The 456,810-nt window shown below is 41.3% G+C and overlaps 39 protein-coding genes, 2 long non-coding RNA genes and 2 other non-coding genes across 71 annotated transcripts; 19 read left to right on the top strand and 24 right to left on the bottom strand.

The window, feature by feature from the left end:
- The first annotated feature begins 1,250 nt into the window (after positions 1-1,250).
- LOC135489737 (homeobox protein Nkx-3.2-like) lies at positions 1,251-22,534 on the top strand. Of its 2 annotated transcripts, XM_064775231.1 has the most exons (3): positions 1,251-2,350; positions 4,962-5,299; positions 22,379-22,534. In XM_064775231.1, exons 1-3 carry the CDS (start codon positions 2,011-2,013, stop codon positions 22,391-22,393), a joined length of 693 nt encoding a protein of 230 aa, XP_064631301.1. In that variant the 5' UTR covers positions 1,251-2,010; the 3' UTR covers positions 22,394-22,534. The 2 variants fall into 2 exon arrangements, with proteins under 2 accessions (XP_064631301.1, XP_064631300.1); XM_064775230.1 differs by lacking the exon at positions 22,379-22,534 and having other exon boundaries at positions 4,962-5,742.
- LOC135489736 (transcription factor LBX1-like) lies at positions 13,513-27,310 on the bottom strand. Its single transcript, XM_064775229.1, has 2 exons — positions 25,887-27,310; positions 13,513-14,327 (listed from the first exon to the last, which is right to left on the bottom strand). Exons 1-2 carry the CDS (start codon positions 26,272-26,274, stop codon positions 13,921-13,923), a joined length of 795 nt encoding a protein of 264 aa, XP_064631299.1. The 5' UTR covers positions 26,275-27,310; the 3' UTR covers positions 13,513-13,920.
- On the top strand, positions 19,085-21,043 carry LOC135489738 (uncharacterized). Its single transcript, XR_010447209.1, has 3 exons — positions 19,085-19,145; positions 19,580-19,655; positions 20,106-21,043. It is a non-coding gene; the product is annotated as an uncharacterized LOC135489738 (long non-coding RNA).
- Trnas-uga (transfer RNA serine (anticodon UGA)) lies at positions 23,507-23,588 on the bottom strand. The gene has a single exon. It is a non-coding gene; the product is annotated as a tRNA-Ser (tRNA).
- A 1,761-nt stretch (positions 27,311-29,071) lies between the features above and the next one.
- On the bottom strand, positions 29,072-37,153 carry LOC135489548 (lysyl oxidase homolog 2-like). Its single transcript, XM_064774946.1, has 9 exons — positions 35,952-37,153; positions 33,534-33,724; positions 33,054-33,230; positions 32,557-32,713; positions 32,224-32,364; positions 31,633-31,750; positions 30,968-31,128; positions 30,644-30,738; positions 29,072-30,312 (listed from the first exon to the last, which is right to left on the bottom strand). The coding sequence occupies exons 1-9, from the start codon at positions 36,244-36,246 to the stop codon at positions 30,184-30,186; spliced, it is 1,464 nt and encodes a 487-aa protein (XP_064631016.1). The 5' UTR covers positions 36,247-37,153; the 3' UTR covers positions 29,072-30,183.
- On the bottom strand, positions 32,886-32,957 carry Trnad-guc (transfer RNA aspartic acid (anticodon GUC)). Its single transcript has one exon. It is a non-coding gene; the product is annotated as a tRNA-Asp (tRNA).
- A 1,193-nt stretch (positions 37,154-38,346) lies between the features above and the next one.
- On the bottom strand, positions 38,347-53,375 carry LOC135488930 (repetitive organellar protein-like). The gene is made up of 19 exons (XM_064773892.1): positions 53,276-53,375; positions 50,580-50,807; positions 50,056-50,288; positions 49,580-49,777; positions 49,228-49,359; positions 48,516-48,824; positions 48,175-48,258; positions 47,721-47,882; positions 47,469-47,537; positions 46,064-46,088; positions 43,731-43,793; positions 43,313-43,458; positions 42,959-43,112; positions 42,087-42,617; positions 40,979-41,805; positions 40,743-40,850; positions 40,373-40,429; positions 39,726-40,052; positions 38,347-39,542 (listed from the first exon to the last, which is right to left on the bottom strand). Exons 1-19 carry the CDS (start codon positions 53,286-53,288, stop codon positions 38,970-38,972), a joined length of 4,239 nt encoding a protein of 1,412 aa, XP_064629962.1. The 5' UTR covers positions 53,289-53,375; the 3' UTR covers positions 38,347-38,969.
- Positions 53,376-54,867: 1,492 nt separating this feature from the next.
- On the bottom strand, positions 54,868-76,599 carry LOC135489206 (uncharacterized). Of its 3 annotated transcripts, none has more exons than XM_064774439.1 (23): positions 76,439-76,599; positions 75,819-75,874; positions 71,690-71,936; positions 69,249-70,738; positions 68,855-68,966; positions 68,452-68,744; positions 67,824-67,925; positions 66,666-66,776; positions 66,343-66,438; positions 62,166-64,881; positions 61,747-61,888; positions 60,622-61,537; positions 60,179-60,317; positions 59,929-60,026; positions 59,455-59,660; positions 58,728-58,838; positions 58,262-58,406; positions 57,813-57,974; positions 57,357-57,643; positions 57,009-57,156; positions 56,460-56,642; positions 56,108-56,265; positions 54,868-55,753 (listed from the first exon to the last, which is right to left on the bottom strand). In XM_064774439.1, the coding sequence occupies exons 3-23, from the start codon at positions 71,913-71,915 to the stop codon at positions 55,516-55,518; spliced, it is 8,079 nt and encodes a 2,692-aa protein (XP_064630509.1). In that variant the 5' UTR covers positions 71,916-71,936; positions 75,819-75,874; positions 76,439-76,599; the 3' UTR covers positions 54,868-55,515. The 3 variants fall into 3 exon arrangements, with proteins under 3 accessions (XP_064630509.1, XP_064630511.1, XP_064630510.1); XM_064774441.1 differs by having other exon boundaries at positions 60,179-60,314; XM_064774440.1 differs by lacking the exon at positions 76,439-76,599 and adding an exon at positions 76,019-76,072.
- A 4,450-nt stretch (positions 76,600-81,049) lies between these two features.
- On the bottom strand, positions 81,050-84,564 carry LOC135489106 (ras-related protein Rab-28-like). Its single transcript, XM_064774286.1, has 6 exons — positions 84,407-84,564; positions 83,679-83,775; positions 83,463-83,551; positions 83,112-83,241; positions 82,882-82,985; positions 81,050-82,587 (listed from the first exon to the last, which is right to left on the bottom strand). Exons 1-6 carry the CDS (start codon positions 84,479-84,481, stop codon positions 82,408-82,410), a joined length of 675 nt encoding a protein of 224 aa, XP_064630356.1. The 5' UTR covers positions 84,482-84,564; the 3' UTR covers positions 81,050-82,407.
- A 109-nt stretch (positions 84,565-84,673) lies between these two features.
- LOC135489096 (equilibrative nucleoside transporter 1-like) lies at positions 84,674-99,479 on the top strand. Of its 6 annotated transcripts, XM_064774263.1 has the most exons (15): positions 84,674-84,778; positions 85,462-85,571; positions 89,265-89,422; positions 92,365-92,567; positions 92,689-92,879; positions 93,159-93,253; positions 93,679-93,729; positions 93,928-94,013; positions 94,445-94,493; positions 94,579-94,676; positions 94,817-94,927; positions 95,285-95,393; positions 95,816-95,901; positions 96,064-96,260; positions 96,435-99,479. In XM_064774263.1, exons 3-15 carry the CDS (start codon positions 89,287-89,289, stop codon positions 96,631-96,633), a joined length of 1,611 nt encoding a protein of 536 aa, XP_064630333.1. In that variant the 5' UTR covers positions 84,674-84,778; positions 85,462-85,571; positions 89,265-89,286; the 3' UTR covers positions 96,634-99,479. The 6 variants fall into 6 exon arrangements, with proteins under 6 accessions (XP_064630333.1, XP_064630336.1, XP_064630337.1 ...); XM_064774266.1 differs by lacking the exons at positions 84,674-84,778; positions 85,462-85,571 and adding an exon at positions 85,957-86,094; XM_064774267.1 differs by lacking the exons at positions 84,674-84,778; positions 85,462-85,571 and adding an exon at positions 86,853-86,870.
- A 3,118-nt stretch (positions 99,480-102,597) lies between these two features.
- LOC135489022 (protein neuralized-like) lies at positions 102,598-107,940 on the bottom strand. Its single transcript, XM_064774084.1, has 5 exons — positions 107,717-107,940; positions 106,806-107,300; positions 106,075-106,590; positions 105,464-105,583; positions 102,598-105,296 (listed from the first exon to the last, which is right to left on the bottom strand). The coding sequence occupies exons 1-5, from the start codon at positions 107,739-107,741 to the stop codon at positions 104,848-104,850; spliced, it is 1,605 nt and encodes a 534-aa protein (XP_064630154.1). The 5' UTR covers positions 107,742-107,940; the 3' UTR covers positions 102,598-104,847.
- Positions 107,941-107,992: 52 nt separating this feature from the next.
- LOC135489023 (retinol dehydrogenase 11-like) lies at positions 107,993-110,577 on the top strand. Of its 2 annotated transcripts, XM_064774086.1 has the most exons (6): positions 107,993-108,031; positions 108,339-108,502; positions 108,758-109,081; positions 109,258-109,449; positions 109,586-109,701; positions 109,971-110,577. In XM_064774086.1, exons 2-6 carry the CDS (start codon positions 108,367-108,369, stop codon positions 110,142-110,144), a joined length of 942 nt encoding a protein of 313 aa, XP_064630156.1. In that variant the 5' UTR covers positions 107,993-108,031; positions 108,339-108,366; the 3' UTR covers positions 110,145-110,577. The 2 variants fall into 2 exon arrangements, with proteins under 2 accessions (XP_064630156.1, XP_064630155.1); XM_064774085.1 differs by lacking the exon at positions 107,993-108,031 and having other exon boundaries at positions 108,049-108,502.
- Positions 110,578-110,986: 409 nt separating this feature from the next.
- On the bottom strand, positions 110,987-113,245 carry LOC135490021 (post-GPI attachment to proteins factor 4-like). Its single transcript, XM_064775667.1, has 2 exons — positions 113,010-113,245; positions 110,987-112,317 (listed from the first exon to the last, which is right to left on the bottom strand). The coding sequence occupies exon 2, from the start codon at positions 112,280-112,282 to the stop codon at positions 110,987-110,989; it is 1,296 nt and encodes a 431-aa protein (XP_064631737.1). The 5' UTR covers positions 112,283-112,317; positions 113,010-113,245.
- A 3,766-nt stretch (positions 113,246-117,011) lies between these two features.
- LOC135489111 (uncharacterized) lies at positions 117,012-140,413 on the top strand. 2 transcript variants are annotated; one of them, XM_064774294.1, is made up of 4 exons: positions 117,012-117,150; positions 117,674-117,702; positions 126,583-127,151; positions 136,910-140,413. In XM_064774294.1, exons 3-4 carry the CDS (start codon positions 126,686-126,688, stop codon positions 139,117-139,119), a joined length of 2,676 nt encoding a protein of 891 aa, XP_064630364.1. In that variant the 5' UTR covers positions 117,012-117,150; positions 117,674-117,702; positions 126,583-126,685; the 3' UTR covers positions 139,120-140,413. The 2 variants fall into 2 exon arrangements, with proteins under 2 accessions (XP_064630364.1, XP_064630365.1); XM_064774295.1 differs by lacking the exon at positions 117,674-117,702.
- A 2,927-nt stretch (positions 140,414-143,340) lies between these two features.
- LOC135489188 (actin, cytoplasmic) lies at positions 143,341-146,286 on the bottom strand. The gene is made up of 2 exons (XM_064774415.1): positions 146,084-146,286; positions 143,341-144,692 (listed from the first exon to the last, which is right to left on the bottom strand). The coding sequence occupies exons 1-2, from the start codon at positions 146,207-146,209 to the stop codon at positions 143,688-143,690; spliced, it is 1,131 nt and encodes a 376-aa protein (XP_064630485.1). The 5' UTR covers positions 146,210-146,286; the 3' UTR covers positions 143,341-143,687.
- A 2,019-nt stretch (positions 146,287-148,305) lies between these two features.
- On the top strand, positions 148,306-155,339 carry LOC135489630 (post-GPI attachment to proteins factor 4-like). Of its 4 annotated transcripts, none has more exons than XM_064775061.1 (2): positions 148,306-148,382; positions 153,837-155,339. In XM_064775061.1, exon 2 carries the CDS (start codon positions 153,892-153,894, stop codon positions 155,173-155,175), a length of 1,284 nt encoding a protein of 427 aa, XP_064631131.1. In that variant the 5' UTR covers positions 148,306-148,382; positions 153,837-153,891; the 3' UTR covers positions 155,176-155,339. The 4 variants fall into 4 exon arrangements, with proteins under 4 accessions (XP_064631131.1, XP_064631135.1, XP_064631132.1 ...); XM_064775065.1 differs by having other exon boundaries at positions 148,335-148,382; positions 154,066-155,339; XM_064775062.1 differs by lacking the exon at positions 148,306-148,382 and adding an exon at positions 153,447-153,498.
- Positions 155,340-156,341: 1,002 nt separating this feature from the next.
- On the bottom strand, positions 156,342-164,002 carry LOC135489375 (trichohyalin-like). 3 transcript variants are annotated; one of them, XM_064774711.1, is made up of 14 exons: positions 163,890-164,002; positions 163,341-163,546; positions 162,835-163,054; positions 162,429-162,557; positions 162,223-162,329; positions 161,952-162,054; positions 161,376-161,477; positions 159,799-160,749; positions 159,408-159,536; positions 158,938-159,181; positions 158,433-158,594; positions 158,059-158,204; positions 157,586-157,751; positions 156,342-157,120 (listed from the first exon to the last, which is right to left on the bottom strand). In XM_064774711.1, the coding sequence occupies exons 2-14, from the start codon at positions 163,525-163,527 to the stop codon at positions 157,007-157,009; spliced, it is 2,760 nt and encodes a 919-aa protein (XP_064630781.1). In that variant the 5' UTR covers positions 163,528-163,546; positions 163,890-164,002; the 3' UTR covers positions 156,342-157,006. The 3 variants fall into 3 exon arrangements, with proteins under 3 accessions (XP_064630781.1, XP_064630782.1, XP_064630784.1); XM_064774712.1 differs by having other exon boundaries at positions 161,376-161,471; XM_064774714.1 differs by lacking the exon at positions 161,376-161,477.
- Positions 164,003-164,618: 616 nt separating this feature from the next.
- Positions 164,619-169,360, top strand: LOC135489299 (EP300-interacting inhibitor of differentiation 3-like). The gene is made up of 10 exons (XM_064774593.1): positions 164,619-165,065; positions 165,632-165,715; positions 165,883-166,013; positions 166,234-166,367; positions 166,638-166,737; positions 167,014-167,116; positions 167,478-167,569; positions 167,822-167,870; positions 168,203-168,291; positions 168,559-169,360. Exons 1-10 carry the CDS (start codon positions 164,804-164,806, stop codon positions 168,685-168,687), a joined length of 1,173 nt encoding a protein of 390 aa, XP_064630663.1. The 5' UTR covers positions 164,619-164,803; the 3' UTR covers positions 168,688-169,360.
- Positions 169,361-171,528: 2,168 nt separating this feature from the next.
- On the bottom strand, positions 171,529-179,591 carry LOC135489601 (drebrin-like protein B). Of its 2 annotated transcripts, XM_064775027.1 has the most exons (13): positions 179,479-179,591; positions 178,777-178,835; positions 178,458-178,567; positions 178,248-178,322; positions 177,859-177,999; positions 177,617-177,694; positions 177,397-177,483; positions 176,776-176,895; positions 174,767-174,847; positions 174,405-174,511; positions 173,717-174,108; positions 173,374-173,559; positions 171,529-172,896 (listed from the first exon to the last, which is right to left on the bottom strand). In XM_064775027.1, exons 1-13 carry the CDS (start codon positions 179,559-179,561, stop codon positions 172,757-172,759), a joined length of 1,659 nt encoding a protein of 552 aa, XP_064631097.1. In that variant the 5' UTR covers positions 179,562-179,591; the 3' UTR covers positions 171,529-172,756. The 2 variants fall into 2 exon arrangements, with proteins under 2 accessions (XP_064631097.1, XP_064631098.1); XM_064775028.1 differs by lacking the exon at positions 176,776-176,895.
- A 57-nt stretch (positions 179,592-179,648) lies between these two features.
- On the top strand, positions 179,649-189,082 carry LOC135489588 (condensin complex subunit 3-like). 2 transcript variants are annotated; one of them, XM_064774998.1, is made up of 22 exons: positions 179,649-179,683; positions 180,158-180,261; positions 180,395-180,607; positions 180,922-181,150; positions 181,324-181,554; positions 181,814-182,006; positions 182,344-182,493; positions 182,758-182,874; positions 182,977-183,190; positions 183,404-183,580; positions 183,779-183,886; positions 184,075-184,194; positions 184,420-184,662; positions 184,991-185,172; positions 185,469-185,652; positions 186,009-186,179; positions 186,424-186,702; positions 186,991-187,078; positions 187,214-187,307; positions 187,624-187,803; positions 188,067-188,094; positions 188,478-189,082. In XM_064774998.1, the coding sequence occupies exons 2-21, from the start codon at positions 180,163-180,165 to the stop codon at positions 188,089-188,091; spliced, it is 3,297 nt and encodes a 1,098-aa protein (XP_064631068.1). In that variant the 5' UTR covers positions 179,649-179,683; positions 180,158-180,162; the 3' UTR covers positions 188,092-188,094; positions 188,478-189,082. The 2 variants fall into 2 exon arrangements, with proteins under 2 accessions (XP_064631068.1, XP_064631067.1); XM_064774997.1 differs by lacking the exon at positions 188,067-188,094.
- Positions 189,083-200,695: 11,613 nt separating this feature from the next.
- Positions 200,696-224,866, bottom strand: LOC135489583 (uncharacterized). Of its 4 annotated transcripts, XM_064774989.1 has the most exons (5): positions 224,767-224,866; positions 218,255-218,327; positions 206,459-211,902; positions 202,454-204,779; positions 200,696-201,285 (listed from the first exon to the last, which is right to left on the bottom strand). In XM_064774989.1, the coding sequence occupies exons 3-4, from the start codon at positions 211,705-211,707 to the stop codon at positions 202,457-202,459; spliced, it is 7,572 nt and encodes a 2,523-aa protein (XP_064631059.1). In that variant the 5' UTR covers positions 211,708-211,902; positions 218,255-218,327; positions 224,767-224,866; the 3' UTR covers positions 200,696-201,285; positions 202,454-202,456. The 4 variants fall into 4 exon arrangements, with proteins under 4 accessions (XP_064631059.1, XP_064631056.1, XP_064631058.1 ...); XM_064774986.1 differs by having other exon boundaries at positions 200,696-204,779; XM_064774988.1 differs by lacking the exons at positions 218,255-218,327; positions 224,767-224,866 and adding an exon at positions 217,310-217,387 and having other exon boundaries at positions 200,696-204,779.
- Positions 224,867-225,248: 382 nt separating this feature from the next.
- LOC135489584 (uncharacterized) lies at positions 225,249-239,036 on the top strand. Of its 2 annotated transcripts, XM_064774990.1 has the most exons (25): positions 225,249-225,278; positions 225,771-226,081; positions 226,871-226,918; positions 227,079-227,241; positions 227,339-227,650; positions 227,914-227,994; positions 228,172-228,335; positions 228,568-228,676; positions 228,854-229,112; positions 229,393-229,493; positions 230,037-230,129; positions 230,316-230,483; positions 230,766-230,854; positions 231,111-231,216; positions 231,488-231,661; positions 231,882-233,558; positions 233,681-233,779; positions 233,955-234,098; positions 234,310-234,469; positions 234,737-234,927; positions 235,126-235,395; positions 235,595-235,741; positions 235,911-236,070; positions 236,307-236,435; positions 236,688-239,036. In XM_064774990.1, exons 2-25 carry the CDS (start codon positions 225,870-225,872, stop codon positions 238,193-238,195), a joined length of 6,564 nt encoding a protein of 2,187 aa, XP_064631060.1. In that variant the 5' UTR covers positions 225,249-225,278; positions 225,771-225,869; the 3' UTR covers positions 238,196-239,036. The 2 variants fall into 2 exon arrangements, with proteins under 2 accessions (XP_064631060.1, XP_064631062.1); XM_064774992.1 differs by lacking the exons at positions 225,249-225,278; positions 225,771-226,081 and adding an exon at positions 226,570-226,594.
- A 1,602-nt stretch (positions 239,037-240,638) lies between these two features.
- LOC135489607 (RNA/RNP complex-1-interacting phosphatase-like) lies at positions 240,639-244,872 on the bottom strand. The gene is made up of 9 exons (XM_064775035.1): positions 244,712-244,872; positions 244,169-244,244; positions 243,804-243,835; positions 243,325-243,504; positions 243,070-243,116; positions 242,807-242,867; positions 242,381-242,427; positions 242,027-242,090; positions 240,639-241,632 (listed from the first exon to the last, which is right to left on the bottom strand). The coding sequence occupies exons 1-9, from the start codon at positions 244,753-244,755 to the stop codon at positions 240,831-240,833; spliced, it is 1,353 nt and encodes a 450-aa protein (XP_064631105.1). The 5' UTR covers positions 244,756-244,872; the 3' UTR covers positions 240,639-240,830.
- Positions 244,873-245,690: 818 nt separating this feature from the next.
- On the bottom strand, positions 245,691-250,198 carry LOC135489610 (ornithine aminotransferase, mitochondrial-like). The gene is made up of 8 exons (XM_064775040.1): positions 250,098-250,198; positions 249,572-249,758; positions 249,033-249,257; positions 248,486-248,709; positions 247,723-247,974; positions 247,457-247,570; positions 247,097-247,235; positions 245,691-246,746 (listed from the first exon to the last, which is right to left on the bottom strand). Exons 2-8 carry the CDS (start codon positions 249,756-249,758, stop codon positions 246,583-246,585), a joined length of 1,305 nt encoding a protein of 434 aa, XP_064631110.1. The 5' UTR covers positions 250,098-250,198; the 3' UTR covers positions 245,691-246,582.
- Positions 250,199-250,404: 206 nt separating this feature from the next.
- On the top strand, positions 250,405-256,858 carry LOC135489594 (uncharacterized). Its single transcript, XM_064775013.1, has 8 exons — positions 250,405-250,508; positions 250,882-251,055; positions 251,380-251,600; positions 251,893-251,956; positions 252,297-253,948; positions 254,173-254,422; positions 254,575-254,718; positions 254,896-256,858. Exons 2-8 carry the CDS (start codon positions 250,957-250,959, stop codon positions 255,019-255,021), a joined length of 2,556 nt encoding a protein of 851 aa, XP_064631083.1. The 5' UTR covers positions 250,405-250,508; positions 250,882-250,956; the 3' UTR covers positions 255,022-256,858.
- Positions 256,859-257,907: 1,049 nt separating this feature from the next.
- On the bottom strand, positions 257,908-265,971 carry LOC135489589 (kinesin-like protein KIF11-A). Its single transcript, XM_064775000.1, has 18 exons — positions 265,830-265,971; positions 265,314-265,547; positions 265,027-265,165; positions 264,722-264,844; positions 264,342-264,466; positions 263,905-264,238; positions 263,515-263,699; positions 263,067-263,154; positions 262,432-262,849; positions 262,106-262,278; positions 261,765-261,893; positions 261,363-261,530; positions 260,983-261,137; positions 260,460-260,739; positions 259,999-260,221; positions 259,559-259,728; positions 259,327-259,440; positions 257,908-259,158 (listed from the first exon to the last, which is right to left on the bottom strand). Exons 1-18 carry the CDS (start codon positions 265,889-265,891, stop codon positions 259,000-259,002), a joined length of 3,279 nt encoding a protein of 1,092 aa, XP_064631070.1. The 5' UTR covers positions 265,892-265,971; the 3' UTR covers positions 257,908-258,999.
- Positions 265,972-266,119: 148 nt separating this feature from the next.
- On the top strand, positions 266,120-270,458 carry LOC135489612 (histone-lysine N-trimethyltransferase SMYD5-like). Its single transcript, XM_064775043.1, has 11 exons — positions 266,120-266,176; positions 266,477-266,731; positions 266,886-267,007; positions 267,290-267,359; positions 267,651-267,755; positions 267,923-267,985; positions 268,131-268,308; positions 268,437-268,493; positions 268,792-268,886; positions 269,036-269,106; positions 269,449-270,458. Exons 1-11 carry the CDS (start codon positions 266,120-266,122, stop codon positions 269,567-269,569), a joined length of 1,194 nt encoding a protein of 397 aa, XP_064631113.1. The 3' UTR covers positions 269,570-270,458.
- Positions 270,459-270,852: 394 nt separating this feature from the next.
- LOC135489614 (protein O-mannose kinase-like) lies at positions 270,853-273,046 on the bottom strand. Its single transcript, XM_064775046.1, has 3 exons — positions 272,896-273,046; positions 272,306-272,657; positions 270,853-271,989 (listed from the first exon to the last, which is right to left on the bottom strand). Exons 2-3 carry the CDS (start codon positions 272,636-272,638, stop codon positions 271,243-271,245), a joined length of 1,080 nt encoding a protein of 359 aa, XP_064631116.1. The 5' UTR covers positions 272,639-272,657; positions 272,896-273,046; the 3' UTR covers positions 270,853-271,242.
- Positions 273,047-273,115: 69 nt separating this feature from the next.
- Positions 273,116-280,524, top strand: LOC135489587 (transcription termination factor 2-like). The gene is made up of 17 exons (XM_064774996.1): positions 273,116-273,212; positions 273,661-273,772; positions 273,977-274,075; positions 274,278-274,341; positions 274,624-274,695; positions 274,981-275,532; positions 275,727-276,220; positions 276,510-276,772; positions 276,894-277,047; positions 277,282-277,387; positions 277,501-277,694; positions 278,020-278,265; positions 278,437-278,683; positions 278,812-279,020; positions 279,119-279,272; positions 279,401-279,642; positions 279,950-280,524. The coding sequence occupies exons 1-17, from the start codon at positions 273,167-273,169 to the stop codon at positions 280,065-280,067; spliced, it is 3,372 nt and encodes a 1,123-aa protein (XP_064631066.1). The 5' UTR covers positions 273,116-273,166; the 3' UTR covers positions 280,068-280,524.
- Positions 280,525-282,216: 1,692 nt separating this feature from the next.
- LOC135489591 (uncharacterized) lies at positions 282,217-291,722 on the bottom strand. 2 transcript variants are annotated; one of them, XM_064775002.1, is made up of 8 exons: positions 291,588-291,722; positions 288,997-291,003; positions 288,608-288,700; positions 284,972-285,049; positions 284,594-284,795; positions 284,078-284,285; positions 283,638-283,823; positions 282,217-283,366 (listed from the first exon to the last, which is right to left on the bottom strand). In XM_064775002.1, exons 2-8 carry the CDS (start codon positions 290,981-290,983, stop codon positions 283,082-283,084), a joined length of 3,039 nt encoding a protein of 1,012 aa, XP_064631072.1. In that variant the 5' UTR covers positions 290,984-291,003; positions 291,588-291,722; the 3' UTR covers positions 282,217-283,081. The 2 variants fall into 2 exon arrangements, with proteins under 2 accessions (XP_064631072.1, XP_064631073.1); XM_064775003.1 differs by lacking the exon at positions 288,608-288,700.
- A 2,771-nt stretch (positions 291,723-294,493) lies between these two features.
- Positions 294,494-315,944, bottom strand: LOC135489600 (5-hydroxytryptamine receptor 1A-like). The gene is made up of 2 exons (XM_064775025.1): positions 315,928-315,944; positions 294,494-298,357 (listed from the first exon to the last, which is right to left on the bottom strand). Exon 2 carries the CDS (start codon positions 297,504-297,506, stop codon positions 295,797-295,799), a length of 1,710 nt encoding a protein of 569 aa, XP_064631095.1. The 5' UTR covers positions 297,507-298,357; positions 315,928-315,944; the 3' UTR covers positions 294,494-295,796.
- Positions 315,945-321,844: 5,900 nt separating this feature from the next.
- On the bottom strand, positions 321,845-324,857 carry LOC135489623 (peptidoglycan-recognition protein LF-like). The gene is made up of 4 exons (XM_064775057.1): positions 324,727-324,857; positions 324,454-324,624; positions 323,743-323,887; positions 321,845-323,521 (listed from the first exon to the last, which is right to left on the bottom strand). The coding sequence occupies exons 1-4, from the start codon at positions 324,728-324,730 to the stop codon at positions 323,308-323,310; spliced, it is 534 nt and encodes a 177-aa protein (XP_064631127.1). The 5' UTR covers positions 324,731-324,857; the 3' UTR covers positions 321,845-323,307.
- A 147-nt stretch (positions 324,858-325,004) lies between these two features.
- LOC135489599 (cholinesterase 2-like) lies at positions 325,005-343,995 on the bottom strand. 4 transcript variants are annotated; one of them, XM_064775021.1, is made up of 10 exons: positions 338,538-338,673; positions 336,616-336,766; positions 335,858-335,917; positions 335,403-335,585; positions 334,904-335,076; positions 334,347-334,503; positions 327,458-327,761; positions 326,534-327,074; positions 326,068-326,201; positions 325,005-325,778 (listed from the first exon to the last, which is right to left on the bottom strand). In XM_064775021.1, exons 1-10 carry the CDS (start codon positions 338,562-338,564, stop codon positions 325,613-325,615), a joined length of 1,896 nt encoding a protein of 631 aa, XP_064631091.1. In that variant the 5' UTR covers positions 338,565-338,673; the 3' UTR covers positions 325,005-325,612. The 4 variants fall into 4 exon arrangements, with proteins under 4 accessions (XP_064631091.1, XP_064631092.1, XP_064631094.1 ...); XM_064775022.1 differs by lacking the exon at positions 338,538-338,673 and adding an exon at positions 343,864-343,995 and having other exon boundaries at positions 325,007-325,778; XM_064775024.1 differs by lacking the exon at positions 338,538-338,673 and adding an exon at positions 343,868-343,934 and having other exon boundaries at positions 325,007-325,778.
- Positions 328,069-333,034, top strand: LOC135489627 (uncharacterized). Its single transcript, XR_010447178.1, has 3 exons — positions 328,069-328,802; positions 331,012-331,207; positions 331,651-333,034. It is a non-coding gene; the product is annotated as an uncharacterized LOC135489627 (long non-coding RNA).
- Positions 336,676-342,739, top strand: LOC135489622 (uncharacterized). Of its 4 annotated transcripts, XM_064775052.1 has the most exons (6): positions 336,676-336,868; positions 337,137-337,284; positions 340,969-341,064; positions 341,265-341,443; positions 341,828-341,935; positions 342,181-342,739. In XM_064775052.1, exons 2-6 carry the CDS (start codon positions 337,197-337,199, stop codon positions 342,244-342,246), a joined length of 537 nt encoding a protein of 178 aa, XP_064631122.1. In that variant the 5' UTR covers positions 336,676-336,868; positions 337,137-337,196; the 3' UTR covers positions 342,247-342,739. The 4 variants fall into 4 exon arrangements, with proteins under 4 accessions (XP_064631122.1, XP_064631126.1, XP_064631125.1 ...); XM_064775056.1 differs by lacking the exons at positions 336,676-336,868; positions 337,137-337,284 and adding an exon at positions 340,295-340,553; XM_064775055.1 differs by lacking the exons at positions 336,676-336,868; positions 337,137-337,284 and adding an exon at positions 340,295-340,557.
- Position 343,996: 1 nt separating the features above from the next.
- LOC135489624 (uncharacterized) lies at positions 343,997-346,243 on the top strand. The gene is made up of 4 exons (XM_064775058.1): positions 343,997-344,417; positions 344,692-344,870; positions 345,400-345,507; positions 345,722-346,243. Exons 1-4 carry the CDS (start codon positions 344,282-344,284, stop codon positions 345,785-345,787), a joined length of 489 nt encoding a protein of 162 aa, XP_064631128.1. The 5' UTR covers positions 343,997-344,281; the 3' UTR covers positions 345,788-346,243.
- Positions 346,244-356,027: 9,784 nt separating this feature from the next.
- Positions 356,028-360,345, top strand: LOC135489606 (metabotropic glutamate receptor 5-like). The gene is made up of 2 exons (XM_064775033.1): positions 356,028-357,011; positions 359,062-360,345. Exons 1-2 carry the CDS (start codon positions 356,106-356,108, stop codon positions 359,527-359,529), a joined length of 1,374 nt encoding a protein of 457 aa, XP_064631103.1. The 5' UTR covers positions 356,028-356,105; the 3' UTR covers positions 359,530-360,345.
- Positions 360,346-364,279: 3,934 nt separating this feature from the next.
- On the bottom strand, positions 364,280-368,002 carry LOC135489626 (uncharacterized). Its single transcript, XM_064775060.1, has 4 exons — positions 367,707-368,002; positions 367,462-367,550; positions 366,904-367,079; positions 364,280-364,792 (listed from the first exon to the last, which is right to left on the bottom strand). The coding sequence occupies exons 1-4, from the start codon at positions 367,771-367,773 to the stop codon at positions 364,783-364,785; spliced, it is 342 nt and encodes a 113-aa protein (XP_064631130.1). The 5' UTR covers positions 367,774-368,002; the 3' UTR covers positions 364,280-364,782.
- A 1,520-nt stretch (positions 368,003-369,522) lies between these two features.
- On the top strand, positions 369,523-373,671 carry LOC135489618 (uncharacterized). The gene is made up of 4 exons (XM_064775049.1): positions 369,523-369,981; positions 370,577-370,839; positions 371,143-371,289; positions 371,642-373,671. Exons 1-4 carry the CDS (start codon positions 369,663-369,665, stop codon positions 371,801-371,803), a joined length of 891 nt encoding a protein of 296 aa, XP_064631119.1. The 5' UTR covers positions 369,523-369,662; the 3' UTR covers positions 371,804-373,671.
- A 6,781-nt stretch (positions 373,672-380,452) lies between these two features.
- LOC135489602 (5-hydroxytryptamine receptor 1B-like) lies at positions 380,453-384,906 on the bottom strand. The gene has a single exon (XM_064775029.1). It carries the CDS (start codon positions 383,610-383,612, stop codon positions 381,969-381,971), a length of 1,644 nt encoding a protein of 547 aa, XP_064631099.1. The 5' UTR covers positions 383,613-384,906; the 3' UTR covers positions 380,453-381,968.
- Positions 384,907-418,808: 33,902 nt separating this feature from the next.
- LOC135489598 (sodium/mannose cotransporter SLC5A10-like) lies at positions 418,809-424,764 on the top strand. The gene is made up of 13 exons (XM_064775020.1): positions 418,809-419,348; positions 419,533-419,604; positions 419,874-419,978; positions 420,129-420,188; positions 420,448-420,552; positions 420,840-421,026; positions 421,477-421,685; positions 421,990-422,125; positions 422,333-422,591; positions 422,845-423,013; positions 423,119-423,334; positions 423,565-423,769; positions 424,180-424,764. Exons 1-13 carry the CDS (start codon positions 419,268-419,270, stop codon positions 424,383-424,385), a joined length of 2,010 nt encoding a protein of 669 aa, XP_064631090.1. The 5' UTR covers positions 418,809-419,267; the 3' UTR covers positions 424,386-424,764.
- Positions 424,765-425,278: 514 nt separating this feature from the next.
- LOC135489625 (histone H3-like) lies at positions 425,279-427,847 on the top strand. Its single transcript, XM_064775059.1, has 3 exons — positions 425,279-425,568; positions 425,753-426,050; positions 426,381-427,847. Exons 1-2 carry the CDS (start codon positions 425,436-425,438, stop codon positions 426,028-426,030), a joined length of 411 nt encoding a protein of 136 aa, XP_064631129.1. The 5' UTR covers positions 425,279-425,435; the 3' UTR covers positions 426,031-426,050; positions 426,381-427,847.
- A 10,985-nt stretch (positions 427,848-438,832) lies between these two features.
- Positions 438,833-455,602, bottom strand: LOC135489617 (uncharacterized). The gene is made up of 5 exons (XM_064775048.1): positions 455,290-455,602; positions 442,566-442,714; positions 441,325-441,580; positions 440,747-440,944; positions 438,833-440,357 (listed from the first exon to the last, which is right to left on the bottom strand). Exons 1-5 carry the CDS (start codon positions 455,375-455,377, stop codon positions 440,155-440,157), a joined length of 894 nt encoding a protein of 297 aa, XP_064631118.1. The 5' UTR covers positions 455,378-455,602; the 3' UTR covers positions 438,833-440,154.
- Between the last annotated feature and the right edge of the window lie 1,208 nt (positions 455,603-456,810).

Here is a 456,810-nt window from a genome sequence, read left to right as displayed (position 1 = left end):
CTCACTTGCTTCATCCTCGTCATTGTTCTGTAGTCGGTACAATATGTCGCGTGTCTCGCAAGCTACGAGAGAGGTTCAGATTTTGATCCGAGAACGTCGAAAAATTCACACAAAATTAATATTGACAAAGTTCATTTTTGTAATCGCGAAAATTTCGGAAATAATTCAATTCAATTCATGAATTATCAAGATTTTTTATTTGGGCGGACTACGAAATTTGTCGATCTTCCAAACGACCTGTTCCATTTCGCGCCCCTTTTCAAAAAAAAGAAAAACGACGAAATAAGCTGACATAAAGTGCCTTTTTATATTTTTTTCATGAGGGTTGTTGGGTATCCACAATGAGGGGATATCTCCACTGCATGGTGAACCTATTCAATGATAAGTAATTCGTTCTTTCAATATATGAAAAGTTTGTACTGAGGAGAGATAAAAAGATGTCAAATGCATCTCCCACCGAGCTGCAGGTACTCACTTATTGTGATACCGTGCCTATACTTAATGCATTTGTTTCCCAGGACTGATTTTATCCTCTCTACAAGGAGCCTATACAGAGCAGTTATTGACAGAATGACTATAGAATACTGTTGGTGAACTCTTTTCAAAGAAGCTTTCACTTCGCTTACCCTTTTACAATGTGCAATCAACACTTACCCTGCATGTTACTTGCCCTTTACATCTATATCTTTTTTCAAATGAGTAGCTATGTGTCATGAAGAAAAAATCCGCCTAATGTCTCTAACAGGTATATTACATACAAGAGGAAACACCTGGTTTGTGAAGGAGCCTGGGAATCCATCCGTTATGTGTGATTGTGGACCCTCTGAGATAATTGTGATAATACATGTAGATATTTCAACTGAAAAATATCAGGTAATCTAAAAGATAATTCAGGAGTATACACGATGAACAAACTTTACGAAATTAACGCTTATGATGAACAGGTGTAACGTTTTTGAGTGTTTCCCCGTATTATTTGGAATGTCGCTTTCGATGTCTATTGTATGGAAACACTGAAATATGAGGAACAACAACAGATTTACACCAGCATTATATTCAATCATACAACGGCGCGTGCGCGTTCCCTCACCGCACCAATCGACATAATCCGGCGCATCACGAAGATTATTCCCATCATTGTCCAATGACGACCAAGAACTGAAAAGTTATATTCACCTTGCTGATCTGAAGCCACAACCTCAGGTGAGAGGCAACATGTGCTGGCTCTTTAGTCGTCATCAGACAGGCGAAGTGGCATGTCTTTTCCCGCACCGGCTCTGCTAGACCGTTTATCACCTCTCAAGTAGCAAGTTGTTCACCTGTGCGTGCAAACATTCGATACCTCATTCGAGAAGTTGTAAAGTATTTGGTGTACGGTAACGCGTCTTGTTTTCGTGCCGTTTCTCTTTGATGCACGGAATTTCAGTATGACGTTTCCCCATGTCTCAACAGTTTGAGGATGCATTTTGAACTGAAACTTTGAACTTGTGGCACCTTTAAAATTGTACGAACAATATTTTGCACCTCTACCAAAAAGTAGCAATAAAAACGTTCAGCAGGATACGAAATTATATTCTTTATACAGACGAATATTGCTTTATTTTCCATAAGAAGAAAGGAACAACCGTCCGACAATAAGAAGGATTACATCATTTCTAATGTCACAACAAGGTGAAATTGTGGACGGATTTGACTAACTTCGATTTTCCGTACCCTGACCGCTCAAGCAAATGGAATGTCTTTAGGTCTCATGGACTAACAGTTAAATTCTGAATCAAATGACAAAACATTTTCGATAGTGTTCCAATGACACGGTTTTCATAAAAGTCTGTATTTTCCGAAATATAAAAAGACGATTAAGTGATCCTTCACAAAGGACTACAACAGACTAAATCCATACGTTTGCAGAATTAGATAGAGAATTAAGCCTCTCAAAAAGTTTCAATTCAAAGGAAAGCGAATGTTGAAAAAACAAATAATTTCAAAGGTTTAGTTGAAACGAAATCAGAAATGGAATCTTCGCTGTCACAGTTCTCAATCAACAGTATCCTCGCGCGGAAGGAGCCCAAGGTACAGGACATTGGCTCTCGGACGTCCCCCAACTCACCTTGGGTCCCGGTCGGGCCGAAACCTCGCCTGAACGGGTTCAAAGCACTGAATGGAAGTCCCTTCGCGCAGTACAAAGTGGACCAGGACCAACAAGAGGAGTTGAGTGCACTGTCTGACGAAGAGGAATCCGATGAAGCACTGGAGGTGGAGGATGGAGGGGACAGGGGGTCGACGGAGGGCAGAAGGTCGGTCGACTTGAACGTGGAAACTGATGAGCCAAGCAGGGATATTCCCGGGACGTGTAAGTAGACTTGTTCGTAAATTCAACTACTTCGTAACTCCATTTCAAAAGATGATAGGAAACTTCACTCTTTTGCTCAGCCTCGACTAATAGTTTTCTGCTCCGTAAGATGACTAGTGTTTTCACTCTTTTAGATTGAGGTTTCATTACATATCTGGTGATTTTCCAAAAGAAGCTGTGAAAAAAATACAGTACGGTGTAATGGGAATCATTTTGAAATCAAGTGGAAAACTGAGAATAGGGTAAAATATATTTCAGACCGATGTGAGATAGTAAGAAAAGTACTGTATCATTTGGTAGGAAAAATCGTCTCAACAACTGAAGCTGGAAATTAGTACCAAACGAAAAAATTGTTGCTGATACACGTTTCGCTGAAAATCGAGGAATGAAACTTCTTTGTCAGATATTATGTAAAGCAGTAATTTTGTCATTCAGTGAGAAGCAGTGAGAAGTACTCCTATCATAAATCAGCCAACCAAAGAATACATGGTTAGATGTATCATCATAGATTTCTACTAATTATATAGTCCAAATTGAAACTATCCAAGATTAAACGAAGTCATTACTGATAACTAATTGAACTCCACTCCCGGCAAGCAACAGTTTCAAAGGCTTACCCTTCATACCTCATCAGGCAAAAAGACCGAACACAATTTCCTGGCAAACAGCCGTAAGTCACGTAAGCAGTTATCCCATTTTATGATTAAAATGCCACAATGGTAAGTTATAAAGGCGTTATCTGTCAAACCAGGTTGCTCGGCAACGCTTCTGTTGGCGTTGCGTGGCTTGGGGCTCAGTAAGAAGAGCAATGACAAGGGTGACTTACTCAGGTTAAGCTGTGACTCTGTCATCCCCATTAACAATTAAAATTGATAGAAAGAAGTTCCAACAACTTGTTCAGCTCACATCGAGTAGTAGTTTTTGAGATTCTGAAGAACTTTTAATGGTTCTTGGGCCAACACAAAAATGCTCCCCTTAGAAGTTTTTCAGCAAAATGAATAACACCATAAGGCGGGACGTTTTGAGTGTTTTAGTTCATGGGGTCGTCATCGTTGAATTTTTTATTCTTTTTTTCCATAATTGGAAATTTTCAAAATCAGTTTCAGATTTCGGGCCCTGGTCGGCATGTGTCGCAAATGATTCATAGTCGAGTAACGTTCGCGAAACACCATGATTCCGTTCATTCATATTTATCGAGAAATATATAAGGCGCCCGTATTTACATCAAGATGGACTGATGGCTACTTTATGAAAACACCCCGCGAGAAGGTTGTTACTACTTGGGCTCCTTCTAACCAAAACTACCATCCACTTAATCCACTTATTGGCCACTTCGTGTAATATCATAAGCACTTATATTTCGATTAGTATCCTTGATAAACATATTTTCAGCATTTTTAGTAAGAGTTACGAAGATGGGCTTGGCTATCCCAATAAATTGGGTGGTCTTGATGTTGCCTGACGTTCAGTCTCAGAGTCTTCGATAAGATGTTATACCAGGGGGTGTTTAATAGCACACCAACAACCGAAAGTGCTGAAACATGCAAGAGGAAGGATTGTATATAGATTCACATATGGCAAACACACATCTCGGAGTCTGCTCTGAAAACATTACATTTACACGTTGCCATATTCTGAGTACTTTTCCTAGCTATCCTCTTAACTTCGTGAGTTCCTGTTTAGATGTTTATAAGTTGCCCTAAGCGCTGGTAATACTAGACCTAATTATTGGGCGGAGGAGGAATGGTGGTAATCAGGTTCCACTCGATCTGAGTGCGAATTGACATCTTATTCCGGTAAATAGGAGTTTTAGACGAGTAGAAGGTAGACAAGGCATGATTCTTGTTAACAGAAAGATGAGAGTTTAAACAAGAAGGAGCCACGCCATGGTTATTTTTCGGGCCACCTGAAGATATTCGGTACGGGCTTCCCTCATCCTGAGGTTGCGGCATGTACCAATTTGCTCCAATCTTCCAATCAGAATGACTAAGATAAACTTACTAATTGTTCTAGCGAGCCGCAGAGGTGCAGGTTGGCAACGTAACGTACCTAAATAAACATCAAACAAGTCTTTGTTTCAATTTGGAAGTTGCTTTACCAAGTCCACCTGGACATGTTAACTGAGTTTTTAACAAATAAACAAAGGTCGCTGGAGGATCTAGTATTAATTTAGAATGTTTCTAAACTTCCAAGAACTATTTAGGTTTAGGTGTTGTAAATTATGTTTCAGGTGTAACTCTGCTTCGCGGCTCCGAAATTAATGTGCCCATTAGACCAGTAATTTTTATTATTAAGATGTTTTTGTTTGAGAAAACAAGTGATAGACGATCTTGTCGGATGTGGCTCATGTCTTTTCAAGATCACAGAACAACTCTTAGAGAAAGTATTACGTTGGATGTGATGTTCTGTGTGGACCTAGTGACATTTTCAATCTTCTTTATTTTTGAAGCTGACATGTACTTTCACTCTATACTTTTCAGAAAAGAGAATCTTTATGATTTCGTCACGGAGAGAACATCATCGCTTAACCACTTGCACTTGCGGATGTAAATTGGGGCGTGGTTGTCAGACACAACGTCTAATCCTTTCGAAATATTTACCTATTTTTCAGATCAAAGAGCCGAAACACCCTCCTACAGAAGGAGCGACCCCGGCACAGGACCACGGCCAAGGAAAAAACGGTCCCGGGCCGCGTTCTCCCACGCCCAAGTCTTCGAATTGGAGCGCCGTTTCAGCCACCAACGCTACCTCTCCGGGCCTGAACGAGCCGACTTGGCCGGGGCCCTTAAGCTCACCGAAACGCAAGTGAAAATCTGGTTCCAAAACCGCCGTTATAAAACAAAACGGAAGCAGCTACAACAGGAACAGTGCTTACCCTCAAACGGCCGAAAGGTGGCGGTAAAAGTGTTGGTAAAGGACAACCAGAGACTGTACACGCCCAATGACTTAGTAGGAAATGTTTTATACCCATCTATACCTCTTCCTGGCTACAATTATGTGTTCCCCCTTTACACGCCTCTGTTTAACCCCTTCACGAGCTGAGGGTGATATGGACTTCTCTGGCATTGATGACTGTTTCTCTGTTGTGTGTTTGTCTGGTGATTGAAGTTGCTGTCAGTAAGTGTAGAAATCACAACTGCGTTCATGATGAGGGGAGATTCACCACGGAGATGTTTAGGTGAAAAGTGGTGACCTATCTCACCACGGTTCGCTGACAAAGTATAGGTCCGGAATATTTTGAGTAAAACCTGGGTTACCTTATGTATCATGCATATGTCAAAGAATATATCGTGTCAGGTTATAATGTGGAGCTTGGAATATTATTTGTAGCCGCCATACTTGTATGCGTGAATGATGAATAGAGATAATCTAATGTAAGTATTGAATCGATATATTAAATTACTGAATGAAAAAGATTTGTTAGAATCATTTTTCCTTGCTGCTCTTTAAGCATGATTCGGAGAGGCTGTCTATGTATATACTCTGTTGTTTCATCGATAGTTACTCCAACATTACGCGCATCTGGGAGCAAATTTACCAAGGCAACCGGCTGCTCGCCATTCCCGCGGAAACTTACAATAAAAACCGTCAGCGAATGTCTATAGGAGTTTATGGTTAAGTGTGCCGTAGCAAGGGCTAATTCTTCAAGAGCACATGGTAACAGCGGGCAACATGGTCCGACTATTAAACCCCTATCAACGCAAGTATCATTCTTACACGTGGATATAAGGTATACCTAAACCTAACTTTCAGTGAACACTCAGAAATACTTCAACTTCTGTCTGTAAAACACATTTTCAGTAAACCTATCTGCCTTTTTATGCACTTGCGTCTGACTGTGGAGTTTTCATGTCTTCGTCTGAGATTCATCTCAATCTCGAGAACCTGCCTGCTAAACACATTATCGTGTTTATGTTTGTTGCCTCAGTCTTGTTAGAAACTTCGCGTATTGGCGCGGTAACTTAGCATATTGGCGCGGTTTCTACCTGCGGCCATTGCAGGTGGATTAGCGGTGCACGTGTCAGAGTCATATCGCACAATAGGGTGGTGATGTTCCCGTATCACGGGCCGCATCCTTATTAAGTTGGTCGCGTGTCGCTCCGCTTGGGCGGATTCCGACAGTGACTGAGAGGTCATGGCACCAGGTTTTTCTCTTCCGTTGCTATAAGGAGTTATGAAAGATTCACTCATCTTAAAGGAACTTTATTGACATCTCGAAAAGCACACCTGAATTTCGGCTGAAAAGTCTAATCCCTGTTTGCATGAAGCAGCATGTAGTGAGAGGGTGAAGAGAATCTTCGATCTTCAGTCACACAGTAACCATGCGTCGAAAGAAATCGAAGCGTTATGATAGTCTTTCTTGGAATGTAAACAATACGTTCTGGAACTCAATAAACACAATTTAAAAATCGTTCATTTTCGAATCATCTTACGCCGTAGTTTGCGAATGTGATATTTTGCGCGTTTGTCACTCTAATTAGAGTACTGTGCAAGGTTCAGAAAAGAAAGTTTGGCAAGTGCAAGTACCAATGAAGTGCTTCTCTAAGGAACTCTATGACCAGAAAGATTCTGTGCCCTCTCATTATGTCTTGCCATTGTCCTCAGCTTGGCCTACATTTTCTCAACCCACGAAAATGCACTTTCGTGGAATAATATTTGAACGGGGCAACTAAATACCCTTATTCTTGATGAGCATACGATTGCTGCATGTGTATGAGGTTGTTACTCGTAAAAGTTCAGTAACTTTTTACAAATGTTGCGTAGTTCCGAACACTAACAACAAACTTTTATATTTCACTCTTTCGAAACCACACAGCGTGTAAAATGATAATCTGACTAGGCACGAATGAAATCTTTGTGGCTGGTTGTTCCGCCTCCACTGATTTGTATCATTCAATTAATTAGTAGCCATTAGTGGAGTCATTTCTAGTACACTTCACAACGACTTATTGACAACAAAGTGACTACTTAGACGAATTGGACATCCAGGAGGATTACGTGGCTGCCGGCTTCCGGGCGTGCGTGGAAGGAGACAAAACTAGCGTTTGTTGCGACAAGAATGGGTGGTTACAACTCTGGGGAACCCTGCGAAAGTAAATGATGGGCCGTCTCATCAGTTTGTTTGACACCTATGGTCCAAGTTTTAGTATTTCCTTTGACGAAAGTACTGAGAGCATGCACGACACAAAAGTGCAGTGGCATGTTCTGGAGCAAATATACGTGTACATGTACCTGTATAGGCTTATGCATACAGTCATAAATGTCGCCCTGAAAAATTTTCCTTTCCTATTGTATGGGCGTGGTAACGAGACCAATGACCATCAATACCTTTGCGATTGATAGGATTATACAATCCTTTGTCCTCAGGAGACTCTATTCTCGGACATCTAGAATCGTTATACCGGAAGGACCAAAGGACTTCAGACAACGGACCACTTCTTTTTAGCACTGTCCAACATTCGAAATCTTGACACAAATATGGTTTTCAAAATATCTTAAACACTCGATTGAAATGGCCCCTCATAATGTAAATTGTTCGGAACAGAGCTTATGATTGACTTGAGATCGCATTTAGGATGATTAGATTGGTTCTCAAAAGGCTTCGCTGAACAAAATATCGGAAGCTTTGCGCTTAACACTGATTGTTTCTACTCAATTGTGTTGAATGGGACGTGTTATTATGTTAGATATTATCATCTCGTGTTTGTTGAGGATTTTCATGCCCGCTCATTGGTTCTTTTCATCTCAGGATCTCGCGTGATGCGCTCGGATGCTCGCACACGGAGCACATCGGATTATCTAATGTTTTCCCAAGGCAGCGCTCACTTACTGACTGTTAAAATATCAGAATGGCTTCGGTTCCCCCAAGAGATGAAGACAGTGAAATGATAAGAAACCTTTTAAAGGAACATTGGTCGAAATGTCACCCACTTCCATCCTTGGAATTATGAGGGAAATCAAAACACGTTCTTTTGATCATTTTTTTATCATTGTACATGAAGTATAGGTCCGTTAATGAATTTGTTTGTAAAGTGTTTATACAATTCAGTTTTCTAACATATAACAACTCTGTAAATGGTTGAAAGAAGGTTTATTCAAACTCCTCTAAGTAGTCGAACATCATTGAGCAATTGTGCCGCGTTAGCCGAGAGCATAGAGCGTCGGACTGGCATGCCCTATGAAGTGGGTTCGAATCCTGTCACCAGTCAATTTTATAATTCTTTTTTTCGGCATTTTTGGGCTCCGGTCAGTAGATTCACACCCTTACGCTCATGATGCTGTGCTGTGTTGCGAAAGCCATGGTGGCAAGATGATTAAATGATTCGATGTGAGGAATTCAATTCCCGTTCAACGGGAAAGAAATAGCGTTGAACGGGAATAGGTGATAACTTACACGCAGATTACAGGTGCAAGCTTGGCGACACTGGAACGCTTTTTCCCTCACCGGAAGCGAGTATCTTCGAACATGAGAGGGGACACTCCCGGGGACAGTGGGGCCATGTCAGCCGCTCGCCAGGCCATTTATCCACGAGCGGAGGCTAACGGCCCACGTCCGATACGGATGTCACTTTAAGATGGTTTACTTGTCGCTTTACCAATTGCCACTGAAGGCAATTGATAAGATTGATGTCGACATGGCGGTGATAGTGTAATAAGCACTGGTGTCGTGATGAAACAAGACATAATGGAATATTAAGTGATTTTACGAGTCATGGAGAATCGTCACTGGATAATTGATATCATGTCTAGTATTCTGAAGATAGGAATCATTAAATAAACCACAGCTGATCGGCTTTTTCCATCAATACTCACACCGGAAGTATCTACTGTACAAAGAAAAGAAAAGTTAACCCGGAGAGACTATCGATTGAGCAGTTTAAATGTAACTATAACTATATATAGTCGTCTCACAGTAGAAAAACCTTCTACAGGAACGAAAGATTATGAGGGAAACGTGAGAATGAGCAGGAGCCATTCCTGTCGATGGGCATTCAGGCATTACACATGACCTTTTAACTTAATGGATCATCTATAGAAATAAGTGTCAACGTCTTGAGGAAAGTTCTTCTTCGACAACAATCTGAGGAAAAGCTGCAACGAAACTTCGATGTCTTAATTGTAACCACTCTAACATTCCTCTATCCATGCCCCTCCAAGCTCTTGCATGCTATAATGGCCCTAAAGGCTGCGTAATGGGATCGTTAAATGCATGGTCTTATTGTACGCGAGAACAATTCGAATGAACTTTCCGCCTGTGTCTATGATGCCGCCAGGTACATTCTGAAATCGCATCTTAGAGAATGTCAATTTCAAAGTTTCTGGAGACAGTTCTTACGGTCTTCCATATACCACTACCGGCCTCGAATCTAGGTACATGTATACTTATTGTATCTTCAGGATTGACCTGAACTCGCCTCTTTTTGCAGCGGCGCCCCGCGTACAGCACTCGAAGGGAGGGGCCTCCTCTCTTAAATCCCTAACGAAAATGCATGTCTCTCAGCTGCACGCACGCAGAGTGCTGACTTACTCCTGGAACCGGGTGAGAGACTCGATACAAATTGCGTTTTGTTTACGTTTCTGATAAAGCACATAGCGATTCAAGACTTAGAAAGCGTTTACATTATCTCCGAAGACATCTTTGAGGTGAATCGCGGCAAATGAATTTCAGATGAAAAGGTATTGAGCTCTTTCTTCAATGATTATGAATACTGTACCTTAGTTGAACCCGATGGTCATTAACTACAAGATGATAGAAAATGAGTCAAAAACCAACAAAGCGTGGAAGGAAAGTGAGTGGTAGAAGTCAGAGCTAAGCGACTTGAACAATTAAAATGGTGTGCCGTTTTTGGAAAAATATGAAAAAATCCCATAAAACGGGTGGAATGATGTTCTCTATTTGACAATAGCAAAGTATTTAGCGATGAAAGGACAGGAGGTGATGGGAGGACGATTGAAACGTATTGTGCGTGTTGGTATTATTGTGACTTTTTCGCAGGTTTCGTTTGTTCGTGTTCTGTGAAACTGGAAGGATACTTTTCCGGAAAGGTTCCTAATGCTTCGGGAACAATAACGTCTTTAGTCGGCGAAAGCAAGCGGCAATCTAACTTTGGAGGTAAAAATGCATCAGCGAGTAGCTAATGGGTGTTTTCTATGGAGACAATGTATGTTAACTTGTCTTGAAAAGATATATTTGAAAGGCAGGTGGCCTGGAGTCAATTTTTGATATCACACCAAAAATAATTATCGCACCCAAAATCTCTTCTCTAATAGGTGTTTGCTATTTTCTTGGACAATAGAAATCACTTTGGGGCATCGCATCTGGTTTGTTACAAATGACGTTTCCATTCTTAACAGCGTTTTTTACTGAATGTTGCGTTTCTGCTTTGATACAGGAAACGATTCGCCAAAAAGAAGCATTATTTTCAATTAGTTAGACGAGGGATGTGTCTAAATGTAACTAAAAGGTCATTTCATATGTGTTTTAGCGGAATCGATGCGAGGGCCGGAACAGAAGCTGCGCAAAAAGTCACAGACAACAGAAGGCACCACTGCCGCATCTCTGGCGGCTGTATGTTCAGAGTCGTGGATTAATTGTTGAATGTAACTTCAGGCTAAATGCCCGCTTGCACCATGTTGAGAATGACTTATTACAATTACAGTAATTGTACCTCCATATTGTCATTATACAATATATTGAAAAGTTTTTCTGGAGGAAAACATTGCCTTGTCTCATTTTCTTTACCCAATTAATTAATTGTAATCGAAATACAAAGCGATCATATTAATAATGTAAAAACAACAGTATACGCGTCGTCGCAAAAGTTATCGTTCCCAATTCAAGCAATTGAAAATACACATGTAATTTCACAACTTGCAATCTAAGTCAATTTCAATGACTGCTTTGTATAATTGATAGAAAAGGTTAGACTATATATTGCTACCCATCAGTTATATTTTTGATGACGATTATGTTTTCGCTTTTTTGAAACTTAACAATGCATAGATCGGAGATATTGAAACGACGTATGAGGGAATAGTGTAGGTGAAATTTACTTTAAAAAAACCATTCGCAAAGACGAGAAGCGAAGTCCTGGAATTGCAATAATTTGATTTACCAAGATAGAAAAATACGTTCGATGTACAGGGTTATGGTTTGGTTACAAGAGCCGATGTAACGTTTTTCTTTGTTCCGCATATTTCAGTCTCTCCATACAATCACGGCCTTGTATCATACAGACTTATTGCATTATAGAAGTCCGTGATACAATTACATAGCTTTCTTGAGACTATGACCTTTCAATAGGGGAAACAGAGAAAAATGTGTCCATCCAATTTTCAGCGATACCGGACAATGATTGGACACACTCGCCGCCAACGCCAGCGCCGGTGTGCATTGGTGATGCGAATGTGCTGTGCAGGCGGTGAAAAAAATGTTTTTACCAAACGATAATGATATATGATATTTCTATGTACGATTGCTGAACGAGTGACCCGGAGAATAAATTCCCCCAGCTTGTCGAGAATCAAGCAGGCCTTCCATCTTGAATGTCTGGGCGAACTGTCATTCTACGTCTCACTGTAAGAAAGACTGTTGTCCGATCAGTCATACCACCACCATCTGACCATCCCGCCCCTTCACTGAAAGGGTGTGACTCTTCATGGTTCATTTCTTTCTGCTCCGCCTGCTCTCTGGTGAGATGGTGGATCAATACCTCTCTGATCTTCTCTCGCACTGAGGTCTCTCGTCTTGTTGCCAGGTGTGATGGGCGGTCCATTGGGCGTGGTCGACTGTACGTCGCTCAAAAATCATCGTATCAAGCGGTAATGTGATGGGGAAAGGCGATGTGATACGTTGTCGACAGATGGAGCAGCGGTGAACGAGCTTGGAAGATGGAGTTGTCGCTACTTCTAAAAATTCAAAGCCAGCTGGTCATACCAGTCTCCCGACAGTCGAAAGTAGCGACGAAAGCCAAATTTTCCGGCGTGTATATAGATAAACGGGTATACGAGATATCTAGACCTATAGCTCTGCCGCCAGCCACGTGGCCGAACATCCAATAGCGTTTCACACAGTCACATACTATGTTCGAGTGAAACTGACAGAGCGGTCAGGATCCAAGGCGGCAATGAGAGGTAAAGTCGAATCGGCGGGTCGAATAGCTCATTCAGGCGATAACTCGCCGTCCGGGGATGTTTACCTGGCTGGTTATGTTCCATAGCCAGGTGTCCATGCAGATGTGGGCGTTTCCGACTCTCTGATAGTAAATTATGCAACAAGATCCTTGAGCAACTTCGGGGAGAGGCTGGGCGCAGCTATGATTCTCTCTATTTTCATCCAGATGGCGCTACGTAAAGACCAAGTTGTGTTAAAGTCTAGACCTGTCCATTAAGATATGCAGTCTGTCCATCTCCGGTGGTATTAATAGTGTGAGCTAGTAATCAATGGCATATACTTTCATTTTACAACTTTATTTCTTTATCAACAGATCACGGTGATCAATCTCTCGGATACCTTACGGGGATGACACATCTTGACACACAAGGCTCCGAGATCGTCACGTCCTTTACATGTACTTTCTTTAGCGAGCTCAAATCAGGTTATAACCCGACATAAAGGGACTGGCTGGGGATTGGACTTCTTGGGGTAAAACGGTATTGCAGGCAACAGGATAAGTCTGCATGGTGCTATCAGAGTACGATATGCTGTCAAGTGGTCAGAAACATCTCAGTTTCCTAAATCAGTACATTGCTCCTTTTCGTCCTATCAGTAAGCTATAGCCCAGTATGCCAATGACGGACATGAGTTCCCACTGCACACGCTGGAATTTTCGCTGACCGCACGTCTATACCGGTGTGGCGGGGATATTATTCCTAGGGCTGATAGTCCGTGTAACAATAGCCCGCATTGCTAAATGTTTTGGTTAGGGTTAGCGGTACAATAGATCATGCTGCTTAATTGGTCAAATACAATGCTACCGGACTATGACTCCAGGGGGACTATATCCGCTGTCACACCGGCAGCGAAATCACACTGTTTTGCGGCAAAATTTGTAGCGTCGATGCTCCGCCAGGCGACTGCCAGGCTTTGACAATGCAAGCTTGGTAAAAAAATTTAAAAAACACTGGTAATTAATATCTATATATTTATAATTTATTCACAGTATACATGTACGGGTATTAAAACACGTTTCAAGGCATATACCTTTTCAACAATTCATGATGAAGAATAATGTACCTTTCATTGATGTCGATCTGCAGATGTCGTTAGTCCCGCTTTTGGAAACATTTTAAATGTTTTGAGGCGCTGTTCATGGGCGCTGAACATCGTGCATAATTGTATTCGCTGAAAAACCTTTAAAAGCTTTTCAAATGCTCAAAATATTTAAGACATCCTGATCTAAAATCGACTCATCATTACCCATTTTGCGGTAACATTGTATGTTCCAATAAATATTGTTTTATATTAAAGATACGCTTTCTGTTTAAATCTATGCAATTTGTGCACTGTCATGAAAGTCACGGTAAGTCGATTATCATATTATAGACCCGAATATGGTTTCTTTAAACCATTACGTTTCAGGAGATTCCGATGTTGATGAACTTAGTCCCTCCCTTTCAATAACATTGACAGAAATGTTTTTAGAAACTTGATCCGCTTTGGCTTTCTTTTTGCCATCAACAACATCCGGGCCACCATCCTTCACAACTGACGTATGAGTGACGTCAGCTTTCAATTCTTCCAAATCGCGCTTTAACTTTGCCCTCCTATTCTGAAACCACGTGATCACTTGTGCGTTGCTGAGTCCCAGACTCTGAGCTATTTCGTCCCTGTCCGCAGGCGTTAGATATTTTTGGTAAAGAAACCGTTTTTCTAGTTCATAAATCTGATGGTTAGTGAAGGCTGTCCGTGACTTTCGTCGCTTCTTTGGCGGCTGTGACTTGCCGAAAAGGTGCATTTGGTCTCGTTTGGAAAGATCTGAAAAGAGAAATTGTAGCGAATGGTAAGAGGAGCAATTGAACACAAACGAAGACAATCGAGATAACCGTGAATGGACTGGAATCAACACCAATTTCACAGCCGCATATTCCAAGTCCTAAATGAAAATCATAATCAATATCGCTCAGCGCTTGATCTAAGACAAGCAAGTTCCGTCGTTTGTCCATTAGCAGCGGCGATGAGACGCAGGCATCGGCGAAAATGTAATTGCTGAAGATACTAAAGGTTGTGGTCAGCCTCGGCATAAAATCAGCCATTGTCCGAGAGCAGATCCGGGAGGGCTGATGGCAAGACGATCGACCGCTTCTGCCGAGATCAGCGGTTTGAGGAGGCGCAGTGGCGCCTCTTGTGCCGAATTTTCCCAAGGCATAAAGATGTCTTGTATAGGACAATGTGTATCAATTAGAAATGTTCTCCATCTGGTTAATACGATCACTTCCCAGCACCCGGAAGATCAATCTTCTCCCGCTGATGAAGTCGAACAGCCTGTAAAGGTTATCATCCGCATCTCGGGGCATGAGACCCCATCAAGATGATCAGATGCGACGTGGAGATATCATCTCAGCTTCACGCCATATTGCTGGCACATAACACATCCATCATCATCAATTGAGACTAATTCCTCGCTTCGTAGATGACAATCGCCCACTTTACTCATCGCTTATTTGATTAGTTCTTTGAATGGGCGGATTGTTAGTGGGGTCATCTTTTTAATCGGCGATAATGATTTTAATGGTCCCTCCGGGGAAGTGGTTGTCGCTGCTCGACATGCCGGCAAGAGTCAATGACGGTTTAAGACTGCACAACGGACAATAAGCAGTAAAAGACGATAAACCGTCGCGTATTGGATGATACAAATGTACCTAGTTGTACCCTCCCCTTAGTCCTGGACCCGAGCCGCGCTAATCTGTTATTTGGATTCAGAATATACATTGCGTTGACGGTCAACAGTTCATGATTTTATGAAACATCCCAAACAAATCATTTGGCCGGACACGTACATGCACATGCACCATGAGTCACAAACGTCTCAAATTACTCCATATTTCCTCATAATAACATCAAAAATATGACAGCAGATCATCCGTAAATCCGGATTAGCAAGAATACGTTTTATTGGTCACACTTTTCACCAATTCCTCCATCCCCGGACGCCCCAGTGACAGGTAGCAATTAACCATCCCAGTCTGATAATTCAATCTACACCCTGATAAATTTCAAATGGGACGTCCTAAGCTAATCAAGTAAGCCAACTCCGGCGTTTACACCTCATTATTTAGTGAAGTGAATGTCGAGGAATAAACTGCCATTTATATTTGATGGAGGGCTGGGCGGTAATGGAGCCATGTGTACGACCCCGGGGATATGACAACAATTTATCTCCCCTGGTGCTGGCTGTAACATAATTGTCACCATGGACCCGAAGTGTAACTACATGTATCAGTATATTTTACTGTCTCCTGTATCTTCTTCGTTTGATGTTGTATTGGGCGCCTGATCATAGCGCGACTTGATCAGGCATTTTCTCTGACTAAATATGCCGTTGAACGGCAATAGTTCAGTAATCAGTTATTCAGTGCAATTGGCGTTAGAGACAACGCCAGAGTTAGCTCAACTAATCGTTACTTTCATTTACAAAAGAAGCGTTAGAACCTGACGCCAACGTTTCGGCTGACGCCCATTGAACAACCTGGCCTAGGTTTCATATCGAATGACCCCCCGAATTGTCTCCTTCGTTTGAAACGTCAAGAACCGGGGATCAGAAAATGAATATAGTAACTGTCTAATTGGTTATATCATAACATTGTCTGTGTCTGTGTCATATTTATCACTTCGAGTGTCGTGTTGGCCACAATCAAGTCCCACTCGGACAAAGTTTTTCTTGTTTCATGAAGCAGTCGACTGGAGGACAAGTTAGCCATTATCTGCGCCACTCATCCCAGTAATTGGCAGTATCCCTCATCCACTCGAGACCAGCTAATAAATGTTACACAAACTAATTGAGTGCAAAAAGATTTTATGGTTAAACTAATGGCAATAATTCAACGTTGATTGATGAGAAGGGCGCTGCTGTTCCGTCATTATCTGCCCGTCTCTCATAGATAAGATCCAGCCATCTTTTTACATCATAAAATTACAGTTCTCTAGAGTATCGCCGAAATTTGACGTTAATCTCTAGCCGCTTTCTCCCTTTCTCACTTGAGTATGCAGGGAACCAATTTCCAGCTAGCGTTCGCTTGTTAATTGGCGTTAATTGCGTCCATGATGGATGAGTGTTGTACAGTACGCTGATGGAGCGTTGGGTGATTGCTGGATTTAGTGGAAAATTGGCCCTGCCCTGTGGGGCTTAAATACGCGATAACCATCGCAAAGCACAGAGCTAATGTCAGCTTGTTGTAGAGATAATATCTTTCACTCTTTATTACTTAACTGGCTCGGTGACATCTCCATAAAGCGTCATCTATCATCGGCATTATAATCCCCGCTCATACATTATACAGGTCGTATCAAGATAGACAGTGGCAATCTTTCACAAATGTTCTTTTGAAAGAAGCTGAGAATCATCGTAAGCTTTGCCCACCGCCTGCAATTTCTCCATCTAAATTACCTAAAAGGTACATTAGGTAAAGGTCTCATACTTTGCGAACACCAACCTGGCAATTTCATCTTGACCCTCAACCTATTGACATTGCTCTGCTTCCAGACAACGCCCGTCAATAGTTTGGGTGAAGGCTACGGAGGCAATACCGCTGGAAGTCACTCAGATGACCGTAATGATAAAACGACAGACTTTCTACAGTCTGTGATAAAACATAGCGAGTGCGCGAAAACGTTGCTAAAAAATTCGAAATACGTTTTCTCACGGACATCTAAAGACTCCGTTGTTTTCTCAATCACTCAATGCCGAACTTAGCCTGTCTGAATTGGATATTTGCCTGCGATAGACAGCTTAATTAAAATGCTAGCACGAGAACTCGTGGTAAAAGGTAAGCGGGCGTATGATGTTCCCATCTTGTTATCATTCTGTTTGACACAACAACCCTGCCTAATAAACAACTCAACACTTTAAAGCTACAATATAATCAACTTGGAAAAAAGCATCTCTCTTCTTTGTCGGAAGGTGTAACTTTCTCCCCCAAGCGCGCTAACAACCGGTTATATCAATTTCATAGTTGATTCATCACATCGAGAAAGTGACAGAGAAAAACGAGTGTTTTTCTTAACTTCTATCCTTTATAGCATGAGCTATAGCCTAGCCTGGAGGCCTTGTTTCAATCCAACCTGAGTTTAAATCATTAAAGATTTTATCCAAAAGCTTAAGTCTCTGTAGAGAGAATTCCGGCATACACTGGATTGTGGATTTGGACGTTTCATCTCACCCAAAATGTTCAGAAATAGAATGTATGATGAATGAGTTACACATGAAACGTACTTGAGTTTTAGGCATTGTTTGCGTGCAACGACACCAATGTAGAAGGTAAATTAGTCTTTGATAACGAGGAGATGTTTAGGCTGAAGGATACAAGCTTTCATTACTAACCATCAACTAACAACCTCATTGACAGGAAACACTACTTCGGAGGTGTAAAAAACAAAGCACATTTGATACTGGGAAGAGAGTCTTGGCAATAAAGCCCGCTCGTTTGCTAATTGTTTGAAGAATTCACGATTAATGGATTCCCAACCAAAGAATCCTCATGATGACCGATCTCGTGTCACATCCCTACATGCATATATGAACTGATGGCCTAGTTACGAGCAGATAGAGCTTGGCCAAGTGTCACATCCCTGCATACATAATGAACTGATGACCTAGTTGCAAGCAGATCGAGTTCGGCCAAGCCGCCACACATCCCTACATGCATTAACTGATGGCCTAGTTTAAATACGAGCAGATCGAGTTTGGCCAAGTGTCACATCCCTACATGCATACTCAGTATATAAACTGATGGCCTAGTTCTTCTAGGTTGGGCGCCACGATTTGTTTCGAAGATGTTTCGCGTAAGCTTATTATGTTGCTGATTTTCGCATATCTTTGCTAATCGTTGCACACCCACCCGCTGGCTTTTGTAATAACTATTAGCCTAACATTTGCTCTGGCGAAAATATATCTACCCCATCCTGCAGAACCCGTCAAAAACGAGATGGCATCTAATTTCGCGTTGTTAGGAACATTTGACGAAGTAGGGATAGAGTTTCTTAGTTATTTCCTCAAGACAGAACTCATTATCTTAGTCATTAACGAGGATTTACGAGGCACAAGTGCTAACCATCTCAACAGTCCATCTCACTTCCGACCCGATGAACAAATTCCACATATACCGAAAATATTATGCACATCTGAGTACGGTGAGTTTAACAACGTAAGGGTGGACAGTTCCTCGGTCTATTCCACCGAATGGTTCCTCCTCATTACCCCTGTATCAATGTGTAGCTATCCTTGTTGGTACTTCCTCGTCCATCACGTCAATTGAGGGTCTTGTTACCCCTACAAAGGCAGACGTGATAGACAGGAGCCATTGGCAGTAAACCTAACAAGGACAACGAAATTTGGCTTCGAAATTTGTGAATGGGTGGTGAGACATGAAGCCTTTTCCCGTTTCACACCAAATCCAATTATTCTCACCAATTTCTTAGCAAGGTTGCTGGTCGAAAAATGAAGGAACTTCGATGAAAATTATTTTGAAGATTCCTCTCTGCACAAGGGATGACGTATCATTTTGTTTTCCACAGCAGTTGAAATACGGAGATCAACAGCTTGTAACACCGTGAACGAGGTTGATATATTGACACCAGGTATGTTGCACTTCTAAAGTACTAGTATAACATTAACGAGCTACCCTAAACCTGCACTATAATGATTGGAAGCTGAGTTAATTAGTTACACTAACAACTGCCGCCATAAGTAGCAAATGATCAGAGGAGAAATTCTCAATTAGCACCCTGGTTAGCCAGTTTTTAACCAGTTGGTGCAACTCTATCGCTTTTTCCATCACAGGATGAATGCTGCAGAAAGACGGAGAGAAAAGAGACAACTACTGACTTCGTGCAATTAAGCCAATGGCCCATTCGTGGCAAGGTGTGGGCCATATTCTGATACTTCACTCGGAGCCTTATTGAGTCCATTTTAGACCAGCGATCCTTGCTGTCCATATAGATGAGCCTGGTAACTCTTCTAGCTTTATACATGTAGGAAATGTGTTGTCATTGGCTTATTCTTTCACTTATAGGTCAGTGCCTCCCTAAAAACAATCGGGTACAGATTTAACGATGTTTGCTCATGAATATTCCTTTGAGGACCCTCAAGTGAGTATTAGATCAGAGTTCTCATTTACAAAGCAGTTTACACCTCATCCCTGTGAACATCCGATATGTGCAGGCCTACCAAATCTGTCACTTTCGTGATAATGACTTCTGACAGTTCCTAAATAGCTTTTCGCACATGCCCTGGTTTCTTTGGCCTCAGAACAACATGAACTTACTCAGACTCTATTACACTCGGTTTCAAACAACTAAGACAGTGGCTGATATTAACAAACACTAATGCTTTCGCTGAAACATTCTTGCAAATGTACATTTACCTTTGTCATCTCTGTACAAACCTAAAAGGAAAGCACTTACTAGTCTTTATCACCCGCAAGGAGCATGAAGTTAGAAACCTGGGACCTTTGAGGCTGAATTCAAACCTTCTGTACTTCGATCTGCTAAAGTTTGAGTGAATTCATATATGAGAAACAAAACGCTTATACATTTCAGACTGATGAATACGACAGCTTGAAGGAGAGAAACTATCAACTTTCACGGCCATGCACTCCGTCGGCGGTCGAACAGAAGGCGAATTGGGCTATGCCGAAATACGCCAAAACTTTGCATCTTCGTAAAAAAGATTCAATCCATGCATTTTGGAACAGTGTTTGAGTTGCTAAATGCCTCCATGTGTTTGTTTTTCTCTGTAAGACAAATGAGTGGCTGGCTGCAGCTGTGAGCGACTTACCAGTAATTACCGCTGGCAGTAAATGCTGCTTCATTATCAAGCGAGCAATTGCTACAGGAGAAGGTTACAAAACAATTTAGAAACTGAGGCACCGACAAGTTGATTTTCTTTGTTCGGACAGACTCCTCTCCAGTGCCGAGGTGGTTGACGAACTGAAACTTTTGAAAGGAGAATCAGAAGTTTCAGCCCGGATAAAAACATCTTACGCAGATTTTTTAGAATGAATTGTTCAAAATATGGTTTCTGAACATTCCCAATCTGTAAGAGTTCCTTAGCCGTGAGAGGGCTTCTTGCCAATTTCTAGCCTACTCCGGCCAAAATGAGGTCAATGGTGTAGACTGGTTCGCGGTAATCTGCGTTCGACTATGTACCATCGCAAGTTTTGCTGTCCTTGAGGAGCGTATACCCAAAATTAAAATAGGTTTGGCCTTGGAAACCATGAAACAAACTAACGACCCGGCGATGTTGGTTGAGACCAGCTGTCCCAATCAGTCCTAGACTTCCCCTCCAGTTATATTGACCAGTTATCTTTCTTGTAATTGCCTTCTATTTTGGTCCACTGACTCTAGGCCTAAACAATCACCTTGTTAATTGCACCAATATTGTACTCTGACGGCCAAAAAATGGTCGCCGGGGCCCGTTTCCGCACTTTGTTTTATGGTAATTGCAATTTCGTCAGCCAGAACCAAAACCTTCTGGATTTCAGTTTCAATCTGTTTCAGTGAGAAAATATCTGAAAGAACTTTATGAATCAGGATCTGGAAACTCTATTTAGGGAATATACATGTTAAGTGCATCAAAAATAAATATCAGCTTGAATACATTTCAATTTGGCATACGTGTAATGGGTAATCTTTGCACAATTTTTATCAATTTCACATCAAACCCTCATCTCAAGGAATTTTCCCAAGCACTGCGGATCAAATCAATCGCAAAATACGATTTGCTGGTTCATCTCCGAAGAGAAATGATATTCTTGACTTTCCCATGATATCTCACGAACTTGTAACGTTCTTATTTTCATTATTAACTCACCGTGGGTTATCAAAGCTAAACATGATAAGACGTTTATATTTTTACGGTCTATGACTATAGCACCCCCTCTTACCCGTCTTCAGCCAACCTTACGGCAAAAAGAGATACAACCCCGCCCGAGGGCCACACATGAGTACATTTGCACCTGAGCTTTACAGCTAATCATAATACCAGTTTGGGTAAGGTAGATCTGTTCATATTGCCCAAGAAAATCTGTACCAAGTGCCCTCTGATGAACCCTTGCCCGAATTCCTAAATATAATTTTCCCAGGAAAAGTAAGAAACCATGTTTTATTGTTTTATGATGTTAGTTATAATATTAGTCACGAAAACATATTCATGAATAATATTACATGATATATCCCAGGAAAAGCTCCAAAACTGTCGATAAAAAGCAATAATACAAAATCAGCAAAATAGAAGAGAAATTAGCTAAAGGCGTGGGGAGCTGCTTTCGATGACGCTAACATCAACTTTCATCTGAAACCATAAACTATCGTATACACTGCTACAACGTTTTCCTCTATGAACTTCTTTCCGTAACACTATATTTTCTGATGAGGCTTGTATCATGAGTAGGTATAAGCATTTTCTTCTGGTCATACTTAAGGAATGATTAATTAATCAGCAAGCAGGCAGGAATTCGTTAATGACGAGTTTGTGATTCACTGAGGACGATCAAAGTGCTGATTAACGCCAAAAAATATGCCAGCAATGAAAATGCCATCATATAGAAATAAACCCAGTCTGATTCATTCATAGTACATGTATTAGTTAGCTTTATTAATTAGCGTTGTAGAAGAATGCATATCTCCCTTTGATACGCTATGTTATATCATCACATTATGTGCATTACGTCACCAGAATTTGCTTAATTGCAATCCACCAGCGAGGTTCAGGGGAGTTGAATTTGTTCCCAGGGTATTTACCTGTCGTAATATCAACGCAATGTTAGATGTTTTTCAGTATAAGTACTATAAAAGCTGATTTTGTCTTTTAGGTCTCATACATCTGAAGAAAGGTTTGCGATTCGGAAAATGTCAAACGGAAAAAAGACAAAGGACGCAGAAAGTTGACAAGATGATGACTTAGTTGATTGTGACTACAGGTGGAGATCGTCTGGCGTGACGCTGCTCTCAAGTATCCCTCGGAGGTGTGTAAGCACGTGTCATTATTGACGCCTCACTTCGAGTGGGATGTTTACACATTGTCATGGAGATTGTGATCAGGGGTCAGGGAGTTCAACCCTTAAAATTCTCTCAGGGAGGTGATCTCTTAATTTGTTAAAATCCTCAGCATGCGCATTTTCCAATATGTTTTTCCCATAGAATAATGTTATATATTTCACACGCGATATTGGCCTACGGTCGTCATCATGTTCTGATGAGAAAGCAACTTATATGGTCCCCAATAACCAGAAGATAAACTTGGATGCGATGTAACTGGGCATGATTTATAAGAGTATACATCTCATCTCCAGGTTGGATGACTTTTAAGTTGTTTGTTTCTTGTCAGACTGCTTGTTTTGTTGACATGATGAGAGGTGGAGTGTTTCTCATCGTAAACTAACAATATTAAGTTCGCCGTTATCGGGCAGCCACCCTCGGTAGTATCATCACACCGGTAAACGTAGAATCCTCAAGCCCTCGGGACATTAGACAACCGACTCATTAAGGTGGCGTTCCCAAGTAATGATTTCAACACGCTTTCTCATAAAGATTGTATCCATCTTTTTATACGCCATTAGATGGGAAGCTATTTAACTTTTACGGTGCCTTTCAAAGATCACCATTGCAACTCAATGATTTGTAACCTGAAGACCTCAGACGTTAATCTCAGTTTTTAATTAATTTATTGGTAATGTTATGCTTGTATTTTATGCCCGAATTGATGAGAATCTTTAACACGATTGAGTGTTGTTTCGTTGTCCATCACCATTGGCCCAAAATACGTCGTCACTGCTTCAAAAAGGACACCAATCTGCCCTGAATCTGAACAAAGTAAAAAAGAGGCTGAATGAGTCTTCAATCATGAAAGGAAAATACAATGTTTGAGGAAAGTTTAATATTAAACCGAGTAAGAGGGGAGTTATGTTGTCACAGAGAATGTCTTTGTCGAAAAAAAGTCACGCTGCGAGCAGGGTTCGAACCTGCGCGGGGAGACCCCATTGGATTTCAAGTCCAACGCCTTAACCACTCGGCCATCGCAGCTACACATGCCAAATGTACATTTGTATTTTAATTGAAACCTGGGTATGCTACTTTCTGAGACATTCAAAGAATAAACCGTGGCTGATTTGATACTGATTTCGAAAACAGTGCTAATGATAGTCGATCACTATGGGGTACTCACTAATCGATCGTGCCTCCGGGTTTAAGGGTTGTTTAAGCGAGGATCTCATGAGAACCTCCCTTCTTTCTCACCTGAGGAAAGTTCCCTCCCAGGGGCCGACATCCACTTTATACCTTGGCTCGTGTGAAAGGAATAGACCACGGTTAATATTAGTTTAACTCCGGTAATGTGCTGTTATGGTACAAATATATTGATACTTTTAGCCAGGCAGAGTTGAATATTCTGTAACACCAGATCAATTCAATGTTTAACTGGGATTTCTCACGATCTTTGAAAAGTTAAAGATAGAAGTCATGGCCTGTCTTTATTGAGTCAAATTACTTTTGAAAGTTTTAAGAATTGTATATCAGCAGTAGTTTGGGTAAATCTCTAAGGATGAGTGAATGTTTTCGTGGGATGATTTGCACAGTGCTTAAGTTATGATGTATGTTGTTTGTCTTCAGAAGAGATCATATCTTACAATTAAAGAGCCATTTTTCATGATAATTATCCTGTAAATACTAGTTTTTTTTGTCCAGACGGCGCCAACTGGATCATGCTAACACGATCATTTATCACTCTTGCTCTTCTATGCATGATTATCCGCGCTTGTTCAAACTGATTGATACATAAACATCGATTTCTCCAATTCCTTTGACATTTGAATTTTAATTTCAGTCTATTTAGACCAACATGTATGTGTATATCATCTGTAAGATGAAAATTATTGCCAGTATATTTTGTTACTCAGTGAAAAATGATGAGGCCTAATTAGTCTCTCGAGAGCGATCATAGTCAAATACCACTATTCGGACTCCCAATATCCATAACTTTTTTTTGCAACGCCGAAAATGATGGTGATACGATCGTTAAAATATGGTTTAATGAATATTTTTGCATCATTTGAGCAAAATGCCAGTCGGATTTGGAGGTTAGATAACGGTGAACTTGTGAATCGGTGACGTAATATCATTAATTTTTCGTTTAGAGACTGTAATATTTGTGTATTTTTGAAAACGTATATACATGCACATGTATCATGGTCCTCATCTTTGTCCTTATGCTCTAAGACGAAATAGGTCCACAGCATCAAGCGATGTTTGTCAGTTAAGATTATTGAAATTGATCGTTGTTAGCAACCACCTAATCTCTTTCCTGATTCCCAATATAATCTTCTCTAAGATCAGGTGTAAGAGGCTGTAACAACTCTAATAACCCGCCACCAATCTTATTACCTCAACAATGGATAATCGAATTTTGCCATCATTACAATTATTCTTCTGAGCGCCTCCTTAGGCTGTCCAAAAGTAGCTTGTTTTTGTATCTGCACCTTTCCCTGTATCTTTATGTTACCATCTATAGCAAGAGAGATTTTAAGCATAAATCGGTGGCCGAAAAGCGAAAACATGCTGCTGAGATAGCCAGAAAAGCAACGGCCGGATTCGCATTCAATAGTACGAAATCAACGTTGAAAGAACCCATATACATGTACATGTCTTGTCCAAATTTCCTGCAAATGTAGTTGACGATTCGCTCATTTTTTAAATATGCCAACAGACAAACTAATATTAATTTTTGACTGCTGTACTTCATGTAGTATACAACAATATTAATCTGTTGAAAAGAAGAAGAGATTTTAAAAATTTAAAAAGATTAGTTTCAGCAGATCTCCTCACCTGCAATACGAAACAGCTTTCCTGGAAGAAAGACAATTAAATATCATTATGTGTCAGGAAGCAGCGTGTCCTCCAACACGGCAATTTTAAGATATGCTATATATAGAAGTATTTTTATCCGCTTTTGGTTCTTTCTGAAATGAACTGTCAACAGCAGTCGAATATGGTGTCAATATGATGTCCAACTTTGCATTGCGGCCCGAAGATGACGAGAAAAAGTGTTCTTACGCCTTTATAGACTACGGGTTGACATACTTCATAGAGAAGCCAGGGTTCTTATTCAGTAAAAAGACAAGGGATTTGCTCAATATACGTACGTATCTATAGAGAAACCTGTCCGATTCCTAATAGGTATTGCTAGTATTTGACCCTAAATGTTAATAACAATACAAGCGCATATCCATTATGGCATCCCCGTCAGATGACGGCAATGCTTTTTCGGTATTCTCTACTTCATCTCTGATAAAAATGATAAAATAAATGCAATTGTACTTTACTTACCATGTGCAATATCTCCCCCGTTGTTCAACCCCTCAAAAGTCTTATTTGCCATCCTTAGCAGTGCGTCCAACGGCGACATCAAGCCACCACCCCGGAGCTGAGGTTTAAACGGTTCGTCAACAACGTCTATTTCTTCGTCCGACTCCCAGTCTCTTTCGCGTTTTTGGTCCTTTAGACTGAGATTCCACGGCCGAACGATCCCCACTTGGAATTCTCGTGATCTTGTCCCACTTTTGTCCGATTTTCGGGAAGGAATATTTAAGATATCACGGATTGTAAAGCTAGTTAGTGGTTTCTCGGGATTCCTGGGCGGTTGAACCATGGCCAGTTTTCGAATTGGTCCGTAACCGTGCGGAGAGTCCTCGTGAATGTTTGTCAAACGTGGCATCTTGAATCAAAATTGTCACCGATGTTCAAGATGAGGTCGTGTATTGTTTTGAAGAAATTGCCTGTTCTTCCTTTTTAAGTATCAAACGCCTTCCTTGATTTACCCGCTTATACGCTCAAAATGCATTTCTCTGAAGAAGATCGAGTAAGGTCCTTTCCTTTAGTTCAGTGGTTGAATATGTCCTCTTCCTGTGTCGATCCTTTGAAATGATATGGAATGCGGTTCCCTTGACGATATTTTCCTTGAGGAAGAATGTTGCAACGGCCGAGATGACGTTCTTTCCCGTTTGCTTTCACTTTGAGATTTCCCGCGTCCACTGAAACCCTGCTTTAGTTTGACTAAAACTAACCATATAATACAAAGATGCTGCTCCGCCTTCGCCTATGTATGCAATGAAATGCTCTAACAGAAAAATTGATGAGAAATACGGCCTAGGGCAGGCCGGGGCACCGCATCAGACTTTTAGGATGTCAAGCGTGACACTGTCCTAGATTTCTCGCGCTTTTGACACGTTTTTCAGCTGTGAGATAGTCCACGGACAGATCCAGTGTCGCTACTGGCTCTAATGTGTCAAATCATTTACCGGGTAAACAGTGGTAATTAGAAGACGAGCCACACGTGGATGCTGGAGAAATGGTTACAACTGATATGATCTTGTCTTGATCAGATATGAATGAGTCCCAGCGCGTGAAATCAGATATAATCCTCCCTGACCAATCAGCGTCCAGACTTAAGGGGCTCTCTCATTCCCTCTGCTCTAGACCCCCTCCGAGGGATACTAAAATACATCATGTGTTTATACAACAACATTAAAAGACGAGAGCGAGGCCACACAACGATACTCTCTAACCTGCTCATCAAGCGTTGTTTAACGGCGGGTAGCTTACCCATTTACTGCGATGAGAGGTGAGACGGGCACTTTAGACACTTGAAGTGCATAATCAAGAGGAGAGTTGTTGTAGGTGTAATAACAATGTCACAGCTCCGGGCAGAATTAAGGTACACAGATGCGATCTGCGCAGATGATCCCAGTGGATCAGCGCGGCCCCCGGGGTTGCTCCATGCCCGTGTCTGCCCATGCGTGGTCCATCCCGCTAGCGTGCAGCATCATTTGCCTGCTCCTCATGTTGCGCGCACTTGCCAAAATCATCAACAACAACACCTACGGGGACGAACCAGATGATGCGCTTTCGGCTCCTGGTATGAGAGATGAGATTTATAATCGACAGAAACACTCTGCTCACTTGAAATAGTCAAATTTTGTTTAAAAATGATATTTTAAACATATTTTTATCATTTTGTTATCAAATAATCACGTCATTTTGTGTCTAGTTTCTGATTGGTTAACGTAACAGAATTATTATTTTTTGTTGCTTTTTTCATTTTTATTCCCACCCCTTGCGGCGAGGTTGAAATAGCTTGTAGCCGAGGTCGTATCCATGTGCATCTCATTTTGACAAGCTAATACATCATAAAGAAACGATGTTCTCCATTACGAACCCCATACAGACTTGTAACAACTTTGCCCCAGGTTATTTCTCAAAGCAATTGCATTCCTGGATCAACATGTCAGTTTACAAATAGAGCGAGCGTGGTGAGGGCAAACTCTCCACAACAAAGTCAAATCAACACTACTATTGAAACAAAAGATTCACACGCACGAATCGTAACTGTGCTACTGGAGAGTTTTGCTAAGCATTTCCACCAACTGTCAAGAAGTTAATAAAGCTACTAAATTTCACACTAAACATTTGTCGCCTCTTCCTCGGTTTAACATGTTTCTTTTTCGTTCATGCGTGATTCACGCGAGATTTATTGTAACAGCATATTCTGTTTTCGATGAGTGTTTACACATAAACCTTTGAAGCTTGTTTTAAAGGCCACAAAAAACAACGTGTCTTTTTGTTTTACTTCCAATTAACTTTTTGTTGCACATCTCATTTGATCGCGCTGTCACCAACAATTATATCGAGCAGGAAAGAAAACAAATCAGAGATGTTAATGTGATACTAAGAAGTGTCGGTATTTGTGACTAAACTTTGTTATCGGCATGTGATTGGCTCGAGTTCAAATGACGTCACCATTCCCATTCTCGTCGTATCAAAAGTTGCGGTTTCAAAGTTCTCAAACTGAGCGCTCGCTCTAGCCTGTAATCACGCTACAAAGTTTGTATAAACCGCACCGTCTTATAGCAGCTAAGACCTGAACAGCATCGATGTAGGACGTCATTTTCTTACAACCAATCAGATGTCAGTGTGCCTTCCTTACCCAAATCGCCCCAAATATACCCGAAAGGTGGCATATATCGTCAAAGGCATGGTGTCGCTGTGATGACCCCAATATGAAACCAATCTCTCCTTGCCTACCCGCACCTTGTATCAATTGTCATCGGTAAACGGTCTCTGTGACAATGTCATCAGATGGCGCCAGATGCTCATTGATAATGAACGACATGTCATCCCTCGCCAATGAGATTATCACCAATGTCATCTGTCCGACACAACGATCTCTTTCACGCATGACACGTGGAAACCATTTGTCCATAGCGGTAATTAGTGTTATCTTTTCATTTAGTTTTTACAGTGGTGTAAAATAATTTGTTAACCCATCTTGGGAAATATCAAATGACATTGCACCGGGACTAGGATAATTAGCATCAAGACTAGTAGCGACAACAATGCATTCCTTGTGCACTGTGTCAATTTATTTATATCAACTGTGGAAATTCTGATGCCGGGGTTGTGGCATGATGGCATATGACTGTACAAATGTAATGAAATAAAAGCAACTCCATGTATACGAATATGTATATAGTATATTAATTATTGCTTTTTACTTCTACAATTTACATATATAGAGTTTTACTTAAGAGTACATCATGTACTATTATCACGGATAAGCCTTCGTGTTATAACACTACAGCAGGCTCTTTCAATTATATTGTATACATGCATAAATGAAAAAGATCTAACCCTACATGTAATTGATGTTAATATATACGATTTACAGACAGTCTGGCTCTGCAAATACCAACCAAACTCCTAGACGCATCAGTCTGGCTCTGCAAATGCCAATTAAACTCCTAGAGACACCAGCCTGGCTCTGCAAATGCCAACCAAACTCCTAGAGACACCAGTCTGGCTCTGCAAATGCCAACCAAACTCCTAGAGGCATCAGTCTGGCTCTGCAAATGCCAACCAAACTCCTAGAGGCATCAGTCTGGCTCTGCAAATGCCAACCAAACTCCTAGAGGCATCAGTCTGGCTCTGCAAATGCCAACCAAACTCCTAGAGGCATCAGTCTGGCTCTGCAAATGCCAACCAAACTCCTAGAGACACCAGCCTGGCTCTGCAAATGCCAACCAACTCCTAGACGCCTCAGTCTGGCTCTGAAAATGCCAACCAAACTCCTAGACGCATCAGTCTGGCTCTGCAAATGCCAATTAAACTCCTGGAGACACCAGCCTGGCTCTGCAAATGCCAACCAAACTTATTTAGGCGTGTTGGGGTTGGCGGAAAAAGAATCTCTGGCTGAACTTCCGATGTTATAAACCTACCTTGACAATAGAAAGACCAGAGGGCGGGCGTTCACTCGCCGAATGTCGTTTGCATTCTAAAATGCAAGGTCTCACTTGTACACGGGAGATTTTAACTCCACTAATTGAACATCAAAAGATGCCACCTACAATCTGATGCTGTGTTGCTACTTTCTTACTGACATCGTGGTGAAACTACAACACGATTGCTACAATGTCACCGAAAAATGTTTTATCTTCACCACCATATCTAGAATTGTTCCTTTCTTTGCGTGCAAATGGTCTTATCCACCAAGCAGACACTCTGTACTTATCCAAATAGAAATGTAGTCTTTTTTCCTGGATTACCAGTGAAAATATCCCATCCCCTCGTCTTATGACTCCGGCTTAACATGCTTACAGTTAGTAGCCTTGGCATACGATCCTTGGTAGTACAAGTCACACGTTACCAAGTTGTTGTCATAACTCAACTCTGGAACCTTATTATCAGGATTGACTCTCACCTGCGGGGGAAAAAGGGAAAACATGGCGTGATCCATCGACAAGTTGTGTGCTGTACACAGCTGTAATTCCTCCATGGTCTTGGTGATCATCGTAGGAGCTCACCTCAGTACATAAATGCTAATTTAGACTTTGAGAAAGCCGCTGAGTGCTCCTGGATAACCACATTCCTTGGCGATTCCAGAAGTGGAAGCTCTCAATGAAAACAATCTAGTTCGGGGTAGACCAACAGAGTGAGGTCAGCGTGGACTGATCTGGGACAAGGCAAAGTGGTATCGAGACTTTACCAACTGGCTGGCATTTGCTGCAAATGTAGACAAACTGGTCACTCACCTTTAGAGTGTATCGCCCAGTGCTGACATCAGATACATCAATCCATTGACAATCAATGTTATGTTTATACAGATCACCGCATCCTACTGAGATCCCTGAAAAAACAGTTCAAACTACTGTTATCATTTACCATTTCCAAAGGACCTAAAAGTGCTAATTTCCCGTTGGTCAGTTCTTGTTGGCATACGCAAATCATACTCGTTTTTGCTGAGATAGAGTCTTGCTAACGTGGATTTCCCCAACAAAGATTAAACCGAGAATTGGCCTGAAATTCGACTTGGAATTAACGCCGATGGCATGGGACGAGTAATGTGAAAAACGAACCTTGGTCTCCATAATGCTGACAGGAGTATCTCCGTTTTTTACCGTTCTTGCAGCCACCAGAATCTTCTAAGCAAAACGAGGCTTTATGACCTTCAGCTACTCTGGTACCCATGTGATCTACAAGGTCATACGTTGCGAACACCTCCATACTATGGTAATGCCTATGAAGTAGAAAGCGAAGGCAATGTTTTAAGGGGGAAAGCAACAATAGGCCTACAACACTATATCTTCGGCCACGAATAACCACTGGTTTATCTTTCCAATAACTTATCCAGGTATATAAAAGTCTTATTGTACTGACAATACTATTAAACAGATTTAGATATGTATGGTAATTGTTGGGTCAGGTAAAAAATATTTGAATTCTACTTCTGTTCATTCAAATGTTGGTGAGGCTGCGAGATGACAGGAAAAAAGAAGTGATCAACTCTCACAGCCCTGGCTATACTGTCATGAGGTTGCGGTAGACTGTTCAGATAGACCAACTCAGTAGTGCTAAATAGGGTCTCGGAATCAAGGATATTGGCTCCATAAAGAGTGTTTTGGCGATAGCTTCTGGTGAGAGGAGGGCCAGAGCAATCAACCTGTGCTTCTTCCCTCTGGTGACATGTTAAAGGTGGAAATAAATATCCGTTGATAAACGATTTTGTAAATTGCGAACTTACATATGGCAGGAATGCCATTCCCATTGATGTTTTGGAATGGCTGGGCGGAAATCCGCGGTTCCATTGTTGAATACGTTGGCTGAGAATCGGAGCAACCGTCGGCGATGTAAATGCCAGTCTGGAATTGTAACGAGGGAGTAAAGGAAGGGAATATTTTGGAGTCGGAGCTGACGTATAAAAAGTGAAAATGCGGCGTCGAGAAGGAAGAGGCATGGTATGTGTGTCCGATGAGTAAGCAGAAGGGAACGTGTATGGAGAAGGCGTCGATGTTGTTCGTCAGATAGGTAGAAGTGGCCAATGTTTATGGCCGGGTGAACGAGTTTATACAGAAGAGTAGATAAAGATATTACTACGATATAATTGGTCTTAATGAATTTGGTCCCCTACATGGTATAGTTCCGCATAGTTATGGTCTGTGTTGCATACTATCAGGATCGGGAAGTGTATCTACGCCGGGCTTTCGCCATAGTTTGGAGACTGAGTCAACATATCTTTCGGGCAGATGTTTTCGATCTCCTGTCTGGCCCAACCAAAATTCAGCGAAAGCAAAGATTTCTTAGCAAACAACTGAAAACGGAATTACATGCTTACTTGGGGAGGTTTTCATGATCGTATACGCTGTCCTGGACGCACACCCCTCCTCCATAGCACACGCCATGTAGAATAAAGGTCGGTCTTGGATGTAAGTCGTCGTTTCTATTAATGCGGCGTCGGGAATGAGGTCGGGTAAAACTGAAAAGAATTGGAACAGTTCGTGAGAAGTTATTCGAGGAAGAACCATTCTGAAATTTCAGAGCGGCTATGCGTTTATTTTTATTTAACACTTTCCTGAAGTAGCGATGCGCTAGCAATTCGGCGGAGTCACAGAAACCCTGTCTGTCGAGCCCTTGAACAACTGTTGCATTACACTCATTTTCTACTTACCTTTTGTACAAGAGACTCCTGCTACGAGACGTTTTTTTGGACATTCCACTTCATCCAAAACTTGTTTATGAAAACATTCACTCAACTTGTTTTCGTGACCCTCGCACGTTATACCAGCTAAGACCTTCTCCTCGTCTCCTCCGCCGAATATATTACTCTGTAAACAAAAAATCACCAGGTTGGTCAAACTAGAAGGGCATTGTTTGTGAATCCACCATAAATCAAAACCAAAATGGCCGCCAAGATGTCTGCCAGATGGCTACCAAGTATCAGATCTCACTTGGCCTCCTTTCGCTTTCAAAACTAATCTATTGGAAGAAAAAAGATATCTCCCCGGCCGGGAATCGAACCCGGGTCTCCCGCGTGACAGGCGGGGATACTTACCACTATACTACCGAGGATTGCTGACGGGATGCGGTAATTGGGGACGAAACTTCACTCAGTATTTCCCCTCCAACCGAATCCAATCAGCAGAAAAAAGGAAATTGACTACTAACCTTATACGCCATAGAAGCATAATGCTTCCCTAGTTGCTGGCACGCAACCTGGGCTTCCTTCAGCGTCCAGTGGTCGGCACATATCGTCCCCTTTCGGCCATTCACGTCCACGAGTAGATACCCATCATCGGAATTCTCACTGCCACCGCCAAGACCAACGATCTTGTACTTCAAAGCCTGCAAAAATTATGTTGGGATCGAGAATTTTAGCGACCATCAGATCAGGTCAACAAATGTTCTTGTCACGCTTACAATTGGGCTCTTAAACTGCATCGAAGATTGTCACCCTTTACCTAATGCAACGTAGGCCTACCTGCAACGTACTCAAATCTTTTGAAGGGAGTCAATCCCTACAGCACGGAGCAGTTATCGAATTCTTCACATATAGATGTTTCGCACTACAATCTTCACTGCCTTGAAAGAATCTCATTACGTTTGACGTCATCGCATGGAGCTCCATGTTGAGCAAGGGTACCGTACCTTCCTCACAGGAGCATCGTTCTGTAGCGAGGTGTCGGTAGGAGCCGCCGTAGTCCCTGGCTTCTCCTTCTTGCACACCACCCCTGCAGCCTCGGTAGCATCACAGTTATGTTGGCCCCAGCCATTGAACCGACAGTCTTTGACATGCTCCTCGTCACCCTTGCATTCAACATTGTCCATCCAGATTTTCCCTGAAGAAGATAAATACATGTTTTTCCGTTTACAATACGAAAGATACGGTTTGCCTTCATACTTGTAACGAACTTTGACTTGACTACGATTGTATTGGTTAAAGATTGATAAAAATACAGCAAATGTTTAAATGCCCGCCAAGGTCTAATCAAATTTATAGCTATTTCAATTGTTTTTGTCCACGAAGTCTCAAGAAAAACTGCTAATCATTACATTACCAATGCATAAAACATGAATAATGGATAACTCTGGTGTTACCACGGGGTGCATCCTTGACATTTCATACCAGGTTGAGACGCGTAGGAGTGGTCCAGACAGCAGAGGAAACGATTCCTCTACCATGGCGATAAGGCCATTGTTTTGATGGCACCTAATTTCTGCCCCCATTTTTTACACGAACCATTCTGATGGAAGTCCTGCTATGGCAAGCTTGGCAAAATATGTATATTCTTTAACGCTGTTGTACAATATCATTAGGTCCACTCGACACCTTTTTCATGATAAACTGAGAATCGTGTCATTAGGGCGCATAATAGTGGGGGTATAAAAATGGGTTCAACTATGGAGTTAATGATATTTTTATATCCGACACACCCGCTGTTAGGTGGTATTCAAGTACGAAACAATTAAGGCTTTGCCCAGAAGCTTTTAGGCCAACCCCTTCTTGCATTCAAGTCCCATGTGCCTTTTTGGTCTTTGAGGACAAAGTCACAACCAGCAGAGTTTAGGAATAGGACCACTTAACTTTACATCGGCCTAGTTTTACAGTAGGCTATGTCTGTGAGAGTAGGACCTAGACATAGGCATACCATAAACTTTCATTTTAAAATCTTCAAAACATTAAGTTAAAAAATTAAGTGAGATAATTGAATGACGATAGTTCGCCGACTCTGGTGATATAGCCTACTAACACACTGTAGATGAATTAGGTAATGGGGATGTTGATACAATTGAACTAGGCTATGCTTTTCTTTCATACGTAAGTCTGCAGACCATGACCTTATCATTCGTGCTCTGCCAGTGTCCTCATCAGGTCGAGTAGCTTTTCCCAAAAAGATAATTGGGCCTTTTGACAATTTGACAAGCGTAAAAGGGTCAATTTTTGATGACCTAAACTCAGGATGGCCAATGGCCATGCTACAAGAATATCAAATTTGAGTTGAAATGTTACACCTTGATGCAGGGTGGTCCATTCCCGAACGCCTACGTGAAGCAATGACGGCCAATCGTTGTACTGGGTGTGTCAAAAGGCAATCGGTGGTCCTACTAACTGCTGTCGTCCGCAAAGGCTTCATTACTATCTATTATTACTCATGACCTGTTCACCCCTTGACATATTGACGTCCGGACGTCAACACGATAAGGGTATTGTAGCTTCAGCAAGCTAAAATGCCCAACTCTCCGGACACGTCAAGCGTCAAACCGGCTGTCAACCTGACTTAAGGACATTACTATCTAAGTGAAATGTTAACAGTGAGCATTTCCAAAGCTTTCAGAGTTATGGGTCAAATGGTCAACGAACTTGAATCCTCAAACAGACACACTATCCTCAGTTCACCGATTATCTGAAGAAATAAAGCCAGGATGGACTTTTCATTGCCCAAAAGGCTTCACAGGGGCTTGTGACCAAATTTAGGCCAAGCGCAAAATGACCATCGGTTGGCCTATTTCCTTGACAGCCCCTGATCTGTTAGTTGTATGCACATCAAATTGCACGCCATTGGCCGTTGACGTCTTCATTTAATTAATTGTTCATCGGCATGGATGTATGGAACCTCTGACCACATCCTTAGGAATCGCAGTTTTGTCAGAGAAATCGGACATCTGAGAAAGGAACAATCCCATCTAAAAAGCAAGGACATTCTAACTGACGCTGTCCTCGCATTCTGCAATCGACACCGATACTACAAGACAATGATTCAGTGACCTTATCGTAACACCAAGGTCACCTCTCAGGAAAACCTTAAATCTCTGAGCCATTGGAGGTCATGGGTCTCTAGACACACATCTTAATCCGAAGCCATACAAATGGGAAGGACACTTTTTTCCGACAGGGTGATAGTTAAGACTAAAGGGGCTGAAATGTGGCTTATGCCGGGTTTAGCAAAACCCTCCGCATCCGTCAGTGCTACTGGATTGCTGGGTGTGGCTCTGCTCAGCTGAGGCAGCCCATCTCAAATGTCAGGCTGAGCTAGAACCAGACGAAATTATACAAAATTCACTTACTCTCCATTATGGTCTTGAAATGTCCCCGCGTCGTCACATTCTTCGCACCTTGGAAACCGAGCTGTCGGCAGACAACAAGACCGGCCCAAATATTCCAATAGTCATCACAAATGTTTCCCCATTGAGACAAATGGTAGATGACGACGTTTCCCTCGCTGTCATCTTTCCCTCCGATCAGCATAACCTGACCCTCATAGTTCCCTTGGCCCAGCTCGATGATGCCATCTGCCACGAAGGCAGCGGCGAGGAGCACCAACACGCCATACGACATCGCAGTGTCCTTCCTTCCTTTCATTCTGTCTCTGACGAAGACGGCAAACCTCCCGGATTCGCAGCTCAAAAATACAAACCTCACCACCGGTTATCGCCCAAGCAGACACAATTAAAGACACAAAAAATTGTTGCATTAGAATTCTTCAGCAGCCCAGTTGCACTTTTAGGTTATTCGAGGACCCTGATATGTTCAACCCGTGTCGTCCTCAGTAGGACATCGAATAGGCCTTTCGAATCAGCGCCAGTCTTGTCCTAAAAGGTCAAGATTCTCCTGCAGATGAGATAGCAGTAAGTAAACAATTGCCCCAGGTCTTGATGAAATTAATGTGGGTGAGCAAGTAAGTCGAAACGAATAACGACAGTCGCCTGTTGAGAAATGTTGTTATGGTTGTGCCCACATCGACTCCTCGATTGTTGAAAGAGGAAATCCTCTATCGGAATGTTGGCGGGTGACAAGTGCCATGGAAGGCAACCTCCCATTGAGCAAATGCAGTGTTTCAGTGCCTGGTATCTTCTGTTGCACTGATCAATGTCACAACGTCATCAGTATGCTCTTTTTGCTCCAAGCTATGTTCTGCTGATCTAGAACTGTCAAAGAAAATTGACTTGCGGTGGTTCTCGTTGAAAAAAGATTCCGAAATGCCAGAGGCTGCTCTAAATTCCATACAGTTGATCAGTTGATCAGTTAACTCAAGGCAGAAATCTCCTACCTCCGCGAATCAGCTGTGCAAATGATGATAAGTATTCGTCTATGGTCCGCGAAATGTTTTTAAATCGATACCTCCACAAGCAACGAGAGATCAAGAAGTTAGTCCCTGAGATGTGCTAACCAGTCGCGCGCGTCTTGGCCGTGTCCTCGGTGTATCCTGACTGGCTGTCCGAAGGTGCAAGACCACGACCGAATCTAGAGTGGGACCAAAGCCTATTGTATCCTTACAGACGTCAGCAAGGAGGTCATCTAAGTCATCCAAATAGTCAAGATTTTCTTTTGAGGCAATTAAAAGGTGGTGCCCTAGATATTATGCCGGCATTGTGTATATATCATACCCTGGCAATTTCCATGACTTATAGATGTAGCTTTTTATGCGCATTCTTCAAGTCACTACAATGTGTACATTTACATCTAAGTGCCTTTTGGTTTATGTTAAAGAAAAAAATGAACCTGAATAGAGAGGCCTGGAACAAAGAGTCTGTGTAACCTCTGTCTGGCACGAATGAAAGGGACGTCCTTGGGATGTCCTCTGTTCGGGAGGTAACGTCATCATCCTCGTATAATGCTCTCCAATACATAGTCCAGTAAAGGCTTCTTCAATTACCTAGAGGAAGAGGCGATTCAGGGAAAAGGTGGTAGTCACTAAAAGTGTGACATGTTTTGATGTTGAAAACCAACCACCAACATCAGATTCCGCCTAGTATCATTCTGGTTGTGTGTATCATCGATAGTTGATGGTATGTACGGGAAGGCAGATGATATGAAACCTAATTGGATATCAAGGATAGATAAGCTTGAACCTGTCACAATGGAATCGTCTCAAGGACCTACTGAATAACTAATCAGGTATGCCCATGCCAATGGTGAGGTACGCGTGAAATAGGTATGAATCTCAGGATGGGGACGTATTGTCCTTTTGCCATTTCGTCCACGTGTGCGACAGTCACAATGTTGACGACAGGTTGTGCTCAAAGGGCCGAGAGCGTTGAAATCTTTCTTTATGTTGTGAGGCCATTTATACTGCACAGGGTCTGGACTGGTTTTTGAGTCTAGCCATTCCATCAAGGACAAGATCACAACCACACCTGGTACCTAGTCATTTAGGTTTGACATCCAGCATTAAAACGTCAGGTCCTAGGAGTGTCAGAGCAGGTGATATCCCTCGTTGCTGCACTGGGTCCACAGCAGTCAGGGTGCATGGTAATTCATTGGGACAACAATTCGATGGCATCTTCTGAGGTAGTTTTGAAGTATCGATGTTCCAGGGACAATGTCACAACCAGGCAATGACATTTCAAGAAACTTTTTTCCATGTCAAATACTGTTCATAGACCAAGGCACCTTAGAAGGTATGGACACACCCTCTAGCACAATTTCACCCTTTTCTCTCCAAAACAAAAAGGAACAACATTTTACAAATCACTGCGATACCTTTATTTGTACAAACATCATCTATACAGAAAAGAACTAATAAATGCAATATTTCGCCCATATAAAAGCGATAGAAGTCATACTTCCAAATATTTTGACATCAGTCATTGGAATTTAGTTTGGACATTTTTAGTCATTCACTGGCACAATTGCCCATCTATTCAGTTTACATTTAATATTACACCAAGCAGAGCAGTTGAATGATACATCTAAACACATCAAATACAAGTCTTAGCAACAATGGCGTCTCCTCTGCTTCTCAAATAAGCTAAGCACTAATTCTTACATATGGAATTTAAAATGTTTCACTTGATAATATTAGTTGATTTTGATTATAAAACCTGCATCAAAATAGCTCTCGAGAACGATGCGTTAGGATTTATTTCGTGTATCACTAAGCATGTGCAGGGACACGCACATGTGCATACAACATTAAAAAACAAAACCATCAGTGTGGTCAGCCTCAATTCTGACCTCTTTCATCCTTATGCCCAAGGCCATGTAGTTCATGTTCACAGTGGATACAAGAACAAGCCAACATCAAGGTGTCATCAACCTCATGATCTACGCCATCACAATACAAAGTGTTCAACATGATCATATTAAAACCTGTCCATATCTCGCTGCCAATCAGACACGTTGCCACCCATACTACTTTTGGCTCCCCCTCTCGGCTGACTTCCATAACTAGACACATTGTGATGAGGGTCAGAGAGATATGATGATTCGAGACCTCCCATGCCAGTCATCCCACTACCTCCACCGGTATACATGCCAGAGGAAGACATGTTGTAGTTCCTCGCCTCATGATCGCCTCCAGAAGATGTCATGCCATAGTTCCTGGCCCCACGATCATCTATGGAAGACGTCATGCCATAGTTCCTGGCCCCACGATCATCTATGGAAGACGTCATGCCGTAGTTCCTGGCCCCACGATCATCTATGGAAGATGACATGCCATAATTCCTGGCCCCACGATCATCCGCGGAAGATGACATGCCAAAGTTCCTGGCCCCATGATCATACGATTGTGAGGACTGGCCGAACGACTGTGATCCCATGCCAAGCGGCTGGCCAGATTGAAGACTTACGCCACCCAACAAGCTGAAGGATGCCTTTGGTTGGGCTTGCTGCATACCTGCTCCAGACAGCTGACTCGCTGCACGCATGGCACTCTGTGGAAAGGAAAATACGATATCATAGTAAGTATTAAGTGTGAGACATTGGTGCCACTTGACAAAGCACTGATATTCATCAAATGCAAGTGAGTCTAGAATCTCAAAAGGACAACTATCATCTCGTGATCCTGTTTGTAAGTTATCACCCTTAGATGTGCCAGTATATCTAAGTACACATACCTCATTGATTGAAGTAGAATAACTCTTGAAGCTTGGCTTTGCCGAAGCGACCTCTTTCAACCTTGGTGTGTACTCTTGCTTCCTTGGTTGTTGTTGTCTAGCCTGTAGCTGTTCTTGTTTAGACTGTATTTCTTTTCTTTTCAGATAATGATGTTCGTTCTTTTGTTGTCTGGTAAACGGTTGTTGTTGTTGTTGTTGTCTGCCTTGTTGTTGTTGTTGTTGTTGTTGCCTTCCCTGCGGTTGCTGCTGGTGCCGTGCCTGCTCTACCTTCTGCTTCTTAGCAACGGTCCCCGTAATCTCTAGGAGTAGCTTCGTATCTTTCTCGGACTAGAAAATTAAGGTGAAAACGGGTGATTAGTAGCTTTAGAAGGTTAAGGGGCAAATTTGCTTCAGAAGACCCACTCATTGATCACATACAGTCCAAGAGGCCTGGTTATGGGATCAAATTGCCATGAAGACACCAGGCACAAGGGACCTTGACTGAAAGTTTCACAGAAACCTTATTGATTTTTATCTTACAACGTTGAAGGATTTCACTCAGACCTCGGACGGAGCCAAGAAGTTATGTAACTCAGTTCATACACCAACACGCGAGTGCTCATTCTTGGGCTTCCTGGTAGACTCAAACCAACGACCTGAATACATACCAGTGATTCTATCATCCCGGCAAGCTGTTTCTTGAGATCAACCTCTTCTTCTGGTTTCTGCAAATGGAAAACAGGCATACTCGAGGCTAAACACTGGTAGTAAATGGTTCAGGCCAAGACGAATCCCAATCACTACCAAGTGGAGAACACAGGAGCCAATCCATCACATACATAACAACTCAACATTTGACCTAATATCTTCGAGGTGACCGATCATTCATGTATTGGAAGTGATCCCTCAGTCCGTCAATCAAATCAAAATAGACAAATTCACAAGAACTTCATCTTTTACATGTAAGTGAGTATACTTGGTGGCACTGATACGATGTAAGGGCCCCACTGGTTATGTAATCAAAGGATCCTTTCTCACCTCTTCTACCTTTTCTTGTCTCTGATCACAATCACGTGCCAGGTGCCCAAATCGTCCACACTCAAAACATGTTTTCTTCAGGTGATTGCGTGGTGGATTCAACTCAGGCTTAAAAAGAAAATAACCCAATAATAAAACATGACACCTACTACAAGGAAATTCCGTAGACGTGACGCCCTTATTTCCATTCCCCGAGTAAAGAGGTTTTCTCGTGACTTGGATACCACAACTCTTACCGTTTGTTTCACTTGGGCTGGTCTCTTCCCATACTGATTCGGTGTGTCATCACCACCATATGCTCGCTTTGTCCCACGGTGGTCCATTCCTCCCTGGTTCAAACCTTGGTCCTGGATACCAATCGCAGCTTGCCCAGGACTTGCACGACCCTGACCATATTGGTTCATACCAGATCTGTTGCCTGGACCAGTAGCTTGTTTCTGCTGATTCATGCCTTGGTTGCTGCCACCTTGATTTCGGTTGAAATTTGGGTTTTTCTTGTTCTGGCTTTGGTTCCTTCCTTGTTGATTACCAGGACCTCTGTTCTGGTAACCTTGATTGCCCCTGCCCTGGTTGGCCATACCTTGAGCCTGATTCCTGCCTGGGCTCAGATTCCTCCCACCAATTCCCTGGTTTGTTTGGCGCCCCATAACAACACCTCGCTCTATATCGGTTGTACTCGAGACTGTTGCATTGATGCCCATCATCCCCAGGTTACCAGGCATCATACCTTGGTTACCCATTGCCATTCCTCGATTACCCATTCCCATTGCCTGGTTACCCATTCCGACTCCTTGGTTATCCATTCCAACTCCTCGGTAACCCATTCCAACTCCTTGGTCACCAACCCCCAATGCGGACTTCCCACCAAGAGCCATGCCCATCTTCATGATCAAAGCTTGCTTCTTTACAATTTGCTCTCGCTCCCTTATCCAAGTGCGTTTGAACTCATCTCTAACCTCTGGATCAGTCCTTGGAACAACCAGCCGTCTGTCGACTCCTTGGTCCATCTCATCAACTTCTTCAGCGTACTCCATATCCATATCCTCGTCGTTGTAATTATCACCTATAAAATAATAACAAACACCAACATTTGAACAAAGCTGATCAAATGACCAGGGCAATGAAAACAATACCAGTTGTGAGACAGCTATTTCTATTCTAAAACTCCTTAAACTAAACACAGAAATAGGTTTTGACCACTGCCATATTTTGTACCAACCAACCGAAACAGCTGAAGCCAGAACAAGGTGAAATGTACATGTACGTCACACTGAAAACAATGCTACATTGCAACCGGAGTGTTTTAGAACACTGTCAAATAAGGAGTGTTGGAGAAAGACTTACGAAAGTCATCCCGCGGATGATCGCTCATTAGACTATGCATCATGCCTCTCTCCATCACTGCACTGTTTCGATTCCTACTTCGGTCTCGATTGACACCAAAATCATCCTGATACATCAAGGAGTCATCTTCATCCGGGAAGCGTCCACTGACTTGACGCTCCAGCTGATCAAATCCTGCGAGACGTTCCTCACGATATCCTCCCTGGGCCTGTCTCGGACTACCCCAGTAATCTGACCTCTCTGCTGTGTTACGTCGACCCCCCTGTCTTCCATCACCACCTTTGTTAACATCTTGCCCCTGTCTTCTCTTTGTGTTCTCATCATGATCACGCTCGCGCCGAGTACTAGATCGCCGATCCATGACAATCGGTCTTTCACCTCTTCCACGATCACCACTACGCTCTCGCCTGTCCCGATCACCAGATCTCCGGGTCGGCCCCTGGTTACTGGCCTCTCTGCTCTTAGTCTTACTCACATCGCTACTCTTACTCTTGCTGGCATGAGAACTCGAGACCTTCCCCGTGTTTTCTCCTAAAAAAACAGTAACAGGAGAATGAAGGTATGGCCATAGACGGTCTGTCTTGATGACTGAAAACAGCCTGAACAGAATCAGACTTTAGGTGTGTCACATCTGCTGTTCCAGACAAGTTTCATTTCATGTTATCATTTGCGGTTTCCCAGAAATACAAATATTCATGATTTTTCAGTAGATGTACTGAATAGTTCACTATGAAATCACTGCGCCAAAATTACAGTTTGGATTTTAATTTCAGCAACAGATGCATGTGCTCTCAAAATCTACTGTAAGCCTGATGATTATTGATATCACCTGCATTCTGAAGTAATCTGGTCAGACATGTTAAACTACCAACCTGCACTCTCCTTCACCAACTGTAAAGTGGTCACCTTCCCGCGACCTTTTGTTCTCTCGATTTCCAGTGCGCAGTCCTTCACGAATGCTCCCCTCAGCCCCTCAGTTTCAGGCTCCTGCATCGCCTTTGAGAAGTCACTCGGGTAATATTTCTCCTGCAAAAGTTTATATCCTGGATGAAGAAAAGCTGTTGGGCTGGAGAGTGAGAAGCCTGCAATGGACTCTCACTGAGCATTAGGCCGTACCAAACCGTAGCAGCATTCAAAAATGCTAATCTTGCCTCAAAGGAGAAACGCTCTCTTGAGAATATTAACTCATTCAGGTACAGAACTAACACTGCCAAAGAAGAACTCACCAAGTAGTTAAGTCGATGCCTCAGGCCCTTGGTGTGAGGGAAGATGTCTCGCTCACTAATCTTCTGGCTACCACACAGCTTGCAGGCATACACAATCGACAGGTTGTTTTGGAGGTCCATCACTCGCTCGACCAGATGGTCCAAACCTGAAGAAGATTTTAACAAAGGGCATAGTATGTTATTGTTAACTGCGGATGACAACAGGGCTTGACCAGGCTGGTTCACTGCGAATATCACTGCAAGCAGATCAGTCCGAAATGTGCAAGGGACCCAGCCATATGGTCCCCAAAGTTAAACACAGATGATATCCAATGCATCCCTCTGTGAGTGAGTGTGTGGAGCGACGTCCTTTGGCTACCTGGCTTTTAAACAGCAAACTACTGAATTCTAAGATGATAACAGTTTGAAGAAGACTTACCCAGGAGTGGTTCTGGATGGTTCCTCAAGTCCAAGTTGATCAAGATATCAGTGATCTTTTTACCTTTAAATGAAGATGAAGAGATTTGTAAATAATTGGCTCAAAACATAAAACATAGCAAGAATGATCAATCATGGGAAACCCACTTCTTAATTTTTGCTGGGTTGTCTCAATGTTAAATTCTTAGCAGCAGAAGAACTAACGAAGCAAGGATTGTGACTCTCATATTACAACATTATCTTAATCAATTAGTCTGGACAAACAACTGGAATCCAAGACTTGAATTGTACTTGTTTAATTCTTGACTCAAGAAGAACTTTCAACAGCTGCAGTGTCCAGCTTACCTATCCTGCAGACAAGTTTTCACCACATGAGAGAATTGGCATCTACTCAAAATATAACATAATTTTCAAAGCCTTTGTGGAAGAATAACAGCCCCTGTATTCACAGAGCCTAATTTTAGTTTACCTGAAGCTTCACACTTTTACCAACAGGAGAAAGTACATGTCTTGCTTTTCTTGAATCTGACAATACTGCAATTGTGTACAATGCAACTGATGAAACAGCAGCATGCCGTTGATACTGATCAATTTGACTTCGATTACTGTAAACATGTTTCCACTGAATGATTGACATCAAATTTCTGTCTTGCTTCTCACAATTCTTGAAGACGAGACCCAACCATGGTCTACAGTTCTGTTCATGTATAGGTGCACATCAGTTCTCGCCAGTGACTGAGCGGGGGCTCCAACAGGGTCTGGAGAAAACACATCTCGTATCGCCGACAGGAATGAATGGAAGCCGGGCCTCTTCTCAGATCAACATCCTCACACTCTTGCCACGTGGCCCTGGTACTGGGATCCCTGAAGTCTTGAACATCAGCAACTTTACACCACAGCAGGAATGATGACTTTGAGCAGGGACAATTCAAGGGTTCATCTTCCACAAGAGAAAGCCTTGGAATGGTTCACAGCTTATCACGACTGGACATTCATCAATCACAGAGTTCCTCTTTTTGGCAGTATGGTAGAAACCAGATTTGATTCGGAAAAATCTTAGGGCCATCAACATGGAATCTGTTGACCAGCTCCAAGTGTCCTTTGTCGAGTGTCTGAAGTCTACCTAAGGTAAAGCTCTGAACTGATAAACTGTGACAACACAGGTTGGAGCAAAGTTCAACTTCTCTTTCATCTGTGGCAACAAAACACACACCACGAAGATTATTGAATCCCGACTGTGCCTTCCTCTGGGAAGTTCGGACCAGGAATGTGCTATCACAAGGGGTAGACCCAAATGAATCAGCAGCGTTCCGTCAGTACATTCCAGACTTATTGAAGTATCGTCTTCCTGTGCCTTCTTCTTCTCGAGATGTCTGACACACTTCTGTCACCTTCAAAGGCAGCCCTCAGGAATTCTCTACCCATCTTTCAAAATGCAGGTGGAATCGTGACCTGAATTCTCGCATGCATCTGCCTGTGCTGTGACTAATTCTCTGCTCAACTATTGAGTATTTCTCTGCATTTGACAGTAGATGGGGCTTGCCCCGCAAGTCTTCTTAAAATGTTCAGGGCTTATCAGGAGTCATCTCCTGACACCATGATCTTCTTGATAACTTCATTTAACTCAACTTTATCAAAGGCTCTAGTTCCAACTAAATAACAACACAGCATTCATTTCACACCTATTGTATCAACAGGGAAAATCCACGTAATGCTGCCAAAGGCATATTTCAAAGATTTGATGTGAATACCAGAATGCAATGCCACGTGTAATGGACCGTAATATAACAGCACACACACCTCTCATACAGACTGCAACAGGACCTCTAGTACTTTGGCCAGGGTCGGTCAACATCTACTTGGTAACTGTACAATTTGACTGGTCTATTGTATGTGCAACAAACCTTTTCAGAACCCAGTCAATGGAGACTGTTAGTTTGCAACGCACTGAATCTGGGAGAAGAGTGTCGAATGTAGAATACTACCTTTTTCCATGGTTGACAATATGACAAGTTAAAACCATTCTGTGATACTGGTGTCGACAATATCCCTTGAAGGATATCTCCACAGCTTCAAACACACATGCAAGTTAAACCTGCAATGCAGTCACAGCATGATTGGCTCCGTGGTGGACGTAGACCATATGGACTTGAGTACGGCTGTGACATCTAGTTGTGGAACCAGCATATCAACGTCAGCGAGGGAACAATATCCGAAACATTTCAATCAAGTCTTCCCTCAACTGATCCTGACAACAGCATGCTGGAGTCTTGATCTCCAAAACCGTCCGCATACTCAGGATCTTCAGACTGCTACAACTCTTCAATAACTTACCTTTGCCACTTATGGCCCTTAAATTCTAGAAAAGAAGAAACAAAATAAGGGAATTTTTAAAGGCATTACCAGCATATTTCTGAATAGGGCAATAATGAGTGGGTAAGTGGTTATGGAACTGTCTGTCTGAACCCTTTCAAAAGTTAGTTGTGGTGGATTCAGAACAGCCTTTGGCAACACTATGAACCTGCCTCCAACATATCACTGCCAAATACCCTGAGATATGTTAAAGTGAGTGCAGTTCTCTTGAAACTAACAATTCAGATACATGTAGGTTAGCTCAGAAAAAAACAGATACTTCTGGAAACAAATTTCTGTGATGAGAGAGAACATTGAGTGTCCCAATCACACTGTAATTGGGGAGACAAGCAGTCAACCCCAAAGTAGAATGGTGACGGAATGAAATTTGTTATTCATTCTAAGCTGACAGCCCCTTCTCCAACCAGCCATCTTCTCATTGTGTTGTCTCGGCTACTCGGCTGAGCAATAAACGGTCCAGAGTTCGATCATTGGCAGATATGGACACATCAACACATCCACAAAGTATGTCCGCCAGCCTCCTATCATGTCTCAGGCCCAAGCCTCTGTGTGGACAGGAAACCTCCAAGAGTTTGTAGTCTAAGTCATGCCTTCTTCTCATCTCAATAGATGGTTGCTTCAGTAGTGCAGGACAATCATCAGTAAAGGTCTTGAGAACAACTCCCTCCCTCTCTCTAGTCTAAGGATTGGGCTCGAAATACACCAACATCATTGCCAATGTGCGATGTTGCAGTCGCAAGTCAAACTATCATCCAGTCGGTTCACAATCAGTCCAGGTTCTTGCAAGCTTGATTAGGTCATCTGTCTTGTACACTCCGGACGCAGTGGACTGTATTTCAGGATGACAATGGAACTGCCTCATCCGGAGTCATATCTTCATGTTCACAAGAGCAACCAGTCAATCAAGACGGATGTCCATCAACAGTAGGTGAATAGCTGCCGTCATGTAGATCAAATGTTGCCTGTTATAACCAGAGCTTTCGTTCGTTTGGAGTGATCGTGGATACCGCCCTCAAGTGCTGCATGGAAACATGCTATCACTCCGAGACTGCTCTCAAACATACATTCAAAAGTGGGTTAGCCAACCACCTTCCCAAGGTCTGGGACATGAACAAGATTTAACAACAATGGGTCAAATTATGCTGATATAGAGAATGTTTTAACTCCCTACAAACTATATCCAACCATGTCCATCACCAAATAAATCGCTCTTTGTTTCTGGTACGTCAAAAACATACTGCATCAAATAGGCTTTGGTTTCACCATAATCATTGCTTGCCTCAGTCTCAGTTATCTGACTTGGAATCTTGGCTTCCATGTGGCTAGAAAATGTCATCTTTAATCATGATCATACAATTTGTCCTACCTTGATGTGTTCTTCTCCAGTCAAGTGCTTCTTCAGTGATCCTGACCTCGGGAAGTGAAGGTTACACAGCTGTAGCGAAAAAAAATTTGGTGTCAAGAACTACTTCATTATGATGCACCAGTATTTCAGTCAAGTGCGTGATTATTCTATGATAAACAGAAATAACAGCCTTGTGACTCTGTGACACAATCCAAGTAAGTGGACACAGCAAAGCATGACATTACAAGTTCTTGCAATGATCAGAGTGCTCACCTCACATTTGATGATATTGGTCCTCGGCGATCCTTGATGACTTTTATCCTTACTCTCATTCTTGACACTCTTGCTCGAAAATTCAGAGGCTTTGGGGGCCGGGTGCTTCTTCTGTTCTAGCCTGTCTAGATGGATAGGACCCTTCACATGGTAATCATATGCCTGAAATATTAGAGCCACTGAAGATGAGGCTTTACATTTTGACAATATTTATAACCGATACATTGTCTGCTTAGAAAAATCAGAGCGTTTCGTTTTGTCGAGTCCCTTTGCTCTACCAGGAGCAAAAGGGTAAAGTTGGAAGTTACCACATATTAACAAGTCAATGACAAAATATTAGATCTTTAAAGATTAATAATTGGTGTCTCAATGATCAGAAGAAGACTGTGAATTGCCAATCACCACAGATACCAATAGTCTGCTCTATCAAGGCAAAAGGCAGTAAAAGACCTACCTCAGAACTTGTGCAGTACATATTACACACAGAACAGAAAGTCAGTTTCTTCCCTGATGTTTCTTTGCCTTTAGCACTCTCCTCCTAGAAAGATTTCAATCATTAGATTACCTCAATGTAGAAATATCACAATTTCCAAAAACCAACAAGTTGTTGGCCACTTTCAATTATCTGTTTGAGTCATTTCAACTCGTCCAATAAAGACGCTCATCCCATCTTGGAGGAGGAATACTCTCAGGAGATTAACACATCCAACTGTAGAGCAAACCTTGCAGAAGATGAAGGAGAGTTAGTACATTCACAATTCACAAAAAGTGGTGTAAACTTGACCTCCAACATACCTCCTTTTTCACTTTCTCCACTTTCATCTTCACATCTTTTTTCTTTGCCTCTTCCCTCTTCCTATCTTCTTCTTTCTTTCGTTCAGCCTCTTTCTTTCGTTCAGCCTCTTTGTTTCGTTCAGCCTCTTTCTTGCGTTCGGCCTCCTTTTTTCGTTCAGCCTCTTTCTTTCTCTCAGCTTCCTTTTTTTCTTCCTTCTTTTTCTCTTCCTCTCTCTTTTTCTCCTCTTCTTTCCTTTTTTGCTCCTCTTCACGTTTCTGTTCCTCCTTCTTTCGTTCCTCTTCTTTTTTCTTCTTTTCTTCTTCCCTTTTCTGAAGAAAATATAGAGGATTCATGAATAAAGCGCCATGACTGGCACGAACAAGCAAAATTAGCTTATTCAAGGATCACCAACTTTAATTTTGGAGAAGGATTATTCTGCAAATCTTTCTGCAGTTCTAAATGAAGTTCAGTGTAAAACCCATAATTTGAAGAAGTAGGAAAGCCCTCCATTCATTAGACCAGGATATCATTAACCTCCAATAGACCAGCCCTGCCCAGCGAGATTTCTACCTCTAATCCTGCGGCTGCCAAGGCCACAAAGACCAGCATCAGCATTTGGCAGCTCAGGCTATGGCCCACTTTTATCGCCTAAAATAAGAGCTCAAGATGAAGGGGTTGTCAAGTATCTACTTTCAGAACAAAAACAAAAGCTTCTTAAAATATTAGACCGACCTTCTCCTCTTTCTTGCGCTCTTCCTCCTTTTCCTTCTTCCTCCCCTCTTCTTTCTTTCTCTTTTCTTCCTCTCTCTTCTTTTCTTCCCTCTTTCGTTCCTCTTCACGTTTCCTCTTCTCCTCTTCTCTTTTCTTGAGAACGGAAGGAAAACAAAACCTTGTCTGAGTTATGCAGTCACGTTGCTCATTGAGGGTATACAAGCACATGTCTAATAACACCAGGCCTCAAGCGGAATCGTTGCAGAGAGGACAGCAAATTGCAACACAGCAGCTTGAATTTCCCTCTTTCGTTCCTCTTCTCAGAGGCCACTGTCGCCAAGAACCACAAAATGGCTGCCAAACTAAACCTTACCTTTTCCTTTTCTTCTTCTCTCCGCTTCCTCTCAGCCTCTTTCTTTAGTCTTTCAGCCTCTTCCTCTTTCCTTCGCTCGTCTTCCTTCCTCTTCCTCTCGGCCTCCTTGATCCTTTCTTCCTCTTCAGCTTTGCGCCTCTCTTCATTGGCCCAGATCTCAGCGATCTCATTCTCATCTGTGGCAATGCTCAAACCAACCTGATGAAATGAGGAAAAAAATACATGGTTTGTAAGTCAAGGGCAAGGGCAATAGCAAATTCCAAAGGACGGAATATTCCAGACTGAATGAGTGCACTTGCAAGATTCACCTGTGGGGTTCACCCTGTATATATGGATATCTGCCAACAGGATTCCACTCTGAAAGGAGTCACAAGTTGGAGTCAGTGCTTGAGTGCTTCACCATTGAGTGGGAAAGCGTGAAAATTGTCGAAAATCTTTTTTTTTCATGGAATATTTGCCAGTGACAGAGTGCTCACCTCTTCAGGTCCATCCTCGTCTTCATCTATCTCCAGATTCTCTCCAGAACCTTCATCCTGCTCGACATCATCTAACACCACAAACTGACCACCATCGAAGCTCGATCCCTCCTGCGCATCAGACCCGTGATCTGAACCACGGAACTCATCATCGCCCTCATTGATGATCGCTTCGTCCAGCAAGTCAAATTCTTCATCACCAACCATGATCGACTCTTTTGCACTGAGGGCTTCTAGACAGAAAAGAAAGCTTTTTTAACAACACACCACCAAACCACAACAAGAATTTCGGTCAATGGTTATGAGATACATAAATAAGGGCATTGGAAGTCAACAGTAACCACACGCATCCACAGGTTGAAGCAATGTTCAGTTAGAGAGTTTACATGATGTGCACAGCTATTTCACTATATTGGGCTCACCAGGCCAGAGCCAATACTGCTGTTCTGGAGAAGGCATCCACTATGATATTCAAGCAGACTTGCAGGTATACTTCATCTAATACATTTGGTAAGGAAACACACCTTCAATTCTATCCTCAAAATTGACTTTCTCTAATCCCTGGACAAGAGATTTGTCATCAGTTCCAGTTGTCCCACATAACTCAGAGAGTGACGTCAGCTGCTTTTTCGACAAGTTTGTCAAATAGAGACGCTTGATGAGCAGCGCCTTGTTGCCTGTTGGAGAACAGCCCAGCTTCTTTAAGCTCGTCTTCAAGTCATCGACTGAGCGCTTTGAAAGCGCAGCGAGCTCTGCAATGAAAATAGAAACTGATTATCAGAAAGTGCAACACAATCACCTTCTTGCTCTCCTGCACTGCGCACTCTCAGAACACATCAAAGGCAAAGATAAATTAACTTCGGACAAGTCAATACCATAGGCCTAAGTGTCACCCACTATCATGACTATGTCTGTGACCCCTGGCCTTACACATACGGGACCCTGGCCGAGGACCAATATCATCAAATGTGAGGTGCGCATTTGATTTGTTTTGGTGCTTATTCGTCTTCTTCGAAAAGGCCTTGAATGCAAAAGGAGCAGTCAAACGTACATCCACTACATGCATGCACGCCGGATGGTGTACATGAGACTAATTAATACATGTAATACAGTATACATGTGTTCCGCGCTAATTACCGATTAGCGCCATCTTAAGATTGCGCTGCGCATTCTTAGGATCGTTTAATTGCGCGGCAATCTCGAGATCGCGCAAGGGTGAGCGTGCGCTTTTTGCCGATTGCGCATTTTAGAGATGATGATACTTTTACATGTTCAGCTTTGCATTGCCATTGGTAGCTTTATTTTTCACCTAATTTTTTGCTACACCAACAGTCACATTACTGTCATGTGACTGTCTATGGGATGCTGAAAGTAAATTAATTTAATACCGGCCAAAGTTGACTGTAGAGTGGTTGATTTGTATTTTGTACCTCAGGCCATACCTCAGGCCATGGAGGTATTATTAAGATAACTGCAGGTAATGGAGGTATTATTAAGATACCTCCATGCTCAGGCATTCGTTAGAGAAGGGAGACACTTAGGCCTACATGTAAGGTTTTATGTTATCTTCTCATTATAAATACTGTTTTATATTTCAGGTTATCCCCTAACACAGCTTGCTGATGGACATCCAACCTGAGAGCAATGCTTTTGAAAATTAATGATTGATCAAGTACATTTGGTTGTAATCTTGCATCCGGATTTACTTAATGAATAAAGAGATACATCTAATAACTAAGATTTTATTATACGTTTTTAATTATTTTATTTATAATAACATCCCAATAGTATTTACATTTCCTTGATATATATGATTACACAATACAATGTTTATGATATTTACACTTACAGTCGCACAATATTGTCATGGAACTTAGTTTATTCACCAATTAATGATAATTGATAATTGGTAATTGGTAATTATATGTAAATTAGCGTTCTGTCATAGTGATCATTTCACCAAAAATTATCAATGAATATTAATCATGATAATTAGTAAGTGCTAAAATTGGCTTGTGTCAAGTCAAATATGAACATATCATCATCTCAGAAGCCTAATTAGCAGATCTCACTATGACACTTTGACCAATATTTTATACTGACCATCATCTCAGAAGCCGCTAAGGCGGCCATGCCTTTAATAATGTGAACAGATCTCACTATGACACTTTGACCAATATTTACTGACCATCATCTCAGAAGCCTAATTAGCAGTGGTAATTAATGCGGCCATGCCTTTGATAATGTGAACAGATCTCAGTATGACACTTTTTGACGAATATGATATGACTTACTCTCCACAAGGAACGACATTTTCTTTGTCACCAAAGGTGGGATTATAGTCTAATGAATAACGTAGGGGACAACATTTTCTTTCGCACAAAGTGTCCTTTATTCACATTGATGATTATGAACGGCCCCTTACCCCGGTGTAATGTTTTTGAGTGTTTCTGTTTTTGGGTGTTTCCCCTCATTGTTTGGGAACGCTCAAAAATAGATTGACGAGTTTTTCTGTGTATCCCTCCTATTGAACAGTCATGGTCTCTCTAGCTGCCTATTGTTTGGAAACACTGAAACATGGGGAACAACCACAGATGTTACACCGGCCCTTACCATAAATCTAACAATCCCTCAACAATCATTGAACAATAGAACGAATTCTACTACTATAGTTTTACCTGTTGTTGTGGGACAAGGGAGACTAGTGTCTCGTGATAGTAGTACGTAGGGGACACCATTTTCTTTCACACCAAGTTTCCCGTCCTCGTTTTCTTTTAACATTGCAGAAGTTGATGGGACTTTTCACAAAATTCAAGCCCATGAGCCGTGCGGAAGATTATTGTTGGAATGGCAACCCATAGTTCATATATTTCATCATAATTTATGCAGTCTGATGTTGCAAATTCTCGGAGAGAACATGATAAGTCAGTTATATTATTTGCAGGACAATCATTCATCATTCGTTCATTGGCTCGCAAGACCCCCCAACTCCCTTGCGCGATCTCGAGATTGCCGCGCAATTATAGGATCCTAAGAATGCGCAGCGCAATCTTAAGATAGCGCAGATCGGTAAAATGCGCGGAACACATGCACGATACACTAGTCTAGTCATGACACACTACATGTGAAAACTGGACAACATGTTCACCCTCTTTGCGAGCGACTCCTGGGCTAATAATTGGTTTCGTAGGTGGAGAAGGTTCGTGTTAAGATATCTTACCTGTCTTCGTCATTGAAAATCAACTTGATTTCTCCAGGACAGCGTGAAAGTATATAAAAAGTAGAGTTGTCAGTCGGTTTGAGGACGCAAGAACCTAGCGAGCAATTAGTACACTAAACTTTCTGTGTCATTTCATGTGATTGTGAATTTTGATTTGAATTTGTTATAATAAATTCGTTGTAAATATAATGCTCAAAATTAATTCATGAAAATTAAGAATACAGCAATATCAAGCAAACAATAATGAAAAAAAGTGTAATATCATTAACTGAATATTGTTTCTAGATACTATTACATGTATTAGCTAACTTTACGTACACCACGAGAACAATGTATGGGAAAAAGATAGCTCATATAAGGTCTCGTTAGGGAGTTTTTCCCAAATGTACGCGATGATGACGTGCCCCATTAACAGGACGTTACATCTATTTTAAAATGCGTTTCCAAAGTGAATACATGAGGACAACCCATTTGTGTCGTATATCACTGGAAACGCCCGATTCCCCTGATTCTGCAGGATGTTAAATCGGGCATTTTATATCTTTAAATAAATCATAAGCGTCGCATTTGCTCCTAGCTCTGTTCACCATCCCAAATGGCAATATTGCCAATTGGGCTTGACAATCACGAAAACCCCCAAATATTATACATTTCTTCCTGAATAATTCTTACAGTGACCATTCTCCCCTGAAAGACAGTTGCTTACGCTACACAAAAATCAAAAAAAAAATCGAGGGTCAACAATTGAACTTTTGAGATATGTTGAATTTTGCACAAATCAGCGAAAAACGCACCAACTGGCACTGGACGGCATTTCAACACGGGGCCGACGCACATTCCAAGTTCAGTGTACACATACGTCGGCAACAACAGTAAATGCGTAGTTTCTTGTTAGCCGCCTATTGAGTAGCGCTTTAGGTTTCAGAAACTCCAAAAGACATGCCTCTGCCAAAACAACTGCTAAATTAACACTGTGAGGATCGAGAAATCAATGATTTTAGGAACTACGGTTAGGCCGCGCATGAATACAAAAAAGTCCCTTATGAGACCTAAGGTTGCGTCAATGTCTTCCCAACCTGGCCAGATAACCAGCTTGAAGAGGTTCAGTCAGTTGGCCGCGCCCCTGTTCGCAGCGCCAAGGGTTGGTTGGTTGTTTCAGAGTTTTTCGGTTGTGTCAAGGCCTTCACAATCTGAATAGATAAGCAGCTGGCAGAGGTTGTTTCGTCATCCCACAGACAGAAAGATACTGGCCAATCATAATGCACTCAGTTATGGTCCACACATCATGATATACACAACCAAGACTGTTTCGACAGGAGATGGTCAGGACATAGTCACAACCAGTGAAAAGCTCATAACAGAGCAGACAAGAGAGTCCTGTTCCACCTTGCTTCATTAGATTATCAATGGACACCTTAGGGGAGAGGTGGTCTATCATGGAAGTGTTGTCCTTTGAGTGCCTCTTGCAGCAGTGTTTACCAAGGATCCAAGCCTCAGTCTTTGCATGCAGCACCTGATGAACATGCCCACATTCCCCATTCAACCATACCAAGAAAGAGCAAGAATGTCAATTTCCATTTTTTATTCTCATGAAAAACCATGGTGCTATAAATACATATTACAAAAAAATCAAAATAAATATTATTGATATAGCAAAGTTACTATGGACGGTGTTGAATGGACCATGCACAAATTCAACAGCAAAATTATATTCATAAAATGTACAAACATAAGTGCTTCAGTCACACTTGTCAATAAATGAGGACAGATGTTTGCATCTGCTCACTATTCCCACTTACTAACTCCAACACATGGAATATCAAATTCAATGGGTTACAAATATTGTCAGAGTCATTATTACTTAGGACATATCAAAAAAGAAAATCAACCCCTAACACCTGAGTACCATGCACCGATCCACAGCTCATGGTCTCAGCTTTTATAATTCCAACTCCTCATCACAATTGCACAGCTGGCAAAGTAATATTGTTCATGACCATTATCTATCATGCTCTGATGATCTTGGTAACATGTTGCTCCGTCTACCGCCAGAAAAGTATTGGATACTAACAGGCCTGCAGGACATTGCATGGTTGACTCACAATTGCACACAATCAGCAAAATTAGTTGAGCTTATGACACACTACAGGACTTATATACACCCTCACAACTTATATGTGAAGACTTATCTCACCGATCCAACAATCTACTCTCAGTCGGGAATCAAGCCACAAAATAATCTAAAAGTCACTCTTCCCCTGGAATTTTTTCTTCAAACTCCTAAATGCATCCGGCAACTTGCCACTCGATGGTAGTTTGGTCACATTAATTTCATGTTGTGAAGCCAACGTATGAAGGTCACATTCCCTGTAGTCTTGTATGCGCTGTTGGATGGTGTCCTCGAGGTCCGGTGATGATTCGAATTCGTAATAATAGTCCTTAAAGATCCGCAGCTGATCTATGACACGGGCAATGGACCTGAAGAGTTAAGACATGATAGTCAGTTGTTTGTAGACCAAAGTCTGTTGTGCAGTATTTATAGACCATGTGTGATGTAAGGCTCTAGGAAAATTCGTCCCCGGAAAATTTTCCTTGGGGACGAATTATCCGGGGACGAATTTGCGGGGACGAATTATCCGGGGACGAATTACCGGGGACGAATTTTCCTGTCACCGTGCTGTAACCATATTTCACTCAACCACACCAATTTTGGTTCCAAAATTACTCTATACAATCAATCCTCTGAAATAAGGACACCTCTCTACAAGGGTCAGCATGTGTCAGTTTGAAGGGTGTCCTATATAAAGGGGATCTACTGTCTTTTTGTCCTACCTCATTTTTGTCCACTTGAACATGCCATTAGCGAGAGTGAATCCACCAATCTCTAACTGCTGAACATGCAGCAGGAATAACAGGACAGATGGAATAGTTGGACCAAGTTTAGCCTCTGGACTTTGTACGAGACACATGTTGTCTTTCTTCAGATAAGCCTGCAAGAAACAAATAAATCATGGTCTTGAGTGGTCCCGAATGAGGGTTCCAGATGCCTTGAATTCCTCATTCTCAGTTTGGGTGCTTGTCTGGATATGGCTCTGTTTTCTCGAGGCTAGATCAACCTAGCCAATTCTAAAGCTTTGCAACCACACTGCCACTGAGTCATAAAAACAACACACAATGTATTTACCTTGACTTGGGTCAGGTCTTCCATGATACTGACAGACTTGGAAGGTAGCGTCTTCCAGACTGGTAGTTGTCTCACAATATAGTTCTCCAACGCATCGATGATCGATATCGCCGTCGCATAATTTCTCATATCCAGGCACATTTTGGCAGTGTAGATGAATTTGGTCAAGATATTTAGCTGAACCTGAAATGAATTCAGTGACAGCTTTACACAAATGATGTGGTCTTTCAACTCACATTTACACCATCGATTCCAACTTTGGGCAGGAGAACTTTAAGACCACATGGGTTTCATCCCTTTTCATGTCCACAGAAAAACTCCCATCTAGACACAGAACTTCTGCACTGAAAGTTGTCTGTTATCAAAGTTGAAACGACCACTTGTTTGGAAGCTGATGAGAAAGCACTTCTTGGTCATGCTGTGCATATCTTGATTGATTTCATTTTGGAGCAAATTATACATTTTCTAACATAGCTGCTCCAATCCTAAAAGGGTTAATCGATATCCAGTAGGCCAGACGTGTGCTTCAACAAAATGAAGGATGCTTACCTTGGCTGAGCTGCAGCAGAGGATCTCCGCAGCCACCCAGTGTGTCAATCGGTGACCGTGTTCAATCATCTTCTGAATGCAATTTCGTAGACTCTCGTTCCCAACAAACAGTGACTTCTCTATCGGACCGTCCCAAACCTTCACGCGTCTAAAAAAAGTTAGAATCACCTTGAGTAAACATTAACTAGTGAGGCTAAAATGTGGCCCCTTACATGAGATTTTTATAACTTATTATTGAAGACACAGTGTCGAAGACAAACTTCTTTTTTGAATCCATCACATGGGTGAAAGGCTATTAGAGGAGTTGAAGAAATAGCATTTTTTGTGCCGACAAATCCAAAGACTTACCCTGCTGAGGAGGACTTCCTCATGCCTGTACTGCTGAGTGACGCAACCCCAATTCCAACAGCCTTTGAGTTGAGGAACATTACCGGGTGTGTCTCCCTAAATAACGCCTGTTCAATCAGGGTCAACTGCTCTGCTAGCCTCTGTGAGGAGAAATCTGTCAGCGAGAAAGAGTCTCCTGGCCGCGAGAAGTTAGGCAGGTTTGCATCGCCATCCGGGACCTTCTGCTTGGAGGAGTACAGTATCACTTTGTTTTTCTGGTTCTTGCCTTTGCCAAATACTTGCTTCCACTAAAAGAGACAGGAATATAGTTAATAAAAGTCTGAGGAATCTGGGACAGTCAAGTATTTGTGTTATAACTTCTCATACTGAATGCTGAAGAAGACACTTCTGATAAATTTAAAGATCAAACAATTGTCAGCATCTCAGAATTCTAACTTTACATTACTTGACATTTACCTTTTTATTTGGCTGTGGTTCTGTAGAAGCCTGTTCAGCGTCATTATTCATACCATCTTGTACCCTCGAAGCGAATGCTTTGCTGAAATCTTCATGGCGATCATCACGACATTCCTCCAAAAGATGCAAGAAAGATTCTGTGCTCTTCTCGGTTTTGACCATCTGGAGTGAAACAGGAATACAAGCTTACAAGCATTCCATCAGAGAATACTGCAAACCATGTCAGGTTTACACACAATGTGGCAATGGGTGGCCAATTCAGAAATATGATGACATTTGCTGGCCCTGATTGAGCAAAACCTAGATGCACATACAGCACATACAGCCATGGAGTCCAATTACAGATCAGTCTAATATGATATAAAAGACTATGGTGTCCCAATCTTTTGCACTGCCTAAAAAAGGCATCTACAACCACAACACAGATGCTGACATTGCCTGAAACTCACCTTATCCTCCACAAAATCATCCAGGATTTTGATCAGATCCTGATTGGACTTGAAGTCAAGGCTGTAGAATCCCTCCACCCAGTACTGTAGGAGATCTAACCCACGGCGCTGGATTCGCTGATGGTTGTCTGTCTGTTGAGGGTCACTGTTTAGTAAAAACAAATGTGTTGTATTCAAGTTGTGGGCTTGGAAATCCAGAGGAAGACATGTTGATCAAATCCATTTGCTACAAAAAGTCTGCTTAGCAGCTGAGAGACATTGTTGATTATTCCAAAGTTTAAGGCATTTAAGACTTATAAATGGTTTGACAAATACACCTTAATGATGGACAGTCGGAGTAAGTGCCCAGAGCAGGTCACCTATTTCACCAGAAAGCCACTTAATTAATGACTGTCACTTTTGAGGATGTATTTCAGGTATCTTTGGGGGGTCATTTGTCAACCCGGGAAAGTATTTTAAATCTTACCTGACTGCTATCGTGTATCTGTCAATGATGAAGTTAAGCACTTCTCGAGCAGTAGTGAAGTATCGATAACAGTAGAAGAACTCGTGGATAAAACCTCCTGATAAACTCTCCCTTTAAAGAAGAATATAACAAGTCATTTACAAGTTTAAGAAGCTGGGGTTGAGAGGGAAGATTGCTTGTAATCTCAATCTGGCGTATTGAAATACATATCTGTAGGCAGATGGCAACATTTACTTTTTCGGCAGCATAATGGTGAATGTTCAACATCAGTGGCCATGTGCTGTTTCTATTCAATTTTCATGCAATATGTGCAGACACCTCAAATCAAATTACAAATATTTCATACGGGTAAACTAAATTCAGAAATGTAAATGTAAATGAATGCAAACCAATCACTTCACTCATATGTTACCTGTTTATTTCATCAGGGTAAAATACCCTTTTAAATTCGAAGTGAGCAGGGAAAGAAGAAGCACAGAGTAAGGCAAAGTTTGATGAAGAAATGAAGAACAACGTCAGGACTGCAAAACTTGCGAATGGAGAATACCTGTGAATCTGAAGGATGGGTTGTTCAAGGGGTCAGAATTTAAACTATTCTTGCTGAAAAACCCATAAAAATCAATGGCCAATGTCCTTGAAAAGTCACTTTCTAACCCAACGTGTATTGGTTTCATGAGGACCAGCAGTCAAGAACTACTATCAAAGTTAAGAAGCAACGTTGACTTACTTGGCAAACAAGTAGACTGTCAATCCTGTAGGTGTCCCCGCATGCAAAACCTGATGCTCTACATAACCGTCTTGACCTTTCTGACTCTGGTATTGAATTAAGTCAATCCAGGATTTTGGCATGAGGTCGAGGGATGTTCGAAGCGTGGCAGTGACAAGGGAAGACATGAGGCTGTAGTCGATACCCCATTGCTCAGCATACAGCATCTGAAAACAGTTAGGATAAAAGTTATCATGAAATCAATTAAGTAAGAGGGTACTTTTGAAGTCTGTTCATGCATGGAATCTCTCAAAAGAAAAGTAATGAAATTCCATTCAAGAGTGCAAGTATAAGCTATTGTCTGATGTTGACAGGCACCAACACGTTTTAGCTCAATCAAATAAGCTGTCCCCTCTCTTATTCTCCAACCCAGCTCCCAGAAAAGTGACATCCTGCGACAGAATCAACGTCCTTTCTAAAGATACCGGCACTTACCTCAAGATGGCGCCGAGCAAGTTCAAGGAAGACTAACTTGCTGGTCATCTCTGTGATTTCCTTTGACACCTTATTCAATATGTTTCTTTGATCCACACCTGCAATCAAAACATGCAATTTTTCAAATAAGGAATCGCAGCAAGTACAGACAAATGGGTAGGAACCTCAGGGCCTAAAAGGCATCTTATAACATTAGTTCACCTTTTTAAATCTGAACATGTTGGATCTCTAAGTAAGTATTCATTCTCACCTCCTTTTGATGATTTTCCACTCTCCATCATCTTCCGATGAAACTTCTGCGATTTCTGCCTCATTTTGTTCTCCAGCATCATCTGCTGGTCGATCTCCGCTATCTTGGCCTCGACAGCTCCTCGAGCACGGTGCAGCTGCTGAAAAGGAAAAATATATAAAGGTGGTATTTAAAGTTTGTATTATCCCAACCTGATAGTGGCCACCCATTCTAATGGGATGTATTGACACATACCTCTACACTCATGATTAGCAAGCCAGAAGAGAGAATATTCATTTTCTTCCATGTCTTTGTCATGGTTTCAGGGAAAGGTTCTCAGAGCCATGAACCTTTTTACCCATCATCCTTTAAGAATTTTCCCTTATAGAGGGGAATGGCCCTGCTATGGAGTACAAGAGGTATTGAGATGCAGTTGTTGATTCTGCTAGCAAACTTGGACTTACCAGTTGGTCTTCCATTGACTTGATGTCAGGATGGACCTGGCCCTGCATCTCAGTGGCATAACACATCAAGCTGGTCTTGTTAAGCCTGGGGACATCACTCCCTGGTATCGGGTTGGAGCCCTGACTAGATACAGTAAGAGCAGCAGAGGGCGGCCTCAGGGGAGCACCACCAGTACTACTTTGTGACGACATGCTATCATCCCGACTCGGTCTGTGTCGTCGCACCGGCTTCCTCCACTCGTGCGAGCTTTCACGGCGTAAAATTGGTGCCTGACCGATTGGACGTGGCACTTTGAAATTGCTTACTTCCTGACTAGTGGCTGTGCTATCAGTTTCACTTTCGGTCATTTTCATTCTAAAACGGGGCAGAGTTGGTGTAGGTTCTGTGCTATCGGAAACAGAATCTGGCATAATCACGTTCGTAGGCACAAAATAATCTGTTGAGTCCATCACGACATTTGACGGTTCTTTACGCCTAGGCATACTTAATTCGTCTTGACTTGTAGCCTTTTTTAACCGACTAGGAGTCAATTTACTTTTCCTTTTAGGGCCATGATCTAGTAAATCCTCTTGACTCATCGAACGTAAAGGTCTACTGCACACAGTATCCACACCAACATCTAACAGATTCCCTGCTGACAAACTCTTATTCTTATCCAAGTTGTTCTTTCTCCTCGCCCTCCGTTTTCGTGTACGCAAGATTTCCGTATCCGTAGAATCAGACGTATCCGATATGAATCGCCGATTTTTATTTTTTGTATAAACTGATTTCTGGCTTAGTGTGTTGGAAGGAATCGCTCTGCTCGCTGCATCATTTGAGGGCCCGGAGTCTTGTGATGAGTGTTGCTCTTCCATACGTTGCACCCTGTAATTTTGTCCAATATGCGACGGTGCGGCCGCATTGTTGGTATTTAGCCTGAAGACAAGAGGAGAATCAGTCAATGAAACACAGAAGGACAAAATTTATATTTATGCTTACGACTTCCTACCAAATAGGGTGCCAGCAAAACTGTGCCTGCTGCTATGTGGCACTGATGTTTTTCGATGCATGCGCAAGTGAAAAAGCTGGTACCAGCAAGTGAGAGTGTAAGTATGTTATTCTCAAGACAGATCACTTAAACCTACCTGGAAAAGGGAGATTTCCCATTGATACCATCATAGAGACTATACAGTAACTCCTCCGACCAGTAGAAATCACAATATTTCTCAGACACAGCACGGCAGAATGTCTCCCAGGATACGTTGGATAAACTCATCAACCACTCAGCTGAAAACGGAACATCTCTTGGTGAGAAAATCATAGTAAAGAACTGAACCAAGTCAGCTATCAAATGATGACCCAGAGGACAGATTGACAAATCAACATCTCATATGTCCAGTTATGTTCGAGATAGAAGTTTGCTATACATTGACTTCAGTGACTACATTCTTTCTCATATTGCATGATTCAGCCAACTGCAGTTTTCGTGCTTTGTGAACACAACAAGTCATACACTAACAAGTTATCATAAAAGCAGGGTGATCAACAACCGAGGTCTTCTTACCCATTGCCAAATCCTCCACGCCATTCTCCATGTAGCCGTCAAAGGCAAACTCCTCCCGGATGAGCAAGACGACTTTTCGGAGGACCTCGTGTCGTCGCATGGCATCGCTGTTCAATAGTCGATCCATCAGCGAAGGGTACGCAGCGCCTCCATTTGACTTCAGTATAAGCCCACTAACTCCGCTGTCTTTAGATAATGGTGGCGAGGGAGATGGAGGCATAATTGGCGATATAGCAGCCATAGCACCATGGACAATTTCTTCCTGCTGTGGCACAATCTCCACTTCCTCCAACTCAAACTGCGCCTCGTGATCTTCAAAACTTGAATTCAAAGCCGGAACTACCTGTTCCGGAGGATCTACCCCGTTTTTTGGCGGTTTTCCTTTTGGCGTATCAATGGCAGAAAACGTGATTTCAGTATTATCAAAGTCTGTGCTTGCACCAACAGGTGTACCGATATCAATGTCTCCATACACGCGCAAAGAATTCAAATCCTTTTCCGACACCGAACGTTTGAATTCTGGCCGCGTTTTCCCCGACACAGGCGGATACTGGGACCGTTCACCTCGTTGACGGCCAATGTCTGTCAGTCTTTCTTGACTCTTTGCACGTTCCCGTGGTAATGGAATCCTCGACCTGCTAGAGTCAGATTTGAATGAATGACGCCCCCTGGTGACGTGTCTGTTAGGTTCCTCTGAAGCAGCTAATGGTGCCGAATCCTTACAAGTGCTACGGCTTCGTCTCTTCACCTCAGGTTTTGTATCCATGGTCTTCTGTTGGTGTTTTTCTTTACTGTCAGTTTTTGCAACCCGTCTCCTCTCCGGCCGTCTTCGCCTTGGTTGGTGTCGTGGGCTCTCTTCCTCATCCGAACTGGTAGAGGTGTGGCGCTTGTGGTGATCTTTACTAGACTGAACCTCTCGGCCTGATTTCGTTCCTGAAGGCAGTTGTTTCTCCGGCTGTGGCGATACTGGTTTAGTGACCGGAATCATTGCATAAACGATGCCAGTTTTGGGATCCTGTAAGTGAGCCACTGTAGTAAAATCAATGTCCGATTGCCGTGGGAATGCAGTAGTTTCACCCGATGCATTCTGACAAGGTTTTTGTTTGTCCTCTGCTTTATCACAAGGGGAAATCACTTTTGGCTTGACAGTCTCTTTCTGTTGACTCTTTTCTTTAGGTGCACGCCTCACTGCTGGAACAGGCACTTCTCGGGTAGCTGCAGCACGCAACTCTGTCTCTGGAGGTGACAGACACTTTTTGACCTCCATTGGCGAAGTCACACGAGAATTTGGATGTGACCTTGACCCTGAAGGGCCAGTTTCAAACGACGACTCATTTTCAAGGTCATCCACCATGTGCGCCGGTGGTTGGTTCTTAGAGAGCTGCTTCTTCAGCTCTTTCAACTTTTCAGCGACAAGTTTATTCCTATCTTTTGTAGCATTGTCGTTCTTTTTATAATGTCCGGATAGTTTCTCTGGCTCCTTCTTTGTGGAGGAACTCTGCTTTGCTGCTTCCTTTTGTTTGAAAAAATCAGACTCTGCCGCAAGGACAATGGGAGTAAAGTGTGTTGCAGAAGATATAAAGGCTTTCGGAACCTTCCCCTTGCCTTTCGAATCATTATTCACCTGGGTTCCTATCGAACCAGCGGGCACAGAGCGTTTATTTGGCACAGGTGCATTCACGTTTCTGTTCTTTGATTTAGACACGGCAGAAAATCCTGAGTTTGAGTTTGCTGCAAGTCCACCTTGTGGAGACACAGTAACCCCTGAATTGGGATGTGCACCGGCCTGAGGGGAAACGATTGAAAATCCTGAATTAGAACTACTAACGAATCCACCCTGTGGCGACACAACAGAGAATCCTGAATTCGTATGGGCACCACTAGAGGGAGACACTACTGTGAAACCAGAGTTAGAACTCGCCGACAAATCTGATGCTTTCGGAAGGCTAGGTTCACTTTGAAAATCGATTGTTTCTCCAGAGAAGTTCATTATTTCATATGACATTTGACTCTTATCCTGTAAGTTTTCTTCAGATTTTTGCATTGGTTTTAAAGATACAACAGGTTTAGGCTTGACAATCGAAGGCCGCTGGCACTCTGATTTCTTTGTTTTATCACTAAAAAGCTCACAATTCACGTCACTGTCACTATTCCTGCGCGTGAATACTTTTGGCTTGGGAATTCTCGACTCCGGCGGAGAAGACGTAGGTTTCACATCAACTGATGACACTTTCAGTTGAACAGACGACTCTCTGTTTACATTTGGCAAAGTCGTCATGGTGTCAGACGGATTCACAACAAGTGAGTCTAAATCAGTTTCTGGCAGATCAGTCTCAAGAGAATCAATCACATTACTTATAGCACTAACATTGGCTGCGGAATTCCCTGAATGACACTCAGAAGCAGATGCACAAAGTTCTAATGGAGGCACCTCAACTTCAACAGTCTCTTCTCTGGACTGGGCAACAATCAATGCTTGTTTTTCTGTCAGTGATTTCTTATCAAGCAACTGTAATGCTGCACGTAAATCCGCTCGAATCTTGCTGGGCGATAGGAGACTATCCGAAGACGATTGGCCAGGAGACAAGAGCACGTCTGCTAACTGTTGTGGTTTGTTTGGATCATTTGCTTTGACAGTCACACGTTTCAGCCCACGCATCAGATTCGGGTTGCTCTTGTAGATTTCTCTCACGCTCATCTCCACCGGTTTGGTACGCTGTAATGACAAGTGAAAGCTTTCATTAGGAAACGTTGCATGAGGAGCAAAATCGTACCGTGATGAATGGATCCAGTGAGCACTATCAGGTCTATGGCCGACTTCTATCGACAATACTTTACCAGTCCAAAGACTTACAAACAATCTCACATTGATTCCTATTTCCTTGAGAATATCAATGACACATTAGCAACACTTTGCACGCAACTCTCCACTGGACTCTTGATATCAGAAGGATGAGGAACCAGGAACTAAAAGCAGAGGGATTTCATCTGGGTATGTGAGGAATGCAGGCTTTGGTCAACAGTGTGCAAAATGATTAGTAACAGTATAGACTGACAAGGAATTCGACGGTAGGCCGGGTAGTTTTACATACGTGGACATGATCAGCAACTTCACGTTAAGCATACCAATTGCAGCTTTGTTGCCATATTTTTGCAAAAAGATTTTGTCTGCACAGGCACTAAAGCACACACTTATACATGCTTCCCGAAATTGGTGGCTTGCATTGGAACTAACTTTTTCCCCCTTGTCCGTCATTAAAGGCATTCAAGTGTGTTGGTCAACCATGACTATCTCCTTTGTGCCTCCACCATAAGGCCTAGTTTCCCCTTATGACATCACTATTTCGGACACTCAGCGCCCCATTTCTGGAAAGGTGTATATTTCCTACCCCATTCCCAATATAAATATTCTCATGATAACAGGTCAGGAATTCTAGCCTGGAGGCAGAGACCCGAGCAAATGTTTAGAGAGAGGATTTACCAGGATTTACCAAATGCCTGGCGGTAACCAACCAGAAACATAAACAAACATGATATATGATGAGAACAGAGCAAACATCACCACATTTTTTAGTGGATTTATTTTTTCTTTTGATAAATATTTGATTCAATAGACTATACAGGTGTGATAGATTTTCAAAGCAAGGAGGTTTTTTAAAAACTGTTATCACTGAAACTCAAAAGTTTGAGATCAAGCCATGCATGGACAGGGACAAGCATCAAGTTTCTGTTTGTTGAGGCCAAGCCATACACGGACAAGGACAAGAACCAAGTTTGAGTTTGTTGATTTCAAGCCATGCAGGGATAGGGCCAAGCACCACACATCATTGAGATAAACCAGACAAAAGTTCAACCAAAATAACTTACGTTTGTCTAAAGATGAAAGAAACAAAAGAAATGCATGAATAAATAAAATTAGAATACAACATTCAGGTTAAACTAGGATTTGAGTAAGTGTAAAACACCAGCCAAGACATCTTCTCCAAATTGAACCTGACAAGAATAGATGGCTGCACCCAATGCATGAGCAGGATTGGTATAATTTTCACCAGGATTGTGCCCTGCCCTGGTACTGGCGGACAATGTGCTCTTCTTCATCACATTTACCATCTAAGAGGTTCAGGTCCTAGAAGTATCAATCCGATTGACCCAGAATGCCTAAGTAACCCCAACTCACCGGTTTAAGCCTTGAATATTCATTCTTGATGCCTGACATCAACTGATCGTGAAGATTTTCAACTTTTGGCTTCTCAGCAAGCTTCCTTTCCCCGACCTAAAAACAATTTCAAAACATGAAACAAGGATGTGACAGAATAATAAGATTCTCAACATAAGCTTAGGTATGGAGCATAAAATCCATCCGCCAAATTGCTCTGGCGTGCATAGACAGCCTGCCGTCATAACTGTCCTAAGTGAGGAAGATATATTTTCCAGCCTTCTCCACAAATCCAGGCTGCAACACAAGACTAATGTCATATTCACCCCTCCTAATTTACTCACCGGTTTCAAAGTTTTGTTAGTGGCTACAAGTTTGATGTCCTCCAACAGTTCAGCACGAGATATTTCCTTCTTCTGCTCAACTTCCTCATGCATGAACTCCTGCACCAACGACTGAAAACATACAACAAAAGTGATTCTTTAGACAGACAATGACAAAAGCCAACGTTTCAGAGGAGGTTGGAAGAAGCCAAAAACAGCTTCCAGCAATTATATTTACTTGGCCGGACACCTTGAGACTGGCAACTGGTAAACCAATTCACTGACCCACCAAACAATTTAAAAGCTATGAGTATTAAAACAAGTAAAAGTGCTGGGGGTGTGTGGACCCAATACACTCTGTACTGACAGTTAGCATGGATAGGCCTTTGTAAAGCTGACCAATGTTATCATGACATGACCATGTTGGTCCTACGATATGTCGGAATGAAATCCTGCCTGGACATCTGCCAAAACAAGACTATCTCAATGATCTCAATAGGAAGGATTATCAGATTATTAAACTACTGTGAAGTTAATATCGACAAATTACGAATAAAACAGACATCTTTGACCCTACCTGAACCTAATATATCACTCAACAGGAACTGTACAGAATGATGATCAGCCGTCATGGATAAATGGTATATTGTGATCAGTGCCAGTTATGCACCGGTATAAAACGTTATTCATTTCTTAAGTATTTCAACCATGGTTCAGATATGTGCCGGACAATGGGAGTATTAGATCTCTGAATGCCCATAGAGTGGGGTTTAACAATGAAAACATACCTACACGCTACAGGGGTTTTTTCTTTTCTTTGAACTCATTCAACTTGTCAAAAGGGTCAATATTTATAGGTGTATTCAGAAAGAAGGAAACATACATAAGGCTGGATTAAAGATCAATTTATAGCCTAAAGGAAAGATGATCACAACTCAAGAAAGAAAACATAGTTCTAAGCTTTCTTAATGGGTCACCACAATGGTGAATATATGAACACTTGTCACTGAACACAATACACCTAGAAAAACCAACCAATTGAAAGTTTTAAGAGCTTAAAGATGCGTTATATTCAACCTATTCTAAATGTCATTAAAAATATGGGCCATCATTAGAATCTGACGTGATATTTTATGAGGAAGGATAATGAAAAATATGATCAGGCATAAAACAACTCACATTACTTCTCCCATAGTTTTTGGCATTGTGAGCATCCCGGAGGAGAATCCTGCAGAGTTGATGGGACGGCTCACGACGTTCATTCTCAGCCGCATCACATTTCTGAAGCAGAAAAAATTTGGTCACGAGGTTTTGCTTTGACGCAATTCACCTTGATCATACCAAGGCCTTAAGGTTATAGCACATCCTCCAATTAAACTACAACTCTTGTTTTTTTCTGTGACACCCCACAGACTTGAACCATTCCACAATACAGGTCACAGTTCAACATCAAATGGGGCCCAGGATATTACAGGATAGCTTTTACTCCCCAGGGAGTCACTGGGTAAATTAGCATGGATAAATGAGCAAAGCTTTCTATCCTCTAGCTAATCGCTCAAGTCAATGCAGAAAAAAATTGGATTAGGCTGATAAGAAGAAAGACTAAAGCCTAATCCACCTCAAGCCTTCCTCTTCATGATCGGAACTTAAAACCCTATGTTATACCTTCAATGTTATGAAACTATGAGGTAGGAAAGTGCCAAGGATCCGATCATTTTGAGGAAAATGTTATTCTGACATACAGATGCTTGATATATCTGATATCACTTTGAATGAAAGACTTTTGAGTGAAAACTATTTCCCTCACCTCCAGAACTTCTATCAGTGTTGGCCGTATCTCTGGCTCGTCGTGTGTCATGGACATCATCAGGTCATCAAATGTATCCGTGAAATCAGGCTCCTGGTTCTCACTCAGGTTATAATCAGCCGCTAACCATAACAACGCCGCTATGCTAAATACGATAGTCTTCTCATTGAGCCCACCGCCCAATATGGCTTCCGGTGCCAAAAACATTGGGTCAAGGTCGCAGTTATCAGGGAGCGCTATGAAGGAAATGTGGCCGCTGTCTTGGATTATCACCGTATCCATGGAGATGCATGCTGAAAAAGATAGAGAACACCATCAAATAGAAGTAACATTACGCCTAACGGGTACCACTTATCCAGCTGTCATCTTTTTCTCTGAAATTGACAAAACAAGCTCAACTTACGTGCAGCCTGAATATCTAGGACTGTCAGGACACATTCTCGACACACAGCCCACAGTTCTCTCTCAGGAAGACCGCAGCCAATACGACGTAAGACCACTCCTATGCTAAGACCCTGAAATACGGAAGGGTAGAAAACTCAAATATTGCCCCAGCAAAGACACTGCACTAAACCACAGATTCATCAGCAAATGTCAAGCACATGGTTTTGAGGTCTTTCTCATTGACAAACTGGCAAGGAGAACTGAAAACAATGCACTTGTAAGTGTTTTACCAATTCCATGCAACTCCTATTAACAACATCATGACTAGCCCACTGGCTTGCGCTGTGGGATGGGATGGAAATATTCTGCTTTTGGCAACCAAATGACAAGGAGTACCAGAGAAATCAACTTACCTCAAAACTCGATTGCCTTGAATGAGAAACATTACTAGCTGTCTTTGCTTTACTTTTAATGGAGCTGTCACTAGCAGACCTGTGAAATGGTCGCTCCCTACTCCCACTGCTTGAGCTGCGTATCCTCGGCCTTGTCGATCCTTCCTCCACAAGCACTGCGGTCTGTTTCTGTCGGCGGTGAGCCGCCATCCTCTCTTTCAAAGCAAGACTAGTTTTGGCGATATTTGGTCGATTCTTTCCTGTGAACGAATACTTCCTCAGCAAATGATTCACAGTGTCTTTCATAGAATTCGTTCTTTGTAAAGATGATCTGTCTCTTAATTTTGACACTTGTTTTGGCATGACTTCCATTAACTTTCCCCGAGTTGGTGACCCCATTCTTGGGGGAGAGGTGATATCACCGTTCAAACTTGGGCTTCTGACTAACCGAGGTTCAGTCCGCCGTACGGGTCTAGATGCACGCCCTACCCCAACTGCCTCATAGCTAGACTCACTCCCAGAACTTCGCACCCCAGGGGAAAGAGAATTAGTCGGCGAGAAAGGTGAAGTGACTGATCCTGCACTTAGCGGCAAGTTTCCAATCTCCATACGAGCAGTTCTTTCCATTCGTACTGGCCCTGGAACGCGCAACTTCGCCATCACAGGCATTTTAGCCGATGAGGCTCTTGAAACTTTACGATTCGGTGATGCCATTTTAGAATCTGATTCTTCACTCACTAAATCGTCATAAACTAAAGATGCTTCTAGTAACAACAATTCCTCTTCATCACAAGATGAAAACTCGCTTCCATCAAACGCGCTAAGTCTGTCCTCTTCTTCATGGTCAAGGTCACCAACATATTTCTGCGCAGAGCGACTTACGCTTGATGAGTCTACGTCTTCTTTACTCAAATCATCATCGCTGTCACATATATCTTTAATCTCACTATGATCATGGTCCCTAAGTTCTGAATTAACGTTTCCTGGTCTCTTCAACCAATCACAATTCACAACTTGGTCATTTTTCTTGACGGCACTAAGATTTGATACCTGATCACGTTTACTCAGCTCAACAATGCCGCTTATATCAGAACAAACACCGTTACGATAAAGGGAATACGTGGAATCCCGAAGTGGTTGTGGCGATTCTTGAAGGTCACTTTCACAGACCTCATCGACTAGAGAATCACTAAAGCTTGGCAAAGGACTGCAGACGTTGACTGGACGCTTCCAAACCTCTTTATGGCTCTCCCCTTCTTGGACATGAGGACTATCCTTCCGCGACTTGTGTGAGAATTCGACTGCATAACAAGTGTCGGCATCATTGACTTCAATGTCCGTCGACGATCCAACTGAACTTAACGACTGGATGTGAGTGCGTAAACGCTGCTTGAAGACGTTGTTAAAGTCGGTTTTGGAATATTTATCGTATTTGTTTGGCTTGGTATCTCGTACAGACGTTTTCTTCTCTCTTGTTGTCAACTGCTTCTTGTCCAGAGGTACTTCAGCCTCTGAAATTAGCAGAACCACCGGAAACTAAACTCACAAATACAATTTTTGTTAAAACTGACATAGAAGACATCTGTGTGAATAACATCCAACCTTGAAGACCAATTCTCAATTCCATACTTGCTAAACAATCAAGCCGATTAGAACTAGGTTGTAACAAATCCATGAACGCACAAAAAATGCACATAAAAATCATAAATCTACTGATGTCCAACCCCAGTCCGGCTGATCGTATTTAATACACTTTAGCATTCGCACTATAATCTACATTATTGCCTACTTGATACACAATCCATTGATTGTTTTTGAAAGATTTATGATTTATGAAAGGTATTTCTTAATGAATTATTAAGCCCCTTGAAGATTGTTTTATCCTAAGTTGGCCAGGATTTAGAATGTATTGATGTGGATTTTCCTGTACGAATGGATGGCTATGTCTGTCAAACTTTATATATGTTCATTCCACGCTTAGTTTGCCAGAAAATGTGTAGTACTGAAGGACGTCATATTATTTGAAATGTATGGTAAGTGCAACCCAAAACAATCAACTCTGGGTTCTGCTTAATAGTTATCAGAGTGGTGTAAATGACTGTTATAAGAGAGTATCAATGTTTGGTTCGATCAATCGGAAGAACTCAACACTTTATAGGACTTCAAGCATTTCGTACATTCTAATCGGCGCCACACGGCGAGGTTTATGGGTGGAAAACATCAAGTTTTTCCAAAAGAAATTTGCTCAAAATCATTTTAACTTTGGTTAAAGTGACATATGCAGTGAACCTAAATCAAAAAATTTTGCCGACATTTTTGCATGGGATAAAAGTTTCTTATAATGACAGTCCCATTGTTGGAAATTACAAATCAACAAGGTAGATTCTCGCTGGGAAAGTAATTTGAGTACTGTTCAAAGTTACCCCATGTGACGGTACCGGCCCCTCAAGCGTTTTACCCACCTTGGTCCGAATGAACTTCAACAGCAGATCGGGCTAAATCTCGACATATCTCCTGCGAGGACACCCGCTTTAGTGCTCGGTCACACTCTGCAATAATCGTGAGAACCCCTGGCCTTGCATCATGGTCATCCTCCGTCACTGCTCCAAGAACTCTCTTAAGGTGGCTGCTCAGCAGCTGGTCTCCGTACGTTGCTGTGTTGGAATAGGCCGCATCCAGTACGGTCATTCCAAGCGTAAACAGGTGGGACTGAAAAGAGATGGAAACAGAAAATGTAACTAGTTAGGCCATAAATTCCACCCCAAGCACTTGTGATATTTCGGGTTCCCTGGACTTGGCTATGAGAAAAGCAACACACCAGCTGAAAATCTAGAAATTCGACCTGTGATATTTAGGTTTAGTCGCAAAAATACCAGGCTAAAAGCTGAAACTCAGCGGTATAGTAAAAACCACCTTCTGCAATGACTGGCAATAAGTTTAGGATAAATGACAGAGAAGAAAACAAACAGACAAAAAATACATCAAATCTGAATGAAAACAACATTGTTTAGGTCCTAAGAACGACCTTAGGGCATACCCTAACCCTCAATATTACATTATGGACCTGTAGCCAATCTGAGCTATTTAACTTCAAGGTTTTCACTTAATTTACATGAATTTTACATTAAACCAGTCAAACTTCTTTTGTAGTGTTTTTTTCTCTCTGTCGAATTGATCCATCTCATCCCAAGGCTGACAAGGGATAATTCAATAGTCTATATAAACTGACATGAGGGCTATCAAGAAGACACACAAGGCTGTGTAGGCTCTTGTTTGAAGTCTATAACCGACCTGCAGGGGGTAGGGGACATGTCCAGAGTGAGGAGTCATTAGGAAGTCAAATGCAATATTTTGTCCTTGAAGGTTTCACTTGACTTGAGCTTGAACCCTGGCATTTAAGGGCTTTCCTGCATAGTTAATTTGAGAAATATTGTAAGTTGTGCAGACCTTGATAGTTGGGGCCACCCCTTCAATTGATTTTTGAACGAGCTTGAGACGGGCAATTTTAAGCAAGACATCGACCAAATTGCAACACCAGTTTTCTGAAGAGCCACATTCTATCCAAAGGAAATATCTCACAAATTTGCTGGGTGTCCTAGTAATACTGCTGCCAAGCTATAAACCACCAGTGAGACGTTTTATTGGGGCACCCTTAGACCTATGCGACCTACATGAATAAACAGTTATAGGCCAACTCTACCAAGTCTTCGTAACTCCTGGATATTTTCCATGAGAGTAGATTATCAACTCTGACAATCCCTAATCAAGGATTATAAAATGTTTGTAGACTCTTGGTTTTAAAATGTGCGAAAAATGCCTCAGTATAAACCTTTAGTCTTTGACTTTGAATTCTGGTACAACACCTTGTCTTCACAATCACAACTTGGATTTCTGACTAAAGATTTTAAGTCAATTTTCCCTTTGCATTATTTTGTTTTCAACGCCCATAATTCTCTTAACTTCCAAATGAGAAAAATAAATATACTAAATACCGCCAAAAGAGACAATAAACTGATCTGGATTTGATTCAGGGCATTTTAAGTTTGATCCATCAAGACACATACACCAGACTGATCTCTCAGTAGGACTGCCAGTAAGTTTTTTTACTCGGTTGTTGGTGATCAGCACATCTGTTGTCTCCATAAAGAAGCAGCCTAGTCCTACTGGTTGGTTCGCTGACACCACATGAGTAATGGCACTGACTGATGCATTGGCCCTCCTCCCTCCCATTTTCATCTTGCCATTGCCACCGTGCGGCAAAAGTGGTGCTGCTGGCCAAGGGCATACCAGACTTCTGAGACTGCATGAGGAGATTCCCATCCTCTTTGAAAATGACCCCAAGGGCTCTTCTGTGTGCATTCAAGGTGCCGCATATTACAAGAACCACTCTGCCACCAAATTGACCCATTTGTGTCAACCAGGAGGTGGCATCATTGCACCTCCTCCCCACATGCCATACCCACTGATGCAAGGACACTGATCTCTTGAGTTTAAAACAAAATTCTCACTTAAAAACAAAACCCAACCCAAAACCCATTGCAGTAGAAATGTTGACAGTTAGGGTATTTTGACAATCATTTGAGCTAGCACCCATTATTTTCCAAGATCAACAAGCGCTCAGCTGCATTGGGACATGAAATATAAAACAAAGACAAATTAAGAAGTTAGATCATGAATGTGTCCATACCTGATCGTCTTCTTCCACCTCCAATATGTCCTCCATACTTGTTCAGCATTGAAACATATTTGAAGAATTTACCACCCAAAGTTTAAAACCCTGATTTTATGCCAGAAATACCCCTCGGCAGAAAATCGGCATAGTTTTGACAATACAGATCAAAACTTTCATGTAATTGTGAATACATAAAGGATTTACATTGCAAGTCTGTGTGAAGCATAAAGGCCTCATAAGTAGTGTCAATGTCTCTGTTGTGAAGAGCTGATCAACCTTTCTCTCCTTGCATGAATGAAGCCTAAGATTGTAGGCGACAATAACAATTTGTCACAAATATTCAATCTTATGTCCTTTGTTTTGTTATGCACAGACGATGATTATATATCGTCTGGGCTCAAGAAAATCTGACAGGGATTTCTGGTAAACACACTTCTATCTAGACAACACCAATATTTTAGAAGAGCAGTCGGCCTGGCATGATTTCTGATTCTTAGAACAAACCACATTGAGCATCCATATTTCATCCTGATATTAACTAAAGACTAATAATGGGCAAACTGCTGTTTTCTCAAGCCAATCATAACAGCGTTGGAACAAAATTTATCCTGTTTATAAATATACCGATTATTTTGGCTGTATTATTTTTGACCATTCAAATAGGAATAAAAGATTTACAAACAAGGGAGCCAGGCTTAAGTTATTTCCCACATTGTCAATGAAATGGCCAGGGCCATTGTGCTCACCTCATGTGGAGGAAAGATGGATAAAGAGCATGGTATTGTGTCATGTAGTGTTAGGTTTGATGTGGGTCCAAGCAATTACAATTTCCCCAAAATGGCCAATTTACAGTACATTCGACCTCTGTGACCTTGAAAAGTAGGTCAAATCAAAGAAGACCCGGTTGACACATTGAATGGTTGTTAGAATTAGATATACCTATGATATAAAATTGGTGCCAATCGGGCAAGTCATTACTAGGAATAATGGCATTTTGAAGAATTTAGGATTTGGCCCCCTCCCTGGAGGCCAAACGGCAAATCAGATCGCACCAAACTTCAGTACCTGAGATCACCTGACCAAGGGGTACATGTGTACTTAATTTGTGATCAATAGTCATTGCAGTTAAGAAACGTGCCATAGTTATGGCCTGACGGCCAATTTACGCCATTTGACCTCTGTGACCTTGACAAGAAGGTCAAATTAAAAACCTGTGTGACATATACTGTATGGTGGTTAGATGTACCCATGATATCAAATTGGTGGCAATCTGGCAAGAAGTTAAGGAATAATCACATTTTTAAGGTTTTTGGATTTTGCCCCCTGGTGGTCAAGTGGTGAATCATATTGGACCAAACTTCGGTCCCTGAGATCACCTGACTAAGGGGTAAATGTGTACCAAATTTGGTATCAATAGTCATTGCAGTTTAGAAACGTGCCATCGTTTCATCCTAACGGCCAATTTACACCATTTGACCTCTGTGACCTTGAAAAGGAGGTCAAATCAAAAACCCGGAGGATATATGATGCACCTTTGCTAGAAGTACCTACCATATTTTTTTCAAAATTTCTCGACTACTATTAAGGGAGATATTGCATATTTTCACTTTTAACATTTGGCCCCCTGGTGGCCAAACCATGAAACGAATCGGACCAAAACTTGGTCTCCAAGGTGTCATTACATAAGGGTACATGTGTACCAAGTTTCAACTCAATAGCTCTAACAGTTACGAAACGTGCCCTGCTAACGGACGACGGACGACGACGACGACGACGACGACGACGACGACGACGACGACGACGACGACGACGACGACGACGACGACGACGACGACGACGACGACGGACGACGGACGCCACGGTATGGGATAAGCTCACCTCTGCTAAGAGGTGAGCTAAAAATGAGATGTCAGACTTACTTTGACTGAATTTCCGACGAGCTCATATTCCGGGGCTTTGTATGCTGCAGGAGGTTCTGAAAGGTGTAACAAATACAATGTTTTAGTAGCAGTTTCATGCAATTCAGTTCAGTTCAATGGAGCAATGATATGCAGGCCTTGTCTGCCAAAAGTGCCTATTTCATTCCACACAAAAACCAGAAAGTTGCATATTGACTTACCAGTGGTGAACGTCAATCCTAAAGTCGCCTCCTTTCAAGGATGGATAATACGTACAACCACAGTAGATCAGTATGCAAAGAACTAACAAAAAATTAAATCGATTTCTCGAGCCCATAATATGTTGATCCTGTAAATCGGACAACTTAGGCTGTCTTCTCAGTTGATTAGAGGCTCTCATGACAAGACATTACAATCTCCCTGAACAGGTGTAAACCCTTCAGCCCCTTCAAGCGATCCAAAATCGGTAAACTCCCTAACACCTGACCATCAAGAGAGGTCGCACCATGACCAAGTTGTCCTCTTCAACCAAACAAAACTTGTAAATGACCCATCGCTCATCAGTTTGATCAATCAACTTATCACTCACAGTGATTGTTATGTTCTTTAGTAAGAAAAAAGCCTTTGAGCTCAAGGCGCACCTGAACACTTTACTTGTTTATACTGCAAGTTTTCACTCAGCTTTCTATCCAAACTTCCAACCCATCATCGGCGGTGATCTCAAAGCGCACGTCAACTGACTGCCACCTTGTCCACTGAATATGGACACAATATCAAGGATGAAGGATGTGTCCTCGAATTTGACCTGACCTCACACTCCCACAGAAAAATTGGATTAAATATCCTAACGGTAGTATAAATGTGTCAATAATTATAAGAACGTCCAAAAGTATGGTACATGAATGTATTCCAATGTGTCAATGATATACTGACCTATACTCCCAAAGAAGAAACACAAATGAACAAAATATCAGCTATCCGAAGGCAAGAAATATGAAAGTCCACACAAAATACCAAACTCGTTCCGGCCATAATGCGTCCAATCATGCAAAGCAAAATTGAAATATGGACACTATCTATTGTCAATATCATTTGTATAAGATGGAAGAATAAAAATTCCTTGCTTTGTGACACTTTCATAGCCCAAGGCCTGTGAGAGCAAAGGGTGGGCCTGGGCCTATTCCATTTACAAAATATTATCATCAGTTTGTTCATGCTATGTTTGTTAGTGAGTGGAATGACTACATGCTCTTTTTGATATTGCTGGCATCAAGATATTTCTTGCTATTTAGATGAGAATGAACATTCTTTGCTTAGTGGCAGATGCAGAAGATGTAGGTCAATTGTGGGAGCCAATTAGCTATTAGCTATTCTATCAACTCGTTCACCTCCACTTCAGTAGGAAGTGACCTCTATATAGCAAGAAACACCACAACAGTTGTGAGTAGGCGGTATTTCATGAAATGAACAAGAACCTGAACCAAGACACCCCTACCATGATTGCAATCTGAATTCTAAAGGACTTACCCCAATGTCAGTCTCTCAACAAGACAACAGGATTAGTAATATATCCAGTGGTCGCAGCCACTTGAAATCACTCAAAATAGAGGACAAAGTTTCAAGAGAATTCAATGGGGTTTGATATCCAGATATTGTTATTAACAGAAATAAGTGTACTCAAACGTAGCAGTTCACAAATCGTAAAAATCTTGATCAGATTCAGAGACAAGGGTTTCTCACCGACAGGAAGCGATATAGCACTCTGTGACGCTCCTGAGCTCAGACAACAATAGTCGAGTAAGAAAACAACATGCTCACCGACATTTCATAAAACTTGCTATATCATTAGCCACAATGAATTCACCGGTAAGGGCAAACACAACCTAACGAAAAGTAAACGTGAAAATGTCCCAAAGGGCCTATGCAGTCCAGTCAATTGGTAAAGCACAAATATATTAGTTCTAGTTTTAAACCAATAAAGCGAAAGCCCCTAAAATAATCCCCCTGGAGTTATGTAAAAGTTTTTTTACAAAGGGCATGATTAGTTGTTTGTACTAATTATGTAACGAGTTAAGGCCTACTGCTGTCTCGATGCGTCAAGTTCAGCTCTGTGGTCTTAATTAGACATTGATGTCAGATAATAAGTCAACTTGGTCAATTTATTCTCTACTTATTGTCCTTTTATCTTAAGACTGTGATGTGTCATACGTCAAAACCACCAACACAAACTTTAGAATCGTGACGACAATACTGCACTAAATGTCCCTGAAAATCAAACTGTCCTTGGTCCTGTTGCTGCCAAGTGAGAATAAGACCAAGTAGAGATTTGAGGTGTGAGTTCACAGCAGGTTTTATACTGTCTGTGTCACAGATCTTTGGCTTCCCCAGGCAACTCACTGATTACGATTGTCTCACTATTATGCCACATGTGGATACTTGTCTTACTAGCAACAGTGCTGAATACTGAGGAATCACGATAGTCATGGTTGTGCCAATGAAACATGACCTCAAAGGTGACTTCTGAAATATTTGTACATGATAATCATGAAAGCATACAAAGAACCAACAGAGGCACCCAGTGAATAGATATTGAACTACAAGTGGCCTGTTACATTTAGGAGTGTTGGCTATTGGTTTTTAGCACAATCTTTGGCATAGGTTCAAAGGGTTACCTGCAATATCAGTGACTCAATATCAAGACCTGCCGAAAGCCTCAAGCACATGTAACACATACTCAAAATGTATCAAACTTGAGCAATCAATTTTTTATGGACATTAGCTCAACAATGCTATCAAAATATTGCTCTAGCCCCAAGTTTAACTAGCCAGTGGGTCATGTGGACAAGGTATGATATAAAGAAAACAATAAGTGGGGTCCTGTACAAAGAAAAGTTATGAAGAAATATAATTGGAAAGTGTTGGGAAGAATGCCATGTTAGACATTATGACAATGGAAAGTGCTACCGAAACAATCTCTGTAAAGAACAGTGGTAGCCAGAATTAATTTTCACCAATTCTCAAGGTATTTCAGCAAAACAATAGTAAAATGGGGCAAAAAGCAAGACATACATGTAAAAACCAAACATACAATCTTTCAAAGTATCAAAATCTCACCTAAATCTGATTTCAAGATGTACACACAGCCATCACTGTCCAACGCTATTGTTTCCAAGGAAATGAAGACTTGCTGACAAGCCTTTGACGTTTCGTCCATGGATCGAAGTACATCGCAGACTTCTCTTAATATCGCCCATAGTTCCTTCATTTCCAGGGGGCGCTCTATCACACTGAGAATCTCTTCCAGTTTCATCGCCTCGTCCATTTCCTGGAGACTTGGTAGGACTGGTAGGTCCATTTTTGTACATCTTCTGCCTGTTTCCTCAATTAAGAACCACGTCAAAGTCCACACCTTAGTTCATAAGATAAGTTTCCATCCTGAAAAATGAGAGAAAATTCCACTTTTTAGCCTGCTACTAGTTTTGAAGCACAAATTTTCACAATTACTTCATCACACTTTGGTGAGGTTTTATAATACTTGTACTGTGCTAGTGCGAAGTGCATCCGAAAGCAGGTTCTGTCCTAGGCTTCCTCCCGAGTACATTACGATTTACTACACCAAACTACTAATCATAGTTCAGAATGCTGTAGAAAGAACCATGTAATGTTTTCAGTCCGACTGAAGAAAGTTTTTTGCAGATCAATATCCACAAGTCTGTTTTGCTTTGATGTAACGAACCAACCAAATATGCCAGCTTCAAGTCCAAGAATTGTAGTAGAAACACTGACTAATAGTCTTTATTCAAGGCAAGTCATTATTCATGAACCCATTCAAATGAAATAAATAATGTAAAGAACCGTCTATGCACTCAGGTAAAAGAAATGTCAAATATTGACTACCTCAACACTTTGCATGACAGTCCATATTCTTCAATTGTTTTCTCCCATTGTGACGTTGTGTCATTTTCTTTGCTATATTTTTGCCACATTCGTTACAGAGATTAAAAGTTAAACATTGTGATACCATGGCCCTCACCAAATGTAAAAGCACATTCAAAACTACAGTGGAACCTCCCTTGGTGGACACCTCTCTATCAAGGACAACCTCTCTATTAAGGACACTAATTTCGGTCCCAAATTGGTTGTTTCCATTCAACTTGAACTCTCTAATCAGGACACCTCTCTATTAAGGACAGCACTTGTCTGTCCTGAGGGTGTCCTTAATAGAGCAGAACTTCTACTATACATGTATAGATTACCACTTTAATTCCATCAACTAACCTATAATTCATCCAGGACAGCAGCCAAATACAGATTTTGGAGGGGATATATGGGCCTGCTTTTGGCGTTAGTCAAAATCAGAAGGCTCAAATCTGACTGAACCGAAAATGTGTAATGCCTAATGGTGTCAAGTCAAGCTTGCCTCCAAAATATAATTAATTCAGAAAAAGAGTCAAGTCATGGGCTTGCTCCCTCATTTCAATTACCGGTAGTGAGAGTTGTATTTGTCACGGGCCTAATGGAGTTTCAAATTACGCACAACAACAATTCTCAAAGTGTCCCTTTAAATTCGAGGGCGACTTTCAAAGTGCGTCAGGGGGTCATTAGCGTACCTTTGGTTAATATGGGTGTAATATTTACTCGACCATATACTTGCTTTCATGAGTTTCCGATTCCCACTATTCGTCAGGAGCCTGACTGCGAAGAAAACGAGACTTTTGTCTCAAAAAATATTTAAAGTTCCCTCAATTGTTTTTTTGTTTTCTCAATATTCCTTAGTTCCATCACTTCCTAGTTGGCCGTGGCCGGGCCTCTAGTCTAAAGATGCACTTGTCCGAGGATGTGACCAGGTCTGGGGAGGACCAACCGCAATCAGGAAACCGAATCCAATTATGTGTGACAGCAACAAAACCTGGGAGGAGGGAGTATATTGATCCAGGGTCCCTTGCAGTTGGCAATGACATATTGGTGCAGTGGTGTCAACTATCCCCCTCTAAGGCAGGACTTGATACTTTTCATGAGCTGGCTTTATGTCTGTCAGTTGGTGGGGAGGAAAAGCTTGACTGTAGCTTCATGGACTGACAGACCTCAACTTTTTCAGGATCTGGACTTGGGAACCTAATCTGACAGCAGTGGATGTGACAATGTCCCTTGTTGATTGTCCAATTCACTGTGACATCCCATTCCTTCAAAACTAAAAACTGGTCCCCAGATGGAGCACTAAGCCTCGATTTTAAAAATATCAGTGAGAAAGATTTCTAAAACAGATACAAGAACTTTTATTATACATTTATACACCAAAGGAAACACAGAGAGTGTTTTACCTCTGCCGAGGAGCAACTATAACATGGTCGCAGGAAAGAGAGGTCCCCTCACCTCCATAAGAAGCCAAAAATAAGGCCCGACAACCAGCACGGTGGCATATCACAATGAAAACACTTGTTACGTGCCATGACAGACTCGCCTGAACCATCAATTTTTCTCAAAGTTTGAGAAGTACTGCTAAAATCTCTCAATTTCACCAGCAACAAAAGATGTCGGCAGGTCTTACTGTGGCCAGAAACCAGCATATTCATTGTGATCGGCCATCATAACCATTTGCAAATAGGTTTCATAACCTTGGATTTCTCAAACAGTTCAACAAAACAATATTAGAATTGCCATGGAGAGGGCTCAAAATTCTCTCCTCTGAAGATATAAAATGTACTCCCAACCCCTCAGCAGTTTTGTTCAGATCATGGACCCTGACAGAATAAATTAGATGATAAAAGAGGAGAAATGTGATGGTGAAAAGGATGATTTTCTGTATTATCTCCTACGAGACTGGAGGACTTTTTATGAAGACATCCACAGTATGGCTCGTCTTTCTTAAACTAGTACAAATCTCTAGACCACTGAACCTAGCACATACATGTAACAAGTCCTAATTTCTAACAGAGGACAAGGCTTATAAAACAAAAAAACTTCAAACCTGGTCACTTTATACAATACTATTTTTTCACCATTCAATGTTCTTGCCCCAAAAAGCCTAACATCTCTGTCCTTTGAAGAGTCCAAGTCCATATATGACAGGAGAGAGTGCAGCAAACAAATAGTGAAGATATGTAACACTCAACAACAACCACATCTCTAAAATCCCCACATTCAGAGCTCTTTCTTACAAACTTAGACCTATTTTCCAAAATCTTATCAAGTAAAAACTTGACAGAGCCATGAAAAAGCTACAAATACACTTTTTTCAACCATTATCCGAATTGTTTGCAAAAATATATCATTTCGTAATGAACGGACCTCACAATAAGTTATACTTTATTTATGTAAAACTACCCAGGTACACCCAGAGCCTCTAATATTTCTAACACTTGTATTACTCATATGAATCATCATCATGCGACATGAATGGTTTGTAAAGACTACACAAACTTTTAGTAGAATGCAATCTACAAGCCATTTGGTAGATATTTCAGTGGTCTCATAAGATGCACGCTTATTGACTTAAAACTTTTGTAAAACATGTGTCTGGTTGTCAAATCACACCTAAAAGATTTCATGATTGTAACCAAGAGCTAGAAATACAAGGCAATCCCTTGACTAGGAGACAGTGACGTTTGAGCTATTGCACCAAACAGAATGAACTTTTTGCCTGTTTTGGCGTTGACTTAGCAGCAGTCTCTGTGTTATTGCTGTACTGTACAATGTCTGCTTTCACCACCGATTGCTGTTGGTCAAGTTCTGGCTTCGATAGTTTGATCCCAAGGATTTCAGCAGCTACTTTTTGAAAACATATGTTCACCTGGAAAAAGATGGAGGAATTGGTTAAAATGTCTTCCTCAACAATAGGGCTCGCTGAGCACAATGACAACTGTTCCATGGTGTCGGGCAGTGGAGAACCCACCTCGAAATAAGCTGGCCAGGCCAAATCTACAGGGCGAAAAACATGACAGTCAGCCTGGATGACATGGCATGTGTGATAAGTGTTGATTGAAAGCATTTCATTCCTATATTTTGAATCTTACACTATTGAATGACTTATGTTATACCACAGTATCTTCCATTTCCAGGTTTACCTAAAAAAGTCTTCACTTACACTGTCTCCTGTTTTGGCGGACACAAAATGGCTGGACATGCTATGCTCATTAGCAAATTTATTGTGCTTTTCTACTTTTACCGTTCTCATGTGTTCCAAATCACCTGAAACAAAGAGAGCAATAATCAGAAAAGTAAAGAGCAAACATATAAAAACTGTGTCAAATCAAACTTCCCAAACCGAAAGACAAGTGCCTGTCTCTGTTTCTGCACAGAATGAGTTAAACTTACTTTTATTTCCCAGCAGAGCTATATGTGGCATTTTATTTTCTACTTGAAACACTTCTTTCACTCTCGTTAACCAATCCTCAATGTTCTCAAAACTGGCATAGTTGGTAATGTCGTAGACTAGTAACACACCCTGAAGACAATAGAAAATGTTACTTGCATACACAATACAGTACAATTAGTATAGTCCTTATAATTGATAATCAAAAACATTTGTTCTCCACATTTAAGAATGACAGAGCTGAAAATGAATCCAACCAGGCAATGACGGGATGGTTCCATTAATTTCTAGCTGAGTTTTGACACAGCTTTTACTCAGTAAGCTTTTACTCAGTAAGCGCAAACAGCACTTACATGTGACCCATAAATGTACTTGTCCAACATGGCACCACCCAAGGTCTGACCTCCAATGTCCCAAACTTGTAATGCCACATTTACTCCACCTGAAAGAAAAACGATAAAATAAGGATGCGTCACATCTAGTTTGAAGAAGTGATTGTCAACATTGGGAGTTAATCATGATTGGAAATGAATTCTACAAACTGTGATTATCAGTGTCAATAATCTTACCTGGCAACACTATTCTTTTCAGGAAGAAATCCAGGCCAATCGTCTGTTTATATTGCTTGCCAAATTGTTGTTGTGAATATCTTGTTGTGAGGGATGTCTGAAGGAAAAGACAATGGTCATTAATAAAACAACACCTAACAATGCATTGAACAAACTTCTTCAAAAATTTCAAATATTCTGTCAAGTCGGGAATGTTTGGGGGCACCGGCCAGCTGAGCGATGCATCACCAGCATGCCTAGTACTGATGGCGACATTGGTGTCACTGTCACTGACACTAGTCTAGTGTCACTCAGTGCGATAATGAATTATGATCAATCAGATCATACTCAAACGCTGTGTGTGCACTCCACTGCATGTAACTCATTAACTGAATGTTTTGGGTGATTTGGACTTTGAATATAACATTTTGCATGGGTGATGAAAAGTTGGGCTAAACTTTAGAATCCCCGATCGGAAATGACGTAGTTTGATCGCATTCAACTATAAATCCATTGAACAGTGGTGCTTGGTTAGTCAACCGATGACCTTTTTTTGGGGTGTGATCGGGGATTGTAAACTCGTTCCAAAAGTTGTGCTTGAACATCATGACTACATACATATGTCAATATGAGACCAAGAGTGAGAGCTCCTGCATATGCCAACCATGAGTCCATGCATCAATCATAAGCATTGATTGATTCCAGTCGAGGTTTGTTGCTTGTCAACCGTTTTCAGTGCAGATTCTTACTTTTCCTGAAGCTCCATCGCCTATAACAACGATCTTAAGTTGTTTATCTTTTGTTTCGTCTTCGGAATCTGACATTTTGATCACATTAAATGGTTTAATTGAGGATTAATCAAGGATATACATGATAGTCAAAAGTTTCTCAGTGGGAAACAAAATATTTACGTGCGTGCACAAGTGTACTACGTCACCACTTTTGCGCTTGGTATTCATTGTGTATTCAAGGTAACCCCCCGGAATTCCACGCCGTGACCTCATTGCACCGAAGAACGGCCATGTTTGATTTGCCCCACAAAATTGGTGACATCGGAACTTCAGGGAAATTGCCTCTTTTTTTCGATTTTTGTCCTGAAAATGATTGAATATCTCAAATTTGTGAGTATATTAGGTGAACAATGTGTGTTTCAGTGGCACGCTTATAATTGGCCCATGTGTAGTTTGTCTTTGCTGGTGATTACATATCGTAATAGTTGAGTTTTTTGGGTTTTTATCGAGGCATAGGATTGTGTAATTCAATCTGCCAAATCTGAAATCAAATGTATGGGAAGCCATTTGTGCAAGAATCATCTCTATCACACTCATATCATTCCCTTTGATCATAGTGTCAGCAGGTATAGTGGCGTTTCCTGTCTTCCTTAATACTGACCGTAGAGGCACTGCATTAATCTTCTTGGAAAAAAAACACAAATTCCCTCCTTCACCTAAGGCCTGCCAAGGTCAAAGACGACGACAAGGCTTGCTCGTCTTCTGATTGATCATTCATTGATTGATATTATCATCAATGATGGAGGAATTAAGTCAACGTCGTGGAATTGCCAAGTTTTGGCAAGATATAGCAGATATCCACAGGTTTTATCTAAACAATCCTTTTCCATTATTACTGGTACCCAAATTATGAATGTGTGGTATTTGCCTCATGGCAATTTATTCAAGAATTCTGATTCATTCTGTCTGGGTGGAGGAACATACATGTAACCCCATGCAAGCAGAGGTCTCTTCAATTTAGTCTAAAAACAAATGGCAGTTTTAAAATTCATTAGGTCTCTGTCTAATTTTAGATGCCACTGACACCAATAGGAATAAGGATGGTTTGATAATCGATAATCCAGTTCCAAAACAAATCTAGTCCCAGGATCTTTCTTCTGACAATCTCCAACTAAAGCCAAAGGTGAGTTTCGATATCATTCTTTTCAATCAGTCTAGTCTTCATTTTGAATCATTGTGACTTATTTGCCTCAGATTTGCACATCAACTCCCATCACCAAATTGCTTCTGTTTATGTGTCATCTCTTTTGAATAATGTTAGTCTAAAAATAGTCAAAAGGTGGTGACCTTTGAATCTTTCAGACAAAAAAGGTCACGGTTCTGCTTGAGTGGTAATTTTTTGTTGACCACAGTTTTGTTTGTACTGCAGTGTGCAAAGCACGGCTTAGTGATTTGAGTGGGTTGATTAGCAAAAAACAATGGTGAGTGAGATTGGAGGCCTTTGTTCTTACTAGTCTGGACACTTACATCATGTTGAGGGTCTGTCCGTCCTGTTTTGCAATGCATTGTGTGGTGTGGTGTTCGCATGTCTGTGCCTGCTAGGGGTGTGACTCTGTCCCTCTCGGAGTGTCTTGTTCTTAGTGGAAGTCATTGTGTGGAATACTATACTCCTGCATGGATTACAAAAACGAATTTGTGTTTTCTTGGTAAGTCAATTTCTTTGATGATTTTAAAAATGTATTTTGTGTCATTTTGTTTAGTACATGTAGTAAAGCAACACATTCCGCGAGTCTCCCTCAGTACTGCCAAACACTAGTGATTCTAGCGATTGCTGATGTGTACCCAGGTTATTTGCCACAACGTTGATAGAATAATCAACGTTCGCCTCTCATAGAGAACCAGCGATCGCCAGGGGAGGCTCGTGTTACATGCCGTCTATTCCTTCACATTACTAGTAGAGGTGATACTGACACAATGTTGAATTCTGCTGCCTGATCATTTGAAATTCGGATGGTTTTTCGCCACAAATTCTTCACTTGTAGAAAGAAGGTGTTGTGAGTATTATATGTCAGCATACATGATTAGTTGAGAAAAAAGGTAAGGGATACATTGGACCTCGGCTAAATCACTCAACGAGTTCCTTTTGTTTCTTAAAAGCATTCCTCCAGGATGACCTCTGTGGATAGAAACAATCAGGAAAGAATTGAAGAATAGATTGATTGATATGAGTCTGGCATCAAGTATTACATGTATTTCCACACACTTGCCAAACTCTGCTGAAAAGTGAAAGATAATCACAATAGAATTTGTAATTGTAGGTAATCTTAATTGTTTAAACTTTGGCCTACGCTGTCATATTCAGTTGACAATAAATGTATAGGTCAAGTATAGCATTGTCTATCATGGTCTATTGTCATATTGTGAGTGTGAACAATAAAATCGACAGGCTGATTAAAGTCTTTTTCATTGTTATGGTCTTGGGGTAAGTTATTAAGTTTCTTCTTAATTGGTACAGCTTGCTTTACCAAGTCTACATGTACATGTACCTTCAGAGGTTGTTTGGTGCATTGGAAATGTATCAACATTGGAAGGTCAGAATGATTTTTTGCAGTAATTTACAACATATTTTCTGATTTAGGTTCTGCTTTAAAAGAAAGTCAGCCTTCCACAAATTAGACTTCAAATTTCCATTGTTCTAAATGTGGTCCGATGTAGGTTAGAAAAGAGTTGTACAGATAATTTGAACCAGGCCGATTATATGTAGTTTTTAGGAGAAATTCATTGATAGTTTATGCTTGAACCAAGTCTCCTGCTCTGACCAGCTTCCGATCATAAGTCCTGTGTGTTGGTGGTTAGCCACCCTGGACCGGGTTACCCAGCAGCCAGTTGGTGTTTAGGTAAGCTCTTATCCAGTCTGAATTTGTGTCCCAACAAGTTTTGTTGACACTGGAGATTGCTATGGTTTGTCACAACCCCAGCCAAGAACCTTGAACTTCATTTACCAGTAAGTTGTCTTTAGAACCTCTGCCCCTTCCTCTCAAACAGAGTTTACTCACAGAGTAGTTTGTGTTGCATTTTGAAAAAGGCAGAGCCTGTCCAATGATGAAATGACGCATGTGGTGGCGAGGCCTTCTCCCCGCTTAAAGACTGTCATTGTGATTGCTGTTGGCTCCCCAGTCTTCTATCATCTCATTACATCAGCTTATATCAGTATCATTGCCGCCAAGTCTCTTCCTACCACGCTCCCCAACATCAAATGCTTGCATTGTTTGAGTCAACCTCAACCTACAAACATGTATCCAATTCCCGCCTTTATCATCATCACTTGATGTTCCAGTTTCTGCTTTATTGGACTGACACACAATGCCACTCATCTCATCCTGCAGTTTGACCCAAAAATGTAAACATAACATTGGAATTTGGCGCCAAATATCCACGCAAGTGGAAACTGTATGAATGAATGAGTGAAAGTTTCTTCAATTTAAGGTCAGTCTTTGGTCTGTGATTGAAATCTTAAAGGTGAGTTTGGGATTGACAAGATTATTGTGTGTTTCCTGAGAGAGACTGTGGTGGTGGTTTGGAAACTGTTATTTGGATTTAATAACTTTGTTTCTCCTTGTATTTTGGTTGTTTGTCAGGTCAGACATGTTCCCAGTAAAATGGCCTGTGAAGGAATCCTTCCTGCACCATCTGTCTGTGAGCTTCTGGCACTGCTAGGATAATTTCACAATCCTACATTAAGCCCAACTCAGCAATATAGAGTTATTCAGTCATCACAGCAGTGTAATGGATCATCAGAGGTAGATCTGCCCCTTCCTAATCCTGGTATAACTTCACCAGCACCCTCTCAATCAACATCTAAAGTGACAGTATCCCGACATTGGTGAATTAATTTATGATCTGCCGTATTGATCTCGCTGTATATAGCAGACAAATTCTCACCAAATACATTCATGTGAACATGGTTTCACCATTGTTTTTCACATGGTAGTTTTTCGTCGAAAATTGGATTTCCAAACAATTCATGCATCACATGTGTGGAACTGAAAGTGAATTGGATGGCATTTGTCAATTGAAATTGGTAAGTGGCATTGGTCACACTTCACAGCTAGCTGTCTTTCCCCTTGCGTTCAGATGTCTTTGTCTGATTGATGATCAGTGCCAACCTGCTTCAGCAGCATTTGATCTTGTTAGGGACCACGATAAGTCTATTTATTTATTTATTTATTAAACCTCCATATACATGAAGAACACATAGTACATAAAATTACGGTAATAAATAGGATGCCTGAACAGATACATAAAATCACAGTATCATATACACAGTTAATGCCTGAGCAATAAGGAAAGAAAGGATGAGAGCTGTCTAACTGGTGAGTTTGAACCGGACTGTTCTCCAGCTATTTCTGTATAAGCCAACATGCTTAGCAAATCATATTCAGACCAAAATGTCAGCTGTGCGACTTTGCAATATCGCATTTGATCACCAGGTGTTAAGCACATGGCTGCTCACTCACCCACTCGAGTGAGACACTACTTTCGGTTTTTTGGAATCATTGCCGTGGGATACGTCACTGTTAGGAGTATGCTCTCACCCACGAACCCCTATCCTACTGTATCAATACCGAATGGTTTTACCTGAGTGACTAATAAACCTTTTTGTTAAAGTGTAATGATATTCATATTCATAGGATGCGCAACTGTGTCCACTGTACTCGTGGTAAGTTTCCGTTTTTGATGCTGAAAATGACTGTGTTGAACATGGTATTATCGTAGCTAATTGGGGACTCATTACTGAGTGAAGTAGAAAAAAGCAGTTTATTTAGGGTTTGTCATTTTTCTGATTGTCAAATATGCCTTTCCTTTCTCTTTTCAGATAACATCAATCCAGAACCAACATGTCTGACCATTATAACAATCACAACCGCCATCCGGCGGACCAGTTCCCGATGATCCCCATGAATGATGACCGCTTCAGCCCAACTGCAAAACCTATGGTCGTGAAGACAGACAGTAAGGGATCAGCCAGGAATGGTGGGTATTCTGAATTCGGATTTGTTGGAGATCAGTTGTGGCTTACTTTCAGAATTGCCAGACCTCAGTAGCGACTAATACACAAGAGGAGAGGCATGTGAATGACTGTGTTTGCCAGGAGGTGGTTCCCCGACAGGGGATGTTGGGGATTTGGGAATGACTTGGATCAGACAAAATGTCACTATCACCATGAATATCGTCATATTCTCTATTCTCCCATATTTCTGAGGGTTATGTTTATCGTCACATTTGCGTCTTTTTCAAATCAGATTGACAGATAACCAGTTCCCGTCGTCTTTTCGTCGATACACATGATTGAATCGACAACGAGTTGCAAAACCGTCCGCAAACCATCAACGATATCTGCTTCCCGCCTCGGTGAAAAGACTAGCCGACATCAATGCATTTGATTGAAAGCCATTAGATTGTGATTAGAGGGCGTAAGATGATACGTTAATGAAGACGGAGTCTAAGCCATCTATTGACATGTAATAATCCATCCAGATCAATCTCCTGCATGGCGTGTAATCGTGTATTGGTTCGCCAAAGCTTGTGTAGATTATCAGATCTGGAGCTTCTCCCCATAAACCAAATTTTTTAGGAGAAGGTGTATTCTCAGTCTTTGAAATACTGGTGTGTTGAGTCCACATACTGCTGGTTGGAGTGGTACTATTGGTTAGAGTGGTACTTGTCCAGAATCGTCCTGTTGTTGAACCAAGCACTTTTCTCGTCGTCTTCTTGGGCCAGATTTAAACCGAGGTCGAATGCCCGGTGACCTCCTCAGTGGCCTTTTTGGTCTTCAAGATTCTTTTCGTCTTGTTGAATTTCTCAAGGCTATTGGTTTGTCCGCTTGGGATCATGTTTGCCCTTTTATAATCTGGTAGGGACACATCCAAACGACTTGGTCAGTGACAGTTTCTTGAAGTTTATGCACATCTATTACAAAGCCTTTGTTGCTAATGATCTTCACCACCAAGATCTTGGCATGCATCGTTTCCACTTTGCCAAATGATGATCGTGGTTATTGGCAGTCGCTAATTAGATGGTGGCTAAGTCATATTGACTGATATCAGGGATCAATGTTCTCTGAGCTCTCTCGTAGTGAGATATCAGCTGTGGGTTATTTTCTGATTTGTTGATGGCAAATACATGTATAGTGAAATATCTAGAGGGAATGATGACATGAAAGCGTCAGTGCTAGTGTTTGTATGACTATGAGGGTTTTCTGAGGTCCGGAATGCTGTTAGCTTCAGAGGTAATGGAATAAAGTCTTGCCTGACACCAGATGCTCAGATCACATCCAAGCCAAACACACCTTGATTGCAGTGTTGCCTGTATCAAATTGTTATCACTGTGCCAGAATAATAAGATACAATGCAGAGTTATTTCATGTATTTGTGTTGTTGCTTTCATGGAATTGTTATTGTGTATTCATGGATTTGTGACGTTACTCGTTTTTATGCAAGGGGTTAATGAACTTCACTTGAAAGCCGCCATTTAAAATGCGCATTTTTATCGTGACAGTGTTGAAAATTGATGGATAAGGATACATGCCATTGATCATTCAAATTGATGAGTAAAATATACAGATCCATGGCATATTCACTGCTTGGTTGCAAATGAAGGAAATTAAAATCCATGAGAATATGGATTGAAATTCATGCACCAAGTTGATGAAATATTGGAGATGTTGTGCGGTTGAACAGTCATAGATTTTTATGTTTTTGAAATATGATGCTTCTTTTTGCTGTAGAGACAGACGTTGAAATGTGTGAAGGTATCGATACGGGTAATATGAATCAGGATGCTGAAACTAAGGAAGCAACTGTTGCTATCAAGAGTGGCACCTCCGATGCTAAGGAAGGTAGCTCATCGGTTGCCAAGGAACCTAATGAAGGTATTCCATGTGCACCATGTATTCACCACTGTTGTGGGCGTTCTTTAGTGTAATTGTATCAAATCTGTGGATATTTGATGATTTCGCTCTGTTTCAGGCATATTTGGTGTCTCTATACATGTCATTTTCACAAGTTGTGTCTGCTGATAGTGATGTATTTGCACCAAGCTGTATTTCACAAAAGGATGCACAGCTAAACATATCACTCTGGCTGTGGAAGGTATTGTTGCTTAGATGCATGGAGTGGAAGCACAGAATGAGAGCAAAGGAATCACCATGATTTCAAAGCAGAGCCCCAGTATCAAAAATATGATGTAGGACCATAAGGAGTGTCCATGGCAACCAAATGTATAAAAAAAGCTCCAATGTCGCCTCCTCTGCTGTTCTGCCGCAGTAACAAGGAGAACCACCATAATACTGCTATGCGTCTTATCCTTTTATCGCCTGTGGCAATGTCATATTGCGTTTGTCACTTTCACCATACACGCCATAGCATCCTGTGTCGCGACAAATGAAAATGCTGTAACGCTACGAGGCTTGAAGACTAATCTCATCTATTCACCAATTGACGTGTTTATTTTAGGGGATATTGGATCAAATGTTGTAAGATGTATGCTCACAGGATGCAATAGTAAGGAATGGTCACCATCAGTCTATGCTGCAATCTGTTTTTCTGAAGACGCCAATTGTAAGATCTATGGAAGCTGAGCATAGGAAGCCACAATGATGCAATCTCATCCATGTATAGACTCCAGTAACCTCACGGTCATGTGGTGACATGTCACTCTAGGCAATCGTCTGCTTTCACTGTGAATGAATTGAAGGGGCTTGTAAGGAAGCCTGTCACACTATGTGCTTTGGTAATGAGGATCTTCGGGTATTGACCCTCTCATATTGAAGGCAACCAGGTTGTCTTTAGAACGAGACACCTTATACATGTATGCCTATGAATACTTCGATCCAAAACTGATGACTTCAAATTTTTAGCTCCATTAGGAAAATTTGTTTTCTGTCTCTTAACTTTTCCTGTCTTTTTCCGTTTCAGAAATCGCAGACAATGTGGAACGGGAGAATCTCTTAAACAACGAACCAGTTCATGTTGAGCCAAGCTGGGAGGCACATCATGTGGAGTACCAACCAAAAGCCCCGGAACCTCCCGCGGATCGCCTCTATCTCGTCTACTTTATCATGGTCTTGAACGGAATCGGAGTACTCATGCCATGGAATATGTTCATTACTGCAAACTCAGTAAGTTGTTGTCCGATTCTGTTGGTTAAAGGCCCTATATCCCTCGGCAAGATATGCCGATATGCCTCGGCAAGATGTGGTCAAATCAGCATTGTTATACAGACTGCTCTCTTCTTTTCAGTATTTTGTCGACTATAAACTGAGCCCAGCAGTCAACCCGAATGCCACATTCGTCAACGAGTCATGTCATGGTCCCCAGACTGAGACGGAGGCACATGAGTATCAGAAGAACTTCATCAGTTACCTGGGAATAGCCTCCCAACTGCCGAATGTGGCGCTCAATATGGTCAATATCTGTGCGCAGTGTGACTTGTAAGTACCAGGTGTTTGTTGAATATCTTGTTGCCAATACGTAAAGTACCACTGTGATCTTGCTGCAATGAGTCATATTGGGTTTGTTTTCTGTCTTGCAACTAGATGTGTTCTCTTCACAGTGGTTCAGGCCACTGCGGCCACCTAACGGTACATGTCCTCTAAAAGGTATCTCAGGGGACGCATAACGACTGTTTTGGAGACATACCTAATAATTTAAAAGTGAAAAAATCTTGGCCAGCATAAACTCTATAGACCAGTCTCTTCTATGATTTTCAGGGGTAACATATCACGTCGTATAATTGGTAGTATTTTGATTATGATAGCAGTGTTTGTAGTCACAGTGGTGCTGGCTATGGTTGATACAAGTGCATGTAAGTAAAAGTGAAGACATCATGTCATTACCATTCATTTATCAAATGAATCTTTAAAGAGAAGTCTTTGTTTCTGGCTTGGTTTGACAAGGGTCCGAGCAAGACAGCAATTCATTGCTGAGGAGTTTCTGCGCATGCTCACAGCCTGGTCGCATCCTCTCAAGGAAGAATAGTGGGAGGGAGATACCAGGAGGTAAACTGTAGGAAAATTGTCCCTCAGAGAACATCATTATCATTTAATGAAATAACGCAGTGTGTTACTCAGCACTTAGAGAATCGGGGACAATTCATGGAGGGAAAGTTGCTCCGAGTGGACCGTTCTCTAGCGAGTGACTGGAAGAACAAAAGGTCAATGTTGTGGTCGCCATGGACGCGTCCATCAGGGCGAGCGCAAATATATTCTGATGTGCTTTATTCTCTTGCAGGGCCATTCTATTTCTTCATAATCACCATGATATCTGTTGTCGTCATCAACAGTAAGTATTCGTTGTTTGAATCTTGGCATAATATTTGATTTTCAACTGAATAAACCTTGCTTTAAGTCTTCAACAAATTTCTATAAATGTAAGAAATACTTGAGTACCAAAGAGTATAATATCTGTCAGAACGAAAATTTGTCTCATGTCAACAAGTTATCATAAAGAATGTGACACTTTGTACATTCCTTATTTCAGTGGCGACTGGTGTGTACCAGAACAGCGTGTTTGGTCTAGCTGCCTCACTGCCAATGAAGTATACCAATGCTGTTGTTCTCGGCTCAGTGAGTACACGTATCCAGATTTAACCAACATGGCAATAAGATCAGGATTTTGCTTGAAAGAAATTGATATTTTTCATGCAGAAACCATAAAACATTGGATTTTGGGGGAAAACGAACTAAAACTGTTGTAATTCAGACTATCAGTCATTTTTGAAGTTTCAACTTTTTATGGGTCGCTATATCCTCTGTCAGGCTTTCCTAGCAAGTCTAGTTAAGGTGGCTTTTTTGTTGCACTTTCGTCGGTCTGTCTCAAAGTACGGTACAGTGACTGTCACAATTATAGGTCTCCACTGGGGTGCTCTGGGGTACCATGGAGCTGCTGATACAGTGCTCGCTTGAGTTCGATGTTCAGGCACAAACGCAACTATAAAATGCTATTACCTTATCAATGTTGAAGTTTCTTATTTCAAAGTGCATGTTTTCTATTGCAGAATATCAGCGGGACGTTGACATCAATAATTGCGATTGTCTCATTAGCCAGTAAGTAGTGTTAGCTCTTCATATCCGTGTAAGCTCTTTAGAGTGTGTGATATGTGACTGATAGATATCTGTTTCCCATTTGCAGGTTCGCCAAACCCTCGCACAGCTGCCATATACTACTTCCTGTCTGCCATATTGATTCTCTTGATCGACTTCGATACGTACTTTATGCTTCCCCTCCTGGTGAGTAATGATAATGAGAAGACAAAATGAATATGTGTAAGATGAATCTGTGGTGGCAGAGTTGACACAGAAATTTCAAGTTCCGGTACTGTTTAAAAGTGAGTGTCTCTTATAACTTGCCTAATCTTGTCTCATTGCAGAGATTTTACCGATTCTATCAGAAGCAGAGTCAAGAGGTTGCCAAGAAAAAGGCAGAAACGCAGTCTCCACAGTGCTGTCCAGCAGGGAAACTCCTCTCTGTTGTGAGACAGGTATGTTTACGGCCTCAGTTGATTAACAGTGTCCAAACCCTGTGTGTTCCCTTGTCAGAATAGACTTTTGCCTATAGCAAATAGAAATTGACTTGATCGTACTGGTCATGCATAATATTGACCTTGAATGTAACTGAAATTATCTGTACCGGTAGTTCTTGAAAGATAGGCCAAGTTGCTGGGATTTAATTATTTCCTTCTAGGTGGTGCACTGCATTTGAATCCCATCTCTTCTAAACGCTTCTCCGAAATCACCTTTATTGTGAAAAATGTCAAGTTTGCGACTCCAGGCATCACCAATAAAAGATATTTGCTTTTGAATATTTGTGTATCTGTCAGTTTTTTGCTCCTTTCCAGTGTGCCGTGCACTTCCTGAACGTGTGGCTGACCTTTTTCGTGACCTTGACCTGTTTCCCAGCTATTCAGGTCAACATCCCAAAAACAGACGGCTCATTCTTCACACCTGGTAAGTCAAAGTCTTGGGTCAAAAGTCTGATATCAACTGCGGTATAAGTTGTCATCCGACTTCACACTTTAACCAAAGTCTATCCTGAAATCTTTCAATAGACTTTGAATAAGCTGGTCAATCAGTGCAACAATCTGAAGACTTATGACCAATTCCCATTTATACACCTGTTTGGTGGAAGGCAGATAAAATGAAGAGTCTTGCGTGGAGTCTCACACCGACTGTGGGGTTCATAGCAGGGTACTCTTGACTGCTAGCTGAGGGCCCAGCCCCCTTCCTCCGGGCAGTGGTTCAAATGCAATGGTTGGTCTCACCTGAGGGATGGATTTGAACATACAGTACACATCTCAGTAATGCCCAATGCACCCCCAATGCACAATCGGCAGAAAAATTGACTAACATGTGATTGTCTTCATTTCCAGAGAAATACTTCATTCCAGTTGCCTGCTTCTTGATCTTCAATAGTTTTGCTGTCCTCGGCAACCTCCTCACCGAGGTCGTCAAAAAGGTAAGGGTCAGAAGAATATGCTGTCGTAATGGCCTGTGACTTTACTAGCGATGCTGATTTTTTGCGTTCAGTGTCCTAAGTTTGGTAAATGTCCCTTAGTACTTGATAAGGACAAATTTCAAATTTTTCATCTGTTTACCATAGCCTATCATCTGTTTTCAGCCGGGACCCAAGTACCTCTTCATCCCTGTTGTACTGCGAATCTTATTCATCCCCCTCTTCATGATCTGCAACTACAACCCCAAGTATCGCTCGTTTCCCGTCTTCATCTTCAATAACTACATCTACATGACAATCAGCATTCTCCACGCTCTCAGTCACGGCTATTGTAGTAGTCTCTCCATGATGTATGCTCCACGGTAAGGACGCCACATTCAAAACTTAAACTTGAATATTTCTGTTCCTGGTCGTGCCCTTGGAATGAGACCTGGAAGTGGTTCTTTGTACCTGGAGCTTGGTGCCTGCCCAGGGCAAACTTGGCAAGAGCAAACGTAACGATTTCCGATGATTAAACGGTTCTGTTTCTTTTCCAGTGAGGCCAAAGAGGGAGATGCCGGTACTGCTGCCATGGTCGCTGCTTTCTTCCTCGTCCTCGGAATCTTCTGCGGGGTCAACTTCTCATTATTCATCGCGTGGTTCACGGAGTCCATCGGACACTGGATCCAGTCGGACTACGCTATGAACTTGAATGTTACACTTATTGTCAATGAAACTCTAAGTGATTGTAATTAGATGATAGATGCGATGAAACAATTTGTAACGAAGCAAAACCATGTTGATCTGTATCCGCCGCCGTCGTATCAAAACCATTAATGGATTTGTGAAAGAACGTCAATGAATTGTGTGAGATGATTTGAGGTGTGAGGGTTGTGTCCAAGAAAATGATACCAGTTGCTGTTACTGCTTAAATAGCTGTAATAGCATTCCAATCAAAACCAGTTGGCCATATTAATGGTAAGGTTGAATCCTCGAGACATGGGGCGGTATGAAATGAGACTAATGTTAAGTGCAGGTGGGATATCTCATAAGAGTTGATTAACTATGGTTATCAAACAAAACCAAAGAAATAGCAGTCCAAACTGCTGTATGTGCACTGCCCATGCACAGGGTAAAGTAGGTGGGTAATTAAAAAAGAGTGATTGTCCCACCGATATGACTAGTCTATACCATAGCGCAGTGTCCGTCATCACTGTCATTCGGCAAGTTTATTTTACCGACAATAACAATGATTTGACTGTGGCACCTCTATCACCAAGTAAGGAGAGTAGATGTTCAAGGTTCATGACCCTATTAGTTGTTGTCACTTGTTGCATACTTGGTCCCAATTCACTCATTGGTAAGTGTGCCTACCGAATCTTTGATAATCAATTTTACTACAGCATATAGTGCCATTGAGTAGAAAAAACCATTGCCTCTCCATTGCAGCTCAACCAAAGAAGTTTCATTCCTCCTGTTTTTTCACTTGAGGATAGGTAGCTATTTCAATCGGTTCTTCAGTCTCGTATCACACAGACATGTGGATATTAATTTGAAAACACAGGCAACTTGATAGTTCTTCAAAGTGTTTGTCAATAGTCATGAAATCTGTTTAGATATTGTTATCATATATTCATGTTTCTGCCTGTATGTTTTTACAGATTTGTTCAGCTTAGAATTCAAGATTAGTGTCAGTAATTTGTTTGTAATTTGTATTTGAAAGTAAATGATTTCAGAAATCGGCATTTTTTGAATGTTGCAAGTAAATAAACATCATTCGTTTATGTTTAATTTGAATTTGATTTTTTCAAGAGAGTTGAATCAATTCTTGATTAGGATATGATCAGGAAAAAGCCATGTGTTGTTTAGTTTCAAAATCCTCTCCGAAGTTCACACACCTTGTGGCGGAACTACGTAAGACCGTTACAATGCAAGACTACATTTGACCATGTTCATTGCAAACATGCTGCTGAAAAAACAATCAGTCTTCTACAAAAAAATATAGAGATAACAATGTATTTTTCTAAATAAATGGACACGTTAGGTCAACCATTTATAGTGCAAGTACAATGTACATGGGTATGTTCTGAATTTAGTTCGATTTTTGCTCCACAGAGTGTGATGCATTTAAAGCTTTGTATGAAAATAAGGTGTTTTATTGTGGATCATTTTCAGAAAAGTGGCAGAGGCAGTGTCTTTATATAGTATCGCTTCTTTTTGAAAATATTAGGTTTGAGGCCTACTTCAAGGTGGATGGAAGGTTTTCTGGCTTTGTGGGTTTTTGGCTCGTATTATAAGGGCCTTATGTACATATACATGGTAGTGGTTAGTGTGGTGAACCCAGAATGGCTCATAGGTTACAATGTATGTATACACATGTAGCATCTTCCTTGTGGCGTATTTTCAAAACCAACCCCATTAAATGGTGATATATGGAAATTTCACTAGGACTTGACTACCGAGTAGATGTGTTTGTTTTATTTTGCAACTGTTTATTTAAAGCAATACTTGACTTGCCAAACTCAGCTCGACGCCGAACTGCAGCGCCACTCGCGGACAAAGATAGAACAACTCGACATTTTTTTCACCGGTTTTCTCGCTGCGCATGCGTACCAGCGGAAATCAACAAAAGATGACACTGGTACGCATGTGCAGCAAGAAAACCGGTGAAAAAAATGTCGAGTTGTTCTATCTTTGTCCGCGAGTGGCGCTGCAGTTCGGCGTCGAGCTGAGATTGGCAAGTCAAGTATTCTACATTTATTTAAAACCATTTGAAGCAATCCTGGCATAGAAATGTACAGTGTATCAAAAAATAAAACCTTTGAAATTGTATGAGTGGTTTATAGTGTGTGAGTAATGTAAAAATGTTCTGTTGTAAAATTTACTCGATTTAAAGACTCAAATTGTTTCATATTTTTATTTGCAATATTTTTGACCAAGTTTGTGATGTTTTGATAAGTTCTCTTTATAATTTCTATGTTGTAAAAATAACCTGAAGTCAAGATCATGATAGACAGACCTTGACCTGAGGTGCAGTTTCCATGGTAACTTGACTTCTGATTTCTTTTCAAGAATACCAGTTAGAGATATGTAGTTCAGCCTCGTCGCATATGAAAAATTAAGCCATAATGTTTGTACTGTCAGAATTGGATTCAATGTAAACCTACCCTTGTTATTTTTGCTGTAGAAATATGACAACCAGCCTGGGATCAGACTCAGAGCATGATCTTTGGCATCCACCTCTTCTATCATTTCCATGTTAAATACTGCATAAATGAGAGGTTTTTGGATTTAATCACACACTCAAGGAATGAATACCTTGTCTAATCAAGACTGCTGGTAAGAGCGAAAATGCAGACCCCAACCCCAGGTGCCAGTCAAGCATGGGTTTTCCTTCAAACCTTTTTTGATTCAGGATACTTCTTTCCCCTCTTAACACATCTCTCGTTTATGCAGTAGGTTCCAATGTTATTGTTCATAGTAGAAAGCTTCTGCAGCTTGGGAATAGGTTTATGTGCCATGCAACCCTGCCTCATCGAGTTCAGTTATTGATGGATATTTCTGGATATGATTGACAATATTAAACTATCTGTACAATCCAATCTGCTCTCTTTGTCATTTATGATATGTCAAGTGGAAAGTTCATCTCGGAAACTACAAACTCGACTTATACCAGACTGGCCCTACACACTCTTTAAGATGGAGCTAAAAGCCCTTTTAGGCTGTTAGGACCAGGGTGTACCAGCAACCAAAACAATAGGTACTGGACACTTCGAGACAAGGATGTACCAGCAACCTGAACAGTGGTTACTGGACACCTCGAGACAAGGATGTACCAACAACCTGAACAGTGGTTACTGGACACCTCGAGACAAGGATGTACCAGCAACCTGAACAGTGGTTACTGGACACTTCGAGACAAGGATGTACCAACAACCTGAACAGTGGTTACTGGACACCTCGAGACAAGGATGTACCAGCAACCTGAACAGTGGTTACTGGACACCTCGAGACAAGGATGTACCAGCAACCTGAACAGTGGTTACTGGACACCTCGAGACAAGGATGTACCAGCAACCTGAACAGTGGTTACTGGACACTTCGAGACAAGGATGTACCAACAACCTAAACAGTGGTTACTGGACACCTCGAGACAAGGATGTACCAGCAACCTGAACAGTGGTTACTGGACACCTCGAGACAAGGATGTACTAGCAACCTGAACAGTGGTTACTGGACACCTCGAGACAAGGATGTACCAACAACCTAAACAGTGGTTACTGGACACCTCGAGACAAGGATGTACTAGCAACCTGAACAGTGGTTACTGGACACCTCGAGACAAGGATGTACCAACAACCTGAACAGTGGTTACTGGACACCTCGAGACAAGGATGTACCAACAACCTGAACAGTGGTTACTGGACACCTCGAGACAAGGATGTACCAGCAACCTGAACAGTGGTTACTGGACACCTCGAGACAAGGATGTACCAGCAACCTGAACAGTGGTTACTGGACACCTCGAGACAAGGATGTACTAGCAACCTGAACAGTGGTTACTGGACACCTCGAGACAAGGATGTACCAACAACCTGAACAGTGGTTACTGGACACCTCGAGACAAGGATGTACCAACAACCTGAACAGTGGTTACTGGACACCTCGAGACAAGGATGTACCAGCAACCTGAACAGTGGTTACTGGACACCTCGAGACAAGGATGTACCAACAACCTGAACAGTGGTTACTTGACACCTCGAGACAAGGATGTACCAGCAACCTAAACAGTGTAAACTGAATAGGTGTTCCGAAAACTCTTCTACCACCCAGGGACAATAAAACATGTTACACCAGCAAGGTCGCCCGGCCACGCATTATAGCGAATTTGAAGACAGAAGACAGTTGTAGACGTGAATTGACATCCTGGTCCATGGTTGTCGCGGCTGAAGGACAGTAATGACGGGTATTTGGAAAGCTGCTCCTGATACCTTCCCACGCCCTTAAGCTGCAAACTGTCTTCAGGCACCAGGATGTACCTTCCCCACCCGTCTTCTAGTAGGTGGACATTCTGTCTTCGACATATGGTTGAACCTTCCCGTGTCATCCAGCAAGCTGGATATTCTTTCTTCAGGCACCAGGATGCATCTTCCCGTCCTCTGGTAATTGGACATTACGTCTGCGGGCATAGGAAGTACATTCTCGTATCCTCCAACACACTTGAGATTCTCACTTCTGGCATCAGGATGTATCTTCCCCGCCCTTTAGCAAACTAGAGTTTCTGTCTCCAGGGATCAGGATGTACCTTCCCATGTCCTTTAGCAAACTGGAGACTCTGTCTTTAGGCACATGGTTGTACATTCTCTGTCCTCCAGCAAACAGGATATTATGACTTCAAGAACCAGGTTGTAACTTCCCACACGTCCTTCAGTGACTGGTGATTCCGTCTTCAGTCACCAGGATGTACCTTTCCCATCCTTCAGTGACTGGTGATTCCGTCTTCAGTCACCAGGATGTACCTTTCCCATCCTTCAGTGACTGGTGATTCCGTCTTCAGTCACCAGGATGTACCTTTCCCATCCTTCAGTGACTGGTGATTCCGTCTTCAGTCACCAGGATGTACACCCTTGTCGGAAAGTTTATGGACACCAGTTTTTGCACATTTTCTCAAAAACGGCTAATCCTATTGAACCCAAATATTCACCAATGGTGGAGAATCTTCCTGGCTATCGAATGACGTGATAGTTGATATCAGGACCAATTGCATAACAAAGTTATTACATAATTTTGAGAGGCATCTATTTTTCACTTTTTGGTTGATTTTTTTTAAATCGAAGTATAAATCTTGCATCATACAGATAACAATGCTAAGACTTTCTGTGAAGAAAGTATTTGAAAATATCATTTACTTTTCATGATATATCAAAATATCAAAATTTTGAGATTCTGAAAATTTTGAGATTTTTCTGATTTTTCGATATATCCTAGTAGTACCCATGTCCCCTGAATGAATGGTGATTTTTTTCTGATTTTCAACTAAAGGAACATCTTGAAATTATAATATGAAAATTTTCATACTACCAAGTATCCACCTTTTCTCAGCAATATTAGTTGCTAGCTGTGCTAAATTGGTGCCAATCATTATTTGGGTATGACTTCTCAATGATACAGTTGCAAAAAACCCAAAAATATCAAATTATCAAAATATCAAAATTTTGATATTTCGATATATCTCAAAACCGAAATGAGATTTATCCAAATTTTTTTCACAGAAAGTCTTAGCTATGTGCAATATATACTGTAGGTTAATTTGGTTTTGAAAAATTGATTAACAAAAAAGTAAAAAAAAGATGCCTCTCAAAATTATGTAATAACTTTGTTATGCAATTGGTCCAGATATCAACTATCACGTCATTCGATAGCCAAGAAGATTCTCCACCATTGGTGAAAATTTGGGTTCAATAGGATTAGCCGTTTTTGAGAAAATGTGCAAAAACTGGTGTCCATAAACTTTCCGACAAGGGTGTACCTTTCCCATCCTTCAGTGACTGGTGATTCCGTCTTCAGACCCCAGAATGTACCTTGCTTGTCCTCAAGCAAACTGGAGATTCTGTCTTTAGGCATAAGGATGTACCTCCCAATCCCTCCAACACGCACACTGGAGATTCTGTCTTCCCCACCTTCCACATCTTTTAGTAACAAAGCAGAACAAGACACAGGTGTCTTTCATCAATTTTTATTGATAAGTATGAGTCATTATGAACAAGCATAATATACACTGTACACAGGCTTCGTGATAACTTGATTAGTGCATGTGACGTTATCTTACTCAAAAAGGTTCGTGACCAACCAGAAATAGCAATGGTATTAAATTGTCTTTTCCCCTCCCTGCCAAAGCACATTGAACAGTTGTTCAATTGTGCTTCCATGATTTTCAATACAACATTTTTCACATGATTGAGATACAATATAATGGACAAGGTAAGCTATATGTCTCATGATGCCCCGAGCGGAATAAGTTACAATGTTGGGACAATGATCACAACAGAAACATGCTGAATCCATGACGATCTCCACAATCCAAACTGTAACAATAGCAAGAGAAAGTCAACCGAAATAATGGTATGAAAATGTGCTCATAGGATCAGAAACCTCACAACAAGAACCATAACATAACTTGCCAGAACCTGCATTCTGTAGAGGTTTTCAATAAAGGGTAACAACAGTGTTTTTAGGGACCACCCATTCAGTACAGATGCATTCATTTGACTAAACCCATTTAGATTGGTCCTTTCAGCCATCTCTTGGCAATTACTTAGCCAAATCATGTATATGTACTGAAGGAAAGTCTCAAGTAACAAAATATTTAACCATAATCTTTGCATAGAATCACTTCACATGATTTCTCAAACAGGCAACAGAACGAGATTGATTGACAACGTCGCTTAACACATTAGTTTATGATTGGAACAAGATAACAGAAATGCTGTGTTTTCCCAAGCCGGCTTACCATTGGATTTATATCCACATGATAAAAAAGGTTTCAACCAAAACAAAAGCTCGTATTTGCTTCATCCCCAGCTGTTGTGGCGAAGCCTTGTGACGAGGGGAGGGGGGCAGAAAATGGCCTGACCATTTGGGTCAGTGTTGGCCAGCAGGTCAAGTCAGACTTGGGAGTATCGGAGCAATTAATCAACTTTTCTATGTCAGAGAAGTAATAACTATGGTCAATAAGTTATAACCAGCAAGGAAGGCATCTCAATTACCATGGGTACATTTACACATTGTCCACGGAATATAATACAATGTATCATGGTGAAATATATATGCAACTATGATACAGTAGAACCTCTCTATTAAAGACACCCTCAGGACTATACTGAAGAGAGAAGTGTCCTGATTAGAGAGGTCGAATTGAATGTTGATAATCAACTTAGGACCAAAACTAGTGTCCTTGATAGAGAGGTGTTCGCTATGGGATGTTCCACTGTACATGCATACATTGTGATCGTACTGTGGTCTTGTGCGCTGATATCGGGTGACAATGTTACACTACAGTTTGGTTATAACGGTATCATCACAATAATGTTTCTCAGAATAATTACACTTTGAAATGAAACTCTCAAACAAAGTTATAACCAACTCAACTACATCTATAATGTGATTATGTGCCCAAGTAGATGAATAAATGCTTGCCACTATTAATTTACCACTCAATATGATGTCAATTAGATTCAATTCACCCATATTTCATAATTTTTCTTGACCCCCTTATGCATGGACCAGTATGGTGAAATATCGACATGTCACTTGGTACACATGAAATTCAACACAACAGAAAAATATACCTGAGAGAAAAATTTGACAATTTTGACTCTTTTTCTTGGGAGGCAACAATTACTCGCACTGCTAATAGTTTTTCATCATTCTTTTTTCTTCTTTCCCCAGTTTTAAACAATAACCCTTCAATGAAACCATTATGAAACTACTTGAGCAAAATACCAGTCAGCTATTTCTTGCTACAAGAAATGCTGCCATGCGAACTCGAAGAAAAAAATACAACTGCGTAAAATAGGAAATTCAGCACACTTTGCTATAAATTAACATAAAATAATCATCTTTAAAAGACAGAAGTGAGAATTTAAATTACACAACAAAAAAGTTCAAGGCAAAAACAAGAACTGAAGGGTAATGTTCTTATGCCCTTTCATCCAAGAAATGATTCAGGGGAGCTTCAAGCACAACTAACTAGTGTAACCATGTATAAATGCTAGCCCACTAAATTCAACAGGTCAAAGCTGTTCAATTTTAAGTGCGAAGACACCCAACTTGTATTTCAATGCTTAAAGGTTTAACACAGGATGATATATGATAATATCCACCAATCTCACATTGTATTGTCCAGTATCCCTGTGCTCAATGAATTCAGAATGGAAACAAAATCTCTAATTTTGGCAGTTCATTACAAAATCAAGACCTATAAATCTTTATCACATCTTTGATTTCCTTGCGACATATCGGGCAGAGCTGTCCTTTCTCCTTGACGATGAGAGCACAGTCATAACATGTGCACATGTGCCCACACGTATACAAGACGGAATCAACAGGCTGTTCAAAACAGATTGAGCACTCGTTCATTTCATCGAGATCCTGGGGTCTCTTCATCCCGGGCATCGACATTGGTTGACGTGACATGTTACTGGTACCACTGGCTCCACCTTGGGCTTTCTCCAGAATTGGTTTCGCGACATTTTGCGGCAGGAGACTGGAGTGGCGTAGGTTTGGTCGGGGTGGCGGGTTGGGTGGGTTACCACCTCGATTTGACCCGGGGCTATTAGAATGCGGCAGAGCCACTGTGAGGCCATGCATGGCAGACGTCACATCATTCAAGGCGTTATTGTCTCTCTCTTCAAACACACCTACAATAAGGAAAATAGATAAGATTACAATTATTACAATGTAAACTGATCGCAAGCTGCATGCATGTAGCAGAAACTGGTCCACCAGAGTGACAGTGCCAAGTTTCATTGAGACCAGCATATCAGGACTAGTACAACTGTTGTCAGTCTGGGACTTTTGTACTTACCTAACATCTTGATTTTCTGTGTATTGCCATAAACGTCAAAGAAAGCCCACATCGGTATTGTCTTGTCGATGTGAAGTAAGACAGCTACATGGTTGCCATTACGTCCATAATGCACTTCACCTGAAGAAAGATACTAATATTTTACTTTGTGAAAAAAAACTCCATGAAAGGACACCTCTGCCAGACTGATAGTGATACACTGTACCTTTTTTTGATAATTTTGGTCCCAAATAAGGTTCTACTCTTGAAATAGATACCAGAGTAATGTTGCCATTAAGTGTTCATTGCTTATTATCCAAAATATGATAATGTCAGTAAATTATAGTTGCCCAGTGATAACACTTATCGACCAATTAGGCTGGGAAAGTAAACAATAATTCATTGTATTGGTAATGGCAAATTGACATGTTCTGCTGGAGACAATTTTAACCACAGACAATGTTTTACTCAGAATTTGGTATAGTGCCAGTGTTTTTGCTCCATGGTAAGTTCCGACTGAATTGAACAAGAGGCCCAAGTTGGGAACTCGCAATCAGGTTTGAATTGGAACAGTGCTACTTCTTTGGCACATCACGTAAGGCTTGTTGAAAGAAAGAAACACTTCTACCCACCTTCTTCACTTAAATAAATACTTATTTCATCTCCAAGTTCTGGTATATTACAAATGTCCTTGTTGACTACCCAATACTCTGGTCGATCAAGCAACAAGTCTGCATCATCGGGCAAATCTGTTTGATGAAGACCACTTGGGTCACTTGACGTCATACCAAAGGTCATCCCGCCGTAGAAGGAGCGATCGATCCCCAACACCTGTATCACAAGTTTCTCGCCGATTTTCATTGGTCGAGGCGTAAACACATACGCATTACAATATTCTTCCGTAGTCCGAGCGGCGATGGTTCCATCGCCTGTTAGAATAATATTTCGTCCATGCAAAACATGGAAAGGTAAAGGCGCAAACTGGCATGTCCTATGGTAGCGTATCGGGAGGTTTGTGTTTGCCGATTCGAATTGTTGTCCATTAAGAGATGCTCGATTAAGTTCTTCATTAGCGTTTGCTGGTGGAGAGACAGGTGGCGTTACTGAAGATGATAACGAGGCTGTGACGTTGTTGAACTGCCGACCATCTGTATAAAGGAAAAGAGCATTATAAAATCTGTTGACAATACTGTAAACCACAAAATGTTTACCACTCCTCAACTCTATCACGAGTTGAGGCCAACATTCAGGACCTCAGCATCAATTTTTAGTATGATATGAAAATGATTTTTAACCCACTCTTACTGAAGGAAAGGCGTGATCATGTGACATGACCGATTGTACAAGCAACCAATAAACTCACCAACAAATTCCATCGCGACAGTGTTTCCATAAACATCAACTAAAGGCCACAGAGGTAAATTGGGATTGACACAAGTCAAAAACAATCCCTTTTCTTCATCATTAACACCAAACATCACATCGCCATTCCTCAGCCGATAAAAGTACACTACATTTCCCACTTCAGCATATCGTTCTCCAAGCGCCTTTGCCCAATAACCAGGTTTATTTGTTAGGTCTGGACAAGCGTAGCGGGGCAAGGTGCTGCCATTTATCGTGGCAGGGTCGTGAGCTGAATACCCAAATCTCAAAACACCGCTCCAACTTGTGGACGTCTCTGCAAACTTGATGTAAACTTTCTCCATGAGACCGACTGGTCTACTCCCAAAACAGATTCCTTTACAGAAGCTTTCGATACGTCGAGCGCGCTTCTTGTCCACCGCGAGGCCGATGTTGTTGCTGTGGACATTGTGGAAACGCATCGGCCAGTTGGAAAAGGTATTCCCTCCCACCTCGCCTGAAAGAGAATTGAAGTAATATCAGCATCTTTCTAAAGTCTATTCATCATCACACAAAATGTTTAAATGTGCCTAAACAGAGGAAACATGGCAAGGTTCCTTTCAGTTTTCTAGACTAGAGAAGGAACTTCTCTTTTGACATTCATGAAATTATCATGAATGAAGAGATACACAGGCTAGTATAATGAATGTCATATCATATCAATATCAATCATGACATGAGCAGGCCAGTGGCAGTGCCATTGACTGTTGATGTTCTTTGTATTGTTGCCATGTTGCAAGACATACTCAATATCAGTCTTACATAGGTTCGCCTGTCAGTACATCTCCTACATCTAACTTCCCTCCTATCTCACACAGAAACTGTACAATGTACAGAACATACACTACTGCAATGTACACAAGAAATACACACCTCTGCCTGGTTGACTGTTCCCCATTTTCCTCTCGTTCGACCAGGACCAGGTTGATCATCACATACTCATTAATTAAACATCTATTGACTCCGAATGACCCAGGCCCAAAATGAAGAATCAATGGACTTTCATTTCTCAATTGTATACACAATGGTTAATGAAATTGGTCAATTGAGGTAGTTTTAAATCGACTTTTTCTAAATTTTGTTGTTTTGCTCCTGACCGGAAATACCTGATCCCAGAAGGAATTCTGGGAAATATATCGTGGATTCCCACAGAGGGCGACACTGTGCATACCACTAAACAGATACATTGTTGCGTACAAAATCACCGAATTTGTGACAAATATCGAATGACAAGCTTATGCCTATTGATATATTGAAAATACAATAAACTTTTAACTGAAAGAACCAAAGATCTTTTATTTTAACCTCTTTGATTTGCCATTTTAGTTCAGTATATTTCTACCACTGTTTAGCAGACTACACAGTCTGCAATGTATATGTGGGCTATGTGTACATACATTACAAGCATGTTCTTTTATAATAAGGGCGAGCCTGTCATCAGTAAATTCCGCTCGGCTTACCAGTAACATGAGGTCTGATATTTTCCTTCCACCAGCATCAACTCTAGATCATCACCTGATAACATGTTGCTGTACCTTGCTGTGGGCTTCCTGGCTGTCTGTCTCCTCATCAAGCTTTATATCCTCTTCACGACTGCTCCATGTATGTCTGACGCAGACCTGACGGGCAAGACAGTGGTCATCACTGGAGCTACTGCAGGTAGGAATCCCTAAGCTTATTCAGATGATGTCCAAGATTGTTCTTATATCTCAAATTTAGGACAAGATTGCCACTTGTGGCTAACTTTATTGAGGTAATATAATATCTACCATGTAATCCTCTACTTTCTGGGACATGATGCACTAAGCTTACTTCTCATTATCTAGCACATACCTTATGTAGGAATAACAGTTTGACAAAACGAATTTTTGTGCTTTACTCTGCGGCTACATTCACTGCCTTTTTGCTGTTTAGGTATTGGATATGAAACTGCCATGGACCTTGCCACAAGGAATGCAAATATCATTCTTACTGCACGGAATTTAGAGAAAGGCAACCTTGTCAAGGACAAAATAATCGAAGAGACTGGAAATAGAAAGATAACTGTTAAACAGCTAAATTTGGCATCTCTGAGGTCTGTGAGAAGGTTTGCAGATGAGATTAAGGCGGAGAGGATTGATATTCTGATCAACAATGCTGGCACACTTGAACATTACTGGCGGAAGACTGACGATGGTTTCGAGATGACGTGGGGTGTGAATTTCTTTGGACCATTCCTTCTTACCAACTTGCTTCTTGGTTAGTAGTTTAAGTAAGCTTTTTTTGTATAAAACTGATTTCTTTTGAGAGAACAACTGAATTTAGAGATTAGCTCGTAGTTGGCGCAATTCTCCCTCACTGTGTCGGTAATCACAGGCTTTCTTGGTTTAATCAGTGTATTTTGAATTTGCAAGTGCTTCTTCCTCCATTTGCAGACCAGCTCAAGAAGTCCTCTCCGAGTCGCATTGTAAACTTGACATCAATTGCTCACAAGTGGAGCGAGTTGAGGATAGAGGATATTAAGAGAGAGAGAAAAGTCGGCTCACAAGCTGACCTGGAGTATATGGCATCCAAACTTGCTATTGTCCTCTTTACTAAGGAACTAAATCGGAAACTCGAGGGCACTGGTAAGCCTGCTTTATTCTATGACACTTCCAGTGTGAGATAGAAGAGACCCCTATGGGTGACTTCGTACAACTTAAAATCTGACTTACATGGGCCCTGTTTTATATAGTCTCCCTTTAAATATCCATCTTGTTGCAGGTGTGAGTGTATTTGTGGTTCATCCTGGGACCGTCCAGTCAGAGTTATTCCGTAGCTACCCGGCCTGGCATCCTGTCTGCTGGATATTGAATGTCATCAGTTTCTGCTTCTTCAAGGTATGCATGTATTTCTTGTCAATCAATCTTTGCTCGGTCTTCCTCCTTGATTATGGCTCCAAGGAAAAATAATTTTTGTTAAGAACTAGTTATTTCTAATCATAGCAGAGAATGACCTTATCTTTACCTGCCAAAAATTTCAAGACATTTTAGCAGAGCGTTTTTGAGATGTACAATGATGAAGTTCAGGGTTTGTCTTTTCTGCCCACCCGATATATATTCTTACGTCCCTTCCTATTTTGATTACTTCTTTTGTTATTTTTCGCCAGTCTGCCAAGGATGGTGCCCAAACAACCCTTCACTGTGCTGTTGCTGAAAACTTAGAGAAACATTCCGGGGAGTACTTCGATCACTGTAAGCCGGCCATGCCAAACAAGATTGCGCTTGATGAGGGACTCGCGAAGAAGCTCTGGGAATTCACGGAGAAGGAAGTTGGACTGTAGACTTAAAGTGTTCTTGTCATTATAGCAGTCAATCAGAAAGACTAACAATAATCAGAAGAAAGTTAATTTATACAGATTGAGAGTTCTTACGTGTATCAGTTCTTATGCACCCTTTTTTGGGTCAGTGTGGACTAAATTATGAATGTAATCTTTAAGTGAATCACAGATGTCAAAATCATGGGATGGTACCTAGATTACTATAACTGGGTTTAATTCAGGGTAAGTGTGTAATTGTAAAGCATATTGAGTAGCATTATGGTTTGCCTCCAGGGTATAATATTGCTTTAAATGAAGGACAATATAACCATTCCTTTTGATTGAAACTGCTGAACCAATGAAGACATTGTCAATGATGTGTTCAAATCAATTATCTCAAAATCATATATTTTGTACTAAATTTTTGATTTATATCTAAATAAAGCGAGTCGCATTATATTTTGTTTTATAATGTCTATGCTGTCTTATCACAACCCGAGAAACAAGGAAAGGCCCCTCTTATTCATATGTTGCATTTGGCATGAACTTCAGCTGAGCACCAGGCCCTTGCACCTTTTGTTCCTAGGGTGCATCACATACCTCAAGCTGAGTACCATAGTCTTGTGGCATCTTGTTCACTGCCAGCATTTGTCACAGACTTCAGCTGAGCATGCCCTACCCCCTTCAGACTGTGGTTCCTTGACGGCCTTTGGTCAGGGACTTCAGCTGAGTGCCTGGTCCTTTGGCCTCTTGTCTACATTGAGGGTCAAGATGCCGCGTTCGGAGTGTACCCCTAACCAGAAATATCATCATTTCACTAAAATCACGCTCGATAAAAAAGGAAATACAATTCATTTGGAAAATTTTTAATCGACAAAGTTCGGGTGCTTTGTCATCCTATTCACAATAGAAATCAGACCTATATGATCAAAAATATTCGGTTGTACCATCAGGCCGCGTGTCCCCGTATCCTTCACGAATGGACCTAACACCAAGTCTTTCGGACAATGGTCATTGATGTGGCACTGGTGGTTATCATTATAATCAGCAAAAAGATAACCGCTTGAGTTTGAAAACAAAACGGCAGGCATACTAAAAAAATATGATGGAACGATTGTGTATAAATGAGCAGATAGGCGACGCATCTTTAAAATATTGCCTTGCCCAATTGCGAGGCATGCGAGTAAAACGAGTAAAGTGTAGAAGAACCAGTTAAAATGAAGGGCAGATTTACCCCTAGTGACGCAGTGATGAAATACTGTCAGAATTGTCCCAAGAAATGCGCTCAAACCGAGATGTTGCCAAAATATTGACCAAACGTGCCAAAGAGTCGGGTGGTAAAATTTCACGAAGCCGAGTTCTTCGGGTTTGTTTTCGTGGAAGCGTTCCAAAGAATTCTTTATCGTGTCATGAATAATCCAGAGCGCATCTTGAAGCGGCACTGCGTCATCTTCTAACATCAAAACATATCTTGGCATTGCCTCCAAAGATTTCCTGAGACAGTAACTATAATCATTCCTCTCCTTCAAATGCCTGTTAGTTTTTTCCGATTCGGACGGACGAGATTCAGAAAACCTTGTGAAAGTGTGAATTTTGTAAACTTCTGATAGTTCATTCAGTTCAGCGTAGTCGCGCGGGTGTGGGTCAATGTTGCATAAAGCCAAACCAAAAAACTTCGGATCACCAGAATCACGCTGGAAACGCCTCATAAGGTCAATTAGTTCTGTAATAGTTTGGCTCAAATACTTCGGATCGTACCCTTGGATTGTGTCCCGTTTCATTGATATCACAGTAATCAGAACACCTCGTTCCAGTCCGCGTGATTTCCACGAATCGCTTGAAAGTTTTGAGTTTTCTGAGGTCCTCTCCTTGTCAATCCGCAATCTCGCATTTGCCACCCTGGCGTTATTCAAATGGTTCAAGTGTATCACACTCTCTCCCCAATAATAGATGGAAAACTTTAACCGAAACGTAAAAATTGGTAAGATTACGCAGAATATCCAGAAATATAGTTTGATGAAGTACCACAATTGACCGAATGTCACTTTGGACATCACTCCCTGGAACGTCGTTCGACGGTAGTCGGAGACTTGGCTTGAATTTCTGGAAGGCATCGTTTGGCGGATGCGCGTTGTTCGTGTCCATGGTAAAGTAGATGACATTCTTCGTTTCAGAGTTGATTGCCTGGGCTGCAGACCTGCGGACGAGAGTACATAATTTTACATGATTGTGAAGACATCTCTGACCAGTTCATGATGGAAATCGGAAGTGACGGAATCTGGTTGTGACCAACGCGGAGGACCGATTTCTCTCAGTCAAGTCGCGCTCTAATGCAGATGTAATAATCTCACGAGTTATCTGCAGTCTCAACCAAGAGTCTGGCCGTCCCAACATCTTTTTAGCGAGGATGTCATTTCTTTACCAACCTATACAAATCCTTTCGCATAAAAGACTGAGTATACCTCAGTACCTCAGATACAGGTGGGTATGCCTGGATGTGACCAGCTCGGAGAGGACCGATTTCTATCTAATGTGGCTGTTCGATTGAGCGATTTTCACAGTTGTTCATGAACAACTAAATACGAAACTTCGACATGGACGTGTGCCTTGAACATGTGCCTATTGTTACGCGTAGGCAAACATGGAACAAAAGTGTCCCATGTGCATGGGATCGTTAGTTTGCTTCATGGCCTTATCTTCATGTACATACAGGACGAAGTAGGAACTTAGGCGTATCTACAATTGAGTGTGCACATGCACTCACATGCCCGAGTGCCAGACTTGAATGTATACGACCTATTTTATGGTGTGACATACATTCCTGGGGGACACGGATCATTGTTACACCGTCTTTGGCAAATGACCGCATTGGCGGTAAATTCTACTTACCATTGCTTAAATCCGATCCAATGTGGTCTCAGTAATGCTGATCAGGTCTGTTTGGCTAGTATAGCGATATCGGAATGTGGGACAGAATATTTAGCAGGATGAATTATGCGGCAGTATAATCATACAGTCCTCTTGGCGAATACATGTATATGGAAAATGAATGTCCCATATCGTATCGTACTAACCATGGCAAGTCCTCTGATAATGGCCATTATTGATTTTCTTTTGTATGGACGCCCGACACCTGGATTGGCGATGGACTGGCCGGGATGGACTGTTGCACATTCTGTCCACGAACAATGTTAATAGAACCATGGGACGCATGCCATGGAATGCAGCAATAAAATACTTTGTCCCCGGGACAATCTATAGGACATTAAAAGTGTTACACTGGCCTGCATGGCTGCCAGGAACCCTAACGGCCAATGGCAATGCGAAGGATAGAGGCCGAAGTCTGAGGAAATCCATGTTTTAATTACAGTGTGCCAGCTTTTATATAGGTGAGGAATCTGTAAGCACTTCTGCCAAGAAATTTTAAGGGAAAATCATCATTATAACATGGATTGATAGGGAGGACTGAGATTTAATTGTGTCCTGCGCCCGCTCCTGGCTCCCCTGCCGTCGTCCATTCATACTATATAGTACGCACATGAAACGTCTACAATGCCGCGAGAATTTGCACTGAATATAAGGGTCCTGTAAGGATAGAAAGTTGGAATGGTGATAAGCTGTGATCGGCAACGGTCGTCAGCACCATGTTTGGGGTTCATGGAATAACTCGTCCCACGTTTCCCCCCTAAAAAGGCGGGAAAATTTCCACCCCAAGACGGGGTAATTTTTAATTTTAAGTAATCGAGTAGTTCCACTTTTTGGCTCAGATGGCGACAGCGATGAAAGTTATCTTATGGCAACAATGAGAGACAAGTCTTTGTCACCTGTCAAAATACTAATTCATCGCAAAATCTTGGGAAAACGTTTTGTCAATTGTACTGTCTTTTAATACCCGAGACATATGTTTTTACAATCAAATAGACTTTACTTATCAATGCTATAGTGGTACTCTAAAGCCTTCTCTAAAATCAACACCAGAGGCCCTGGCACTGAGAAAATGAATATTGGATGAATATGGTAAACGTGGTTCAGACTTGGGGACAACAAAACTATACCAAAATATTATCTTAGACTTATAGAATCTAAACTCTACAACATGTATTATTATGAGTGAAAATATATGATTGTTAGTTTGGTGTTGCTCGTTTGGTTTGTGCGATTGTCTCTTTGCCCTCAGCAGTTTTAGTGAACCTAAATTTGAAATGACCTGGTCGATCTGGTCTTCGCTCTGAAGTCTTGCCTGTACTTCAGTTCTTATTGATACGCCCGCCTCAATGCGTTCATGACTGATATGACATATGTGGCACATCTTTGGGTTGTAAAACTGATCCAGTACCCCATAAGCTGCATTTGCTTTAAGCTTTCCAACAGGTTGTGACATTGTCTTTGGGGATAAATAATGTAACAACCTGTTGGAAAGTATCTCAACTTCGCTATCTTTTGTCCCAAAGTTGTGACGCTTGTGACGGAGGAAGGATCTAGTAAAACTAGTCCAGGTGAAGTGAAGACGGTTATATGTGTGAATGCATTGGTGTCAATGTCGCCCTTTCATATGAGGATCGATATTACCCGAGCTTACTCAACATCGATATTGCTCTACTGGAATCTGGAGCAAGGTCACACTGCTTACGAGAGAAAACCAATCAGAAACTTTCCTCATTGTTTGATTTCTTGAAAGCCTTACAACGAGCGTCTAATTGCTGCTTTTACTTCACACACATATCGGTCACTTCGAGTGTATCGAACGCCGGACGCGTATCGAACGTTGACTGGAAACAACGGTATCGGGCAAACAAGAAAAGTTACCGAACAATTGGAAAACACACACGATAATATTAACAACGTATCACATGCTTAATTATTAATCGTAAACGCTCGGTGGGTATAGAACCTGTTCATGGCTGGTCCGAGTGTGACAATGTCCACTTACGGTATCCCAGGCTGTAAATTTTTAATAGGCTTTGCAACTGTTCGTTCAACTACTGTGTTACAGTGGCAGAATGTGTTAATTGTGAGTGGGACCTAAACCTGTGTTCGACTACTTGTTTTGACAATCTTTTAGAAAGATTATGGCTGTGAGTTGGTGAAGACAGTCACAACCGAACATGAGGTGGGAGCTGCGAATACTCGGTTGTGACATGGTAAAATTTGAAAAAAAATGAATCGCAGAGCTAACGAACTGGTCTGATGTGACGTTGTTTAGACCATCTTCCTTCCACGATTCGTCCCGTTCGGTGCTGACCCTGACCATTTGACTCCTAAGTCATCGAGACCTCTAATCTGAAACATTCCCAGACTATTTTCATCAAATCCGCAAATCATTTCCAGGCATTGTCAAAATCATACCAATCATGTCCACAAATAGAAAAACGGGTTCCAGGGGATCAGCGTTCATCGTGACCTTTATGAGATTCTTAAAAGCGTTGTTTGCGTCAAATTAAAGCTTACATATTCAGGTATAGATGGCTTGTCGTGGATGGTTCTAAAGTCTTCTTGAAGACCCCTCTTCCAAGGGCAGAGGGTCTGAAAACGCACATCAATATGATGTCGTTCGCGTAAGTAATTGATATCAGCTTGATGTCATCATCATATTTCGACAGAACGATCGACGCGGCGGTAATCGTTCCTACTTCCCTTCACTCCTTTACAGTTTACCCTCAAACAGGGCGTGCAAAATCCATAGAACAAATGGCAAAGTTTGGTTGGTTCTGAAAGAATAAGACTAGATTGTGCCTTCACAATGATATGTTGGAAAAACGACACCGAGATTTCGCCTCAAGATTCTCATGTAAAGTGATGAAACGTCTCTAATGAGCTTCACCCCGTAACCCCGCCGCCCAAAGCATTGTCAGGCGCGTCCTTTCACCCAGGGGCGCACCCCTCTCGAACAGGCGCACACCCTTCTAACCATTGTTGATTTGTCACGAGGGCCCATTCAGACATCTTGAAGGTCACCAAGCTTTCACCTACAAATTGCAATGATCTGATTGTCATCTCAGCGATCCTCATCATTGACATTGCATCCTGGACACCTGCAAATTGCATCCGAAATCGAAATTTGGCCAAGTTTGTTTCGAGGATTCCAGATATGAAAATGGAGAGTGTGTTGAAGTTTGTCGCTCTTGTTGGGTGTGCAGTTAGTGGCCCCTTGAACAGATTGGGATGCTAATAATAAGCCGCCCAGTGTCATCATTGATCCTAAAGTGGGAACCTGATAATGAATTCCGCTCGAGTTGTTTGACTGAATCAGTGAGAACTGTTAGACTCCCACAATCTGGATGTAGCTCATGGGTCCTTCTCCCATCCAAGAGTGTCGTCTGCGTGTTATCTGGTCCGCGTCAGGCATTTCTCGCTACAGGACAGAATTAACACACGTATGAAGGACAAAATGTATATTGCGGAAGGTCTTTAGAATTAACATTAAAGTCTTGTCCTGTGTTCAACTTTATATAATAACAGGCGATTTCAACAACTAGACAATTACCCTCGGCGACTCGTTACAAGCATTCTGATTCTCATACCTTTGCGTCACCATTATAGAGAAAACATTGCAGATCAAGATGCATTAAAAGGTGTTCCACGTTGGTGTTACCACCAGAGGTATGCCCCCATTTGTTGTGATTTACCCGCACCCCTGCAAACAGATACCTCATTAACTACCCCCCTACCGTCAAACCCTCATTAAATAGTTGACACTGCTCATAAAGGGTTAGTACCACATGCCGCTGCCTACTCTCCACGCAGAACAATACAGTACATTTCCCCATACTAATATACGGCTTATATACCCCTGTTGGAGTGTGCCTACCCCAGGTGCTCTCTGATGCATTAGTTGTACCTGGTATAGAGAGGTCCATTGAATCGGTCCGCTGATTCATTGGGTAGCTGATAACTGGCCAGTAAAGAGGGTGTGTGTTTCGGAGAGTTATCTTGACGCAAGAACATTTTAAAGGATATATCGTTATATTTTCTTGACTGTCACCGCATGTGGATACTGAGAAGGATATTCAAACCGTGGACCTTAGTAACTGTAAGTTTTATACTGTCTTTCTCGACTTTTTCAGTGTTTGCGCTAGTTAATCAGGTATGACTAGCTGTCGCAGTTCGTGGGTTTCTGATGAACTATTATAACCATGTGTCGATTCCCACGAGTTTTTAAAGTGAGAGGCCCGAGTTAAATTCTAAATTCTCACTTTCTGACTAACTCGGGTAACACTTCTCGGTCAATCAGTCATCACACTTGTACCTGGTCACGGGTAACTTTATGGTCCATTGGGACACGACACCACTGGGTCACCATCCACTGGAACCTGATCCCGGCACTGGAACTTGACTGGTTTCACGATGTAGTCTGTATATGCGTATGACCTATCTTTGAATGCTGTTCCCACTTAATATTGGGTGGGGGTCGGTGATGTGGCCCGAGTCATGCAGAATGTTGTCTAAGGATTAAGGGGTGTATCCTTTTATTCCACCCAAGTCGCTAGAGCAACAGGGAGGTTTGGCATATACCGCGAGTCTAAATAAAGTTGGATGATATTTTTCATTTTCAGGGCCTTTTCATCTACCTTTGAAGAGCAAGGTATTTTAAAAGTGGTCTAATATTATTTCTTTCTGACTATAAGTTGGTTGTGGTAAATGACAGGTTTGACTTTGGTCGCAAATTTCACACATTCTTGTTTCCAAATTCATGTCTTTGATGGTTACTGCCTGGTTGTGGTATTTCTACTGGGAAAGTATTTACAGTGGAACCTCCCTTAGCGGACACCTCTCTATCACGGACACTAGTTTTGGTCCCAAATTGGTTGTTTCCATTCAACTTGACTTCTATAATCAGGACACCTCTCTATTAAGGACAGCCGAGGGTGTCCTTAATAGAGAGGTACTTGCAATTGTCATGATTCACATTCTCATGTTTCTAACTTCATGATCATTGTAATTGTATCCAGGTATTATTGTCAAATCATGATTTTCTACTCATTTTCACATTGTCTATCTCTTGTCATTCAAGAAGTAGTCTACTTTCTGGGAAAAGCACTGGAAAAATTAGCTATCCTGCGCTTAGTCAATAGAACAAAGTTGTTGCTATATAGCTGTATGCCACTGGAATTATCAGAATACCCAGAATTACCACTGGGAGCACTTTACCAAAATGAAAAGATGGGGGGGGGGGCAATTGGCCCAGTCCCGTGGAGTGCAGAATACACTACAGGAATACCACTGGGCCCCACTGGGCCCCACTGGAATCCATTGGTTTTCAATTGAATCAAAATCGAGGCTCCTTCCCAAAATACTCGGGTAAAACATGGCAACTATTAGTTGTGATGTAATTAAGTATGAAGTTCAACAACAAATCCTGTCTATCTGATTTGATATTTCTGTCATGGTATTATCTTGCACAGAGCCAGCTGTTGATGTCCCATTGTCACGTATGTATGTAGACTTCCTGCACATCATGTAGTAGTCGTCCATGTGATGAGTTAGACAGAACACACCCACCTGGAGTGACGACAGTGATGCACATTCATAACTGATTAGAATGAGAAAGCAATATGAGTCATTACAACTGATTTTTTTAAACATGTTTGAAAAGCAAAAGGACAGCGTAGAATATAAGAAATATTCTTTTATAACACATTCAGTTGCTTGTCTCGCACATTACTTGTAGGATTGCTGCCATTGGGATATATACCGGCTTCTTTGCGGTATCAGCTGCCCTCATGAATGATTGCTCATGGATTAGTCAATGAATTGTTCTCTCTGTGCAATAACACGTTTTATTGATGCTGAATTTGATTCGGGCTTCATGATGTAGTAATGTCATTTAAAGCAGACCCTCCCTTGGGTCTGTCCTCATTTGTCATTTCACACAGTTTGGGGTGGATGGTCATCAAGCTAAGAACATGAGCTAAGAAGTGTTTCTGATCTACTATTCCACTGTTGATGCTTCTTCTTTGTACAAGTTAAGTGTTGTGCCCAAGATTCGAGCCTTCTATCTAGCCACCACGGAAAATACCTAGCCGAGCTGTAGTTGAAGTCACGGACGACTAAATATGTTACGGACGTTTCTGTTAAAGCCAAGTTATTTGCAAAAACCTTGGTGGTCAAAGATGTTTTGCAAGGAATTGGAAAATGTCACTTCTGCCATCCACACCTATCTGCAGCTGTAACCGCTGTGAGAGGTTTGGCGATATTTTCTCCATTGTCGAAACAATCGACTCACTCTTCGCTGAATCTCACTTGGACGCCATCTTCCCCCAGTGATATTGTCGCCAAGTGTGGTCAGTATTATCAACTTCCATTATCAAGGCCTATGGGGCACTTTATTCCTATTGTCAGATAACTACATGTATTTTGTAGCTATTATCTCTGTCAGGTGGTGATATTCACGCCCTACTAATGCGTCATCCTTTTGACTCAGCCTTCTTGACCAACTTGAAAGAAAAATATTATGTCATCATAAGTGTTCAGGTGTTATCTGGGATGTTTGGTAAGTCATTTTCTCCTGTTTTTAGTGGTCTCCGATATTTGCACAGATCCTGTCTGTGTTTGCACATCTTGAACTTTGGAATAAAAGACGATGATATATCTTTCTATTATCTTGTTTAAAATCGTTACACAATTGTAAGTAGAGCTCCCACTCCCATGATGGAAATTTTACATTATGGTTGGTACCTCTGTTTCCAACACAACAGCATCAAGATGGCATCATTGAATATTTCATGCATCTGGTTTCTCTGTTGGTCCCCTCTGGGACACCAGAAACAGACATCTGGCTGCCCTGGGACGGAGCTTGGGGTCAATCTCAAGTGCATGACCTGTTGAAAACAAAAGGCGGAAGCCCGGATGAAGCCTCACAGACCATAAAAGATTTCCATGCAAACGTTTTGGTCCATGTGAAATATGTCAAAATTCTGCATCCAGGGACCTTTAATGGTACATCCAAAATATCAATGGGTCCGTGTTTTATCTGATATGATTGGCATCGGAGAGATTCGATTGTCCATGTATGACCTCGGGTTGGCAGATAATTTGAGTGCCCCATGCATGGTTGGTCTGGTGCTTTGCTTCGGTGATGACGGGTAAATAATTGATTAATTGTTAAACCTGCTAGCCTCTCCTTTTTAAGCCATTATTAATTAATGCATGTAATTAGCATAATTAGGTACTCTTTGTTGGTTAATGATGGATTAGTTATAAGATCAAAGAAGTTTGGGAAGCAGACCATGACTGCTTGGTTCTGTTGCTCCTTGAAGCTGAAGGATTTACAAACCACCACCTGAGCCTTTCCTACGAGGGTGTGAGTGGGTCATTTATTGTCTTGGTCAATGAAACAGTTTTATCACACTCCAAACACATTACTTATCAATGATTAATCAGTAAATATAGGGATATCTCTCAGCTGCCGTCGGTTTTACGTGCATCAAAAGACACCCATCCCAGTTGAGTCTGTTGGTTCTGTTGAATGTTTGAAAATATGGGAACAGGCGGCACTGTGTTCTGTTGAATGTTATCCTCTCAACCCAGCCAAAGACCATTCTGACATGTCTGATCATTGGCAAAGTTGAGAACACACTCAATGAAAAAGTATAGCTGATGGCTGATGGGGTTCAGACAAACTGTAGTTATAATGTTGCGGGACTCTTTCCTCTGAAACCTTCTGGTAAACACCTCTTTTACATTCTGTGGCATTGTGCAGAGCTAATATTTGATCCCAATCAACCCATTATGTGATACCAGTTAACACCCATTGTGGACTTCAGTTACCTATTTTGTCAAACAATCACTTTTATTTGATTGACTGTAACTATTCTTCAGAACTCTTTGTGAGGAGTTTTATTGGGATTTAGCTCTTACAACTCTGTCCACCTGGTGCATGTTTATATTACACTTTCCTGTTTGACCATTATGTCATGGTCTCGTGTCCATCCACTGAATCCTGTTGGTGTGTGCACATTGTTGGTGCAGAGAGGTTTTTAGAGATTGATAGTAAACCTCATTCGTAACCCGCTGCTGTTTGCAAGGATATCGCACACTTTATTCTTGAAGACCAATAGCATACCCTATTACATGATTATTTTGACCTTGGGATTGATTAACAATAGACAAACAACGGTAACAATCTATCCCAGAGGTTCCCAAATCTTATCAACATAAACCAAAAACTTGTTTGCTGTAAATCACCTATTTCAAACATGATAAACCCAGTTACAGCGGAAGCACATTTTAAAACAAACTCACTGCCCCTGAAATCTTTAATAAACTCTAAGTTAATCTCGCAACCACTTGAATATTGCAAATTTAATTTATCAAAATATCAGGGTTTTTATTATCTGTATGTATTCAATGGACTTGATCAAACTGGGAGGGGAAGATAAGATATGGTGACCATTGCCACTAGGTCATTTTACCATTGTCCGAGGCACCAGAGTGAAAGAATGCATTTTGCTGCTGCTAATGACTTCCCTGGAACTTCATAATTCATGTCAACTTATATATTGAACCCCTCCCTCTGCAAGTCCAGGGTTCTCTCCAGTTGAATCATCCAAAGTCATATTACACTCAGTTATTGTCACCACTGCACACACAACCTGGTGCTCTACCCCTGACAGAGCTAGAAACAGCTGTATGCCACCCTTGCTGAAATTGCCGCCAATTTCCAAAACTTGGTCCCAGTCCAAACACACATTGACAGAAATTAGACAAAACATATGTTCCATGCTCTCATAGTTCATTCTTCTTGATGGTTTCTGGGTCAATTTGAAAAGATATTTGTCTGCCTTCATATTCTGATATGGATGGTGCGTGATGTCTCTGTGTTTCGGTCCATTGATGCGCACTGATGCGACAAGGTGAACATGGTTGATATCTTTTATTTGTTCTTGACATCCCAAAGTCATATCATGGCTTGGTGAACTCTCTGGCACAAAGCAATATTCTGTTTTTGCAGACTGAATATATCTTGAAATGAGATGGTCTGTTGAACCTTAGGAGCAATAAGCTTTACCAGACCATGACCAGACATATATCATGTTCCTAATTCTTGCTTTTTTGTGGTTATGGCTGAGAAATTGATGGCAAAAAGACATTGTCTACTTAAAGCTTGAGCTGGTTGGAACTTACAAACAAAAATCAAGAATACATAGACTTTTCTCTAATGATGAAAACATGAAAATCTCTTGATTCAGAATCCAATCAAAATCCCAGCCCAGCTGACAATGGTCTTTGATGAGTGATCAATCTATGGATTGACCGATTCTGGATCTTTCATCTTTCTGCCTGTTATCCAACTTGACTACGAGCTTGTCTCTGATGTCAAAATACAGCAGCAGTTCAACCCTCTTCTCAAAAATGCATCCACGGGGACAAGCCGAAGTAAAGCGTGGGGATGTTTACTTTCTTTTGTTCATCAATAACGATGGCAGCTCTTAGGAACTCCTTTTTAAACAAGAGGTAACTGAAATACTGGCCCTTGGAGTTTCAAGGAGACAGGCAAGGGGCGTCTGCGGGTTTGCAAGTCGACCCAACTTTTAAAAACATATTAAAAGTGTGTACATATCCACTTCAGGTGCATTGGCCATGTGAAAATATTCAACGTAGATTTTGTCAAGAGGGCTTCCGTGGAATGGCGGTCGTTGGTTTTTGCCTGGGATATTTGAATTGTGCGATTTCCAGGTGGTTTATGTATCAAGAGAGTTTCCTGTGACACTGTTTGTTGGTTTTCTGTGACGTCACCAAGGATTTAAGAAGTGCCGTGCTATAGATACATATGGGAATAGTCTGGTCTTTATACTTGTTTTGGACTCAGGTACTCTTTTCTCCAAGTTTAGGAGCAGCTATTGATTTGGAACTATCAAAATCATGATTCATTAATGATTTGTGAGGGTTGATATCTGCCCGTACGTGTGATTCTTGGGGCTAAGAAGCTGTCCAGTGAGGAGTGACGATCTTCAATCTTCTTCTGGATTAACTCTCACTGAGGCAAAGGTTTGTGATGTATTCATCAAGATTGACACAATGATTGTATTTTGTTTGCAAAGTTTTAGGTGGGATGATTTATTCAAGATCAATACCAATGACTTTATAGTATATGAGATGAGATTGCCTACTGCAAGTCATTTCTGCCTATTGATTATCAATCTCACATCTCATACCTGTTGGTTTCATACACAGATATACCATTCTCTTTATCATATTCATATAGTGCCCACAACTGTTATTGCACATGTTCGGGTTCAGATAGAACCTCAACAGATCTCGAAACTCTATGGTAACTCCACTCAACAATATCAAGAGGAATGAAAAACTTGAGATAAAAAACATGTGAAAGTTTAAATGAAAAGCAAATGCTTGTAAACAGGGGGCGGCAGAAATATATCCGATAGCTGCGAGCCCTCTGAATCAACACTTGATCGCCACAATCTGCATATACAATTATTAGCAAGATTGGCATTTATAATGTTTCTGATATGCAGCATGATATGTTGAGTGCGATTACTTGTAACGTCAATTAGCTGTATAAATACTTGCTGAAAAAACCTGTCCCAGTTGGTGATGATAGAATAAAAGAAGTCTGAAGTTGCTTTGCTTGTCTCTGGTGCATTTCCTCTTCTAATACCAGTGGCGCCTTTCTGGTGGTTTGATAAATTTCATGTTTTTCTTTGTCCATTAGGCAAGTTTAAACCAACCTCATTTAAAGCTTTTAAAGCATTATAGTTGCTGCTATTCTTGTTTCCCAGCTGAGCTATGACTTATGGGATGTTAATGTCGCCATCTTATTCAAGATTTCATGAATTACATTGTAAGGCCCAGACCACTATGCCATGAATCAGTGGAATGATGCTGCGTGTTGGAATTGCCTGCCACAGTTGGCACCTACCATCGACCCACAAGCAATGCACAGAATCACCCCCAGCGAACAGCAAAACCTTTATGAAACCATTCGGTGTCCTACACTCCATTTGCATCAACTTCCTGGAACATGCCATGTACAATTAGTTGCAGCCATAAATGATTGATGTTCAGTTATGATCATATTTACTCAGGTTATCAGATAACAATCAAATGCACTTCTTCAACCTGGAGGGGAGTAGGTGATGGGTTTCTATAGCTTTCTCCAGTGTGGCTTGCACACTACGGGTCAATATGGAAATTGAGGCAGCCTTGAAGCCAGTGGCAGCATCATTACTGAAACCTGATGGCATCCCCTGCTCCCAAGTCTTGCTGACTAAAACTTCCTCGAGTGAAGGTTGGTCTTCATCATCCAGGCCTCATTACCAGCAGTATCAGTCCTTTACTTCGCCCATTGCTTAACAAATTGCACTGTCAGTAATGTGTTTTTGCTTTCCTCTGCTTTCTCCTCTCTTCATTTCCTGATTAGCAGCTATCTGGCTCTCAGATGTTTTTCAAGATAAAAAACCTCCATTTTTATCTTTTCCCTGCGGACCCATGTGTCCCAGACTTATTACCAATGACAGGATGCAGTTTTTCTGCAATTATTACGATGTCATATTCCTTTTTGCCCCATATCCTGTCATGGTTTTCTTCTTCAGCCATCTGAGAAAGAACCATCCTACCTGGGAAAGATCCTTGATTATAGTTTCTTTTTGCAGAACGTTATCTTCAGTTTTATCTGCTGCATGGTGCCACTTCTGGTGCTATCTTAGCAATAGTCTCAACATCCCAACTCCTTGCCCAGGGCTTAGAGTAACCAGCCCAGAGGTACTAAAACCAGTTCACCAATCCTCTTTATCCTTTTATCTTTCCACCAAGTCATTCTACATCACCTTTGGCTAGTTGGAAGTCATTCAGTCTCCATTTGAAATCTTACCATCTTACCATTGGTCTCAAACCTGACACTCGCTGTCGGAAGATATCATTTCTTTTACCAGTCTTTATCTGCTTCATGCAGGAGGTGGTCCTCTCTGACTCATTGCAGTCACCTCTGGTCAAATCTTAGCTCTGATTGATATTTGTTACTAGCTTTTAGCAATTTTTCCCTATATTCTTCTAAAGTTACATGCTTCAGGAGAGGTGGTCCTTCTTGAGTCATTTCTGTATTCTTTGGCACATTCTGTGTTCCTCCTCAGAAGCAAATCCTCTATGTATAGAGCTCAGTAAGTTAGTCTTGTTTATCACTTTGCTTGGACCAACAAGTCAGAATCAAACCCTGCTCATTGGAATGGATACTCTCCCTGCTTATTGGGTGTTGCTGTGGTCTCTCTCTGCCAGCCAGCCAGGGACCACACTTACCCAACCAGTCCACATGCAACACCTCATGTCACCATAATGCAGGATGTATCATTTCCCACTGTGACAATGATACTGTTTTCTTTAACCCATCGGACTACATTATTTTCTTATGCACAGCTATTTGTTTTGCGAATTAGACTTTCAAATTTTCAAAATTTTGCATTCCATTCTTTAGATTGGGAGTTAGAAAAATAACTTCGGGTCAGAATTTTTATGTTTGAGGTTTATCCACAAGGATATTCTGATCAATGAATTGGGGTGTTTCACCTCTGCATAATAGTAGTAGTTGGTATCTTGAAAAGCAAGGTCCTTTCATCAGCTATGGAAAAATGAATCAAATATGGGTCAGTTTGGATGGAAGTTTGCCAATCACCCCAGAGAGGTTGGAAATTGTTGCTGTACATGGTTCTTGTTGATTTTGTGTTTTCGGTTCTGAATTCCTTTGGGAGGCTAACTGTGGTAATGTCAATTTCACTCTCTAAAGGTTCTGTATTGTACTGGATTACAAAGTATTACTGCCACACCTTCTTGCCATAAAGTCCCGATCATTGATTACCATTCTCTGCTGAATTATGTGATTAGTTTGGGAAGGACTTGCTCTTAGTATGTGTAGTGAGAGCACAACCTTGCGCTCATATGATATTTAAACACAGTAATACTTGCTTGTTCTTACAACAAGTTCACTCTATTTTGGGTTTTTGTAGCGTGGGATGCCCTTTTTAACCTTTAAAACTTCAATTCACTATTCATTGAACATGAAGTATCGGTAGTTGATTTTGAGTTGGTTTTTTCTGGGTCAACAAGTCCAGGCCTATGGGATAGACTGAGTTCTCCTGATGTTTTGTGGGAAATTTGTTTCCTAAAAGAACTTTTTTAACATATTCGATCTTTTCATGAGTTCGAACCTTCTTGATATGATATAGATTTCGACCTGAAAATACACTTGATGTGGTGTTATGTACTTGGTTTCTGGTTATTGATAAGCCCAAATGAGCTTACGTTTTACTTTTATTTGTTGGGATAATAATTCAAGCAGACAAGGTGCTAGTTGATTGAGCAGTTTGTTGGATTTGTTTACTGTTACCTTTTAACATGTCTTAATATTTAAAGCATCTTTAGCAGTGATTTTTCTCACACTTAACACTCGAAGTCAGTTTAACAAAGTAGCCTGGCATTGGAATATAACCCTCTTTGTCTTCTCAACTTTCAGAAATGAGGATGGATAACCGCAACATACATGGGCAACGAGCAGCTTTGCAGAAGGATATTTGACAAACTTAGGATTATTCTCCCAGTTTGATCACATCATTAAGATGGCTCTACCAAGGCAGCCCCAGAAAATGCGCTTCTCATTCAAATTGAACTCGTTATGGACGATATGGTTCTGTGCGTTAATCGTCAGCATTGAAGTCTACCTTATCATTCAGACAATCAACAATTACTTGAAGTATAACAACATGATATGGCCGGAAGGAACAAAACCAGACTCTGAATTAAATGTGACAATCGTCTTCGCCGTTTTTTCTCTGCTGTGCCTCCCATTCTTCGTAATGGCGTGTGTGTTCAAAGTTGGTAACTTCGCCAACGATGGCGCTCTGTTGGGGAAGGATCCCATCAAGGAGATATTCAGGAAGAAGCAAGTTCGTGGTCGGGCTTGGAAAGTTTGGCGGAACTTTTGTCCGATTGCACAAACAGTGCATGTTGTCTCAGCATTCTTGCTCTTGCTGCCCAAGCCGCTGTTAGAGGGACGTATTATAAAGAGTGGAGTATTAACCAAAGGTATGTATCATTTTGAGGAAAATAGCCAAATCTGTCTTGAGTTCTTGTTAAGGGAAGCATGTTTTGGTGATTTCAACCATCTCCCTCCCATTCAGATAGTCTGATTTGGGCGTCATGCTGCCGCTGGTCAGTTGGAAGAGCTGTATCAATCTATTTGGACAGCTGCTTATTGAGCGCCTCCCTGACTTCTTCTCACAGAGAGATGGCTGCCATCGCTATCTAACAGAGACAGGTCTTGTCTAGGCGGTATAACTTGGCCGTCCTGGGCCTTATTGCCGCCACAGCTAAACCCTTCAAGTCGTGAAGCACTCTCTCATTTCAAGTATCATCCTCAAGTACCAGATGTTGATGTTTAATAATTTCGCCACCTGCCAGTCATTGTTGAATGTTAAAAGTACCAGTGTTCAGTTAAACGAGTTACAAATTATAATTAGGAAATGGCCACTTTTAAAATGTAAAATGTATCGGATTTTGAAGTGTTTTTTCTTCCTGGACATTATACATATGTATTGTCTGGAAAATCATTGAGCATATGGTGATTCTGATCGATGATCTGTCACCACCATTCTCTTGGTCAAACCACCTCATATTTGTATTTGTCTGAATGATGATGATGATGATGATGATGATGATGATGATGATGATGAAACAGCAAAATATTGATGTTTGATTTTTGAATTAGTTGACATCTGTCGTGTTTAAACTTTCTTGCGGCATGATCCAGGCCTTGCAAATATCAGGTGTCGCCAATTTCGAATGAACCCTGGAAAAATCCCATCATGTTACATGCATGTTACACACAATACATTATACAAAAGAAAGTCCTTGTCCACATCAAAATCCTGATAAATCGACCTTCATGATCTGGTGATGTTATTATTCAATTGCTGTCCATTTTGCAATCTGTTGCCAAGGTTCCATGCTCAGGCTGTTGTGGCCTGAATAGGGGACCTGGTGACATCTGGTCTTATCTTAACAATGGGTGATATGAATAAAGACTAGCAAATGCTTTTATCTAAATCTCCATGTACATTTACACTAGGCCTTTCTGTACAAAACTGAAGTAAAAGCATTTACTGGTCTTTATTCATATCACCCAATGTCCTGTATGTTACATAGATGCTCTATATATAATAGTTCATATATATATATAGTTTGTCCTTTGTCATAACACCAACTGATCCTAGATCTAAAATCTGCAAAACCAGATTGGTGTCTGCAAAGCTTTTCATCCTGATTGCTTCGCAAACATTGAAACTTAGCAAAGACTGCCTCTGGATCACCAGTCAAAAGTCAAGTTGGCTTCATGTTTTTAAACTAAATGGTCATGAATGCATGTGAATGTCGTTGTGACATACGCCCTCGCAACAAGAACATGACAATAAGGACACTTATTACAACACCAGAATATGGGATGTTGTAATGTTTGCCTTTGTCTTTTTCACAGGTAATCGTCGGATCATATCACGTTTTTGTGTTAATGTCAGGGGACACGTGTCATGTGTGGGTTGCTTTGACATTAGAGACATATTATTTCGTTCCTCTGTATCGATCTGCAAGAATTGTTGCATCATTCAGTCCTTTCTCATAGTCTTTATGAATTGTGTATAGTTGTCCATGTCTTAACCCTGGTTGGGACCTGCATCTTCAAAGGCACAAGCGTTGATAAAGGGACTCAAACTACAGGCACATGGAAATCTGGTCATGATAGTCAGTTGGGCTGATTGGGTGATCGGACTGTAAAGTGACTCACTGGATCTTCATAGTGCTCACCCCTCCTGTATTAGGACTTCAATAAACAATAAAAACATCAAAGAAACTCACATTAGTGCATTACAATTGTAAATTTTCAGAAAAACTTATGGTGGCAACTGTAAGAAGACCACCGCCTATATTTGCTCTCTGTCACTGATGTTGTTTAGAAGTAGTAGTAGTATGAACGATGGTATTTACACTAATGAGGTCTATTTGATTTACTTCTGAATCAATGAATTATGATGAATTTGCCTATCAGCTTCACCTGTCATGATCAATGAGTCACATATTTGCCTGACCTGATGAGGTCCTAAGCTGTGGGGTTGGGTCCCCAAGGTAGCATCTGTTGATTTTGGATGAAGTCCAAGACAAAACAGTTTTGGCCGATCTGCTTGTGATAGCTGAATCGAGCTATACATGTAGTTGGTCCACCATCTCACAATTCTTCAGCATTGAAGTTGAACAGGTGAAGACTACAGTTCATTTTGAGGGTACTTTTCATTAAAAATAGTAATTTAGAATACTACAATAGCACACAATGGCAATCTCATTAATTGTGTTCTGGCTCATGCCACATTTTTTAGTCCATTGTACGACAATTTATTACTTTGTGGGGTGCATGATGACAATAGACTTCTGGCAAGGGATCTATATGTATGTCTTGCTTACAACCACCCTGTAATACTATTTATATCCAATTTAACATTACATTGATAAAAAAGTTCTCTCAGAAACATTTCATTGTAATTTCTTTGTAAAGCATGTAAAGAGGAACATCTGGACCCTGACCCTTGATTAACAAAGCGTTAAACCTTACAACTTGATGGAGGACTTATCCCATAGTTTGTACATGGGATTTGTACCTCACAGGATGTTTGATGACAAAGTGTCAAGGGAAAGGTTAACATGTTTATGCCATCCTGACCAGGGGTAAAGATGGGGTGGTACAAGACATGCACCGTGGCAAATTTGATGCATATAAAACTCTGAAATTTGGATGATAGATAAGTCATTTTATGGGTAATACCATGGTGTGGTTAATTTTTAATGTTTTCACAGGAGGCTGAGAGTTCAGTTCGTGTGAAAATTGTCATCAGGAGACTTGACATTAGGTTCAAACAACTTATTTTCGAATTGTATGTGTGCCATTAAGCTGAAATCTAGACTTAATCCATCAAGGGTCCTGTGGATATGTCCAGGCCTATGGGTCCCTATCAAAACTTGTCCCTGGATACCATGCTGCTATATCCTCACCCCTGCTGCTCTTTCTTTTAGAAGCCCTTTTCCAACCTCAAGAGATTTTCACTGTTTACACGAAGGTTTACGACCCATTCACGCCATTGTATAAAAGCCAAAAATAAAAATACAGACTATTTTGCAATATCCCACCGAGTTAAAGTGCTCAGATCGGATAGTTATGCCTGGCCGGTGAATAGTGCTAGAATTAATACACCAAAGCATCAAAGGGTTGCCTAGAAACATGTAGTGTTTGAATGGCATCTCACCTGAAGTTGACAGTAATGGTCAATGTATTTTGACGCAACTGCACAATTGATGTAGGCAGTTTGTGAAAACCTCAAGATTATATCGAGCGGCAACTTTTAACTCGTGTCATTTCGATCTCAATATCCTAACGGGATGTTATTCACCCTAAAGGAAAGCTCTCAAAACCATTGTGGGAAAACTAATAACAGTTCATGAGGCAATTCTTTTGCATCGATTTAGCGGATTTTTCATTTGTCACAGTTTTAGCTTAGTTTATTGAGATTCTTGCCACAAGGATCAGGTCTTGTAATCTCATTTTCTTGTTAATTAAAAAGAGAAGCTTAGGAGTGGCCGATCATTGAAGCTGCATTGATTTTTAACCAATTGTTGAAATAAATTTTAATTAATGGCGGAATAAATGGATTTGTTAGAAGTGTATTAGCAGTAGTTAATTGACTGCCAATATCACCAAGAATGGACTTGGTCTTTTATTAACGACACCAACACATGCTGGTATACACAGATACACTTGGCCTTTATGTGCCTCTCTTTCAGAAAACACTTTACACCAGAATGAACCATGATAATATGTTAAGATACCATCTTCAGATTCAGGGAGAGATTGACTTTATGATTAACACCTGGAAAAGTAATACCATCATTGCCTGCATGGGCCTGTGCTCAGTAGCAGAAACAAATTATTGACCAAAAGCTATAGCCTCGGCCCATATTGAGTTGTCTTGAAGCAGAGCAGTGTAAATACTTTGAGGGTCAAGATGGCAAATGCCCGATGTATAATCCATCTGTAGATAATATGAACCTGCTCTTACTTGGAAGCTTATGTTCAGTTCAATACCACTCCAGAGTTGGTTCATGTTCTCTTGTTGTTCTCCACACCTCTTCACCATCTAATTAGTAGTTGTAACGAGCCTCCCTCTCAACTATACACCAAACAGAAGTCCACCATGTCGAGGATTTACGTAGGTTGATGATCATAAACAAGGCGGATATGAAAACATAACATGTTTATTAGTAGTCACTAAATTACAGCGCCCTCTGGGCATAGACTATTGAACTCGACTCATAATGTATGGTGTCTCATACTACATCCCCCTTTCTCAGCCTTTAAAGAGTCCTATAAAAGTCCAATGAACAACTGAACACTCAACTTAAATTTTAGCTATAGAGATGATTCCTCAAATGTCTCTGAACTAGATTATAACTATTATAACTATATTAACCCAATGTCTCTTATGGAAATACTATGAATTACAACATCCTGACTTCTTTTCATTACAAAGTCTACAGATCAAGTCTGACTGCTGGCTTTGAAATTCTACCAGATCTGGTTGTGACAACTGGTGGTCTCGGAGTGGATTGTCCTGCAGAATTACTAGTATCATTCTGTGATGTTTCTACTGCAACTGTTCCTGATTCACCATTGCTCACAGATGAATGATCTGAAATGTCTGGAGCAACCTGACTGTCCTGATCAGTATTCAAAGACGGTGCCAATTGGCATAAGCTCCGCCTATTTCTCCTAAATGTTCCCTTTGGTGTCGTCACCACATAAGAACGTGGAGTCTCAGCATGTCCTGAGATTGAACCAGTGACCTCCTTATCAGGAATCCACACAGTGTCTCCTATGCCTAGCTGTGGCAGTGATCTGGCTGCGTGATGTTTATCAGCATTCAAAGTCATTTTTCTCCTATACTCCTCCTCCTTTTTCCTCAAGTCACCATAAGACCACTTTGGCTCCAACTTCGAATGATGCTGAGGAAGTGTGTTCCGCAATCTCCTGCCCATTAACAGTTCACTCGGGCTGTACCCATTTTGCAATGGAGTTGAACGGTACGCTAGCAATGCTAATGTGAAGTCCTTTGACTTCTTGATCAAGTTTTTTACCGTTTGTACCGCTCTCTCAGCTTCTCCATTCCCTTGTGGGTATAAAGGGCTGCTCGTCACATGTTCGAATTCAAACTTATTGGCAAAACATCTGAAGTCCTGAGAGTCATACTGAGGTCCGTTATCACTCCTCAGTCTCTCCGGAATTCCATGCCTGGCAAACATGTTTTTCAAGTGTCCAATGACTGCCTGAGATGAGAGACTTGACAGTTTCTCAACCTCTATGTACCTAGAATAATAATCGACTACGATCAGATACTGTTGCTTTTTGTGTTCGGCAAGATCGGTCCCTATGACTTGCCAAGGTCTGCGAGGAAATTCACCCTGAAGGTTAGGCTCGTGCCTATAGCTCCTCACTTTCGCACAGACCGCACAGTTTTTAACAAGGTTCTCCAATTGGGTACTCAATCCCGGCCACCATACGCTATGTTTAGCTCTTTCCCTGCATTTAGTTGTTCCCTGATGGCCTTCATGGATCTTATCAAGTATCTCTAAACGCATACTCATCGGAATGACTATACGAGTCCCTCTCATTAGTAACCCATCTTGCACGGTAAGCTCGCCTGAGATTGGATAGAAGGGCTTTACAGCACCTCTAACGAATGGACGGTCTGGCCATCCATCTCTACAGTACTGCAACAGTTGACGGCAAACCTCGTCCTCTGATTGTTTCTCCTTAATCTGCTGCAGCCGTCTTTCACTGGCTGGCAGATTTTGTGTTATAGCCGAAACGTATGCAGTGACATCTGCATCAAATTTTATGTCTGCCTCAGATCGTTCCCTTTGAAGGGGTGCCCTCGAAAGAGCATCTGCTATGTAGAGTTCCTTTCCCGGCACATGTTTGATTTGGTACGAGTATTTCATAAGTCTCATTTTGAATCTCTGCACTCTGGCTGGCAGCATTTCGAGGCTCTTGCCTCCTCCTAGCAGTGGAACTAAAGGCTTATGATCTGTCTCCAATGAGAATGTTTTCCCTAGCACATAGTCCGAAAATCTCTCGCAAGCCCATGTGGCCGCTAACGCCTCTTTCTCGATTTGTGCATAACGCTTCTCAGTGTCATTTAAAGTCCTTGACGCATATGCTACAGGTCTTTTAACCCCTTTCTCATGAACCTGTAGAATAACTCCTCCTAATCCATAAGAGGAAGCATCCGCTGAGACTATGGTTTCCTTCTCCGGATCGTAATGCGCAAGTAACGGTGGAGATATTAGCTCTGCTTTCAAGCTTGCAAATGCTCCTTTCTGGGGACCTTCCCAGACCCAGCTGTTTTTCTTACTCATAAGACAACGTAAAGGTTCAGTCTTACTCGCTAAGTTCGGTATAAATCTCCCTAGATAGGTTATCATGCCAAGAAATCTCCTGAGTTCTGGCACATTGTTTGGCTCTGGAAAATCCTGTACTGCCTTGATTTTCCTTGGGTCAGGCCTAATGCCTTCACTATCAAGTATGTGTGCTAAATACAACAGTTTCTCCTTAGAGATCTCACACTTCGGTCCATTCAGAGTTACTCCCGATTCCATGAGTCTGTTTAACACTGCGTGTAACCTCCTATCGTGTTCCTGCTGATCCATACCATAGACAAGTATGTCGTCAATTTCAACTAGAACGCCGTCAAGTCCTTCAAGAATTTCCTGCATTCGCTTTTGAAAGAGTTCGGGTCCCGATGAGATTCCATAGGGGAGTCTATTGAAACAGTACCTGCCCCATGGGGTCATGAACGTTGTGAGCTTTCTACTCTCGGGATCCAATGGGATCTGCCAGAACCCAGAATTTGCATCTAGCTTACTAAAGACCTTTGCACCCTTTAACTGTGCCAAAGTATAATCAACAGATGGCATTTGATGCCTTTCACGACAGACACTTTCATTAAGTTTAGTCAGGTCCACACATATTCTTACAGAACCGTTCGATTTTGGTACTACAACCATGCCAGCACACCAATCCGTTGGCTCTCTCACCTCTGAGACAACCCCTATGTTTGCCATCCTTTCGAGTTCCGTCTTGGTCCTTGTTAAAAGTGGAATGGCAATTCGTCTAGCCGCAGAAATAGCATAGGGCTCAGCACCATCTTTTAGCTTTATGGTGTAGTCCCCTTTAAGTTTTCCCAGTCCTGAAAACAACTTTGGGTATTTGGCCTTAATGTTCTTGATATCAGCACACTCACTATCAACTGATTCTACAACAGACACAAGCTTCAATGCACGGATCGCTGGTTGTCCTAGTAATGGATTTTTAAGTCCATCAACGACATAGACTACAGAGTCAACCTTGACATCACGTTTTTGTAGCCTGGTTAGAATGACACCCTTCACCTGAAGTTCATTCCCTCCAGCACCGAATAGCTTCCGGTCTGGCTGGTGTAGCTTCCCTAGCGACACTTTATTCCTAGTGTAAATGCCATACGGGATACAAGAGACTTCCGCTCCAGTGTCTATTTTCCAATTAACCTTGGTGCTTCCAAGTTTAACGGCACTCACCCAGCCATTGTGTAACTTACTGTTAACTGCACCTAGAAATATACCTTCTTCTTGGATTTCACTGACAGTTTTAGAGTTTTTACACATTTTCTGATAATGACCAGTAAATTTGCATTTATGACACTCAGCGTCCTTCGCTGGGCAATTCTGTTTACTATGACTTGGAGTCTTGCCACACCTATGACACTTCCCGTCCTTGTTTTTCCATTGTGATTTAGTTCTCCCACCTGGGTTTCCCTTTCGCTGATGCTGTTTCACCCAACCTGGTTTCTTGTGTCCACCTTTACTACTTGTAGGTTTATCAGAACCACCTACTTTCGCGACTTCCGCGGTGCTGCCTAGCTCAGTGCCCCTTAACACAGTTTGTTGTGCTTTAACGCTTTCACATTGTCTGACCATTGTCATAGCTTTAGTCAATGTCAAGTTAGAGTTGAGCTGCATTTTCTCAGCTAGCTTAGTGTCCTTTATGCCAACAACGATTCTGTCCCGGATCAACTCATCCTTTAAGTTTCCGAATTGACAATGTTCTGCTAAGCTAAACAAATCAGTTATGAACTGATCCACCGACTCAGTCTCTGACTGTCGCCTTTGATTAAACTTAGCTCTCTCGAATATAACATTCCTTTTTGGCAAAAAGTAACTCTCAAGTTTTTCTACGATGACATCATATGACCGCCTATCGTCATCCGTTAATGTTATTGAGTTTAAAATGTCATCAGCTTCGTCGCCCATACAGTAAATCAACGTATTTACTTGGTTTTCCTGTGACTTAGTCGAAAGCCCAGATGCCTCCCTGAACCTATTAAAACGTCGTTTCCATTTCGGCCAGTCATCTGGTTTGAAGTTAAACTTCTCTGGTGGTTGCACCTGATATGGCATTGCAGTTGCCATGGTTATACTTTAGTTCTCGCCTAAGAAACTACTTCAAGTGTGCACGTTCACTAGATTCTCTACTAAGAATCTCCGAACTCCGCCTAGAATTTCGCATGAACCGTACCGGCCTCCGTAGATCTCCTAATCGTTGTGCGAGGTCAACGTCACTTGAAGCACGTGCGCGACGAACGTTCCGATTACGATTTTTTTCCGCCATGTGGCCCATGACCTACTTTCGGCCCGGACTTTTGTCAGCCGTTTACAATCGGAATAGAACCGATTTTGACATACTAATAAGTTCAACCTGTTCTATAAATGTTTTTCTTCATCTCATCCCACTTCTGACACCATGTCGAGGATTTACGTAGGTTGATGATCATAAACAAGGCGGATATGAAAACATAACATGTTTATTAGTAGTCACTAAATTACAGCGCCCTCTGGGCATAGACTATTGAACTCGACTCATAATGTATGGTGTCTCATACTACACGCCACTAATACAATATTCTATTATACCAATTCCAATTCATTTATTGATATTTCAACTAGTACTTCAGCTGGATGAAGAACTTGAGTTCACCAAATGGAAAAATGTTTCATAGCTTTAGTCTAATATGGCAGTTTTATTGATTTTGTGTCGGAATGTCAGGCTTTCCACAATTTGTGTTATTTTGTTTAAAAAAGCAGTAGTATGCAGCTGATACCATAGGTATCCAGGAGGTGCATTTATGTAGATGAAAGAGTACTTTTATGATCTGATTAAAATTTCCATTGGTAAACCCTTGGGTTTGATTACAAAGTTTGAATATAAAGGAAGTGGCCAAGAGTGGAGGCCCAATGCCCCAATACCACACTAGTAAAGCAACAGCAACTTCTTTCTGTGCTTACTACCAGGTATGAAACCTGTTTTGATAATCCTTTGTGGTTCCTGAGGCCCCCATTATGCATGAAATAAATAATTCACAATATTTGGGCAAATGTGGTGTAAGCGGTCACTGTAGCACCTCAGACTGTTCCTGGTGACTGGAGCTCTCATTGAATAATTAACAACTTGTTTCAACAAGGGTAAAGTTTGTAATTGTTGCAGATGTTTTGGACGGATTTGTTTCAAGGAGACCCAAGAGTGGATATTCGTATTGTATCTGGGTTTGATGACGCAGTTCTTTCCTGAACATAAGACCTTACATGTGATATTACGTAAGTAATACGTACGAATTATCAAACTTATGCTTATGTTGTATCTTCTTCATATCTTCCAGGCGCCATCTGGTGGACTGACCTAACTATGATGTTCCCGAATGATCGTATCATCCTAACAAACACCACAACCATCCATCCAGCTGGCACCGGCGCAAGCGAAGGATACGTCTCTCTCCAGTTCATCAATTACGCTACCGCATTATTTATGCTAATGATCCGCTACCCATCCGTCTACTGGTACACAAGCCGCCCGTTTAGCTGCATCTTTTCGTTTCAACTCTTCATGCTACTGTTGCAAAGCCTCATCGCATTCTGTGGATTCAGCGTAGTCTTCAAAGCCCAAGTGAATCGAGACTTGCTGCCAGAAGTTGTATTTACCCTAAACGAGGGTGGTACTGTTGTGTTATTCTTGATCGCCAGTCTTTTGACCTTCGTGCAGAACTTGGCCGTGTTTGAATACGGCTATCACCACTACGTCAAAAATCGGAAAGTATTTCGCCACAGGTTACACCCATCGTTTCAGAAACCTACCAAGAAGAGCCAAACCTGCCAAGGGTATATTCCACACATTTGCGCCATGGGTTTGATGCTTGGCTCGGTCATTTTCAAAGCGGCAATCGTCTATGATGGCGGCATGATCTACCGTTGGTACAACGACAGGCTACTACTGTGGTACATCATTCTAGAAGTATGTTATCTCTTCTTCTGGATCATATTGTGGTTTGCACTTACGGTCAAACAGGAATGGGACTTTAAGTTTAAGTTTCCGTATTGGCATGAAAAGACGAACGTTTTCACAATCCAAAATGGTGGGTTTCGAGATTCATCAAATTTAGATCTGACAGCAAATGAAGAAACTCAGCCACAGAGGTATGAGACTTTCGTTGATGGAAATGAGACTTCGAACCCAACCACATCCGTGACTACTGCTGACGTCATTGTACCTTCTGCTCCAGTCCTCGCACCTGACGTTTGTGCCATTAAAACTATTGACCAAAAAAACATGGTAAAGAGCAACTATGAGAGGGACTCGACAAAGACTGCTACTATTGGTAGTAACCATTTAAAAGGTCCTGCACCTGTAAAAATGCCTGAGATACCTCTCCGTTCCACCAGTCGGTCAACGACTCCAATTTTAAGGGATCATCCTGAGCTGAGCAAAATTTCAAAGAATCGCTCAGGTACACCAGTTAATAACTACCTGGGGCAACGTAGGGGTACACCTTATAATTCTCTTCCTGGAACACCCGCTAACTCTGTACCAACGACCCCAGTGAGTTCTCGTCCAACGACCCCAGTTAATTCCCGGCCAACGACTCCAAAACCAAAGTCCCGCGACCACCCGCTTAATCGCAGCGACCGTAAGAAGCGTAATCGTGTCACGTTTGAGGATTGTGTTCGGAATGGGAATTATTCCGACGACACTGATGAGGAGCCAGCATGCGATGAGGAAGACCTCGGACCAGATTCGTCAAACTGCTCAACGAGTAGCCAAGAAGGAAAACCAGATCCACAACCGGTCGGAATTCTGAAAAAGCCAAATAGGCCTCAATCTCCGAACCCCGCCGACATTGCCAGTGCCTTAGAAGGCATAAAAAACGCAGCAAAACAACTTAAACCTGGACATGGAGTGCCAGAGGGCGCTCTGCAGCCACAAATACGATCAAAATTAAATCGAAGTAACTCTCGTTCTTCAGATGTTTCACTTTGCTCAGATATTGCTTCTCAAAAACTGGGGTCACGAAACTCAGACAATTATGCTGATGGGTCGTTACCAAGGCATTTCCGTTCAGCAACAACCCCAGGAAGTGACTATGCAGATTATTATAGTTTGCAAGACTTTCCTATAGGCGGCATTGGTAGCAATAGTCGTGGTAATCCGAACTATTCTTCAAGCGGAAAGAATTATAATAGTAAATCTCGTGCTCCTGAAGTGGCTAGGCCGCGGACTCCTATAGAGGGTGTGAAACCCCGTGTTATTCTACCGAATCGCCCTCATAGCTCAATGGGGAATTATGACCCAAACCAACCCGACAGCGGGGTGGAATTATCAGACTCTAGCACAGTGACGACGCCATACGGCATAAATAGTCCAAGAGGAGGTCCTTTGGTATTCTTGAACAATACAGACTATTTCACCCCTGGTGGTCCAGGCAGCAATAAGCGAGACTCTGCAAACTATTCAATGACATCATCGTCATCACCGGAATCAACAGGAAGTGACGAAAAAAACAATCCAAATAATCCACGACTTTGTAGTCAGGTGTAGCAGAAATGTGATGTGTATATGCTGCTTAGTTTGTGCGTCAGATCTACTTAACTTAAAGGAGGAATATACTGGTACAAAATGTTTGATTGTGGCCATTGATTACAGACCATCAGTACTTCTCGGACTCCTCCTTTAAAGAATTTCTTAAAGGAAATGTTTGTTAACACTGCTGTTTTGTTTTGTCTCTTTCATGGTATCTCTTGGATGTCTCTTAGATACTTCATCAGATGGCAGTACCATTTCTGTTCTTATGTTTCCCTTGTAAGACGGCTCCTGCCATCTCGAAAGTCCCTGCGGCCCCTGGTCAAGTTTAAAGTATCCATAATGACTGCAGTTGTTGATCCTGCCTTCTTCAATAGGATGTTTCAGATTGAACTTTATTCTGTGTATTTTCACTGCCACTGAATTTCTTAATGCATTTAAATTCTTAACATGAAGATGTTGCAACTAGTTACAGCTATCTCTTGTGTACAGAGACTAGCACTATGTGCTCTTGTATATTTTTATAATAACATACATCTGTGATGCTAGTCTCATTATAACGATTTGGCTGATGGTTCTTTTTAATGGTTTGACATACACAAGTCTATCGAAGTATACTGTAAACTCAGCTGGGAGTTGTTCCAACTAGCTTGGTTACAGCATCAGAAGGCTGCGATTGCCCCTAACTGATTTTACAGTATGTTTTATGCAAGTTTTTTGTTTCTTTCACGTTTTCGTTTTGTTAATTCGGGTGTTTGAATATCCTATACAATGATATGTTGATTTAGTGTAAAAATGAGAGAAAAGATTAAAGCTAAAGGTGATGTTCAGCATCGCATTACTCCCTCCAACAGCATGCTGGATGTGCACAATAATGGGACGACTTTTTTTTCATAACGCCCAATCTCTGTTATCTCAGTGATTTAGCCTGCATGTGTAATTGTCCCTTTAAACATTTTGATATTTAGTGCTGACATCTGGTGTAAAAGGAATGCTCTACATATTGCGTCCTTGCACTGTGTTTGCCTTCGCAAGTGTTTGAAAAGAAAATAATGATGCAAAGCATGCTGTATAATAAAATGTGATTAATTTGATGTACTTAATGAAAGGTAAATAAGACTTTGTATATTTAGTATAAATTACTACCTTGTATAAAAAGTACAAGAATGTATCTTGTTTGGTCCTAAAGGCCTGCTCCTTTTGTTTAAAAACCTATGGGATCACACTCTGCTGTATTCAAATGTTGTTAATTATCGTCAGATGGGGTTAAAACTGGTTGGAGTTGATTGTGCATATAATTAGTCCTCATTAGCTCACCTCTTAGCAGAGGTGAGCTTATCCCATACCGTGGCGTCCGTCGTCCGTCGTCGTCGTCGTCGTCGTCGTCGTCGTCGTCGTCGTCGTCGTCGTCGTCGTCGTCGTCGTCGTCCGTCGTCCGTTAGCAGGGCACGTTTCGTAACTGTTAGAGCTATTGAGTTGAAACTTGGTACACATGTACCCTTATGTAATGACACCTGGGAGACCAAGTTTCGGTCCGATTCGTTTCATGGTTTGGCCACCAGGGGGCCAAACGTTAAAAGTGAAAATATGCAATATCTCCCTTAATAGTAGTCGGGAAATTTTGAAAAAAATATGGTAGGTACTTCTAGCAAAGGTGCATCATATATCCTCCGGGTTTTTGATTTGACCTCCTTTTCAAGGTCACAGAGGTCAAATGGTGTAAATTAGCCGTTAGGATGTAACGATGGCACGTTTCTAAACTGCAATGACTATTGATACCAAATTTGGTACACATTTACCCCTTAGTCAGGTGATCTCAGGGACCAAAGTTTGGTCCAATATGATTCACCACTTGACCACCAGGGGGCAAAATCCAAAAACCTTAAAAATGTGATTATTCCTTAACTTCTTGCCCGATTGCCACCAATTTGATATCATGGGTACATCTAACCACCATACAGTATATGTCACACAGGTTTTTAATTTGACCTTCTTGTCAAGGTCACAGAGGTCAAATGGCGTAAATTCGCCGTCAGGCCGTAACTATGGCATGTTTCTTAACTGCAATGACTATTGATCACAAATTAAGTACACATGTACCCCTTGGTCAGGTGATCTCAGGTACCGAAGTTTGGTGCGATCTGATTTGCCGTTTGGCCTCCAGGGAGGGGCCAAATCCTAAATTCTTCAAAATGCCATTATTCCTAGTAATGACTTGCCCGATTGGCACCAATTTTATATCATAGGTACATCTAATTCTAACATCCATTCAATGTGACACCCGGGTCTTCTTTGATTTGACCTACTTTTCAAGGTCACAGAGGTCGAATGTACTGTAAATTGACCATTTTGGGGAAATTGTAATTGCTTGGACCTACATCAAACCTAACACTACATGACACAAGACCATGCTCTTTATCCATCTTTCCTCCACATGAGGTGAGCACAATGGCCCTGGCCATTTCATTTTGTATATTATGTTATTTACTGTTTGTAAATAAAGAACATCATGTAAATATGTGAAAGGAACATTGGTCTTTATCTAGTTTCTTTATAAGACAACTTCTGAAATGGGACATACCTCAGATTATATGGAGCTTTCGGTGTAGATTACGTGATACATAAAAAGCAACTTAAATCTATTTGGTTTCAGATGGATCACATTATCCCCTTCTCTCCTGGAGCCTAGACTCCCGAGGCAGTCCAGTTGTCCTCCTTAACATAGTCTACCAATGGGGTGGGACGAGGCTGGTCCACTGCATCCAGAGTGTAGGGAAGCCTGCCACAGTGACAACCAGAGACAGTGCTTTCTCACTACCTTTTGGAGCCCTTATCTGCATTTGACCTTGGGTGGAGATTGCCAGGCTTTTATTGAGGATGGCCACGACACTCCATGAAGAGGCTATCGAGCAGAGGTCCTTCTCTGTGACTATAGACTTTTGGGGGCTTCAACTGTCTGATTGCACTTATTTTGAGGACAACTTGTCAGACGTTTAGTGTTACTTAGCTATACTGAATGGCACCACTGAATGGCATTGAACACTGAACAGTGTGACGACAGGCACTTCCTAGACCTCGCATCAACAGCTAATGCCATTCACAAAACAGAGCCCATCAAGGTACCAACATCCAACGTCCTTGCCACAACACCAGGGTGTTGCGACAAAGTAGTAGATTCGCAATCTGGAGATGTCACTTCAAGGGCTGGACCGTTGTCAACAAAATATGTAACGGACCGCAAGCAATGTCTTCTCCCTCTGCGTGTTCACCTCCCAAGGGTACGAACATCAACCATCCTTGTAGATACGTCCCAGACTGTTCTCTGTTGTGACCGGACCAGAGCTGGCACATACGACAAAGACTGTCTTCGGTTGCTACCGGACCAGAGCTGGCACGGACAACACGCCGGATTAAGTGGACCAGCCTCGTTCCGTACCCTTGGACGAACGGGATGACGAAATGGACTAGCATATATAGGAGTCCAGCACGGGCTGCTCCGAAAAAAAAAGAAATGTTGTCCACAAACGGGTTCGAACTCGCGACCTTTGGATCGAACATCGTATTCTGCCATTTCTGACGAGCGCTCTACCAACTGCTCTAAAGTTTCTAAGACTTCTGACGTCATGTATTTGTCGACATCTGATTGGCTAAAAATCCCTGTACAAATTTACACGATGGTGCCCCAAAGGTTCAGGAAAAGAAATTCGCCTCCGGTAGACTACCCGGGATCCGCGTTCGTTCGACTACGAAGACAGAACACCGTATCGGTGTCAAAGGTCGTTAGACTACGAAGACAGAACACCGTATCGGTGTCAAAGGTAATTCTGTGCGCTGAAAAATGTGTTTCACACTGTGGCCATGCACCTTTAAAATGAGAAGATGACACAAGGGTTGGACAAGGAAACTCGATCCCTACTACAATCCACCTTCATAGGTATACCCGCTTTTCCGTCAAACTATGGAAAACTTAAGATCAGTACAACCAGCTTGCAGTGGTACACTATCTGGGGGGGGGGGGGGGGGGGGGGGGGGGGTCTAGCACGTCAATGATGATGGGGAGGAGGGGGCGTCCTTCGTTGGCGACGACTTCTGGTTTGACGGTTTTCACAAAGTGGGCTTTACCATCGGTCACAACACCACAATCGGTGAGCAAAAAGGTCGAAAAACCACCTCCCCGCAATAGCAATATCATTCGCCCTTGAGTGGGGACTCGAGACAAAAACACAAGAAAACGATGTATAAAATATATAAACTTATTTAATTACATGTAAATTCCATGTATTACAGCACAAGGACGACATCACCACGGAGCAAGCACCGAAATTCACCGCGAACGTCTCCTGAACTAGTTTACAATATTGCACAGGCCGGAAACCTGGAAGTGCAATGTGTGCTGCGCCGGTATTAAACTTCAGTCTTAGTTCGTGAATGGGAGGTTAGAATTGTTCTTTGAGCAGCTTAGAAGTCAAGCCTTCTTATCAAATTTAGACCGCAGTTAAGCGGTTGGGCAACCATTTTGTTTGAATCTGAGATTATGTGACCAGAACTCAACAGTCCCAAGTCGTTTCAAGACTTTATTACAGAGTTTAGAAGCATTTCCTGTGAACGATGGAAGGGCCAGACTCGTCGTATTCCTGCTTACTGATCCACATCTGTTGGAAGGTGGAGAGAGAGGCAAGGATGGAGCCACCGATCCATACGGAGTATTTCCTCTCTGGTGGGGCAATGATCTTGATCTTCATCGTTGGTGGAGCAAGGGCAATGATCTCCTTCTGCATACGGTCGGCGATGCCTGGGTACATGGTGGAACCACCAGATAACACAGTGTTGGCGTACAGGTCTTTCCTGATATCGACATCACATTTCATGATGCTGTTGTATGTGGTCTCGTGGATACCAGCAGACTCCATACCCAGGAAGCTGGGCTGGAAGAGGGCTTCGGGACACCTAAATCGCTCGTTTCCGATGGTGATGACCTGTCCGTCGGGAAGTTCGTAGCTCTTCTCCAAGGAGCTTGATGAAGCAGCCGTCTGCATCTCCTGTTCGAAGTCAAGGGCGACGTAGCAGAGCTTCTCCTTGATGTCACGAACGATTTCTCTCTCAGCAGTGGTGGTGAAACTGTAGCCACGCTCGGTCAGGATCTTCATGAGGTAATCGGTAAGATCACGGCCAGCCAAGTCAAGGCGGAGGATGGCGTGGGGAAGGGCGTATCCCTCGTAGATTGGTACGGTGTGGCTGACGCCATCGCCGGAGTCGAAGACGATACCAGTGGTACGACCAGAGGCGTACAGGGACAAGACAGCCTGGATAGCGACATACATGGCGGGGCTGTTGAAGGTCTCGAACATGATCTGTGTCATCTTTTCCCTGTTGGCCTTGGGGTTGAGGGGAGCCTCGGTCAGCAGGACTGGGTGCTCCTCTGGGGCAACCCGAAGCTCGTTGTAGAAGGTGTGATGCCAGATCTTCTCCATATCGTCCCAGTTTGTGACGATACCGTGCTCGATGGGGTACTTCAGGGTAAGGATACCTCTCTTGCTCTGGGCCTCATCGCCGACGTAGCTGTCCTTCTGTCCCATGCCAACCATGACGCCCTGGAAAGACACGAATTGAGAACTTCATAAGTATATTATAACTATTGATGGTGTCAAGAGGAGTTGAAACCACGAGGAAGGAAATGGTCCTGTCGGCGAGGGGGTCGTGCGTCTTCGAGAGCGTTTGTATTGGTGCGTGTCCATAGGCCGAGGTCGACGCCGACTCTAACGGACAGGATAAGCTACGCTGCTCGTCTACTAAGTTTATATCGAGGTTGGTCACGTCTTATGATCCCATTAGGATCAAAGCTTTGTTTATTTTCCAACTAAACCGCGTTGGTTTGACCTCCGATCTATATTATGCATATCAAGGTTTGATTATCAAATTACAAGAATCAAGTTAAGGCTGGTCACTGTCGCTGAACTATTCGCTAACCAAGGTAGTAAAGAAACCGGTGACGCAAGATATTTCATTTCAACTTTTCAATAATAGCCGGGAAACAAAAGCTCTGGGCGTGGTCAGACCTACAGCAGGCACACCCTTGGAGTCTCTCGGTATTCAAACGTATCGAGTACTACTCCAAAGTAACATCCCTCTCTGCGTGCAGACTAACCAGGTGTGCGGAGTAAAGGTCGTTATTTTACACGGTGGGAGATGTTACTTCTGACACGAACTGTGCGCCTGTACAATGGTATTCACCAATAAAATGGCCAATTAGATATTTATATATACGGTTTACACTCCCCCAATTATAACGAGGGGATGTTTATCTTAATGAACACTTCCTGACAATCAATACGAAATAGGTCGAATCATGACGACAGTTACCATGATCAGGCCTATATACATGTATACATAAGCACAGGGCCTACTTGGAAGGGAAATATCAACATGCCAAGTTTAGAGTGACGGATTCTTGGAAGTATGGTGCACATCATGAAAATAAATGCAGAACATAGCCACAGTCGCAGAGAGTAAAACTTAAACGGAAAAAAGAAGACCGGTTTTGATTCTGCACAAAAAGAAATCGTCCTTCAAACACATGGCAAACCGTATATTCTGGTCACCGAGCGTTCACGTTGTGAACAGGATCGCTTTACGCTGGGGAATCGCCATTTTCGTTTTTTTGGGTGGGGCCATTTCACAATCCACTTAACCGCCACTGCAAATAATATATATGCCCGGTTTGCCACATCCAGAGATTCAGGTTTTTGATACTCCTACCTCCGACCCGGTCGGACAGCGCATCCGTATTCGGGCATCCGGAGATCAGGTTTTTGCTATACTCCTATACCTCGTGTACAAATTTGAAATATCGAGAGGCGGAATATATTTAAAACCACCGATTATGTCAGGACGGTATTCGGGATGGCAATGCACAGAGCCCCACCCACCACCTAGACATTTCCGGGTTTCATAAAACAGCTTGAAAAATAGCCTTTTTACTAACCTGATGTCTTGGGCGTCCGACGATGGATGGGAAGACGGCTCGTGGGGCATCATCGCCGGCAAAGCCAGCTTTCACCATTCCTGATCCATTGTCCACGACCAAAGCGGCAACATCCTCGTCACACATATTGAGAGGTTGAGTTCTAGGATTCGCGAGGCGACTTGCTCAAGTGCTGAAGTTAGAATGAGTATTGGGTGCGACTTGTCCAATATATTTAAACAGGCCCTTCCGCAATTAGAAAAGCCTCTAAAGCATTATGCACGTCCTTTGGTAGCGAGTCTATATTCCCTTATATGGAATTGTGTGACCATATATGGTGGTTGGTGATTTTCATGAGGCGATGTGATATAACCTCTTTCAATGAAGGTCCCGGGAAATTGTAATATGCGACAATAATGTTACGTAAGGTCTCGAGCTGTTTCGTCCAAACAAACAGGGAACACATGTTGACTGACAGACAACAGGCCTAGTTTGTAAATAACATCATCCCAAGGTTTTACTGATTCACTGAAGGAATCCCAGGACCAATTTTATAGGCCAATGACCGCGCGGCCTTGCCAAGCAATTCATATTCTGTCTGTCTGGGCCTGCTCCAAGGCCCATGTTTAGGCCGAGAAAAGCTGTGGATTAACCAATTATTCATTTGACCGAAATTATGTTATTATAAACGGGCGTATCGACATGCTGACCTAGATGATTCACTAATATACATGTATTTTAGCTCTGCCGAAACGAAAGCTTGTTTTACCTATCACATTTTGAAGATATACCTCCCGACCCCTACACTCCATCGCAGGAGTGTTTGAGCACCGACACCATCCTGACCCCTTTTGGTAACAAAGATGGGAATTTGATATAGCGCATCCTGAAAGTGTATTGTTGGAGACGTCGGTGGTGAGTCTCAGTATATGTTGTTTTTGTGTTTGCCTAAAATCAAAGGCTTACTGGACTTTGCGCAACGAAACGAAACGAGCGAAATGGGGGAGAGACCATTATGTTTTACCCCAGTACGTCAAGTTCGATACATGGTGTCAGTCACCAGTATGGATGAGTGATGACCCACACCCACCCAGGCAGCTGAGACACATGTCTTGTTGGACATGCCTAGCGATTTTTACTGAATAAAAGCATAACTTCACGTCACACTTTTCGGGGTTGAAAATGTACTCACGTAAATTACCAAAATTACATGCCAAATTCGCACATGACCTGTTATTTCTCAAAGCTTGGAAGCTCAAATGTCTGAATGCAATGTATGCGTGATACGAATCGTTTCCTGTATGGCCGTTACAAGCCGTTGTCTGAATATGATGTGAACCTGTTTACCGTTCAATGCTGCTCCCTGTGACGCTGTACCCGCAAATGTTCAATGAAAAAAATGCTGAAAATGACTTATATGGCTCGTTCGCATCGTAAACATAGTGGTACCCGGGTTAACTGTCTTTGCGTTTGTCCTAATTTTACAACGATTACTCCCCATGTAACCACGATCTAGGATGGACAGGCTGTGTATTATGAATAGGAAAAGTCACCTAGGGACCGTTGCGTAAAATACTTTTTTGGCGAAATATTGCGCAAAGTCCAGTAAGCCAAAATCAAAAGGTCCATCCTTGTTGTTCTCCACGTTGCATGAGGAACAGTGGCGAAATTAAGGGCCCATCCTTGTCGATACATGGAATTTATCATTAGGTATACAGGCTTTGGAGTCCCACTACACTCCGGCCACAATGAACCGCCCTCGTCATGTTGCCCGGGTGACGAAGGGACTGCATGGGAGTCTCCCGCAGGAAAAAAACGTGTTTCACAAAAAATATATTTCGACGAAACTCCAGGTATATCCTACACACGACTGGAGTCCACTCCGGACGCAGTGGACCGGCCTCGTCTTGTCGCCATAGAGGAAGGAAGATCTGGATGACGAAATGGACTGCGTAGGAGTCTAGACTGGAGGCGCTTTTGAAAGAGCACTTTTATTGGTTTCTTGTCTTGCCCTTTCATACACTTTCACAAAAGCATGCTTTGTCATAATTATCAATAATGACAATATCAATCCATCAATCCCGAATGACTTAATTATGTTGTAATTAATACGAGAGTCGGTGGTTAAAGGACCACCCGGCGATCACTATCAATGTTAAAGTCGACCACATCGTCGCCGCCATCGATACGTTACCATGGTAACGGGCGGAATCAGACGATAATGAGACACTGCTAGAGTACGGGGATGCATCTGTGGATAGAGAGCAGCGGAAGATGATCCTGGATGAAGGTCGTTTAGTCAAGGATTCCTTATATAATGGTAGGTGTCATGTCTATAGTTCCTTACGTAATGATAGGTTCCATATATATGTTGTTTCCTCGGGTCATACAAGGATATCTGTCTATGATTCCTTATAATGGTAGGTTCCATATCTATGTTGTTTCCTCGGGTCATACAAGGATATCTGTCTATGATTCCTTATAATGGTAGGTTCCATATCGATGTTGTTTCCTCGGGTCATACAAGGATATATGTCTATGAATCCTTATAATGGTAGGTTCCATATCTATGTTGTTTCCTCGGGTCATACAAGGATATCTGTCTATGATTCCTTATAATGGTAGGTTCCATATATATGTTGTTTCCTCGGGTCATACAAGGATATATGTCGATGATTCCTTATAATGGTAGGTTCCATATCTATGTTGTTTCCTCGGGTCATACAAGGATATCTGTCTATGATTCCTTATAATGGTAGGTTCCATATCTATGTTGTTTCCTCGGGTCATACAAGGATATATGTCTATGATTCCTTATAATGGTAGGTTCCATATCTATGTTGTTTCCTCGGGTCATACAAGGATATATGTCGATGATTCCTTATAATGGTAGGTTCCATATCTATGTTGTTTCCTCGGGTCTAACAAGGATATCTGTCTATGATTCCTTATAATGGTAGGTTCCATATCTATGTTGTTTCCTCGGGTCATACAAGGATATCTGTCGATGATTCCTTATAATGGTAGGTTCCATATCTATGTTGTTTCCTCGGGTCTAACAAGGATATCTGTCTATGATTCCTTATAATGGTAGGTTCCATATCAATGTTGTTTCCTCGGGTCTAACAAGGATATATGTCGATGATTCCTTATAATGGTAGGTTCCATATCTATGTTGTTTCCTCGGGTCTAACAAGGATATATGTCTATGATTCCTTATAATGGTAGGTTCCATATCTATGTTGTTTCCTCGGGTCTAACAAGGATATATGTCTATGAATCCTTATAATGGTAGGTTCCATATCTATGTTGCTTCCTCGGGTCATACAAGGATATCTGTCGATGATTCCTTATAATGGTAGGTTTCGTATCTATGTTATTTCCTCGGGTCATACAAGGATATCTGTCGATGATTCCTTATAATGGTAGGTTCCATAGCTATGTTATTTCCTCGGGTCATACAAGGATATCTGTCTATGATTACTTATAATGGTAGGTTCCATATCTATGTTGTTTCCTCGGGTCATACAAGGATATATGTCGATGATTCCTTATAATGGTAGGTTCCATATCTATGTTGTTTCCTCGGGTCATACAAGGATATCTGTCTATGATTCCTTATAATGGTAGGTTCCATATCTATGTTGTTTCCTCGGGTCATACAAGGACATCTGTCTATGATTCCTTATCATGGTAGGTTCCATATCTATGTTGTTTCCTCGGGTCATACAAGGACATCTGTTTATGATTCCTTATAATGGTAGGTTCCATATCTATGTTGTTTCCTCGGGTCATACAAGGATATCTGTCGATGATTCCTTATAATGGTAGGTTCCATATCTATGTTGTTTCCTCGGGTCATACAAGGATATATGTCGATGATTCCTTATAATGGTAGGTTCCATATCAATGTTGTTTCCTCGGGTCTAACAAGGATATATGTCGATGATTCCTTATAATGGTAGTTTCCATATCTATGTTGTTTCCTCGAGTCATACAAGGATATCTGTCTATGATTCCTTATAATGGTAGGTTCCATATCTATGTTGTTTCCTCGGGTCTAACAAGGATATATGTCTATGAATCCTTATAATGGTAGGTTCCATATCTATGTTGTTTCCTCGGGTCATACAAGGATATATGTCGATGATTCCTTATAATGGTAGGTTCCATATCAATGTTGTTTCCTCGGGTCTAACAAGGATATATGTCGATGATTCCTTATAATGGTAGTTTCCATATCTATGTTGTTTCCTCGGGTCATACAAGGATATATGTCTATGAATCCTTATAATGGTAGGTTCCATATCTATGTTGTTTCCTCGGGTCATACAAGGATATCTGTCTATGATTCCTTATAATGGTAGGTTCCATATATATGTTGTTTCCTCGGGTCATACAAGGATATATGTCGATGATTCCTTATAATGGTAGGTTCCATATCTATGTTGTTTCCTCGGGTCATACAAGGACATCTGTTTATGATTCCTTATAATGGTAGGTTCCATATCTATGTTGTTTCCTCGGGTCATACAAGGATATCTGTCGATGATTCCTTATAATGGTAGGTTCCATATCTATGTTGTTTCCTCGGGTCATACAAGGATATATGTCGATGATTCCTTATAATGGTAGGTTCCATATCAATGTTGTTTCCTCGGGTCTAACAAGGATATATGTCGATGATTCCTTATAATGGTAGTTTCCATATCTATGTTGTTTCCTCGGGTCATACAAGGATATATGTCTATGAATCCTTATAATGGTAGGTTCCATATCTATGTTGTTTCCTCGGGTCATACAAGGATATCTGTCTATGATTCCTTATAATGGTAGGTTCCATATATATGTTGTTTCCTCGGGTCATACAAGGATATATGTCGATGATTCCTTATAATGGTAGGTTCCATATCTATGTTGTTTCCTCGGGTCATACAAGGATATCTGTCTATGATTCCTTATAATGGTAGGTTCCATATCTATGTTGTTTCCTCGGGTCATACAAGGATATATGTCTATGATTCCTTATAATGGTAGGTTCCATATCTATGTTGTTTCCTCGGGTCATACAAGGATATATGTCGATGATTCCTTATAATGGTAGGTTCCATATCTATGTTGTTTCCTCGGGTCTAACAAGGATATCTGTCTATGATTCCTTATAATGGTAGGTTCCATATCTATGTTGTTTCCTCGGGTCATACAAGGATATCTGTCGATGATTCCTTATAATGGTAGGTTCCATATCTATGTTGTTTCCTCGGGTCTAACAAGGATATCTGTCTATGATTCCTTATAATGGTAGGTTCCATATCAATGTTGTTTCCTCGGGTCTAACAAGGATATATGTCGATGATTCCTTATAATGGTAGGTTCCATATCTATGTTGTTTCCTCGGGTCTAACAAGGATATATGTCTATGATTCCTTATAATGGTAGGTTCCATATCTATGTTGTTTCCTCGGGTCTAACAAGGATATATGTCTATGAATCCTTATAATGGTAGGTTCCATATCTATGTTGCTTCCTCGGGTCATACAAGGATATCTGTCGATGATTCCTTATAATGGTAGGTTTCGTATCTATGTTGTTTCCTCGGGTCATACAAGGATATCTGTCGATGATTCCTTATAATGGTAGGTTCCATAGCTATGTTATTTCCTCGGGTCATACAAGGATATCTGTCTATGATTACTTATAATGGTAGGTTCCATATCTATGTTGTTTCCTCGAGTCATACAAGGATATATGTCGATGATTCCTTATAATGGTAGGTTCCATATCTATGTTGTTTCCTCGGGTCATACAAGGATATCTGTCTATGATTCCTTATAATGGTAGGTTCCATATCTATGTTGTTTCCTCGGGTCATACAAGGACATCTGTCTATGATTCCTTATCATGGTAGGTTCCATATCTATGTTGTTTCCTCGGGTCATACAAGGACATCTGTTTATGATTCCTTATAATGGTAGGTTCCATATCTATGTTGTTTCCTCGGGTCATACAAGGATATCTGTCGATGATTCCTTATAATGGTAGGTTCCATATCTATGTTGTTTCCTCGGGTCATACAAGGATATATGTCGATGATTCCTTATAATGGTAGGTTCCATATCAATGTTGTTTCCTCGGGTCTAACAAGGATATATGTCGATGATTCCTTATAATGGTAGTTTCCATATCTATGTTGTTTCCTCGAGTCATACAAGGATATCTGTCTATGATTCCTTATAATGGTAGGTTCCATATCTATGTTGTTTCCTCGGGTCTAACAAGGATATATGTCTATGAATCCTTATAATGGTAGGTTCCATATCTATGTTGCTTCCTCGGGTCATACAAGGATATCTGTCGATGATTCCTTATAATGGTATGTTCCGTATCTATGTTGTTTCCTCGGGTCATACAAGGATATCTGTCGATGATTCCTTATAATGGTAGGTTCCATATCTATGTTGTTTCCTCGGGTCATACAAGGATATCTGTCTATGATTCCTTATAATGGTAGGTTCCATATCTATGTTGTTTCCTCGGGTCATTCAAGGATATCTGTCTATGATTCCTTATAATGGTAGGTTCCATATCTATGTTGTTTCCTCGGGTCATACAAGGATATATGTCGATGATTCCTTATAATGGTAGGTTCCATATCTATGTTGTTTCCTCGGGTCATACAAGGATATCTGTCGATGATTCCTTATAATGGTAGGTTCCATATCTATGTTGTTTCCTCGGGTCATACAAGGATATCTGTCAACGATTCCTAACATCATGGGCCAGATAAGGTCGTGTTCGCCCCCCCCCCCCCCCGACCAAAGATACAGATTCATTATGGTCAATGCGGTAACGTCGTCACGTAACACATGGGAGCCGCTGTGGTGTAGTGGCTTGGACTCTCGACCAGCGGTCATGAGGTCCCGGGTTCGATCCCCACTGTCGGCGTGAGACTGTAGGCAGGTCTCTTTGTCTTACTTGCCTCTCTGCACCCAGGTGTATAAATGGGTACCGGTCAGAAATGCATAGATTGTAGCGCTGGTTGAGCAGCTCATCTGTGGTCTACTGAAAGGTTTCAGGACAGACCGGGGTTAAAGTGCAGACTGTAAACTTTAACTTTATCTTTATGTAATGCCATTAAATATTTAGTGATTACATGATAAGACCACCCACCTGTATATATAATGTATGTAGATACACAGCACCTGCATGAATAAACACCGGCATAACCGAGCGATTACGTCTCGCCGCGGTTACGTCCATACATTGGGTCCGCATTGTATGCAGGTAAGGAAAATTCGTTAAAAACATTGCACTATAGGTAATGAAGTCAAGATAATAAAACAAGGGATATCGAATTTCGGCACAAAATGGATAGAAGCCGAGCGATTACGTCTCGCCGCGGTTACGTCCATACATTGGGTCCGCATTGTATGCAGGTAAGGAAAATTCGTTAAAAACATTGCACTATAGGTAATGAAGTCAAGATAATAAAACAAGGGATATCGAATTTCGGCACAAAATGGATAGAAGGTTTGTACGCGTACGCTTTTCCCAATGATTTGCGGCCGACTGCTTGACGCTACAGTCTCAACCCTATCATACCCTGGAAACCCGCAAAATACATTACATGGAAGACGATGGATCTGTCATCGCATCGGTTTTATTAAAGGGAATATGTCGGTGTTGGCCTTCTTCATTTTTCTAAAGCAGTTTAAACAGCTTCGAAATCGTGTATTCCTTGGTATAATTTCTCCCTTTATGTTATCTCTTTCAGATTTTGTCTCCCTCGCAAGAAATGTCTCCAGAACATCAAGAAGCCATGCCGTGTGATGAACTACCTGACATCACCGTTAAAACGAATGACGTCATCCTCGGTCAAATTTGGAAAGGATGTCTTGAATCACGAAACATACCGATGGCTGGCCATGGTATATTTTGTGACATTTTTTATCTTTCTGCCGTTACTGTGCCAAAAATTGCCAAATTCGTTGTTTTTTATTCAGCCACAGGATCTTGAATACGAAAGGAGTAAGGTATGGAAACAGAATGACATCAATGCCGAGGCGGCAACCGACTACGTCACTCGCGAAGGCAATGCGTTACGGCGTAACATAAATCTAACTGCCGCTGGACAAGCTAAACACTCTGTTCCGAACTCTGTTGTGCTTATTACTGTGATATCTGTCAGTCGGGCAAACTCACAGGGACATGGAACGAAATACCTGACGCAAGCTGTCGCCAAAACACACCGACTTCTGAAGGAGTTTCACGCGGCAAGTAATGATGATTTCTTCCAGATGGCGATATGTAATGTAGATTCTCAGCCAATGGACAACACAGAGGCAAAGTTCTTGTCAGAAGCCTTACATATCCCTCTTATGAATCGTTTTGCCAAGTACGGACTTGGGCAGCTAGAAAGTCGGAGTATTTTTGAAAAAGAGAAAAACGACTACGCGTACTGTCTCAACGAATCTTTAAAACATAGACCTGACTACGTTTTATTGTTGGAAGATGACGCAATTCTGGTTGATAATGCATTTCGGACAGTTCATCACATACTCACACATTCCTTTGAGTATTTTTTCACGAAGAAACAACGCCAAGAAACGGCTTACATTAAATTATATCACCCTATGAGACTCTTAAGTTTCTTCAGCTATCAGGTTGAAAGAATTCCAGAACTGCTCGCCCTTGGTGCTATATTTGGTTCAATTTCATTAGGGATACTATCCCGGTTGACAAAAGTCATCGATAAAATCGGCTTACACCGACTATGGCTGTTTACAATCATCTATTTCACATTGTTTTTCTTTTGTATAGGACGAAGCAATTTATTAAAAGTGCGCGAATTCTCAAACTACTTTTACCAGATTGTCCCGGCGCCATCTTGTTGCACGCCGGCCATGCTGTTTCCAAACTCCACCGCGCACACGCTTGTGAAATACTTCCATCAGACAACGTCCAGAAAAGGTTACGCGAAGGATTATATTTTGGAAACTTTCAAACAAGACACTCGTTTTGTAGGCAGAATGATTTCGCCGAACCTTGTGGAACATATCGGTATGTTCTCCGCTCTCAGAAGAAAAACTCTTAACCCGTTCATCGTCAATTAAAACGCGGGAAAACGATGCGTTAAGACGCACGGGAAGGCCCCGTTACGTCCAGTAGTTCAGAAATCTGAACAAATCTTTCGTGTCAAGTAAAAATATTTAAGGTAGAGGAGAACGAAATAGTGCTCAATTGCGTGTGTTGTTTTCAATAAAGTTTATAAGAATAATGTCCACATCATGAGTGTGTCCATTAATTTTATTGCACCCGTTATTCAGATTGACCACTTGCTTACCATCATGGAACGAGCGGGTATGAACGAATGACTATATTACTGGAGACACCTCATTGCGTTACACTTGCTAACCCGAGGCGACACCTTTTCGCAGAATGTTTAAACTAAACGTCTGAAGACATAATGATGTGATTGTCCAACGGAATAAACCGTGACATGATAGACAGTTCTCCCAGAAATGAGCACTTTGTCTTCTAGTGCTGGAAACAATGAAGGGAATCGGAGAGGGAGAAGACTCCTATGCAGCACATTTCATAATCCTGATCATCTTTCGGGCGACAGGATGAGGCTGGTCCACTGCGTCTGTATAGAAGATTCAGTAACACCAAGGAGATTTTGTTTCGGATAGAACCCCCTCGATCAAAGTCACATTATTGCGTTATTTAGAGCAACTCCACTATGTCACATTCTATTAAAATTGGTCTCTCAGAGTCAGAGTTAATCGACCCATGTCACAACCTATTGAAACGGCTGGTCAGAGCAACTCCACACGTTGCAACTCAATCAGCCTCTAAGCAACTACATCACGTTACAACCCACAGTATTGGCCTCTCAGAGCAACCCTACCATGTCTCAACCTATAGAACATGTAGAAATGGCCTCTCAAAGCCCCTGCTCCATGTCAAAACCTATAGAATTTGTCTCCCAGATCAACTCTCATGTCACAATCCATAGGATCTGTCTCCAGCATCATGCTCATGTCACAACCTACAGAATGAGCCTCTCCAAGAAACACCATTATGTCAAATTCTATACAATGCAGTTTTATAGTCCTTGCCCTTGGCACATAAATCCCACAACCACTGGAATCAGTCTTCATCATGATACACCAATAAAATCACCCTCCCAGACTCTATCATGTCACATCCGATAGAATCAGCCTCTCAATCCCAATTCATAGACACCCTAAAAACATGACAAACAAAAGCAACTCAATTGTTTTGGCCAGACTACTTTATTTATAAGTCATCTAGTTCAATGTTCATCATATCAAAAATTTGATCATATGCATCCAAATTATCAGGAGCAAGATAAGGTGGGAGATAACTACATTGAAAGAGAAGTTACCGTAAAAAATTTAAATTGGATGATGATGATGATGACAATGATGAAATTATTTCTCCGAATATAGATTATTTACTCCTACAGGACCACTCTCTCCCAGTACATATTTACAGAATTTGAAAGAAATTCACAATTACAATACAAATATCAATATTTGTCAGTGATACTTATAACTACCGATACATACGAGTATTCTACATTTACAAATCACAATAGATAAATACTATACATTGGATGGAATGACTGCCCACAAAAGATGAGCACAGTGCAAATTATTCTGTGTGCTAATCTCCCGATTCATCATTAAATGACGACAATACGTTAAAAAAATATTCCTTGTTGGCGGGTAAAATGTCATAAAAAGGACAGTAACTAGAGGCAGTCACAACAGCATCATGTGGCAGGATTTCCAGAATAATTTTAGGTTTGATTGCAGACCAATAGACAACCACCCACATCAGGATGGCATGCCAAGTCAGAGCAAAATCTCCTATATTGAAACCACCAGTCCAAATGAGGATTGCTCACAGAATGACCTACGCACGCCCGAATGGAATAGTTCTCCCTGCAGGACTCCACGGTGCCCGCTCGTCTAATGATTCTGTTGACATGTCATGGCGCCTGGTACCGCTTCGTCTACGCTCCTGCTCCTGAAACAGAGAGACATGTTCGTAAACAACAACTCACCTAGGTACTGGGAGGAAGGTAGAACAAAGTCAGCCAAGTATACACACTACGTCTGTGCATAAAGAAGATCTGAATAGGGACAACCAAGCACAGTAGCATGATTGAAATGATTTTACACACACAACCCCTCGAAGCACCTCTCCCCACCCTTGTTTGGGGCAGCTTTCCCTGCAACTATTACTGAAGCCTTCAGTCGCACCAAAAGTGGTCAGCTACTTCTACCAGCTTTAGTTCTACAAGATTCCCAACAATAACAAAGGTTTAAGAAACACTTTCGAATCATGTTCAGCCCTTGCATTTCAAGTGATCTGTGAAACTCCTACAGACTTCACAACATCTGCTTTTCAGCCATCATTGGTACCTACCGGATACCGTGACAATACATATTATCGCCTAGAGCGAGATAACAAGGATAATATAAATGTTACCTCTCTGTCTTGTTTCACTACCTTGTTCTCCATCCACTTCTCATAGCTTTCCATCGCTTCCTCCTCCTTCTGTCTCTTCTCTTCCGCCTCTCGTCGCTTCGACTCTCGTTTTGCTTCCCTCTCTTTTTTCTCCTTTGAAGTCAGCACATATTCTTTCTTCTCGTGCCTAAAATCACATTATCAACACCACCAGTTATAAATATCTTACAGACGAAATTCAAGTTGACAACAAGCAACGTACGTGTTTGACGCTCGACCTCTCTTTGGCATTGATGTCACATTACCATACAATGAACCAGGGGAAACTGACAAAACACCACAGTTAAAGCTACTGAAGGTGTCAATGGCGGCTCTGTGTGAGGAAGGTATTTAGGATGTGCACATTGTCATTACAATCACGCTCTAGATTTAAAAGAGTTTTAAGGGATCATAACATTCTGTTTTATCTTAGCTCGAATCGCAAATACACTCACCATTTTTCTTGCACCTTTTTACTCTCCCTGAGTTTTTCCTCCTTCTTCCTAGCTTCTTCGCGTTCTTTCTTCCTCTGCTCTTGCTTCTCTTTAGACAACTTTTCCTTGATCACTGCATCCTTGTTTTGTTTCCAAGATTTAAAAGCCTGTGAAAATATTGCGGTGACCTTGTTAAAGGGAGACTAGAGGCCAGATTAATGTTTGAAAATTATCCGGTAGGTCAATACTATCATAAAGTACATCACCAGTATTCGCACTTGTATGATGTCTATTTCTATCACCAAATTTCTCTAACTCTGTACCTAGTCACCAACTTGAAAAAATCAAATCGCACACAAAAAGCACAGACCCTAGGAATCTGAATGAAATCTTACCAAAACTGCTTCTGTCTTTTTCCCTTCCTCTTCTTGTTTCTTCTCTCTCTCCTCCTTTTCCTTCCGTTTCTTCTCTCTAAATTTCTTATCCAAATATTCCTTTTTCTGTTCTTCCCACGCTCGGAAAGCAAGCTTTGACTCGGTCACTTTTTCTTCTTTATCCTGGAATTTAAACATAATACATTGATGAGGTCAATCGTATCACAGTGGTACAAGTCAAATCCAGTGCACTTTATCTTTCCTCTGCTCATTTCTTTTTCCAATTTTTTCAGCATTGGTAAGGGGTCATATGTCATCTCTTGGGGGGGGGGGTCTATGCACTGAACTTATATCCAGCATGTTACACCGTATTCCCTGCTATGCAAGAGACCAATTTGCCTAGGGAGTGAATTGTACAGACCAGCTAAGCTCATCATGCCTCAGCAGCAGAAATGGCCTTATCAAATCAGTAGCAATTAACAAACCTAGACTATCCTATGCAGTACAGTTAGGGAAAGTAGGTTACCTTCTTCTTCTTTTCCTCTTCCTCCTTCTCTTTCTTTTTCTTCTCGATTAACTCCTGTTTTGATCTGTCCATTTTTTGGGAATACCAATCATTGAAGATCGACTGACGAATGGATGCGGTGCTATCATAAGATCGCTCAGATTTCTGTGTGTCGGGTTCTATTTGGGGCTTAGCATATCTGGCTTGTGGACGGACTTTCTTTGTCATAGTGGCAGATAATGGCTTTTGCGTTTCAGTGGATTTTCTGGAAAATCGTAAACATTGTCAGTGGGTGTCTTGGACAGCAGGGGTGTCACGTAAAAGTGAGTTTCTCAGAGTTGGATCCCAGACTACAGATTGTGTATAGATTGGCTTCTTCAATAAGATTTCAGAAGCATTTGATTCTCAGACAGAGTTACCCAGTAATCAATGACACTAACTAGGAACAGGAGCAACATGCACTAATCCTCAAACCAATGTAAGAGACTTACTTTTCTGCCGCTTCATCCTCTGGCTCGATGTATCTCATGGTACGACTAGTCTCTTCATTCAGATCAGCAACCTGCTCGATAGCATCACCTATTTTTTGATGTTCACGGCTCTGCGGAGCCTGAGTCTTCCTGGTAAAAGGCAAACATGATAAATGTAAAGAATAATGTGAGAGGAACTATTATCGCCATTTCATCGCAAAATCCTGTCAAATTATCGGAGAATTTTGATTTGAAATAACATCATGACATAAATGCTAATAATAAGACTCCTGTGGCAATAAAAAGACTTCCAAAAGACAGGTGAAGAGGTTTGACACCAGATGTCTACATGAAGACCAATTGTAATTGTTGTTGCATCTCTATCAACATTGGTGAAAACACAAAAACTCACTTTTTCTGTTGCCGTTCACCTTCCTTGTACTTCTCCTTATGTGCTTGGTATTCTGGATCATGGTCGATATCCCGGCACAATGAACTCTCCCTCTCCTCAGACTTGCCTCTGGCCATTGGTCGCCCCCGCGTCGCTGCATGCACCTCACGCTCTGGAGTCATTGGACGCGCAGAGAAAGTGGCATGTTGTTCTTGTGCTGTGATACGCTCTATTACCGGTGATTTTCGATCTTTTGAAAAACTTTGTCGCTCTTTCGGCGTGACTCTCTCTTTTGTGGGTGACATTCGACCCTTTGGCGATGGTGTCCGACGGTTGATGATATCTTTAAGAGGAGATTCCCGCCTGGCACGCATGAGTTCTGAGCTGATAGAATCTTTTGAGTCAGCCCTTCGATGGCCTGTACGTGTGTCCTTATCATCCTTAGGCTTGTCTTTTTCCATCAAGAAATCAAGCACACTCGACTGTCTCTTAGGTTCGTCCACTTCGTCATTGCGGCCCTTGGGCGATTGTGCCCGCCCCTTGGGCGACTGTGCCCTGCCCTTCACATCTTGATGTCCAACCCCCTTCCTTGCAGCGGCAGTGGGCACTGGTGACCCATGACGACCAGTTGGTGTCTTACGATCTGTGGGTGTCTGCCTGCCGGTCGGTGTCAGTCGTCCTGTTGGAGTTTTCTTACCGGTTGGCGTTTTGCGACCTTCGGATTCTTTAGTTGACGTCTTCGAGTACGATTTCTTTGACTTTGTCAGTTCTTCATCACTCTCATCAGAATCCAACAAATAATTTGGCGTTTTTCGTCCAGTGCCAAAAATATCAGGAGTACCCCTCTTCTGAGGTTTTGGAGTTGTGGTCTTCTCATGACCTTTTGGCTGACGTTCACTTGCCTTCTCCTCTTTTATTGTCCCTCGTGGTTTGGGCTGAGGTCTGCCAGATGAGAAGCTTACATCATCATCTCTGAAATGAAATGAAGAAGAGATATAAAGATCTCAGAAGGCTTAGTTTCCAAATGATAATGATTATATTTATGGTCCAACAGGATTTGTGAGCAAATAGTCTGTCATCAGACATCATATACTTGTACATGTAGAATGAATGTTTGGGAAAATCAGTACATGTACTTTCAGTTTCATTGACAGTAGGCAGAATAATCTGTGCTAGGTTTTATAACATACAAAACATGATTAGATATTTACATCATGCAACAAGAAACTTCTTTGACATACACATGATACAGAGTAGTAGCATAAAAACAGCAATGGATAATAACTGCTGTTCATGAACAAGGGTCTGCACTCAGAGATTCTACAACAGGACACTAAACAAGAAGCTATCATCGAGGACATCAAACTTGAATCATGAAGATGCACAAGACTTTACAAAGCTAGAACAGAGACCGAATGACACGGCTGATTGTACCAAATTGATTGAATCAATTGTTGAAATCGAACTCAAGTAGACTAAAAACTAACTTTGTTGCCAATTTACCTATTTTTTAACATAAAATCACAGGTGCAACCTATCAGCAGTGTCATTCTGTTCTCAACAAAGGACCTGATGCAAATATGTGATGTAAATCTCACACTTTTTTGTGCACACTCCGAGGCTGTGGTAAAGGGCGTGGGGCAGCCTGTGAGGTGGCCTGCGAGGTGGCAAGGGGTCGGAGGTGGTGCCGAGACCTGGAACTAAAGATAGTGAGTGCAAAGGAAAAGGAAATTAAGGTTTTAATGTAAAGAGAGGGAGAAAATCATCAGGCGTTACTGTTAGGAGTTTTATCAAGGTTAGACTACAAAGTGTTCAGATAAAACCAAAATGTGTTAAATGTGGGGATAGCAGTAAGTCTTTTGTGAGGGTTTTTATCAGGGTTTATGAGAACGTGTTCCAACTCTTGTCTGTTGGCAGTTACCCGCATGAAAGTTGGTCCAAATTAGCAAATAACACAACAACTATGTTCAGCACAAGGATCAATATCTATCTGTTTGTCAATCAACCTGGATGAAAAACATCTGAAATCAGTGAGCCCATAAAGGAAAAACAACTACAGAGGCAGAAAAAACAAGAGGATTGAAGCCCCTCCCAGTGACAATATTTTTTAGGCAAGGTTAAAAGTTAATTGAGTTTTTTTGTTTTTTATTAGTATTTCCTAGTATAATACTTACGAGTCATCCAGCTCACCATATTTTCCTCCCCGTTTCCGTGGCTGTGGTTTTGGCGATTCCGATATACTTTCTAAATGGTCAGGTGTTTTTCTACCAAAAGAAGCTGAAATCCAATGCCGGGGAAATTTGTTAAGATTGTAGAGACTCCGACAGTGCCAATGAACTGGGAGCATCAATTATCAAGTTGAGAAAAATTCTTTTCGAGACGACAATTAATAACTGGTACCATAATACGGAGTTATTTCAAAGGTGAATTGCCTGGCATGCTTACCTGGTGACCTCCTAGCATCTCTCTCCAAATCCTCGGGAGCAGCTTTGCGGAAACTGGGAGGTTGCCATTTTCCACTCTCATCAAAATTACCTCGTGGTTGTGGGCTCCTGAAAGGCAAAATCAAAATATGGCCATTAATGATACCAAGAATGAGCCATTTGAAGCGAAGAACTGACAACTTGTCAACTGCATTTTTAAAAACTAACCGTCTATCAGCTTCTCTGGGGGACTTCCTTCCAAATATGATCTCCTGTTTTGTCAAAGGCCTTTCTTCCTCCTCTTTAGGACCTTTTCCAGCTTGTGCTTTGGAACTCTTCATGTACGACTTCTTCTGACTAGAAAATTTGAGATGGACCATTTATGAGAAGATGTACAGCAACGTCTACTACCGATAAGGTAAAGTGGTACAATTATAGCAAATTTATGCCAACAGGGGCTATAATGCTACCAGGGCATCTCTGTAAGCAGCTGGCTCTTAAGGAGACTGATCTGGTCCGAAATTGGGCATTCTGAGAAATTTTTATGGACTGGCAATCAACATGCATCCCTTTGTAAATAAAGAACAGGATTTCCCTATCCTATTCCTAATGATGTACTTATTGATTGCATTACCTGCTCAGGATATCCTCAGCCAGGAGACCATCTGATGTGGGACTCTTCGGGTCAAATCTTGGTGAAGTCCTTGACTTTGCTCCGGGCGGTTCCCAACCACCGGTGGCACCACCACTAGCACCACCGTACGTCCTAGCCATTGGGTCTTCTCTTCTCTTAGCAGAGCCGGGACGATCCTGCCTTCGAGGCTTCGACGTCATGTTGAAGCCAGATAATAGTTCTAGATGAAATACATAAGGGACCACTAATCAATATGCTGTCTGACATCAAAGGATTCCAATGGGCAAATAATGATTAATGAATCAAAAAATGTAAATAGTAACATTATTTTCAATAAAATTAATTAAGGAACTGCCAGTGACAATGGGTTCATCTAATGTTTTGAATTGTTCATAAAACTGAGAAACTGATATTTTTATTCAAAACAATTCAGGCGTTTCTTGCTCATGATAAAAATAGAAGTGTCATTAGGTACAGCAACCGACCACATCATAATATCGTCTCACCATCATCGCTTCCAAGACCATCGTCATCAGACTCATCCTCAGTAGTGAGATCAGCAGTTAAACCCATTGAACGTCGGTGCCTCATCTTTGCATCAAGCTCCTGCTGAAATGTGTTCTTTGATCGCATTTGGCTTGGACTTTTGGTGGAGGCCAGACTTGTCCCATAGTTCGGCTCATAGTCCATCATCTTTACTTTTCATGGATAACTGAAGGCAAGACAAACAACATGATACTTTCAAAGATAAGTATAAGATAATTATAATTGTTTGAAGGCAAGTAGCAGTGTAATTACTAAATTAGCACAGTAGTCACTTGATCAGGTGTCTATTCTTTATTGATTCTTACACTGTTACACTGACACTCCACTCATACTCATACTGTAACTGGAAGGCCTATAGTCATAGTGTGACTGTCAGTGTCACTGTGTGGTGAGAGCTAGTATATAAAAGCAACAACAAAAAATAACGAATATGTTGACCTTTCACCACTATCACCACTATCACTACTTCAAAGTCAGTCCTAAAGAACCTATAGATTAAATATAGTCACCTGAGTTGACTCTAAATATATAAATATAATAAATTCTAGAATGATCAGGTAAAGTGGAGCAAAACGAGAGAAAATATTAGTAAACAGGAATGTCGGCCATATTGTTTACAGCAACCACGCAACCCAAAGACGATTTGTAACGCCATTTCCTATTGGTCCCCCATTTAGGAATTTAGTCAAGGAATTTAGCAATCTTGACACTAGAGGCGCTGATGTCGTTCCTAAACAACGGCTCTAGCACTGCCTAATTGCCACCATCTTGAAAAGCAGTACCGCGCATGTGGAAATGTAAAGAATCTTTACAATTGCAAAGAGGCTATCGCATCACCACTACGCCCGAGAACACGATGACTGCACTACGCTGCATTGATAGTTTGCAATAAATTCACGTAAAAACACACCAGAACATCTCGGGTTTTATTTACAAAGATCATATTTTGTTATTTATTTATAAAACAAGCCATTTTATGAAAGAAGGTGGCACTTACTAGGCCTGGATAAGACTTTGGACTTTGAAGTGGTGGTGACGCAGTGTTGAAAACACCTGAATCTCAGGATGCCGATATCCAAGATGGCGGAATTTTACCAATTCCAGTGTCTGAAATTGAATTTTAATTTCGGCACTGTGCGAGTTTGGGAATTTAGTTTTAAATACCTCTCTGCTACAAATAGCGGATGAATACAATTTAAACTAATTTTTCTTCTTAAAATCGTTTAAAAGGTACGGGCTTAAGTAATGAATAAAAAGCCGAGTTATTTCTAAATATTTGGATACGAAAAATAATTCTCATGAGAAGTTGCAGAGGTGTCAAAACAGGTGCCCGTCAACATGGATAGTCGACGGCGGATGACACCATGACCATCTCGTGCGCGCGAAAGACGGAAGTTTGGAAGTTTTACGTTTTTCAGCTACGATGCCCAAGGCAACATCAAAAAATTCTGTGTCTTTGGGGTCAAGATCGGTTAATGGACCCCGAATTCGAATGGAAGAGAACGCCAGACTGCAAGAAACGGATGAAGAAAACGATATAATAGACATGGAAGACAACGTTCAGGAGGACGAAATGTCGGGCGCGAGCGGTGGGCTTGCCCCTGGCCTGGCTGAAGCCGAACAGTCTCAGGCCGAGAGAAGAGAAATCAGGTCCCAATATCGAGATATAATGGATGATTTACAGAGTATGCTATCTTTCAAAGTGTTAGTTGATTTAGGTCCTCTGCAATGCTATAAAAAGACAGTAAATTGAAACAAATGTGGGCAATTTTCACTATTTCTTACTTCACTACCATGCCCCCTCGCGTCGATTTGATGAACTTTGTTTACAAACTTGGTCTCGTGTCAACAAGGGACCATGTGCCCCGCCCCCCGCCCATGTGCCAGCCCCCCGCCCATGTGCCAGCCCATGATGTGGCTATTTGGTTATGTAGCAAATGATAAGCCCTTGAAAACTTCTCGGTCTTGCCCAATGCAGCACTGAATATAATATGTATTTGAATGCCGGGTACTGTACTGTTAGGCGGTACTCTGGCTGTTGACTCCTGAACTCGCTCCGTCACACTGCACTGTTGTTGGTGTTGCTGCAGATTTCATTCGAGTCGCATCGGCTACCTGGTTTACTGGCATCCACTGTATATTACAATTTGTGAGGGCCATTCATTCAGAGCCCCTCTCCCCACTACATCCAACTCAAATCCTAGAGTAGAGGCGTTGATTGTTGAATAAATGTAGATTTTTTTCTTTTCAGAAAATAAACTGGACCTCATATGCCCTGAAAATGAGAAGCTGACACACAAATTAGAAGAGACACAAGTTCTCTTCAAAAATAAGGGTAAGTATGAATGTATGAAGGTAGCTATAAACCAGTGTCAGTCCAAAAAGTTATGATTTAGTCTTCTGAAGTGAGTTCTGTTCTTGTTACTTCCAACCTTTCAAGGAAAAGCTGTGATTAGATTAGATTAGATTAGTCTTTAGTGATCTCTCTTACTTCTCTTTTAGTCAAGATGACACGGGAGGCAGCGCTCGACTCCCAGGCAATGGTGATGATCGCTGCCCTTGGCAAACAGAAGGCTCAGGCCTTGCATACTGAGTTTGTAGTTTTTCAGCCAGCTGAATTCACACTGAAATTAGTAAGTTATGAGATCCTGACAATACTCATAGAGAAAGAGGCAAACATTTAGCAAATCCGTATTGCACTGTTTTGTGAACATTCATGAACCTTCTGACACACAGCTTTTTTTCTGTGCGGTAGTGTTCTTTTGGAGACCTGTGGTGGAGCGCTTTGGGAGAGCATAAAATTCTACAAAAACTGTTATGACAAAATTATTCACCTCACGGCTTGTGTTTCAGAGGAGATTTATATGTGGTGACATAATACAAAATGACTGTGATGCCGAGTTACCCAAGATAACACGTCTGCAGTGGGAAGACTTCGGAAAAGCTGTCCAGCCTTTTTTTAGGAGGTCACCTCCTTTGAAATTCTTGTGAGTAATTTGACCCATAAAGGTGTCTCTTTCATGCTACAAACATCTCTTTACCTCATATGGTCCCAATCCATCAGAGGTACTGTGATGCTGAATTATTCCAAGGGTGACTACTTCCATGGATTTGGCTCCCTTTTCATACACACATTCTTCCAGCTGTCTCCAGGCCAACTGCCATGTTAGGTCGTCACAGATATTTGATGTGGGCAGATCAGAAATGATAGAAATTTGCAAAATTCGCCCAAATTGTATGTTTTGATTAAATTCCAGATATGGTGCTATAGAGAGAACGCCTGTAGAAAGAGTGGCAAGAGTTAGGAATAAGATTGTAGATAAAGACAACGCAAAAGAAAAAACAGTGCCAAAACAGGTCTGTACAAACGGGTACTTCTGCTACCTGATATGTAATATCAGTTCTTTACTTGCTCATAAGTCATAGAGAAGCCATGGTATTGAACTGCTTTAGTTCTTCTAAGGTTAGGTATGACTGACCGCATAAAAACCACACATGACTGCTTTTACTTATAAGAAATGTTAATATCATGTGTGCCAGTGAAGTTCTTTTGCTAATGTTGGGACAAATCCAGTAACATAATGAAATGAAAGTGTATAAATTGTCATTTTTTTCTTTGACTAACTTCACTAGCTGAAGTCTGCAGACGATATCACATCACAAGAAGCCACCACTAGGGAAGTGGAGCGCATTTTAGCCATACTGCAAGACCATTACAATTCGGAGGAAAATGGTCGTAAGTATTCTTTTAGCTCAGTTCAGGATTATGCATGTTTGTTAAACAAGATTCAACCATTGATGTTGAAAAAGCTTTTTTAACTTGCCGACCAGTAAGCAAAACATAAGAGTGCAGGATGAAAAGTGCCAAGACTGATTAAATCATCAGGACCGGTCACCCCACCCCTGAGGGAGCCATTATCTTCGACTGGGGCATCCACAGGCCTTCTTTTTGGCACATTCCCGGAACTGAAGATTCACCTCAAAATGTATGACTGGGTTGTTAAAGAGGCTCAGAACTTCCTATTCCAGAGCAGCATTATCAGAGGAGTTCATTCACGTATTGTATTCACCTTCATTCCAATCATTGTTTTTTCCAGAACAAGCAATTTGTTTCTTCGAGTTTGTGACGAATCCCAAGTCCTATGGACAGACCGTTGAAAATCTCTTTTACACAGCATTTCTAGTCAAGGTATGTTCAAGACAAACTATCACTTTACGCTTTCAGCATTCATCACGTGACATCACCACTGATTAATCAAGGAAAATACCATGTCCACATAATGCTCTTTATAAAGTACCGGTATATATTCCTCTGAATAAGTGTAGCCATTTTATTAGTGTTTAAGACCATTCTAAATATATTGGTAATAATTTTCCAGGATGGACATGCATTTTATTAGTGTTTAAGACCATTCTAGTTATATTGGTAATAATTTTCCAGGATGGACATGCAGAGGTTTCCTTAGATGAAGATAAATTGCCTGTGATAAGTAAGTGTCCGAGTCAATTCAGTTTTACATGCTTCTCTGTTAGTGATTCCCTAGACTGTTAAGGTAATAGAAGTGTTGAAAAAAGTTTCCAATATTGTGGTACTGAACGATGTTTTGTCTAAACCATCTTGCCCAAAGCACAATTGAGTGGTGCTTGGGACCATGTTTGGTTATTAGTACTTCCTTGCAAACAGAAACCGAGCAAAATTTTAAGTATGTCGCGCACATTGTGAGGATTTTTTTGGCTAGCATGATCTTAAAGATAGCTTTGAAATCTTCTGTTAGGTCATCCATTATCATCATAATTTCCATCTGAACACATCTTCTTGCAGAACCGGTTGAAATGAGAATGAAGGAGAGTGATAGAAATTCCGTAAAGCGTCACCAGGTGGTGTTGACCATGACAAAATATGAGTGGAGGGTGAGTTACCATGATAGTTGCCACATTTTGCGACTTCAGCTCCAGTTTACAAGCGTGCAGGCGTCTTCAAAAATTGATGTCCTCATAAATTTTTGGTGTCTTCTTAGTGGCCATTGTTCTGAAAAAATTCCAGAAGAAAGGCACTCTCCTTGGTATGCTGTGTTCCATTGGAATTTGTTTTGGGGAAGGTTGGGAACAGACATGTAAAACATCGCCTTCGTCTTCATTTGCTTCAATCTTGTCTAATATTGTCACGTCTTTTTACAGGAGATCATTGAAACTTTCAACATTGAAGATTCGCTTATTCCTGACCGTCCCAGAACTGTGGATGAAAACCAGCGCCCTGAGGAGATGCAGCCAACCACGAGCAGGGGAAGAGGCATGCGGGAAAAGTAACTTTGGAACGAGACATTGTTTTTAACAATATTTTATCAGAATTATGTATGTTTTGAGGGGAATCACCCATGTTCGGGAGTTAATTTCTAAGAAGAAAAACTGGCACATCCGGTTTAGTTTGTACTGCGTGCAGGCATGCTACTGGTATATTTTCAGTTGTTCAGTTCTTCGGACATGCTTATCTGTCTACACCAGTCTACAAGTACATCTGTCTAGCACATTACTGGTTATTAGTAAATTTCATGAATAAAATGGCAATCCTTTTACTTGGAAGTGAACATAGTGTATTCATTTATGTGAAACTTCAAATTCTGCATTATCAAAAAATTACCAAAATCAGACAACGCTTGGTCAAGAATGAGCAATTTAAAGCCAAACACTGTTAAATTAGACTTGCATGCAGTGCCAATCACTCATGAAATAGTGATTACAAGTAATAATTTCAATGTGTCTTGTTTAAAGTAGGAAATTACTGTGAATAATCGCTGGCCATTTGGTATTTGATTCAAAATGAATTTCATGCAAAACATGTAGATCACATTACATTCATCTACTCATTCAATCTATCATCCTGTTCTTCTACATGTAATTCAAATTCTTTGCTCAAAAATGCTTATAACTTTGTATTTTTGTATTCGAAATGACAAACATTTTAAATAAAATGACTGTGTAAGTCTTTTATAAGATATTTCATTTCTCCCTTTCATGTTCCTTAGCATCTACATGTGATACTCCTCTCAGAAGACACATGTACATGTATTTCAACTCCATTGCCTACCACTCCCTCTAACAGGCGTTTTGGTTACCGTTGCTAGCAACAACCACATTCATTCCAATTGGTGGAGAGAAATGGGATGTAACAGGAGAAAACCAATGATTTCCTTCACCTGAAGTCAAATAGCTGGAAGGTTCAAAACCTACTTTGAAAGGATAGTTCATCTCTTGTCCTAGTTCAGTTATCCCATAGTCGCATCAAGGCAAAGAACTTGGATGAAGTCACAGCTAGTTCAGATGTCCTGAAGACAACTCTTGACCATGAAACTTTGTATTGCTTGAAAGGCACATCCACTGTTCGGATAACCCTAATAGCAATAACAGGAAGGTGCAATAGATAAGAAGTCACAACAGCTCAAAGGCAAAAGTGAAGGGGTCACAGCCACTCTTGACCACAATCCTCTGTATTTCTTGAAACCTCTCTTGTCGATTCATCCAAATACCCGTAGCAGGAAGGTGTAATAGATTAGGAATCATCGGACCCAAGCAGTCGCATCACGTCTTGACTATAGATTAGTAATCATAACCAGTTCCGATTCCAAAAAGGCAAAAGCGAAGGAGTCACAGCCAGTTCAGATATCCTGAAGACAACACTGTGATCAATGATGACACTGTTGGAAAGTGGGCACAGTCCACCCAGAGAGCACCAAATCTGTGACCTACATCAAAAGCAGACATCTGCAATCCTTGCCACCCTGTTGTCCCATATTCACATCCATACAGTTCAGTTTGCCTAAGACTATGTAACAGCCAGTCAGATGTCCTAGGCCCAGTTGTTTAATCGATGTTAGAGACAAATCCCATGTTTTTCTGAAAGATCACAACCTGCCTCATCAAATCACCCAACTCCCATAGTGGGAAGATGCAATAGATTTGTGGTAATATCCAGTTCAGTCTCCCCAAAGACAAAAGTGACTGATCCCTGTCACTGTCTTGTTCAATTGTCACATCCAGCTGTTTTCCCAAGACTGTCACTAAGTCACTGCCAGGTGGGATGCCCTAAAGACAACACTTGATTTGAGGACAATCTTCCTCAGTATTTCTTGAAAGGCACGACCAATCCATGATTCACCCAATGTCCCATAGCAGGAAGTTGCAAAAGGAACCGGTGCATGAAAAGCATGATAGTTCATCTGCATTCTTTCTTGGCGAATTGTCGTTTGAAGTCATATCCAGTTCAGTTTTCCCATAGGCAAAACTGGGACAAAGTCACAGCCTATTCAGATGTCTTGAAGATAGTGCAGCCTATCTGATAGTGGTATATGAAAAGGGCCTCTTGAGATGAAAGACAGCGTCTCATGCACACATGTGATTAAAATTATTCCTCGACATATGAACTACTCCCAGGAAAGATGAATCACCCCCCAAGGACCGAGGACCAAGGACTGTCAAAGTCACAGCCAGGTCAGATGTACAGAAGACATTGCTTGATCAATGAAAAATTTCCAATGGTGCAAGGGATACTGGTATGGAAAGCATTGTTTATTTGCAATCCGTCTTGCTCCGTTGTCATTTGTAGTCACATTCAGTTCAGTTTCCCCGAAGACAAAAATGATTATGATCCTTGTCACTCTGTTGTCCCATTTTCTCATTAAGTCTAGTTTTACCAAGACTGTTGAAGTCATTGCCAGTTCAGACATCCTGAAAACAACGCCTGATCAATGACCTTCCAGTGGACTTTCTGAAAGTCACAGCCAATCCATTGCTTCCTCAAAGTCCCCCAACAACAAGGTGCAAAGGGTACTGGTTTATAACAGCACAGTTCGTCCTCAATCATTCTTGCTCCGTCCTTGTTTCTAGTCAGATCCAGTTCAGTTTTCCTAACAAAACTGGGACAAAGTCACAGCCATTTCAGATGTCTTGAAGACAATGCGGTGTTTAATTTAAACTTGGTGCACAGAAGGGGAAATAACTCCAGCCAATGAAGACATTGCTGTGTTCATCTGCAGTTTTTGAAAGTCACATCCCGCCTCATACTTGTATGTGAAGATCAAGTGAAGAATGCTCATCAGCAAATTCGAGGTTGGGCGATCCAAAGACAGGTACACAACAGAGACAAAACAGCACTTCCTATGAATACGTCCCATTGTTATATTTTACAAAAACATTTACAAAAGCTCCTTGGCATATACAATCAGTACACTTTTACTGTGTAAATCAAAAAGGACAACACTAAAATGAAGACTCTACAGGATGGACCAAAAAAGCACAATCAAACAAGGATACTGCAATAAAATCCATGTTATTTCAAAGGAGACCAGTACTGATATGCACCATACCTCACTAAAGGCTCTCTCCCTTTTTCACAATGACTGTCATTGTTAAAATGGCATTTATTTGGTTGGAATTTGAAAATCCAAATGAGTGCACTGCAGGTATATTCACAAGAGCAATTTTAGGCAGATTACAACTCGAAACTTGGTTTTTGAAATTCAACAAAATGGAAAGGAACAAATGCCATTTTGGTTGTGGTAGTTGCTTGTGAATAGGCAGTAAGACGATCCTAGTTTGGCCCACCATGAAGAAGTCTTGAGCACCCTATGATGAAATAAAATGAAACCCTCAAGGCAGTAGAAGGGCTACTTGATCAAGACTAAATAATATCACAAGCACATTATTAAAGCCCAAGTCAACCTAGCCAGTTTGGAATATCTTCAGTCACTATCTTTACCAGGAGACTGGCAAACCATGTTGCCCAGGGCACAATTTCTCGCCCTGAATGCAAAGGTTTTATACCCAATCTTACTCCCTGCTCTACACCTAAATTCAATATACCGGTTTATACTGTCTCGAATACCAACAGGGACATTTACACGGACCAAAACATTATAACTGCTTTGATAACTACATCGTTATTATTCCCTCTTTGTATAAGTAGCACAATTTACTGCTAGCTTTATCCATGCAAAGTTAAGATACATGTATGTCATACTATTTTGTGAAGTAGTCAGACCACCTATAGATGTGGTACCAGGTAATAATGTCACAGAAGAAGACGTATCATGCAATTCCGCGACAGACGGAAACTTGGATTTTCACAGTGGCTGTTGACCAAATAGAGTGCATGACCCTGATGCCTAACTATTATACTGTTTTACAATGTACATGTCCCCAAAGAGGCAGAACATACAGGCATTTATCTAATTTCTAAGTGCATCCAGCACACTGATTTCAATCATGATTCGCTGTATATATTTGCACACATGAAGACATCCCATGCCTCCTAACAATCTAACAGGTCTCCTGTCCTCAGCGGTTAAAAACTCATGTCACTTGTTCTTATCACAGTTAATTACTAATTAATCACTTCCACATAATTAGCAGGGAACATCCCCCGCTGTCCATCTGGTCCGACGCCCATCCACCACCCAGCATCGATTTGTTCCACATTTGTAATAACGTCACCAGGATCAAAGGATATTTCTGTATCGTCCTCTGAAAGAACAAAACATGTACATGTACATTACTTAAAATGACTTCATGTTTGTGAACTTTTGGTCAGCTAAAACCAAAGTCACGGTGTGTATAAGTTTTCTCATCTGTGCATTTGCTACCTATTTGTAACTTTGTAACTAAGTCTTAGCACTGCGGTTGTGACAACTTGTACCAAATCCCAAAATCAGCCTCAGTCAACCACAGTCTATACCAGGGCCCATGTGTCAGAGAGCTTGTCAGCTCATAACAGGATGTTGACACATCGTTGTATATACATCAATGTATAAGAATGTTGTGAGTACACGTTTCTATTCTCCAGTCCAAACAGCCACTTGGTAGAGGCTTGGTAGGTGACTTCATCATCACTGATGTCCTGTGGTCAGATAACCGATGGTCTCGTTTGTACTCTGAATAGCATAGAACCGCAGCACCCATATTTATAATATAGGCTTATCAGAATCAGATAATCTACTCTACCTGCTTGGTAATCATAAAGGGCTGCACAACACAAGCCAGCCTCTGGTGGAATGATGATTTCTTTTGTCTCTTCGTTGGCATTTTCTTCCACCACATTGTTTTGGAAGGCATCGTTGTCCAAGGGCTGAGGTTCTGGTTCAGGCTCCACAACCGGTGCAGATACTGGTGCCGACACTGGTTCAGAATCTGAAATCAAATCATAGCGTTTACATAGATTGCTAAGGCATTTGATTTTCCTGTAGTGTACCGGTATTCTTATGTTTTGTACATTAAATGACTATTTAATGAAAGCATTCTGAAGATTTCACACAATAAATTTTCTAAAACAAAACAGAACACCTACCATTCCAGTCATCAGCCTCCTCCTCCTCCTCATCTGAGTCAGGTCGTTGGGGAAGACCTTGTTGGAATAAGTTTTTATTTACTGGCGCTGCTACTGGCACCGGCTCTGGCGAAGGCTCTCTGACCGGTTCAGGACTTGGTTCACGAACAGGCTCAGGACTTGGTTCACGAACGGGCTCAGGACTTGGTTCACGAACGGGCTCAGGACTTGGTTCACGAACGGGTTCTGGTTGACGTGCAGGTTCAGGTTGCCATTCTGGTTCCGGGTGCCCTAATGGTTCCGGGCGCGGAGGCATGTTTCCTTCATCTTCCGTTGGCAACCTGATTGGTCCTTTGCGTTCAACCAACTTTGACTGGTCACCACCAGATGGTTCAAATTCCCACTTCAACTTCCTGAGGATAAAGAAAATACAGCTTAACTTCATTGCCTCGTGCCAGATAGCCTGAAGTGCACGTGATGGTGCTGGAATCCAGTTACTGGAAATCTTCTGTAATAGATTCAGCATCTAATTTGCTATCAATGGCATATTCATGTCTTGAGCGGAAAACACAAAAAGATTTAATGACTCAACCACCAAAGGGTTATAACATTGCTACATATAATTGTTCTTGACGAAAAAGTTACATGTTCTTGTGTGAACAAATACGCTACTTCACACAGAAACAATATAAGTTAATTCTTAAACTACCTGGATGGTGCTGCCATCTTTTGTGGTGGGGCAGGCTTTGTTGACGCCATTTGTTGAAACATCGATCGGGGGTTAGCACCGCGTTGTTGGACAAGAGCAGCAGCTTCCTAAATAAAACGGTGAACTTTTATTACAATCAATCAGATATCAACATATTTTTGTTTTTTTCTGGATAGATGTTGCTCCTTTAGCTTTGGATGGCAAGACACCCGAGGAGACACTGAAATCGAATCCAGCCATCAAACTCGAAAAAGACAAGCCCATTTTGTGTTCTTTTATACATTAAGGGTTTTAAATTCAAAGATCATTGGCTTAATAAATTATAACTGATACGTTAGTAAGCTTGAAAACATGTAACTTACAGCAGCCCGTTGTTTCCTCAAAGCTTCACTTCGGTTCCGCCTTTCTTCGTCCTCCTTCATCGCATCAACCTGGTCTTTCTCCTGAAATATTCATTGCAAAGTGAATTTATAACCACATCAGCGATACAAGTAACTCTAGACAACAGATTATTGTCACATTATCGGGACATCCTGAATATTATCACTAAAGTGTTTTTGGACACGTGGTGTTTTTGGAAGTAAATAACAGCGCATGATTTGCTATTATGTCGGTCATGTTTTTGTGACACAGACCAATGTCAACATATTGCCTGAGAGTCAAATTGAAACCACTAGTTTGAATTTTAGGGCTCAGTAGCTGGGATCGATGGGTGAACCCAGAGAGTGCAGGCTTCATCTGGCATTATCGGTTCAGAGTCCAGCAGCTGCAAGCCTATCAGCCATCTTCATAGCTTACCAAAACCCCATAGCCTATGAAAAACCAAAGCTATCTTTGAAAACTATGTTGTGCACAATGAAAGACAAAATGAACATAAAATGCAAAACAACATACACTCAGATAAACACAGAAAGTAAACAAACAGAAAGTAAAAATTTAAGCATTAGTAGGTCACCTATTGATGTAAATGCAACCCAAATTGTCTGGAGCAGTACCCCCACACAAACCTACCTCAGGGTCATGGCCTGTTATGATCTCTTTCATTTTCTCCAACTTATATCATGAAGTAACATGCCAAAAGATGAACATGCTTGCCATACCAGTGATATCTCCCTGATGAAATATTAACATGCTTCAAAGCTTTTGGGGCTATGATTTTCTGAATCCTTGCTAAAAGCAATCGTAAGCTAGTGTCCACTGTAAGCAACTGTGTGTTTCACTTATACTTTCAAGTTTAAGCTAGTGATATTGAGACATAATTCAACTTTTGCAACACTGTTTTATTTCAGTGGGGTTGTTTTTGGGCTAATTTTATGCACCAAAAATTTGTAAGTTTTATTTCCTACCTTAAAACATATATCTGGTACAAAGTTAGCTTGTGATATCAGGACAGAGCAGGTAAGAGTACAGAGGAAGGACATAAATGATCCTCAAAGAACTGCACAATGATAAGGTTCTGGAGAATCATTTCTACCCTCAGTTTTGTTATCTACAGAGCAGACAGAAGTGTGAGAAAGTTAACTCAGGAAAACAGAACTTTTTTTCCATAGAACAATGAACATGATAGCATGAACAACTAAAAACAACTACATGTAGTCGACTATGACAAACTCAACCTGAAGGAGTGTTTTCCACGTGGCCCTATGACACCTCAGGAACTTTCCCTAAGCAAGACAAGCAACAGGTAGCTCACATAGCTCTACAGGGCTTGACTAGTTTCCTAACTGTAACACCACCAGCTCCCATAGTTGTAAGGGACGTGACCAATTTCCAAAATGTTCCTCGGCCAGATGTGGAAATCACTTCTTTATCAACAAGGAGACCAACTTAAACTGTACTGTATAGTAGTGAAATCAAGTTTGTACCATTCTGAGAATGAACTTGAAGACCTACCCACATGAGCTGGATCCACAAGGATTGGTGAAAAAGTACAATCATTTTTTAGTCACAAAAGCTATACAAAGTGGAAAAAACCCAAAAAGGCTTCCTAACCCACGAAGTAAAGCGACATAGTTTCGAATGCAACCAGCACCAAAGATGGAGACCAAATTTGAGTTGTACGACTTGTTGCCTAAACCCAAGCCAGTGTCACGTAATGTTAGGTAAAAAATGTAGAAAATAATACACAGAAGGATAGCAAAGCTGTGAACCAGAGACTGAGAAATGGCCATGAAACAAATTTTAATCTGTTTCCCATGCAGAGTAACATTTGTCATGAAGAAATCCAGTGATGAGCACTCTGCTTAGCATAATAGCAGGAGGCAATACTGCGTGGGATGGAAAGATTAAACTCTGTTGACATGGCCTCCCTCCGTCACGTAAAGCAAAAGCAGTGTGCGTAGGGAGTGCTTGAAGCGATCCATGCACTCACCCACTCCTCTTTGAGCGAAACTCTACGCTCACGTTCTTTCACTAGCTCCGTTGACCTCTGCCGCTGTATTTCTCTAGTCTTCTCCCTTAAATGTTTCTCACGTTCTGATGCCTCTTTGGCCTAGATAGTTTCACAAATGGACAGTTTAAAGGGAGACTATACAAGAGATTCATGATGCAATCTCCAATGACCACTGATAACAGCATAATTACCCAATTATGCAAACGCTTATTATGCCAGCATGACATAATCATTTCCTCAACAATATCGGTGATGAGCGACATGCTTTATTAGGAAACCAATTACAACACAGTATCCACTCATTTAGAGTTTCTGCTTCAATCTGAATATAGATGACCTGCACGATATAACGCCACACTGCGTCAGGAAGCGCAAGAAAACTAAGAGCATGTCGCTTGTCACAACAACATGGCTCCGTTTGTTTTCTGACGCTGTCCACCATTACGTCTTGCAAGTCAGCTACATGTATAAGAGGAAAGTGTCGTAACAAAAGGGTCTTTATAACTGCTCTTGGAAAGGGATCACGCAGGACACCCTGACTTCTGAGCAGATTTGACGCCAGTGTAAATAAGCCAGCAATGAATGACAACAAGGTTCTACCTCTCGTTCTTTCCTTTTCCTCTCCATCTCTTCCTTCTCCTGAACACTCTTCTTTCTCTCAACTTCGATGCGACGACTCTCATCTTTCTGAAAACATCAAGACAACCAATTTGATGTACATTATATAAAACTCGTCGGGTTCAAGACAGTCATGGTTTTACAATACTGTTACTTTCAAATGGTTTCCACATCAATTTTAAAGACAGAAAGCACAACTTACCTCTGTTTTCTCCCAGAATTCATCTCTCTGTTTGACGTTTATTTCCCGAGCAGCCATGGTTCTTTTGTAGACTGATCCCTATCAAAACAAAAATAGAAGAAATACTAAAACCTGATAAAGTATCATAACAATCAGGCTTTGTGGTCCTTGGTCTTTAACTGCCTCTTAATGACTTAAAAACTCGATCTTGTGCTTGTCAAAGGGACCACTGCAGAAAGCGAACCCTGCCAAAATGTGCTTACCACTGGTCCGGCTGCAGGCATAGGTTTCGCTTGCTCTTTATGAATTCCATACTGAGACCCAGAAGCTGCTGCAACTTTTTTCTGGACGAACTCAAAGTCGATGTCATCTTCGCATCTGGCATTTACAGACACGTGGGCACCCTAAAGTCAAGAATAAACAAATGTAATGTTTACATGTGTTCATATTGCATGAAGTGGAGTCTCAAGCACCAGTCAAAATCACTTTATTAAGGTGTTCTTAAAAACTGTCTGATTACCTGACCATCGAAAACACCATATTGTCATTGACCATATTTATGACTAAGCTTTGCATATCAGACAGCAAGACAAGGCTGATGGCAGCAACTATGTCACGTGTTTTTTTTACAAAACGCATATGATCTACCTACCCTAAAAAACCTTGCAACATCAACAGTGTGTCTCGCACAAATAGCTTTTCGCTGATCTGGAGCTCCATCTGGTTGCTGTAACAAGGAGAGGAAATTTCATGTCATGTTGACAGAAGACATTCAGAATAATACATGTGAGAAACTGGTCATTTGGTCTTCATGTGAAATATCACCATGAGTCTCTTCATGAAAGTGAATCAGATAGCTTACCCAGTTGATGAGCACAAACTTTGGCAAGTTGGTATTTGTATCAAGCACCTGGACAAATGCATACAAGCACTTTCCAGAGCTTAGTTCATCGGTCATCTCATCCCAGTCTCCTGAAAATTAAAGCAGCCGATAAGAAATGGGTATAATTGAAAGCTTTTGCTTTCAGCATGAATGCAGATGATATTGTGTACTGTTTCTAGTTGTTACCAGTAGACCAGTAGTTGTTGTGATTCAGTTAAAATGGAAATTTTCCACTCTAAATCGACAAAATAAAGAAGGAAAATCCTAAATCTTTAATTGGATGAGAAATGATATCTACCATCGCCTGTCTCAGCAACTTTCAGGACATTTGTATTGCCTTCATAACCAAATATAGCCCTGAAAAGGAGAAGATAATATTTCTACTTTCGTAATGATTCAAATGTTACACTCATCCTGGACAAAGTAGACCATACAAGTCATGAATTGATACTTTTATGCAAAAGACTCACACATCAGATGAAAATACATGAGCAATTTTGTAATACAACAATCTCTGGCTAAGAAATGGTTTACTTGGAATTGATTATTGATTTCTTTCCTCCTGAGTCTGAGAAGGTACCGGTAAGCACATAGTTACTCATCCTCCTGTGTTTCCAACACACCGGATGACTCACTCGTCTGACTGGGTAAAGTTCATTCTTATCCCAAGTGATAACTAGCCTAAATAAACAAGCATAGCCATAGGCCTACCAGGAGGTCAATCCGACAATCGTAATCCAGTCAACTTCTGGTCTATTGCAGTAAAATAATAAAGTGTTTCTGAGCTACAATGATATTTCCAAAATTGCACTATGACAGAATGTTTGTATACATAAAAATACAATGTCAAAAAGTATACGAAAATGTACATAGAAATGCACGTTGCATTGTTGGGAAGCGGAAGTCATAACTTTGAGCTGCTCTTCTGCCCACAAATCCCGTGCATCAGCAAGGAAACCTAATCATTTCGAAGGATAATTTGATAATGAACAATTCTCACCATTCTGTATTTGATTTGTTGTCTGTGACTTCTTTCCAGGCCGCTAAAAGCGACTCTTTATTTTTGTTCAAGTCCACCGACATTTCGCTTCCTGCTTGCTAATGGGTATCACGTCATCGTTTGCTGCGTAGGCTGGGCTCCTCAAACCAGTGACGTACTACGCAGTGCAGAAGGAAACGGCGGTCAATTTGATTCAAAAATTTCGGTAAAACATCGATTTTAGGACATAAATCTCCTGAATTATTGCTCAATCATGTGTCTTCAAGATTCCTCAATAACTACTGATGTTACAGCATCAAAACTGAATCAATAGCATTTAGTAAACTTGGTGATTTTACGTGTTTATGGTGGGCCTGTTGTTGGTGTGTGCATTCGTTAGACTAGAGTAGAGAGGTTCAGAAATCAAACGTAAACGTCACGTTTTCGCGTAGGTGTACGCGTAGCTCATGTCAAGATGAGTTTGCCATTTAACCCGTCATATTTTATGCAGCTGAATTCACATGTTCAGCAGGCAACTGGTACGGGATGGGGTTGGGGGTGGTTGCGTTCTTCTTCATTCTTGTCTCTAAATCTTGACTTGAGCCAGTTGAGGCTGATTGGTTGATGTTACGTTGGCGTTATTGATAGTTGATAGTAATAATGTTAGTAATGAATAAAGCCCTCTATCTTTCACTTTCAGCAACAATGCCACTCCCAAGTGTGCGTAATGTGTTTGAAGAATGCCAAAGGGCTGTCCATCTTCACAATGGACTGCTGAAGAAACTTAGGAAGATCTATGATGATGTAAGTATTAACAATTATTGATTGATTTGCCTGTTTGAATCTAGAGCTGGCCACACATTTGATAATGCTTGAACCAATCTAGTTCTTATCGTATTGTCAACTTACTTTGAACTACATATAAAAATCTTTTCAGATGATGTTGGAGGAATTTTGGGAACAATTTGAACATCATTTGAAGTTTTCCCTGATTGTATTTCAACGAGAGCCGACGGTTGAGAGGACCATCGAATTCATCGTCAAGTTTGCCACATCATTTTTGAGGCCAAAGAAGACTGAAGCAGAAGATTCAGATGAAGAAGAGGAAATTCATCCCTTTATTGCAAAGTTTTTCGACTTTCTGCTTGAGGTACAGTACATGTAATATCCAGATAATGTCCACACCACTTTTTCATCAATGATCAACTCTTGCTGACTGGGAGTTGGGAATGTTCATCCAAGGGCTGTTGTCTATCTAGATTTATGTTCACTCAACGTTTTGAGGTCATAGTACACAGCTGTTTAAGATAGGTGTTTGACTACAGCACTAGCCTGTAAGAAGGACCACCACTCTTGTCCTTGATGAAGACAGCAAGTGCATCTTCTTGATCAGACAAGTCAGGAAATTTACCTTGACAGTAATAACTTTTTCTCAAGTTAATCTTCATTACCTTTCTATTTCAGGTGCACAATGCGCGTGATCGAGCTGTCCGCTTTCGATGTTGTCAACTCATAAATAAACTGCTCCACTCGATGGGAGAGAATGCCCAAATTGATGATGACCTTTACGATCGTATCTTCCATGCCATGCTGTACAGACTCAAGGACAAGTTCCCGATTGTGCGCATTCAGGCTGTCTTGGCTCTGGCTAGGCTACAGGATCCAACAAATAAAGACTGTCCTGTTATCAATGGTAAGTATTTTCATGTCTACTTTGAAACGCATCGCTCTCCGACGTTTGCAAATAGTACGGTAAAGTGGTGCAATAATGACCTGTGGTACAGTTATAGCCTCTGTTCATTATTATGTATCAAAGTAAGGTGGCAATAACAACCTATTTAACCCTTGGCCCTCTGTCTGTTCCAGCCTACATCTTCCTCCTGGCATTTGATCCAAATGCTGATGTCCGCCGTGCGATCCTCTCCACTATAGCAGCATCAAAGAAGACGTTACCAGGTATCCTAGAAAGGGCACGGGACGTGAAAGATGTCATCCGTAAACAAGCTTATCAAGTCATTGCTGAGAATATCCACATGAAATCTTTGAGTATTGCGCAACGTGTCAAGCTTCTGAAAGATGGCCTGAACGACAGAGCAGGTAAAAGGTTTTGGGATCAACACAGCTTGTTCAGCTGCATCCTACATGTTTCTCTGTAAAAGTATGATTGTGGGGCATCAAACTTCTGAGGAAGCCACATAAATCAATGTCAGTGTATTGTACATGAAGTCAGAAGGGTGACTGCTCCACTCTGTGTACTAATTGATTCTTGAGATGTTGACAGTCCATGGCAAGCTTGATGAAGAGTGGAAACGTGTGTGTGGTCAAAGGATCAATTTATCTTTTCTTTTGTTGGTAGATGAGGTAAAGCAGGCCTGCACTGACAAACTTCTGCAAGCATGGCTAAGACAATACGGCGGGAACATCCTTGACGTGCTGCGGGGCCTCGATGTGGAAGAATCGGCCGAGGTGGCAGACCAGGCTCTCAAGGTCATGTTCTCTAAGTGTCAACAGAAACAACTTGTCGATGAGTTAGATTTGTTGAATGAGAAGTAAGTTCAGCATTGTGACTACATTCTTTTATCCCTCACTTGGTTTCAATAGGTCTTTAAATTTCAAATGCCTTGGTTTGCATGTTCATGAAGTCATCTGATGGGTTACTGAAATAGGAATAATCACAGCATTTAGTCTTCACATGAACAAATCTAGTCAGACTAATAAAAGATCAAATTGCATTTTGCAACTTTAGATAGATCAACTACACGTAATACATTTGAACCCGCAACTTACAGCGTGTAACTTTGGCATTTGGGACGATATTTGGAGTGAGGCAACCTCATCTTGGCCTAAAGATTCTTTTGATATGCAATGATTGAACTCTATTTGCAGACTGGTGATCCCGGCTGAGAAGTTAACGTGTGAGAATGTGTTCTACTGGAGGTGTCTGTGCGATTACTTCAAAGCACTTGGTGACAACGCTGAGGAATATCTGGAGAGAATCCTGCCAACTGGATTCGAATACTGTGAATACATCAAGAGGTGAGCTCAGGTCATATTCGTTGGCGCAATGTTACTGGGCAGCTTCTTCTGACTGCAGTGTGTACACAGGTCTACTATGATACAATAGTAATGTGCTTTGAATTCAAGCAGAACCCTGGTCTGTATCTCGGGTTGCGCTGATGTTCAGGCAAATCGATTGCATTGCTAGAAACCACGGTGTCAGTGTTTGCTCCATGAACATTACCAGCCTGTGAATATGCAGGCATGCAGTACTCCATTTATATCAGATTGTTTCCCTTTCAGTATCGTTGACAGCATGAAAAATGAAGAGGATTTGGAAAAGAAGCTTGAAAATGAGTTCATTCTGCAACATCTGATCGACTTGGCCTGCAATCTTGACCTCGCTGATGAGGTTGGAAGGTAAAGTAGCCTTAACCATAAGCTCGACACCCCAAATTTGCAATCCTATCCCTATGTTGTGTGAAGCCTCTTTTAAAAATTCTAATGTTCTCTTCATTTTAGGAAAAGCCTTGACAAGCTTATCCACGATTTGCTATTCTCGGAGAATGTCAGTCACACCATGGTTGCATCCCTCCTGAAACAGCTGGATCGCATCCAGAAAGACGATGGTGCTCGCATTCTGAATCTTGCTGAAGTGATTGCAGACATCAGAGAACCCATCTCTACCATTGAGACAAGCTTGAGTCATGACAAGAAACGTCTTGTTGAGGTCAAGGTGAGACTTTACTGCTTCTTATCGTGTTTTGACCACTGCATACCAATCCCAAAGTCCCCTTGTTTGGCCCCAAATCCAAGCTGAAGCGTGCAATGTGAAAAAGCTCATCTTTTGGAGAAATGAGGTCAACCATTCACTGGGCAACACACAAAATTTTTAAGGTAAAATACTTTTGCTCACAACCATTCTTAGTTAACTCCACTTGTTCTGCAGGCTGCCAGTATCCGAGTAAAGATCCTTGAACTGAGGGAAGAGTTGGATGATGCGGTGCAGAAACAAGATTTTATTCAAGCGGGTGAACTGAAGAGACAGCTCGCTGAACTGGAGGCAGAGAAGGAGCAGGTTCTTGAGGAGCTGCAGCCAGTTGTAGAAGAAGTCAGAAAAGAGAAGGTTAGTAGTGGATTTAGACTCCAAGATAAAAGATCTATTGTGAAAACCGATATGTTTAGGCTGGCAGCGATTTTTCAGTCATTGGTCAATCCTGAGCTCAAATCTGTTTTTGTTTTGTAAACAAGTTTCAGAGAGCAGGAGCCCGAGACAAACTTCTGTCAGAATGTTGAGTTTATGATGGCATTTTCAATATTTCAGAATGACCCCCAGACGCTGCTGAAGTGTATGACGATAGCGTGTGTGATGCTAGAAGGTGTGACACTGAATGGTCTCATTCCTACACTGCAGACTCTCATTGAGACACTGGTGAGTAGAGCCTCCCCCCCTTGATTAAGGGGGCTGTGACTGAGTGGTTCAATCTATTGGTTCCAGTACTACCTTGCGCTTTTTTCTTCTGGACTGCATGATGTAACATCATGTCAGTCAAAGTTCCCTATTTCTGAGGTCTTACTCAAAGCAAAATACCACTTTAAACTCTTCAAATTCTATTTTAGATTTTGCCAGGTATCCAGAACCAAGATCCAGCTGTACGTCGCCTTGCCGTGAAAAGTCTTGGTCTCTGTTGTCAGATGAGTAAACCAGCTGCCAGGGCACATCTGCTTCTCTTCATACAGGTAAATCATTGTTGTCAACAATGAAGAAAACTTCGTGTTAGCTTTGCCACATGTTTATCTCCTGTTCAGAATTTTTGAAATGTTCAGCAATCTCTTCACCTTTGACTCATTGTGAACAGTGTCTTGTTTCAGCCAAGGCCCACCATTAATTTGGTGCATAAAATGTACATATTCATTTGAATGATGGAATCAGCCATAACTTTAATGTTTCATTCTTTTGTGTAGGTGTCCCAAGTTGACCACATGGCTGTCCAAGTCACAGCACTTGAGGCGTTGTTTGATATTCTCCTGACGTTCGGCCTGGAAGCATTCACGGATGAAAGCAACAAGATGGATGCCACCGAGGATGATGATGCGGAGTCGGTCATTTCTAGCGCTCCTACAGACGATGAGATTGAGGAAGAGAAGAAAGGACTTGAGACGATCAAAAGTTTGATTACCATTCTGACATCTCTTATCGACAGTGAGGTATGGTTTGACCAGCAAGTTTATGCACGTGAACTCCCTTACCCAGAATTTGCCATGTTCTATCAAAATAACAATGTTGGCCCCAGATCCAGAGAAGGTTTGGTTTTCAATAGCCACAATACAGTATTTCCTTACATGAATCACCTAAAAATCCCAGCTCTGACCTGTTGACTTTGTCGTGATCTCTTGCCTAAAAATGTGGAGTAAGTTCTGAGTCATTTCAATTCCTGCTTTGCCTGATAATCTGACTCAGTATGTTAGATATCAATATATTGTTAGTACATATCTATCAAATATTGAAAACTTAATTATATAAATTCTTTGACAGATGCCTGAGATTCGTACAGTGGCAGCAGAAGGACTTGCTAAGTTGATGCTATCCGGCCGGGTGATGTCAGGAAAACTACTCTCCCGCCTTCTCCTCCTCTGGTATAATCCGCTGACGGAGGACGACATCCATCTCAGACACTGCCTCGGGACATTCTTTCCTGTCTTTGCATTCAGTAGTCAGTAAGTATGGTTGGAACATTTCGGTATGAAGTGATCTGATTGCTCATCAATGTTTGTCAATAAAACAAAGATTGACCTTCATCAAGGATATTGACAGACAACGCAGCACAGACAGAATAAAAGCCTTGGCTTGTGGATAAAAGATTCAAAATCAACGACTCCTTGACCAGACCATGTTAAACATTATTTTCACTTTGCTTAAAATTCTGGTCAAAGAGAGGTGGGGTAAAGATAACAATGATATTATGTCTTATGTGTATTGTGCTCCAAATGTTTGAATATTACTCATCTTCCAGGACAAATCAAGAAGTTATGAGTGAAGCCTTCCTGCCAACCTTGAAGACCATCTTCAATGCACCAATGTCAAGTCCTTTGGTGGAAGTGAATGCTGCCAATGTCGCTAAACTCCTCCTCACATTGACGTCTGCCAGGAGTCTCGAGCAGAACAGACAGCCAACAGCTGTAAAGCTTGATCTTCAGGTGAGACTACTTTGTACCTTTTAGAACTTATAGCTGCAAATATTACATGGGCTGCTTGGTCTTGAAGACCTGTTGAAGCAAGTCATGTTCTGCCCCCTTGCACTACCCCTTTGATCTATGGTTATGGTGTAAGACTCCTAATCCGAATGTCAATGGTTCAATTCCAAAAGACACATTGTCTTTGGCCTCAGGCAAGTCACTTAACATTGATTGTCATGTTCTTTACATGTAAACTGATATTCCTTGAACATTGAAGCCTGGTGCCGAACTGATAGGTTGAAAGGACCAAGGAATTGTTTCTTCACTTCCAAAATAGTTCAGAATTCAAAACTTTAGTGAATTTCTCTTGAATTCAGGATCATGCGATTCACAACAACCTGGCCGTGAAGGCATGCAATGAGATCCTGAGTGAACCCAACTCATTCAACACCCGCGTTCTCACCAAAACGCTCAACATGTTGGAGCTGAACGGCAGGCGAGAAACAGACATCCTGGATCTGAAGGTTCTTGTCGAGCAGATGACAGAGGTAGGATAACAATGTTTTGTTTCTCTGTCAGATTGTCCGATCATCCTTGATTTCTCCTGGGGAAATTGTAAACTATCATCCCTCCCCCACTATGTCAAGACATTTCCCATGCATGTCTGCAGAGAAGAGTTAGCATTTCCAGCTAACGAGTTGGGTGGGCTAAGTTTCTTTAAAATGTTTGTACCGGTAGATATTCTAATTATGATAACTTCAATGTGAAAGTATTACTATGTTTATGTTTCAGGAAGTAAAAGATAAAACGGCTGCCAAAACTCTTGAACGGTTTGATAAAACTGTGAAAGACTTTGCGAGGAAGTTTCACCGCCAAGACCCTGGTAGTCAACAAGATCCAGATGCAGTGGCTGATGAGCTGTCACAGGCAACAGAGTCGTTGTCATTGGTTGATATCGTGGAAGATAAGTCTGGGTCCTCACAGGTGTCAGTTGTGCCAGAGTCGAGTCTTGAAAGCCAGGATGTGACGATTGTTACTGATCAGGCTCTTGATGTCGATTCACAGGAAGATGTGAGTTGAAATTGAATCCTGTATATCAGTTCTAGTTTTTACACTTGTCGCATCTTATCCTGCTGGACACGTTCGTGTCTATTTTGTGCAGTTGGCAAGCTGATTTTGTCATATGTCATCTTGGCCCATTACTGCCTCTGGTGATGTGAATGATTTATTGGCCTCCGGATGTGATCGTAGTTTGAAAACAATCACTGAATCAGTGCCAAATCGTAAACAATGAGCAACTTATCAAAATTCTTTTGCCTTGGACTGTTCCAATTGTTCACAAGCTACACCTTCTTCCAGGCTTCATTCCACACGGCAGAGGAAGACGAGAAGATGGAAACCACCAAAGAACACGAAAAAGAAAATAAAACAGCTGGAAGAGGCAATGGTAGGTCTTAATCTTGTCCGTCATTGTGTTCTTTATTTTGCTACTTTTGTATTCTTTACAGCTGGGACATTTTTGTGATGCCAATGAATACCTGATTTTAACAACAAAAAGCCACTAATGTTTTTCTACTTGCAGGGAGATCTACCACTAAAGTACAAACTGGAAAGAAGCTGAAAAAGAAACTTCTGCCCAAGAATTCTCCTCCTGTGGATGATGACAGCTCTGAAAGGTGAGATTCATTGACATGATAGAAGTTTTTTAATGATTTTCTTTTTTTGAAAGCAAGGGTTTAAATTTACCTCAATATATTTCGACCGACATGAAACTCGCTGGCCTTTAATTCTAACCTACATGTATGAGCTGTTAACATCATAGGACCTTTGCCGGGTGCTAAATTTCTGTCTTCAGTAGTTAAGTACTTGGTATATGCACATCCATGTGTTGAAATCAATACCGGTGTCATTGACAAGTTTAAGAAGACTGTGTCTGCTTTTTAACAATTAGAATTACAGCTTGAATTCATATTGTCCTCGTCCTTTCAACAGTGATCTAGAGAACACTGTCTTCGCCTCACCCACCCCAGTGCGGAGGTCTGCCCGTATGAGCCGGACACAGAAATCACGTAACACTGCGTCGAGATTAGAAGACACGAAGGTCAACTTGGAGGATATGTTGTCAGATGAGAGTGAAGAAGAATCGACAAGTAAAACTCCCAAATCAAAAAGGTGAGGGCTGTGATAGATGTGTGTCTGCTGTCTGTTGTAAACTCAGTCTATGTATTTTCCTCTTTTTTACCATGCACATACATGTATAGTGTCTTCAAATAAACTTCTTGTAAACATCTTTGGTGGACTTTTCTCATTGCTTACCATAACTGTTCAGTCTAAGTTGGACGGTGGTGGAGTTTTCATCAAATTGTCAGAATGTCTTGAAGTGGATTAATATGGAAACAAATAGAATATCTCAAAAATCTGTTTTATATTTCCAGATATTTCAGTGCTCAGACACACTAGATTGTAAGCGAATTTATGAAATCTAAATCTAATCTTTACAACTTTAATTATCTAGTATTGTAGTAGAGCATGGCTTTTGCGTTTACTCCCAGTAAGCTTCAAATAACCAACACGTATCTTCAGAATGACCTAATGTCACCTGGGTGATGGTTTGCCTCTTCACTTTTCTCATCTTGTAGAGAGAAAAAACACATATTATGTTCGGCCTTGCACGATCTTAACCACTTTTAAACCTTGCTTGTTTTGGGTGTGAGTTTTGAAATATTTAAAAGCAGGACCAACAGCATCTTGAACTAAGACTGCCTGCTTCACCATGAAATTTGTCTGTCTGGAGTTGAGAATCCTCCATCACGCTGTTCACCTTTTCTTCTTCTTTCCATTTTCAGAACACGTCGCGAGCGGGAGAAAGTGCTGACAGATATTCTGATGGATATGGATCAAGGTCTCATGTAGGATCTGCTTACGAATGCTTTGATTATTACGGACTGTTGCAATCATGATTACATGTGTTTTTTTGTGATCATCCATTGACGTTTCTTCAGAATTAAACTCTTCAAGTTGACTGTTCGTGTTTAATGATCCGTTTAGAACAAGGAACATATAGTTTTTTACTGTTGACATTCGGCATTCAGTGATGGCATGTAACCAAATATTATCTGCAGGGAGGACAGTGCAAGACGAAGGGCCTGAAGAGTTATGGCTTTCCAAAAGGCTCCATCGTTCATTGGCAGTGCCCTCCCAAGCAGATTGATAGTAACTCTCTAGTGTCAGTTGTGACTTTACTTACAACTAGTTGTGACTTTGTCTACAGCTGGTCGACTGTCTTGGGGATGGCTAATACATGAAATGTTCATTAGCAGTACCAGTACAGGCTAAACAGTGACAATATTAGTTCATTGTTGGCTGTGACACGGTGTGTAAATGTATTGATTTACCAAAAGTGATGTAATTAAGTAGAAAGTACCTTTTAATGTCATGCCTGTAACCTATTTATGTCAAGATAATAAATCAATGCTTATCTTTGAACAAACTTGTAAAGTTTTTTGTCTGGCAAGATAATGGCTGCAATGATACCTGTAGCTCCCTTGTTCTGACCATACCATAATCTGTCGGCAACATACTGCACGCTATTCTGCAGATGGCTGTCCCATTGAATGTGGTCATGACAATGCCAAAAGGCGTCTTTGGTTGTGACATGCAGACTTTGGCTGGCGAGGACAATCTGGTGTCTCTACAGCTTTGGTTGGGACAAGAAAAGTTGTCCTGGATCCAAACATTGTTCTTGAATGTTCAATAACAGAGAAGAGGGGCCCTTAGAAGCAGCACCATCCGAGACATGGACAGAAGAGAGCTGACCACCTTCTTTCGTATCAGGAAGGCCACTGCAGACTGTTAGCCCACCTCAAGATGATGGACATGGCTGAGTTCAGAAGGTGCAGGTGCAAGGCACCAGATCAGACACCAGAGCATGGAGAGACTGGCCGCATGGCCGATTGGTGCCCCAATGGAGGCAAAGCCCTGGGGATCAAGGGAGAAATAAAAGACGACAGCCAGCTTTATTTGAGGAGATAGCACAGCCACCACATCATGTTGCGACAACATCAAGGATAATTTTGACTGTTCTTCATGGATGTTCAATTACAGAGAAGAGAGGGCCTAGAAGCAAGATTCTGGGGATCAAGGGAGGGACAAGAGATGACAGCCAGGTTTTTTTGAGGAGATAGCACAGCCACTACGTCAGGTTGCGACAACATCAAGGATAATTTTGACTGTTGTTCATGCATGTTCAATTACAGAGAAGAGAGGGCCTAGAAGACACACCCAGAGGAAAGGCAACCAACACTTTGTCGTATTAGAACGGGCGACTGTATACTGCAAGCGCACCTCAAGAGGATGGCCATGGCCGAGTCTCTAAGTTGCTAGTAAGGCTGCAGATCAGACACCTGAGCGTGTGCTCCAGAACTGCTTTCTCTGGGTCACGGAGGGACTGGCCACATGGCCGCGCGGTGCATCAATGGAGACAACTCTGGGTATCAAGGGAGAAACAAGAGACGTATCTAGAAAAAATTATCATGATACATGGACCATTCCCAAACTCAAATGTCGTTCGGATTCATATACCATGGTCCTATGCTGTATATCTGCTGGGGATAACTGTGTGTTCTTCAGAAATGACGTTTGCCAAAGTCCCTGACCCTTTTCCTTGGATTGAGCTAACTTCTCTCTAACATGCATCAGCTGGACGTTATTCCAGTACATGCATTATAATCTGACTTGGTCTAAGCTAGCGTTGGCATCTCACAATTTTCTGGAAGGCTGCCTTGTCTCTCACACAGCAGTCATCTGGGCCTGCTGTCTTGGACTGACTTGACATCTCACTGTGCTCTAGATGACATCATTGATCTGAGTCTGCCGGAGTCACAGCCCGTCCTCCCATGCATCAAGAAGGAATCTTGGTATCTCAGTCTGCACGAGACACAGCCCGTCCTCCCATGCATCAAGAAGGAATCTTGGTATCTCAGTCTGCACGAGACACAGCCCGTCCTCCCATGCATCAAGAAGGAATCTTGGTATCTCAGACTGCACGAGTCACAACCCGTCCTCCCAGGCATCAAGAAGGAATCTTGGGATCTCAGTCTGCACGAGTCACAACCCGTCCTCCCATGCATCAAGAAGGAATCTTGGGATCTCAGTCTGCACGAGTCACAACCCGTCCACTCCTTTGGAAACAAACCAGTACATTTGGGAAAGAAAAACTTTTCCCCAAACCTTCCAAACGGCTTGCCAAAGTCAGGAATTTACACTGGCTTTTATAATTTGATAGTTCTGTGGCGTTGCCAGTTTTTTCACTTTTCTCATTGGATCGCAGAAACATCGTTTCCAGCAGACAAAGACAAAGGCACAACCTGACAAAGGTCACTAAGTGATGACGTCATCACACGACCGATTTTCATTCCATGGGGTCATCAAGGGGGTTATCACGGGGTTCCAAGTTGTCACAGGCGCCTGACGGTATTAGAATCGCCAAATCAATCTTAGCGCTCGATCAGTCTTCACATAAGAAACTACAGAATATGTAATACTTGAACATAAAATATGGGATTTTAGGTTCTGTGTATTAGGCTGATCTATTGCCCCGGGTCGATCTCCATGAACCTGTTTTCTTCATGCACCTGTGTCTACTTCAAAAATCCTGCGCAGGAGTCGTGCAATCGTCTGTCGCGTGGAAGATACACTGCGCGGGAGCATCAAAACTTCTCCGCTAAAACCCTCGATTTTACGTTTCTTTTCGCGAGTAAAGTCATCTTATGGCGGTAAGTTGATAGCTGAGATGCCATAGCTTATCCATATATTGGTTTCTATTCGTTTCTTTCACCATTGATGCAATATTCCGTGTTTTTTTTGTGGAGGTGCGCAAAAAGTGTCCATCATGGCGCCGACATTTTTGGCAAGTCAGAACTCCTAAAAAAAGTTTAATTGGAACATGGAGGTATACCTCCATGATTGGAAGTCCTAGCAACCGGTCCATGTCATTTAAACCAAATATTTGTGTTCTATGTGTATTTTTACTTCTGACAAACTAGAATTTATCAGTTCCTTGAGCGTTTTTTCTCAAGAAAAACGTGTATCAAAAAATCATTGGTGTCGATTGAGGTAGTAACAGAATACACTGTTGCATGCATTGCGCATCATTACGCATGCATTGTGCATCATTGCGCATGCCTGTAGACCATGTGCTTTGGCCCTGTGCATCTCCCCCCCTACTTTTCAAGGCTACTTGGCCTAGTCTTAGTCTTATATTGTAATTGTAAATGCAGCAATGGACGAAATGTACCTGTTCATTGCTTAATTGGTCATTGTAAATGATTTTATGCCAGGTTCTTCATAGCCCTTGCTATTGAAGTTAGAAATCATGATTATGATGATATTTATCATTATTTTCTTGAATCACTTATTTCCAATTTTTATCACCCCTCCTTTGTTCAATGCCCCAAACCACTAAGATAGCTGAGGTAGACCCACCTAGTTATGGGGTAGGCTAGGAGTGCATCTAAATGTGCCTCACACATGTTATCAGCTTGTTGTTGACTTGTTTTTCATGTCACTGAATCTGTGTTTTTGTCAAGAGTTTGCAATTGCATTCTCAAAATTAGATCAATTCTGGTGAGATTGAGCACAAAATTAGGGAAATGTTCTCTGCATGGCTTATTATGAAAATTAGACTGGACAAAAGAAAAAATTTCACATTTCTTACACATTCCGAGTTACTGTCTCTGTGACTGATCTAAGTTCTGATCCAAACCAACCCCTTCCACGCCCCCTATTTGCCTTTGAATGGCCATGCACCAAGAAGTGGGAGAATTCCACCTACATCTATATATGATGCCACTGCTCCTTGGATGGGATTTATTGTCAAATTGATCACTGCCAAGTGCGCAGGGCTGCAGGTGTGACACTTCTCAGACTTACCATTTCTTTGGGCAAAAAGTCTAGTGAAATTGAGAACTATGGTGTTGCCTAAAACTGATAGAGAGCAGGCATTGGACTTGTTTTCCCATAGAGGTGAAATTTCAAGTTCTAGAACCTTTATATGTGACCACTGCTTATTAAAAACATCTCAATATTCTTCATGAAAAAATTGAACTTGTTTTATTGCAGACAGTCTGGCCAGAGATGTTTCTCCTTGGATAAGTACAAGTGCTGAGTTGTGGATTCAGTTCATCTCACCACCACATTCACTTCCAAGCAAGAACCACTTCAGTCCTCGAGCAAGGTGAAACTTTTAACTTTTTGAAGCTGAACTGTTGTCTCCTTCTCAGGGATGGACTGTCAAAAACAAACTTAGTTTGTACAGGGTCATGACACTTTCAGAGTTGTGCTCGGTAGGAAAACCACACCTGTGTTCAAAGCCTACTAATTAATATATCGTGAAAAAAAACACACCCAAAGAGTTTAGGGCTTGGCATGGAGGATCTACTAGATTTTTTTCTGTGCCTTCAGCATGATCAAAGATATTATTCTCCAGGGAGTATTCCTCCTCAATGTGTAATGAGACTCCGTCTTTGGCTTTTTTGGATGTGACCCCGTGACTGGTCAGATACCTTTCAATATTCAGTATAAAGATTTTGATTTGTTTTATTGCCGACAGCCTTGCCAGAGATGTTACTTCTTGCATAATGACGATTGCTTACCTATGGATTCACTTCACCTCACGGCCACACCCACTTCCAAGCTAGAACTACTTCAGTTGAGAGCATTTTGAGGTAAAAATTTTTAACGATTTAAACCTGAATCATTTTGTTGCTTCCTTCCTAGAGGGTGGGCTTTCAATGATGGACACATAGCCACAACCAGGATGTCAATAGATAATTTTTGCAATTCAAAATATTATGTTCTTTGTGGGCCATCCTTGAAAAGTCAAGTGTCGGGAGTTTCTCAGTCGGCTCTTTTTCCAGTATGTGAGACTAAGATGGACAGCTGGTATGCAGGATTGTTTTGGATATTATGAGAACAGTTTACCCAGCCAGGGTAATGACCCATTGCAGGCTGTTTACCTTGTGGGAACCAGCACTGTAGATGGAAATTTTATTGTCGAATTCTTTGTATTCAACAAGATGGTCTACTTTTGCAGGATCAGCATTGAAGACACAGACTTCAAAGGCAGGCCAGAAGACAACAGGCCAGGATGGTGGCGTCAGACTGCAACGTTAACAACTGTTCGGGGGGGGGGGGGGACTGGAGCCAGACCTCTGGTATGGTAATTATTATTGAATAGGCTCTTAATCTTATTGACAACACGGTGAACTTCATGAGCAATACATGAATGACTTCACCCAAGTTTATAGACAACCTTTCTCCATCCTTTGTGGGACTTAAAAGGCCTCAGTCCATCTCTACACATTTTGTCTTAAAATTGTCAATTGAAATAGAGGACAATTTTCTCAATTTGGCACTGGAGTTGTTGAACATCGCTCTTACTGTGCCAGTCTGACAGCTTTGTCCTGTTACTCGGAACTGTTAGCACATTCAAATATTTTCATTTTCATGCTGGATTTAGAAATCCGTATTAATTTCAAATGACGCAGCACCCTAGGTAGTCCTGAATGGCCAGAAAGTCTTGGAAAGCCGAGAATGTCACAAAGTTCAGCAGGGCTTTTATCATGAGATTTGTACTCCCTTTCCAGCCCTTCTGCAAACCAAAAGCCATGTGTAGATTACAAGAGAGGCAAGTAATGACATTACAGAGCTAGATCAGCAAGTCATGATGTTCACACCATTGACACCACCAGAAGGGAACATAGGAATGACAGAGCAAGGACAGTAGATATATCTACAACCATTCTGATATCGGACTTCCACAAGGGCGTGGTCGTCTTTGGAGCACCATTTGCAGATTTGTGGCGAAAAACCTGAGGGCGAGAACAAAGCAGGCAATGCTGGTTTGAAAGGTGAGCATAAGGGTCCATGTCACTGTCTTGAAAAATTCCCAGTCCAACCATGTATTTGAAAGTGGTCAAGTTAAACTTTACCACAATATTTGAAGAGGCCAGTGAATGACAACAAGGACAATACTCGTATGATCATCTTGAAGCAGAAGTGAATATGCCTGGTTACATTGCCCTTGTTATGATTAGATGTTGAGAATTGGCCAGTGAAAGGATGTGAACTCAGCATGAAATCAAAGAAGTGTATAGCCTACAAATTACATGTATTGCAATTCTAATGGTCTCTGAAAATTTTTCGGCCTGTTTCAAGATCAGAGGGCATGGATGTCCTGACGCTATCTAAGAGAGACCCGTCGCCATACTACATCAGAAAGACAAAGCAGTTTGGTTTGGCAAGGCTAAGTATCAACTGACAAACTGTCAAAAAGAGGGGAACCTATCTGCCTCCTGGACATGGAGTTATATGCATGTTTGTTTAATGACAAATTCACTCCACTGTAGATATACAGTTAAGAATGATGCCTTACCTGTGATCGGGCCAGAATCTGTGTCTAATCAGAGTGCCCTCTACCAAAAAGGCAGAAAATATGGTGGAATACCTGATCCAGCAGAATTAGGAAGCGAGCCCTGCCTGATCTGCCAAAAGAACTTCTTGGTGCTGTTTCTAAAACCACCCCTGCGAAATGAATTTTACCTTAGGTGGATTTTGTTGGAAATAGCTGGAATTTCCAGCTCTTGGCTGGAATAAGCTGACACTTTGAATTTAGAGAGTTTCATCGAAAAGTTATAGCTGGCAAAAGCTGACAAAAACTGGAACTTTATCCATGGGGTGGAAATTCTTGGCATTTTCTGGAACTTTACTTTTCGTAAAAGTTCCAGCGCTGGAAATCTCTGTCACTTTACTATGAGATTGTCAGAGCTGGAATTAGCTGGAAATTTCAAATTCGATGTTTCTGACAATTGTTGGAAAAAGCTGGCATTTGCTGGCATTATGCAAATTGCTATTATGTTATGCAATTCTATCATGTGGTCTTATCACCTGACCTATCCCATGATGCATTACACCTCAGACAGGAACTGGTAGGTTTGAATTTTCAAGTCAAACAAAGAAATCATGTGGGAGCTCTTCTTATTTCTTGATTTTTACCCCGAATTCGATATCAAGATATCCAAAGTTTACACAAATTGAATTGGAACACATAAGGATTCAAATGAATGCAAAAAGGGTAATCTGGACAGGCCTTGAGGTTGTTTTTTTAGCATATGATGAAGCCTGAATCAGTGTATGTGCTGTAAGCCTGTATTATTGTATGCATGATCGTAGACCCGGAGGGTATCATAACTGTAAGATTTTGCATGGGAGATGTCCACAGCTCATGACTCATGTAAGTGATGGAGTCAATCAACAGTCGGCTTGCTCCATCATTCTTTTCAAGGTCGTGCAGTGATGTTATTTGGACATCCATTTTGGACGTCAGTCCCCGTCTGTAACCCTGCCCTCCAGACATCAAAGTGACAGAGTGTGCTATGTGTGGTTAACATCATGTTGATGTCACGGTATCCAGTTAAAACGGCACCTCTTTTTTTTTTTGGCTCACCTTGTGAGCCTATGCGATGATGTGGCGTCCATCGTCGGTGGCGGCCGTATTGTTAGCGCGGCACGTTTCGTAAAGTCTGGACTTAAAATTGGTATAGGCCTACATATGTTCCATGGGCCCTGGGGCAATTCACACCAATCTGGTCAATCCATGATCCTCAAACTTACGAGCCTAATATTACAATGTGAATACTTTGCACTATCTATATTATTAAACGAGAGGCAAAATTTTCCTGTCAGTGATTGTCAATGACGTCATCGTATCAACTGATCACAATTAGCTATGATGTAAATGACGTGCTGTCTCCAGGATGGGCATTGAGCCCTGACGACGCCAGTCGGCATTGACGAGCACTCCAACCCAGGTCATGTGGCAACTTAAACCATCTGCAATGGGGAAGTGTCCGCCTGGCAGAGGTGTCTGCAAGGAGCCTCAGTGAAGCAATAATCTTACGTTTTATATGATAGGGCCTCTTATGCTCGTGTAAGTCCATGGTCAACACACACCAAGAATGATATTTACATTATAACAGTGTGACAAGATTGTGTCAGAAAACTAAGGGATTAGGTCAGTGGCATATGCTCAAAACTTGATAATGCCACAGCAATCATGTTTGCAAGTGACATAAATCACTTGTTTGCATAGATAATTTCAGGTGCCCGCAACAAGAACTGGTCATCCTAGCAACCTCTGTTGGAAGCAAAATCAACCTGCAACCTTTAATCATATTTCTGTGTGACAGAAATTGCTTGTTTGCAGTTATAATTGCAGATGCCATCAAAATTGAATTAGAATTGGAAATCGCACGGCCTAGGATCAAGCAAAATCAACATGCAATCATGTTTGCATGTGAAAAATTGCCTGTCTGTGGTGATAATCGCAGGTGCGTGTGACAAGATTGCAATCAGCAAAGTCAAAACTAAGCGATTATTGGTTTTACTCCACGACAAGAGATCTTCTTGTTGCATATCACAACGATTCTCATCATAGTCACTGTTGAGTGACAAAAAACGCCTGTTTATTAGTGTGCAGTGCTCTGATCGATTCAAGCGTAGAGCAGGTCACATACTCAATATTAAATTTCCAGCTAATGTCAACTAATGCCAGCTATTTCCAATAAATGACAGCCCTGACATTCCTCGTTGCATGCTGAATTTGTAATTTCCAGCTAATGTCAACTAATGCCAGCTATTTCCAATAAATGACAGCCCTGACATTGGTAATCAGCTGGAAGGCCTGGGTCAAGATTTTTCCACCTAATTCCAGCTCTGGAAATTTAAAGGTTCCAGCTAATGCCAGGTTATGCCAGCTTTTTCCAGAGCTGGCATTTTCTGGCACTGCCATTTACCAAAATACCGCCAAACTCCAGCCCTGACATTTTCTGGAATTTCCAGCTAATTCCAGCCTCCTGGCAAGGAAAAATAGTTTGGAATTAGGTGGAAATTGCCGGCTTTTGCCGACAATTTCCAGTCGAATTTCGCAGGGGCACCTGTCTGTTTTGGCAGAAGAAGACATCAAAATCAAAAAAATGTGCAAGATGATTTCATTGAAAGACATTTCACAGTATTACAAAGTTAATGTATTTTTCTTTTACTCACAATCAGTCCTTGTCATTATTTCAGCTATGGTCCACCAGTTAAGTCCTCTGAGATGGTACACTACTACATGTGGAGAACATTGTGAGCATGAAGATTATCGTGAAGGACTGTGAGGCACAAAAAATACATAGTGGACCTTTACTTTTTCAGCAGATGGGGACTTGTTTTCTATGTAGGCCTAAAAGTTGATAAGTAATATCTCCAGATTCTGCATGATGGTGCTTTTACTTCTCAGTGAACCTGGACACCATTATTTCTCCACTGTAGCTTAGGTAGCGTTAGTGACCCATTTGTTTTCAGTTTAAAAAAGCCATCATGATCAACTGCATTGATCCCTCAAAAGATTGTTGGACTGTCTGAATTAAATGTAAAAAAGATATCCAACACCTGGTATTCTAGTTACTGTAGCTGAGCTAGTGGAGTGACCTTTTTGTCTTCACTTTTAAAAACCTATGCGATTTGCCGCACTGAAGGTCCCTCCAGAGATTGTTGGACTGGGTCCATTGAATGTGACAAAAATATCCAACACCTATTTACAAATGAAGTGAGGGGTCAGCCTTTTGGTGTAACTCCATATAACTGTCTGGTGATTTCGCTCTGGGCTTGTGACATTCTGATCGGTCTGAAATAATCATTATCGCCCATCCCTCAATTTGAGGCCTGTGTCCCGATGGTGGAGTTGAATGGCGAAATCAAAGGGGCATGACGGCGGTTAAACCTATTGCGAATGGGCAGCATCACAACCAGTTCTGAGATCTGGGTGTGGTGTAGGATATTCAGTAACCACGCACACATCTCCTGAATTTGCGGTGGGTTGGTACCCCACGCTACGTAAGGGGAGGTTCTGGGTAAGACTTGGTCCACGTGAATAGGTTGTACCTGAAAGATGAGAAGTTGCGAATGGACGCCCTGTGAATATGTCCTTCGACCAGCTAGTGCTAACCCGGTCACTGTCTCCAGGTCACCATGCCTCGGTCAATGAGCGGGCGAAGAACCCAATAGCTCCGTCAGGAGTACATCGTCAACTTCAGCCCGTAGTCAAACCGGCACGCACAAATATCTTAGTTGAGAGTGGGGGACATACTTGAAAATGCTTCTCATCGGGGTAATACAGTACAACTGTATACAATGACCCCATTTTAGTTGGATTTCTTTTTACTGAGGAGTGGACGATAATGAGAATTTCAGGCCAGTCCGATTGTCACCAGTTCAGAGGGCGATTACTTGATAGTTATGTGGCATTTCGTCAAACGGTCAACTCTTTCACATCCTTTGTAAATTAGTGTTGCTTGTTACATGTCGCATTCAATGGCTCATTTGATAGTTTCTTACCATGAGCAGGCCTATTTTGGCATATAACTGTGTAGTTTGTGCTCTGTAGTATGTGATTTGAAAAGTTGTAAATCTGGTTATTAGAGTAAAGATTGTACCATGGAATATCCACGGGATACACTAATCTGAGAGCCAAGACTAATTATTGGAGCTGATATTGTACAATGGAACAAGTGTCATTTTGTTTGCTTTACTCTTTTACATAACATTTTAGGATTGAAGCTGCAGAAGAGAAAAAAAATGCTAAGACTGTCTGTGCTGTGGAAAAACTAAACAGCATTTCAAGAATCTCTGTCGAGAGCACTTCTGAGTTGTGCCTTGCATTAGGGGAAAATGTGCTCCATTGTTTATGCAAATCTTAATATTATCAAACTACATGTACATGTACTTCAGAGTTTGGCCTTGTATCTTGCATTGAGACTCTTCAATATGGTGGTCTGTACAGCAGTCCAGAGTTGACCTGATTCTGGTGGCTTGTTAGGGACAATGTCACAACCTGTGATTGTACCCATCAATCTGATGCAGGTTGGTTGGTTGGTGACATTGTACCAGTCCTGAGTGTCCTCCTTGAGACCCCCACTACTATGATGGTCTATACTCTTGCCCAGAATTGACCTTGCTCTGATGGTTTTTGTCTGTGTCGGAGTCACAACCTATGATTGCGCCCATCCTGATTCAGATGCCTTGTATCAGTTGTGAGGGTCCGCAAAAAGACATGTAGATTAAAGCCCCCAGTCCCTGCTCCTAGAGCAGATCAAAACTTCAACAAGCAACCATACAAGATGATGCTGTAAAATCGGCCAGGAACCATTGCACAGTAAATTCACTCGCTCGACCCACTGATCACAACCTCCAAGGACAAGAATACTCCTTGCCAACCAGAAGCTGCTGTGGCCCGCAACCATATAGATTTACACTAGTGGAAATATACAATGCCATAGGTTTGGCAGTGGTGTTGGGGGGGGGGTTGTTTCTCCAACAGTAGTCATCTGGGCCTGCTGTCTTTGCCTGACCTAACATCTCACGCTGCTCTAGATGACACGCACACCAGGGCCTTAGGCTGAGCTATCATGTCGCCATGCTTGTGAAGACAGGTACAACATACTTGGCCGTCTCTTCTATAACGAATAATGAAAAAGATCTTGGATTCACCGTCGTAAAGTCAGAATTGTAACAGCTACTGTCATCAGCTTGGTTGTGACAGTGTCTAGGACAAACCGGCCGAAGAAATGATGTCTCATCTCAAGACCAGTTTAGGATGGCCGAGGACCCTTGGATGTGACAAGGTTTGTTACCCAGCAGATGCCATACCCTCCGTGACAGGCAGTGGTTCTCAAAGAAACAGACATTTACATTTCTCCTGATCTCTTTACAAGGGAATTGTCACTATCCCAATCTCCCTCAGAGGTCACAACCAACTTGGGATATTGGTCATCCTGGACTCTAATTCGTGGTTCAAATGGCTTGGAGATTCCCACTCATTGGTCTGCCTCGACTGTCACAACCACTAGACTATTAAAGATGGAAGAGTGTCCAGTTTAGGATTTTGTCACTCTAGGCTCTGATGTAATACCTCACAAATCCAAGACATGGATGGTCAAAAAACAAAATTCAACAATATACTTGCTAGTAATTTTTTTTTTTGTAAAAAGAAGGCTTGTATTTATACATTTGTACATTTTTACAGCAATTTCTAAGATAATCGTAATGTTTCTACCAGAACAAGGTAACTTGTCAAACAACAGTGACCCCACCCCACCAAAACCAGAACTTAATTTGTACATAAAACTGCAGATTGAATACAGCCCTTTTGTTACCAATGAAAAGGTCAACATCACAACTAATAAAACCAACTCAGGAATAGAATACACATCGTGTCCCAGTTCCTCAGGAACGACTGCTAGACTAACATGTATGCCATGTTTTCAGTCCTATTCAGTTTACTTTCACAGGAACAGAAAAGTATCATCCACCGTATGAAGGACAATATTTCTACAGAGCAAGACTGTTCCTTTTCTTTAAGAACACCAACAGCCATCTTGATTTTGGTTGTACATACATTGTGCATCACACTGACGAGTTATTACATTGAATATCACGTTCAGCGCCACACCACGTAGATCTACGTGGTCCAAATCCCCCCTCTTTGAGCTGGTTATCGGAGTCTCACGGACTTCATGAAAGAACTACGCCATCGCCATCTTCAGGGCAAGGTAGGAACTGAAAAGACCCAACCACTGAATAACAAAATAAAGCTGTTCCGACACCGACACCGACACCGACACCGACACCGGGAATTTTTAGGGGGTGGGTGTTAGAAAAGGGGGTCATTTTTCAACAAAAAAATAAAATATAGTAAAGGAGTGTAGCTAACATAACTCTATAGATTCAAGAAGACCTTGTCTTGGAGGAGTCACTGCAAAAGACCTTATGCAGCCATCTCTTATCCTTTTTTTTCTGGGAGTCTGAAAAGGGGGTGAAACACTGGCGCTGAAGGTGTCATTCAAACAATACATGGCCCTGTAATAAGTACTGGAGTTTTTCCTATCAACCAGGTCACAGACATCAACCTAATCTTATCATTTACCAACTAATGCAATTAAAATCACACAATATTGTGAAAAATTAACGTTAGTTTGATGGATTGCTTTATACTGTACGACAGTCCCAAAGCACTTACTTAACATCTATTCCCCCCCCCCCCCAAGGGAAACCCAAACACCTGAATAACATGGCTGTAAAAGATCAATGACAGACACAGGGCCAGGGCCACAACTCACTACTTTTGCCATTTTTTAAACTTCCGGTATACATCGCACATTATACATGAGGGAGGGGTTACAATAGGAGACATAATTTCACACAAAAACATGTTTTCAACAATTTTGTATCCTCTGCACTACGATGCATCGCACACCAAACTAACACCATTTTTAGGAAGTGTAAATGATATACAGTGCTCCTGAACAGTTTCTGCAACAGACCTCTTTGTGTTGCAATATATCTAGGAAGTTTCTTTAATCGTCACCTGGGTATTCCCAAGCCAAGTGTCTCACAAAGACACATTCACCAAATCATCTGGGACCTTTCTTTTCCTGCCCAATCTCACGAAAAGACTTTCTCAATAACATGATTCATCATAGGATAACAACTATTTGAAACAGTGACTAAAGCAACATCGAATACTTCGGGATTATTTTCAAAGAACGATTGAACAAATTCCTGTCAAATGTTATGAAATGATTTCAGGTACTCATCAAACACAAAAGCCAAACTATTTTTTGCCGTGATTCAAATAATTCTCTTAAACTGAATGATCTTGAAAATGCAGAATTAATTAATCTTGAACAAACAAGCTGATTAGGTTAGTTGAACTTGAATCACCCACACATCATGGTTTATCCCCAAGGTGTCTTTGTGTTGATGCGGCAGGGCTGGTTGATGATCTGGAACGACTTCGATGCCTCGTCTCTGTATCTAGACGCGGCTTTTTGTTGCCAGTTGGCGGCGATATCGATGACGTGGCCAGACGTTTAAATCTGGAAGTTGATTCCCGAGAGGAAACACGCAGCCCAGAAGTGGGTGTCTCCTTTACAGAAGGTGGTGTCACCTTAGTAAGTGAATTGTTTGTATTTTCTTTCTTGGACTGAACAGTTTTGGCGACATGGTTTCTGCTGAGACGCATGTCACTGTTATTCCCATTCTCAAGACCTCGATTCCTTCTTTTTATTTTACATGTTGGTTCAATATTCCTGACCTCATGAACCTGATTTTTGTTGTTGTCGGTGCAGCTTTTCCTGCCATTATCAACAAGGTTCTTGTTGTTGCTACTGTCCGAAGAAACTTTTCGAATCTCACGATTAATTTTCTTTGGTTCAATTTCGACTACAGTTTTTGCTTCACTTTCCCCCTCTGGAGGGTTACCTGAAGAGAACATGTACTCCTCAATCGAGAAACGTTGTTTAGGTTTGCGCACACGCCCACTGTGCCTGACGTTTGGATCAGAAACAACCTTGTCACCTTGTGCTTGATTGATTATCTCAAACTGCAAGGCTTTGACGATTTTATTTCCATTTTTCCCATTCTTCTCCACATCACTGGGAGTCTCTGCTTCAAATTTACAACATTTTGCTTTGAATTCCTGCCATTGTGTCTGCTCCCATTCTGAAGGCTCAGAACTCTGAATGTCTAAGGTCTGCTTGGCTCTCACATCAAGCAGACTGACTGTATCCGCACCATGAAGATGACACAAGAAGTTCTCAATTGTGAACAAGTTGCCACAGTTCGTACACATGATGCATTTTGAAGATTTGTCATTGAACATATTCACATATAATCCACCTGACTGGGACAGGCGCTTCCCATTACTGTTCGCAGAATCTCGATGCAGAACACGAAGTGGTCCAAGATGATCTGAGGACTTAGATGGCGAGTCAAGCTCATTTTGCACATTTGTTGTGAGATCCCTGCCATTCAATGCCAGAGACAAAATGTTGTCTTGGGGGTGCAAATGTTCAACAACAACTTTTGGACTTTCAGTTGTTTTATCGTTTCTAACATCAACGTTTTCCTCAGGCTTTTTGTTATCATGATCATTAGGAGCTGGTGTTGTGGGCATATCAATGGACACCACTCCATCATTAGACTCCGAGATCTCAATCAAGATGGGCTGGATGAACTTAGACCTGCCTGAAGTTGGCGAAAAGTTTTCAATCGTCACTACATGTTTTTCTGATGGCTGTTCGACCAAATCACTGTCGCGTTTCATTACCAGCGCTTCCCGAGGTTCACTTTCATTCACTGAGATGTTTTCTATGACCTCTGGTGGAATTTCTATCAAGACTGGCTTCACTTTACTATTAGAAACCAAAGTCTCATTACTTGGTGCCACAGTCTCTTTTCTAGGCACATCAGACGTTTCATTACTTTGTGGGTTGGTCACACTACTTGGCCTCACAAGGATCACACTTCTTGGCCCAGTGTTCTTAATAGGTTGTAGACTCACTTTATTTGATAATGTTATAGGTATTTCCACACCATCGTCACCTGTAGTTCCCATTTTAACCGGAGCAATGTCCTTTTCACATGAGGTAATTGCACTCCCAAGCACAGGTGTCACAAGGCTCGGTGCACTGATAGACTTTTTGATCTGTGCTGCAGGAGCCTCTTTTGATAATAGATGTTGGTATAATGCGGGCAGTGCCCTACGTTGCACTACGTTAGAAGGTCGGGTAACATTTCGAACAACTTTCCCCCTGCGCTCTTCAGCTTCACACTGGCGCCGCACATTTCCCAGGACCTCGTCAATCGTCGAATCGATATCGAATATTGCCTGTTTGGTCCGTTCCTCTGCCTCCTCTGGGTTAAGCAGCAACTTCTGCATCTTAGCACTCATCTTGCGCCGACTGTAATCTACACTACTCCTGCGACTACTGCTGGCGCTAGAATGACCAGAACGTATTCCAGACATATTACGATCTGCCCGTTTTGTTAACTTGATTGGAAGACGTTTCCTGTAGATCCGTTTGCGACTTGGTAACTCCTCATCGTCGATCACTTGGCCAGTTAGAAGCAATATATCATTCCTGAGGCTCTTTGCTTTCCGTCTCAGCGAGACAATCTTACGTACTCGTTTTTTCCGCACGTCTTCTGGCTCACTTTCAGTTGACTCATCATCGGTGCTAGAGTCATCCGACGTGGAATAGCTGACCAGTCTGAAATGATATATGGGAAGAATGAATACTCATAACTTCTTCTTCTGACATCAATATTTTAACTTTTCACATTGTGTGTACTACAGTCACTTTACTTCTTTACATGTTTACCATTCCACATAGATTACACCATGATCTCAGATCTGATGACCGAACGAATTCCCCATCCCTCAGTCATAATATACCAGCACATCCTGTTATTGTATTATTATCATTGGTGATAATGATCACAAAGGATGAACTGAGTTGACGGCATATCATTATCCTGGGTGAAGAAATGGGTCTTAACGTGTCCTTTGAATCTGATTAGGCCAGGCAAACCTATTTTGCGCTTCCCGCCGGCTGAAGTTTTGATTTTAGCGCTATGTGAAAGGAAACATCCGTCCTTGGAGTACATTAAGTTAATTGGCCTGTGTGTACATTTACAAATCTTAAAAAATCTCCCATTTTCAAAACCTCTTTCTAAAGCAGCAATCTCTGTATCTCAATGAATCAATGTCAGATTTTAATTGTGGTGGGACAGAATGCTATCATTACAAATGACTGGTGACAGGACATGACCTGTGAACTTATGGAACACAACATGATTTTTAAGTAATAGTGATGTGAGTGTTATGTACATTACCCCCACTCAGACCAGAGATAGAGATGTTGAACTATCAACTAGACGATCATGAGTCATCATCGTGTCAAATGTCACTCATAAGCTCATAGCTTATTACATTAGCTTAACCCTTTTTCTTAACGCTACAGTTCAGATCTTTAATCCAGCTTGTATTTCAGCTTATTACAGCAACAAAAGAATAAGCTCAGGCTGTATCACCTGGAAACTACGCGTATTGATATTCTAAAATGTCTAGATATTCAAGGTATTTTCAAATACATGTATAGTTGATAGATGAAGTATGGAAAACTCAGTTAATACCACCCCCATCAATATCATTTGAACCTTGTAAAATATGTTTATAAATTTTTTTAAAATTTAGTGTTTTTAGAAAAGTTTGGTGTTGGCCAAACCCTTTATACCAGCTTGAATCACACCACCAGTATTCCATTTGTATGCCAAAAGCATTCCAAACCTAATGGTCTGTTCAGGAATAACTAAGATCCTTATATCTAATCAGTAAACATGGTCTGTATTTGAAGTGGTGAATATGTGTGATGTGTAATCTGTTGGTTTTACGTGTGTGTAGAGTAAGTTCACCCATGTTGGCAGAAATCCATACAAAGTGGTGTATTGTTGGTCGTTGGTTCAGACCCTGTGAACATGGTCAACTGGACAAAATCTGTAGTATAATTTAATCATCCCAGGAGGCAGCACTAGTGAATTTGCTGGCTGTCGATATGTACCGCCAAGTATTGCTATGCATAACACAGATGCACATTATACGATTGTACATGGTTGACCCTTCCAGTCTGTGAGACGTCTAAGGCCTTCTCAGTGAGAGGCAGAACTTTTAGTTTTTCTCCCAGATTTTGAATAGAAGTGACATGCGGATGTCATGACTTAACGACAAGAATAAATTGTCCCCAATCTTACGTCCCTCCCAGTTTTAACCTTCCCACCATACACCAGATAGGAAAAAAAGTGAGAATCATGAGTAACCAATCCTCAAGTTTGCAGAGTGACCATTTTGGGAACAACTTAGAGTCTTATTGATATAATAAATTGCTCTCACCTATCCTTGGGCATAAGAAGCCTCGAATAATTGGGACAATCCTTCAACTTCAGAGTCAACTTCAGGGGGACATCATCATTCGCCACAGCAGAATCCTCGTCGACATTTACTGACTTGGCAAGTCGTGACGACGCTTTGTCACCATTCAATCGACTACGCTTTCCTTTTCCTTTCCCTTTACCACCCGTAAACTTGGGCTGTTCGATCTCGACATCCTCGGTTTCATTTTCCTCATGAAGATCTGCTCTTGTCGATCTCGGTGGAGGGTTGACATAGTACCCTATCAAAGTTTCTGCAACTGCTTTAGTGACAATCAATGTACTCCTTGAAGCTGCGGCGTGGGCATACCGTATGAGAAAATCCCGCTGTAGTTCAGAACAGTTCGTGAACTCCAATTTGAGAGCTCTGCAGCGGTTTTTTAAGAGTCCTGTTGGTTTTGCTGGTAAGACCTGTTTATGTATATCAACCAATCGAACATATTCTTTCTCATTGATAAGTAATCCTGGGAGATCGTTCCAGAACATGTTGACAAAGATCAGCTCAGGTACACCAGAATCTGTGGGATCAGGAATGTTATGGAGGCGATTCAACATGCCCGATTTGAACATATCTGGCTTGCCGATGCTGAATGGGTTGTTTCGACCAGGTCGTGTACTCTCAATGGGGTGACTAGACTGAGTTATTGAATCGATGGAGATATCGCTATCGATAGAGGCAGTGTCAATTGGTTTTGGAATTAACGGTGAACTAAGGAGCTGAGAGCTGGATGGCACATTAGAATTATCCTCGAAGTTGATTTTCCTCATTTTTGTCAAGTTTCGATTGTTATCATTTGCCCGCTGATTCATACTCATTTTTTCCGGCGATTGGAAATTCAAGATCATGTTCATGTTGACAAAGTTTAGATTTGCGTTCAGCAGATCATCATCATCCAAGTCAAATAGATCATGCGGAGTGGAATCTGTTGCAATATTTGTGAAACCAAGATCATGCGTATTCAAAACTTCCTTTTGGTCAAGTTTGGTGACATCCTGCACCTCATCGTTTCTATCCTGAAGACTTGTACCAACGTCGAGTTCAGGCGGCTCACTCGCAACGCTCTCAGTATGCGTGGTGGAATCCTGAGACACACTCACAGGTACCAAGTGCGTCTCTGACGTACCACTTTTGATAGATTCTGTCTCCATTTCCAACGATTCACGGATACTCGCTATCGTTTCTTGTGTTGTATTCAAAGCTTGTTCCGCAGCAGTAGAATCCGTCTCCATCTCCAACGATTCATGGATACTGGCTATCGTATTCTGCGTCGTATTCAAAGCTTGTTCTGCAGCAGAGGTGACAGAAGACATTGAAGAGACTGCGATGTCCGTATTCATACCCACTGGTTCGGTCACAACCACAGGTAACATGTGTGGATCTTTATCACTGATCATGTGTTCACAAGTATCATCACCACCAAGGGGCACTGGCGACGCCGTCTCTACAGTCTCTTCTACCACATTCTCCCCGGTCAAAAATTTCATTGCCTTTTCTACGCCAAAATGGTTCAAGAACTCGCGGACCTGCTCATTGGTGAGATCGCAAGCCATGGAATCAATTTCCTGTGGGTATTCCTCATGGCCAGCTTGCGCGTGGTCCTCATTATACAGAGATTGAATGAACTGACTCTCCTCTTCAGATATACCAACGGCCAGTTTGCCATGCGGGATATCATTCATCATCATGAAATCTGATGGCAAATCTAAGTGCTCTTGTGGCAGATCCATTGATGGGAAGGGTTCTGACTTTGAAGACACTGTCTCGGATTCACTAACAGTTTTTTCCGGAACTAGTTTTCCCAAGTATTTTGACCTGGCTTCAATATAACTTGAATCAAGTCCAGGAAGAAATTCAGATTGGCTTGTGAACATTTTCTGGGGAAGTTTGGAAATATCGCCTATTACTGGTCGCGCTCTCCGTCTTGGCTTTTTTGTGGCAAAATAGATGAACTGATCCTGGAACCGAGCAGTCCCAGGGACTTTGACGCGGTCCTCGTCTTTCTGCCGCGTGCTGAATGGCACAACTTTTTTATCTTTCGATCGTAAAACCTTGTCTGCCAGTTTTCCTACAGGTGGCACATATAACGGGTCATCTTTCTCCAACACTGGTTCTTTTTCACCCTCATCAGAGAAATCAAGCGGTTCTTTCTTAATGTTCACTGGTTTCTCCAGCTCCAGCTCGACCTCTTCCCCATCACTTGTTTCTGCCGAAGTCGGACTATCAACTATTACTTTCTTTTTCTTCTTCTTAACTTCCGTTTTCAACTTTTTGTATTTCTTCTTATTCTTGCGTTTTTCTGGCGATTCAGCATCATTAGAATCAGACACGGATATCTCCACTTTTGGCTTCTTTTTCTCCTTCTTGACCTTCACCTTGGGCACGGGTCCAGGGCGCCGTGGTCCCTCATCTACTGTGTTAAATGTCATGGCCTGATAGAACGCATGAAGGCAGTAGTCATGATCTTTCAAAGGATGTTCGCCCCGTTTGTCAGCGTCACTCACTAACGGCCCAGTTGGAATATACAGTCCCCGTTTCATTAACATTCCCAACTTTGGGGTCTTTGGGTGCTGTGCTTTAGGACGCCCCACTGGATTTTTACTGGAGGGTCGACTGGGCTTAAGCTTCAGTAACTGGTTAGCGAGTTCACTATTTAGAGGTAGAGTATGTGGTTGGCAGTTATTTCTGTCTGGTGGCACGTTTATGGGTTTGCCTGATCCATCTGGAGGTCTGGGCTTGCCAAAGATGCTCAGGTAGTCATGTTCGGCACTGATACGTTGACGATGCACCCCATGCCCCTTCTTAGAATCTGGACTCTGGTTTCGACTTGAATTGCCAGACGGACAGTCACATTCAGAGTTTGATTCCGAGTCTATGAGCTGAGTTCGATTTCTCCGCATATCACCGCGTGGCACAATGCTGTGCTTTATTTGATAACCAATGCTACCGATAGGTGCTGGGCTACCACAGTCTGTTAAGCCATCGATACTGTTATCCTGAGAACTTACGCTACTTGGCCGATCAATACATAATCCATGGTGCATGAGGCAACTCTCCGATGGACTGCTACAGTGGAGTCCAATACAAATATCTTTATTTGTCATAAATGCATTTCGTTTCCCTCCAAAGCTCGGGTCTCGAGGTGATGTTAACGGGCTGGCCATATTCGGTGAATTCAAATTTGATCGTGATTTTTCTGAGCCGATTGGTGAAACCTGACCAATGTCAATATTCTGTTTTGAAAAGCCAATATTTAAACTTGGGAGAGGGGACGTTTGTGATGGGGAGGTCAACGGTACAAATGATGGGAGGAGTCCAGAGGACGGGGATGTCGTTGTAAGCCCTGGAGTCATAGCATTCTGACTGTCGGTATTTGAAGGGTCCATAGAACTGTCCGCATCTGATGAATTATCCCAAAAGTTAGGGCTGCAGGGTACAACCATTCCACCTGCTATTCGTAGATGTTTCATGGTGGAATCTGATGGTAAAGTTAGTTTGTCCTTGGATGGCGATGGGACAAGGGAACTACATAACTGCCTGCCCATTGGAACAGAACGACTTGAACCTTTTTGCAGCAAAGTCTGAACAGGCTGCTGCTTTTGAGGTGCTAATGATGACCCAGATATTGTCAGATGCAGTACACCGTCACCCTCTCCCTGATCGGAGCCTCTAACAATTCCGTTGATAGTATCCGTTACACTGACAAATTTTTCTTGCCCTTTCAGTGGACTGTTGATGAGACCATCACTGTGGGACACCTCCAGTTTGGACCAACTATTATTTTTATCACAGACTGATTTCAACGAGGATGTATTTAGTTTTTGAGATGCGTCCCCTGCGCCCGAAGTAGGATGTGTTTCAAAAAGTAGCTTAGTCACGTCTGGTACTTTTGGGGCCAAACTCGCCATCTGACCTAAGGTTTTCGATTCAGAGTTACTAGTGTTTTCTTGGAGCACATTAATACCAGAAGTGTCACTTTGCGAGTTTTCCATGAGAACGCTATTATATATTCCATCGGGTCCCACAAGGAGTAATGTTTGTTGCACGGAATTGCTTTGCGATGTAGGTATGAATGTGGTAGGTTCGATCAAGTGAATGTATCCATTCTGTAACACAGTTCCGGCAGTGGTCGGCTCTGGAAGCTGAGAGTCATCAAGCACGGGATCAGCTTCACAAGATTCATTCTGTGATTCAACCCCATGTTCTGCAGAAGCCTCACTACAATCATTATCAACCGAATCAGCGATTGAAACCAGCATGACTCCTGCATCATCAGTCTCCTTGACAACAGGTTCGTCAAGGTGAACAGGTTCAGAAGAAGATTCATTCAGTGCAGTTTCCTTAGAATCGGGCAAACCTTGTGAATCGCCTGGTGTCAAATCTGCTACTTCAGTTTGTAAGCCTGCAGCATCTTGCACAGCTGGTGCACAGATCTCTGTGGGGCACTCTGCACCTGTGCCATTGTCAATGCAGTCTATTTCTTCATTCTTTTTATCACTGTTGTCATGTTCATTTACATCAATATCTAACAGCATGACAGGTTCATCCGTGATCACTGCTGGACCAACAGAGTCTGGTGGATTGACATCAAGGTCAACAATAGATTGCTCTACAGTAGCATCGCCTCGCACAACCTCCGACAAATCAGCTGGCTTCTCCGACGTCAATAGCATCCTCAAGCAATTATCATTCGGCAGACAAACAGGGACTTGATCAGGGCTGGCATCAGTTTTATCATTATCCTCACTATCTGATCCTCGCTCCTCAGACTTGGTTAAATCCTTGATTTTCTGAATCAAATCATGATGCGGTGTACATGAAGCGTAAGGATGATCTAAGTAGTGACTGATATTTGCTAGATGATTTTTCTCCTTCAGAATACGCAACACGTCCTTCCCGTGCATGTTATTCCAGTGATAGATATCTGAATACAACTTCTTACTGCCTCGTTTCTTAACAGATACATCCTCTGCTGTGCCACTATTACTTTCACTCGTGCCAGCAATATTTACACCGGATTCCGAGTTCTGAAAATCCTCACAGACTTTTTTCACAACGCTAGGACTGCCCGGGTCTTCGTCAGGTTCTTCTACGCTTTCATCATTCTCACCATCATAAACAAGTTCTCTCGGCGGAACATTCTCATTTGCACTCTGCAGAGCCGCAGCAGCTGCTAAAACATCTAACGGATTAAAGTCAAACGCACCTTGCATCGTTTCATAGATTTGCTAAGTTATACGTAATAATGCCATTGTTTGTACGAAAGACTGCTAACTATTATCATAACCGTCCATGTAATACACAACACGTAATTGTCAGTTCCGTTGTTGTCAATGATAGCACACGATTACAGCTTCCCACATCATGTCTCACTCGTTATCGCTGGCTTTTTGTCGTCATTATGAAATCTGTAAATAGAGAATGGATAGAGAAGATTACTATTGAGATACATTGTATACCAGTGGAACGGTTAAGTGTTGACAAGATTCACCACAGCTGAGTTGGGCAAAAACTGATTAACACTTTCAGACGAGAGTGTTAACACAACATGTTCAATAAACCCAATTATCTGCAAGGAAAACTACACACCATAGATTAGTCATGTTTCTGAATCTGAAAATAGAACAAGAGCAGTCTTTCTAAAAATTAGTCTCAAGCTATAAACAACATCAACCTACTTTGATTGTACATCCACATGTACACCCATTCTGCCACTGGAAATGCTTCAACTTTCTTAGGATGTTCATGGTCTCGAGTGATAAACGTATAGGTTATACATATATGTTACATACATCATTATAGAAAGGAAACTTCATAACACTCTGACACTGGCGTTACAGATAATTCCCGATCAAGCTGTCCTTGTTTTCCTCTCTGAAGCACAAAAATCTAATTCAATCTGGTCGATAGCTTGTGTTGCCAGCGGTGTCGATACAATGATACTCCATCCCACATGTGCTGAGATCTGGTGAAGGTTGCACCTGCATGAAAGCCACGCTCTTTCAATGTCCCTCATGGCGGGGTATGGGGAGTGAACATTTCATATGCACAAATTGCATCAGCTGTCATGAGCAGAAATAGCGTTGACATAATCCACACAACACAATCATATCTATGATATTCTCACTCTCAGCATTTTTAGAGTGTTTCTTCATTGAGCTGCCCAGGTGATTTGAAGTGGAGCTTACAGGGTACCCAGATGCATGGGTAGGGTGCAGCACCTCATAATTAGGGTTTGTCTGGTCTGGCTTTACAGTTATTGCTTGACTAGAACTGGATTAGTCAATTAAGACTACTGTGATAGTCTCATTAACGGGAGGTGGTCTTGTTACCAAGGTTGCCAAGTTACCAGAACAGTCGCTAGGTTTAGTGCATAGCATAACATGTACATGTATTATGCACACTGTATCGCAGAGTATAGCCATGTGCTTGTTGATTACGCTCTGAGATCAAACAGAATGGAGTAACTTGGGTCAATAGGAATTATGGAATAGTGATTTCCAATACCGGGGTAGTGATTATTACAATCACACGATAAACTCAATCACATCTGGGACACAAGTCACGTGGGGCTCTTATTGTCAGAATTAGAAGGTTAATTAGATGTGGTCTTGGGCAAACTATGAACTAAAGTGATAAATAGGTTTCTCCCATTACAAAGCATGCGGTTCACTAACATACTGTAAATGCATATATGAACAGTTCTCCAACAACTTCTCCAGCACTATTCTGCAGTACATGCACAGCACAGTACAGTATAGAATCTGCCATTAAAAGTATATTCATCCTGATTTACATCGAGTGTGACTGTCAGCTGTTCAATTCCTTTATGATATCAACAATGATCTGCATGAACTGAATGCCAAAGGGGACCAACTCATGATATATGCAGGTATCAAAGTGGATGTGAAACAAACAATGACATTTATGCATTTGAAATTTCACAAGATACTGTCCAACTCTAATAGTACCAGAGAATTTGGAATTCAGAACCAGGTGGTCCTTCCATACATCAGCAATACCTAGAAATAATGGCCTACGTTCACATCACAACAAACCATTGGTCTGCTGTCACTGAGTCAGATGAAAACAATTTCTCCCTCAAAGTGCTAGGTTTCCAGGTTATCTCGACAAATAGAACTTGTCACAATGAATGAGGACTTGTTTGAAAAGCCTTTGACACAGACAGCCACTCCCAGTAATAGGGGAAGTTCAATGTACTGAATAGTACCTGTACTAAAGCTGAAATAAGAATAGATAGCAAGGGTCACCTGAAAGATCAGCCCCCCTTACAAATAAAATCTTATCGCATATTGCACTCTACCTGAAATGAACAATCTAAAACGCTATCAACTTATCTCTCTTTCTCCATCAACCACTACACAAGACGCTCATAAATAGTCCTGGGTCTCAATCATTATTCAGGGCAGAAACGATGCCTTGACTAAATCACATGTCAATTTTGTATTAGCCTAGAGCTTGTAGTTGTATCAGCCTAATTTATCATATTGCGTATCAAACTCATACTTAAATAATGTAGACCCACCTACAAATGGAAAGATAAGATATCTTTGAATGAATAATGAAAGATATGAAGTTACATAAGAACACACCAATTCAATTCCTTTGGGGTCATAGTTTTAAGGGCGACCCATTTATCTTCAAATAATATTCCCTCGAGCCTCTTTCTGAAAATGACCAAGGACACTATCTGGTCCCTGCCAAATGTCACACAGGTCCCTGGCAAAATGTCACACATGCAAGTGATGCCGATGATGCCCACTAAACAGTTGGACCCCTGCAGCTGCTACAACTAGCTTCAACAACTCCCCCCCTACCCCCAAATACTACCTGATGACCTCAATGGCCTTGAGCTGGGTGAGAGGTCAGATAACGTCATCATGAACAAAGGCAAAAATCGGTAAGAGGTCCAGGTACCCTGACCTAAAGCCAGGTCAATAGGGCCAAGGCCTAATTACATCAGCTGAATCATGAATATACAGAATCGGAGGGTTAATGATTTGATATGTTTCAATGAACAATACTTGATGGTTTATGGATTATATGACTCAACTTCAAACCAGCCAGCAGACTGTTGGGTAAAACCCGACATGTGGCATTTCTCAGAATGTGCACAGCATCAGCCATTGTGATAGGCCTATTTGATCTAAAACATGGTTTGTTTTTATAAAGCCAATGAAATTTGAAACAACATCCCAAGGTCATGTAGTCTTACAACACAGCACAGCACAGGACATTTTAGCAAGATACCCCAATACTATAGGCCTACTAGTAAACCAAGTTTAATCATGAGTCATGAAATGACGATAGACCTGCATACTGATTATCAAGACACTAAATTTCATCAGCAATCATGGACAACCATAAGGACTCTACCCCACTAAACCTCCACATTTTTAAAAAGGGACTGTCAGCTCTGTCAATAGCAGTAGTCAATAACAGTGAATATCACGAATCATACTATACAAATATGTACCACAGAACATGTGTAAGGAAACATTATCACTGGACTGTGATCATATGGCTAAGTGATATCAGACCCCCAAAGAATAAATCTGTCCACACACATTTATAAAACGTATAAAAGGTGTGAAGGTGTTAACAATGAGCATGTGACTGTGAGGGGGCATCTCAATAATCATAACCGGTATCATCATGTACGAGGACTAAAATAATACACAAACACAGAGTTCACTTGTGCTACTAATTAACTAAGTATTAAAGTAGGCCTATATGAACATGGACCAAATGACAACATTTGGAATATCCTTGGCACAAAATCCACTCTGAAATCCACTTGAAAATTATGTAAACAATCTGGAAAGGGTTAACTCTCAATATCTTGAGACGACTCATACCACTAGATTGATATCCAACTCCAACATATTCCTCTATCCCCACCAATGAAGCACAAAGGGTTAACAAAGAACTACTCCACGCTCTTGAATACCCCAGCGAACAAAAGACATCTCCAGCCAGAGTGGGTTAACCCCCCAAAACTCATGGAAACAAAGAGAGATTTTCTCACCTGAATGCCTAACCAGCCAGAGTTGTGAACATGCTGGCTGTGTGTTTATAGCTGAAATAGGCCAAATCGCCATTAAATCCATGTGCTGTAGGCTTCAATGTGTTATGAATGGTGTGTGCACAGCACAAAAATATACTCTGTTCCAGAACTATCGATCAAGCACTACAAATGAATGCTATCATAGTGGAACCTCCCTAAGTGGCAAACTCACACAGACAACTACTCTCTATTCAGGGCACTGATGATGACAAGTTTATCATCTCTACTCTATCCAATCAATGAACCTCTGTAATTAGGACTACCTCTCTATCAAGCAGTCACAAGAGTGTCCTTGGTTTTAGTATGGAGGTTTAATGGTACAACTAGTTCAATGACCGAAACCTTTATCAGTCAATAACATGGGCACATTTTGTAAGTATTCTATACAATTTACAAACCAACAATGTGAAAAACCCAACTCTCTGAAAAAAATTAGGCCCAGACAAAGAACATACGGTTTTGGCTGACTGGTAATGGTTGGACCAGTTAATGTATTTGGCTGATTCCTTACAGCTGAGGCAAATATCAAAGATACAAAGATACTTCCGAAAATGGGTAAATTTTAGACCAGGCACAACAAAATATGATTGCCCCTTCTACCAGTCACATGCACATGTACCTGGCTCATTTTGTGACACCCTGTAGTTTGTTTTAAAATGGAACATGACGCAGTTTATTCTTTTGACCAGAATAGAAAAGAACAGCTGGAATATTCCTGAATCAGCAGATGATCACAATAACTGGTAAAGTACATGTAATCAATTTAAACGCTTTTCAATCAGGTTGTGATGGTTGCAATGCAATCTGTATGTATTGCCAAGAAAAAACCTCCATCCAGATAAAAGAAGACCCGAAGACTTCTATGCTTTTTGGTATTATTGCCTCAAGTATAATGACGAGAAATTGGTCACATGTGTCAAAACCACATTGTCTGTGATGCTGGGGTGGGCGCCTTTTGGGGATTTGCCCCCTCTTGCCATACTAGCTATTGCCCTGCTCTGAAGGAATAGGACAAGAGGAAGACTTTTGAACACCCTGTTCAAAGAAGGGCCTACAGTGTTTTAAAATGTTCATTTTTCTTTTCAATCCACAACATGCACAGTGAGTGTATTTTAAATTCCTTAACATTCTACACTCAATTTTAAAAGGATGACCATGACAAAGATTATTTTCACAATTCGATGACAACTAAGCATGCACAATGACTCCCTGCATGGTCACCCAACCAAATATGAAAATAGGCCATGTGTTGTCTTTGCAAACTGTAAAGCATATGAACTTCACTGCCACATGACTTATATTCCTATTTTCAAAACACAACAGACATTGACAGATTAACATGAATCAGTCCACAAACATAACTCACTCAGGGTGACCTCTCCCACTGCCTTCATTCTTTCTGATAACACCAACCATCATATTTAAAAATAAAATATAACTGTGAAAAATATTCCATAGTGCAAACCATCAGTAGAAACCTCTCTATAGGGACACCACTTTTAACACAAGTTTCAAATACAGTGGCTAATTCTGGTTTTAGAGTTGGCTCTCACCCCACCCCCACCAAGGGTTAACTCAGCATGTGCAATCGAGAATTGCCCCAGGCGAACATATTTATCATTCAACAAAAGCCTGCTGTAATAACTCAAAACCATGAAAACGCAGTTCTAACAGCAATGAGAAAGTTTTTAAAACAAGAATCAGAAAGAAAAATATGCACAACTTACTGTGGAACTCTGCATCCCACTGAAGAAATATGAAAAAAAACCTAAAATTGAGCTCCACATGAAAAGGTGACCAAAAACCATAAGCCCACTCGAAAAATACGCGGCTGAATCAACTGCATGGTGTTAACCCAAGGTACAAAGGCTTGAATAAAATATGCCAACTTTAGAATAGCACATGGTTCAGTAGGTTACGAATACTCTCCATGTAGGACAAATGGGCCACCGCCATTTATTCTAACCCTCTGGTTACCAGTAACAAACAGAACAGTTAAAGCGGTACAATAGGCTTTCAGAATGTTCCAACAGTGGCACCTTGCACCCAGACCAAAGCGTCATGTGACTCATTCTTGCAAAGAACACGACAAGCTTCCATCAACCATTACATGTCGGGGGACGGAGTCATGATACGGAGTTCCACCATTCGGTTTATCATGGTCTTCATGATATGATAATGAAGCTTGCATGCTTACTTGCCCTCCAGCTCTGCAGTCGTTTTGAAAAAAACAGCTTTTAACTTCCTCAAAACACTTTAAACTCTGCACCAATCAAGACTGGTTAGAAGCAGTGCAACATACATGTACATACAGTTGTCATTAAGAAGTTCAAGATCATGAAAACCTCTCAATTACAACCGTTTGCATGCCAAAAGTCAAAGGGCATGACCATTGACATTTAATTCATGATTATTTATTATCTATTTCTATCTTAAACTTATAAGGATATAAACTTTCTGAAAAGTAAATGTAGTTGCTTTCTCACAAGCTTGGGTTCTTGATAGAGAGGTCTGCAAGATCATACAATAATCCCATTGTATTATATCAAGATAGATGGCCACTTCATATACAAGTACAACAAAGAACACATCTCCGTTGTTCCAAGGACATGAAGGACATACCAACAGAGAAGTTGCAGGAATATCCATGCATAAATATCATGAATACAAACCTTTGAAGGTACATGTATAGCCATCATGTTATTTTCCATCCAATGGCAGTTCAGAATGCTACAGCAGGCATGCCTGAAACATAGCAAGCGAGAAGCTGCTTTAGAATGCAGTATGAAGTGGTAGTACAACAATACAATACAGCATGGCAGCACTGTACCAATCTATTATCTGAAAGTGGCAGATGTTGACAACAATGTGAATTCATGTAACATTTTGCAGAACCTCTCTATAAAGATCCTACAATGAATGGCTTTTGTGTTAATAAGGCAAATGGTCAAATATACAAATGATGTTGGTAGATCACTGCATGTCATTTCAACATCGAGATTCGAATATAGTTCATGGTTATGGTATGCCCATACTCTGTGAAACAGATTTTAATAGGGCAGCATCAAATCAATTGACAAGTTCTCAAAACAGAGTATAAAAGGTTGCGCAGATGTAAATATTCCATTTTTCTCTCTCAATAAGTCTATGTATCAATCAGGCATGTCAGGTGACAGCAGTTGTTGGTTTTATCTGGCAAGCCCGCAGGCATTGTATACGCATTTCTACTTGTCAACAGGGCAACAAATTGACCGAAGTTACTTGTCCATCTGATAATCTGGTGGTCCACACCAGGGCAAGCAGACAAATAGGAAAATCAAAACCTAGATTATGCAACGGGGGTATTTTACAACAAGGAATTTTTCAGACAATAGAAATGGAAACATATCAGTTATAACATCCTGACCTTCTGATTTGAAGATAAAAATAAACATCTTTTAAAAATACACATCAATGCTGTCAGTGTCATAATGAACAATTCGTGAATTTTTTTGCGACACCCAGTATGGTACACATGTAGACACCGACCAAATGAGTAGTGTCTGATAAGAGAGGTTTAGGCTAATTTATTGCACAGCCATGGAGGGCCTACAACATTTTTATACAATAGAAATAAGAACATTCATGATTTATAGTGTGTTCTGTTGATATTCAAGTTCAAGCTCATATTCATACAGTGTGCAAACATCAATACCATCGTTGATAATAATACACTATTTTTGGGCCACACTAGAGTTCGTTCCACCGCTGGCATATTGTATGTAAAGGTCGGGAAACATGTGCAGACTGTTTGGTGTTGCAATCAATGGGAATGGAAAAGAGATGAATTGAACTTGAAAGGCGATGGTCATGGTGTATGTGCAAAGGAAAAAAGATTCTATACTCGAAATATGTTCATGTATCAACAAGTCAAGGTGATTGACAAAATGGACCTGAAAACAGCAATGTGTTTTTTGAAAGTTTTTTTCAGCGTGGTCTATCAATCATAACTATGGATCACTTGGCTTTCGGTACGGATGCAATTGCAATCCCATCTCCCACAAACTCAGTAAACCCAGGCTGCTGCTCCTCGTCCTAGCCTGTTTATGATGTGATGTTACAGGTGATTTCACATAAACCTTTGCACTTTTTAATTTTATTGGGTTTTTTACACAACAGGTTCTAGAGTAGTAGACAAGCTCCGCCATGCTTGGAAATGGGAATGCCACCAATTCAGCATGGTTGTGGTCTATGAATCACATTCAGTTTCAGTAAAGTGACTTTGCCCAATATCACGTTGGGAAATTAGAGGGCAGCTGTGTCAAGTGTAAGATGTAATCCATCAGGGTTCCACATTCATGAGACATCAGTGACATGTTGGATTTCATGTTGGATACACAAGTAGTGTGAGATGGTTTTCATATATAGGTCATAGGAACTTTTATTGCATCAGTTCCCAGCAGACAACCTGAGTGAGCCAAGCAGCAACTCGATAAAATAAAGCAACACTGCGCAGTGTAGGAATACAAAATGAGTTATTTAGCATAGAGTAGAGTAATGCTCACTGAGCAGGAAGGGAAGGTTGAACCACACCCAGCGTTGACGCCATGCATTGAGGTCTTTTGCATTCATTTTGCAATTCCAATTCCTAGACAGATGTCCATGTGTCACGGGGTACTGGGATTCCCCCAAATTGAAAGCGGTAAAAAAAATTCTCACGAACCTGATTGGTGTTTAAGGATGTGTTTACAAATCACAGAGCATGCAGTAGTGTTTGAGATCTGATCTGCAGATCAGCGTATTTGACCTGTTAAGTGTTAGTGATGACTCATCTAGATCAATGCAAAGAGAATTTGCATCACCTAAGAAAATCAGTGAATTCCTTGGGGTACCAATGATGACAAAAGAAGCATGGTCGCTTACAGGATAAAAGTGCCTGCAAACAAGTGACCGATCTGCAATCATGATTGCATAATGAAAGCGATAAAAATCCCTCATTTGACACCCAAGAGTATCACTGTGGAGTGTAGTGAAATTGTTTAGCCTCAGCGACACGCTAATAACAGGTAGTATGGCTTTCCCAAGAGGGAGATGCCCCCTACACTTGATCTGTTCAGCCTTGCACTACTGAGACACCCCCCTACCAGATCTGTAAAAGCCTTGCCACATGCAGCACGCTAGTTTTTCGATACAATTCAGCTGCAATGGTTTGGTAGATGCTTGCTTATCAGCTAAGTGCTCCACACAGAAATAATATCCCACCGAATATATTCAGCAATTCTTCGAACCACAATGCAGTCTCGGTGGTACTGTATGCTAACATCACGTTACCAGCTAGGAGTACTAGTCCTGAGATGTCCCCTCCACTTGATCTGTTTAGCGTTTCTAGTAATATTGGTTCTTGGAAATCCAATTCTCTTGTTTTCTTTCTGGTGTATTAGGTATTGCTGACAATGGAGTTATCCATGACATCAGACGACAATTGTGATTCAGGATTCACTTTAGATTTTATTTTATTGAGGCCCAGAGAGTATTTCTCTTAAGGAATCTTGGCAAGCGACTTTGGTTGTCAACAGGCAAACCTCTCAACAATCCTGGTTAGCCTAATTACAGTCAGGGACTGGCTGACCAGACCTGACATTCACCTGACAAGAGACATTTACCTAGTATCTCACTACATCATCAACAAGAATGTCTGACCTTTTAGGTAACATCATCTTATGTGAAACCATTGTGCATACATGCCAACTCGACAGAGAAATGGAAACTGAAATTGTCTGAAAGCCATCACATCATTTGGATTCAGCTTGAATGAAAGGATGAGCTACTGCATAATATCAATTATTGACAGCTTCAGATGGCTAAAACAAGTTCAGTCAGTAAGCTTGATCATTTTGCTTAGGTGCAGTAAAAGCTTGGTATTTAAAACTACGAAAAAGACATGACATGACATGTTTTCAAAATCATATTTGGCATGTTTGGAAGAATTTTTTGAAGTGTCAGTTTGAATAGATCTGTTTTTAGGTCAACCATTCAAATTCAAGCATAAAAGTTCCCATGATGACATCCCAAAGGGGGTATATGAATGATCTCGGCTCAGACCCCACAGGGACCTTCTTTCACAATCGTTCTCCTGTGTCTGAAAATCTATGTTTAGGAGCTGGAATACCAGAGCTGAATGTGAATTATGCGCCACATAAATGTTGCACTTCAGCACTAGATGAGCGAAAGCTGTACATGCTCGTGTGTGATCAATACCATAGTGGGGCTACTGAAGGGATCCCTGGTGTGATTACATGTACTGTGATGTTGGCGGCATAGTGTTTACTATTTGATAAGGAGCCTCAATGCAATAATGAACAAATCATTCAGGTTTAGACCATATCCTATTCCCAATGCTGAATTGAAATGAACATACACCAAGCTCATGTGGGGATATTTCAGATTTTTCAGCATAAAGATTTTTAAAAAGCATCAATACAGTAGTGTCAATACAGTATTCACACAATCAATGAAGATCCAAAATGCTGCTTTCCACACGACTTCCAACTTCCACATTCAAGTACATGAACCAATTGAACATTATCATCTGCCCTTGGATACAGAGAACATGATCTACCGATCAAGTTGTGTTTTACCGCTCAATGCCACTGCCAACGCTGACTGTTATTTGCCGATGGCCAATATCAATATAGTACTTGTGATAGGGTGGAGCTGGATATCCCCCTCAAACAGTCAAATTCGAAGGGGGTTCAGAACAGATGAAGCGATTTTCCTGGACTGCTTTTTTTAGGTTGATCAGTATGCTTAGTTTCAGAAATCTGCAACTTGAAATTGACATCGACAAATCCCTCAAAAGCTGGATAGTTGTCAGTCCAGTGTCAGAAGAAAGAAGTACATTATTTGCACATTTTGCAGCCATAATAGTTTGGCACTTTCCTCGACTCTGATACTAAACTGTAGCCAGGCTTTGATGGTAATATTTGAGCCCTGGGACATGAATTGAATAGCCTTCATCAGATTATTCCAGGGAGAAACCACATGCTGAACAGGAATGTCCATAATGACTCACTGAAAAGAGTGGAAAACTGTGAATCATGATTCTCCTAGACATCGAGACATTGATAGACCCACAACTTTTTTTGTTGCAAGCATGGATGCCATCACTGAATAATTTCTTCTCTGTAATGTGTGGTGACATGTGGGAAAAGGGCGAGTGACTGTCAGAACTCAGATGCTGAATTTTTTTAGAAAAACCAAGACAAAATTTTTGTCTGAGCAGTGAGTGGCATGTTTTTTTGTATGGTGACTGGTATTTGTTTAGGTCTCCTCTGTCACAACTGTAGTGTTAGACCAGCTATCTAGAGTTGCGGCCTTGCCGAGAAGCCTACCCAACAACCTCATGATTCAGGACTGATGATCCATTGGCACTACCAGCATTAGACTGCTGTGATTGGCAGGGGAAGGGAAACTGCTAGGGTATCCTCCATCAATTATTCAGTCTTGCTTCCACTCGCTCAGGAAAATAACAGGAACACTTTTTAACCAAATTTCTGTCATCTAATTACGAAGAATTATTGTGGACATCAACATGATTCTCCAGTTTCCTGGCAACTAGATGAATGCTTTGGTATCCAGGTACACAAGGCTGATGAACGCATATTGTTGTTGCTAGACAATTCCTAGGGCTTGTATTTCAGTAATCCTCATTACTGGAACTTAGTGGATTATGATCAACTAGGACCCTAAATTAAAATTTCATTGAGGATCAGAGCCAAACAAGTACCTGTTGATATTGCTATTAAAGGAAACCATAATTGTGCCACAGCAGAGAATTTTTTCAATATGAAATAATCACACTCTTTGCAAACTGGTAGCCTATGCCTATGGACAGTGGAAAGATTAGACCTAGACAAGAGAAGGTAAGGCATTTCTGGGGTTCAAACCAGTTGAGCGCGAAAGCGATAGTGATTACATCATACATTACACATAAGATCTATCATCCAGGCACAAGTCAAATGGGTAAATCAATATGCAATCTACCGTTCTCCTTATAGCTTATCACATCAATGTCTGATCTTGGAATTATAATCTCGCCATGCCTTGCTAATGCTAAGTTTCAATTGTTTATTTTTTATTACAATCTACATATACATTCAGCGGATTAAAAAAGAAGAGTCATTGGACCAAAGATAAGCCCATGCGCATGAAATTTTGGCACATGATATTATAAAATGCAGCACATCTAAATCTAAATCTACGTGAACCGCATCAGTGCCCACAACGTTATTTTATTGAAAGCGTGGATGCCATATGATCATCACTGCATAAATTCTTCTCTGTAATGTACTATGTGCCGTAGTATAGTATGCAACTGTCTTAAGACTTAGCCAGTGCCGACCAAGTAAATAGCTTTGTTCAGTTGGAAAAGCTTATCTCAATGCATTTTGGGTTTTTAATAAAAAGTCACACCAGGCATGCCAGGTAGGTTGGTCTGTCTAACATAATCATGAATCTGATTCTGAAGAAAAAAGGACAGTGTATTTCATACAACCTACAAGTCAACTTGGATGAGGTATGATATTTTTAGTAGGAGTTTTGTTATCACTTCTGACTGTTCTATTTCGTATCAAATCCATCATTCATTCAGCAGCTACACTACACTTGCACTGTAGCAGTATTGAATAGCTTTAGGAAGAAATGGAAACTATAATAAGAATCCAAGATCTACTAGTACAGAAACTGCCACAAATAAGAACTAAATCCAGGCAGGGGCAAAAATTTAAGGCCGAAAATATAATTTTTTAACTGTGCTGGGGTCGGGAGGGTTAACCATACAAACAAAGCCACGTGCTCGCTACGTCACTACTGATTCTAAAATTTCGCTTTCGCCGCTAGGCCGCTTCTGCTTGTTTTTTGACAACAAAGGTCACAAAATACATTTAAAAAATCGCTACACGACCACAAACTTACAGAATATAGAAACGCCAAAACTGAAATTGCATGAAACAGTACATGGACATGCTGGAGTGATTTTAAAAGGATAAGATTTCGTACCATGCCTACCGGTACGAAATGCACGGCTCAGTTATTATCGAGCAGACGGTCCAGCTCGCGCCATAATGAGCTCAGTTATTTTCGGTGTTATAGCCAATATCAACCACTATGCGAACAACAAATCAATTATTTTCATCAATATATGTACCTTATCTATGCAATTTATCCATAAAATCCACAATAAGCATTGTATCCTTGCAGAAATCGATGTAGTATTGGGAATGTTTTCAAACCCAGCTCTGACCTTCCGCCAGCAATTTCCCTGAAGTTGCGGTGTCCACCAATTTTGTGGGTGAAAACAAACATGGCCGTTCGTCGCTGCAAATGACGTCACAGCATGGAATTCCGTTCCTTATCGCGTCAGTATCTATTTTAAGATCATATCCACGTGTTGCCGTTTACGTTTTGGACTAGTTCAGAAGGCTTGGGCTTGTGAATTTTGAAATTTGTATCAATTTTTCCGTTTCTTTTACAGATGCTCATGTTTAAGCATATTGACTTAATCTTTGCTTATTATTATTATCATTATTATCTATACGATTTTTATCTTATTTGGTGTATGATATTTGAATTATCTTGGAAAAACTTTTGGATGGTTTCAAAAGTTGTTAAGTGGTCATGTGACACTGACTTTGTTCAAAATGGCGGCAGCGTTTTTCTGTATGTGGCCTTTCTGAGCCCTGTTTTTCTCCTTTTATTCTCTTCTTTCCAAGAATTCTCGCAATTTGGACCGGTAGTTTACTCTTACATTGAACGTTAGATCATAAATGATTACTGTCGTTTAAAAAAGTATAAAACAGAGTTGATAACTAATGATTTCTCTTTCAGTCAGTTTTTCACTTTTCAATTTCATCAATCCATCAGATGCTCAGCAACTTCAGGTCTAGTGAAAGAGGTTGGACATCATGATCATCATATTACATGTAACTTGTCTAATGATCATGTATTGTAGGACAATAAAAAAGGTGACACTTTGCAGTAGGCCTATAGGACATGTAGGAAATCTCTACTGACTACTCGAGCAAGGCAACATTGAACATGATGACATCACATAGGGCATGATAGGCGTAGTCCAAATTGCGATCCAGTGCGGACTAGACATTTGTGTTTGTTGTCTCTCTCTTAGATTGCCTACTTATTCTATTCTTTCAGGCTCAACCCATTGATATCTTAGAAAAAAACAAATTACGACTCGACTATCTTTGTATGATGTCTAAGTTGATGATGCCTACCAGCAGCTAAGAGCCAGTCATGCCAGGGAGAACTCGCAGTCGAACTGTCTTAGGCCAACCACAAGAAAAGGATGCAGATCAGAGGACAGTCTCTCTGGTCTCTTTTGAGCATTGTCTCTATGTGTTGCTTAAGGCAGAAGAAATTCGTTGGAATCACGTACTGACATCTTATAAGGAGGATGATAATCTAACAAATGTTTTGCAATCTGACCCTGGTAATATTATTCTAAGGTAAGTTTATGTTTTTGTTAGTAGTTTAATGAAATGAATGAGAGGACTAATACTATTACATGTATTAGATATAAAGTGAGGAGCCATGCATGTCTTGAGACAGTAGTGAATGTAAGGATAACATGGTACTAGGAATGACAATGTGTCACTTGGAAATCTGAGGAAAACTGGTTGTCAATGCCATAAAACTAAAGTTCTGCCAAATGAAAGTAGCTGTGTCATGACATTCCCCTTTAAAAAACAAGGAACTGACCCATTTTATTTCAAGCAAATGTAATAATTTTATCATTGTGTATAAGTAATCATTTAGGCCCAGCATGTGTGTCATCATGTGACAGTCTGCCGATAAAGTGTACATAGGCCTTTAGACAATGTCAAAATGGAAAACCGTTTCATATTCCACACTGTCCTATCAATTGGTGGGACTTTGAACTTCTTTGTTCCTCGTGATCAGGCTACTTATCTTACAATGTCGAACAACTAATTCAGGAAGTACATGCACATTGTCTTGCAGTAATTGTGCGATATTTGATGAATTTGATAATTTTGTGCCATTCAACATTTCATCAGGAAAATTTTTAGTGTAATCTTTCCTCATCAAATGCAATAAATTTGCTTGCTGTAACTTGTAAGTTGTTGAAATTTCATTGATTTACCTGATGGTGTCAGATTGTTTATGGCTGTTGACAGTCTTGTCAATTGGCAGCAATTTATGAAACCCAAAAGGATGAGGGAAAAAATGAAGATGAAAAAATTCTGAGAAAAATAGTTTTATTCTTTCCTCTTCAGCCATGCAGCAACCTTAGAAAATATCCACAACTTCTTCTGCCAACTTGAGTAAGTATAACAGCTGAACTCCTAAACTAGTGCTATATTCAATTGTAAAAAACCCTGTAAAAATTGCCTTGTCTGCATAACTCAGGCTAATTTAGCTGTAATGTGTCAAGCCCAAAGTGACCAGTCTTACGATTTTAACATGTTCGAATTTCACTTTCAGTGCGAGAATCTGCCGTGCCAAACTAACCAGGTCGGGATGTCGGACCACGTTCAGCAATGTCAGACTGGTGCAGGGCCAGTGCAATAAGGATCGCTCTGTAGAAGAAGGTGCCATGATGCAACAGGTACAGGAGAGGGCCAATTTGGATAAACTGGAAGATGAGGTATGTTGTTGACGCATATTAATGCCGTTTGGAGTAAGAGCCAATTACATCAGAATGTTACCATGCAACAATAATCACATACTTGAATTGTCTTCAGGACTTCCAGCTGTATCGAGATGCCATCCTGTGCGCCTACTTCCCAAAACTATGTGCGCCAGACCCACCTCCAACGCCCCACACGCCTTCGCCAGGACCCCGCCATCTTTTCACATTCACCATCAGTGAGGAGACCCCTAATCTTCATGAGGAGTTGCCGTTGGCTACTAATGATGATGAGGACACATCGACCCTGATTCAGGCTGAGACGTTGTGTGATATTCTACGGAAGGCATTCAGGTTGAGTGAGGAGAGAGCCAGGCAGTATGATCGGGTTGCCTTTAGTCGGTATGCAAAGAAAGGACAACCAAAGGTGAGGCAATAACCTAATCTGGTTCAAGACATTCCAATCTGCATATCTAGTTCTTATTGTAATCAAGATTCGATCCATGCTGAAAATGGCATTTTGCAACAGTTTAAATCCTTTCATAAAGTTTCAGACTGACGTGCAATGCCGTCTTATCAGCATGAATAGGACCAGACCAGTAATCCTTAACAGTGTTATTCACAAATCGCAACAATACAGAAGTGCACACATTTAGCGGTTTACAGTACTGTAGTATTGTTTCTTTTCAGATTTTGGCTGAGGAGTTAGTGAGTCAGTTGTCTGTGCTGGAAACAAACAAACATCCTTACTACAACCCAAAGGCATTTGTGGTGAGTTGTGTGTTCGCATCAGAAAGTCCAAGCCAACTCCATCATTTCAACAGCATCAGAGTATAATCCAGAAATTCCCACATATGACCTTGGCAGGGTTACGTTAACAATACACAGAGTTCGCAGATAAAGACAAAGAAATCATTGATACATTGGACACTTTTTGTTTTCTTTCAGAGTCGATATGCCTATGACCAATGGCAACAGTGGGAACGTCAACACATTACACAACTCCTGGCAAAATTCTGGCACTATTCTCTCCCTCCTCCAGTAACGCTGCATACAGAGTCACTCAAAGGAAAGCATGAGCAGTATAAACTCCTGATGAAAAAACTGCTTGGGTAAGGCAAACAATATGTGACCCATCACACCAAAATGGGTAGTAAGCTGCATTTGTGGCATAAGAAGCTATCAATATGTTCATGTAGCTAAGGGTGTAAGCTACATTTTGGGACACTGCCGCGGTTTGCTATTGTGGTGAAATTCTAAATGCTGAAATTGCCAACTTGGGAGGCAAATCGTTCTTGTGGAATAAAATCAGTCTTTGATAGAACAGTTTGATTGTATTTCCAGTTATGAGCGTATTTACCAGACTGCCCGAAACAATTTGAGTGGCCCAAGGACTCCCCTCTCGTCTGCTTCAAGGCGTCTGCTCAAGGAATTTGGCCTCAGATATGGCGTGGTGAGCATATACATTGAACTGTAAACCAGTTAATGTTAGCAAATTTTCTCATTTAGCAAGCGTAATAATCAATAAAGGTCACATGATAACATGTGACCATCAATATGCTTATACTTTTGTGACATAGATGGGCACAGCCTACAGCGGAGTTAAGTTTGTATCTATTTTTCTTCCAAGGGGGAAATGTACCGGAAGTTGGTCTACCTCGAATATCTAACAGAGAACTTCATGAATGAACCCTGGTTCACACAGCATATAATTTCACACATGATGGCCATTAGCGACATGTTGCCATCCTGTCGTGGTCGCATCATCATGACGGAGGATGAACTGCAACTTCTCAGCACGTGTAGTGGTTGGCTCCACGGACAATGTGAGAATTCATTAACACGGGTCAAGCGGCTCTTCCCTGGAAACAGACCCCCAGAAGGCGTGGGTGAGTTACTGATCAAGCGTTTCAATTCAGTTTTGACAACAGGTTTCAGGATCCTCTTGGTTGTTAGCGTGCAATAGCCCAAATATTCTCCATTGAATTGGTTTTAATCAGAAAATAAGGCCACAACCTTATTTCAGCATAAATCGTTGGCTGTGGAATCCTGGCTATAATTCATAATAGTGAAGTAAAACTCATCTTCAGCATTTACTTTTCCTGCTGCCTGGGTTTTCATGTTTTAATGCAGATCTTCTATCTTTCTTATTCCTCTGTTCTGTTCCAGCCTCCCTGATTCAGTTGCTGCATAAAGTTCTGGAGCTAAAGGCCTACTTGTCTGGTGAGGACCAGAAGCCGATCAAGGATTACCTAATGCAGTTTTCATTCGTAAGTTTTGGAATTGCATTGCAGGGACTTATTTCAAACCAGGCAATGCCTGAACAAAGTACAGGGCCCGGTTGTTCAAAAGAAGAAATACATTTTTAAAGATAACTTAACGTTAAAATTCCTGACTTGGCGTTAAGATAACGTCAAGTTTTATTTTGAGTTGTTCAAACAATATTAGCCTAACATTGGCGTTATCTTTAACGTTAGATTTAACTTACCTAAAACCCTAAGTTAAATCTAACGTTATCTTTAACTTGATTACCTATACCTACCATGGCAACTAACATCAGTGAACCAAGATGCAATATTTACTAACATTAGCGTTAGTTTACCCCAACGTTGTTTTGAACAACCCAAATTTAACGCCAAGTTAGCTAACGCCAAGTTAAGGAATTTAACGTTGATATTTAACTTAACATCAATGAAATTTAACTTCTTTTGAACAACCGGGCCCAGGACTAAGCAACCAACATACAGCCTTTGGCTGCTGTTGTAGTATACTGCGACTTTACTAAAATCTGGATGCATTTTCTTTCATTTTAGCAAGGATTCAGGACCGCCTATGAAAGACATAAGATGCTTGCCAGTCATGAACTCATGATCAATGCCTTTGATAACTCACTCTGTCCAGAATTGGTAAGTATTATGTTTCAAGTTTAGACTTGTGATTTGCTTAGTATTCCAAGGTTACCACACAATATTAGTGATGGCGGCAGAAGCTCATTGATCTCTACCTATAAAGAGGCCGAAATGAGATGCTTGTGAAACACTAGACGATAATGATATTGTTGAGATTTGCCAAATGAATTCTGGTCATTCCAGCTGAATATGGTGCTGGCTCGTATCATGGATGAGGTGACAGATTACAAAAACAACTACGGACCGTCGTTTGAGAGATATTTTGACATCGCCCAGGAAGCTGCCGTGGAGTTCTATAAACTACTGATGGGCGACGTGGAGATACTGTGCGAAGATGTTCTCAAGAATGTGGTAAGTCCTTTGAAGTCTTTCATAGATCAGAAGACAGTTTGGGCATCCATATTCACCAAATTTGACAAGAACTATTTGTTAGAAATGAACTGAAACCGATTGTATTTGCATGATTCATACCATATTCTTCCGTGGGCCAGTATCCAGCTTCTTCAACATGGGCAACCTTCAGCTTCTTCTGTATGGGCACCCTTGGGCTACTCCACTGTGGGCAATCTCAATATTTCAGTTTTCTCCTCCATTTGAATTGTTGTTAATGATTTCTCTGACTGTGTTTTTCAGGACCCTAACTGTATCAACCACCTGCTGCTGAGTTTAGCATACAACCTCCACCAGTTAGACAAAGACTGGGCTGAATACATTCCACTAGAGTAAGTTGTACCAAGGTTCCATTGGCATTCTTCATATCCGTTCAATTTGCGACTACTATAAAGCAGACACCTAGCAGAGGAGGATGTTACTAATGGAACCTACTGTCAGATTATACTTTCTGTGTACAAGTCCCCTGATAAAATATGGTGCATAATACAAAAAAGCAAGATTTGAACCCCATCATGATTGCTACAATACATACCTGCTTGCTGTTAATACATCAAAAGAAACTTTACATGGCCAATGATTTTCCAGATCGCAAACATGGCACCTGACCTTCTTGCCCCAGAGTCTGTTGTGGTTGAGAGCACTTAAAGGACATATGCAAAGCTTAGTCATAGAGGCTGTCTCAAAAGACAAGGTACTGTTTTAAACTTACTTCATTTCGTCAGTAATGTATCAGCAGCAGAAATCAGCCTCCATACCTCCATGGCTTGCATTGGCACTTTAAAACAAAAATTACTGGATTTTCTTAACATTTAGTCTTGAGAGTACTGCTGACCATTTATCCTGAAGATCTATGCTAGTGATGACAGGGCTCTTGATTGACACAACACACCCAAAAGATGCTGGTACCTAATGTGTCTGTTGCTTGTAGATTTCACCACTGAATTGTTATATCTCGTTTTCAGTTTACTATAGTCATCCTTCCGCCCGATGCTGATCTCAGCCCTAAGCCATCTGTGATGACCCCTCAACCTCGTCAGCGGTCGTCTTCCCAGCATTCCCTGTCACACTCTGCTAACTCGGCATTCAGTTCGCCATCTACTCGCATGCCCTCTTCTGTGTCTAGTCTGGCAAGGGAGGTTTGTACATTTCTCAAATTTTGAAAAAGACTTTTCAAAACTATATTGCAAGTATAACGAATTTCGTATGACATCCATTAGACATCCAGGATCTATGCATTGACAGCCGCTCTTGATAACTGAAATAGTGACTGGTGCTGTAAAGTGCTATCAGTCACACCCAATCTAAAGGTGCTAAAGTTGGTTGTGCACTAATGGTCTTTGACTATCATCATTTCAGAGTGAGACAGCTGTGATACAGGAGTCAAGAGAAAGCCACGTGTCTAGTCCAGATCCTGACAGTTCTCATCAGAGTCAACATGGTGTTTCTAATGCCCAAAAACGAGAAAGTCCAATCATGAGAATGACCAATAAACTTATCAGTGGTTTCAAATTCAGCCAGAATCGACCAGAAAATCAAGTTATCGAAGACAGTACCCATTCAAGCAATGATTCAGTTAAATCACAGGATATTGTCGATGGGAGCCGTGCTGGAAACTTCCTCCAGTTCTCCAGAGGTCACACTCTTACACACAGCGTCTCAACTCCTGATCTCCAGAAACAGGGTTGTATGAGTGATAGAAGGGGCAGTGCGATTCTCCACATTCATTCGGAGCAAGACCTTTACCGTCGCTCATCAACTGCACGTGATAAAACTGACCAGGAAGGTGGCCGTGATAACTTTCTGTCCACTTCATGTCCGCTCAATGCATTTTCTGAACATGGATCGAACAGCACCATCAGTTACAATGAGGAGGAAGAGGAATTGTTACGACAACATCGGCAGTTCTGGCTGCACTACAAAGACATGAAGTCACCAAGGAAATTTTTAGATGAAGCAGAGGGCCAGAAGTTGAGCCACCAGTTGGTTGCACTGTTAGGCAAGCGAACAGAGTCGTCAGACTTTGAAGCATTTGGTGAATTAGCAAGCCAGAAGCTGTTGAAAGATAGTGCAATGGGACTTGATCAGCAAGAGAAGGTCTCAAATGCTAACGGAGTGTCCGAGGGTGGTCTTGACACACAGCAGGGTGGTGCCCATGCTCAGTTGTTGAATCATGGACATAGTTGGTCCAGTGAGCAAAGCCTTCCTGTACAAACAGGCGATGCATCTCAAGTTGTGGAGGGGATCCGAGGGGCGCCAAGAAGGATCAGGATGAATCATTTTGAGGATGCTTTGAGTTCAAGTGATGAAGAAGATGCTGATGAAATTGACCCTGATCGGGATTTTCAGTTCTTCGAGGATGTGTTCAAAGTCAGCAAAATGTCGTCCTTGCATAAGAGTGTTCCGAACGTCAGTGGCAATATTGTATATCCTGCAGATGTCCCTGGGATTGGGGTGCAGAAAAAAGCTGCCAGCACTTCAGCTGTTGGGTTTAAGATTCACACCCCCAAGGCAGACCGCAATGGAAATGTAGGTCAAGGTCACCATGGGTCAGGTATTGCTCACATCAATGACAACATAGACTATTCAAATACAGCCAACATAAGCCAGGTGACGTCAATAGATGCAAGTGTTGGACATTTGAAACCAAACTCTAAGATTCACCCCGCAGTTTCTGGCCTTACACCAAATGGCAACCAATCAAACAGAAATCGTTCAAACACGGCAGAAAGACAAGACAGTGTTCACAGACTTAACATGACACAGCTAACTCCACAAAATGGCGTGCAGGGCTTCTTGGAATTGTTCAACGAAAATGGCCTGAGCTCTGTCCTGACCTCTGACCTATTACTACCCATATCCAGCTCCTTTCTCGATACGTTCATCGCCATCCATCGCTACATCCGGTTTGGGAGGTCCCTGTTCGAAGTCCTGCTGCCATTGCCCAAAAGCTTGTCTCTGAAGAGGGATCAGCTGGGACCATTCTTCTCTGAGATTATGGCTGGGAGGGAGAAGATTTATGAGAAATTTGTGAAGGTAAGATTGTACCCTTCTTTGCAACTAACACTAATAGTGTAATTCAAAGTTGATAAGACCTGGCCACCTGAGTCTGATTTGCATTTCTTATTGTTTTGCTTCAAGTCTTTGTGTTTTTTCAGGGCCTTTGCAATGCGCTGTCAGTTTACGCTGACAATATAATGTGCCTGGACCTCTGTGCCGTCCCCGTGGAAATGTCTAATTGCATCCTTGGGAAAGAGGTGAGTAATATTGTTTCGTGATCTGTGTCAAAAGTTCAGTAATTTATTTTCCATTAGTTTGTTTTGTAAACATTTCACTCATGTAATGAAGAATTTGAACAAAAATGAACAATACTGAGTAATAAAATAATGGAAAATCTTTGCCATACTAGTTGTACATTAATCTCTTTTCTAGATGACGGGTCATCTGTGTAGCCAGCAGGACAGTGGCTTGATCTGGGGCTGTCGTCATATCATCGAAAACGTAACCAATTGTTTCATGTATATCGACTGCAAGGCCAAGTATCTGGCTGACAGGTTTGAGCCAGTCACACAGGAGGTAAATGTTTTGTGTTTTCCAGTAACAATGCTGTTTGATACCACTGCCTGGTTGAATGCTGCCTCTAGCCCTGTGCCTCCAGTTGGTATCAATTATAATATTCTGTTGTTCCAAGTCGCTTGAAGGCTGTAAGTTGTTGTTTCCTGGATTTGATGCATGGAACTTTGAGGTAGTGTATTCTATTGTAAACAACCCTTGTTTTAAACGTCAGATGTGCTGCAGAGTCAATATCCTCTCCACCATTTTGAAACTTCTGCCAAAGTTCAAGAGTCAGATGACCGAGATCGCCAGCTTGGAGACGATGAAGAAACTAGTTGCCACGACAACGCGATGTGTCAGTAGTACGTCCCAGTTGACGGAGTCCATGCGAGGTAAGGTTTTGCATTGACGTAAAGCCGTAGTCTGTCAGCAATTGTCTGGTTGAGGCCCAATACTTGCTTTCAATGACTTTATAATTTTGATGGAGTAGTTGCCCCTAAGGACCAGACCAGAATGTTGAGAAGTTACTGACATCAAACTCAAAAAATAAATGTTCGTCCGAAGTGAACTTGCACTTGCCAGGAAGTCTATTGTTTACTGTGTAATGTCTTTATGAAAGACGTTTAATGAAACGCATTGGCGCTGGCTTTGTTTTTCAGATTACGAATACATCTCCTCCTACTCGACCCCGGTGTCCCATGCCTCCCGGAGTAACCTCACTGCCACGCCAAGTGAACATGGTCTAGCTGAGACCTCAAGTTCCATCCTTGAAGGAGAAGAGACAATCAAGTGTTGTCACGAACATGTGCAGATCCTGATGAAGGGCCAGCTCAAGCTGTTGGCTTTTAGGGTAGGTTTTTCAGGCTGTATTGGGGAGAGGCCCTACTTGAAGATACATTGACAAGTGCAATCATCTACTAACACTAGCTGTATTTGTGCAAGGACGAATAGAAAAGGGCTTCTCCCTCATTTATTTGGCAGGCATAATAGTGTAAGTTGATTGTAAAGAAGGAAGATCTTCTTATGCTCGATTTTTGATTCCTTTTAGATCAACCTCTTCCTGAAGGAAGCTCTTTCCCTCCTCCTCTCCCTGAACATGGGCAACAAGCGTGTCGCCGAGCGCCTCCAACCAGTCTCGGACTTCCTCGGCAACTACATCAAGCAGTTGAAGCGCTGGCTGTATTCTGACCTCTACAAACTCATGGTGGAGGACATGTGGGTCTACATTGTTGAGGATTTCAATGATGAAGTGAAGAAGTTGATCCACTGGAAGGATAACACCAAAACCAAGGCTGAACTCCTCCTCCAAGCAGTGTCAGTAAGTACTCGGTCACTAAGACACTTCAACATATCAATCAGTGTCCAATCAGATAAAGCACCTGATTTCTCGCCATAGTCCTTTTGAATGAATACTGTGTGTTGCCCTCTTATTTCCATATCACATCAAGTATTTCGCTGTTTTGTGTGTACACTATCTCATCGTTCCATTAACGAAATGCTTTCTGGTCATATTTCAGTTCTTCATGAAGTTCCTGAGCACAAGGTGTCAGAATCTGAGCTTGGACATGATGATGGAAAAGATGGACCGTGTGGTGTTCCTCTTGCAGCTGTACACCCAGCCCAGTGAGAGGTTGATAGCACTCTATTATCAACTCTATGAAGCAGTGAGTACATAACAGATTATGACCATCTGCTGAGCAATTATTTTTGCCTTAGAACTCTTGTCCTATAGGTTTTGTTGACTAACTTGTTAATGTGTATGAGATATTCTAACATCACATTCAAAATGCTAATGCAGTGACTTTTCAGTGATATATTTATCTGTTGTTCTAGTGTAACCAATCAGAGTCTTCGAGTGAAGATGACGATCACCTCCCGTCCAGATACCTGCAGCAGATGAAACACGATCTTCACCTTCTGAGGAAGTGCTTTTCGGGTGAAGACATCATCAACTGGATTATGAAGCATCCACACTCTCCTGCCACAGCTTCGGGTAAGAAGATGCAAAGTAATGTGGTCAAATAGAACTTTTCTGTTTAAGGGAAGCCCTTTAGAAGGAATTCCGTATTATAGGGAGACTCTCCCAGCTGACAGAAATGTTAACAGTTGTAGGACTAAACAGTCCTCAGTGAGATAGCCTTTATGGTTGGAATACCCTGATTGGTAAGAAGTACATGACATTGCCATTGGGTTTGTTTTCTGAAATCATATATCACGTTGTCTTTTCAGACCCGCTATCTGGATGTGAATCTGAAGGCTCCAGTGAGATGTTTGCCAGAGAGACGGCAGAGAACGTCTGCCAGAAACTGCTTGACGATCAAATCATTGTGGGGGTGGATGGTGACCATCATGCTTTAGGTATGTCCACATGAATTGATATGGCTTCTGTTTGAAACTGGCATTCTTGGAATTTCCAGCATCCTACTTTCATGGTGATTACACCATGTGCATGCCTATTCTAGTCAGTATACCTTTCCCATAGCTCTACACTTGGCAATGTGTGACAAATTCCACACTACCCTTGTAGGCTTGAGAAAGGTGACTATGATAAATCTCACCCTGAGTGTTACCTTCTCTGCTTCCTCATGCCCTCATCATTGTCCATTCCAGGTTTCTTTCACTCAACTGGTGCTGCATCTGACATTGATGTCAGCTACCCGAGAATGACACGGGTCCCGGCGAATGAAGGGATGGGGCCAACGCCAGGCTCACATGACTTTGAAGATCCTGATCACACCATTGACCAGCCATGGAATGACGGACACGAGCGGCATGGGGTGTGGACACCATTTTTTTACGGTCAGGGGTTAAATCGACCGCAAGCTGAGCAGCCCATTATGGAGGATGTGGAAGAGAAAGCCAGCAATGATGGGACTTTGCATACAGACTCAACAAGGTCTGGTTCGGACAGTTTGCAGGTGCTGTGTGGCTCGTTAATCCTTGACCAACCAGCACATGACACCAATGCTGTTAGGCATTCTAACAATCCTGCAAAGCAAAATAGGGACAGAAATCATAAAATGAGGGTGGAGCACAATGAGCCAGCTATGCAGGCAAACCTATCAGAAAATAAATTGTCTCCTAATATTGTTGAGACTGGGGTAAATGAAAGTCACTCTGGTCTGTCAGAGGTCTCTGTGTCAAATGATCATGTCGAAGAGTCATCCCCAGCACTTATAGCTGGGGAAGTTGAAGGTGAGGCAACTGATTCAAATGAAAGTCCATTGAGTGGGCTGGCAGGAAGTGAAAGTGTAGATGTTGGTGCCAGGATTGAACAAGCTTCAGAACAGACTCTGAAGAATGGTGCCATGCCAGATGGCGAAGCAAATAAAGATTGCACTGAAGCTACTGCAGTTGAAAACTTGTCAGAAAAGAAGCCAGATAGCCAAACAAGTGAAAACGATGATTCAGTGATTCAGGAGAGCAGACAGATAGCAGAAGATCAAAACCGGCAGATGCCAGATGACACTGTTTCTTGCAGTGAAGAACTGGAAGGAATTTGGCAAAATAGCAGACAAGACTCGCCGCCAACTTGGGTGGATGAAAAAATCTATTACCAAAAGGGTGACTGTTTAAATGCAACGGACAAACCTCCAAAGGGCAGTGGTGATATGTTGAGTGACAGTGAGTCCTCCACTCCTAAAAACTCATCTCGAGGATCAAGTGACTTGGACAGATGGCCTGAGAGCCAGAATAATGACTGTGGCAACTTGGCTGGGAGTTACCGCTCCGCGAGTGCCTTTGGTCCGTTTGCCCCACGATATCTTGATTCCTCAACTGTCGTGTCTTCGTCCATTTTCCAGTCGTGCCGCAACAATTTGTATCGCTTCAAGAGCATCCAGGATATTGGTTCATCGACTCACAATCTGACGGAGAGCGTCCTCCAGGATTTGACTGATCACAACCACAGCCATAACAACATGTCCAAGCTGACGGGAACATTACTCCAGTCCGCAATTGATAAGGAGGTCACCACAAACTTCTTGTTGACAATACTGTACACGAGAAGGAAGTATGATAAAACGACGAAGAAATTCTTTAGTCGGGTGCCAGTTGAAATGATCACGGACATCAAAACACTTGAAGAAAGTGATGTGAATGGAGGCTGCTTTGGTTGATGCAGGGGAAGGGCAGCGAATATAAGTGTATTTCAAATAGATTTTTTTTCAAAATTAGGAAGCAGTGAGGGTCTGGAGTGAGTGTCGCTTCCTTGTATTGAACTGCATTCTTCCTTATAATTTGTTGGTATTTATCCCTGAACAATGTATAATTTCACCAGCACTCTTCACTAGATCCTTTGATGAGAGGTTTGGTGCTATATTAGTATTACCACAATCATGGTGTCTTGGTATTGTTTACTCGTCTAAAACACCTTGGTTGTAATGTCATATCATTTTCCATGTTTTTTACACTGCACCTCGTTTTTGCTGCAGCGGTTTGAAAAAACAGTTCAAGTCACATTTCACTGTTCAGTTTGAAGGCTTTACGAATAGAAATTGTTACCTCAAATTGGCCAAACACTGCTCAAGCATAGCTGCCAATTTGCCCAAAACCTTGGGAGACAGCTTGGTCCTGGCCTATAGTTCAGCTCCATGCTCGACATCATCAATTTTTAACTCGGTGTTCTAGTTCAGAATGTGGATATTTTTTATGACAGATGTAATCTTTTACAGTTGTTCTTCCTCTCATAATGAAAATATTTTACTATGGAGTGTGCAGGATACTGTTGTGAACTCCCTTATAAACATGATTTAAGGGACAAATGGCGACTGCAAAAAAATTGTTCAATGTCGGTTAAGCCACTGACATGTTATAAAATGCATGCGTGATGGTTTATGGAAACAGTCTTTCATCTGGTGATATTCAGAAATGTTCAAATACTTTTTAAGGTGTGTAATTTTAAACATGGTGCTACAAATTTTATGAAAATGAACAAAGAGGAATGTTATATGAATATTTGAGGAAAATAAAACTATATTGCATTTATAAAACCTTTTTCATCCCTTTTATATTTGGCAACCGATTGGTGTCTGCAGTACACAATCTTCCTATCTTGTTTATTGTCAGTCACAAATATTGTGTCCTGGGACTATTCACCCTCAAACAGGAATCCTATTGTTTTGTTCATGCATCAAGACAAACAATTCGATTCCTCCCCCAATGGACAATACCTCCCAAAGGACCTTCAGCCCCCACTAAATTTTGGGCATCCAGTGTGTATGGAGCTGGTTATCAGAATCTAGATGTATGACAGACCCTAAAATCCGAAGGTCATGGACAGTACTGATTGACTCCTGCTGAACATAGCCTTCACATGGGACAGTGCACTGCACTTTATTTCACTGAAAACCGATCTGAAGAGTGTCTCTTGGTTCAAAACTAGAATAGGATAATTCTCAGCTAAAGAAAGATGAGGAGAGATAGGCACAGGCACACTATCGAGTCAAACCTTTGCCCTTGCTCAATGTCTCTGGAAGCTATAGTCACATCCAGGCATTATGAAGACAAACCTTGACACAGTGTTATCAGTGCAGATATAAGTTTTAAAATAAAGGATCCGGAAGGCAAAAGGCAAATTCAGGACTTCTTAGGCTGTCCTGTCGTCTCGAAAGTTGATTTGTGGTAACCTTGGTGTAATTTCTAGGTTGTGACCTGACCAGATTCGCCATCTTCAGGGCAATTTAGAAACTGAAAATACCCAACCACCCAACCACAGTCATTTTTGGTCATTTTTCAACCAAAAAATAAAATATAGTTAAGGAGTGTAGCTAACATAACTCTATTGATTCAAGAAGACCTTGTCTTGGAGAAGTCACTGCAAAAGACCTTATGCAGCCATCTCTTATACTTTTTTTCCCTGGGGGTCTGAAAAGGGGGTGAAACACTGGCGCTGAAGGTGTTAATTGTTGAGGCGAAAATACCTTGACTGGTTGCCGAGGGCTGTCCCATTCCGGTATTGATTCACTCGTTACCAGAAGGAAGTTTGGTACATACGCAACTGTTTCATGTTACATCTACAATAGGCTTAGCTCAGCTCAATGGTCACTGCTGTAATGGAAAGACATAACAAATCATCCCTATGATTCCTATCGAGGGCAAAGTCACAACCAAAATGCTTGGACAAGTTCACTTTAAAGATGCTGTAAGCTAATCCCGCTTACATGGACATGTATCTGTTATAATCTCAGCAGAAATCATGTCAGCAAGGATTAGAAGATGGCAAAATTCTACTTTTGAGATGCAAGTGTGATTCTGTGCGGGATTAGATCGTTGTCTTTATCAGTCTTCATTTTTGGTTGTGACATTGTCCTATTGTCCCGGACTTGGTTGCCGAATGGGCTCTTTTGCATTCACTCTTGCCTTAGAGGAATCGTTCTTCAAAGTGAATTCAACTGTCATGACTTGTGTTTTGATGTGCCACTATGGTTTGGCACTAATTTATGGGTAGGTCTTTTGCTTTCCAAAAGACTTTACCTCATCAGAGGTCATACATTCAGAGCTTTACAAAGAATATGAATCAGGCTGAACAAATTGACAAAAGAATTTATTTAAAAATGACATTTATTAATTCCCCATTGTATATTCTTGCGCACAGATTACACATGACTGTACCATCCCATGTGACACCAACATAAATGTGATAAAATCATACTAAAACCTCCATGAACCATGAAACAATACCACTTCACAGTTAACAGCAAGCATAAACTTGATAGCAAGGAGTCAATTGACAGTTCTTGGATTCACTTTCTATCACCATCGCTCCTCACCACTCCTCCGCCTTCCAATCTCAACATTTCTGTCACGACTTCTTGGTAAACCTTCCGTACTACGACTCAATCCTCTATTCAATGCACTTTTTACTCCCATTTGAAAACCTTCTTTCATTGCTTCTTTTATCCTTTCCTGATCAGAGTCTACAAATCCAATGTCCTTACCCCAATCGTGATATGCATTACCATACCCAGGCACTTGGTGACCCAAACCAGGAACTTGGTTACCTAAACCAGGACCTTGCTTACCAAAACGAGAACCTTGGTTACCCCAACCAAAACCCGATTCACCAAAACCACATCCTTGGTTATCCCAAGCAGGCGCTTCCTCACCCAAACTATGACTAGTGGGATGGAAACCAGATCTCTGGCCACCCCAACCACGTTGTGGGTTACGGTACATTGGTCCTGGTCTACCAAAACCTGATCCACTATCACCCAAACCTGGTCCATTGTCACCCCAACCTCCTCTCTGGTGACTGTATGCCCCATGCCTGTCATACGCATCATGACCCCAAGGTTGCCTATGGTTGCCAAAGCCTCGACCCTGGTTACCCCTATCTCGTCCACGCATTCCCAAACCCTGTGTGCGGTCACTGCCACCTTCAGACCAGCCTTCGTTTGAGCTTTGCAATCGAACATGACGAGGGGGACGCTTTTTTTTATCAGTTCTAGGAGGCGGAGGAGTTTTTCGTATTCTCTTTGGCGTACGATTTGGCTTCATTTCCTTAAGATGCTTTTCTTCCATCATCCTCTCAACTTCCTCGATTTCAACTGCAGTCCTTCAAAATAAAATGATCTCATTACTGCATCATTGAGACATTTGAACACATACAGCTCGGAGCATATTGCACTTTTACGGCAAGCCATTTGTTTATTTATTAAAACAAACCCAGTTTATGTGAAAGAAACCAGGTTTTTTTCCTTCATCATTTGAAAGAAAAAAGCAGTAAGCTACCATGCACTGCACCTCGCATAACAAAAACAACAATACTGATGTGACCAAGTTGATGACATGGCCCACACAAGGAGGGTGAGGGTGTTGCAAACGTTGAGAGATGCCTCTTTCTCCAAGGATGATAAAAGATATTCCTCCGACCAAATGTTGACCACATAATTTCGGGAGAGGAGTTAAAATGTCTTCATTCAGTTCTGCAACAAAAAGTAAGTGCTTACCCCCCTCTCAGCTCACACAGGTAATTCTCCCTTTCCAAATCGTGACCCCTTGCTTTGTTGAAAGCTGAAAACAAGTTGTAAGGGCAAAATAAGTAACAGTTCTCTCAGGAGAAAAGTATTGCTGCTATCATATCAAGTTGATGCTCAGCTCACAGGACACTGCATACCGCACCAGGAGATCGTATAAAGGTATGACTGAGATAACGGCCGAACTATAGAATAGGCCTAGACAGTAGTTTTCAGAGTTTTCTCTCTTAGACTGGTTGCCTACCATAGCAAGGGAGACCAGTCTGACCCATGATGATAACTTTTTGAAGGTCAAAATATCAAAAATATCTGACAGAGCCAACCTACCCTCTATGGCTGCGTCTGGCTCTAACCCAAGATGATCTATCATGTACCTGCAGAGGGAAAAAAGAATCAGCTCAAGGACAGAGTCAATGAACTGAAAAAACAAAGGGAAATGCATTGGCACAGTGGACGAGCATCCAAGTTGTGATTGAAAGGTTGTGGGTTTCGAGGCTCAGCCAGTACTACTCTGTACTTTCAACTGGTCTGAAATGGCCAAGTTTGTGTAGAGCATTATGTGAATTTTTTTTTTCCTACAGGTTTCAGGATTAGGTTGAGATTGAATGTAAAGTACTTTGAGACAGTGAGTACAGCTGTACAGTACAATGAGCACTATATATCATAAGCACTTACAAATGCTGTTCCTTGTGTAATGTAAGGCAAGATGGTAGAACCTCATGATAATCAGAAATGAAGCTAATATTAACTCACCTGCATAAAATATAGCCCGATCTATTAACACCATGTGTACAGTGAACACCAATTAATTTTTCTGCAATAAGAAAAACCACATGTTAATGTATGATTATTTCTTAAATGGATCATTATACATCAACCAATTTTTGTGCCTTTTAATTTTTGTGATTCGTGAAGATTTCTGAAAAAACCATTTTCATGATTTTTAATGTTGAGGATTAATACAAAACTTCCTATGGTTTTTACTCTCACCCCCTCTTTTTTTACAGTATTCTTACCATTATCTGCATTATCTTCTAAGAACTTTTGCACAACAGAAGTGAATCTGAAACGAAACAAATCAAAATTACGTCACCTGCCAAAATAAAAATGCAAACATTTATCCTTTTTCTGAAAGGTACGAAGATTTGGCAGTTTAAAGTACCATTATCCGATCCAGTATAGACTCAATTACACTTTAAAAGTTTACAAAGCACTTTTGAACAACTGAGGATCTCTTGGATTTTGCCAAAATGCAGGGATATTCCACTCACCTCTCTACTATCTCCCTGTCAGGAATATTATGCCCGACAGTCTTGATCTTTTCATACTCCACGCCGGCATCCATTATTTCTTTGCTGTCATAATATCGGTCAGTGTAGGTGAAGTCGATGACAAGGCCAAGCTGAAGACTTTTCTCCGACACTTTGGCAATTAGGTCTTTCGGGGTGAATCTAGGGAGGAAACCATGGTAACATAGTGAGAACAATCCATTTGGAAATGAACGATATAACCCCATTTCACAAGAATCCCCAAACAATGTTACCTATTTTCCAGACCATATATTGAGATGCAGCCAATGACGTCTGGTTAACAATAGGGGAGCAGGTTGAAGTGCAGAAGCATTTCTCCACCTTAAGTTAACTGATCAGTCATGTTAGTCCAAAATCAACTATTTCAAGGCTTACAGTTCTATTTCTTAGACAGAGGGTAAAACAAAGGCAAGTAATTAGTTCTATAATTCAAGGCTCACCTTTCTACTTCTGAGAGATTGATGTTGAACTCCTGCAAAACAAGGGACCCATTGGCGAGTTAAATATTCAAGGAGATTATACTTTAAAATCTAACTTCATTTAATGGGTTTCTCAAACAAGGAAAGCTTTTTGTGTGTATGGAAGAAGTTGGTTTGAATGACACCTAAAGCCAGCAGGTCAAGATCAAGTAAGAGGCCCATGATGATAAATAGAAATAAAGTTATGCTTTCTTAGAACCTGATCATAGAAAATGACAGGCAAACAGCTTTAGGTGTAAGACCTCCCTCAAATACTCGAGGGAGGAAAGGAAAACCAGAGAAGTAGCCAAGGTCACTACACCTCTGATAAAAGATGAATGTCTTACCTCCTTCAGTGGAACTTTAAAACTGATAAAGCGCGTGCCAGCAATTTGATCTCCCACTGGTGTGTAGGGTTGCCATCTGGAAGAAAAAAACCCACTCTTAAGTCTAGATGTATTGTAACGTAAATAGATTGGAACAAAATTACTGTCCAATGGTAAAGAGACACATAATTTATTTGACCTTAATTGACCCTGGATTCCCTTGCACCTACATGTAGCCCAGTAGGCCTTACTACTTAGGTGAGTGCTAAAAGACCAAGATACCCCCAAAAAGGTAGTGCGCGTGCCGGTACTTTTCTGTTATTGTTTTTTTTCCACTTTCGGATTCCGAACTAATCCAATAAACAAACTAAATAACCGCCGTATCCTGCTTATGTAGAATAATCGATGAACAATTCTCAGAAAATAAGAGATGGTCTGAACGTCTTCCATACACTTTCATTCGCATGTACTGCACATGCAATCAAGCAGTGCACAGCCAGCCAGCCAGGCATGTGGATGATGTTGGTTGGCAGTTTTCACACTAAATCACAGTTGTTAATTCACCTTCCAGGAATCTTAAAGATCCTTTTTGCTGAGTTCCTTCCCATCTCTAACAAACAACAATCGTTTTCTTCACAGAAAAAAGGAAGTGGAAATCCTAATGTTCGTGAAATAAGAAAATAACGAAGTAAAAATTTCAGAAAATGAATGATATTTGGGGAAACCCTTCGAGCTGCTAAAGTGCGGAATCGACGGCGAAACGAAAAAGGGGAATCCCCAAAAATCGCCAACCCATTCTCCAAGCAGCGCCAATAGAAATCATTATTGTTTAGCCTCATTCGACCTACTGACTCTGCGAGAAATTCAACGGGTGTTTGTAAAATTCGACATTACGGACCGAAGACCGGGAGATTGTCCCAAGGTCATGTTAAAGGGACAATATACACCTTTCCAGAAATGGGGCGCTGAGTGTCCGAAATAGTGATGTCATAAGGGGAAACTAGGCCTTGTGGTGGAGGGACAAAGGAGTTAGTCATGGTTGACACACTTGAATGCCTTTAATGACGGACAAGGAGGAAAAAGTTAGTTCCAATGCAAGCCACCAATTTCGGGAAGCATGTATATAGGCAGTAGCTAGGCAGGCAAGATAAAGTTACGCCAAGGTTACCACCAATGAACTTTGCAGACGACATGACAGCCTACGTAACAACTAACCTCTTCCAGCTGGTTATCTGGTCAGGTTAGGAAGACATTGACACAACCTTCAAAGGGTCCTTTAGCTGTACACGACAAAATTACACTTGGGTTCTACATGTTTGATACAAGACAACTAATTCGTTGTCAAAAGTTCAACAGAAGTACATCCAGTCTCCAGGGTTAGGGGCCTCTGTCTTGTCAATATCATTCCATTGACCACTTTCATGGTGTTGTTTACAAAATAGGTCTCGTTCAGTGTCATCGCTGGTAACACTGTGCTTGATCGTTGCAGGCAACGGAAGATGAGAATCATACATGTAGATGCAATGAAGAACAAGAGACTCGATTAAATGGAGCACACTCTATATTTGCCAACAAAAATACGTCATTCCAAACATGATTAAGAGTCCGGCATTATTAAATAAGTACGCTGAAAATTCTCTGATATTGAGATAATAACATAAGTATTTATACTTAGCAACTCCACCAAAACGATCATAAATGAATACCGGGTAGTATCAATAAGCTGCACAGGAAGACAATATTGTGAGATTCCAAGATTTCGGAACATACAGTATGCAAGTCTGAACTAAATAAATCTAAAAGCATATATTACAGACAAAGTCTAACTCATTTCGTCTTCAGGTGATTTTGTGACCAGCCAGTTTTAAATGTCTAAAAACTTGTTATAGGATATTCGTTTATTTTTTTGCAGTGGTTAAAAAAATCTTGTTTGGTCGCTAAGCACACATCAATAAAAACAAACTTGAAAGAAATGTGACAACCAATTTGGCTTCCACAGCCACAAATGATGCAGACAAAACATTTACCAATGGACATTACTGGATACAAAGAACCAATAAAACAAGTTTTGTTGTGCATTGCACTGGTATGCAACATAGAAGGAGAAAGACATTCGAAAATATACTTTATTTAGAATAATGTAACTGATTACATTAATTGAGCAGTTTTGACAACATGAGAATTCTCTGAAGAGAAACAATTTGCATTATATGTTGCGGGTAAAAATAACTGGTATCAATACAGAAACGAAAAATTAAAATTCTAATCATTCCTAAGAATTCACCCAGCTTGTTTGTTTATATAACAGAATTCACAATTCACAGTCCCAAAAGGTATACAAGCAGAAGGATTCAATGACCTTGAATAACTTAGAGGAGGCAAAGGTGAAAGTCTGTCTTAGAGGAGAAAGCTCTCCATTTATCTTGTATGAAGTTTTACTGGAATGACACAATGGTCTTCTCAATGATCTCGAGGCATTCATCAATCTCTCCAGCTTTCATGATGCATGGTGGCGTGAATCGAATGATTGTCCCGTGTGTTGGTTTGGCAATCAGGCCATTGTCTCGTAATCTTAAACACACATCCCACGCATTCAACCCTGCAAAATAAGATCAACTGCTTTGAAGTAGATAAATGGGCAATCATTAAGTAACGCAGTAATAATAATCATAAGCACACCAGATGTTGCCTTCCACATGCTTTTGTGGTCTTTGCAGCCAGTCTTCTGCTGACCCAGCAAAGAGGTTGGGTACAAGGCGGATCGATGTTCGTCTAAATTTATTGTTGTTGATAATACGTACACTACACGAGTCTGATGAGAGCCGAAACAGACTGAAAATATTGATTCTGATTTCAGCTGTTGTCAACAGGGTATCATCCATGACTTTATCACTAAAATCGCCCGTCTTGATTTAATGGCTTGGTGGCATCATGATTTTATTTACTTACGCTCTGGGATGACGATAGCAGACATCAGTCCTTTCCCCCGTGTGAGTTCCACAACACTAGAGGGCAATTTCCTTAAACCAGCCATCAACCTTTCACCCATAATTGCTGAGTTTTCAGCCATCCCTTCTTCTTCAATTGCCTTCAAAACAAAATTTATCATCTTCTAAAAAGAGGTTTGTTTTCATGAATTAAGCATAGGGACTACAGCAAAACTATGCAGGGCCAACTAAAACGAAAAAGTTCATTTTTCCTGTTTGCAATTCTCTTTGAACATATTTCAACATTACTTGACTCTCATGGAAAAACTGTGCTGTATCAGAAAAGTGACATGCATCAATACGAGGGTGGGACAATACTTACCCTCAAGGCTGCAATTGCCACTTTACATCCAAGTGGGTTGCCACCATAAGTTGAACCATGCTCTCCTGGTTTGATCTGTAGCATCACCTCATCATCAGCCATCACAGCAGACACCTGAAAACATTGAGAGAACATTAACTTTTAAAATCACATCAGCTGATATATGATAACATTGGCAGAAGTTAAGCTGAATTGTCTAACACTGTATGTACACTGAACTAAGTGACCTAGGACGACCCCTGGTGACGTAAAAAGATCCTACTTACTGGGTAGAGACCTCCTGACAAAGCTTTTCCTAAGATAAGGATATCTGGCTTCACACCATCATGATCAACACACAGCCGCTTGCCTGTGCGAGCCAATCCAGTCTGCACCTCATCACAAATCAACAACACATTATGTTTGGCACAGATTTCTTTCGCAGACTTGATATAGCCAGGGTTAGGAACGACGACGCCAGCCTCACCTTGGATCGGCTCAACCATGTAGGCACACACATTGGGGTCCTGCACAGCTTCCTGAAGATAAACCAACAACCGACTTGAGTCTATGGTGTGTGATAATATATTGAGGACAACCTGGACTAAACAAGACATTAAAATTATTATAAAAACAAACTTCATTCAAAAAGAATTATAAACATACTACATTGATTATCATTATGATATAATTCTGCCGAACTCAACCGTTACAAAACAATTGAAGCAATGAAAGCCAATTTTCATATCAGCTTTCTTTCTGAGCTAATGGTGAAAATGTGTAGCATAGATTCAGGTCATGGAAACAATGCACAATCTTTCATTATTTATGACATTCTGCAGCACAAAGTCGATGTCAATGACATTCTCATAAATCAAATCAAAAATGTTCTTTTTGAAAAATTCTTGACAACAAATCTGCACTCAAAAGACTGATCTGACATGATCTTTCATGCTAAGTTGCACATGTTTTATACATCATGCAGGCATTAAGTGACTGAATTAATCGGGGCCTATTCAAAGCTGAATAAATGAATTGCAATACACTCACTTCTAATGCTTTCAGGTCATTATAAGGAATGAGACCAAATCCAGGCATGAAAGGTCCAAATCCCTCATAACTCGATGGATCAGTTGAACTGGAAATAGCTGCCAATGTCCGGCCCCAGAAGTTACCGTCAGCAAAGAGGACCTTGGCTTGATTCTTTGGCACTTTCTTGACATTGTATGCCCATTTTCTTGCCAGTTTACAAGCTGTTTCACCACCTTCCACACCTGTTATGAAAACCATTTCATAAAAGCATGAAATCAGATGACTGCACACCAGTAATTAGAACACAACTGGGCAAACAACAAAAAAGACTGCAATTTTAAATGTTAATAAGATAGCCTGGTGTTATATACTGATGCGCAGAGAAGCTCAATTAACAAAACCCGCAGCTTTAATTCAGAGATGAATGCCCATATATTTACTCAGCCCAATAATTCAAAAATTAACACAGTATCGCATTACACATATGGTCAAGGATCCCATAGATGAATCGATCGGGGCTTTTAACTTTATTAACTGAACATTTTGCAGAAAATTGGGCTCTTACCAGTATTCATAGGAAGAACTTTGTCATAACCAAGAAGTGAAGTAATAAACTCCTCAAATTCTCCCAAAACATTGTTGTAGAACGCCCTTGAGCTGAGAGTGAGGACTTCACTTTGGTCCTTTAGAGCCTGGATGATCTTTGGATGACAATGGCCTTGGTTGACTGCGCCGTATGCACTCAGAAAGTCGTAGTAGTGGTTTCCCTCAACATCCCACACATGGCAGCCTGGGAAAAGAGAGAAGCTGGCTAAAACTTAATCAAGAGAAATAAATGACAGTGACCGGGATTTTCAATCTTGAACTTTTGGTGGTTGGTACATTTTTAATCACTGTTAATAACTATTTGTGATCCGATTTGGAGTAAAATGGATACATGAGGAGTAACTGGAGAGTAAGTAGCTCGGTATAGTTTTGGAATTTTGCATGTAATGTGAAGTCGCTCAAATTTCACGATTCGGATGTCAAGGCGACAAACCTTCCCCACTTTATTATAGGAACTCTGAATATAGGTAGATAAGATATCAATTCACTGCGTTTTACCTTCTCCTTTGGCCAGAGCCACAGGAATTGGGGAGTAATTGTGGGCTCCATATTTATTCTCACGATCAAAAACGTCTTGGGATGCTGATGATAGTTGGATGGGCAACTCCTTAGCTTTGGTATGCTGGAGGCGACCAAGTACACCTCTTGTACAAGGAACAATATTGCGTGCAACACGTGACAGCATCTGCAACAATTTACAATGCAATATATAAAACTCTAATGGACATTTAACGTTAACTAACGTCACGTGTTGATAAAAAACACATGACGGCATGGCGATAAGAATAATATAATGTCTTGTTTTTAAGCGTAATTATGCGTCAAAAGACAAAACTCAAAGTGAAAGTGACAGCACCAAAAATTTACAATATTGTAGCCCTACACTGTCTGTACACGTCATGTGAATAACCCCGAGCAGTGCATCGCCATATCTCCACATGACAAGGGTACGATCTGACAGTTAGTTACTGTAGTAATCATGACATCCGTTGATATCAAGTCTTCATCTATTGTTCAGGCCTACCTTGACTCTCTCAAGTTGATTAACCTCTTTGAAAATCCGAAATATCGGAAATAATGTGGAGATTTTCAGATCGTGGCGCAGCCACGTTTTAACAATTTTTGAGTGAGTTTATCTAAAATGCGGATCGCTATTGTTAATTGATTAACCCGGTCTGTCGTACAATTAAACTCTACTGCATTTGCTACTTATACAGAAGGACATAAAAGAACACATCTTTGAAAGCCACTATTGCTTTGTTAATTGTAACCTTCGATGAATGAAATCGAGTTTTATGTTCTTCGTTCCGGTTTGAGACAAAAATATATGCCGTATTTTCACTTCCTGGTTTTGACACAATCAAGAAATTGGTTGTCAAAAATTAACAAAATGCAAGCTCAATGGAAAAGTTTCATGTTTATAAGTATTAAATAAGTATGCATCGGATCTGCTCCAACTTGACCTTTGTATTGAAGTACCCTATATATTGTCAGATAATTGATATTGTAACTTAAACAGTGTTTTTGTGGCACAAGAATATTTTTGACAGACAGGGTGTCCCAGAAAAAATGGAGTAACTTGAGAGGGTTTGTTGCAGCATTGTGTGGTATGCTGTAAAGTTGCGCGATATTGTATCGCCACGTCATGAGAAGATTGTGCATAATATTGCCACCTTTTGAAGGGAATTAACGTCATGACGTATGCGGGAGTGGCGATGCGTAACGTTAGAAGTTTTTCTCTTCGACTTTTAGTAATCTCTTATTCTTTGAGACAGGTTGTACAGCCGAAAATTTCTTTACACTTCCAGGCGCTTCTACCTTCAAATGAAATGATAACCTCATAATTACTTTAAATACTATACAAGTACAAGTTCTGCTACAAGATGGATTTCTCCAGTATTGACTGTGCTGAGAAAGTTGTCCTTCAGCAAGGATATCTCAAAAAGGTGCCCAACAAAAACAAGTTTGGTGTGTCATTCAAGGTAAGGAGTCCAGTATTGTTTCCAATACTCCTTTATTATTATCTTAGTCACCTTATTATCACCTTATTACGTACAGTACTTCATACAGTTTGATCATCTTGTACTGTATGAAGTGCCTTATCAAATGCTTTGAATTGAAAATCAGGTAAGTTGCTCAATAGCATGAGCAAAAAGAACTTGCACTTTCAGAAAGAGTTTTTGAAAGAACAAGGAATCTGTTATTCTCTCACTTACCAGAATGTAGTAGGGAGAACTGATAGTGCCTCAACCTCGGGATTGTAAAGAAATATCTACTCCCAACTAATGTGTGTTTTGTTTTTTCAGAAGTGGGAGAGGAGATGGTTTGTTTTCTGTTCAGTGAATGGCTCACCATGTCTTGAGTATCATGAAAGTGAAGACTCCTACTTAAAGAGGGAGCCACCTATCAATATCATCTGGTTAGCAACCACCCAGTATGTGATCCAGGCAATGGCAGATGAGAAACATGAGAACATGTTTACTATCGGGATGACTGATCGTCTCCTGAATCTCATTGCCCCAACAAGGCATGTACACTTCGTCGTTTGAGTTTAGAGTTAAGACTAATGCTGAATTCTACTACTGGAAAATCCAGCACAATCTGAATGTGTTCTGTGTGATGGTTAAATTACTAGATCAGCTAAAAGCAACCTATGTCAATAGTTATTCCTTTAATTTATTTGCCTTAAATGGAAGTTTTTAAAGAACGGTACTAATGATTTGGATCTACCTCTAAATTACTGTTGACTTATCTTGTCGACTGGATTGGAGTTGTTTGTGGAAAATGAATGAGAAATTTATGTTTTTGTCTTTCTGCAGAGACGTAATGGAATCATGGCTCAGTACATTGGAAATACATTTAGAAAGACTTGGTATAATTGAAGTAAGTTAAAACTTTCTTAGATGAATCAGATTTGTTTGTATGTTGGTTAAAAATGTACCAAAATGTCCCCCTTTCCATACAGCATCCCCTGACCCATTCAAATATTCCTGCAATCAAAACAGATTATCTAAATGCTGTCGGAGAGAATCGCTAATCTCTTTCACATGCGCATACTAGGGCTGACCAGGAATTGATCGTGAGACCTCAGAGGTGACGGGCACTGATGTTTCCACTGTAACTTTCCAGCAGCCCATGTATCCACTGTTTAGTTGGGTCAAAAATGGCAGAAATTCACAAGACAGGTGTTGTGTTCTAGTCATTATCTTTTCTTTATTTCCAGACTGCTGAAGATCGGTATTCTGCCTTTCCTGGGGCGCCAGCTCGAGCAACTGTAGATGACACTCCTGCTGATTTTCGGAAAGCATCTGACTCGCAGAAACTTACATCCTTCCATAAACCCACAGAAGACGTGATTGATCTAAAAAAGACATCAGTCAATCAGCCTACGCATGTTGCTTTACCAGACGAGACTGGAAGTTCAGGTGATGGAGCATCTGGGGGAGAGATTAGACAAGAATTTGAAGACCTTGTTGAGGCTAAGGCCAAAGCCAAAAGAGATTTTGAAGTCATTGAGTCTCAGAGGAGAGCTTTGGAAGGAGGATTTGGTGACACTGCTGAAGCTAAAGCCAAAGCTAAACAGGAATTTGAAGCTGAAGAAAAAAGGACCTTGGATGAATTTGCCGACATTGCTGAAGCCAGAGCTGCTGAGGCAAAGAGGGGATTGTCGGATGGATTTGAGGATGTGACTGCTGTCAAGGCTGTAGCACAAGCAAGGACTGTCTCTGAATGTAGCTCAGGAAGTGATCAAGTGTTTGAAGATATTGATGCTGCGAAAAGACAAGCACAGGCTCGAATGGCTTCTCTAGGGTCAGATCAAAGTGATAGTTTTCCGCCTCTGCCACCACCCAGAACATTATCTGTACCCATTCCTGCCCCAAGATCATCACTTCAGAACTCCACAGTTGCACGTCCGCTGGGATCCAGAAAGGAATCCATTGATGAAATTGATCTGATCAAAGCTCAGAACAAGAGGAACGAGGCCCAGCAGCATGTGCAGATGGGTGGCTCTCCCATGCGAGATCCACGATCCCCACTTCCACCACTCCCACCACTCCCACCACTTCCTGATGAGGATTTAAAAAAGACAAAATCTGCTTTAGAGCCACCAGAGAAACCTGGTGCGGCGAACTGTGAGAAGTCACCAAGGAGCAGACGGCACTTGGAACAACAATTGGCTGGTACTTATGGTCGAGCTGAGGAGAATTTGTACGAGCCTCCAAGGCCTGGAGGATTACCGCCCGACTTCCCCAGCAAACCTCCTCCACCCCCACCTACTCATCCTGGTATGCGACGCCATTCGTCAGGGCAAGGTCCTAGAGACATGTATGGTGCTCTATGGAATGATGATTTACCACTTATGCTGCCAGATAAGAAACGATCAACGCCATTGAAGAGGCAGGATTCTCGTGGTCTGAGGATTACAAGTGATGAAGAAACGGCCTTGATTCGTCGAGGTGCAAGCAGTACATCAGAACCACCGCCTTTACCCAAGGGTCGACCCAGTGGTCCACCACCTTTGAGGTCCAATTCCCTTACTATTTCCCCGCTTCAAGCTGCTGGTACTTTTGATCCAGATGCTATTAAAAATCTAATGGAGTCAACCAGCGAGTACAATAGGTCCCTCATGGAGCAAGCACGTGAGAAGGGTTTAAACCCTGCACAGCCTCAGTCAAATCCTGCATCGGGTAGTATGCTGCGACAGCATTCAGTGAAGGGGATTATGATGTCACCAGCCACAGCAATCGGTCTGAAGGAACGTGAAGTTGATCAACTCCGTCAGGAGATTAATCATCCAGGGGGCGTAAAAACGCACTTACGCAGGAAAGATTGTTATCAGACCTTGGCTCTCATAGATTTCTTGGATGCCGTTTGGTGAGTAAAAAATAGATCAGGCTGAATTACTTGACAGTTAGAGTCCTTGGGTTACCTCTGCTTCTTTTGCTCAGAACAGCAATGTGGCAGTGTTGGGTATCGGGTAGAATTCAGTTAGATTTGGCTTCCTCCTTTCTAGTTTATCTGGCTTTTCCTTCTCAGACCAGATTAAAAGGAGAAGTACTTGATGCGCCTTGATTGATTTTCTTTCCTTCTCTTTTCAGGGTTGTAGGCTGGAACCAAAAAGCCAGTCCATTCCTTCACAATGCATTCCACATCGGAGATCGTATTGTTTCAATCAATGGGTTCGACGTGGTTGATGCTGAATATGCCCAGAGACTAATACGACACAGTTCGGATGATGAACGGGTGGAATTCGTTGTGCGTAGGACGCCATATGCCAGTGTTTATGCCATAAAGAGGTCAGCTGAGGGTGAGAGCCTGGGGTTCAAACGGGAAGGTGGAACTGCTGTGGTAGGTAGTATTACTGTGGGCTATTTTGGGGGGGTTGCAGGGTGGCGGTCGGAACGATATGATGTTGTACCTCGGAGTACTACCAGGAAAATAGACGGGTTGCTTTGGCATTACTTCTGTTGAAATCCACTGTGATTTTGATTCCATTCCAGATTTATCAAGTGAACAACGATGGTCTTGCAGCACGTCATGGTCTTCCGATGCAGGCATGTAGTTTGGATGGCAGATCACCATGTCATTGGGTGCTAACAGAGGTCAACAATCGACCTCTCAACTTATTCTTCAAGGATAAGGAGGTGAGGAAAACTTTTCATAAAACATTTCTTTGATATCATATGGCGACAAAGTAGTTTGGTACCTTTTTAGGTTTATCTGTTACGTTCTCTTCCTTTGGTCCAACTATAAAGTTTACAATACAACTAGGATACTCTACCCATAATCATCTTTTAACCTAACGATAATGTGTTTTACAGATTGAGCACCGCCTGAATGCAGTTGGTAAGGATATCTCAATCATGGTGCAGCCCTATGACTTCATACACACTATCAAGAAGCTCCTGAAGAAAGTGAAAGGATACAAGGACTTCATTGTGCAATAGGAAAAGGAGATTATTGATTTGTATTGTGGAACAACATTAAACCTTGAACAAGGCCTTGTGTCACCTGCGACTCAGGTTGTTTGGACAAATGATTATGTGGCAACATGTATTTAATTGTCATAGGAGAATCTCTGGATGCAGCTCTGGACAGAAAGATTGAAAATGCCTCGCAAATCCTGCAGTCATTATCTCATGCAGCAAAAATGACTTGTTTACTATGGTTATCGCAACAAGAATTAGTGATCCCTGCCAACTGTGATAAATATGAAACACAGTGATTACCGGTTTTCTCTGCAGGCAAGAGATGTTTTTGTTTCACGTATCGTCGATTATAATTGCAGGCAGCAGCGTATATTGAGGACTGCCAATCTCCTTAGGTTACTTTTCTAGCATTATAATGGGTTTATATCCGTTTATTTCATCCATTTATTGCTTTGTTTCAGAAAAGATTTGGAAATAGGTCTGGAGAGAAAATCAATGCCATATTTGATATGTATTTATTGTCAAAATTATGAATGACTGAAAGGGGAATGAAGTAATAGGGTGATATGGGTGGTATTCAGGCCAGCAAAGTTAAAACTTGGTGCAGAAAATTGGTGCTTGTTTTAGGATATTATTTTCCTCTGTTAAGAGATTTTTAAAGCTTTTCTCTTGCCGTGGGCGGTATCTCATAATCAAAGCCACAACCTTGAGAAGAGGGAGGGTTTTATGATCAAGTTTGTTAAAGTTTTTTGAAAGTGTAATATTTTGTTGCCCGTTACTGTTGTATTATAATGTATATTTTAACAACAACAAGTGTTGAATAGTGTGAATTGAATATGAAACACAAAAGTAACATATGTAAGCGTGTCTCTGGCGGCCAGTTCAGGAGACAAGGCTCTTGTAACTAACACATGTCATCGGAAGAAATTATCATCTATTTCTCCTCTTAATACATTGTACACGTATTTAAATTACTACTTGTTAATAATCCAGAAATGTAATTAAAACTGTGTGTTTGATGTTTGGGACCTTTCATATTTTCTGATTCAAAAGAAAATTGCTCAATTAGATTTGGTTGTCGGACCACAAATCTTTGAATATTGATTTGACAAGTGTTTCTTTGCGAGTCTGTTGATTCTATGTAAAGTCATTCCTGAAATCTGAACCTCCCCCCCCCACGTTCGCACACTCGTGTGTTTTACACTTTCAGGCACTTGTCTCAAAAAACCGTTGTGAAGTATTTGAGATGTTTTGTAACTGCTGTGGCCAGTAAATAATTTGTTATCTCAAATATCACTGCTGTTTTACTGCCACTGTTCCTCAGATACACCACAATGACAATCAATACTTTAATTGTGACATTTATATACACAGGTTGCCTTCAAGTTTTGCTATATGTTTAATACAATCATTGTGAACTACATGTTGATTAGATGTTTTAAACATTCTTAGCTGGCTCACATTTACTTCTTGATGTGATGTAGATATGGAAGTGTGATAATTGTCATTGCATGGAGGAAGAATTTCATCTCTGTTATACATGTATCCAAGTGATCAACTACTTCATTACTGTTCCATCTCGGTTGACACTCACTCTACACTAACTTGTACCTTCACTAGTGAAATAGTAGTAGAAGAGAATATGAGGTTGAATGCTATAGGCTGTCCTGGCCTTGAAGAGTATTCATAACAAACATTATAAAGGCCTCATTCCATCCTCATCAGTCCTACATGTGTCTCTCCCACTAGGACTTGTGGTTGTATGTACTTTATACTTTAACTTGATAAACTTGATGCGATTCCCTTTGCTTCCAACATTCTTAGGCTGAATTTACATAAAATTTGTACCTCATAAATAAAAGTATTATTAGTATAATATATTTTAGAGTTAGTTTTTCATTGTACAAGTTCTACATGTACAAGTTGGCATTGATTAATCAAAACTTGTCTATAAGCCTCCTAACCTTGTGCATCGTCAGCCTGCCTCTTTTGTCATCTACCAAACTACACGGGAAATCCATTGTCAGGTCGGTTTTCAGGGCACCTCAAGGTGCCTTAAGAACATAGGCTCCATGTCCTTGTGAACTTCTGTTTGGCCTATTGGACGTTCCATGGCTTGTACCAAGAATTCATGAGGGACCAGGGAACCTAAAATGGAGACCATGGAAAAAAATTTACTTGGAAACAGTCTATGTTATACATGTACGCTGCCTTGGGCTGTATCCATGAGTTCATGTAGACTGTTTTACTTGTGACATGCACACAGGCAGTGAACCATTGTACATTCTAATAGGCTGTGACTTGTGATCATTTCCTCTTGTGCATGGCACATGTGCCCTATTGACTGGGGCAAGGTAACATGGTCATGACGCCTCAAGTCGACAAAAGAACAGTCAATGGATACCAAGCCTATGCATGGATCCAGTAGAATTTCAACTTGGCTGTTGCCTATCCATCAGAGGTCGAAAAGCCAGAACATGCATCTGGGTAATCATCTCCCGTCAAAGTTATTAGTTTACATGGAAAAGTGACATTGCCATCGTCTTTAATCATGTGGGTAATTGGCCTTCGTTCATGGACAACTAGCTGTCTTCGTCTGATATGAGACAATCATCCTTGCCCAACTAGACATCTCAGTCTGAAATGAGACAATCGTATTTGGACCACGACGCGAGGCCAACCAACATGAGACGATTGTCCTTGGACAAGTAGCCATCTCAGACTGATAAGAGACAACCATCACAGCACAACTAGTGTTTCAGTTCTTTACGAGATGATTGTCCTTGCACAACTGTCTCAGTTTGATAGGAAACGTGGCTCCTCCTCTTCTGTAGCAAACAAACACAGCCAAACAACTACTTTTACATACAAGAACCAGTTTATATTTTTCGTTATTGTCTCCATGATAAAAATTATCTCGCTAATAAATACATGACATGACCATCTTACACAGAAAACCAATTTCCGAATTATTGCATACACTTGTCTCATGCTTGGTGGTTATTTATACATGGATTTGAAAATGCATATTGTTTTAGCAAGCTAGGGATATGAAAATCGACACTGTATTAAAGAACTGACAAGAAGCAGTTTTAACCAATAAGTGAATATACCTCAAAGCAAAACTACAAGGCAAGAACAGTGGAACATTCCTCACAGAGACTTACATAGTTTTGCTCAACGGGATAAGAGACAATTTGAACACCCCGAGGACAGCAATAAATGTATGAAATATGATTATAACCTTCCAGACCAAATTTCTAAGAACGATGATATTGCACACAATAGTACAGTAGAACCTTCCTTGCTAACGCCTCAGCCAGTGGAACACCTCTGTATCAAGGTACCGAGCTTCAGTCCAAAACACCAGTGTTCATTCCCAAGTGTGTCTGTGATAGAGGGCATGTTTTCACTCGCATCACCACTGACAGAATACTTTACTCAACAATTACAACTCACCACTAATTATACAAAGCCAGATCTTCTAGCGGTCAAAACATACAAGACAGTAAACCATATTATGACTTGTCAGATACCATGATCACTCCAAAATCATTATTGCATACACTACTGGCGATTAATATCAGCCAGCCAGCTTCTCATTTCCATTCATCCCGGTATTTTCAAATACTTTGTCTGAAGCCTAGATTATAAAATCTCGCTCATAATTATTTACAAGAATAAAAAACAGAATATACATTACACATCAATTCACTAAAATCAAGGTCAGTTACCAAGCAACCTACGATATATTTTCAGTCTTACATTGAAAAGCAAGAACAATAGGCCTACACTTGGGAAAAGATCATGGAACTTTCAACTGTAGACAAGCATCTAAAGTAACAAAGGCTTTCCAACAAAGCCATCGATATTGACCATTCATAAAATCTATACAGTGACAGTCTTCTGGCAGGTATAGCATTGTATGTTTGTACACGGTGATAAACACAGATTTAAAACCGAAACCAGTCAAGGGGTCCTTCGAAAATCGTATCATCAGTTACTGTTATTGCTGTTTCGTAATGGTAGACGTGACCGAACCTTTGGTGTCAGTTTTTCGTGTGTTTTGGGTGTGCGCGTCCGACTCGGGTGCGGACATCTGGGTTTTTTCTTTGTCGCCGCTGGTGTACAGTTTTCTTTGAAGACCTCTTCACACTGTAAAAAGGAATCACACTGTAAATTACACATGATAATGAGAGATGGCAGCATTTTGATGTTTTTAAATTACCTTCACCTAACCTCAATTTCATAGAAAGTTAAGAGGAGACAAATTCAAAATTGACAGATGAAACGTCATAGATCCCTAGCGTCCACTGTACTTACTTTAATACTTTCTTCTTCCTGTGAAAGATCTGATTTTGAAGAAGTAGAAGACTCGTCATCACTCACACTTGCAGCATCCGCGCTGATATCAGTTGTTCCACTCTGCATGGACTCCTTAAAAGAGACAACGGTAAATGCAGAACAAGTCCTTTGGCAAACAGTCCTAGTGAATGCCGAAACATAGTGGTAGAGTGAATACAATAACATGTTTCACAGATCAGGTTATGCTTACCAGTCCTTCATCTTCCTCCTCAGTTGTCTCATCTGGGAGCGGCATGGCCTGTAACTTGGTCAGCACCTCATGATCCATGTTCACTGTGAACTGCTTCAGTAGAGTATCATGGGGCTGTGTCTTCATCAGGCGCCTTGGGTAGCTGAAGTCACGTCGCTGGGGAGTGGTGCCTGAAAATATAATCAATGCTCTCTAAATGATATGAAATCCCATGCAGACTGTCTAACTTCTCCATATCTCCTTAGTCATAATATCCTACCCGAACATAGCATGCAGCTGCGTGATTGAGAGAAGTATCCTGGCTACTTGGAACCTGCATCAAGGACAAGCTCTTCTTAGGACATGAGAAACAACAAATTCGATAACTACACCTAAAACACGACTGTCTATCAGAGGTATCAAATAAAGAAAAAGCTGAAAGAATGCTGCTCTTCTCTTACCTGTGGGCACATCCTTGACTAGTTCCTCAGACACAAGGCCCTCGACATCTCGGAGACGCTTCTGCAGTTCCTGGCTTTCTTCGCTGGAGAAACTGTTTTGTTTGTTCCTCATGGTCTCGAGGTATTGCTTGTGGCTTTCCATGTCAGCCTGGTGCAACTCGTGCTGTACGCCGGCTGTTGTCTGTTCTGCTTCTAAAGAAGCTGCACACTTGTGGACGAATTCCTGAAAAAACAACCAAAGTTGTACAATAAATAACTGTAAGAGATAGGTTACATTTGTTGTTCAAACATGCCAGAATGTAGAAGGAGGTAAGATACTTTGCCATGTGTTCATTGTGTGAAATGAAAAAATAGGGAACAAGATAGAGCATGCGCCTGTGTGGAGGAAAGGAGGTGTTTTTCGTGGGCAGATATCACTGTTCAAGCCCTTGGTGACTTTTTTTCCAAAATCAATATATTACCTGTACACTTTCGGTAATCTGTCCAACATCTGTTTGAAGGCCTTGCTTATGATCCCCAGTTGCCTCTACCATAGTTTTATGATGCTGAGTCCATGCATCTTGCTGACCCTGGAAGAAGGTATCAACGTCTCGATGCAACGTTGTCCTGATTTCTTGACTATCCTGGTTCAGCCTCGCCACCTCTCCGATACCCCTCTGTGCTGCAGCCGTATCATCCGTTGTCTGCTGTGTGAAGATTGTGCGATGGATTTCAGTGTCGGCGAAGAGTTTCTGCGTTGAACTGAAATTAAAAAAGGTCCTTGAATTCCTGCATCAAACGAAATTCAACATATCAAAAAGTTCTTTCTCTCCTTTTACTTCATAGAAGATTCACCCGATTGCAGTATGAAACAACATCCAGTTGATTCTGCTATATTGATGATCCCGAGCCGTATCAAAATCACCCTATGTACCTTTCCGTTCGCCTGAATTACTGCCAGGGACCAAATCTACAACACCCTTTCAAAGAATCTTGAATACTCACCATTGTATTTGTTTGTTCATCTCAACAACCATGGCATCATTTTGGACGAAATTGTCCATCACGCGTTGTGTGGCCTCTGACCGATGTTTACTCTGCTCTTCTACAACGTTCTGTATTGCATTTGTCACATCCTCAATCAGTTTATGCTTCAGGTTCTGGAGAAACAATGAAATGAGACTGTTTAAAGAACGCAAAGCAAGAGGTACTGGCGCACCGAGAGAAAGCACCATGATCAAAGAAAGTAGTTTGACAATGATGGTGGATCATTCACTTTGTGTCAATCACAGCCTTGTTGAACAGATAAACTCATGATTCGACAAGACGTAAACAAGAAGTCCCAACTGAATATCACTTGAAATAGAAGCAATCAAGTCTCTCACCTCTGCCAACTCGTTCTGTGATTCCAGCATGCCAGACGTCAGATTCTTATGGTGGTCGAGATAGCTGCTTTGCTGCTTGGTGAATGCTCCAACTTGTTCCTCAGCTTGTCGTAGACCACACTGTTGTTCTGCCACAAACTGATTCACAATGCCTTGATGGTGGCACATCTGGAAAGTACATAAAGACACATCTTTATCCAGACAAACAAAACCCTATATCTTGCAGGAGTGTATATATTTTAGGCTGAGCAAGGCACTACTTGACCAGAGGAATTGGCTGAACCCAATCTGCAAACTTAAGGGTGGCAAAGAAAAATGAATGAAGACCATTACAGAGCTGAAGACTTGGAATCCCATCAACCAAAAATCGACGCTTAAGAAGCCAGTTCAATGAAAAGTTACCTGGTTATTCAAAGTCTGACTCAACTCTGCCAGGGCCTCACTCTGCTGTGTAAATTGGTTCAACAGGCTGTCCATCAACGGTTGAAACATGTGTTCTTGGAAGGAGACGAAATTTGTTATCGCTGTATCCTGCAAGGAGACATTATGTTATTTTTAGTTACCATCTGTCACTTGAAAGAATATCACACCGGTAAACGGAAAAAAATCATCCTGAGCAGAACAATATCAGTGACATTCACTGGTTGTGAATGGTACAAAAGTTAACATAATCTGCCTCGGACGGCATCCAAGACTGTAACAACATATTGCAGTTTTAAGAGAAATAAGGCAATGACACGAACCTTGGCGGTGTTTGCTTGGTTTGCCAAGGAACTCAGACAAGTTTCCTCCTTGTCCTTTAGCTGAACATGCTGTAATTGTAATGAGTTTGTCTGCTCTTTCAGCTTGCCCATGACACTGGTGAGTGCACTACACAGACCCTGAACCTCAGCCGCACGTCTGCTTAAGCCTGCATCTGAAGAGGGAAGATATGACATTTTTAGATGATCCGGAGTCTGCAGGAATGATCTGATTTTGTGTAGCCCCATGACCAAAATCATACACATTGTCCTGCATTTTAAACTCATACCACGATCACGGGCAACTAAAGAAATCAAAATATACTTACTGATGTTAGCGGAGAGATTATTACCAAGTTCAATCTGGGAGACTGAGTACTGCTGAAGGTTGTTATCCATGTTGCGAACGTTGTCCGTAAACCGAGAAAGGAAAGTCTCTTTTGTGGTCTCATTTACCGCCTCCACGCTTTTCAATCTGTCAACCTTGGCGTGCAGGCCATGGACATCCGACGTACTGGAGTCTGCCGTTTTCACAAGCTGAGATGCCTGGCTGAACAAGCCCTTCTCTGTTTTGACATGCTCATTCACCAAGAATCGCTGTTCCTCTCTTTCTACCTCAGTCTCCTTCAAGGCCACTTTGGTTTGTCTCAGGACCACCTTCGTGTGGTCGAGCTGTTGTGTAGTGTCGTCTAGCTGTTCTTCTACCATCATCAACTCTTGTTTAGTGATGCTGAACATCTCAGAAATCTGAAGGAAAAGAACAAGGAATATACAGGATTTACTGGATGCTGATCCAACCACTTCATCACAGTGACATAAATTGGTTGTAGTTTCATCATCATTCAACATCTTTTTTCACTTCCTGTTTATTTCTCACTTGATACACTTGGTTTGTTCGATTGCAAGCAAGAGAGAAGAGAGGTTGGAGGTCGACTTCATTGTCTCTGCAGTCAAGCAATCTCACCTTTATGAATTCATCTTTGGTCAACTTCAGATGTTCATCCAGCTCCTTGATCTGGTCGCGCTGTTGCATAAGATCAGTCTGCATTTGACTGCAATGGAAAACAGGTAAGGTCTGACAAGAAATCAATTCAGAAACATCTAACAAGGCAACAGACAAGGCTGACGATTTGTGATGCGAAGCCAGTGGAAGAGGTGTAGCTGCTCCTGTCTCTGACTAGCGATCATGAGGTCCCTGCTGTGATCCAGGTTGCTGGTCAGGTTGTAGCACTGATTAAGCAGCTCATCTGAGGTCTGCTGAAAGGTTTTAGGATAGAACGGGGTTACTGTGTTCTGAGATACTTCAAGTCACGATATAGCAGACATATGATATATCGAGAAGATATATCGAGAGAACAGATGCTTGAAGTCAGGATCAACTGAATTCAGAACAAGACCATAGCTCCATGTACCTGTAGTTCTCATTGTCTAAGTATATTCCATTCTTCTCCCTACAGGCCTGCAGATCGCGTCTCAACCTCTCCAATTCTTCTGTGTATTCCCTCAGCAGATGCTTCTTGGTGAGTTTCTGGTTTACCTCTGGTCGATTGGTGATGTTTTTAGCACGGTGAGCATAGTCCAATGTACTCAGAGTTTCCTACAATAAATTCAATTGTGTAAGAATTTCCTTTCAAGGAAATTGTAGACTTGTTGCAAAGTGATGACCATACAGGTTCACCCTCACATACCATGTTTACAAAACTTAAAAGTTCAAACATTTGGACCATATAGAACTGCATACAGTGTTAAACAGAACAAGGATAGAACTACATGAGGTGAACTAGGGGCAAATTTCTACATACCTCAAGGTTGCAAGAAGCTGGTGAGATGGTAGCAATAATGGAAGTCTTTGTTCTCCCTCCGAGTGAGTCTTGAAGCAACCTGGTCAGTTTGCTTTCTCTGTAGGGAACATGGGGGGCGTGTTCCACAAGTGCTGTGATCACACGGCCAAGGGTCAACAAACTCTGGTTGATATTGCCAGCTTCGCGTGCCCTCTTATCTACCGCACCAGACCGGCCAATATTCTCGCTGCCAGCAAGATCGACCAGATTCAACTTCCCTGTCTTTAGGAGTTCTTCGCCATCAATGGAGTTTTCCTTTGTGTGAATGGTCACTGAGAAAACGGAATGCGAACGACTGAAATGAAACAAGACTAGAATATACGAAATTCTTGCACAGATACAACATCAAGGTTGATTTGCTTTATGCTGCAAGATGAGTAATTCTAACAAGTACTGACCTTGATTGTGCATTCATGAGGGTTGAAGCAGTCTGTCTTTTGGCAGCACCCTTCTCCAAGATGTTATACACCTCATTTTTGTTGTGGACAACCACTTCTTCAAGACCCTGGATGACTACGGAACCCTGAAAGAGTGTTGGAAGAAATGACACTTCGGAGTAAAAGGCTTCTTCTTCTTACAAGCCTGCCTGTGCTATATCATCGGTTCAGTACTGTTGGGATATGAAGTGGTTTGTGCTTTCAAGGTCTTGTTGTGTTCCCCCAGTTTTTTCTCGACATTGCTGTCTGTGGACCAGAATTGACGTTCTCCCGCTGGTGTAAGATGTGAGGCACAAAGAGACTCCTTCACCTATATCACTTATCTGGTTCTTGTTTCTCACCTTTCGATTGGCATCATCAAAGATACGCATTCGACAGTTATCGCCTTCATTGGAGCTCAAAAGATCAAATAGCTCCTCATTGTAGAGCTCCAGGAATGACACACGGACAGAATGTTCAACCTCCTGAAATAGACAGAGAAATGTGACTTTCGTCTTCATTCACAAAACAACAACTTCAAACTGCCGACATCATTATGATCTTATATATTCAAGATTGCTGATAATTCAGCTTAGTGGAGGCCTTTCAAATCATTACTCGACCTTCATTGGAACAAATTGTTATCTTTCTGCAGCAATATATATACCTGTTTCTGCAGCCTCTCAAACAACTGATGAAGTGTTCTTGGAATGATACCAGCCAGAGGATCTTCTTCCCAGGACATCTCTTCTTCAGATCTCTCACCAACCATTGTAAAGGTCTTCCCTGTACCGGTCTGCCCATATCTAAAACAACAACATCAAATTACAAAGAAAACTACTTGAGGAGTTGGTTTCAGTCGACATCCTGTATAATTCTTTTCATTTTCAAATATCAGATGGACCAGATATTCCTTCATGTGACACTTGGAATGCATTCATCATGGCCACTTACGCAAACACGGTACAATTGTAGCCCAGGAGGACTTCATCGAGGATGGGGAGTACCACTTCCTTGTAGACTTCAAGCTGTTTAGAATGGGGTCCAAACACCCGATCAAAGGCAAAAGTCTTGGTATTTGCCACCCCGGTTGAATGTTGCTTCTCCTTCACTGAGATCTCTTTCTTTTCTGTGTTGCATTCTAAGACGCTGAAGCTTCCAGATTTCTTCTCTTTGTAGTTTTGAGGTCTGAAATTAGATAACATGTGGTATAAGTTACTATAAGACTAGTCTAAGGGAGGGAAGTAAGAAGATTTTACTGTTTATGATTATGACTATGTGACTGATTGTTCATATGCCTAGGCTCCCCTGCGCACAGTTTGATGATTTGCGCTGAATTCCTGTACTAGTTCCCAGTAATCCCATGGTTATTTTGACATTAGCATAGGCACAGTGTGGTAATAGTGTATATCACTGAATGTATACATGTATATAATGTATTCATGCATGTTGGCACAATGCATTCCTCACCTGCACCGAACAACAACTTGAATGTGTTGATTTTTGTCTTTTTCACCCTTTTTGGGGGCCATTTTCTTGATAGGGCGGTACTTTGAACTACGTGTTACACAATGAAAAGAATATCAGATAGCACAGTGTAACTCGTTTGTCATAAAAGGGTATTTAAAACGACACGATGAACGAGCAATAGATAGTGTTTTGAAATTGGTAGCAAATGGTAATAACCAATCAGAGCACTTGTTACAAAAAACTTGCAACTAGCTCGATTTTTATTGGAGGAAAGTTTTCCACCGACCAAGATGGCTGCCTCCATAAGGGAAGCTCCCGGTGTAAAAATCTTACAAATCCCGAAAAAGGTGGGTTAAGTTCTGATTTTTCTTTGATAATTTTTCATCGTATTTGAAGTTGAATGTCAACTTGTGCGTTCACTGGAAACTTCTTCAAGTTTGTATATCGCAGTTGCGATTTATTGGACTTCCTTTTTCGTCCCCTATGCTCCATGTACATGGCATGTATATAAATGTACAGTGTACATTAATGTACAAGTCAATGCAATGTGCTTATGTGTGGGTGATTGTGAGTCTTTTGTATGAAAATTGAAATGCTGCTGCATAAAAACATAGTGACCTATGTGCACCAAAAATTATTTTTTTCAGGGGAAAGGCCTTTTTGCTGATAAAGACTTCAAGGAAGGAGATACCCTTTTCAGTGAAGAGCCACTTGTTTGCACTCAGTTCCTTTGGAATGCATATTACAAGTACACCGCTTGTGATTACTGTATGAAGTCATTGGAGACTGCAGAGGAGATGTACCGGCGCTTGGCCAGCCTTCCATCAGCTTCTCTTCCTCATTACGAGTGCTGTGACCGAAAGTGTCATGAAGGCGAACATGTAACTTGCCCACATTGCCAGGTTGGTATTGCCCTACATGTACGTAATTGCTGCACGTTATCTGTATCCGAGGTCTTTAAAATGATATATCCCGAAAAAGCCCCAGGTGATAATTCATCAGTATGATGGACATTCACACTCAGGAGGAGCCTGTAAGTTCATTGTTTTGTTGCAGATACTCTATTGTAGTGCTCGTTGTCGGGATCAGGCCTGGAGTCAACACCACCAAACACTGTGTCTGGGAGCCTCAAGAGATGATCCCGACCATCCATTGAATAAGCTACAGGAGACATGGAGGTGAGTTCTTACAGCTCAATCAGGTCTCCCTGGTTCATGGAGACAATTTTTGGTTGACATCACTGTCAGTTTCATAATCACACTGTTCAGGACAAGTCAAAAGTGTAAGGGACCTTCGCCAAGGTTGTCTTAAATGTTATTGGCAGCTTCAACAAGTCTTCACCAGGACCAGCGGCTTCACCATCTCACTTCACGGTATCAAGTAATCGTTCACATGTCCTGCCTCTTGCCCTCTTGTCGCCCTCATTACAGGTAAATGACTTATACATGTTTGTTATTCAGGAACATGCATTTCCCCCCGGAGACTGCCAGTATCATGATATTGGTGAGGATGATAGCCATGGTCAAACAGGTAGGTGGGTAACCATATCATCGGATTACAAAACAGTCAACTCTCAATGAAGCTACTGATATTCATTCATGCCTCTGGCTTAGATTTTTTTGGTTTCTGCTATTTATATTTACCAGATTAGTATAAGTAACTGAAATGATTAGCAATGCAAGTTTCAAGAAATTAGCCTCGATAGTTTTTGATAGCATCGCAATCCAAAAGGCATTGTCCCTTTAGCATCCTTTCGTGCTGCAAATAGTGTTGCATATTCATGTAATTTTGACAAGTTTTAAAATTCTTTTTTTCTACAAGACCAGCAATAAAGAAGCCATACTCTCAGCATTCTCTGAGTTTTGCCATAGAACAGTCAATGAGGAAGAAGCAATTGCTCACAAGTTATTAGGTACAGAATTCCAGGTACGGTACATTTCTATCATTCCTACCCTGAAGGGTTTAGTATCTCAACAGAGACCCTCTGCTTTGAGGTCAATTCCTTAAGCGTCCAGGCCAAGTCACCTCTGAGATTGTAGGTACATTCCCTGGACTGGGTTTTCTTTTTTACCTCAAATATTTCTTTTTTTCAGGAGCAAGTAGAAATCTTACGGAATCTGTTCACTGAATCTCTGTATGATGAAGAGTTGAGTCAGGTTAGAATTTTGCTACATCCAATGATTCATGTGGTCTGTTCATTTTTACCACCCTTTCTTTTGAATTTCACCTTGAAAATGGATATCATCAACACCAAAAATGTACCTTGGTCAAGTTTTATTTCGATTCTTACATGTATTTCAGTGGTTCACTCCAACTGGCTTTCGGTCGTTATTTGCCCTACTTGGAACCAATGGCCAAGGCATAGGAACCAGTGCTCTTAGTGTGTGGGTGAAGAACTGTGACCAGCTAAATCTTCCCGAGTCGGAGAGGGCTGAACTTGACAAGTTTATTGACAAAGTGTATGAAGATATGGACAAGGGTGAGTGTGGTTTGATTCACATGCTGCCTTCGATTTGAGATGAAATCAATTTCAAAAAGATTCCTCCACTACACTGTCTTTTGGTTCATTTGACAATTTGATTATCAATTTCATGATTCCATTTTCAGAGTCTGGCATGTTTCTCAACTGTGAAGGATCTGGTTTATATGCTCTACAAAGTACCTGTAAGTTTTACTTTTCCCTCACTCTCGGTGCTTCCACCAATTGTTACACAAAGTATTTCCTAGATGCTGCATAGAAGTAAACTAGTAACTGCGAATTGCTATGAATGACAGTCAGTGTATATATTACATTCTTTGTCTTACTTGGATGAGAATGAGAGGGGGTGAGAATTAGACCTCAAGAACATTTTGGCAGTCACTCCAGAGCTAGTTTGCGCCAATGTAGTTGAAACCTTCCAGAGCAATACACAGAGCAAAGTGTTCCTGTAAGGGGAAAATGAACATGATATTTACCTTTAAGGCAACCACAGCTGTGTGCCCAATGCAGAGGTCACCTTCCCCCACAACAACCACGTACTGGAGATGATTGCAACTCAAGATATCAAGGCTGGACAGGTGAGGGAAATCAATGACAGTTTTGCTTCTCCTCCTTTGTGTAAAGTCGTGATCCCAGTATGTCCCATTCAAGTTATGTTTCTTAATCTTGATTTCGGTATCTGTGGTATGTTGTATTTGTAATTGATTACCTCAATGTTCATTTTCAGGAGATCTGTATTTGTTACCTGGATGAGTGCCAACGTGACCGAAGTCGCCATTCTCGGCAGAAGGTACTGAGGTAAGGTTGCTTTCGAAATGTCACATAACTGTCTTCAGTCTGACCATGTCTGGGAACATTCGGCCAATGAAAAGTCATTTCAGGATGGCAAATCTAGTAACCTTATTTGAAAATTTTACAGCATACGGTGTATCATGAGTCGGTTGCATCCTGGTTAATTTGATCTGCTGACGGAACTGTCTGAAAGATTACACTCTGTGATGCTCTTTAGCACAAGTGACTACACAATAGCATTTCCCACAGTAGTGTTGTGCAGTGATCCTGGTTGTTTGGCTTCTCATTACATCATTGTGACAAAGATGTCGCTATTTCTTACCCTCTGCTCTTTCCTATTCTCTTCAGGGATAACTACCTGTTTACGTGTTCATGCGTGAAGTGTGAGGAACAAGTAAATGATCCTGACGTGTCGTCTGCCGAGGATGATTCAGATGAAGAAGGCTCCGACATGGAAATGGATTCTTGAGGGCATTCATCTGTTGACTGCATTGGGTTGCATGCTTAAGAGATCTGGAATACCGCCGTTGTTGGAACTGGGACCGAGACATTTTGACTGCCTGAGACCAGAACCCTCAATGTAGTGACTAGCTTTTGGCCCCAACCGTCAGGGTGTCCATTGTCCTAAGAGGAAACCATTCTATTATCATGATGTGCACAGTCTTGTTGGTCTCTGTTGTTTGATGCAAGTGTATTTGCTCAAAGATTAGAATTCTAGTACATGGTGGTTAACCTTGAGTCAACAGTGGTAGCCTTAATGTGTTATCTGTCTGATTCTTTATGCTTGTTATCAGTTAATTTTAAAATTTCTTTGGTTTTAGTTTACTTCCAGGAATGTGCCCTGTTAGTGATGTTTGCAGTCATTCTGCATTGAAAATTGTCTTGGGGAAATCAAGTTGATTGTTGGTGACCACTTTCGCTTTGTGGAAGTAGGCTAGGCATGTTTTAAGAGTAGCTTGTGCAATTCAAATGGGTTTTTGAAGTCTACTGTGGTAAAAATTCATGGTAATGGTGCTTATCAGGTGTTCGTTCAATCATGCAACATACATTTGTAATGTCATTGGAAGTTTTCTTCAATTGGCTCTTGTTGAATGCGACTGAATGGTTTTGTTTGTACTGTAGGTTTGCGTTTGACAATGCATTTGCGAAATCATAAAAATTAAACACAAAAATTTCCTGTTTTACACAATGAGCAACTTTATGTTGAAATATCTATGTCACTTCTCATATCCTTGTGTTGCTACCATCTCAAGTCTGAGCTCTGAATTCAAAAGGCATCTGCATTTCATTGTTTCCAATATTCATAGTATATTTTGGTCATGTTTAACTTGTAAACGTAAGAAGTGTATCATACTTTATCCTCCTAATAAAATTCTTCAGAAAATATCCATTTTTTGTAGCGATTCCTTGTGTTAAAATGAAACTGAAGTTACAAAACTTCATCAAATTCTGAGAATGTAGTTCTTAACCACTCTCCTTTGACTTTATCTGTACACACTAAGTGTTGAGCCCTTCAGGTTGAAGTCCTTGTCGATAGGTTGTGACACTAGTGGCAGGAGTCCTTTCAATCACTACGGCTGCAACATGTGAAAACATGAAAAGCAGAAAGGCCTCACACACAGTTCTGAAAGTCTCAGGAACAGAAATCTCTCCAGATGTACATATGTAATTGAGGATCATCTCGGGACCAGTCCTTAGGTTTACCTTGTCTTCGTGTTGACCCCTGAACGAAATAAGATCACATATCACAACTTCAGTGCACTTTCAGCTTTATTTGAAAATATGTATTATAAAAGATAACAGAATTTCATGCGGTAAATGCCGACTTAGGCAATAGCACAGAAGTCAAAACCGATACAGAACACTTAGAACATGCAGTGAGGATGCTGATATGCAAGCCACATGTGACACTCAGAACACAAATCTGGGTCGGATAACATTTACTGTGGGAAGAACACAGTGCCAGATTCTAATTCAGCATAGACATGTATTGCATGTATTTTGTTAGGTTATGGCTCTAAAACAAATAAGGGTGCTGACACTCATGAGACTAAGTGCAATAAAATACCCAACAAGCTACAGAGAAGTTCTCACAATAATGGACAAGCCGAAACACACAATGAACACAATGAAATACTTTGACTACAACTCCTTGTAGCTGTGTAAGCCTATGTATTTCCTCACTCGCATGTACTCTTCTAATAAATCATCTGCACTGGGGCGCAGTTTTGGATTAGAATTTTTACATTTTGTATGTATTTTATGGAGGTGAAATTTCAACACATCAGTCCCACGTTTATCACCAATAAAAAACAGACAAATATCTGGCACTTTCCAGATGTCAATTTTCTCATCATAACCAGACATATCCTTGTCACTGAACTCCACATCTGGGTAAGGCCAGAGTTGTTCAGGAGCAACGAAATCACCCGTTAATTGTCGATGGCCACATTTAATTCCTTGTCCATCCTTGACCTCAGGCAAGGCATCTAAATCATTAACTATCAACCGGATATCATAAGTCACTAAGTACTGCTCAAGAGTTTTTTGCAAGTCATTTGAATCACACATTACTCTCTTTCCAATCGAACTGTTGTGGAGGGACGCTAGAATCTCTGCATAATCCAAGCATAACTGAAATCTTGTCGTGAGATTATTGATTTGCAGGTGCTGTGGGATTTGCAGCGTCTGCTCAAGTTGTACTGCAGATTTGAAGTGGTGGTACTCAGTGATAAATGTATCATCACAGGAACCGATAAACTGTGTGACTCTGGCGTGAGGCTGGAATGCCTTCAACATCTCCAGACCATGATGGAAGTCAGCCTTGTATTCATCCTGTGTAAGACTGTTCACTGCTACTTTGTGACCCTTCCAATCAGCTAGTTGTACCTGAAGTAAAAGAATAGCACAAGTCAAAAGTACCATCTGGGAGCATATACTTGTAAGAAGGAGCTGTTGGAGGCACAAAAAACTGAAAAGTCTGCTGTAAAAAGCTTCGAATAACAGCCATTTTCTTAGTCTGATAGCGATACATTCTAATTCTAATTTGGAAAATTAGGACACAAAAAAAGCAGAGATGAAATTGGAATAAAATGTTAATCCAGTCTAATCCAGTTAATCCTTGCCAGTCATCAACCTGCAGTCATGCTGGTGTCATTTTGTTAAGACTAGACAATTATATCAAGCTCCAGACTTTACAACCTACCAATTTCACAACTCCACGATCAACTGTGCTTCCAATGTGGACATCCTTCTCCAAATCTTGACATGTCAGCCAAGAACGACATTCTTTCATCCCTGGCAGGAAAAATGAGCCATGTTCGCATGGCTGGTAGCAGACATGTTCATCTTTGACATAGTCATGACGGCATTCTAATTCTTCTTCTGCCCCTAGTGGAGGATAGAAGCCATAAAGGGTCACAGCTCCAGCGAATAGAACAGGGAGTATCACATGGAGAGAATCAGTGATGTAAACTCTCCAGAAGTAGCCTCTGCTGGGTTCATCTTCCTCTTCATCTAAGTTGCACCATTTAGCCATGCTTCAACAGCCTTCAAGCCTAAAATTAGACAAGGAACATTGTTATATCCTGAATGATCCTTCATAAGAAAAGACAATTGAAGCCAACTAATTTAAGTAGTCTTTTGCCTATGTGTGGTACAACCATGGAGCTATTATTAATGATACCTCCATGGTCTGACCGAGTGTCTAACTGAACAACTTTAACAACATAACTGCCACAGCAGTAAACTGAACACTTACACTACAGTCAAAACCTTTCCAGAAAAAATATTTACCAGCTCAGTTTCCTTGTGTGGTTGTAACAAATAAAGTGTCAAAAGATTTACTTTCTGCAACAGAATTTAGAGAAATCGATACTCCTCGTTAGCTGGAAATAAGAGTTAAGTGTCCTTTTTTGATAACTTTCGTTTTGTAGGGTCATCCACCATTTATAGATCACATGACTGAAAAGTTGTCTTATCAGCCAATCAAAACCATCGTTACAAAATGTTGAAAGTGGGAAATTTGTAATCGAATTTTGGATATTTTCTCTGAAATAACTTCAAAATGTCTGATCAGATCAAAGTTTATCCAGAAATTCTTTGTCTACATGGTAAATACATTCTCCTGCATCTATTGACTCCTGCAATTTGACTAGGTCGTTAAAATAGCCCCAATATTTTGTTTTGAAACCTGTCCGGAACCCATTTGTCTGAGGCTGTAGGGCCTAGTATTTACACTTCATTGAGTTCATGCCTATCATGGGTTGTTGCTGACCAGCTTGCACTATCCTTGCTTGATGATTGATTGGCAGATCGTGCTAGTAAAGTAGTAGATTGCTGCTCCTTTTGGACGGACTTGGTGGCACCTCTACCGGAGCAGGCCATCCCCTAGTGACACAGGTTGTCAGTTGTGATCAACTGGTTGTGTTTGAGATTGCATGACTGTTTATTTCATGTATTCCCAGCGTACTTGTAGATGGACCTAAAGTTGCCTGACCAGGTAGTACATGTAGAACCATCATTGATTTGATGTTGTCAGTCTTTTTACTTCTTTTGCAGGAAAGCCATGTTACCTGAAGACATCCACAAAAGAAGGACCAAGAAAAGGGACAAGCTATTATATGTGTGGACAGCCCAAAGACCGGTGTAACTTCAATAAAGTTGCCCATGGGTAGGTTCTCAGTTGACACTTTCTCTGAATTTTATCACTGTATACTTGCTCATGTGGCCAAGCGTATCTTCTATTGCTAAAAGAAGGGATGTGGTATTGACGTGGCAAGTACATTTTGTGGTAATGCTTGACTGATGGTGGCTGTATTTTCTACGGCATTGACATTGTGTTCAACATGTTTTCATCAATCTCTTGTTGTTCCAGTGTCTCCAAGACCTATTGTGATGTCCACCCAGGATCGATGCTTGAGCTTCAGTCCATTGGCAAAATACAAGTAACAACATCTAAAGATCCAGAATATAGGTAATGATATAATTCATATATCATTAAATACAGCCACAGTGAACTATCATTACTTTAGTGAGTTTAAAATCCCTAAATGTTCAATGAATTCCCTTTTTCAAAGATATGCCTATGAGAATGTTAAGTAACAGAGTAGACTGTAGCATTGTATAGATCAGCTGTCCCTAGCTACAGTGATGTTAATCATTTTTGTCTCTTCCAGGCATTATTATCGTTGTATTGGACACCATTCCTGGTGTGGACACAAAAATGTTGGAAACTTATTGGTAAGTAGATACAGTGGAACCCCGGTAACACGACCACTCATGGGACCGAGGTTGAATGGTTGCGTTACCAGGGTAGTTGCATTAGTGAAGTTGAAAATGCGGGGACTCAGAAATTTTGAAGACTGATGGCATTTTGAGAAAAAAGAAATCCTATTTGAACCAATTTTTAGTCCTTTGATGACTTGGCAACTGTTTAAAAAGGTGGATGTTTCTAGTAGCTTCTTTCCTAAATGCAAATGCTCCTGATTCATTTTAATCTGCATATCAAATCTCACTTTTAAGGTAAAGGAGAATGCCAATGTGATTCCACCTCTGAAGAAGATGACAGAGACTTCAGATGTTGTTAAGAAAAAGGTACATGTTTGAGTAACATACATAGGCCTAAATGAAATCAGCTTCGCTGTCATGGACTCCTTTCATTTCATTATCATCATCATCAACATAAAACAGCTTCATGATCCTTTTGGATCTTTGTCTCTAGAAATTGAATAGCTTGTGCGCATATGTACAAATGTGTGCAGAACCCAAATATTATCATTGTATCTCAAAAACAGTTTTAATCTGAAGATGACAAAAAATCAAATGAAAACACCTGTGTAACAGTACTAAGTCCTTAAAAATCTTCTTCTCTGTTTTCAGCCCTTCATGGACAGTAATCGCATTCAGAAAAAGGATGTTACAAGAGTTGAAGGCAGTTGGCGTGCACCGGCACGAAAACCACAGGATTCAGACAGTGATGACGACTGTGTTATTGTGGAGACAACAAAACCAACAAAGGAACGGTTTCCCAGTCAGTCTTCTCAGTCTAGGCAAGATGGGGTAAAACTAGCAGATAGTATACACAAAGAAATCTTGGATCTGGCGAAGGATGCTGATTTCGAACAACTTGCAAAGCCTGGGTCTGGAAAAGCGAATGCACTGAATCCAAATGCCAAGCCCTTTGAACCAAGGAAGGTGGTTGTCCAGCAGGCAAGTTCAGCAGACGAAAGTAGACTCTGCCCCCTGACTGGAGTGTTTATCAGGTCAGATGGAAGTAAAGTGGCACCGGCAGCTGAGATGGAAAAAGATAGCACTGCCAGTGCTAAACTGTCTTCCATGATGGCTAAAAGTGCAATATCTGACTCTGGTCAGACGCTGGCTTCAAAGGAGTCTAATAGAGATGCAATTGTTAGGCAACTCAGAGAAAAAAAGGTAAGGCTAAGAGTGATGCATTTGCAGTAGAGTTTGTGTGGGCCTTTAAAACTGGGCGTTACCATTTGCAGTAGATTCGGGGAGGGTCTTGGAATATACATGTTACCAGCCAAGAAGCAGCTTTTGAAGGACCCATCTGTAACTGGCGTCAACTCAGTGATATAAAATGCATTCATTCACTCTTATGCTTTCAGACTTTGATATCTCACATCAACATAAACAGCCTCCCAGACAAAGGAGAGAAACTGAAGTCTCAGATAAATGATTTACAGCGAGCAATGACAGCCCTGGAGCTCGACATAAAAATGTCAAAACCACATTCGGGTCAAACTGTGCAGTCGTATGAGAGACCGAAATACAACCAGCCATACAAGCCACCTCAGCAGATCAACATGTCTCAGTTATCCGGGAGCGCAATTCCCCCCAACTCACAGAAACAGCTGACACAGTCTGTACTTGCACCAGCCCAGTTGCCTGGTCAGCCGAACATCAAGATCATGACTGTAGACAAATTCGGCAATCGTCAGACGAAGATGTTGGATCACACTGTCCCGCTGCCAGCGCATGTTTTGAATCAGATGTACGCGGCCAATCCGCAAGCTATGACGTTGTATGGTGGTAGGATGAATGCTGCAAGACTGAAACAAGTTGGCAGTATCACTGAGGAGGCTATTATAAGGCTGCACAAGTAGGTTTTCGTCAGTTTTCTACCTTGCTGTGTTCAAAAATATGTGGATCATCCCAGTTTGGTGAGCATCTTTACCCATCAAAGGTTATCATTCACAAATAATGTGAATTTTAACCCTAGAACTTTAAGATGGTAGTCGAATGGAACTACTGATTTGCGCAGGCATGAACTAGTGTGAAATTAGAAGAAGAAGCCATCACCACCTTGTGCATGCATCTCTAAAACATGTTAGGTTGGTAACCTCAGCAAAATTCAGGGCTTACTCTGTAATGGTTGTTTTGTCTTCCAGGCAACTTGAAACATGTCCACCTGAGGCAACAGAATTGGATGATCCTGATGACCTGACTGTCACCCTGATGGCTCATCAACGTCAGGCGCTGGCTTGGCTCACATGGCGAGAGAAGCAGGAGCCTCCAGGAGGTATACTAGCTGACGACATGGGTCTGGGCAAGACCCTCACCATGATCTCGTTGATTCTTAAGCAGAAGGAGGCAAGGGAAGAAGCAAAGGATGAGGAGGGTTGGCTCAGTAAGCAAGATCAGATTAAAAAAGGTAGGTGTTTGGATGCAGGATATGCAAATTTTGTATTGGACTTTAGAATTGAATATCAATGCACAGACATACTGAGCCGATTCGGACTGTGTACAATTCAAATCTATCCTTTTCTTTGCAGTGAATAAGGATATCATCCCATCAACTGCCTCCCTGGTGATCTGCCCAGCCAGTTTAGTGCACCAGTGGCAGCGAGAGATAGAATCCAAGTGCGCCAAAGACTTACTGAAAGTTTGTCTTTATCATGGTCAAAACAGGGAGAAAGATGTCATGAAGTGAGTACACATGGTCCTCTCTCAATAATTCAGTCATAATCTTCGTACAGAACGTTTTCAGCTAGTCTACCTTACATGTATAACACGTTTAGAGTAGTATTACCTCATGGCTTTAGCTTCATTATCATTTCCGCACATTACTGACTGTTTGATTAATTGATCAATGGGAAGCACCTTTCCTTTTGACCAGACCTGCCCTGCCCAGTTATGTAACCATACGATTTCTCGTTTCAGACTAGCCAAGTGTGACGTTGTGCTGACGACCTACAGTCTTGTTGGCAGGGAGGTGGGGGCTCTGAAGGATAAGGCTGCAACAGAAGAAGCGGTCAAAGAAGAACAGGTACACTCATAAGCTTTCTCTTTACCAATCTGCTGGTCTACTGGTCTAACCCTAATGAGTTCAGTGATTAAACTATGTATTAATTGGTGAACACCTAATCGTTTTAACTTTAGGTTGATGATATGACCAACATGCCGAATCTACTACGCATCGGCTGGGAGAGAATCATCTTGGATGAGGCCCACAACATCAAGAACAATAAGAGTTTGAGTGCCCAGGCCGCATGCCGCCTCAGAGCCTCATATCGGTGGACATTGACTGGTACACCTATTCAAAACAACTTGCAAGATATGTATTCATTGCTTAGGTGAGTGTGAGGATGAAAGTTGCTGAAAATACTTATATCGCTCAGGTTGGATCGAACTTGATATCAGCTTGCATTTTGGCGGAGTTGGCAATATAAAAATGTATTCTAGCTACCTTGAGAATTTCAACAAAAGATGTCTATCTTGCTGATGTAATGGTTATGCATAGCGAAAAAAGTTTCCTTCCAAATGACTCGGCACAAGTGCAACACTGACGTCACAAGTGCTACAACAGTGCATCAGATTGTGTTGTGATCTGACATCTCGTATGACATATGCCATGAGTGTTGAAATGAGATTCAATGTGACCTTGTGTGTTTTCTACAGATTTCTGCGATGTTCTCCGTTCGATGAATACAAAGTATGGAAGCGACAGGTTGACAACAAGTCGTCCCAGGGCACCAAACGTCTCAACTCCCTCATCAAGAGTCTCCTGCTCAGGAGGACGAAGGCTCAGACCAATGCAGCAGGGAAACCACTGATAGCCTTACCCGATAGGAGCAGTACAACACATGAGTTAGAACTCACCAAAGGGGAGAAGGCCGTCTATGATAAGATATTTGCCAAGTCCAGGTGAGTTGTGTGATGAAATACAGTATTTGAAAGAAGACAGGTATGTTTGTTACATCTACCATGCTGCTAATGCCCTATTCGTATGTCAATACGGTTCCTTTCGATTGTATGACCGGTATCTGATCAAGTAAAAGTGCATTGGCTTACCTAGTCATTCTTGCTTTGTTTTAGGTCCACACTCCAGAACTACATCCAGAACAGGGAAGACAAAGAGCTGTTGAAGGAACAGGGTGCTATGGCATCTGCAGCACCTAATACATTTGAGAAGAGCGTCTCCCAATCAGGTGAACACTATGCTACTTGTGGTAGTGGTGGGGCACTTGGTGCTGAGAAGAAGAAGCCTACTGGTGCTGGGGAGATCCTGCTGATGTTATTGCGACTGAGGCAGTGTTGTAGTCACATTGGACTTATGAAAGATGTAAGTTAACATGTCCATGTTTATATTTCTGACCATCTACTCAACATTCGCTAAGGCTTGAGCTTGTATTCAGTCTCGTTGAACTGTCTTTACATGCATGAAACTTATAGGTATCCCTTTTATTCCAGAGTGTTGATGCTGAAGAACTCCAGAGTGAAGGCATCGAGCTCCCCTTGGAGGATCAACTTGATCTTATGAGTTTAAATGAGGCCAAAGATCCCGCTGCTGCCACCAAGGATGTTTTCGACCCGTTGGTAGCCAGTACAAAAGTAAAGAACTTAATGGAGACTTTATTGACCATCAGAAAGGAATCACCTCCAGGAAAACCTCAGAAAAGGTTGGTGCCACATGAAGCTCTACCCTCATTATGAGCAAAGAATGTTACAAAGCTATGGATGTATTTGACATGTCACTTTTTACTCTTTGCATTTACAGCGTGATAGTGTCTCAATGGACCAAGATGCTAGAGATCATCTCTTCCCACCTGAAGCTGCAAGGGTTCAAATACCACCTCATCCAGGGTAACATCCCCCCCAAGAAGAGGATGGAGGCCATTGAAGACTTCAACACTGATCCGAAAGGACCTGAGGTAAGTCAGTCATTGGAGTCAGGCATAAAAGAGTAGAAGAAATGAGACATGAAGAAAGGACCCAAGTCTTCTATTCAGTTCTATGTATGCCCTTGCTTGCACTTGCTGAATTATAAATTGTTTTCCAGGTTATGTTACTCTCCTTGCGAGCTGGTGGTGTTGGTCTCAACCTTGTTGGTGGCAATAACCTCTTCATGATGGACCTCCATTGGAACCCGGCACTTGAGTTACAGGCTTGTGACAGAATCTACAGGGTAGGCCAGAAAAAGGATGTCTTCATCCACCGGTTTATCTGCAAGGACACGGTTGAGGAGAAGATTGTACTGCTGCAGAAGAAGAAGATGGATCTGGCCAAGGATGTCCTTTCAGGGTATGTGTGCTGTTTTTCTTGTTAGTCTGACATTGGTGTGCTAGAACATCCTATGGTTGTGGTGAGGTTACTTACTCAGCAATGAAGTCTAGTTGGCTCTTGAGCTGGAACAGCAGGAACCATGTTCCTGTTGGGAAAACTAATAGCGAGGAAAAGATCAAACATTTAATTAACTTTACCAATATTGAAATCAAATTAACTAACATACTATGTCAGTTAAATATGAAATCTGGTAAACACATCATCAAAAGACTTGGGAATTGGACTTCCATTCAAATGATTCAAAAACTTTGCAATTTTTTTTCAGAACTGTATCCAAGCAGAACCACAAACTGTCACTGTCCGACTTGAAGTTATTGTTTGGGCTGGAGAAACCAATGCCACAGGCTGTGCCTTACCCTGGCCAGCATGGTCGTCCATACTGAGAACCTTGAGGACTGAATATCTCTTGCTGCCCTGTAAATATCAGGTCTGTGAATGTCTTCTCATCTATCTGGGCGATTTTGTGATGAAGGAGGCAGTTTATTTGTGTGAGAAACTCATTGAGCATTGTGCCCGACTGGCAAAGATTGTATGAATGTAGCACTGATGTAAATTATTTTCTTGTAGATTTGTGCAATAGAAGATTGGAGTCCTTCGGTTCTCATAACATGTGCCAGTGACGTGAAAGTTTCAATTTTTACTTTGGTCTTGTTGACTGAAGTAAGCCTCTTTCCTTCTCAACAGAGGCTGGCTTAATCATTTTATGGGCTGTCAATATTGTAGTAGTTTAAATTTAATGAAATCATAGCTCAACAATGTACGATTTATGAATTTGTATTTTTATATCCTTGTGTGATTGTATGCAATATTTGAATAAACTGTCCATTGTCACATACAGTACATGATGTCTTTGTCTTCGTCCATTCAAGCTCTTGTCCTGGTTAGAACTGGGAGCTCCATCTGTTCAGATTGGTTTAAAACCAACGTGTACAAGCAGACCAGGCTATACACCCAAAGAGGAGTCCACTGATCATATTCTTTGTTATGCAGGGTACTTCAATCCCACTCGGCATGCTTTTTATCGACTGAACACCTGGAGTTCTTGTGCTCCCTTGTGGACAGCCATTTTGAATGGCCATTTCAAGAACTTGCCCTTGGGGGGAATTCTCGTTTCCTAAGAGATGAACTGTGCTCTGACTATACCACTTGCTCTCATGAAACTTGACATTTTTATGTCAACTGTGCCACCACGTCCCTGCAGGCATTAAGGTGTGCTGTCTGTCTCAATACCTCTTTTCTAACTCGAGCATCCAACGTCTTCATGTGTTACAATATCTGCATCCCGGGCTACCATACTCGACCATACCATGGCATGAATAATGTAGAGCATTTTACTTCTGAACAAACGTCTTTGAGACCTAACAGGTCAAAGGTACAGTGTATGTACATGTAGAGACAAGATGACATGGTCATAGGCACAGTGTATGTACATGTAGATGCATGGACATTATTATGCTTTGGGATAAAATTACCGCGCACATGGATTGTTCCTTTTGTGACTCTGTCTCTTGACATGAAGTGTCCTTGGGACAGTTTGTCCTCTGGATAGATTGATCTTTCAGACAACAATCTGTGTGTCAACGTCTTCAGGTGTTAAAATGTACTTGGGACTTTTGTCCTCTTGGATTAATTGTCCTCTCTGACATTGTCATGTCATCTTGTCTCGTACGCCAAGCTATCCTTGGTATGGTTGGTCCTCTTGATTGAATATTCTCTTTGCCTAATGAAACAAGTGCAGGATGAGCACCAGGGATATGATTCAAACACCAGCTACAACAAACTGACAAGAAGGGAGCAGGTGACCATATTCAGACTACGTACCGGCCACAACAGCTTATGACATCACCTGTTTAACAGGTTCAGAATAGAGAGCAACATGGAGCCAATGGCCGTGGAGCACATCCTGGGGAGATGTACCAGGTTGGCAACCCTTAGGAACAACATCTGCCCATGGACATGGAGTCCATGACCGTGGAGCACATCATGGGGAGATGTACCAGATTGGCAACCCTTAGGAATGACATCTGGTCTGAAGGAACTTGCCTACAAAATCAGCTTTAGGGAGACAAAGAACAGCATCAGAGAACCGCCGAGTTTATCATCAGATCGAAGTTGACTGTCTAGCAAACAAGAAGAAGATTGTTCTCTTGGACAAGCCGACACGCTTCTGCTTTGGTATCAACTGTCCTCTGGGATGAATACTGTTTGGGTAAGAATATTTCGAATGGTTTGCAATTATCTGGCCGATTGGATTATCTTCATGGACAAATCAACAACTTGTGCTCATGGATGGATTATCTCTTGGGGCTGCTTGTACACTTCACATATAGTTGTACCTGTCCAGTAAAGAATAGCACGAAGACAGCTTGCCGATGTACATACACGGCTACAAGCAGCCAAGGAGATGTTGGGAGATAATATCTGGGACGAATTTCTCTGGAGAACTTCAGCTGTTCACACCAAACACTGCTCCATCGACCATCTCGTCTAGGAATGAACAACAAAAACTACAGTCTTCATATTGATATTGCTTATAATTGCAGGACTGAGATAATTTTGCTTATTTTACACGGTGTATACAAGGTGTAGGAAAATAGAATGCACATAAAAGAACTACAAAAACTTTGATTCAGTGGACCACCCATGACAAGTGTAGAAAGCACAGCAGTGATGAGCAATACATGATTACGCATGTAATTATGATATGATTGTTTATAATGTAGCTACCGACTCCGACAGAGTTGCGTATAATTAGGGTCACCTCTATAACGCAAGGTTTACAAAGAGGGCACACTGTCACATGTTATGTGTCATGTACCAGAAAAACAGAAAGCGCACTGATCAACTGATATGTAAGCAGTATATGCCATTTTAAATGCCTGAATTCACTTTATACAGATTATGCAGTGATATGGCACTCACATAAATAATCATAAATATACAGAGGTCACAGTTGTCCATACTCTTGTTCACAACCCAATGAAATACAGAGCAGAATTGGCTGCTTTCATCTATTGTTCCAGTGTTTGTTTTACAAGGTGCAGCTATTGAGCCAATTTGAAGAGGGCCTCGAAATCTTGTTATTTGATCTAAAGAGCCCAAGAAGAGAGTTATACTAGGTAAATTCCTAATAAAAACAATGCCAAGATTCAACATGACCAGCACCAGAAAATGCAACCTATCTTAATGAAAAAAGACTACTTTTCATGATTATAATCTCAACCTTTTATCTCATCAATGTCTCACTTAAGGCTTTTTTAGACAGAAGTCCCGATCACCTTGAAGACCCTTAAACATATTTTGATTCCTCTCCACTACATAATATCCAACAGAATCCTCAATTCATGAAGACGTTACTGCACTCTCTCAATGGTGTTGTAGCTGTCTTGCATAATCATCACGTGAGAACGATTCCCTTTGAGACACATGGGCCATTCTCCCCCTCCAAAAGTGCCGGCCAAATCATTGACTTGATCTCAGTGGAGTCCGGTTCCGAGAGATAGAAACGTGAATGTGACTCTGGCTTATACAATGCAGCATCATAGTCTATCACCAGCGGGGGATTCTGTACGCTCAATGCCCAAGCGAGCCGAACACTCTCGTCGATATATTGGTGTAATTGTTGACAGGATTTCAAGGATGGGTAGTCATATAACGTCTGCCAGAGTTGACCGCTCACCTCCTGGAAGGGTTAAACAGTAAATGTAAACAAGAAAGCTGTTAAGGAAGCTTAGAGGGACAGAAAGACAATGACAGTATTCATAGACGATTTAAGGAATAAGTTCTGATGACTGTATTGATGACGACATTGTCACCACTTGGCAAACAGACAAATTTGTTTTAGATTTATGTCAACCTTGTATTCCCACCACAACCCAAGCTATATCATTCTATACACCAAAGGCCAAAGAATAATCAAGATCACCTTCACCCACACACCCTGCAACACTTACCGATATATTTTTGGTCAGGTCAAACCGATCCGCAGTCTTCTTCAGGTAGATGATGATGCTTCTCTCCATATCAGCACACGAAGTATCGTCCGGGCCACTAGCACCACCTGGCTCTGGCAACTGAAGTAACGAATGTAACTTGGTCTTCAACTCACTGAATGTCTCTTGGACGGATCGGAATGCAAGCTGCAAGAAAAAGTTCATATCACATCAATCTTGGACTTCCTGCACCAGCTAAAGCACTTTAGAAGCAAAGGCTTTACCTTGCAGGGAATATGTACCATGTGGGCAACTGAACACCAACTGCTCAAAAATCGCAACAGAAGATATGTTTTCGCTATTCCACCAATGAAGCTGGAAGGTTCATCACTAACAAGGCACCAGTCTTACAAAATGTTGGGAACTTGATCCTCTTTTATCATTCAGCAGCCTTCACTTACCACCACCACCGAGAAGAGCAGCTTCCCCTTCAGATCATCAAACCCTGCTACTTCATCCAATGAGTCCAGTGCATCAAGGGTATCAACGCGGACCTGTGAATACAGGTTACCATAGCGGCGCACAAGTTGTGTGGGACGGTTTTCCCCAAGATTCAAATCCTCGAAGCGCGTGCCACTTTGGATGCCTTTCTGCGCCTCGGCAGTCATTCTGGAAGTGAAAGAAATTTCAATCAAAGAATACCCCCCTCAATATCTCAACAGATATAATAGGAATCCATTTGATGTTAAATCAGCAAGAAAATGCCAATCCTATCCTGGAAGTATGTCCCGTGATGACACGACAAGAGAATCTCAGCCTGGAATCACCGTCCTGACCAAGCTGAGCAGATGAATGGTCAATTTTGAGACATTTAGGCTGTTTCTTTCAACCCATTTCCTGTGAAATGGAATACCTCAACAGTATCCCTGAAAACTTTGGTCAAGAAGTGCGAGGAGACAATCGAATAGGCTTAATACCTTTCTTTCAGCATCTTCTCACGTTCCTCCAGCTTTGCAATTGTCTCCTTTGCCTTGTTCAATTCCTTCGTCAACCCTTCGACCTCCTCCGCCAGACCTTTGACCTTGCTGGCTTCCTCCTCGAGCACAGGGAATCCAGGGAAGTGGTCCGTGCAGTAGGTCATGTCCCGCACATTGCTGTCACTCCCACCAAACGTTGCAGCTGGAAAGGGAAGGTAAACCATTGATTTCATCAACCTTGAAACAATTCCCATTTCATTACAATTCATACAACATCTGGAATTCTTTCGGTGTAGCATTCTCGTGACCAATCAGCGATCTCAGCCTTCACCTTAACCATGAAAGAAAAGGACTATTCCAAGAAACAAGAAAACTAACCTCCATTGACACTGCTTCGACCCCTCCCCTCTAATGGCTCTAGCTGCATGTAGCCTTTAGAATTACCAAAACTACCCGCTGAAAGAGTAGAAAAGAACACACATCATAACATATGTCATTTTGAGAGAAAAAGAACTAACGTCCAGAGGGTTCCTTTCATGCTTGAGACCTGCAATTCATGAGATAATTTCAATTGACAATTAAGAGTGAGTGAGTGACTTTTCAGCCCCAAAACTATAGATTCTCATTTCACTGAAACACGCAACACTTAGTCACTCACAATCATGGCAGAAGGCGTCCGCATTTTAGTTTAATATGTTCTGCATTTCTCCTACACTATGCACCTAATTAACTATTACTGTTCATAGATATATGCATGACCCACAAGGAAGTTCAAATTTGTCGTACATATGATGCTAATTTCAGAAAGAAATTTCTTAAACAAACAGTTGGAGTTCCATATCAACTAGGACAGACACTTCAAATGTAGCTCTTGAAATGTGAGAAGTTGATTTGTTTGATATCGATAGATATCCAAGAATAAACAAATACGCAACCTGACAAACGAAACTGTTCAATGGTTAGGGGCAAAATGAGAAATGACCAAACTGTAAGGCTGAGGTCTCTCAAAACTCAGCCAAAGGCTGCCACAGCAAAACTCACTGTCTAGCTCCACATTAAGCTGACATTGTCAAAACTCGAAAATCGACCAATTCTCCACCTATGAACTGACATTGAAACTAGTGCCAGGGTTAAAAAGACGAACTTTGAGACACTCACATGAAGCACAACTACAGAAGATACTTATTCGGAATCTTCGCTGACTTCCTCCGTACTTTTTCCTCCTATTGAAGTTACTCCCACGAATTGAAGCGGGCCATCGTGTAAATCGTTTCTTGGATAGTTTCACCCCCATATCAGGCAAAGATCTCAAGGGAAACAATCAATCACCGAGATTCGTAATGCTCCACATTATGCAATGTACTTTCCAATTTGGGAACCGAACGATTTAAGCGATAAAGGGCTATCCTGTTGAACTTTTAGACCCTTAGACTCTCGTTTTGTAAGGTCATTATATCCTGAAAAACAGACTGCGATTGCCCTTAACACTATTGTTCAAAAACCGGACAAAGGTTTGAAAGAATAATGGAATGGAAAGCAGACCCTTTTTATGAAGATTTTATCAGAAATCCATCAGTCTCTCCAAATCACGAAAAATGTTGCGTGATGAAATCAGCATATAATTGGCACCACTACATTAAAGATTTCAAATCAACTCAAATGGTAATATAAGATTTGGACCTAGAAAGAATTGCCAACAGACCCAAGTATCCACTCCTCCCTCCATCGCCTTTGATCAAACACAAACCTCTCACCACGCAGACAATGATATGTAACCAATTGGAATGTTCTTCTTAATTAGCTAATAGGATATAACGGCCAACATTACCAGAAAAACAAGTAGATTAGGTCATGTGACTGACATGGTGATGTCAATCAAAATACCATTCTCTCAGATGTTTTCCACTCTGAGTTGATCAAACCAAAAATGAAATAATGTATTACTTTCTTCTAAAAATCACACAACATTCTGACGAGGTAAAGGTGAAACAAACCCCTGCCTTGAGCATAAGGTACTCTTTTCTAATGCAACTTTATTGTTTCTGTTGAGGAGATAGTGATAAACTTTATATAATAACCTCTGCTTCCCTATCAGGCATGTCATGAGGGCAGCACATTTTGTACATTGAGTATACCCAAAAAATTCAAGTGAATTTTGCTGTGACAAGTGCAAGTACTTGAAAATTCAATGATATTGAGCAGCGACAGGCCATCTGTACTGTACATAATGTACTGGCGATTACACTATAATTCATTACATACACTCATTTAACAGCTCACATGAGGTCGTTGATATGACTTTTTCTTGAATTGAAGTATGAGGATCATGTACTTTCGTATTTTGAAAATAATACCTGATTATCAATTGGGCTTGGATTTTCTGCATCAGGTTTCACCGAATCTCAGCAGAATGACAATAGCAATGTTTTAAACTCAACACTGAGGTCAAAGTCTCAACAAATCTGCAAACCCTTAGGGTCTCAAGTAATCAGCAGGTGAAAGAGAAGATACTGCAAATAAGATTAAAATAGCACACGGCTTTAAGAGAAGTACACATAGGCCTAAAGAGCAAAAGGAGATTATTCTACCAGTGGAAAATATCTGTTGTTTACTCGTGCATGTTTTTTCTTTAATGTGAAAGACAAACAGTGCATAGAGTACCAGAGCCTAGCCCCTTAAGGCTTATTCCCATGATATAAATAATAAATTCAGAATATTTGGTCTATACACCAACAACCAAGATCAGCGATTCTTTCATGAAACAAGTCAACCAACAACAATTAAAATAAATTGACACAAAGATACTTTCCTATTTGTCTGCAAAACTTGAAGGAGTTAAGGTACTGAGATCAGTTACCTTATTAGCTAAGGGATGTGAAGGTACTACAAAGACAGATTCCAAGGAGAGCACGGTACTTCACCGGAAGGTGCCCATATCCTACTCTATTTCTACCATGCCAAGACAAACACACAATACCTACACATTCATCGAATTCATCAACTCTTGTGCATTCTGTGATTCATGATGCCAATGATCTAGTTATCTTAGGCAAGGTCTGCATCCTGCCGACTTTGACGACCAATCTCTTGCAGATCAGATTGGTTTACAAAACAGCTCGTAAACTCCATTTAAAGGTTAACCGCACTAATATATTCTACCACACTCTACTCCCAAAGTCTCAAGCAAAGATCTTATACTATTTTTTGTGATCATAAACCTCGAGTACAAAATAAGACTCGCCAAAAATGTGAATTAAATTGGTAAAAGTGAGTCGTTTAAAAATGTGATTCCTAAAACAGCTACAAAACAAATGAAAGATTAAATCTTTTCACACTGATGTTGCAACTAGATATAAATCTTTGGTTATTTACAGCATGATCTACAGGGTCATGTTAGGCTGCAGTGAGAGAGAAGGAACTAATGATGCATTGTTAGAAAGTTGATTTGTCTGTTCAAGGATCATAATAACTTGATGTAATGTTGTATGAAGAAGATACTTTCCACTGTATAGAAGCAATTGTCTACAATACAAGTCAGACAGTCTACAAATTTATTTTGAAGACTATGAAATAACCCACAAGCAGACTACTAGAAAGGCTGTACTTCAGGTATTAAGGCAAACACATGAGCTCGCTTGCTTGATCTATTAATTGCTAAGCTATCTATAAGCATGATGCATATTCAAACTAGGCTACAAAATAAAAGTCAGCTGTGTGAGCGATTCCAGGCAAGAATACTCAAAGCAAGAATCGACAGCAAAAAAAGCAAACTTTTAAAATTCTCAGGACTTGATAGCTCAGAGGTTGGACAGGTCGTTGATAAGAGGCCGCAAGCTGGAATAGTCAGCTCAGAGCTCCCTCCGCCTGGTTCTCCACTGAAAATGAAAACTGAATTGTATGTTAGCTGCGGGTTAATGTCTTGATGGAGGGGCAGCGAACTGCAAGTCAGTTAAGGTTAACTCTATAGCCATGAGGATAGCCTTGGTTAAAAGCCCACATCCTAGGCATTCTAACCTTTAGACTGGTAGTCTGGAGTAAGGAGTCCATTCGGCATCTTGGAGATGGAACGATGCTGACTGGATGGACTGGACGTTGCAATTGTTAAGGCTGGAAAAGATGCAATTCAACATGCAGCAGAATAAATGGAAACATTAGGCAGAGTCGTCTGGCTCCATTAGGAACACTCCAAGGGCAGGCCAACAAAAATGATTACTGAAACATCACCTTTTCGAGCAAGTTTCAAGATGCACATGTGTCAAGATTTGGCTTTCCTTTTGCCACCAGAATAGCATTGTTTTGTGAGACTAAGAATCTAGATCATAAGTCAAGAGAAGATCGAATTTGAGAGGTTCTTCAAAGTGAGCTATAAACAGAAACGTCAGATTCATAGAAAACACGCTTACCTGAAGGGTTTCTTTCCCTTAAGCTTCGGATGCTTGATCCACTCCACGTTTCCAGCATCTCCAAGTCGCTGTCGCTGACCTCATCAAAATTGGTCTCATCATGTGTGACATCCTGAATGATCTCCAAAACACGGGAATACGCCGTTGAATAGCGGTGAAAGAACGGAGCAACTTGCGCAGAGTGCGGCGCGTCTTTGCTTTGTTTTCTCAGCTCCGTGAAATGGAACAGGATTGCTTTGTCGCATGTGATTCTTTCTTCCAAAAGCTGAATAAGTCTGCAGAGGAATTGGTTGGTGATGACTGGTTCAACAGCGTTGAAAAGTGTCTTGTTTTTGATCAATCTGTTTTCTACTTCTAATTGATTGCACTGTAGCATACGTTGATGACTGTTTTGTTCCGACAGTGAGCTCATGCTCGTACGACTTGTCGCTTTCTGTATCACTGGACTCTCTTCCAACTTCAGCATGGCATTTTTATACTGATGAACTGTCCTTGTGAACTCTTGTTTCAATGCATCATGAAGGCTGGCAAGTTTGCCATCTTGCATTGGAATAGGGCCATGCTGACCTAGACCAGATAAACAACGCTCCAATGCCTTCTTTTTCTTGTACAATTTCTGTTTGATCTGCTGTTTATTTTGTGCGATGATTTTCAAGACACCTTTACAATGGAATGTCACACTTTCTGATCTTTCCACTTGCGCTAACGGATCTTCTTGACAAGCAAAGAATTTGACAATCAGACGCAATGTTTCATCAAGTCGCAGTGCCTTCTTAATAATGTCAACCTCTTTTGGGTTTGACTTCTCTGCACATGCTGCGCCACCATCCAGGGGCAATATTTTGGAATAAATCGTATGTAATGTCCCAAGACTTTTTGGAATTGCATCAAGCAGTGTCTGTATTGGTAGCTCAGGTAGCATACTAGTCAAAGTGTCTTGAGAAAGTCTGTTGATGAAAACGGAGCATTCACCAAACTTTAGTCCATCACATAAGATCATAATCTTCTGCATAAGTGGTCCATGACCAACGTCCAATGTCACTTTTGGAATGACAGGGGGCTTACTGCGTACTTTACCACTATCCACGACATCTGTTCCACTTTCAATCCTAGCACTAGCATGGCTTTTTCGGACATTCTGGTACTTTGGGTCTTCAACCAAGCTAGGCATACTGTTGTACATGTTTGAGCGTGCAAGTTTAGAATTAGAGGAACTAGTACTTTTACTGCAGTCAACAGATTTCACAGCATCAGTAAACGATTTATTCAAATCATGGGAATAACTTGAAGTTTTACTGTTTGCATAAGCTTTCTCCCTCAGCGTATTATCATCGGAGAAGCTTCTAGGTATTTTCTCTAGTGCAGTTGGTTTGGAAAAGTGTTTCTCATTTACCGATGGATGTGATAGGGGATTTGAACCTAAGTTTTTAGAATGAGTAGGTTTGGACGACACACTGACACAACTTGAATCTGGATGGTTATCAGCAATCTCCCTGTTGTACGGCACACTCACGGACTTATAGGGTGCATGGCTCATGTTATCACTCCGGTTATTTCTGCTGTGCGGTGTGCTCTCATTGATCGAATGTGGACGCCTCTCATCATCTGCACTGTACGGTGCACTTCCAGAGCTTGTCACACTGTTTGTGGAATGCGGGCGATTGTTATGACTATCATTGTACCAACCGGAATAATCTTCCTGAACCTGCCTCCTACGAAGGGTATGTTCTCCCGGTGCGACTGCCTCCTTGAAAGAACGATTCCCAACACTTGGTGACCTTGGACCGACTCTTATGTAATCTTGTGGTGTCACAGCTTCCGTGAATGAGCGATTAGCACCAGATGGTGGCGGCATATGCATCGAGTGAGGAACTATTGGTTGGGGATATCCAATTGTTGGAGGAGGCTGTCCAGCTGGTCTGACATTCTGGTTGGGGTCAGGGCGCTGACCTCTGTCAACCTTTCGCACAACATAGAACTTCTCCATGATGCTGGGTTTTTTTCTTCCTGAAACAAGATGCACGGAGATGGAAACATTTTCCTAATTTAATGAACTCTTATCATTATCAACAATTCATGCCAAATACCATTGTCTGAAGTTGCGATGATGACATCTTTAAGTCCAGTATCATAAGTCATTGTACATGCTGCAAGAGTATATATGTAGACAATGATTTCTATTGTTAATCCAGGACTGAGGTAGCCAGGCCCTGTGATGTAGGGCCTATCGGTACGATACCAAACTTACCATTTTTTTCTAAATATGTGTATCCGATGTCTGAATTTGATGCCATTTTTACTCAAACAGTTGGTTCTGGAACTGTTAAAAAGTGAGCGGAGCGGGGAGGTGACCAAGGCTGAGCATGGGTGTCAGGTGCGTAAATAGACTCTGTATGTAGATGTCAGGGTCAGTGCTACCTTATCACTGCACTATCACAGACACTCACACCGACAGATAGTCTCTATATAGTGTACAATCAATGCAAGCAGCAGTCATCCAGCACAGAAGTGGCAGTCGGCAGTGCACCTGTAGGTGACTGTGTGTCATCACCTGTAACATCACCGCACAATTCATAACAAATCATAATTACCTTTAGGAGGATACCTAACAATGAGTCATCATCACAACAATGGAGCGGAAAACCATTGTCCGCCGGGAATAATGGCCCTAAATGGGTTCAATCAGCAACGAAAACAAAATAAATCACTTCCTCTTCGAAATTTCGTGCTTTTGTGTAACCGACGTACCAAATACTTCGGTTCATGATCTTTTCGCCCCCAGTCGTTTCACTCCACATCGTAGTCGTTTCGCTCCTTGAGAACACCATTATGACGTTATGACATCATCAATGGAATTCCAAGTGGTAAATTTAGATAAAAACACGTGTATTTGTTGACATTGACACATGTATTTGTTGACATTTGCTTACGGTGAAATATTTTACCACGGTGATGGTAAAGTCGACAATGGTCGACAACAAACAGACAACAGAAATGTGCCCTCCCCTTCATATCTCGCAATCTTGCCAGAGAGTGTACTAAGTCTTTGATGGATGTGCCATGCCCTTCAATATATATACATATACTAGCATTGTACCCGTGGCGCAGGCAGGTTCAAATGGGCTATATCTTGAATAGATTGAATTGCAATGAAAATCTAATGCAATATCAAAGGAGCCATATCAAAGAGACAAATTAAACCAACCATTTGTCCAAAGACTCGGACCTAGCTGTGGCGTGCTGTATGAATATCAGTTGGTTTGATAAGAGATGATGAGGCACTGAATGCCTCGTTCCTTAATCAGCAATATACGCCTTTTTATACGGAGAAGAAGGAGTACCCAAATAGGCCTTCACATGTCGGCCTCCAAAAGTACCAAAAATACATTTTTGTTTACATTTGAACTGCACACATACGTTTGTTTACATTTTCTTTCCCCGCGAAATCTCGAAGGTCAGGTGACCTGCAATCGTGGATTGAAAATAACATTAACCTTAGTTGAGCAGGTCAACAGGTACAGGCTGTTCCAATCATCCCCCTACAGCCAGCTGTTCAACAGGTAATGTTACCCACCCCACAGGGAGTGCAGGTCATTGATTAAGCCCCTGCATAACTAAACAGCAATGACTTTGCTTCTGTGAGTGGTAAGGAGAATTGACAGTGTCCGATTAAAAATCCTTCATTACTTCTCCGCTGAAGTAAATTTCCGAAAATAAACATAACGTTGCATCAGGATAAAATATCACCTGCAAACGTGCAAAACTTCGAGACGAAACACTACCCCCAAATGGCACTTTATCGAGCCGCCTTATTTATTTTAGTTTTATACTACATATTATTATGTAAGTGCAAGCTCTAGTGGGCTAACACAACTGTTTGGCAGTCCTCAGTGGCTGCTCCACTGTGCTGATAACATGATGAGAGAGATTAGACAGTCACAGCCAGTCCAAATCAGTCTTTGCTGCTCCACCGTGAGAGAGATGAGACAGTCACAGCCAGGCCACATCAGTCTTGTTGACCAGGCCGAATCAGTCCTGGCTGCTCCACCGTGTTGACAACATGATGAGAGTGATGAGACAGTCACAGCCAGGCCGCATCAATAATCTTCGCCGCACTGCCTAGTTGTTAATATGGCGAGAGAGATGAGACAATCACAGCCAGGCCAAATCAGTCTCGGCTGCTCTGCCAAGTTGTCTACATGGTGAAAGAGATGAGAGACAGTCACAGCCAGGCCAAATCAGTCTTGGCTGCTCTGCCAAGTTGTCAACATGGTGAAAGAGATGAGACAGTCACAGCCAGGCCAAATCAATCTTCGCCGCACTGTCTAGTTGTTAATATGGCGAGAGAGATGAGACGGTCACAGCCAGGCCGAATCAGTTCTGGCTGCTCCACCGTGTTGACAATATTTATTTATATGGTGAGAGAGATGAGACAGTCACAGCCAGGCCAAATCAGTCTTGGCTGCTCTGCCAAGTTGTCAACATGGTGAGAGAGATGAGGAAGTCACAGCCAGGCCGAATCAGTCCTGGCTGCTCCACCGTGTTGACAACATGATGAGAGAGATGAGGAAGTCACAAGTGATTGCTCTGCCAATTTGTCAACATGGTGAGAGAGATGAGACAGTCACAGCCAGGCCACATCAGTCTTGTTGATTGCTCTGCCAATTTGTCAACATGGTAAGAGAGATGAGACAGTCACAGCCAGGCCACATCAGTCCTGGCTGCTCCACCGTGTTGACAACATGATGAGAGAGATGAGACAGTCACAGCCAGGCCACACCAGTCTTGGCTGCTCTCCCAAGTTGTCAACATGGTGGGAGCGATGAGACGGTCACAGCCAGGCCGAATCAGTCATGGCTGCTCCACCGTGTTGACAGCATGATGAGAGAGATGGGACGGTCACAGCCAGGCCGAATCAGTCCTGGCTGCTCCACCGTGTTGACAACATGATGAGAGAGATGAGACAGTCACAGCCAGGCCACATCAGTCTTGGCTGCTCCGCCAAGTTGTCAACATGGTAGGAGAGATGAGACGGTCACAGCCAGGCCGAATCAGTCCTTGCTGCTCCACTGTGTTGACAGCATGGCGAGAGAGATGAGACGGTCACAACCAGGCCAGGTTTAAAGCACAAATATCAGGAATATCACATCAAAAGAATCATTTAATCTATCAAGACAATGTAACTTTTCAAATCTATAGATACATGAGAAATTTCTTTGATATATCTGCAATGACAGTGCATTGGGGGAAGGCTCAAAGGCTGGATTTCATCTGTCCTCTCCCAGCAAGTTAACGAAGAGAATGCCATTTTCCATGCTCTCGCTCAAGTATAAGGTTAATATCCCACCGTATCCTTACTTTGTCAGTTATATCGCATTCCTCATAATGTCGTCTCCAAGTCTCTAGAAAAGACTGTTTTAGTGCAAAATGTGATTTCGGCCATTTCCGGTGATAGCTAGTATTTGGTGTCACTAATGAAAGAAACAAAGGAAACTAGTACAACCTATGGATATTCTATTCATTTCATATCGTACATAAAAAGTCACTTCTGTGATACAACTGCCTTTGGGCACGCGTTTTATTATTTTGATACAATGGTACAATATATACATTTAAAACATTTGACAGTGATTGTTCGTTTGAGCAGTACAAGTGGATTTCACGCCTTTGCTCTTCACGTTGTTCCGCAATACAGAAATACAATCTACGATACGCGAGTTGAAATAAGGAACCTGCCGAGATGCGGCGTCTGTGTCACTACCAGCTGAACTGAGTGATTATGGTGTTTTCCGTTCTAGGTCGGAGTAATACATTTTAGTGTCCGTTTCTGATTGTTTTTCCTTCATTGTCACCAGGAAATCTGAAAGACAAGTTGACACGTTTTTCTGCGTTTCCCCAGAAAAGTCATGCTCTGTCCAGCTGTCTATTGTTATCGAAACACTGAAATGTATGTGGAGCAACCAAAAACGTTACACATGATCGTATAGTGTATTGCTCTAATGTTTCCAAAAAGTCTTTGATACCATTATGTCATCATGGTAAAACACCCTCACTCACAGATCAAGCAAAGGTTAGCCATGACAACAACCTATACTTGCCGATTTATACAAAAATAAATGTGTCTTGTGAGCAAGAAATAGCGCCGATATCTTTCCCTGACACCCAACTCACACAGGAGATCATATTATTTGGAGCGAGTTTTCCACTGGAACAATTCAATCGCTCACGATTTAATCGCCCGGCTGAGTGCAGTAGAGCGCCCCGCAAACGAGCGATTTCTGTCGCTGCGATCGGGATCATGATCACATGCTACAAAAAACGTTCGCGGTGGTCATCGCAAGTGCCTGCGACATGAATTGGTAATCGCTGCGACTGCAATCAGTATCAAACCCATCAAATACTTTGTAGATAAAATAAATTATCAATAATTAGTTAAAAGTTGCAAAATAATAGAACATTCTAAGCACTGTACAATAGTTTCATACAATACGTAAGATTTTTACATTACAACACTACAGGGAACACAATAATAGGCCTAAATAAAACAATCCATTGGATAGCGGCGGACAGGATAGAATTAACCGAAGAGTCTGTAAAAAAGTTGGTTTTGAGGCGCATTTTATAGTTGGAGACACCGACGGGCTTCTGCAACCAAACTCTCCGCCAATGGGTAGGTTTCTGACCTGAATGCGATTATGCTTGAATCGTGGAGACAGCCGCGCCTGCGGACGATTTGAGTTACAATGTCGATGATAGAAAATGGTGTCCTGGCTCTCAAAGGGTTAGCTGTTGATTACAGACTATAAAGACCTTACTGTTGTGCAGCTAGGGTAACTATAACAGTTTCGGCAACAGCCAATCTTCGGACAGTCTTCCCAGCATGCACAGCGACGCCAGAATATTAATTTCCGGAATGCATTGCGGAAGTCCTGATTAAAAAATGTGTATATGATCGGATTGAGGGCAGAGTTACAATATCCTAACCAGGTGAAGGAGTTATGAAGTGGCTGCGGCACGTTACAAGAGGGACAAAATGGAAGTAGTACAGCTATCACAAAGAAGGGCAACCAACACACAATGAAACACCCCATTATGATCCCTAATGTCTTCGCGGCGCGTTTCTCCTGAGGCACCGATATCCGTTTCTTTCGCTTTGGAACCAAGCGTCTGACTTTAAGTTTAAGGAATGTTGGCTCGTTATCACAAGATTCGTTACTCAAACTCCCATCGCCATCATCGTCCTTATTACGCCGCCATCGGAATGAGCCGAGCAACGATGACTGTCTCCGAGGAAAACTATTAGAATATGAGCGAATGGCGATGGCTGCCTTGCGCAGCTTCACAACTTCAGGCGAATCTTCATTTAAATCAGTCAAGTTATTGTTTTTGTTTGCTTCACCGTTTATAATGATGCGAGGTTGCTCGGGACATTTTGCATCCTCATCAGAACTCGTATTGCCAACTTTAAATGTATGAAGTGGAATGTCTGCTTCTTTTGAATCGTCACTACCATGATTACCATCATCAATTGGCGCCGAATACGCAATCGCTGTCCGTGGTTCTTCTGCTGTTTCCGGCGCCTCACGTACAGTGTCGCCATTTTGCATCAAACGGTACCCCAGATGCGTACAGTTGCTGTATTTACGAAGCTGCCGTTCCACTGATTTGTCCTTGGGAGACTGACTTAACGTTCTACTTAACGACAGACTCGAGCGGTGGCTATGGCGCCTCCGGGGCTCATGCAACGTGTCGGCGTTAGACAGCATAACCGAAGTCTCTTCTACTTTGACTTTGTGTATCCTGACGCTAACCTGACTCGAGCCCGGCCCCGGGACCCATTCGCGCTTCCGCTTCAGAGTCGCTCTGAACACCCTCCCGTACAAATAGATCATAACGAAAAGTGGGAGGTAGAAAGCACCCACAGTCGAATATATGGTATACCCTTTGTCCTGACTTATCATGCATTCGTAGTAATCAGGATTGCGTTGCTCTCGCCAACCTAACAACGGAGGTAGAGCAATGATCACTGAGTACAACCAGGCTACCAGGATCATAATGGCGGCACGGCGCGCTGTCCTCTTCCTGGCGTATTGCAATGGCTGCGTAATGGCGTTATATCGGTCGAAACTGATCACACACAAGTTCATAATACTCGCAGTACAAGATATCACATCTAAAGACACCCACATGTCGCAGAGGGACGAACCGAGCTGCCACGTCCCCATCAGCTGGTAGGCAATCGCGAATGGCGTCACAACCAAACCTACCAACAGATCACTCACAGCCAAACTGACAATAAACGAGTTGCCAACCTTCCTGAGCCTTCGCTCTGTCAGGACAGCTATCACAACCATAATATTCCCTGAAACAGTCCCAATGATTATCACAAGCGCCAAACACGTGATGACTACATTTTCTGCAGTAGCTATCACGTGATCTGTGACGTCGTTTCCGCTAGCATTGCTTTCTGTGTTGTTGCTGAAGTTTTCACGATTAGTCATGCACGCCATCACTTTAGTTAAATATCCTGCGTTATTAGCTCTTACTGAACTGGTGATCAACTGCTTCAATCACATCAATCTTGCATGAATCAAACTTATTCCACTGGAAGTTCAGAACCGGAAGCTGTGGGTTCATATGGTTTGGGCTTACTTTGTATTGTCTTCAGAACGAGAATGTCAACGTATTCACATCCATCATATCTTTCCATATTCGCTAGTGCTGGTCATCTATGGAATGGAAGAAAACATGACTTTGGCACTCCGGTATTTTGACCTACACCACCCGTATTCCTTTTAAATTAAGTCGAGAATCTTAATCCAACGACAGCAGACGTTAAACCCTATTCCGGTCAAAAGGGCGTCACCGTGCGATACGCGGGTCGAAAGGAACGATGCCAGCATATGCGTCTGTGTAATATTTCATCAGCACAAACCCATTATATCGAGTTTGATTTTAAAGCATGAGACAATATCCTTTTAGTTCGTTACTCCTGATATTGGTATTTTTATCAATTTATCGTTTGACTACATCAGGAATAACAGGATAGCCATTCTCACAAAAACAGTTCGTCGTAGAAAATGTTCCGTTATCCCTCCGTGCCTGCGCCATCGTTTGCATCAGTTGCCCACAGCAGTCACCGCCTCATTTCTGCATAAGCTGCATCAGATCAGATTCAAACAATAGCCACTAATGCGTTTTGATATAATCCAAGAATGTCAACCAAGCGCCATGGGATTAGAAGCATTTACCATAGTATTGACGTACAAAGTTCCCCCGGCGCATTCTGCTTGAGCAGAATTACTAACTCTGTATGTGTCGTCTTCTGCTGGACCAAGTTTGACCCGGCTGATTCTTGCACCTGAAAAAGATGGCATCATATTAGATATATATTCCAAAAGGCAAGGAAACATGAATTATTCCTTCTCAAGGCCAATTTTTTGACCAATTTTAAGAAAACAATAAAAACCGTGAAATGAATCATCGGGAACACACAAGAACAATGATGGACAATGAATTGCGGGAGGCTAGCGATTCCTTTCAGACATCTGCCTGGTCAAACCCACGTCCGTTCTCTAGCCCAGCAATAAAAAGTTACCTCTAGTTTTCCTGAGGATTAAAGATTAAAGATTCACACAGTACGACAATGAACATACGCCCACTGGTCTCTGAAAACTACATTTCAATATCAGTGTCTTTTTCAATGAAATATCATATCGCGGCTGTGGTTCAATGGTTAGTTTGAATAACATCACGATCTTCACTCCGAGCCATTCTGATACAAAACGGAAGTCTTCATGTGTTTACGAAGCAATGGAGGGAAACACTTGGATATGGAAACACTGGAAGGAACATTACATCTTCTTATGAATATACCCGGACTCATACCAACGAAAGCGAACAACTTGGGTGTGGGAGTTAGGTGGCCGAGGGGATAACGCCTTTGCTCCACCACATGCAGCATCATCAAGCTAAGGGGATCTTTTATTATGATTTTCGCTAGTGTTGCAAAGCGGATTTCGACTGGGCTTGGAAATTTCAGGTTAGCCTGCAGTACATTCCGTTCTTGTGCATGGCATTTTTTTCGACTGCCCATGAATCCACCAAATTTTTCTCTTCATTTTCTTGTTCCTTCCTTTTTCCCAGAGGCCTGATTCATATGTACTGGCACGTTGTTATTTCTGTCTGTCAACACAGGCTGCAGTAAACACGTCTGACCCGATCTGGGTCCTAGTATCACCATTACTCAGGCTCAGGGGACCATGACCCACAATATCTCGACACATATAATAATATCTAGTTACTACGAACTTTTGAGATAATATCAGTTACCCTTTGCTCATGTGAGAGAGTTCGAGGTCTCTCATGTCTCTCGGGATATATGCCCCATGACCACAAACGAAGCCAATTCTAGAATCCCTCAGCGGATAAAACACATGGGTCTGCTAGCTTTATGTCCGCATCTCAGTGTCGCGGATTGATATGATTTGACGTGAGGGGGGAGAGGGGAGAGTAGACCATGGTAATTGGGAAAGCACTGACGCGTCTCCTCCATTCGTTCTGGCATGCTGTTATGGGTTTACATGTACACAATTCTATTTATGTACATTATAGAGCTCCATACATCTATAAAAGTCCATACATGTAAAGAAGTCCGTGGTATCAGTGACTTATACTGCCACTAGTTTATGACGTTGTCCAGCGGGATTCGGTTCATGGTCCGCCATCAAGTACAGCCATGAAACTAAGCAGCTTTTACAACACAGCCGAAATCACGAAATAGTTGTTTTATCAAACTACAAACTCGCCCTGCAACGATAAAACTGTTCGAATGACAATTCTGCAATCAACAACAATCTATCAGCTAAAATATTCTAGACAGCGCACTGCTCAGCTGTTTGCCGCCTATCTGATGGTGACACTCTTGCCTCTGTACCGTATCTGCCAAAACCACCAGATAAAGTTTGGCACATAAATCAAACGTTTAAAAAAAAAGGAATTCACTCAGTAAATTGAGATTTTCTGAAACAAGTAGAATCCGCTGCTTAATCCACTAAACGGGTTTTAACCTAGGTACGATTTAGTCTCAATCCGCTCCGTGGATACGAAGACTGGATGTACTGAATGCAAGGAGTCGAAAAAACTTGTAATTAGACTAAGAAGTCATAAGATACCGAGGCTTCGGTATCGCAGGATAGATAGAATGATATGAACGTGACTCTTGTTAGATCATCGGAGATGCGTTCCAAGCATTGATGCTTATCATGTGTAGGTTTTTTACAACACATGATTACAAACGCTGCGTTTTGATGAGATATAGTCAGAGTTACACGTAGTGCATAAAAGGCTTTTGAAAAAACCTATTAGGGTTTTTCAGCCAACCCAAGTGTTCATCCCCTATGCTATGTGTGGGCCGGGAAAAGTTAGCGAGAATCAATAGAATGGCTCATGTGTCATTGGTTTCATGCCGATTATAAGGGCAAATGCCTAGCGGACATGCCGCTGGGCGTTTTGGCTGATTTCAACGGTATCTCCCCCCGGACCTCCCCCTCCAATGTCTGGCATTCTCGGAGAACTCAGCAATCATCCCTCGCGGTTGATCAATGTTTTTATTACCCACCAGCGCATTACAGCCCGCACAAAACCTTCATCCATTCTTGCTTTTTCACAGTTTCCCTTGAATCAAATGACACATGACCCGGTACTGACCAGTCAAACATCTTTCCTACACAGTGTTGATTTCCATGAACCCTGCAGTTGAATGGGGTTTAGCGCTCAGCCTCGCATTGTTGGCGTGTTTATGTCGTGACTCCCTTGAGCTAAATGTCACAGGATCAGGGTTTCAACGCGGTTACATTGACCGCGCTATGTGGGCGACATCGAGGAAATATGTTAAAAATCAAAGTAAACAGAAGAAGAACGGAAGAAGGAAAAGCTTTCACTCAAAAGGTTACAGCACCAGGCACGCTTTATTGACTTCAGGTCCAAGGCAAGATGTTGTCCTATCCAAAAACGCTTGTATGTTGTCAAACCGGGGGCATTTTACTCCATGAAAAGTCATTGTGAAAGACGATCTTAATGCATTAGAGAATGATGCACTTGCACTCAGTACATATCTTTAGAATATTGCGTTGATGCGCTGGGCTACAGTGAGCCACATTGTGGACGGTGTAGACAGGTGTGATATCTTGGTGAGTGTGTTTCTGCATGGGAGCAATTGTATATGACGGGTGTCCCAAGAGAATCGAGAATCATAACAGTCTTGTCACTTATCAACCACGCGCTTACATGTATGTAGACACGTTTTCTGCATCATTTTAGTTAAGGCATAATACATTCAAATTGGACACAAAAGACCTCGTACCATAAACCACAACCAGACTCTGCATTACGTAAATTGATCATTAGTTATTCGATCCTGGTTTCCCGTTTATGCATTCATCAGAAACACGAGGTTTCCACCTGAAACGGCGAGGAAAGGATTAATCACCTTACCATGCGACAGCATCTCACATTCGCCTAAAGCACGTGGTTTACAAATTACTAAATATACTTATTACGTGTTCGAGATTACCCCCTCTTATCCAAATGGTCGCTGCATGACCTACGAAGATGTAGACAAACCAAAAGCGCACGATGTGAATCCCGATTCCGAATACGATTGGCGACGACGTGAAGTAAGACATTCAACGGTAATGTCACCCACACAAATGCAAAGTAAACACGCGGCATCCATTCCCCATAGCACACCGAACTTCTTTCTCTCCTATTCTACGCTAAGGCACAAATGACATTTTGCCAATTTTTTCTGGTGATGAAATCACGACAAACAACTGTGTTATTGAAACCTGGCAAACCGTCAGGCAAAGCCAGGAGGCAAAAGGCACTGCCTTTGTGTTCATGCTTTGTATGTGTTTGGTGCTGGGCTTACTGATGGAGGAATCTCAAATGATGACAGTATTAACCTATCGCTCGGTTTTGCTCATCCGGGCTCACTGTGACTTGTATGGCTATGCTGTCTAAGAGTCTTGCGATGTCAAAGACTTGGTGGGTAAAGATGAGTTTTCCCGTATTGTTACCATAGACAAGTCCCCGCTTGAATTAATTACCATTGGGAAATATTTCTTGTTGATGTGAAAGCCGCTGTTTCGTCTTCAACTATCTACAGCAAGATCTGAAACAAAATTGGAAAATAGCTCATATACTTATATTATTGAAACGAAAGGGGAAACAGATATCGCGAAGTTAAAAGCCGCACACTCCTTTAAGGAATCGACAAGTAGCAAAAGAGGGGTTTTCGAGGTATGGTGTCACGTCGTGCAATCGTTTCCTGTTTACTCTCAAGAATGAATACGAGATTAGTCTTACTTGCGAGGATCACATCAGTGCTCCAGGCTTCATTTTACGAGTACAACATCTTATGACACCGCGGTAGAAATCCAGCAAAAATATCAGGTTGCCGGTGCAGTGGATAAAAAGTGAAAGGATCATGTTGCGACAATGAATAGTGCCCGTTGTGTGGTATAAAGGCCCGGGGTGATATGACAGTCATTTCATAACACAACTGCTGATCGCCAAGTTTTGAAACTAACTTTGAGTTGTGTAAAATTTTACTATTATAGTTAAAAGAGAAGATAACGGAAAGCAAGACAACGCACAAATCTACAAATGTTTCGTTGTCGTCGCTTTTGCCAAGAGGTCACAACTTCGCGCATTTAAAATTTAGATGGCATGTATAGTCTACCACGAAGCCATCCCCAATCTACGAGCCTTCAGTCAAGCAAAGGCCATCAAAGTGATGCCCTTACACGCCTAGTTAAACTCAAGTTATCGGAGGAAATTGATTGTCGAAAACGAGGTGTGCATGATTTCGACTACGTGATCGACTTAATCTTGTGAAGTCGATGTTGCCACTGATAACATACAAATTTGGTTCATGTATCATTTGCATGTGGCTAGGTATACGTGAGGACATGTCCATAAGCCAGAAATAATGAAGTCCTATTCCAAGTCGTGGTGATGGCCTATACGACTACTGACTTGGATGACGAAATCTTAATTTCCGTCTTCGCACAGTCCAATTTTGAATTTGAAATATGATCAAAGATGCAGGTGGAATATGAATATGAAAACGTTCGTCAATAAAATTTAATCGAATATAGTATCACCCTCATAAAATAATTGCCCACGTCATATTTTCAGCTTTTGAGAAAAATAGAAAATACTTATTCATTTCCTAACTATTTCAAATTTATTTTGCAGCTAACTAAGAATAACATGTAAACATGACAATGACTAGACAAATGTAATTCAACCTCGGAGAAGGTTTCGGAGTGGGAGTCGCACGGGTGCGCAATCTCTTTGTACTCCTTTGCTCGACGGGCTTTCCATTCTTCACTCTCACCGCAGCAAACGACACAGAGTTGTTCCCTCATCGTGATCAAAGGAACTCTATCGGCTGAGACACATGTCGAACTAATAGCTATTGTAACGGTAGAAGATAATTTGGTTTGTCACTCAGTGTCACATTACTGTCATAGGGCAGATCAGGTGAAGGGGAAGTGGGGATGAAGGACATGGCGATGCTGGTGGAGTAGGAATGGACAACGGGCCAGTTTGCTCAGTGCTGCGAAAACGTTTAGGCCGTGGGATTTACCTGGCCAGGGGATACTGCTGCCCGCCACCTAGCTCCAACACAGCGAATGCCATGTTGAATATGGTAATTGTTTATGATCTATTCTATGCGTCCTTCCTGACTTCGTTCTCAACGTGTCTTACCTGGCCTGTATCCCTGAGGCGGATGCTTAATGGACGACGTGACTGTTCTTAAGATAGTTAACCATCATGAGAAGATAATGGAAAGTAGAGACTTTCAACATCTCAGCTATATGTTGTATCTTATTCGAACTTACCCTCAAGCTAGAGAGAGACTAAAAAGCAGGCTTTTGTATCGTTCCTGAAATACATACAATCGTTTGTGTAAGAATATAAACGTTGCAGTGGCCTACTATGGGAGGATGGAGCCGGGGGATTGAGAGACATCATTAGAACAACTCTAACGTGGGCTCTTCCAAGTGCGATTCAGAAGGAGAACGCTGGTAGTGTATTGGACAGTAGGAGCGATCCAAATGAATACATTTCTTTGCGGTAAACTCATTTACAAAGTTTATTTGGTTTCGGGTTCCGTTCCCAGTCTCGTGGATAAGCTTTTTTGTAGCGGTGTAGGATCCTCTCAAAATGACATGCTATGGAGTTGTCGTACATGTACCCATGGGGGAAATACGTGATGTAGTCTCAGAAATTAATTTATAAATCTGACATGTATCCCGATACTTCACATGGTTGAGAAAAATTCCAGACGAAATAAATTAATGACAACAAGTTTTGACCATGTTATACTGACCAGACAGCCAATGACGTCAAACAAGGGCCACCTTACTGCAAGGAAGAAACAGCCATGCTTATGGCAGTCGACGTCGTCTTTCCCGGAACCTTTTTACACGATGTGATAAATTACAGGATACATTAACGGTGGGCGTATTTTTGGGCTGCTAGCACATCAACAAACCAACAATTGCTATGGCTAAGTGATGTTGGGTTCTTGGAAGGAGCATGAGTAGTACGCCTTTTGGGAATTCAAATGACGATAGTCAGATGTACTATGTGGAGTGTTAGTTAATCGATATAATGTACATATCTGTAAGTATGCATGTAACACCAGGGATTTGCCGGCTAAATCCACTTGGGTAATCTGATTGATTTATCAAAAACGTGGGATACAGAATAGCCCGCGATACATCGAAAGCTTAGTTTGTACTCCGATGTATCTCTTCTTCAACTGTTTGAAAGGGAGAACGTCAATTTAATGCTTTGCTACCCTACTGCCATCCTGGCACAAGTTGTTTTCAATACACTCCGCCTCTCGATATTTTATATACGAAATAGGAGTAAAGACAGCCTGATCTCAGGATGCCCCACTGCCAGTACATGGATGTCCCACCGCAGCCTGATCTCAGGATGCCTTACTGCAAGTACATGGATGTCTCACCGCAGCCTGATCTCAGGATGCCTTACTGCCAGTACATGGATATCTCAGCCTGATCTCACCTGATCTCAGGATGCCTTACTGCCAGTACATGGATGTCTCACCGCAGCCTGATCTCAGGATGCCTTACTGCAAGTACATGGATGTCTCACCGCAGCCTGATCTCAGGATGCCTTACTGCCAGTACATGGATGTCTCACCGCAGCCTGATCTCAGGATGCCTCACTGCCAGTACATGGATGTCTCACCGCACACCGAGGGGCTGCATGGGTTTGATATTCCCAGTTCGCTGCGATCATTGATTCTTGTCACAGGCACCTGCGATGATCATCGCAAACGAGAAATTATCGTCGCATGCGCTGAGCAGCTAATTGAATGGCTCGTTTGTTGGGCGCTCTAACATATATACGGAATGTCGTAAGTTAGCTAGCTGGTAGTAGAGTACATCCCACTCCGGCAACAACAAGGGGAAGTTTAATTTCCTAATGCGTTGTTCATATTTTTATGTCAGTGATGAAAGATGTCTGTTTAACGTGCAAACCGCATGCAAGATGTGCCGTTTTAATGTCTCATGATTACATGTGGGAGCACTGGGAAATCAAGAAAACTAGAGCAAAAGATGCAGTGTAGAAGACGGATTAACAAGGTGTAGGCCACCAGCACGATTTGGAACACAACCTCAGTATTCTCGGCCTTTTGGATCCGCTATTCCACGATTCGTGGTGTAGTCACAGGCGTGTGAAGATACCAGAATCACTGATCAGCGGAAAAGGGCGAATGACAAAGTGGGTTGCCTCAATGTATAGGGCGACAGTGACTATAGACATCTGTTGATATTTTGTTGTTGCATAACTCAATTGTGAAGTCAGTAGTTCATTTTACCTAGGAGTATAAGATTATTAGATTGCAAATAGTATTTGAAGAGGCAAGATTTTGTAACTAGGTGTGAAAGATGATTAAAGATCAAAGAGCGATAGTATCATGCAATATTTCACGGATATTAAGACATGTAATGTCATTTCGGAGAAATGGGTAAGTTTGGATCTACTTGGGGGGTCGTGGATCAAAAAATATTGTACAATTTCAGAAAATTTCTGAACTAACGGTGGGAGGCGAAGCAACAATCCAACCTTGTGTCATGAATTGGCGATATCTGCAATCGCTGGTTACGAGGCTGCCTCAGAGCTTCTTCTTGGACAAAAAGCCCAGAAGTCAACCCAAAGTCTGCTCGAATATTCAAAGAACGTCGATCATTCTCCATTCTGATTTTATCGGATTTGTTTACTATCAATTGTAACCATTTTCGGCGCTTTTCCTGTGTTGATGCACACACTTTACAATGTAATGATAAAGGAACCACGGAAATGATGAAGACAAATGGAAACATAACAAAACGAGAGCACACAAAAGAGCCGCACAATAACAAAAGCATCATACCTGTTTGAGCACAGCCGTATCACTCCAACCCCTTTAATCCTAGATAACCTACTACATGTATAACCCCTGAAGTCGCCCACAACATAAGCATAAACAACGAAGGCACTTAGTCCACGATCATACTGAAATGCCTGGAGCCGGTTCACTTTGATCCTGTCTTATATACAACAAAGAAAGCACTGGTTCCCCTCATATCGCTTACTCATCACACCATAAGTCCCTCTTCCAATAACGCACCTCTTCAAATGTCCGGTTTTGGTTGATGCTCTCACTTAACCATCTTCGCTTCGTCGTAAGTTCTTTTAGAATGAAGGCAGTATAGCCATTGATATGATGGCAACATGATGCATAAATGTTGCCCTTTCTAATATGTTGAGCATTATCCTTTGAGACCTTAATTTCCTCCTTCTTACAAGGATCGTCTCCCAAGGGCGTGAGAATTACGATATCTCAGGATTTGTTTTAATGGTTTGGTAAGCAATAGTAGAATATTTTTGCACGAAACGTATTTCACATCTAATTTTTATTCTTCTCTTTATGTATAATTTAATAGCCCTGAACCCCAATTGAAGCAATTGGTTCTTTGTATTGGTAAGGGATTTTGTACATAGCCCATTAGATCACTTTGTACATATCCTATCACCACGGACATCCTAATCTACAGGTTGAGAAGTCCGTTCATTACTCTCCAGAAATAAGTGACCTCTTGCCTCCCCTTCTAAGTACATGTAATATCTGATTCACGGCACATCCTAGTCTCCTTTCAGTAGCCCTCACTGATAAGGGAAACTACTGATACTGGCAGATGCAATTTTTCCTCAGTCAACACGTGAAGACTTCAAGTGACATGCCCCCAATCGACCTCCCCTTGTTATCTGTTATCTCCGATCCACAGAACCATACCGGCATGACAGTGAAATTCACCTGAATCAAATTCTCATTTGGACTTCGATTTTTTATAGAGTTTCATGATTCAGTCAAGATGTCTTAATACTCTCTTTTGAAGTTTGTGGTTTTCAAGACCAGTGCATGTCAAATCGATTCCAATCCCCTTTTAGTATTTTCTAAATGAAATGGTCCAGGGACCATGTGCTCACCTCGGGTAATGTTAATGCATGTCATTTGCAGTGGATATGGGGAGAACAGTTTTGGTCATTGATGTCAATTTTGCGATCTTAGAATGGTCATTGCAAACTCCATTTTCTTACTGGTTTGAGCAGAAAAAGACAAGTGAAAAAAATATTTGGACTTAGAAATTTTTTCATCCTTCTTGAAATCGCTCGTTTGTGAGGCGCTTAAGCCCCCTTTAAGGACAGCAGTGCTGAGGATCTCGTAAACACAGAAAATAATTGATTCTGCGATTCGTTTTCACAGTACTCCACTTGCACCGCGGTCTCAATAGATAAGATCCGTAAAAGGTTTATTCGTGCAGGCTGAGGAACTTTTGAACTTGACTAACCTGAGATTATCGGGTTGAATTGAGCGTTGCAGCAGATAGTGAGATTAGAATGAACGAAGTGGAGTGGTTCTTTCTTGGGAATGCAACAATAGAGGGATTCGTACCAGCTTTTGTTGTGGTTCAATCCACAGATTTTGCAATCTTTACGAACGACTAAGTACCAAGTACGAAAATCTGTAGTGTCATCTAGTCCTGCGCTTGCCTAATTCATTTACGTGGCACTAAACTTATAAATCATCTATATGTATATACTTAGTTTTGGGAGGAATCTGGGAAGAATTAAAAAAATTGTCGGCAAAATGCTGCTCATTGTGCTCCGAACCTGGTAATCGTCAGTGCACTGACTTGTCGTTGCGTGGCTAAGCTATCCGCATTTAGCTTTTTCCCAGTGTAATGGAAGAGATATCAAAGGCTGGAATGTTGGATTAACGAAATGTTTATCAAACCACGACATCCACAAAAAGAAATGAACACAATCAGACAAATATTAACTTTGAAGTTCAAATTACCTGGTAACAATGTTGATATCAAAATTCCCTTTAAAGGTTTAGTTGTGCACTGCAGAAAGTGATCGTCGAGACATCATGCTGATGTTGCGAACGTCTACACGCCTACACCGTGGCTGCCTCCTTCTTGCTCCATTGATAAACATAATGCTGACATTGATGGCATAACGTCAATGCCATCATCTTAAAGTAATGGCTAGTCATTTTTATATTTCCATTCTTCAGTGATCTAAATGTCACCTAGATACATGTTGCTATGCTTCGGGAGGCCATTATCTCTTCGCTGGTGACTGGTATGAGCCATACTGCGAGATGTAATTGATGTTCACGTTCGGATGTTACTTGCCTGGTATGTTAGGGCAGGATGCTTTTATCAAACGAAACCTGTCACGAAACGCTAATGAAAATGGGAAATTATAAACTGCCCCGCAAAAATCTAAGATAATTCTATGGTCCGAATTCAAAATGAACGAAAATGGCCACATTTCCTCCATATTTCATCTTTATTCAACATGACGACTTCCTGAGCATTATTTTTCCATTGGTGAGGGAAACAGGTGCAAAATATAACATGCAGAAAGGATAGCGTCGGCCACGAAACCTGGAGAAGGATGACACTCATTCGTCTGATGGCCGCATCTTTAACCGGCCAAGTTGGTAAGAAATATGAGCCATCACTCACAAATGTTACATGGCATGCTCTGCTTGTTCTGAACGTACATGTACGGCGTTCTCCATGTTAAATGTATAAAAAGACAAGATATCAGCGACTAACAGTCGAATTTGAGTCTAAACTTCTGATATTTTCTTGCCCCCGCAACAGAAGATCATGGAAATACATGATCGACATTGGCAGTTATATTGAAATATCCCCGTGGATATGTAAACTACGGGACAAATTTACATATTTCTTCCACAGCTGTCCTCCAAAATGGTGAAATGTGTTGAAGCTGATGTGACACGCTATACAATTTGGGAGTAGCAATTAAGTTTCGGTAGGAGTTCAAGTATCGAATACCAATCATCAGTGAATCTGCAGAGTCATCCGCGTTCAATAGCCTTGAGAAGTTAAAAACTAAGTGACTATAGGACCATCTATCACATACTATCACTGAACTGACAAGATGTTCACAAAACCACTTGCTCAAATGAGCTCCCTCACAAGGTGATTAAAGCCGTGTCCGCCAACAAAAATTATATTCGCACACTACAATATTTTCGAGTCACTTCCGCACTTCAGTAATGTAAACCGCCCTATTTTCGCGGGCATTTTCGCGATTTCGCGAATGATATTAATCTTTTGTGGTGAACAGAGAATCCGAATCCTGTTTTCTAGTTTCCCCTAAGCAATGAGGGGAAAGAACAAGTCAGAATGGAAACACTCACTGACATTTGCGCTATATCAAAGCACGTATACTCAGTAAATCTTTCTTGATGGATCAACCTGACGCAAACTGACCACATAAGATATGAAGCCTGTCTTGACGGGTTAACGCAAATTACGGAGTAGCCATATATAAGGTTGAGACATAAAATCCGAAGCCGACGATTATTCAGACTTATTGGCTGATCTCGAGACGAGTGTCGGCTTAGCTCGTGGGCTGGGAGGCCAAAGGGGAGTTGACTCCAGAAGGTCGAGGACGAACGCTTGCAAGTGATCAAAACCGAGGCCGATATATACTGATCTGGCATCTTATTTGGGCGGTAATAAGCGCTGCTTTTAATGATTACCAAAAGAATCTTGATACTGACACAAGGCTCTGATATCGCAAAGTTCCTTTAACTTGGTTCAAAGAACTTACATCATAGCTTTGATAGCTTGCGAGAAACCCCTGGGGGGAGAAAATGCCATCATGGTCTCACAATTTTCTTGTTTGAAATCTTGAAGATTCGATCCTTGATGAGCTTCTGAATCGAGACAAGTGCATATATTTCACATTTCGTGAATGTCCGCCGAATTCATCCGTCTGATTCAATCAATCAGGTCATTGGAGCAATTACAGTAATCTATGAGCCGTCCAATGTTTTCAAATAGCATTAGAGGCAAATGAGCTGAATGCATGGGGGGGGGGGGGGGGGGGGGGTATTCAAGGCATAATCAATTGATGAGGATGCATGAGACGTTAGAAATTGATCACTATCATTAGGCCACGTATTTCATATTAGTTGTTGAGGACATTAACTGCTGATGAAGTTACTCAAAGGCTGCGATCGAACAATCTTTTGTCTGTGATACGTTCATGTCGACCCGCGAATTGGCGTATGTGGTTGTTCCCCATACTTCTGTATTTCCATACAATAGACTGCTAGGGAGACCATGACTTTTCACTGGGAGGAAACACAGAAAACGTGTCAATCTATCTTTCAGCGTCCCAAACAACGAGGGGAAACACTCGGAAACGAAAACACTCTAAAACGTTACTGGTTACACCAGTTCTGGACGATGCTGATTGTAGTGCTACTGTAAGCTAGACGCTAATTTACTATTGGGTTCTTAAAATGGAAATAGCGTCTCGGCGCTATACTGAACGACTCTCGGTTCTCCACCTACCATTACTGGCTTCAAGCCCTAAAGAGACCTATGATGTGGGCAATTCATACATTGTGCGATCTGCTCGTCATGTTGTTTATACATGGGCAACATTCCGGAAAGATCAAACATATCGAAAAATATATGATATCTAGCCTTACGGTACTGCTGAATCAATACTCAGGGATCATGGCATAATGCTTGACTGTGTAATTCATCGATAAAAAAACCCCTAATTAGTTCTGGCTAATTAAGCTCCTTGTGATTTGATTGGCAATGATGGATGGTAGAACCCTCCCTGGGGAACCGGCCTGTACGCAAGTATCTCTTGGTCTTAACCTATTTTCCCATGATCCTTTAAAATGTTGGTCAATATCGACGGACCGTGCTATGGGATACAACACGACTACATGTAATGTGTATGTATGCATAGAGAATATCATTGGCGTGTGATGTGGCAAACGCACAAGAAAGAAATATCAAATGAAGAATAGATTCATCAAGTACATTTAGGATGAATAAGAAAATTTACACCAACATGAATTTAGTAAAAAAATGAAAAATAGTTATTGGGAAATACGGTGAATGTATCTTGTGTAGTTGAACTCCATGATAAAATTATCAGAAAAATCTGCTTCAAATTCCAATATCCTTTTGAAATATTGGATTATCTGTAAAAACACATCTTTTTCCCCTCCTTATAAACATCAAACTATGTAATTTCGTATTCAATTAACCTCAAGCCTCCGGGAGCACCTAGAATAGCAACTTAATTGAAATACCGTGCATCGCCGACGGGTTTCTTCTCGCCTAACCGAAGCTCTGATTAGCAGCACAGGAATCACCCCAGATGGGTGACTTTTTCTGCAGAAATCAGTCATGACATTTCCGTCTCCTAAACGACGGGTAGACGAGCAATATTTGAAATATAGCCGCGGGATCGAGGAAAAGCGTTCTGGCTGAACAGATACATGTATAAGGGGTTGATAGGGAACGAGAGATGATATGTCTGCGTCTTGCCGGGGGTCTAATCCGGAGACTGGTGACACGAGTGACGAGTCAAAGGCCTTCTTGCCTTCCGCTCAGAAACCGGAGAACTTTGGTTCATCAGAAGGGCTTGTCAATTAACCTAAGATTGCCTTTTCACAAGAATCAGAGTCAAAACGTTTTAGTCAAACAGCCCTGAGTCGTACAGCATGAATAACTTAGTTTCAAGACATGAAGTTCCATTATCAGTGTACAAGGGCTCTGATTTTTCTGACTGGGAGGAAAAGGGTCAGAATGACGTATTATGGAGAAAATTGCCAGTGCACATCCCTTTTTTACGGTACGTTTCTATCTATGCTAGGACTTCCAGCAGAATTCGGGGTTAGGTTCCGTTGTGGGGCTGATTGCTTCCCTTTCTCATCTACCAAAATAATGGCGAATAAACTCAGCCCCCAGCTTCTTCAGAGGTCACCAGGATATCGCCCAGTCTCAGAACATCCAAGGCAGTACATCTATCTGTTTGGTCAAGTGGGTCAAGAATCACCTCGTTCATAGGATGAACGAAGTACATGCACATAAGTTTTAGAGGGTCTATTTGGGGACGAGGCACACACAGACTTCATGCGTATGATGCACTGGGACGTGGGCGTCGAGGCTACTCTGTTGTTTCCCTCCAAATTCATGGTCACCTGAACTCAGCTCAGCAGTACGGGCCGCACAGTGATATTAACATTCTTGGAAATTTTCTAAGTTTAGAGTTGGATAATCCAGATCAGTTTCATTTTGGGCGTTGGACATTTCGATTCTGTCTGCTACTTGGCCCCGTGCTTCTTGAGGCACTGCTTGATATGTGTACTATGAGATCTGAAACGATATGTGTTACGATATTGGACTGCCAGGGAACAAACGTTATGAAGAAAATCGTGTACTTCAAATTCAGTTGTAGAAATATTTGGATTCTTTCTTACAGTAAGGTAGGTTATTCAGGAAACAGTAAGGTAAGGTCATTCAGATCGGTCTTACTGGAATTATTTCGGGAGTTGATAGCAGAAATATGTAAGTAACTTAATTAGCTTTTTACTTCCTACACCAACTCGGATTTTACTATGTGAAATGTTTTCAATGTGGATTTTAACATTGAAGAAAATACGATTAGAAATGGGCGAAGATTGCTCATGAAATTCTATTTCATATATGTATGGTATCAAAGGGCTTTTCTGCGGCCTCCATTACTTTCCGCAAATATATAATATGCGGCTATATGATGTTTCAGCATCATCCGATGAAAGCTTTTGGGATAGTGGTGCTCAGATACCTTGAATTGACTGGACTGGAATGGGCTGGGAATTCATACTTTCGGGGCGGTTGCCGTACGATTTCTCAAACGACCCAGGAATATCCTCACTCGGTTGACATGACCTGGTGTTGACACTTCTCTTGGGGTTTCATGACGTAGTTAACCCCTAATAGGTCAATTAGTTTTCAAAATAAGCTCGCTGATACTCTCATTCACATTGCTCGTCACAAAAGCTTGATGTCATCAAGCTGGGATAAATTTGCAATATGATTATTCACCGTCAATTTCCCTTTTGCAGCCATGAAAATCAATTGAAGTTGACTCTATGGCCAGAGTTCAACCACCCAAGAGATGATATCTATCACTTAGCATGGACGCTCATTACTGTGCAATAATTACTATGGTTATCGGGAGTATTCAGCAATTGCGTCACATATTACTTGATAATAAGGAAGCGAGATCGAATGTTTTTTGTAAATGACTAAATTATCTACTGTCATCAGTTTCTGACCGCAATGCCAAAGTTGGTGACCAATATTGTTTTTCATTTTTAGCTCACTCGGCTGTGCTTTATGTTTTCACGGTCCGTCGTTCGTCGTCTGCCGTATGTCGAGTGTCGTCGTGCGTCCGTCAAATATTATGTCATGTTTGCTCACCGTTGTGTCTTGAATGTTGAATCTTGGTGTGTTAGCTTATATTGTAACGTCTTGTCCGTCGTCCGTCGTATGTTGTGCGTCGTCGTCCGTCTGTCAAAGATTTTGTCACGATTAATTGCTCCGTTGTGTCCGGAAAGATGAGACTTGGTATGTTAATTTATATTACCACGTATTGTTCGTCGTCCGTCGTATTTTGTGCGTCGTCGTGCGTCCGTCAAATACGGTATCACGTTTTGCTCAACGTCTTAAGTTGAAACTTAGTGTGAAAGCTTATATGATCACGTCATCTATCGTCCGTCACATCGTCCGTCAAGCATGGTGGCACGTTTGCTCACCGTTGCTCACCGTCTAGAAAGTTGAAACTTATGTGGATGTAGATGACCTCACATACCAAAAATTACTATGAACCAAATGAGTAGTCTAAAATCACATGCAAACAGTATTTTTTCCAATTAAAGAAAAAACTCAAACAAATTGCAGCTTCCATCAGCGTCGAAAATACTAGGGCTGCCCAAAGTAAGGTGTCAAAAGTCTAGTATTGAACGACTCTCTGACGTTAACCACGGTCTCCAACCAAAGACAATACCTTGTATGATTCGTACGCGATTTCGCTCATGCATAACTAATAGTCCTCTAATTCAAATTCATGATGGTCGGCGGCTTGGCTGGTGGAAGCTTGTACATACATTTTAAGCAACAGTTCACAATGTCCTCATACATTGTTAATAGAGCGAAGTTAACGCTGAGCTCTGAACTTAATTTCGCACTTTTTTTTCCACACATACAAAACCAGGTATTAGAGACCAATTTTAAAGATCCTATTTGACCATGCCAAACACGCTCAAAAGAGTAACAAATGCATTTAAAACACTGCAAATACAAAAACTCAATTATCAAACTGCTTCTGAGCATACCCTTCAGTAGATGTTCCATAAGACCCAATCACTTAAATACTGGTAAAAGTGACTGTTCTCCTGAGTTGAGTGACGGCGGACAACATTAAACCACTTATTCCTGACATCTGATTCTGATTTACCGCCATGTGAATGATGAAGATTCCTCTGTATATTTCATGTTATCCTTGTTCGTTTAGCTGATAAGAGAGTTGAGTGAGGTGAAATTCTCCTAGAGATAGCTGTATGTTTGCTACGTACAGTAATAGCCTCGATAATGTTAGCCAAGATAAAACAATAAAAAAATAACCCCATAAAAACAGCTACAGTCAATGTTTGTTTACAAATTTTGGCTTTATGATTTTTTGGTACTTTCTCCAAAACACGCACACATTTACCTCATCTACCAATATTGCCCGAAACAACTGATTTTAATGCCAACACATAAAACAATTGAAGATATACAGTAATAACCACTATAATGTTAGTCAACATAAAAAATCCACAATATTATTATTGGTACTTTTCATACCTTTGATCCAAAACACACACAAAGTTACCTAATCGCCCAATGTGGCTAGCTTTTCCCAAAACAACTGCTTTTCATGCCAATTAAACCAAGAAATACAGATATACAGTAACAACCCCGATGATGTTAGCCAACATAAAAAAATCCAATAATCAACCCAAAAAAACAACCGCAGGGTCAATGTTGGTTTACTACCTTTTTTTCTTTACTTTTCACATGTTTAATCCAAAAACACACACCTAATCTACCAATGCTGCCGGCTTTTCCCGAAACAACTGCTTCGATGCTAAAAACCTCCCGATATAAAAAAATCCATCCCAACCCAACTGCGACAATGTCCCTTCTAGTAACTGACCACACAATGGAAATTGAAAAAGAAACGAAACAACTACATGTACAAATAATACGAAAACAAGTAAATGAGAGAAGATTACAAAATACACAATCATTCAGTTGCTTTCATTGAAAATTACGGCTGACAAATGTTATGCCTTACCCAAAAGCCACGAAGCCCCTTAACAACAAATCATACAAGTTAACCTACTGAAACTCTTTCTTTGATACAAATCCTTTTCCAAATTGTTTCACCTACCTTTTTTTTCAAATGAGACACCGCATTATATATCCGCCAGAATTTGATAATCCAAACTATCGCGTTTGATTTGTACGCACATCCGATATGAAGTTGATGACGATGCTACAGATAACTCGGAAGTCCAACACAGTCTACAAATGAGCAGCAAACGCGCGCCTAACGATATCCGCGCGGCACAGGCTCGGCTTCAGTTGGTGACCAGCAAAGCCGTCTGGTGGTAAGGCTTCGGGAAAGATTTCGATATATCCAGATGAAGCTGTCGAAGTAGCAATTAACACTGATACTCAGCTTTGGGTTTGATCCATTTGCTGGTAAAAGCATGATCATAGATCGATACCTGTTTATGATTCATATTTAGTAGGTTAGAACTAGTATTATTCCATTTGTCGCACAGTGAAATCAAGAAATCATTCCTGTTTTAGTTAAGCTGCTGCGGACTGGAACAGTTCATAAGTAGTAGGCCTAGGCCTAGTTTTAGAGTAGTAGGCTTAGGCCTAGTTCAGTAGTAGTAGGCCAAGAACAGTTCATGAGTAGTAGGCCTATAACGGCAAACGCGTGGACTTACTATCGCGCTGCTCAGTATCTAGTGCGTCTCAAGGACATCAATTTCTCAATTTCTCAATTTCTCAATTTCTTAATTTCTCGATTTCTCAATTTCTCAATTTCTCAATTTCTCAATTTCTCAATTTCTCAATTTCTCAATTTCTCAATTTCTCATTTCTCATTTCTCAATTTCTCAATTTCTCTATTTATTTCGTGTTGTTGATACAGATAATGGTCTGATTTTTTTCCGTAAATAACAATGGTGAATCACAATGTCGCATCTAAGTAAGTGGCTTTGTTGACGAGAAGCCCCTGAACAAGATATTGACAAAAATAGAACCGAACGATGCATGTTATTGTCTGCTTCTCAACGGAAGACTTCACTGCTAATGGGAGTAATTTGTCCCCCAAAGATAGGCCTGCACAAAATGTAGTCATCAGAGGCAATGCTAATCCGATTTTTTTTTGGGGGGGGAGGGAGGGGCTTCTTGTAGTTTTACTGACGTACGGCCGGGGTACTTTTCCTTAACACACTATCTATTTTCTTTAAGCTTTTGGTACCTTTCCTAAACATTCTTGTTGGATGAAATAAGCATGTTGTGAAATATCTTATACAGTGGAACCCCGGTAACACGACAGGGATATATCTAAAACGATTTGGAACGGCGGCCCGCCGTGCCCCTAAAGCGATGCGCCGTTCGGCCCTTATCTGTTCCAAAGGCCGCCTGTCTGCCCTTTAAACCCACAAAGATGCGCCGCTCATGCCCCTTGCGTCCGCCTTGCCCTCAATCCCCCTATCAGATGAAACTATCCCGATTTTACCTCCAAATCACTTCCATATCTTGTGCCGATGTCGGAATAACTTGCTCAAAGCCACGTGGTCGTTTGGCGCCAAGATAGTCATTCTCGCTCCAAGGACCAATATACTATGACAACGGTACACAAATAACAGTCACACAAATCGGGGGACGAGGTCGCCGTACCGTCTGCTCAGTGTCACCTCGTCGAGGCAATCGTATTGTATGAAGCGGGCGATCAGTGCGCTCCGCGGCCATTTATATAACTAAAGAAGCTCCACGTGCTTACTGCTTGGCGCGCTGATGCAGAGATGCGGCCTGTCGTCAATAATAAATTATGAGGTTATCTCATGTTTGTATTTAGTATGAAATCTTCTTTACAATGATGTAATGACTGTATTTGGAGGGGAGAATATGATATACTGCTGGTATTTGAATTTGTTGACTGAATGAAAGCTCGGCCGTGTTTCCCGCCAAAATGATACGCAGCATTGACGATCTTCTGCGTCTCTTATTTATTGGTAGGCCTATGTCATTCCGTTGATGCACGCATGTTATGTATATCCAAGGTGATTTCCGACTTTCTGATGCAACCTTGTCAGGCCCGTGGGCAGGGTTTTTCTTTTGGCGAAGTCTCTTCCAGACACATCACTCTCCGACGCAAATGCCGACTCTGTTGCATCCGGATACGCATGCTTATGCCCGCCATACAGCCATGCGACCCATATCACATTACTTAATAACATTTGCCGGTAGAACCTGCTCAGTGATATTCATCCACTAACAACCCATCGAGCCAGATAATGTTATATGTATATGTTTGTTTTGAAAGCCGGATGGATTCCTCCACCTACTTATCGATTACCAAACCCCTGAATAATTGATGTTGACTATGCAAATAGCTTCAATCAATTATGTTATTGGTAAATGGTTCTTCTTAAAACTTATGAAATTTGGTGAGAATTGATTGGGGTACATTTTTACAGGTACAGGTAATGTACACAGTGTCTAATACAGGGCTCTGGCCTATTCAGGGAGATCGACGATAAGTTCATGATTTATTGGTGAGCCTTTTTACTGTTCCCCGGATATCTTGAATCCCTGCAGGATAGACCAAATCAATTAAGGCGTCGGCCTTTGAGATCATGCGCTCTCGCCAATCTGGTCCCGATTTTTACGCTTTATTTCTTACACCAACCTGCGTCATTTCAATGGTCCCGATTTCCCCCTTTTTTTTCTAAAGAAGCTGCCTCTACATTGCGATATTGATTCAGGTATAGCCAATATTCAATAAAGTATCAATCTTATCATCCAATACAATTAGCATGAGAACGCACCAAACCATCGACCAGTCAAAAGGGTTTTTATCGTGCCAGAGTTAGATTTCGTATGGCAATATTCTTTCTAGCCATGCACACAATAAATCAGAATCTGGTACTGTGTGTTACATAAGAAAAGAAGAGATTTCAGGATTTATGGTGAAGATTACTATCCAGGATGAGCAAAACACACCTGTGCCCCATGATCAACCGCATCGCACCTCCGGCCAGCCATCCAGAGCCCGAAACGATGCGGACACATCATTTACGAATGGACTATAGTCTGGTTGATATACTGCTAGCCTAATGCGCCTAATATTGCAGCTTGCGGAAAAACGATGTGGGAGCGAAGGCATGATTGCTTAAAAGGTCTTTGCTGACAGTCACTAACATGGCTGATATCTCTAATACAATTAGTATCATCATTTTAAAGTATTCACTATTTACCAGTGGTAAGTATAAAAACCATGACAACCAAGGTTGGCTTTGCTTGCTAATGCAAGTTGTCTTAATCAGAAAGAAACCCACTAAAAACCATATTATCTATGTCTAGCATTGTTGTAGATTGACCTACATCTTGGATAAAGCGAAACATGGGGAGAGTATAAAAGGAAAACAGAGAGTGGGCCCTCAGGACGCAAAACATCTATCTCCGACGTTTATATTACTGGAGAATGAAGTCGGGGTTATCTAGTGTTACCGGTGGCGTGAGGCTGAAAGATGTCTTTGAATAAGAAGACATACATTCGCCTTTCGTTCAACGAAAAATGTATGGTAATTTGGTCTTGGTTATTTCACAAGTGATTGCATTAAGTCTTTGTTTTAAGTGATCCTCTGATAACAATTCACATCTATCTGCAATGCTTTTGCACAGAGGAAGTCTGTAAATATCATAAGTGCCGACTGGAATTGGAGACTTTCAGCAAGTTCAAAACACATGCCCGTATTCCGTATCCGTATCGTTGTTGTCACTTTGCACATTCCCGATGCGTGATGTCATACGTAAAATCGATGGAGATACATGTACGTTACACGGGCGTGAATTTTGAAAGTCCCTATTATCTCTTGACACTCATCCTTCATGTGCCCTCCGTCACCTTCTATTCTATTACCACCCTGCCGCGCCCTGATGTTGACAGTCGCGCAGGAAACCGATTTCATCCCTCAGCATGGGCTAATAGTTTTCATTCTTACGTTCCGAGTTCAAATAGCAGTCACAGTGAGCAATCTGTTTCACCGCCCCCTTGCCATGCTTAAATATGTGTAGGTTTTGCCGTTATGGCTGGTTTTAGTAAAATTGTGCACTTGTGTTGAGAATAGGGAAGTTGGACTTAATAATTGTGAACTTGTCTTCAGACGTATATCACTAGAAAATGAGTTTGAAATTTCTTACGGTAACCGGCCAAGTCTTTGTACAGAAATGCATGTTACTTTGTGTCATGGTGGCGTCTGTCCTGAAATCGCATGTTTGCACTCCTTTATGCATGAATCAGAATACATGTATTCACTTGTTTATCTGAAACCGAAAACGAGGAGTAATTTGTTTAACCTTGCTTCAGGGGCGAACACTAACACAAAGGCTGCATCTCGCAACTGATGCAGCTTAGCAAACATACAAAAGTGCGTTGATCTTCGCTTCCCCATATTTCCTGCTTTCGCACTTCTTCTGGTTTTCAATTTCTATAAAACACAAGGCAAGAAGTGCCTAATGCCAACCATTTAGTATACCGCCGTGTCAGAACGAGGGAAAAAATCTTTCAGTTGTTTAAAAAAATATAATCCTTTGGTAAGCCGCACCCGTGGTAAGACATCTAAGGTCTTATTTCTCCTATGTTTATTAAGAAGAGTGGACGCCCACGGGCAGATTCGCCAGGCGCGGCGTTACATATGACGCCTCTATGTAAGTCACCAACGTGGCAACTTATCACTTATATAAAATGTGTATTTAATATACCGGCAAAAGCATTTGTTTTTATTGGCGGAGACGATTACGGCTGTTGAGTCTCTCAGTTGAAAATCCACCTATTTTGAATGACTTTCCTCATAATCAACCGCCACATTCTGGAAAAAGTTGAATTTCGGTCCGGTCTGATTCTTGTTCAGGCCACCAGGGGGCCAAATGTGAAAACACAATAATGCTCTATCACATCAGATTCACGTTTAATTAGGAAGAGCGTGAAGGACTTGGCATCAAAGGTAAGAAATGAAAGTCCGAGTAGCAATCTCAAGGGGTAAGAGAAATTCAGAACGAGCAGATATATGAACGATTTTTGCCTCGCCAGCATCTTTCCCCTCTTTCTGTACAGAAAGGGCTGTGAGATCCAGTAGCCTTTGATGTCAGCCGTGGCTATTATGGTCCGCACATCTTACTTTGGTATCCTTGATCTTCAAGAGCAATTACCATCAGCGTTACCCGGATAACCTCCGGAGAAAGGAAACAGTTTTTTTAAATGGTGGCAGAGAAAAGGCAGACTGCAGACCATAGCGAAAAGGCTGGTGGTAAACAGGCCAATTACGCAGTTGCTATTGGTGCGTTCGAGCCATTGCTAAAAATGCACCCTGAGAAACACGAATACCCAAAATAGGGCTACCTCAATAGAGTATGATGAGCCGACGATAGAAAAAATATCTTAAGGATACACTGAGAATTCGTGAGAGCACCAAGTGCATGGCGGCCGTCTCTTTAACATTATTGCCGGTAACCCCTTCACATACCCTCCATCCTCTGCCTGTCATGGTCAGAAAGGTGGCTGCCCAGGAAACCTGGCGAGGTTTCTTCAGGTTTTGTTGACTAAAGTTTGAAAGAGCGAAGGTTGGACATATCTGTCTGTATCAAATTTGGTTACTGTAATTATATCTTTCTGCGAAAATTGGGATTGTTAAAAGCTTTTTTAAACGACCTTTATATCAGCGAACTTTCAAATAAATGAAACGAGGCATAATACAGCACCAGAAGAATCACCAGCGCGTCATCTCATACCGCTCATGTTGCTTTAAAAACGCCCTCTTAGCAAACTTCACGGGCTTTTGTACATTGTAACATCAGATGTTTGGGAGTGTTATATTCAAACCTTTTTTCCCATCCAGCAAGAAAATGAGTCTGGGAACAAGTGTTAATTTTGAGATGGATGTATCTTCTGACAGTTTGTTTGGTTCTCCGTCATATTGGTTTTTGGCCAGGGTCTTTAGAGAAGAGACTGATGAAAACTCTAGGAATAATTAAATCCTTATTTGATACATTCGTGGTAAAGCCTCCAGGCGACCATTTTGGAAGTAGACTTACAAAGAAACTACTCTGCTCGATACGAACAAATGCATCCGGGGGGCTGTATTTATCTTGGACCCGATGTAAGCCCAAGTAAAAATATTCTCTGATAGAAGTGTAGCCAATTCACACACAGGGGTAAAAAAGTAACAAATGGAGACATCTTGCAAGTAACGGCTTTCTACACTCGGGCACTAATGAGTCTCTTTCCGAATTATCTGCAAGGATTCTTCGTCGCTATGTATTAGTGTGTCTATGCCTCCTATTAATAAGTGTAACATGATTAATAGCCTTGTTATTAGTCTGCTTCAAGCCATACTGCTAACAGAGATAACCTAGGAACTGCGAACAAAAAAGGTTTTTCAACCGTTCTTGTTCTTTTTTCATACAAGGTACCCGCCAGTCTTTTGAGTCTGGCAAGTTTGCGACGAAAAAAGTATCCACCTGTGGGTAGCTTATTTAGTACCTGTCAAAGAGTGGTGTCTCTGTCCGTTAAGCATTCATCTCTAGTCTCCGCCAAGCATCGATGTCTGTCTTGTATAGTGTGGTTTCACTGTGTTGCAGGATCCAGAAACGATTGGAAGGGACAAACCAAATATTTCCCAAGATGTATGCCCGAGGAAAAATGATAACCATGTTGCAATTAGTTGCTCGAGTAGTATCATCATTCTGACACGCAGGTGGTGACCCCCAGGCATTCTCAACCTACTGCAGGAATTGGTCCAATGGCAGCATAATACCACAGACTTGCATACTAGTAGATACCACGGACTTACTTATATACACGTTTTTATACTAGTAAGTCCGTGGTAATGCGGACACTAACGTGTTTCGTCGAAAAAAACGACCTAACTTAGCTTATTTGACTTGAAAGGAAACCTAGCCAGGTTCTATTTGCGCGGTATATCATATCAAAGAAGAACTTGACCAAGTTGTGTTATCTACACATTACATCAAAGACAAACATAACCTAGTTGAGTATTTATGCACATGTATGACAGCTACTGTGCTGCCATGACGTGATGTGTGTGTACTGTTCCACTGGAACGCTATCCACTTGGGGAGTACGACGGCGCCTCTGGAACGCCTTCTATGATCTTTGAAAAAAGAACGCTCTGTAACCAAGCTTCACTGTCACATTAGCACGGCGTTCTCCTGTCGTGAGATGTCACTGTTAAACGTTGGCGTTTTATAGTATATATATTAATGGACCATATCAAACAGTCTGAAGATCTGTTCCTCTAAGGGGGGGGGGGGGGGGGGGGGGGCTGCTGGTTTGAAGTTTCGAAAATATTGATGGCAAAGCATGGAATCCCATTTGGTATGTCTAATTGCCTCCGCATGTCCGTTGTGGCGTTCGTTTCGTATTTGGATGTCTGATGTCCGATTCATTGACAGCTGTTGGTTCTGGGTGATTTTCCTCGAACACCACTGGGGGAGTACGACGGCGCCTCTAGACGCTTTCTATGCTCTCTCTCATCGGTTTCTTATCATCATATTTGTCCCAGGTCCTGATGTGTCTGATGAGAGCCTCCCCAGGGCATTCGGAGCCTGACGACATGGTGTCCTTGTGAGCGTACAGCCGGTAGTCGGGGTCGATCTTTCCAGCTCCAACCCCATGGTCAATTAAGAATTTTACAGCGTCTAGGGCTTTCTGCTTTGGTAGTCTGAAATCAAAAAAGGTTGAAGTGCAGTTGTGGCCTAGTGCCAATTGATTTGTGGTAACGCTGGACCTGTGACCAGGTGTCGCTTTATTGGTTGCACAGTCTCGGTTATTTTGGTTTCGCATGCTTAATTCAAAATCCCAATACTAACGGTTAAAGACGTGTACCCGAACCCATCAGATAACTGAAACTTACTTTTTGTGAACCTCTATCGTTACACCTACCTACACATAAAGCTGTTCCCCATAATAGCGATACCGACAGATACGTCGTCGAATCCCGCAGTATGGGCGCCGATTCTCCAACCACACCCTTCATATATGATCCCATCCTCAGCAATCACGAAGTTGAATCGTATGTCTTTCATCGCTGCAGAAGAATTATGATGCGTGAAAGGTCCGTACTTGTCCATATACCGTCTCACGCATTGACAGTTATCTATTAACTGAACCATGTCCATTTGAACTCTGAGGGTGTTTCACTCAACTGAAACTTCCATGTGGAATACATATATGTGTTGGCCGAAGAACCATAACGTTTTTCAAAAGCTCAGAAACCTTTATTTCTAAGGGTGCGAATGAGAATTTCACTGTGTAACGATCTTTAAAACGAAGAACATCCTTCAAATGTGGATATCAATCTATGATACTTTCTTAGTAATAAAGGTTTCCTAAGCTTTTAAAAAACCTTTAAGATATTTCGGCCAACACAACTATGCACCCCTTTGAAATTTTTCAGCTAAATTAATTAAAAAGCCTTAAAGCTTTTTCAGAATATCAAAAACCTTGAGGGGTTTTATTATTTGCCGAGAAACTTCTATGTGGTGCATATTTGTGTCAGCCGGAAAACCAGTTAAGGTGTTCAGAGCTCAAACCCTTTATTTCTAAGGGTGCAGGAGTTTGATGAGAGGTCTCTTCATTGAACGAATGACTTACATTCATTATCCATGTGTTGGTTCTGTATCCTCTTCATGGAGAGTAGACCATTTGTTAAGTTAAAGCACGGTTCCGTGTCCGTCCTGTGGAGGAACACATTCTTGACGGGTAACTTCAAGTACCTTGTCTGATCTGGTGGGCGGGCACACCAGTCATGACGCTTCACCACAGCTGGAGAATTAAAAGAGGGATACGACCATTATTTTCGTGGGAAAAATCGGGTCGAACCTCCAAGCTTAACAGTGAACAGAAGCAGAACCTTAGCCTACTCACCCATGTTTTCTTGGCTGACCGATAAAATCCAACGACTGGCCGCAAAATATCTTAGAAATCGGACTCAAATTAGATATTCCTGCTACCAGTCAATATAGAGTTCATATTCTAAAGGAGCCTCATTTCTTATCTATTTTATATATCATGTGACAAGAATTGGTTCCACAATGGTATCACTAAGTTGGTGTCATTGATATATGGTGACCCTTCTTGCGGTCATATGAGGTTTTTTGGTGATAAAGCTTTTAATTGTGACAACGACCGCGCTTGACTTAACGTATGTATAGAAGAGAATATGAATATTTGACAGCTTACGCGTCCATCATACTAGCCATGAATACCGGTAAATCATTCAATAACCAGGCACGAACATGGGTAATTCCTTGTCTTGCTGTAGAGTACAGCCTGTCCGATTCGTCTCAAACTCGACCGTTATTTCACATCGTCACGGCGAAGTGGAGTACCTTTAGTCAAGCCGCATTGGTCTCCCGTGGGATGCAGGCAAAACATTTCCGACCATTTGATATAAAAAACTAACAAGAATCGTACTATTTGATCATGCGTAGATGGGTATTACGTTATGCAGTTAGATGTGTCTAGAAAAATAGAGTTTTGGTTGAAATATAACCAAAACGCTTCTTTCAATAAAATCTAAATAACGATAACTAGAAACTAGGAAGACATGACTTGGTGGGAACCTTCTTTGGGACATTTAGCACATTGACACTCCTTGGCATTTGGCAGACCACTCCGAATAAGGATAACACTAGAAACTAGGAAGGCATGACATGGTGTGAACCTTCCTGGTTCATGTAGCACTTTGACACTCCTGGCATTTGGAAGACCTTTAATAAGGATAACACTAGATGCGATAGCTTGATGGCATTCAAGCTAAATCGCAACAAGTTGACTGCTGTTCATATTGTGCCCATCTGTGGCATCGGTCGACCATCTGCTGCCTGACTGTCCGAATGGAAAATGTTCTATTTGGTCCAATGTACATGCATTCACGCGTATCCGATGTGTATTCTGGCCAAGAAGAATCCATTTGTCTGAAAAAGAAATTGCAGGCAATGAAACCTGGCGCTCAACAGTACGAAGTTTTGTAAAGAAGCACCTCAACTTCCTTTGCAAGGCAACTTCCTTGGCGTTAAATCAAACAGCCTTAACTGAAAAAGATAATTACCCCATATTGGCATTAACACAAAAATCTAGCTTTCGTCATCTATTACAAATTTTATTGTTACTTTTTCATCGTGCGTCCCACCAAAACACTCCTCGAACTAACTGAATGATCAAATATTGGCGGAGAACCTTTACATGAAGTAAAATCTCACTTACCCAGTCTTGGCGAATTCGGACAGCTTCTTCATGACTTGTATGGAGAATATCTTCTCCTCTTCAGAATAATTTTGTATACCATATGAAAGAAGTTTTTGACTGTATTCTTCACTGAGTGGTAAACCGAATATCCACTGCAAATAAATCAAGAGTTGTGTAAAACATGACAAGGGATTCATTTAGGATGAGAAGGGATGAGTCTCAACATATATTTCTTCTGTATGTCCAGCCAGTTACAGCTACAGTGTAGTCGTGGACAAAGCAGTTTGATCGGTCACGTTGCAGTATATTCTGAGTTCTTAAACGATCTTGTCAGAAGAAGCATGGACAGAAAGCCGTAAATGTTATCGATAAGGTTGCGATGAATGTGTGGTTGAGCACTCGGATGTACCTCAAATATACCCAAATTTTCAAATTTGGTAAGCCTATTGGAAGTACATGAAAAGTAAAATCTCAATTAACAAACCTGAATTTCTGCCCCATGGTAGACGCCTATCCACTGAGGCCAAACTTCGTTGGAAGCCCGGTATTGAAAGTCATAAAGATATACATTAGTTCCACCCGTATTTGATAAAGAATCAGAAAAGTCTAGCACTGAACACTTAAATGCTCGATCACCTTCCAGTGTATCTAGATCCTCTAAAAGTAAATTGCCATTATTTTCACTTCCGTTTGAGTAATCCTCAATAAGACTAGTTTGTATGGAACTAGGTAAATCTTTGGTTATACTCCGCACATCACTTTCAAACTGAGACAAAGTGATTGGATTAGAATCTCTAGTTTCCTTAAGTTGTCCGTAAAATGAATAAAGCTGCCAATAGGAGGCTTCGTTTTTATTGTAGCCGATCATAATGTCGGCCATTGTGTTATATCGTCCCGCGCGAATCAATGAGATAGGAGAATCCTCGAGAAATGACCCGTCGACCGTTGGTACCCATGGGAACCGAATTGTGTTAGTTACTATGTAATCTCTAAATCCACCCAGTAGATCGTTAACTGAGAGAGTCCTGAAAGTATGATTTGTATGATTTAATTGAAGATAGTGACGGAGCCGAATGGCATTTTACGGATCTGTAATGGCAGTGTAAAGACAGTATAGTACCATAACGTATGCTTTCACTTTGACAATTGTATTTTTGTCTTGTAGCGTCGAATTTGATAGTTTCCATACGTACTGTATATAAATTTCATCAATTCCATTGTGTGGACTGATATTGCAAATACTATACAATGTACATATCACTTTCTGCTAATTTGCGTGCATTACAGATATGAGTTTTGAAGAAATAAAGTGCCTAATGAGTCAAATGAGGCTGGCCGTTTCATTTGGGGTGACGCTATCATAAACTAAATCCACTTTGATTTTATTCAGAATTCGGAACCAACCTACCGCAAACACCTGAGAATCCGAGCACCATCACTATAAGAACAATTCACTCGCTTCAGATAGAAGTTCGCCCGTTTCTTCGCCTGTTTCTGACTCATGAAGGCCCAGGGAGCGAGTGGTGTAGCACTCTCCAATATCGCCCGGCTAAAGAGGCCCTTGCTTTTGCTTGATAGCATGTGATAGCCAACACTGGCAGCCCCAGCGCTTTCACCGAATAGAGTAATGCTCTCAGGGTCTCCACCGAACTTGTGAATGTTCTTCTTGATCCATTTTAGGCCGAGTAATTGATCTTCGAGGCCAAAGTTGCCTGAAAAATAATGTCACTAAAATATTTTTTCACTTGTTTTTTTTCTGCTCAAAATGAAGAAACATCATCAGTCCCAAAAAAGTGTTGGCTTTGAAAATTTTGAAGTTAAGAGTGCGTCGTATTCAAAATCGGAAATCTGACTTTGATTTTGTCACACGTCATAATACGAATATGAACCAAGATAAGCAAGCATGCAGGTAGTCTTCAAATCAGTACAGTTCATTTTTAGCTCAGCTGACGAAAGTCAGCAGAGCTAGTCAAATAGCTATTCGAGTGGCGTCTGTCCTTCCTGCCATACATCCATCCATCCATCTGTGGACATTTTGGGCATTTTGTAACCGTAAGGCCTAGGCACTTCAAATTTAACAAGTGGGAAGAATAGCCTTTGAAATGCTGCTGACAGAAAAATTTAGCCCGGTTTGACTCTAATTCAGCCCACCAGGGGGCAAAAAGCGTAAATTACAAAAATATTTTTTGTCGCTTTATGCCAGGAGTTCGAAGCTTGAAAAAAAGTTGAAGAGGTCTGCATAACAATCAGGTTTTGATATAAAATAGATTAATTTTGATTTATGTGACCAGTTGGCAGTAATTGGGCAAAAGTGTAAGTTGGCACATTGCCAGCTGTTTTGAATTTCGCGGTTCGAGGCATTCCCTCAGAAATTCCAGTGACGTAAACGTCGGGAAATGTCAGAAATTGGACACGTTCGGAAATGCGATGTAGTTTCTATAATTTAACGTTGAACTGTTCGAATTTGGAAACCTGTCTAAATTCTGAACTTTTCCCGGATTGTGCAGAGGAAGCGGATTGATATGTGGTAGGTGAGCCCAGGTAGAAGATATAGGTCTTTCAGTACGTTCGAGTAAGATGCGTGTTATTGTGTTAGTAATAAACGATAAATGATCTAAAGCTATTTGGTGTGTTTCTATTGTCATTTTCTGCACGAAATAACAGCTTGGGAGCGCACATTGAAGGAAAGTAGTGCCGCATTGGCACGACGCCAGCTCACGCCGTTATCTGGCAGCATGGTCAGCTGTGTGAAGGTAAGAGGGTTTTATATCGCTATATTTCCCTTGATGTTCTTACTGTCATTGGCCATGAGAACTGTTATTTGAAATGTAATATTGTAGTATGAATCTCATAGATTCGTTACGTAGCAATATGCTGTAATTTTTGGCTTGCGATCCCGTAAGATTTTCTCGGCTAAAGTGGAAATTTCATCGTTAGAATGAGGTCGTTGCAATCCGAGAAGATGGCGGGCCGGGTGCACTTCGGCCAAAACGACATTATGCTTTCAATCATGGTTAGGGACACAGTGTAAACAAAGATTTCTCGAAATTGTTGCACTGATTGTAACTGTAGTGTACATGACTAAGTGGCAGTGTTATTGTCATTGCAATGTACTCCTGTTTTTGAGAATTTTGACAGAGAAGTGGTCGTGAAATAACGCATCGGATGGCCAATGCATGAATGATTTCTCAGTGTGGCTGGCTGCTGGCGGTGTGCATGCCGTGTATGTAGCTATACGTACATACGGTTCTGATGTGGTAGTAGCTGTGTAATGGGTGACTAGTGGCGTAGTATTGGTGGAATTCATTGTGAATAGGCCTAGGCCTACACCTGGATATTGAGGACACCCTGCTGCTGAAGGTGCATATTATCGCCATTTACGTTGTAACGTTATTTTGCATCTCCTGTCCATTAAAATATTTGGCGATAATTGCACGAACTCTCTGTCATCATTGTCAAGTCCATTAAGATAACCTGCTCCATGGTACCTTATAATCAAGTACACCTGCATATCTAGGACATCCTGCTTTATGGTAGGCTACCTCATTGTCATTTAGTATTGTGTGAAGTCCACCTACCTATGTTTAGACGACATACAAGAACACGCTGATGTCTGTGTCATCATTGTGAAGTCTATAGATATAAAGTGCTATATGGTACCTTGTTACCAAGTACACCTGCATATTTAAGGGTTGGCTATAGGCACTAGCATTTTGGCTAGAACTTGAAATCTTAGAGCAATTAAAACTCCTTCAAAATGAAGTGAATGCTAATTTAAAAAATGGGATGCAGTTCTTTGTTTTCCAGGGAACTGCATCCCACCCCTAAAGTGGTATTCACTTCATTTTGAAGGAGTTCTAATTGCTCTAAGATTTCGCGCTCTAGCCAAAATGGTGGTGCCTATGGTCAACCCTTAAGACATCCAACTTTATAGACTTGTAACCAAGTACACCAGCATATTTCGGCCACTCTGTTGTATGGTACCTTGTGATCAAGTGTTGTTGCGTATTAGGTCACCCTCTTTTGTAACCTTGTGGTCAAGTACCCTTGTGTATTTAGGGCACGTATTACACCTGGGTATTGAGGTCGCACTGCTTTATGTTACTTTGTGATCAAGTACACCTGCCAAATTAGGATACCTCATTGTAAAGTCCACGTAATTGTTTAGATTAGTACAGGCTGCTTTCTCTGTCATTGATGTCAAATCCATTGAGATAACCTGCTTAGGTACCTTGTGATCATGTACACCTACTTACTCAGGACACCCAGCGATAGTATGGTACCTTCTTTAATGGTACATGTACCTCATTGTAAAGTCCACCTTAAATTTAGAACACGCTCTCTGTCATTATTGTCAAGTGCTCTGAAATAACCTGATAGGCTAGGTACCTTCTGATCAAGCACACCTGCATATTTAGGACATCTTGCTTTATGTTACCTTTTAGTCAAGTACACATGCATAATTTAGGACACCCTGGCTTATGGTACTGTGTAATCAAGTACACATTCATATTTAGGAATAGGATACCCTGCTGAAAATGTTTTTTTTTGTGATCAAGTAGACCAGCATATTTAAGGTGCCCTGCTATATGGTACCTTGTAATCAAGTACACCTGTGTCCATGGTACCTCATTATTAAAGCCGCCTACATATTTAGGACAGTGGTGCTTTGTCACACCTCATTCAAAACCACCTAAATTAAGGACACCATTTGCCAGTCCCAAGGGTGTCCTTAATATATAGACATGGAACAATTTGATTATTCACCATGTTATCTCCACTGTTTTAGATTTGCAACCTGACTATGGACATTTCTCCAGGCAAACTCCAAAAATTATTCTCCATTGCTTACCTCCCAAATACTTGGAAGTTAGCAAGTATTCAATAGCTTTAACTTGTGCTTACAAATCTCATTCTAATGTCAATAACATAAAGTCTACATCATTTTCCTTTCATTTGCAGAAGCCCAGTCAAACTGAGGGATGCTGCCCTTACAAAAGGTTTTAAAGACGATTCAGTAAATGACTTAAAAGTGACCTACCAAACAAGAATGTCTATTGAAACGCAACCTCTAAACTTTAAACCAAAAGCCCCGAAAGTTAAAGTCACACCCACTATCAAGCTCAACTCCCTGAACAACCAAAGGATTTCTCAAAGGGTAGGTGCTGAGTTAATGTATTACCCAATCAATATATGAATTAATAACTTCTCAATACCACATGTAGGCTAGTACTACTTATAGTGAAGTACTTGATCAAGATGAAGAGCACCTCCTGCATAATCTACGTACTGGAAAACTAGAAGTGCTAAACATGACAAGAACCATTTCCCACTTAGAGCAACAGTTTCAACATGAAACACCAACCTTTCAGACTCCTAATTCCCACTATAGAATACATTGCACAATGTTCAGTGTATGTGTATTCTTGAAATAAATTCAGATGCCATCATGCATCACACATACATGTACTATAATCAGATAGGCAATAAAGCATTCCACTCACAACAACTATAAAGAACAACATTTCTCTTACCAACAAAATGACCCTGTGACACTTTGGCATCATTCATGTCTAACAACTAATTGTCATTATATTTCAGCTCAACATCACAGCGAAGGTGGTGAAAGTACTTGAAGACACCTGCCTCAAAGATGTTCGAGGACAAAGCCTAAATGCAAAAGTCATACTTGTTGCAGATGACACCGGATGTGCCAAGTTAACATTATGGGAAAAGTTGATACCTATGGTTGAAAATGAAAAAACCTACCAGTTCAGTGAATTGTCCGTATACTATTTCGACCAAAACTCATTAACAACCACCCCGGAAACTGCTATCAAAGTTCATACTGACATAACGGTGATTGATATATCACAAGATATAATTGAGGAACAACATCTCGATGACACCAACACAACAGTGAAGAATGCCACAGTTCAGCAAGTTTCTGTAACAATGAGAAAGGCATGCTTGTCTTGTAAACATGTTGTGCCAACAACCGACCACCACACCACAAAGTGTGGAAATTGTGACATGCGCCAGTTAACCAAAATGTTAACACAAAACATTCGGGTAAAATTGCTCTTAATGGCAGAGGACAAGGAAAGAATCGCTGTCACAGGTCTAGACCAGATCATGATTGACTTTCTGCTGAAAGAGGGACTAGTCATAACTAATGATGTCACGACTGACGACATTGAGGAATTCATTTTGAATTTAGAAACTATCCCATCAGTAACATACAATGTGGACAGACTTGTTCTAAAATTTTGAACCCAATTCGTCAAACTGCATAATTCATTTTCAAATGCACATGATCCAGGCCTATGGTAAAGCCTCCCAGAAAATGGTGCACCACAGTTTGACATGATATGTAAACCAGCACTAAAAGCGCCCTTCGGGTTGTGCAGTAATTTCATTCAGTTTTGGAAACGAAAAGCATTTATTTAGTTATAATTTGAATACAAGCAGAATGTTCCTAATTGAAAGTCTATTGTGTTTAGCCTTTTATTATCATGAAACATTGTAATTTCTTACAAATCTTATACTGATTTGATTGCATACTAAGTTACATAAATGTTCATTTTCAGTACCCTTCTAACATTGTCTAAAGACCGTGCCGCAAAAACATCCACATTATGTATACTCTTACAAATGCAAATAAATAAGACAAATACATGTATGATTATGAATGCATTAATACTCATGCATATTAACCAGATACAAAATGTAGACATTTGTAATTGTTTGTTTATACTTCTTAAGAAGGTATTATTTTCTATGTTCTAAGTTTATTTTATGCATCCTTTATGTTCATAGATATAGGGATCATTTCAGAAGTTTTATCCCAGGAGAGATAACATGATCTTGCATATAAACATTGTAATTTCTGTTAATTCTTGTACTAATTTCATCACATACAAAGTTATGTTAATGTTTTCCTAAGGACTGTGACGCAAATACGTCCTTATGATCCATTAAGTTACACATGCGTATGAACACATACATGTACATGATTATGAATTCATACGCATGCATAACCAGATGCAAAATCTAGATATTTGTAATTGTTTGTAATTTTGGTCATAATGTACCTACATATGTATATTGTTTCATTATGTTCTAAGTTTATTTTACGTATCCTATATTGTGTTCATGTATAAATAGATCATCTCAAAATTTAAGCAACCACAGTTTTAACAAAATTTTCTGCTACATGTAATTACTGTAACCCTGGAAATTTTCGCGAGCTGTTTAATTTTGCTGATTTTGCGCATGGTAGTAATCTGCAAAAATAACCAGCGCGAAATATAATCTTTCTTTCTTGTTAACTGAAGAGCAATCTCGTGTTCGCAAAATTTATCAGCGCAAAATATAAGTTTTTCATTGATTTTTTACAAATCCGCGAAAATAACCAGCCGCAAATATTTTCCGGGTTACAGTATGCAAATTCAACAATTTCTAGTCCAACTCACATGCCAAGAGCCCTGTGTTCTTAAATCCGTTTATTTTTCTTTTGACTGCAATCATTTATGTACATACTGTAATTGCCTGCTGGCCAGGATATCACCATTTTTAACTTTTTCACAATATTGAATAAAACTAGTTCTTTTATAAAATCTTGTCTCAATGACTGACTTCCCACTCATTCAAACCTCTTAACAGCGCTTAAGAACCTATCAACAGTTTCAATATTGTAACAAAAACCAAAACAAGCCCTCTCTGCAACCCCCAATCAGTTCACATTACTAGTACGTAGTAATGTTAGTCACATTACTAGTACATGGTAATGTTAGAACCCCAAACAATGTATTTGCTGGATATGATGGTGTTTGCAAAGGTGTCTATAAAGGAAAGTGTCTGGCGAGTGTGGCTTGTGACAGTGAAATCAGTCTGGAGCCATTTATGACACATTGCGTGACTTCAAAGTTGGTCTTGGTGTTAATTTTGTAAAAATTTTGGGGCTTATATGTAGCAACAAGACAATATTTCAGAATGACGCTATGATCAACACGAACATTAGGCGTAATCTTAGGGTAGACAGCCTTGTTTGTGGAAATGATGCATTCTCAGGGCTGCTCAAGAACTACAACACTTTCCCAAAATTAACACTAACACCAACTTTGCCAATTGCCATTTTAAGCCATTGGCTGTAGACCTCAAGAGGCCGCATTCTCATGGTTGAATGAAATATCAATAAACATGTACCCCTGCATTAACCCATGTATTTCAGCTGAGCGCCAGGCCCTTGGGCCTCTTGTTCAGAGAAGCAAACAACCTGTCGTCTTGGACAATACCTTTAACTTGACCGTCGCCTGTTGACAAAAATCCAAGAACCGCCGTCCTGTAACTTATGGAAACAACCACGACATCGTTTGCGGCTGCCAACATGGATCCGTTATAAACATCCAAAGTAGTGGCGCCATTGTAGAAACCACCACCAAATATCCAAACCTGAATTATGACATTATGATATAGCATAATAAAGGTTCCAAAAACGGCCTGTGAACTACTTAGGCTATGACATGATTGTGTCCAAGTGTTCGATATGATCCAATTTGATGCCAAAAAGCTTCAAGGCCGAAAGTCAGCGTCTTTTTAAGCATAGGCCTGATCATTACTAATAGTACTAAATCGGAGTCATTTTCTGAAACGATACAATCAGATTGCTGCACAGTACATACATGTACAAGATGTAGAGTATTAAGTGTCACTACGTACTCATGTTACTTGTAATGTTGGCTTACGATAGTAGGTTGCGTTTTGGCTATTTGTGAGTGTAGTAAGTTGTCATCTTTCCCCCTGTTATATGGCCGCCCTTTACACGAGAAAAAAATGAAATGGCTGCCCTTACCATAACTGTGAGATTGTTCTTGTTGCCCGGAGTCCAGATATTAAGTTGTAAGCAATCCTCACTCTGTCTACCTGGGGGATTCCACATCTCTGCCGGCCAATATGATGCGGGGAAATATGTGTCTTTGGTGAACATACAGCTTGGCCTGAATTGAGTCGCATTCAGGAGGTTGGCTATGAATTAAAAAAAAACCCAGACACTAAATCTCATGGCCAAAAAGAATCTTCATTGTTTTGGCCCTAGAGAAGAGATTAATTTCGCCTCAGGTTAAAATCAATCTCATTCATAACAAGTATGTTGTTCTCTCAAGAGGCAAGAACTTGTCAAATGCAGTATTTAGTTCATATTCGCTGTTTCGTTTTGCCATGGTTATGCTACATTTTGCTCAGCATCCTCTCTGTTGTGAACGGGTTCTGGACTTGTATTGGAAAACAGAGAACGTTGAGTCAGAAGTAAACTATAAAGGTGTACATAAGGACAGTTAGCAACTCTCACTTACTCCACGATGCGACCTCCATAGGGTCTGCTAATCGTAGGTCGCCGACTGGAGGTGCAGCAAATGGTATACCAGCGTATTCATTGACTTCTGTGTCCTTCCATCCTCGTAGATGGTTTCCTCTGACACATCCTGAGAGAGTGCGCACACAGGGGCTGGTCCGGCAGATTTCATAGCTGAGACAATCTGAAATTGGGTATGCACACTCTACTGAAAACGCGTTCGGATGAATGACTAAGTAATGAAGTCGTGTATGAGTCTAGATCGTATCACAAGTCGTCCCGGGCTATATCTAACTGTAGTGATTTAAAAACAGATCTCAAAAATTGACAACTGTCGCTGTTGAGGTGACTGACAATGATTACCTTATTGAAGTGATACTAGATATTTGTACCCCTTTCATTGCCTCAGAATAGAGCGGTGGATCAAGATAGAAAAGTAAAGAGACTGATACATACCTGATTGTGATATGGAACTGGCATTTGTCGCATAGTACCACTTGCCCATGTCGTGAAATCCTGCAAGTAACGTAAGTGATTTACAACGTACACCGAAAGCGAAAACCTTTAAATGAGATATCCTTCAGTTAAAAGAAACTGCCACCATCACGATCTGTCAATGGCTATAAGACTACGCTCATAAAACACATCCGAAACAAAAAGTCATGTAAACCCTTGATCAAATGGAGTAGAAGAAGCGACCCGTCTACTTATCTGCTAGACGTAGACAGTTGATTGATATATGCGGTGTACATGAGCAACAGCACAATATGGTTTTATTATGATGGCAAACAATATACAATAGCAGAATCAACCCTCACCATATTTTCCGAGATCAGGGATGCCGTGTCTTGGGTGGTACCGGAGGTATCTTTGTATTGAACTTCGTGTTTGCGCACACGAAGTTCAGGTGAACTTTATGGCCTGTTTTATGGTTACCTTTTCCAAGCCGGAGCCTCGTCAATCAGAAAATGAATCACTGAACGCATCATCTCGTTCATTGGGAATAGGAATTCTAGGAAAGTTCAAAGCTAGCTATCAGAAGCACCAGGATTTACCTTCAAGTGCTCTTTAAACTAACTAAACAGCAGAAGCAGGGAAGTGTCTGTACACTGCTGTAGTAGATACCTTAATATTTCCAGTTTAGTAAAGGTGACGTTTCTCGAACATGATTCCCTGATTTACTAATTTTTCATAGATACATGAAAAAGTCTTACCTGCCAAGTAGACCGCCATACCGATGGCAAGACCTACGAAAGCTAACTTCATGATAATGACCACTGTCAGGATGCTCAATCGTGGCTTTACTTTGGTTGGGCTGGGGGTTATTCGTGGCTGAAGTGAATCTGTATCAGCAGGGGGTTCACCCTGGAACGATAGGAAGGAACATTTCCGAGGATTTTTATCGTTAAGGAAAACTGGACTGGACTTTTTCGTACTATTTTGGAAGGCAGGGGCGAGTGCTAAATGGTAAGTGGTATGATATTTAGTGCATCACACTCATGTATCAGGCATTGGGGATAGTTTCAGCTGCATCAAATCCAGCAGTGTACCAACTGTTGTTCTTGCATATTGTGTTATTTAGATCGATGTCATCCATTAAATGGACCATGTGGTTTAAGTACCCGAGCTTGGATATTTGTTGCCTGTATCCTGATGGTCTTCTGGAGTACTAGGGCATACTGAATGCTCGAATCGCTTTTGAACAAACACTATACTTTATTTTCCTTCTGGACAGTTGTTAGCTGGTTCAATCAAACGAACGACACAGTAATCAAAAGCCGCCACGAACCGAGGAATGAAAGGAAGACTCAAAGGATTGTATCGACTGTATGAGACTGGTGACAGAACAAGCTTTATTTCTCAGGAAAGGCCAGAATTAAAAGGTAAATATGCTCAAATACAGCGACGATGAATGTCTAAATGCCGATGAAGATACTATAAAGCTAGAAGAGATACCATGGACATAGGTAAAAGGAATGTACTTGGAACAACCACCAAACAATGGCGACATGCTTGGTTCACAGGAGAACGATTATTTCCGCCTAATCATTAGCGCAAGCCATGCAAGTAACAGCATTCTAACAATTACCAAAATTTATCTAAGTAAGCAATTTTAAACCAATCACTGCCTACTGTCAGGTTGATGTCATTCATCATTAGTTCTCCGAAATCCTTCTCTTAGGATTGGTGTTCGAGGTACATCAGTTAACCGATGGCCGGCCAGCTAAAATCACGATTTAAAGGCTATGACGTTGGGATAAGCAGAGTACCACGACCAATTTCACGGGTTAATAGGGCATTATCGTCAAATGGCGAAGTGTTGCACAGGCCTATTCAAGAATAGTCTACGCATTGCTAATGTTTATGTTGTAGATTGGTTACTAAAGTGAAAAGCAAAAACAAAAATTAAATTGAATATCTCTTGTAAAGCTTTGAATTTTAGCAAAGAAAACTCGACTGGCTTGACAGCTGTTAATGTTCAAGGCATTTGCTTTGTAATTGGAAAGTGTTGTCGTTTGCCATCACCGACTAACTTCTCTTATATTGAGCGGAAAATTGGAATTTGTTATCACCAACTTAAAAACATTGCATGCACTCAGAACCACCTGGCCCATCGATATGACGACCTTGATTATTGCCTCAAAACAACAACTTGGACCAAAGGGCACAACATGTTGGAAAGTATCGACTCGCACCTTAAAAAACACCGTTGGTCAGTTCACAATTAGGTAGCCGTGTAGAAGAATATAACTGAATTGTTGTCAGCCCACATTGTCCAGTATCATGAATCATTTTTTACCGACGATATATTGCTAACTCTCCGGTGGCATGTTATAATTATAATGGAGAGGCAAAAGGTGCCATTTCTATTTAAACATTGATAATTGAGCTACCTTTTTTAGCACCGGATACAATACCGGTTGATGGTCTATGAGCAAGCGTGTTAAACATTGAACTCGGGTTGTTTTCCTTTTGCGTCATTGCGCTTACCCACTTTCAACTTAACCATAATTTTTTACTATATTGACCCGTTCCATGCACTAACATGTCACACCGGCCCGATGAAAAAAGACTTCCTAACAGATATTTGAAATTTATGACCCAACAATTAAACATAGAAATTAAACAACCCTACCTCCTCCTCCCCGACCTCCATGTCCATTGTCCGCAACCTCCGATCAGAAAATATCACAGGAAGTGGGTAAGAGGCCTATAATGGCCGAATCATGCATCCAATAGGCCCGAGCCAGCCAATACATAGGCCTTCACGCTTTTCATTTTCTCATGCAAACCACAATAGTAAACATCTACCAACATGCTACTTAAATATGAATAACATTAACTAACCGATTTACCTTCGACTAAAGCATTTCCCATGTAACCTCATTGAGTCAACGAAGCAATTATGGGCAGCCATATTATGCAAAAATCTTCATTAGGTGCACCGAATTTATCAAGGTCGTCCAATTATCGTAAAAACTGCAGATTTGTGCGCCACTTACATATTCTTCGGCAATCCAAAATGGCAGTATCATGCTAGGCTACGGCCTTGCTGGCCTTCTAAAAATAAAATTGACAGGTGTGCGGAGTTCTTGCTTTATCTTTGCGAACGCACCATCAGCCTCTCTGGTTCATTCAGCGAAATCAATAAATCAGGAACTAGGATATCGTGGCAATTAAGTGAAGTTAATGGACGAAATGACCCTAATTTATCTGTGGGTTTTCCTTTTGATTATAATGTGTTAGTGCATTTATTACAATGCGTTTGGTATCAAATATGTTTTAATGATCATAAATGATGCATTCGACATGTGAACTAATGAACTTGGCGTACTTGTCCGCCATGCCTCTGGCGCTGTGGTTTGTTGAGAGCAAATGTCGTTCGTAAACTTTGATCGAGACTAAAGTGGCAATTGAAAGTTCAAATGTTTTAAAGTAAAACAGACCAATGTTCCTCACCACAGGTAGCTTGTAAGTTTTAGAGAATTACAACTTCAAAAGGGAGCATTAACTGATCACCGGGGAATAGCCTTTACAAGTCTGTATGAGGAACTTAGCAATGGAGTTAAGTAGGCCTACTTTAAAGCAGTTACGGTTACATTGCTGGGTCACATAGTATAGTAGACTCGGGACCCCAAGAGATCGGTGACAATGACAACCCGCCATGCTTCGATGGATGCAAAGTGTGATGGTCCTTTTAGACTAGCGAGTTTGTCCTGGGTCGCATCATCCCATGCTCGCATACGATAATGCAGAAATGGCGCGAAGAATAGGTCATGAAACGTCACGGACGACGCGCCGAGCAACAATCGCGCCAGTCGCCAACGTGTGTCCCGGCATCATCGCGTGTGGTCCAAGGCCTATTCATTTTGTTAAAAGCACAGTCGCGCAGTCAGAACTGGCGTGAAGACGACTTGGCTAATCTCAAGAGGACAACTTCCGGATGAATAAGTGAGGTATATAACGAAATATGTAGAGTTTCAGTTTTGTAAAATGATCAAATATGCCTGCCATCTTATAAACCGACTGATCCTAGAAAATACCCGCGGCGCATCTGGCCGTCGGATGCTCCATTGGAAGGCCGTCCTTGATTGGTTCTCGAAAACTATGACGACGGGATGTGCCTTCTCTGTGGTTCTACTGCATGCTGAGATTCTGTCACTAAACGGAGGGTACCTTACTCGTTATGTGTTACGTTAAGGATCCAGTTTTACCGCAGCTGACGGTGGTAGTTGAGCTATCCTCTTGAGGCTTTAAGTGGCGCCATCTGTCTGTCAAGTTGCGAACACTTCGATATTAGCATTCGAACGGTATCGATCGATCCGGCGTGGCTATCTAAACTTAAAGTGCTTCACTCGGTAATAACAAGTCACGCGTATGTTCATATCGCCGTAATCGATATATCATGTTATGCGACCAGTCAATTCACTGTATCCATACGTGGTATTGACGCACTGACTGTCCCCTCTTAACATGTTTTCTAATTCTAGGTCGGAGTTGTACCGGGTCGTATTCGACAGAGCAATTTACACTATGTATTAGTCGTTTGAGCCAACTCTAGCATGTCTTGTTGCCATTCACATTTTACTGTATAGCCTACTTGGTGCATTCAAGGACATTAGGTCCTATATGGATATATGACATTTCGCTAGTAGGTACATGTCTAAGTACTCCTGACTTTGCTGATTTGTGACTACGTGGGCTAGACCAGAAGGCACGATATCAAACTTCTTCTCGTCCATCAACAGTTCAGGGAGACATCTGGCATTTTCGTGATGGCATTAGCATGATAGGAATATTTGTGAATTAATACTGGGATTACTGTGGATTTGACAACCTGCGGAAGGTGGGAATATAGGCTAAACATTTATGCCCTTATAAAATGTTCTCAGTGGCTTGGTTTATGAATATCATAAAACTTATGATAAGTGTAATTCGGCAATGCGCTGCTTTGACCATTGAAACATTTTCCTGACCAAGTCAAAATGCTCACCATACCGCTCCATCTCATTCTAGAGGGCTTTTCTCTCAGGTTTGTGTTTAATTTGTCCAGCTTTGCCTTTCAGCTCAGAAGATAAAGCATTTGAAAATGGTGGCTGACCTCACGGGAACGTGGCATCCAGTGGTTGTCGAAGGATATGAGGAAATGCTGAAAACTATAGGTATGTCTGTTTCCCTTCGTCGCCTAAGGTATCTTGTAGGCGCGTTGTCTGTGCAACATCAAAGATGAAGAACTATTCTCAAATCGTACGAGGGCAATCTGGGATTTTAGCCTCATTCGTTCTAGCAGAGTAATGTATTTGGCGTGTTAATGATGCTTGTGATACCTTTTCTTCAAAACCATGTAATATTTTTATTCTAGGGTTCGGTGGCCTGAAGTTAAAGGGAGGTTTGATAGCTGATGAGGTGATCAAACAGACGGAGGCAGAGATACAAATAGCCACCGGGGTCACTATCATGTTTATATTCCTTTCTAAGACTCAAACCATTAAAATAAATGGAACGGTGGACGAAACGGACCCGTTAGGAAATACTTGGAAGGTATGTACATGTCGTTGATCTTGGGTTCATAACTACTTGAAGTGAAGTATCGGAGGTTGTGAATAGATATCCTAAACCAGATGTGCTTTGACGTATTGGAAAGCTACAAAAGACAGGATCCTTTGTCGTAAGAATTTCCATTAGCTCAAATAGCTGTGGAATGGAAATACATGTAGTTAATGGTGTTCGCTTTAACCAGTATCACCAATAGAACTAATTGGTATATCCTGACTGACTGATCAGGCTTAATACACCCAAAATCTCACCTGAAATGGATGCACAATGTATCCAACATCTAGATGTACATTTGAAAAGGGTTTGGGATTATCGTTATGCCTTTTCTGGTGTTGTCATTGCCACCAATATCTCTCATGCAATCTTTAGGTGACTGCTAAATGGGATGGTGATGAGCTCGACATTATAGCCGAATGTGCAGACAAGGGCTTCCGAAATGCTGGTCGGAGAAGTATAGAAGACGGAGACATGGTAGTTGTAAGTATCTTAGTGGTCTGAAACAAGTTAAGTGGGAAATCTGGCATCCTTTTTGAAGAATCGAACATATGAAACATCATATCTGAATGTGTGCATCAACTACGAGAGAAATGGATTAAGTTGGACATTCTCTCTGTGAAGGTATTTCTCCGTCGTTATTCGGATGGACCGTAGCAACTTCCTATAACATGCTGTGGTTTAGTTTATGTACATTTTTTCTGATATGTCGTATTTCTGTCTTCCAGAAATATGTTTTTACTCACCCTAATGGAACAATCAATGCAATCAGACGGCTTAAGAAGAAAGCATAGCACCAGGATGTGTGGACAAAAAGTGCTGAATAGCCAACTCAAGAACAACGACCAGATAAAAGTGTGGATCTGGTGGCCAAACGATAGAAAGGGCTGGAGGCAATCTAGAAAGGAACTAATGGCCATGAATAAAACAGTATGGGATGTTTTGGGCTTAGTGTAGGGTCTGAGCGAAAATTGCATACCCAGTGTTCTATCTTGCCATAGAGGAGCGAACTAGAATCATGTAGCAAACGATCATATCGGTCGCAGGAGTCTACTCTACTCTAAAGATACTGTCGTGGATACTTTGGTATCTAGAAGAACGGTATTGCTGCCCAATGTGGCCGAATAGTTATGTTATTGCGTCAACCTACTTACAGGTATGGACAACTGGTTGCTGTACATTGTTATATCTTGATTTTGAGACGCGAGGACGAGCAAATTATTTCACATTGAATGACTCAATAACAAAGACAACCTTTTAGTCATGAAATAAATTACTTTGAAAGGATTATTTTGTAGTCTTTTCTTTTGAAAGTTCGCATACAGATATCCTCGGACAATTGATATAGTCTGTACTTGCATAGTCCTCGTTGATATAGCATCTGTTTCTGATAGATTTGGTATTATACATGTAAATGACATATCATTGCATGGCATTAGACATGTACTTAACATATCATTGTATAGGATTGCCCCTCTGCTAATTGGTCTTGGTTAAGTGCATGTACATGTACTTCAAGTTATATCCCACATAATGTCTGACTCGAGAGATGCACACTACTCTGATATACTGATACATGTACGCAAAACTGTCTTACTTCAAAGTAATGACGAAGTTTTTGATGAAGTGTATATCTGCCAGCTGTGCGTGAAACAGCGTTCCTGCAGTTAGTATGATTATTATTTGCGATAGTGCATACTGTTATTTTGATTAAATATGATTTTAATCTAAGGACATGCAATTGCATTGCAAGAGTCCAACGCAATCCGCACTGACCTAAAAGCTGACGTGATATGTAGGCTTCGACAGGACATGTAAACCAAGCAGTAACGACGAGATAACAATGTGGACATATGAATGCATTCATATAATTCATATTAGATTCATGATAGTGAAGACATCTGCTTTGCACGCCCTGAAGTATTATATGACAGTAATATGAATAGCGTGATAAAAGTGTGTTTTAGTATATTTGATGAGGTATTAAATAGAGTGATCTGGCAAGTGCTGTTCATATGCTATGAATGATATACATGTACAATAATGTGACCCACGCACACTCACATTCCGAAGAGCTACGAACGGCGGAGTACAAAGAATATATGCATTTCATCAACGATATTCAGAGATACATCTCCCCGATTTCTCCAACAGCTAAGTGTGAAAGATGGTTTACGAGTGTTGCGTAAATGTATCGGCACATGTTTGATGACAACATAATACCGCCCTGCTTCGTATTTCGTCGTTCGTACGGAGTGCAAAACCTGCCGCTTATTGAAGCTGTCATAGCCATTACTTGGGATATCGAGCAAGATCACGCAGGCATGACATGACTCACCTAGCCCGAGGATATCGAACGTGTGACAAACATTCCAAGACGGATCAACCCGGAAAAATATGATAAGACCTACCTACTCATATCGCCGGCAGACCGTGTCGTCTTTGAATGATATTCAGTGGGGTATCACATACGAGACGTGAGGGCAATTGATCACCTGTGAGTGGTGGATATTGTCATCAGATCATCAGATGGCCTGACTTGCATGGTGATCGAGATCGACGATGGGACAAGTCCAGCAATACTAAGAAGTGTGATCACCCCGATTTAGAACAGAAGCCTGCGATCAAAGTACAAATTTGATATTGATTTGGGTAATTATCTCCTTCGACCAGGAAAAATAAGACGATTTTTATTTGACGGATTTCAAAATTTCTTCCGATTTTCGTGATTCGTCGATCGCACCGGCGACAGTACCAGGGAAGGAGTAAGGACAAACATCAATGGAATCGTGATCGTTTTCTCTCGTCAACTGTTCTTACACGATCGAAATGAGTGTATCAGAGAAATACGATGAATGCGACTTGACTGGTTCACGTCCAAGCCCAAGTGTCACCACAGTCGATCTCAATGGGACCTGGCATCCCCAGTCAGCGGAGGGATATGATGACATGCTGAAAACTATAGGTACGTAGCAGTATACTGGAATAGCAGTAGTCCATGGCATATATCTGCAGTACCCTTTGAGTGAGGTCTCTTGACTAAAATTGCGTTGGATTTCGATTACCGGTTACAATTTATTATCATTATCAATTGTATTGCCCTGTGTAAAAAAAAGGTTTGTCAGTAAAAGCATTTAACAATCTTGACCACTTTAGCACCATCTTAATCAATGGTTCCGTTGTTGCCATCGAACTGTTCCTGGTGTAGGTCCATACAGCTTCAAATTTGTTACCTTCAGGTTATGGTGCTATTCAAATAAAAGGTGCTTTATTATGCAAGGAAACCATCACCCAAACGAATTCAAGCCTTGAGATAGTCACATCCGTCAAGGTAATCTTCATCACAATCGCCAGTACATCCACGTACAGGTTTGGTGTAAGCGCAGAAGAGAAGGATCCGAAAGGGAATGTCTGGCAGGTGGGTGGGCAACCTTTTCTCATGGCGAGTCTACACGTTTATATAACTGAATTCATGTTCATTTATTGGTTGAAAGATAGCAGCACCGTCATTCCCAGAGAGATCAGTGCATTTTAGTGAGAATGTTTAGGCCGAAGACGACACCTCAGCAGGAGCACCTGGTCTTCAGTTGCATCTTGTGTAGCTAGGATGGCTATATGATTTCGGAGTTCTCGCAAGAAGTCCGTCAGCGTTCTCCATCTGTTGTAGTTCAATAAATATCGACCATGTAGTATTTCTAAGTCTGATCAGCAAGAACTTCTGGCCATTACTGTGTGATTTATTTCAATATCTTTGATGCCATTTGATCACTGATGTCAGATCATAATCCAAGGCACGATTGGGGTGAACTGCAGTTCAAACCGGTAACTATAGTATGGGTGCGTGGTGTCTTAATGGGGCCAAGGAAGCCTGAAGAATTAGCAACTGTAATACATTTACGAGTACCACATACTGATAGCCATGTACATTCTATTTTATATATTTTCAGTCGGATATGTATTATAGCGGCGACTGCCTTGTAATCAGTGGGATCTGCGAGAAGAAAGGATACAAAAATGTACAAAGACGGCAAATTATAGGCGATGAAATGATAGTTGTAAGTGTCTTTGGTTTTGCGCTCCTTTGAGAAACATGAAAATTATTCATCAGACTGCATGGGTCTACAGACCGGTCGATATCTTGATTCTCCTCATTTCTATAGGATCGATCTGAAAAAAATGACTACCTGCGATATAGAAAAACCATTGAGCAACATGTGAGGTCGACTGTTATTGTAATCAACATGTACTAGTCCTTGTCTCACCTTTCAGACATACGAGTTTACCCATCCTGGTGGTACAATCACAGCCTTGCGACGTCTAAAGAAACATCACTGAACGTCAAGAAAAACAGGATGTCAACGTCCTTGTAATCAAGCTCCAGTAGAAAATGAGACCAACGATCGAGGACCCGAGCAATGTCTGTCAAACGTGTTCCCATAGCATCTAAGCACTGTTTCCAAACCTCTTGTGCTAAAAACTGGACTGATAAGTGTTAGCTGGGGCCTTGATGAACTGAGCTTAAAGAACCGAGTTCAACGATATCATAATTTCAGTGTGAGGTTCGACGCACAGTTTGGTAGTTAGTGGGGGAGTGTGTGTACCCGTAGTCTTTCAAGATGCTGTGTCTTCTTCATCAGGGTTTCCCTGCCATTAGACAGCCTCGTTACTTGTAAGCAGTGTCGTGTGTGTGCGTGTTTGTTTCTGGTAGACAGTATGTGCAAGATAAACAAAGTATCTGCAATGTTATTGTACTCTACGGTGTAGTCAAATAAAATGCTAGTGATATCATGCATCGACCATCTATGTGTTTTTCCCTTATTCATTGTAGTGACTAAATACATGTTCAGCTGAGAAAAGCTATTTACTGTTATTTATCGTCTCATATTTTGTTTTATCGGGTAGCTGATAGTATTTTCGGAAAAAACGATTTATCCTTCTTCATCCCAGATTCGTGCTTGTCAACGGACTTCCTTTTGATGACAAATCTCATTCACTTCCTGGGCAGAGAACACTATTTTGTGATTTACAACCTTCAAATGGTCGATGTAAGTCACACGTACGGATGACGATTATGATTAGATTGTTACAAATATTAATAATTAGCAAACAAATAACCACTTATCTTTCCTATTATGCTATTAGTGTAAGTAAGACAAAATTGACGTGACATAGTTTTGATTGATACAAATGTATAGGAGTTTTTCCAATGGGACACACTTGAGGTGTTCATTTTTTAACCCCTTTTCTTTTAAATGATCAAAAGCCATTCTTTTAAGAGTTGATACTAAGTTTGTTTACCTGTACACTATTGATGGCGACCAAAAAATTGTCAAAGATGTTCTGATGAAATGCTTGCCAAAAATGTACGTCTATATTTATTTTATGTCTATTCATTGTACTGAGCCGTCCAATGTTCATCATGTTCGAAGGTTATTAAATCAATGCTGATAATGGCAAAAAACATCAGCCAGGCGTATTAGTCTGCGAAAAAGCTGGCAGCGTTTACGATATTGTCAAATTAGATTCCTAGTTTTCTGTCGATAGATGATAAGTAATTTTGGATAATTCATCTAGCCATTTGAACCTTGTATCGTAGTGGGTTGATCCAGAAGTATTTGTGGGCGTTGCTAGTTTGCTACAGAAAATGATTTTCGTATGTATATATACTTGTTCTTGGGCAGGTTATCGTACTTAATAGATACCTGGAAACTGAGCTATATCGCATGAAAACTGCCGCAGCGGGAGAGAATTTGAACAGACTTTGTTGGCCTCGTCAGTGCAAACGGAAACCTGCCAAATTCTCAAGGAAACTAATTAGGATAGAGGTCAAGGAAAGAGACCAACATTGTAGGTGGAAATAAACATTGTATTTACTTGTGGGTTATGCCCCAACGCAGTATATTAGTAACTCGGAACTGATGATGGAGGTCAATTATCGAAATTGGTTGTACCATTATTTGTCGATCCGTTTGTGGAGGCACGACCAATGAAGTTTGAACGCTGACTATAAACATTTCATACTACACTGTAGCGACTGTAACCATGATGATTATGATTAAGGGAGTTTGTCGCAGTTAGAGAGTCTGTGGGAACGAAGCAACGGCAACATTCGGATCATCGGAACTGTGAACATTTATCGATATTGAGGTAAGTTTGCCATTGGCACATTTTCATCTTCTCATCTTTGTCTTTCAATACCTAACGCCTTCACCTGCATTTATTACCACAATCATTAGGCCTATATACGATACCTGAACCATTCGTCGGCTGAAGTTTAGATTTTGGAATATGGGCGTGTGTTCTCAAACATTAGGTTAGGAAAAATATGGCTTGCCTGAATTAAGAATCAAAAGGTACAGGACTGTCCATGTTCCATTTGCGCTAATGTCAGAGCAATTAGGTTTTTTTCTGGTCAGTCGGGCGCTCGTTCTTATTAAAATGCAAATGATCGATCATTATCCATTTGGTCCACCAGCTGGCCTACGTGCTGACCATACGCTGTTGTCAATTCCGGTTAGAACACATTCACAATATTTACATCCTCATGTGATGTTATCAAACTTTGGTGGTTTACTCAACGACTTGCAATTTGTGGCGAACAGGCTTTGGACGGTACACCGCAATCGGTGCGAACAGGAGGCAATAGTTGCCTTTTATTACCCCCTGGTGTGATGATCTGATTCATTGCCTGTGAAAGTCGCCGCCATGTCACAAATTGTGGCGTAAAAGGTCAAGTGTTCCGCTTCCTTCCACAACAGCTGATTTAAAAACAACAACAAACAAACAAAACCAAAGGGTTAACCTAAAGTTCCGTATTGAACTCGCTATCCGTTTTCCTAGTAAGGGATTGTCATATCTTGCATCAGTTATAACTGATTGTGCTATTTTCAAATTATTTAATGAAATTATCAGCAATTTTAGGCGCCACTCGCATTCCTAGTAATCGCAGCTGAGACTGAGGTACCTTAATTGATGCCCAATGCAAATGTGACTCAACGTACCCGTTAACAGGTCAACGGAACCAAATAATATTTTAGAAAATCCAGTGCAGCGTTGTGCTAGCTAAAGAAGCGGATGCAACGATTAAAGTTAAGAAAATACCGAAGATACCTCATCATATCACTATTGTATATACATACGCATATATCCTTAGCATCTCGGAGACAAGCGTCTGTTCTTATTCTGTATCATTTTGTATTGTCTAAACGTGATAACTGCTGAGAACTCTGGCACATTGGATCGTCTGTTCCTATATATCAAAACCTGGGTAGTTCTAGGAACCCTTCATCCCGACATAGAACAGGTACAGTCTGGGGATCAAGATTGCTAACAACTTTCCCTATCAAAGCCAGTATTTTGCTCCAAGCACGAGATGCACCTTCGCGCTGCAATGTGGTATGTTGAAGTAGACCTCCACCAGACTATGATGACACTTAAGCGTAAATATTATAAGTTGTATCTGAAGAAGGTGGTATTCTAAGTAGATACTTGTGATCAGATGCATGATCAAGGCCCCAGCATAACATTGCCGAGTCATATCTCTTCAAACGAAGAAGAAAAGTGATACTAAATGTACAGAAAGTTGCGGGTGTTTGTGACCTATTCTGTACCCTCATCATGTGAGATTATACCTCAACAACTAAACCCTTCCTCGTAACTCTCCATAATTCTCCAGTACCTGAAAGACGAAATGGAGTTAGTTTTGAATGTAACCTTTCTCCTTTTTAGGAATTACCTGCCATAACAATGCAGCCTACCGCTTCCACCCTCCTGATATTCTGCGTGTGGTGGTTAAACGTCATGTTAGTGATAAAACCCGTGAGGGGATACTGCCCACAGCCTTGTCAGTGCAGAGACTCCGAGGGGGCCATCGAGATGAACTGCGAATCCAAGAACCTAAAGCACGTCCCGACCCTCAGGCGTCAAAGCGAGCTACCAATGGCTGGAATTCTCTTAGGACACAACAAAATCAGTTACATTTATTCCAGCACTTTTGGCGGAGTACAAGCTAAGTACATTATTCTCTCCGGAAACCCACTCTCCATCATTGCGCACGACGCCTTCAGTCACATCAGGCAACTCCATTTACTAAGTTTAGAAAACTGCGGTCTAGACGAGGTGAACTTCTTTCCAAAGTTCAGTGCGACGACCAAGAAGTACTACCTAAATATGAACAGGAATAACATCTCGAAAATCGCGAAAGATTTCATCGGGGAAGTCGTTCGAAGGAGTGTTGCACATGGGAAAAGATTTTACATTGAACTCGAAAGAAACAAACTGAAATCATTGGACTTTATGGGCGATGTGTGTATGGTTAGACGGGCTCATCTTGTCAATGTGAACGTCAAGGAAAATCCGTTTACCTGCGATTGCAATCTTCATGCAGTATTATTCAAAGCTGGTGATAGAGTCAAAATAAACGGCAGGTGCTCGAACCCGCAACAGTATAGAAATGACCCTATAAATGTGTTCATGGAAAAGGGACGAATTCAGTGTAACCGTACGTGCTTCACCGAAGATGTTCTGTTTGACTGTGAGATTCAAGCCTGGACTTACGGAGTCAACAAAACTTGTAGGTCTCTACCGGTTTGTAAGAACGGTGCCATCCGGTGTTATGAACCGATAGCTGGCAGTGTACGCACGGCATCTCAGTCAGGGACGAAGCTGGAAGTGACAAAAACACCAATTATTGTCGTAGTTGTGCTCACTGTCATGCTTTTGGCAAACAATCGCTGAAACAATTCTGCAGACTGGATGCGAATGATGCAGAATAATGGGCTTATGAATTTTGTTACTTTTGGGTACAGGCAAAACTGACTTGCACGTTTCTAACTGGGATGGGTTGCGAAAACATAAAGATAATGGTAAGGATATTTCTCCGCTTAAAAGAAACAAAAGCACCCTTCTTTAAAAATTTATGCGTGGCTGTTCTGATATCTTAACGTGATTAAGATTAACGGCACAGGTTAGATTTTGTTGTCAGACAGAATTGGGTAGAAAATTGTTGATGCCTCATATCTATCTGAGCATTTTACTTCTGCGAATGATGTGGGGTAACTGTGCCATGATAAGACCATAACTCAAAGTATACAGGCAGCAACTATAGGAACTCGGGTTGTGTCGTAATATGGGCGAGGACTCCTAAAATCATGAACTGGTTGTGAGATAGAGGGATTGGTTAGTTCGACAACAGATATTGTACTTGTACTGCAATTGCTCTGCCAACCAGGATGCCTGTAACATGTTTAAGTTACATTGACCAATCATGCGACGTGTGGTGTTTTAATCTCAGGACATATTTCCTTCCGACTTTTGACTACCGTCTTATATTGTTATTACAAGTAAGCATAGGCCTATAGTAATATAGAGTTGGATTTTGCTCGCGGCCTATTAGCTGAATAGATGATACGATATGGGTATGACTATCTTGCTCTTGATAGCCATGAAGCTTCATGATGTAGCTATGTTTTACCATGTATAGCTTTCAAACGGTTTTAATTATTGCACAATATAGCAATTTATTCGTGTACAATTAGACGTTAGAAAACGGCGAGGATCTGCATCGACCTGAAGTGACTCATAATTAGCTTGGTTTTTAAGACTGATATAGGTTGTTTTGTCACAAGCAGAAAGATACAAGTTAGAAACTTTCTGCTTTTGGTAAAATAACTTCTCTCTTAAAAGTCTGCAGAAAGTTCCTCGCTTGTTACATGCATTGTTAATGAAGTGAGAGCGTGGGAATATTGTGTGTAGGTCACCACGTTTTATTATATTTTGTAAATACGACAATTCATAAGTTTGTTTTTGTATCTATCTGTAATAATGTATTAAATATTTATTCGTGCATTGAGTACAGGTCAGGTTGATTTGTATCATAATGTTAGTAGTTATTACGACTTTATTCTTCTTCAGAGGTATGTAATGAGCAAAGCGCGTGGCAAAGGAGATGAACTCGCGAGTCAATTTGACAAAAATGTGATTTGTTGGCATAGTGACCTAATTGGTGCCTTCCCTTGGCTTTTGGCAACAAAATCAGTATTAGCAGATGACTTTTGATTATTTTTTTGTCTGCGTGTTTGTAACGTTGCATGAAAAAAAGGCAACTTGTACTGGTGGTACACGTACTTGCCCTGTGGACTCTGTGTCCATGTTAGCAGCATCTTGAAGTAATGCCCAATGCGTCATTGGTACGATACGTGTCGTTATCCTATGTCCCAAATCGTATTTACCTGAGACGGAATGTATGCCTACTTACAGGAGAATCTGTCGCACGTTTTTGAAGGGGCCATCAGCGCATCTTATCAACCAGCCAGCAACAATGTTGCCCAAATAAAAATATCCTTAATACGTACTCTGATCAAAGGTGTTCACTGAACTTACAAGTTTCTGTCCTTTTTTAGCGTTCAATGACAGCATCAAATTAGTTATGATCGTGTAATACCCTCAAATATGTTTCAATGCTCATACGAATGATACTCGGGGCATGGTGATGGTAAACGCAAGTTTGTATGAAATAACATTGAACCTGTAGTCGCTGTTATCAGGCCAAAGCTTTTGAAAAAATAAAGGTCGCTTTAAGGATTGATCGTATGCACAGAAGGTTGATACCATGGCTGGCATGGTGATAAAGTGAGCGTTTATAACCTCATAATTGGAGTTACGCCAAATCAAATTGCTTGGTAATTCGGACAAATTGAGGCAAATGGACACAGAGTAGTGAGATTGTCGTCATTTAGACTTTTTGTTGGTCAAAGGAGAATGTTTCCTGCAATTTCCGGAAAGATAATTTACAGTATTGTCATTAGGATAAACCAAGCTGAATTCTCGTGAAAGTTTTCTGCTTCAGGAGAAGAAATGAACCGAACCTGTATTATCACTCGGGTGGCTGGTTTGGTTCACAGTCCTACTGCTTCCTTATGTGACCGAAAGAGGGACGCCTTCCGACTCCGGTTTCCTTCTTAATGACGTTAACTTTATCCAAAATCAATGTTTTCAGAGCTGGTAGAAGGCAGGGAGTCACTCATGGGAAATTAACAATCTGGACACGGTCATCAGTTTGACATATATTCACAAGCTGGAGACACACATTGTTTTTACTTTTCCTGACCTTATGGCACGATTAGTGATATCACAGTCGTGGTGATATAAAATGCCTATTATTACTTAAAATACGATCTCGTTTATTGAACTCGGACACAGTCGAGAATCATGATCTCTATTCAATGTGTATAGTCATCCGAGGTGGTCACTTGAGTACCTGATCCTTGTAAGAGTAGCTTTCCAATAGATGAGAGACAGTGAAGTGCTAGTTCTCGCATGACTAATGAAATGCATATCGATTATGTCACGTAGCTTTTGATCCATAATTATCAATATGGCTAGAACATGAGAAGAAGGCAAGGTGTTTCTAGTCAACCAGCAAATTCACGCTAATCTTATGACGATTTACTTGTATCACAAGAAAGGTTTTTGAGTTTTTGAAAAACCTATAATTGTTCGGCAAACACAAAGTTGCATCCCTTAATGTTTTTCCGTGACCTGAAAACCTCAAATCTCAAAAACCCATCAGCAGTTTTTCACAAAGTACACAACTTATGAGACGATGCGGACGGACAGGATGTTGCAAAGACTTGCAAAAGTAAGCTCATGATTAATTTCCGCGTCATAAGTATCCTTGTTTTATGCCAAAGAACCCAATTTCTTTTCCAAAGCTCAAAAACCATCCTTTTGTAAGAGTTTTCAAAAGTACATACATCTAGATGTTTATTTATTCCCATTAGGTTATTTCCGTAAAAAGAGTTCCACCAATGAGTAGCCTCGAGCCAGACTACATTTACTTCGCATGAAATCAAAGAATATAGTATCCACCATCTCCGTTCTCCCGATTGATCGTGGCCTTTAATCTCCCGGTCCCGCTTTCAGTAAAGGAGGTCGTGTTACTTTTGATCGCTTGTTTATTCTGGACACTTCTGCGTCATTATTAACCCAACAAACGAATTGGCGCAACACGCCGTCCAGTGCGTCTTTCGTCTCTGTGATAAGGGGAAAAAATCCAGTAATAATAAGTGTTCTTCAATCGATAATGACTCTCTAGTATCTCAGGTAATTGGCAACAGCATGCACCTAGCTAAACATTTATTGTACATGTATATAGGTTCGTGGCCAAATTCGGTCTGATGTGCTTCTGGATAACGACCAAGAGAAAATTACATTGACATCTATGGACCGTGAGCCGGGCTACGTAATCAGCTCATCAGTCGACACTGTCAGCATCGTCACTCTGATTGCTGTACGATATTGGATGAGGAGATGCAATTAGTACGGCACTGCCTCAGCTGTCGCAAAGGAGCACTGTAGAGTCATTCTGCAACAATGGCGCAATGAGATGGTAGGGAGGATTTGATTGGTTGTGTTGATCGAGCGCAATGGATTGAAAAGGCACTGTTCCGTGAAACATTGCCCGGCCACAGTCGACTGCATCGTGTTTCGTATAAGATGGAGATGAGTATAACCTACTTTCGATAGTTTCAGGCAAATAACTGCGAAAGACGAGACAAAGGCACAACTGTTTATCGGATGATATCAGGTGATAACGACAATAAGAAAGGACTCTTCCACTCACTGCATTTGTAATTGGAAGGGACTGTTCTGCTGCTCTGTGAATTGCCGCGGTATGATGCGGTTTACGGGGAGTCTGCGGGGTTTGTATATTGCGATGAAATATTCCGCAGAAGAGCGCTTCTTTGATGACAGTGATACCATCAAGGATATCATACGATAAAGTATTGGAAGCAAATGTCATTTCCATGGATTAAACAAGTACAGCGTATCTTTAGTGGGCTCGCGTGGATTTATTTTTCTTGAAAAAAAACTTTCACTGAGGTATTACGTCGGAAATGAAAGTGACGAATTATCCAGGCAGAGCAGTTGAAACAGCGATTGATTATGGGCGTGTCGGCAGCAAATTGACTATCTCGGCTATGAAGTCCAAACCAACGATAATGGAATTCATTGAGGATCAGAATTTCAAAGCAGCTCTCGTCATTCTATTGTTATTTGAATTCGTCGCCTGACATTTAAACGACAGCAATACCTTGGAATTTTCTAACTTTTTTTGATAGGAAATGGATTTTGTGCATTAACACAACAGTTCCAACGTTGTAGCAGCACTTTCCTTGAAATATGCATGATACGCATAAGAAAACTTCTTCTAAAACGGGAAATTATTCTCGGATCTATTTCTTTGATTTCTCCAGCTTACTCGCATTTAATCATGGATCTATCAAAAGAACCACACGCTCTGGGCGTACCTCTGTTTGTGTATCATCTCGTATCATCTCGTAACATCTGCCTTACTAGCAACAAAATTATGACAATACAGTCCTCGGACATTTCATAATTCTTTCGTGTAGCGTTGTTTTCGGTGTACTGCCTGGCATTAAGGATTTCGTGTTAGGTTTTATCCATCCTGCATGATATGATGCATTCCTCTCACGGTGTGTTCACGTTTGTCACTTTCACTGGCCTTCTCACCATGTCAGTGGTCAAAGGGAGCATGTTTGGCAGCGTCTTACCTCCTTCCTACACCTACAGCAGTCCTGGCGACCTAAACCTCATTCTCTTAGCATCCATACGGGACAGCAGCAATGGCGTCTTCTGTAACGGGAACTTAAAATCGTGGCAGTTTCCGGTCATCCATGCTTTGTATTACGGGACAGAACACTTACGTAGTGAAGGAATACTTTCAAATGTTTCTATTGGGATCACAGCTGCAGATCTATGTGGCGATAGCGGGATAGCCGACATGAGAATCATTGAACTCTTGGATGTCTTCAAAAGGGCAGACAGGCCTGTTATTGGTTTGATCATTGGTACGGGTAGCCGACATGCAACAACCATCGCACAGGTTGCACGGCACTACCACATACCTCAGTCAGGACCATGGGCTACAAGTGATGAACTAAGCGACAAGGCGGCGTACCCGTACTACTTTAGGCTCATCCCCTCTGATGCCTTCCAGTCGGTCGCAGTAATGGACATTGTCTCCGAATTTGGCTGGAATTACATATCTGTAATCTACCAACAAGACAGTTATGGTCTGCATGCATATGAAAACATACAGAACTTGGCAAAGGAGAGGAATATTTGTATTGCTTTCAGCTTGGCAATTTCGCATGGCACCGAGAAAGATAATCGTGAAACTATAGCGGAATTGAGCCGTGGCCTGCTTGAAAATCTCCGGGCAAGGGTTGTTGTGAGTTTTGTTTTGTCTGACGATATCATAGACGGGGCTCTCGGCTTGCTCAACCAAACAGTGGGAGCTGGACATTTCCTGTTCATATTCAGTGATTCCTACAGTGGAAATGACCCAGACTTTCATGAGATGCGGGTCGGATCATTCTTTTTCAAGTTACACTACGGCGTACCCAAGGATTACTTTAATTATTTGAAAAGCTGTTCTGCGAATAATATTACAGGTTTCTCCCAAAATGACACTCTGTTGAGAGCATACGTTGCTGATACATTCCAATGCGACTGGGTAGTCAAAGGTGCAAACAACACACAGGCGAAAAATTGCTATGATCATCTGAACGAATCTTTGGTTCAATCGAATGGACCGACATATCTTGGTGGCTTTATTGATATCGTTCGCATGTTCGGTTACTCCATCCGAAATCTAATCAATGAAAATTGTCCTAATGCTCTTACGGACAAATCGCTCCTAAAAGACTGCGTGAACGGATCGCTAGTGAATGAATACGTTTACAAAACAACTTTCAATGGATATTTGGAGAATATGAAAATAAACAAAGATGGCGACGGAATGGGCCAGTATGAAGTGCTGCAGCAAATTCGCAAAGGAACGGGATTTGAAAAGGTCAAAGTTGGAGTTTGGGTTGCGTTGACCTCATCTCTCAGCTTCACTACAAATGTGACGTGGACAACGAGATACATGTTGGATAATCATGGGATACCTGAGTCAGTCTGTAGCAAGCCATGCGACCCGGGATACTTTCGCTTGCTTTCAGATTCGCCGTGTTGCTGGGTTTGTAAAAAATGCAGATCCAACGAGTTCGTCACGATAAACGGGTCGGCGTGTGACGTGTGTAATGAAACAACATGGCCGAATAGCATAAACAACACGTGCGATGAAATCCAGCCAATGGTCCCAGGCTGGGCAGCGATCACAACAATTGTGTTCATGTGTTTTGCTACCATAGGTTTACTCCTGGTCATTGTGATCGGGACCTTGTATATAGTGCACCGAAACGACCGCATCATCAAGGCATCAAGTTTGTCCCTTAGTTGTGTCATCCTCTCTGGTGTCGTATTATCCTACATAACCGTATACCTAGTCCTGTCCAACCCATGTTCAGTTGTATGTAGCATCCAGAGACAGACATTTAGCTGGAGCTTTATTCTCATCTACGCACCCATTTTGGTTAAAAGCAACCGGATCTACCGCATTTTCACGGCAGGGAAACAAGGCAACAAGAGGCCCAACCTTATCGGAGGCAAGGCACAACTTGTCTTCTCCTTCATCATTATCAGCATCCAGGTAAGATTCGTAGGTTCGTTACAACTGATATAGGACATTATGTTAATTGCTCCTTTCTGATTTAGGCCCATCGACCCCCACGACAGTTGTTCGTGAGGGTCGATGTTTTCAAGATTTGCCCTAATAACCCTTTGATAAGACAGTAGAACAATGAGAATTTAGGCACATAACGGGCTTTGTTTACCGTGAGTGAGGCTAGGTCTAACTTATTTTAATCAAAACTGGACCTAGAGGTTTTATCTACTGGTATATTCATTTTAGTATATTTATTTTTAACACATTTCGAATGTTCGGTTTGAAACCTGATGCTGTTACATAATTGCTTGAAAAAGGAACACAAAAGTGTTTTCCTGTTCTTCTGGAAAAAAATACTTTGAGTGCGGGCATGATTGCGTCTCATCTTTTCACATGCAACCAAAACATCCCGTGGCTGTGTTGCCATTTGGAATAATCGCTTTATTCGTCTAAACTATTAACGCCATCTCAAATACAAAGTTCTCGATTTCCTCTTTCCAGTCCATCAAATCAATAGTTAGACATCAGCGGAGTTTGAGTGATATTGAGATGATAATCACTAGATATAACCCTAACAGGAAAACATGTTCTATTTTGTCGATCTTTGTTATTTGATGATTCACTTTGTTATTTATCATGAATTCTCGGTTTGTAATAACCTTATGGTACACGCTAACACATGCAATTAGTGATAGGTTATTGCATAATTACAGAAAAATAAATCGACATGGTAAGATAGCAACTTATAATTAAGGTTATCGCAAAAATTGAAGAACCTCGATATGTGTGATTAAGGGTTGAAGTTATCGTTTTGTGGATAAACATATTAGGTTACACACTATTCAAAAGAATGAATTGAACTGAGATGTTACAGACCATCGGGGTAATTGCAAGTTCATATTAGGTGTCAGCAATTAACTTATTATTTATTTGTCTCCCACCAAAAGCAGTATGCATACAATTGCTTATATTTTTTGTTGGAAATATAAAACATGTGAATCATTTTCAATCAATACCTCTAACCTCTGCCATTATGCTGATATCAACACACACATAATCTGGGTTTGATACCATTACACCTTGTATAATTCACAAAAAATCGTTTTGGGTTGCAAGTAGACATATTGAACAATTTGCAGAGTCAGCATATTCTATTTTCATCGGTCCATATCAACATGCAATTATCCTACATCAGAATCTGATGACAGTCTCGATGATATCATGTAATTTGACATGGGCTAAAATCTTTAGTTTTCCTAATCGCTCATGTTTTACCTGTGTTGTAGTGTATGCTTATCGATTTGATCTGTAAACTGACACCAACAGATAAATAAATGCTGCGCAATGAAGGGAAAAAACATAAAAGTTGATTGATCTATTCCTTTCATCGACCAAGTTGAAAAGAATTGGCATCAATTTGGGTGTGGTCGTATCCTCACCCCAAATATTATGTTTTTGCTTCAAAATCACAGGTGAAATACAGAAATCCCGCTTGCTTTTTGAAACCTTCTTTTCATGAAACATGGTAATTGTAGTTTGAAACCGAAAATTACCAACAGCTAAAAGATATAATCAGTCTGTTATCGGGATTATTTGCAAAAGAGGAAAAAATTATGTGGCTTCAGGTTGACGTCAATAGTTTCTCTGTTTTTTGTAATCAGAGGCTCATGCGAGTTGTTTTACGATGATGAATTACCCTCCGATGATTTTATATCTGGCAGATTTACACCGGAATCGTGACAAAAAGTCATATCTGGAGAAGCAATTGATTTTTCTAATGATACTTAGTAACCTTCTTTTCATCTAAGCCTCAGATGACACTGTCTGTGCAATGCAGTTTGTGATGGAAGGGGGCGTTGCAAGAGAATTCAGACAAAGCCGGTAATTCACTAATGTTGAACTGCTAGAACAATATATATAAAACATATCAAGCATTAATAAAATCGAGTAAGATGAATTCTTGCGAATATCGTATTTCATCATATTTCATCACATTCACTCTTATCACATTCACTCTAATTTACTCTGTTTTCAGGTAACCATTTCAATTGTTACAGCGGCTGTCTTACCTCCCACCCCTACGTTGCGTCAGCCAATCATGATAGAGAAGAGAGTGGAACTGACATGTGACCTGCCATTCTACGCATTGATCATCCCCCTCTGTTACAACCTGTTGGTCGTTTTGGTGGCTGCTTTCTTCGGCTATAAGACGAGGAAACTACCAGAAAACTTCAACGAGTCCAAGTGTATATTTCTCTCCGTCTGTTCGACTGTTTTCATTTGGATTGCATTCATGCCAACATATTTTGCCGCCATGACAGCCCAGCACAAGATCCTTTTGTTAGCCTCGTCACTTGTGTTAAATGCGACGGTCATAATATTGTGCTTGTTCGTCACACGCGTGTATGCGTTATTCTATATGGACGAGGATGATATGTTGTTCATGACGATGACAAGAACACGCGTGGCTCCCATGTCTCAGATCTCGGCTATAGCTTCTTAGACTCCTTACCGTTGGTATACGATTAACGGGGAACCCTCATGCAATGTTCAAGGGGGGAATGGGTTGCAATAGTGTTCTTATATGTAAGTCAAACAGCACACAGTTAGCAAACCGGAGCCCAAATAAAAGGACGTTACCACCGGGGAACCTTCTTCCATTACTATAAGTACGTAGTACTTTATGACATATCAACATTATTGCTGGTAGGTCTGATATAAACTCAACCAAATCAACATCCAAGAGGCCAACGGCTAAGATAGGAAGTGACAGGAAGTGTCCTTGCCGTTGGCCCCAGATCAAATAATATTCAATGCCAAAATCTTTCCATCTGACATCATCCACAGACAGTCATGTGCAGCTGTGATTCGTCGCTAGGTTACGAGATGGCGACTTCCATCATTTTCATATTCGAGGATCGATCAGAGATTACGAGCTCATGATCGCACAAGTGAGACGGAGTCTCTTATATTTATAGAATGAATAGTTTCGAATATGGTGTCTCCTATAAAGGCTTGGTTCTTCTTCAAAACCACGTCACGTCCATCACTTGACCTGCCCTAAACATTCACTCTTCCAGACATGATGCTGGTGAACTATGCAGATACAATAATTTCGGCGAAAGACTCTCCCAAAGTTGTCCCAATTCCGTCGTCCTGTTAACCAGTACTAGGGGGAGGAGAACGAGGGTGGGACCACAACATCCGGAGTAAGGACACTGGTTCTTTTTCTTTCCAACTCATTCCCGTGGCTAGCCGATCTATCGGCATTGTTTCACGGCCAATAAATCGCATGTCTTGTAAATTCTGACTCGGTACCATTGCATGACCTTCTTGGCCTGGTTTATTCTGTTTTGTAAGCTATCATAAAAGACTTCAAAAATGAATCCTACGGTCACACGCACTTCCTTGCTATTTTTTTTTCTAAGCCACCAGGAAACCATCTACGCTAGATAATAACCACATATTACGGTATGTAATATTCATATTCAAGTAACAAGTCACGATAAAATTTAGAAAACCTTTACAACTTATGATTTGGTCACGCAAATATCATTTTACACCAGACCGAGTCTGAAGGTTGATAGATAGAAAGATTACTATCAATAATAATATTTACAGTATTTTCTTTAAATTCGTCGCACGAACGTTCTTGAAAATTGAATTGTGGGCTTAGTGTCAACTAAGATCAACATCATATCTACTCCTAGATAATATCAGGTGCTTTACAAAGAACTTTTAAGGACACTCGATCAAGCGCTGTTGATTTGAGTGAGAGTCGCGTTGTGTCGGTGCTCTGTCTGGCCTTGAGGGCGGATGAGCATTAAGAGGTGAATGATGGGAGCTGCGCCTGTCTGGGATTCACGTCTCGCCAGTCATCCATCATGTGGGGACCTTGTCAGTGACGATATGTGTCTCTGTACAGCGCCAATCAAAGATTACATCAACCATTAAGTGATATGTGATGAGAATGTAAAATAGGGAAGTAATGCCAAGTTTCACTTTTAACTAGAAGGTTGAATGGCGCTATCGCTTTCGAGATGTGACTGACACTATCGGCAAACTATTTGAATATTCTTCATACACCTCTGCGTGTATCGATGTACACATTTTTTGTTCGGTCTGTACGCCTACCTTAAGGACACAGGGTGTCGTGATATCCGCATCTGACCAACTGTCTGTCGATTTGCTGACGGCGGTGAGGCATTTTGGGTGACTAGATCTGGCCATTCGTGTTCAGTCTCACTTCCAACCATAATACTTCTGGCCTGTCTTGATGTATGTGACATGGGATAAGTGACATTCGTTCCGATTACCCTGGTGATAGTGGGAAGGAGAAAGCAATTTGGACCCAATGATACTCTTAGGACATTCTGTTCCAGGTCAATAATGACCAATACTGACAAATATTCCTGGTATTTTCTATTCAAGTGACCTCTGTTGCAACGTTAACAGAAGTCTATTCGACACATTCGATACATTAAAGAGTTAAGAGAAAATAAATGGTTCGAAAATGGAATACAAATAGCCATCAATTTGAGTTATGCGTATCTAAAGAACATCAAGAGACGATTCACTTGCTTGCATTGGAGACAGACTCCAATGACTAATGGCTCGTCAAACTAATGAATGGTAAACTTCGTCGCAGATTCGTTCATGAGATTTTCTCGTCAGGTGGTGCGATGTATTTCCCTTCCTGATCTCCTCTGCTTGACAGAAGCGGTGAAATCGATGTGGTGCCAGTGTCGCATTGATCACTGGGGTAATGAGGCCGGGGTTCAAATATTTAAAGGCTAGTCTTGAAAGTTTTTTCCATGCATATGATTGACCCCCATAATTTGGAGTCGTCTACAAAACTAATACATACATGGTGCTACTGCTGTTGTAGTAAATTATGGATCCATTCCATCGGCTCCTAGGGGTGTCTGTTGACGGACGTAAAGTAACATTGTTCTTCGTCTCGTTCTTCTTGTTCTTCTTCGGTATGAACACTGCTGCTGCAGTCACCAGTGTGACGATTGAAATACATTTGGGCAGCTGCTTCTGCTGCTACCAGTAAAAATATCTGCTGCGGGCAACGACCATCAGCGGCGTTGACCATTCGGTGTTTGTGTTGCAAATACCATAAAAATGCTCGAAACTTTTATTTTTTAAAATTTTTGCTCGAAGCATGTGAACACACTCGAGCGGATCTCGCGGAATTCTCGCTTTGATGCTGAGGTAATCCACGTGCACAACCTTGGCCGTGACTGGTAGACGAGTGCACCGCTGGCATTCACCGCGTTGAGTTTTTCATTCTGCTTCTGCAACAAAAATATAGCGATGATCGGTAATTGCTTTGGTGAAAACTCGTTTCGGAAGCCTCAAGATGGCAGCGTTTTATTACTTGATTTTTATACAGGGAACTAGCGTGATTAGTAAGAAATAGGAAAATATCACATCATGGAGTGAGAAATCAGGTTAGAAACAAATTTGCAAAATAAACTTAGGAAATATTTCATGATGTCTGTTTTTGAAAAAATGGTGATTTTAATCCTTTCCGAATGATAGCGGTAAATATCTCGATATAGTGTAACCTCTGCGATATGGGGCTATGAATAATAATATCCCCTGACCTGATATGCTCTGTTGGTTGCACACTTCTCATTGCCCGGTCTTCATTTGGATTGTAAAGGCAGCCTGGTCACAATAACGATAAACTAGGTCACTCTTTACGAAGATTTCCAAACCATTACAAATCTATTACCGATACTTTGCTAAACAAACTCAAGTACACAGTCACGTTTCTGCAATGCCGAATTCTCGCAGTACATGTACCGGATTGTCAACCATCTAAATAGATACAGCTAAAGCGGCTGAAAACAGGTAGGGCTACGGAAGCTACTGCATTTTTCTAGGTGTCTTGACGTGCTTAACTTAAGATTGGTGGAGATTGAATCCTTGATCGTCAATTTTTGCTCTCAGGAATCTTTGAAATCTACCGGTATCAGCGAAGATAGAATCATATAGTATGTGTTACTAACCAGTCCATGGTGATCTTGATCTGCCCTTTACGTGTTGAAGTTTCAGGCACATCTCTATTACTTGCAGGATTGGTGAACCATTCTAACTATGCCAAAGGCAGATCCCCATATTTAGGTACGGGTGACAGGCAAGGAGGAAGCTGACGAGCATAAGTTAGGCCCGCGGACGTGACAGAGTTCCGGTATCCTCTCTGAGTGACAAATAAGACGCCAATTGTCGAGCAAGTGTTTGGAAAGATGGATATTGGACAATACTCTCTACGAAGAAAAAAGTTGCGTCTCTTGGTGATTCCAGCGACAATGTTTATCGTGCTCTTGATATGGTACCTTGCTGTCAAGTCCATTCCTAAAGTAGAAATAGACAATGAAGACATGTGGATGTAAAAACTTGACTGTTTATCCAAACAATCCCATTTGAAAAGACACCTACTACAATACCATATCCCTCTGATTAATTTGTATGCGCCTGACAAAATTAGAAAATATATGTGTTTTCCGGGCATCTGATGGCTGTTTGCAATGTATTGCTTAGGAAAAAAAAGTATAATTCAAGCCAATGGGCATGCCTCTTCATATCCTTGTACCTCCTTAATGTCCTCAACTTTGTACCCCTCCTCTTCGGGGGATTATAGAAACAGCCTCTTTACAGACATTCTTTGTGTTCCCTTTCCCAGTCTTGTTTCAGTCGATACTGGCGTTAGAAAGAAGATCCTTGCTTGTCATTTCAACAATGGCTGGTGAAAGGATTTGGGTGAACTGCCAAAGGATGAAATAGTTAATCGGTTTTTTGTTATCATATCAAAGGATACGCGTAGATGTAAGTGTATATCCCCTTGGCAAATTGTCATTGGACGTGAAGACGAGCCAGACTGTTGAATGAAACATGTTTTATCAATGGAAAAAGCCAGTACTTGCAGTGTTTTGTGTGAAATTCACACAGCTGAGTATCATTGGATGACTCGCTGTGATGTACCAACGATGCATATAAAAGGATACCAAGATCGAGTGCATAAAAGGTAACAACTCAGTTCTTCATGTTCGTAGAGTCGCTGACCTCTCGACTGTTGGCGGCCAACAGGAGTTTGCGTTTCTAACTCATTGTTGTGTGGACTCTTGATTTTTCTGTTTCCTCGGGTGATTTTGAGTGCCTGATCTCAAAATACATTCCGGAACTCCAGGGTGAACAGAATAACGCTCTTTCTACTTGTCTCACAAATGATTAATCAGGATCTCCAAGAAGCGGTGACAAATTTACCTCGCCTGTCAATATGCTAATTGAATTATGCAAAAGATAACGATTCCACGGTTTGGCGTCCGACTAAAGACGGAATTTGGTTTCCACCTCGTTAATTCAGATTAACGTCTGTTGTGGTTGAAGTGTAATTCATCTTCTATTTGGATGTCCATAGACGTAGTGCTAGTCTTATTATCTATCGTTGGTGCATTTCATTTATGAACATGCAAAGTTACAGCATTTTTTAGACTACAACTTTTAAACCGCCGTTTAGAAGACGGCAAACCGGCTTCATTTTATAAGTTAAACATTCGGCTTGTTCAATTATTTGACATAGGCTTACAAGCTGCTGAGAACATGCTCACATGCTCACATGCTGTTAGTTACATTCAATACACGAACCGGGGACCGGTGATTCTTGGTCGTCATAGCGGGGTGGTCGCGTTACCGGGATGGTCGCCGTCACCGGGGTTCCACTGTAAACCTCACTGGATTCGATTCATGTGATACTGAAAGAAAAAAAATCAATGTGATTTTCATCGGGCTTGATTCTCAGGTCGTACAGCTGAAAGGACGAAGGGTGGTTTAAAGTGGCAATTGTAACACTCCAGATGCTCCTGTTAAGTTACTCCATCTATGGTCTTTAAGTAGGGACTTTATTGATCTCGGGGTCTTAAGTACGTCTATGAATTTAGCACCAAACTCTGATCGAATTTGCGACTATACTCTCAGGAAAACAGATGAGAACTTGTAAGACTGTAGGACATATCCACCACAATTGAATTCGCGTCTCGGCGGACATGTTAGTGAAACTCGGAAACATCTAGTGACTGGCTGGGTATAATGTTACTCGAGCAATGGATATTGATAGAAAGATTAATAATCCATGTTTATCAACCCGAGTTGATCTAAGTGTGGGATTAATAAGTAATGTAAGATGATGATATACTAAGATGTAACGATACTACGCTTCAACTGAACACTTATGACGATCGCAGACAATTCACTGAGCGAACCACATCTGACAAAACATGGCAAAATATTTAACAAAATAAAACAAAATCAGAAAAAATAGTTTTAGCACCAGCAGAAAAGCCAGCGCGGCCAACGAGTCAACAGAACGTTCAGGTGATAAGGGGAATGTTCAATCAGGAAATTGGAGATAATCCGACTTCGAGACGACAGTTAGTGATCCAATATCAGTCTGTACTGCCCTATAGTATGGCGGATCAATCAGTGTGCATGTGTCCAGGTTTTATTCTACAATTCTAGATGAGTGTCAGTCAACTCCTGGTGACATTGTTTCCAGTCTGGACTAGAAAATGAGAATTGTGCATTGATAAATTATGGTTGTTGGACTGTGAGAGTTATTGAGCTGCGGGGTACCACCACCTGGTCTCTGAAGGTACCATAATAAATAGGTATAAGGGGCTTCAGAACTTGCAATGGTCATTAGGGGAACCGATCAGCGGTCGTATGAGTTGTCCAATTATTTACACGTAATGATAAATTGGAGATCGACGATTAGAAGCAAGCTCCAGTATTAAGCTGTGATGGAATCCTCATTGGTGATAGGCCGATCTAGGGTGTTGTCGATCATGGGGTCTGCGGTACAGCCTGATCTCTGTCGAAGAAAACGTCAGTAGCACGTCATGATCCAAATAATATAAACTAAGATTGGTGTCGTATTATACTTTTATTACTATCTTTGATTATAACGAGATAGCATGCCTAACCACCATTAAGGAGAAAGCTGAGATGAACCCCTTGACCCATTTTTTTTTCAATCAGATTTTTATCTATCATCCTGCATGTTCAAATTCAAAGAATCTCATATATCTAAAATACGCTAAACAATGAAAAGCTTTTAAGGCTGCCGCAATGAACTGATGATTGGGGACTGCCATACCTTTGGTAAACCTAATCTACATAATTTTCTTTTGATTGATTGAGTATGAGGCGATATCACCAATCGCTTTTTAATGCGTTTTCTATTAGACCCAAATCTTCTGCCAGAGGTCAGGTTCGTAGAAGTAAGGTTCTTATGCTGTGTCACAACGATGTCCTTGAAACAGGCTGTTTGATCACGACCACACTATGGAAAATATTTCTATAGTCGCTCTCTGACCATCACAGGAATCACTATCTTTAATATCTTGTCTTAAATTTATTCATTGTCATTACCTTCCGTAATCAGAGGTTTGCTGTCATGTCACATACAATGAGCCGCGCTAATTGAAACATTGCTCCGAGAACATGTGAAGTGCTATTAGTGACATCAGGCATTTTCGTCATACATTGTACTGTACCTGAGGAAATTCGAAATTAGAACCCTTGCACATGAAAATGAAATTATTGGTATCTCTATACCGTAAGGTATTCGTTATACGCTAGGTCGACAGGCATGCAGCAAGCTAGTTAACTTATTGTTTCTCTAAAAAGAGAGTCGCTATAGCATTTCTTGCAAATGACGTAGTAAAAACCACATCTGGCCCCGAAGGTAGGTCAGAAATATCTTAAAACTGAAAGATTTGCGATATACCTAAATACGTCATTAACATTAAACCCAGTTAGGTTAAGTAGGGCCGTATGCATACAGTTTTTATCATAGACATCTTACTGGTATTTAAGAATGTGAACTATGGTGACACCTGATGTTACAATCCAAACAGCCAGCCTTCCCGCGGCGTGTGCCCCATTGCAGCCCGTGTTCCTACACTCCCAACAGTTACTTTGATTATAACAGTAACCGACCGCCTTGCAAAACTTTACCACCTTCCCGTCTTCGAGCTTTTTCTGAAACCAAAAAAATTAGGTCAAAATTCACGTTATCCCAGTTAGGTTAAGTATCCTTAAAGACAATCTCTTTCAGTTAATCCAATTTGGATTTTTCACGTCAAGACTCAACGACACCGTTAAGGTAACATGGCATTGAACGACCCAGCACAGGTCCGTCAACTGGACACTGGAATTTATCGATGTATAATCATGTTTTGGGATACAGTGGTTTTGGCTGTTGTAGAGTGGTGGTCCTTGGATGTGTAGGATACACACGACGAACCCTGTCATTGCCGGTCCGTTACGCTTTTGTCGGCAGACACCTAGTACAGGTGGCTGTACTTACAATCGTAGTACTTGTGGCTGTACTCACAATCGTAGTACCTGGGGCTGTACTTACAATGCAGACGGGATATCGGATGGCTGCCTCACATTTGGTAGCTGACTGTGATCCAGTGGTAAAACACGCTAGTTCATCAGACTTTACATCTGCAACAGCAAAAAAATCATTCAGTACTTATCGTTAACGTCTCCTCCGTGACGGGTAGCGGGTACACCATTAGATAGAGGGTTGAGGTAGACACAGCTTCCATTCTAAACGAGAGACTCGCACATGGGACTGAGGTAGTTACACCAATATCTTACCTTTGACTGAGAAGGAAAGGATGAAAATGCCTAACAAAAGTTTGTTAAACATTGTAGAGAGGAACATGTGGGGCCGCGCCTTCAGAACATTCCTTGCTGGAGGTATTTAATTATTCTTTCGTGTATTTTACGACTATCAAATGTTTAATGTGGAAAACTTAATGCCATGATTACTTATTGAAAATTGTACTGATATTCATGATAATGGAGGATTTAGGATTTTTGCGTTTAAATAATTTTGGTTGTTGAGAGTGAAACAAATTTACTGCAGATTACCATAAGCCCCTGACATGCTACTTTAGAGGGGCAGTATGTAAATTAGGACAGAGTGTCTCATGTCACCTATCTACTTTTCATTAAACAGGAATAGAATATCAACCTGGGAATGGCATTAATAAAACCTATCGACACATGGAAACAAAGTCCGTTGTGTTGTCTGTTGGTTCTGTCTATTTCAATCATTTCCATAGAGCCCAAAGCGAGCGCAAGTCAATAAAGAGAACAATAGACGGCAAAGAACCAAGGACATCGAACAATGGCGGCACTTCATGATTTTAAACAATAGCGGAGCGAACAATCGAGTAATGCACCATCGGGGAAGTTGCAATCAGCTCTGATGCTGCGCTTTTCGTCAAGTGGTTCGACGTGTTCACGTACTTTATAAAAGTGAGCGTAGACAACGAAAAATATTGATATCTGATTTGCAGGTGTTTGTTAAACACTGCGTTAACGAGTGATTTCTATCGCTGCAACGCAAGATCCCTCGTCTTCAAATGAGTCTGCCAACCGACGGATGTTGATTGGGACTAAAGGGATATGGGTTGATCATTTCGTCAGAGGTCGTGGGTTCGATGCCCAGTCCGCAGAATGCTTTAGTGGTCGGGAATGTCTCAAGTTTGGTTTATGCCTAAATGCTGGCGATATCCAACGTATCTTAATAGATAACGCCAGTATTAGAGTGCACCGAAGTTGGGTAGGCCTTGACCCCAACATTCCGAAGATGAAGTCACGTGAAATATTTTGATAAACGTGTGTCCAACTGAAAAATAGGATGGTCAATTTTGAACTTTTGTGAGTATTCATTCTCCGCCTTCAGTATAGACAGATATGACGAGGAAGTCAACACGACAGAAATGAAACCCAAAACCTTTTCTCTCTCTGGAAATCTGGAAATGACATCATTAGAGTGAAATTTGGGATGCTTTTCATCAAAAATACATCAGGTTCAATGGAGAGACCAGCTGAATGGTGTATGTTGAGTATAGTGTGTATTATTGTTGTTCGATTCGGGTCTACTTCTGCACAACACTTTGCTCTTGTCGTCATCCGTCGGTGGGAGTATGTGGACACTTTTACTGAACCGTTTGTTCATTTCAATTATTAACCTGGAATTGGAAGGAAAGGTGTTGAATGTTTATATTGTGGTTTCACGCATGTTTTAAAGAGACTAGGTTGTGTGATTGGTGTAAGGTAATATAATGGTGTAAATCTGCCATATATCTACAGTGTGCATCATTATATGTGCACGATAGGTAAGATTCCGGCACCCTAGTGGTTGCGAGGCGAACTACTTTGTGCCACTTTTTTGAAGACGGGTTCTTTAAGTCAGTTATGATACCTACCTCTGCAACTTGTCATTGTCTACGAACGAATACTTCCCGTCCGCTTGTTATTTTGTTGAGCTTGGCACCTGGCTGAAGCAAGAACCAGCTGGTTGTGCACCCCTGGCGAAGTAAGAGTCAGCACTATCAAAGCAGGATTGTAGTCGCTTGCAGCCGTCCTATATCTCGTGATCAACATTTGATTTAGGCGAGTACGGACAGCAGCGAACCATTGCATCCTTACGTCCTTTACACCATTCCATGAGATGTCAAGAGACAAACAGAAATGCAATGGGAAGGAAGTGGTGATATATACAATCTTAAGGAAACCTAGTTATTAATATAGATCACAGCGATGAAATTATTTTATCTTTCGATAATTGTGACAACGTCAGAATTAGTGGCATGTTACAGATATGACTTCACAGCAATATTTTATCCAATGGCGATGAAGGATTACGCAATATCTGGTCCTGTCCTAGAACATTACGCAGTCTCTGTGATATGTTGTGGTGCATTATCACTGATCGAAGGTGGCTTCAAATCGTTTGATTATCGGCGACATAGAGGGAACTGTTTGTTGTCCAAAAGTGAGGTGGACCTATGTGAAAATAAAGGAAGTTATAAAAGGGCCGAAGGCGTGAGACATTACTCAAGGAAAAAGTCGCGTAAAGGTATGGAAGACTGACGCATTCAGAAAATGACGAGCTTGCATAAAAAATCAGTATCTCATGCCTTGAGACCGCGATTTCCGCTTGAGACTGGCTCGAAATTGCTTTTGCAACAGCTGTGAAGCATCACAGGCAAGGGCTGTGGGCGATGTTGGTTTTGGGGTATAGACAGTGAGTCATTTTTCTTTGTCTTCTTCATCTTCTGCCTTTGGAATCATTCTGTGTTTGTGCTTATATAGGGAAAAGATGTTTATTCCACGCTAAATTGACTGAGCACTTCCGACTTCGGTGGCTAGTTATGATTTTGGAGTCTCTTTCTCCGAGATGGCTAGCCATCCAAGGCTGACGAGGGACACTCGCATCTACCCGTGTTCGTTCTCTTAGACTTGTTACCGAAGAAGGCTAAGGATGACGGAACAGTCGTGAGTTCTATTTGGGAGGTAGCGCTGGGCTTCCTGCCATATTGTCATTGTTCATTGCATGATTCGAAGTGAAGACGGCCAATAAGAATATGACCTAAGCAGCATAAAAGTTAATACGAACAATCTGAAGTCGCAGTTGGCTCTTTCTGTTTAAAAATATTTTTGTCATTTTTTAGATAAACCTCACTGCTGTGCCGAATACAAGCTCTTTCATAATTTAGACAAACTTAGTAATGGAGAGTATCCTATCTATATATATCCCCCTGTTGCAAGAGTCCTATATTGTATGAATACCAATAGTTCTGGTCTAAAGGAATATATCACCTTTAAATATCCAAATACAAACGAAGTGGTCTATAAGAACGGCAACCCGAATAAGTATCCGACTTGGAACAAGGAGGGGGTGGCCATCTATAGGAAGATAAGAATTGATATAAATGTAAGTGAACAAAGAAGTCGATTGAGCTTAGATCAAGCTTGTCCTCTTTTACTTTTAAGAGTTACAGGGACCATAACCTTTCAATTGGGCCGGAAAACAGAAAAACTAACGTGGCAATATGTCTTTCAGCGTTCCTAAACATTGAGGAAAAACGCTCAAAATGCATATCACCGGCTACGCAAACGCAACCTGTATTGAGTCTGCGTTCATTTTTATACGGATGCATGTTGTCTTTACGTATATGTGGCGAATCTTAAACGCAATATTTTTCAAGGTTCGTAGCAATGACCACTCCCATTTCAGCAAATGACAGTAAACGTGTCGGATACAACATTCGCTACTCTGCTGAGCGGCAAATCTTTGCAACCGTATGCAACCGTGGGTGGATGTGACGAAATGGCTATAAGCCATTACGATTTTAGAGGAACAGGGTTTGCCTTCCATTATTCGGTAGGTGCCATCCGATGTGTTCATTTTTGTACAAGTTTGAAATGGTAGGACAGTGGTCCAGTTACAGTTTATTTATATAGGCCATGCATGGACTGTCAAACGAACTATAGTCACATGTGTCTTAGCAATTATCGAATTATTCATTTCTCTCAGCTGTAAATTTTCACTGGGAGAGAATTCATTTTAGGACATGCAGGTTTTAGATTCAGGTCTGACCAATAAAATAGCTGATCGTGATGTTCTTGGCCCACTTAACAACGACTGTTGAGGCTGACTAAGTTAGCCTATGTATGTTTCCCTGTCACTCCTCTTTAAAGTTGCCAAAAAAACTTTCACTTATCATTAATTTCAGATCAAGATGATACGAACATCCAAGACCATCGGCACCGTAGTTAGAGGATTACCGTTTAGGTATTTGAAAGCTGGAATAATAGGCTGCCAGGAGCGTCCACCAGATTTTGGTTGTTGCTTTACTGGTGTTAAGGAGCCAATGAAACTTGGGATTGTGAAATAAAATCACAAGCTCATTACAAAGGATTTCGTTTGCAGAGAGAAATGAGTTAATAGAAAAAATCATCAAAAGCAGCAGGTTGTAATAACCCTATATTACGTCTTTGCACAAGTGTTTTCTTATCAGACTAATATGTCGCTTGATGACGCCAGAGTTCCTCCACGATATGGACGAAGTACATCGGAGAACATACAAGTCGTGGACAGATGTACTGATCCTCCATGAATACCCTTCGACTCTTCATCTATCATCGCTTCCCGTGTTTTTTGTCAGCTCTTTTGTGACCTTGACAAACAACAATACATCATTTTACCAAGTTCTTTTCGATACAGTGGAAGGGCAAACCCATAAACGACGAAGTTAAGACAATAATTTAGGTAACTTATTTGCACAAGCAATTTACTTATTGTATGTAGATACTCATGCTGGCCGGTGAGGTCGGGGTGATTGAAAATGTAAACGATCATGATGGGCTGTGGCGTCATGAAAATGACAAACATGACGGAGACGAGAAATAAGTTGACTAATGTTCTCTTATCTTTCACCTCTTTTGACTGAGATGAGCCTTTTCTGAATTGGTTTGAGTTTGTGATTCCGATTATAATGAGTACATTCGCTAGTATGACCGTGAAGCAGGGTAAAAAGTAGTAGATGAGGTTGTCAAATAGTACCAATACTGTGGCTTGAATACCTGTCTTTGGGTAGTAACATAGCGAACTTTCACCAAATGCAACAAAGCCACTCATAACACCGCTATAGATACTAGCAATGCCACACCCAAACATCGCAAACACGATTACCTTATTTCTTGTATTCTGAGTAATGTCCGATCGCTTAAGAGGGAACCAAACCACAACTGCTCTCTCGATGGAGAATACTGCCACAATCCAGGCAGAAGTTGTTTGAAAAACCACATAAAAATACATAGACAGCTTGCAACTTGTGAGAGACATGGTGTAGAAGTTGACAGATATCGCGCCATTGGTGATGCCCGGAAGACCGTACGCAAGCCAAGATACGACTCCAACGAATAATATACAACATATGTCCGATACAGCCAAGCTGGAGAGGTATGCACTCATAGCCACCCCCATCCTCAACCTTCTGAAGACCGCGATCGACGTGACATTTCCAAATAATCCTGCCGTAAAAATTACAATCATGACATATCTTTCCACGAAGTCTACAAACGTCTTCAGGCTCGAGGTTTCGCTTTTTTCGACCCCTGGGGAAAGAGAGCTGTTATTGCTTATTTGATGATACATTGACATGGCTTTAAATGGTGGCTCGTAAATGTCTCTGAATGTCTCAAAAACTACGTATGTGTAAAGAGTGGTCTTTGTTTTGATATAACGATTGCGTAGACACCGATATCCTTCGGTCGTCCTTACTCAAATTGATCATCGGAATAGAGCCCATTGGAGATGTCTCAATCATGCCAATGGTCGACTTGAGTTGAATTCTTCGACTACAAACATGACATCGCCTACTCTTTGCTTAAAGAAACTGTGTGAGATAGGCAAATTCGCATCACGACTGAAATAGATGTCGGTGAAAACGACACCAAAAATAGAACAATGGCCAAACTATAATTAGTCTACCAAGGCCAGGCTTGTAAATTTAGAAAACTGTGTAAACATTCAAAACTTGCATGCCTGCACATGTTTATCATCGTAAAAGAGCAAATATCGCCAATTGAAGTGTATATAGTATATCAAAATGTACTGATTAGCAAGATAAACCGTGTGTTATTTCTTAATCACGGGATGTGTTTTTGGACCGAGAATTTAGTCTGTAATGATTTAAAGAAATGCATACACTACTATCGACTGGCGATCTTTTTGCGTACGTTAACAGGTGGGATAACGTGATCGAGCCTACGCGTGCGTGCTATTTTGAAAAATCGGAATACTATGCGTACGCACTACAAAATAAACGGCCCCTTAGCAGATCGACATGATTCCCTTCTCTATTATTGTAATAGAAATATACTTGATAAAATGAGAAGCCTTTGCCTGACACTACAGCTGGCTCAAACATCTCAGACATCAAATTCTAGTGACTTCTCTTAAAGTTCATAGAACTAATCATTGCGCGGATGATACCGTGTCACGACCTCATCGCCGACTTCAGTAAGTCTCTTGATATCAATACACTCGTGTGTTTTATCTTTCGTTTTCGATTACATGGTTCTGTTATTTCTAGGCCGACATCAGAAAGCTGAAATAACCACATCATGCTTCATTGCGAGTCGAGAGACTGCGTGGTTATTAGGGGTTTTGCTTCAAAGAGGAGATATTCGAGTTACTAAAGCCAACCTCACCGGCTCTGTTGCAAAGTTGCATTAATTCCCTCGTAGTCTAGTCATATTTAATTTTGGAAAGTGAACATAAAGTAAAAGTTCAAATAGTTCGGCTGACTTGTCGAAAGTCGACTGTCAATTGATAGTATGACAAAGGTTACGTCTTTAACCTTGGGGCCCGAATGAATTATTCTAATATACCACAAGTATCAATAATCCTTTTTGACAGTGATGAATGTTGTTACCAAGTTCACCCAGACAATAGGAGTGAACAATTTGATATAGAAAATAAATAATCTGTTTTTGGCGTGCGCGATAAGTGCTCGAATGACAATCTCATAGCAATCGAGTTGGCACAGGATATATTTCGCGTTGGGTTATTATATATTCGTTGCGGAGGATGGAAATAACACTCGATTTGGTTGTCAACAGCTTCAGTTCAATTCAGGAACTAACTTGAAAAACAAAACTTTTCATTGTTCTCTGCACTATAAGCATAAAGCAAGAAACGAATCATGGTGATGATCATCAGAATGCATTCGCAAACACCGCATTTTAGAAGGTTGGTCTACTAGTTTCAAATGATAGCTACCCCTTGTCTGGCAGCTGACTTGTCCTTGAGCGTTGCTTACTATCCTGGGGGACGTAATCGCATTAGAAGCCTCTTGTGACTTGCCATCAACGCCATAAGCTAAACCGACATGTAGGATTCCGCAAATGTGATTTGAATTTTAAAGTTTCTTTAATATTTTCACTTCTAAAAAGAAAACGACGCGACCTGATCGCAGGGACTATAAGTGGGGGATATCGTGTTTATAAAATTCTGTGTAATTCAAACCGAAGTCGAACAAGCGGCCAATCAAGTGATGGAATGAATTGGTGGATTGTATTTCCTCGATCAAACCCGTAATTCGCATTTACTCCGTATCGAAATACTCTGCTACCAAATGAGCTTGATGGAGATTGAGGTTTGCTTGATAATCTTCAAATATTGCTTGTAAATAAATCGAAAATACCACACAGACGTAGCTTACAAGATAATCCCCTAAACAGTCCAAGCAAAGTGCTGACTTTTGTCAATTCCAAGAAATATAAGATCAGCCTCCTAACACCACTCTCAAGATTAAATAAAGCGAGTAGTGAATATTGGTTTGGAAATTACAGTTGCTTTTGGGCGATAGGTAGTTATTGCTTATTCAAATGCGGACTACGGCAATGGGCAAGCGACCTTGCTCTATTCCCGGTCGACATTTTCTTTGATTGGGATTTTTCCTCATTGTTCCTGTGGACATCATAGCGGTTCCTTTGGACCAGACAGATTAAAAGGTCAAATGTCGAACGCTTAGAAATGCATAACTCTAATAACAATGGTTATCCGAAAAGGAACAAGAATCAGTTGGACGCGGCCAGTCTTTGAGGCGCCTTAGCGAATATGGAACTCAATCAGACAAGTGCTGTGTGGGTGCCCCAAGTGTCTTCAGGGTCCATTAGGAAATTACTGACATCCTCGCCTATGTCTGTAAAACTTGAACATGTTGCCAAGCCAAATGAGAGATCGGGTCGACTTTTGATCCCAGTAAGATTGCCACGAAGGTAACAGCATGGTAGCCAGTGGTTGTTCTTAAATAAGGATTCACTTTGTGTGATAGCATTATCTGTAAACTTATTGTGGGCCTGGTGGGCCCAATGTGAGCCCAGATTGCACATTCATTTGGCAGCTCGAACTGTTGGAGCATACGAACACCTTTGGGACTTTAGCCCTAATGGTAGACCATTTTGTGTGTTCTGGGCCCGTATAACTGTGTACGCCCTGATTGTAAACACCTATGTTGATCCTGATGGTGGACAATTTTGGGAGCCCTGACTGTGTTGCATGGATTTTGTTTCGGGGCTGCTTTCAATGTGGTTTGAACGAGAAATTGAATCGATCAATGTGCAGACAATCAATCTCCCCCACTCTACAAGCGATGCTAATGACATTCTCATTAGTACTAATTGATCCAGTCTCTAAACGACATTTAAATGTATCCCACTTAGACAGAAACCTCTTCTTAAATCAAAAGAAACCATTACAACTTTGTTGGTGTCCTGTAGCGCAAAAGAAGTGAACGCAACAAAACACTCCATCAGAGAAATGCTCTCGTTTGTCAGCTAATGACAATTTTGAGGCTGTATTCCTAGGGCAACTTTATTAATTCTGCTTAATGACACAAGAATATTGAGCACATGTTGAGCGATAATGTAATATAATTTTTACAGGGTTTGAGTGTTCCCCGAGGTGATGAGCTAACGATGAATCAATAATGACTAGGATATACCAGGGGAAAGTCAATGTGGGTTACAGTCTTAATTTCGAGTAATTTGAGTGTAGTGGTGGTGTGGGGGAGGGGGGGGGGGGGGTTGTCCTAGGAACGTCAAGGTAAGCTGGTACTTAATACAGAATATACATCGGGAATGGATAGTCATGGAAAGAAGTGATAATAAACATTGAAATTTTAAAGTTGGCCTAATGTACTGGAAACAGTCAAGGGTACCATGGCTTAGGATAGTCGTCAATTTCAACTTTACACACTTAAAAGATGAAGTATAAGGGAATCGTATCCAACATGGCTCAATCAATTTAGTTGGTTGCTTGAAAAAAAACCTGGATGACGAAATGATCAATGGTTTCTTTAGCCCCCGATGGGTGTCTTTTAAATTGGCAGTATTGTGAAAGCACGTTCACGGTTGAAAACACGAGAAAAAGTAAAAGGACATGTTGCTTCCAGTGAAATTGACGAAATGAATTGAACTGTTACAGTGCATGGGGTGTCTGGCCAAATAATGAACTCTATAACGAGGTACTTTCCATATGTATTTTTCAGTGAGCGAGCGATTCGACGGCTGGATATCTTGTTACTGCCATAAAATGCACATGTAAATGAGAATAAGACTGTTGCGACAAGAACTCGATAACACCAATCGAGTGCACTATCCAAGTGGTAATTTGGTGATGGCGATCTTGTTGGCCATTACCTTCATTGTATGCTAAGCTCGAGATGCATCATTTCCCTTAATTGAGGAAATGTTGACGACAAGTAAGTCAACTTACCTAACTAATACTTACACTAACAACTTCAGTTATTGATTCCTGTTATTAGCTGAAAGTGACAATCGTATCCTCAATCAAGGTGCGTTATAAACGGCCTGATTGGCTCTGACTTATCACGTGATGATCAGGATGACCTTAGGTTAATGGCGTCGTATTGAGATCTTGTCCTGTGCTGAACTGATTGTGATTGGGACGTCAACGTAGTGTTGACATTCATTTCATATCGGTGGTTTGAACACTGGCTTCATTAACTGATTCGCGTAGCATTCTGTCTAATAGGAATATTTCATGATCGCAATGCATCATGTAGGTTCCTGTGGTATCAGCTATTATCTGAATGGACTCATTTTGTTCTATTTCACGCTTTAACCGCTTAACGTGGCCGACTCGAAATGCCTGCATTGGAGTATCTTGGCTTATTGGCCCGCTTGCTCTCATTACGTTCTCACAAGACATGACTACTCCAACATTCTAGGAGTATAGAACCTAAATTCGGTCGATTCCCCGGACCCTGGCTGACCTCTCCACATAGGCCCATTGCAAGACACCTCCTTGCGGGTTGTATATCCATCAAGGTCATGCCACACATTCGTCAATCGACCTTGAGTGACCCCCGGGGTTCAAAGCCTCCGAAATTGCCTCTCGGGGGACACCATGGCCGGTCTACATAGAAAGACAGTAGCCTCATCAAGGAGCCTACTGTCGTTTGTCAGGGTTGTCGGTTCATCCCATGGGAAGAATTCTATCCATGGATGTTAGGCCAAAAGAACGTCTCCTCAATCGCTGGGAAGCATTTCGGGTTTCTCATGTCGAAGAAATTGGTTGTCAATTTCTAAAACCAACTAAGAGCAGAATTTCGAAGTTATACGAATTCGACGAGTTCGTTGAGTTGAAATCTGGTTTGTCCAACATACAGAGTGATTGATATGAGATACCGGTACTATGATAGACCACCACTTATCGGTTAATGTTTTTAAGCAATCTCACACAGACCATGAATCTGTACGGCAATAAAAACAAATTTACGTGCCCACTTTACAGCATAAAGATTTTCTAAAGCCGGATAATACGCATGATGGGTCAGCATGATGGGTCAACTGAATAATTCAATCCGTTAAGACGGGGAAGAGAGAATTTGTGATAGGGGGTCCACGCCAGTAATAGGCTATAGCCTCTTTCCGTTAGCCCAGATGATAAATAATGTGTTCACATTGCCTTAGAAGTAACCACACGGGAGACACTGAGATGGACACTCGCCTGAACACTAACTGCCACCATCGTTTGAAATATAACACTAGATGCAGATGGGACAAATATGTCTTTCTTCTGGTAGCCAGAGAAGCCTACTGATTGAACTGCTGCAATCCTTTCTAAATTCCCTACACCTTTTTTCTCTTCGTAGTATTGAAGGAAGGTACGTTCAGGAAAGGGCGATGTGCAACCTACAGCCATCAATTTTCAGGAACTAGAGGCCACTTGCACGATAAGTGGTATTCCATCTAATCAGCACAAGTGCATTGTTAGTAGCCTTTCCCAGCCCAGCACAAAAACATACATGAAAAGCTCAAACCCCAAAAGACCTAGTCCGAGGAGCGTGATTTGCGTCCAATAGAAAACGCATTAAAAAGCGAATCCTCTGTCTGATTGCAACAGGTGATGAATCTTTAAGTGTCTTATCTCCTGGCTCTCGCGGTCCCAAATGCCAGCCGAATGCCGTAGAAAGAAAAATATCTTTGTCCGGCAGGATGCCGCAAGCCAAGTGTATTTCTCTTATCATTCCGAACTGGCAACAATCGCTGGCTTGGACAAGCGCAGTCACACTTATCATTGTCAGAAGAATAATTTGATGCTTCGGGAAAAGGACAAGAGCGGATGCAGTAACAATGACCGTTCGTCCGTTTTCAGTGGTTATCTGGCTATTACATTGTCGATCATCGTACTTCTGTATGTTGATGTATAATAGTGAAACAGAAATAACCTCTCAAACCACCCTCATCGTAACGAGATATCATCCTACATGTCAAACCCAAGCTACAAACCAGCGGAGTGAAGTTTAGTCCCCTAATTGTCCCCCTCATGCTATCAGACCCGGAGTCTTCATATCAGAATGATACCGGTTTGAGAGGAACTTTCGCTTGAAGCTCCCAGTCCAATAAAGTCATAGCAGATCTATCCACCCGACTAATAAAGTAACACAAGGTGTGTCATTTGCCACCTTTGCTTGATATCCAATCGCCCCCAATCATGAAATTGTTCAGCTGACAAACAGCTAGAAACGCTTTGATGAAGTATGTCCACCTAATTTCCTCCTTGGCTGACCACTGTATTCTATCTTAGGAGACCAAGTCGAATAATTATTTCTCTCGCGATTTGCCGCCGGTTATTACATTCTTTCAACCATGGTAATCCGTCTACAAGACAATACAAAGACTATGATCAAACGAAGAACACATTTGCAAATTGCTTTCTTCTTTGACTGCTGGTGTTTTGGTTGTCTCCGTGTGAGGGAGGTGGCCGAACTGCTTTAGGTCATGTGGTGGCGTTGTTGTCACTAAGGTGATCTACACGTATCGTGATATAATCCATGGAACCATATTTTGATGCAAATCATTTCCAATGACGCTCACGAATGTTTAGTGTCGGGTTACTGGTTCAAATATCTTTCCGTGCTGTCAGTTGCGATCGAGTAAGGTGAATTGCAGATTTTTTACGTGACTCTTCGTGCCCATTAGTATTATCGCCAATACTCTGCTCAATTTACTCGTCAGGGAACGAAGCCTAATTCAACAAGGGATAACGTGTTCAACTGCACCGAGGCCAGTGGTATCAATTTATCTAGTTCCTGTCGACTAAACAATTCATATTTGATTATAAATCTCTGTCATTCCTTCTCGATTTCAAATACCTTGGGATGAGATGCACGCAATCTAGGCAATTAGAACAATTGGCCAAAACGCCTATTAACAATTTCCACGTTTCTTCGTTTGATAGATTCATTACAACTAATTACACACAGCGGGCAGATAACAAACGATCAGTCACAATAATAACGTCATGCTATCAGTTTGAGCATGGTGTTTTTGCAGCTTTTTGGCTCACCGTAGAGGAGTTTATACAATACTTAGTCGTCTCTCTGTCTGTTCGATGGAAACACTGAGATATGGAGAACAAAGAAAACGTTCCACCGGTACAACACCAGACAAAGAATAAAAAAGAAGTCCGTTTTTTACTTACTGTTAAGACAGGTGGTATACGTCGGTTACGTCATGCAACCTTATTTTTTCACATCGCCAGGTACGTTACCAGACAATACAGTGCTCCATGTACGCAATGTATTACAAAACCACTCAGTTGAGGAGATAGTCTCTGATGGAATGGTATTGTGTTTTAACTTATCATTTATTCATCTGTAAAATCGTCATCTATGACTTTCCAGCGAGAAGGAAATTCAGAAGGTAAATATTTTTTCAAAGATACCGGCATGACGAAACCGATGTACTCCACCTTGTATTTATTGTATGAATATAGGGACGCGCTTCTAGCGCGCAGTCTTGAGAATGTACAGCCTCATCGTAACAATATTCCAAGAATCACAAACATTCAAGGTCTGGACCAGATAGTCTATATATTGCGTCCAAACATTTAAAATTACATTGTAACTACACCACTAGCGTTCAATAGCAGTCAGAGCGTATCAGCAAATTATCCTTCAAAATCAGTTATAGTTTTACCAAATCTATCTTTTATAAGCAACGTGAAACATTCCACAAAATCTGTCCTGAAGCCAACAGCTTCTGCTCAATTCTCATCACGTTGATCATTAACCTTATCCGTGTGAGTAAATTTCAAATCTATTCTTAACGCTCCACCATCCATTTCTTAGATTCACCGTGTTGGTCTAGGACGCTTCTGCACAAGAAAACGGTCAAAACACGCACCATCTAAACTTACTATAAAAAAGAATGCCGGTGTAGAAGTAGAAATTTGCCCTGGAAAAGTGTCCTGCAATATTGCATTTTAACAGATTATGGTATTTGTTCTATTGAGTGTAAAGATTAGACCTTGTTCCTCGGACGTTCTATCCAAGGATATTCTAAACGTCTATGTCTACCCCGGCCAATGTTGGACTGTACACACATTACACATAACGCCTATTTTGCAAACCTGATAATAGCAAGAGGTTGACACGAAAAGAAATAGCTACTTCAAAGGGGCACTACGTTATGAGTGTCTGACTGAAATCCCCACTGGGGTTCTAATTGATGCCTTTTTCCCAACTCCCAACGATATCAGGTGCATATGACAGGAACATAGTGGCCTCCGTCTGCTGGTTCATTGATCCACTGACCAGCAGAGATTGGCCATCGTAATATTGTATCGTATTTTGTCCGTGATTCAGGCAACTTTTTTAGCTATACAGTCAGTCTGATACCACACAGGATTCTAAAACGTACCATGTTGCCCTTCGTTTGCCACGTACGTTGCCAGCTGTTCATGGATCTCCATTAAGATTATAAATTAGCTGGTCCTTTACTGTAGAATAAGTCGTTGAAGATCTCAACCGAAAGGTAGACCTTAAACTGTTTGCGCCTATTAGTTGTTGTGATTTGTCTTTAAAAAAAATACAATTAACGGTACTGAGAACATGCGAAATCTCGAATGCAACTAAATCGATGAGCACAGCTGGTCTGGCAAGCCCAGTCTTTAGCGTACTATACTGCATGCAGCTATTAGACAAGATATACCCAAATGAGGACAGACTGGGGTTGGCTGCATCATCTTCTGATATTAAAGTCTCTGTTTTTGGATTTATTCCGCCATTTTTGTATTTTCCCGCAAGTCAATTTCCAATATGCCCGCCGGAAGTCGCGATTGCCAAAGGCGTAAATGAATGGGTTGACAGTTGAATTCAAATAACCTAACCACGTGACACCGGTGAGTACAAGAACGGGGAAGTAGCATGTTTGGCAGAAAGGTTCGATGACGTAAACCATAAAAAATGGCAACCAACAGAAAATAAAAGCACCAACCACAATCGCGAGAGTTTTTGCAGCCTTTCTCTCCTTGGCGATCACAGCGCGAAGTTTTTTCGAGTCCATTTTAGACTTGTCAGTTTTGTTTGCAGTATTTCCATAATTGATGCGGAGCGAACCTTGCTGCCGCGCTTTTAAGCAACTTTGATAATTGTTTCGACTGGGAAATGTTAAGCTACTCTGTGATTTGCTTGTAGTGTGGTTGCTGTTCAAGGTGAACTCCACCGTGTAGCCTTGGTGTCTTCTCATCGGGGGTGAATGTACACTGACATGGACATTATTACTCCCTGGAAGATTGGCAGTGGCAGGCGCTTTTGAATAAAGGCAAGATTTGAGGCTGGTATCTCGACTCGAACTTAGGCATGACTTGAGACTACTCTGCTGGTTTAGATTGCCCGGTTGGCTTAGACTGAGATTGGAGTCGATGCTTCTCTGTTGGTTCAAAGCAGCATGTTCTGGGAGCTCTAAACCAGTTTCTTCAATTTCGTTTAACCCACCTTGTTCACTTGAACTTAGATTAGACTTAAGACTAGCTTGTTGGACTACCGTTGGATGACTGTCCTCTTTTTCACTGGATGAATTTCCCGACACCTCATTATCTCCGGAACTACACTTTGTCTCGCTTAGGCTCATATCCTCCATGTTAGTGTCATACGCACGGGACGCCATCAGAACGCTGCGTCTGTACGGTTTGAGTCTGATCTCGCGCTCTCGCGTGACTTGGAATATCTTAGCATAGACAAAGAGCATGATAATCATTGGAACATAAAATGAGCCTAATGATGAGTATATGATATATCCGGGGTCTTTTGTGAGTGCACAGGCAGATTCGTCGTCCCACCTGCCCTCTTCCTGCCAACCAAATATCGGAGGACACGTTACGGCGATCGAAACTATCCAGACGACAGTAATCATTATGAGTGCCAACTTTTTACTCCGTCTAGTCGCGTAAATCAGTGGTCTTGTTATTGCAAAATATCTATCCACGCTGATACAGCACAGATTCAAAATGGACGCCGTACAAAACATCACATCTAAAGAAATCCAGATATCGCAGATGACGAAACCAAACCACCAACGCTGAGTCAACTCGACAACAATATGGAAGGGCATGACGAGAACTGACACGAGAAGATCCGCCATTGCCAGCGAGATGACGAAGTAATTAGTCACAGTCCGCAGCCGTCGATTCGAACATATCGCACAGACAACAAGAAGATTTCCAAAGAACGACGCGATTGCGATACAGATAAGGAGAAATCCCACTATGATATTCCTAATGAGAGTATGAGACGTAAAGTCGTCTGCGCCCCCTAGCGACTGGTTTAGAAACACTTCGATCGATTCGTTATAAGAACCGTTCCAAATTGCATACCCATCCGACATGGTTGACCATCCTCTCTTGATGACGTCACAGCTGCTTTAGAACGAGCGCACTTAACACCAACGATATGACAATCGACAGCCTTTCAAGATAATTCCTCTTTCTTTTTCTTAAATGTTTTACGCGCAAACTGTAAAAAAAAGGACTTCTCGTTTGTTAAATCCACAGACGATGATATCGGCAAGTTAAACAGTGTGAAACTCCTGGTTTCACATCCAAATAATTCACCACATGCTTTTAGTTAGATAGGCCAACGACAATTCAAATTCCAAATTCAAATTCAATCCCTATTCTAAATTTGTTTTCCACCAGTTGACGGACTGATCACGATCGGGCATTGTCTGGCATTAATTAACTGAGATGTGAAACAGCTGAATGTATTATCCGCACATTCATATAAAATCCACAGTAATTCCTGAAAATGTCACATCAGTCAATACATTTATCAATTTATCCCATATCTCTCTGATATTCTCTCCACACGTTGGAAATGACACAATGCAATTTCAACCCTTCGGTATATTTCGACTAAGATGACGTATCAAAACACATATGAGAAAATATACACCTCCTTTTAAAGGTTATTCCGTCGCCCCGTTTTCTTTCCGAATTACTTCAGTTTGTTATGCCATCCCTTTCTCCAGAAAGTTCAAAGAATTTACTATGACATCTAATGTATTTTGACCCTTTTGTTGGGACCCTGGCATGCAGGATCAAATAGAGCAGTTGCTTTCATTACATTGCAGTCAAGAGAACGCATGTTTTCAAGACACCAGTGATGAGCATCTGAAAGTCGTTTGTTAGATACTAGGGCTCGGTTTTACCGAGCCTTCAGGCTAGTAGAGTGAGTGATGCTGCTTAACAATCGGTACACCTCCTTACTTGTACCGTTTTGCGAGGTTCAACATTATACTAGTCAGTTCTTTCATGTAAGTATGTGGTCTGAGACAAAGACGTATAGCCTCAGGAGAGGTTTGTGTCTTCACCAACAAGTACTGTTCTAAACAAAAGTGCACACTTGATTACTTTTTCCAGAATGAAGGAAATCCAACCAATCTTGTGTAAATCCGCTATTCCTGTGTTTTTAACGAACGGAAATTTACGAAGAGCTTATCAGTACGTCTCCTCATCCGGCGATCGGATTGGGTTCGTTAGCGAATGCTTCAGCATTGCGATTGCCTTTTCCTTACTAGACGGACGGTTGTCTTCACATAACGAAAGTCGTGATGCATTTGGCAGATGGTGTGTTCTAATTGGCACGTATTCATAATAAGCGCGGGAGTTGATTGTCTTCTGCTTGGCAACCTGAAAGAGGAAAATAATGCATATATTCATTGACTCATATCAATTAAAGTGAGCTTGTGTGAAAATAATATAGCTTTGATTAGAAACCACAAGGGGGACATTAGCAATATCTTTATGAAAAGCTAGTTCAGACCCCGGCTGGACTTGCAAATTCTAGTCATTCTTATACTACATGTACGTGATGAATTTTTATTGGCCTTGTTAATCCTTGCGGAAACCGTATTGAATTGACAGACAATATCATGGAGAGAGAGATATTTGGGGGCGAATCAGTGATATTGAGCATGCAGAATACCCTACCAAGTCAGCAATACTTTGAACATTTGTAACCTGCCAACAGCATTGATATAGACGTGGTATAGCTCGTCATGAATCACACCATTTGTCGTCAAATGGTCTGTGACGATCTCCTGGGACGGGGTCAATGTGAATGATGAGGCTGAGACCTGACTCTTTTGGCTAAGAGAATTGTAACACTATGTTACCTTTCATGGTAACTTGCGTGTAATTTTGAGTACGTATAACGATGAAATGAAATAAAAATGAATGCCTGTTTACGTGGCTTGTTACATGAGTTTCAACAGGCTCGTAGTTGGAGTTGTTATACATCATCCACACTAAGAGTCTTCATGAAGAACAAACAGACCCCATCTCGACCACCAAGATTTTAACAGCTTCGCGAAACCTCGCCCAGAAACTAAAGATCCTTTATAATCGAATGATGTCAATGTCCTTCAGCTAACTGTCACTGTCATAAATACTTCCGTCACCATTTTGACTTATTTCCGTTGCTTGTCATAGTTCCAGCAAATAACGAGGAAATTGAAAACGAAAAAAATCGCTGACCAGACGTCGGTAATTGATCCAGTGATGGAAGGCAATATTGTCGGCCGTCAGTTCTGCGTTGAGACGCCTAGAATTAACTAGTCGGGAAGCAAACACTGATGGTTGAAGAGCTAATAGCTTGTAACAAAGTTGTAAAAGGGATGCAACAGTGTCGTCTTCCAACTCAAAGTGTCTGAAGTCTGTCTGTTTTTCACACATTCTCGATATTAAGAAGCATGGAAAGAGAGGTGAATAGTACCTTCTGCACCTGGTTCCCAATGAAGCGTTTCACCTGCCACTCCAGCCAAGAGGGAATTTGTGAGGCATATTTTCAGAAGGAAGTTGTTTGTCACTCGAAGTTGCTTGGAGTGATCTGAAATTACCGAACCTGTTGTCTCACATGTTCTCCCATGCAGGCACTTCCTGTTAAGTCATTCAATACCCAATACCCAATTTTCACAAACTCTCCTTCGATAGTCGTTAGAATATCATTTTGAGATGCAGTTCTACGTCAAATACATTTACTAGTCTTTATTCTTATCACCCACTATCTTTTACCTTTTACACCACCGAAACCTCACAGCCACTTAGTGATGAAAGCTGGCTAACCTTGTTATAGCTCTGTTAATATTGGTATCAATACTAATGACACACCCATAGTTGCGTGCGATTACGTACAGTCTGCCTTTCTGAAAAGAACATGGAAACAGAGCATGGCCTGCGGGGATTGTATTGACGTTCATCTTGTGAGATTAATTGCTAAGCTATTAATAGGGTACGCCCATATTTTATGTGATTTAGCCAAACCCTTGGGGTTGTGGGTTAGAGAGGTTCAGAGAACTAGATATCATTAAATACCTCTCACCAAACCGGGATTCATAATGCTACAAAAACTTCGGTCTAATAGCCAGGCTATGGTGATATGAACATTGTGTGAAATGGAGCGACGTTTTTATTTCACACAAGCTTCAGGTCGCCATGATGTTGAATTCGTTGAGAATTGTTTGTGTGGTTCCCACTTTGATAAAGGACCTGCCTGCAATAAATCATACAAGTACTTATATTCCATAATGAAATGATATGGCAATCCTTGTTAAAGACTGATATTGCAAACTACATTTGACATATTATATCAATATCAAGCAAACTGAGGTTTTGGGTACTGGTAAAACATATGTTGCATCAGAAGTTTCTTTTTTTACAAATAGCACAATATCATCACAGCTTGAATTACTGCAATGGCAGCAGGACATTTCACGAGATTCAATTAGATCATATGCCGCAGCTCTATTTCCCATTTTGCCGTCAGGACGAGAAAGGTGTTCAACAAGACATAAAACATATTGTAAGAATCAAAGAGCCATTTTTAGAATATCTGATAGAACATGTGTTTGTGACATGAAGATCACATCGGCATTAGTAACGGTGGCTGTCATCCAAGACCGCTCATATTTGTTTGCCTGCATATTACCTCTTGGTTCTTTATCAAGGCAACCGATACTGATCATGCTGGATAAGCCGGTGACATTCTGTGTTTTGTTTGGATCAGTTGCGGCGTGGATAATTATGATGAAAGTTATTGAATGACTGGCTACAATGTAGGAACATAAGTATAAGCCTTACTGACGGGGATTTCTCGGATAATGATGTTCCAACTCAAGAAATATCGCAAATGATTTTCCTGTGTGGTAAAAAGAATGTGGCAAAGATACTGAAAAACGATACTGTCCAAGGTCTTTTTGCAGGTGTTCCTTAAAAAATCATCTTTTAGACCGGTCAGAAGCTCTTTCGTTCATTTTTTGCTCCTTCGACAACATTTGGGTGATTTGTATTATAGAAGGAAACTTGGCACCTGGAAGAAACCAGAACTGTAGTAGAGCGCTGCTCTGTCTCCATACGCATACTTGATCAGACCAGGAATCGAACCTGGGACATCGGTGGTGACAGGCGGTAATGTGTCCACTGCACCACTATACACGATTGATAGAGGTCGCTCTGTGGTTGATCAAGATGAAAACTCCAAGTAGAATTTTTCATCTCAAAACTTATTGTTATAACTTATTACTGAGTTTATTGGTTTTCCGATCACGGTTTCTGCTGTCGAAAAGATCAACAAGACAAAATGGTATTGCGAGGGATGAGACGTTCTCTATGATCATATCAATTAATTAAATTCCCGAAACAACTGATCGATGAGATGACTGGTTAATCACGCTGATTGGAATATAAATCAATTCAAATCAATGATTATGATCTGCGTGGTCCAAACTGTTACGACAATTCTGGGGTCCCATCTGGCCATTTTAAAAGTAATCCCTTGCATACGGATTCGAAGTAATGGTGAGAAAGGATACAGGAACTATTTTTTGTCATGTTTGTTAAGCGAATAATGCACACTGTTGATTTTGTGCTATCTTACTCAAAAACAGCTCATATCCTCAATAGCAAAATTGTTTTAAAAACCCGCATAATTGAAGCTTTGGAGAAATTCATTAAAACATTTAACGATATCCACTGAAATTGAATTATAAGTTGAGTTGCGATGTTCAATATCAGTTAATGATAAGATTCCGTCTGCTGAACAAATAATACAAAAAATCAGACAGACGCAAGTCGATAGAAAGTTGTAGACAACATGCCTGTTCTGTGTAAGGTAATCATATGGTAGTCGAGTAAGTGCTACTTAATTCATTGCCACGTTAGGAACATCCATCAATCCAAGATCAATTGAAATATCCGGAGCATACATCTAGTGCAGTGTTCACAGATAAGAGTTTATCTGAAGAAGATTCGAGACGCATATTTCAAACAGCACAGGTCAATAGAAAGCTGAAAAAGTCCTTGACAAATATTCAATTGTCTCTTCGCAGAATCAAACCATACCAGACCAATTAGACTAACATCTATGTCTACAGCGTTATTCTAGAAGTGCCGCTTCTTGAGTAATCAATTTATTTTCCAGACTCTGCGACAATGGGATGTTCCGGTCCAGGCTTTGCCTAACTGGATTCCGCTCGTCAATTTATCATGTGTCTTCAAATTCAGTGCTCTTGATCCGCCTTGTCTATAGACTGAGTGGATCTGTCAGTGTTGATGATCAATATAGTGCCAATGTTATGTCAGTAATTAAAATGCTGGGCCGCTTGTTCAAAACTGCAACATTACGTAATATCTCTAACGACTACGTACGACCCTAAAAAAGGTGTGTCATTAGGGTAATTCCAATAACAGGGTACCACGAGTTCGGCCAGTGTCATTCTGAGAAAAATCAGAGCCGGGGTTAATGCTCGCATCTCCGGTGCTTGTTTGTGTGAAGGCCAAAGTTTACGCATTATTTCCTTTGGATGGAGTTTGGTTATGGTTACCGAAACTTTACCTCTACCTAACTTAAATTGCCCCTCAAACTACCAATCATCAGTGACCTTCATTAACAAGATCATAGACAAGTGCCAGTGTGTTCTAGAGCTCAAAGAACATCTCCTATAGGCAAATCAGCTAAATAGCCAGATATTGCGGCAATTTGTCTCGAGATATATGAAATAATGCCACTTTCATCTGATATATTGTTAGGCTACGTAGATTTCTTGTCATTGTGTGCAGCTAATTATTAATATACGGTTCTGTGGTCCGTAATGTCGAAGATGTCTTACGCTCTTGCTTCAATCATTTATAACATGTCTGACTATATTAGCAGATGACGAGAATATTTTCAATCTATATTTCCAAGCTGTCTGACCTAGGTCTGTTAAAAGTGTTAATATATCAACAGGGACACTTGAAAACGTGGCCCGCAAACGAGTTATTGTTTGTTGCTGCCGCTTGCGATTATGATATTAGATATTGACGGTAAATGTATTGCTAAACTCACTTCTGGAAGACAATCCGTAGATACAGGGTCAAAACCAGCTGTCCTAAAATGATGGGTGGGTCGCCAGTATTTCGCAGGCTCCGCATGCACACCCATCATGTGGCTCTATTAAGACAATATTGTTTTTGGATGAGGTATAAACTCAATTATTATTCTGAATACAATTGAAAACTTTCTTCGTCTTTATGTAATCATACCTCTTATGAATCGAAATTTCTTAGAAGTATAGATCAAAGACCTGCTGTGATCTTAGCCAGACAGACCATTACTTATGCGCATTTAAATCGTTGTTTGATAAAAACGTTCCTGGAAATATTTATTGCAATAAGTAGGATACACAGTGGAGACGATTAGTCCTCTCTTTATAACTTGGTTCAAGCAAGGACTCACCTCCTTTGCTGGCCGTCCACTCTTTAATGAAAGGGCGGCAATTACTCCACCAGACTGGGATAGAAGAGGGAGGGTGAGAGATTAAAGGAGAGTGGGTGGGGTAATATTTCATTTCCTCCAATATCCTGCTTACCATTTCTCATTTCGAAACTTTATATTTATCTACTCAAGCATGAAGTTGTTACTGAACCCGTAAAAAGGGGGATTACACGTCGTCAAAGAGGCGATCATGAAGAATGTTCTTGTATCACCTTTGTATCAATTTCTCCATTGTCTGTTGTCGTTTGGAGCATGTTAGAAAATGTATCCAATCTCTATTAAAGACGATCACATTGGATTTAAACTTCTGCGAAATCTTCCTTCACTTTGATATCACAGAATATATTTTCTCTCCAATCATGACAGCTCTCTTGTGACAGCACGTATCAGTCTCGAGGGTTTCCTTACACAGAGAGGTTCTTCTCTATACCAAATGGAGTGTTGACACCTGTTTTCCATATTACCTGTTTCTTCGAACAGAAGTGCTGAGCCCAAAGGGAGTGGATAAAAAAGACAATCTAGTACATGGAAATACATTCTGCACCTGTCTTAAGGAGAAAAGCAATAATGAAAACTAAATACCGTTTTAGGCGCCTTTTAATTCTCTACGGGGATATTGTAGTGTTTCGGGTTGTGTTCAGTGCTACATGTGTATACGGGGATATCGGTTATCCATTTAAATGTCCGTCCACAGATAGACCATGCAAAAAATGATAAGGTGGAGATCAGCGGATTTGACTGAAACTTTCATCAAATAACTTTTCTGCTATAAAAAAAATACAGGTTTTAGACAATATTACTTGAAAGGGAGAAAAAGATTATTATTTTTTTATTAAAGGTACCAGGGCTTTTAAAGATAGCTTACCTAAACTCCACGCAAAATATGTCTTACGCTATTGCTTGTAACTAAATTGCCACTGGGACCTGGGTGTTTACACTTCAGATGTAGAATTAAGAGGACCCTAGGATTTGGAAGCAAAAATAAAATCCTTGGGCGGTCTGATCAGAATTCTGTATTGACACGTGGAAGTTGCTCAATTTCTGCTATGAAAACGAATATAGAAATAAATTTCACTGAGTAACTGCCTTTTGCACAAGATGTGAGGAATCCACAGAATCTTTTCTTTCCCGTGCACCCAACTGCTCCTCGACCTATGAATGAAAAGTGGGTTAACGACGACGAAGTCCTTCTAATTTGACATTGTCTCATTATACCAGTTTTATCATCCGGTTGCAGGCTCACCTGCTGTCCACGGACAAATGAGAAATTTACGACTTCCTTCGTCTAGTCAGAGTACTAGCTGGCCTATTAACTCTGAGGAGCAGATATTCGATATGAAAATGTCTGATTCCATATTCCCACGTCACGCCAGTTTTGACGTACGGAGACTCCGTAACGCGGCAAAATCATTCTGTTTACATTTTTACGTACATGATATCTTTCTCGGTTGATTTCAACTCTTTCGCTCTGGAGACGTATAAGTGCAATTTACACAGATGCATAGATAGTACAAAAATTGTATCAATGATTTGCGTAAAAAATCGCTATGTCTTCATAAATGAGAGGTCTAGTAAGACAATGCGTACATTGTACATTGCTGTTACCTGGTAGCGTACCTGGGGAGAAAAAAGGATCGTGTTTCTTTGGGCTTATTTTTTCCATTTTAGAACGGCCTTGGCGGAAAGAGAGGAGAGGGCCAATGGTTGTTTATGAGAATTCTCCTGCAAGGAATGACATCTTATAGTAATACCAACAGAATAAAGTCAAGCATTATTTCCACTGCCGCGGAGACTGGCGGGGAACCGGAGCAGAAGGAATTGTGGTATTGCGTATGCATGAGAATTGTGCTCACTGGCCTTTCAGTCGATCGAAGAAGTTTCAGAACCGAGTTGCGAATACCATTCTTGTGTTCATGCTCGTGTATATCTGGTATCACTTTATCATTCCTCACTCGTATCAAGTATTTGAGTGGTCTCATTAATTTATACTTGTAGTATGTAGGTCAATCACGTCACAAAATGATTTTCAGTATCATATGGCATTATTTGATGGCAAGGGTTTTTTTTCAATGTTATTTCATAAAATGGTCTGATATCGATAAATTATTTTGTTGAAATATTTTTTGAGAAGAATTTTTGAAAATGTTATGTCTAATTTTTAAATTTTTGACAAAAGATCTTTTCGAAAAAAAAATCAAAATTATCAAAGTCTTCTCAGAATTAGAAATAAAGCATTAAATGATCTTGTTTTCTTACGGATTTTTTTCCCTTTTGCTTGACATCCATAAAATGAACTTCTAAAGGAAAGTACCCTGTGATAAAATGAATATTTCACTTCAAACCATAAATGACTATTCGTAAAACCATTTCCTACGCATAATAATAATTAATAATAAATAAAAAATAAAAAATAAAAATAATACATCCAGTATGTCGGATACGGACGAGAAATTATATTTATTTGTGAACAATGACCATTTTTTCTACCGCCCTCTTCTCAAGCCAGACAGGTCTAGGAATTGCAAAGACGGGATGCGTTCAATAGGTGTGGCGTGTGAAGTTAGAATATGGTAATTACCTTTTATGATAAAGATGGTAAAGTAGACAGGTCTTCTTCTTGCTGTGGCAATGTACAATGTGTGCATTGTGCCAGCAGAAATGTCATACGATAAGGACAGACATATCATATGAAAAGAGTAGAAACTGGCACTATGTCAAATATTTAAAAAAAAAGAGAAATTCTTCAGTATCATCTTTCATGCAAACAGCCAGCCCACATGTACACCAACTCAAAAATTATTTTTTCGGGTCTGCAAGTAGTGTCAAAGATTTATGTTCCATCCAATACCTCTTTATAAAGCCAAGCTCAAATACCATGGTGTCAAAGATTCAGGTTCCATTAAATACCTCTTTATAAAGCCAAGCTCAAATACCATAGTGGTTAGAAACTGGTAGCATTGTTGATTACCGAATAAATAACAAAGAATATTCGTCTTAGTACATGTAATACCCTGTAACCTGAACCAAATTTTCAGACCACACTCTTAGAAATAAAAGTTTATGAGCTGTTGAGAACCCGTTCAGGTCCTTTTATCTCAGCCAACACATCACATGCACTCTTAGAGGTTTCCAAGCGAAATAAAATAACGTTTTTCACAATCTCAAAAACCTGTAGTGGTTGTTCAGTTTACCGAGAAGCCTTAAAGGATGTGCACATTCATGTTGGCCGAAAGAAAACTTCTAAAGATTTTTCAAAATCTCGTCGTCTTCTTCTTCTTCTGAGTTCTTAATCTTAGATGTACAGTCCTGTATCCTGGGTTCCAAATGGTGTCGTCTGTTCTCTCCAAAGCCAAAAAAATAAATAATCTCTGTGCACTGTGCTAGCATCGCTTCGTGAACAGATGATCTTCCTGTGAATCGTAATATGTAATTCAAATCTATCACTGTCTGTAAAAAAGCATCGATATATATTTTTAAGAAGTTGTCATTTTATTGTATCTGTTCAGCGGATTGTTATCACGAATGACGAATCGGTTGACTCCAGATTAATATGGCAATGTAGCATCCACTGTTAGTCGTACCCAGGGGTAAAAATAAAGTGCTATCTTACTTCACCGTGTGATCCACGTATATAGCGTTCAAACTCCCTAAAGAGAATTACATAACATTCTATCAGTTGATTCCGTTGATTTGCAAATGTGTTAGTTGTCTGCTCTGGATAATAACGCACTCCCCCGCATGAATATCACACTCTTTGTCATCATACGATTATTCTCATAAAAAGTTCGATTTTTCATTTTCATATTTTTCTTTTTCACGCCTCACATCACTTGAATTCGCACTCCATCAGCAAGCCATTCACCGTATCCCCTTTCCTGGTATGTTACACACATTTTGCTGAATAAATCTTGTAAGCTTACATTAAGTTAAACTTTCATAACTACATGAACATGTTAACTTACTTAGTCAATTGTATAGACGTGATTGTGTGATGAAATCGTGTTCTGATGTCCTTTTCAACTGCTAATGCTAAAAGAGTTATTTTTTTCAATATTAGCTTGTTGTTTTGCAGTCTGACAGAATGAACATCATATTCTATCGACGGTAAGCTTACCAACCTCAGAAACCGATAAATGATGCGGTTGTTCCGTAGCTCACGCAGAACAAGAACAATTACTACAGTTTTAAAATAAATGTCGTGGGTCATTCAAGCCAGTAAAAACTCCCTAGGAAGGAATCGACACCCATCTTCAAGTTGTGGGTTTCGTTTCCCTCTAACACGCGGCACGAGGTTTCTGAGTAGTGGTTGGGTGGTTACGGTCATTGGCCGTGCACGTCTTTCCTGCCTCTCCCTGTAGCAGAGTTGAGCAGGGTCACCTAAGCGTTGGGGTGCGGGTAAAGGAGTTCTTTCTTCAGATATTTAGATTTTTTTTTTTTTTTTAAATGTAGAGATAGTTTAAACGAATGGAAGGCAGGCGGAATCTGGCGCGGGCCTATATAATTGGTTTGTGGGAAGTTTTCGGAGCAAGCCACTCTATCACTTCAGCATTTAACCATGCACGAAACAACTGTATGAAATGTAGATGTTTTTTTTTAAAAGCACCATCAGCTTACAATAGCGACCCTAGGCAAAAAGAAGTAATTATCCGGTCAAAAAAAGTACCAAAACGTAAGTACATGTATACAAAAAGCGTGCGCCTACTGATTGTTGTATCGTAAAATGGCAAGAAAGTCTGCACTCGGGGGCACAAAGCTAACAGGCACAACTTGGCTGATATAAAATAAACAAACAGACATACCAAATACATTGTACGGTTAAAGCACGAAACAACCCTTTTGTGTAGGAGATGTAAACTACGAAAGAACTCAAGGAAATATCGGCACGCCTGTATGTCAAGCATGATCCCGAATAGTCCTTTCTATCCGACACGAAGTTCTCGGAAATTGGAGCACGTGGGCGCTGCATTAACTCCAGAGGTAATAAGCTCAGCGATGAAAAGAAGAAAAATGAGACCAGTGTGTAAGAAAGAAAAATAAAAGCTATATGCACTCTCAGAAATAAAAGTTTTGACTCTAAAAAGAAGAAAGCCATCGGTCTTTGCTTGGGAAGATGTAATCAGACGTGATGGTCAGATAGGGCTGTGAAAAGTGTCTCGTTACGCTGGGGCTGTAGACAAAGAAAAGTCATAGACGCATTCACTCTTTGTTTCTCTGAATTCATTGTTCTTCCTTCTTTGACCTATCCTGGGAATCGCAATAGATATGGCTTGGCGTCTGTAACTGTGAGCGTATGTCTGGATCGATTTGGTGTGAAGGAAAACTGGTACCATGAATAAGGTAGTGTCAATGCCAACAACCAGCAGGTCCTCTCAAACCAGTCTGAGAGGAATTGATTAAGAATCGGTAACCAGCACTCCGAGTCAAGTAACACTCGCAATCGATTATCATGTGTGTTCTGTCCAGGACGTAGAGCGCGTCAATAAGTCGATCGATAAGTGACCATGTAAACAGTAATTGGTTGATCAATTGCAGCAATCGACCAAACACTCCCCTCATATCATTTAACCGTTCTGTGACTAGAATGTTACTTGTGAATGCACGAGTCGACAATTATCGTTACCTTTTGCCCACTATTACCTCAACTGCCTGCAACCTTCTCAAGAGTGGTCATCCCACATTTGCTTTGCACTTCTTCGCCATGCCCCTCAAATCAACCGTCAGTCATGACAACTAAATAGCATCCGTCCATGGGGGAAACCACCCACAACCAGCGCTTCACAAAATGAGAGTTATTTCCCACTTTTATATTGGCGACAGTTCCAAGCATCAGGTATGTATACGTGTGGCTGGGGTGGTTAAAGTTGGCGCTGAAATGAGTATTTGCTTCTCCCCAACCTTTCACTAAGTCATTGACATCGTGTTGGTTCCGTCACGGTCGCCTGCAAGGAGTCTGCAGACCCTTTGTACCGTCGTGTCCATCATATGTCCGTGGGTTCCTTGTCGTGCTGGTTTTAAATTGATCCCATGTTGAAATGACATACTCCAACATTTTCAGTTAGGAAAAATGCAGCAATCAGGACTTGCCGTACGGCGTTCCTCCTGGAGGTGTTGACACAGACGGCTCAGGACCCTGATGCCTGGAGGGATGTAGTGGCACAGTTGACGTAGAATGTGTAGGTGCAGGAGTGAGTGCGTGAGTGAGTGAGTGCTCCTTCTGGCCACGACCCACCGCCCAACTACGCCATGATTAATCACAATTATCGTCATCGGGCACTGTTGATGCGCAGACGATACGGCCGGGTGTAAACAGCCGTGATTGACACAAAGTCACACGAACGATCCTGCAATGGTTATCAATAAACGAGTTGATGAGTTGATCTTAAACACGAAGGATGCGATAATGTGCTCCGTCCACACAGAAGTGTCGTTGTTAGTTGCTTGCAGAGTCCATTCCAGATAAATCGTGCCACCGTGATAAAATAGTTTGGTTTTAGTATCATGGCCGTAATGGAGCAAGCCTGTGGCCACGTCACGTGATTTTAAGATAAGATTGGTTACTCAATCCTCATTCGAACGACAAATGCGGCTAGGGAGATGAGCAATTCTATATAACATGTTTAATGGTCTTTGTAAACTAAAAGCAGTCTCTGCCAGTCGCGGCCGGTATCATTTAGGTTATGCTTCATTTAATAAAAGAAGCATGTCTGCTTGCCAAAACTCAACCAAGCACCAATCGTGGTCACAAAGGGAGCTATCATCAACGTCTACCGCTGCAGCTTAAAGAGACATCTGATCGTATTAACCAGTAACAGTCTTGCTTGATAGATTCTGTCCGGCATCGGGAATTTGTAACGGAGATCCTCATAACATGACAATAGCCATTTGAATATAGATACGATTGAAATCAATAGTATTTTAATATGGCTTCTGTAATATGATTTATCTCGGTATATATCCGAGTTATTAAATCTTCGGCGTCGTATTACTTTCTCGATTCATTGCTTGGCAGCTAAGGCAGCCTCGCTCGATCACTTATTCATTGCAATCTTCATATCATTGCGGCTCAATTCTTGCAACTGTTACATTCGTTACTGCAAGCAAGCGTAGAAGACTCGGCTCAATGCCATTCCTTTTTTAACTATTAGAGTACCATTGAGAAACATACCTCTTTTGATAGGGTGTGGTAGTTTAGCGGAAGTTATGGAAGTAACATTGTGACAGACACAGTGTTTTGATCAAAACAGAGTGCACGTAACCATAAAGTGCAAGTCACTACAAAGTGCAAGCCACCTCGTCTGTCTGAGTTTACAATAATAACTGCCTATTTTTTTCTACATCACGCGATTTTGTGGTTCCGTCGTTGAAAGCTATTGGAGGGAATACTTCATGCAACATTTGCAATTTGAAGAGCTACCGAGCGAAGAAAGCACTTTTGATTATATCTTTATCATAGATCGATATCAGATGTTGTCCATGGCCTATGTCGGAAATTCGCCGGTCCCCTTGAAATAGTTGTGTGATTTGCTAGGTAACGACATTGTTTGTGAGGCCCCGACCAATTTGGTCCGAGCTTTGTAAGGCCGAGTTGATTTCGTCTATGCTCCTCCGGGGCATTTACCACTTTGCGTTGAACGGGAACTTATTTCTCTTAGTTCTTCCTTTTAGTTATGTTATATACTCATGGAGCACAATCCATGAAAGTTTTATATCCCTAAGGCTCCTTAAGTCTCTGGCTAACTTCCTTCCTTCAATGTCCTAGCGAGACTTACTGGTGAAAATATCATAGAATTGCAAATATCAACAACGACCAAGCGTGTTAATGTGCATAAGCATCGCTGTTCAAATCTTTAGAGCTAACAACACCGTTGACCTGTGGATGAAACATTGGCCTCACGGGATTATTAATAAACGACTGTATTTTTCTGATAAATAATATGTGTCCTGGGGGCAATAGGTTAAATCTAGCGACCATGTTTGTTGTCTTCTGTTTTGTAAGCCAACAACTGATGCATATTTTTCATTCAGAAAAGTCCAAATATTTTTTTCTGACTTTTTTCTGCTCAAAATGAAGCAACATCATCACTCCCAAAACTTTGTTGGCTTTGATAAGGCATAGCAGGGCGGAACTCTTGGCTGGAAATCCTGCTAGGCGGATGAATCTCCACCGCTTGTGATATTGAGAGTCAGTTTACGTTTATTGGTAACTCACGGCAAGCGTTACCGATGTCGGAGAGGTTCCAAAAGCCTGGTCATCTCTGTGACTCTGGTAGCCTCTTAGAGATGAGCGCTCTTCCGAGACATCACCAAGACGATGCCTTAATTGATTTGCTTGAGGGGTGTCTGCGGCCTGGTCACCGGAAATTATGTAGTTGATATAGACGAGGTTAATTTCCATGCTGTATTGGTACATGTAACCATGCGTCAAGTAGTGTCTTGAGAATTCCTATGAACCAATACAAAGTACATGTGACTTTTTTCCCGTGATTGCATCAATAACGATGGCTTCATATACATCATTTGGTACTCCCGTGGTTTGGTATCTGTCCCCGCTCAATCGGGTCGCACGAGTGGACAAGCTGCAAACGTTCACTGATTCCTATATATCATAAAGAGAGCCGGCAATGAGAGCGCTGCAGTGTTAACAGGCTGACCCAGCAACCTTGCCATTGCTTCATCCAAACTGACAACGATTCTGCATCTTGTTACCTTTTAACAGTTTGTCATGCACGTGATACTTCATCTCCTTTTTACTGGTTGTTTTTTTGGTTTATACCATGTAATAGACTGCTGTTCATCGGAAACATAATTTCCTTTGGTAACTACAGCACAGCGGTTAGCATTTTTGTACCCAGTAACTGAGAGTACAATGGGACGTGCATAAGCCTCTCGTATATTTACCAGTCATAATACGCACTATGAAAACATGTACATTCGAACCTGTATTGCTGCCTTTGCAATACATGTATATCCAAACTTTTCTATGTAATCATTCCACCGTGACATTTCTCGAGTCGAAATTTAAAAAAATGAAAAAGTGAGAGCTAATGGATGGCCTAAGGTGGCGGTGGCACATCAATGGAATGGATCTGAAGCATCATACGTATGGACATGCAGATACCGTAATGTTCTCAAAAGCTTGAATATCAACTTGTTGATCATTCGTGAGACATTCAATAACACCTTCCCATTTGCGGCCATCTTAAAAAATAGTTAGTCAACAATTAATAGCAAGTCAAGCTATATGTCATCCTGAAAAATTACAGAAGAAAATCCTCACATACATGTATTAGATTTCATTTGGTCATCGATAATTTGGGTCCCTTTTGGTATTGTCACATTTCATCTAATCATGCATACGAAACTCATGTTGCTTTTGAAAACACGCCGCAGGTTGCCAACAAAAACTCTGATAAAATCACAGCAGTGAGACGCTGCAGATGGGAAGTTGCGCTTTCAATAGCCAATATTCATTATTTTATCGCTTCGTTTGTGGCAGTATTATCACATTTTTGTGCTTTGCTGAGCTTTATCCGTTCTCCGATATATGAAGCGTCATCCTGCGGTGAAACTATGAGGCAAAACTTAGAGATGATTGATGCCAAAGCAATAAATGTGGGTGTGGAGATATGCTGGGTATTACCTTTCATGTTACACATGTATGCGTCTTCGTTAGGCGTCACTATTCAAGAATTCTGAGTGATAGACTTTACTTTCACATCTAGTTCCACTACCCCGACCCTCATGGTATTTTGAGTCCACAAAAAATATTGGCGTCAAGTGAAACCATTTGAAGGAAATCCTCAGCGTGCAGTGTAGTAAGCTCATGGTGATTGTCGGAGTAGAATTAAAATCTTCTCAACGATGTGAAATTTCAGTAAAACCCACACTGTTCACGATTCAAAGTTTTTCAACGTTGTTTTTGCAATTCATTGCATTTCACATCGAATGATGCAAAGATTATAATGACTAAGCAGATTATTACGAATTCATCTTTTTAATCTGATGCTTGACAGACTCTCGGGCATGGCGACAGAAAGAGAAGGATTTCTTGATGAAGAATGACAACATCATGGGTGCTTTAGGCGGGTATCCATGACAGCAATTTTGTTTTAGTGGCAAATTAAGATTCAATGGCACCACGGAATTTTATACACGATGTATTATGTTATATACTATTGTGTATAGAAATCCGTGCTGGCACCGACGATGGACCACGATACAAAGATCGTGATGACGTTCTTGCATACTTGCTTAAAGATATACTGTCCCCATCCTTATCTGGCGTCTTTAAAAAAACGTGATAGACGGCCAATACTGTTTAATGATGTGCAATACCACAAACAATGTACAATTTAGTAGGGACATATGTAAGTCAAGAACAATGTTTTATTTGTTACTTACACAGTACTGTTTTGGCACATTTTACCTGTGCTCTAGTTTTCTATCAAATCTGTACAGAAGTCGAATAGAAGATGACTCGATTGTCCCTGACGATTTAGAACAGAAGTGCTGTCAGTGATGGACAGCCCAGACTGACTCGAGCAATTGAAAAAGGATTATTGAGTGTACATAAAAATACTCTCGCCCACACGATATCATGTGAACAGCTAAAAAATCAAATGTGACCTAGTAATAAAGAGCAATGAATTGTTCCCAAATGCGTAATGCCGGAGACTTATCACTTGGAAACAGTACTGACCACAAAAGGTGATTTGTTGTTCGTGTGGCGACCTTTTTTGCTCACCGTAGGGGATCCCGGAGTCTATACAATAGTGCAGTGTCCGTCGTCCGTCGTCGTCGTCTGTGTCCAGTTTCAAAAACAGTGGCATGTTTCTTAACCGCTAAAGCTAAAAATTTCTAAAAATTTTGATATTTTGAGAATATGTCCAAGTGAATACTAGAAGTAACATGAAGCTATTTTAAAAGATTAATGTTAAATTAAGCTTTAAACCACTGCAATAATCCAGCTCCGGCCCGACCACCTAGGATGAAATTGCTGAGGGGTTCCTGGTCACTGACGTAGCGATCATAGATTATGATTGACTGAAGTCACAGCGATATCCTGTACTGATCGTTATGGTAGGAAGCTGGGCAGAGCCCACATCCAGACAATCTAATATGATTTATAGAGAGTTATTTGTGGTACGTTTCTGACAGCATTGTTGGGGACCAACCAACTGTTAATGAAAACGCTTTGACATTAAGTATCTTATTGACAAATCTGATCAATCAGGACTTCCTTAATACTCATGGTTTGCTCGGTTGGCTTCCTTTAAGAATTTTGACCAAAACCTATTGAAAATCAAATAGAATTTTTCGAAGATGCAATTTCGATTGAAGTCCACCATGATGTGTTATGTATATTCATAAAGTGCATGTCTACTGATAGTTCTGAAGCCTTGCCTTGGACACGGCTCTCTTCATATTCAACGGCGGACCGATCAAGCGATACGTCTTCTTTTGTTCGCATGGTACATCACTAGATTGGCTGGCTGGGGCTATTGCTTCTAGCTCGGAGCACCGTGCCAAGAATATCAAATACAATTTGCTAGTATTAGAATCATGCTCGCCCCGTGTTTCATCATTATCAAGTTGGACATATCACACCGAGAAACAGGATATGGCCAACTCCCCCGTCTAGCAGGGAAATGCTTGTCAATACGAGAAAGAGATAAGTGAAAGCCTTTGGGATGATAGCAGCGCTACTAGTTAACATTAAAGAATTACGTGTAACAGTCAGTAGTTAGCGCAAGTACGTCGGGGACTTTGAAAGCAGCCAACCTGACACCACACTCTGCCGCCCTTGTCCGAGTTCAATACTCATCCGAATGTGCCCAATTATCAAGGGAAATGCTATTCCAGAATAGTATGCAAATGTATTGTTGGGGAGATAATCTACATTGACCATTACACTAAGCTACAATTGCGTGAAATTAGAAAAAAACGGACATTATTCTCTGCAGCTCCTGTGGAGGTTCACGTCATTTTGATATCCTCAGTCAAAAGCATGAAGAACGATCGCCCACCCGGAGAAGAGATATTTGATAAAGCCAGGATCAAGATAGATGCTTTATTTGTATCAAAACCCGTTTGGAGAGAACGGAATTGATGACCATGATACGATTACACCAGTGCAAGGAGTAAGTAGGTGGGGATTTCAAAAGCGGATATCGAAACCTCCAACATCTTTCTCGGCCATCCGCACTTTCTGTCCTTTGATGAAAGACCGTGGCAAGATAATACTTTAAGTGAAAGTATTGTTATCACAGCGCCATGGAAGAGACTCATGTTTTCCTGCTGGATGTTCCTACCACTAAAACACTATCCCTTAAGGCAAAGGGGATGTTTATGAGTTCGAATGGGAGAAAGGTTATTGATACGGTGTATAATACTAGACCGACCTCCGCCTGAGGGCAGTTCCGGTTTTCGTAACGCTGTCAGTAAGGAGCTCTCATCTCACTTACCATGTAATATAGCAACCATGAACCGCGCCTCCATGCAGAGATAAACTCGGCCCTCACTCTCGGCAGCAGCACGGGTTACTTGTTGTATCAACAGAAAAGGTGCTGCTGTCATTACCTTATATAAATTCAACTATTTGAATAGGATACAGCCATTAGTTCTAATTCATATCAGCGTCTGAGGTATTTTCCAAACATGTTTTCTTGACATTGCAAGCAATATCCGAGATAGCCACACATCGTGATATCAACAATCACGAGTCGTATATAATTGCATGATATAATTTGTGTCCATTTTGCCTGAGCTGAAAGGTCGGCGAGGATTTGTGAGCTATTCGACAGGTTTAATAAACCTTCGACATAACGATAACAAACATGGTGGCTGTCCCATCAAGTCTTGACATGTGGGTGATTTCTTGCGTCAAGTTCGAATCAGATTGAAATTATTCATGTCACATTGTCGGTCATATCGGTCGTGTCCTGTCGTCGTGGTGAAAGGGTAGGAACTACCAGCTGTGCTCGGGCACTGTCATGTTAACTACAGGTCCGCTCTGTGATGATCCTAAAATGATTGATTGATAGTAGGAATAAGGAAAGACATAGGACACACGAGCACGATTGGGAAGGATGAATTGCGTGGGCGTAGTCACAGACAATTGGTGATGAGTAATAGGCATTGGCAATGTGTTCTCTAAACAATGGGTGAGGTAAATGGCATAGAATGGCAAACGATATTGCTTCATAGGCTGACATCTGGCGTATGCCTTATTAGCTTTTGGAACAAATTAGCATGTTGGTCACAATGTCGGTCATGTCATCTTGATAGACGACAAGGAACTATCAGCTGTGCATGAGAGACACCGTCAGGCCAGCTTAATCGACTCACTGATGGTTCTTTATGACTGATTGTTGCATTTGAACCAATGATCCGACCGTGACCATTACATGCAATGATATAAACTTGGAGCATTAGTAGTCAGACTATTATCAATTAAGAGTTGCACTGGGCATAGAAAGTAATGGGTTCGGTCTCCGCAGGCATGAGGGTGCAAGAGGTTGATGTCAATTTGCAACTGGGATATTCTTAAAAATTCAACATTTTCTGGCTGGACATTGAATGACTCTAATCACAAGTGAGAGTAGTTTATCGAAACACCTCTTCCCTTTCAATCTCTGGTAATGCCGAAATGCTCATTTGTTATATCGTAAGCGACCTGATCACAAATCCAATTGAATACTGGTCATGTTTAAACTGTTAGGACTATATTCCTACATGTACAACGACTCACATCATATCACTGTGTGATCTCCTCATTAATTGCAACCTGTAAACTAATGGTCGGTAGAAATTATCTGATACATGTCCACTACAGATATTCTGACCGTGTTCAAACTACGACCAGACATGTCATATCACTTGAAGATCTCTTCATCATTTCCCTTTGCCGACCTTATGACGGAATAGTCAGTGGTTGTCTATCAAAACCAAAAATAATAGCTCTGTCTGCGGTCAAAGCTCATTTGTCATTATCCTGGGTAAATGTATAGAACCAGATCATAGACGTGATGGAGGACATTGCCCTTTGACTGTTCCCAGTACTGATACCTTGATACCTAAAAAGTGACTTGTTGATCAGAGACCGGGGATCGGAGACTTCCTTTTGAATTCTCCTTCCAAGATCATAATCTGGGTCAAGTTTTCGAGGTCCTCTTTCTGGAAACCGTTATCGTCCATCACGTCACTGATACTAGAAGGAAATCGACCCGCCCACTGTGTTGGTCGTGCGACGTGCTCAAAGACCTGCATGACCACTTATAGGAGCCACAGTTATTATGGCAAGAGTTACTCTGAAGAGATAATGTTTTTGTGTTTGTCATTTTAACCAACAATGACTGTCATCACAACATGCATGATATCCTTAATAGTTTTAAAAAAACCAATATAATCTGGCCAATCCAATTTTCAAACAATATGGTAAAAAGGTTTCATCCTTGATATTCCTCTAAAATAAGCGCAATAAAGGTGTTTCAATACTGAATCTATAAACGATATTTAGCATACATTTGGTAGGATTTGATTCCCTGGACTCTAGCTGGATTGTCACGTGATTCAGAGAAAATTGATGGCGGCTTCCTCAGATGGCATGACCGGATACAAGAAGCCTTTCCATGGCCGTTCCATTGCCATCTACATGTATACTCCGCATGATGAGCAAAATTCCTGTTGTAATAAAATACTTGAAATGAGCCAATTTCCTACAGGTGTCAAATCAAAGTCTAGTGATATGGTGGTCATACAGTATGTCACGTCTTGGATGAAAAGGGTATTTTTGAGACTGATTATTGGTTAGGTTTGACAAAGCGAGAGTTCGGATGACATCCATGGCCGAGGGCATATGTCATTTTGACATTGATTCAAGAGGACTCCCGTATGAACTGCAGCATTTGCAGTTGTAGACGCGATTGGATTAGTATTGGTTCGTTAAGGCCACGGGCAATGAGACTCGAACAAATCGAATCTTAAAGAGCAGTAAAAGCTCTTTCTTGATTGATTAGAGGTTTTCGTCTTGTAGCAAGAGTCCGTTGGAAGTTGATTCCCAGGGAACGGACAGATGGTCCTGTGAACTCTCAGAGTTTGGCCTTGTCTTGTGAAAAATGGCTGCACTTGTCAAAAGAAGGAGATTATAATGTTTGGATATCGGAAGAATTGGGGAGATTAAAATTAAGGGAAATTTTCCTAGTTATCTCGCAACGTTTTCCAATATCGTAGCCGACCCTCTCGGGAAAGCGAGTTGTCCCCTGGAGAGAAGGAGCGGGAGATTTATCGGGGAAGATCGATTCCTCTGCAAGCGAGGGCATAAATCCATGTTCGAAATAATGACAAGGGACTGGCTGCTGAAAACCTCGTTTCTACAGAAGCAACCTCACTTAACAATGAAGGCTGCGTTCGTGTGTGTAAACTTGACCTCACTGTATTGACACAGTGGCCAGCCGAGTCTCTACTTGGATTTTGTGTAATGAGGGGAGGTTAACGAGTTACCACAAGTCATTACACCTGTCTTAAAGAGCCTTCTTATATTCTTCTGTCTCGTGAAAACACCAAACCGAGGGATGTCACACCCAGGTGTCCCCTGGGCGAGATTAATGGAGTGAGTAATATTACCAAGAAGCGCCATTGTTATTGGAAGTCGAAAGCGAGGAGGCGGAGATGATCGGATTGCGATAGCTGTTCAATGATAGAACGAAAGAAAACATGTATCTTTTCAACTTGGTTTATCCATTGACTAACTTTTAGCAGAGATTGAATATTGCTCTAAGATTGCTAACTCTATCACCACATCATGATATTCATCAGTAACTGCGATAGATTAGCATAATTACGTAGCAGTATCAAGCTGGCCATCATATCTCCTTAGCCTGATGCGCCAAGGTATTCGATAACCAGTTCAGAAATACCTGTGGACAAATCTTTGATGAAATAAGGGACTGATGACTACCCGCATTGCATTTCGATGATGAATTCAGTTACCTGTCACTAGGAGCTGTATGCTTCAGAACCCGATTGATTCGAATACAGATAAAGCCCGATATTCCTAAAAACAACAGCCTACACTTAAAAATTGTAATCAACCGTAATACAATATTTTAAAAGAATCGCAAAGTTTTAGAAAAAAGACATCACTATTTGTCCAAGATCGACTATAATAAAAGTCGTGACATTAAAATAGTATGATGATTGATTGAAACGACAGGGCTAAGGACTTAAAGTTAGCAACTGTTAGTGCATATCGGTTATTGAGATGAAGTGTTGTGAAAGTGGTGATCGGCTGGTCTGAATCTGACATCTCGTTAAACAAGCTGCCAGGGATTAAGAACGCTATATTTCATCTGTGTTCAGACATAGCGATTATTTGACTATCAAAACAAGACAAGGGAGAGAAAATCAGTTCGATCAGCGTTTAGTTTATTGGAACTGTAGCGTTCATTTACAATGCTACAATGCGATAGTATTGAGATTGAGGCAGAATTTTCAACATTAACACAACGCTATAGTTTAAGTACCAACAGTGTCCAAGGTTCTTTTCAGATTTCTCTTTCATTAAGAAATCCGGCGAACATCTTCCGATCCGACGATTTCGTCAGAATTGAAAGAACTACATCGACTCCTTCACTTTGACTAAATGCTTGTCACAACTTGTTTTACATCACGCCATCACGCAGCATTTTTCGCGTTTTACTGCATTAAGTTTCATTGCAAAGTGTCTTTCGATCCATAGTTCCTAAATCATGACATTTGGCTTTGGTGCTTGTCCTCATTGACGATGATGACCTCGGGCTCGTACAAGACAGCCGCAGCCTTTCTTCCCTCAAAACTTCACTCACCAATGTAATAACAACCCCATTACAAGGCATTAAAATATCATATCTCTTCTTATGTCCTTTATTCCTCCATGGGTGTAAGCTGTTTTCAGCCGCGCAAATCAAAGACTTGCAGCTGGTGGTATCGCAGAGAGCGATGCGCGAGGCAAGAATCTCGTGTGTCAGTCTTTAACGTTTCAATGATGTCAAGCCTCAGTATTGAAGTGGCCTACTTCCGCCATGCAAATATCCCTCAAAATATGCCTACAGTTTTGTGGACTGTGAAAATGTACCCCCTGCTTCCCTTTCATTCAATGATAGTCCTTGTGAACCTTATACATGACACATTGTGCCAAGGAAGTGCAGAAGGTCCATCCTTAATTGTAGTGAGCGTGTAGCACAGAGAGAGATTTGTGGTTTGTGTGGTAATTAGTGTATGCTTTCCATCATCAAAACCAGAAATTCGGTGTTAGCATTTTGTTTGTTCCCCATATTTCCACGTTTTCATACAACAGAGAGAACTGGAAAGGCTATGACTTTTCAATACGGGCAAACAAAAGTATCACTCTTTCAGCGTTTCAAAGCAATAAGGGGAAATCTCCAAAACTGGAACATTCTACACCGGGATAGGAAAGAACCCATTTCGACAATTGCCTCAATTTTGGCTTTGTTGAATTCGAAATTGACGAAAATGTATCATTCATTGTAGAAGAAGATTGAGCGAGACATTTTTTACGCCATCCGCGTCCAATTCATCATTTCGTTCCCCTCAATGATAATGGGTTTCGTTTTTATACCATCGCGTCTGACTTTCTTAACAATGGTGGACCTGATTGTACCGGATGTAAATTTTGTTGGTAGAGTTGCCATGGTTACCATTAAATTGATGTTGATCAAAGCAGAACTGCTGACAAAAAAGATCTTTCATTGTGTCATGTTTGAAAAAAGTACCCCTACTCCTTACTGAATACATGCTTTTTTCTACACTGCATTAATGACTGTAATTCACTCTAAAAAACCAATGTGCCGTATTGCCGTACGCATTTTTCTCCCAACATATTATTTGAGACTGTAGCAGCAAGTACATGGGGCTGAAATATACGACCCCACCCACCCCCGGTCACCCCTCGCTAGCTTCAGTTGCCAGTAACACTAAAGTAAGACATGTAATAGTAACACTACATGCAGGTCCCTAACCACTAGCCGCACTCATGATTGTCCATTAGAGCGATGCCGGTCCCGCCAGGCCAGGAGCATCCATCACCTTCTCCAAGCTCACCCCTGTCATTGTCCCTCCATTACGGACTTAGTGTAAGCCATCAGCCATCACAAAAAGAAGCAAGATTAAAGATGATTGACCAATGATTGTCAGTATTTACCACAGATAATTACCCGGGTACCACGCACGCAACTAGGGAATTAGTAACTACGCCAGCGCAGCTTCAATGGTGGTAAAAACAGCGGGAGCATAATTCGAGGTTGTGGGGTTTCATTCCAATCAGGTTGGAGAATGGTGTGTGCAGAGTCACTTGATGGTTATTTACTACTCTTGTTACGTGGAGAATGGTGCCAACCCATTCAAGAAATGACCGCTGTAAGGAGCATGACCAGAAATGATGGATTGTTTCACAATCATCTTAGTCGGGCAAGTTTTGAAAACTGCTGGTCAATGTATTTTTCGATATGACAGCGTTTGAATTTTTTCCTTCGAAGTCATCAACCAACGGCCATTCACCTTACTCTTAGTGATATTGATTGCGTGTCAGCCACTGCAGCTTCTGCTTTTTAAAACCCAAGTCTCAGCATTTTCCTCCTTTTTTCGTAGTGACTGACACCTGCAACAGCGGCATTTATAGTAATAGCACGCGGACGGAGACTTGTTGCGTATTCCAGATAGCAAAAATTTCCACACATGCGTTTGCGTTTGCACTGGATGCCGATATGGATTTGTCCAAACTGGGCTGTAACTGATCGACCTTAATCTGAGTGATGGAAATATTCCATCAGATTAACCAGTCGGCAATAAATCCAGCCCGGTGCATTTAGCAAGTATTAAGAATCCTTACCAAAAATCATGGCGTAGCTGTGCTTACTGAAATGGAAAAATCCTCTTGGGTCCCAAAAAGCAGATTTAAAAAAAATAACAACAGTGTATGAAAGCAAGAACTATTTTGAGACTCTATAGATAGGATTTCTTAATGTATTCCTCCAATATAGACTATTGTTGAAATAAAATGTTCTGACATCCAATTGTTCTAGATCATTGCAACACATCACCAGATCAGTCTGTAAAATTCTAAAGGACATTTGCTGCTGTCATGTTCAGCGAACACGCAGTTTGTCATCTCCAGGGAATCTATCTCAGTTGACGCGGAAACCTCACATAAAAACGTCCATTTCCAAAAGTGGTAAAATCTGAATTCAAAACTGAATTGAAATCGTTTTTGATAGTTCATATTGAAAGAAATCCGAGAGGAGTTTGCCTGCCGATTTGAAAATGAAATTTATGTTCCAGGCAAGTAAATTGTCTGATTGCACAAGGGAGTTGTGGAACAAACATTTTGGCACACTCGCCAAACATCTCCAAGTTGGAAAATATTTTTTGAAGCGTGATCTATTTTTTTCCAGTTCTTGAAGAAAGACTTCAGCTGTAGCTCACTCAAACAATATACCCTCCCACGCTGTTCTGATCTTGAGAATCCTCAACTTCGAACTTTCGATCGGCTTACTCATTTGAACTAAAAGCGGTGTGGTTTCCGGGGTAAGAAAACTAACGGTTTATAAGCAATGACTCAATTTCAAAATTTGTCTCTTGGTTTCTCACTGTAAACGTCTTCCGCCCTCTGAGGCTTATATTTCATTGTATATGGTGGTGTATGGTTTACTTTGTTCCCAAAGACAATATTTGAAATATTTAAAACGATATTTAGCCGAGGGACGATTTCATCTGATCTTCCCTATTGTGAGTAAGCAAATAGGGGCCTACCACCATGCAAGTGACATTCTTCGACCTCACGTGTTTGATAACATGACGGCTAAAGATTTCTTATATTTCTTCTGAGGTTGTTCCCCTCGGATCATTGGGGGAGACGGGCCCCCTTGGTATGTTGGTTGTTCTCGTGAATCTTAGCGATATTGAACATGTTGGATTGTTCTCGTGTAGCTTAGTGAAATTATTGAAGTAATGAAATAAGTGCGATAAAACTAACGTAGGGTATAGAGTAGGCTACCCTGCGAGACACAATCTCCAAAATGTATACAAGTCAGCAACTTCTTGATCAATACTTCCAAATAACCTTGATATCTGCCGTGACGTATCTGTATTTGCTATCGCATATCCTCCATTAGTAATATATCACTGTTATTAAAGTAATCACGACATTGTATACCCCCAATGAACCCTATATTATGGTTGAGTTTGTGTTTATGGTCCATGATAAGATATTTCAGTTCAGATATGGGTCTTATTGGATCCGCAGTTAATGACCATAGTCAATCCATTTGGTGCATGGCGACACGGATATTGCTTAATTGTCCAAATGCTGTTTCTATGTTACTTTTGATCAATAATCCATGAGTTGACATGGTCATGGTCTTCTCAGTGCTGACAATGTTATATGGCAATGTTGTTTTTCCTCGAAATTCCAGACAACTTTGAATTTGTATTGGTGTTCTCATGACATCTATCATGACGTCGATATTGCAGGCAGTATCGATTTCACATAAGTGCGCCACCAGTCACTGCAAAAGTTTGATTCACTCGATTCTTCGTGTCATTTAGGGTTTATTTAACCGAGTTGATATGACCGCAAGGCAAGCCTCCGCGACCCGATGGTGAGATAACCACTTTACCCTATCGTCTCATGTTATTGATGGAAAATGCGCGATGATTTCTTTCCTGCGGAAAGATTGCAATCTGGGCTTTTATGAAATCAACGTCCACGCTGTGAAGGAACATCTCGAGCCTTTCCAGGGAGGAATTCAAGATGGACGAAAACTTTACATAGTCAATGATTCTTTATTTCGAAACCACATGGCAGGATGTAATTAAAACTCTGCAAAAGCTTCATCTGCATTTTTTAATCGTATATCATATCGCAAACAGCTTACGCCCCAGGGTAAATAAATACGGCAGTCATTTTGATGCAAAGTTTACCACGATGAAAACGCGGGACTTGCATCACTTTTTTTCGAATCTCGTTCACCATCAAACGTTGGATAACGTTTATTAAAACTGGGCGATTCATTAGCCGTGAGCTGTTTTGGTTATGCGTTAGTTGAAACTAGTTGAAACTATCGGACTTTTGAAAAGTCTCTGCGGAGACGGTGGATGTGGTCTGTTGGGGATATTTGTATTCAACACATTAAATGTTGTATTTCATCCATAATATCTACTTGTCTCTAATCACAATCAATTACCCAGTGTGATCACTCTCGCGTTACTATATTTTATGAGAGATGACACTTGAAGGCAAACCTGACCCAATGGGATGAATGACAAGTAGAAGCTGCGTGTTCATGGCGAATCTATTTGCAACCCGTAATGGACACGAGCCTTCGTGTTTACATTCAGGAGCTGAGGCGTGTCAAGGATAAGGACATGTGGCCGCTGAGAACTTGGTAACCCTTCACATGTTCTCTATCATTATTACCAGCCTTGAATGTGTCGCCAAGGGAATATTAACTTAAAATCATGACAACTGCAAAAAAACACAAACGGGCAACTGCCCCGCCGTGGTGACGAAAGGTTTGTCGGTTCTGATAAAACATTGTACCTTAACGAAACCTTACAAACCATCCATCGAATGGATAACGCAATATCAGCTTATTAGTCTTATCAATTCACAAGTTAACCATTTTCAATATATGTAGTTAGATTGAAACACATTTATGGCCGATTTTGTCTATCATTCGGCCTCAAATCGAAGACCAGCACTTATTGTAATGGGCCTGATTCGAATCACAGACTTCCACTTTGCAAAATAACTTAGATTGCTTCAACAAAAGAAATCCATACCTCTTTGAAAATCTTGATAAGTTAAGGCCGCAGTGGGCTAGCAATCGAATACCTCATCAGAAGGTCTTGATCATTTTACTGACTTTGTGATGAGCACAGTTCATCCGATCTTCGAAGTCGATTAAAGAAAATTGGTGCTAGATAGTTCTTTAATTTGAAGAAAACTGCTGAAGATTTACCCCGTTTAAACCTTTATTACAGTAGTTTGAAGGCTGAATCGAGAAATCTTGTTTGTTTCCAATTGAGTTTTGGCAACATTCCGAATAGAAAATGTCTTTTGCCCTGCTAAACTAAACACTTTTGGAATTCGATAACGCCCTTCAGTCGCGTGGCTTTGGAAAACCTAATGATTTGATGGACTCCAAAGAAATATCTTAATCTTCTACACGATATTTTATCTTATTAGAGAGAAAGCCGATTTGTTCAGTACAAACCTTATAGACCGCCTGGTTTAACATTCGCGCTGCAGCAAACCGCATTAAGATATCAACCGACTGAAGGTATAACGTTTCGTTATGACAAGATGCTTTTTGTTGGTGAGAGGCTTTTCACGTTGGAAGAGCAAACTACAGAAAGGATTAAAGCATATCCACCGTATTTTGGATAGATTTTCATCTGCAAGAAGCATGCTATGAAAACAATCGATGCTTATTTGTAGAGGAAAAAACTTCACGTTCCAATGCCAAATCAAAGCTAATCTCGTTTAGAACCAACCTGATAAACCACCCAGTTTAACATTCGCGCTCCAATAAGCCGCCTTAAGATATCGACCAACTAAAGGCATCGCGTTTCTCTATTACAAGATGCCTTTTATCGGAGAGTGAGTTCTTTCAGATGGCTTTCCGACAGTAATCAGGCAATTCTTCCTTGTTTTCATGTGGCATCAATTCGATCATTACGGGTTCATTGACTCAGCTCATAACCTAATTGGCTCATCAGATCCCCGTAACTACGAATCGAATTTCCTCCTCATCGTCTAAATGTGGTTCATGTAAGTCCATTAAGGACTGGTTCCACTACAGCGCGAAACTATTTACTGATGCGGCCATTTTGTACTTTTGAACTTTGCGATATTTGGAATCGCGGTCTCTACTGTGAAACACGATAATCCGTCATCAAACAGTATATAGAAGAAAAAAAATCCAAGGGGACAATAAGTGTTTTCTGTTTTACTGTTCTGTCTCTGGCGTTGAAACCTAAGACGTGGGAAGATCGATCAAGCACGTGGTCTTACATGTCTTTTATATAATTTGGAGAATCCACCCAATAATGCATGCCACTCATCGGCAAGGATGACCATTCTATCCGCTGAGAAAAGGAATTGCTACGGGAAGGGGTTGCACTATAAACCCGAATTCGATCTCGGGCTTATGTTCAGCCGGAACTAATTCTCAAAACCTGCAATTTAAAGAAAATCAAAATGTGTAATGAATCATTGCCCGTATCGCTACGCAGTATACAACATGTACGTCGTTTGTTCGAAACTTGATAATTAATTAGCCTAATTTAGGTTTCCTTACCATTTTGATTTATACTCAGCTTAACAATCGTGTCTCTGTCAAATGACGTAGTAACTGACACCGGCAAGTCGTGCTATCAAAAACTAAAGTTGGTAGGGTCGATGCGCGTGATCCGACAGAACGAGCTTTAAATCGAGTGGGCGTTGCCGTTCAAGAACTATCATTTTCTCGATGAATACAATAAATATGGATTCAATGGCGCGCCACGAATCTTGCTTCCACCTGATTACTAATCACATGACCAATATCTTCCTGGTGAATTGATGTCAATTCTCTGCCTTATGTTTTATGGATTGTCATAGCGCACTTATTAATAGAGTCGAATTAATAATTACGCACAAATTAATCACCACACTAATCTTCGCCTTCCATTACATTCGATATCTATCTACACCGATGTCAAATGATAGTCATCATTCTTCACGGAGGGGCATCTTCTTACAGAGGTTACCGGTGTAAAATTGAAAGTGCCCCTGGAAAAGGTGTCCGGCGCTGTTGTATTCAGACGGATGTTAGTGTATGGTTCTTTATTGTGGCCTTGACTGTCTATAGCTCGAAGAAGACAATGGAAGAATCCTTTGCTGTCCTTTGCTCTCCATCCTTGAGACACTTGAAACTTCTACAACGGTGGTTAAATTGTGTCTCATATCTTAATCCATAGTTTTCAAAGCTTTCTGCCATAATTGGAATAATGTCGTAGTACGAAATATTAAGTGGTTTCAGATACTGTTTACTTGAGTGACTAATTGTGTGTAATACAGCTTGATGTATCGCGCCTGAACATCGCTCTGTGGCATCTATCATTCACAAAGCTTAATCTGGCTTTAAACGATCCTTTTACATTTCATCGCCTTTTGTTGAAAGATGCTTTGACAGAAACCCTGGAATTTTTCATTTCCTTTTCGGCAAAAGGTTGTGGCGTCATTACCAGATTACATCTCGACAGGGCTGGATTATCTTGCACACTATTGATTTTCGTAATAAGAAAGTAGCCCGGATCTACTGCAAGTAATTGTATAATATATTTGTAATTTAACTCAGTGGATGATGAGTGATAACTTGTATATTGACGATATACAACAAAATCTTACACATGAAGAGGAAATACAGAGCAATGTTTTGGTCTTTATGGCTATGGGCGTCTTGCGGAAGCGACAGGTATATCAGCGATCGATCATAGGCTTCCTCAGGCTGATACTACGTGACCAGCGGGCGGCAGTTGCCTATTTACCGTCAGTCATATATCAATGCTGCTTAACGTCATCACTGCTTAATGTCATCGCTGATTCAAGTCATAAGCACGGACGGCTGGAAGGACTTGAGGTACTGCGCTCTAGGGAGAAATGATAGTGCTCATTTTGGGAGGGCAACTTGGTCCCTGCGAACGTGGTCATTGGTGTCAGAACAATGATGGTTTATTGAATATATACCCATCCTAACAACATATCACTGTCGGGGTAAGCGTATGACTCGCGCCCAATATTCATTGTGAAAACTTGTCTACAGACGTAACAGTGATGTTGTTTTTGTTGCTGAAGCACATTTGAAAGGTTGGCCAACTGGATAAAACTTCCACACAGATATAAAACTACATAAAAAGGACCAATTAAACTCCTGTATGCCCTCAATTTTTTAAGTTTTTTGTTAGAAAGTATAAAATGATGAAAGCTAATGACATACCTTTTTATATCCCAAGTCCCAAGACGATTATTATTCCTCTTCCTCTATTCCGTGATTGTATTCCTTGCGTTTATAAAGCTTGCAACATATCTATCACAAGAGAAGCCGAACATAGTGAGCTATCGCTAATCCACCTCAGAAGAAAAACTTTTAATTATTCCCGAATATGGCGATGAATCAGCTATCATACGTTATTAGGATGTCACTTTGTATTTTCCTGCTTCAAAAGGTCCTCGAAGCTTGCTAAGTCAGACTCTGCTCTATCCCGCAGAGATTAATCAAAACGGGAGATCAGAGCACGATATCGAGTGCCACGATGCGGACGATATGGTCACCCAATGTAGCCCTTCACGCGATGTGGCACCGTAGGTTTTCTAATGACATAGATTATCCCGCCAGGCAACTGTGACTGCAATTTGTCTGCGTTTTCCTATAGGATGCGGGGGTACGTTAATACGCCTGGACGCGTTGTGTTATGACGTCGGACTCCTGCATAGCACTCACTGGAACTCGATTTATGTTAGCGTCTTCCTCCTCCATGAAAGTAAAGGTTTGACACCCCGAGAAGGTCCAGTGACAGAGCTAAAGCTTGCCGAGTCTCAAAAGGTTCTATAACGCCGAGGTTAGATATAAGAACACGTTATCGGAGCCACGATGCTGACTGCGGGCAACAAGCTGAGTAGTCCTGCATGCGAGATGACACCGTGGGCCCCGTTTTATTATTATCATTATCATTATCATTATTGTTGCTCTGGTTTTGGAAGTTGGTTCATTTGGAATCAAAACAATTCCTGTTCAACGCCAATTAACGGCTATCATTATAGCCTGGTTGCGCAGCAGTGGTCATGTCTACAACAACGGAGCAACGTTGTCAACTGAATTCGTCGGCTGGTAACAAGGTCACAAGGGCTCGGACAGTAAACGTTTGTCATCCGGAATTGTCCATCTTCTAACCAGGTCACATATGTCAATGGACACATAACCTTTCACCAATATCAGCTATTCTAGTCACAAACCCGAATCAAATCAATCCCTCCGATTCATCCGATATATAACCGCGCTACACTGTTTGCGGTAAACCATCAGATCAGGACACAACGCACGGTGTTTTCAACATGTCGTCATGCTGACATATCACATCCGGGTATTTTGACAAGTTGTCATATGTTGCCGTTAAAGGTTTGATGTATAATTAGAACGGAATGTAACCGATAGCGTACCTGAAATTCGCAAGCCATGTCCAGAATCGCATCGCAACACTAATCGCGGAGATCATCGTATTAGTTGTTAGCATTAGTGTGGTGCAATCTGTGGCGGTGCATGTCGACGAGTAGCCACATTATCCTCCTTGTTACCTAATTTCTATATACACGCCCAAGTTGTTTCCTTAATTAGTCGCCGAAGCTCACCCGAGTGGGTTATGTACCGAGTGGGGTTTTAATTACATTTATGGCTTTATCTTATTAGCAGAGTAATGGTGGTACATCACTTCGTAGTGGAATAGTAAAATATTAATCTTTGATGTGAAATTAGTAGATTTCTCCTCAGGGCGTAGCCCCTGGTGTATCTTTGAACTGTTATCAAGAAACTGCGCTCGAACGAGAGGCGCCGAAATCTCATGAAACCTTGTGTTGGATTATCTGAGAACTAACCAAAGTCCTTGTCATCAAGTGCGGTGATTCGGTGAAATATCATTTGTGCAACCATAGGTATGCAAAATGAAGATGTAATGCACCGATTGCAGCGTTCAAAACCACAGTGCACGAATGGAGGACGCCGAAGCTGGACAATCCAGTATTCCATTACAGATCGGGAACAGCCGGGGAAATGTTTTTTTTCAAATCATCTCCTCGTGGCTTGGTCTCAACGCCAACGGTATATGTACTGCTGCGCCGATCGAGCAACCGCCTCCAGACTGTTACTAATAATCAGTCTGCGTTTCTGTTTCAGTGCGGTGAATCAATACTGTTGTGATTGGCAATAGTAACAATGTGTACTTGGGAGGTTTTTTTCCAAATATACCATTGTCATTGTCACGATGTCAGCTGACTAAACTCAAGCTTGGTACTTATGAGTGCGACCAGCCATTGCTACTGACGACAACTCTGAACAGACGCTCATTTTAACATGCGAAATGAAATCCAACGCCACATGCTACGAAGCTGCATGATAAACCAGCAATTTAGCGAGAGAGTTGCTGCCTTACACTCCGGCGATTCATTTTATCAGAAGTTATTACCAAATAGCCTCCTTTGTACTCGATGCTTGTTGGTGAAAGGCGCCCGAGGATCTAATAGGCCGTAAAAGATTAAAAGTGGAGGTAGCGACGTTGCATGTTGAGAAGGTCAGCGGGGATGGAGAAAAGGTCAAAGATGGTTGCTTCCTGAAATGGGTAGCAAACATGAGAATGTCATGATCATGAAGAGATCATGATATTCTTATTGTTACCAGTTGATTCGTCCAGTCGCGGGTTAGTTCCATTTTTCATATGATAAAACACCTTCTTCCTTCTTACGGAATACTAACCTTTTGAATAGAATGCCGTGACATCCGTCCTGATAGCGCTGGCAATGTTTTCAGTTGGTTCTGAATAGACTGTCTAGCATCATAAATACCCCATTATGGTTTAGACGCTGCCTCTATTGTAAGCTGAAACTGAGTATCCGTTGCGATCGAAAGCACCATGATCCTATGCTCGAGCTTGTCCTTGAATATTCAAAGCCATCCATTTGTGTGTCGTACTACGCTTAGCCAATAGGCTTTCAAAACTAGATTGCTGAAACAAGTCCCAGATATCGAAATATTGAGAACTTAGATGAAATAAAACCCTAATTCCTGTTGAAGAAGGGAACTAGTGTCTGTGGCATCTTTGGCTATGCAGGGGTTTCCAATTTCTCACTAACTCGCTCTTAAAGGTCTCTGATGTAGCGTTAAAGTCGTGAAAAAATGCGCGCAATGACCTTAACTCACTATTTGGGATAGATTGTGTAACAAGTCGCATTTGTAGTCCCAGTCTCACCCGAAATCTATCCCAGTTTGCCCTATTTGTTCGTTTTAAAATGACAATGGCGAGGAAAAACGGGATCTACGGGGGTCGTGGTTGGTGTGAGGTGAGAGGAGGCATCCTGCACTTGCATGCCATTCCAGTCGCTCGGATACAGTTGCCTTGAAAAAAGTCAATGTCCCCTACAGAACTAGCCAAATTCCGAGCATATTGACATGATGAGTGGTAACCAGGGTAACCAATAATCGGTAACATGGTTACGGTTATCATCAAGTGCTGTACCAATCACCTCTAGGGTATTGTCTAATGGATCCAAGACTACTTCATCCCGCATGACCAGCAGCATTGTTTCTGATTATTTCCTACGCTTTTTCTACGCTTTTATAATAAATAGGAAGACATGAAGTATCTTTGTTCTTTGGTACTTTCCTTACATTCTTACATTCTTACTTTCTCACCTTCTCATTTTCCTTAATTTCCTTAAATACATACCTTACTTGAGTGTTTTGCTTTCCTTGCCCAACCTTTATGACTTTCTCTCTCATATCTTCCTTCCTTTCTTTACTTTCCTCACAAAACCTCACTTTTGCTTGACATTCAGCCATTGGTTAATGGGGTACCATAGACAGCATAATAATCAATCACACAACGACACTAATTAATCACCCTTGGACATGTCCACGGCTGTTATCGAACTATATCAGGCAAGACAATGGGTTAATTGGTCAATTGAAACTTGTCCCCAAAATTCTCTGATTTTGATAAAGATACATGTGAATTAAGATAACAATGAAAACCAAATCACGATTACGATAGTCAACACAGACCTGCACAGTGCAAGTGCAGTGCTTTTATATCTTTTGTTGTTACATGTCGGTATCCATTTGGATTGCAGGAGTGTCTGTTTTTGATTGCCTTTTCATCGTCACCTACTTCTTGTTTGATTGTTATAAACGATTTGAAACATTGCTGACAATCGAACTTTGTTACTGAGCAGTTTCCGAAAATATGAGCATCACGTCATGTTTAAATCACTTACTGAGTACTCTTTGCATGCAAGGGTATGAGCATGAGGATAAATCTGATATGCGATGATGGAAACCTAAAGCAGCGCTAACGACGACTGCTCTCTACAAACGTTTATTTGATATCAATATTTGAGACGGGCCGTTTTCGATACAAGACGATCATGGCGGTTGCCACTCTTCACTGGGGAGACATACTGACCATGGTGCTGTACTTTGTCCTCTGCATTGGCATAGGATTATGGGTAAGTACATGACCCTGCAGCATTTCAAGTTTTCCATAGAGAAAATGTTACGTTCGAGTAATCCTGAGAAAAAACTATCTGAGTACCAGTAGAGAATGCAACTTTAGGTAATGCCTCAATCACCGAATTTGTACATGATGTTTCTGTCAAAAGACGTACTATTTGTATGGCGTATATATTCCAGTCTGCCAGACGTACCAACCAAGGAAATGTGAAGGGCTACTTCCTTGCAGGAAAAGGGATGATGTGGCTTCCGGTGAGTAACAAATTGCTTCCTGTTTCCGCAGCCTTGTTTCAACCTAATGTATACGTCTCCGCCAATACCTCACGCAAGGTTGGATTGAGCTCATTGCACAATCTACTTCCCCGGCAAATATCTCGCAGCGAGGTGAATGGTAATGGAGTATTAGCTTAAACCCTAAAATTTACAAATAAATAGTCTAGTTATTTCCGTGAGTGTAAAGTGTAAAAGGGATACGGATTTCCTTAATGACAAACACGATTGATGCTGATTGATAATTTCAGGTTGGAGCGTCCATATTCTCTACGAATGTTGGCAGCCAGTTTTTCATAGGGATGGCAGGAACGGCAGCAGTGTCAGGGATAGCAGTTGTCATATTCGAATGGCATGTAAGTGAGTCTTCTGAACTAGACATCTCCTGTAGCAAGCAATATGTAGCTCTTCTACTTTCGACCCTCTTAAAAGAAACATACTCCAAAATCGCTTGACGCTTAGTTTCTGCTTTGAGCATATAAATAATTACTAACTTCTGATTTCAGGCCATATATGACTTGATGCTCCTAGGTTGGTTTTACTTACCTGTCTACATCAAGGCCAGGGTAAGTTGTCTCCGAACCACATTTGCTTTAAGAAAAGTTCTACTGTTAGATAGCAACAAGTCCTCTTCTGCTTCTGTCAATTATCATTTCTTTGGCTTCTGTGCTGTATTATTTTCAGCCTGTGTGAGGCATATATGTCCATACTTTCGGGGCAGTTTGACATATAATGATCACGACAACAAAAGTGCAACGGTATCAGTGGCAAAAGGTTGCTTAGCCTTCTTTTTGACGAATAACATTATTTCTTCTTATTCTGCAGATCTCGACCACACCAGAATATCTCAAGAAGCGTTTCGGAGGCCGACGGATGAGGGTGTACTTCTCTGTCCTTTCAATTGTCCTGTATATCATGCAAGGGGTCTCAGTAAGTTGACTACAACGATGCTATACAAATACATGTAATAAATTACAGGTTTGTGACATTTATTTAAACCTCATTTGCACAGCTACATTAGCAGAAGTTATGAACTTCTGAAAATTATGCCCATTACACAAATAGTGATACGCTGCGGTTTGTTGAAATAGCAACCGTCTGGTACTGGTTCCATCAAGTTCGTACCTAAAAATGTCTTAGCTGGCAAGATGACTGACTTTCTCAACTGCAACAGCAAATGTAGCTTCCTGAATCATGCTATTCTATCTCCACGACAGGTCACAATGTACTCCGGTGGCGTGTTCATCCAGCAATCGGTAGGATGGGATCTATATCTCTCTACGTTCCTTATCATCGCCATCACTGCCATCTATACCATCATAGGGGGACTTGCTGCCGTCATCTACGCCGACACGATGCAGACTGTAATCATGGTAGTGGGGTGTACGGTCCTAACAGTAAAAGGTTCGGGTATACCTCCCGAGAGATCTGCCTAATAATCGCCATTACCATCATCGTTACCACCATCGAGGGACTTGCTGCCGTCATATACGCCCACACCAAGAATATTGCCATCATGGTCGCAAGATGTACGGCCCTAACAGTTACGTTCTGTAACAATCGAATGAATGAGAAAACTGCTTGTTCTGAAGATTTTCAAAGGTACTGCTGAGACAATGAAGTACCATCTATGAGACGATGTCATCAGCAAACTTGGCCCGCTACGTCGTGAACATGCTATGGCTCACCCCCTGCTTGCCAATATTTGTGGGGCATCGTCCAAAATCGAGTTTGCTAATCTTGATTTCACTGCAACACGACCAGCGAAGTCGAATGCGTACATGCAGAGACTGGCCCATTGCCTCAAACCAACTTTATAGGATCAAAGCACTGACTTACTTCTTTCGTCTTTAGGTCTTATAGAAGTTGGTGGTTTTCCTGGTCTATACACCAAGTATAACGCTGCTGTGCCCAATGTTACAGTCGTGAACAACATGACGTGTGGCCTACCCCGTCATGACGCGTGGAACATAATGAGAGACCCCATCAATTCTGACTTCCCCTGGCCAGCTATCACTTTTGGATTAACGATCCCAGGAGTTTTTGTCTGGTGCAACGACCAGGTTAGTCAACAGTACTATAATGGTTTAAATGACTGGGAACCTCATGATAATGTGACATTTAGTCAAATGATGGAACGTGGTACATCATGTGCACGTACACTCTGCAGGAAGCTATGGGATACCTGAAGGCCACAAATATGACATCCAAGTTCTTGCGATAGTGTAGATAGTGTTTCTACAGATAAAAAACGTTGAACCTCTGAAACTCTTCAAAATGTCGGATGGCTGTGGGTCCCATTGGAAGTTAGACTAAAGTGTGTCTATGACAAACGAGAACATCATTTTCTTCTTGCTTGCTCCACAGGTAATGGTTCAAAGGGTCCTCGCCGCCAAAAATCTGGCCCACGCCAGAGGTGGTGCCATATTCGGGTCCTACCTCAAGCTGCTGCCTATCCTCATGATGGTCATTCCAGGCATGATCAGTAGGGCTCTGTTCCCTGGTAAGTAAGGAGACCATGACTTTTCAGTAGGGGGAAACACAGAAAACTGTGTCATTCTATCTTTTGGCGTTCCCAAGCAATAAGGGGAAGCTCACGAAAATGGTAACAGATTCAAAAAGTGTTACAGGAACATGTAATCTGTGTCATAGAACTTGCACTATTGTTACGGCTTGGGACACTTTACAGTGAGGTTAATTTATCTTTCAGACGAAGTTGCCTGCGTGGACCCAGACATCTGCATGCAGGTGTGCCAGAATCCTGTGGGCTGCTCTAACATCGCCTACCCAAAGTTAGTGGTGGAGCTGTTACCGGCTGGCCTTCGCGGACTGATGATAGCCAGTGTACTTGCTGCTCTTATGAGCTCCCTGACATCAGTCTTCAATAGCTCCAGCAGCATGTTCACTATGGACATTTGGAGGCAGTTCAGGAAACAGTCATCGGAGTTTGAACTTATGATTGTTGGGAGGTAAAGGAACGATGAACCTATGCTAGGGGTGTGGAGAAACGAGTGTATCCTCCCCTATTCTGGCTTCCGCAATGCTGGGGATAGTCGTTCGATTCGGATAATACTATGTTTGAATTGGATCTATTCGTCTTTTCTTTTATCACATAGAATTATGTCCATCATCAGTTTGTAAGATATCATATGAAGTTGGTCGTATTGATATAAATATGAGCTAGACTGTACATGATGTAGTTTTTTCGCCAATCTTTGTCAGGTTGTTCATCATCGTCCTGGTTGTCGTGAGCTACCTGTGGATCCCTATCCTCCAGAGCTCTAGCGGTGCACAGCTCTGGGTCTACCTTCAGGCCATCGGAGCCAACTTACTGCCACCATGGTTCGTCGTTTTCGGCTGTGGAATATTGTGGAAAAGGGCAAATGAAACGGTATTAGCTCTTTTCTCTTTCTCTTGTCTTCATGCTGAACTTCGGTACTCTCGATCAGTCATTCATCTTCAGACAGCCAGGTGACACTTATCATTTGAATTACAGGGTGCGTTTTGGTCCCTGATGGTCGGTCTCGCGGTGGGTGTGAGCCGAATGATCTTGGACTTCGTCTACCAAGCACCCGCGTGTGGAGAGATAGACCGTAGACCAGCCGTCTTGGCCCGGGTTCACTTTTTCTATTTTGCCCTTATCCTGGCTGGAGTCTGCCTTCTGGTCATCGTGGTTGTCAGCTTATTGACGCAAGAACCGGACGAAATACTGGTGGGTTAAAACAACCATATTCCTTTGTCCTTTTCTGAGTTGGTTTATGCAGATATGAATCTATAGCTTGTACTTGTTTCTGTAAATATGCATATGTGCTCATGATTTAATAAACCCATCATACTTTTAACGAGAAATGTTCTCTCTACATCTTATTTTCATCCAAATGGCGTTGCAACTAAATTATGACATATCATTGCAATTCGTAAATCTATTTTGCATACATGTAGCTCCGGCGAGTCACCTGGTGGACAAGAAATAGCACGCTACGTGATGATGATGATTACGATGATGTCAGAGATGTCAACAAAAGACCATCGATTGCAGTTTTTAGAAATAAGATATACAATAACCTTGCTGAGGAAGAAGACACGATATTTTCGAGAGATCCAAAGGAATCGGCGCTGATTTATGAGGAAAACAAACCAAAACCAGGTTGGGCCAAATTCATAAAGGGCGTTTAGCTTAAAACAGCGTTTAACTACTGAATAGACAGATTCAGGTCCTTCATGTAAATCTTCACCGAATATGAATAGGCCCTGAAACTGATCAGGGAGTAGTTACACACGTCTAACCCTTAAACGCCCTTTATGAATTTGGCCCAAGGAATTTACTCAGGATGAACTGGGGTAAACATCAGGAGTGTACCCTTGGTAAACCTAAGGAGTTTATCCTGGGTAAACATAAGTGTACCCTGGGAAGACATGAGGAGACATCGTCATTCTGTGGCCAATTTCTAATCACGACTTCATCTAATTGTGGCCCATGGCACAAGCACTTAAAGGTGATATTTCTTCGGGTCTTTCGATATATAACAGTAATAAATTTGTGTTCATTGGTTTCAGAAGAAGAAAACAAACGTCGGCGCTGCCTTAGAATCGTCTGCTGCTTACCTCCAAAAAACCCGGGTGACGAAGGTCGAAGTCAAAAAGCAACAGAAGAGGAACTGGAAGAATATATGCAAATGGACGGTGTGGTGAGATGGACGCTGAGGGTCAATGCTTTACTGGTTTTAGGAGTAACAACATTTTTGATAATATGGTTCAGATGATGCCAAAATTGTTTCAATCACTTAAGTGTTTTCCGAAGCAGGATGATGATTATATTGTTCGCTGCATGGCAATATGGTGACCCATGCTGTTGTTGAAGTTTGAATGTGCATGGCAAGAAAGGTATCTGGTAAATTTGCCACGTGTAAAACATGCAAAGTTAATGGGTCGTTGTGAATGTTGTGACAGTACGGCTTTATAGTCACAGTCACTGGGGCCCGGGTGACTTTTCTACTGTGATGATCGGTGTTCATGTTCACGTCAACTTTGTTTCGATGTGAATATGCTGTCGACCTTTGAAAGTGACAATTTTTGTGAGGGTTTATTCATGGTTTATCTATTTATTACATGTAGAAGATCGAAAAGATGTCGTATTTTATATCCCTGTCGTTTTTGGTTGTTATTGACAGCAGCGTTCATTCCCAGTTTATGTAAATAGTTACTATCTTCGGTTCACACTGTTGGCCGAAACCGCACGTTCATCTTGCATGAAATGGTATTTGGCATTGTCCAATGACGGTTTCTCAGAGTCCATAATCATTGCGTCATTCAACGTTGACAAAGCTTGTATAATTCCGGGAACCGTGAAGATTGAATACGTTTGATTTCAGGCTAATAAGAGAAACTAACAAAACAGCAGACACTGTATGATCCTCGGTCATGGTTTCAATAGAGTCCAGTGCAATTGACAAGTCTTTCCTTGAGGCCTGCACCAAATATCACCCGGGCGCGAAATTTTGTTTACCGTGTTGCTTGGGTGGTCTGGCCAATAGAATTGGATCTCGTGTCAACCTCGGCCAGGTTGTCGTACTCCGTGGGAGACAGCCAATACAACCATGCCAAAGCCTGAGAACTGGGGGAGCAACTGATCACACATTTTACGAGTTCCACCAATCACTTTCTGAGCTCTAAGAAATGTTGACCAATCGACTCCAAAGGTCACAAACGGGTCGATGATCTGATGTGTATAAAACCTGGCGCTGCGCACGACGTCTTCACCACCGCCTTGAAAGCCTCCAGGAGCGAACACCACTGCCATACCGTAGTTCACCATGGCTAGGACGAAACAAACTGCCCGCAAATCGACTGGCGGAAAGGCCCCGAGGAAGCAGCTTGCCACGAAAGCTGCCAGGAAGAGTGCACCCGCAACCGGTGGTGTCAAGAAACCGCACAGATACAGGCCAGGTTAGTTGAACTTGATAAAATGTTCTTTCCGATTTGAAAACCGTTCCATTCTCAAGCCGAAATTCATTTTAATTTCGTCGCAATGTTGAGTGTTTTCCTACCGAGTCCGCCAATTTTTTCGCTTCAAATTCCGTTCTCTTCCTTGGTATCTTCTTTTCTATACAAATTCCTCCTTGTCTTCCAGGTACAGTCGCCCTTCGCGAGATCCGTCGCTACCAGAAGAGTACGGAGATGTTGATCCGCAAGCTGCCCTTCCAGCGCCTTGTCAGAGAAATCGCCCAGGATTTCAAAACGGATCTCCGGTTCCAGAGCTCTGCCGTGATGGCCCTTCAGGAAGCCAGTGAAGCCTATCTTGTCGGCCTGTTCGAGGATACGAATCTCTGTGCTATCCATGCAAAGCGGGTGACAATCATGCCCAAGGACATCCAGCTTGCAAGGAGAATCCGCGGAGAGCGGGCGTAGAACAGAGTCTCTCTTGAAAGGTACGTAAATTTGTCTGTTGCGTGCCACTGTGACTCTTTCATGTATGGTCTGGTCAATGGGCATTGGATGGAACCTAAAGTCATCAAGTCTAATACGCAGTTTTCAACTCCTTAACTCGTATCGTACTCGTTGCTGTCTGTGTAGTATGATCTGCCGTATTTGCCTGTGCATGTCCGTAGCCCTACCGGTAATGTCCGGCTTTGTGCTTCGCCTCGCGTATACCTGTCCCGGTCTCATTATCTATAGAACATGTTCGAAACTTCGAAATACTACTGTGCAACTCCTTCTGTGTCTAATTCATATACTTATTCTGCGTTTTAATTTTTCAGCCCTGGAGTCACGAGATTGGAATGACCTTTGTCTGTCGTCGATACTGGGCTGTAATCAACACATGTGCATGAAACCTCAATTGTAAATAAAAACTGTATAGACATGCGTGTGTAATGGAATGTAGCCATGAAATATGAATGAACAATGCAAAAGCAATGCAAAATTCAATGCAAACCTAGCTTTATATAAAATATTCCGATTATAAGGAGAAGGTCCCATTTTTGTGGGCTATGGGATGTGGACCTTCTGTTGGGTTGGTCACGCGAAGAAAATAGACGGATTTTTCCTAGCTGAACTGAATATTTATACTTTCTTGGAGAGCTGTTTTGTGTTGGCAAGTTAGCCTTTTGACGCTATAATAGGACCCATGCGTCCTGTACTCGAAATGAAATCTTTATTCCTCCTCTATAGGAACAGCAATTGGATATCCATCGGTTAATCTACTTTTCGATGCCCAATGTGGAGACACGTGCCGGGTAGGCGCATTTTATCCAGTCTGCCACGCTGGTCTTGAAAGAGTACATTTTACATCTGATGGCAGCTATACCAGCACTCCGACCTTGTCAACATGTTATTATGCATTGAATATGTCCATCCCAATTATCTACTGAGAAGTTCCGGAGCTTAACCTGCCAGAGAAAATTAAAGTCGCCCTTCACGATTATTCAAAAAAAGATCTTCATTGCACAATTTGGCCGTATATTCTACAGAATTAGTGTTTATCGTAAAGACTTTCTGATTGGATTCAGCTTAGTTAATCTCATTTTCAAAGACCCACGTGGAGATCACTGCCAGGTTACTTGAACCAATTTCTCTGCCACGACGGTCTTGAAAGTAACATTGCCTAACCCCTTCCCATCATTTGAAAAACATGAATATGCATTAATCAACAATTTGATAACGTTTTATTGTGGATGGATTTTCATAAACTGCCGAACGCTTTTTGTGCCAAATTTAAACTTGTGATGTAAAAAGTAACAAAATGATGCAAACAAGTGACGAATCACGACAAGTACCTTGGTAATCTAAATGTGAGCTTTCAAATGGGCAGAAAGCAGCAAACCATGGTTAAACCTTATTCTGAACGACCCTCGTGGAAATCACTGGGGATTTTAAACCAAACCTTCCGCCACGTTTGTCTTGAGAATAATATTGCCATTCGGGAGTTAAACAATTTCTGCGCCTATGATGAGTTTATGCTCTGTAATAAAACCAATACAATGTCTTGACCAAGTTTTTAAGTAGTGTAAAAATAGATCGAGGCAAATACAAGAAACTCCAAAGATGATTCCCCATTGGGATATTTCTAATTTTTCTACGGCACTATTTTGTGGTCTCTCTTTAAACTAGCGCCATGGTAAAATGAGGACGATCTCAATTGTATGTTTCTTTTATCATGTTATATGTACGCAACTACACTCTATGATTATTTTGTTTGATTTAGTTCAATAAAACTTACAATTCCACTTGCCTGTTCATTGTAATGTCTGGTTCTCGGAAAGGAATGGAAAAAGGAATAGTTTCCAGTCGTCTGAACCCATGAGCATCGGCGATCAGTGGTCACAAAAATAGAGGAAACGCAAAACTTATTTGTGTAAAAAGAAATCTTATTCTAGTGAATTTGAACTAATTTACCAGTATAAACGCACTACTGATTGAAAGTTACAATACTGATTGAAAGTATCTGCGAAGTCTCTCGCACCCACTCTGGAGTCGCGAAAGCCAGAAATGAACATCCCCCCTCCTCAAAGGATGAGGCGACGACTTAACTGCCAAAAATCGGAATCGTCGTTTCTAGTCCTATTACAACGAGGAGTAATTCACCAGTGAGTGTAATGTCCCAGAATCGATACTGCATCATGCCCCACCTCCGAGTGATTGATCTAAGACTAGACTCTCACTGATGTCTGACTGATGTTATCCAACCCGTATCGTAGTTTTGCTCTTTCAAATGCGTCGTCGTCCGTATCCAGGTCCAGCGAGTCCAAGCTTACCCTTGACTCGCGGAGAGAGGCACCAAGAAACTGGGAGGCGTCCAGGTCCAAGTCTGAAAAGTAAAATACTAGCGGGTTATTCCATAAGAACACTGCCAGCCACCCGAACGATTTCCGAAGACTATCTGCGACGGGAGAACGCCGCGGTGCAGTTTTCATGGGCGTCAGTTTGCTAGAAGAATTTAAAAGCAATTTATTTGCTCGGCAAATGAAACTGACCACAGGGCCGCTGTAGTACTGGAAACCAGTGGAATCGGACCCTTCGAAGTCCGAAACCTGTTCTATCTGTCGATCATCCTTACCTCGGTTGGATGCATGGAGCAGATTTTTGGCGTCCGCTATGTAGTCTTTTACATCCACACGAGTATCAACCTTGTCACCTGAAAACATAGAATGCATCATTTATTTAGACAGTAGTTGTTGATTCATCCTTATTAGTGGAGAAGGTATTCTATTTAACCCTATACCCTGTGACTCCGGTTCTCCGATGCATTTTCTTTTAACCTCACCTTTCTCATCTGTCTCTACAATCTGCACAAAGTCTATTCCATCCATGAGAGGTGTCTTGACTCGTGGCGGCTCTGGTCCCATCTTGATATTGAACATCTTAGCATATTTCGCCATGTTCTTGACGCGGGTGACCACCTGGGAGAATTTGGCTTTGGGCTTCAAACGTTTACGCTTGATTTTGACTTGGTGCTCAGGCTCTTCGTTCAAGTTCTCCGGTAACCCGTAAATGAACCGGTCCTTCGTCTCATGTTCTAAGATTTTCCCGGTGACATACTGCGTCGACCATCGTTTCAGCTGGTCCTCGGTGAACCTTCTCCGTATACGATACAGTTGTAATTGCTGTCTCTGTTTCTGCTCCATTTTCTCGATTTGTTTTTCCACAATACTCTGGTTATTCCGTCGCGTGGTTTCTAACTGGAATTTTTCTAACTTTTCATAAAATTGTTTCTCACGTTGTTTGATAGTTTTCCCAGTGTCAGCGTATATCTTTCGTACCGAAACATACTTTTTGGCTGTTTGCTCAGATAACACCACTGGCTCTTTGGCGGATATTTTCATGGGTTTAAGCTTTGACTTTTTAGCAGTTCTATTTTTTTTCATTCTTCTAAATGGCGCAATAGGATTATTATAGATACTGTTTATCACCCTTGGTGTGTTCACTTCAGGTTTACCTAATGGTTCAATCCGTTTCAAAATTTTCCTCCTCACTCCCGGCCTCGGTGGCACTACCGGAGGCCAAGACGGTTTCATGTCCAATGCACTAGACGGCCGTGGCCCATCTTCTCTCTGAATGGGAGATAGCCTTGACACCACAGCCCTAGCACCTGACCGTTGCCGGAGTTTCTTATCGGACGTAGCCATTTCCCTATTCGTCGCCCGAACCTTAGGTTTAGTCTTATAAGTTATCCTGACCACTGGTTTCTTAAGAGTTGTTTCTTTACTCTTTTCCTTTATTCTTTCCAGTTTATCAACATTCCCTAATTTTGACCTGACTTTCATTGGTTTCTCGCGCCTGACCTCTGCTCCATCTATCGTTTTCCACTTCTTAGCTGCCTCAACCTCTGCCTGTCGTTGCTTCAATCCTCGTGGAGTCTTGGTGACATTCTGACTGTCGGTCACGCTAGGAACAATCTCACGTGATTGGCACTTGCTGATCATGTCAATTGCGTACATCGTATTCTCGCGAGATTTCATATGATCAGGCAGTTTGGTGAGATTCGTACTTTTCTGTATATATTGTTGCCTGGAATGATAAGTTCAAAACGGTAATGCTTTCTTGAAAAACAAAACGCCGTTGTTGTTGTTAAAATAAGATCAAGCAAAAAAGATTTTCTCCACCACTGACCCGAATAAAAGAATGGCCCTTTGGTCGGGTTAAAGGGGTGAATATGGTCATTGAAACCGTCCAATCCAGTGGTGGTGGTCTGGGTACCAGGGTGGTCGTGTTACCGGGGGCCTTGTGGTGGTAATTAGAGAGGAAACCATTCGGGACCGGCGATTCTTGGTACTGGTACTGTTATAATAAAGAATGTCTCAACTTACCCGCTAGGCTGACGGCCACTATAATCAGCCCTCGCATTAGCCCACTTCGTTGCGAAGTTTGGAGGTAAACGTCCCTTCATTCTTTCGGTAGTAATTGGACCTGAAGAGAAATCATTAAATTTCATTTCTTCATTTAAAAATCATTTCTTTCGATGATCTGCATTTTATCCCAATAAGTCCAATCTCCATAATAATATTTGGCAGTTCCTGTATATCTCGTTGAAGACTTTGCGATTTCGAAGTCTAGTGTATGATCTATGATCTGATGAGCCTTTTGTTACATACCTAACATTTTATTTGAATCTGTTGTTCCTTCACTCCGTCTTTGCCTTTGTTGCGGCGGTGGTATCGAGTGGTGTGAATGGCTACTCCCATTCAACTTCAAATGGGGTACATGACCATTCATATGAGATGTATCCTTATCTAGAGGCCCCTTCACTAAGTTATTAATCTTTGGGAGGGGGGCTCTCGTCCTCTTCTCAGACTTCTCTAACCTATTAGGGGCGGTCGAGACACCTCTCTTGTCACTTGATGCAACTGCAAGAAGACAAAATGAAACATCATTACTCTTGTGGGAAATCTTATAGTGACTGTTTTCACTGATCAGAAGGAGCAACTGTTGAACCAAAAGAACGTTTTTTCACAACGTCTCGAACCAGCTTTCCTAGCCTCAGCTGGAGACAAATAGAGATTTATATCGAAACATCCTGCAACAATTGTCTTGAGAAGGAGCTAAAAAAGATACCTTGACACCACAAGTTCTTACCCAAAGCAGTCTTTTTCGTATCTGGTAGCGAACTGCTGTAGTACTGATCCCTTGGCGCTCCAGGGGCAGCGGAGTTGACTTTGGAGTTGACCCTTGTACTGAGGTGACTGTTGTTAACCCGGGAGACGGTGGTAGAAGGCAGGATTCCATTTGCTTTGTCGTAGCTCCGGATGTGGCGGCTGAAAGTGAGAAAACGGACGCGTTGTTAAACTCTGATTGGCTTAACATCTAATGTAACTTTCGGATGACACGACTTTGACAAAAGGGTAAGCATAGAGTGTCTTCGTTCTAATCTCTGGAATGTATGTATTTGGCCCACAAAAACAACTTCAAAGCTTTCATACGTGATAGAAGACAAAGTAAGTCGTTTATTACAAATAAAATCGTTAATACACTATGAGATTGTCTTGCAAAGAAAAATATATACAAAACAGCTTGATTTATTTTTAAGATAATCCTTATTAAACCCGAAAGGAATCGAGAAAAATGTATAACGGGTTTTAGCTAAGACATGTTCTCTAAGTACAATAAAATAATATTATAATTGCCGAGTACATTATACAATTCATTTTAGTGTGAAATAGGCGCTCCACTTTTCCTTTCTGATACTGTATGCTGTGACCGGTGACCATACACGCAGTATGTGGTGGTCTGATATCATTACGATAAGCACCCGTGCGAGCAAAACAACCTAATTTATAACCCTTGTCGTCAAAAGTCTGCTTTTTCACAACGATATCACTATTTTGAATGAGGTACCAGAACCTACATTGAACAATTTCGTTTAAATTCTACCAAAGTGTTTGTTAAAAAAAGCTTTATGATCTTAAACCCTTTACCGTTTTTATCCCCCTCTCCACCCCCCCCCCCCCCAAAAAAACAAATGAAAATAGTTTCGTTTCATATAATTTTTATTAGCAGCATCGTCATCATCATCTTTGTGATACACCTTAGAAATTTGTGTTGTTTTCTTTGTCCTCTTAACGGGCTATCCCATTGAAAAACGTGTCACATACATGTACTTGTCACGAATATCATTAGTTTTTCTGAATGTTGACCAGGAAAAAATCCCTTGGGGTAGATTTCATGGTAATGCTAACAAAATAGTGAAAATGTTGGGTTCTTCAAAAATATTTGTTGTACCAATAGACCTTCCATCAAATTTATGTCCCGGGATAAATGTACTCTATTGCTTAGAACATACTAACATTTAGATTTCGAATATCATACTGACAGACCAAAGGCGCTAATTCAGTTTGTGGTTAGTTCATCAGGGTTTTTGAAGACTCAGGTAAAGAGGCAATGAAACAAGACATAACGTTCCTTCTTGAGAAAGTTTGGGAATAAATTTGGCTCGAGATTCTATATAATATCATTCTGTTCTTACCTTTTGTATCTATTCTTTATACCAACATTATATGCCTGGCTGATCAAGTAACCTGACCGGCCTACAGCTGGAAGTTTGAACTTTTTCTGTTCTGGCATACTGGCTTGCACTGTTACACACACAAGATAAATCCTCCAATTGATATTAGAGGACCAACGACATTATAAAGATATTTAAATTTGGATATCGTTTTAGCTTCTTTAGAATATACACTGCTGGCGATGCTCTCCCAAAGGTCAACTGCCCAATGTCTAAAAACACATCAATTTAAATTCGAATATCCTTAAACGAACTTGTTAAAGTTGAGTTAGTAGTAATCTCGCAAATGGAAACTTGCAGTTGCCAGATCAAAAGACGATATTCCGCGTAATGATGTGAATGATTTTGTTGGTTTATGATGGTGTGTTGTAACGGCCGGTATTCCTATTTCTGATCCCAATAATCCTGTTTGTATATCAAAGAAAGCATTCTATCCAGAGCGTAGGCCCTTTGTTTAACGTACAAGACAGGTCTGACCGCGTCCGTTGGCTTTATCCTCGAAACATAGGCCTTCTAGTCCGATTAGACCCTAATTTAGAACATAATTGCTGGTAATTTAAGAAACCGATTTGTTTCCATAGAACCGTGTAAACAGGTCACTGAATTTAACATTAATCCTCATAAACTTTAAAAACATGTCATTATTTTTTAACCTCAGCCGTTAAAATTTAAATAGAGCGTAGACTTTTTATTTTGTCTCTGTTGACCGCACATCCGGATCGAATGAAAGCATCCAAAGAAATAAACGCGACCAAAGTTTCTAATCATGATTGAAATTCAGAGTAAATGGTAGTGGTAAAGGTGAACCAGAAGTCATGATTAATGATGACTCTGGTCTACAGTCTAGCCTGCTGTGACACGTCGTGTCAGCAGAGAAGGACCACATTTCCTAACCGTATAACTTCCTTGGTTACACAGTGGCGTGATCACCATACAGCGTCTCACTTGACAGTTTTCCCTAATATCGTATATGAAAATGTATCTGATCGACAGAAGCATGTCAAAAATGGCCGACAGCGCGAAGGAACACGAAATAATGTCAGGCCTGTCACCTTCAACAACACATAGGAACCTGGCCTGTTTATCTCAATGTACATCAGATGTACATCATCTTCCATACAATACATATGTCCAGTATTTCATCACCAGTACTAGTAGGCGTTTTAAATACTTTCACTGCCCCCAATCCGAAAATGAACAGAAGTCTGTTCAAGAAAAGAACAGGCTTCAGGGAGGGATAAATATATAAAAGCGATTACTAACTGAACACTATTCAATGGCATTCTCAAGTGCTATTCCCATCGTACTTTCGCTACTTTATTTCGATAATGGAATTAACAGTAACATGGAGACGAGTTTATTACAATTGAAATTCGGCTTTTATTAGCGCTTTTCGAAGGATCCTCGCTCGAATTACCTAATTGGCATCCGTGTTTCAGCGGACGCCGCGGCAAGCAGCAAAGAGAATCGATCACTTCCAAAATTTGCTCGTAGGAAAAACAAAGTGGGTGACGGGCGATATCAAGATATCACACATTCCACGAACCGAAAAGACTAAATTTCTTAACATTGTGCTCTATTAGAGCATTTAAGCGCCCCCCCCCCCCCCCAGCATTTTCTTTGTTACAGCGATAGTGATTAAATTGTCTCATGAGAAAAACAAAGAATCGGTCATCGCTGCTACCTGCCCTAAAGAAATCTTTGTCTTGACAACGAAAATATCTCGTTAAAAATTGTGAAAATCATAAAATGCAAGTGCTTTAATGAATGTACTCTTACCATTTTAATTCCAGAAAAGCATCACTCGATGACCTCCTATAATCTTGCCTGAACTGGAGGTTGTGCACGGTGTGGGCGCGCCTGACCGGGATCAGAGGAGCCTTCACCGCTGCAGAGAAATCATCCATCTTGTTGTTGTATATAATCACCAGTTTAGGTTGCCTAATGCTACTCAGCCTCTGAATTCCTATAAACAGAAATTTTACACTATACCATTATTACCACTGTCACAGGAATACTAGAGTCTTTTTATCAAAAATAATGCAGTTCGACACTTTTCGGTAACATGAACAATCTGAGAACGTTCTGTTCCTCCCTTGTAAGTTTTTTTTATAAGTTATCCGTTTCTAATAAAACTGCCGCTTGTATTAATAGCGTATATGTACGTCATCGTTCTCTGTGCTCCTTATGATGTAGGACCGTTTTCTGTTACTCATTTCTCGCATTCCGTTGCGTGTTCCTTCCTCACCGTCATTACTGACAAGTGAGGTAGCTTCCGAGTGAAAGGCCCTTAAGTTCAGGATGTATCAAAATATATGACAAAGCTATCATAGTACAGTTAGTATGTATCATATCCATTCGCCATCGTTTCTTCACTTTACTAACAGTGTCCACTGAAAATGACAAGTGACGTTCTTATAGACTAACTAACACGACAATTGTACAGTGGCTAACTCCGAAAATTCAACCTCATGGTACATCCTTAATCCTTAGCAACGATTGACGATCGTTAAAGGTTGTTGGAAGCCAAAGTCTGACACCGGCCGTAATTCACTCACGAATAATTGCTATGCCTGCTTAATAGACGATTGTTTCCTTTTGTATCGCTGCTGTATCCCGCTGATATTCACAATCAAATTAAAAATCAGGGAAAGTATCACAGGTAGGCCCTGGAATATTTCAGGTTGTAATGCTTATTAAGTTTTTGTCATGTATAGTCGTCTGTTTCTGGAGTTTATCTGCTTTGATAACTCGAGCCAAGGGAATAATGAATTATTTGTGGTTGTTTTCTTTACTCTCAAGGAATAAAGGAATGTCATAGACCAACGATCAGGCTGTATTCGAGATTTAGTATTTAACAATGATATTAAAATTGCTAAAGCTATTACCAAGTTGTCAAAATATTCCTGTGGGATTTGGAGAATGACTTGACCTGCTTAAGTTTGTAGAAACAATCTTCAGATAAAAACACACCACACAGATAACATTCCCATGTAACCACGGACATGTTAAACCAATGACTGAATATGGTTCTCGAAGATTATCTTTTGCTCAAACATACTTTGTCATGTGATTCGATGTAGACCTAGTGTATCAACTTTGACAAAGATTATTGCATTGTATGCTCTTAAACCAGTCTTTTGAGGCAACCTGCCTCATTTGCTTGTTGTTTGTAGCGAAATCCAATAGATGGAGGGTAGGTTGAGGGTGAATCTTCAGTTTTCTCATTGAAAATAAATGAACGACAGCAACTGCTGAATCGGAGAAATCAGTTCTGCACCTGAGCCAATTTCACGTACGCCGCAGATTTCCTCTCTAATCCCGGTCACACATTGACAATTCATCATTCGGTTACCCAGCCAAGGGGAAACCACCCCCGCCTCCATCACCCTCGGGAAATCTTCAAGTCACCCGTAATGGGATTACTTATTTGGCAACAGTCGGCTAACGATATCAATCCTCTTTGAAGCAGCGCATTGGCTTCACAATTACAACTCGTAGCGGCTAAGAAGTGCGACTTTAAGGACTGACATGTACCCGCCGCCGGCCCATTCAGGACCTGCCATGATCGCATGTTTTTGGGAAGGGTGGAGGACTACGATATTACCAATATCCGTAGGCTTTGGGACGAGATATTCTGCGGCATGAAAGACTCTGTCTGAGATGAGTTTTGTGAGGAGGAGGAATTTGCAAGATTGCTGCTAATATCATCATTATGATGATGATTAGTGTTGGATACAGTTGCTTTTGCCAATGGCCCCTAGATGTTCCGGCAGGTGCAGGTTCTCGTAGATAGGTCGAGATGTATCCGAACCCAACATATCATAAGTGGTCTACAGTGTTAGATGTAGGTCTGCAAAAAACTTCACAAGACGTACAGGAACTCATTTGTTTTTATGCTGCATGGAATAACAAGAGAAGATGTATTTTGAATTGTTTGCTATTGTGAAAATGCAATTCGAAAGCCTCAAGTACAACAATGCACCCATGCAGTTTAACACCGATTTTAAAAGAAAAGCTACTTCACTTTTTTTAACTGGTGATCGTACAATTTTCAATGGTAAGTAGCGAGAGATCAGAATTCTAATGTGCCATTGTCCTGTGACAGTACATTGTGTTTGTATCCGTTACAAAGTCGTTGAAGTCAAGTTCGCGGTCTCCTTTTTGGCTCACCGTTAGGGGAGTCTATACGATAGCCCTGTGTCCGTCGTCGTCGTCGTCGTCGTCCGTCGTCGTCCGTATCCTGTGTGGCACGTTTCTTAACCGCTTGTGCTATGAACTTGAAACTTTGTACACATGACCCCCTAGGTCAGAGGTACTCTGACACTGAATTTCGGTCCGGTCTGGTTCATGACTTGGCCACTAGGGGGCTAAAACTTAAAACATAAAAAGTGTGATATGTCTCTTATTAATGATCCGTTTTCAATAAAAAATTTATGGTAGGTACTCCTAGCAAGGACACATCACATATCATACGGGTTTTTGATTTGACCTACTTTTCAAGGTCACAGAGGTCAAATGGTGTGAATTGGCCGTTAGGATGTAACGATGGCACGTTTCTAAACTGCAATGACTATTGATCCCAAATTTGGTACACATTTACCCCTTAGTCAGGTGATCTCAGGGACCGAAGTTTGGTCCAATATGATTCACCACTTTCTTAACTGCAATGACTATTGATCACAAATTAAGTACACATGTGCCCATTGGTCAGGTGATCTCAGGTACCGAAGTTTGGTGCGATCTGATTTGCCGTTTGACCTCCAGGGAGGGGGCCAAATCCTAAATTCTTCAAAATGCCATTATTCCTAGTAATTACTTGCCCGATTGGCACCAATTTTATATCATAGGTACATCTAATTCTAACAACCATTCAATGTGTCACCCGGGTCTTCTTTGATTTTACCTACTTTTCAAGGTCACAGAGGTCGAATGTACTGTAAATTGGCCATTTTGGGGAAATTGTAATTGCTTGGACCTACATCAAACCTAACACTACATGACACAATACCATGCTCTTTATCCATCTTTCCTCCACATGAGGTGAGCACAATGGCCCTGGCCATTTCATTAATAAATTAATAGTTTTTATTTATGGTTACAGTACTGAATGACCACATACGTGTGTATTGGCCATAACCATGAAAAAAAGAAGATATTTTTCGAATGTTTATTGCATGAAAAGTGTTATTTGCTTCCTTCACCATCCATCTCGCAAGATTCACTGCACTTGCGGAACCAACCTTCTTTTCCCGGTGTTGCAGGTTTCAGCTAATTTGTTTGCATGATAACTACGAGCGGCGAACTCCTTTAATTTAAAGGTTTCGAAAGTCAATAAACCGTTATTTCCTAGAGTATTTCCCTCGCCTTAGGTCATGAGGTGGATTGTCTAAGCAGCTCTAGCAGCGATCTGCCTCCTGCTATCTTCCACTGATCTTTTAGATAGTTGACTGGACCATGTAACCTGTTTCCTGAACAGTATCAGAAGCAATCGACTGATTAGTAAACATTTCCATCCTAGTTAGTATCAATTCATCATCATTAGGTAAATGGCTGCTTCTCTGGCTTCTCATCATTGGAGTATCTCACTGGCTACCTAAGTGGAGTAACAGTTACCACGTCTTATTCCCGAGCAACGGACCTAACACATTTTGTACGGTTGAGGTTTGATAGAAACTGAGCAAGCATTGTGAAATTCGGTCTCTGCTCCTTTGATATTGGCAAAGGAACTACAACAGAAACATGAGGAAAGATTCAAGAACTAGTGTGCAGGTCATCACATGATGATTGTCGCCATTTTTACCCGTATCATCAGACAAGTCTATCGTGAAACTCCGTTTTTTTATTGATTCTCATGTCAAATGACAATCAATATTCGAAAAAAAGGTGATAGCCAGCCTAGCAACAGGATTACGTGAAGTTTCCGAGAAGTGGTATGGCCACCCGCGAATCAACATGGACAGAGACGCTCATGGCGTGACTTAGATCGATGATGGTCACAAGAAGGAAGATAAGTGTCTCATGGGTGTGGGACAGATGGTGGCGATACAGTTGCTGTTGATATAGCCAGACCATATCGGGCAAGGAGGAGGGTGACCGGGTAACCATTGAACATAATGAAGCTGGTTTCGCAATTACCCTTACAAAGAACTACGAAGAACGCAGTTCGATGGAAAGGTCAGTTTCAGCCAAATCAAAAGAAACGAAACAAAATTTAAAGAAAATAACTTATTCTTATTTTCATTGATTCGACAGTATCGTATATACAGAATAGGAGATCAGAACGTCCTTAAAAATGAAGAAAAAAAATTTACCGTCCGATTCGAATAAGTTACTTGAAGATATTGTCGTAGACCATTGTGTTCTTCTATGTACAACATATTCACCTAAAGAGCATTGTTGCTGTACATTTGCTATACATGTACACGTAGAACTACTCAGTATTATTACTGTCCTATCCGATGATAGTCCAACAGAATTTCCTTGGAAATTACTAGTTTCTTTAGTGATTTTACCAAGTATGGATTACTCTATACTTGATTTTACCTATATATCCATTCATCCGAAAGAGAACACAATACCACAATAAGTTGTACTTGCCTATACATAAGATGACATTTTACTTCGCTAGATACGTGCACATGTCATCACTGCACAGTGAGTAAACAGATTTTACATTCTATTGACGAACGGGTAACCCACCAACTTCCCGATGCTTTCCCGCCCGTACCGCCTTTCGACATGATATCTTCCCGTCCTCTGTTTATGGACCCAACGTTGATAACGTGTATCTATATACACGTATACAGCATGTACGCAATACACCCAACATCATTAATCACAGTTGTGGCACCGTAACATAATATGATGCATAATATATCAGGGCTAGCCCATACTGTCCAGAGACAGTCACCAAAGGGGCATTCTGGCCCAAAAGCGTCAATGACAACAGCTATGTCCCAAAGTGACGATAGATCGAAGTGAGAACTTAAACCATTCTCCCGAGTCCACCAAGACCATTCTCGTTCAGCCTACTAGGTCAACACTCCTGGCTAACAAACCGAGACCACCAAACCCAGCATCCAACTAACGTGGTCCATCGATCTACTCGCTCTTAGATCAGCCCGATAACCACTTCGCTCCGTTTTTTACTCTGTGACTGAATCGGGGTGTCTCACCCAACCTTTGACAAATTCGCCGCATCACATTCAGCCGTAAGTCTGTTTCACTTCATCACCATACATGCGATGCCAGCGAAGCCACTGTCACTCTGATATGGCCATTGCATGAAGTAGAACAACAATATTATCATTATGCTGGGGAGTGCCGGATATATACAGAAGTGGAGCTGAATTGGCACATGCCCCCATCGTGAGCTCTTACTCCGTCCATTCCGCCAAGATTTTGCGTCTGATTTCGTTTACGAAGTTCATGTTTAACCCGTCGACTAACAACCATCCCGTCATACTCAAAATTCCTCCAAAAGAACTATCACGGTCACATTCCTCGCAAATAATTACAATCTCAAAACCGGCTCAGTTCAGTAACCCATGAAACATGGAGAGTTTATTCATTTTACATTCACAACCATCTCTTATAGGGAACGTATCCAGCGTCCAGTCCTCTACCTGAACCGGCTGTACCTTTCCTCGCCGCCGGACTCGAATCCGGCACCCATCAGGCCTATTGCGTTTCAACACATTGTGGTATATCGTTCGCTGTGAACACTTTCCGTGCCCTGTAACGAGAACAGATTGTCTTAAAGCATACAGTTTACTTGTTTTCTAGCCAAGCAATCATGCGGATTTCCTCATTCAGATGCTTGGTTGATGTCAATTGTCATACTGGAAGCGGTTGTTACGGCTATTAACATCATAAATGAGCCAACAGCATGGGGGTTTTTGGGACCTGCTTCTTCTACTTTTGGAACGAACTATGAAGATGACCTGCTGACACTGATGGACTTCAGACATGGCACAGTGCTGTCTGCAGGACACCATAAATGATAATCTGCACTTCTCGCATCTGCCCTCAGAGATAGGTTTTATATGTTCGTAGTGTTGGTCTGCAGGCTTGTTCTGAAATGCCCGTCTAAGGGAGAGTTGTTCGAAGCTGTTATCTACTTACACACATCGGAATGATGAAGACATCCTTCGTTATCGGGCGTATTGGCTATTGCTCCCAGGCACAAGTGTTCATGCACCTGCCTGGGGTAGAAGTCACTTGGAAGGGTGGTCGTCGCGATACACGTCGCACAAAGCTGAAGGTAGCCCTTGCTATCTTCATGGCCCCGTGGGTAACAGCATTCTATTTTTGTTTCTGATCCTGAAAAAGAACCAGTTGTTTATCATGGTCAGGAAAGGGAGCAGACTGGTGGATAAAATCTACGGGGCTCATCGGCACCTTAGAAAGTCATCAGTGCCAGACCTCATATACCTACCGTAAAACAAAACGTTTTAGAATTACGTCTTTCGACTTCAATCACTAGTTTCATGTCATATTCAAACTTAACTGAAATGAAGTTGCCTTTTAAAGGTTAAACCGCTAAAGCTAATTTTAAACAGTGACCCCTCGCCCCGGCGAATAAAGACACGGGAAGTGTGACACTTCCGACGAGGAGGCGTGACGTCTGGAATCGTCTGCGCACAACCGGAAGTCAAACTAATTACTACCAGAGTCTTCTGAAAGACTCTGTTACTGCTTACCATCTTTATTTGCTATGACGTCCATTGCTCCGAAATGGCTTGGAGGTAAACAATGGTTACTTGGCGCCTCTACAGCGTCCGTATCTGTTGATCGACGGCTCTTTCGAGCTTTTCGAGTTTTTCTCTGTCGTCTGCGGGAATTTTCTGAAGGCACGTTCCGTCGGTTTGAATTTTTCCTATTCGTCCGCCGTCGGTTTTTCTTTTGATTTGATATCGAGGAATATGAATATCTGTTGATTATTGGATCTAAAACACCCTGAAATGACGCAATAAGATGGTCATTATTGACTTGAAGACTCATAACATCGGTCTATTAAGGACTGAAGGGAAGGACGGCTCCTCAAAACAACAAAGGAAGATTAAAACATTTACCGGTCAAACTAATGCACAAGTATGTGTGGAGCTTTATGAATACATTATATATTTATAAAGGCATTTTCTGAAAAATTCTCGGCATAATATAATGCATATCACATATAACCTACTTTTGTTCACTGAAAAGAAAAATAACTGAAAAATAACTTTTCTGTACCGTGTCTCAACAAGTGTACAGTTTTTCAAGAGGTTTGCATATCTTTATCGTACCAAGATAAACCCTAAATAATGGACTGCTGATAAAGCTGGGCATATGCTTGAAAAGCAATTGAACTTCGTGACACAATCCACCAACAAGAAAAACGATCGCGCTGCGCGTGGAATTATTCATCGTGGAAGGTGCGGGTCAAAAATTGCTACCTGTGTCGGCGAGGATGGATCCGACATCGTCAATATATGTAAATCTAGTTTCCGGGCAGAGCAGGAGTCTAAAGATTCGTTCAGCCAAATTGAAATTTTGTGAACATCGCAGTTTACTTTTCCTTGGAGAATAAATCAACTTGGGGGATAAGTAAGGTAAAGTAGGGAAAAGCTGCTATGGGTATTTAACCAAATAAACGCCCTCACTCAGAGTGGTGTTAGCAATATGCCCCTACGAAAGGAAACCCTTCTGCACTTAACTTGCAGTGACGCGCTAACGTAAGAAATCTGAAAGGTTAGGCCTCTGGCATATGAGGATGATATTCAGCCAGAACGGATCTTAAATGGATTCAAATCTATTGTTCACAGATAGTAATTACTGCCAGTGGTGTTTGTCTTAGATTAGCAGCTCTAAAATGCCACGTCGGCGCAAACACCATTGTTAATTGGCGGTATGTTAATATAAGATGTGGATGCTGATGTAATAAAAATATGAAAATTCTTGCCTGGGTGGCGGTTTCTGAATCCTGTTTTGACCGACCAGGTCGCTGTGATGGATTATCTGATACCTTTCTTGGTCGATCACGTGATCTTCTACTACATACGTCAGTTCTGTTGACTATCACTTGGAAGGAATGTCCCGGTTTAAATGTTTCTGAAACGAGTAAAAGGACAGTTCGTGAAATAAGGGGTCAAAGTGTCCTGCGCTATGGGTGTTAGTGTGATGGCGTTCATGGTTAGTTCTTGTCACATTGATTTATTGACTTGATTCGTTGCGGCAGCGTAGCAGTACGCCATTGGTCATGTTACCATGTCATAGAGCAAAAAAGATCAAAAACCTTAGTTTTTAAGATGGTGTACGTGACCGCGGCAATGCTCAATGTTTACAACACGAAGTATGTCTGCAGGTTGAAAGAGCATGTATAAATGAGTAAGAGGCAGCAGGTGAGCTCAGATAGCGTTCTCTACCTTTCCCTTTCAGTTATGACACCACAAGTTCCACGGGGATTTTTAAAAGTTTATTCCATCAGTCGGCAGTGAAAGAAATACTTTGGCAATTGAACAAAACAAGTAATTTTCAATGCGTACCATCGTGGAACATTCCTTTGCTAAATGTAAGGTAAATGCAAATGGCATGACTCTTTGCATTAAGTTTCCTACGATTAATCGGCTAACACGCATCAGTTTTGTAAGTCTGAGTTTAGTTGTAACTTCGGACAATTTTTGTCTGCGTAGTTCTTTCTGTGGTAGCTTTATGTTGTGAACCTCCGCCAGGAATTCCAATTGAACCCATAGTAGCATTGGCCGGGTATCCTCTTCTCTTTTCTCATGAAAGAAATACCTGCGCTAACTATTCTGTTTGCGGAAGAAATGGTTTCTGTGGCTAGTTTACAACGAAACTAATGTCGTGTTCTCCCTTTACAGCGGTCAGTTTTTTCGCTCATTAACTTCAAAACAGACAACATTGGTTGGTGCGTAGAAGCTAGACTTTACGTACACATATTCGACGAGAAAACATATACATGTATACATACAAGGCCCCCACCACGCGCCAGCCTAGCGAAGGACATGTTGATAGCAACCGATTGCACCAGAAATTCCAACCTACTGTTCTTGACCTCGCTGCTGGAGTTTGGTCTGAATCATAAAAGGTCATTCAAGCACGTCCCACTGTTACCTCTCGACCAGAGTTCCGTTGCAAACGTACTCTATCCAGAGTAGAACCAACGACATCCCACCCTCGCAATTTGTCCAATTCTGAAACATATGTAAGGCGGCTCACCTTTCTGACTTTACAATCGAAGACAAGGTCAACAGAAAAACTTCGGCAAGTTGATATAAGGTCAGAAGGCCAATTTAAACTACATGTACTGTCGACCCAGGTGTTTGTGAATGTCGATGGTCACCCTCCCGCAATGAAATGTGAGAGAGCAAAAAAGATGACTAAATGTTATGGGAAAGTGTTATAAGTGTTATAAGAGCATAAAAACAAAAATGAAATATGAAATATAATCACGAAATATATAATATATCATTCAAGTACTGTCTGGGTACGGTCTCGAGTCAGTCTTACGGCATCTATATCGACATTCACCAGATTACATATACAGGTCGTCTGGACTGGGGTACGTTTGAGTAATGCAATAATAGGGAGTTTCAGCAGGGGTGAATTTCACGCTCGTATGACGTATCCGTATCGGTTTTACGTATGACCGCTCCACAAATTACGTTACATCATACGTAAAATCGATAGGGATAAGTCATACCGGAGATATTTTGTTCTTTGCTGAAACTCGCTATAGACATAACTGTAACAATCGAACCTGACAAAATCGTGACCACTGCTATGAAGAGTGACCATACATGTAGACATCTGAAGAACATTGCTTTGTTTTACGAGTGATAACAAATAGATTTCGTCAAGAAATATATTTCACCTCAGACATATACTTCTAGGGTTCTTTTAGTTAGCTGAAATTCAGTAATGAGCCATCAGGTGCAGAAGGAATAAAGAAACCTCTTTCAAACCTGAAGTGCAGCGGTAACTATACTACCCTTACTTTTCTTTGGCCAAGAGAACGAAGGTGTGAGATGAAATAGGTTAAGAGGGTATCGCCCAGCCACGAGACGGAAGGTTTTTTAGTTTTCTCACAGATGATACTTTGAAATGTGTGAAAGTCTTTCACCTCAATAACCTTGGTACCTTTCCAAAAGCATCTCCAACACACATTCTATTGAAATTTGAAGTATTTGCCAAGGCAAATGATACTTAAGAAATATTCATATGGTATGCAAGTATCACTTATTCGTTGATCCTCGACAGCCACTGTTGGCCTTTTTTTACAAATTTTGCTGATTCTCCATGGTTCGTTATTGTTCATAAAATAAGCACTTGTATGTCACAGCTACAATACATTGTATTTGGTTTTTCATGCTTGTGTACAACATCGCTTTGTACAACATAGTAGATTTCGAAATCTGCAAAAGTGATAATCTAGCCTACCACATGTTTCAAAAGCAACATTCTCCCCAATGTGCGTATTCTGTACACAGGTTTGAATAAACCAATGCAGAACTACGAGATATGGGCCCTTTTCCTAACGTTTCAGTGAAAACACGATTTCATTTTAATGCATCTTGTGATCGTTCTTATCATGACTGAGGGGAATCAATTATCTTACTGTCGTTGACATACTAGTATCTTCCTGATTCAACGCATTCGATACCAAAGGCTAACTAAAGAACAATGGTTCGTTCAGCAGTACACACATGCCTTCCGAGAACTATTGGAAGAGGTGCCCTCATCGCCCCGTACTATCCCAAGTCATCAATCTGTGTTTAGACGTATCGTTGACCAACGATACAACAACATACTACATTGCTCAGCAATATCAGGGAAATGCTTCAATGTCTTACACTAAAACGTGATTGGAAAATGAAGTAGGGGAAACAAAGGCACCGGCTCCATCGACTGCAGTAGGCTGACAGGGGCTCTGCGTGCCAGGAATATCTGCTCCCATCAGGAACAATCCAGCCTACTTCCCCGTCTCGGACTGTTGGCCAGTAATGGTGATGGTGATTAGTTAAACGCCAGGGATGAGCTAGTGTATGGTGAGACACATTGGGCTTTGTGTACTAACAACTCAACTCAAGAAAGCAAGTTCGCCCTAGGAATGCTTTAGGCAGGAGCCAGGTTGGGCAGATTAGGTTACAGAAAGTCGGCGGTAGATGTCTCCGTCTCACAATATAACAGGTGGGCCACCAATGTAAAACAGGCATACGATTAAAAACAAATGGTGTAAAAAGTAAGGGCACTGCACTTCTCAGCCATGATTATACTGATATTTGCCACATTGGCTACAGAGATCAATACGTCAAATAGTCTTGATCTGGCGAGACTTTCAAAAAAGAAAGTAGAATTATGCGCGCACAAAACAAAATGAAATTTGTGTTGCCCAAAAAAATGGGGACTGCATGTTTTATATTTTACGTCCACCACGCTTGTACGAGGATCGTGTATCACTATGTATGGACCTATACATATTAATTACTTAGTGGAGATGACTAATTGGACCCCCAACTCCCGCCTATTGCTCCGTTTAAGGAAATTTACTAGTATTATAGGAAAGTGTTGCTGAGAATAATTTATCTTTGCAAGAAACCTGCGGTCAAATGGCGCCAACTTATGCCAAAGTTTAAAAACTCTTATTTTCGTCGTTGCATGGCGCATTCCATTGCAACGAGTCCTTGGGTCATGATCATGATCTTCGGACGACAAATCCCAATAAGTTAATCCGAATCATGACACAGAGGTCCAATTATTTTCCCTATTACCCGTTATCAATGTTATCAATCTTTGAGACCAGTTAATCCTCGTTCTGAATTCGAATAATACCCTCGATCACTGGCTAATACTCTCGAATCCGTATATGTTCTAATATTGATCCGTATAAATACACGTCTACACGTCACAAAAATCTGGTTAGCAGCCCTACTAGACACTGAGACCACGCATTGCGGAGCCTCCTCACATTTTTTATTGGGGAACGCTGAAAGACGGCTACATACTTTTTTCTCGGTTTCCCCCATTTGAAAAGCCATGGTCTCTCTAGCTGGGATATTTTCACTAAGTAGAATTCTCCCATTATTGTATCGACCAGTCTGTGGTGTTCAATCGAATGACAATCGGAGAATGATATCGAAAAACTAATTACTCTACGCGATCAGACGATAGGTCACATGACTCATAGCTGAACAGTCTAGTTGGCTGTTGCTTTAGTCGGTTATCTAGTGACTTGTCATGGCTTTCCATCTAATTGGAGATGAATGTCACTACCCTGAAGTTCAAGTCTCTGCCATTTCTATTTATTTAAAACTCTTGCCCTTTGTTGAACTGTGTCTCGAGTAGCCGCCTCCACACAGGAATGTCATAGTGTGTTAAACCAAGACCATTGGCATTTGTTTAGACTGCTAGATAATAATTTTATAAAATAGCCATACAAACAATTTTACTCAATAATGACAACCGGTGAAAACAGACACAACTGTAAATGTTATACTCAAAAGTACGGAAAAGTTACCAGCGTGAAGAAAAGTGAAATAGTATGCTGTGCCTACAGAATGATCGTCAGAAAATCTTTCCATGAAAAAGAACAATATATATTCAGCTTCTTTTTGCCCCCGGCCGTCCTGTTGCTTTTAAGTTTCGGTTACCAAATGCCAGTAACTGTGTTTAAATAAAGTACAGTGGAACCCCGGTAACACGACCATTCATGGACGAGGTTGAATGGTCGCTGACCGGGGTTCCACTGTAACTTGTTTCTGTACCTTTTCAGGGAATGATGAGAGCCTCACGCGGAAACAGATGCCCGATCCTCCAACGTATACGTGCGCCAAATATTCGAAATGGGGACCAATAACGAGGCAAGCTTTGCCTATACTGGAAACTGTGTAATACGACATTGGTATCTTTTGGTGGCTGGTTCATCAAACTTCCTCCAACAACCGAAGCCATGAAAAGCATTAGTTCTCTGAGGTTATCTTCAGGAAGCCATGGCAAATGAAAGCAAAAGTTCTCAAATATTATTTTTAGGAACTAAACCGTAGGCTCTGTATCCCTCACTCTCTTTAATTGCGGAATGGACGCCTTCCAGCGCACAATTATGGAGCAAATGTCAATTGACAATGAAGAAAAAAAGTGGTATATCAAATATACAACCGTGGGCGTTCCTTCCCCGCAAAAATTTAAACAATACTTTTCATCTTCGATGATGTCCTGGTGGTGGCTGTGAGTTCTTTTTCCTCACTATAACTGCAACAATGACACAAGTGAGCAAGAGCATTGACGTCATCCTGAGATTCGGGCCTTTGTCACTTTTCATTATCTTGAATGTTTGACCATAACGATAAGTGTTCGATACCAGGGTAAAATCATCTTGGGTTCAAAAAATTTGATTTAAGAAAAGCCAAAATTTCAAGAAATCGTCGGGTAGTTTTCGCACATTGACCTTAAAGGACGTGGACATTGACTTCCGGAAAGGCCAATAGAGGCCAACAGTGAATACAGTATGACAAGGAAACGCCAGACTCCGAATAGTTTTTTATAACTATATACGGCTATACTTATGCAACACTTCAAATGCCAATATGGGGCACTGAATGGGGGAATGTCCTACTTGGGAGCTGAACTCAATGACATGAATTACACCTATATACCACTAAAAAGTGTAAGTCGCGACAGGTTGATGATGCTTAACTCTATTTGAAATAGAAAAAACAACGGTACACATTATTTATGAGTGAATGTCATTGTGGAAGTTGTAAATCCATCATTAAACCCCACTCTTGCAAATTGTGAAGAATACACAAATTTGGTATTCGCATATACCAGTCCCCTTCAAACGTATGGCTTGTTTCGTTCATTGGAGTGACTGCTGGATGATATAACGAACGTCATGTATGACTACTTCTTATGGTGACCCATCTTTTTATCTAACATTTTACACCATTTTCCAATCGTAGTCTTCAGTTCTTCTGGACCTATTTCTTCTTCGACAGAACGCCCAGTTTGATTTAGTATCACGCATCTTCAATATTTAATGTATTAAGAATGGCATGAGATCCGAAACTTATACGATTGTCTTTTATAAGATACAAATATAAATATTATAGTATTAATAATTTAAATGTAAATGTATATAATATTAGTATTTGCTTAACACTACTTAACACTACTAAGGCCAAATCGTCGACCTTGCTAATCTTACTATCCACTTTCACGATTCACGACTTTCACGATTCCCAAGCATGAAGGCACATGCAGAATCAATGCCACACAGGAGGCAAATCTCATACAAACCGCCTGTTCGATATATACTATACATGTAAGTCGCCGCGCCAGGCTCCGGAAGCCAGACCGCTCCATGGAGTAGAGAGTTGCACCGGGTAGTGAGGCGAGCAGCTGAAAGCGACAAAAGTACTTCCGGGAGCTGATCTATGGTGACTAGTTAAATTAATGGTAGCGTCCTGAAATTACGGACGGGACATGGCTGATGGAACATAGGAGGCAGGGGGCTCATTAGAGACGCACGGAGTATCAGAGAGTAAAGAGCAGCTGTAGACGCCCGCAGTAGCACCAGGTCATTACAGGGAATGACTGAATGTATTCACGCTACACCTTCGGTAACATTGCGGAAAGAAATTCTTGAGAACGGATAGGTTCATAGATTCCAGCAAGAGTTGGCTTCTTCTTAAAGGATCAATGACATTTCGGAACTCACGACGTTTGTTACGTGGACGCCAGAGAGTTATAACCCCAAGCTATTATGCCATTGGTTATTTAAATTAATAACACTAAATAAATATGACAATCAGCGCGAACGGAAAACCAACAACAAAAAAAATGGACTGAATAAGCTAGCGAAACCATCCTTTAACGGTAATCGAAGCCCTCAGGAGGAATTAGTTTGACTGCTGTACAGATAGGTTCTCTCCAGTGGCATAGTATGTAAGGTATTGTCCATTCCCGCTATATAAAGACTCGCATTGAATAGCTTTCGTATACCTATACAATGTACAGTCGTCTATATTTACAAAATTGGAAATCAGCTTTAAGGAACTACGTCAAACTTTAATTAAAAGTAATTGTAATGAGCTGTTATTGTTCTGTTCCTCCCACATGCTTGTATCGAATAGATTTGCCCCAAACTTCAGGCAGATACAACTTGCAGGCAATTTTCCTTTCCATAAGGGTGTCACAACACCTGATGGTGTTGTGATCAGCATTGACCTTTTCACTAAGCTTCGTTCCAAGGATAGAAGAACCTGAGGAAGGAGATCCCAGTCCAACTTTAAGAAAATCAGTCAAACATCGATTGAAGGTTTATAATATTTACGTTCTCACCTGAAGGTTAAGGTCCCACCCAACTGTTCCCTGTGCCCGTGGATTTGGCGGGGTCTTGGCGGCAAAACGGCAAAGCACAGATTCGTGCGCACGTGGACGGAACCGTACTGCTGGTTTCTTGATGGAAAGAAGACAAGGCTATTTTCTGGAGCCAAGACCACTGAAGATGAAACTGTTGGGAGCCACCGGAGACCTGCAGAGAACAGGCCAATTTTTCGCGGCGGTATATGATATGGTTACGTATAAAAGAACGTGGAAGAAAAAAAACATCAGGACATGGTGGCAAGCCAGTGACTGCTTTCAAGCCAACTTTAAGGAACTTTAAAAGTCTAGGAAAAAACTGGAAAGATAGGGTTCATATCGATTTTTTGGACACCTTTTGAGTCCGTCAGTATACGTAATCTCATATTCTTGCAATTGCTCGATTTTCAATCAGCAAGCAAACTATTGCTAGTGCTATTCTGTCATATATGTCCCGCTGCTTGAGTGGGCAATGATAAGACCAGTGGTCAGGTCAAGGCCCCAAAGATCATCTTAATCTACCAATATCCCTTGCCTAGCCGGCATTTCCACAGCCCTGCTAGCCACTGTTGTCTGCCAAGCTTGACGTCCCCGAGGAGTATCTTATCTGACTCGGCGCGCCATCTCGTCTGAAACTGGACAATATAATTAACTAAAGGCTATGCCGGGTTACAACTCCATATAGAATTATTGACCATATTCTTGTAATATTCATAACATATCTACGTTCCTTCCAATGATCTGACGAGTGGATAGCATTCCCAATAGGATGTGGTGCTGTTCGGATTTAATAAGTCAATGGTAAGTGGACATAGCCAAGACTTCATTGGAATCATAGGCTGCTGCTACTGCGCGCGTTTACAATTAAAAGCTGGTCAGATCAAACCATTCAGTTTTGCTAACTGTAACAGAGTGATGTCAGTAAATTTCTCATTGCGTCATATCAGACTCCAATAAGTTTACCTGTATTTTCTAAAAATAAAGTCACACGCACTTTAATAGCGCTCTTCGAGAAATCAACTCGTTACAGGAATATTTCATAACGTCAATATCACCGATGTCTTTCTGCAGTTACTCAAAATAACAGACACTCATAACTATCTTTGGCTAATGTACAACGATTCTGCAAGAGGCCCAGCTTTCTTCCAAATGTTTCTCATTTATCTCCTTCTGCAACTCTGTGTAGAATCCATCAACTTCTCTATGGCGCTGGCGGTGAATGAAGCGGTTAGTAAGTCCGTTACCACGACTTGGAGCCCACTGCGTATAGAGTAGTACCCTGGGTTCCTCTTCTAGCAACCAAAGCAATGATGAATACGCAGCGCTGTTAATCATTGCCAAGACAAGCTGCCCGGAACCTTTCTTCTCCTAAGTGGTACCTCGAAATTGCTGCTGACAACTGTTTTGGAGCCCACCTACCAGGGATATCTATCAATAGGTTTTTATTTACCATGTTTACAGTATATTGTTTCTCAGGAAACCAAGAATTGTACCGAGTTCTAGGGTGTTCTTTTGCATGGTTGTTCTCGTTGTTGTGCATGATATTTCAACCCGTTTACCAAATCTTCTTCTGCATGCGTCAGATGGACGATCCTGCCCAGGCTGCCCATGCAGTTCTGGTAACGAATGTTGTCAGCTCTGAGACGCAATATCATGACGTTATCTTGCTCTGGTTTATATCAGATCTGTCACTCAACACCGACGTCGATACTGCTCATGAAAAACACGATCGGTGACAGTCTGTCATGTCTGCAGGGAGTGGGTTTTTTCTGAAGTCATTACCACTCCTAATGATCTTGTGCACCAGATGATAGACAATGATTAGTCAAACGTATCTACCGGATATGATCTGCCAAAATTTTGTCCCTGTCACTTTTTTTTACCTTTTCACGAACCTAAGACCACGAAATGTGTTCTTCTGTTACATTTTGGCCACTGGTCACGGAGTACAAAACTGCCATATTCCATCAGAGGAGGATGTTCCTTGATGACATTAAGTCACCTGATTTCGAGCCATTTTGTCAATGGCCAATGCACTTATCGGCGTTCATCTGGTTTTTATGATTGATTTGGTTCTGATGTCATCAAAAAATCCCCTGACTACTGCAAGCCTTGCATATCGGACTCGACTCAACCAGCATACTTTGTCCGTTTTGATAACAGACTTAGAACTTGGACTTGGGATTTGGGAGACCTGTCCCTTACGCTACGATCTTTGTTTTTCATGTTTACTGTAAGCCTTTATAATCCAGATGATAAGCTAAAGAAAAAAGGACAATTTATCAGAAAGACAACAAAGGTTGTACGACTCCAGGTGCCATTGCAGTTTCTTCATAGCAATTTCTGAAGAGATTTCTTTAAGAAAGGTTTCTTGTCAGAAACCAATACGGTAATGGTACACAAAAATATAGATACATCCTTCATAAGAGATGCACTAAGGTATAGTGTACATCTCACGTTCACTATACCTTTGGTGATTTTAGTTAATTCAATTGGACCGCTCAATTAAATATGCCTTGGAAGCAATGGGGGACCAAGGTGAACGTGTCTGGCCGAGAATCAATCAATCAAGGGGAGAAGGAAGTGAGAAAGCTTTAGTGAGGTAAACATAACTGGAGAACCCATCGATTCAGCATTTCCATCACCACTAGGTTAGAACAAGAACATCATTCCGGCGATAAGTGGTGCATGGTATACTGATCACTTTGTTGCCCATCTTGGAGAAACTTCTGCACAAAATTGGAAGACACCAGTAAACCCAACTTCGCAATTCCCACTAAGATCCTAAAAATGCATTCTTCGTAATGAGATCTTCTAAAATTCTCCCATCTTACAGAAACTTCGATATGTGAATTGAAATACACTAGATAACCTACCAACTTTAGCCAAAGATGATCGTTGAAAAGATTCTCTCAAAAACTACCAAGTTTTAGTAAAGTATTTCAAAAGATCACAAACATTTCTTTCTTGGATCTCGCTTGAATCTTAACCGAGATGAATCTAGCCTGAATTGGTGTAGCCAATACATCGCACAAGTCTAGTGCATGGTTAGCTTTGTTAGGCTTTGCCTTTCAAGTCAGCCATTTGGGACAAGAAGAGGAGCAATTACTGAAGTATCTACTGTTCGCCGCTGCCTGGAAGGAGTAAATGTACTTTTACGGTCTCGGTCAACCAGAGTTATTGGGTCGGGGGTGAGGTAATAAAGCATTCTCGAGAGGTCCGCTCTTAAGAGGCCGAAATGTTACCAAAGCTTAAAGTTACGCCCGGGATAAACACTGCGCAAACACTTGGTGTCGTTATAATGAGAGCCCAAGCCTTCTTAATGATGGTGATATTTGCAAAACAGGTCTTTCCTGTTAATGGCGAATATTTGTTGCTAGTGCGGGGGAAGTACGGTTCTAAAATCGTGCTTCGGGTCTGTTCATCATGTCTAAATAGGCTCATCAGCTTGCGGTATATGATGACTTTCAAACTTTTTTCTATACAACAGGTAATTTTCCTCTTTTTGTCAAATGACGAGGGAAAGAACATTTGAAACCATTCTGTTCAGTCCCATCCAAAGAAGAGTAAAGCGGAATTACAGAGACGGGCAGGACAAAGGACATCGGAGCAAGACTAACCCAAACACTTCAGAGGCTGATCGACTACACCCGCACTTAGTTCCTATTCCGGCAGACAAAACGGGTCACTTTCTCTCTAGCGAATAGCAACAATAAAGGTAATAACAACGTATTTTCTCCACCCAAAGTCATACAGGGAATAAACATGTTGTTCGGAAAGAAACATTATTTTTCATCAAGTTAAGAATATGCCAGAATGGATATAACGAATGGGGAATGCCACGCCGATTTATCGTCAGTCCTAAGTAGGAGACTTTACGACTGACAAATTACGCTGATGAATCGGCATTAGGAATGCGAGCATCAACAAACTTGTGGTTAAAGGTGAAGATGAAATATCTGCTACATGTGAGGTAATCATTAGATAAATTCCCCCATGCTGCATTTCATAGCAATTAGCAATACATGTGGTTGTTAACGATATTGCGAAAGCAGAAAAGTAATGTCTGAATGCTAATGTTGCCAACGTTCACCAAGAAACTGCTAATTTCTGAATCAGTTCTCTGAATGGCTATGATAGACCTACACGTGAGAATATCGCCAAGAGGCAATGATGTTTGACATGGTCAACAAGATGGAAATCATGGGACTGCGGTTCAAATTCTACAGTATGTATGTACCGGTAGGCCTATATCTCTGAACGCAATTTTCAGCTATACCTCCATATGCTGATTTTTTTTGGAAGTGGTAGTTGAAATCTAGGTCATCGGCACAGGTCCGAGAATATTGCAAAAAGGTGCATCCCTTAAAAAATGTCCATATGATATTTTGGAAACTACCAAGCCATCTCTTGGTATCCATGAATGTGTTGCTTTCTGTCGGAATCTCCAAGTACGAGTTTTGATATTATCCGTTGACTAAAAGGTGTTACCTTATTACATATCACTTGTTTAGATTCGATTATGAGACCACTATCCCATCGTCATCCTGATGTGTAACACCACCTCCGCAATTCAAAAGTATACTATGTTCTGAGATAATTAGATACTAGTATATGGGACATTTATCACAGGAAGACAATTGAGAAGATAAACGCCTTGTTAATAATTAATTGTCAATTATAAGATCGCCCCCTCTACTCTCTTCATGAGCGCATTAAGATCCATAACGTATCACATGAATAATGCTTTGAATTTAATGCTTTGAGAGGAATTTCCACCATCAACACTTTCGCTACTTTCTGAACAATAACGTCACGTATAAGTCTCGAAAACTATAGATGAAAGATTACTTTTAATTCCGTGTTTTGGTAATTTCAAGTAAGTATAATATTTATTACTGGTTAATAAAGCAGTGGATACGGCACCCTAGAAGAAGGGCAAATCCTGCTGAATCTCGACTTCTTCTTTGAACCGTTCCGGGCTTTTGGCCCTACAGAGAAGTTGTTTTCAAGGATGAAAGCGTCCACACCCGCCGGACAGGAGTTATGCACTCAGGGTGACGAATGATCTTCTGTGGGCTCAGCTTTTAGAGATACCAATAGAGTGTCGTTACAATACTGTTAATAAAAAGCTTGCTGCGATGCTGATCAACCACGATAAGTGATACATGTATATTCAAGAGTAAGAGACAGAACAGGTAGTAGACCTACAATGCTTTTAGTGGCACTCGAAAAGGATCTCTCATCCATCAATCGAAGCATAGCGACTGTTAAAATGAAAATATTCTTGCTTCAACTTGACTTACCTTCAGGCTTCATTGTGGCAATAAGGAAAGAGGAGAGTATAAGTATCCAGAGATCTATCCAAATAAATGCCACACTACCGGACGTCATACCGTCGACATCCCATCAGAATGTTAGACCCAAACTCCTGCCCTTAAGAAAACATCCATCGGAAGAAACCAGACCGGAATTGCACACACCGCGCCATGACCTCGCGTACGGAAACTAAGCCCAGAACTGGCCGAGAGCTGGTGAAGCACTGTTTAAAGAGTGCTAGACCACAAGAAGTACCTGTGAGAGAGGTTACTACTATCCCAATGAAACTAAAGGTGTAAAAGCGGTGAAGCTCTTCATCTGTTTGAAGTATCAAAGGTACTAATGAACTGACGTCAACTGGTAAGCAGTTAAAGAATTGCCAATCAATGGCACGTGGACATGGCCTTAAACTCCAATTTAGTTCCCTGGTTCTGAGTCAGATGGCGATGCCGTTTAAGGACCTCTGAATGGTTCCGTCATGATTTGTTTTGAGAGGAAGGCAGCCAACGTCTCGAGGGAAAGCAATGGGACCCGTGTGTCTATAAGTAAAGCAATGGTGAACGTCTCAAGGGAATGCAATGGGAAACGTATAGATGGAAAACAATGGTTAATGTCTCAAGGGAAAACAATGGTAACGTCGGAAAAGGACTCGATGACAAAACTAATGGTCAACGTCACGACAAGATGTCACATCTCTCTGAAGTGCATATAAGTGCAGTAAAATACGTTCGGTCAATCTCGGCATCAAAGGTTGCTTCCTCGATACTTACAGGGCCCGATGATCACAGGGTTCGGGGGCGACCTGGTTTAGAACTCCAGCGAGAGATCACCGATCACACTTAACAAAATACAACGAATAAATTAAATTAAATTAAAAGCCAGATGCAAGTGAAACGTTTTTGGGTGTTCGTTTTGGAGTATAATATTACCCCTCATTGTTTGGGAACGCTGAAAGATAGATTGAATAATACGTTTTTCTGTGTTTCCCCTGTCGACAAGTCATGGTCACTCCAGGTCGTCTATTGTATGGAAACATTGAAATAATTGAGAACAATCAAAGTGTTACACCGGTGAGCCATGCTCAACCGCGACAACAAATCTGCCATCTATGGGGTCGGCATCTAACTGGTATATTGTGAAATGTGAAGACTGCAAAGGACCGGCTGGTATAGTTTGTATGATGTACCGACACAGTAGTGGCCACTGATTTACGATTACAAGCACTTTATATTGACTTTTGACATGGGGATCATATGTTATAAGATGTCTGAGATAGATGAGCACTTTTTTCAATGTCAACATTTGGAACAATTATCATTAGTTTTCGCACGGCGGCCCGAAAGGACAGTTATGACTGTGACATTTAATTGTGGAGCCGCCTATAGTATCTAAGTTTTGATAAACCTCACTTATTCAACATTAATTTTATCTGTTTCATGCAAATCGGACAACGTCCAAGTTTTTGAATGAATGACCACACCCTTCCAGTGCTGCCATCTGAGAGCAGT

The sequence above is a fragment of the Lineus longissimus genome, chromosome 6 (genome assembly GCF_910592395.1).
Source record: "Lineus longissimus chromosome 6, tnLinLong1.2, whole genome shotgun sequence".
In the NCBI taxonomy this organism is placed as follows: Eukaryota; Metazoa; Nemertea; class Pilidiophora; order Heteronemertea; family Lineidae; genus Lineus; species Lineus longissimus.
The sequence above is the reverse complement of the archived record's forward strand: the minus strand, read 5'-3'. Positions and strand labels throughout refer to the sequence as shown.

What these genes read in the sequence shown, in the direction of transcription:
- LOC135489618 (XM_064775049.1), top strand. Translation starts at nt 369,663, where the DNA reads ATGAAATTATTTTATCTTTCGATAATTGTGACAACGTCAGAATTAGTG. An exon ending in AAGGAAAAAGTCGCGTAAAG is followed by an intron (nt 369,982 to 370,576) that starts GTATGGAAGACT and finishes GTCATTTTTTAG; the next exon opens with ATAAACCTCACTGCTGTGCC. An exon ending in AGATAAGAATTGATATAAAT is followed by an intron (nt 370,840 to 371,142) that starts GTAAGTGAACAA and finishes CTCCCATTTCAG; the next exon opens with CAAATGACAGTAAACGTGTC.
- LOC135489106 (XM_064774286.1), bottom strand. Translation starts at nt 84,481, where the DNA reads ATGTCAGATTCCGAAGACGAAACAAAAGATAAACAACTTAAGATCGTT. An exon ending in AGTACATTTATGGGTCACAT is followed by an intron (nt 83,242 to 83,462) that starts GTAAGTGCTGTT and finishes TATTGTCTTCAG; the next exon opens with GGTGTGTTACTAGTCTACGA. An exon ending in CCGCCAAAACAGGAGACAGT is followed by an intron (nt 82,588 to 82,881) that starts GTAAGTGAAGAC and finishes ATCTTTTTCCAG; the next exon opens with GTGAACATATGTTTTCAAAA.
- LOC135489588 (XM_064774997.1), top strand. Translation starts at nt 180,163, where the DNA reads ATGCCACTCCCAAGTGTGCGTAATGTGTTTGAAGAATGCCAAAGGGCT. An exon ending in TACTGTGAATACATCAAGAG is followed by an intron (nt 182,494 to 182,757) that starts GTGAGCTCAGGT and finishes TTTCCCTTTCAG; the next exon opens with TATCGTTGACAGCATGAAAA. An exon ending in CATCTCTTATCGACAGTGAG is followed by an intron (nt 184,663 to 184,990) that starts GTATGGTTTGAC and finishes ATTCTTTGACAG; the next exon opens with ATGCCTGAGATTCGTACAGT.
- LOC135489630 (XM_064775061.1), top strand. Translation starts at nt 153,892, where the DNA reads ATGAACTACCTGACATCACCGTTAAAACGAATGACGTCATCCTCGGTC.
- LOC135489600 (XM_064775025.1), bottom strand. Translation starts at nt 297,506, where the DNA reads ATGGCGTGCATGACTAATCGTGAAAACTTCAGCAACAACACAGAAAGC.
- LOC135489614 (XM_064775046.1), bottom strand. Translation starts at nt 272,638, where the DNA reads ATGGCTAAATGGTGCAACTTAGATGAAGAGGAAGATGAACCCAGCAGA. An exon ending in ATCGTGGAGTTGTGAAATTG is followed by an intron (nt 271,990 to 272,305) that starts GTAGGTTGTAAA and finishes CTTTTACTTCAG; the next exon opens with GTACAACTAGCTGATTGGAA.
- LOC135489622 (XM_064775052.1), top strand. Translation starts at nt 337,197, where the DNA reads ATGAAAGGAAGACTCAAAGGATTGTATCGACTGTATGAGACTGGTGAC. An exon ending in GGAAAGGCCAGAATTAAAAG is followed by an intron (nt 337,285 to 340,968) that starts GTAAATATGCTC and finishes TTTGCCTTTCAG; the next exon opens with CTCAGAAGATAAAGCATTTG. An exon ending in CGTTAGGAAATACTTGGAAG is followed by an intron (nt 341,444 to 341,827) that starts GTATGTACATGT and finishes TGCAATCTTTAG; the next exon opens with GTGACTGCTAAATGGGATGG.
- LOC135489626 (XM_064775060.1), bottom strand. Translation starts at nt 367,773, where the DNA reads ATGTTCCTCTCTACAATGTTTAACAAACTTTTGTTAGGCATTTTCATC. An exon ending in CCTTTCCTTCTCAGTCAAAG is followed by an intron (nt 367,551 to 367,706) that starts GTAAGATATTGG and finishes TTGCTGTTGCAG; the next exon opens with ATGTAAAGTCTGATGAACTA. An exon ending in TCCGATATCCCGTCTGCATT is followed by an intron (nt 367,080 to 367,461) that starts GTAAGTACAGCC and finishes TTTTGGTTTCAG; the next exon opens with AAAAAGCTCGAAGACGGGAA.
- LOC135489111 (XM_064774295.1), top strand. Translation starts at nt 126,686, where the DNA reads ATGGCTCTACCAAGGCAGCCCCAGAAAATGCGCTTCTCATTCAAATTG. An exon ending in GAGTGGAGTATTAACCAAAG is followed by an intron (nt 127,152 to 136,909) that starts GTATGTATCATT and finishes CATATCTTCCAG; the next exon opens with GCGCCATCTGGTGGACTGAC.
- LOC135489583 (XM_064774986.1), bottom strand. Translation starts at nt 211,707, where the DNA reads ATGCAAGGTGCGTTTGACTTTAATCCGTTAGATGTTTTAGCAGCTGCT. An exon ending in CTTCTTATGCCCAAGGATAG is followed by an intron (nt 204,780 to 206,458) that starts GTGAGAGCAATT and finishes ATATCATTTCAG; the next exon opens with ACTGGTCAGCTATTCCACGT.
- LOC135489736 (XM_064775229.1), bottom strand. Translation starts at nt 26,274, where the DNA reads ATGCCACGTTTGACAAACATTCACGAGGACTCTCCGCACGGTTACGGA. An exon ending in CGGGGGAGATATTGCACATG is followed by an intron (nt 14,328 to 25,886) that starts GTAAGTAAAGTA and finishes TTCTCTTTTCAG; the next exon opens with ATCTTTCCAAACGAGACCAA.
- LOC135489023 (XM_064774086.1), top strand. Translation starts at nt 108,367, where the DNA reads ATGTTGCTGTACCTTGCTGTGGGCTTCCTGGCTGTCTGTCTCCTCATC. An exon ending in TCGGAAACTCGAGGGCACTG is followed by an intron (nt 109,450 to 109,585) that starts GTAAGCCTGCTT and finishes ATCTTGTTGCAG; the next exon opens with GTGTGAGTGTATTTGTGGTT. An exon ending in TCAGTTTCTGCTTCTTCAAG is followed by an intron (nt 109,702 to 109,970) that starts GTATGCATGTAT and finishes ATTTTTCGCCAG; the next exon opens with TCTGCCAAGGATGGTGCCCA.
- LOC135488930 (XM_064773892.1), bottom strand. An exon ending in GAGAAGAAGAAAAGGAAAAG is followed by an intron (nt 49,360 to 49,579) that starts GTAAGGTTTAGT and finishes TCCGTTCTCAAG; the next exon opens with AAAAGAGAAGAGGAGAAGAG. An exon ending in AGCGCAAGAAAGAGGAGAAG is followed by an intron (nt 48,825 to 49,227) that starts GTCGGTCTAATA and finishes TATTTTCTTCAG; the next exon opens with AAAAGGGAAGAAGAAAAGAA.
- LOC135489601 (XM_064775027.1), bottom strand. Translation starts at nt 179,561, where the DNA reads ATGTCGGTGGACTTGAACAAAAATAAAGAGTCGCTTTTAGCGGCCTGG. An exon ending in AACAAATCAAATACAGAATG is followed by an intron (nt 178,836 to 179,478) that starts GTGAGAATTGTT and finishes TCTCCTTTTCAG; the next exon opens with GGCTATATTTGGTTATGAAG. An exon ending in AGTTGCTGAGACAGGCGATG is followed by an intron (nt 178,568 to 178,776) that starts GTAGATATCATT and finishes TTTAATTTTCAG; the next exon opens with GAGACTGGGATGAGATGACC.
- LOC135489623 (XM_064775057.1), bottom strand. An exon ending in CCAACACATGGATAATGAAT is followed by an intron (nt 323,888 to 324,453) that starts GTAAGTCATTCG and finishes ATTCTTCTGCAG; the next exon opens with CGATGAAAGACATACGATTC. An exon ending in GGGAACAGCTTTATGTGTAG is followed by an intron (nt 323,522 to 323,742) that starts GTAGGTGTAACG and finishes TTTTGATTTCAG; the next exon opens with ACTACCAAAGCAGAAAGCCC.
- LOC135489598 (XM_064775020.1), top strand. Translation starts at nt 419,268, where the DNA reads ATGGCGGTTGCCACTCTTCACTGGGGAGACATACTGACCATGGTGCTG. An exon ending in TTGTCATATTCGAATGGCAT is followed by an intron (nt 419,979 to 420,128) that starts GTAAGTGAGTCT and finishes TTCTGATTTCAG; the next exon opens with GCCATATATGACTTGATGCT. An exon ending in GGAAAAGGGCAAATGAAACG is followed by an intron (nt 423,014 to 423,118) that starts GTATTAGCTCTT and finishes TTTGAATTACAG; the next exon opens with GGTGCGTTTTGGTCCCTGAT.
- LOC135489584 (XM_064774990.1), top strand. Translation starts at nt 225,870, where the DNA reads ATGCCAGGGAGAACTCGCAGTCGAACTGTCTTAGGCCAACCACAAGAA. An exon ending in AAGATGTTCTCAAGAATGTG is followed by an intron (nt 230,484 to 230,765) that starts GTAAGTCCTTTG and finishes TGTGTTTTTCAG; the next exon opens with GACCCTAACTGTATCAACCA. An exon ending in GTTGACGGAGTCCATGCGAG is followed by an intron (nt 234,470 to 234,736) that starts GTAAGGTTTTGC and finishes TTTGTTTTTCAG; the next exon opens with ATTACGAATACATCTCCTCC.
- LOC135489206 (XM_064774439.1), bottom strand. Translation starts at nt 71,915, where the DNA reads ATGACCGTACTGGATGCGGCCTATTCCAACACAGCAACGTACGGAGAC. An exon ending in CAAGGCAATCGAGTTTTGAG is followed by an intron (nt 68,967 to 69,248) that starts GTAAGTTGATTT and finishes TCCGTATTTCAG; the next exon opens with GGTCTTAGCATAGGAGTGGT. An exon ending in CCTAGATATTCAGGCTGCAC is followed by an intron (nt 68,745 to 68,854) that starts GTAAGTTGAGCT and finishes TATCTTTTTCAG; the next exon opens with CATGCATCTCCATGGATACG.
- LOC135489594 (XM_064775013.1), top strand. Translation starts at nt 250,957, where the DNA reads ATGGATTTCTCCAGTATTGACTGTGCTGAGAAAGTTGTCCTTCAGCAA. An exon ending in GGGAAGGTGGAACTGCTGTG is followed by an intron (nt 254,423 to 254,574) that starts GTAGGTAGTATT and finishes ATTCCATTCCAG; the next exon opens with ATTTATCAAGTGAACAACGA. An exon ending in TATTCTTCAAGGATAAGGAG is followed by an intron (nt 254,719 to 254,895) that starts GTGAGGAAAACT and finishes TGTGTTTTACAG; the next exon opens with ATTGAGCACCGCCTGAATGC.
- LOC135489599 (XM_064775021.1), bottom strand. Translation starts at nt 338,564, where the DNA reads ATGGACATGGAGGTCGGGGAGGAGGAG. An exon ending in CAGTTCCATATCACAATCAG is followed by an intron (nt 335,586 to 335,857) that starts GTATGTATCAGT and finishes ACCCAATTTCAG; the next exon opens with ATTGTCTCAGCTATGAAATC. An exon ending in TCCGAATTCGCCAAGACTGG is followed by an intron (nt 325,779 to 326,067) that starts GTAAGTGAGATT and finishes TTTCTTTTTCAG; the next exon opens with ACAAATGGATTCTTCTTGGC.
- LOC135489299 (XM_064774593.1), top strand. Translation starts at nt 164,804, where the DNA reads ATGCCCAAGGCAACATCAAAAAATTCTGTGTCTTTGGGGTCAAGATCG. An exon ending in AGTTCTCTTCAAAAATAAGG is followed by an intron (nt 165,716 to 165,882) that starts GTAAGTATGAAT and finishes CTTCTCTTTTAG; the next exon opens with TCAAGATGACACGGGAGGCA. An exon ending in TCACCTCCTTTGAAATTCTT is followed by an intron (nt 166,368 to 166,637) that starts GTGAGTAATTTG and finishes ATTAAATTCCAG; the next exon opens with ATATGGTGCTATAGAGAGAA.
- LOC135489617 (XM_064775048.1), bottom strand. Translation starts at nt 455,377, where the DNA reads ATGACGTCCGGTAGTGTGGCATTTATTTGGATAGATCTCTGGATACTT. An exon ending in ATTCAGAAACCGCCACCCAG is followed by an intron (nt 441,581 to 442,565) that starts GCAAGAATTTTC and finishes GCGTCATTTCAG; the next exon opens with GGTGTTTTAGATCCAATAAT. An exon ending in CGTCATAGCAAATAAAGATG is followed by an intron (nt 440,945 to 441,324) that starts GTAAGCAGTAAC and finishes GTTCTTTTTCAG; the next exon opens with GATCAGAAACAAAAATAGAA.
- LOC135489548 (XM_064774946.1), bottom strand. Translation starts at nt 36,246, where the DNA reads ATGAAAGGAAGGAAGGACACTGCGATGTCGTATGGCGTGTTGGTGCTC. An exon ending in TTTCAAGACCATAATGGAGA is followed by an intron (nt 33,725 to 35,951) that starts GTAAGTGAATTT and finishes TATCTTCTTCAG; the next exon opens with GGAAAATCTGGATGGACAAT. An exon ending in AGGAGTCTCTTGTACAAAAG is followed by an intron (nt 32,365 to 32,556) that starts GTAAGTAGAAAA and finishes AATTCTTTTCAG; the next exon opens with TTTTACCCGACCTCATTCCC.
- LOC135489624 (XM_064775058.1), top strand. Translation starts at nt 344,282, where the DNA reads ATGAGTGTATCAGAGAAATACGATGAATGCGACTTGACTGGTTCACGT. An exon ending in TGACATGCTGAAAACTATAG is followed by an intron (nt 344,418 to 344,691) that starts GTACGTAGCAGT and finishes TGTTACCTTCAG; the next exon opens with GTTATGGTGCTATTCAAATA. An exon ending in CGAAAGGGAATGTCTGGCAG is followed by an intron (nt 344,871 to 345,399) that starts GTGGGTGGGCAA and finishes ATATATTTTCAG; the next exon opens with TCGGATATGTATTATAGCGG.
- LOC135489589 (XM_064775000.1), bottom strand. Translation starts at nt 265,891, where the DNA reads ATGGCCCCCAAAAAGGGTGAAAAAGACAAAAATCAACACATTCAAGTT. An exon ending in TTGATGATGCCAATCGAAAG is followed by an intron (nt 264,467 to 264,721) that starts GTGAGAAACAAG and finishes ACACTCTTTCAG; the next exon opens with GGTTCCGTAGTCATCCAGGG. An exon ending in ACCAAGCAAACACCGCCAAG is followed by an intron (nt 261,894 to 262,105) that starts GTTCGTGTCATT and finishes GTCTCCTTGCAG; the next exon opens with GATACAGCGATAACAAATTT.
- LOC135489607 (XM_064775035.1), bottom strand. Translation starts at nt 244,755, where the DNA reads ATGGGAAGGAACTCAGCAAAAAGGATCTTTAAGATTCCTGGAAG. An exon ending in ATCTTTAAGATTCCTGGAAG is followed by an intron (nt 244,245 to 244,711) that starts GTGAATTAACAA and finishes TTTTTCTTCCAG; the next exon opens with ATGGCAACCCTACACACCAG. An exon ending in CTGTGTGAGCTGAGAGGGGG is followed by an intron (nt 241,633 to 242,026) that starts GTAAGCACTTAC and finishes TTTATTTTGAAG; the next exon opens with GACTGCAGTTGAAATCGAGG.
- LOC135489625 (XM_064775059.1), top strand. Translation starts at nt 425,436, where the DNA reads ATGGCTAGGACGAAACAAACTGCCCGCAAATCGACTGGCGGAAAGGCC. An exon ending in ACCGCACAGATACAGGCCAG is followed by an intron (nt 425,569 to 425,752) that starts GTTAGTTGAACT and finishes CTTGTCTTCCAG; the next exon opens with GTACAGTCGCCCTTCGCGAG.
- LOC135489022 (XM_064774084.1), bottom strand. Translation starts at nt 107,741, where the DNA reads ATGGGGAACAGTCAACCAGGCAGAG. An exon ending in TGTCGCGATGGAATTTGTTG is followed by an intron (nt 106,591 to 106,805) that starts GTGAGTTTATTG and finishes TCCTTTATACAG; the next exon opens with ATGGTCGGCAGTTCAACAAC. An exon ending in ACAGAAAATCAAGATGTTAG is followed by an intron (nt 105,297 to 105,463) that starts GTAAGTACAAAA and finishes TCCTTATTGTAG; the next exon opens with GTGTGTTTGAAGAGAGAGAC.
- LOC135489375 (XM_064774711.1), bottom strand. Translation starts at nt 163,527, where the DNA reads ATGATGGACTATGAGCCGAACTATGGGACAAGTCTGGCCTCCACCAAA. An exon ending in AGATGCTAGGAGGTCACCAG is followed by an intron (nt 162,055 to 162,222) that starts GTAAGCATGCCA and finishes ATTGGATTTCAG; the next exon opens with CTTCTTTTGGTAGAAAAACA. An exon ending in TATGGTGAGCTGGATGACTC is followed by an intron (nt 161,478 to 161,951) that starts GTAAGTATTATA and finishes CACTATCTTTAG; the next exon opens with TTCCAGGTCTCGGCACCACC.
- LOC135489587 (XM_064774996.1), top strand. Translation starts at nt 273,167, where the DNA reads ATGTCTGATCAGATCAAAGTTTATCCAGAAATTCTTTGTCTACATG. An exon ending in TCTAAAGATCCAGAATATAG is followed by an intron (nt 274,076 to 274,277) that starts GTAATGATATAA and finishes TGTCTCTTCCAG; the next exon opens with GCATTATTATCGTTGTATTG. An exon ending in AAGATATTTGCCAAGTCCAG is followed by an intron (nt 278,266 to 278,436) that starts GTGAGTTGTGTG and finishes GCTTTGTTTTAG; the next exon opens with GTCCACACTCCAGAACTACA.
- LOC135489610 (XM_064775040.1), bottom strand. Translation starts at nt 249,758, where the DNA reads ATGCTGTCACGTGTTGCACGCAATATTGTTCCTTGTACAAGAGGTGTA. An exon ending in ATGACCTGAAAGCATTAGAA is followed by an intron (nt 247,975 to 248,485) that starts GTGAGTGTATTG and finishes GTTTATCTTCAG; the next exon opens with GAAGCTGTGCAGGACCCCAA. An exon ending in TGCTATCGTCATCCCAGAGC is followed by an intron (nt 246,747 to 247,096) that starts GTAAGTAAATAA and finishes CTTATTTTGCAG; the next exon opens with GGTTGAATGCGTGGGATGTG.
- LOC135489096 (XM_064774263.1), top strand. Translation starts at nt 89,287, where the DNA reads ATGTCTGACCATTATAACAATCACAACCGCCATCCGGCGGACCAGTTC. An exon ending in ATCTGTTGTCGTCATCAACA is followed by an intron (nt 93,730 to 93,927) that starts GTAAGTATTCGT and finishes TCCTTATTTCAG; the next exon opens with TGGCGACTGGTGTGTACCAG. An exon ending in ACTTTATGCTTCCCCTCCTG is followed by an intron (nt 94,677 to 94,816) that starts GTGAGTAATGAT and finishes GTCTCATTGCAG; the next exon opens with AGATTTTACCGATTCTATCA.
- LOC135489606 (XM_064775033.1), top strand. Translation starts at nt 356,106, where the DNA reads ATGTTCGGTTACTCCATCCGAAATCTAATCAATGAAAATTGTCCTAAT. An exon ending in TCATCATTATCAGCATCCAG is followed by an intron (nt 357,012 to 359,061) that starts GTAAGATTCGTA and finishes CTCTGTTTTCAG; the next exon opens with GTAACCATTTCAATTGTTAC.
- LOC135489612 (XM_064775043.1), top strand. Translation starts at nt 266,120, where the DNA reads ATGGCTGCCTCCATAAGGGAAGCTCCCGGTGTAAAAATCTTACAAATC. An exon ending in TCTTACAAATCCCGAAAAAG is followed by an intron (nt 266,177 to 266,476) that starts GTGGGTTAAGTT and finishes TATTTTTTTCAG; the next exon opens with GGGAAAGGCCTTTTTGCTGA. An exon ending in AAGCTACAGGAGACATGGAG is followed by an intron (nt 267,008 to 267,289) that starts GTGAGTTCTTAC and finishes TTTGTTATTCAG; the next exon opens with GAACATGCATTTCCCCCCGG.
- LOC135489602 (XM_064775029.1), bottom strand. Translation starts at nt 383,612, where the DNA reads ATGTCGGATGGGTATGCAATTTGGAACGGTTCTTATAACGAATCGATC.
- LOC135489591 (XM_064775002.1), bottom strand. Translation starts at nt 290,983, where the DNA reads ATGGAGAAGTTCTATGTTGTGCGAAAGGTTGACAGAGGTCAGCGCCCT. An exon ending in AAGGGAAAGAAACCCTTCAG is followed by an intron (nt 288,701 to 288,996) that starts GTAAGCGTGTTT and finishes CATCTTTTCCAG; the next exon opens with CCTTAACAATTGCAACGTCC. An exon ending in TCGAAGCAGTGTCAATGGAG is followed by an intron (nt 284,796 to 284,971) that starts GTTAGTTTTCTT and finishes TTCCCTTTCCAG; the next exon opens with CTGCAACGTTTGGTGGGAGT.
- LOC135490021 (XM_064775667.1), bottom strand. Translation starts at nt 112,282, where the DNA reads ATGTCATCTACTTTACCATGGACACGAACAACGCGCATCCGCCAAACG.
- LOC135489737 (XM_064775230.1), top strand. Translation starts at nt 2,011, where the DNA reads ATGGAATCTTCGCTGTCACAGTTCTCAATCAACAGTATCCTCGCGCGG. An exon ending in CAGGGATATTCCCGGGACGT is followed by an intron (nt 2,351 to 4,961) that starts GTAAGTAGACTT and finishes CCTATTTTTCAG; the next exon opens with ATCAAAGAGCCGAAACACCC.
- LOC135489188 (XM_064774415.1), bottom strand. Translation starts at nt 146,209, where the DNA reads ATGTGTGACGAGGATGTTGCCGCTTTGGTCGTGGACAATGGATCAGGA. An exon ending in TCGGACGCCCAAGACATCAG is followed by an intron (nt 144,693 to 146,083) that starts GTTAGTAAAAAG and finishes GTGTCTTTCCAG; the next exon opens with GGCGTCATGGTTGGCATGGG.